The sequence below is a fragment of the Larus michahellis genome, chromosome 2, assembly GCF_964199755.1.
Source record: "Larus michahellis chromosome 2, bLarMic1.1, whole genome shotgun sequence".
Classification (NCBI taxonomy): domain Eukaryota; kingdom Metazoa; phylum Chordata; class Aves; order Charadriiformes; family Laridae; genus Larus; species Larus michahellis.
The window spans coordinates 115,590,102-116,166,817 of NC_133897.1; the positions used below are offsets into that span (position 1 = coordinate 115,590,102).

General features: G+C 40.5%; 4 protein-coding genes across 15 annotated transcripts; 1 reads left to right on the plus strand and 3 right to left on the minus strand.

Moving 5' to 3' along the window:
• The first annotated feature begins 3,697 nt into the window (after positions 1 to 3,697).
• DLGAP1 (DLG associated protein 1) lies at positions 3,698 to 466,559 on the plus strand. 7 transcript variants are annotated; one of them, XM_074576756.1, is made up of 14 exons: positions 45,087 to 45,360; positions 111,323 to 111,436; positions 130,885 to 131,026; positions 204,397 to 204,508; positions 322,233 to 323,258; positions 337,356 to 337,570; positions 367,869 to 368,046; positions 370,517 to 370,757; positions 438,258 to 438,631; positions 441,845 to 441,936; positions 450,244 to 450,662; positions 459,948 to 460,039; positions 462,218 to 462,370; positions 465,274 to 466,559. In XM_074576756.1, the coding sequence occupies exons 5-14, from the start codon at positions 322,305 to 322,307 to the stop codon at positions 465,481 to 465,483; spliced, it is 2,928 nt and encodes a 975-aa protein (XP_074432857.1). In that variant the 5' UTR covers positions 45,087 to 45,360; positions 111,323 to 111,436; positions 130,885 to 131,026; positions 204,397 to 204,508; positions 322,233 to 322,304; the 3' UTR covers positions 465,484 to 466,559. The 7 variants fall into 7 exon arrangements, with proteins under 7 accessions (XP_074432858.1, XP_074432859.1, XP_074432855.1 ...); XM_074576757.1 differs by lacking the exons at positions 45,087 to 45,360; positions 111,323 to 111,436 and adding an exon at positions 3,698 to 3,841; XM_074576754.1 differs by lacking the exon at positions 111,323 to 111,436 and having other exon boundaries at positions 45,008 to 45,360.
• Positions 466,560 to 486,107: 19,548 nt separating this feature from the next.
• On the minus strand, positions 486,108 to 495,946 carry TGIF1 (TGFB induced factor homeobox 1). The gene is made up of 3 exons (XM_074576696.1): positions 495,302 to 495,946; positions 488,236 to 488,462; positions 486,108 to 487,167 (listed from the first exon to the last, which is right to left on the minus strand). Exons 1-3 carry the CDS (start codon positions 495,315 to 495,317, stop codon positions 486,601 to 486,603), a joined length of 810 nt encoding a protein of 269 aa, XP_074432797.1. The 5' UTR covers positions 495,318 to 495,946; the 3' UTR covers positions 486,108 to 486,600.
• A 35,883-nt stretch (positions 495,947 to 531,829) lies between these two features.
• Positions 531,830 to 542,836, minus strand: LOC141739445 (myosin regulatory light chain 2, smooth muscle minor isoform-like). 5 transcript variants are annotated; one of them, XR_012585709.1, is made up of 6 exons: positions 542,702 to 542,836; positions 540,734 to 540,932; positions 540,404 to 540,565; positions 535,480 to 536,550; positions 533,359 to 533,428; positions 531,830 to 533,218 (listed from the first exon to the last, which is right to left on the minus strand). XR_012585709.1 is itself a non-coding variant. In XM_074576697.1 (4 exons), the coding sequence occupies exons 1-4, from the start codon at positions 542,801 to 542,803 to the stop codon at positions 536,378 to 536,380; spliced, it is 636 nt and encodes a 211-aa protein (XP_074432798.1). In that variant the 5' UTR covers positions 542,804 to 542,836; the 3' UTR covers positions 531,830 to 536,377. The 5 variants fall into 5 exon arrangements, 1 of the variants encoding a protein (XP_074432798.1); XR_012585710.1 differs by lacking the exon at positions 533,359 to 533,428; XR_012585708.1 differs by having other exon boundaries at positions 531,830 to 533,428.
• Positions 542,837 to 554,251: 11,415 nt separating this feature from the next.
• LOC141739446 (myosin regulatory light chain 2, smooth muscle minor isoform) lies at positions 554,252 to 563,807 on the minus strand. 2 transcript variants are annotated; one of them, XM_074576700.1, is made up of 4 exons: positions 563,389 to 563,807; positions 557,209 to 557,406; positions 556,891 to 557,052; positions 554,252 to 555,894 (listed from the first exon to the last, which is right to left on the minus strand). In XM_074576700.1, exons 2-4 carry the CDS (start codon positions 557,390 to 557,392, stop codon positions 555,722 to 555,724), a joined length of 519 nt encoding a protein of 172 aa, XP_074432801.1. In that variant the 5' UTR covers positions 557,393 to 557,406; positions 563,389 to 563,807; the 3' UTR covers positions 554,252 to 555,721. The 2 variants fall into 2 exon arrangements, with proteins under 2 accessions (XP_074432801.1, XP_074432800.1); XM_074576699.1 differs by lacking the exon at positions 563,389 to 563,807 and adding an exon at positions 559,057 to 559,331.
• Between the last annotated feature and the right edge of the window lie 12,909 nt (positions 563,808 to 576,716).

Below are 576,716 nucleotides of genomic sequence, written 5' to 3' on the forward strand. Positions count from 1 at the left end.
TTCTGATTACTCAAATGTTTTCACAATTTCTATCTACAAGGCACAGATTCACAGCGCTTTTGACTAGAAAAATAGCCTTTTGCATCACAATGTCCCTTCTTTGGGCATAGGGGATTAATAAGCTTTTTGTGAGTAATAAGTCTCTTTCATGCAATATGTGGATTCATAACAGTTTACATTATAATTAGAGAGTAATTTAGATTCATTGACTGTATACAACTATGGTTTTCCCTCGTCTGATTTCTCTGACCTACGCTTTAGATTGTACCTTAAAATGCACCTCCTACATTAAGCATCATTATAATTCCGACCGACTACTGATGTATTTTCCATGGTATTTAAGAGATTTCTCAAGGGAATACTGCAAATCCTGTAAGTAAAAAATACCACAGTGCAATAAATAGCCATTTTTAATGGCATCCATTATTTTTCCAAGATGTAATGTCTCAGGGGGCCTGAGTCCAGCAGAGACTCTGATTAGCCCTAAGTCCTTTATAAATCTGCCTCCTCTTGTTACGTATCACTCTTCCCCTCACAGGCATTTGAGATTGTTCCTCACTTAGCACAGCAGCTCCGCACAAAAGCTCCTTCCATTTGGTTTTCTCTTGAAGTCCTGGGAGAGTTTCCTGATTGATGGTAGCGTGTTCAGCCAGTGGACATTAGCAGGTTGAATTATTGCCACTAGTGCATTAGCTTTCAGAAAAGTTTAGGTTAACACTTATCTTTGGCTGTGATAATATTTCTTTTTATTGTAATCGGTTCTTCTAACCTTCTGTTATTTCTATCAAATCTCAGATTAATGATACAATCTGCTTTTGTGCTCTGTTATTGCCTGGGCACACCAAGTAGGAGCTATGACAAATATTGCTCTAGAAAACTGCTAAGTGGTAGCTAACTCTTGTTAGCCTGGATAGGGAGGAGTAAACATTCCAATTGCATGGGGAATCTTATGAGTCATTTATGAGAGGGTAGTTTTAACAGCTCTCGAAAAAGTTGGAAATCATTGAGGTAATAAAGATATAAAATCCAACTCCAGTTTTTGGTATCATTGAAAGAACATTGTAGTTGCGTTACAACTAAGTTATATGTCACACATATATTGGTGGATACAGAATAACAGGTGAACTCCAGTCACAGCAAGAGAAAAAAACAGAACTAAGAATATTAACACATTACTCGGTGCTGTTCTATGACTCATGTTCCACCCCATGATACTTAATCACAATAAAATGCCATAAAGATACACTGAATAAAGTGGGATGATAGCTGACTTTCAGCAGTTTTTCAGGTACTTTTACTGGAAGGAAAACTTAAATATTGCATAAAAATTAAAAAAAAAATAGTTTTTTCAGAGAGGCTGCTAAAGCTCTACATAAAATCAAACAGTGCTTTTAAACTTCAAAGTTTCAGTCTCCTGTGAAATGCTTTTGCAAATCTTGAGTTGCACATACTTGAGTGTCAAGCGCAAACTGTCTTCTTTCTGGATTCCTTCTCAAAATGTCACTCTGTGTTCACAGTAGATCAAAAGAATGAGGGGGCCTAGAGTGGAGAGAAGGGTGAAGAGAAGTGATGTGAATGCTTAATCTCCCTGTGGTCATCAGTCAATATAAAGTCAAAATTATTCATAAAAGGCAGAAGCCTATCACCGAACACTGATGTAAAATTCCCTTAGACTGTGAAGCCAAAAGAGAGCACAAGAGAAAACCACTGATGAGATGGGATTGGTATGACAGAGGAGGAGAATGCTTTTTCCGTTCCTTGGAGAAAACAGAAATTCTGATTACAAAGGAGCTTTCTCTGCACACAAGGCATAAAGTTCCTGCAATTTCGTGGACTGGCCTTGAAACATAACTTATTTCATTTTTAAAGCAACTGCTGATGAATTGGATAGGAATTGTATCAATAGTGCTTTTAAAGCTATTTGGAAGAGTGGAGAAGAAGAGGGAATCTCCTTTCTGCTTCCTTGAGAAATGATAGCAAAGTAAAGGTATCTGGGGAACAATTTAAGTTTTTCAAGAGCTGAATTAGTATTCCAATGGTATTTCTGTACTTCAAAGAGTTTTGATCATATTGACTGTCACTGCACTTCCAGGATTCTCTTTTTCATATATTTAATCCCTTAGGTAGATGGGTAACTTGGCAAATAACAAGAGATGATTTAAATGAATATCCTGACAGGTGAACTTGTATTAAATAAAATACTTGGTAGATAACATAGATGCCAGAGGATAAACTGGAAACAGATAATAAAGAATAAAGGTAGAATGTTTAAGGTTATGCTTATTTCCACACATGAGCAACGTCACCGTTGATAGGAACGTTTTCCGTGACTAAGGCAGTGTGTGTTTGCAAAACTGGAACCTTAGCGCTTCCCATGGTCTCAGCAAAGCGGGGAAAACAAATATCCCTTCAGAAAATATGAAAAGGAAGTATGATATGAGAAGCAATCTGAAAACAGATCCATCTAGATGGATTTTTTTTTTCTTAATTGGTAGAATTGTTCAGTGCTAGAAACCACCATTTTGCTTCTAAAATGCTACATCCATTGATTGCTTTGAAAAACAAAGCAAGCTAAATGAGTAAGTGTACAGAACTCCAAACTTTGAATTATTTACTATACACAGATAGAATATCCCCAGGAGGGACTGGAACAGTTGTTATCTGAAGGTTCAGTTCACTCAGTTAATAAGAGCTTCTGGTGATTTGGTAGATATTTGGAGGAAAATAGATCTGGCGACAAGCCTGAAGACATTTCTCTAGCTTCGGGCTACAAGAAATGTGGCACATTTATTTACAAGGGAGGGAGGGGAAGGGAGACTGTTTAAAAAAACCTAAAAAAAAGTAGATAAACTAATGCTCCATTTTCAGTATCTCTCAGCTTGAAATATAGTGAAGCACATAATGTCCCTGTAGCTACAGCAGGCTTCCTCATAAATACTGGTGACATGCTGAATCCTTTAAGAAAAGGAATGGAAGCCATTAGACTTCTCATTAATGGCATAGCTCTTGGGTAAGAGTCCTAACGACTGCCGAAGCATGAAAGGACACCCTGGCAACTGCTGATCTGCCAAAAGATTTCTTCCTCCCCTGCTATTTCCATTGGGTCTTTTCTTTATAAACAGTGAGGAGCCCAAAATGTAAGATGTGAACCATGATGTGAAAGATGCAAGACCTAAGTATGTATATTAAGCAAAGGCCTCATGAAAGCAGAAGCTTCTTTGCTGATACCTTCCCATTCTCATTCAGTAACATGATGCTTTTATCCTGATTATATGGGGAGGCCTACAGAAACCGTGAAGTATGAAAACCAGAATGCTTTAAAAATTGTTTTTATGATCGTTGATTTAAGTCATTTTTTCTGATGTCTGTGACAGATGGTGAAAACTGAGATAACACCACAACTGTGTGAGGCAGAAGTAAATGCAGATCTAAAATGACTGAAAGTGCTTGCAAAGATTAATTACTGTAGAGGGATATGCATGCCATAGCTGGCACGGTCTCTCTATATCATACGTAAGTATATTTGATTATATAAGTTCAAAAATAGCTTTTGTGCAGTGACTCAGATGCCTTTTTATTTTTGATATGCATTAACTTTCATAAATTCCTTTGATGTAAACCAAATTCCACATTCCCTGCATCATCAGTATGACGACTTTGGATATTTTGTTGTAAAATGTAAGAAAGAGAGCACGCTGCCCCAGCTGCACCTCGACAAACTGGATCATTCTTTATGTGCTTGCTTATAAACAAGCATCCATGCCACAGCAGGATGAAAAACTAGTACATTTTATCAAGAAACAGGGACACCATTCTCCCACCTTCTGCATCAGAAAAGCAGGTAGGTTGCCTAGGAGAAGACTGTGGGTACAAAATATTCTATGTTAATGAAGGATATGAATTTGTAATAAATCAGATGTTCTAGGATTACTATTTAGTCATGTTCTGCCTCCTATATGTAATGCAACTTATTCATTAGGAAGGAGGAACTGACAGATAAATTTGCATTTATGATAGGGTAATAGCATGGACATTGGAAGTAATTTTGGAATAGATTCTAGGAAAGCAAAAGAAACACCATTAGTTACCGCTTAATAGCTTACTATTTGGAAGGAAAACATCTATTTATTTTGAAGACACCGGCTATGGAAACACAAAGAACAGTTTGAAGCAGTAAGAGGGCATAAAATCTTTGGGACTAGCCAGGATCTTAACTTTGAAAAGCAAATTCCTTGCTCGCAGTTTCTGTATTTTCTTTTGCCTCTGCATGGTCAGGTTTTTATTTCCTGCACCTGTAGGAAATGGGCCAGAGGGTGGCTTTATCTAAATTACAGTGAAAGTACCTTGTAGAGATGAAAACGAACTGCTGCTGCTTGGCCAGAGCTCCTTTGCCTTGTCAACGACATTAGCCAGCAGTGTCTGACATTTCTGGTCCTCTGCTCTTGGGTGAGGAAGGGGAAAAGGAGGTTGTTATACTCTATCAATTGTAGGTCTAATGCATGAGAGAAAATGTGTCTGTTCTCCAAGATCTGGCCTAGTGGTATGGTTTTTGAGATATGCAAACGTCCGCTGTTGCCCCAGATTCTGCTCAGTTGGGTGCTGTTCTTCTGGTTGGGATTTCAAAGAAGGTAAGGTCAGTGCCCTTACAGAGGGAAGCCAGAACTTCAATAAGCTGCACCTTTTTTTTTTTTTCTTCTGCCATTGTTGCTAAAATGCAAGCCTCAGAGTCAGTGATATTTTTGGAGTGGGATGAGGAAAAAATAGTAGCCCCATAGAAGTTGTAGAAAGACCACTTTCCAGTCAATTTTCAGCATAGTGCCTGCATGGGAAGTTTCTTCTGTTTCTTCCTATACTTATGATGCTTCTCATGTTACTTTGTTTCCTAAAAGAGAAAATTATTTCATAGAATTATAGAATGGTTTGGGTTGGAAGGGACCTTAAAGATCATCTTGTTCCAACCCCCCTGTCATGGGCAGAGACACCTCAAGCTATTTGTAGCTTGATGCATCAGAAATCAGCACAATCTCATTTTCTTCCACTTGGAAGGTTAATTACTGGTTTTGATGAACACACCACTGAAGTTGCTAATAAAATTATTGCATTAAACCGATCTGTTTCATACAAAATTCTATATGTTTTAGTGCTAATAGGCTTTATTTACTTTGAAGTTGAAGAATGCACACTCTCTTGCATACAGTTGCCTGCACTTTTCTTTTTTTTTTCATTGCTTGCTGATATAGTGCGGAAACGATCAAATGTTTCCTGCTTTTGCAGGCTGATGATTAAAGACCCTCACCTTGGCTATTTAGGCATAGAGTTATTTTAGCATAAACACGGTTGCCAAACAAGGATGTAGGACACACATTAACTGTAATTCTATTTTCTTATTAAAGCAAAAGTGTTGTTGACTCAGGGAACAGAGATCTATTTAGTATTCCTCTGACATTGCTGTACAGTGTACATCCTAAGGATGGTTTGTTATCAGGTGCAAGTAAGTCAGCTCCTACTAGAATCACAGAATAGTTGAGTCTGAAAGGCACCTTCAAAGGCCATCTAGTCCTATTGGACTGCTCAAAGCAGGGTCATCTAGAGCAGGTTGCTCAGGACCGTGTCCACTTGAATTTTTAATATCTCCACAGACACAGGCTCCACAGCCTCCCTTAGGCAACCTGTTCTTGTGTTCAACCATCCTTACAATAAAAAAAAAAGTGGTGTTTATGTTTAAACAGAACTTCCTCTATTTCGGTTTGTGCCCATTGATTCTTGTCCTATCCATGGGCACCACTGAGAAGAGTCTGGGTCTATCTTCTTTAGCCCTCCTACCAGGTATTTATACACATTGATAAGATCCATTCTGAGCCTTCTCTTCTCCAGGCTGAACAGACCCATCTCTCAGCCTCTTCTCATATGTCAGATACTTCCATATCTTAGTCACCTTCATAGGCCTTTGCTGGACTATGCTAACTATCCAATATGTCAATATCTTCTACTGGGGAGTGCAGAACTAAGCCTAAAGTTGACCCTGTGTCTTGTGCATCACATAGATAACTTCTTAGATTTTGTATTTCTTTAAATCAACCAGACAAGCTTTCTCCCTGTCATCAGAGTGAGCTTTTCTGAGGAACAAGCAGCTCTTTCTTTCCCAGTGGGATCTCATATTGATATTGCTCACTGGACTCTGAATCAGAATGCACAAACTTTCTGAAGTAAAATACTGCCTTTGACAACAGCTACAAAAATGGCAGGTCTTCTGGTCTGGAAGGCTGGGAGATGTAATAGCAAAAGATTGGTCTGAAAAACTGTAGGGGTAAATTTGAGATTGTTGCCTTAAATCATTGCTCACCAAAAGTCAAACTTAAGGAAAATAAATAGAACACCGTGGACTAGACAGAACAGATAATTTTGATATCCCAGAATCATTTTACTGAACAGCGATGATGGAAGTGAGTCATTTTGCTCACTATGACTCAAAGACGTTTCATATAAAATCAAGGTCTGTAATCTCTCTGCCTAGTGTAAATTATATTTGAATGGCAATAGGAAGACAAATGCTATTTATAAAGATGAGTGAAATCAGTTAGTATGCTGATTGGATAGTAAAAAAAACCCAAAAATCAAAGATAGAGATTAATCTCTGCAAATTTACACAGCTTAGAAGAAATGTCTTTCAGTTTAGTGCCATGAAATACCATGTACCAGTAGTATGAGCTATACGTACCGTAGGTCTCTCTACCTCCTGCCTTGTACCTGCAAGAGAAATGTACATGTGTGGAAGATGCATGCTAGCCTGCTACTGAACTAGAAAAATAGGTTTTATCATTTTCCATTAAGTTAAAGGATTCAGCTAAATTCCTTGCACGTGGATGTGCCCATTGATTCACACTGGAATTTTCAAGCAGACACAAATATAATGCAGTGGAATTGTCTTTTCCCAGTAAAGCAAAAAAAAAAAAAAAAAAAATAGATCTACAGTATAGATCCAAAGCAGAGCCAGTATTTCTTTTTACTGCTGCACTGGTGGTAACCTGTGCCTCACTCTGAGGTTATTTCTAGGACAGCATTAGATTCTTGCACCTTGAGTTTGACATTGCATTTAGACGTTTTCAGGATGAGTTTGAAGGAATTGTGCCTGGATGCAGAGTCTCATTTACTCATTACTGTCACTACTGTTTTTTCCCAAAGTAAAGGGTTAAGACAGAAAGACGTATTTCATTAAGGACTGAGGGAACACGGTGAGCAGAGAGGACTATCTGCCTATTGCTCTAAGTCTTTGTCTGGGTTTTCAGTACAATGCTTTCCTCCCAGATGCTTCAGGTTTTCCCAAAACACTCCTGGTTTTAGCTTTCTGAAACTTTCCATCTCAACAAGCTCTTTAAGAAAAACTTTTCTCCAGCTCCTTGCTTTGTCCCCTGCCTTTCCTCTCCTTTGTTTGGAAAGATCACTTTTTTTAGAGAACAGGAACCCAATGATGAGATCCAAAACGTAGCAAGCTGGTCCCAAATTCTGCTTCCCTACTAGAATAAATGGGAAGAAAAATTCCAGGAAGAAAATACGGTGGAATTTTCTTTCTCTCATTTTTCCCACACTGAGGTATCCCATGGGAGAGTATCGTTGTGTCCAAATCACCTTTTATGTATGGGTAACACCATCCATGTTCATCAGTTTGGGATATGGTCCAGAGCAAGTGAATTGTTATTAATCTTCAAATGATGTATATTAATTTCATAAATGTATAACTTTAAGGTAGTTAACGAAATACCCAAATTTATTCTTGAACATCTACATATGAAATGATGAAAAAGTACAAATTAAATCCAATTGTGCTCATCACTTCTTCCTTCTCCCTTTGGCATAAAAGCTCTACCAGATCATGTCAAAGACCTTGCCTCTAGCTGTGAACATCTAGGGATCAGAGTAAAACAATTGTGCTACTTCCACCAAACACTCCTTGTCTCCAGTAACATCTTTCAGTAACTTCTTTGTCCTCCTCTCTTATGTGACTAACCATATTTACTTACATAAATGCTGAAGCAATACTTTTATTCTTTTGCTGTACTTCATTACAAAGTGAAAGTGACTGCGCATGGTTCAGTCTCTAAGGATTAACAACTTAAATAAGCATATATTATGCTGGAGTCAGAACCTTTCCACTGTATAAACAACACAATTATTGCTTTCGGAAAAAACATGATGCAAGAGCTAAACCATAAAAGTCAACTTGTTAAATCTGATTTTATCCGGTTTTTGTCATTGCCATTCATTCATCCATACCCACACCCACCGTGGAAGGTGGTGAGATATTATTTTTTTTTCTTAACTTTTCTGCAAAGATTTGTCAGACATGCTGTAATAGCATGGCCTTAAAACATACTGCGTCTTGACACTTCTCATAAAGAGGATTCTGTAGTCCCTCTACAGTTTTCCCGAAAGGACTGCTTGTAGATTAATTCTATTGTTCTCCAGCTTAAGTGGGACTAACTCGGGAAAAAAGAGGTAAATTTTGCCTGCAAAGATTTATACAGATGTTTTTTTAATTTAGAATGATTCAATTTACATGTTTGTAGTCTGGCAATAACCATTCCATTTCAAGTGAAATAAATCAAATAAAGGTCACTAAATGTTACCTTTTAAGCAGCTGTGAGTTACTAAGTCATGTATATGCTATACCAATTTCTTGATACAAACCCATGACAGGTATTCCTTATTTTAATGTAGAGAAATGCTTGGTAAAAATTGTGAAAGCAAATTAGGTTTGGCCGTCAAAACACTTCCGTTTTTATTTAAAAGTCTATACTTTTCTGGAGACTGAATATCATGCAGTATATAATAATCTTTAACAAAGAGAATGTATTTTTTTTTCCTGTAATATCCAGAATGACTTGCTATGTTAGACTCAGGACTGGAAAATTATACTACTTTTACTATATAGAATAATTTACCACTAGAATCACCATATACTGCAAAAAGATCTGCTCTGCCAAGATAGTATCATTAAACTTCTGTTCATATTCCTGGAAAATATCACATAGTCTAGGAAGTTTGCAAGGATGCCTAGAATTTAGTCATAAAATACAGCAGCAGTGAAGTGAGAATGCAATGTCCTAACTGCATAGGTGCCATATTCTGTTTGACCCTATAAATCTCGTCCAGCTCCTGTTGTTCCAAGTACTTTGTGTCTATGTGATCACTTGATTTCCCAGTTCTGATCAGCATGGATTAAATTACTGCCATCTGAGTACTGTTCAAAGTCTGTGGTGAGAGTTAATAGAAAAGCGAATTAGATTGACGGGCAAGTGTTGCCAATCGAACTGCGACTAATCTGTTGATTTTCCTTAGGAGAGGAAGCCAAGCTGTAGCGTCAGTGTGCTATCAAGTCATGCCTGTGCTAGGGCAGGTCCAGTCCCTCCACCATCCTTTTTACAGTGTCCCTGCATTGACGTGAAGGACAGCACCCCGGACTCCTGGGCTACAGAAGCCAGTCAGACGTGGGGTGCAATGAGAACAGCAGGTTCCCTCACCTGCCCCACCCTGAACCAAGTTGATCAGGTGCAGGGCTCTTCAAAAACAGGGCAGCCATGTCCATGGTTTGCTTTGCCTAATATTCCCTTTTTCCCTTCTCCTACATAATCAGCCCAAGTCATTTTACACTTTTCCCCACTAGCCCAGGGTTTGCCAATTTTATGCCCTTATTTGTTAATTCTGCTAATCCAGCACCCCCTTTCACTGTACTTTGATGTTATTCACCCAAGCAGAGTTAATGATACTTCCCTTCGCTTTGTCAGTTTATCCCACTATTCACTATAGTCTTATTAGTTTTAGACCACTTCAGGTTTTGCCAAGCACTTATCTTTGATTTTCTACAATGTCCAGCCGACTCTCACATTTTTCCCTTGATAGTTTGACCTCTGGCCAAGGCTCCCCATCTGCCTGTATACCCAAACTGAGTGATCTCATTCTGGTTACGGGTAATTACTTGTGTACAAACTCATGACTGGGGCTCAACTTCAGAAAACTTTGTCTTTTCACCTGCCTGTTTGGCCACACTCATATGTTGTAGCTCTATTGGTGATACTGTGAGAGTGATTGCAGACTGGCACCTGGGCAGCTGAAGAAAATGTTGATCCCAGAACTGAAAAAGGGTTCATGCAGGTGTCCCATCACTAGCAGATAGTAGGCTTTTCTCCTTTGGTCTGATCTTGAAATGAACAGATACCTCCCAGCATATGGCCCGCAGTTGTGTTCCTTGCTGTCTTCTTCCTCTCTTGGTACACAAACATGCACAAGCACACATACACGCTTGACTGTTAAAGATTACTGAATTATAAATCAGAGTAATTAGGAAATGATGGAATCAGTTACTGCTGCAATGGTAGAGGGATCTGTTGCATTTCAAGAATTTTATAAACCTAGGATAGTAAGAACTTACCTTTCTTCTAGCTCTTTGCGCATCCTGTAGGAATGCTGGAATTACAGCAGTGGGTCACACCAAAGACCCACCCAGTTCACCCCTGTGTGTATCTAAGAGTTTCAAATAATAGGTGCTCCAGAGAAATGTGCCGAATGAGATAAATACGCTGAGTGTCTTAAGATCTTTTTAAGCCTTGTATCCAAAGATGTTTCCTGTCTATGGATGACCATTTCTGCATGCTCCCAGCTCCTTAGACCCCTTTTATCTGCTAGAGCTGAAACACTAGAACACTAGGGCTGAAAGCAGTAGCTGGAAGCCGGCCAACGCATTACAATGTATGGAAAGGCCATCTTCTTCCATTCTCTTGATTTGCATCTACGAACAGCACTTGGTGGTTTGGTATTTCAGTCAGTCTTTCCATGGCACCTGTGGCAGGCCTTTAACTAGCAAACTAAAATCTCTTCTAAATAACGTCTTTGAAGTTTGTCATAATCTTGGTGTTTATCTTTGAACTTGTAGTTAGTTCACTGGTGTTTTGTATCTCTTTTTTCAGACCAGTTTTATTCTGGATGTGTGTATTAACTGAACTGACCACAGCAACAGCTTTTTCCCCCCTACTAGCCGGAAAGCTAGGAGTTAAAATTAAACCCCACTGAAAAAGCCGATGCATTATTTTTCAGACGCCTTTGAGAAGCTGTGATAGGTTTGCAGTGAAATAAAAAAAATTTCCCCTCCTGTGCCCTGTCATGTTTCTAATCATTATTCTTCAATGCTTTGAGCACTGATTACTGCTTCTTTGCCGCTACAAGAATGGATGCATTTGAGAGAGGCAAGGTGAGGTTATCTTGACAGCACACTGGCACAGTGCTTTGCTGCTGCCTCTCATGGCAGAAGTGAGTGTAGCGGCAGAGTCTAACCCAACTGGCGTTCATGCTTTTCACCCATGCCAGGTCATCAGCAATGGATCCTTAGGACAAGGAGGGAGCATTTTTTAAAAAATTGTTACATTCCCCAGGGCTGCAGCAACAGGTAAAGGCTTTTTTTTTTTTCCTAAGGACTTGGATTGCAACAAAACTTTTGTGCAACATTCTGAGAGTTTAAAGGAAAAATTAGTTCCTACAAAATCTTGCCTCTCATTAGCACAATGAAGAGTTGTTTGTATAAACATTTGAACTTGGCACTAGCATTGACAAAGAGGATTAAAAAGTAAACCAGGACTTCTCAGCAGGTGTCTCCAGACGTGACAGGCAAAGGAGTGGATATCCTTATTAGAACAGCAGTAAGCACCCCAAAGAACACAGTGAGGGAAGAGGGAACCTGGACTCATTTGGAAAACAACTGTTTCTGGAGGGAACGGTTTTTCGCTTCATATGCATTTCCCATATCACTAGGAAGCTGGCAGACTAACGTTTCTTTAAGTAAAGAAGGTAATACTCCTCCATTTGAAAAGGTTTAGACATCATGGTATAACCAGATGTGGAATTTCGTGTTGGGACAGCCACAAACAGCCTGACACTAGCACAGCTTTTGCTTTGCTTATAAGAAAAAAAAAAAAAAAAAAGAAAATGCATGGAGCAAATGGAGCAAGAGCTAATTAATTTAAAAAGAGAGCTAATTAATTTAAGGCTTAATTAAAAATTAACCTGCTTTAAGACCTAGTGAGAAAATTACTGCAAACCGTGATTCAGCTTAATATGGGCATAGCTACATATCACTCACTTGATAAAAGAGGTTTCAAACTGAAGGAGGTGGGAGTCTTCCCCCTGGGCTGGTAGCAAATTCATGTTCTAGCAGGCTGGGTCACTTCATGTCCTAAACCTCTAGTTTTCCTTCACCTAAGTACCACTTATACAACCATATATTCAATGTCATCTCAGTAGTCGTATATTTACCCTCACCCTGTGCATCACCCAAACCGTCAGTCTCATTAATATGTCACACACAGGGAGGGACAGATTGATTCTCTATAGACTACTAATTAGAGTCCTCACCTCAGAGTGTGGGAGAATCCAGGGGCACACACGACTGTTGATGGCTCTTCTGTAACGTTGAACAGGTCCAAGGGAGGGAACTGAGAAAAGACAGGGGCTCTCTCCCCTATCCCATGTGCGTAACCTAACCACTGAACTGCTCTGAAATGGAGTTTTTCTGTGTCTGTTTTTACAATTAAAAATAACAAAAAATGTCACCTGAAGTGTTTTGATGGTGTGCTAATAGGACAGCAGTTTTAAAATAGCACAGAGGGTTTTTTAAAAAAATTCCTAATCTTTGAGGATTTTGGGAATGTTTCTCTAACTGAAGCTGTGTGCATTTTCTTGCACACTGTTCATCAAGAACACAAACTTGGATCTTTTCTAAAAATAAAGATGTGAACAGTTTAAATCTTTAGGATCTACAGAGATTTCTACATTTCTCAAGGAATTTGGTTTAAAAATAGAAGTTCCCCAGTAATCTCTAGACGTAAAGCCTAAAGCCACACAAACGCAACAAATAATTATTACCCAGGCAATCTTGTGTTTTCAATAGCAGCTAGCTTTGAGTTGTTGGGTTTTTTCCTTAGCAAATAGCAAACTCACAATTACATGCAGTTCTAAAGAGATTGTGTGGGCAAACACCTTCAGCCAAAAAAGGAAGAGAGTATTCAAAACTGTTAAAATGTTCTAATATCTGAACACTTGAAATACTTTTGACATTTTTTAAAAGAAATAGTTCATCTTCTCATGTTGAAATGGCCTTTTCTTTTTTAAATAAGTAACTGAAAAAGAGTGGGAGTTAAGAAAAAAGGTTAGGTAACCTTGAGACTAAACCAAACGCTTCTCTTTCAACAAACTCTAAACTTTAACTTAACCTGAATTATTACTTCTTCCTTGCATGGTTTTCATTTTCCCTGAAACCTCTCTTTCTTCTCCTCTTCTCTGATCCCTCTCCTAACCGACCCGAATTAAAAAGGTCTCTTGACAGTTAAGCAGATTGCTTTAGTATGGATACAAAATGAAGAGATCAGATTAATAACTCCATGAGCATTTTCCGAGTTCAGTCAATTGTGAGTTCTGTTCATGAGGGAAATGGAGGATGTCAGGCTGAAACAGAAAAATATTTTGTTCCAGCTTTAAACTCCCAGAGACAGAAGCAGTATTTTCCAGGAAGAAATTTCACAGGAAATTTGTCCTAATGCTGCCTAAAAAAACTCCTTTTCCCTTTCCTTTTCCTGATCTGCCTGTGAAGGTCTGGGCCACAGCAAGCCCTGAAGGGAAAATAGGGAAGGTGTTGCTTTGTATGACTCCTCAGGGCGTCCTCTGCTTGTCGCTGGAGTACACTAATAGCTTCTGAAAACATTAGTCTAGTTGAATGCTCCGCCACTAATTTAAAATTATGCTAAATTGAACCTGAAGTACACTTCTAGTTCTACCATCCCCTCCCCGCTCCCCTTCTCCTTGGCTTCAGCATCTCACTGCGCGTTATGTTCCTTCTGCATGTCGGGTTGTGCCTGAGACTTAGCAAGTGAACTACAAAGGTATTCCAAAATGTTTAAGTGCTGGAACCGGTATCGTTGGCTTCCAAACCATTCTTTTCACAAAGTGAACTCTAAGGGAATAATAAGAAAAATAGTAAATAGTACTAATAGGTTGTATGCTTCATTTGTATTTAATGAATGTATAGTGAGTGATTATGCTTATTTAGATATCGTATCATATTTCAAAACTAATTTGCTTATACTTGCTTTTATGGATGAGTTATATTAAAATTAATATATATATTAGTAGTATGTGTATGATTATATATCTTATCTAAATACCTGCTAAAGTGGATTAAATTCATGCACTAAGCATTTACATATTTATGCAGTCAGTAAATTAAAATATAGTGAATAAATAACTAATCTGAGCTGTGCAACAAGTCTGATAGATAATTAATGCAAAGAACAACTTGAATTCAGCCTTTTTGATTAAAGAATAAAACTCTGTCACAAAGTAATTTATCACATGGTGACGCATAAAGAAGGAATTACAGGAAATAACAATCTATTGCCAATAGAATACCATAAACAGAAAGCAGCTTAACTGTATTAATTCTTCCCTCATCACTGCTGCTGTTTTATTGAGTGACACATGACTGTGATGTTTGTAGATAGATAGATAGATAGATAGATAGATATCATCAGCCAAGTTACCGAAGCATTAGTATGCATATCTACTATATTTTTAAGTTTAGTTTAACTAAAAAGGATAATAATTAGCAGATAAAATGTAGCAGCAGAACCTTCAGCTCTAATTAGTAGTCAGAGCAAGTACCTGGGGTTTCTGGCAGGCTTGACTTACTTGCATTACAGCCTGACTGGCCTATGTTCACTGTCAGTAGCAAGATTAAGGACAATTTAGCTATGAGTGTCTGTGTTGCACATGCTATAAGTTGCACATTGCACAACCAGGGAGGATTGTTTTGGAAATAAATCTTGCAACAATTATAAAACCAGTTAAAATTAAATGGGTTACCTTACACATTGTGCTGGTTTTGGCTGGGGTAGAGTTAATTTTCTTCATAGTAGCGAGTATGGAGCTATGTTTTGGATTTGTGCTGGAAATAGTGTTGATAACGCAGGGATGTTTTCGTTATTGCTGAGCAGTGCTTACACAGAGTCAAGGCTTTTTCCGCTCCTCACCCCACCCCACCAGCGAGTAGGCTGGGGGTGCACAAAACGTTGGGAGGGGACACAGCTGGGACAGCTGACCCCAACTGACCAGAGGGGTATCCCATACTATGTGACGTCATACTTAGTATATAAACCTGGGGGAAGAAGAAAGAAGTGGATGACTTTTGGAGTGATGGTGTTTGTCTTCCCGAGTAACCATTACGCATGATGGAGCCCTGCTTTCCTGGAGATGGCTGAACACCTGCCTACCCATGGGAAGTAGTAAATGCATTCCTTGTTTTGCTTTGCTTGCATGTGCAGCTTTTTCTTTTCCTATTAAACTGTCTTCATCTCAACCCACAAGTTTTCTCACTTTTACTCTTCTGATTCTCTTCCCCATCCCGCCATGGGGAGGGTGAGTGACCAGCTGGGTGGTGCTTAGTTGCCTGCTGGGGTTAAACCATGACATAAATGTATTCCATGAAGATGCGATATCAGATTTTAAAACTTTTGTGATCTGTCTACAAGGACCACTTCCAAAGTACGATTATCACAAAAACATGGCAGGTAGAACTCAGTCTACAGCACAGAAAAAATATGGTTTATAGGGTAAAATGGCAAGATAGCTGTTATACATGTGTGGGGCCTGATGAACTTTACCCTAGAAGACCCCAGACCACTTTCAGAACTATTAAGGTAAAAGTAGGCATGGGGCAGAAGACTAAATACATACGTATACACAGAAGAAACTTGGCCTTTTTTTTTTTTTTTTTTTTTTTTAAGTAGAGAATCTAGTAAATCATAGGCCAGGCATTTAAACTTCAATCCCACGAAAAAATAACTAGAATGAATTATTATGGTATCAAATATTTGTAAGCATCTAGAAGATAAGAAAAAGATGAGTAGCAGCCAACTGGATTCATATCAGCAAGTCAGATCAAACCCATCTGATTCCCTTCCATAAGAGACCCTGTGTTCTGTTCTGTATCTTAACTCTAGTTAAGTTAACACTTAACTTATGCACCCCTAACACTAAGGAGACACTTAACAATGTCTCCTATGATGTTCTTATATAGAAGGTAAAGAAATATGATCTGCAGTGAAGAACTGATTGGATAACCTGGAGACTAAATATCATTGGAATCACTGTCAAACTGGAAGGAAGCATCTAGTCAAATTCAGCAGATGAGTCACAGGTGAGATCTTTTATTTTCAGTGTTTTTACTAATGATGTGGAGAATGAAATTAAAAGCATTAAATTTAGCAACAACCCAAATCTGTGAAGTTAGAGACCATTTTATAATTCAAAATTATATTTGCAGATGGTTTGAACAAAAAACTTTGACATTTAAAAAAAAAACCTCAATGAAAGAGGTAGGAATAATCTGTTTCACAAGAACAGATGAGGAACAACTGGGGAGGCTGTTGCTCTGAGGAGAGGCTCCGGGCATTACTGTGGAACACAAGCCAAATGAATCTTTCAATGCCATGCGAGGTGTGCACAAGATCATTGTACTGGAATATGTTTGCCAAATGAATGGAGTAATTCTTCAGTAATATTTCTCACTGGGGAGACCTCACCCCATTTGATGTTTCAAGAAGCACCTCAGGAAGATGTAAACCAAATGGAGCGCACTAAGAAAAGCAACAACCGTTTGTCTAGTTATCTAGAAGGCATTATTTATGAGAAAAGAGACAGCTGCAGCTGTTTAAGAAATGGAAGAAGAATCTGAGGGGGATGTAAAAACAGGCTTCCAATACGAGAAACCTGTTGCAAAGAAAAGGGAATAATCCATTATTCTTGTCCAAAATGGGTAGAGATGAGATGCAATAGCTTTAAGTTGCAACAAGAAAGATCTACGTTAAATGTGAGGAAAAGTGTTCACTTGTTAAGCGAGGCAGTGAAAAAGACTGTCCAGTAAGCCTGCAGGGTCTCCATTACTGAAGGTTTGTGAGAGCAGGTAATGAGGGAATTAGGGATGGCTGATCCTTTCTCAGGGATTGAGGATGAACTAAATGACCTCTCAAAGACTCCTTCATCTTTATAGAGGCCCTTTATTTCTTTTTTTTTTATGAGCCTTTGAAGATTATTAGGTTTGTTTTTCCAAAGCAAGGAGCGCATTCATCAGGTAAGTTAGCATTTCCAGTTTATGGTTTTGTTTTAGGGAGTGAGGTGTTAGCTGAGGTTCTGACAGTGTCTCATATCTGCTGTTACAAAAGTTTATGATGATTTGACATCTTCTCTTCCATTTATATCCACTCTAGGAGGTAGAGATGCTGGGGTGTTAATTATGTCACCTTCACTGATCAGTGAGACCTTACAATTGTCTGCTGACTTCGACTGCTAAATTTCATTAGAAATCTATGAACGGTATCATCTTCATGGGAGATTTCACATTTTTTTGAACTTTTGATTGAATAGAGTTCTGTGCTAATTTATTAATCAAAAATGTTTGTCTTCCATAAACTTCTGTATGTATCTAAATCCCTATTTAAATTTAAAACCACAGCAGACATAGCACGTCTTGGTTCTCTGATTGCTTTTTGCAAAAGCAGTCCCATATTGCAGCCTGCAACATAAGATGGTAAGAGTGCATCTGATTTTTAGGTATGCGCAGTGTCAATAGAGATAATGGGGTACATTTGTAGCTGGATTAAAATTAGTCTCCTATAAGTCAAAGCCAAAATAGTTCCCAAATAAAGATGGCTGGAACAAAAATTTTAGTAAACTATGATCCAACCGTTACTTACAGGCTGACGTGAGGCTAACCAAATTTGAGACCAAGGCATGGCTATTCATATGTTGTTGTACTCTAAATTTCTCTCCTTCTTTTAAAAATTTTACTGCTCAGTTTATTTATTTTTTGTGATTCTTTTGTGACTTCCACATAACAGACAATAGTCAGAAAAAAATTTCAGGCTATAAATAAGAAAATCCTATCTCGGTGTTCTTAAGATGCAGCATTTAGTACTAACTCTCTCATGTAATTACACAGAAGCCAAAGGGTAATTGCTTGACTTTATCTTATTAAATTAAAGTTCTGCACAGTATTACACCTGGCAATAAATGTCCTCTTTTTATTATTTAGTGTTTATGTATCATGGAAGACAATATCCTACAGATTGCAATCAAGATTCCTGATTAAAGGGGAGAAAGGGGGAGAGAACTATTATGTCTCAGAAGTAGTCATAAAAAATCTCACCCAGCAATTTCAAGTAGTAGAAACAATTTTGCTTTTCTATTATAGCATAAAGTGTTCTAGCTATACAAAAGCAGCTTTCAGGTGCTCTTGTACAATGACAGATAATTACTTCTATTGGATCACAGGGCCAAGCTGATATCCAAGGATTCTGAGGGTGCTTGAATTTGCAGCTACCAGTGCTGTCTGAGTCATGGAAAATAGTTACAGGGAGATAAATATATACTCAGAGTATTTTGACAAGGTGCTTCTTGTACAATCCTCTCTGTGCTTCCTGCATTTTCTTCAGCCAGTTTGATTGCCACTTGGCTTCCTTTGTCCCAAATCCCTGGCTAATCTCTTCTATATAGGCTCTTTTGCCACCCTTATCACTGTAGCATCCAAGTGGCTGCCGGTAGTGCATTAAGCTACGCAGTAAGATGTCACATGTGTCTCGTGGTCAAGAGACTCATCCGCTTTCCAGGGGGAAAAAGAACCTGTGTGGACAACAGAGTGCTGCAGTAGAGGATCTTTTTTTTTCTCTTTTTTCATATGTATCCTATAATGTTTAAGAAATCTTGACAGAAAAAGCACAACTTGCGTTTGAGGTGGAAGTGGGAATGGTCACATACGCTGATGAATTGGTGCAGATAAAGGATTAAGATTGGTTTCCTAAAGATTGATGGGCTCTGTTCCCCCCGCAGAAGAGACAAAGATAATTAAGGCTGAAATATCGTCCACCAGGATGAAACAGAATGTCTTTCCAGACAAGGATGACTGGAGTCTTTCTTTCTGGGTTTCTGTCAACCAGAGTAAATCCATTAGCATTTCTATGCCAAAAAAGCCAACTGACCAAAGGTGTTTGCACTGTGCCCTTGCAGAAGCCCAGCCTGGGTCTGTGATGTGTGGTGGCCACATCCAAGTATTCAAAAGTGAAAATTAAGCTCCCAAATATGAAACTTTAAATGGTGGTTTTATTTTTTTGCTTCGGAGTGCGTTTTTTTTAAGGCCACCCAAATACACTGTAGTAATGTATTTCAGCTGGCTTTTACTATTGCAATACTAAGAAAAATATTTCTTGGAAAATAGAAGGAGGAAACATCACATAACCATTGAACATGAGGAACTTGGACTGTTGTGAGAACAGCTATCATTCCATGAAAACTTCACAAGTGATTAAGTACCCCAACGTATTTCTCTGTAAATCATTCTCCAGGTATTTTGGAGCTGTAGAGTGAAGCAAATCAGTATTCCTACCTCAGGCTGCAGTTCCAGACCTCATCCTGTATTTCACGACTGCCTGTCACATTTGGACGCTTCCTATGTGTGCAAAAGAGCCCTCTCAAGGCTTTCTTCATTCTTCTGGGTCTGTGGCTACTTTCAGGAATTATGAGATTTAACTGATGGAAGAGAATGTGGATCTATCCACCACTATACCTATAGGAGAAATAGCACAGAAGACTTGTACAGTCTTAGGGTTGAAGTAGTAGCTTACTTGTGATTAATACCCTGCAAACGTTCCACCAGTGATCACTAGCTAACAGCCTGCTACTTTAAAGAAAAATCAATAAAAATAGATACCTTTGTTACCTCTGTGGATTAGCACCTGTCATAATTAAGCTTATAGCCTAACACCTTAGCAGACACTGTAATTGCTTTCATTACATTTATTTCTGTCATCCATGGTGAGTCAAGCTTACACTTTAGGTAGGACAACTTTCTCTCGTAGCTTTGTGGAATTTGATTTTAAAGTTTTAGACACGCGGAAACTGGACGCATGAAGAACACCACCAAAGCATACTTTTTAATGTTTAAAAGGGAAGAGCTTGTACCATCTTGTACCATCATTCATAGGTGATAAAGCTACACCATCACAAAGTCACTGATCTGTTTTTATTTAATTTTTTAAATAAGCAATGACACTTCTGAAGTACAGATAAAGGTTCAAAAATACTTGGTGGCTTTAACAGACTTCTGAGAAGAGTAATTGCTCAATTTTTTTTTTCCATACATCGTTCCCTCTAAGCAATTGGGAAAGAAAGGTAATTTCCAACTATGATTCTCTTAGAGATATATTTTACTTATGAGGATTTCTGGAAGAGACCTTCTCTTCAGGGAAAAATAGTTAGGAGTTATTAACATACTCAAATTCACTTTCAACTAGTTTTGGATTCATCTTTAGGATGACTGTTGATGACTGGAAGTGCAAAATTTACTGTGTGGCAATACAAAGCTGCTGCCTCTAGAAAAAGCTTTGCTGAATATGAAGTGTTTCTCTGCCATTTAATAGCTCACACAAATATATGTAGTCTTTAATAGAAGAGCCTCTCAAGATATAGAAGCCAACAAAGACTTGAGTTTGTCCTTTTCTACAAGAGTTGAATAAAGCAGCCACATTTAATTCATAATTCCTAACAAAGATGATTGAATTAAAGTTCATGTGCTTTGAACTTGTTTTCCATTTGTTTCAGTTTCTCAGGTTAACATGATCAAGTGTATTGAAAATTCCAGTTTCTTGTAATAGAAAGTTTAACACACCTGATGAAAACAGAGTACTATGAAGGATTTGGGTCATGCAAAGATAGAGAGATAAAATATGTCACATGGCTGACTTCTCCAAAAGATCTAATACTTTATTTCACTAAGACTAAAGTAACCACACACAAAAAAAATAATTAAAGACACCTGGAGATAAAACTAAATCACTCTTGTTCAAAACCTGAGTGCAACTGCAACAAGGTTACTCTGCAGAATTCCTAACCCCAATAAGATAGCAAGAATGCCAAAACAAAACTAATTTAGAAGAAAAGTATGGGTGACAAACTAATGATAATGCTTGGCCAAGTCAGAGAAACAGCAATTGTCTATCAAGTAGCAGTTCTTCATGTCCAGAAGTAGGGCATTTGTAATACCTTTTTCTAAAATGATTGTTGTTAAAAAGTGCTTAAAATAAACACGAGTCTAAATGAAGGCGCTTTTATGTCTTGGAAGCTACAGAATGGTATTCTGTACCTTTCTCTAGGTTTTTTTGTATTGCATTAATTTTTGATCTATATCAAAATGTAATATCAGATATTTTCTAATTTTTCACACGCATGTTAGCTTCATTGTGTCAATCAAGCTGTTTTGGTTTTCCAAATATTGTGATTTTCCATATTGTAGTTCTCTAATATTTTCAGTGCAGGTTAGCACCATAAAATTAGGGCCTGCTTTAAGCTTTACTTTGGAGTTGGACTTTTTAACGTTGTTGAGCACAGTCATTCTACTGTGGTTGTTCATGGTGAACTGAAAATACAATATATCGACAGCCATCATAGGTAGTTCATTCTTACATGTGGGACACCTTAGGGAGCTTTTTGTTTAAAATAGCAGTGCTATTTCTAGGTTTCCCTAAGGTAGCTAACGCATTTACACGGTGATTTTTACACTTACAGGACATAAATACTAGATATTGTGACTAGATAAAATGTAACTAGATTAAATTCAATATACAACATTAGCTTAGGAAGAATGTTTTTTAACAAAAAAAACCCTAAAGAAATCAAACTATTTCCTTATGCATATTTTTAAAAGAAATAGTTTTCCTGGAGTAGCAATGTTTTATGAGAAACTCATCCTCAGCTTCCCTTTTCACCATCTTAATTAGAATGATTCAGAATGAAATCTGTGGAAATGAACTAATTAAGCACGTTAACACCTTCGCTTGCAATATGTCCAATTGAAGGTCTTCTTGCCCTTGCTTTTGCTAGTCAGGAGATTCTTCATTTCACTTTGCAACTATGAAATGTTGTTCTTACTATTTGTATTTTTTGAAGGCTTTGTGGATGCTATCGTCAGTTATCCACATGTATTTAATAAAATATAAATTTTTTTTGGTCTTTTTTTCCAACTAAAATTCTCTTTTTTGTTAATCAGCAGGTCAATATTTTGTATGGGCCTAGACTACTACTTCTCTTCTGCATTCCCCACTCACCTATTGTTGGTGAATCCTTAAATTTTCAAAGATACAAGACAAACTTGACCAGCTGGGCTTGTATTTCTAACCTACCTATCTCCACTTACACCTTGTATTCAGCTAAATGTTACCAAAACCCATCTTAAACCATCTTTATGTTTTCTGTGGGTTATCCAGTCAGTTGTCAGCCTCTTCCAAATATGTATACGCTTCAAAAGAAGTGCATGTAAAGTACTTGGGTGACATAGTGTGTTGGGTCAAAGTGTAAAACACTTTCATAACGGAGGTCTTAACCCAGAGGGCTTCACTGACTGGGGTTTCACTGGCTATTGCATAACGTCCTCTTACAAGAACAGTTTAAGTAGAAAAGGTAATACTGAGAAAATACTTATTTCTGAGCCTTTAATTTCTCTGTTCATGTTTTTAGCCCAATCTCCCGTTGGCTATGAATCTTCTTCACTTCTACCTCCATTTCTCCTCCTGTTGCCTCCTGAACTCTTCCCATCAACCTAGACTGTACAATTTAATCTACGTATTCTTTTCTAAACCTACTGTGTTTCCACCTATTGACACATGGCCCTAAATTCCAAGAGAATATCGACAGTTGTTACTTCAAATACCTCAGACCTAAATCCACTCTGGATACCCTTAGCTTTTGCACCTTTCCTTCACATCACTGTAATTCATTTCCTTCTACATAGAAGAATGCACAAATCATCAGTTCTGTCATCTCCTTTGACTTGCCTCTCATCTGTTTCTCGTGTAAGTGAACACTGTCATGAAACTATTCTTTTCTGGGGTTTTTAGCCTCCGCTAATATGGGAGTCTTATCTGAATTTTGTGTTATAAAGTGCCAGGAAGATGCGTCCTGTCGTCTTTACACCACACTGTCACAAGCTGCTCTTACCTAGGGGAACCACATAGGTTGAGGATTTTGGCAGTTGATGGGTTACAGCAGGCTTTGCACAGCTTCCAGCTTACAAAAGTTTTCCAGAATTACCATGTAGCCAGGCCTTTCCCAAATTAGGATGAGAAAGAAGTTTTTTTTGTGAAATGTTTTGCCTGAGATGCAGTGAACAACCAGAAGTCTGCTTGAAAATTCATGGAAGAAACAGAGCTTCAAGTGGTAGTATTTTTGTCTTTGCCCTAGCTTCCCAGCTTTTTTCCTGTTTAGAAAATACACTGTGTGAGTCACTAGACATGGTAATGACTACAGGATTTACCCTACAGGGTAGATACTCTTGCTCTTTTATGGTGCTATGACTTGGACTCTACAGAGTCTACATTTTTGTTGTATTCCATATTAAAAAAAGATACATTTAAAAGGTATTACAAAGCTGGCCATGATATCACATCTTTATTTTGAATTTTTATATTTTACTGATAATTTAAAACCTGCTAACAAATTATCTTTTTTTTTTATTTAGCTGATTAAGCTTAGTACAGTGAATTTTTAATGTTTCACATGACACTTCCTAACATACACCTGCCAAGACAAAGGTGTTCACAGGTTTCCATTTTTCATATTTGCCTTGCCTAATTTTTTTACCTTTTAATACATCACTTTACCTTGAAGGTATCTGTAACTCAAAGGGTTTAAATTCTCAGTTCCTGCTTCTAAGATTAATTTCCCAACCAAATACAACACGACTTAACTTTGTACAGTGACAGTCTCCACTGATCTGTTTCAGAGCATCTAATCTTAGCCAGAACTCTGCAATATCACATTTAAGAAGAAGAATGATTTGGCTTATGAATGACAAGTATTACGAGGAATAAGGAAGAGGAATAGATCACTGCAGAGACTAAGGGATGTCCATTCCAAGCCTCAAAGTTATTTTACAGATGAACTCTAATTCTTTTCCTGACCCTAACATTTATCAGAAGTGTCTCAGATAATATGAAGAAAATTGAAGATGAATTTAAGCACATTTCCTTTGCTGGAAAATAGAAAGAATGCACATTGCTAGGTACATCTTTCATCTCTAAAGAAAGGCCAAGACAGTACTCAGCCTTTTTGTAGATATTTTGCTTCAGAAAATTCAATAATGTCTTTAATTTCACTCTTGAGCAAAAGCTCATATTATAGCTAATTTTCCCATTAGAAAAGTGTTCAAACTAGAAAAGGAATTGTAGCCCCAGAAACAATGCTCGCTATTTACAGCGTTCAGAAAATCCACTTTAAGATAACAGCCATAGCAATTTGGATAAAGCCCTTGAACAGAATTTTAGTCAGCTGCATGGTAATATTTAAGTAATACTTGACACTACTGGCCTACGAAAAAGAAGAAAATACCCTACTACCTGTACTAATGTAATCTGAAGGAATTTGTAATTCTTTGGTCAGGTATAAAAAAATAACACTATTGTCAAGTAACATTTACAGAACCTGGGCAGTTCCTATCCATTTTCATGGGATTACTAGCACTGATGTCCCAAGGTTTTTTTCCCCACAGAAGAAGAATCCCAAATGAGATTATAGATTTCAAGTTCCTTTTGAAAAATAGTGAAACAGACTGGGAGAAATACTAGCAGCTTGTGCTTAGATCATGTAAATTAGTCCAGCATGAATGGGCTAAAACGTCCGAAATTGTAAGGTGATGTTTTCAGAATCTAGCTTAAAACTGTAATGGGCAGAACCAAAATCCTGGCTGCAAAACTCCAAACCTTAAGCATTAGAGTTTCAAACTGTTCTGAAATTTATCATATATAAAATTGAAAACAGCAAGGGAAACTTCACTGAGTTTGAAGGACCACCGGCAGTGGGATTCTCTGTGATGCCCAAAGGAAGCCCATGGAAACTATTGCTCATCGCTAGAACTCACCTGCCCCATTCCAGAGGTAATACTGATTTAAGTCAGCTGCTAGTTTTGTTAAGCCATTTTAAGAAGTGGGCTAGGCAGCATACTTTCCATAGAAACATGGCTTTTAACCACATTTATGTGTGTTCTCATCAGAAAACAGCTCAAAGAAATTTTTATCTGGAAAACATATGAATTACGCTATTTTAAATTAGTTCCCTCTACTTTTCACTATTTCCCCTGTTGCCAGAATTCAGAAACAGTTCTCTATGGAAAGACACATGCAAACAATTCAGGCATACAAGCCAAATGTATATACACCCCCCAGTAAGCATAAAAAATAAGGATTTAATCAAGGTACAGATTTAAGGCAGGTAGCCTTGCCCCTGTTGCTGCACTTGCTCCTACTGCTGCATTTACCAGACCCAGCAGCACCAACTGGCATCAGAGAGAGCAGAAGTTAGAGAAAAGAGGATGTGCAGTTCTCAGGGAGGAGCATCCAAAGGATATGTGACTGTTTCTGGAGGGGCCTCTCAAACCTGGGCATATCTCACAGCTACCAGCCAGTGCTGTGCGTGAATAAGATTCTTAGGGTACCTTTAGAGAAGCAGAAACAGTCAGAACTATGAGATATTTTCAAAGGGAAACCAGTGAGTAATTAAGTATATGCTTAGCTTTAAATACACAAATAGCTTTGATTAATTTTTTAAAGTGAGTAATCTAATCACATGTGGGTTTGCAATAATATGATTTTTAAAATAGAAAGAGGTTATGTAGTATTGCTACTTTTGAACATCAGCATGGTATTTATATTTGCCCTTTAAAATAGAAACTCTCTAAGATTTAACAGGTGTTAATAGTTAAATATATAATTAATCTTCAAGTGATACATGGAACAATACCATCAAGTAGGAAAAGAAACTTGAAACCAAAGGGCGAATTCCACAATATACACTGGATGAATTTAAGTCTAATTTTTTTCAGTTCACAATCAAACTGATTAAATATGAAACTAGAAAGGGTGGGGAAGACTTGTACTTCTCAATAAGCAGTTTATTTGCAACTAAGAATTTAAAAACAAGTTGAAAAAAGTGAACTTTCTGAATCGCTTATGATATTACCCCTCTAAATCAACTTTTGAACTATACCATTTAACTTTTCTGTTAATGACATCAAGGAAAACACAGTCATTAGGAAAGGAGTGGGATATCACAATAAGGACAGATCACCAATACAAAGCAGTGCAGGTAACTTGATTTATAGATTCAGTAAACCACTGTGCTTCAATGGGAGACAGATGCAAGACACCTGTCAAGGTGCAGATAATCATTTATGACTCTATACCATGGAGCAATTATTCTAAATACAGTATTATGATCATGGTGATAGTTAATTGTCATTCCAATGAGAAACCTGGGATAATGTTGTCCTTCAGTATGTAATTATTATGCTACTGAAGTGAACACTACTGAAATATGTTTTGTAATTTGGATGTCCATATTTCAAGAAGGATCTTGAGAATTTAAACTGGGTTCGGAAAAGAGCCAAGGCATCATTAAGGAGTTGGAAACTATGTCTTACAGGTAGAGATTCAAGGATCTCAATCAATTTATCTTATCAAACAGACTAAGGAGTAATTTTATCAATCTGTAAGTGCCACAAATCAGACAAAGGATAATTCTGTCTAGAAAACAAAGAGTAATAATACCAAATACCTGAAAGTGAACTTAAACATAACGATATAAAAATTTGGGCCACAATGCTGACATTGAACTAATGTGCCAATTTGAACGGGTTAGGTGTTATTTACTGGGACTTGTAACCGAGGCCTGTGATAGACACTGAACAAACTGTAGTTCTAAACGAGGAGCTTTTCTGCCAGGTACTTAACTTCAGCTTCAAGCATTAATTAATGAACACAAATGATGGAACTTTTGTGAATCAGGAATTTGGGGATTAACTAAATTATCTCAGCTGGCCTGAAAACCAGTGAAAACAATAGTCATCTTCACTGCTAGTGAGTTGAATCACCCAAACAAAATAATGAAATAGGGGAAGAGGTAGCAAAAAGGTGAAATGTGAATTGAAAAAAGGCCTCTTTAAAAGAAAATTCAATTTCCTTTCTGATAAATATAGCACTCTAGTTGAATTCTGATTCTTCAGAGGAATGATTCATCGGTGTTTTTCATAAAAATTTTACCAAGAAGTGTTTCACATATTTCTGTTTGGATAGAAAACCAGATAGAACTTTTGGATAGAAATTCTTCTTGGTTTTAGTGAAAATTGATTACTGAAAGTTAAATGAAATTAGAAAATCAGTCTATAAGTTTGAAATAAAATTTCTCTGTCCTATTTAAAAATCATTAAAGAGAAGAAAAAACAGACTACCTTTTACTGTTGTTTTGTGAAAGCCTATTGGTTTAGATTAATTTTATTTACAATCAAGCTGCCTTCTTTAAACTAATCTATTTTATAATGGAAGTATTCTTAGTGTAGATATAAACCAGTATGCCAAGAACTATTTTAGACATATGGACTTTAACTCTTGATTTCTTCTTTCCTAATTTCATTATTCTTTCTCTATTTATTAAATTCCTTCTCCATTTAGAAAATGGTAAGTGAAGTAAAGCAAATGGGTTGACCTTTAAAATGGAAATTCTGTAGTGATTAGTTTCATGCTTGTGTGCATTCCTGTGTTGGTTTCTATTGTTTCAGCTAACTGCAAACAATTAAAACGACTTGTTGAAAAAAAGACTTTTTATGCCTGTTATAAAAAGTCCTAAGTCAAACAGTTTTCTCCTCTGACTAATTCTGGAAAGCAAAAATGAACACTTCAGTTCTGTCAAGAATATCTCTATGTAAATTCCCAAATGTTGATCATGTACTGGTACAGGACAAAGGTTTAAAATCTAGAATTGGTCTCCCTGATACACGAGAGACCGTAAGCGCCCACAGAAACAGTTCTGTGTTTAAAATGGCTGGAAATCTAAAAATTACAATAGGTATTATTGAGCTCTGAAACATCCTGGGGCGTCATCTTCAGTGTTTGCAATGGACTTCTTCCTAGCGAAGAACTGACAGAGAAAATGCAAACTTTCAGAGAGGAACTGAGATTAGAATTTTTAAAACTGCATGTGTAACTTAATCGCGTGGAAATCTCTTGTCCACAGAGATTAACTGGGAGGACTTCAAACACTAATTCTTCAGCCTTCCACCTTTTTCAGAAAGTTATAACAAGATGTTTTCTAATTTCGCTCCTCTCAGAAGAGCAGCAAAATGCTCCGACTGGCCTAATTGGCTTATATTGTAAAGGTCAGGTCCTGGAAAATCCCATGGAACTGCAGTAAAATTAATTTTACCGTTCTAATATATAGAAGCATAATGAAGAATTTCAAATACTGTTTATGAATTAATACTTATGAATAAATAATTTCATTTAAAAATCTATTTGTAGCTAGAAGCTGGCCAAAAAAATGTGCAAATCAGACAGAAATTATATATTTTGCTATCAGTCTATGGTAGGACAATTCATTTTCTACTGAAGCAAAAAGGAACCGACAACCTGAATTAGTGTGAGAGCATTACAGGCTAACTCAGCCATAACAGATCTCACATGAAGTACTTAGTATAACACAGCAACAAAGAAATCATTTATCACTGAGCAAAACAAATGAAATAATAGAAAAAGAAATAGACAGCTCTCAGCAAATAATGTAAAGTTAATACCCATGAGATCAATGTTGACTAGGGACCGATTTCTTCATTTTACTTTTCTTCCCGTAATGACCAATGGCAAAAGGCTATTGGTCATAATAATACTCATTATATAGGATATCATCTGACATACTCTTTCCCCATTACTCTTACAATTTCTAGTCAAAGACATCTTTAATCCTGCATCTGAATACCAGGATCTAGAAACTCAGTAGAAAGCCATATGTATTCATTAGTGACATAACCAGTGTCAGGCTATCTCTAAAGCTTGCATTACACTCAAGTGCTTAACTTGGATTTGCCCCAAGTGCTTTGATTCACTTAACTCCTATATGAAGACCTAGACAGCAGACTTAACATATAAATGTTCACAGCAGAAGGCGAAGGCAATTCCTTTTGCCACTGCCACCTAAGGACTTCAGAGCTGACATACCACACCTATTCCACCTAGGAGCTTACTGGCATGTTTCCTCTTCCATAAATGTCCACATTTTTACTGCCTCCAATATCTTCTTTTGCACGGATGCAGAAGCGGTCAGAGATTTTTTTATCCATGAAGAATCATTTTTTTCAGAGCACTCTCTGTCCATGCTCTCTCCCAAAATACAGTGGTGGTGTTCACTTCTCCAGGAATAAGGCTAGCTCAGTATGAAACTCCCTGTTACACTTACATCATGAAATGATGCCTTGTAGAAAGAACAGTGGTACACAGATTACCATAACGTTGTGTATGTCAGAGGAATAAGGTGAAGGAATTGTACACCCTGAAAAGCAAGAATAATGTGAAAGAGGTCAATCTTGCTTTTTTTTTTTTTTTTTTTTGCGGTGCAGATAACATTCTTTATTATGAGCAGGCAAAGTGAGTGAATGCACACGTATGTTGGTATTTAAATAACTTCAGTGTGCCAGAAAATTCCACCTCTCCATTTCTTGCCATAAAGTATGTCTGTCCCCTGGCACTTTCCACACGCTGATGCTGCTGCAGGGGTTGGTAGACAAGTCATATATCAAATTAAGCATCGGAATAACTAATAAACTCTTGGGGTTTTTTAAGAGCTGGGAACTGTTATTCTACCCATGTACTATGGCATGTCTGTATTCCTTTTATGTTAGACATTCTTTCTAAGTAGTTCTTCCATTATTCCTATATTTATTAGACAACAATTTCTCTTTTACCTACAATATTTCAAATCTACTCCTATTGTTCAAATAGTCTATGAAAAGCTAAACATAAATTCAAATATGTTCTACTACCAGCCTGAGATATATTAATAAGATATTTTGATCTAGTAAGTTTACAAGCTAATAAATGTTCAGTATGGTAGTTCCCATTTATTGCACATTTATTTTCCAGTTTAGTTTTTACTACTATGTAAATTTTAATTCTTTTTATTAACTGTTAGCAACCCTCCTGGGCAATGAATACTTTGGAAAGCATCCTCACTTGATTTGTAGTGATTCATAATTTTTCAATGTGAAAAGGCACTTCTAAAATGTGTGCATATACAGATGTACTTACAGAAAAAATTGAGGTGTACTGGACAGTTATATTTCAAGGATCAATTTTGTAGCTTCCCCATGCTCTTTCATTCCTAGCTATCTTTATTCCTGGTTTTAATATGCTTTCTGTAAATAGTGTGCAGTTAAACTTTTATTTTTCTTTCATTGCACAGTTCATTTTCCCCACCTAGTCACTGCTGAATATTCTAATGTTAAAACTGAGAATAGTAACTTTGCGTTTGATTGTAGTGGAAATGCAGTGCACAAAGGCAATTGTACATTTCAGCTTTCCCCTGCAGAGCAGCAAGGTTCTAATTTACTCTGCTGTTTGGTTGTGGGTTGTTCGGGTTTTTTTTCAAATTTAGCAAGAATGCTAATGATGCTTTGCAATGGTATCTTTGTATTTAAATTATAAAGTTAGAAGAATCTTCCCTTTGAGATACCATTAGCTGGAATATTTCTACAAAGTCATAAAACTTACTTCCTGTGCTTGATTTTAAAAAAAAAAAAAAAAAAAAAAAAAAGAGGAAATTACATGCCTTTTTGTAGCTATTTACAGAATCAGAGAACACTATTACTCTCTGAATGATTTAAACTGTTAGTTTTAACCTATTGGTTTTCTGTACTGGGTAAATATGCATCACCCACCTATTTTGAATAGAGAGGTCCCAATAAACTACATAAATGAGCTTTGATGACTCTTCTAAATTATCCCTGATTGCCTTTGCTTCTATTTGCATGGATCTACTACATTTGCTTTCAAACACAGTGTACTAGGGTATATACTAGTAGCTGAATGGCAAAACCGTTCCAAGAAAAATGCTTTTTTGACATTAGCGGTGTGACTTTCTCAAAATACAAGCCAGTCATAAGGCTACATCTTTGCTACATAAACACAAAGACACTTTTAACAGACACTCTTCCTCTGCGTTCCTCGAGTACCACTTAAATGAACTATTGAAAAATTCTTCCCTGTTTATTTGTACATGTTGCAAAGACCACTATAACGATTTAGCATTCTTTGTTCAGTAGAACAAGGAATTGCAGAAATATCACACTGGATGTCCCTTGAGAGGGACTTTTTACAAGGGCATCTAGGGATAGGATGAGGGGTAATGGCTTCAAAGTGGAAGAGGGTAGATTCAGATTAGATATCAGGAAGAAATGTTTCACTCTGAGGGTGGTGAGGCACTGGAACAGGTTGCCCAGGGAAGTTGTGAATGCTCCATCCCTGGAAGTGTTCAAGGCCAGGCTGGATGGGGCTTTGAGCAGCCTGGTCTAGTGGGAGGTGTCTCTGCCCATGGCAGGGGGGTTGGAACTAGATGACCTTAAGGTCCCTTCCAACCCTAACAATTCTATCATTCTATGATTTGTTAAATAATTTCATAATAAGACTCCCACTTTTATTCTCCATGCCTCTGTTAGTTATAAACAAATTTTGTGCAAGGTCACTGGTGTTAGGAATCAAGTCTTTCATGGGAGTGAAAAAATAAATCTGTCTGTGAGAAATTGTATTCATGGCATTGTTTGTCTTTCTCTCTGTACCTGCATTTCTTCATTTCAATTGTAACCTTTTTTTTCTGAATAGAATTTTTTTGACATACACAAATTCAAGCATCATTATCTGCATCCTAATCACACATAACTATTCTCCATCTCTGCTGCTTCAGCACATGCGGTGGAATGAATGCCCCAGGTTTTGACAGAGACTGAGGTTTGAGTGAGAGTTAGCTACTAGAACTAAAAATGAAAAAGATTAGAACAGAGCCTGAAGTTGAAGGCAGCCACTAAAAGAATTGGTATGAGTTACAATGTTACCTTTTCTGAGGACACAAATTCTTTCTTTATAAAGCAGCTAAATAGGTCAGGAGTTATAAATTTAATATCAAAGTGCTCTGTTTCAGAGGAAGGTATGGGCTTCGGTGAGGAATTTCATGTGTCTGTATAGAATTTTAGGGCTTTACATTGCTTTAGTACTGTAGGATTTAGAACTTTAGTACTGAGGGTTTAGAAAGCTATCCATAGCCTAAGTGAATGGTGCATGTGATATTTTGCAAGGTTTCAAAGCAGAAACCATAATTTTATCTTTTTTCAGTGTTGGGTTACTGCTAGAAAAGCCAGTTAAGGCTCTTCTTGGCCCTGGTGGTGTTCATATGGATATGGAGGAGCAGACCTTGCAGTCTTGACGTGGCAGTGGATCAGCTATTGCCAGTAAAAAGAACTGCAACTCTTCCTCTCTGGCCAATTCATCACCTTCTGACAGCTCCCTGGAGCAAACAGCCTCCTGGTGGGTCAAATTGGCACCTTGCTGCCATGGAAGTGGCAGCTCCAGTCACCTGCTGAGTTCCTCTGGAGTGAGATGTTCTGCACTGCAGCAGGATCCAGCCCTGGCCACAGACACGAGACTGTGAAGGCTCAAAACTACATATTAAGGTTTATGGATAAGTTGCTTAGCTGTGCAGAGGAATTAAATTTAATGTTAACTTAGCCAAGCACCAAGAAACTCTGGTTATGAGCTAGGGGCCTGGAGTATTAGCCATTGTGTAAACATGTGGTGAAAGGCTGTCCTATTTTATTTTGTAAAGTATGTGCATGTGTCCAAAATGACTTAAGAGATATATATGTATTGACTGTCTACTTTCATTTTTTCATAGGTTCATAGTGAACCTATTTGTTCACTACATGAAAGTCAATAATTTCCACAGAAGTTGTTTTATCAGTGTTAAAAGTTTAAGGTTTAGCACTTAAAAGGGCGTATATTCCCTTCTTTTGACACAGCCTCTCCACACAAGGATATGCGTTCTTGTCTAAGAGCAAATAGAGCTAACAAAGCATCAATGAAGCCAGCTAGGGAATGGCAAGTTGATGAACTGCATTTTAAACAGTGGTACAAGGAGCTTCTCAGAGGGCAACGTTTGAAACTGCAAGTACTAAATGGAGAGGGTGTGCTCCAAGACAGAGGCCAAAATCGTAATTCTATAAATGTTTATATACATGTCCCACCTTATCCTTATGAGTAACCTTGTTGGTTGTCACTGCACTGAGAACCTACACCTGGAACATGCTGAGCACTGGGTGCTCAGAGCTTCAAACCCTCAGAGAAATGAGTGGGAGTTAATGGGACCTTACAGGTTGTAATGGGACCTTATATTTGTACCAGCCTAGGAGCGAGACTTGTATGTGCTTCAGTGTATAAAGAAAACACTCCTTTATCATACAGAAAAATGTTTTTTACCATTTTACTATGGGTATGAAGAAAGCACCTCAGCTTAAGGCAATAAGGTTAGTTTTAAAATCTTATACAACTTTTTTCCGTGTCCTACTACCTCCTGCCTAACAGTCCTGCTCTTGAGCATACCACTGTGTAGTTTTCACCTTCACGGACACATATATTACATATTACTGAAACATTTGAAGACGTAGAGAGTTCCCTCCCCAAATATGTGAGCCCCTGTGGGAAAACCTTTCCAGCGACGGATAAATTCGGCCATATATACCATTCTGTTTGCTTTACACTTGATTAATGTGATGACTGCAAGAACATATGCAAGCATTAATTCTGATTAACTTTTATTGCACTGCTAGCACATCCTTAACTTTTAAAAATAATTGCCCTTGTTCTTGTGGTTAGATCTGTTTTATAAAGCATAGTTGTCCATGACTCTCTGCAACCTTTTCAGACACGTGGATGATGTTGAACTTTTACCCAGGCGCTTATCCAGATCAAACTCTTGTTCAATATAGAGAAAATTCTGAGATGCAAAAGTTTTTGACATCTTCCCATACCATACATTTTGTAAATGCTCTTTCTAAGTGAATTCTGGATGTTTTCACCTATATTTAGGAGCTGGAATGGATGCCCTGAACCCAGTTAACAAATTCTCAATGACAATATTAATAACATGCCTGATATGAAAAGACTCTTCTATTAGCTGAATGAATAAGTTGGCCTTAAGCCTGCAGTCTTTCCACTTTAGTGTACAGCTAGTTGCAGAGCCAGGCTTTTGTTCCCTTGGCTAGCTTCAACCTCATTCTTTCCTTGCACTCTCCTATATGTCTGTGTGCGTCTTCTGTCTCCTCTAGTCTTGTTCTTGCTTTATTAGCTCTCTGAAAGATACTCTTTTGTTCTGTATTCACAAAGCACTTGGCACAGGAGAGATGATCACCCTGAACATGGTACCTAGGCATTAAAACAATATGCATATTAAACAATCTCTTTTCTTAAAAGCCAGCTGCTAAATTGGGGTGCACTCTCAATGTGCAGAGAGCTGTTTTGATTACATGGGATGCATAGGGATGAAATTTGCAATATATAGTCCATATTATGTTCACAGAAATGTTAGAAAATAAGCAGGAACAGCATCACAAGCAATTGAGAATATATTTCTCAGGATTCATGCTACCTTTAAGTGGCACTTGTTATCTTATCTTATGGTGTGTAATTCCAGGAGGGTGAGAACGTATGTCTTTCTACTGTCTGCTGACAGCAGGAGATAATTCATCATCCAGTAAAGCTCCTTCCATCCCAGGTCTTGGCCTAAATCCAGATTTTCCTAGGTCCAGAATACACTGGCTTTAGCTAGATCAGCTTGTAATTGGCCTTTGGCTAACTCCTCTATGAGCCCAGTCAGATACTGGGTTGTAACTATTCGAAACTGGTTTGTTTAATGCTGGTTAGATTAGTTTGTTTTCATGAAAAAGGAAAAGAATCATTCATTTTCTGAGCACATTTCAGACTAGGTTGATTTTTTTAAACAGTAAATCAAATTATTAGACCTTGTATGGGAGAAAAAAAGTTGATAAATAGGAGACCACCTTACCAGCTCTTTTGACCTTAAACGGTATGAATTTCATCTCTGAATGAAACTCCATCTACTTCAAATAGGCACCACTTGCTTCTGTCAGTGAAAGTGAGAATACAGTTGCTGGTCTTAGGTTCAAACTCACCCAGAGGATTTAGAACAGCTCATCTATGATGAACAGTTTAAAGATGGCCTCTTGTTGGTTCCTACAGTCTGCTCCTTTCCATTAAAGAATACTGGATGCTAATCAGACTGCAGGGAGAAACCAAATTATAGGGAAGAAGTAACACCATGCCCACCTATCACAGACATAAAGCATTTAGCAATCTCTAGAATTTACTCCTTACTTTATTTTGAGGCTGCAAATTTATCCATTTAAATATGCATGGAAATCAATACCAAAAAAATCATTATGTTTGAATAGGCCTATTTAGCTGCTTTGGCAGAACAAGAGTATAATCTCAAGTGCTTTCTGCAAAAGAGTATTTAAAGATGAAGAAATGGGACTTTCACAGTTTCCCTTAGGAATCTGTTCCAGAGACTAATAGAAACCCAGTACAAATGAAGTAGCAGGTCAGTTTGGTAACTTTAAGGAAACGATAGGGCATTTTATCTCACCTCTTTCCATGTAAAACTTCCTCCCTTCCTTTCCCAGGCCTGTTTTCCACAGCATTTATGGTAGAAAATGAAATAAGATACAATTAAAACAATGGCACTTTTTTACATAAGAATTCCTTCTTCAAAACTATAACGATTATTCTTTTTAAAGACAAACGCATGTATTACCACTTTTTATTCTTGTTAACCGTGCAGAAGCAACATATCAGTGCAAGATAGAACTGGTTTATATGTGGCTTAAAGAGCAACATTATTAAGTCTTACTCCTGAGTCTTCTGTCCTTCAGTGATGCAGAAAGAACAACATGTGGTTTTCAACCCCAGCTTGAGTTTTCAAGGATGGCAGTTTAACAGACTTTGAATAAATAAATGGAGGAAGTACTGAGAAGAAATTAGCATGGTACCCTACAGTGCTGTTGGTAATAATGTCTTTTGACGTTTTACCTGTGCTTCTGCCTGCTTTGTTGATCTCTCGTCATCCCGGTGGCTCTTGGATCCTCTTGATCATAACAGTATATTCAACTATCAAATATCACATGATGTGATTCCTTAATGAACAAGTTCAAAATGGCACTTTTTCTTGCCTTCAGCTTCCCTCTGTTGTAGTCAATCATACCAGCTTTACGGCCTCTCTGTGCCACTGAAGCAGCCCAGAGCAGCTATATAGCAGAAGGTCTTCCCCAAGGCACAACTAATCACCAAATTGCTAAATTGTACTGTGGCACTTTCCATAAGCTGGGGAATCTGATTGCTTGTCATTGGCCAAACTCTTTTTCCTTACAGCGTGGTGTTAGACACTGTGCAATTTGCTAGTCTTGCTTTCACCAAGGGTTTCTGCCTTCAGAGACGCTGTCTTGTGTATGCGTGGTGATTTATTCACAGGAGTTTGCTGTCCTTTACTGAATGCCATTTTAACATTAAAATAAAATTTAATGGGTATTAAAAAAGGAGCAAATTGGGGGGTTTATTTTTATTTACAAGCTTCTAAGAATGAAATGTTACCAGGTCAGAGCAAAGCTTTTGGTGGTGGAGCTCTGTTGCGGGAATGATTTATACAAGAATGCTGTCAGATATACTTTATTGTGGCCTCCAAACAACTTTATAAAATATGCTGAGCTGCACAGCACTTTAGAGGCACTTGCAGATTTCCAAGACTGTGCTAACTCAACTGAAGACTAATTACAGATTAGTTTGCTGATTATCAGAAAACAAAAGTTTCTGGATAGCTGGTAGATAGAATGCCGGAATAGAAGAAGCACATAAAGATTTACTCTTATAAGAGTTATAAACCTTGTACCTTCTTCTTCCCCTCATATATTAAAAGTCTGGGGTTTTTTGGTGAGTTCAGAAGGCTACTTCAGGTGTTTGGAAGTAAGAGCACAATAGCAGAAGTACACTGACTGAGCTAACATTGGATGGCTGCCAGGAATGGGAAAGGATGCTGTCAGAATGCTGTTCATGTGGACAAGGGCAATGCCTTTCAACAGCTGCTGGCTTTCTGGTGGTAAGCCAAGAATGTTGAATAAACTGTCCTCCTTGCTTTTGAGGGGTAAACATCACCACCACCACCACCCTGAATACCTGGCAGAAACTGCTGTAGTGAATGGAGAAGAGAGTTACTTGTTTTCAATACACACTTTTTTCCCATCCTCACTAATAGAGAACTCTTTAAAAGAGGTGTGTGTGATTTTTCATAACTGCTGTAACAACAGAAACTATGTATGCATACTTTAACAAGAAAGGACTTCTCTGGAATGGTGCAGGTAAAATTCAACTGATGAAATGCAAAAGTCTAGGGTCTTCAAGAGATCTGAGAAGCCCTCACTTCTTAAATTGCTACTATTAACCCAAAACTTTCAGCATGCCCTTCCATACTAGGACCCTGTTTTGCGAACAACTCCAGAATTTTATCACTGCCTGAAAACTTCTTTCTACTTGAGACAAAAGTATGTTGGAATATGTTTTCATACATTTTTTAAAATATCACCAGTAGCTTCTTCCTGTGTTGTCTTTGGTTTGCCTTTATTTTAACTACAGACCCTCCACGAAACATGATTCTTAGTTATAATTACACCATAAGACGTGTCAGTTTTGGGGACTTTACAGATCATTGATGGAAAATAGGAAATAATATTTCCTATATTCTGTTGATATATTTTATTATACTACTCTGCTGCTACCTTCATTGTAAAACTCCTGTTGACTTACATGGGAGGAGAAACAAGCCTGAAATATCCATGCATGCTACCTTCATGGTAGAAAATGGCATCAAGTTGTGCCAGGGGAGATTTGGATTGGATATGAGGAATAATTTCATCACTGAAAGGGTTGTCAAGCATTGGAACAGGCTACTCGGGGAAGTGGTTGAGTCCCCACCCCTGGAGGTATTTAAAAGACATGTGATGCTGAGGTACATGGTTTAGTGGTGGACTTGGCAGTGTTAGGTTAACATTTGGACTCGATGATCTTTAAAGGTCTTTTCCAACCTAAAATATTGTACGATTCTATGATTCATTGACGTTATCAGCTCTTTATTGTGCCTTAAAATAACTCCTTTCCCATACCTGACTGGCACCTTTATTGATATAAGTCTTAATTATTGGTCTTTCTGGCGTCGAAGTCTGTTATAAGTTCCTGTTAAAAGCTTTCCTCAGAAACACCCTAACTGTGAGATATCAGCATATCTTCCAGGCACAAAGTGGAAAATAATTGTGCACGTTATAAAAATGTGGGTTTAATCTTGGATATTGGGATGTTTTGACAGTTGTGTAGTTCGTACTACTTGATTTATCAGGATTCACATGAAAGCATGGTGAAAAACGGTTAACAAACCAAATTGTTGCCTCCTTTTCCCATAATGTACAAAAAAACTCCAAACAAAAAACAAACCTCAGAAGAATGAACAATCCCATCTCTAAACCTTTGGATGCCTTTCCTTCTGCATTAATGCTCAGTTCCTCTCACTCTGGGATAGGCTTAATAATGTGGTAGACAACGTCTATCTCCCTGCCCTCTTTTCTGTATAAATGACGAGATTATTGCGCAACAGGAAATCTGGACAAACCTAGCTATGGCTTTTTTATATCCAGCCATTTAAGGAGAGGGAGGAAGTTGAGCTGTCACAACAGAAAGCCCTGTTGAATGTTCTTAGGACTCTTCTCTCTGGGACACTGACACTTTGGGTGAAGGCCCTTGTTTTAAGAATCTTTTGGTGTCTGAAATGGTGAGGAGCGGCTGAGGGAGCTGGGGTTGTTTAGCCTGGAGAAAAGGAGGCTGAGGGGAGACCTTATCGCTCTCTACAACTACCTGAAAGGAAGTTGTAGCAAGGTGGGGGTCAGTCTCTTCTCCCAAGTAACAAACGATAGGACAAGAGGAAACAGTCTCAAGTTGCACCAGGGGAGGTTTAGACTGGATATTAGGAAAAAATTTTACACCAAAAGGGTTCTTAAGCATTGGAGCAGGCTGCCCAGGGAAGTGGTTGAGTCACCATCCCTGGAGGTATTTAAAAGACGGGTAGACATAATGCTTGGAGATATAGTTTAGATTAGTCATGTTTTTTGTCAGAGTCAGGCTGATGGTTGGACTAGATGATCTGAAACATCCCTTCCAACCTAGGCAATTCTATGATTCTATGGCCTAAGCTAGATACACATGATAACCTTACTGTAAAAGTCTAAAACCTGAATATAGGAGTCCAACTCTTGTTTCTACTTTTGCTACTCAGATTGCCGCCTGCAAAATGGAAGTAGTAAGTTTTCTTTTTCCCATCATGCTTATGTTGTATTTGATTAAGTTATTAATTATTTATGAAAAAGACTGCCTTCAAGAGCCTTTTGTCTTCAACAATGTTTGAATTGATAGCATCACTAGAAAAATGAAGCCACGGTCTCAGTTTGAGCCTCAGTTGACTGTTGAGGGGTTTCTGATGTGCAGTTGGTCTGAGTAGAGAAGTGTAAGAATAAGAATAGTGGTTTCTGTGCAAACTAGTCATGGTAGTTTTCAGCCAGCTCTGATTACTTTGTGCTATTTGTGCTGCCTGTTTGGGAATTAATGCAGATATAAAATATCGTTTCTATCTAAAAACACCTTACTTAAAATCTGAAGTGAGAGACAATTTTCTACATGATTACTAGTCTGCTCATTGATAGAAATTTCTTATAAAGATTTCACTGTTTCCCCACTTTTCTGTCAAAAGGAGAAAAAATATTCGTATGGTTGTATTGCACTCCACTTTAGAATTATATGCTCATGCCTAAAAAACATGATACTATAAGTTCCTTAATTAAGAAATTGAATGAACCTCATTGACGCAGATGTTTACAAACTGATTTGCACTTTGTCATTCTCTCAGGGCTTTGGTATATCTCAGTATCTGGAAAAGTATTTTCATTCTACTGAGGGAATTTCATGGATTTATTGGTACGAACTAATTTTTCCTCCTCTCTCCTTATGCTTATTCAGAACATTACTGTTGATACCACTGAAACACATCGATATCTGAAAATCACAGCAACTTGCTTGTTTCTAATACAAACAAAGATTTGGGGGGTGGGAGGGAAGATGTCATTCTTCTGTTTTACATCTTCCAAAACAGAGATGCTGCTGAGAAGCCTCTCAAAACAGCTTCTGACTTATTTCCTGATAGAAAGTCACAGGTTTTGTGTAATTATGTGTTTGATAGCCTAAAGGTCACTGAACAATACCTTTAACAAAGCACTTGTTTTACTTCTAAACCATAAAAGAATAGGTATCAATTGTAAACCCATGCTAATCTTAAATCTTTTTTTCTCTGTATTAAGTAGTTATGCTGAACTGACACTATATTTGGATTACTTGGTACTCTTTTTCCCGATTTTCTGGGTGAGTAACCAGTGGCTCACCAGGCCTTCTTAGCATCCATCTTTAACTGACCAGTCAATAGTCAATATGGTTCTACAAGGTGAGCTGGCACCTGCTTACCTTTTCCTTGGCGGGCACCTGTCACTTAGGAGTCACTCATTGGGAACAACCGTTCTACTCCATTCCTCCATGTTATCCATTAGCCCAGGGAAAGGAATTTGCTGCAGTGTTTTTTTATAGCAGATAATTAGGTAACAAGAAACGAGACAACCCACACAATTCATCCACCTAGGACATTACTGCCTTCAGTGCAACCTAGCAAAATACGACAAACAGATCTACAGTGGGTGGAGTGGACAGTAACCCTTTTCAGTAAAAAACATTTATAGTATTAGGAAAGTGAAAATATTTTAAATAAAATTTTCTAGGCAGATGTCTGCCTCAGGGTACTCGTAGGGGGAGGAGAAAGGAAGGGTTTAGGTTAAATATTTCTTCCATTATTCAGATTAGGGGTAGAAGCCATCAAAGCTGTTCTTTTGACCATGCTGAAGATACCCTTACAGCCACCCTCAGAATGCCTTCTTGCCTTGCGGCAATAGCTGATGCCAGAAGGGAATGAGAGGAGCATGCCTGTGATCTTCATCTTTGAAAATCTGACCTAGATGTGGTGAAGTTGAAAACAAACAGAGAAATTGCTAGCTTCTACGGTGTAGAGACATATTATGAGTTTGACAGTGAAACTTTCTTTAATGTACGCTCTAAGTGGGCCTCATCCTTCCTATTTCTCATGTTTGCCTTGGCGATGTATGTCCCCACCCAGCTGGAAAACTTAATGCCTTCCAACAGAAACTGCTCTCGACGCGCATGAGTTGTTGCGACAGTAGGTGGAGGAAATGAGACACAGGAGAACTGGGAGAATATCGCTGCTGTGCTTTCCATGTTCCAGCTGTTCTGCTAATGCCCTGCCTGCAAGGAAAATGAGATTAAATATAACTAAAATGGAGTACTCTGGCAGTATTGATATAGACAGTGAAAGGCTAGTATAGAGGCATGAAAGGCCAGAGTAGGAAAAGGGATGGAGGGGAATCTTTTTGTAATGCAACTGAGAGCGAACCAAAGGATTTAGATATGAAAGGCAGAGAGGTTATCTACAAAGTTACAGGCAAATACTATCAAAGCAGCACTGCTCAAGATTTTCAGCATCTCTGTGATGAATTTAGATGCCTCTTCCCCAGAAGTTAATGGAAGGCACGTATCTTAAAATCTCAACCATTGCTTAGTCATCATTTTGCCTGTGTCAACAAACTGCAGACAGTAAATTGTACAATCAATTATTTGAACTCACAGGGAAAAAGAAATCTTATAGACACTGGCCACCCAGACCTTCGCACTCGTAAGCCTCGGTCGCGGAAAGGTGATTCACCAACAAATGAGGCCCACCAACAGCTGCAGTAGTGGCTCTGAGGCTTCGTAGCAAGACCTAATCGAGCGGTTCTGACCTTCTCTCCAGTAGAGGGCAGTGACAGACAAAAACTAACCATATTTTCAAACTTAAAAATTTGTAACGTGGTAAATAGCAGCAGCATGTGGAAGTCCACATAAGCATGCATATAGTTTAATGATGTCGTAATGACAGTCGATATGATGACCCAAAGCAAAGAGAACTTCCTCCAAGAAGAACAATATCAAAGTGTATTGTATATAATAAGGACATTTGCCTTTGGAGTAATTTGATAAACTACAGATGGCTGAAGATATTAATGCTGAACTGTCTCACTTTCCCAGGCCGTTTAAAATGTTTCCTTCCTGATTCCTACTTTTCTGATCTGAAAACTATTTTGGAACGTTTTTCTTCCAGGCTTTGCATTTTTCATTTGTTTCTTGTTCACCTACATTTGTTTACTGTCCTTACTGAAACCCTCTGCTTCACAGCCTCCGCTCACCTTTGTTCGTGTGTGTCATCTCTCATACAGCCCGGTGAAGAATCTTTGCTCCCATCTTGGAAATCTCCCCTCCAAGTTGCATGTCTTCTGAGACACCCATGAGCACTAGGACTACCAGTACAGACAAGTGTTATGCCTAAAATCAAAATAATTACTGGCCCACAAAGACCGTCTACATCATTATGTAAAGCAGCTTGAATTTCTTATTCCTCCAAGATGCAGATTCCTCTAGATCAGTTCAGGAGAGAATTCATAACAAGACTCCCCTCTCCTACCCTCTTGGTCCAGCCAGACTGAGGTCAGGCAAACAAGGAGCATCCAGAAAATTGACTAAATTGTTCAGATTCACAATAGGGAGTGTAAGGAAAAAAGTGGAACAAAATCTCCATGCTGGCTTTTATTTTCAGGTCAGATAATTTTATGCAAAAATGTCTCCTCTTTCCTTCTTACTCTCCAGTCTTCAAAGGAAATTGGGTCTACTTTGTTTTCTGCAAGTTTGTATGAAGCCTAAAAATACGTTATTTGACTTCATTACTAGCTACTTCTACTAACTAACGTAATCAACCTGTTTGGTATAAATATTTTCCTAGAACTGTCACACATAACATGACTAAATCTGCTTTATAACTGCACAGGCCTACGGAGGGCAGGCTAAATCTTCACAGAATTACATAGGAAAGATTACATAAATTATACTATGAGGTCTTCGCAGACCGTCATATTTTAAAGAACAGATTATGCCAGATTTGAAACTAGCTTGAAAATACAGTTCTTGATGACAAGTCAAAAAATTCTTGCTAAGATATAAATTAATATACTGCATAGTATAGTGCTGTATGTACAAACACTGAAAAAAAACCCCAGTGAACCCTGTGCTATTTAGCTCATTTACCTGATTTAGCTCAGATTCAGCATCCGTGTTTCAGTTAAAGAACTAAAAGGGTATGTATACCTTTATTTTATATAACCAACCAAACAAATGATATGGCTTTGGGGTGCAATTTGTTTTTTTTAACGATATCATACTGACTTGATTTATACAACTTAGTAACAACAAATTCAGTCTTTCTGATTTTATTGCAGGACTTCTGGGAAGTCTCAAAATATTTTATTGTGTGCAGCTAAATCTTAACAAGATGGACAGTCTTTTCAGTAATTTCCTCTCTACACCACCTATTATGTCTACAACTAAAAAAAACCTCAACAATTATTTTTAAATAGATTGACCAATTTTTTTTCCCCCACTCAATTGGTTGATTGCTTGCTAATTAACATAATTATCAGTCATCAGAATTTCCTAGTCTACCTAGCCTGTAGACGTGACCTACATTTCTAATTAAAAATGTCAACAGCACTTCTTCCTTTCCTCATTGTTTTATCCCTGAGACATTAGGTCTACATTGTCCACTACAAAGAAACAAAAAATTAGTATAAACAGTAAACCTGATATCCCCACCAAAGCTGTTTTCATCCCTGCCATTTAACAAGCCTTTTTTTTTTACTACTAAGATTAACTTTTAGTCCATAGATATTACTTGTTTTGTCCAAAGAATAAACTATCAAGGACATTTCTCACAAACTTTTCCTAGTTTGGGTCTTAAAGAAATCACATCTTGAAACTTGCTGACACAACCCACTAGTAAATTTAGGACTATAAAAATAATTTCCTCATTTCTATTTTAGCTCTTTCATGAATTGTATGTCAAAATCCCATTTATATGCATATATGTGGCTATATACCCACAAGATGTTTTACTATTTAACAAATACTTGATTTGAACTTATTACCAGTGTTAAATACCTTTTAGTAGGTCACACACCGTGGTTGAAATTTGAGTGTACCTGACTGCACACGCGAGTATCAGGGTGTCTGCCCGGATTAGCACAGCCTGGCACCCCGTTTTCAGTTTCAATACTCGCAAACATATATATTTACAGTTATATATATAGTTCCCCCAAACACCCAGCCCGCGCTCCGCGCCGCCACCTCCTTGCCCCCGCCCGACCCACAGCCGGTGTCCCCACGCAGGGACAACGGGGTGACCCGCATGCTTTAAGGGGGGGGTTGGCCTGTCAGGCCCCTGCCTCTGGCTGCTGCAGCACCCCCGCGGTGACACCGCATCCCCCCTCTCCCCCCCGCCATGCTGCAGGCAGCCCCGTCCCCTCCCCGGGGCAGCGGTGTCCGGTCCCGGGGAGCACGGCTGGGTACGGCACCCCTCGGGTCGACCTGTCCCCCTTCCCCCCACGGGGAGTCGCCGCAGCCGCGTCCCCCGCGGCGGCCGCTGGGCAGGGGGGATATCGCGGGCGCATCCCCGGGGCGGCATTTTTGGGGGCAGAAACGTGGTGGTGGTGGGGGTGTTTTTCCAGCTGCTTCCCACCAGGCTCGGGCAGCCCGGGGTGCAGCGGGGTCCCCAGGGATGGAGACCCTCAGGGGTCTTTCCCGAAGGCGCGTCCTTGGGAGCGGGAGGGGAAGGAAGGGCGGGCGTGCGGGGCCGGCGCGGAGGGGCAGCACGCCGGAGGCTTGCGGTGCCCGGCCGCCGTAGTACCGAGCTGCTCCTCCGGTGGTTGGGCTGGGGAGCGCCGGGCTCCTCCTCCTCTTCCCCCCCCACCTCCCCAAGCAGTGCACAGCCGGGCGTGTGACTGACTCGTCTCCCCCCCGATTCTCTCTTTTTTTTTTTTCCCCCCCCTCTCCATGGGTACACACACCGAGATACGCACATGACTGTAGTTGGGTGCAAGAGCCGGTGCATCGCCAGGAGGGCTGTGCTTCCACTCCCGGCACACGCACACACACACACACACACAGACACACGCACACAAGCTGCTGCTGCTGCTGCTGGAAGTCTTTCTACACGGGGATTAGCAGCCGCCTCTCGCTCTCTGTATTTCTCTTGTCTCTTTCTTCTCCTTTCCTTTCCTTTCTCCTTCTCTCCCTCAAACGCTTGAACTGACGGACGGCGGGCAGAAAAAAGGTAAATGCTTGTGTGGTGCTGTTTGCTGACAATACCGATGGGGCGATGGTTTTTTTGGCAGCGTGCTGCGCCGTACGCCCTCCGCTCGCCAGGCAGGCGGGCGGGCAGCCTTGCCCTCCCGCCGCGCCGGCGGCTGCCGCTCCCCGCGGCTCCCCGGGACGCTCCGTCTCGGGGGATCGGGTTTTGCCGGTAGAGGTTTGGCTTTCCAAGTCCTCCCGTCCTCCCCCCGCTTCTTCCTCCCCCCCACGTCTGCCAGGCAGAGAGGTTCCCGCTATTGTGCTCCTAAGCAGTTGCCACCGCGGTCTGCGAGCGTGTGGGAGTGCTTTCGCGGAGGTTTCGCGGGGATTGATGAAGGCTGCTGTTAATTGCTGTGTGCGCGGAAGAGAGAGAGCGAGCGAGCGAGCGCTTTTCGTTTCGGCAGGGAACCTGTACATTATTCATCAGGGCTGGAGAGTAGCAACGGGAGGAGCAGCCTTCCCTCCCTCCCCCCCCATCGTTTGCTGCATCATTCAAATGAGTAATTTTTATCTGGCCTTGCGTTGCGGGGCTTTTATCCCTCCCCCCCCCCCCCCCCCCCCGCCCCCTTCCCCATCCGCGGGTGTTTTGGCAGCCGCCGAGGATTGCGATGCTCCTTCCCCTGCCCCCGGGGATGGAGCGAGCCAGGCGGGGGTAGCCGCCGCCCCTCCGCCCCGGGCCCGCCGCCTCCCCAGCCCGGCGCGGGGGTGGGGGGGGCGACCCGCGTCCCGCCGCCCACCCCCCCGCAGCCCCCTGCGAGCTCCACAACTAGTTGTCGCCTGTTGTTGGGGCCGAGTTTTGTCCCGTGTCCCTCCTCGGCAGGACGAGAGAAGCAAGGGTGAATTCTTGCCCCCCCCCCCCCGCCCCCCAGCGAAGCCCGCGTGGTGCGGGGATGCCGCGGAACCCCAGAAGGGGTCCCGCACCGAGAGGGGTCCCGTCGAACCGGGGTGGCCTGTGCCACCGTCCCCCCACCTCCGCCCGGGGACAGGAGGCGTTTAGCGAGGTCCCTTATGTAATTACGGCTTTTTTTCCTTCTTCTTGTCGTTGCCGTTACTAAACCATGCCAGCGAGGAAACTGTTTCACCGTGCTTGCTTCTGAAGGAGGTTGATGGTTTTTATTTGATCTTGGAGAAAAAAAAAAAAAAAAAGAAAAAAAAAGACATCATTGAGTAATTAATATTTAACAGGGGGCACTTCGGTTTCACACATGATCGATTTTGGATGGTCCCGTTTCATTCATGTTGGTTTCTGCACCTGTCAGAGATATGTAAATACACTGTTAAAAGACAGGAAGCCAAAGAAAAGGAAAAATAGTAACAGAAGCAAAACTGGTGAGAAACGTAGAGGACAGCGTATGGCGTTAGTTATTAAAACACCAAAAAAAAAAGTAGTTGTTTAACCTTATAGCCTACTTACAAATAAAAGGTAGGTGTGCTTGTAGGCATGGTGTATGCTCAGCTGGTTGTGTTGGATTGAATTTCAATGTTAATACACCTTTAAAAAGGCAACACTAATTTCTACTGGTATGTGGGTCCAGTGTATACATTTAAGGTATTTCCCCGCACTTAAAAGATGTTGCGAGTTTGATCAGTGTTCATGGATCCAAAAGTCTAAAGGATAGATATTTAAAGATAAATTTGCTGATGATAGTAATGATTACCGGAAAATTAGAATTTTTTAAGGCAACAGTACAGTTCCTTGGAGTCTTTTGTATAGTTTACTTGCCTGACTGATATTGTATATTTCAGGACTATTAAAATTAGATAGCGTAAATTAATGGAAACATATGGGAACAAAATATACTGTTTATTAGAGATAATAAAGTAGTTTCAAAATAAAGGGTACAATAGTGTTCCATTATATAGATATCCACCTGAATTAAAGTTTCCTTTCTTTTTATTCACCAGAACTGTATAGGTTAAATATACTTGTTTAATTCAAGGCTCATTCTGGCCTGTCTCTTGTGGGATTAACACTTGCAAGCATATCACTGTAATCTGTTTGTGTTAGACTTTGCAATGTTGCCCTTTCTATAAAGGTGGTGCACCTCGGTGCAGCCCTGGCTAGTGATGTTGCCACCTGGAAATACAAAAAGAACTGCATGAATAATCAATGAAATAGTATAATAAATAAAGGCAATCCTGTACCAAGGAACAGTCGTAAGTAGCCTCTACGCAATTTTTTTGTTGTAATTTTTACTCTGGTCTCGTACCACCCAGTAACTCAAGCTTTCATCCAAATTGTAATAGACGGGTGCAATACCCTCAGACTGGCATTGCCGTTTTAAGAAGATAGAGCTCAAGGCACTTTAACATGGGATAGTTTATTCAGCCCTTAATCTCTGTAACCAAACTTAATTTTTACAGCTTCTGTTGTATTATCTCTCAAGATTTAAGAAGGCTATTTTTGTCAGGGGCACATAATTAATACTTGTTCTCCTCTTATGCCAAATTTTGTACTTATGCACAAAGCTCATCCAAAGAAACCTGAAAAGGGGATCTCCATGGTAACGAGAGAGAGGATTTTCTCCCTCACTATAGGTCAGGACTAGACAGCCGCCTACCCGTTCCTTAACTTGTAGCAGCATCCATTGGCACCTTCTTCTTTGTGGTTATTTTGTCTACTGGGGTGTGCTTTTACTGTTGTCTCGTGCTTCCAGAGAGCTGCCCTTGAAAACGATGCTACACTGGATGAGCACAGCCTGTGTGTCTCTCCCCGCTCTCATCCTCCCTTCCGCTTGCATCGTATAGCAGCGTTTCTATAGCTGTATGATTTGACTAGGACTTTTGATTTGAAGACCTGTCTTGGGTCTAACTGTGTGAGACCTCCTTAGTCCATTTCAGACAGAAGGGTGGTCATCTTTCTCTCTTTCTCTTTTATTTGTGTGTACTCTTTTTGGATGGAGTTTCCTCATGGTGTCCCAGAGGTTTTGTAGCAGTAAAAGCAGTTTTCCTCTCACCAGGGAGCAGGGCTTAATTTTATTATTTGAGTTAGTCTGTGATACCAGGATTACTGTTTGGAGATGTTCACGATAAAAAGAGTTTCTTTTGCTCTGACTCAGTCATCACAGAGCAGTAATATGGAGCGCTTCTTCTGGGGTAATTGTTGGGGTGGTTCTTTTTTTCCCTCTCTTCTTTGAAGAACTATCTGCCTAGACTGTGTCTCTGTCCAAGCTAAAATGAAATGAACACATTTTATTCCAGATGATCCCATAGTCAGATACTTAAAACTTTCACTGAGGAATATAACGTATTTTCTATTCCCCTTTTCCTTTCTGTATTCAGTTTTTGTAGCTAAGATCTCATGAGAGGATACCAAATGGCTTTTTAAATGTCTCCCCTAGGCTGCTGGTGCACCAGGTCTCTCTGGGCATATTTCCAGTTCTTTTGCCTTTCCCTGTGACATAGCTTGGGATAATTTGAAAACATCTGCTAGAGCAACCATCTTAATATAAGACAGCAGTCATCATTTGTCACTGAGCAATATGTCATTTCTGACTCTGTAATTGGAAGACAGATGCTAATGCTGACTTTGGCCTTCTTAACTTGTCTTGTTGGCAGATTGTCTATAGAAACACTTTGCGGTGCTTTGAAATCACACTGTATTTCTGCCTTTCTGTATCTCTGTGTTTCTGAAAGAATCGCCTGTGTCATTTGAAAATCTGCTCAAGAAACCATAATGATAGCAGCTAGTATATTCGTAATCTAGTTTGCCAAGTAAGCTTGACCTTATGCATATCTTCAGTGTCTTCTGCTAGATGAGAATCATTTTTGAATAGCTGCCTGTGAAGCTTGTCCTTTAACATTTGTATATGAGAAAATCCACGTGATGCCCTGGTGAATTTGAATGGTAGCATTTCACTGAATGTCCCTCATTCCAGTTTTTTCCCTCCCTTTGAAAATTTTACCATCACCTTTAACTAACTGTAGAGGTCTTCATCTTCTGATTTCTCACAGCAAGGAAACTAGGCATTTGAGAAATGGACTTCTAACTGTGTGAAGGAAATGTACACTTCTAGATATCTAGATCCAGGTTTCAAACCTCAGTTGCTGTGGTTCAGATGACAAAAGTGCGTGGCATCAACTCATAACCAAAGATCTCAATAGTTACAGATGATGTCTTATGTCTAAAAAGTGCTTTTTCAAGCTTTGTGGGCTAATTTCAAATGTCGGTTGCAGCAGGTTGAGTTGACTTTCACCAACTTAAGGGTTTCAGCTTCTTCATAACTTGATGTGCTGATGTGGTGCCTGTGCTGGATCCAGTCAAGGATTCCTTGAGTTTTTCTTTCTTTTTGGGAAAGGGGAGATAAGGGGAGGAGAATCTCAAAAAAATTTGTCTAAGAATTGTGCTTGAAAGTCCATTTCATGTTCTGTGCATAAATCCTCACTGAAGGTAATTCAAGGGGCATACTGATAGGATGGTAGCTGAGTTACTTTTTCAAATGAAAGGGAGTGTCTTTTTCAGCCAGTGAGTGTGACTTACTGTTGCTAATTCTGTGCTTGTACACACTTTCTTCCCATGTGTCTGTTTAGTTTTCCAGATGGAACAGGGTAATGTATCTGTCTCATTGGAGGTCAATAACAGTAAGAGACAATGATTAGCAGTCTCACCTTCATTATGGCAACTTCAGTTTTAGCAGTGTGCATCCAACATTGAAAGTCAACATTGCGAATGGGTGTCTCACTACTGTCCTGTGTTTTTCTTTTGTCTTGTCATCAGAAAAAAAAAAAGAAAAATTAAATGGAGATGAAATCCATGTTTCTGGGATTTGGTAGTGGTCTCAATGGTATCTGTTCATTGCATCACTGGACAACAGGCAGTGTTCAGTTGCTTTTGTCCAGCAGAAGTACTGGGAGTCAACATGCTCCATGGACATGCGGTGTATCGCAGATGTCCAAAGTACACAGGAATCTCCATCTTCTTTCCGACCTGCAGCTGAAAATTTCGGAGCCCTTGCAGTACGCCATTCATATAGGGTGAGCTTTGTATTGTGTTTTGTAAGAGAATGCAGCTTCTGGGTTTGTGGTGCTGGCACTGCATTGGCGCAAATGTTTCACAAGGATATCAAAGGAGATTCCTTGTTCTCTTCAGTCTGTGTCTTCTGGCTATCCATTCATCAGGGATGATGCTCAGGCGTGGTTTGGTCCTTTAAAGTTGTCAACACCTCTGCATCTGGTTTACCTCCATAATGTGGTGGGGTTTTGTTTTTCTTTTTTTGTGACTGTCTTTTAGAACATCACTAAATTCTGTTATCGGATCCCATTTTGTAAGAACATAGGAGATCATCCACCTAGCTGTTCCTTCTAGCAGACCTTTTCTCTTCAGAGGAGTGGCTATTGTCAAATTTTTTTGTAAATTTATATGTCAAATTATATGTAAATAATATTGATGAATGTCCAAATGTAACTTTTTAGTGGCAAGGGGATGGCAAAGTAGAATAAATAGAGGAAAAATCACCACAGCAAGGAATGAAAGAGGTAGAATTAGGAGAATTTATCGTTATTTTGTTCAAATGAAGTATTACAAGCATTGTCACATAAAAACAATTTAGATTGAAAATGAGTGTTGATTCTGTAATTCTGTTCATGGATGAACTTTGGAACCATAAAATGTAATATTTGGGGAGATTATTCAAATGATTTTCTGAAGAAAATCACCCCAAATGCCTAGATGGTGTATGTCATTTAATAGCAACAGTGAAATAGTGCTAGCAGTTACTAGATTAGTGGTACTTTGAAAAGTATGGTATGTATATCACCATATGAAATGAAAAGCTCTAGAAGAAGAGATACAATGTCTATTTGGGAAGCACTGTAACTTTTAGTGAAAAAGATGTATTTCTTAAAAAATGGAATATGCATAGCTACGTGATAAAATAAACTTGAGAGGAATTATAAACTGAGGATGGAACCTTTTTCTTATGCATTTGGATCTCTCCATTGAAAAAAGGGACAATGAGGGATTTTTTTTTAAAAAAAAGAAGAAAAAAATTAAAAAAACAAGCTACTGATATTGCACTCAGGAAAAGATACTGAATGGTGTTCAAACCAGCTGGCTGTCCTCTTATCTCAGAAAAAAAAAAGTTTTTAATTCCTGAAATATTACAGACTTACTCATGTGAAAACTATGGTTACCTCTTCCACTTTGTTTTGTTGTGGCTTTTTTTCAGGAGTTCATAAAAACTACTTCAAAGACAATATTCTTTGTAGAGCTATTTCAGTACCCATGTAATGTCGTTTACAGAATTGAAGTGGCATGGTAGTTGAAGAGCATTCATTTCACCTTAGGCAGAAGCGTGAGTTGATTTTTCTATGTAAAAAAAATGTTATTTTTCACTTTTTTCCAACCTGCAAATCTATGTGGTGTGTCTTACTATACTGAGATGGTGTGTGGTCTGACTTCCAGAATACTTGTATGGTATTTTACATCTCTATAGCATGATATAAACTTACTCACTGGGAATCTTCATGCTGTATTTTGCAGAGTTGTATAGCAGAATTATATAAGAACAAAGGTATTTATGCATGAAAAGGATCATTTGTTTGCTGTGTCATATGCTAATAATTTCTCAGTCAAGGGGCAAACGCAACAGCATGAAGTTTGTGAGACCACTTGCACATTACAAATATTCTAATAATCTCAATGAAAAGGACATTTACTATTCTATATGGATGGTTAAGATCTAGCAAACTGTTTGTCTTCAAATAAAGTGTATTTTCAGAAAAAGGGATATCTTTAGAAATCAGCATCAGGGCAGATAGACAGGAGAAAATGAATAATAATTCATATATTTCTAAAACCAGATTTTAATAATTATCAGCAGTATATTTAGATAAAAGATGAGGAAATCCCATTCCCATTTTTAAAAATTCATGTGAAAAAAGCCTTGCACAGTTAGCAATGGGATCTTAAATGCAGAAAGAAAAAAGCTAAACACAAGGAAGTTCTACAGCATTCGAATACTTTGGTCATTCACAAAGCAGATATTATGTTAGGTACTTTAAAAATCAGTGCAGCGTGCTGAAAAATAATTAATCTTGTGTGTTAAATTACCTTCCAGAGGATGTTTCGGACAGAACCAAGTCAAAATATGAAAGTCTACTAAAGTCTTGACCTGATCCTTTGCTCTTTACGCTGACCGGCATTTTGAACATGAACTGCAGGAGCTGGTTGCCTGCCCTGTAAAAAGCCATAGGAGGTTTTTAATGTTGAGCACCAAGTGGTCAGGGCCATATTAGAGGTTTTTTTTTTCATAAGAAAAAATGCTGAAATGCAGTAGTAACACTTTTGTGTCTTATACTTGTATCGCAGTTTGGGCCAGGTTGGCCAATGACAAGGCAAGAGCCTCTGTCACTGAACAGAAAATTGGCTCTGTTCCACCCCAAACCAGGACAACTTGTAGAGCCCTTCTGAAGACACAAGCGTTTGCTAAGAAATGAATTATATCACGTTTCTTTATTCAAAATGTCTGGTGCCTCTAAGACAACACACAACAGAGCACAGTGAGACAAAGATGAAGGTTCATTCTGGTGCCCATTTCAGTTTATTTTGGAGCTAAAAGGAAGAATTTTACATACAATGAGAAGAAAATTGAGGACTTGAGTTCTGTGTGTTCAATAATCAATTTTCTAGCAGGCTTTGCATGTCTATAGAGACTATAACTTGCTTTTTGCTATTCAACTTATCTGTAGCTTGCTTCCTGAACTGCTAGAGGACCAAAAATAATATGACCATTTTCCCAAGGACTTACAGTTTCTCTGAGAACAGAGAGACTAGTATGTAGGAAAGCCCACAAATGTAAATTTGATTTGCTAAAAGCTTCAGTGTTATTAATCTGTAACAGTGTCATGCTAAAGTTCATTTTCATGTCTAGTAGAGTACATCATTTAGACCAAATCCTACCAATGTTCTCTGTGCAAGATATGTCCTTGATGCAAGAAACAATACTTGAACCCGAGGCTATTGCAGGAAAGCCCAGTATTTTATTTTATTTTATTGCAAATTAAGTGATACATGTGGATTTTTTTCCTTGGTTCAAGGGGGATTCTTTTTTGTCTGCTTGTTTTTATACAGAACTAGGATCATTAATTAATTATTTGTGGTATAATTAATTAATTATTTGATGAGTTTGCCAGATCTAGTTTAGCCTTTTTGGCTTCCTTCACCCTACAGGCCTTGGCATGCAGGGTCCTTGCAGCTGATTTAGACATTGGTTTGAACAGTTGCTGAACAAAGCAGTGTCCTGGTTTTGAGCATTTGGGTTTGTTATTTACTGCTTTGTATTAAAAAATGAAAGTAATGTTGACTCCAATATTGTGTGTACATGAGAGCCTTGTGTTATTGTAGAGTATAAATTATTTCAGATGTATCTATTGATTTTGTCTTAACGTTTAGTCTAACCATAAACTGCTGCTGTACTCATCTTTCCTTCGATATTCAGTTCATGGCAGCTACTGCCCATCTTAGCGACATGCTTGATAGATGTGGGGTACCTCTTCAGGCTTACATACGCTTTGAATTTAGGTTTAAGATAGGACTGATCTTTTGATGGGGATTTTTTTTTTCCTCAACCGCAGGGAGGAAAAAAGTGCGAGAGTGAGTTCCCATTAAACTCCCTGATTCTTGATATGCATTTCTCCCTACCCTTTGGTGTTGTAGAGGAGGCTGAAGAGAAGCTGAGATTAGCTGTTTGGGCACATGGGATGCTTTAAAGAGTTTTTCTTGTCTTTCTGGTGGAAGCAACAAGGACCTAGAGAAGGAACCGTGAATTCCTTTCTGGAAGGTCTCGAAGGCAGTGAGCACACATCTCACTTGCATCTCAGGGCTGAAACTGCCACTTTAGTTATTGCCATCAGGTGGCCTTGAGAACATGAATTTATAGACCTGCTAGCTCAAATAAGTAGCGGACTCCACCAACGCAAGATCAGACCTATGGTGCACACTCGCTTAGCAGCATGCATGTGGTAGACCTGACTAGTCACAAGTCCAGTTCTCAAAAATAATTCACTCAGTGGGTGTATTATTCGGCAGTTTTTCTGCACAGTCACGGTGACTGTCCAGAATGTTTGGATACCAGCAGCACATTGCACGCATATTTTGAATTATAGTAAACACCCCTTACTCATGGTAAAGGAAATAGTATTTTTAAACAGTTTGATCTAGGCAGATGTGTGCCCTCTACAGATTGTAAATAGCCAATATGTTATATAGTATACCGTGATGTATGGCTGAATAAATAAATAGAAGATGACTATAACAGATCTGTACTGTAAAATCTAGTATTATAAAGCTTTTTCCACCACTAGCAGAGCTCAGTAATTTATTACTACAATTTGGTATCATGGATATGATTCATTCTATTTTAGTGGATACAAACAAATGGCTTTACACTAGTGTAGTAAGTTATTACTCAAAGCTGAATGCGTACTTTGCATGATACTGAGATACTTGAAATTTCACAGAATAAGATGTATTTATATGGGGGGGGGGGGGAGGGAAGTAAATCTTTCAGCACATACTATTTAAACAATCATCAGCTGACCTTTACTTCATCAATCAAGAGAACAGTTCTTAATCCAATTGAATTTCAATGTCAAATCATCGTGGAGCCAAACTGGGCCCTCCCGGCATTAGATACTGAAACGTGTGTGTAACCCAAATGCTCAGTTGCTTTCCAGGTTGTTCATCTGTAATATGAATTTTTCTAAGGTAAGCTGCCTGCTGTGCGTTTTGTGAAAGAAGAAGTTAAGCCACAGTATTAGAAAGAAAATGTTTAAATACATTGATCAGTATGTGTGCTGCACATCTTAGCTGTTTAAAATAGATAAATAAAGAGAAGAATTCATTTTGCTTCCCCCTTTGAATTTGCCGATTAGTCATGGATTGTTGCCCACAATTTTGTGGAACCTAATCATGTAGTCCTTTCTTAATAGATTCCATTATCATCTCTTCAATATACCAGCTAAAGTAAGTAAATTAATTCAGTGGAGTCTCTCTAGAGCTAAGTTTGTGTATGTCCTGGAAAATTAAGTGTGGCAAATGTAGTATTAACGGTTGTTTTGTTAAGCATTTTTTTAGAGTTTACATGGTGATATTTTAAGAAGTAGGATTAATTTTGTTGTATTTATCGCAAGGTCAAATACTTTTTGAAAGTAGGTTGAAATTAGTCATGCTTTATCTAATAACCACTTTTAACTAACTCTGCTTGTGCTTAATAAGTAAATGTGAAATTCAACCAAAGATATACCGAAGAAAATACACTGTAAAAAAAAAAAAACACTCAAAGCCATCTATTTTATCAGAATAGACCAGATCTTGTTCCCTTCTGCACTCTGACTGGATAGCATTAACAGGAAGCAGAAATGTATTTGCAGTAGAGTTTATCTCGGTAGATACAAAATGCAGAAGACTGGATTTGTGACTGCTGTGTTTACAGGGAGGTAAGTGGGATGAAAGCAGGAATGGATTTGACTTAATGCTAGATTCAAGTAGGTATAAAAGTAAATACATAAAGCCAAATGAAAAACCTGTTTTTGTTATGTAATTACCATTTTTCATCTTCTAATGTTTAGAGGTTTCTAAATTTTGCCTCACCTTGGATGAGGGAAAGGCTGTAGATGTTGTTTATCTGGACTTTGGTAAGGCCTTTGATACAGTTTCCCCACAGCATTCGCCTGGAGAAACTGGCTGCCCATGGCTTGGACAAGTGTGCTCTTCGTGGGGTTAAAAACTGGATAGAGGGCCGGGCTGAGAGAGCAGTGGTGAATGGAGTGGTGAGTGGAGAAGGGCAACGAAGCTGGTGAGGCATCTGGAGAACAAGTCTCTTGAGGAGCGGGTGTGGTTGTTTAGGCTGGAAAGAGGACACTCAGGGGAGACCTTAAGCCTCTCTACAACTATGAGATGCAGATGACACCAAGTTAGGTGGGAGCATTGACCTGCTTGAGGGTAGAAGGGCTTTGCAGAGGGATCTGGACATGCTGGATCAATGGACCAAGCGTGTCCAGAGAAGGGCAACGAAGCTGGTGAGGGATCTAGAGAACAAGTCTTATGAGGAGCAGGTGAGGGAGCTGGACTTGTTTAGCTGAGGCTGAGGTGAGACCTTCTCTCTCTCTACAACTACCTGAAAGGAGGTTGTAGAAAGGTGGGTGTTGTTCTCTTCTCCCAAGTGACAATAGAGATAGGACAAGAGGAAACAGCCTCAAGTTGTGCCAGGGGAGGTTTCGATTGGATATTAGGAAAAAATGTTGACGCTGAAAGGGTTGTCAAGCATTGGAAGAGGCTGCCCAGGGAAGTGGTTGAGTCCCCATCCCTGGAGGTATTTAAAAGATGTTTAGACATAGTGCTGGTTAGAGATATATATTTTAGATTAGTGATGGTTTTTGTCAGAGTTACGTTGATGGTTGGATTACGTGATCTGAAGGGTCCGTTTCTACCTAGGCAATTCTATGATTCTTTTTTTTTTGAGGAAGAGATGAGTAAAATTTTAACATTTGGATAGTGGAATATATGACAACTGGAGGGGACAAAAATAACGCCAAATGAAAATCAAGAAAAAACCCGCTATTGCTAGTTACAACGGTTTCTGTAGCCAATTAAGGGATTAATTTGAATTTTAGGACCTTAGGAGTTAGTGTGTATGACGTTAAGCCTCAGAGTAGTCTATGGATAAAGCAAGAACAGAATGTGTGGAAGAAATATCTTATCAATGAATTTCACAACTGCGTAGTCCTGGGGCCACAGTAATAAATGAGCTGTATTCATTGTCTCCTCCTCAGTGATTCATATAATATTGCCATCCCTGTTGTGGTAAAAACATGGTCACTATTTATTTGGTAGGATGTTGTTGTCAAGGTAATGGGTTTGAAAGGAGTCTGTGTTTAGGAAGAAGAAATGAGTTCATACAAAAATTATTTTTTTGAACAACAGAAAATCACATCAAACTGAAGTATTACAGATAATTTCTGGCCTTTTTTCCCAGCCTGGTTACAAGTGAACACATAGTTTGAATTACTTTTATAATATATAGTAATGAAGATGTATAACCAATGACAAACATTAAACAATTTAAAGTTATGACTTTAGAGTTTAAAATATTTAGACTTTTGTTTATGATTTCAGTTCCACATGAATTTCCTATTTCAGAGGTGATAAATACACTTTCCTACACTCTCAGACCGTGTCTGATAATATAAGTGAAAATAACACAGTAATTTGAAACGGTAGCATAAAAAAATTACATTGCTAAACAAATCGTAACACTCTTCGTATTCCCTAAATAATTATCTGATAGATCCAGTCAAGGCAGATTAAAATATGCTCATAGTACTAAATTATAATTATTTCTCCAGTATATTTTGTCAACAGTCTGAATTTCAATCTATTTGTATTAACTTTACCAAGTATCCTGTAAGGTCAAACAGTATTATCATTTTTTTAATGATAAGGTGGTATATTTTGTGCCTGTCAGTGTTCAAGGAGCATCTGGACGATGCTTTTAGTCATATTATTTAGTTTTAGGTAGTCCTGCAAGAAGCAGGGAATTGGACTCAGTAACCCTTATGGATCCCTTCCAACTTGAGATATTCTATGATCCTATGATTTTACATCAGATAAAATCAGAACACCCTTTGAAATAAATAACAGAAGCCATTGTGACATAAATGGGTCCAGATTTCAACATCTTCAGCAAGGTGTATAGAAAGAAGCATGTCCATAAGACAGCAAAGCCTGGTGAGGCTTCTAACATGGACATATATAATTTTTATTGCTAAAAGAATGTCTCATGGTTTAGCATAGCTAGGATGATGAATAGGAGCTTGATCTGATACTCACTGAAATCTGCAGCTCACACTGTGAATCTAATGTCCGTCATTGCCTTAAGCAGCCATTGGATTGTGTCAATACATAAGCACAAAGATTGTATCTCTTTCTTTTTTTTTTTTTTTTAACAAGACCTGCTGGGTTATTGGCACTTCAAAGCGTTATCACCTAGATGCTTTTCTTTTCCACGTGCATTGTTTGAAGGGCAGACATTATACTGCTCTCTGGTCTCCTCTGTATTTGGTTAATATTTGTGGGTTTCTTGACATTGTATGTGCGCAAAAATTACGCTGTTGAAGGGACAAAAAGTGTTATACAGGTTCAAAAAGGTATCCCATGGATAACTGAAATCCCAGTTCAAGCTTGACTTTGTACATTATAGACAGATATTCCAGGTTTCTTTCAAAGAGAAACTTAATCCCCACTCAGTAAACCTGCATGTAGCCTGTGTATTATCTTTGCCTCATGTTAGATGTATGTTTAGTACTTAGCAGAGGTTGAAGTAGTGCATGAGGCCATCTAAGCTGACTTGAATTTCACCCACAGAGAGTGGAAACTGGCTGTTAAGCTAAATGCTGGAAGATTAAGACACTGTTTCTCCCACTAAGGATTTATAGTCGTTAAGGCTGTCAAATTCATTTGTGTGTCAATTACAGTTTCAGAGGTGAAAAGTCAGACTGCCTTTCAAGACAAGTTTTTCTAATTAGAGTAACGAATGTTTGATTAATATTCCATTAGTAATATCTGATAATTGTACACTGATGGGCTGTCACTTTCACCACATAAAGAATAACATCACAGATGCATTTTTATGTTGTTAAGCCTTTGCCAGCTCTGGTTCCCATCAACAGTCAGCTTTATGCAGATGCATGCTGTAATTCAGAAATACATTTTGTCCATAAGCCTGTTAAATGCTAAATCATGCTACACATCTGCTTTGTGGGTCAGTGCCTGTCTCTTGCTTTGTTTAACGTTTCGTCAGGGTTCTACACTTTGACATTCACTAGATTGCACTTGCAAGCAGTAACTTTACTATTCGGGAAATACAATGCATGGGGAAAATCCTGATTTATTAATGGTAAATAAATACAAATCATAGTAACTTCATAGAACTACAGTGGAAAATGCACATCTTCTGACTTTTGGAAGTTAAAAGCATTTCCTTAGAATAATAGGCCTTGTAGAGATGTGTGCAATTAACACTCAGAATCCCTGAGTTAGTGTAATAGATCTCCCAGAGGGTGATCGTTGTGTTCAGCTTAGTTCTGTGGTTTGAGAGCTTATGGTGCTTTTCAGTGAACCTCATGGTCTTCACCTGCTAAAGCAGCTCTGGAACTCACTGTTGACTGTGAACATCCCGATACGAGAGACATATTAAGAAAAAAGGTGGAAGGATTGCATGCTACAAATTGCATAGCAGATTGCTGGAGCAGCAGATGGGGACGGAGTAGATGCACATCTGACCAAACTCTCCTTTTTTTCCATTGCATTGTTTTCTATTCACACTATCTCAGAAGACCATTTTCTTTGTATTGCAACCTTTACATATGGCTGAAACCACGTGTCACAGAACAAGAATGAAGTTTTCTTTTACAGTTGAAGAAAGGAAACCTTATTGATGCTGGCATACATGTTTATGTGGGCCGTGTGTTAATTACCCATGGTTGCAAAGGAAAAGAGATGTATGCCAGTTGTGTGCGTGCATGCTACAGTGTATATAGGAACAATTTCAGTATTTGAATGTTTAATTCACTCTGCACCAAATTAATATTTTTTTCCCAATACTTTAAATCTTGGAACAGAATTAAATATTGTGCTTTTAAACAAAATACCATTCCTTTTGTGTTTAATAGTATCATAAAGGTATCCCAAGAAGTTAAGAACTATAGTGCAGAGCTGTCTGCCTCTTGGAATAGGAAAGGGACAAGTAGCTGTAGAGGACTGTTACCCTTTCTGTGGCCAGCTGCAAGTCTGAGAGAAGAGCTTTGCAATTAGCTTTTGTAAATACTAGCTGACAGCAGAGGAGGGTTTTGAGACTTCAGCGTTCTGGGCTCCACTCCAAGTTCTGGGATGAAATATACTTCAGTGACTGCATATCTCCCTGCCCCTGTCTCATCTGTCTCCCCTAGCCTGACTACTTTGTCTCCTCTTCTTGACTCATGTTCCTTCTGTGTGCACCATGCTGCCTTCTCCCCTTTTTCTGCATTATGGTGAATGCAGGTCTACCTCCTCCTTCTCTTCTGTAAAGCGTGGATGGAGGATAGAAGGTACTAGAAACACAGTATATTTTTATCTTCTTTTTAGCATTCATGCCATCGCGCCCCACCGAACAGCAGTAAGCAATGACAGAAGGGCTTTTGTTCACCTGCAGATTGAGGTGTGTTCAGTGCCTGATGCTGGGGGAGAATGTTCTATGGGACTGGGATACAAAGAGGAGTTTTCTTACAGCTTCTAATGCGCTCCTATTGGGTGAGATAAAATGGCAATTTTCTAAGGCCACCTTTTGATGATTTTTGTAGGTTTCAAACCAGAATAACCCTGTTGCCCTATTTTTAAGAGTGGGAGCAGTAGCTTTTCAGCAAGATATATTTAAGAATTTAACTTAGGCAAAACTTTTTTTTAAAACTGAAGAGATGTGGGCAATTGCCATTTGAGGTGGATTTGCTGTTGGTAGGAGAGATTGTTTCACCAGGAACCCCATGGTAGGATATCATGGACGACAGCATGACTGGGGGCTGCGTAGAGTGTCTCTGCCACTCATGTGGGGATCTGCTTTCAAGGTCAGTCTACAGAGTCCATAATTCAGGAGTGGATGGTGGTGACTACTCACAGGAAACTTGAATCCAGAGATCGTGCTGAAAAAGTGCTTTGATGGATACGTCAGGAGGAGGAACGTGGCCAGGAAGAGAAAAAGTTTTGCAGGTTATTGTTAACAGCAGTTACCAGGACTTTTGATAGAAAAATTTCTTATGGTGGTGAGCCAAGACACTGAGATCCTAACTCAAAAGCAAGCAATTAGGATTGTTGTAGGAAAAGATCACAGAATGACAGAATGGTAGGGGTTGGAAGGGACCTCTGGAGATCATCTAGTCCAACCTCCCTGCCAGAGCAGGGTCACCTAGAGCAGGTTGCACAGGAACGCGTCCAGGTGGGTTTTGAATATCTCCAGAGACGGAGACCCCACCACGTCTCTGGGCAGCCTGTTCCAGTGCTCTGCCACACTCAAAGGAAAGAAGTTCCTCCTCATGTTTAGATGGAACTTCCTATGTTCAAGTTTGTGCCTGTTACCCCTTGTCCTGTCCCCGGGCACCACTCAAATAAGTTTCCCCATCAGTTGTCTTTTTTCTAGACTGAAGAGACCCAAATCCCTCAGCCTTTCTTCATAATAGAGGTGTTCCAGTCCCCTAATCATCTCTGTAGCCCTTTGCTGCACCCTCTCCAGCAGTTCCCTGTCCTTCTTGAACCGGGGAGCCCAGAACTGGACACACAGCTGTTTTGAAAAGGTCTCTTAGTCAGAAAGACGATGACCTGAGAAATCAACTGATGTGCTCAGTTGCATATCCTAATAAGTAATCCCAACAACAGAGAAGATGTTGGTTTAGACATGGTGTGTACAGCATATACTCCGCAGATACAGGATGAAACTGCACTAGGTATTTCCACACCGTTAAGGGTAAACTGACCTTGTGACAGGAAGCATTTGCAATTCAAGAGAGTTCAGTGGATGGATTGTCTCTTTAAAAGGAAGAGGATAAATGTTGCTAAATACTGCCATTTCTTGGGGGAATTGGATTGTAGAGACTGCAATAGTGCCTAAAATTGTAAAGAAGGAAGAAACTGCTTCCAGGTGCTGTGACATATGCTGGACTTGGGTATGGTGAATACATTCATCGTGGTCTGATGTTGCAGCTTCCAGTTTTTGGTTTTTGTATGCAGAAGGGTAATCTTTTTCTTTTAATTCCTGCTAAATCTGTAGTATTCTTAAAAACAGTGCTATCTTAAAGTTGTAGCAGCAGCTTCATCTGCTGATATATTTGCTCATTTTTCTTAGTTTAAAATGTCTTTTGTGATATTTAATTATTTTTCAGCGGTTTTGTCCTAATAAATATGTACGTGCAATCTGCTTGAAAAGGCTTTAAAGAATTTAAAGTTCTCATTTTTCCTTTAATCATTGTTAGTTGAACAGAAGCATTCGTTAACTTGATTTGATCAGATCTTTGCTCCTTAATGCAATAAAATCAGATGTAATATAACATCAGCTTCTTTATATAGGGTGAACAATGATATACAGAGATTGTTTTCACCCGAACAGAACGTAAAATTTTTTATTGTTTTAGCTTTTATTTTTCCATTGGAATTCTTTGTGCAAAAATTATGTACGTTGCTCACATTTTAGAGGGCTCTTGATAGAGACTACAGTTTACTCGGTTGCTAATAATAAACTCTCTTTTCCTTCCCATCTGCACTATAAAAATGTTATTAATCTTCAGTATCAACATATTTCTCAGATCATGTTCACAATTAAAACACTATCGTAATGGTGACACCAAACAGTCTTCGTATTTTAGCGTCTGAGATAATACTGGTTCTATGTGTAAGATAATATTTCCCGTGTTCTCAGTTGAATGTAGCTCTGGAGCCTTGTATGTTGTGTGCGGGAAACTATTTGTGCTTATGGATATTTTTTAATGCTTATCTCTTTATTCTGCATTAGTACCGCATCTTAAAGGCAATAGCTTCAGAAAGAATCCTCCTGCTCAGCTGACAATTCAGGACATATTGCTGTCCCTCAGAGAAAATATTAAATTAGGTCTTTTTGTTTAGGCTTTACTTGCATTTCTCTTTTCTGTGGTGTGGGAGAGGATATGGGTATTTTGCTCCTGTGGCAGACAACCCATTAAACACACCTGCTATGATTGAAATAGATGTTCCAAAGAAGAACTGGTTCCTGTCCAGTTAATTACGGCTTTGTAATGTGTCATTTATTTAAGTGTCTTACTGCAGCTTCTTGTTTTCTACAGAGCTCAGAGGTTACCTCTTAATTTGTCTATTTTTATTAACTGTGGGTGTAGCACATTGCAACAGAGAGAAATCGGTATTCTTTGTTTTCCTTGGTGTTAAAAATATTGCATTAATAACCTCATATTTTAACAGGATTATTTGTCTATGAACTGATTTTATAGAGGATTAAACTACACTCTTGCTGAGAATAAATGGATTTTAAGCTTCAACAATTAATATAAAATTAATGTAATTTGACAGACCCCACCATGGGTTTCAAACAGACTCAAATCAAGTACCTCTGTGATCATCTTGGTGATTCCTTTGTGGCATTGAAACTATTGTTCTTTCATAATCACATCCTGTTAAGGACCATAAATAAATTAATACTGATCATTTTATATCAAAATAAACTTTGAATATTTAATACTCCTGTGTTTCTCACATAGTTATGGGAGACTTCTGCAAAAATATTGGATGAAAATTCCTGCATATTAAACAACTGCATGGAAATTATGACCTATTTTCAGATCCTTTCTAGACAAATGATAAGATGGGAAAAATGAGTTTGGAACTAGTGTAAGAAAATGTGTCCTTGTGGCCAAGAAGGCCAATGGCATCCTGGGGTGCATTAAAACGAGTGTGTCCAGCAGGTTGAGGGAGGTCGTCTTTCCCCTCTACTCTGCCCTGGTGAGGCTACATCTGGAGTAGTGTGTCCAGTTCTGGGTCCCCTAGTTCAAGAAGGACAGGGAACTACTGGATGGAGTCCAGTGGAGGGCTAAAAAGATGATCAAGGGACTGGAACACCTCTATTATGAGGAAAGGCTGAGAGACCTGTGTCTGTTTAGCCTGGAGAAAAGAAGACTGAGAAGGGATCTCATCAATGCTTATAAATATCTAAAGGGCAAGTGTCAAGAGGATGGGGTCAGACTCTTCTCAGTGGTGCCCGGTGAGAGGACAAGGGACAAATGGAATATAGGAAGTTCCACCTGAACATGAGGAAAAACTTTTGTACTTTGAGGGTGGCAGAGCACTCTAACAGGCTGCCCAGAGAGGTGGTGGAGTCTCCTTCTCTGGAGATATTCAAAACCCACCTGGATGCATTCCTGTGCAACCTGCTCTAGGTGACCCTGCTCTGGAAGGCGGGGTTGGACTAGATGATCTCCAGAGGTCCCTTCCAACCCCTACAATTCTGTGATTCTGTGAAAGGGTTTATTACAATCTGTCATTACAGTAGCTGTATGATGATAATGATTGAGGAGAAATTGGTATATGAAAACTTGAGAGATTTGCTGAAATTCAGTGGATTCCAACTTGTCTGCTATTTGAAGTGATTATATCTTGCATTTGTTCGTGTAGACCTCTTCCCAGGAATGCTTCTGGAATAATGGCTTGGGGTTTATATCTAATGCATGCAGAATCACACCAAGAAAATATATTTTTTCTACAAATGTGTGGTATCAAGCATGTGACAGTACTGTTTCTTATATAAAGCATTTGACTGTTGGAAATTATTTTTGTATTGTTGATGCGGTTTGCACTTGATGACTTTTAGACTTGGTAACATAGATTTGTCTTGTCAGCTGTGACCTAGATTAAAGCACACCACAACAATATCACTTTCATTGCAGGCCACTGTGGCCAGAGGGTGCTGCATTGGGAGCATTGTATTTGATAGCCAAAAGTTCATTAATTCTCACCTTTCTCTCCCTCTGAGTGTGAAGAGTTTGATTTCTTACACTCCTGAGGCGTAGTCCCGAAAGGTTTTCTCCTCAGACTTAGCAAAAGGAGCTCAGTTTGTCTTGTGAATTGGTGGGTGAAATGTCAGAATGGGAGCTAGTCTCAGATACACTGCTCATTTGGGAAAGGAGACCTGGGCCAGACTGCACACTGATATACGAATAGGTAATGATTTTAAGATAAGCACAATAATATCTGACTTAAAATGCACGTGCAATAAGTTACTCAGTGCCTTTTATCTGGGTTTAGTGACCCTCTAAATTCACTCCCGATTAGACTAGCTGAAGTTTTATAATTAACAAAATGAAGTATGCAAATTTTATAACTTCAGTTTATGTTGAAAATTTGTGCATGTGTACATAAATAAAAGTTACAAAATCTGCATGCCTATAAACACATGCAGTCTAAATATCTGCAGACCTGTGTCTGGGTATTTTGGGATTATGTTGGATCATAAAACTAAATTGAGTTTTCCTGCAACTCTATATATTTCTGTGGTGATACTCAGGGATAATATAGCTAATAATTCCATCTCCATTTTATAAGTGGGAGGAGGCAAGAAAGGAGGCCAGATCCTGCTTTCTTTGATACTTTGCAGTTCCGTAAATTTTACCTATTTTTAGTAAATATTTGAGTCATTGCAGTGCCACATCTGAAGACTGATTGATATTGGTGCCTTCTTGTAGAAAACCATAATTCCTCTTGCCCTTTATTATCACTACCCTGTGAAGTTATAACCAATGCATATGATTTTTTTTTTTTTCAAACTACACTCCCTGAACCTTCTCCTTTTGGCTTATTTAGGATAGTGTTTAGAATATATTTTATCTTTCTAAAAACCTTGCTGTCCACAACGGAATACACTGTACATGTGTTTTCATATATGTAAATGACACTTTTTGGGGTGGTCATGGGCTCTACATGGAGGCTAACAAGACAGTCATCTGAATGTTGTCTTCCTCTCTGCTTTTCGGGTGTCCTACAGGTAAGAGATACAAGGAAAGTTGTGGAGTTCTTTGATTAGTATAAGACTAGATCATCAGTGACCTCCTTGTGGGCTAGGACTTTAAGGTGTGAAAAAAGATTTACTTCCCTGTATCACTTCAGTAGGAGTCAGTCTCCTGTTACACAAAACCCCACAGAATTTCTGGCTGATTAGGGTTCCTAAAGATTAACTAAGTTCACCTGAGATTCTTCTGTATTTCATGCTATTACATCTGTGTTGCTTAATGAGCACTAAGTGGTGTCTTCTTAGGGGGCACATTTTCTTGATAAATTCTGTGTATAGCAGTAGCCTGCAATAGTCTTGTCAAGACCGGGTTATTATAAGGTTGGTGAAGATTGGCGTCCTCCTTCATGTAACTAGGAGAATTTGTCGTATTATGTTTTTGTGCTAAAGGAATTGCTCCCCAGAGGTCTTTATGAGCTGCTGAACCAGTAATCTCCACTCACTTTTGCGTAATAATTACTTAAAACTTCATGCATTAAGACAGACATGCATCAAAATGTATTGACCTAAGAAGTTTATGTTGACTGAAGAATAATCTACTTCAATATTTACTTAAAGCAAAAGTAAATTGTGTTGCTCAGTAAACATAAAGGCGAAAGAGTGAATGCAAAGCTCCCTACCAAAGGCTTAGTTTTCTACAAATCTGGCTCTGAATCTGGGCATTACAAACAAAAAAATTCATAAACTGTACCCCAGATCTGACTTTCTGGGAACTGTAAATTTCTCATAGGTAGATTCTGAGTTTGGAGACAGCTATTTCAATCTATTACTGCCACGTTAGAGCTATCTGAAAGACTCTTATGGCCAGGTGGCAAATTTTACCTGGAGTTTGTTAATGAACTCCTGAAACCTTAGTGAACCACCCAGGAACTTGGACTTGAATGTGTATGTGTGATCAGACTGGATATAGCATGGATTCAGGGAAACCTATTATTGTCTTCTGAGAAGCTAAACAAGATGAAGTCATGTGCAGATCTGATCTCATTAGTTAACATTGCTTCTGATCTCAATAATGTTGGCCTCTGAGGAGGTCTAAACATTAGAAGTGCATTGCCATGTGATTTCCTGAGCGATGCTCACTCTACAATTTTACTTTCTTGGTAATGTTCCTAGTTATTACTATAAATGGAAAAGAATACCTATTAAAGTAGAGCAAGTGGTTTAACATTTTATAACATATCAACACCTGGTGGCTACAGTTGTAGAGGGAGCTACTTTGCAACAGTGTAATAGGGATTTTTTCTTTTTTTTTCTTTTTATGTCACTGTTTTTCAAGAGGGAAATAGCTAGAACAGTGTTCTAGGTTATTTTTTTTAAAATGTGATATTTTATGTTGTAATGTTTTATACTCCAGATATATTAAGTAGTTTCCTGAAGGGTTTGATCATGCAGATCTACAAGGTTTTTTTAAGACATAAGTTCCTAGTTTAGTAACTGTCCAATTGCTTGTATAGGTGAGGTAAGGGAAGGAAAGTAAGAAAAATACAATTTTCATTGCCCCAGTGAAATTTTTGCTTTGAGATCTCTACCTACAAATGTATCTTAAAATAAAAGAAAAAGCCAAAGGAACTGTGTCTAAAGCATATCCTACTGTAATAGATGGTCCTAACTTTTATTTCCGGATTCCCTTTTCCTACTTAGTTTTATGGCTCATCCTCTTTTATTTTCTGAATAACTTCAAAATATTAATCAATCTAATGGTTATGTTTTAAGTTAATGGTTCTCTTTGAGGCGGAAGATACAGGTTTTGTGTCTGGTTATTGTTTTTTTTTGTTTTGCTTGCTTGTTTTACATGGCTGTGACCTTGTATTCCCTATATTTTGTGAATATTTTCATAGAGTGCTTTTACAACTAGCAATAGATAAATTATATTATTAAATTGTCATTACATACTATAATATTGTTATAATATATAATAATATATTAATATATGTAATAATAAATTATAGTATTATACATTATTAAATTAAATTATTAACAGAACCAGTGCAACCTTGGAAAGTTGCTTTAGCAATCATTTCTTGTATGGAGGAAGAAAGAATGATATGATATTTTATAAGATGTATGGTCTCCTCTGTTGCTATGGTTAATTCTAATTAAGAGATGTTTCTTACATGTATCATATGGGTCTGTAATAATTAGCATTTTATTCACATGCCCTTAAAAATATTAATAGTTTATGGATACACTGCTGCACCTTATAAAACCACTTCAGGGTCTTGGATCGGTGTTTATTTTGAAGGTACCAAACAGATATGAGGAAACAATTGTAACATGGATAAATGAAGTTGGGAGGTCAAGTGTGCCCTGCCTTATATGTGGGGAAAAAAAACATTTTATGGGATGCTGGAGTGTATTTCTGATTTTTTAATTATAATATGGTTCATCATGTCAATGGCTACTTAATTGCCTGAGCCATAGCACCTGCTAATAACACAAATTCTGCTAGATATTACAGCTATAGTCTTTTGCGTAGCTGAATTTTCTTTTTGCCCATGGCAATAATATGTTATATCTTCATTAAACGTCCTGACAGCTCCTTAAAGAGAAAATGATTAATTAATCATGCTGTAGACTTGCAAGGAAGTAGCATAGGTAGAAAGATGCTGTTAGATCAAAATCCTTTGGGGAAGAACGATAAAAGAAATTGCATTGGTTGGTGAAGAGAGACCTACCTGGATACTCCAGAGACAGGATTCAGTATGGATAGAGATTCCTGTAGTGTTATGAGCAAAGATAAAACTCACTTGCAGAAATTCAGAGGTGGAGAACAAATACTGTTATCAATGTGACAGCCTTAAATGCTTTGCTCTATACTTGGCAAGTTGTGATTACTAGAGAAATTAATTTTATTTAAAAAAAAAAGTTGTAAAAACCACCTTGACTTGAGTGTTTGCAAGCTGATTCATTTGACTTAAATAGAAGCATAAATGAAAGTATATTAGTAATATGTTCCAGGTCTTCAGTTTAAAAAATAGAAAATTTAGAACTGGGAAAAGCACATAGGAAGTTGCTGGGCAAAGGAATTCAGGATTTGTTATGTGGGAGAGGAACACCATTACATTTCTTTCGGAAAAAAGTTATCTGAAACTAGTAGCACAGGAAAAAAACCTTTAAGAGGTTCTTCCTGATTAAACTGGGTAAAATGATCATTCTCTGGAAATCATTTAGAATTCAGGAGTCTATCTATCTGTTCCATTCCTTCACAGCTAATCAGTAAAAACCACTAAAGGATAGAATGAAAACCAGTAAAAGCAAGGGTTAGTTAGATATCATAGGAGATGTTTTAACAAGAAGTTTTTCAGCAAGGGTAACGGAAAAGAAAAATAAGGAATGAGAAATACTGAGAGCATTAAATAGAAATTTCATTATTGAGATTTCGGTGTAGAGCTTAGGTGTAGAGTGAAAGCTATAATAACATTCTGTTTCTTTTATCAATAAGGATGATACCGCTGACTATGAGAGCAAAGGGGTGAGGCATACCCGGGACAAAAATGTCAGTAGATGCAAGATGTGTGTCAATGTCCATCAGTTCGAGTGATGTCTTATGGGAGTTATGGAATGGCCGCTGATACTATTCTCCTTTACTCAAATAATATGAGCAACTGCAAGACCATTATTTTGACTTAACAGACTGTAAATACTTAGATAAAAAGACTGCTGGTGAGAAAAACTTAAAATGTGGTGGTAAATAAAAATTTGCATAGAATTTTGTGTGTACTTGTCAGAGGCAGATGTTGTCAAACAAACTCTACATTTAAAAATAATAAGTAAATATTGTTTAATGCAAGAAATAATAAATATGAACATTAATAAAGCACTTATTATGGTGCTACATGAGAAATCATTAATTGAAACATGAATAGTGAGGAACTGTGAGATGAACAAGGTATTGGACAAAGGAGAGACTACTGACTGGTGAAAGGAGCAGTATTGGCTAGAGGGAAATTTGCGTTTCTCAAAGATAAATCTTCAGATCTGTTGTGTTTTAGTATTTCATTGTTGACCCTGGCATAAAGTGTAGGAGTATTCTAAGGAATGAGTCAATGTTTTGGAGATATCTACAGTTAGGAGGAGGATTGAATTTACAGAAATGGGAAGTTTAGCTTTACAGCGTTCAAGAAACCAGTGTCCAAGCATGCAAGTGCTTGGGTGCAAATTTAGATAATTTCTGTTTACAGTTGTGAATTCATTGTTTGAGAGAGAAATCTGGGGAACTAGCTGAGTACAGAATGACTATGAAGGCTCATAATCATGGTTCACATGTAGATGAAGGCCACTTCTAACACAGAACATGCAAGGACAGAGATTTCCTTAGATGTAGGCCAAGTATGGTGTTTGCCCGAGAAGCTAGCATGCAGAGGGAGTGGCTGCTGCCATGCCTGCGCTGAAGGTTGGCCATTACCACAGCTCTGCTTGTCCCATATGCGTATGAGTTACCTGTCCCAGCGCTGCCTGTTCTCGGAGCATCAGCCCAGAAGGCACAGGGAGGGTGAGGCTGAGATGCGGCTTCATGCTGGGGCAAGTAGGTGCTGCTGAAGGGAGGACATGTTAGGAGGAAGGTAGGGCTTATGCCCGAGGGGTCAGGGATGAGAGAGGTGGGTGGGCTGCACTGCCGCCTGTGAAGACAAATATTCTGCTGCCCCTGTCTATCCCCAAAGCTTTACTCTGTGTGCTCAGTTCTTCCTCCTTCCCAAGGAAATCCTTACGTTCCCACCCATACTACTTCCCCCAGAGAGGGCCAAATCCTGCAGCTTTCCTGTAGTCTTGCTCATCCTCTTCACTCCCCCGTAATCCTACAATCCCTTTTACCTTTTCTGTTTGCACTGGTGAAATCTCTGTGACCCCTGTTACATCCTTGTGGCTGAAAATCTGAGTTTTACATGGTGAGAATGCTTTGTTTGATATGGAAGGTGGAAAAACATGAATTTTATTGCAGAAAGTTTGTTGTTAGATTTTATCTAAAATACTGTGTAAAACTGATCACCCGTTTGAAAAAGAAGGCTCACATTTGGACAAAGGTCACATAAGACATTGAGAGAGATAATATTTTGTTTGGCTGAAAAAGTAGAGCTGTTTTTAAGGCTGGAAGGTGTCAAAATGGCTAGCTATATTTGTGTGAGGAACTGAACTGGACACCAGGGAGTGGACAACTATTTGAGTCAAAGGATAGTGTCGGTACACACACAGATGACTCAGCCATGGGTAGTTACCAGCTGGAAACCAGAGTAAAGTTTATTACTTCCAGTAATGGAAGGTTTTAGAGCAACAGTGCAAGAAGGTTTTCAGATTTATTTGGCTGAATTTATCTAAGGGCTTGGCTTATGTGATGTAGTTGTGTGTGATAATGAGGGAGAAGTCTTTGTGAACCTGGAGGCCTCTTCCAAGCTAATAACAAAGACTTTTTATAATACATTCATACAGCAGATATTAATGATTTTGTAGAGTTAGTTCTCCGTCTCAAGAGCATGCTTAAGAGTGGAATTTATTTCCTTTTTTTTTTGTAGAACAGAGCTTTTTCATAGATGTCATGTGGTTGCCCAGATTTTTCTTTACTTTCTGAATTGCCGTTTTGCAATTTTTCAGAATACACTTATGTACCATTGTGATTAACTAAAGAAAATTGATCTTCCAAATGTCCATTAGGAAGTATATTATGGAAGATTAACATGCTTGAATTGTTGCAATGGGGGCAGAAATGAAGGAAGGTAATGCTGTAGAGGAAGCACAATGAACTGAGTGAAGGAAGAAGGACAGGAAGATCAGAGAAATCTGATCTGTTGTAGAGAAGCACCTGGACTTTCAGTGCTTATGTGAACCAAAATTCTGAATATTCTTACAGCATTACCTGTAGGTACTGTACCTTGGTGATTAAAGCACACAGGCTTCGTATATGTCCTACTCTCAATTTTTAGGATTAAACATGTAGTAAATTTTTGGCTACTTTGATTTCAGTAGGAGTCTTCCTTTTGTTTTTCAGTGGAATTTGGTTTTAGGACTGTGATGTGAGAAGCCATCACATTCTAAAGCATACACAGGAGACTAATTTAAACCAATTTAGTTCAGTGTCCATAAGTATGACGTTTCAAATCTGTGTGTAAAGTTTGTCACTGTAGCATCTGTTTTTAAACGCTGAATTCTATTACCTCTCACTGTAAATTCACCAACTGAAAAATATTTTACGCAACATTTTATCCCCGAGTGAACGTTTCTAACCAAGTTACAGACCATGAACTGCAGGATCTGCAGTGAAATACCAACAGTTTAACTAGGTTATGCCAGTAACTATTATATACTTGATCTGGGTTTCTGAGTACTAAACCATGATATTCATACAGTAAATGTATAATTTATAAGTAAATGTGTAAATATAGTAGACTTTTGGAAGAATACTAGCTTTAGTTAGTTAATCAAAAGAGGATTTTTCTCTTTGGTATTTGTGTAGATTAATTTACTATTGAATTTACTGAATCCAAACTATTTATTAATGAATGTTTTCCATTTCTAAGGGCCAAATGTTGCAGTCTTTAGGGAAAACACTCATTCACTTCACTGGGAGTTTTGTTTGGATAAATGCTATGGGATTTGCTCCTAAAAGCCATTGAATCTATACCTACATCAAATTTGAACAAATATTTGTGTGTTCCATTAAAGAGCTGCCTCTCTACAGTCTGAATTAAGCACTTCCCAAACTATGGTGCTTGCCTATCTAAATATTTTTCATTATGAACACTTCTCGCTATGTAATTCAGATTTAATTTAACATTGTAGTGTAATGTATGAATAAGTTTCACTTAATCCCAGCATTCTGGCTGCAACAGTTGGCCATGGTGACTGCCTGTGGTAGGATATAAGAACAGGTGAAGTTTATGGTCATGCTTTCTGCGATATACCTTCAAGCTTCCTGACTCAGGAAAGCATCTGGGAGAAAGGCAACATGAGATCTGAAGATTTTCTTGACAGAAGATTTTCTGTTGTAAATTTTTTTTTGAGGTTGTTTCAAATTTATTAATAATGTCCATGGCACTAAAAATACCCAGAAGAAGCAGCTAGTTCTACCTATGAGCTCTTTAACATTTACGTTATATAGAACAGTTCATGCATATGTTCTGTGGACCACTGTAATCTCTACAACAGCTTTCCAGATGCGGGGTGAAGACAATTTCACAGTTTTTCTTCAGGAAAATAAAATGAAAAAAAGATTACTTTAAAAGCAAGAGCTTAAAACCTCTCCAGGCTGCATTCCATCTTTATAGAATCTCTCCTGCTTAGGAGCTGGAGCGTGGCATTGTATCATTGCATCTCTAGTTACAGATAGACTTTATGAGCCATGCACACAGTTGCATCTTGATAACTAATGCTTCTCTTCTTGAGGAGATATTAGCAAGAGTACCTCAGTTTAATCATGCACCTGGAGCTGACCAACACTGTCCCATACCCCTCCAAGGATATAATCCAGAGGCAGGTTATCACAGAAATTAATGATGTTTTGTTTTGTTTTTTTCCTAAAAAGCTATTTTTCACTTGGTTTCTTAAAAAGAAGGATGTTGCGTGCAGGGGCTAAAGGAGAATGCACTATTTAGGATGCTGGCTTTTTGGCAGCTGGCTTTTCAGATCGGATCAGTCACCTGCAAAATCTTGGTTGCTTTGTTTGTGAACACACAATATAAATCTGTTACGGTGAGCTTTTTTGCTCCTTACTATTGAACACTTCCATTTTTATCATCATCACCACCACTTGCCTCATTCAAATCAAGATGCTGCTTTTCAATCCAAGAGTAAAGGATGGAAAAGTGGGTAATGGTCATCAGGCATTCTGTCTTTTAGAAGGAGGAGCTGAGTTTTTTTGGAATGGAGATCTGTTCTGAAAAGCTGATATTTTCTTCATTTGACAATCATAGAATCATAGAATAGTTTGGGTTGGAAGAGACCTTTAAAGGTCATCTAGTCCAATACCCTGCAATGAGCAGGAACATCTTCAACTACATCAGGTTGCTCAGATACCTGTCTGACCTGACCTTGAATATTCCCATGGATGCGGCCTCCACCACCTCCCTGGGCAACCTGTTCTAGTGTTTCACCACCCTCATTGTAAAAAATTTGTTCCTTATCTCTAGTCCAAATCTACCCTCTTTTAGTTTAAAACCATTACCTGTCACTGTCAGGTAAAACCATTACCTGTCCTGTCACAACAGGCCCTGCTAAAAAGTTTGTCCCCATCTTTCTTATAAGCTTCTTTGAGTACTGAAAGACTGCAATAAGGTCTCCCTGGAGCCTTCTCTTCTCCAGGCTGAACAACGTCAACTCTCTCAGCCTGTCTTCATAGGAGAGGTGTTCCAACTCTTTGATCATTTTTGTGGCCTTCGTCTGGACTTGCTCCAACACGTCCATGTCTTTCCTGTAAGTACATTCTAAGGTACTTTCTCTTGCCACATCCTCTGTGCCACATATGTTTCCATATGTATGTAAACCATATGCTTTGCTTAAAGTCTGCGTACATCTTACCTATATTATGTTGATCCTGATGGGAAAAAAGGCTTTACTGTCCTTCAAGTCACTGGCCATTGCACTTGTCACTTGCATTCTTTGATGAATAGATGGATATGGCTCTAGTTGCATGGGATGTAATCTACATCTGAACAGAGCATAGCCCTGTCCATGGACCCGAGCAGACTTTTAAGAGAGAAGTATTTGAGTTAGTTGAATACCATGAAATAAAAAAGCAGATATGCAAGATGCAATCCTCTTTTCTCTTCTCTTTCTTTTTCCAAGCATTTGAAGCATAAACTACATATTTCCTTCATAACAATGTCAGTTTCAGTAACTTACTGAAAAATACAAATAAAATGGCAGTTCCCTTGGGAGCCATTATCTTCATGCAAATTCATGAAGCTGTGGAAATAAGAACATACTGTTAAAACTGGTACGCAAAATACATGAAACTAAAACATATATTCTTCTGAGATTCAAAACATATTCCAATGAAGTATTTGATTTGGGGGGCATCAGTATTTTGGATTCATATCTTAAATATATATATGTTAGTAGTATTTATGCAGTCATGCTGTTCCTACTCATAACTTAATAATTGACTTTTTTGGCATCAAAGAAATGTAAGAAATCTTTAGTCATTTCCATCCAGTATGGGGCTTGACGTCTGGCGACAGTGGAGAGAGGCACGTTGTACATTGTGTGTTCAGATGACCTTAGAAGTGGTGTTAAACCCAAAGACTGTTCTGAGAAACCAGTAGGAGTCCCCAAGGGGCTGAAACATTCACTCTGTTCACACATTTCTTAGATTCCTTTCCAAATCTGTGCCAAATACGGCTTCTTTCCTTGGAGAACTCTTCTAACACATTGGATGACATGGGGTTTGGACACCTTGCCAGTAATGACAGGTGCTTACAATCTCTCACCAAAAAAGTTCATATCCAGAGTTCCTTTTGTTTTGTGCATGTATTCATACAGGGATTTTATCTGTCCATAAACATATAAAGTGCGCAAGTATCCTATTAACACAGGATATAAATCTTCAGTAGTTCCTGTGTTGTGAAGTTTACGGGTTTGACAGATCTAACTTAACAATACTGCTAGGCATTTTTAAAAGCAATCCTTGAATATATGAATTACGTCAGATTATATGACTACATTAATCCTCCTATGGAATCATAACATTTTCACTTTATCTTGGCGATTTACATTCTTAACTTTCTTACTTTAGAGTAGCATCCAGGGGTTTATATTTTAATGTCTCTTGTTTGTTACAGAATAACCTGTCCTGCACAGCATGTGCTCAGCAAGCTTGAAGTATGATTTATAGATACATTTCATGATCCACAGGCAGCAAACTTACAGATCTCGCTTATATGCTGCGGACTTGAGTATAAAAAATATGTTGGAGACTTCTCTTTGCTTCAGGTTTTTATGACCTATTGAACATTTCTCCCTCCCTGGGATTTCAGAGTAGACTTTCCTTGCGCGGTTGAAGTAATGCCTGTTTTTTCTTTCTTTTCTCATTTTCACGTCTATTTTAGTTACCACTCTAATTTTAAGCACTACCACTGAGGTGCTTAATTGCTTGGCTTTCTTATAATTACCTGTAAATGGGGCAGTCAGTACAGTAGCCTTCCATTTTAACAGAAGTTACCATTGCTCGTTGGTGAAGCAAAGACGCTGACTGATGCTGCTGCTGTCTTTAGTGGCTGTGAGCTCCCTTTCTGCCTCAGGGTTCTTATTTGCTCATTTTTGACACCTCAGTGAACAGCAGCAGTCAGTCAAAATAAGCCTTTTGGATAATATGAAATATAAGAAGCCGGCTCATTTGAATTTAGGGGATATTTTGCATTGTATGTTTTAATTTTCTGCTTAAAATAGTTTTCTGCTTAAAAACAGCTGGAGGGAATCAGATTAGAAAAGGGAAAAAAAAAAACCTCTGAGCTGAGACCAAAGGCAGAAAATTTTCTGTTGGAAAGGAACATTTTTCCGCAGTTGTTGAGACTGTGAGCCAGTGCAGCGAAATAACTGTCCTGACAGAATATGAACTCAAAAAGGTTTTGGTGCATGATGCATCCTTCTGACTCATGTTGGTCCAGTGCACACCACTACTGCTGACGTGATGCAAAAGTGTTTCACATCTTATCCTGCCTGCTGGGTTTTTCAGGAGAGTTGCTGAGTGCTTTTAACTCATCCTGTTCCAGAATCAAGTTCCAGTCTGAGTGTACATGTGTGATAAATAATATACTCTGCGTATCCTGAAAGCGTGTGCAATAATGCTAAGTGAAACTCCATAAGGGCCGCAATCATTTTGTATGCAAAACATATTGAAATCAGTAGGAAGAGAGCATGGCCGGGTGAGTTCAGTCCTTTGTAATCTTAGACGTTAAGTACTTAAACTGAGATTTTTCCGTGTTGACCATAAAAATTAATAGAAGCTAGATATCCAGATCCCTTAGGTGACTTTAAAAAACTGTTTTCAGTGTCCCTTAGGAAAAAAAAAAAAGTTTGTTGTCAAGTGAAGCACTGTTACTTTCGGGTTTCCATTTTGTACTGATTGTGAAATGTAAGCTAATAGGAGCAGTAAAGGGTTGCCGATATAAAAAGCTTTATTTTGGTATGTTCAGTATTTTATTAAAGTTTGTGTACAAATTTGAGAGGCAGTTGCAGAGCAACGAAGGCTCCCATTAATTTTCTTTTTGTCAGTTTGATTAAATCTGAAATGCCCAAATTATTACAATTTAAAACACAAAAAGCATTTCAATATACTATAAATTCTGTTCTCCTGCTTTATAAATATGCATGATATTTTTATGGAGATGTAAATAAAAATGTTAATCTTACAGAAGATAATGACTTCTAAACCAGATTGGTACCTGAATATTACCCTCTAAGTAATATTTTCTCCCATTTAGCTTGGATTTTGGCTGTATGAATGATATCTCAGTAAATCCTGGAACATCTCGCATTTAAAGTGAGAAGCGACTTTTAGCTGAACGATTTTATTTCCTTTGTGAAATTCTACTATTGTGTTGATTCTGTAGGTTCTCTAAACTGAACTACATGACGAATGATGAAGGCAAATACTGGTTCAGATCATCTTTGAAAAGAGACTGTTCTGTTAGCAGTCAAGTATGATATTTCTGGGAGGCCTGTCCTACAGACTGAGAGCTTTTATTTACTACTGATGTTAGAAAAGAGAATTTTTGGGACCGGCCATAAGGTGCTCAGCACAATGTCACATCCCAAATGAATATGGACCTGCTCAACCAGTAAATCTGAGACCTTCATAACCAAAAGAATCTATGCTAATCTATGGATGCATTCAGTCAAATTAATTTTTTGCATATTTGTTTTAAATCAAAAGTCAAATGATACTGGTCACTGCTTTCACAGACTTGTTTGTTTGCTTTGCTTTTTAAACCAGGATGTGTTAATCATAGCATAAGAAAATGTTGAAGTAATTTGTTTTAAAATATTTCTGTTATTCTGAGGAAGTTTTAAAGAAGTAGGTTGCTTAGCAACGTCTGGAAAAGTTGTTCTTCTAATTTCTCCCTAACGCATAATATACGCATAAGATAAACTGTAGAACCATGGGGAAGAAAAAAAAAAAGCCAAGCCAAACAATTAAAAGTGTTTACTTTTCTTTGTTCCCTTTAGCCTCAGAAGTGCATGAGTTTACAAAATAAATTTAAAAAAAAAAGTTTGCTCTTTTTCACATCTCCTGCATGTCATTGCCGTGTAATTTTTATTTACCCATTATTAAAGTTAGAGGACAAAAAATTATATCAGGTCTTGATTTCAAGCATGTTTTGATTTCTTAGCCAATTAATTGGTTTCTAACTGAGTTGAGAACAAGCAAAGGAAAATGTGGGAATCTTAACTTTAAGCTGAAAAGTTGAGAGTCCATAGCTGAAGGCTGATAGATGAGTATCCTCCCTCTGTGGGTAGAGGCAAGGGAAAGTGTAACACAAACTGACAAATCGGTTACATAGATACTTCAAATGAATAAATAAAAAAAATCAACATGAAGATCAGGATCTAGATACAACCTAGACCCTGCAGCAAAACACAGTCAAGCTTTGGATTAATAAGTGCTGAACCTGAGCTTTCTGTACTGTTTCTGTCTCCCTTCAGCCTGGGCTTTTATCAAATGCTCCATTTATTATGTCAAACGGAACTTCTCGAATCCCGTCTTCTGTCTGGCAAAACATACCTTAAGCTGTGTTCAAAATAACAGAAAACCCATGACAAATAGCAAACAATCCTTGAGCACTGACAGAAGTCCTGACACGTAGCAAAACTGTCTTGTCAAATGCATCTTCCAAGCCCCCACCTTTTAACAGATGTGCTAACGCTGCAGTCTTACATGTTTTCATATTCTAGTGCAGATTATGAGTAGCGTATCTGTCTTTACCATGAAGTTATAGAGACTTTGTTAATATGTGCTATGAAAATGTAAAATAATTTGGATGAATAACCAAAAATGAATTTAATTCAGAAACCCTTAGGGGTATATTCTCATTTCAACGAGAGGCGGTTTATCCTTAATGAGAGGCTTATGCATAGCTCTCTGTGCAATGAGATGAGAATACGCTCAAAACTTCTTAAACATGAGAGCTACGAATAATCTATTTAGAGGTTTTGTAGTCAAAAGAGCTGGAATTTTAAAAGTAACTAGTTGGCCCTTATTTGCATAAGAAAATTAGTTGAAATTCAAGTCTCGGAGGAAACTTCAAAGCACTTTGTCACCTTTATTACATGCTATCTGATCAAATGGTACATGAAGGCAAATAGCCTGATCTTTTTTCTGTTTACATCCTGCATTTTATGAAATTGATTTTTTTTTAAGAATCTTGTTAGTAAAGAAAGTTGTTTCAAGTGGCATTTTTTTTTTCTGAAATTGATCATGATCATGATTACATTGGAAATGGATATTTACCAAGTGTTGACCATTGTTCTTTTAAATGCAAATTGCTAGTTGGATCTTCTTTTATTTAGACTCTTCCTCTTAGTGAGTCTATTTGTTCTCGGGTAATACGATTTTTATTTCACAAAGTTTCGTTCATAAAACCTAATATGTCTGACTTGTATTGCAGTGAAGTACATTTTGAAATTATTTTACTGGTTATGAAAACGTCAGGTTTGTAAGAAAGCATGACACTTTTGACAGGCACATGCTCTACAAAGAAAATTGTGTCCCCCGCCCTTGTTCTAGATGGGCTAGATGTAATAATAGTCCTTATCCACAAAAAGTCCTGGTGTTCCTCTTATACCAACAAGGCAGATGTCGGCGGTTGTGGTTGGGCATTTGTGCACTACATGGCAAGGGGTGTCAATTCTTTCTTTCGCTTTCAAAAGATAGATTATGCTAACTGAGCTGGCATTTTTACAATAGCTTCTGATGCCTTGCTCAACTCAACCTCAGAAAACAAATGCATGGGTGAGTTCTCACTTCTTCATAGTTTTGGGTACAGGTTTACTAGAGGAATGTTCTGGTTAACTTTATGGGTTTTGGAATAGACTGTTAGTGCTCCTTTCCTTTAAGAATATATAAAGGATCAACACAGAGTCATATGTACTTACTATGACTGTGTTCCCTTCTTTGGCTCAGACTTAATCAAATTCTTATCTCCCAAATGGGGCAAATCCAAACGAGCTCCACACCAAATTACCCTGAATCTGCATAGCTGTAGCTATGGTCACAGCGTGCCTCTGATTCTCAGAAAGGTACTGGCTTTTGGTTCTATGTTCAAAGTGGAGTTTCGGAGCAGAAGGAAAAATGATAGGTCAAGATAATAGCGGAGGTAGTAGAGGAGAACAGGTTTATAAAATAAGATCATGTGCCAAAAATAGCTACTAGCAATACAGGAGAAAATGTATTTTGAAATGTCGTGTAGGAGCATCAGTACTTTAACAGCTGGTTATTGCTTGTGCCCACATGCAGCATTTAAAATAACTGCAGTGTGTGTGCTGAATTTTTTTACACATTAGGTTGGTCAGGAGAGTGGTTTGATGACTTTGGCTGTTTGCAGTTTAAACCGGACTATGTAGGTCCCATCCTTTACATATTCAGCTGTGTAAGATGATGGTGCATGAAATTACAGGTAACAATTAATTACAGTCCACTTTTATTGTTGCATGAAATTGTGCAGTGTACAAAATTTAAACTTTTCTAATTTTTTTACTATTTAGTAATAGCTAAACGGATGTAACTACTTATACAATTTTACTTGACAAGAGAAATTTATTTTTTTCTGTCTTGAGATCATAGGCAAATAATGTATTTCTTATCAGTTCAGGTAGAATTTGTGTTGATTTTGGAAGAACTAGGAAGAACACACAGCACTTTAGGAAACCCTTCAGATCATACAAGGAAAAATACTGCTGACTTCAGATAGTCCTTATTTCAGTTACTGTAAAAGGTTGTTGATGAGAATAATAGTTTTAATAGTTATATTCCCTTTTGAATCAAATTTAGGATTTTTTTCTGCTTATTTAGGCAGTGGACACTCAATTTAAGTATGTGCTTAAATGCAGTCATGCAGTTTAAAATACCACACGCCTTTAACAGGAATTGACTACTTTTGAAATTATTTTTTTTTTTTGAGAAGGAGGTGCTAGTATAAAAATAGCAGCAAAAAATTGAGAAGTGAAGTGAATCAGTTCTGGCTATAAAGTAGGCTCAAGGATTTGGGGTACTTGTTTGAAAGGTGCAAATGACAGTTCAGAGAGAGTGAAATCCTCCATGCTGAGATTGCCTCTGAGCTGTTGGGGATGCTTCTGACAGATCAGTGTGTGCGTGCTGTCATTAGTTCTTGAACTACAAAGCAGTAAGACACATGGCTCTAGAGAGCAGAGCTTTGAAGAGCTTCAGCCCCAGGTCTGGACCCTCTGCATCAACACTGTAGAAACGATTCATTTCAAATGCTGAAATATACTGGAGCCCAGATGGAAACCAGACCATGTGGGGCATCCCACTGACTTCAGTTTTGCTTCGAGGGTGACCACTTACAAGTTTGTAGAAGTGACATGAGTTGCTGTATCTGAAGTGATTCCTCTGCTGTGTCAGTCAAAGCAGAGATTTCCTTGCAACTCAAGACAGTCCCCTTTGCTGTTACATTTTATACCCAGATAAATCAGACATGAGGGAGAAAATATGTTCTTTTTATAAATGCTTTTGTGAGGACTCTCAAACTAAAAAAGTCACCAAAGGCTGATCCTGTGCAATTGCAGTAGACTCTAAAGCACCCCTAAAATAATTTGTGGTTGAGTTCTCAGATATACATGTATGAAACTAGCTGATACCTGTGACACAGATCAGGAGTGACTGAGTGCCTGTTTCTAACTTGATTTTAAACAATTCCACAACCTGTTTAGAAATCCCTTTTCCCTTTCTTGCAGTTTTAGCTTTATCAGTAACTGAAATCTGTGAAAAAGCTAACCTTCCAGCTTTGCTTTCACTCTTAGCATGTCTCTCTTTGTAGGTTTTCTTGGCTAGGACTCAATGAACTTGATCTTAGTTTGCTGTCTTCAAGTCATAAGGTAGATGCTTTCTTTATTAGCTGTAGCTGCCAAAATTCGTTATTACTTTTCTTTGATGTACTCTTGTTCTGTCAGGCAGGAACAAACAGAACCGTGCTCAAAATGGAGGAGGACAGCTTTTCTAGGAAAGTTAACTCTTTTTTTTTTTTTTTTTTTTTTTTTTTTTAATCGATACTCATATAATGGGGGGATACGTCCAGGGACTGAAAAGCAGCAGAACTAGCGCAAAACGTGTGTACTCAAACAGTAATTATTTTTGAGATGTTGATAATATTAGAGATAAAATCATGGAAGGTAACCAGATTTCTCTGCAAAGGGACTCGGGGGAACGGGTACCACATTGATTTGCACGGAATATTGGGCAGCAGCAGAGCAGGATTGGTACGTGGTGTGTGTGTATACAGCCGCGCTGTGAGAAAAATACCCTTTCTCCCTCTGTCTTCACTGAGCCTCCCAAGGTCGTGCTGCTTTCACGCAGAATTGTGCCAAAGGCTTTAGCCAGGCATAGTTGTTGCAGTCCTCTATTTGAATTAAAACAAGGAATGTAGTCAAAGCTAGAAGCTGGATGACTTGCTAATTTTTACCTGAAGATACAAACCTGACATATTGTGCATACATGAAGTACTTTGGGATTGCTCACTGTAAAAATATATATGCCTTTCTACTCAGTTAGGTAAACCATTTAAAATCCAGAAGATGAATGGCAACTAACAGGATGAAGGGCTTAACAAACTGTAGAGCAAATGCCTGTATCAGAGAAGTGTTTTGAAGGAGCTCAAAGATAGCAAGTGATATATTTCATTAGACAGCAAAGCTGACTCCCTGGAGGCACTTGGATTGTGTTAAATTTGTTCAGATCCAGAAACAGGTCGCACCTGCTTCTACCATCCTGCTCTTGGGTAGGTCAGTGGTCTTAAAGTTATACATGCTAATGGATCACCTGTGTAAAGGGGAGAAAAAGGTGTTTTTCTGAAAAAGGCTGGGCTCTTTCTTGTCCTGAAAAAGGCTTTTACAACTTCTCCATTGCATCAGTACCTGGGATCAGTAAGCATAAATGTTTATTTTTGTACTTTCTTGCAATTCAAATACGTAGCCTAAGCAGTCTGTGTCTCACCAAGCTTCAGGGAGGATGGATGGTCGTTCTGTAGTGTCTGGAAACAGTGGGGTGCCCTGCGGTCAACAGACTGCTTTTTAACATCACAAAGTAGTGAGGTGCAGCTGGGAACTTTGAGCATTTGGGGAAGGACCCCTGGATTCAAGCGGGCGAGGTCTTTTCTTCTTTATTTTTGCCCAAGTGTGTCAATTTTAGGTAAAGAGCAGAAACAATCTGTTTGATACCAAGCTGGTACCTGAGCTACAGCAGCCATTTCCCCAAGAAAGCTGACCCGCTGCGATGTTGCTGTGTGCCAGAACCCTCTGAGGTTACTGGTTTTGTGCTTCAGTAACACAGTGAATTGGAGAGGAGCTGCCTTGGGCTACTGGCCTGCAAAAAAGAAAGTCGTGTTTGAGTTAACGTGACACCTAATGGTTCAGTATTTATTCTGGGGCAGTTTTTTTCTAGCACATCTCTAATGCATTTCTTCTGGAGGTATAGTTACAGGATCTGTTACGCTTGCTCAGTGTTCAAGATTAGTTTTCAGTCAGTGGTTTTGAAGCTGGTCTCTTATAATTTAGGTCAGTGCAGGGAGTGTATGTACGTTGAACTAACAGCTTTCTCAGCTTCAGTTGAGACTACAAACAGGGTTTGCTAGTATTTGTTTAAATATTTTGGAGGAAAGGAGTGGAAGAAAATCAGAAAAATACTCAAACTATGTGTTAAGTGGAATGGTCTGCTGCTTAATAAAGAAATCATTGCTAGCACCATACCTGATTGTTTATTGAAAATTAACAGTGATCACCTAATACTAAATGATGTCTCCTTCAGAAACCTGCAAGAAGGTTTGTACCTTGTTGAATAGTCATCAAATTCAAGCTCTATTAGAATAAGGAAATAATTGGTTATTTTATTGGAGTAGGTTTTTGGTGAAGGTGCTCTTACTGGTAGTTGCATCCCACCTAAAACAAGAGATTGGCTTTTTGACTGCTCGGATGGTGTCGGTGGTTGAGGCAAATAATGAGAAATAAATAAAAAGGAGATACTGGAGTGGGGGGATTAGAAGACATGAGGTAGCTAATAAAAATGGGACATGTGCCCAATGGCACATGGATGCCAGGGTCTCAGGTCAACACAAATGAATTAGTATTGTGTAGGCTATCACAAAAAACATGGCTGTGAAGCTCTATCTTCTTTTTCACAACTATTACCACAAAGAAATCCACTGCAGAAAGGGTAAAATGAGTGGAACTAGTGAAAAAAACTTCAAGTAATTTTTTGACAAAAAAAGTGAGAAGAGAGATAAGTAGCTTTTTTCTAAAATTTCCAACTATTATCAAGCACAGATGGCTGTTTCCAAATGGTTTGCCTCTAAAATATTGCCTACTTCTATGCTCGATGAATTTTTCAAATATTTTCTAAGTTCAGAGCAGATTGCAGTAATCCAAATGGAAGGTAAGGAGAGATAGCTCGCTTCTGTAATGTCTATTTCTAGAAAAAAAATGGCAACACGTCAGCCGCACATAGCTGGAAATAAATGTTACTGATCCTTTACTGACACCTGGTCGTCCAGAAGCAATTGAGCAGCTCCAGTTCAGATCAAATTCCCTAGCTAGTTGAACTGAAATAAAATCTACAAAATCTTTTTATTTTTTAGCTTCCACAATATTACCAGTGTTACCTCAGTCTTACGAAAACCCACATTGCATAAATTGCTCCCAAGGGGTCCTCGTCCAACCTCATCTCCGTTAGGACTGTAAAAATACTGCAACTGAATTTATGTGTATGTGTATTGTATTGATACTCTTGTCATCCGTGACCTAATTTGGAAAACCTCACTAGGTCTGCATTGCAAATAGCTAGGTACATATGGTTCTCCTCCCTCATGTCTTAGTCATATATGCACACGTGCTGTGTGGTGATAATACCAAGTGATTAATATCTTTTGTTTTTCTGTTTGAATGACAGTTTGGTTTTTTTTCTTTAACGTGTACAAATTAACCAGTTCTATGACATTAAGGAGGACATTAAAGTCTCAGACAAAGCCCAGCAGGGCATGAGGACTTTTGAGCTGCAGCAATAGAGACTGCTGTGAAGAGACGGGGATGAAGATGGTCCAGAAGCTGGGGAACAGGGCAAGACTTGCTTAAAGGGTTTGCTTGGGGCAGAGAATATAGAAGTGGCTGAGGCACCAATGGGCAGAACTGGTGGTAGTCAAGTCAGGGTTTCTAGCAGAGAACCCTGCCCTGTAGAAGCTACCTGCACCAGGGAACATGTACTGAATAAGCACGGAACTTGAGGAACTAAAAGGATGAACGCGTGACTGGGGTGGGTGAATGGATTTTCAGAGCTGTATTTTATCTCTGACTCTGCCAAGGTGATGGAGCGTTGTAACAGTTAAGCGAACTTTTAGGTAGTTGGTTGCTGGACTTGAGAACGTGTTGCAATTTACAGAAGTGCTGAGTACTCTCAGCTGCTTTGGAACATAAGGGTGCAGGCAGCAGTAATTAATTTTGGTATTCCCAAACATTTGAATGGGTGACTTTGCCATCTTCATATTGTAACAAAGAGATATTGTGTGTATAATACCTGTTAAAAAATAACAAAAAAATTGCAGTTACTGGGTTCAAGATACATAAGCTGGAACATTTTGTTCATGCCATTGCTATGAAAATCTGTGAGCACTTAATATAGCTTGCACAACCTAAATTGCCAAGTGATGCAAAGCAAGATGAGGCCCAGCATGATGATTACAGGATCCCAGATTGAGGTACTGGAGTGATAAGAGAAAGATCTTTTTAGACCTACTGCAAATAAAAGACTGCAAAGCAGTAAGTAGCAACCCACAAAGACAACTTTTGAACCTGTAAGACAGACAAATGGACACCTGTCTTTCTGGTTGAAATGCGTACAAAGTGCTGCTGCAGGACCGAAGAGACATGTTTAGATTACATTAGATATGAAAAACAGTTTGCAGCCCAAAACTGGGGACGTATATTTTGGGGGGAGGAATTTATCAGTTAATGATGAACAGAAGGAGCCGACTGACTGATTAGAAGACAAGGAAGTACGGACTGCCTCTGCCCCAGGGAGAACAGGCATGGCTAACAATTCCAGACAGACGCTCCTCAGGAAGGGTCCGTGGATGGTTTTTGATCTTTTTTTTTTTTCATGTAGGAATAGTGGAGGTGGTAAAAAGAGATTGAAATGTTATAATATAAAGAATTTAATATTTCCAGGTCATGGCTGTCCACAGGTAAATTTAGTTAGATTTTTTTCTTTAGTTGTTAGTATTTGTAATGCTGTTCTTGTGATACATTTTATTAACCGAAACAGCTATTTTGCATAATATTATGTGATATGTTTGCATTTTGTAATATTGTCATTTTTTTGTATAGCTTTTTCCCCATTTATCTTATATGGTCTGATTCTTAATTAAAAGCAGGATTTAATAAAAAAAACCCGAGAACATTTAACAGATCAACTCAGGCACACTGGAGGACTGGAGAACAAAATCTGACTCCCGAAATCTTGTGCATGTGATAAAAGTGAGTAAAGGTATTAGGGTGAGATGAAAAATCAAAAGATGTATTGAATTGATGGTCGTAAACCTGACTGCAGGTGTAGTTCTCAACTCAGCTGAGAACCACTTCTTCCCCTATCCCAGCCCAAGCATTAACTATGTGGACTGAGAAATTTGACTCCGTCGGAGGGACATAAGCAGCTGGAAGCATAAATACTAAGTATTTAGGTTTTATATTTAAATGTAACCTCTGTCGTGTCAGTTGTAAAAAGAAAATAGAATAAAAAAGTCTGCGGAACCAAGTTTTATATGAGGACTAGCGTGGGACAGAGAAAACAAATTCAGGACCAGATTGTAAAATGGGTCTGTTAATTGCCTGAAGCTGTTGCTGTGACTAATGATGTCCTTGCTACCTGCTTTCCTACATGGGGGTTGGGAGGGTGGATTCTCGGAGAACTCAGGTGCTTTGGTCGTGTGTCTGCTGTTCCCCAGCAAACAAGAGGCACCTGCTCTATGTTGCTGTGGTAAAACAAGCCACGGAAGATGTGGTGGTGTCTGAACGATGTGTGTAGAGCAGGAGGTGCGTGTGTAAGTCTGCTTTTGCTTTCCTCCTTATGTAATCCTACCCATTGCAACCTAAATGAGTGGGTAACTCCTGATTGTTGGGGTTTTTTTCATGTGGTTTGTTCTGGAAGCGGGGCTTGGATAACTGTCGTAAGCAGTTAGAAATCATGTGTCAGGTTCAGTTCAAATGAAGACATTTAAATAGCTATTACAGGGGACGCTTCTGTTCCCATCATTTCTTGCAAGACAGGAGGAGAAGCAAATGTCTTCCTCTCTTGTTTTTCTGTGCAGCTGTAAGACCTTTTTTGTTTTCTGAAACCTGAAAGTTTTAAAGGCCAAAGTTTAAAGAGATGAGTACTATTATGGAAATAGTAGTCCTTCCCTGTATTTCTGTTCTTTGATCATTGTGTGAAATTTCTTTTTTATGTTCCTCTGAAGTGATCACACTTGGAGGGGAGAAAAGGGAGGCTGCTTGTTGGCTCTTGTTTGACCTCGCTTGGGCTGACCAATGGATCAGCAGCTTCTGAGTCTAATCTTTTATTTTTGGAAAACTGCTGTGGAATCCATCACTGGGTGATGCTGCTGTTTCTTGTCAATTAAAAATGTCTAAGAAAATAGTTCGTGAGTTTTGATGCACCTCAGAAGTGGCTCTCTGATTTGCTTCTGACCCAATTAGAGTACCCTGAGAAGTCCACAGCAGGACTAATGAAACTGTGTGCGCGGCCTGCATTCAGGTGTACAAAAACAAATGAGAAAATGCAGACTAGGTAGCTATTTCAGTAAATGTTTTCTTATCATTTTTCTTATCAAAAATCAGTCACATTGGCAGGAAGTGAGTGGGACGTGATTGTGTCCCATATATTTGGGTTTTATTTGGGGAAGCGGGATGTACCATGGGGGCATCAGGAGGGAACCCAGGCAGAACTGGATGCCTGCAGCTGACAGCACGCATAGTTGAGACTGAAATTTCACACGTGAAGAGGGGTGTTTACAGTTCTTATTTCCTGAACTACAGTAAATTCCCACTGGAAAAGGAAAATCCTCACTGACAGCTTTGCAGAATGCCTTCTCCCATTCCCTATGAAGCTGCTTATGGGATAACAGAAGCTAGCAGTCAATAGCAGTAGCCTGCATCCCATAGCTCAGTAGTTGCAATTTCTGATGTCTGCATGCCATTGGCTTAGCATACCGAATACCTGTTGAACTGTAATTAGTAGGTCTTGCTTCAATTAATAATTGAAGTCTACATTTAGCTAACATTTTAGGCTTCTTTAAGGATTCCTATTATGGTTGCCAGTGTTAAATTCTGTTATGTAATGTCATTTCCTTGGGTTGATAAATAGACATTAGTCAGTTTACAAACTGAATAGATCAACAAAGGAAGACATTAAGTAAACGTTCAATTTCCGAAGCTACTAAGTCAAGATAGCTGTTGAGAATCTAAAAAACATCCTGCAAGTAACATGAGACCATTAACAGTCGAGGGAAGAGGTTTGGGATTTTTAGCTTGTGAGGGAAAAGAAGTTGCAGGAGTTCTGTATTTTGGTTTTGTGGTACTTGTTGAAACTTTAACCAAGTTGTTAACAGCCATCTGTGTTTCCTTTTAGTCACTATGGTACCAAAACCCTGGGATGAGCTCTAGACTTGATATACTTTTCTGTTCAAGAGTTCTCAGTAACCAGAAAATTACCAAGGTCTTGAAGATCATGGTGAAATGAGGCTTTCTTTTCCTCTCTTCATCTTCAAATAATTGTCACTAGAGAGTAAAATGTACTCTTTGTATATGTATTAAGTATCTCTTCACAGACGCTTTTCCTTAAAGGACCTGATTGCACCCAAATATTTCAAACCCAAGACAAACAATAGGAGAAATTGTTTAATACATTAGCATTTTCTCTATTCTCTTCCCCATCATTGTCATAAAAATAAGTCAATCAAGTGGATGATATGCAAAAAAGTAACACGCCATCAGTATAAATATTAAAGGCTTAGAGTATGCTGTAGTGCACTCCATCAGAGCCTCTCATAGCTCTTAGACTGGTGGCCTCAACAGTAGAGGTACAAAGAGGGCCTGAAAGGAGGGTAGCTTCCCAGTGGCACTTTCAGTATCGTATCTAAGGGTGTTATCACAGGCTCTGCATCCAACCCTGACTTCTTTGTTGCAAATGAATTGAGGTTTAGAATTGGCGTGTCTGGCCAGTGGAAAACTTTGGAGTTGTAAAGCAAGTATCTGCTCCAGAAAGTATAGCTGAAGACCAAGATGCACCGCTCCTGGAAGGCTCCTCAGTATGGGGCCAAGAAGCAGGACTTGCGGTGGCTGATGCGAACTGGCCTGTATCTGTACTGTACAGATCTTGGAGCATGCTATCTTTTCTTCTGTGCTCAGATTCTCTCTCCAAGGGAACTGCTTGGATTGCTCTAAGTGGGAATCTGTGTGCAAACTAATATGTGTGCAGTGTGGACTCTGGGAGGCCGAGGGCTGTGCAGTGAAACAGAAAAGGGAAATAATTTGACGACATAGATAGAAATTGTCGTGTGTGCTGGAGCCAGGAACTCCAAGAAGGCTTTCCCAAGTAGGGTGCTTCACAGCATCGATGGGAACCTTGGAAAGATAATGCTTGGCAGAAAGTCCTGGATTCTCCAGATTTAGAACAGTTTGCATCCCCAAGGTGCTGGAGAGACTCGGCTTCTGACATACCTGTCCCCAACACAGTGTATGTAGCAACCTGAAAGCAGCACACACGGCTGCAGAATGCAGTAGACTGCTGCTTAAATTTTATAGAAAGTTCATGAAACCTGACAGGTATTTTATACTAAAAAGTCACCTAAAAATCATCTATTTCCAATAAATGGCAGTTGCAGCAGAAAATTCTTAAGCCAGTGACAGTATAAAAGTCTACTAGTCAATGTCATCTTAATTAAGGCTAGATGATACAGAAATTAAGCTCTTCTGAAAATTAGTTTAAAGATAGAATGTTTAAAGATAGAAATGATGACAATGCTTCTGTCCACAGGAAAGAAAATGAGTATTTGATCTAAACTCATAATTTGGTTTTTTTCCTATTATGTTATAAAATAACCACACTGACTCAGTCATAGTTCTTTGGAAGTTACAGATGAGATTTTAAAGCCATATGTAGAATGATTTATATAAATTATAGTAAATTACAAGAACCTCCTTCAAATCTGTCAAACTCAATTTTCTGCTCTGCGGAGCACAGTGAGCGAGACAGTGAAGCTGAATGACGTTTTACACCGCGCATACTGCCAGCTGGCAAAAGCCTATGGCGTTAGCTGAATCCCCAGTAAACCCACAGACAACTGGTCAAGAAGATGGGCTGCGTAATTCTCTCTCAACGCTGCTTCCAAGGGAGCTTTCAGCATCATTTTGCAGCGCCTACAATGGCAAAGTGGTGGCTTTCTTGGTGAGCAGTCTGACAGAGCTATACCTAGCTGTTTCAAATATTGGTTGGGATGCTGCTAAGTGGTTTAAGGGTCATATTTTCTTTGGACCTCTGTAATATCAGAAACATAATTAGAATCGGTGTCAGATTTGGCTGTGGTCCAGTGATATTCAAAAGGGAGTATATAGCATACTCTCTTTTAAACTAAATGGTTAGTCAGTAGGGAAAGTCTTATACATCATTGTGTTGGGAAGAAAAAGTGATGAGAGGATTGCCCGTAATATTTGATGCATCTTTATTTGTTTGCAAAACAAATCTTCGCAAAATTATATTTCCCTGAATAATAAAAAAAAAAAAGTAGGAATAATAAAGGGAGCAGTCTCTTTATTCTTTATTCTCAAAATTCTCCTTAGTGCCAAGATTACGCTTGAGAGGCACTCTCTGAGCTTTCTTCTGTACTTGTGTTACAAGTGTTCCTCTGATAGTTCATTGCTTTCCATTGCCTTTTCTTGCTACGTCTGTGATGCCTTTGTCTTTGCATATACAATAGCACCAACAATTTCAAAATTGCTTTTAGCCACCAGGAGAATCCCTCTCCTTGCATCACTCAACAGCACCAGAGCAGCATCTGCGTGAGTTAGAGCGGTATATTCTGCTTCTAAGGGATCTTAACTTCATGTTACGCTTCCAGTGAATTAAGAATTCCCATATGCTTCCAAAGTTACAGATTTTGTGCTTAATACCTCTGATATGAAACTACTCTTACTGCTTGCTTTTAGCATCTGCCACGTTCCTTTGAAGAAAAACGTGCCAAAGACATTCATGGTATCAGATTAGATATCAAATTGGTGTTTCCAGAGTAACTCATAAAATTAATCGTCTGAGGTTTGGGGTTTTTTTTCTTTCTAAAACTTCCTGTTTGCACATAAAATCTAAGACTGTAGGTCCTTGGGAGTCTGTAATTTGCACGTTCTATGAAATTTATTTTTTAGGCTTTGAGTATTGATGTAAGGGAGATGCCACTTTTATGCAGGGGCTGCAGGAGGGAGCTGGGCTAACGAACGGGTCTTATGTCTTACCTGGAGTGCCAGGACATGAAGTTTGGGGTTTGTCTTCTAGTTAAGTTGGCATCAGTGTCATGTTCCTTGTACTGAAATGTAAGGGTATTATCACTGCATGATTTTCCTAGTTGGTCATTTACTTCCTTTTTTCCAGAGCAAAGTTAACTTGGAGTTTTCTTTGAAGATAATTTAGGAACTTGTGAACTCTATCCTGAAGTATTCAATACCATGCTCTACTTTTTCACATGACACCGGATTGTCGTCATCCACAGCCATTGGCAAGCTGCTTTGCCAAAAAGTTAAAAATGCTTTCAACTGAAATCTTCATTTAATCTAAGGAGAAATTTAACATCTGATTCTTCATTTCCTTTGATTTAAAAAAAATAAAATAAAATTCCCTCATAGGCCTCTCAAATAATTTTCAGATGACAGCAGAAAGGAAGAGTGGACACAGAGGTGTGGCTTGTTTGTGGGCTTTGTTTTTTTTGTTTTGTTCTGGTTTTTAAACAAACAAACAACAAAGAAAGTAAAACCTCTAATGTCTCCAATGTTTAGGTATGGAAATTTTCAGGTCCACAACATGCTCTTTTCCTTTAACTGAAGTTATGACAAAAAATACCTGTTGCAACTAAGTATAAAGAGTAGTAGGGCAATGTACTTGAGCATCTTGGATCCACAGATGCACACGCAGTTTTGAAAATCCAGAAATCTTTGGTATGTGTATAACAAAGAGTTCTCCATGCATGACGTTTCTGTTGAAAAGTGGCCATACGTGTCATATCTCACACTCACTGCGTTTGTTAATCGTAGTAGAACAGACAGGTAATATATTTCATTTTGTTTTACTGCAATCAGAAAGCAATAGTACCTTTCTCACTGCACAACTAGCAGTGGAAGAATTAAGTTTTATGTAGTGGTTCAATTCTTAGTGACAGAGCTACAAAGGAAATGCATGAATAAAACATCATTATAAATATGCTAGCATCAAAGCTACCTGCGTATCATGTAGAGGTTTTTGTATTGTTAAAATCAACTGTATAAAAATAATCTTTTAAAATCTTTTTCAAAAGTTGAACTTCATTCAAAAGACTAGTTTTTCTATTGTATTTTCAAACTCTGTGTTCACCTCTTCAAGGGCAAAATCTTGAATTATGCTTAGAGAAAAATGCCCTTTTTTTTTTTTTTTTTTTTTAAATACAGAATATCCAACCACATTTATTTATTTGTGAATTCTCTATTAAAGTGGAGTGGATTCTTTGGCTGTGTGAAGTGAAGAGACTGGCTCCACAAATCTTTTGAGCAGATACATTTTTTTGATATCCTTAGGAGTGGGTGGAGGTGAGCTTTCCCAGTGTGGTCTGAAAGAAAACATAATATAGTGTATGTGGGAGTTCAGATCTTGTAATCTCATTTGAATTCTGCCCCAGTCTCTGCTGTGTAGCTTTGGACTTGTTGCATAATTTCTCTGTGCCTTCTTTTTCATTTTCGCTTGTGTGCCTTTGCCTAAATTACATTGAGTATGGGATTTTTGATAGAGGTGCCTTCATGGGGCAGGTAATACGTCTTTCAGGAAGAGTATTTTCACTAGGTGATTGTGCAGAGACTGTTTTACAAGGTACTAGAGACAGGACTAAATGAACATAGGACCCATTCTAATGTGATAAAGCCATCCATACTCAGTGCATGTCACACCAAGATCACCTGAGGATAGTTTTCCTATTGCTCTCTGTCTTTATTTAAATTTAATTTTTACCTATGTAAATTTATATGTATATATTGTTTCCTTTACGTACATGTGTTCATTTCCATTATTTTTTATGGATAATTTATTTCAATAATAATTCTGGATGCAACTGTTTTCCGTATCATTCCTTTATGTTATTTCTACTTTTTAAATAAGTTTCTGGATATCTTTTGCCACAATTGGGCAATTACGGATTTTGGAGTATGAGATGGGAGATATTCTGATGAAGATCTGTAGCCTAGTTTAATCAAAGCACTGTGTTAGTTTGTCTTTACTTTGGAAATGCTGGAGTGGGAAAGTGTGCACAGCTGGTCCCCGTGCTGCTATACCTGTTCTGAGTCAGCTGAAAAAAGTAATTATCCAGTGTTCTCAGGATAGCACTATTAAAAGCAAAATCTAACACAGACACTCCCACACCCCCAGCGGTAAATGGTTTTATAACAGAGTTAAACATGTTCATGTGTTGCTAAGTGTAATTTGTTCAGGGTAGGCTCATCACTAAAGCAGACAGGTTTTTATTTGGGGGCTGGAGTCTCATTTGCATTAATATACACGCGCGTTTCTTTCTGGCAGTAGAGAAATTGAGTCCATAGTTGTGCTGACTTTGGTCATGTGCGAGGAAAGCCCCATGTAAGGATCCTGGAAATCTGATCTGTTGAAGTGTTTCTATTGCAGGTATAACCCTATACCTCCTTTAGGATGATGAATAGGAGCCTGCTGTTCTTTGATTTAATAGATGCTCCGTGGCAAAGTTGAATTAAGTCTCCATGTTGCCAGAGCATTATGCAAGTACTTTCTTTTTTCCTGGCATTCAGCTCTGACCTATTTTCTTTTTGTATGTGATTTTTTGGTTTTTTTGTGACTTGCTACCACGTAGCCTTCATTATTTATAAACTGTCTCTGTCCCTTGTGGGGAAAAAAAAAAACAAACAAACAAACCCATACAGTGCTCTGAACGAAATCTGAGTTAGCAAAGAAAATTATCTGTCTGAAATGTTACAAAGTTTTATGTCTCTGACTAAAATGATACTAACCTCATTTTAATTAAAAGGAATAATTTCCAAGCTGAGAATTGATGTCAATGTAAATGGTAATGGGTGAGTTGTGAATAGCATATCAAAGTCTGTAATGGCTATACTGCCAGGGTCAATGCAGCCTCAGCCAAAGCATTGTCATATTAGATTGTCCTAAAAATGTCATTAAATGGCAATGTAATTTTCTCTCTTTCCCCATTTTGTCACTGCTGTGGCAGAGATGTGTCTGAATAGAAGTTTTTTTAACAATTTGCTAATCCAGCATCATTTATTAAGTGTTTCCATAGTTCAGTGCTTGAAGCATCTTAATCACCTGCCTGTATTTAACGGTGGGGTCCAGATGCTGCAGGAAATACACTTAGAGGGCCTTGTCTCTTGCCAACTCTTGTGGCCGTGCTTTGGGTACAGAGGAAGAACATTGGTAGAGCTTCTGAATATATATAAAATAATGTGAATACAGTGAACATATAACACAGGCCTGGGGTCCTTATCTATTTCGTAGTATAGACAAACCAGATTATCTAGTAAAAATAACTTCTTTTCGGATTACTAATCCTGGTGCACTGACATCAGTTCTTTATGGATAGGCATCACTTCATTATTCCCTCCAGTCACTTTACACTCAGAGAACAAGGGAAGGAATTTAAATGTTGCTTTGTCACAGCTGTGAATGGAATCTAGCTTTCTTTTGAAAAATCTGTAATTAAAAAGAAAGAATCAACAACAGCAAAGAGGGATTCCATGTCGTGTTGATAAAAAGTTCCTCATTAAATTCCAGAGCAAAAAGGACAAAAATAATTCAAAATCATACACAATTGTTTTCTTCCCAGCTATAATAGTTTGTCGCAAGTTCTCTTGTAAAAATCGTATTTGTAGGACTTCAATCATTTGAATGAATAATTTGCTTCTGGCTGAAAGTTGGCACACATGCTCTCAGCTCTAGTGCAATTTTTGGCTTTTCTGAAGGTGCCTTTATGGTCTATTCAGTAAATAGAAAATAGTTTCTTTTTTGGCACATGTAACTTGAAAAACGTTTAAAGGACTATTATTCCATAAAAACGTCTAAATGCCATGACCTCTCTGTCTCTTCCACTCTTCTGAAATGGAGAGAAGCTACTCTTATGAAAGAGCAGAGGGATCAAGTGTGATAATGAATTAGTGAGAGGTACACAGTCAGGTTTTTTTGGTTTAAAGTTTTTTGGGGGGCTTTCAGGTTTTTTTGGGGTGTTGGCTTTTTTTTTTTATTTTATTACTGTATTGCTGCTGTTAGCCCTTCTTGAAGACAAAAAGGCTTGTGGAGTTTTGTATCAGCTTGGCAATGCCACCTAGACAACAGCTTCAAAGTGCTGCTCTGAAAAAGTTGTTAGTATCAGAATGTCATCTATTTCCATAGTGTAAAAAGGGCAGCTTTACACTGGAGTGCATCAGGAAGCTTGGGTAGGGTCCCATGATAATGTGATCCCAAGCCAGACATGCCACTCGTTGGACTCTTTGGTGGAGTACCTGGTACTGCGCAAGGGTGATTCAGAATCTGACTTTTGTCAGAACTCACTGACATTTCTGAGTTTCAGTTCAGAATTTTTGAACAATTTCATAATTTCTGAAATTAGTATAGTTTGCTACAGTGCTGTAAATTTTGAAGATTGTTCATCTGGAGTATTTTTGAAAAATTAAGCAGTGAGAGTATACGTACAGCTTCTGAAGGCAAATTAATGAATAATCTTATGGCATTTCTGAATGCAAGGAGTCAGATATGTGACATCTCTTAAGTGACACTGGGTGCTAGTAAATGTTTCCAGTTAACCTGTTGCTCCACATTGAATATCTGTGTATGAGAAGTTATATCGAGTATTCAATAATAAGGACAATTTAATATCATCCAATGCTGAATTTACAAATAGGAGAGGAACAATTTAGAAAATTGAATATTCTGTATATACAATTGTATTTAAAGAATGTGGATACATTCTACATTTATTCTAACCGACATAGTGAAAATACATAGCTGAAAAGTAATTGCCATTGGAGTAATACTTATGTTCATTAAGAGCATGAATAGTACAATCCGAAGATCTGATAAGTATTTTTCTATCCATTGCCATAAATGCAGCATTTGTAAGTTTAAAATGATCAAACTAGGGTTCTTTTGTAGGTGAGTTTACTTCAGCATGATGATTGCAGCTGAATTGTCAGTAGGAGTTCCTGTAAATAAGATGATGACGTTTGATTGGCCTGGACTTTGAGCAGCACCTTCTTGCTGGCACCTGCTTCATTATGAGTAAAGTTGTAACTGTCACAGCTGCTGCAGATTTAGTTCTTGATTTATTATTAATGCATTCTTAACTGAGTTTTTTCTAGTGGATTGGTGGCTGTGAGGTGATGATAAATATGTAAGTGAATGTGCTTCTCTGGGGGAAAAGCCTTGAATGCCGCTGTATTTTGACCATGGTCTTACAGGAAGTTACCAGTGATGGGTTGGTGGTTTGTCCTTTCTGTGGTGTGGCAAGTTAGAGGGTTTTGCTTTTGAAGTTTTGAGGGGCAACTCTCAACTGTAGTGTTGACTTTCATGTTTCTGTGCATCCTCTTATAGATGTTTTTCAGAGGCTTGGAGGGGGAGGGTACTTTGAAGGAGAAGCAGGACCCTGAGGTCCATGTGTTCCTCCGTACTCCAGCAGGTATAATCAGCAGGGACTGGAATAGTAGTTTTAAATTAATGCAGTTACTCTTGGCATTACCTAGAATGTTTTATTGGAAAATAATTTTCCATCATCTCCCTGGCTATTAACACATACAGCTAAACATATGACTATGTGGTGGGTTTGAAAACTTGTATCCTAGGTTTCTTTTGCTGACCCAAATAGTTAGCTTTGCTCTACATATGGCTGGAAGCTCAGAAAGAATGTGTAGATTTTATTGATTAAAAATGAATTGTGAGAAAATGTGTCAGCTTAAGAACTTGGAACACTGTGGTTCTGCTTCTGCTTTTGGTCCCTGCCACCTTTTTTCTTTTCTTTTTTTTTCTCTGCTTTTCCTGTCTTTTGAGAGAGAGGGCGGAATATAATTAACAAGACTGAACAAGTACTTGTAATTAAAAGCTTCAGATGTGAAACATTACCAGTTCAATTTATTCTTAGAGTTCAATTCTAGAGTTGAAGTGTCTGGGATTACTCCTGCAAATTAGCATTATGGCCAGCAGTGGAAAGAGCATTTGTGATGGATAGTTCAGGTATTTTCATTAGCGTTCAATAACCAGTCTCCACCATGGGATGATCACCCAAGCTTTCTGTTCATCCTTCCTTTCTATCCTGTTCCTCTTAGTGGGAATGCATTCACTTAAAAATCATCTTTTAAAGCTTATTGGCTATATGATAAGAGACAGGAATCAAAGGTAAACTTACTGTGACATTGTCTGAACTTAGAATGACATTTTCTGTTGTCCTTGGTAACTGAAATATTAAATGCTCCAAAAAGTTGAATTGTTTTAATGTCACTTCTGCCGGAGTGTGACATCATGGAAGAAGAAGACACGATAGTATGCCTTTTTGCATTCGGTTCAGTTGCTAACTCATTTTTTGGTGAAGGCTAGCCTGCTTCATCTTAATGAACAAAATATCAGTAAAACTGAGACCAATTTGATAATTTATGCTACGTATTTGTCATTGGAATCACAATTAATAAATTGCTGATACGTATTTTGGTTTTGAGGGTTAGTGGAAATTAGGTCTTCTCTATTCTTCTGTTGAGCTGGTATTAATGATTCTGGGTATTGGTATCCCCAGAGAAGCTGGATAAAGAGGCAGCATTTAGCTGAAATGTTCTTGACTCAACCTTGCAGCAATACTAAGTTGAAACAACAAAGTCTTTGTTGTTTGCTTTGATGTTTTTGAAAGGAAATACTTTGACCTTACCTAGAAATAGTTGATTGTGCATTCACATTCAACAAAATCCATTAGTTTTCATAGAACATCTTAAGTCTGTTGAATCCATATTTTCTTCCAAAAATAAGACTTGGAAAAAATTCAAGCATCACTTTGTAGTTCCCGTGTAGTTAGCAAACGTTTAGCAAAGCTGATTTCATTATTTTCCTATTGAATGATTATGTGCTTCCATACTTGTATAATAATAATACGGATAACAAGAAGCAAAGGGGAATGTAAACAGCCATAGAACTCAAGCATGCACGCTAAAGCATGCAACTCTGCTTTACTAAGAAAACCTATTAGAAATTGTTGACTTCAGGAATGGATCCAAGTATGTGAATTTTGTACTTCATCTCATTTCAAAAAGCTTTTGTCTCTTTATGACTCTTCTAATTCCTGAGCAAATGTTTAGGCCTGATACTTAAAAAAAAAAAAAAAATAATTAAAGACTTTTAGCGCATTTTCCCATTGATTTTTGTAGGGGAAATACTGTTTTTTTTCAATTGTTTATAACTTAGTTACATGCCATATATGCATCTGAAGACAGGGTTATTTCCTGTCCTTAAGTCAGAAGATATATCTGCATATAGCTACAGACACAGGCCAGGCCTCCTTTTTCTTTGGGGCATCCATGTGACTAACAATTATTTGATTTTCTCCTTCAGTTATTTCAAGAAGCCTCTACAGGTTCTGTTCTGAGAAACCTGCTGGCATCAGTGGTGAGAGCTGCCCACTCACATGCGAGCTCGGTTTCTGGAAGGAAGGACAGACTCTATTTTTTTTTTTAAGATTTTTTATTTTTTTTCTGTGAGCAAGAAATAACTGACAAGTCACAACCTATAAAAAGTAAACCCGAATCATGGACTATTTTTGAAAAAGCAGCAAGTTGGGAGGCTTGGGTTTCAAGGTTTTTTTTTCCTCGATAAAAAACATTGGTAATTATGTAGGGGTAGTTTTACCAGGTATTCAGATACCATTTGTCAACAATTATACATTTAATTTAAAAAAAAAAAAAAAAGGCATGCAGATCTTTTTGTGAAAATTTACCAAAAGTTGTTTACATCGTTAACTAAATTCTTTGTGATTCTATAGATAAATGTATCCTGGGCTATATTTTTATTTCACGCATATAGATCATATTCATTGTTTACCCTAAATAATTCAAACAGGCTGTGTAAGGTAGGTGTCACTGTAAGTATAAATAAGAGTCAGAACTGGGGGTTGCAAGAGGGATCATCAGCTAAAATCTACACGTACATCATCAGTGCGTTTTGTGTGGGGAAAATGGGTGGCAGAACTTCTTCCTTGCTCTTGATGTAGCCTTGTGTGTGATGTTTCACCCAGAACACAATTTAAGTCTATCCTGCAGGTCTAAATGTGATGTAAAAGATATTCATCCATTTAAAAATAAAGTCCTCCTTTTCGGGGTCATGCACCTACCATCCCCTTTTTCTTGATTCCATAAAAATAAGAGTTAAAGTCCTGGACAGTCCTGTGCTGCTTCATTCTCTTAAAACAAACAAAAAACCTGCTGTTGATGTACAGATGGCATAGAAAACTCTGCTAACAGCTTTCAAGAATACATCAAGGACAATTACTTCTAAGCCTTTATGAAAATAAGAGAAAGCAACGTTCGGTACCCCATTTTGCTGGCTAATAATTAGAAGATTTAGAGATGCCAGCCGGGTGGCTTTAGCCGTGACATCTGGAAGTATAACTTCTTCCTTAATTTTACTCTCTGCTAATCAAATATTTCTGAACCTCTTTGTAAATTGTGAGGTTTTTCTACGGAGTAAACCTGTGCTGCCTTCTTTATCCTCCTTTTGTCCCCATTCCCCTCCAAACAAACAAAGCCTTATCCAGGCAGCAGAAAAAGCTGGTTTTTTTCTTCATGAAGGTTTGGGGTTTTTTTCTTCATGAAGGTTTGGGGTTTTTTTTCAAGTGAGCAACGTAAGCCTCACTGCCTTTTCCTCCAAGCAGAAGAAGGAGGACCTGCCTTCAGAAGAGCAATAAGAACATCTAACTTTGCTTGCTCTTTAAATTAAAACCAGAAATTCCCGATACTATTACTTGCCAAAGCAAATGATACTCTTCATGCAGGATTCTCCCTTTGGAGAAGAATCAGAGAAAACAAATATTTTGAGGCAGATATTAGTCATGACACTTAACATGCCAATATGAAGTGCCAATAAACTGTGTTGTGATGACAGTATGAAAGCGTTCATTCAGCTGTTCAGTTAATGTCCATTTTTGTGTGCTCAATGTGGTCAGTCACAAAGAGACTGTAATATGTTAACGGGGAATAGGACTGCATTGCAAAACTCCAAACTACAAAACTTCCCAAGTGACCTCCAGTCTGAGTCTGCACCAGAACATCATAAACGTTCATCCACTCGGTCTTGAGTCACGTTTTAGTCATATCAGTTTAGCGCATCGTTTGTTTGACTGTGAAATGTTGACAAGATTGCTGAGAAAGTGTTCCTATCTCATAGGCATCTACCAGTTTTTCAGACTTTTTATCAAGATCCCCTTCCAGACCATGCTAGATTTATCCTGGCACACCTGTAAAACTCCCCTCCATTGCATGTGCCTACCTTCAAAGACCCAGCGTGAGAGAGACCACTTGCTTTTGCTCTGCATAGTCGTTCCTTTCCCAGATGGATCATTCTGGACATTTGAGGTGCAGCGCTCATGCACAGACCAACCCTATGCTCCATGTGTACCATGGGCACCAAATGCTTGATCTCAGCGGCATGATCAAAGAGGTGTGTGAGCTGATTACCCTGATGTTGAATTACAGCCACCAGAGTCTGTGGGATAAAGCAGTTGGAACTGTAAGAAGAGTCCATCTAGGAGCGGGTTTTATCTTGCTGCTGAAACAGGTATTGAGGCTCTTTTGTTTAGGCCAGTGGACTGCCATGTATTGGTTGCATCGGGACGCCTCTCTGGAGCAATGCTTTTGACCTTGATGTTCACACCACTCACCTCCATTCATTCCCTGCCAGCCGGGACCATTGCCGACTGCTCCCACTAGCTGCCTTCTCTGCCAGTTGTTCTTGCTCGCTCTGTCGGCTGCTTTGCTCCGTCAGCCAGTCTGCCGTATGCCGTTTATCTCCCATCTGTTCATTTCCACTCTTGCTGTTCTCTCCTCCCCAGCCACATTTCTTTGCAACCCCTATAGGGTTTCAAGTCTTCTAGAAAGGATACAGTGATATCGATCAATCCACCTGGAGCCTTCCTTTTTCCCTTTTTTTTCTCTTTTTTTTTTTTTCTTTAAGAAGAAAGGGTCAACCCCTTCTCTTTATTCTTTTAGTCCAATGTTTGGGTTTTTTTACATCAAGGGTGTAAGCCACAGCATTCCTGTAGGGTGACCTATCCAGTCTAAAAGAGTGGACAGGTTAGCTGTTTATGCTTTCCAGACGCATTTTCCCCAATTTTACCATTTGTCTGTGTTTAACAGGAATCTTGCCAAGAGTTGCAAAAATTACCTAATCCATGGATGAATTGAGTTTGATCAACTGGAGCTTTTGGTTGATTCCAGGCAGCTTCCTTTACTTTCTGACCAAGGTCAGCACGGCCCCTGCCTTGTGGGACTTCCCACTGAAGTTTCCAGGGAGAGATTGCTAGTATGTCTCAAGATCTCAGTAGGAGAATGGAAAGTTACTTCGTGTCTCATATGTAGAAGACAGATCATACATCCCAGTGGGATGACTGATTGGATTTTTATTATTTAAGAGTATGACCACACTTGACGTACATTCATTTTGTGATAAATTGTAGCCATCAGGTCCTTTTTTGTGGAATCTCTGACAGTCAAACTTTTGCTGTCCTCAGTGTAGGCAAATGAGCATTCCTGTATTACTGCAGTGTGGTGTACTCATGCATAAGAGAGCTGTAGCTTTCGGAGTGTTTCTCTGTTTTCTTGAGGGCCTTTTGAATTATAGTCATGGCCTCCAAAATGCTTGTAATCCCTCCCAGCTTAATGTGATCTCTGAATTTAATAAAATATGCTCCCTGTTCCATCATCTAATTCACTGATAAAAATAATAAATAATACCGTACTGAACATTGGCTCTTGTGAACTTCACCCAAGTAATCCTTGTGTTTGTCAGTGATTAGATGTTGTTATCAATAGCTGTAAGCCTATTTGACTGTGGTTTGCCCTAGACCGTGTCTCCCTAGTTTGTCTATGAGGATGTCATGTAGTAACCGTAGCTTATTTGTACATGCCACTTTTTAGCCTGTAAAATCCTTTTGTTTCCAAGCATGTTGTTTCACTATTTTGGAATAAACCCTACAGTACTGTTTGGTTGTTGTTTCTTTTTTTTTTTTCTGGACTCTGAGGATTTAGCCACTGTACTTGTTTTCTTTTACTCCCAAGCTGATATTTTAGTGGATGTGCACTCGTCCTGACTCGCAGCTGTAGGAACAAGGGTCTCATGTGGCACAATGGAGTGCTTCCACCTGTTTGTGTCTTTGATTTGTTTTTAAAATGTAAATTGTTGCTATGTTTAGAAGAGCTGTTCAGTGCATCTTAGCAATTAAGGTTGACACCACTGTATACAAGTGCCAGAACAGTTCTTTTTAATATACCGTAAATGATCTCAGTGTCAGATATAATGGATGGTTATGGTGTACTTGTCAGTGGCATCCTTCTCATTTTGAGTCTAAGTGAAAATGAGAAATAGTGAGGGAATGGTTGTTGAATATATTTTTCTTTCCTGTTGAGTAGCAGTTATATTTTAAATGGCATAACTGATTTTTTTCCATTCACATTTTCACCTGAAACTGAAAGTATTTGTAAATTTTTCTGTTAACCTTTGCATCTATTGATGCTTGGGGTCCAAGCATGCAGTGCCTATACTGCCCTTTGTGAGTATTCCTGCTACTGGGGAAACCCTGGAAGTAAATTTTGCTTAGAAGACAGAAGTTTCTCAGTCAGTGTACAGCTCTTACTATTGCCCTTGAAGTGCTGTAGCATTTTCCGTCATGTTTAGTCTGCTTCAGTAGCTAAGATAGATATGGGACCAGTACTGCTCTTGCTTAGTTAACGTTGTTTATTTGACATGTTAGTTTAAAAGGAATATTTCTGCAGCCCATCAAGCACAGCCATCTGCAGGAAACACGGAGGGCAGCCCCTCTCCCAGGCACCACAGCATGTCGATGGGGCAGTTGGGAGATACCGTGTGGTTCTTGGCGAAGGAGTTGATACGTGTATCATAATGGCAACAAGATTAAATTTGATCCAAACTTAATGCAAGTGTGAAGTGCTGCTCTCGGGAAACATGAGGTTCACAAATGCATGATGGGGAACGACATGCAGCCAGTATAACAGGGTCTGTTTGTTTGGACCTCAAGCTCAATGGAAATCTGTCAATATGCTGCAGTTAAAAAGGCCAATGTTACTCTTCTGTGAAATGTGGGGAGGTAATTGGTCTATGCAACTAAATAAATGTCACTCAGGTCTCGGATGCGCGGCTGCGTCTAGCTGTAGACATTGTACTCTTAGCAGCAGTTGAAGAAAGTCTTTTGCATCACAGCAACATTTGTTTGAGGTCTAGAAATATATCTATGGGGAAATGTTTTATTTTAAATTTAATTTTTGGAAAGTATTTAATTGGCGAGTGCAGTCAACATCTGTCATTGTATGAGGTATTGCTAGAAAGGGGGCAGGCTGTCTTTGCAATCTTCCTTGCTGAGGATTTTAAACATCAGATTAAAAAAACACTTTCAGAGATGGTCTATATATGTATCTTTCATCAGAGAAAAAGAGTCAGATGTCTTAATATCCCTTCCATGATTTTGTTTGTCATCCTTTTGCAGAAAGACGCCTCTTCTTTACTTTTGTTGGGATTCCCTATTTTTCAAGGGGTTTCTAAGAAGAAAATATTCCCACACTCTACTAAAAGTCTCACTTAAAACAAATCCCACAATTTTTCTTCAGCAGAACGAGCAGAATAGTGGGTCAGCTAAAAATATGCTGCATTTCAGAGAGCTTCCATGGATATTGGGAATGTGGATATTGAGGACTTTCAATAATGTGGTACTAGGGATATCTTTACCTCTGAATAAGAGGCAAAGCTTTGTTTCATATCATCTGTTTTAACTATGTTTGACAGTTGGGAGTTAGGCGAATGCTAAAACAAAATGGGTTCAATTCGCCAAAGTATTCATTCTCTTCCTGCTACTCGTTATTCACCATTTCTTTGCCAAGTTTCTTCAAAATAGGAGGAGGGATGACATCTGCATGGAGTCTGAGAGAAGACACAAAAAATCCAGCTTAAATCTCAGATAATATTCCTGTAGAAATTTGGTGTCTGCCCTAGGTAACTCAATTAAAAATACTGCATCGTTCACCGTGCAAATGGTTTGTATTAGAACTACTTTGTATTGAGCATTATCTGAGAGGAGAGGGAGTCTGGCTCACAAACCAGCACATACTCTCTCAGCTAAAGAATGAGGCTGGTTTTTCTCCAGTGCTGCTTCATAAAGCAAAATACGGCGGGCAGCAATAAATTGAGTCAAAGAGGTAAAAGGAAAAATAATCACATTCCGTACCGCATCCAAACATCTTTGATTGCTTTGTGTCTGTCTTATTCAGGGCAATATGTTCCTTTCTGCTGCAAGGCATGGAAGAAATCAAACAAAAATACCAGCTCTATCCAGATGATTAAGTTTGGAGAGGGAACAGAAGGCATTTGGTGCTCTGTTTTTCTTCCCAGGAATAGCAGAATTCCCTCTGTGTAGCACAATAGTGTTGGATCCTTCATTCATTTTGTTTTGTTCTTCTGGGATGGGGCAGAAGGGGAAATAGAGGAGCCTAGGTAGCCAGGAGAAGTCAGTGCTTTATTTGCCAGTATTTTTGACAAGGATTTTTCCTCCTTGTCTGCGATAAACTCCCAGGTTTCCTGGGCATGTGGACATATGGATATACCAGACAAAATATATCTGACCGACAGAAAAACATTTTCTTACAGGAATCACCATTATAATGAGGTAATTGATATTAAGATGCACTTTTCTGGAAGTATTTTTCTGAAGTCCTTGAAAGGTTCACTCAAGGACTTCACATCAGTTTTAGTGCAAACTGATACCGACACTCACAAAACTTCTTCTATTTTTCAGTCCAGAGGATCACTATATATAACTTGTGTTTTTTTGATCCATACATGTCATTTGTTAGAATTTAGCATAGTCCTTTTCAAAATACTTCTAATGGAGTATCTTCAGTAAAGCTGAAACAGAAGGGCTTAAAGCATAAATTGCAGTTGCCAATTTATGACAGCTTGGTTCCAAAGTAATCTAGGTGAAAAGGGGTAAGAAACAGTTTGGTGCTATTATAGAGAGGTCTTGCTCTCTGCAGATTGTCACTTGGGTGGCGCAATATCAGTATCATAAAAGAATCTTCTTCTTGCTCCCTCTCTGCTTCAGATCACTTACTTGAAGTGAGTCATTTGAAGATTTTAGAGCTCTCAAAGAACACTACCCATCCAGTATTTTCTGAAGAAATGGATTAAGTTGTTTCACTAAACCTTGAGAGAAGTTGGGGAAAAAAATGGAAGGAACTGGTCAGAGTTACAGGTAGGGGCATGGATGCACGAGCTGGGGAGGTGATAGAGAGTTTAAAAAAAAAAAACAAAACTAAACTAAAAGCCGTTAAGAATAGGACTGCAGAGTGCCTATTCAATGACCTTCTCTAGACTTGGACTCATTATTCAAGTCAATAACGCTTCCTTTCTGGCAAGTAGCTGTGAAACCTGGAAGTTAGGTGCTTGCAAGTCAGGAATGCCGCGCATATAGTTTTACCATATAGAATCATAGAATAGTTTGGGTTGGAAGGGACCTTTAAAGGTCATCTACTCCAACCTCCCCTGCAATGATCAGGGACATCTTTTAGCACCTTTGTGCATACACGTTATGATGCATCTGGTTAATTATATGCTGTCACGTCCCACTCTCAGGAAAGAGGTGGGGTAAGTGACTTCAGATTCGTAAATTCTCAATGGCGGAGAGTAAGGTGAGATATATCTCAAGTTCCATATACAAACATTTATTAGCTTCCCAAAATGGTTAGTATAGGTCTTAACAAGTCCACGATAATTGGTTAGGTATATAACAAATTATGGCAAATGGTGAGGTATGCATTGTGTTACTTAACAAAAGGTATAGGACAATTTATGGCAAGCGGTACTTAAGGTTGTACTTAAGGTCGTTACTTAACAACTCTAACTGTTACTTAACAATTCTAAGAGAAAAGTGAAGCTGAGGGATAGAGAAAGGAAAAGACAGAGAAAAAGACAGAGATAAAGATATCACTGGTCCTGGTTCCAGCGTCTTTTTCAGGGAATCTTCCCAGGCATAATCTTCTTCTTTCTTGGGAGAATCTTCCCAGGCACAATCTTCTTTTGTTTCTTCTTTGTTTCCCCCCTAGGGGCACTTATTTTCCTCTTTTATGTTTGCTGAATTAGCATGGTCCACCCCCCTTGCTGAGGACAGCCTCGTCTCAGGTTTCTCCCTTCTCCCGGGTGATGTGTGGCATGATTTGGGTGGAGAGACGAGTGCCATAGTCATACATGTTTAGCATGATCTCTATAATCTTCATTAGCATATGCAGGGTGTGCGCTTTCGTATGCATTTCACGGATAATGAAGCAAAGGTCACTCATCGGACACAATGGCCTTGAGAACTGAGAACTAGCAAGCTCACCACACGAGTGGCAGAATTGTCCTGTCTTCACAAGACAGTTCTTCCACACTTTCAGGGGCCAGAAGGGTTAGCCTTATCAGTTCTTTGAAGGCCAGGCCTGCATTATTTATTTCCTTGCGAGTGTCTGAGGCATTCCATTGAAGGCTTGGAGGGCCTTCTGCCCCTCGTCAGGGAATTTACAGTCTGTCCCTTATATATGCTTGAAGAGGCTCTCCTCCCTAGTTTCCACAAAACCCTCACTAGCTCGGTGTATGCGGTGGATTTGCTTTAGGGCTCTATATACAAGGTGCAACTCATAGCGAGTAAAGTAGAGGACTCTTAAGAGGACAGTGTTTGCAACCTGGCTAATTGGGTTTCAGCTTTGCCTCTGCTCCGGAATTCCTCCACGATGCTGGGAGAATTGCGTAGATAAAAAAATTCTCAAGCATAACTCCTCACTGTGTTGCTTATTTTCTAAGGGCTTCCTATCAGGAACTATGGGTTGATTTACTCAAGTTTGGAGCGCTTGAACTGTGGTCTGAAGGTGAAAAGTGCCATATAACGTGAAGTAACCTGAAAGATCAGGCATAGGCTTCTCAAATTTGGTTGCCCAAGAGGAGCTGACACTTTTGATCATTCTTGTCGTAATCTTTGTGCTTCTGTTCTCAATGTGTCAGATACATGAAAGAAAACGTGCTCAGTCAGTTGTAAACAATGGAGATAGACAAAAACTTTCATTTGGGTATATATATGCCACTAACTTAAAAATATGTTTATTGAAATATGCTTGCATCTGTTGTATTATAATTAAATTGCTCTTTGCTGGTGACAACATGAAGTATTTTTAGTGATGGCTTAAGGAGACCAGGAATCTTGCTTGTGGGTTTTGGGTGGGTTTTTGTGTTTTGTTTTGGGTTTTTTTAAGGGGTGTGGGGGGATGGTTTTTTGTTGGGTTGTTTTGGTTTTTGTCTTCAGCAGTGTCAGATACAAGGGAGACAATATAATGGTATTACATAGGAGAGAGATCCCTGGGAAACGCTGAAGGATGCTGTGGGAAGCAGAGGTCTAAGCACAGATGTTAGACTCCAAAGCCAGGGATGCATAATTTTCCAAAAGACAATATAAAGGCACAGGACATGAACAAATCTGATGTAAGTTACTGATGCTTTTTGGGAGATTGCATGGCCATCATGAACATTAGCCTCTTCATATTGACAGTTGTCTGGTTTTGTTCGTTAGTGTTTTGCTCCCCGCTCTGCTAGCTCACAGAGGAAAGAAACTGCACAACTAACAAAACATGTCGGTTCAGTGAAAAGGCACTTTATGTTTCGTTTAACTGCCTTGAACAGCTACTTTGTACCAACAGCAACGGGTGAAGCAGAGCAAAGAAAGTGTGGGTAAACCGTGGGTTCTCCCTCTGGTAAAACAAATAGAAATAGGTACTCATCTCTTCACCTAATTCTTTGAAAGCTCAGTATTACACCTCCTGGGCACGGTGTTCATTTGTCTTTGCAAGGATGAGCTGCATGCCAGGATTCCCGGGGTGGAGTGCTTTTTCTTCTTGACCAGCAAATGCCTGCAAAGAAATAATAGGCTCGTGCATTTATAATCATATATTTGATTTGGCTACCTCTTGCTTATTTAAAATATTTATTAATTACATTTCAAATACTTCTTCTGACTTGCTAACTTGTTTTTAATTAAATCCTTGTTAAGTTGATTGACTTAATTGAAATAAATGCAACACCCTGATGAGAACTGGGTTATTTTGAATCTAGTTAACCTTCAAATGAAGGGTTTTTTTTTTTCTGCAGCGTAATTACAATTGAGATTAGCTTATTATGCACATAATGAGTGACCTTTCGTCTTGTCCAAGGTAAATAAATACGCAGAGGTATTTGCTGCATGAGCAGAAAGTACACAAGTTTTTAATATAAGATACAAACTTACTGTTTGTTTTGTCTTTCGGGGCTCTGGTTGAGACCGACATGCTATTTTTATTTGTAAAGTTCTGAAAGACACAAGGCAGGAGAGAGGCCCTCGTGTCAGGTGCTGCGCAGAACCTCAGAAAGAATAAATGGATTCAGCTACTAAATCAGGCTTCATTTCTGACTCTTATCTCGTGTTTCCTGGGCTGCCTCTGGATGTCCTTGTGCTACGTCTTGAATAAAAATGAAGCTTCAAAATTGTAGTTTCTCTCTCTTTCTGCTTCCGTCAGGCTTGTCAATTCTCTTTAAAAAAGAAAGATTAAAAGCCCTAGTGATTGCTGTGTATAGGCCTCAAGTGCAGAATCATTCCCATCAAGGCTTCTCTTTGTTTTTCAAGGCCCCATTCATTGGGAATACTTCTGTTAATTGTATTGTTATATATCCTCATACTTCATTTAAATGCTGACATGGGATACAGTACTGCTGTGTTTTAATGAGTGTGATAATGACTTGAGGCACAGCATGCATGTAGAGGGAATAGCGATGAAAAATATAATTATACTTTAATTGACAGTATCGTGTAATAGAAAGCATATAGGTAGCATCACAATCTAGCTGACATAGATAAAATCAAAATGTGAAGGCCCCTGCCTTTACGTCAGGATATCCTTCCTTAGTAAGTCCTAAGTGTTCCTGGACATGTTGCACAATGGCTCTGTGCATTGTTTTCATCAGCTATGAAATAGGGAATAGGCATTCTTATTTACTGTTGCAAAGTAACTCAATTTAAAGCTTATGCCAAGATAATGGAATATCTTGGCACTATTTCTCCTGTCATTATGGCAGAGTGATATTAAATACTGAAAGTAGAGGCCATGGGGTCTCCTTCACTGAGTTTTGTTAATGCCAATATCATCAAGAGCTGTTTGTCAGCAACATCCGAGGAAAGGACAGGCTGATGCCCTTCAGTTTGTAACTCCTTATAATCAGTTCCCTTTGTTCCTGCATTAGTATTTTATGGTCTGCAGAATAGTGCCAGTGTCAATTCTATAATGCCTCTTTTCAGTGTGCGTGGAAGTCCTTCCTCAAAATGCAGAATACGTGCATTACTTTGTCAAGACTAATGGGACAGTTTAACAATCAAATTGAGGCCTCCTTTAGCGGCAACTGTTATGTTTAAATTATATAGCTATACCAAGCTCGTTCTTTGATTGGTTGGAGACTTAGCGAATCTTCTGTTCAGAAGAACACTGTTTGTGCATATTTAAGGTTCAGAATATGTTCATTTGTAAGAGTAATGGAATGCTGGTTTAGGCTGTATGCTGGGGAAGTGAAAAGTTTTCATTCATTTGATCCAGGTGCAGACTATAGATGAGGCAAGGGAGATCAAACTGGATTCCATGTAAAACGTCTCTGCATGGGCTTTTCCTCAAATTCAAAAGCAAAAGCTGTGGGAGGTAATATTTTCCTTTTGTATTTTAACAGCATAGTAATGGTCCCACACACACTAGAATTCATTGCTATTGTCACCTGTCTCTGCTAATCAGGTTTTCAGTGTGAGCTGATATTAAGTTGTTAAGGTATCATTCAAAGTCAGATGAAAAAGATTTTAGGTGCTGATTAGCTTATGGAATGACTAAGTCCATAAGTGTTAGTTTGTCTACAAGAAGGATTTAATAATATAAAAGTCAAAACTGATGACTTCACGAAGCAAGAAATCATGCATTTTTTGCTTTAGTTATCTGTGGCAAATATTTTCAATAATCTGACCCTGAGCCTCCCCAGTGAATGATCGATGTCTTCCTTTTACTTATCACATTGCCTTATGGAGATTTTTTTTTCAAATAAATTGCAAACAAGCATTTGAAAGGGAAAAATAAAAACCTTTCTATTGTATAATATGCATCGTGATGTTGTAAAATTAACAGTAATCCAAGTCACTAGTTATTCACTTCCAGTAAGATACCAGCACAGAATTCAGAATAGTAAATAGAAATAAATACAAATCCTTAGGAACAGCAGAGAGTGCAGCAATGTCTGAAGAACCAGCTGAGGACAATGTGCTGCCCCACCTTGAGAAAAACAGCTGCCATGAAAAAACTTCAAGGTCTGACTCTGAACTTGCTTACCTTGGAGATTTCTTTGTGTTCATTAACTTTACTTCGACCCCAGGTTGTACGCACTAAAGGTGGTTTATGTAAATATGACCGAGCTGAGGCACCAGGAACCCAAGCACTTGTGGTAGGATCTGGCTCTTGTTGGCTCAGACATGAACACACGTCAGTGAAGTTCCTGATCTTAAGTTTAATCCTTTAAGATACAGATGCCCTTAGTTAGAGCTGCCACTAGATCTTTTCTTAACCAAATTAATCTTTTTCTGTTAGCTTTTACTACAGCCCTTGCTGTTTGAATGGGTTGGAGGAAACAGCTGACAACTGAAATCTATAAACTGCTGCGAGTTTCCTGACCGGATCTTAATGGATAGGCAGATGGCAAAAGTAAGTTTACCACATGGATTGGCTACTCATATCTAGCTTATAAAGGTGAAAACATCCTGTTATTTTTACCTCATGCTTGCCACAGTGACCTCTTTTCTCCTCTGAGTCTTTGAATCTGTTTTCTTGTTGTTGTTTATTTAAAGATTTTTTCGTCTCTTTTGGAAGATGGAAAAGTTTGCAGTTGTTCAGGGGCTCTGAGTACTACTGCAGAGTCCTCAGTCACAAATAGTGACTGAAATTATTGGCACTTGACTGCTCTTGGAAAGTCTGCCTTGTCTTGGTTTGACTTGGTTGGGGACCATCACATCCCGTTCTAGGTTAACACCTGCCCCAACGCTTTCAGAAGACGCCTGCGCTACCCCTTGCCAGCATTTTTAGGGGAGGTCAGTACTAAGTGGTATGGCAAAGGAAAGTTGCTTCTGGTTTAGGGAAGAGATGTGTCTCACAGTTGGTTTGAAAAACCTCCCCCTGCTTCTGGCTGGGCAGTAATTTGTTTTGAGGACCAATATAGGATCTGAGTTTCTGTGGCTGTCAGCCTAATGCTGTAAATGAATATTAAGTACACTTTCAAAAGTCAATGATACAATTTAATAAAACACTTTTAATAATACTTTTTAATATTGTAAGGGTTAAGTGGTGGTAAATGATATTGTTTAAAAAAAAAAAAAAGAAAAAAGAGACTCTTCAAACCTAAAAGGTAAAGTAGAAATGAAAAGGGTGAAGCTACTATGAAATTTTGCATATTTTAGGCTGCGCAGTTCTCAGACGAATATATATGACTACTTTTGTACCAATAGAGTTATATTATTATTTTAATTCCTCTGATGTAGGCAATCAATTAAAATATTATACCTGTCAGTTTGCCCTTGGTCTCTCTAAAGGGCTCTTATTTAAGTTTTCTTGCTCCTTAATAACTTGGTTCTACTTGGTTGAAGCTTTAAAGAGATGAAATTTCTTTTCTCTGGCAAAGAATAAGATCAAAGTTATGCCAGCTTGAGGCGTTGAAATTTTCTTAATTGGAGCAAGTTTTCTTCTCCTTCTTAGAAGTCTCATGAAGAAATTAAAGTACAGCTTCTTTTCCTGTCCTCTGTTGTTGTTTCTCACCCAGATGATCAATTGCAAGCTTTATTTGTTTGCAAGGCTTTAGACCCTCTGGTTTTGGAATGTGGTCTCATCTTTTTCTTCCGTAAGATCTTCTATCAGGAGCCTCTGGGGAGGAAGCGGAGCCTCCTTTCTTTCCATCACAATGCTAGAAGTTGTGCTGTTGTGGTTTTCCTTCAGAAAAGGAAGTTTTTTCTACTTAGGTATATTCAGGTGGGGAATGTTGCTGGAGAATGTTATAATGCATTTTTCTGTTCCATTTATTCTCACAAGAGTTAACCCACTCATAATTTGTGGAGACTTTATTTCTAATAGGCTAAAAATTAACCTGTGATATTGCTGTTCTGTCAGTGTCCTTTTTTTTTTCTTTTTTTTAAACTCAAAGTTAAAATACCTGCCAATATTTTTTTATAGCTAAGGTATGGTATCTGTCAGTTTGTAGCCACGAGCAGAATGCGTATATTTGTTCTAGACTAACATCAAATTGAAAATGTGGTGATTTTGATACACTTCAAGTACTTTGATTAAAAGAGTCAGTGCACAATAAGATTTGTCCACGGTTGTTTCTTTGATGAATGCACTTGAAACACAGAGTTGTGATTTGCCAAAGGCTGCTGTGATATCGGGCAGTGACCTTTAAAACAAAGGGTAGGTTCTGTCCTAGACTTTCAGCGTGGTATTGGGCAGGTGAATTTAAAATTTCTACGTCTGAAGTTCACTTCTCTAAAAGGGGAGACAGAGTCTTCATCATTCTCTCATTTGCTGAGAATGTGTAATCTTTATGACTAAGATTTACTGTCATGCAGTCTGTAATACGGTTCTCCTCCATCTTAGCTGGAGGATTTAGGACAAAAAAGTTTTAATTTACAAAGTGCAAATAATATCTGTTATGGTCTTGTCAAATGTAGACCACTAGAAATGCTACCAAATCCCGAATCTCAACGCCTTACAATATCCACAGACAGGGAAGAGACTCTTTATCTCTGTTCCAAGGCACTAGACTGTGTGTGCATTTCCAATTGTATGAGTGCCCGAGTTGCTTTGAGGAGGTAGGGGGAGGGTGGAATTCCCATTTTATTCACCTGTAGCTTATTTTATTCACTGTAGAGGTCACTTAATGCCTTTGGTTGTAAACTTCATTTTCTACCTGTCTGTTAACACAGTGGCAATAAGGTGTCAGCTAAAAAGTTGACGATGCGTTTTGCTGTTGCTGACTTGTCTCCCTTTTTTTCTAAAAGTACCCAAACAATCACTTTATCTTTGTTTTGTGGAGAAAAAAAATGTCACTATTTCAACTCCGTTATTCTGCGTTCAACCTGCTTCGCCCATTGAGTTTCTATACTCCTTGGGGGGAGAGGTCCTTCATTGCTCAGTACATTAGCTATTGCTGTAACACTGCATACAGAAATGAGGAGCTGCAACAGATCTATGTGTCCATTATTAAAAACAGCCCTATATTTCTGAGGAGCCTGGAATACTTCATTTGAGTGGGACTTAGCACTAATGCCAGGGACTTAGAACAGTAAAGATCACAACAAATTGCTTTGACATTTTATCTAGACCCCATTAAGCATTCTTTGAGGTCAGCTTTTAAGCATATTTCTTTTACTTGCAAAAGGTATTCATTAAACATTTAAATATTAGAATGTCTCAGGATTAAGGCTGGTAAATAAAGCCACAGACAAAAATGTGTTAGTGAAGAGATTTGTATGTATGTAGAAAAGAAAACAAACTTTTCCCCTGTTGTTCTTTCCAGTGTCTGATTTACTGTGTTTTCCTTGTGACAACTCCAAGGTCCTTTTTTCCATTAACTTAAAGGACGTGTATATGCAAGTCCCATTAATGTCAAAAGAAATTACCTGTATCTTTCCTCCCTGTGAATAAGATGCAGACACCTTTAGATGCTGCTGCCATTGATAGCTTCTGTGGGCCAAGACCTGCTTGCAGGTAAAAATAAAGCACAAGCACCAGAAACTCTGAGGGAAGTTATCATGATAATCCACTTCTCAATGGATACTGTTAGGCGGGGGTGGGGGTTGGGTGGGGTGTCTTTGAGAGATGGAACCGAAACATCGATGCTTGGTCACGTAAACCTAGCTAGTGTAGAAGCACAATAAGGATCAATTCAGCATTGGCAGGAAAGTGGATTAGATTGTTCTTGGCTTTGGCTTGGTGAGGAGGCAAAAGCACTGTTAGCAAAGCAGTCACCAAATGCATGGATTTAAGTAATTTTCCCTCAGAAACGACAGGCGATAGCCTCAAAAGGCCCTATTATCACTAATTTACATTAAAATGGGAAAAAAATAAGACTGAAAAATCTTATTGCTTATACTGATTTGGGTTTTTAAAAATGAATCAGCTCAAATATAGCTGTGTGAAATCCTGGACCCCGTGAATCAATTTCTAATTGATGAAATTCAACCCTTTTCTCACCTTCTTGTTTGCTCTGTCGTTTTCTGAAGTAAACATTTAAATTGTCCAGTTACCTACATAGGTCACTCTTTCAATTGTGATTTTTTTTTTTAATATTTTTTTTGTGGGCCACATGGCAGTGTCTAGTGCAATTTGAGTGGGAAGAGAGCTGAGAAAACGCTATGTGGGCAGTTACCATTGATCCAGGCATAGGTTCACTGAGGCTTGGGATTTGTTTGTTTGTTTGTTTCTGGATTGTGGGTTTTTTTTTTTAGAGACAATTCAAATAGTTTGAGCTTCCTAAATTTTTCAGTAGGAGGTTGTTTTTGCAGATCTCAAATCAACCTTTTACTTCCTTTCTGTAGCTCTTGCAGGTTTTTAGCTTTCTTCTGTTTGGAGCTCTGTGTTGGGCATGCTTTCTGGTAGGGGGCGTTCCCAGGTGTTTCGCACAGGGAAGGTGCCATTTTACCATGTCCGGATTCAAAACAGAGTCATCTTGGTGTCAAAATTACCATGTGGGAAAGTTGTATACAATAGCTGAAAAGCTAGCCAAAAATAAAATAGAAGTTTCTTTTCTTTTTTTTTTTTCTTTCTTTTTTTTTTCTTAAGTCAAAGGTGTCAGGAACAAGTTAACACTGGACTTAGGTTTCAAAATGAGCCTTAAGTGCTAACTCTTGCTTGCAGAAGGACATCAAATTAGATTTTCATTATCTCAGTGAATACAGAAGTTTAGTGTAGTGCATTTCTGAATGTAGTATGGTCTTTACAGCTGCTTCACCTTTTATTCAGACTCTTCAGTGAGGATGTCACCCTTTACCTGAAGGGTATTATCTTACAGAATAAGGACTTCCCTTCCTCTAGCCTTCTAGAAGCACCCATTGCTCATAATCATTTAGGCACGCCTAAAGGTGTGCACGGTGTCTATCTGAAAAAAGGTCTTTTGAACATTTTACAGTTGTATTTATCTGTCACTTACTAACATCAATACCAGTAAGTCCTAAAACAAGCAAACGGAACTTCACAAGAAAATTCTCTGGCTTTACTTTAATCTAAATTGAATTACGTAGTTGTACTTTAGGGGGTTTTTTATTTATTTTTACAGTAAGACTTTATAGTTAAACTGCATGTAATTTGTTATACAGTGCTACAGTAGTTGGACCTTGGAAAATATACCCCCCTGTCTCATGGGCCTGTTGTTACACGTGCATGCTCTAGCAGTGATTTCCTAACCTAATGTAAAGAAGTACGTAAGGGTGAAAGGACAAAATGGTGAACCCATTCTTAGGAGAACTTTCTTCTAGTAGGATTTTAAAATGCAATGCTCGTGGCAGAAAGCCTTATTTTTGGCTATTCGCTGTGATGATTAATGAGACTGATGAAAAGTTTTCCAATTTCTCTTCCCCATCACAATAGATTATTCACTCTTGCTAGAGTGTGCGAGCAGACTCTGCGTTTTACTAGTGATATTGCTCCAGCACATATGGTTTATTTGCTTTTAAAACTTTTGGTAACATTTTCTGCCGCTTAATCTCTATGATTGTTTTTGCTTTAAAATCTAGGGGCATTTTGGGCTACACAGGGGAATACCTAAATTCAGTGTCTGATTATGTAAATTAATGGTGTGGTTTTGTATTAAGCTTCTTAACTGTGTTTGCAAAGAAATGCTTGAACGCAGGCATCACCTAGAACTGTAAAACTGATTTCTTAGGTAAAAAACATGGGTACTCCGTGTGTATAATAGAGCATGTATTTTGTAGCATACACATTTCTCTCTGAATTACTGGTTACGCTGGGATTCATCAGTGGTCATAGCTTCCCACCCTTTTTTACATATTCTCTGATTACTCTGGCATTTCTTTTGTAGCCCAGCATATTCTTGGTGAATTACCACTATGCATTGAATTACAGAGAATAGAGATTACAATTCTGAATACTTTAGAGTCAGAACTACTTTCTGTCATTTATCTTCCTTTTTTTCTGTTTACTAAAAGGCACTGGAAATAAGGTTCCTTAGGAATGAGATTTGATGAGACTTCTACTTTCTGAGTTACAAAGCTCAACGTAAATGCAAAAACATGTAACTACCTGTAAAATATGCATAACATTTAATTTACTACTATAATTCTTTACTTATTACTTATTTTTATAGTGGGAGATGAGAAATTGTAGAAAGGTTCAATATTTCTTTTGATCTTATATTAGAAATACGTTTTGGTCCACAAATTTTATGAGCTTGTGTGTCCGTAGAGAAATATTAGTAGTTTGCCCAGAATAGAACGTGCCTGAGATTCTCTCCCTTAATGCTGGGACAAGTTATTGCACAGCTGGAACAGTGTCAGAAGGTCAAGACTAAGAAGTGACAGCTATTGGGACACATTTATCTAGGTCATTTGCTGTCATTCATCAGTCTGTTTACAGCTACGCACCAGGGAAGTTATAATAATAGAAATAATGCTCTTTGGAATACTACTTCAATTAGGTTATGTTTATTCAAGCAGCTGATTGCATTATCAAAATCATATTTAGAAGAGTTTAAAAGTACACAGGAAAATAGATAGCTTTATAGAGGAGACATTTATTTACAATACACATTAAAAATCTGCCATAATTTGAACATTTGTTCATGTCAAACCTGATAATTAAATTATTAAATGAAACCCAAAGAAGCATCTTTTCTTATTGTGAAAATCAACTTCTACCATATTTTTTCCCTGGGAAAGAAAGTTGATTTTGTGAAAGAGACAGAAATTGACTGTTGCTTTCTTGCGCGAGTCGTACCACTTCCTTAGGGCCACCGCGCTGTCTTTACCTATCTGTTTTCTGATAACTGTTACAAGACAAAGAAATGGCTCAGGATTTCATGCTCAGTATGTAGCAATGCGAGACCAGTAAATGTCAAAGGCAGCTAATGCTTTCTGCAGTCACACTGCTGTGAAGTAACAATTTGCCAGGTTTTACTTACGTTTCTCAGGATAAAAAACAGTACCAGCACCTCAGACTGTGGGACTTTTCCCAGCAGTCCCTTACTCTCCCACAAGATGCGTGAGATTATGCTAGCCCCAAACCACCCTCATAATGAAGTTTCGAAATTTATAACTCCCGTCCTGTTCTAAGCACTTGCTTTAACACCTTCAACAATTCCCACCAAAGAAACAAATGCTCTAGCAAATGCTTAGGGGATCTAAAGCCAAGCAGTTCTGGGTATTCGCACACCAGTGCCGCTATCAGCTGATGTTACACCGTTACTGATGACTTCCCTGCGTGTCAAATTGGCTTTCGGCTGATTGTGCCTTTCAGTTGGCTTTGCCTGCAGACTCTGCTTGGCGGTGTTGAGAAGTGCCACTCCGAAAGGCAGATTTTTGCAGTGGAGGTAAGTGCAGGGAGTGTAAGAATTTATCTTGACTAATATAGCGTTTTGAACAATGCATGACTACCACCTGAAGGTAGCCATGGAAAAAACGAACTGAGGCTCTTTAGAGAGAAAGGCCTTTGACTTCTCTTTATATATGTTCCTTCTTTCTTTCCTTTTCCTTAGCACTCAGCTAAAATCCATATTTAGGAACCTATAGGGCTTTATCCAGACAATCAGAGGAACTGCAGTATAGATTGCTACTTTTAGTTTGCAAAACAGTGACCAGTTAAGATTATTTGGGGATTTTCGATCATTTACCAGACATTAATGACCTTGAAAAACCTGGAAGAATAAACCAAGCAAAGCGTGATTGGTGTTTCTAGATGTCTGCTTCATGAATTTGACTTTTCAGGAAGAAAGGTGTTGCCAATTGAGAAGGTTGTACACAATGGGTGTACAAGCTTTGCATCCTCTCCAGTGCTCTGCTGAACATAAAAGCTGCCATACTGGGTGAGACCAGAGGTCCAGCTTGTCTTTCTCTTACTGTGACCAGCGGTGTAAGAAATGAGGTACACCAGGACTGACAATCAAGGGTTAAGAAGCTTGCTTCTGTATTTAATAATGATCAGTGAGCTTACTCTCCGTGAACTTGTCAGTCTTTTTGCATGCTTTATACTTTTGACCTCCTTAATATCTTAAGAGAATGATTTTGTTGGGGTTTAACCCCAGCTGGAAACTAGAACCATGCAGCCACTAGCCTTCACCCCTTCCCTCCCCGCCTACTCCGCGAGAAGGGTAGGGGGGTAAGGAAAAAAAAAAGAAAGGTAAAGGGTGAAAAAAAAAACAACCACGGAACACCTCATGGGTTGAGATAAACACAATTTAATTGAAACAATAACAGAAAAGGAAAAATAACAATAATGATAATAATAATGACGATTCACCACCCAGGGAATTGGCTCCACCCAGAGCAGTGATTGTAGTTTCCCGCCCCCCTGCTAATCCCCACGTAATATACTGAGCATGGCGTCTATGGTATGGAATATTTCATTGGCCATTCTGCCTGTTCTTCTATGGGAAGCTGAAAAAAGTCTTTGAATAGTGTAAATATTGTTTAGCAACAACTAAAACCAATAGGTATTATAGACATTTCTTTCACAGCAATCACTAGAAAGAAAATTAACTCTTTCCCAGCTGAAACCAGGACAAGTTCCTCATTTTACATGCACAATCTGTGAAAATGTTTTTCCTTTGGTTTATTTTAAACCTTCCTGGCTGTTAATGTTATAAGACAGCACCAAATTTTTGTGTTACAGATAGGGGTAATGTCTCTATAGCCACCTTTTACGAATTTCCAGTGGTATATGGAGCTTCAAGCGGTATAAAAAATAGTTTATGGTATTCTGAAGACTACAAGTTTACAGATTGCTTCATGTGGGCATATATAGAAAACAGTATATCCTAGTAATTTATATCTTTTTTAAAAAAAAATAAAGTCTGATATTGCAGAGAAAACATATTCCAAAAGATAATTCCATAGAAAATCCTTAGAATCTCAAATGTATTCCCAACTTTGCTGGTGATTTGATATTTTATCTTAGGCAAACTATTTTATTTTTCTGTGCCACTGCTTCTTAACCCATCCGTTGCATATCTTGCCTCTATCAACTTTCGAAGAGCCGTGTTTTATTATACCTATTGACACACAGTATATCAAAATGATCTTTCAGTTCACTTTTAGGTGTCTGCCCACACTGCTACAAAGGTGATTTTGAAGAAAAAAATATGTGAAGCAATTAAACCGCTCTTTCTTTCTGCCAAGCAGTTGTTGGGAAGATTCTGCAGGGGTATATGACACCATGTGTGACACCCTTCCTTCTCTTGCAGTCAGAAAAGAGATGTATAGCTTAGAAATCTATCTTAATTATGTCAGATGGCCATAATTTGCTGATAACACTTGTAATTCTTGTCTATTTGCGTCTTTCAGGAAAATTTCACCTTGAGTCTGCAAGTTGATAATATGCAAATCCTCCACGTTCTGTATAATCACAGCTCCCTATTGCCTTCTCAGCTCCCTCTTCTGTTTTGTTCCTTATTTCATGTGTTGAAACAGCTTTTATTTGATAATTTTTCAGTCCTGTGATCCACAGGCCTCAAAGGTGTGCCTAACAAGGAGCTTTGGAAGGTGACAAGGAAACATACATATATATATATATTTATTCATATATATTATATAGTTCTGTATGTGACATTTTAAGTGATATTCAGACATCAGCTTAAAATTTTTGAAGCGGTCTGCCCTGTAAAAAGCCATTGAGAATGACCTTTTCCGGCTGTAAAACACTCTATAGAACAGCATCTCACCTACCTACTTACTCATCACAGAAACATGGTGGGATGACTTGCACAACTGGAGTGCTGCAATGGATGGCTATAAACTCTTCAGAAGGGACAGGCAAGGAAGGAGAGGCAGTGGAGTGGCCCTGTATGTTAGGGAGCGTTTTGACTGGCTACAGCTTAATGATGGTGACACTAGGGTTGAGTATTTATGGGTAAGAATGAGGGGGAAGCCCAACAAGGCAGATATCAATGGTGGGAGTTTGTTATAGACAACCCAACCAGGATGAAGAGGCAGATGAAATATTCTATAAGCAGCTGGGAGAAGTCTCACAGACACCAGCCTTTGTTCTTTTGTTATGAAAGGTGGATCCTGCTTGACTAACATGATCTCCTTCTGTGACTAGGTGACCCACGTGGATGAGGGAAGGACCGTGGATGTTGTCTACCTAGACTTTAGTAAAGCCTGGGACACCATTTCCCACAGGATTCTCCTGGAGAAACTGGCTGCTCATGGCTTGGACAGGCAGGCTCTTTGCTGGGTAAAAAACTGGCTGGATGGCCAGGCCCAAAGAATGGTGGTGAATGGAGTCAAATCCAGTTGGTGACTGGTCACAAGTGGTGTTCCCCAGGGCACAGTATTGGGGCCAGCTGTTTAATATCTTTATCAATGATCTGGATGAGGCGATCAGGTGCACCTTCAGTAAGTTTGTAGATGACACCAAATTGTGCAGGAGTGTTGATCTACTTGAGGGTAGGATGGCTCTACAGAGGGATCTGGACAGGCTGGATCAATGGGCCGAGGCCAATGGTATGAGGTTCAACAAGGGCAAGTGCCGGGTCCTGCTCTTGGGTCACAACAACCCCATGCAGTGCTACAGGCTTGAGGAAGAGTGGCTGGAGAGCTGCCTGGCAGAAAAGGACCTGGGGGTGTTGGTCGACTGCCAGATGAATATGAGCCAGCAGTGTGCCCAGGTGGCCAAGGAGGCCAACAGCACCCTGGCTTGTATTAGAAATTGTGTGTCCAGCAGGACTAGGGAAGTGATTGTGCCTCTGTACTCAGTGCTGGTGAGGCCCCACCTCGAATACTGTGTCCAGTTTTGGCCCCCTCACTACAAAAAAGACATTGAGATGCTGGAGCATGTCCAAAGAAGGGCAACTGAAGTTGGTGAGGAGTCTGGAGAACAAGTCTTACGAGAAGCAGCTGAGGGCACTGGAGCTGTTTAGCCTGGAGAAAAGGAGGCTGAGGGGAAAACTTATCACTCTCTACAATTACCTGAAAGGAGGTTGTAGAGAGGTGGGGTGTTGTGGTATTGGCCAAATTGGCCAATGGCCAGCAACAGATGCTCTCCCTCACACCCTAACCTCTCATACACATAGGGGAGGAGGAGAGATAAAGAGATTTACAAGTTTAGAAGAAACTAAACTATGAATTATAAATTAATGAAATATTAATAATAAAATAAAAGGGAAAATAATGTAATAGATACAGTACATACAAAAACGTATTAAGCTCCCAGGATGTCACCAGCAGGCACTGGGGAAGTCCCAGACTGGACTCTGTGACAGGTGGGAACTGGGTTCCACTGATGGAGTCAGGAACACATGGATCGGGATCAAAGGCAGATGAACAGACAGGGTCCTCCTTGGACGTCAGCCTTTGAAGGAAGAGAGCTGACCCTTCGATCCCTCAGCTTTTATACTGAGCATGGGGCACATGGGATGGAATACCCCTGTTGGTCAATTTTTGGTCACCTGTCCTAGCCGCTCCTCCCTGCAGGTGGAACCCCTCTACGCTTTTCCGCCTCTGACCCTCCAATGGGGCAAATAACGAAATTAGCTGACCTTGGTTGTTATAGCAATATGTATAAGCAAGAGCCTCTCTGCGTACCATTCCTTGGCACAAACTGTCTTATCACCCTGAATGAACCGGTTCAGACACAACAGTCTGTTAATTTCAGAGAGACAGAAGAGGTCTAGCTAAGAAATAAAATTACTGAACAGAAAGTTGGTTCTGTTTTACCTCAAACCAGGACATGGGGGTTGGTCTCTTCTCCCAAGTAACAGATGATAGGATGAGAGGAAATGGCCTCAAGTTGTGTCAGGGGAGGTTTAGATTGGATAATAGGAAAAATTTCTTCACTGAAAGGGTTGTCAAGCATTGGAACAGGCTGCCCAGGGGAGTGGTTGAGTTGCCATCCCTGGAGGTATTTAAAAGATGTGTAGACGTTGGCGCTTAGGGACATAGTTTAATGGTGGACTTGGCAGTGTTAGGTTTAATGGTTGGACTCGATGATCTGAAAGGTCTTTTCCAACCCAAATGGTTCTATAATTCTACCTCTTGGCTGCTTGGGGAGAGTCATTCCTCTTCCTTAACTCATCAGTGATCAGCCCCTGACTCTCGCTGTGGGGAAGAGAACGATGACAGTTTACCTGCTATTATCTGCTGTGAGCAACTGGAGGGAGCGGGAGTGAAAGCTGGGAGGAGGAGTGACTGAGAGCACAGAGTGAATTCTGTGCAGCGTTGAAAAAGGGAAATAAAACCGGCTTATCCCAGTTAACTGGAGTGGGAAGGTGGGGAAGAACTGGTGCAGATGTAAAGGAGTTCTTGATCTGGGCCTCTTTTAAGGAAGCTGTGGATTGTTTCTTACCTGGAACAGGTCATGAAGTAATTGCTCATATCTATACATATCCAGTGGCTTGTCCACTCACTCTTAGTGGGTATTGATAGTTTCACATGCATTCAAGTATTCAAGTTTGTGATGAAAAATGTGTTTGTAAATATGCAGCATCAGGAGAGGTCTGTAACCAGTTGATACTGCTTTTATAACAGAGCAGACATGGTCCTGCTAAGCTGAGATTGCAGCATTTGCAGACTTGTTACTATCCTGACAGACTCCAAAACAGATCCTTCACATTTGCAGGGCAAAAAGGGGACCATCTGAGTATAAGTGAAAGAAAAACATGTGAAAGAAAGAAAGAAGGAAAGAAAGAGTACATATTTCATTTTAAAATCTTCATTTAATTAAAAGAGAGAGTTTTGTTAGGAATAAAGAGTTGATCCATTTCCTTACTAGATGTTAACTTTAGCTAAATATTATTAGAATGTGCATTCTTTATTTAAATATTGGAAAGTTTCTTTAAGTTGTACTGTAAAGCACTACATAAATGGAGATTTTTCAGGGCATCCATCCACTACTGTCCTTAGATTGAAGTGGCAGATTTGGTGTTAGGAGACAGCTATCCAGTGCTCTAGCTATTGAAGCACTTTGTAAGCAGTAGCGTGCTCTCATGAGATTTTAAAGGAGATCACAACAGAAAGTTTAAAATGAATATTTGTGATTGAACGAACCTTTAAAGTAACAAATACATATATAATTTATAACCTAAAGAGCTCCTTTGTGGTTGGAAACATCTGCGATTGTTTTGTTTTGTTTTGAAAGTGAGACTGAAATGTTTTAGTTATAAGAGAACCCAAAGCAATCTAAGCCAGACAACTGAACAGTACAGCTTGTAGGTCTGTCAGTTTACACAAGTATTGCTGCTTTTCTGCCCATATTGATAGTGACCCAAGCCTAAGACTGGATGTTAGGCTTGTTTCAGCTTATGTTTTTTCTCTAATATGGTTCAGTGTATTGTTATGATTCGAATACATTGGGGGCCTTAATAAAATAGTAACAACCATTTTTCTTAGTGTGGGAGTGCGAATTAATGGTTCAAGTCAGAGACAATGAGCCACGATTCCTTGGTTCTATTCTGGGCTCTGAGCTGACTCACTGCATAATCTTACTCAAGTCATTTAAATTCAGGTAAAATGGGCCCCGCTAAGCTGATGAGATAATGCGTGTTTCAGCCTTTCTTCCTCAGTGGATTTTTCTATACAATTCTGCCCCTCAGTCATGAAATAAATTTATTAATATGCTGTTCCATAGGTTCGTTGTAAAATGTGTTTAATAAACTTGCTTAGTAATTTTTAAATCCTTTATTGAAAGGTACTTTTTTCCTAATAGAAGCAGGCAGGTACATGTTATCCTATTCTGTGGAAATATTTTTCCTAAAACGATTCTCTTCTACATCCAGATGAAATGACCTTTAAAAAAGCATTGACACCCATAATAGTTAATTGCCTGCCCATCGGCAATACCTGGAGGGATTATTGACTCATGCTCAAATTTCTGCAGTCAACTAAATGATCCTTTGTGATACGCAAGTCAGGCCACTGAACATTTGCTGTCCACTGTAAAGAGTACCTCTCTGTGTGAGAACTCGAGAGATCTTTACTTTCTTTATAATTCCAGTATGGGGAGCAAAAATCAAAATACTGACCTTTTTTGCCAAGTAGATTTGTTTTTCATCAAGCTGTAATGGAACTTAACGTAGAACAAAGCATGCTTTTCTTTCCATTTCCTTCCAGAAACTGCATCCTGCATTACTGTGTTCTGCCTTTTTGGTTGCTTTGCTTGTTCCAGCAAATATTATTCTTTCTCAAGTTAGCATTCAAAATTAAAAAATAGAGGTATTCAGAATTCATCCAGTATCTGTGAAGTTGCTCTGGTCTTTGGGATGGACACGTTGGGTGACCTGTGAGTTACTTGCATCCATATAGTCCTTCCACTGTCATAATCCACAGCTGACTGAGGAGGATAAGAAATTATGGCTCAGAATGACTTCACATGACTACATATCCCAGCAGTGTGAATGGCAGCACCAAGCAGCAGTGATTCATTCCCTCGGCACTGAAATTGCCAGCGTTCAGAGGAAAAGGATTACTTTTGAACAAAGAAATGCTTTATCCAACAGAGAGTACAGACATTATAGAGTTATTAATCAGGGCAGTCATCCTGAAAGTAGATTTCACCACAGGATTTCATGTAGAGGGAAACTAGAATTACAGTAGGAAGCAATCGAGGACTCAAAGTAGTAGATAGAATTGCATATTTTAAGGGCTCCTTAAATTATACCTGGGGAAAGGTTCACTCTGTGGAAGCTAATGAAATGGTTCCTGTTTGTGTGGTTCAGTGTTTTCTTTGGATGGCATCTCCCCAGTATGATAATTGCAGTTGGTTGTAAAATAGGAAGACAACCAGTTTAATTTTCTCTGTTTTCCACTTCAGTATCACTGCAGGCTGTTTCTTTGCTAAATCTTGTATGCAAAGCCAAGTGAACCTCACCATTAGTGAGATGGGAGACCTCAAAGGAAAACCCAGATGTGGCAGGTAACTATACTGGCGATTTTTGTCTGCTAGCAATCCTTCTTTGGAATCACTACTGAAGCATCAGCTGGGAATTAAGGATTTTATAGTGCTTGGAGCAGCTATTGTCTTTATGAAACATAAAACTGAGGTGCTCTTCTCCTATGGCTATTGTAAAGCAATGCAGATAATTTGGAACTCCCTGGCTCAGATTTACTTCTTTTTCAAAAGTGCCTGAACTGGAGCAAATCAAATTCTTACCTTGTCTTCTGGATATTGCTATGGGTCAGCTGAGGTAAAAATAGTTTTGCGTAGATTCAAATGATCATTTAGGTTAAAAGGGGCTTCTGGACCTCAAGGACAACTTCATAGCTAGATGAGGTAGCTCAAGGCCTTGTCCCATTGAGTTGTGAATATCTCCAAAGGTGGAGGTTCCACGATCTCTCTGAGTAGCTCACTCTAGGGTTTGGCATTTTCATGATGAAAGAGGTAGGTATTGTCAGTTGCTCTGTAAATGTTCCATATAGAAAGGAGTTGTTTTGCCTTTCCCCAAATAAATTATATTTTGGTACTGCCTCCTGGAGTAATGTGTAAGTGTTAAGGCTTTAGTGACCTCCAGGTTAACAGAACTTCCAGTGAGGTTGTTGGGAGTCCAGGTAATCATCGTTTATCTCTGTGAAGATTTCAGATGTCCAGAACATTAACTGAGAGACATAAGGCTTGTGTTTGGTAGAGCCCTGTCATCAGTAGGTCTGTAAGTTTAAAGAAGTCTTCACTTCCCTGAATGAAAGAAGGGATTGTGTGTGTACTGAAAACAGGTCTTTATTCTGATAAATGTTACAATAGTATGGGGGAAGCATAAATAACAGAAATTCTGAAACAAATTCTTGGAAGTGCAATTAAAGATTTCAGAGGTGTACATTTAGAAAAGACACCCTGAAGCTCATTAGTGTTTATCACAGTTTATGACATTGCACATTATACCAACCTACAGTCCTGGTGGTTCTTGAAAGGCATAAGGTTTCACCATTTACTAGTATCTTTGGTGTTTCTTTATACCTGTAAAAATGCTGTGAAACGTAATTTTGATTTGGTAGCACTTTTAGCACCCATTCTGCACAAGTGTATGTGTCTGCACAAAGTAGGAAATAATAGGTAATCATGCGTTTTATATTTTCTTAACATCACAAAATTTCATTCACCTAGAGTCTTTAAGGACTTGCTCAGAATTTGTATAGAGTTGGATATTACGTTAGTTTTCCCTTTCTGCTTCTTTAGATGTTGGAACTTGGGTAATGAAATTCTAACCTTGCATAAATGGGCATGATTTCTGCCAGGTATCTGAAAGATGCGCATGTTCAAAGGAAGCATTGCTCCAAATGTGTCATGGTATTAATTTTTATTTAAAGACACAAATATTTCTGTCCTTAGAAATGTATATTGTACTTGAAAGCTTCCATTTCATTTACCGCTGTAAAATCACGTGTCAAACAGTCTGTAAATTCTTAGTCTACTAGTTTCAGCAAGTCAGGAGCCGAGATGTTATTTACAACCATGGCATTGGTTGCACAGGGAGAGGTTTCTGCTTGGTCCTAATGGAACGCTCTGTGATCAGTCCATGTTATCGTGGGCTCATCCTTTCTCCCTTTGACTTATGAGATTATTCATATGCATATCTATTCTTTCTCTGGTGTTATAGTGGAGATGACACCTAGTGAAAAAAAGAATTAGGAAAGAAGAAATAACTACAGTCCTGGAATATACAGTTTCAAGTAGTCTTTTCTTCTCAATACACATATTTGTTAAAGTGAAGTTGAATCTGTAGATATGTCTTAACTGCAAACTTCATAAACCATTTTCTGCAAGATTTAAAAGGCAAGTTTTACTAATTTCAGCACCAAATTGTCTCTTATCCAGCATTTTTCTACTAAACTCTTTTACCTCTGATGCACCTCAGTCAGAATAGCTGTTTGTTTAAAATGTGTTCAGGGCCGGTCACTCATGGTATAGAGACTAAGGACAGCTCTTCCATTCTCTGTTACCTCCCTTCTGTGATTATGGAAAAATATGTGCTCTATCTTCAGCTCCTTGGGAGATACATGACATTTCAGTGATCTTACTGTATTCTTCTGTTACATTTATGTGGACTCACAAACAAGGTGCTGTCTGAAAGGAGTTAAGTACTGAGAAATTCCTTCTGGAATCAGCTGCTGTGCAACCGTGCCTTTAAAACTTGAAAGTTGTTCTTCAACTCCTTGGTTTTAGTGAGTCTTACTCCTGAGAGTGTGCAGCATATTCCCTCTCCAGAAATATCGATTTAACTTACTGCATAATGGAGAGATGGGAACTCCTGACCACTGGGGCCTTTTATACTTCTAAACCTGCGGAAAGAAAGTGTCTTTGGTCATCAGGAGATGTATTAATGCCCAGTTGTACAAAGGGAAAGACAGCCTAAATCTGTGTCTCTGTTTTTGCAGCAGCTTTAGAGAGTCCAGTCCTCAACTGACAACTCGTTATTGCATGCCAATTGTGGAGGGAAATCTCATTGGCTTTACCAAGGAATAAAGGGTTGTTTTAACTACCAACACTTCTACACCTGGGTTTTCATTCTCACTTCCCTAGAAATTAGTTTGTCCATCTATACATCTGTGTGCTTACCTGTGTGTGTGTATTGCTCTTATCAGTCTACCCTTTGTGGTGCTTCTTAGCTCCTGGTAATAGCAACAAAACAGTGAAATTTCATTTGATTTGCTGAGGTTTTATTCACAGCAGCTTCAAATTCATTTTGTTTATATGCTTTTGGGCAATTTCATGTCTGGAGGGAGGTAAGCAGAGAGCTGAAACATTTATGGATGCTCCAGTTCATTCAGTATGGAAGTTATTTAGAACACATTTCAAATATCACATTTAAAAATAATGCTGGTTTGCCATATTTACTATGAAACGTCAGATTCTTTATATCATTGAACCAGGATATCTGATCACAATGCAGCTGCCTTAGTATTTATTATTCAATGTCTCTTTGTTTTTACTGGACAACCAAAGTGTGTACTCTGGTGTTTCCAGGGAATATGTTTTATTTTTGAGGTCAGTGACATTTTTATCATGTTCATCAAGACCTCTTTATCACTTTTTTTTAATATAAATACCTTATGCGTTTTTTACAATTTATCAGTTTGTTTATGAGGAAGAAAATAGTATCCATTTTGTAATAATGGAGATGCTTTTAAGTGAAGTCCACTGATACTGAAAGAAATACTGTTGGTTTGCTGAGAGATGGATGATCATATTGTCCAACTTCTTATTCTCTCAGACAGTGCGTTCACATTAAACATATTCATGAGTGTATTCATGACTTTGATTACATTGTATTTGCAAATAGGCAAATGTAGCTGGAGATGTTAAGTGAAGGCAAGCGGCTGCGGGACAGTGGTCCTCCATTTCACATTGTGAAAAAAGTGGGGGAAGTGAAGCAGAGGGAGTGCTCCCTGGAGAAAGAAAGGCCTTGAATTTTATTTATTTTTTTTTATGGAAATGAGATTAGCATGAAAGCTAGCACGAGGCGCTGATATTTAGAACAAATATACTTTTGGGGTTTCCCCTTTTCTGAGGCAGAGGGGAGAATTAGGAAAAATTTTCCCATCTGGGCTTTCTCTCGTATTCCCATATGAACATAAATTGTTCTGTTTTCCTAATTTTTTAACATTATTCTTTTACTAAGTTCCCGTTCATGTTTGCATTATTTCACACTTATTTCCTTTTATATGAGCTATAATTACTCCTCCGTTATCAAAGCATACTACGTTGAGTTGCTGGATGCCGCTGCTTGACGTGTATCTCAACCTGTCTTTTCCTTTCTTTCATTACTCCAATGAGTGTTAGCAATGTATACAAATCTGACAAGAATCTTCAATGTCTAAATTGTACATTTGTTCTAAGGTATGTTGAATACGCCAACAGCGCAGCAAGAAGAGATAAAAAAAAAAAGTCATTGCTCATTGAAATAAGAGAGGGGGAATTACCTGCTGTTGCTGTGGAGTGTGTGGTATCAGATAGAGGATATGAATTTTATTTGTTGTGTCATTATTTGAACACGCAGTTATTGCAGAAACCTACTATCCGTCTTTATATGCAACTTTAGTTAATTAAATGCTTTGCAGTATCTGCTGGCTTTAGGAAGTTGAGTGGCTGGTGAGTCATAGTTATCTAATTTCACTGTTATTTTCTAAACCCAATTCTGTCTTATTTTGTTGTGTGTATTGAACTCAGTGTCTGGGCCCCTTCACTGATTCCATGTGATTCTTTACATATTCAGCAACCTTGCTTTTTCCTTTTCTTTCAGGAGCTTTTAAGAGTGACAGGTTATGCAATTATTAGTTGCAAGTGCAAAGACTAATATCTGCCTACTTTACTCTTAAATCCCAAAGTTTGTTCCTGAAAGTTCAGGGTTTTCTTCATAGCTGAACATGTTGTCTGCAATCCTTTAAATTGATTCTTCGTTATTAGTAATTTGTTTCAATAAAAGTGCCTTTTTAGCAAGTTGCTTGTTGGCAAAATGCTCCCATTGGGGATTGCTCACACCAGGCCTGCTCCCAAAGAAGTTTGGGGAGTTCTTAAAACAACAACTAAAAGCTACATCCAGCACGTTCTCCCACTTTCATCACCTTTTCTACCAATACGTGGCTTGGTGGGTGGGTTGCTGTGCCCTGGCATTGTCTGCTCTGGCTTGGTCCTGGAAATCTCTGTGGCCCAGTAAGCAGAACTTGTTATTTGGCAGCATGCTCCAGCAAATTTAGTAGAAGCAGTTGTGCAGATGTGGCAGATTCTTATTTCAGTCAGAGTTACTGTTTATGATTCATTTCAGCTGCGTCTTCTACTTTGCTAAGTATTCTGGAACATATTAGTTCCTCTTAGAAAAATAATTCTGGATTACAGATACATATATTTCTAAAAGAGGGGATTTTAGTAGTTTAAAATGAAATTTCATCAATCAAAACTCTTTTCTCTTGTTCAGCTAACTTTATTTTTATTTTGGTTTTTTTTTCCCTTGGCAGCCTAAAGCATCACAACGGTCACATTGTTCAGGATTTCAAAGAGCCATCGTTTATCTTTGTGGATACAAGTAAACGGACAATGGTGTCCCGACCATCTGCTCAAGCTGCTTGAGAACAGTCTTCTGTGCAAATGGCATGAAAGGTAATTTAACCTCAGAAGGTGCCCACAGAGCTTCAGTTCTGTTTACCATTGTCTCTTTGCCAGTCTAAAAATAAATCATGCCGAACAAAAAAAAAAAAAAAATATATCCCTTCTTCTTTCTCAATTTAAAGAACAGATCATCACAGGAGCTAATTTCAGCTAATTTCACTAGCAAGGGGTTGTTTTTCCTTTCTAGTATTTTTCTAAGTAGCAAAGAGCTTTTCTGGGATAAATGGTAGCTGTCTTATAATTGTCTTTGTTGCCGTAGGAGGCTGTTGTTTTTCAGAGTACAGAATAGGATATAATCATAGAGTGGTACTCAGTGCTGAGTGATGCACCCTTTCAACATATCAAATGCAATTCTGCCACGACCCCTTTGTTATTCTACTTTGCCAGCCCATGTGTTTTAATGAGGAAGGCACCTCTGTTAGGAAGCACGAAGGGTTTTTTTGGAGAGGGATATTCAGTCCTGAAAATGATGAGTGCTTTCTCTGGCTGTTCCTTTTCAAAGCCTCATTTGGTAGTAGTTTCACTCTCTGATTCAAGTGAAACTGTTAAAACACTTTTAAAGGCTTTTAAAATTTCACTGCCAGTAAAAAAAAAAAAAAAAAAAAATCAGAATAGGGGTTGTAAAATGTGTGTGCGTGTGTATATATATGTGTATATATATACAAAATAGCCAAAGGAGGGAAAAGGGTTTCCTTTCTAAATTTAAATATGTATTTCAGGATAGAAAAGAAGGACCTGACACTCATCTCACTGTTACTGGTTTTATAGTTCCTATTGGCTACAGTGGTTAATGTCAGGACTAGCAGGAGCAGTCTTCGAGTGTTGTCCCACAGCTGTACTATCTTCTGCCATCTACTGTGCTAATTTCTTCAGTTCCCAGCACTACAAAGAAAGCAGTTTCTGGCTCCTTTATGCCCTCTTTCTGTTTATACCCCATTCCTCCTGCTTTATGGTAGGACAAACTAGTCCAAGATTTGAGGCTGTTTTCTTGCAAAGATCAGAGGTCAGATCAGACATTGAGGAGTGTATCCTCTGGGCTGTGCAGTCATCTGGCATGGTGCTGTGGGAGGAGAAGTAGAAAATGTGTTTTCCTGGCTGCTTTGCCAGATAGCTTGTTCTGAGGGCACAGAAAAAAGGTAAATCAGCAGCAGAAAAAAAGGTAAATATAATCTGTATTCAAGACATTAACTTGGATTAAAGTAACAGTGAAGATAGTGTATCTGTGAGAAAAGACACGTCTGAACTGGTTTTGTTGTTGAATTAGTTACATTGGTTTAGCTAACCTAATAAATGTGTCTTATTGTAATGATGAATACATTCTGGACATAAAAATGGACCATGTTCTTATATTTAATGGTGGAAGAGTATCCTGGCTCCATGATGGCATAGCTTTTGCTGCAACTTAACAACATAAGCCTGATTCATGTTTTTCTTGGACATTTTCACGTAGGTTCTTGGTTTTTTTTTTAAAAAAAAAAGTAGAAGAGGTGGAACATGACAGATTTGAAAATGTTTTATATAGCTTTCAACAAGAAGCAATTTATAGCAACTTGAAGTTACATAACTTCTAACTCCACTTTTTTCACGGCATGCTTTAGATAGTTCTGGTGCTTTCACAATAATTCAAAGGAATATGCAATCAGTCAATCCATCTTATCTATTTTAAGCATTTCCAAGGAACTATCATGGTAGTTTCTAGGTTCTAAATCTGAATACAAGTGACAGTTTGCCATAAACATGCATTTTGCAAAATATCAGAAGGGAAAATGGCTTTATTCATTTATGAAATGAAGACTTCCTCCAATAAATGGATCCCACAATGTTGCTCATTGTATTCCCTACACAATTAGCGTAAAGTTGTGCAGGTACTTTAGGACAAACTGCATTTGTCGTAGGAGGATGATGGGTTTGGTCTCCAGCTTCCTGTAGATCTGTAAGACCCCACAATTTTCAGAAAGATAATGTAGTATTACCTTTTAGTAATTGCATTGGCCTAGACATAGGACAAATGAACCCAACAAAAAATTTCACAAAGAAACATGTAGGATAATCTGGGGGGGCATCTAGGCATTCATCCAGATGGCTTCAGAGAACTTGTAGCTGGAGATAGTTTGAATAGCATCATAAAATAGTTTATTCAAGTCATTTTGTGATATTGTTCAAATGAATCTTTCAGCTTTTAGTCAAGTGAATAATTCATGAACATTCACTTAGAGGAATTTAATCAAGGCATCTGCTTAATGTTTTCACAATTCATTCAGTTTTACCTATAGTACTATCAAAGCAATGCCTCAACCTCAGCTGGCACCTCTGTGCAGTTTGAAAGTTTGGGTTTTGCATCATTTGAGCTCACAAAGCTGGGGAAAATAAGCTTGACAGTATAGGGCAGAATTAGGTGCCTGTCTGGGACATAAAGGTTACCCAGCTGAAAATAACAGGCTACCAGTTGAGAAAAGCATGAGGAGAAGTACAAGTCAAGAGCAAGAAATTTGGAGTGGATGAAAATACCCCTAGCAGCTGGAAAAGTCTGTGTCTCAGGAATATTGTCTGCTTCTGACTGCATTAGCATTTTTACTTAAAATCTTCAAATGTTCACTCCTTGTTCATGGTTCTTTTACAGCTGTAGAGCAGATTTGGATGACTTTAGTGCACTTTTTCAATGTGTATGAATTTTTTACTAGAAAGGCAGAGTATTAAAAAAAGATATCAGTATTCACTGGAGCTTTTTTAAGGGCAGGGACTGCCACTGTAATTTAAAGCAACAGTCTCAACAACAGATGGAAATCTCTGCTACTCTTGAGCTAAGAGAAAGACTTATGGAAGACCCTTTTAGTATTCCCTGAAGTATGAAAGTCATGAAGATCTGAGAGCTCAGTTTATCTTCTGTCTCTGAAAAGGTACATGGTAATTCTGTATGTTATTGTTGTTGACGTTTTAATGAGCCTACTATTTCGGGCCACATGTCATTATTAGGTTCACAGAAAGCAGGAATTAGAGATTAGGTGGGATTTGATGTCTACCTGACATCTCCAACTCACAAACCATGGTTGGACTTCGTTAGTTGTTGCTCCTTGAATAGTAGTCTGTCCTGAGATTAAGTGGTCAGTGAAGAGAAAGGAGTAAATATTGTTGCTCTCCCAAGTGGAACTTTGTCTTAAATGTGCATTTGGTGGAAGGCCTGAGAAAAACTGTGAAGAAGCTAGCTCCCAATGTATGGTAATACCATTTCAAGCATTGTCCTCATCCATACCATGTAGCACTGACATTTGATTTCATGAGCTGTAAGTATCTGCTATTTGTTATCTGCCATGATCTTAGGCTGTAGTTGGTTTTCAGTTTGTGGTGAGGACACTTTAGTGCAAGCATATGTCAGTGTCTAAATGTGTGATAGATGTCTAAATTGTGGTACATAATCAATGGACTATATGTCTTCGTGGTAGTCAGGCCAAAAGAATGACTCGAATGACCAGCTGCTGTAGGTTCAAATCACTGACACCTGTGTATGCTGCCAGTACCATTTGAAATGCTGCAGGGTATATGGAACATCCAGATGGAGCAGATAAATGCGTCACAGGACCTGTAGGAGACCTGCAGCCTCCTGAAGCGGTAGCTGGAGGCCAGGAAGGAATATTCCAGGGCATCTCTGAGGGTAACTGAACTAGGCCTTAGGTGTCTAGGTAATGGCAAACTCGAGCATCTTTCTTGTGTGTTGACAACAGACCCTGGCTGTGATGAAGCTGATCTTCATCATGTGTAACTATGTCTTCATTGTATTTTCTGCAAAGACCCTCACTGACATGAGAATCACATAGAGAATTAAAGAGTACCATCCAGGTTTTGTCTCATTTGCTTACGATGGTGCCATGTAGGAGTATGACATTACTGTGATATACCAGAGAGATACTTTCAAGGGCACACCCATGAAAATTTGGTTTGAAGCAGCTGAAAGAGCTGCCAGTGCAGACTTGCTGGTAAACTGAGAGGCAGAGGCAGGAGCTTGGGTGAGTACACGTAACAGTCCAGCATATTACCTAATGCAATCAGGAAAAATAGTCCCTTGGATTCAGACTTGGGTGAGGACCTTGTGCTAATTGAATCAATGGCTTGCAGCAGGCATTCAGCTGGGCACGTTGTCTCCCACCAGGGAGCCATTGGGGGGAAAACCTTATTGGGGTGGGACTACAGCTGGCATGACCTTGTCCGTTTGGAGATCCTAAGCAGAGCTTTGGTGTCTGGGGCAGTAAATGGGGCCTCAGCTGTTTTGGGACCATAGGAGCCCAAGCAGGGCCTTGGCCACTTGGTAGCAGTGTGGACTGTAATTCAGACTTTGGGCAGTTTAGGGGTGGCCAGGGGGACTTGACAGCAGGTGATGGTGAAGGCAGCTAGTGGGGCTTCAGCAGTAAGGGGGCCCTTTGCAGGGTAGAGCGCTTGCAGGTGGCTTGGGATGCTGCTCTGGTGTTTGCTCTTGTGCTTGGAGTTTGCCCAGCAGGGTCAGGCTCTGCTTTTAACTTATTTTGGAACAACTTTTGAGGTCTTCCAGGAAAAGCTGGCTCCTGATTAGAACGTGTCACTTCTGATAGCATTGGGATAGTCTTGGGCCCCCCAGTACAGGAAAAACATTAATAAACTGGAGCAAGTTCAGCAGAGGGCCACCAAGGATGGTCAGGTCTGGAGTGGTTGAGGGACCAGGACTGTTTCAACCTGGAAAAGAGAAGGCTTTGGGGGCATCCAACAGGAGCCCCCGGTACCTGCAGGGAGGTTATGTAGCCAGGCAGGGATGCATAGTTGGGGGGGGGACAAGAGTTAACGGGCACAAGCTGAAACAATAGGTTTAGACTGGGTATAAGGAGAAACATTTTCACATTGAGGACAGCCAGGCACTGCATTGGGTTGGCAAGAGATTTTGGGCTGGCTCCCTTCTCTTAAGCGTTCAAGACCCAGCTGGACAAAGCCCTGGGCAACAAAGTCTGATCTCACAGCTGACCCTGCTTGGAGCAGGACCTTGGACTAGAAACTGCCAGATGTCCCTCCCTGCCTGAATTTTCTTATAATCTTACGATACATCATTTCAAGAAGTGCAGCCCGTAGCTTCTCTGCACAAGTGCAATTAGACAAAGGCAGAAGAACAATTTCCCCTTAACTGAAGATGTGAGGACAGTAATTTTCCTTTTCCGGTAGCAAAAGATGTGGATACAGAATTAATTGAATTAACCCTGTTGTAGTACGATAGAAAATAAAGGTTGGGAATTAAAGTGGTTTGTGAAAACTTGTTGTTACAATCAGCATTAAAAAATTGTGAAGGCACAGAAAAAGAAACAGCAGAAGGATTCAGGGTGGGGTTTGTTGAATTTTGTTTTGTTTTTTTTATATGATGCCCTTGTTGTTGTTAAAAGATAGGAAACTTAAATCCTACTTCCTTATCAGTGCTACAAGGCAAACACACGAAAAGGAGAAAGTTTGAGTTGCAACTAGAAAACTAGCCCTTCCTGAAAATTAGGGAAGCCCAGGAAGGAGAAATTTCAGGTCATTCTAGGATATTTTTTTCTCCTCTCTCCCATATCAGTGGAGCAAAAACTTGCTGGTATATTTAAGAAAACATTGAAATAACTTTTCTTACCTTCCTAATTAAAGCCATACTTTATTCCTTTAATCACAAGTCATGTATTACAGATAACCTAGCGCATACTGCTAGCTATGCCTGTGCAAAAATAAACAATTACTTACTTTTGAATTATGACACACTTGCGTAGGGTGAGAGCTGCATTATGCAAAAAGATAATAAATTACCTTTTGCCTGTGCCGTTATTACAAAATAACTGCTAAAACTGGAAAGGAAAGTAGAAAACATCAATTTCATTCACTTGTGAACAAAAAGAAAGGATGTTTCAAAAGTATGCAAACCACTACGTAAATACATACCCTGTTTTGTAGTAGTGTTTCAGATAAAAATAATGTTTTTAAAGAAAAAAAGTAGAAAATAAATACAATACTAAAGCATAGTTATCACAGAACAATAACAAAATCAACAGTGAATTTGATGTATTTTGTATGAATTCCAAGAGCAGGATTTGAGCAGGCTCTGGAACACAGGAACCGTGATCTTGCTTTGTTGTTTACTATTTAGTCAGTTGCATACTTGAGTAGAAAGGTGGCTGTGAGTGTTCAAATTTTGGTCACTCCTATCTATACCAGAGGCCATGTACTGCTGAGCTGGTGACCTCCTTCCTAGAAAAGCCTGACATGCGCAGCAGGATTAGGTAAGATGCTAGTGCCTGTGTTGCTTCAAGAAGAGCCACAGACAATTTAGAGTGTGCTCATAATGCCACAGTTCTTTTCCTACAATTTAGAAAAAAGAAGATTGGAGTGTAATTGGAGTGTAACCAGGACAAGTACCAGATAGCCATCAAAGGAACTTTTCTTAGTTGCATCAAAAATCTTAAAGGATGTCTGCTAGAACTTAACTGCTTTTAACCATACATTCAGGAAAATACAGGTCAGTTGGTATCAATGTCAGAATGACGGGTTTTTTTGTGTCATTGGTCATGTCCCAGAGTTATTTTCATACTTTTTCACACTGACGATGGTCTTTTAACGATTGTAGTTCGTGCTATATGCTAGTTTCTGAGAAGCATTCCATTATAGTTCATAAAACTTTATTGCACTTGTACCATTATTCAGTATGTTTCAAGATTGTTGCCTTTAGTAGTTAAGTAAAGCAAGTAGCGTAAAATTAGTGCTCACTAAAACTTTATGACAAGATTTATTTGATTTTGCTGTTTTAATAACCAACTCCCATACCCTCAAGTAAGATTAATTTTTTTTTAGTTCCGTTCTGTTATTTTCAAGCTACCACCTCTGAAATTTGTTCTGTTTGAACCTTGAATTGATCAAATATGTTGTCAATAGCATAAACTTGCGTAAATGTACAGATCATTCTATTGGTTCTGGAGAATGCGTGCAGAAGACATTTCATGCATTTATAAATAGTTTAATAAATAAAGGAATTCTTTATTGCCATTTTCAGCTTGTCTAGTGAATTGCGGGGAAACAATTATTTAGAATTTTTAAAAGTTTTGTTATATACAATCATTAGTTCTAGATGGAGGTTTTGTTTCTGTGAATGCATGTCTCTCTATATATATATTAAAAATACATATATATGCTTGATTTCTGTTTGATTTGTTCGTCTACTGCATCTTTCACCTGCTGTTTGAGTTTTCTTTCTTCTAATGCATTTTGACATTTGCTTGAAATGTTCTTCAGTAGAAACACTGCTGATGTTTCTCAGATATTTAGAAACATGTTAACCTTTTAATCCTGTATCATAACTTCATAGAAAATAACCTAAAGTAGAGATTTGTGTGTTTAAAAAGAGATCGGTGGTAGGTTTTGTGTTCCCAGGCATAGGCTAACACTGGTCAGCTGCAGCTATGCTGCCTGTCCTAATGAGAGTGGTGTTAGGAGCGTGTATTTTGAATTCCTATTCAAAAATGTTGATGTTTTAAAATGAATAATGATTTTTCTAGCACTTGGCATCAAAGTTTATCAGGAAAAATATCGTAGATAGAACATTTGAACTGTGATTTGTTCCATCGTGCTGAAGCTGAAGGTGTGTTATGTGTCTTAGCTGCAGTGCAGAGCTACTTCCGTATGACATACCGGGGAAAGTTTGCCTGTTAGCATTCGGCCTCTCACTTTGAAATGGTATGACAAAGCTTGTAAGCATTTATTTTTTTTAGTGCTGTAATAGTTAAATCAGTCTCAGAACTATCTTTTCCACCTCTCTCTTACAGCCAGTAGTTTCCAAGGGAGAGGGGTTAATTTGCAGACATGACTAGCTTTTGAAGTAAGAAATATGGAGGTTCCATAGTGAAGTCTCACTGAAGGCAAATCTTAAAATCAGAAAGGGACATCCTTTCATGCTTCTTTAGGAATAAGACACATTCCTTTTACAGTGTTTACTTGCAAACTTGCGAGCTGAAATGGACTTGAGGTCTTCCACTTCAAAACCTATTAATGTGTCAGGTGTTAATTCTTGGGGAAAAAAAAGCTTTTAATACGCTTTTGGCATGCTTCCATTTCAGCACTTTAAATCAAGTCATTAAATATTTCTGATGGTTCTAAATTTTTAGAAGAAAAATAGGTCAGCAAAGTCGGTAAATCGTTTTGTCTTTAGGGGTGGTGATGTCTTGAAAGATAGTACAGTCATGAGATTTATTCTTACTGCATGTGGAAAAAATTACATTTGTAACGTGATCGATCACCTCTGGAATTAATACTACCTTTGAATCAGTGATCAGTGCGTAACACAATGAAATTACAACAAGTAAATTCAGTCTTGGAATGTTAAAATTATAGTAATTCGTAGTTTTAATCTTGAAGTAACATTTAGACTATGGAAAATACCGCATCACTAAAAGAATCATGGAAGGTTAGAATATACATGGGAGTGAAGAGCGACAGGTACAAGGTATTTCAGGGCATTATGCAATAAATGGGTTGATAAATAATGTTGATATAGTTGAAAGTTACAATATGCTAATGGAGTTTAGAAAGCTTGAATTGAATTATTTAGTGATGTTACCTTTTTACCATTCATTAACTATATCCATTGTAAATGGAATATCTCTTTTTCTAGGCAGATTCAAAGTCAAATAAACTAATCCTTCCTTATATTCTAAAATAAGGATTTTGATAGTTTTGCAGCACATGAGTAGGAATTTATAGAGGTGTGTTTTCCTATGATGTACTTTTTTTTGAGCTTAACAACTCCAGTCCAAAGGACCACAGTGTATGACTTATTAAAGAGAGTAATGGTCAACAGATAGGGGTTTATTCCTTTTTTTCCCTTTTTTTTTTTTTAAAGTGCAAATTATGCTACAGAATTGACTTCTCTAAAACACCTCAGAATAACAGCAGTTATGACTTAAGTCTGATTAGGGTCGTCATTCTATAGGGTAAGCTTCTTTGGGTGGTTCTTCCAGAAAAGCAGTTTGCAATGGTAGGAAGACCATGTTTCTGGACATCAGCACTCTACTCTTACAAAAAATACAGTAGAGATAAAACAGAGGAGGGTCTTTCCTTCCCATTTTTTTAATGTTCAGTATATAGACTGTCTCACAAAGTTGATTTTGAATGATGACAATTAGAAGGAAACTTTTTTTTTTCCCCTAGGGTTGGTGGTGTGGTTTGGTTTAGTTTGGTTTTTTTAGTCGCTACACTTACTGTTTTTTTCAAATGGGGAGATTATTTTTGCTAAAACAGAGGGGCTGCTTTTCTCTCAAAAAAGTTCTGAAAGTCAAACAGATTTCAGAAAGAGTGAGAAAAGGATAATGACATATGTCCTTTTTTTCCCCTCATATTATTATTAAAATGATCACTTTTATTTTAGCATTTGCAACTAAAGTGCTCAACATAAGTCACTATCTGGAAATTACATTTTTATAGATGCATAGACTGCTGACTGTCTGTTTCAGGTATGAATTCAATTTAAGAAATAGTCACAATAAAATTAAGATGAGCTCTTGTAGCTACTAACATCACAGGAGAATGTGTAAGGCTTGTATCTGAGGCAAAACTAAACAGTGCACATATACAGGTCATAATGTAGAGTTAGTAAGTTAAAATAATAAAAATCTAATGTTGCCATGGGATTGTCTCTGTTAAAGATACTTAATAAACTATCCCAGGTTTGTTTTACACACTTACTGTTCTTGCGTTCAGCATCTTTTGTGTAATTCTCAAATGAAGTCACCCCAGTTTCCTCAGTCCACCTACATTAATGAAGCATAATGTATCTAGACATTTGACTATCGAAACTGAAGGGAGTATAATGAGCTAATAGTAATTGAAAGGAGATTAACAGCTCTGTGTTGTGTTCAGTAGTACTTAAGTAGACTTTTCCCCCCCCTTTTTTGTTCATTTATTACAAGCAGCCTCTCTTCTGAGACTGACCTCTGATGGAAGCTTTACCTTGTTTAACTAATGAGTGTCGTCAGACCTGCTTTAATTGCATAAGCCGTCTTCACAGACAGCAAAATGAATTTGAACCTTGAGTGTACTTTGTGAATAGAGCTCCAACTTTTTTGAAACGCACCGAAGGTTTCTGGGAGAAAAGCATGCCTAACCATACTAAAAAACATTGGGGTACAAAAAAACTTAAAGGCTGGAAGGCAAATTGGAATTTGTCCACCAGTTGCCCAGGAACTCTCGTGGACAGATAGGGTAAAAGGAAATCAGATTTGCCTCCGTTCTTTGAAATACATTGAAACTCATACTTCCACCCAAAATACATCACTCAAAGAAAAATTATTTTCTAGTTAAACACCTTTTGTGTTTAACATGAACATCACAGAACCCCACAGCATGCCCCCATGGTACATGCGTCTTCTCTTGCAATGTGTCATTTGCATACTTTATACTGTTGCTTTTAATCAGCTCTTATGGGAAGATGGAATAAAAATATAGGATGCCTTTTGTTAGCGTAATATATATACGTAAAGAATCAAAATTGAGCAGGTTTTCACAAAGAAGAGGAAATAACTTTGACAGTCATTTCTCTCATGTTATGAATTCCCTGGCCCTCGTAAAACAAAGCTGACTTCATAGTCAGTGATTTCTACGTGCTGAGTGTGAAGTCATGAACTTCATCAGCAGATGATGTTCTTGCTAGGTGCCATTCATACTTTGCAAGTATCACAAGTAAAAATCTGATAATTTATCATTCTGATTATCTTTTTAATTGATAAAAATAGTTCTGAGACAAAATTCTACTCCAAAGGAATCAACTTTGTTATGGCACAAAAATTTTGATTTAACATGAGGATAAAGCTGCACAGCAATTTGGGAGAATGTGTTTGCCTTTTCCATCTTTATTACCTTGGTGAGTGATATCAAGCATAGCTGAGAGTTCAGATAAAATAAAAGCTTTCTAGACTTATTCTTGCAGGTACCTTTTCCATTTCCTGCCAAGGCTCTTGCTCATCTGTTTCCAAATGTCACCCAACGCTGGTACCACTGCAGATTCCAGGGAGCAACTCCTGTGAGGAACAAAGGGCTTGCTCTTCTGCTTCAGCTGAGTGCGTGCCTGAACACTAATGCTTCAAACTTTAAGAAAGCTCTCTTTTATGGTTGACTATACAGTGTTATATAATCTGCATTAGATAGGTTTTAGTCTTCTCACTGCTGCTGTATTCAGTGTGCATTATTCTCACCCCAGAAGAGCACTCGTGTCTTCATTTTCTTTGCTAGTCTTTCCAGCTTGATGGTCACGATTTTGATTACAGTTTATACCTCATTTAACCTGACTGTCCTAAATATCTTCCAGCAAGCAATGGCTTATTTTTAACAATATTTTCTGCCTTTATCTCCACACCACTCTTTGCTAGACAGAATTGTCTTTCAGATTTATATTTTCGGTCTTAGACTTTCATCTGTAAAGTCTGAAGATAGACTAGAATGGAATAGACTATTTCAGTTGGAAGGGACCTACAACGATCTTCTAGTCCAACTGTCTGACCAATTCAGGGCTGACCAAAAGTTAAAGCATGCTGTTAAGGGCATTGTCCAAATGCCTCTTAAACACCAACAAGCTTGGGGCATCGACCACCTCTCTAGGAAGCCTGTTCCAGTGTTTCACCACCCTCTAGATAAATAAATGCTTCCTAAATGTCCGGTCTAAAGTTCCGCTGGCACAGCTTAGAACCATTCCTGCATGTCCCATCACTGGATCCCAGGGAGAAGAGAAAATGTAACTCCCCTCCTTCCTATAATAAGTCTGTGATACGCTTTTCCAGTACACCAGTGGATCTTTCATTTTAAGTGTAAGAGTTTACTTTGCCCATTTTCTGTCTATGTAATTTTAACTAAGGGAGTTAGGGGAGGAGGCGTGGGGAGGAGGAGTGACTGTGGATGTTGGAGGGGGGAAAGAAAAGGAGTAGAAGACAGTCAGTCAGTTGTGAATAAGATGTGGCTGAGTGTGTTTTAGCAGAGCGCAGATATTTCTAGGAAGACCTCATCATTGCCAACATTGATTGGTAATCTGAAGGTAAGAATAGCTACATGGTGGCCTCAGCTGGGAAGTTCAATGCATGAACTTTATCTTCAGAGCCAGGTGATGTTCTTCAAGCAGTGCAGCCTCTGAGCCAAGGAGGAATTTTTGCAGCTCATGTCAAAGGAAATCTGTTTTATGTCTCTGTTTTATGAGAAGCACTAGTTTCTAATAATATTTATCATCATTTTGGCAACTGCTTGGTGGTAATTCTATCAGCTTTCTTGTTTTGGGAAGCCCAGCTCAGTGAAGTAATAAATAAAATGGACAGTGCTGTGACATAGGCTAGCAGGATAATAGGGAGGTGTCTCTTTGAATTCTTCTCATATTGACAGTGCCTTATTTCCAATCTTGTGCAAATAATGAGAAAAAATTAGTAATGGCAGTCATTTTTCGTAATGGAACAGAGCTTGTAAGCGTATTAGAGAACCAAAGGCGCTTGTATTCCTGACAGTACAGGGTCCCTACTTTGTTCCCCAGTCACACTTAGCTCTGTTTTTCAAAGATAATTGGTTTGCTGTTATAGGGTTTTGTTATAGAGGGGGAGTTGCTTTGCAATGACTAGTTGATTGCAGAGAAGATGGAATTGTGGTTCTTAATTGCTAAACAGAAAACTTCAGTTTGGGTGAAGAGCATGAACTTGAAGTGATCTGTTTGTATTTAGAGCAACAGTAGTAACAGTACAAATTATTAGAAAAGTATAAAAATAAAATATTTTCTAATATTCTTTAATTCTCTAAGGCAGAAGATTGAGTAATTTCTAGCAATTTCTGAGCACTTTCTTACACTTTTAAAAACGTCACAGACCATATTCTTATTTGCAGTAAGTCTTAAACTCTTCTGATTTAATGGCAGCGCCACTGTTGCAGGTTAGCAGCGTGCTACATCCCTTTAAACTGCACAAGTGTTCTTAACACTGTCAGAGACCACGTATTTGTGTTGCATGTGCAAGCAGGAGCTCTCCTGCCTGATGGGGGAGTGCACGTGATTTCATCTCTCTTCAGTGTGTTTTGCTTTGAAGAATTGCATAAAACAGTATCAAAACAGAGAAACTTTGTATTGACAGGTTGGTAGCAGGACTGCCCGTTAGCAGAGCATAACTCTCATGTCCTAAATACAGAATGATATGAATAAATTGATTAGGTAGTTTGTATGTCTATCTGTAACTAAAATTTGCTCCTTAGAGACATATCCTAGCAAGAACTTATGCTGACAACTTTTCACAGATAAAAAGGAAGCTACATAAAAAAACAAAGAATACCGACATGCCCAACTTGCAGTAAACGCTTGATCTGTGTTACTATTCCACATGTGAATAAAACAGGTGAATAGTACTGGGGTAAAATTCACCCTGCCATCCAGCGCAATGCAGCAACAGGAAACATACCTAGTATTTCCTCTAAAATGAAATACACTGTGTAGAGTGTTTGCATGGAATATGATTTAGTTTTTGGTTTTAAATGTCTGTGTGATTTAACATATTTTTTTCTTTTAAGAAGAGATAAGACACCCCCCCCCCATTTGCAATTGAAAGAATATATGCAGCAAAACTAATAATGGCAAAACGAAACAAATAATGTGGACACAAAAACTAGAGTAGCCAGCTTGACACCTGTCTCCTCACTATCCACCCATTAAGTCCTTGTACACAGGCATTCGGCGTGCAGTGCTCGCTCACTCATCCACGGCAGAGGGGTGAACTGAAAGGGATGTGAATGGCTTCACTCTTGCCCATGTACTCACCAGTGCAGCAGAGCTGGCGAGGCTGGAGCCTGTTTCGCTGCAGCTGTCAGCAGCAAATTTCTATCTTCCTTGGGCACAAAGGAGTAGTGGCTTGTTTCTGAGTGTCGAAGCAATGCTGTTGTCCCTCACTAATACAGGTTATGTCCCTGGAATACAGTCTGGTGTGGAGCACCCGGCAGGGGAATATGAGCAAGAAGTGTTGGGATATGTACATCAGAACTGACAAGAACAGTTTTAGTGGGACCAGAGTGATGGGCACTTGAGAAATGTGCGAGCTGTATTGATAATGTGACTTATCCGTGTTTCATCCATTAACACATACCTATTTAGATCCATTTTTAAAGTAAAAGCCTCACATCTCATGCAAATGTGCTAGTTGATTTCAAGAACCAGTTGGAAAGGTTCCCAATTCTGCCTTTCTGTATCTAGCCAAACATGCCTTGATAAATCCAAACAACCTGGAATGTTTTCAGCATGCCCTGCCGGAAAAGCAAACAAACCCAGGACGGAAGAAAATACAGTGATTTCATTCTGCTAATAGGATGTGACAGCACACCAAGGCATGGACTTAACATGGCTCAATGGAACAGAGGACAGGCTCGCTCATGGTACCACTTTTGTTAGCAGGCTTTCACAGGGTGTGAGACTGGGCTAGGTAATTAGTATGGTCTTCTCTGTGTGTTGTTAAGTTTCCGGAAGATAACTTTCTTTTTGGCCAAATGACTTTATTCAGACAAAATAGTTTCCCTCCCTCAGAGACTAAACTTGGGATTCAGAGAAGAGGAAAGTATCTTCAGTATGCAAAGGCACTATGACAGTAGGGAATTAATTAGATAAGACAAGCCTAGATGGCCCTAGCAGGCAACCGAGGTCCTGCGCTGCAGAAGGTGGCTGAGGAAGTGCTAAAAACCTGAGCAAGTAGAAACGAATCTCTCCTGTTTTATGCTCACTGAGGACCTGACCAGAGATTAGATGATGAGATAAAACCACAGAAGTTGGCATGACAGGGTTGCGCAAATGTCAGCTGAGACTGGGTTGGCAGACTGACTGGCTCCTAGGTGGGGGTTCTCCCCTTTGGCAACTGTATTTTCGTTTCTTACTACAATATGTGATACTTTGAAGGAAGAACCTGGGTGACTACAACTGTGTGGTTTTTGTGCTGAGACATTTTATAATGTTCTGAAAGGAATTCAGGCATGAAGCGGTTTGGTTTTTGTTAGGTGGGCTTTTTTAAGTCTTAAAAAAATTAAGTATTTCAAAAGATGTGTGTAGGTATAAGAAGCAAGTGAATGAACATAACGTAGAGATTAAAAGAGTTCTTCTTTTAACCAACAATTATGTTTTAACAATTTTCTTTTGTTACAGTCTTTGAATATAAAGTAAGGATAGACAAATACAGGTGACTGTACAATGACAATCAAGACAGTATGTTGTGACTTTGAGTGTGGAAGTATCTTTGTGTTGTACATCTTTTTATTATGTTTATAAATATGCATGCACCTCTTCTGATGCATAGAATTAGAGACTCAGAACTTTTAAATTAACTGCTCCTAATGTCTTCTATTTAGCAGGCTAGTTAAGTAGTAAAGACAAAGTTTTAGCTCAAGAGTAAATGGTGAGGAATTGAGTCAGAACATGCTTATATGAGGTAGGCTACAATTTGCGTCTAAGCAATGTGAAATACGTGCAAATTACCTGAATGTTAGTGTTCAAGTGGTCACTTAATTAAATGCTGGTTACAGAGATACCCTGGCTATAAATGCAGTCCATATTTAAAAGGTAATGTTGGAGGACAATTGTAATTATTAAAAATATGCTGTACAAGGGCTAACATTTATCTTCATGATGGTTCTCATTCTTAAATTTCTTTTGAAATGAACAAAGTTGTTCTGTACATATTCATTTTTTAAAAGTCTGTTGAATAATAAATGTTATAGGATCCCTTTCTTTCTTCCTCTTAGGAAACTAAAACAAATAACATACCTGTTTCTCGTAAAACTCTTTGAGTAGTTTCATCCCAGAATGAAACTTGTGCTCCACAGCATAAGGACTTTCTGTAGACGCATGGAGGAAACCCTTAATTTTCAGATAGTAGGAAAGTCAGTAATGTTCCTGGTGGCCATAGAATTTAAATCTTTTGAAACGGGTTACATAACTTGCTGCAAGTGCAGAAATGGCTTGGCATACATGTTTAATGGTTTCACCTGTGGTGATGCTTGAGGGCATCCTCCAAGCCTTAATGCTGAACTCTAATCAGTGTAGACAAGATCACAGCACTGGATTTCAAGGGAATGCAAGATAACCTGCAGACAAATTACCACTGCAGTAACATGACAGGTCTTGACAGTATGTTCAAATCGTTTACAGAAAAAAATACATCCAGCAACTCCAACGTTTTCTAATATTTTGGCTACCAAAACATTTTGCACCCAATAGGTAGCTAGACTTCTGGGTAAGTATAGAAGTGGCACTGTGGCTGGAGGGTTTATGGTAATTCCATAAGCAGCAAAGTGTCTCTGTAAAGGAGAGATAAACAGCTAGTAATCCTCATAATTCCCCACTGATAGCCTATCCATCTCTGTTATAAATTAGAAAGCCCAGAGATTAGGAAGGCTAGGCAGGGTGTAGCTCACAGCATTAATCACAGTATTAGGACAGCAGTGTGCTTGAATTCTGTGTCCAAAGGGCTGGTGTTTCTCTCTAGGTTAAAGTGACATAATGTAGTTTGGAATACATATTGATCAAACTGCCAACTCAACGCGGAGATGGTTTTACAGAAGACGCTGTTATACACTTCTTTAAACTAAGCTATCAACTGCAGATTTGGGAATAACACATTAGTTTTCGCTATGAGTGTTGTAGCCGTGATTTTGTAATCTCTTCAAGTTTCCAAATTAAGATTTATTTTTTTTAATATGTGTTTAGCATTATTTAGATGGAATTAGGGTCAGTTTGTCCTCAAGCCTCTTGGTACTGGGAGGAGATTGTGCAAATGCTGCTGATCTTTTGGAATCTGCATGTGGCTGTACCAGCTGCACTGGTAACGTTGTCATTGTCTGTGTGCAAATTCCCATTTAAATGGAAATGTGAATGGGCGCCTTTAAAAATTAGAAGTTAATTTTCAGAAGCATATGGTTGAACTACATACATCAGAAATTTGCTTGATAATAATATTTCATTGTGGTGGTAGTCAGGTGGAGAATGAAGAACTGTGGTTGATCTTCATAATAGTATGGCATAGATTCCAAATCCTATACAACATTTGATTTAAAATACTTAATTCCACAGGTGGATATTTTACTCCTCTCCTTTTTATCAGCTACATTTTATGTGTTCAGATCTCTGCTCCCTCACTTCAAAGTCCTTTTGAATATATTCACAATAATCGTACTCTGGGAATGTAGTTGATGTGAGTATTATTGTCACTTCAGCCTTTTGAGTGGATCTAGTTCAATAAACTGTTGCTTGAGGAACAGTTTTGCGGAAGAGTAAGTCTTTTCTAAAACTGACAGTGCATCAACAAACTTTTTATTCGTGCATGCACAGTAGCAGTGTACAAGGCTTTTGAGGTAGTGAGAGTGTTTCCATCATTTTGTATGTTCTCGCTTTGGAGCGATGATAGAGTTTCTGGTTTTGCAGTCATGAGAAAGGCTGAATGGGAATTTCTAGAGAATGGAGCTCATTAACTACAATATGAAAAATGTCTGCTCAGCAAAGGCAGAAGAACACTTTAACGCATGTTCATGGGGGGGGGGGGGGGGGGGGGAAGAAAAGAACACCATATCTAGAAGGGCCAGAATTGTAGGGAAAACAGAAGATTTTGTTTAAGTGTTTGTAGTATTGTGAAAGGATGTGAATTGACATTTCACTGTTAAAAACTAATAGGGGAGTAAGAACAGGTATTGGCAAAAGAAGCACCATTTTATCATTAGCACAGAGTAATTTAGACTCGGCAGATACTGTAGCAAAGCTGAAGATTCACATAACTGCAAATAAATGTCTGCAAGATGACAACATTAGACAGAAGGCAGTCCCAGAGACACGTTCATGAAAAAGCAGTTAGAGCAAATAGACCCTATAGCGTAAATGTAAAGTTCACAACTGGAAACTGTGAAAGATGAAGCAAAACACTAATCCACGAAGTGCAGAAACTTCCAGCAAAAGGTAAGACGTGTAAGACATCAGTGGGATGATGTTTTACAACACAGACAGATCCAAAAAGAAATGTTAGCACTGGGTAACAGCAAAGAAATGCATCTTCAGCAGCATACAGAATGTCTTTGTATGCAGCTAACTTTGGAAACATTTTCACAAAACTTAAAATGTCAGCATGTTAGCAATAATGGTCTGATCTACCCTTCCAGTGGACAGATGTTTGAGAAGAGCAGTGGAGATTTTCAGGCATCCTTTTAAATTGTATTAGTGGACTCTTCTACAGCATATCAGTCAGTCACCATGGTTTGTGTCTGGACCACAACCAGCAGAATTTCTGATGGGAAAGCGAATAAGGACCCTTGCATGTGTAGTAGTTGTTAGCTTGAAAAGAGAGAGCTACTCAACTGAACATCAAAGAAACTAAACCAAAGCTTGGTGTTGGTTCTTTGAACTGTTGGAAGAACTGGAAGAAACCACTAGGTAACAATGGGAATTCTATAAATAATTTTAGAAAGAGGTGTGCTTCAACCGTTATTATTTTCCAGGACACCCAGGAGAAAATTGTGTGCTTGATAGTGTGGTATCGGGAAGTAAAATTCTCACATCCTTTACTTTCTCAGGGAAACTCAACAAGGGTGAGAATACACTTCGGATTGCTGTTCAGACCCCTCTTTCCCTTCCAAAGTACTTCTAGGAAGAAGACCATGTAGTATCACTTATGGCCATTTCAGTGCAGATAAGTGAATTGAGTATTTAGGTCTATGGATCTGAGGCATAAGAATTATTATAATCCAAATGTATTTGTATGTCCGTAACAGTGCTGGAGTGCATGATTTGTAGGTCCGTTATATTACAAATTATTCACCATTACATAGTCAAAGCAATGCTGCCGCTGGTTCCATGGTGTCCTCAGGTCTGAGCACTTTGACAAATTGTACTAAATGTCTTGTTCAAGACACCCTTGAGATGAGAAACACTAATATAGTGACCACCTATGGAAAGTCTGGTTGATTTTATTTGATATCACGTAGGAATTCTGTAGTTAGAAAGAATGCAGGCTTTTGGGGGGGAGTATTCTGCGGTTTTAACCACTAATCGATCCTTTTCTTTCTGTAATCTCTTGCCCTCTTCACTCTGTATTTTTCCAGGTTCAGCATAAAATAGGAAAGGGTACTGTAGACGTCATGCTCTTTGGCTGTGCAGTTATGTTTCATGGACTAGAAATGACAGCCACAGACTGTCCTAAATAAGACAGGGTCATTGGGAAGACGTGTCGTCATGTAGCTGTAAAGAGTATTATAATGATCAACAGAGGGCACAGTAAGCTTACAGAAGCAACAGTATGGTGTCCCATACCTTTTCACACCTTGTTTCATTAACCTTTCTGAAGTTATTTTGGGGAGTTCTGATAATTTTATTAGTCTCAGTAAGCTCCGTGGCTGCTTTTGATTTATTTCTGATCCCTAAATTTGGGCACTTTATTGCAGTGTAGCAGTGATGGATATATACATTGCTTTTTTGTTCACAACTATATTGGCAGCTCACTTGCATGTTTAATAGGTGCCTGCTTGAGGAACTAGTTGTCAGTGATTCAGAGATCTTCGTCTTGCTATTCTCTACCAAAAAAAATACCTTAGTATCGGAAGCTGAATCAGTTCTTTCTTTCAATTAGCCCTAAGAAAGTAGTAGAAAAAGGAGAGACTAACTGATGAAACTTGCTGGAGTAGAGTAACAAACACTGGTTGCGCAGATGCTCACGCTGTCATGGCTGGAAACAGAACTGGTGAGACGTGACTTCTTTTGTGCAATTTGGTGGTGCCTGAGCTAACAAGTCCTACCAAGACATTCATGCTGCTTCCAGAGACTTCAAGCATTGCATGTACAGCGGTGCTGAGCTGCGCCGTGTGGATTTGTGGCTCAGGTTACAGATAACTGCCCCGTTGGCTGAGACAGGCGCGCCTTCAGTTCTAGTTATAAGTATTAATTTCATCTTCTGATAGCAGTGGTTAAGTTGAAAGGAATCATTTTTGGTGAGCTTAAGACATGTTGAGGATATCTAAATGTCGATACCAGTCTTGTAAACCTAGGAATGAAGAGTCTTGCATTAGTTCAAATGAAGCTACGAACTTTTCATAAACTTGAAATACAATAAAGGCTGTGTGACCTTTTATTTAACTGACCCTTTGAGAGCACAGCTGGAGAACAGAGTTGACATTTACATTTACACCAAGCTGCAATACTATACCAGATACTTGGCTAGATAGTTGAGCTGAATTCTTCAGTGGAATGTGGCTGTGGGCCTCACTGTAACATAACTACCGTGAAGGGAGAGGAAGGAGTGTCACTAGGCAAGTGGTTAGTATTTATATGCCAGGAATAAATAAATTGAGCAAGCGAAATGTTTTAGAACACGTCAAAATCTGCAGACATTTATTTATGTAAAGTTATATGTCAGACTGTAGTTGCTAAAATGACGTATATACGTTGGGAAAGGTTATGTTGCTTCTAGGGGATAAGATAGTGCTTTGAAGACCCGGGAAACACCTGTGAAAAGGAATTACATGTATTCCTAAGGTTGACTGCATTAAATCTGGTGCTCAAAGTCATTAAAATATAAAATAAAAATTCCTTCCTAATCAATGTGCTTACTAACAGCTCTGCACATATAATGGCATTTATTTTCCAGAAAACTCAGTCAAACAGAATAGGTCACATCCTGCTATGCATTTATATTAGATGATAATGGTAGTTTAAAAACTGTTTCCAGTAACACTGTAGATGTTTTTCAGGTTAACAGTGGGCAGTCTAAAACTCTTCTGCTTTGAGCCCGTTACTTTGTTGTTAGGTTCTATCAGAAAGTCCTCGCGTCTGGGCTGTGAAGAGACCCTGCTGTGACTGGATAATTTTTGTGCATAATTTTTGGACTCCTCTTTCTCAAAAGAGGTTGTCTTTTCTAAGTTGCTGAGTCAGGTGCTTTATTAGCAGAGTCCCCTTCAGAAAGGTGAGGAGTCATTCCTGTACTTGATGAAGTTTGTTAGGTTTTCTCTTCCTCTCCCAGCGTGTTGTCAGCATGTTTGTCTTTTCCACCTTCTTCTTATGCAGTTCTCATTCCTGTGTGTCCCTTGAGCCTCACACTGTGGAAAATCTATTGTATGTTGGTTTCATTTTGCCTACTATCCTGAAAATAAAAAAGTATTTTTGTCAGGTAGTAGTGTATAACACTTCTTGAAGGACAGTGTCGCTCTGCCTTGCAGAAAGAAGGCAACGCACCCAGTTTGCATCTTGGACAAGTCAGAACTCTACCCAATTTATCCCTTTATAACTAGCATATGGTAAAGCAGGAAAACTGAAGCATACACACATTGGCCTCTTGTCCAGAGTGGAAAGCAATGACTTTCACTGAAATGCTTAATCACTTCTTTTATTTCCTGTCAGCTGTTTGCATATTGAATTTTACACAATAAAATGGTTTGGTTTTTTTCAGGTACTGGAGAGCTCTTCTTGAAAGTATTTTGATGTAGAAAAAAGAAAAAAGGGGAACTGAATAACACTTGGTGGTATTTTGGTTTACTTTGGGAAATGTCTGATACTGCTAACATTAAAAAAACTTGAGACCGATTTCAGCTGGGACTTCATGTGTGACATTATGAAATTGGGGGCGGGGGAATCTTTGTCCTTGCTTCCTGGAAAAGCATCATTTTTGACACTATTACATTGTCTATTATTTTGTAGATGCTAAATTCCTTCCCATCTGCAAGCAGTAAGCTTCAGGATGCTTGGAAAAAGGCAAACTGTAATAAAAGATGGTCTGAAATGAAGAAGATGTGTTAAACAGAAAGGGTGCTTTATGTTATAAATATCCTAATTTAGTTGTGTGTACTCTAAACTGTCGCCGTAGTTCAGCTCAGAAAGGCGAATTTTTCATGCTCTAGGACTAGGCACAAGTCAGCCCGTGCTGAATTCTCAGGGAATAATTCTGCTCAGGATTGGGGATAGGTAGTTACTGGAGAAGTCAGAAAACCGCACATGCGACTCCATAAGCAGAATTTGCCTTTCGTTGCAAGGCTTGCTTTAGTCGGTGTCATAGGAGGTAGCATTGCACCTCAGGCAAGAAAATGTGACTGTTTAATGTTGGAGACAGATCTCATGCTTAAGCCCGGAATCTGAAGTATAACTGTTGTTTGCTTTTATTTTAGCAGGGAAAAAGAGCAATAATCCCAACTGGCAGTCCAAAAATAACCAGATTGGAGGGTGGAAGGAAAAAGGAGGAAAAGGGAAGAGAAAAATGGAGAGGTAAATTGTTATTCTCTAGCCACAGTTCCCTTGCAAGGAGGAGTAGGGAGGCAGCATTTTACCAGGACTATGTGCAAATACAGTGTTTCAGTGGTGTATGGTGACTCTGCAAACGAGGAGCAGAGACACCATTGCTACACCACAGCATTTGAAATAGTTAATGAGTTATGTGGGAGAGAGGGGAGCACACCATCTCCGGTTCCGTTCTGGAGATGTTACTATCTTGTGGTCAGTTGTCTCATAAATTTCCTTAAATACCTCCTGCATATTGGACTATTACTGTTTCTAGTAATTCACTGTAATGTTCTCTCTGCCCATTTCTTTGGTAAGTTCTAGTCTCACGTAAATAGTTCTAGTCTAGGTGGTTCAGGCATCGGGGAAAGACTGATTCTTTGCAATGAAAGGTGGTGGTGGAGCAGCAGATTCTTATGTGTCATTCCTCTTTCCGTGATTATTAGGTTATTGGGCGTTGTGGATCCCGTGAGATAATGGCACGTTTAGGCCTTGGTATGCTGATATTGTGCATTTTCTTCACGTCTGTGCAAATGATAAACCTCAGCCGCAATGGAAGCAATGTTATGAGTCCTGAGATGCATTCTGCCATTTTTTTCTGATTGAGAAGTGAGCTGTGGTATGATATTATTTGGGAACTGGAAATGCGAAGGGAGAAAAGTTGAAAATATGAGACTCTAAAAGTGCTCTGAATCCACTCTTGATGTCTATCACTTTTTTCCTCATGAAAACGAATTTAAATATTTTCTTCCTGAACGTTTTAAAAATTCGATATATTCTTCCTGGAAAGTACTGCTGCTAGGTATTACATAGGTGGCCTTTTTTTAAGATTGGAACCATAAATACAACACAGTGGGATACTTTAGCAGTAAAGCGTAATATTTTTTAATATTATTTTCTTTAATTTTATGGCTTTGTTTTATATTATACGTGTGGAACTTGGACCCTTTCTTCTAAATTTTGTATTAATGATGGCAGTAAAAGGTCCTAGTTTCCTCTGGCCATTTTTCTCCCCTAAGCTGTAAAAGAATAGATGGCAGCATATAACGACATTCCGTCTAAGCTGAGTGGTCTGGATAAGGCTGAAATAACCCAGGGTCCACTCAAAGACTACAAATGCTGCCTCTGTTTTTATTGCAGAAGCAAATGCAGAGTCCTGTGTCTGGGCTGGGATAACCCCGTGCAGCAGCACAGACTGGGAGGCCAACTGGCCAGAAAGCAGCTTTGTAGCTGCTGGAGGTGTTCATGGGCAACAATTTGTGCATGAGTCTGCAGTGTGCCCTTGTAGCAAAGACAGGCAATCATGTCCCAGGCAGTGTTAGCAAGCACAACCAGCAGGTCCTTCCCCTCTGTTTGGCACTTGCGAGACCACATTAGGAGAGCTATGACCAGTTTGGGCTTCCCCAGTAAAAGAAAGACATTGACATGCTGGGTCGAGTCCAGCACAGAGCTACCAAGATGGTCACGGGGCTGGAGTAGATCTGAGGTTGTGCGAGGTAAGGCTGAGAGAACTGGGTTTGTTCAGCCTTAAAAAGAGATGGCTGATGGGAGGTCTTATTGTTGTCTTCAGATACCTGGCATATACAGGGAAAACAGGGCCAAACTCTTCTCCGAGGTGTGTAGTGAAAGGACCAGAAGCCACAGACAAAATGAAACACAGGAATTCTGACTAAATAGTTGGGGTGGTGGGAAATTACCAGGGATAAAATCACTGGAGCAAATGTCCAGTGGGATCTCCATCCATGGAGGCACACAGAACTCAGCTGGACTTGCTTTGAGCTGAATGCTTAGACCAGATGTGCTCTGAAGATTGGTGTCACCTTACATGGTTTTGTGTATACTACAAGAGGACCAGAGCGGGAGATAAATTGGATTTCCAACAGGGCTATGCAGCATAGGAGGCATCTCCTTAGTTAGAATTGTATGAATGTTTGTGGGTTGGAGTTTTGTGGGGTTTTTTTTATTGAAGCCCTTCTGGCTCTTACTTTTGCCTTAATTTACTTGAAGACATTTCTGTAGTTTCTCCTTTTAAGATAAGTTTTGATTATTTGTATGTTTGCTAGAACTGCAATGATAACAGTAAATCTTCTTTCTCCTAATAACTGTAACAGCTGATAAGGACCTTAATGATCCAATGCCCCATTTTTTTGTAAGCTTTGATCAGTGAAGTACGTAACACAATCGGGTTTTTTAATTATTCTGGTTTGGGTTTAACTTGGATACTGTCTGTATGCAGTAGAGATGATTTACACTTTTCTTTGTCTCAGTTTCTGCTTCAGGCTCTCAGCGAGCTCCACAGATATGAAATGGTTATGAAAGGCTATAGCAATATTTAGAAGGTTCTTTTCAGAACCATGATGCTAGAAACTTGTTTTACGTGTAGTAATTTTAAGTTCTGCAGGACAAGATAAAAAGCTACCAGTCTTCCAAACAGCTGAGACATAGTGTAATCCAGTCTCTGATGGCATTACTTTGAAAGAGGAACGCGAAAAATAAATTTTGTGTAGCTTTATTTTAAATCACTCACTTGCTTTGAACCCATTTGCAAAATGTTCTTTACCCTCTGGAGACTGCTTTCATAGACCTTGAGAGCTGAAGTTGCTCAGCAGTTCACCTGCTTTGAGCCCGTACCGACTGGGCAGCTGTCCAGCTAACACAAAAAATCTCCCAAGCAAGGATTTCCACGTACCAATGCCACTCATCTGACTCAGACGGTTTGTTTTCAGTTTTTTTTATTTCCACATGTCAGTCAGATGCTCATGTGGGTTTTGCATCATGTTTGGGCCTCTCCTTTCAGGAAGGGCGTTCGGCATCTCCTCTGAGCTCAGTTGAGGACTCTTCATTCCTCCTGTGGTAGTCTCTCGGTATCCCTCTTTTCCCAGGAGCCCTCAGAGCAAGGTGTGAGCTGCATGAGCTATTCCGATGGAGGCAGCTCATCCATTGATCCATTGATGCAGGAGCTGTACGCCCCTGCTACGCCCCATCAGATCAGACTTTTTCCGTGTGCGTGCAGGTGAGATGCCAAGAAATGTGTTGTCGCTGCTGAACCAGTTTATCCCACTTGCAACCTGTGCCCTTTGCAAGTGGTCTCTGGCAGGCAGGCCACCAGGAACGAAGGGCAGGGGTTAGCCTGGCAGTGGCTGCCCTGCTCACAAGGGGAGGAGTGTGGGAACCCCAGTGTTGCGCAGAGCCCATGGACCGGACTTGATGCAATGTCTACGTCCACGCTTGCTAAACCCCCGGCTTCTGGGGACCACAGTTGCAGCTGCGTGCATCTGCGGACTGGCGTGTGGAGGAGATGCGGTCACTTCACCGATGATGGCCTGGATAGGCTTTCTGTGTAGCTGGTGTGAACTGTGTGCCTCAGCCTGGTCAGATGCTGAGGGCACCAGTCAGGCACTGCACTCTACGCTGCTTCACTATTTTGTACTCTTTTTGATTAAGTAGCAATGGAAGTGCTTTGGGTCCCACTCCGGCTACCACTAGAGTCTGTCAGTCGGTGGTGCTGGAAAAAGAGAGAGCTCGTTCACCCAGTTAGTGTAATTCGGATTATCCTGAGGGGTGGGGGGGAGGGCGAAGAAAAAGAATTGAAAAAGTGAACTGAATGTTTTGCAAAAATAAAGTCTCTGTGTGATTTTTGTAGCTTGGGTAAGTTGGAATTACGGTTTTTAAATAGTAATTTAAAATTAAGCTAATATTAAGCTCATATATAATCAGTCCTTAAAAGTATGTTAACTAGTATTAGAGTCAGAGAAACGCTAATGAATTGCTAGCCTCTTGAAATATATATACCTCCTATGAACTACCCAGACTGCTGTAAAAGAATTGTGTCATCAGTTTGGCCAGCTGACAAGGCATATGGCAAATTCTTTTATGATGCCTGTTATCTGTAATGGTAGCTGTTTGTGTGGCTGTGCTATTCACTGAGCAAGGGTAGAACACTAGTGCGGCAGTTCCTACCAAGTGGAGCAAACTGCAAAAGGACAAAAAAAAAAAAAAAAAAAATATTGAAGACCAACGTTTTAGAAATGTGAGAAAAAGAAAAGCAGTGCAGTCACCCAGGGGAGTTTCTGTAGCAGCAGTAATCTGAAGCACCCAGGCACATTGCCAAGAGCTCCAGTAGGTTGTTAATCAAAACTTCCAAGTCTCCTGCCAATCCAAGGCTCTCAGCGTCTGAAGGGAAAACTGTCACATAATGATGTGATACTTAACTTCCATAAATACAGTTTTAATTTTTTTGGTGAGGAATATTCTTGTCCTAAGAAGTTTTTTTTTTTTCTTTTTCACTCTATGAGAATATCCCTCCCATTGGACTTATGACTGAAGTAATATATTTTTATACATTAATACATTTAATTTTTAATAAACATACAGGATACTTTCTGATACCATAGACAATAGATTCTCTTTTATTGGCTGCAATTAGATGTTCCAGTAGTAATATGCAAATCCTATAATTCTTCCTGGGAATGGGGCAAGGTGGTACTGAGAAGATTAAACAGGTGTCTGTGTAAAGCAGACACTTTAGTTGCAATGTAAAATTTAAGTAAACTCTGTATAAGTGCTCCACTTATCTATATAGTTAACAATAATATATAGCGTTGCTTCAGGCATTGAATTAACTGAAAAATAACATCAGCCACTTCCTGTTTATAGGGGTAGTTGGTTTCTTAATATTATCACACAGTAGGCATTTTTTTCAGCTGATGCTGACAAATCCCGTTATCTAGGAAGCGTTTCTATTGTGTAATCCTAGCAATGGTGAAAGCAGAAGTGATTTCAGTCTTTTCCATGTTAATTTTCTGGGTGATGGATTTTTCAGTTCACGAGGAGGAGGAGAAGGCGGCAGGACATAAATGAAAGTGTGCACTTTGGCATGGTTTCCTCATCCCGCTGCTCGCCTGGCAGACCCTCGGCGGTCCCGGTGAGGATGGCAGCGAGAGGCAGGAGGGAGGCCAGGAAGCAGCAGTGTAACCACGGGCCATTCATATCGGGAGCGTTCCCCAGCACCTCGCTATTCGCTCCGCCGATGGTGGGGTCAGCGTTAATTTACGCAGTCTGGCATGTTTTGAGGGGAAATTCACTGTTAAGGGAATGGCTGAGAGTACACGGGGATGCTGGTGAGCTTGGAGAGCTGTGCTTTTATAGGAGCTGTGCTGCCATAGAAACTGAGAGACTATACGTAAGCATTGGCTTTCCATGTAAATAGCCATAATTGCCTTTGGCCTGCGTAAATCTTGGGAGAGGGAGAGATTTATGGGGCTCAGGAGAGGAGAAGTTCCCTCCCCCATGACCCTATTTCCCAAAATTACCATATGCCAACAGGATTCTTTTAAGGGAACTGTTAGGAGTATTAATGAAACAGAGCATCCTCTGTTTTTTGTGGAATAACCCATGTCAGTTGATTTGGAGAGGAGCTTTCTCCAGTATGGTTTTCAGCTTGTCAAAATGGAGTAGAGGAATTTGACGTGGAAGTATAATTCTGTGTATTGCTTTATAGGTCTCAAATTTCATGTTATGGTTATTATTTATCTGCTATATTTCTGCTCACCAGAATTCCAGATACTGGCAGTAGAGTAGTTAATACCATAGAGATCCCTGTGTGACATGATAAATCAGTCTGTTATGGGCCAGAAGGCATACTTAATGGCCGTAGGCACAATTGATGCAAAGTAATAAACCTAAGAAGCTGGTACGTATGAACTGAAATACTTCTAATGCAATAGGGACACTCTTTAATTCACAGTAGTTTGGCTTTAATTTAGTTTGCTAGATTTACACTGTAGCTATGTAAGAAGTATATGGCTTGTCTTGGTATGCTCACTAGTTTAGAGTGCTGAAAGAACCTACATATTTTAATGCAGATACAGGGTGAATAAAACCAAGGCTAACAACTTCAGATTTCCTTGAAAACGAAGCTTTACCCAAGGGTCAATAAATTAATTTCACTGCTTTTGCCTATGTGACAACTCTCCTGAAAGGCGTAGCCACACTTCTGTTAAACATGAGGCGGCTGCCGATGTAGATAGGTGCAAGATGACATTAATCTAGTTAAGTGACAGCTTTGAACATCATGAGTTTCAGTGCGTGCTGGAGACCCTGACCCACTCAGAGTTGTGAGTGGTCTTGAAAAGCCTGTGGTGGAGTGTGTTTGGCGATGAATAAAGTGCTGGTAGTGATTGCACGCAAGATTCATTTCCCCATTTGATTTGGACATTTTAGCCGTCTGAAAACTGAGCGTCTAGTCTGAGCCACCATGTGGGTCCCTTTTGTAGCCACTGGAAGAGCAGTGATACATCTTGTCTGAACATGTGCTGAATGTCACATTTGGAACGCGACGAGCCTGAGTATGCTTTTATGTACTTCAGTCCATCACAGGCCCCCCACGAGTGGCATGTGTCTCCATGTCTTCTGCTCTTGCTTCAGTACAGATGATCGACAGATCACTTTTTGAAAGAAGAGAGTAGAACTGTATTGCAGTTTTGTGTTCAGGATAGACTGCAAATTGTGATTTTTAAACCCAAATCTGTCAGTCATTTATGTAACAGCCACAGTCTAAATCATGCATGTGATACTGGCAGTCCACTTCGACAGCCATAAATTGTTGATCGGCTTCATGCAAATATTTTGCCCTTTCTGAATGATAGTAAAATTATTTACCGTCTAGTTCTTTTTCGTGCATTGTGTCATACAAGATACTTTGTTAAAAATGGTACAGGCAAAGACTCGTTGAAAAGGTTTGAAAGACAGAAACCCTGTAAGAAGTTCAGACTTCTAGGTGATGCTGGGTTGATTAATTTGTGAGGACTGCTTCTTCATGGTGGTCTTCTTCATTTCCACTTTTTCATGGAAACAGAGAAAAATAATTTGTACAGAAGTCTGAAAGTTTTTGGATCCTTTTCAATGTTGTTTTTCTAGAAATCCGATTACAAAATTATCAGGAAGGTGTTTTCAAGTGTTATCCCTGTAAAAGAACTCTTTCTTTTGCAGCAATGGATTTTTAATGACAAAGGTGCTTCATACTGGACCTGTTTTAATAAAATGCAGTAAACCCTGTGAACTTTAAATGTGACTTAAATTGCTGCTACTTTTTTTTTCTTTTTAATCTAGCAGAAACTGATGGTTTGATTTTCAGTCTTAAACAGCTGTTCCTTTTATGAGATGCGTAGTGAGTTACAAATGTAAATTTCATCTAGGAAAAGTACACGAATTTTCTACAGCAATTGGTCCCCTGGCATTCTACCCCAGAATGGGGATAAACAAGGACATAAAAGCTGAAGGAAGAATGTACCTTTGATATCAAACATGGGTTGGTTTTAAGGTGACAATTATTGCAGACCCTTGAATGATCAGGTTTTAAGGGCAATCTTACACGCACTGTGGCAGCGTGTGGAAGGAGGAGTGTGGGAAGGGCTGGAACATCACTGCGCATCAGTCACTTCTCTCACAGGTGTTTCCAGCTCTTCCATGAGGATGGTAGAAACAAATATGTCACTGTAGTCCTTGGCTATAGGAAAAACAAGTTTTGTTCCGAGACCCACATTTACAGTCATCACTGATTCATATCATTGTGTTACACATTTCGGCTGGGCTCCTATTCCCATAATTTGTACTAACAAGAAAATGAGTCTCTTCTCTGAATCGCATTTAATATACCATTTCTGTTTTTCACATTCAGCCCACATGGTGCTATGTCTGAATAAAAGCAGATTGGCTTCCTTTTTTATTCAGACACTCTGGCTAACCCTTATATACATAAAAGAACTACATCAAAGTTACCACCCACTGAGCATACACATTTTTTTCATTAATCAGGTCCAATTCCTGTTTAAAAGAAGCTGTTTAAGGGATTGGGTAGCTTCTTCACATGTTACACAGATTCCTTCCCACTTTACAGATTCGGCAACAGCTATTGTTGGGATCTAAAGAAGCCATTTTCCTACCAATTCAAGTGAAATGTTAGTCCTGCTCCATAATAAGCTTAGTGAGTATTTACTGGATACTGAGGTAGTAAAGAACCACTAGAGATCTTGAGTGGAATATAAATAGATTACCTTTTATTGGATCTCAATGAGAGGAAGCTGAGAAATATGCCAGCTGTTTAATTATTAACATTCAGTATAAATCAATAGCAAAATAGCCTTTGATGGTGATCTTCAAAAGGGTTTTAATCCCCTTAGATACAGAAATCTCCCCTTAGATACAGAAAGTAAGCCTGAGCACTGGGGGTTTAGCCTGTGTTTCTCTTAACTGTACTAGAAGGTTACCACTGTGATGTTGCATTGACATTAATAGCAATAATTAAGATAGCACCAGTCGTTTAAACATATTGGCATTTGGGGCTTTGTTTTTACCACGTGGTACGCCTGGGTAATTCCTGAAGCACAGATGACAGACTAATGAACAATATTCACTTAAATCCCATTGAAATTAATTAACTTGTATAGTAGGACTGTCTGTAGGTGTGGGGCCTGTGTGGTGCACGTGCACGGCACAGAGTGAAGTTGAACAAGTTTAAGGTTCTGCCTCAGAGTGGTGTTCCCCTGCCACCTGCCAGGATAACGATGAGCGCACAGGGTCATGGAGCCTTCACCGGTCCACTTTCACAGTTTGAATTTGTACATTTGGTTTTGCATTTTATTTGATATTACAGAAAGGTATGGCACGTAAGCCCCTGGAGAGTGTATTCCCTAGTTTGTATACAAAAGGTATTCTAAGTGTAGTGGGGTTGGGAGGATGTGTGGGATGCGAAGCAGGTTGGGGAAGGAGGAGAGCAGTTTAATGCAGGAGCAAGTGGCATTGAGAGAAAAGAGTAACTTTACAGTGGAAAGTACAGAGTAAGGATTGCCAGACTTTCTGGCTCTTGAAGCCATGCTGCAAGGAATTCAAGAGCCACAGCTTCCTGATGGATTCCCTATAGCTAACCAAAATAAGATCTTCCGCTATTCCTGCCACAAGTCCCACTCCCTCATTCCGTATTTCTGCTTCTTCAACCAGCTCCATGTCCTCCCACCTTCCGGCTGCTCTAACTCTGTATTGCCTGCCCTGCTTCTCATCCCTAACGTACAAGCTGTGCTCATACGAGGTTGCCAAGCCTCCAGAACTGCCTCCGCCTCTAAGCGCTCTTCTTACGACCTGTTCAACATCTTATCAGCAAGATGTTGGAGGCTTAGAAGATGGCCTTAGGGCTGCAGCTAGAGCTGTGCTTGGAATACCTGTGGCATCTCTGCAGTCATTAGCTAGTCTCTGTCTCTGAGATCTCGTCTGCTAGCCCAAGGTGCTCAGCCTGGTCCGTGGCCTGCCATGCATGCATGACCCTCCTGTCAAGAGCTCTGGTAGGAAGGTGCTCCTTGCAAGCTGCGTCCCGGCACTGAGCTCCCCACTTTCTTGTGTTGCGCAGTATGCCTACAGTCAGGTGATGATCTGCTATGAGAATCCTGCTTTGTATACGGAGTCTTTTGGGGCAGAGAAGGGGTGGGGAGGGTGGCAGCTGGTGTCTGTGAACCACGTTGGCTAGTAATCCAGCTGGTAGCTGGATTTCCTTTCAGTGTCACCCAGCAACTTGTAGGTGGGCTCACTGCTGAACTCATTAGGCCATCTGGTTTGCCTCATGGGTCATGTAAAAACGTTTATCACCCACTTTTATATTTTTTTATGATGATGCAACCTAAGCTGAACCAGTATATGTAGCTGTTGATATAGTCAATTATATACTACTTTTGCAGCTCTAGCAGATACTATTTAAGCTATAGCTTGTGTTGTTATTTTTTAATCCATCTGTTTCATGGGGTTAGATAGGAAATATTTTCATGGGGTAGTTTGAGAATCTGATCCGCAAAAACCTTATTTTTAAGTTTGCATGCCTTATATCGTATGTGCAATTTGCTCAGCAAGATTGCTTTTCCTTTAGTTATTTTCTGGTGTATTGACACTGGTCATAGGAAGAGATTTATTTTTTTCTTTTGGTAAATAAACCTCTAACAGCCACGGTAAAAGTGTAGGAGTGCATGCTTTTCTTCCTTCCCTTATGTGCCTGTACGCATGCTTTGCTATTGCTTCAATTCAGTAAATAAGTGGACCTATTCCACTGCTCATGCCAGCGTGTATTGTTTGGTGTGGGGTTAATGGTACACACTTACTGCTGGTTTACTGCCTGTTGACAAGTCAACGTGAACCAGTGCAAACTCTATCTCGGCAGCTTCAGAATTTGAGCTCTATTGCCTGCTTTCACATGTGCATCTGCCTCTTGGAAGTACAAAGTACTTCTGCCAGGATGACGAGATTTTATACACAGAGCCATCCAGATCAACTTACCATAATCTTACAATAATAAATTTTCCAAATAAACGTTCTCCTCTTGCAGTCCTTCTAACGTACAGGGTGTTTGCTGAAGAAAACTGTTTAGTGCTGTGAATCATTCTATTAGAGTTGTATCATTTTTCCACAGGGAAAAAATCAGAGAATTATTTGTTGATACGGGATAGCATGAAATGAAATCCAGTTTCTTTTTTTTTTATCATTATCTTAAATTTCACTGTTTTAAAAAAATACTTTTTTCAGTATTTCTGTTCGTTAAGTCATACTTGGAACTGACTTATCTTTTCCATTCTGTGCCCTTTGCTTTTTCCTTTTAGGCATTTTTACTACAGATAACGTCATATTTTAGTTCAACTTATTTATAGGATATTATTATGCTGATAATTACACAGCATTTTTTAAATCCCACATTGGGTCACTAAAGTGACAAAGCTCAACAGTGAATCATTTGGGAAGACGTGTTACTGGTGGGTTCTTGAAACCTTCCAAACTGATGAAGTGAATTCACAGGTAGATTTGCTTTTTCACTCGTATTTCCTGAAACAGTACTTTTGAGCAAAGTAGTGTAGTGACTTGCCACACGCACATTTTTTTAGTTTGTATCATTTGATCGGGCAAACTCGTTTTACTGAAAGGCTTGATAAATAGTACCCAGTGGAATCCTATTTAGCCTAATCACTGAGAGCTGGAGAAGTTCCAGCTGCAAGGGGTTAGTTTAACAAATGTATCTTACCCCAACCATGGCCAAGCAGGTCCTGAACTCTATAATACAAAAGGTGAAGATCAGTTCGTGTAATAGTACAAGTTGTTGTTTTTCAATAAATGATTGTTAATGGAACTGTATTTCAGAACCTAAAAATATGATATTTAAATTGGCCATCATCTTTTATGGAAAAGAACCATTTTCATATCCTCAAATATTTAACAGTCTGTGACTCAGCCAATTATCATCTGAATCATTTTGTATCCTGGAACTGTACAACTTAAGGAAAATTGTGCTATTTTAGAAGAAAAATGCAAGAACAAATCTTACAGGAAGTGTTCCTCTGTGGAACGTGACTCCTCAGTTTATGCCCTGTTACATAAACGTTTTGCCTTAAGGATGCTCTGTTTCTTTTTTCAGCACACCTGAAAAATTGCTTTCATGCATTACATCTTCTGAGGTGCTTGCTGATATTCAGGTTACCATATAGTTTAGCAAATATGTTTTTCTTCTGGTGAAATTATTCACCGAATTTCTTTGTTGTTTTTTTTTTTTTTCACAATCAGTCTCTCTTCCTGGAGTCTGTAGGAGTATGAAGGTGTCCCTTTCCTTGGCGATCACCAGCATTGCATTGGCAGTACTAAATTTCCGTCAGCTTTTGTTACTGGAGTTCTGGCATGCTGTTAAAACAGGATTGTTTCATATGCTTTTCTTCAGGTTTTTTCACATGCTTGTGGAAAGGTTTACCTCCTGGTATAGCCTATTTATCCTTTTTTTAGCTGGTGCTAAACCAGTTGTACCTTGATTAAGCCAATATCCATGTCTACAAGGGGACAAGGGGTAACAGTTTTAAACCGAAAGAGGGTAGATTTAGATGAGATATCAGGAAGAAATTCTTTACTGTGAGGATGGTGAGACACTGGAACAGGTTGCCCAGAGAAGCTGTGGATGCCCCATCCCTGGAAGTGTTCAAGGCCAGGCTGGATGGGGCTTTGAGCAGCCTGGTCTAGTGGGAGGTGTCCCCGCCCATAGCAGGGGGGTTGGCACTGGGTGATCTTTGAGGTCTCTTTCAACCCAAATCATTCTGTGATTCTATGACGTACATGTGAAGTCTGAAAATGAAAGTGGAGATTTTATTTAACTTGAGCTGAGAACTAAGTGTCTAGTCAAAGCTGGTTGTTAAAGGTGTCTCTGTAGGCAGTGGTGAGAAAAAGACATTCATAAAGGATGATTCTTCCCATTTTAAAGTACTTTAATAATTTAGAGAAGGTAGAGATGCCAGTTTCTCTCCTTTTTCCATTATGGGAGCCCAACTTAGAATGCCAGCTTGCGAGACTGGTGATACCAATTTAAGCTGTACTGCCACGTTTTTTTCAGGTGTGCAAGACTGAAGTGTAGAGGATGTACCTGGGCAGCACTGTCTGACGAAGAATGGCATATTTTGTTGCTTCTGTAGAGGAAATAACTCGGATATATTTAGAACAATAGATTAATGGGTGTAGATATTAAAAGCAACCTAATAAAGACATTGCCCCATAAGTCTGCTCTTGTAAATCATATCCACCAACAGCCTTTTTCCACTCTATTGTTAAATGCCATTATCTGTAGTGAGTGGTGTAACTTGGATTGTTTAAACTTCTGGGCGCGGGCTGCAGTTTTTACTGTTTTCTCTGTAATGCCTAGTACATTTTTTGGTGCTGTGAAATAATAATAGCAGCTGTTGGAGGTAGGAGAATAGGGCTATCAGTACTGGCAGATGGTCAAAGATGCTTTTTTAATTTCGTGCTGTGGCAACAAGTGCTTTCTGTCCCCTTGGTTATAACAGGTTGCCTCTCTCTGCTACCAAATGAAGTGTGCCATGGCCCCACTCTGCACGTGGTTGGCACACATTAATCTTAAGCAAGTGGTTTGCCCCATTGAAATTGTTAGGTCTTTGGATGCTTAAAACTAACGTTACGTGTAGAACCATTTGACAGACTGGTACCTAAATTAAAGCTGCCCGGTTGTGAATATACAAGACTCTGGTTAGGAAATGGCTTGCAAAATAGCTTGTTAAGCTTCTGCATGTGCTGTTTATTTCTGGTAGCTGCGGCCTGTATATCACTTACCTGTACCAAAGAGCTGCATGAAGGCACGTCTAGCTTATCAAGTGAAGAACTGGTATTTGAATAAGAAGAAAGATGGGTTTGGTACACTAGAGGCCAACCAGTCTGACAATGTTGGTTGTCTTACCATAGCTGAAACTATGGTAAAAATCACATAGCACTCTTTGCATCTTTTCCTCAGTAATATCATTTTCTATGAACTAATGATTTAAATTCATTTACTGTCGTTGAAATATTTGGAAAACATTCTCTTGTTCTCTCAGCTGTGTGAAAATTCACATCCCTTTACCCAGTAGCTAGACATACATTTTTTTGTCAATAATACTTTAAATGTCTCCTTTGACTTCTTTATTTGTCCTGGCTATAATAATCGTATTTGCATAATTAACATCAATAGTGTTTCTGTATTTCCTTCACTATTTGACATATGTCAAATCTGACCAGTAGCTCTGTAAGTAAATATTTTTGTAGTATTCCAACTTAAAAGCAATGTAATGTTTTTATTATTTCCTTTTTCCTATATTTTCTCTTTAAGTTGCAGTAGATTATACCACATTTCTTAAAATTCTTGACCAAAGCATGTAAACCTAGATTTTTGATAATATTTATCGTACATACCTCCTTTCATGCTTAGGCATGGAAGCACAATGTGTTTTTCTCTGATTTGAATACATGAACTTCTTTGACATAATTGGTAATTGCACAAGTGTCCTTGAAGCTTAGACATTTTTATTCATTCATAGACCTAAATGATGACTTTAGACGACCTTGTCTTGGAAATGCTTTATCAATCTAGTCCACCAAGAAAATACTCACATAAATGTAAATATATATACAACCACAAAAATTATGCACATACACAGAGCGATAATCATATATATATTAAAAAAAAATATAAATATGCATGAACATATATGCATAAATACAGAACATGCAAAAAGCATTTGAAAATAGAAGAAAAAAAGAGTGTAAAATCAGGAAAAAGCACACTTAAGGTGGCTTTAGGGACAGAGGGAAATCTTAAATGCTAGGAATAGATGTCATATGCCATTTGCTAACTTTTTTTAAAAAAAAAATAAAGAATTGAAAACGAACCCCACTAATTCCATGATGTCAGAATTGATATACAGATGTATGATAGATGTCTTTCACTCCTCTTCCCAAGTACTTGCCACTACAAAGTGGTTTTAGCAGTGACTTGTCCTATGTGTACTAGCCACTAGAGGGTGGATGAGACACATGTTTTGTCACGAAGTTTTGCAGATATTTGGTCGCAGAAGTCTTGAGAGTCTAGAATATTCATTTTTAGGCTATGTAAAGTATGGTCTTATGGCTGCTTACCTGCAGTCTTCTACCTTTGTGTCCTCCAGGTCTAACCTCATTTCAAATTCATAGAATCACAGAACTAGTTGGGTAGAAAAAGACCTCTGGACCACAAAGTAAGGCCAAGTCACTCAGTGAAAGCCAATTTCCAAGCATGGGTAGGTTGCTCAGGGCTTTGTACAGGCAGGTCTTAAGGTTCTCCAAGAATGGAGATTCAACAACCTCTCTGGGCAAACCTGACCCAGGCTTTGACCATGGTTAACATGTTTTTTGTTAAATTTAATTTGAATGTCCTTTGTCACAACTTGTGTCTGTTGCCTTGCAACCTTTCATTGAGCACCACCAAGCAGAGTCTGACACTCTCTTCTCTACATCTTCCCACTGATTTGTTGAGTACTGCTAAAATATCCATCCTTAGCCTTCTCTTCTTAAGACTGAGGAAGCCAGTTCCTTCAGAGTCTCCTTGTATTTCATCTGCTCCAGGCCCCTAGTCGTCTTGGTGGCTCTCTGCTAGACTTGATCCAGCATATTAGTGTCTTTCTGGGAATCCCAAAAACCAGACGTGGTTCTCGTGACGTGGTCTCACAAGTGCCAAATAGACAGGAAGAACCACTTGCCTTAACCTGCTGGCTCTGCTTGTTGGTATAGGCCAGTAAGCAAATTTTCATCTCCCTCTTGCTACTCCACATCTCTATTTCTTACTTCTACTTTCTGTTTGATCCTTAGTCTTCTCCAAGCCTTTGCACCCACCCTGGCATTCCACTGTCAACTTTTTTTCATGCTCCTGTTCTCCATCTTACCTCCTCTCTGCCTGAGTCCAGATTCCCCTTCCCACTTTCTTCCTCCACTCTTATTTATTACGTGAAGAACATTCATCATTGTATGCAAATACGTCACATAGAAAAAGGTTAATGTTAGATGTTGTCAAGGAGCAAGAGACCTGTTTCAAATATATGAAAAATCATGTCTGAGTTTTTCAAAGTTGTTGGCATCCTACCACAGTTTTTCTCTTCAAAATAAAAGCTTCCATTGACTGCCATCAGCGGCAGTTGCAAGCACACTGCTATGTGAAATGCAGAGTGACTACAACTGCAGAGATTGTATTTTGCCATATTTTACATGAAATTGTTTACCAGCTCTCCGGAATAGTTCTTGATTCTTTCTTCTGAATGAGGTTCTGTCAGAGGAATGGGATTTATTCTTTCAAGTCAGTCCATTATATGGAATAGATTTATATGGATTTAAAATAGATTTATGTATGGTTTATATGGAATAGATCAAAAGGATTGCTGCAATGAATGGAATGTTTCATAGAGATTGAGATGCACTGTAATATCATCACAGTATGTATTTTCATACTTTTTTCTGTACAGAACCCCTCCCATTTCACTGGCCACAAGGTGAAGTGGTACTTTCCCCTACCTTCCATACTGCGTAGCCAAGCAGAACATGTATTTCCAGGCAGAAAGAGATCTGCTTAGGGAATAGGTTTGAGCTAATGCGAGAATTCTCTGGATATGAGGCATAAAGGCATATGAAAATGCTCTTATTTGAACATAATCTCTAGATATACTTGGAAAAATTGGTAATGTTACAAATTATAATTCAGTCACATTCCATTAGAGTATTTCAGTAATTCTGCCACAGTTCTAAGGATCTCTTGAGATGGTCAGATTAATCTTTTAATGTACCTTCCACTTGACAGTCTGCAGCATCCAGTCCTGAGCCAGGCTCTTTCAGGACAAATGCTAGGTGAATTCTCTGTTCAAGTGGTTTAAAAATCCTTTTTAAAAGTGAAAATAAAATACGTGATTGCAGTGGTGCAAGACAAAAGCAAAGTATCACATAACGTCTATTCCTACTCACTGTTACAAGACAGGAGTCTAAGTGAACTATGTGAACCTGTGGTATGACCAGTGTGGAAATTCATGTAAGTTTACTCCAGGTTTTTAATATGGGAGAGAAGTGAGCAAAAGAATAGTAAAAGTCAGTCAAAAAATTAAGAATTACCAGCCAGTCTGCTTGACAGGCCGAGTCAGGAATTCCCTTCTTCTAGGTCATGGTAGGAGTTGAGTCATTTGGATTTCCTTCTTATTTGGGAAACAGGATTGTTCATGTGTTTGTGAGGGTTCAAGAGTAGTTGTTGACACTTAGATATTGAAACTGAGACTTTCTCTGTGCATGTACGACAGCTATGCTAGTGTTGTAATCTGCAATCTGGAGCTCTGGACACTATTACAAATTAAAAAGTAGGTATAGGAATGGAATTATGGCATCTGTTCAAGTATATAAAACTTCACAATGTGCAGAATAAGGAAAAAATAAAATACTGTAGGCAGCTCTGAATAAATGTACTTTTTAGCAAAGACAGCTATGGGAGCTGATTTATGTGATGACGTTAAGTATGCTACAAAATTACTGGAAAACTGCTATGTTGTTAGCACCTATCTTTGTAATTGCTATTACTTCCACAGACATTCCTATGTTGCTGTTGTTACCATGAAATAGGCATGCAGTCAACTCACAGCACCTGTATAAGCAGTCTGAGCTCTTCACCTGTGGCTACATTTACGTCTCAATATGTGCTATATCAGTCCGTACCGTGCAGTCCACAAACTCAGCAAAACTACAAGTCTGAGCCGTAAAGATTTTATTCTTTTACATAAAAAGGTTTATGTGGAAAAGCTGCTCGTTTCTATGCCCTTGTAAGATCTAAGAATATAAATATGATTAGTTATTAAAAAAAAAAAGTGCACGTAGTAGTGTTTCTTCTCATAGGATTCTCAAGGTTATAGTTTAGGAAAGCATTCACACATCCCCGTTCAAAAAGAAAGAAAAGTGGTTAAGGACATGCTGTAAAAGAATATTTCTTATCTTAGGGCCATGCGTGCTTTTGCATCTTGAAAGAATTATGGCTCAATACTTCTGTTTTTCAAAAAAGGAGTTGTCATCTCATTTTATAGAGGGCAGAAGTGGAGTAGAGAGATGAGAAGTAATTTGCACAGCCATATAAAAAAAGACCTTCACAAAAATAGGCTATTAACCCAGATTATGTCAATTCCATTCTTCTGGTTTAACAACTAAATACATTTCCTCTTTTAAAAGGCATTAAACTTGTATAGTTTTGATTTTTTTTAATAAATCTTTAAAAATGTTATTTGTGATAAAATCCTAAGCTTCAATTTGCTCTTTTTTTTTTTGTCTCTTTGTCAAATGTTATTATTATGTTCTTATGTTCTTCTTTGCATATACTAGTATGCTCAACAATTTTTCAGAGATCAGTGAGGAGTAATACTGGGCATTGCTAGGCTGCGCTTTAAGCTTCATGAGAAACACGCAGCAGTTGAGAGGGGAAGCACTGCAGGGATTCAGGTTTATGACGTCATACTTAAAAGGTTACTCTAGAGAGAAACTCAGAGGGATCTTGAGCTAACGTAGCATTCTAGGTGCCAGTCCTGTACTCTAAAGATCCTTCCTTTTACATTATCTCTGCTGTTTACATAGAACATCTGAATTAAAAATACTGCATCCTTTAGCATATGTCAATTACAGTGGAACAACTTTTACCCAGAAAATAAAAAACTGGTTTGCCACATATAACTCTCAAATATTTTAGGTCAATACCTCAATTGTTATCAATCGAGACAGAGTTGTAGAAATATGTCTCATGGATGCCTTGAATTTCGTTTGGTGAATGTTTTTCGTGTTTTAATCAAAGCACATTATGCAGCTATTTTGATTATGTATTTTGCTAAGTTCTTGTATCGCTACAACAGTGATGTCACCAGAACAGAAACTGCTTCTCAGAGTGGTATTTCTTACTACAGATTTATTACTACAGATTTATGCTGTTTACTGATGTAGGTAATAAAAATATCAAAGACTTACAGTGAATATAACATTAAGGTTGAATAATGAAGTTGTATCAAATTTTGGAGAACCATGTTTCTGGCAAGCTATATTTCCTGTCTACTATGTGAAGTCTTGTGTTCAGTAATAGAGTATTGCTTATGGAAAAGATGAGCAAAAGGCATTCATACTGAGGAACGGATACTGAAACATTGCACAGTTAAGGTGGCTTGAAGTCGTGGCTTGAAGGTGAGAAGCTATAATTAATAGAAATGTTCCTTCGTTTCCTAGATATGGGAAGGTATTCCAGCTGTGTCCCAGCACTCTGGTGGGTGACACCAAGGAGGGCCTCTTTCCTCCTGCCCTGCTTGCCACATCCTGCTTTCCATGGGAAGGAAACCTCTTAAGTGATAGGACCAGCTGGGAGCCACCACTCCCGATAATAGTAAATGTAGCCAGAAACCCCAAATGGGGCAAATTTGTGGTTCAGTCATTCTAGAACTTTACGTCCTAACTTCCCCTCTGAGTCACTCCCCCAAAACTGTGGGGCTATGACTGATTCCTTTGTTGCCACCAATTCCCTTTTACCACACTAACCCTTCATATGCATTTCAAGGCTGTTTATTCTGCTTAGTTTAATGTATTCCATCTTGAAAGTTTCCTGAAATAGCCTTGGAAAATAAATTAAAATCTAGAATGACTTTTTGCAATGTGGAAGGTAATGGCTATTAAAAGGCTGACTGACATGGTGCTTCCCTGCCTGTTGTCAAATGGAAAGAGAAATTAAATTTAGCAGAGTTCATGAGGATTGCTACACTAAGGAGCTCTCAATCAGTAGTAAAGTAGATAGGAACTGTCATCCCCATTTGCAACAGAAGCTGGGATCTGGTGATATCAATTTGCCTTCAGCCTGCTCTCCTTGAACCAGCCTAGTCCCTGTCAGGTTCATATGCCGTCGCACACCTAATAACACAGTTGCATTCAAAGACTTCCAGAGTTCCACTCGGGCTTCCATGGTTTACTATATAACATCTTCCCTGTTTCAAACTGAACTGAGTTTCATTATGTATTTAAGGCTTAGGTCGGTGTCACTGAGATGCTGGTCTTTCTAATAGTGAAAGAGATTTACTGTATCACTTAAAATTCTAATGTTCTAAAGTATGAAGTTTTCCCAGTTACCATGTATTCTGTAAAAAGTCATGGATATATCCTTAAGGATGGCATTAAAATCTTCTTCCCTCATCATGAGCACATGAGCATTTAACTCATCATGATTTGTCCCGGTAGCTGGTGTTTCTATTGGAGAAACACTCTCTTTTTCTTTTAACTAATGTTCAGAAGAAATTCCGTAAGGGAGAGATTTATTTACTGAGCGAGCATATCAACTTGAAATAACACACTGAAGAACTTGCGAATGCATTTATGATAATTCAGAGAAGGTAAAATAGGCAATTTGTCTCCCAGATATTGCTAAGTCAAATGGAATTAGATCCTTTAGGCTACATCTCCATGGTGATTGTAAATATAAAGTTGGCCCTGATTTTAAAAAGGGATTAAAGCTCAGGGATTGCTTCAGTTTTTTCATAGCCAACTCGAGTTAAAGTTTCCACTGTCAAATGTTTTATCAAGAGATTCTAGGCTAGATTCTCAACATTTTCACATGCATCCTTTCTTTATTTTGGAAATTTTGGTTGTTCATTTCTGTAGTGTTATACCCTTATGCAAAACTTTAGCATTTGGAATTAAATGTTGCTTATTTTAGCATCTTAATTTCTTTCTCCAGAAGCACTTTCAAGTACTTAAATTCTGTGCTAACATTAAGCAACAGCTTGTCCTGTTTGTTCTGTAGCAACGTGAAATTAAAAAGCAGCTTTGCAAGCAGCTACCCCAGTAGATTAAAAGCAAATGATCCAGTTTTCTGACGCAGTTTGAAACATGTTGAAAAAGTGAACTCTTAGTATGTGTTGTAAAAGCATTGCATTTGATTTAAAAGACAACAAACAGAAATAGTGCACTTCCTTCTTTGTTCAGGTGAGCTCAGTTCCTGCTTTTGAACAGTACTTTAAAAAAAAAAGACCTGAAACCCAAACTAACTGATTCAGTAAAGCAGAAAAGTCTCATTAGTGGCCTGAGCTTCTATGGCAGCTTCCGTGCTGGCATTTGATCATTCGACTGTAGTGATTCAATCATTCCACACAGCTAATTTAGTGTGTTTCTTCATTCACGTCACAGGAGATTAAGTGAAAGCCTTGACCAGTGTTTGCCTGCGTAGGCAGACTGAACTAATCTGTATTCCTGTGTGCAAAGAATCAGGCCCTGGCGTTTGATCAACCTGGTTAGCAACCACAGGGATATTCTCAATGTAATTTGAAAGTCAGAAATTTTTGGGGATGGAAAGAGAGCGTATTGTACAAAACATTGCATAGCTTCCTCTTAAATGAGAGAAAGATATGAGTCCAATTGAAAGCCTTCTAGTTCACAAAGCTTTGTATTAAATAGAAATATTTATCATCCTAGTTTATTTTTACAGGACAAGACGTACGTCAGGGGGACAGGTTTTTTTCAGTGAAGCAGCTGAGTCACTCAGCTTTAAAGACGAATTTGGTTAGGAAAAGAAAGAAATTGAGAAGGAAGCTAGGTAACAGCAGGCAATTAAAAATAAAGAAATGTACCTAATAGCACAGGTTTGAGTATGGTCCTACGGCTGCCAAATGGCTTTACTGAAACAGTTTCATGTTACCGTTATTAATAGTACAGAAAAAAGATACTCCTGTATTGCTTTCTCACACTTTTGTAAATTCTCTAGAGCTGTTGTAAATGCCTCTTGTGCAACTGAACTGATATATTGCAGACAGCCATCTTGCAAAGAGTTTTAGGACAGCTTTTATGGTGATAGTTCAGCTGAACTACTTGGTCGTGCAGTCGTATGTCACCGCTATGATACTTAATGGTTGTTAACTGTGGATGCATTGATGCTCTCTGTGCAAATATGACAGTAAAAAAGCCCAGTGGAAAACGAAACTATTGTAAGAGAGAACTGATTAAAGAAAAGAAATGGTCCTTTGTACATATTTAGCACGACTTTGCACTCTCCTTCTTTTCTACTGTTAGTTTCAGCCTCAGTCCCGTGTTTAATGCTTTTTTGTCCTTAACATCTTTTTTTCCTATCCCTCTAGCTGAAACATGGTCACAGAGTCTGTAGGCTCTTCCGTATGATCACTCCAAAACATTTTGTAAAACAATCATCATAAATTGTCCCTCATTTCCTCTTTCCAGACTGTAAGAAGCAAAAGAGATAGTTAAACAAAACAAACTGCAATACTGACACAGAGTTCTCCAAGGTAACTTTGTGACCTGATTGTTGTTGATGTTCTTTCTTTCACTTCTTAACTATTTTGTGTTTAAGATCCCGCTGCATCACAATGAATTTATACTGGTATGTTCTTCAGACTAAGAACTATGCTTGTGATTCTTGTCACATTTGGAGGTAATTTGTTTGAATGATAGTTGCAGTCATATCTTATGTCTAGAAATTGCTTATATTTGAATCACTGCTATTGTAGGTTTTATTGTCCAGAGTAACAAAAATAGAAGAAACTTCGCTTTATAAGGTCCGCTGTATTAAAACCGTGTCATTAATCTCAGGAAAAAGGTCATTGTTCTTAATAAAGGAGCTTTTAAGTAGTCGGGGAAATATTTCATTAAGCACACAGCAAAAAGCTGTTAATATTCTTTCGTCTTCCCTGACAGGCAAACTTTATGTCACAGCAAGTGCAATGCTCTTCTTGAGCCTCTTTTATGACGTGACTGCACTGTGATATTTGTCACTTTTGAGTACTATGGAGAGTTTAGTCATATAGACTCCGGCCTCTAATAGATTGAAGGGTAATGAGAGAAGCAAAATCTGGCCCAAGCATACTGGATGACATCATCTTATAGAGATAGGAGAAAATAAATATAAAACAATCTTTTTTCTATGGTCGTTTAGCCATTTCTCCTGTGATTGAAGCCTAAAAAGAGCCATTTCAGTAATTTATTGATGAAATAGATTAACAGAACACTTTAATGTGTACATGTGCTGTAACAGCTTTGGATGGTAAATGGATTTTTCAAGACTACATTTATCAAATGTGGAAACTTGGGCAGATGTGTTGTACACCAAAACCGTTAAAGCTGGAAACACTATAAAAGAGGAGGATTAGAAAATAGACTTTTTATCTCAAGCTGTTAGTAGCCTTTCAAAGGTGAATAAAATTCTCTGCCATGAAGCCACAAGACTAATATTAGATTACTTGGTCTTTCAGATGATGAAGATGATTTGATATTATTTATGGAGAAGCTGGCTCCGGAATTACTGGACATAAATGTTAACAAAAGACTCTATTCATAGTGAAAAATCCACATCCTGTCACGATAATAGTGCCATCCGAAATTCCAAATGAATGGATAGAAAACAATTATTTTAAAGTTGCTGAGCTGCCAAATAAGATAGAATCTTGCTGAGGCGAACAAATTGTAAAGATCCTCTACAGAAAATTCACATGGAATTTTCTTTTCCAATTATGAGTTCAATCATCCAACAAAATGTTGTCTTAGACCACAGAAAATGACTTAGAATAAGAAGTATATTGAAGCTATGTATCTTCTTCCTATAGAAAGCATGTCACTATTCCAAATGAAAGCTTCTTTTTTTTATTTTCAGGATTTCTAGTAACGTTGTCCCCAATAAAAGTATCCACCCTTTGTCAAGGAAGGTATGTGGCCCTGTTATTTAAATGCAGTCTTCAATGAGATGAGGAATGTTGGTAGAACCCTACAGTGTTCTGTTGGTCTTGGAACACTAATACATTGGTACGGTGATTTATTAATTTATTTTTTTTTGCTCAAGTCTAAAGTCATATTTGGGCAGATTTTCTGGCATGCATAAAGGCAGCACTGTGTTATTTTATTAGTTTGTGACTGACTATAATAGTCCCAGGCACAGGTTGAGAAGCAATTGCAATCACAGCTTCAGAAAAAATCAAGCATAATCTTCCTTGTTAATGCCATGAGGAGAGAAAACTACTTGATAAACTGGATGCATTCAAGAAATCGTGAAAATCTCATTCTTTGGACTTCCTAAAAGACATAAAGTAGGATATAAACACAGGTAGGTCAGATCTACATTTCTGTATACCTTAGGGATGGAATGTGTACCCCAGCAGCCTCCAAAAGTCTGACCAAAGTTCTTGAAAATGTTCTGCCTAAACAATCCAGCAAGTATTGGAATAATAATAATCCTTTTTTTTTTTTTTTTGAAGTTTGGAAATGGTAGATGGCTGCGGACATTGACAGTGTGCATCACATTAAGGCTTGCATCAAATCACTAATTTCCTGCACTTGAAAATTACGCAGGCCAAATGCACTTACATTAGTATCCTGTTTCCAGCAATGACTAAACCCAGAAGACTAGGGATATATGTAAAAACTGTGAAAGCTTGCAATGAAACTTTCCATAATATTCCCTCAGCTTCTAGCCATTTGCTTTAGGCTGGGTTCCTGGACAAGGACTGCATTTGACAGAATTGGTGTCTTTATATTCAATGGGAGGATGAATTTTCACCTTATGGACATTTTCAGTTTTCTGTTTGAACCATGTCAATTCTTAACATCCACAAGATGGCATGGATGTCCACAGATTAAAGTGCTGTTAGATGAAGAACTGACTCCTGTTTGTTTGAAACCTGTGCTCTGGCAGCTTCATTTGATGGTCTTCTCGCTCTGTATTAGAATGTGAAGAACTGATTCCTTCTCACGCTCTCCATGCCATGATTTCAAAAGTCACTTTTCCAGCTTGACAAATTCCAGCCTATTAAATAGGGTTAGGGTTTTTTTTGTAGAAACATTTCCAGAACACTGATCATCCTCACTGCCCTTGTCTAGTTCTACTGAATCACTTTGAGATGGTGGAGCAGAGCTGCATGCAGTGTACCAGATGCAGGTGGGCCATTTATTCAATTAGCGACCTAAGGAAGATTTGTCTTGTTTTTTATTCCCTTCCTGATAATTTCTAACATTGCTGGTCACTTTCCTCTGTAGGATCCAGCTGCTAAGTCGTAATAGTTAGCTTAGAGACCATTTTTTATGTGTAAATTTAGCGATTCCCCCCTGCCCCCCACTTGTATCAGTGCACGTATATGCACTGAATTGCTACTGTCACACTCAATCTGGTAACATCTTTCTGCAGTTATTTGCAGTTTGTCTTCATGTATTACCCAGTAGAGAGTAGTATCATCAGTAAATTTTAGGTGAGTTCATTACACACCTCTTTTTCTTGATCATTTAGGAAAATGTTTAAGAGGATTGTTCCCAGAAAAGGTCTTAAATTGTATGGGTGGCTTCTTTCTGCTGTGAGAACTTTCCTTTTCCTATTTTTTAATCAATATTGTATCTGGGCAAGTATCTTCCTTTTTTTGTCCTACTGCTTCTTAATTTTCTGAGGAACACTTTCATAATCATTTTGGAAATCCAAGTAGAAATTCAGTAGAGCAGATGAATGGATCTTCCTTATCCACATGGTCATAAACTCCTTCAAAGAACACATGCTGCATAATGAAGTATGACTTCCCTTTGCAAATGCTGTGTTGGCTGTTCCCCAATACTTTATATTTTATCTTTACATCTACCCCTTCTGTTCTTATAGGTCTGTTATAGACCGCCCAATCAGGATGAGGAGGCAGATGAAATATTCTATAAACGGCTGGGAGAAGTCTCAAGATCGCGAGCTCTTGTCCTCGTGGGGGACTTTAATTTGCCGGACATCTGCTGAGAATACAATACAGCAGGGAGGGAACAGTCTAGAAGATTCCTGGAATGTGCTGGGGATAACTTCCTGACACAGCTAGTGAGAGAGCCAACTAGGGAAGGTGCCCTGCTGGATCTGTTGTTTGTGAACAGGGAAGGTCTTGTGGGGGATGTGAAGGTTGGAGGCTGTCTTGGGAACAGTGACCATTAAATGATAGAGTTTTCGATTCTGCGAGAAGCAAGGAGAGGGGTCAGCAGAACTGCTACCTTGGACTTCCGGACGGCGGACTTTGGGCTTTTCAGGAGCCTGGTTGACAAAGTCCCCTGGGAGGCAGTCCCCCAGGGCAAAGGAGCCCAGGAAGCCTGGATGATTTTCAAGAAGGAAGTCTTAAAGGCGCAGGAGCAGGCTGTCCCCATGTGCCAGAAGACAAGCCGTCGGGGAAAAAGGCCGGCCTGGCTAAACAGGGAGCTAGTGTTGCAACTTAGGGAAAAAAAGAGGATCTATGGCCTCTGGAAGGAAGGGCAGGCCACTCAAGACGACTACAAAGAGGTAGTGAAGCTATGTAGGGAAAAAATCAGGAGGGCCAAAGCCCAGCTAGAGCTAAACCTGGCTTCTGTTGTCAAGGACAACAAAAAAAGTTTCTATAAATATATTAGCAATAAGAAGAGGACTAAGGATTGTCTCTGTCCTCTAGTAGATGGGGTCGGCAACATAGTGACCAAGGATGAGGAAAAGGCCGAGGTACTTAATGAAGTCTTTGCCTCAGTCTTCAGCAGTAGGACCAGTTGTTCCCTGAGTACCCAGACCCCTGAGCTAGAAGATAGGGATGGGGAGCAGAATGAAGCCCCTGTAATCCAAAGGGAAACGGTGAGGGACCTGCTTCAGCACCTGGATGTGCACAAATCTATGGGGCCGGATGGGATCCACCCAAGGGTATTGAAAGAGCTGGCGGAGGTGCTCGCCAGGCCACTTTGCATCATTTATGAGCAGTCCTGGGCAACCGGGGAGGTCCCAGCTGACTGGAGGTTAGCAAATGTGACACCCATCCACAAGAAGGGCCGGAAGGAGGATCCAGGGAACTACAGGCCAGTCAGTCTGACCTCGGTGCCTGGGAAGGTCATGGAACAGATCCTCCTCAGTGCCATTACACGGCACATGCAGGAGAACAGGGTGATCAGGCCCAGTCAGCATGGGTTTGTGAAGGGCAGGTCATGCCTATCAAACCTAATATCCTTCTATGATAAGGTGACCCACTCAGTGGATGAGGGAAAAGCTGTGGATGTTATCTACTTGGATTTTTGCAAAGCTTTTGACACTGTTTCCCACAGCATTCTCCTGGAGAAACTGGCTGCTCATGGCCTGGACAGGTGTACTCTTTGCTGGGTAAAAAACTGGCTGGATGGCCGTGCCCAGAGAGTGGTGGTAAATGGAGTTAAATCCAGTTGGTGTCCGGTCACAAGTGGTGTCCCCCAGGGCTCGGTGCTGGGGCCGGTTCTCTTTAATATCTTTATCAATGATCTGGATGAAGGGATTGAATGCACCCTCAGTCAGTTCACAGATGACACTAAGCTGGGCGGGCGTGTTGATCTGCTTGAGGGTAGGTTGGCACTGCAGAGGGATCTGGACAGGCTAGACCGATGGGCTGAGACCAATGGTATGAGGTTCAACAAGGCCAAGTGCCGGGTCTTGCACTTGGGTCACAACAACCCCATGTAGCGCTACAGGATTGGGGCAGAGTGGCTTGAAAGCAGCCCGACAGAAAAGGACTTGAGAGTGTTGGTTGACAGCCGGCTGAATATGAGCCAGCAGTGTGCCCAGGTGGCCAAGAAGACCAACAGCATCCTAGCCTGTATCAGGAATAGTGTGGTGAGCTGGACTAGGGAAGTGATCGTCCCCCTGTACTCGGCACTGGTGAGGCCCCACCTCGAGTACTGCGTTCAGTTTTGGGCCCCTCGCTACAAGAGGGACATTGAGGTGTTGGAGCATGTCCAGAGAAGGGCTACAAAGCTGGTGAGGGGTCTGGAGGACAAACCTTATGAAGAACGACTGAGGGAGCTGGGGTTGTTTAGCCTGGAGAAGAGGAGGCTGAGGGGAGACCTTATCACCCTCTACAACTACCTGAAAGGAGGTTGTGGAGGGATGGGGGCTGACCTCTTCTCCCTGGTGTCAAGTGATAGGACGAGAGGAAACGGGTTCAAGTTACGTCAGGGGAGGTTTAGATTAGATATTAGGAGACATTTTTTCACTGAAAGGGTTATTAAACATTGGAATAGGCTGCCCAGGGAGGTGGTGGATTCACCATCCCTGGAGGTGTTTAAAAAAAGGGTAGATGGGGCACTTAGGGACATGGTTTAGAAGTGGCTTTTGTCAGGGTAGGTTAAAGGTTGGACTCGATGATCTTAAAGGTCCCTTCCAACCTCAGCAATTCTATGATTCTGTGTAAAATCCTTGTGGAACCTTTAAAAGTCAATGATGTCACACGCACCATATTCCAGGCACGGTACTAAGGCCATGCCACTTGCTTTATGTTTCCGTGTTCCTACCTCTCTCAAAGTACTTCAAAGTTAAAGCAGCAATTTTTCATGTTTGTAATGCTTACAGGGTAGTCATCTGCCATCCTGAAAAATTGCAAAAATTTGCCTTTCACAAATGCTAACATAATAGTCCACACCACTTCACAAGCTACGTGTTATCACCAGATTTTCAGTATGACGCATCACACTGATTTCGCTGTTAAAACTTGACAACAATGGCTTCTACTCTGTAATTATGTAAAAATGGGTCTATTTACAAAACAGGTCTGTATCTATGTGAGTTTGTGTGCAAAATTAGGGTTTTTATTTTCACCAGTGTGCCTAAGGCAGTGCTGCTAGGAGAGAGGGGACTACGTTATATTGTTTCATGCACGCCTTCTCCTGTGTTGACTGAGCTCTTACAGACCATGTTTAAGCAAACTGACTTGTCGCGTGATTGTTCGGTGTGTGCAAGGCTGATGGTGACGGGCAAGACGGAAGAAGTCTAACAGCTCATTAAAGTGTGCGTCGTTTACACGACCGATGCTTGTTGTGGGAGAGGGAATCAATAGCAACTATCTATATAGGGCTTCACTGCAGAAGAATAAACATTGAGCACTACGGTGCCTGTATTACTGCGTGGTGATACAGTTGTAATAAAAAAATGCAGCTCTTCATAAGAATTTGCCAAAACAAAAAAATAGTTTCCTAGTAATAGGAGCAAAAATTATTGCTGGTGAAAGGGGGAGTGTAATTGCAGTTCACTCGCCAGTAGGTGGAGAATTGGGGCACTGTGGGCCTTTGATGTTGCTGTTATGTCAAGCAAATTACATGAGTATGCCTTGGTCAGGACATTTCTGTAGTTAGTAAAATCGTATCTACCATAATAGATGAAAGGGAAAGATGTTTGTGTCATTACTGAAAATTCATGTTTTCTGAGGTAGTGATTATGCAGTTATTATATATTGTATTATTTTCTGTCAGCCAAATATGCGCCGGCACAATCATAGCTGTTCAGCTTTCTGTGGTTATACTGAAGGTCTGATCTTTTTATTTTCATTGGTAGTATTTACTACTTTATTCTTGGAGATACTTATCTCTAACTAAAAGGAAACCTAGTGAGCTAATTAGGTGATAGCAAGTTTATTTGCTGTCCATTTAAATAAAATATGCCTTATCAGTTCATAGTCTTGAGGCACACTTTTGAGAGACAAGTGCTGTGTTTAAATTACAGAAGGCCAAATTATCGAAGGCCTCCTAAACGTGACCTAGCGTATGTAAACATGGACAAGCGTACTCCTCATTATGACAACACTAATGCCTGCCCTTTCCCTCCTTTATCAAACCCCAACATGCTCTCAGAGGTGTAAATTTACTAAGCACAATGGTGGGTTTGCAGTGATGTTTTTTCCCTCTCCATCTGTACTATCTTATATTTGTTGCTATAAGCAACAGTCCTTTGAATTGCTGTATTTATAAACCTTTAAAATAGGATAGATTGGAGCTTATAATCTTCATGATGCACAATTTTCCTCCATGAAGAAGATGGTTTGTGGAAGGACAGGCTCCCTTCCCTGGATTTACAGTCTTTGTTCCCTCCAGAAGCCTAGAGTTTGTTTGCCCTTTCAAGGACAAACTTCTTTAAAACTGGCAAAAGGAGGAGGCTGTGTGTCAAAACTGATTAAATGCGTCAGCTGTGATAATGTATTGCAGAGGTCTTTCTAGCTTTGTATCCTCAGCATCCATGTTGGAATGTGGGAACTTTGGCTTTCTTTTCTCACATTAAAAAAGTTGCAGTCTTGTCGGAGTCCTTATAACTTCAAACTCGGACGTTATCAAGGTAAGATCTCTTTCCATTTAAGTTTTAGGAAATTATTAATATTTCTGTGAAGTGCCAACACTGAGTGTGAATGACCATTCGGTTTCATTGGCTCATTTAAAAAGGAGATCAAGAGCGGCTGTGTTTTCACTGATGATTGTGTCAGTTTTTTATTTCATAAACAGGCAATTCAACTATGATGTAAGAAAAACTAAATATCTAACAGCTTTTGGGTGTTCTTATGAAATTCCTTTGCTTTTCATACACCTTCAGCTGTGGGCCATAAACTGCAATAACAACAGTAGTTTTTTAAAAGATGTTTAACCAACTGTGTGTATCTAGAGGACAGTTTGTTAGAAAGTAGCAGCCATCTCTTGACTGGAGATACAATTCAGGAGAAAAATAAACACCTCAGAAACAGTCAGAAAAAACAACTTTACTGATTTTATAATGTCTAGAGAATATGATAAAACATCTCCAGAAGCTCTGTTTATGAAATCATGATATATTTGTATCTGTATCCTTTCATGACTTGTTCCAGATACATTATTTCAATGTGAGCGGTACGTGCCAATATGAATTTGTAGTTTTAAGATTCATAATTACATCTCTAATATAATTACATTAAAATAAATTTTGGAACATTAATGTATACCTAATTTTCTTTAAAAGTGACATTGGGCTTGTATATATGAAAAACAGATGTGAAAAAACATTTATTTATTTTGTCATAGAATGATGTCTCAAGAGAGACAGGGAACTACTGGAGCGAGTCCAGCGTAGGGTGACAAAGATGATTGAGGGACTGGAGCATCTCCCTTATGAGGAAAGGCTGAAAGAGCTGGGACTCTTTAGCCTGGAGAAGAGAAGGCTGAGGGGAGACCTTATTATGGCATACAAGTATCTAAAGGGTGGGTTTAAGGAGGATGGTGCCAGACTCTTTTCAGTGGTTCCCAGTAACAGGACAAGGGGTAACGGGCACAAGCTGGAACATAGGAAGTTCCGAACAAATATGAGAAAAAACTTCTTTACAGTGAGGGTGACAGAGCACTGGAACAGGCTGCCCAGGGAGGTTGTGGAGTCCCCTTCTCTGGAGACTTTCAAGACCCGCCTGGACACAGTCCTGAGTGATGTGCTCTAGGCAGTCCTGCTTTAGCAGGGGAGTTGGACTAGATGATCTCTAGAGGTCCCTTCCAACTCTGAAAAATTACGTGATTCTGTGATAATTTGGATTGAATTAAGCACGTTGGTTTCAACCCAAAATGCAAGGGAATCTAAGTGTTAAAAAATGGTTAAGAGACTGTCTATCATCCCCTTCACAAATGAGAATTTACCTGGTTTTACTATGGTAGACTGCGAGTTTGTTCAGCCTTTACAAAATGTTACTCCTGTTCAATACAATGAAAAAAATAGCATAGCGTTTCAAAGGAGCTTTTCAAAAGTCTGCAAGGGGCAATGAAGTTACGTATTTTTATTTCAGAGATTCTAAAAAGAAGACCTGAGATAAGAGATCACGTTATCTGTAATTGCTTCTTGTTTTATCTTACAAGCAGCTAATCCTTTTTCTGTTATAGCAGCTTTTCTTTGTCATACAGAAGAGTGTGTAGTTTGCATGATGCTTAGTAAAATCAAGTTAAATATGCTTATGAAGCTTGGCTGCTCCCCAGCCTTGTTCTCTCAAAAAGGCATGTTTTAAAAACAAAAGAAGCAGCAAGTCAACAATGAAGAAATAATAAAGAGGAAGGAGTTCAACTTAAACTGCATTTGGTGGGCTACAGGTGCAGTTGAGTTGGCAAGCCTAACAGAAAGGGACTCACACACAGCTGAGCGGAAGCTGCAGGTGGAAAATCTCTTCATCTACATTGCTACTGCTGGAATAGTATGTCTGATTCTGCTCTTACCTGGGGAGTCATCTGTTAAATAGTGAGGATGGAAAGACTTTAAAGTAAACTCTTTATCTGAACATTCCTTCAGTGCATTTCTTTGCATTGGAGGGAGGAGGGGAAGAGAGAGAGATCTGGTTTTCATTCATCTGAGCTTGCAGGAAGAACTACAAATGGGTGCATCTGATTGAGCAGTTTCTACCCCAGGCAACTTCCTATTTCTCTGCGAGGCCTCCTTGAAAATACAGTTTCTGGTATGTGAATGATGTACCTTACCAAGGCTTACCAAGTTTTCTTCCCCAATGCCTTCCCTTGACCATATCTACTGGTGGTTTGGTTCCTGAGGTAGTTAGGATTTGGTCATCTTCTTATGTTGTTGATGAGCAGAGTGTATAGGTATACAGGGAAGGATCCTTGTGGGATGATGTGGAGGCTATGTGATATGTCCCAAAGAATGCACAACTTGGAAAAAAATTCTCCCATTCCTTCCCCTGCTGCTCAAATCTGACTCTATTAAAAAACATACTTTAGTCCTTGAGCTAAAGCAAAGCATTTTATATTATCCTGCTGGGTTCTCCTGAGCAGGCTATTGTCTGTTATCGTTGTGAATTTGGAAGTGCTTAGCATTTTTCAGGACTCCTGCCTCTAAAGCTGATCCAACTGGTCCAATGTCAGTATAGTTATTTCTCCAACTGCAAACGTACGCTACCTGCTTAAACACTAATATAAATAAATTTTATCAACATGGAGCTCAGAGCAGGGCATATCTTGCTGTATCTTGTGTTACCATGACCAAATTGCTTATTATATCCAAACTAAGTCAAAAAAGACATAGGTTGCACTGCAGTCTGATTGCGCTGATTGCAATCTAGACAAAATCAGTAGCAAGTTTCTCACAAGTTTTAGAAGTTTTGCCCTTAGGCAGTTCTGAAAATACTAGTTTACCCTAAACTAAGGTCATTTTCTGTTGATAAATGATACTATAAGTAAGACCCTTATCTCCTGAGCTAAAACATGTTTTCTCTGATTGCTTGATTGAATTCCTGGTATCATGTTCCATACTTTTTTTCCTTCCACCCTTTCTCCCAAAGCCCTATTTTAAGCCAGTTATCTTTCTATTGCCATTTAATCCCCCATCATCGCTGCTCTTACAGCCTCTAAAAAGAGGTCAGTAGCATTGCACAAAACTTTGTCTCAGGGACTAAGCTATATATGCTTGTGTGCACCAATATTGACATTTAAACAGGACTGTGTATAAACTAAACTGGCAAAACAAACAATGGGGGAGGATGTTCTATGAAATGGATTGAGGTTGGATTTTTTTCTGTGCGAGACAAGGAAATATTTGTATATGAGAGCAAATGGCGTGCAGGGGCAGCTGCCGTACTCTAAACAGCTCACAAGCTTGCTTTGGGCAATACTGTTCCACGTGTGTATGCACTTTGTGACGCTTTTTTTGGTTATATATTCCTCTAGAAATTGTAAAACCTGTTCATCCAGCCTTTGTCAGATAACAACGTGGGAGAGTTGCTCTGTCAATAAGTAAATGTTTTTAAAAGGCAAAACAGAGTTACTTTTCAACTGGAAATACGTAGCAAGGGAGGTGGCGCTTGGAATTGTGGCACTTGAACTATTCATTGTAGTATTCCCAAAGGGGAGTGATGGTCAGCATAAAGCGCTTTATACATCTGGTATTACTCTGTGAAACAGGACAAAGTAAAAAGGCAGTCATGATTTTCCACAGCGATGTTTCCCTTTTCTCCTGGAATAAGTAGAGCTAGGAATGAGATGGTAATTAAGTGTTCGTGTTTGTTCTGAATTTAGGTCATCTGAATGACAACATTCTTGCAAACCTAGGCAGGCAGGCAGGGTACTACAACAATAGTAAGAAGATTAAGAAAAATTCTCACCCCTTTTCGTAGGGAAAGAAAAACAGCTTACATTTGTTCCTAGAGAGGTAACAAATAATGAGGGATATCTGGTAGGGTTTTTTTAGCTACCAAGAAAGCGAGGAGAGATGATAACAGCTTTTTTAGGCATTCAAATAGAGCAGCTTTTTAACAGTGATGTTGGTTAAAATCAAGTGGAGCATAAACATTTCATCTCTTTCTGATACCTCTGAACATCTTATCCTACTAGTCTTGCATCTGCCTTTCTAGATATTTTGAAAGTCTGGCACCTAGGCTTTGTGCTGAGATGGTAGACTCGGTAAAAACAAACCTTTTCCCTGAAACCATGACCTGTTCTGAGAATAAAGTTAAGATTATGACGTTCCACACCATCTTCTCAGTGGCAAAGAGAGCTCCTTCTACCCCATGCTCTGTTCAGGCTGGCCATTTCTTACACTCCATAGAGCTTTAAAAGTCAAAGGAGGATACTCTTTCTTAGAACTACTAAGAAGTAGTCTTCTGTGTATACTGAAAAAATATTTTGTAAAATAGACCCTGAAGTATTGATTTGGTCTAGTGATACAATTTTTCTTGACCTTTTTGACTGAAATGTATTTTAATCAGAAACACACATATACCATTCTCTATACGAAAACCTATCTAACCCACCAAGGACAGTCCTTTGGTCATGCAAAACAAAATTAAACAGGAATATCTGATGGATATTCCTACCAATCTGATTCAGCCCTGACTGAATTCTGTGTCTTATCTGTTCCTTCATCGTGCAGTCAGTGAGCTCTGCTGAGGGAGCTCAGCTGCACCTGGTATTAAAGCATTTCCTGCTTCAGTAGCATTCTCCCCTGCTTTAGCTGGCTTTCTTTTCTCATGCGTCTGTACTGTGAATTGGGGTTTTGTTTCATTGGTGTATTGCTATCAAAACAGACTCCTAATACCCTTATGGGTCTGCTATTTAATGCAGAGGTCACTGCAGTGTGTGGGAAGTCCAATCAGTAATCAAAGACCTCTTGTTGTAGGCATTGTATTAAAAAAGACAGTCCCACCATGGAGAATTTTTGAAGAAATGCAGTTGTTAAAAGAATCCTTGAAGAACTGCAATCCATTCCCTCATCCCCAAACCCAGCGCATATCTGCCTCGTGACAAAAATAAATGCGTATCTTATGAACACATGCACGCACCAGCCAGTTCTGTACAGCTCTCTGGATAATTAAAGCAAGGTAAAATGAATCAGTAATTGTTTAGTAAACAGTAAGATTAGAATTTCTGACCTGCTCATGTGTGGCTGGCTTGTACTTACAGAAAGTGAGTCATTGTCAAATTAAACTGTGTAACTTATTTGCACGTTGTGAAAACACAAGCAACTTGGGAAAGGGAAAAGTAGGAAAATTACTAACCACAGAATCATAATGTGTTGGATTGGAAGAGACCTTTAAAGGTCATCTAGTCCAACCCCCCTGCAGTAAGCAGGGACACCTTCAACTAGATCAGGTTGCTCAGAGCCTCATCAAGCCTGGCCTTGAATGTCTCCAGGGATGGGGCCTCCACCACCTCTCTGGGCAACCTGTTCCAGTGTCTCACCACCCTCATGGTAAAGAACTTCTTCCGAATGTCCAATCTAAACCTCCCCTGCTCTAGTTTAAAATCATTGCCCCTCGTCCTATCGCTACATGCCCTTGCAAACAGCCCCTCCCCAGCTTTCTTATAGGCCCCCTTCAGGTACTGGAAGGCTGCTATAAGGTCTCCCTGGCGCCTTCTCTTCTCCAGGCTGAACAACCCCAACTCTCTCAGCCTGTCTTTGTAGGAGAGGTGCTCCAGCCCTTGTATCATCTTCGTGGCCCTTTTCTGGACCCACTCCAACAGGTCCATGTCCTTCTTGTGCTGAGGGCTCCAGAGCTGGACACAGTAACCATCCTTCACTGTGGAAATTTATTCCATCTGCTGATGATGGGACGCAAACTTCACTTGAATCTGAAGAGCTTGCTAACCTGAGACTAAAGAAACTGAGAAAAACAGGGCCATCCTATTGCAGTGGGCTCTGCCACAGCATTACCGCTATCTATATAGCCTTGCACAGGCAAAGCAGCAACGGAGTTTTTCCAAATAGCCAGATTTTAAGTTCGGAGGCATTTTGAATTCATATACATGCATGTAAGTAATTTAAAATGCTAAAAGGATGGTTAAAATGTATTGAAAAGGAATTCTTTATAGAGTTGAAATAGCTGTGATTTGGAGAACTACAGGTTGTGCAGATGCTCTGTAGGATACAGAAGACGTGAGGGCCCTACAATTGACATCAAATTTCAGAGAATCAGTGTTTAACTGGGTCGTTAAAAAAAGACAAACTGCTAATATTTTTGTGCTTCAGAAAAATTTAAGCAAATGCTATTTTGCATAAGAGATGCTTTTTTTAAAAAAAAAGGTATACTGATATTCAAATTGGGATATTTAGAATTTCTTCTGTGTCTTATAACATTATTTACTTTGGCTGAAAACTATGTTAACCTTGTCAATATGCTTTTATGTAATAATTAAATATAGCAGAGTTCCAAGATGAGACTGGAGAAGTGCACAACAGAAATTCTTCTTATATCTTCCCTTTTGCACCAGAGAGAAACCTAACCCACAAATTCATAGGGTATCTCTGCCGAGTTTGTTGCAAAGGTGGTACACTTGCTTGCCATGCTGGTAAGCAATTTGTGACATAAGCAACAGCCCTATAAACACCGTCCTCCTTGTTATTGTAGCTCATTCCCTCAGCTTCTGATTACAGTCTTAATAGCTTCCACTTCAATATTGCAGATGAAATTGCAATTATGGTACTTCAGTTCATCTCTCTGTATGGAATGACATATTAATGACTTCGTTTGAAAACAGATATGATACCAATTCAGTATTTTACATGCAAAATCCTTTATCCAGTAGCATTTTTGTGTTCTACTGTTTATGATCTCAAGATAGTGAATGGTTTTCAATAGTTTCCTGACCATCCCAAGCTGAAACTTGTCAACTGTAACTTTTTTGCCTTCAAAATGGAAGAAAATACTGGGGAGAAAATGTAGCTATCAAAAAGGAGATTTTAATTTTGATAGTAAGCAAAGAAGAGGTAGGAAAGATCATGACTCGCATACATTGGGAAGACTGGCGGTAGGTCAGTACTTCAGTCTCGTGCATTACCTTAGCTGGACCTTTGGGAACTGAAGTAGAAGGTCAGCCCTCCTACTGCAAGGCACGTGGCAGCAGTTCTGTGACTTGGATCTTCTTTGACTTTCCTGGCTTTGGTGTCTGTTGCAGATGTGGTACTCGGGTATACTGACTGCTGGTCAGATCTAGTGGAGAAATTGCTACAGAACGTTTTCCCTGAGAATTATTCTTGAGAAAAAAATTATTCCCAGATAAAAAGAAGATTGTGTTAATGGAACACAACTGTGGATAGTGGTGTTGTAACAAAGGGAAGTTTTATTATTGCAAATGGTTTTGGTAAATCACATGGGCTATTGTATAAGTTTTTGTTGGCTTGGCCAACCTTAATATATCGTGCTTATTGATCCTGAGATTCACCAAAGATACTGCACAATAGTAATTCTGAGTAACTTGTGGAAAGACTCTTGTTTAAGTTCAACAAGCAGGATATTGGAAAATATAGCATCTATGTTTCTTCTTCTGATGTGTTTGTTTTGAATGTTTTTGGGAGGGGTTGTAATCAGCAGAACAGTAGGTACAGGATGAAAGTCAGACTTTTAAACACTGTTTTATATGTCTGACTAGATTGTTCATCTTGTACTCAAGAACTTCAACTGAAAAATCTGCCTTTACAGAAAGCCAGAAAATATTCAGCCAAGTAACAAGGCTAGTTTTTATTAGCCTAATAATGAAAAAAAATTAAGATAAAAGCAAATAATGCTGAAGTCATTTGGTGAAATTCTATTTTTCCAAGTTTTATGCAATTGTAATAGCTATTTCTTTATAAAAATCAACTGCAATGAATGCAAATTATATGCAGTGGTGTCATGATACTATGTCTTATGCAAGGATTGTATTAAAAATCTTTAGCTGTGACTCATTCTGGTTGCAAATACAAAATTAGGCTCACAAGTTTAGTGCTACAGGCTACTCAGAAAAATGCTTGGAAACTATGTATAAACCTATCAAATCATACTTGTTTCTTGGACAGAAAGCCAGTGTTCATTGTAGTTGCATGCATAATCATGGCTTTTTTTTCCTTTAAAGTATTTTTGGGTTTTTGCTAACATTATTTTAAAAGAACAAGTATTGTTTCTTCTCTTTGGGAAACCTTATCCATTTATAATGGTGCCACAACATTTTTAAGTACCAAGTGAAGTAGTTCAATTGCTTTGGGCCAGAAATCTAATTCACGAGTTATTAATATTATTATCAATAATATTATTAATATAAATATTAAAGTTAATAATAATAATATTAAAGTAAATAATGTTATATTAATATTATTACCCTGCTCTGACAGGGACGTTGGACTAGGTGATCTCCAGAGGTCCCTTCCAACCCTGTGATTCTGTAGTATAATTCATTCAGTATTCAATGTAGTGATTTGAATTTTCACAATAAGCTTTTGTTTCTTCAAGTCTTTGCACTTGACTTATCACTTTTTTTTTAACTTTCTTATAAGACGAACTTCAGTGGAGAAGTCTCTGTCAGTTTAAAGGAAGGTTCCTCCAATCTGAAGATTTCTTTGCAAATCACAGGCTAGGCTTTACGGATGGACGGTCTTACCACTCAAGCCATGTCAATAATGTGCCATAGCGTGAGAAGTTTTGAGTGCCAGCGTGTTTAAGTGAAAGCTATCCTATCATTCAGTGGTGGATTCTGCATGACAGTCAGCTGCTAAATACCTAGACAGTCATGGTTTGTCAAGAAATTCCAGAACACAAAACATATTTACCAAGGGCAAGCAAATACGTGCATTTGATGGTTGTATTAGAAGTGGCTGCTACAACAGGAAGTTATTCAAGCGCTGGAGGACTTAAGCATTGTATTGTTCTGGTATTTTATATTCACTGTCCTGGAATGAAAGCATCTCTTATCTGACGTCGTCTTCTGTAATCTAGCAGACAGAAGCCAATGTTGTAAATCAACAGGTTAGACCGCAAAAGGACAAAGTGAACATATTCAAACATTCAGCCAACATTATATGGAGATGGTGCCAGAGGCATTTATTGCGTATTTTCCCAATGCATTTATTAATCACTTCCTCAACAGCTTATGTTAAAAAAAACTCTGAATTATCCATCTCTGAATATGTCACTGAATAAATATTACTGCATTTTATATAGCAGAATTTTAGAGAAATGTGGTTAATAAAAGGAGAACCTGAAAAGTCAGTAGCAAGAAAGTTCCAAATAGGAGAAAAAATTTTCTAGTCAGCATGTTTACATGGGTTGGGAAAATTAAAATGGGAAAGACCCTATACTCATTCAAAAAAAGTGTTGAAAGGAATTTTCTCCTATCAAGACTTGATTTCACTGTCACAGTAACTGGTTGATATTTAAAAAACAGAAAAAGGCAAGAGCCATCTGAAGAAACAACTGGTATTCTTGGTAAGTATTCTGAGGATGGTTTTCCTTCCTAAGGTTGTCATTTGCCATTGTTGCAAAATTTACCAAGTGAACTGTCAAAACCAAGATGGATATACTTAGGATACTGTCAGTTCTGTTATAAAGTTTTCATTAGGACTGTGGGTCATGCACCACGTAACATCCAGCGTGTCATTACAAGCTTAAACAATAGAATTCTTTCTTGTAGCATATCATGAAGGTTCATCTTTTGGGGGTGTTTTCTGAATTCTATGGGCTTTCTATGAGATTTGCTAGCCTGGAGACACTAAAAATCAGCTACTCTTGTGCAAATTTGGTAGAAAACACTGCCAAAACTCCTGGTTTGTTCTTTGTGTAGGCATACATAAAGTGATCAGTTCATGCCCTACGCGGTCAAGTTTTAGTACATGTAGGTGGTTGTGTTCAGCTAACAAAATACAAGATCTGTTGACTGTGCAATTTGTCCAAACGGTGTGTGTGGGGGGAAATCACGAAGACATACACATACACAATTGCAATCTATTTACAAAACTTGCAATAACTGCAAAAAAGCATCAAGTTGAATAAAACGGAGCTTTTAAAGTGTAAAGAAACTTAAGATGTCCATTTTGCTGTGTAGTGTCATCTTCTGGAAGGATTGTGAAATGCAAACCAACAAAAAGCCCCAAAGTGATGCTTAGATGCATTTCCTTGAAGGCTGGTATGAGCTACTATTCAAAGCATATGTTCCTTATGCTCAAAATATGACCAAGTAGGGTCTGCTAAGGCTCGCATTCTCAGTTTTCTTCAGTAGGAGTTAGATGTGCCAGATGAGGAATTGATCTTGGAGTCATAAGTTCAGCTTTCCTGACGGAAAATGGTGGGGAGCATGCAGCTTTTGTCAGTAAAAATTGCAAGTACCAAAAATGCAAGCGAAGGTGAACAGGGCGTTTGGACTCTGGGTACCACACGTGACAGTATCTGTGTCTGTTCAGAAACAACCGCAGCACAAGAGGATGGGATCAGGGCACTGAAGCAGTTGGTGCTGAGGACCTGGAACTTCCACGGAGAGGTTTCAGCTTATTAACTAATTTTTCCTACATTCTATGACCATTAAGTTAAAATTCTGATCTACATTTCACTTGAAGATTTTTCCAAGGAAAGAGGGTGCTCGTTATGGCTTCCAGAAAAACAAAACTGATTCTTGGGTACCTGCTCCTTATTATGGTAAACAATACAAAATACAGAGTACCTAACCAGGTTCATCCTTATTTGCCTTAGCACTAGATCTTAAAGAGAATTTAGTAAATAATACATAATGAAAACAATGCTAATTCCCCAAACTAATAGAAGGAAGACTCAGTAGGGTGTGACCACAAAAATGAAATATAAAAGGGGTTAATAATATGTCAGAACACATGAATTGAAAATTGCAAATGAACTTTGATGGACTTCTTGTGCATCATTAGACAACTTTAACGATGGTATTGCAAAATGTTTTTGGCTTTTTTATCTCTTAAGATATGCATCCATCACATTTTTCAGCATTCTCTATATTTAAAGCAATATAAAAAGAAACCTTACGTGTTGTGCTACTAATCATCTCTGCAGGCTGTTTTACATATACTGGCAGGCTGAAGAGAATAAACTGATCAAGAAATAAGGAACAGAAATCCACCTCTTCATAAAGTTATATTAAAACTTGCTTTAGTATCATATGGAAAACTTCTGATATCGTAGAAATAATATATTTAAGACTGTGAATATTCTTATGATGATGAATATGTTTGATTTTTTTAATCTTTTTTTTCTGTTAGTTTGTTTTACCTTTGAATATCTAGCAGTACCTTTAAACTCTCATTATTATTCATTGTATAACTTTACCATTGAAAGTTGTGGCAGAAGTATTTTGGAAGGGTTTTATTTTCACTTGAAGAATACTTTAGTCTTTTCTTTCCTTCTTTCTTTGGAAGTTCACTATCAAGTGTTTGATTTCTGGCATAAATGGTGTGAAGTTTCTTTTTCTTCTCATCCTTTGCGGGTGTTTTTGTAGAACTCAAATTAACTTTATTCTTAGAGCCGCAGATATCTCTCTCTCCCCTGCATGTTTCATACCACTAGACCCTCTCTCCTGCTTTTTTACCATCGCTAGGTACTCTGTTCCATTTGCTTCATCCATTTATGCATGATTTTGGACTTGGAAAAGTGATAAATGCTGTCTCCCCTTTATCACTCAGCTCTTAAGTCATTCTGACAGCAGAAACTGCTGTTGCAGTTAGAGCAGGTTCATTAGGTCATCAGAAAGTGCTAGCAGGAGCACCTTTCCACCTCCAGCCTTACTGCACTAAATGCTGCGGCATCCAGTGATCCAGTTCATGAATTGGTCTAAGACAGCATCCACCAGAGCTTGTAATAACACACAGAAATATTCTGTCACAGTGTATGTTGAAATTATTACCTCTCATTTGCAATTCGATGAAACTGTCATTTTTTTCTCGCGGTTCTGCTTCTTTTCTGCCATATGTTCTCCTTAATGTAAGCAGTTGGGCAGCGCTTTTAGTATCATTCATTCACCTCATCTCTTGCTACTGTCACTCCCCATGAAGCAGGCTTTTGGCAGCTCCAGACTACTGTTTGCTGCCTGTGACTGCTTTCCAGTTCTGTTTTTCCTGATGAAGGAAGTTCACCAGCAATGTAGGCTTGTTTCTTCACCATTATGCAGTTCCTCTTTTTAGTTACGTGTGTACAGTTTGCCGCTGTAGTTGAATTTTACATAAATAATATGATTAATTATCACTTATTACTGCTTTACATTTGCAAAGTACTGCACAAACTAGCTAATCAAGCAGTTAATAAACTAATTAAGCAAAAACAACAAGCGGTTACAGGAGTTGTATTCTGTCTTGGTCCTTGTACAATCCTCTTGTATTATGTAGTCTATTATCAAAAAAATATATAAAATGTTCTCCTGATTAGGTGATTTCTTCAATTTTCTCACGGTAAAATATAATTGAAAACCAGTGCTTGTGTGGTTAGGTATAATAAACCTGATTATACTGTGTGGGATTTCTAAAATGCTTTTTGCTTCAACCTATGTTCCCATTCAAATCAACAGCAATATTGGCAGCCAGTATGAGCAGAGATAGGCCAGCAGCAAACGCCTCTGACTAAGGTACCACATTCATGACTCCATAGGATGGTCTCAATGTGTCTTGCTTATTAGCAGAAAATAAAGGCAAAAATCTTTGTTAGGTTCAACCTGCCAGTATTGTCAGGATGCCAACTGTCTCAAGTATACCAAGTGTTTAGAGGTGCTTGTTTAAGCTTCTTTCAATTCCTTGTTTTATAATTAGTAAAATTAGTTCCTTAGAAGGAAAGGTATTCTGTTATTTAGTTTAAAAAAAAAATGTATCTAATTTATGGCTAATAAAGATAAACCTGGTGTACTGTAGTTTTTCATTTGCTTGTATGCGCACCAGGAACTTACATGTGACCACTTGCCATGATTTATGCCAGTGACATATGCGGTTATTTTGTAGACTTACGCATCAGCTCTATTGACAAGGTAGTTTGAACTCGCCCGGGTCTTTTGTTCTCAACTTGCTGAGGTGGAAAGATACATGGCTTACCTTACATGGCAATGCTCTGCCAACAAAATGAATGTTTAATTGTGCAGGACATAGCACACGATCCCTACTGTGCCTTGACTAACAAAGACAGTTCAGTGGGGTGGCAATTCATGCGGGAGTAAACTTTCTTCATTTTACCACCCAGTGTAGCATGATGGAAAGATAATGGATTTCCTGTTGACAGCTTTTTTTCCACATCCAGTGTAGTACCAAGAGCTCTGTTTGGCAGTTTTGAAGGCTTGAGTTTAGGTATAGCCAATGGATAATGACTGAACAAAGAAAGTTGTACACTGTATGGGAAAACCATTACCTAGCCAAATGTTTTAACTATGAAAATTTGCAGCGATAGCCTCTGTCCTATACCTACGGTGATGTTTAGCTTTGGCTTCAAAGCAAGTGTGGAATGACATGGACCACATGAAAGGAAAGAGATAGGACATTTTTTCACCAGGAAACAGTAAGGAGAGATAAATGGCTCTTAAATATTTCAAAAGATGGTCTGTTACATTGACATATTTGTGTCACTAGAAGTGTAACCTTTGTGGAAAGTTATGACTAGATTATCAAAGTATCCCCCTGTTTGTAGATTCCTAATTGTGCTGCGCAAGTAGAGTTCTTTACTACGCAGCGCATTTTCAACCGTGTAATTGAGAATTTCTCCCTGCAACAGCTGGATGCAGTTTTTTAACATGTTCAGTATCAAAATCTGCTCAAACGCCTCATGATTGCTATTTAGGCTGAAAACAGATTTTCGGCATTTCAAAGCAAAGGGAATTTCAGTGATTATAGGAGTAGGACTTCGTACATTAAAAACATGAGCTGGTGTCCTGGTTTGAGGTAAAACAGAACCAATTTTCTGATTTGTAATTTTACTTTTTAGCTGGGCCTCTTCTAACTGACTAAAGTCTGAAATTAACAGCACGTTGTTCAGAAACTGTTCACCCTCAGAGTGGTAAGACCTGATTATACCAAGGAACGGTACTCACAGAGGCTCTTGCTTATACTTATTGCTATAACCAAGGTCACCTAACTTCACTGTTTGCCCCATTAGAGGGTCAGAAGTGGAGAAGCGCAGAGGGGTCCCACCTGCAGGGAGGAGCAGATGGGACAGGACCCAAAACTGACGAACAGGGTATTCCATCCCAATGCATCACGCTCAGTATAAAAGCTGAGGGATCAAAGGGGCAAGGCGGCTCTGGCTCGCTCTTTCTTCAATGGATGATGTCTGAGGAGGACCCTGTCTGTTCATATGCCTTGGATCCCGATCTGAGCATTCCTGACTCTAGTTCCGGAATTCAGCTCCTGTCTTCGCTGACTCCAGTCTGGGACTTTCCCTGTGTCTGCTGGTGACGCGAGAGTCATCCTGGGAGCTGGATATGGTTTTGTATATATTGTATACTCTTTTTTTCTTTAATTTTTATTATTCTATTATTATTTACTATTTTCTTATTTATTATTATTTTCATTAAAGTAGTTTAGTTCTTTTTCTAAACTTGTAAATCTCCTTATCTCTTCCTCTCCTCTCTGAGGAGAGAGGGGGGGAGGGCCATCTGTCATTCTGATCGGCCAATCCGGCCAAAACCACAACAGCTGGACATGTTTAAAATTCACATGCAGGTTCTTGAAGATGTACTTTGAAGCTGTCTACGTTTCACTGTGTACCATGAAAAGCAATACACCTTGGTTTTTGTTTCCTGTCTCTTGATACACGTCACACTATTTTGAGGGAGAGAGGGATCAAAACTTGTAGTGGTTTAAAAGCACAATAATTCTTGCAATACTACTGACATATTTGCTTCTATACATGTTCCCAGAAGTGAGGTCGAACTTATACAATGTAAAGGCTTTGTGAGGAATATAGAGATCAATATAGTTTGTGAGGGACCATTATACATTTGTGGACATGTCATTTGAGGTACACGGCTTTTTACAAATTGGCAGAGTTGTGTTAGAAACGCTTCCATGAGGTAAAGATATTTTAGGCATAAATTGCATAGGATGTATAACAGTATGTGAAAGAAAAAGACTGGTTTTTGTAAAATTTCACTTGACTCTGCAGGTACAGTACAGAGACTTGCCACCACATATGTGGTGTGAGTAAATGTGTGTGTGTGTGTCTCTCTGTCTGTGTATCAAATGGCAAGGGAAAATGGACTGTCCAGTCTCTATGCAGGGCTTTACACTGAAATTATTTCATATAATTTTGGGCTAAAATTTTTCTTTCTTGTTTCCTTCCTTAGGAGCAAGGGTCAGGCTGACTGACCTTGGCTTTAATGTGCTCTAAAAATTTCATCAGGCTGTCTTATGTATTTTCTTCCATTGCTCGTGCCATTAACACAGTTGAAACTGGGATGATACTGCATGCGTGCCAGGTGCCTAGTTGCAAGGTCTGGACACCTCTGGTACTTTGATGACCTTTTTGCATGGCAGCCGCAATGCTGTTTGGGTTAGCTGCTTGGATCTTCCGCTGCAGTCAGTGCAAGGCAAGAGTTTCACCTCGTTGGAAGAACTTGTGTCTACCAGACGCGAGCAAGGGAGGGCGAGGAGTTATCAACAGGAGTCGTGCAGCAGCTGCTAGGAGTGAGCATGACTATAGGTGTTGCCTGTGGCCTTTCTTCCCTTGCTCTCAACTTGTTGCACTCAGATTTTTTGCTTTCTCTCACCCCTTTAGGACGGTTGCTAGGTTTGTGTTTTGTAACTATTCCTGTTTAAAATATGTAGACTTCTTCTGGTGGTGGTGGATATAGAAGATTGTGGATTTACGATTTTTTTGTAAGTTTGCCTCTGTTTTAGTTTTCTGTCTATTTTTGACCCAAGTAATAGAATCATAGAATGGTTCGGGTTAGAAAAGATCTTAAAGATCATCCAGTTCCAACCCCCCTGCCATGGGCAGGGACACCTCCCACTAGACCAGGCTGCTCAAAGCCCCATCCAGCCTGGTCTAACATGCAGAAGTCTTTCATGCACGTACCATGGGAAGTCTCACAGTAGGGCAATCTTGGGTGACGAGCTGTGGAAGCCTCTCCTTATTGCAAAACAGGTTTGGAAATATTGAAAGGCTTTCTGTAACTGATTCTTTCACTTACAATGAAGAGCAAATTAAAACCATTTACCTCCAACTAGAAGAGAATGCTGAACTTCCCACTGGTGCTGATGCAGGAACATTTCATAGAGAAATTTTATTCCTCCTGTGGATTGATGGTGAGGGAATGCCTATGCTTTGGATTTTTCCTTTCTGCATGTGCAGACTTATAACTCAGTTTCAAAAGCAATTAATATTTATGAGGTTGGTCTGAGAATAATACAACTGCTGTGAGACAGTGAAATGTCTGCCATTCACACACTGCTGTATCGTGGTATAAAAACATATTTAAGTTTCAGCGAATTAAATTGTATTTAATCCTTTCTCTGTGAGCTTGTAAACAGAGAGCAGTGCATATCAGCGCTAGTGTACATAGTGGGTAAGTGACATGTACTGTCAGCGTAATTTTAGACACATTTCATTTCTTGCATAGTACTTACCTGAAGTTATCACTGATCCAGAATTTTAAACTTTTACTCATTTGTGTGCTAGCTACTGAAATCAGAAGGTTTTCTTGAGGTATTAATTGTTTCCGCTTTGGATGCAGAAACAAGGGAATGCCAGTAATGATTGTCTAGTGACTTCCTAAAGTAGCATAATTAAAAATCACACTTTGCAGAGCCCTTTAATCGACATTGATTTTAATCTTTTATCGTTAAATAGCTTCAGGTTGGGTTCTTTTCAGTTTAGAATATAGTCAAAAGACTGTGTCTGTATAATTGGTGGCAAACACAATGAGGCTAAAAGTGCTCATCTTCTCTGCCCACCTTCCCCGTCAGGATGATGGAAGATACGAGCAGCTTATTATTGGTAACTTGGTGCTCCAGTTGTCCTGGGGAAAATAAGTGGTTTGATCTGACTACAGACAAAATCTTAACGTGTTATTATTACTGTAGATCAGGAGCTGAGCTGTAGACATTGAAGTATTGCATTAATATTTGCTGTGCTTGGATTAGCTGAATTGGCAGCATATTTAAGTAGGGACTTGGGCTTTCTTATTATTTACTTAATTATATTTGTAATTTACTGTGGCTCAGTACTCAGCATGATTTTTAGTTGTCTGAGGGAGACTGTTAATTTTACAAATGAGGTAAAATAAGTGTGCGTAATATTGGAGTCTTGGCTTTATAGGAAGAAGGTTGAGTTTTGTGCTCATTTCTGAGCTTTATGGCATTCCCATTACTACTACACTAGTATGGTTCTAATTAAATTTTTAGAAGTTCATTTGCCAGTAGTTACTAGGCAGTTCTCATTTCTGTAATAATTACTATCTTGCTATAATTTGGGAAGCAAATATATGATGTTCTGCCTAGTGCTTAAAAAGTAAAAATTGTTGATGCTAGTGGCTTAATACATGCTAAATCACATTCTGGAAGAGGCCTCTTCTAAACATCTGAGGTTATCTGCCATTTGCCACCCTAGGTACCCTCACTGAAAGGGCGCACTATATATAAAGCCCCACTAAGTATGTACTTGTAATAGAAAAGATTTGGGCCATTAAAGTAAGTCAGTATCCTGATATTGCTTAAAGAAAAATGGATAGTCATGCATTTTCACTACGCATTACTTTTACGTAATAAAAATGTGAGACATCGTAGGAAAAAAAAATGTGAAAGAAAAAAAAATCAGGTAAAAATTTGATCCATCTCCTTTACAGTATATTCTTGTTGATTAAAAATGGCACATGACAGCAGAACCCCAGGAATGTAACGATGCATCATGTAGAAGAGAAATCAAGCCACCTACTATGTGATAAAACACTTGAAGACCTGCCCTTCATTTTTTTGCATTGAAATTGAGTTTAATGATAATGGTCACACTCTGAATTGGTGTTCTGCACAGGAATGGCACAGACGTGATTAGAGTCTATTTCTTCGAATTACAGAATCGCAAAATAATTTACATAGAAAGGAATTATAGGCTGTCATCTAGTTGAAGCCCCTGCTCGAGCAGAGCAAATGTCAAAATTACATCAAGTTGCTGAGTGTCTTGTTCAACTGAATGTTCAACATCTCACAGGTTGGAGGTGCCACAGCCTCCCTGAGCACCTGTTCCAGGTTATTCTTTGTTCCTGTTCTTCACTGCACTTTTTTCAGGTGTCTTTCTTGACCAAATCTAGCTAGAACCACATAGTGGCAGTTATGTTACTATTTACCACCTAAAATCTGGTTTTAGAGACTCTGCTTTTTGTAAATAACCTGTTGTATAATACCTGGGTAATTTGAGTCACTGTTATGTGCTAAAACTGAACTAGAAACTGGGGTGTTAAAGTCTGATTCCTGCTATGGTGGTGAGTTTGGGCTATGAAGCTGTTTCAGGTCAGTCTGTTGCGTGAAAAGTCAATGTCCTCTTATTTCATGAAAAGGCAACAGTCTGAAACTAATCAAAAGGGAACTGATTCCCTACAGTTTGTACTTCTGTACTTCAGTTAAACGTCATTCAAAGTGCTGTGAACATATCAGTCTAAAAAAGCAACATTTGAATCCTGTCCACCTTCTAGTCAACTGCCCCTTTTTCCTGTATGCCAGGTGAGGATGTCAAAGTGCACAACTTGTTGGTTGCACCATAAATTGATCATAAAAATGGCTACAATGTCAAGGTCAAAAGTCCTTTTGTCCGATGTCCTGTTTCATGTGTCAGAGACCAAAAGAAAAAATATAAGAAGGGGGCGAACATATGCTCTTGGCCTCCAGCCATCTTGAACTTTGGATCTTTCAGAGATGGATGTTTCTGAACATTTATAGTTAGCTAAATTAAGGCGATTTAATTTTTCCACACCTGTACAGGTCTCTTTTGAAGGCATGAATTGATGTCCATGACCTCCTGCGGCAGCGAGTTCCACAGTGCAGCTTCATGTTACAGAAAGAGAAACCTCCATTTCTTCTGCTTGCTTCCTTTTTTATGAATGTAATTCTTAACCAGCTTCATTTGATGTCCTCTACTTCTTGCATTAGGCAGAATGAGGCAGTGAAAAAATAGCTTTACTAACCCTCTCCATGCCAGTTATGTTTTCATAATCTCCCATGACCCAGTTCTCTCTTTCATAGACCAAAGAGTCTTACCCCATTCATTTGTTCCCCACGCAGAAGTCATTCTGTACTTCATCATCATGTTGCTCTTCTGTGAACCTTTTATGGTTGTATCTCTCTGATTAAATAAAAAATAAAAAAATAGGGAAAGTGGGCAGAGAAGGCTGGCATGCATGGACATACACAAATAAGATGGATCAAAAGCAAAAGGTATGAAGAATTAAACACATTTTAAAACTATTAAGACAATATTGATTTAGTTTGGGCTGTTGACTTGGGTAGTACCATGTGTAGTACAAAGCTTGAAGCTCACTAATCCATGACCATCTCTGAAAACTGTATCATATATATACTTATATATATGTTTGCAGAAAGTTCTTCTCAAATTTTGTCTCTTCTTTTACATTTTAGGCAGTGGCTTACAGTGCGCATAACACCTGTGTGGTGCAGGTGATACCTTTACATTGCCTGGCCTCAGTCTCTCTGTCATCACTAAACATACCTGACAAGTTAAAATTTCTCCTATACAAGTGAAATCTGTCAGCTAAGAGAAACCCGTTTGAGCCCAGCTTCAGCAAGGTTCTCAAGCAAATCTTCAAACATGAGAGTTTCAGTGGGTTCAGAGACGTTATTACAACTGAAGGCTCTGCATAAAGACCTGCTCAATTTGATCCTTTAGAGATTCAGCTTTGAAAGCTCCCTAAGGACATCTTACATGGAAAAATCAATCCAGTTTACTTGTTACAATTAAATATACTCTGTCAATTTTATGCTCTCAAGGAAAATCTGAAATGGTTATGATGTAGTCAATATTGTGGTAAAATTTAAGCTTCTTTCAAAAGAGATCCTGTCAACTGGAAATCTATGTATTTCTGAAATGATTTAAAAATAATTTCTGGTTCTGTACCTCTTTCTTGATTCCACCACGAATCTGATGGTTTTATCATCACAATTTCCTGCTTTAAACATATTTTTCCCCCCCTTCTGACACAAAACCCTGCACAACCAATAAAGAAAAATTATTTAAAGACCAACTGTACAGAAAGAACTGGAAAGTTAGTTTTAGACTTATGAAGAAATACACTAAAGATGGTTATATACCTCAGGGGAAAGGCAGACCCTCAAAGCCAGCTATACACAAAGTAGTGCTGTCATTGGAGTACTAATGGAATGTGTGTCTATTCTGACGTTAATTTGAGACTCTGAACCAGCATCAGAATTTAGTTCATCTTGAAAACACGCCTAACAAAAGGCGGGCTGCAGCCTTCATCAATTTGACTGCTTTTGAGGTTAAGGAATTCCCAGAAATAAATTTGTCTTGTGTATAGAGGCTGTTCCTGTCCTCTTAGTGGTTATATTGAAGAACTTCAATCCAAAGCTTGATGCTTTAACTAAGATGTGCATCCTGTTTCCAAAGGAGTTCCTTTTCTAGCCTATGGGAAGTGGGACATCAGGCTCTCTGATTGGATTGGTCTCTTCCAGCTTTATAAACATGAGTTTGTAATTTTTGCAGGTTATTTTTGCTCTGAAAATTTCTACTTGCTTTTTATGACAACTAGTGCCCAATAGTTAGCTGTGGTTTGTGTAAAGGTGTTTCTTTGGATGAGCATTAAGAGAGTAAAATAACTTAGGAATTTTCAACGCATCGAACGTACCAATCGTACTTCAGTATAGTCTGAGGTTAGTATCAAAGCACACTTAGCCATGCATTTTTTTCTCTGTTTTAATATGCTTTTCAGTAGAAGTTTGATTGGAGCTGTTAACTTCATTTACACGAAATTTTTGTACTTAATCTGGCTTGTCCTTATGAATTGTTCACATGAAAAAAACAGAATAAAATAGGCTAGACCTTTAAGTGATGAGAAACAAAACTTGAAATAGTGAGATGACTCATAGGGCTCAAATATAGAGCACAGAGGAAAGCCATTTATTTCTATTAGTCTCAGTAAGTAGTACTGGAGAACTAAGAAGGGAAAAACATATATATCATTTTCCTTACCAGAGAAAGAAAATGGCTTGGAAATAAGTATTTTCAGTTTATATAATTTAAAATATTCATATATTTAAATATGCAGTGATTCGCCGTTGCAATTTTGTCCGCCACGGGTCGGATGCTGGTGGGGAAGCACCATGCGTACGGCTGGGTGGTTGGTCGGTCAAGTTTTCTCACCATTCTTCTCCTCCCCTTTTCCAGTTAGAGGCAGCAGGACTCCCTAGTGCTTACGTGCTGTGAGAAAAGGTTGCAGAAGGATGAGACTGGGGGAGAGGGGAGCTTGCAGGGAGTCAGTAGATTTACTGAGGCAATCACATGTAATTAGTCTTTCTATCTTTCTGTAAAAGAACCAAAAAAACTCTTCATGCGTTGTGCAGGGAGAGTAAAACATGTGAGATGGCACCACAAATGCAGCATTATGCAATCTAAATATTCATTTTTTGTGCTCTTTTTATTGCAAGGAGGAGAGGTGGTACCATATGAAAGCTTTGCCACGGACCATTGATATAAAGCCTCTCAATATTTCTGTGATTTTAAATGAAGGCGTAGCTGCTTGCCATGTTAATAATGTTATCTTGTTTTAGGCTAGTAGTTTTAACTGCTACACTTTGATTGTGTTTCAGAACAGTCAAGCATCAAATATTGGAACTGACATCTGGATTAAAGAGTGTGCAAAACATCTCTTCCCTCTTTTAACTATTGAAACAAACTAAAATGGAAAACTGACTAAAGGAGGTGAGTCCTTTATTCTAACTCTCTGATTATTCTCCTTGATCTGTCTCTGCATCACTTCTATTCATTTGTCTCCAGATTTGCTTGTAAAAGGCAGGAAGCCAAATGACTGCGAATTCTGAACTGCTTTAGTGGAAATGAAGGTAGCCTATAGCTTGCTATTTTGGCTTAGAAAATGATATGTATGTTAACCCATTTTTGTACTTACCTAGGTCTACAGGCTGCAGTCTTAATGTCAGGTGTCTTTGAACATTGTGGTGAACTATTTTCAGAAGCGTGGCATGAGCATAAAAATGTAGCATATAAACTTAAATGTTGAGTAGACCCCTATAGGATAGGTGTGCCATAGCTGTGGAGCAAGTGTAGGGAGTATGAGAGGAAAGGATTGATTTGGCCTGGAGGAGTGTAACAAATGAGAGATCAGAGCCACAAACGAAGTACAGAAGATAGTATGGGGGAGCGGTTGCAGCATCTTGGAAGCAACAGTGAAATGGTGTGCAGGAGGTATGGTAGGGAAGGAATGTCCTTTTCCACAGGGCTGCTCCTTTTTTTTTCTTTTTTTTCTTTTTTTTTTTTTTTAAAATAACACTAAGAGCTGCAAAAAACCAGGACCTCGCTGATCTGGTAGACAACTGATCTGGTAGACTCACTGAAGATAGCAACTCTGGCCTATTGAACACAAATTGAATAGCAGTGAAAAGTCTACATATGGTGAACTACGGGTATTTCACAAAGCTAATCATATTGAGACAAATTAAAATCAATAGTTCCATATCCTGTTTCTTTATTAACACATGACAGACTTAAACATACATGCACTAAGAACAGCGAGAGTATTTTCGATTTGTATTTCTTTTTAAAATGGCGGTCATGGTGCTTATAATTTGACATGATTTTAAAAATAACTCTTAGAACTGTTATATTCAACTGGTTACAGTTCAGTAACAAGCAATGTAATTATGATGTATAATTAATTAATTAATTTTATAAGTGGTTATGGCTGTATCAGGATTTGTTAGGTGTGATACTGTACTTCAACTTGTAAATTTCCCTGAGTGGAGCATAAGTTTAAGATATTGAGTGAAATGTTTTACATCTCTGGAATTTGTATCACTCCAGAGTGACCTTTACTCATTGTTTTCCCTTTACGTAAATAAATTTCCATGGGTACCTCACTTGAAAAATTTAATTTCTTACAATTAGAGAGTTTTCTAATTACCCAGCAGTAACAATTGCTTTGTATTTTAGTAAACTTACTATAAGAGGAGAAAATACCAATGCTGCCGCAACATTTCCATTGCCATAAAACTGTATCAGTGATGATTTGTTATACACAATAAATATAAGTATATATGACTGTATATTACATATGTAGCATACATATATGCACTTATACATTGCAAGTATATGTTTCTAAGGTACGCATAAGTTTAAAAAAAGTGGTGCATTTTCTTCGCAGAATAGGACTTGCGATTAGGGTTTATTTTCTGACAATGTAAACTAATTGGGTCAGTTCAGCTACCTTTGCCTCAGTTTGGCCATCTGTAAAAGTCTAAAACTTCATTGAAATGGTGATATAATGTTAGCAATGATGTGATTTTCCCCAAGAGAAAGTTGAATTTCTAGCTTAGGAATTTGTTTTTCGCAGTAATTCATTTATTTATCACTTACATGTATTTATATCAATTACTATACAATGTAATACCCACAAAAAGAATCTGTCCCCTCAGTTCCCTGTGGTTTGGGTAAAATGACTGTCTCCAGCATTCCCAGTGTTCAGTTTCTTACAGCTGTGCTCAGCTTTGGCTGTTCTGAGCACCTGGATTTGGGTGTGTGTCTTTTCGAAGGGTCAAGGAAGTTAAGAATGATGCAGTAAGAACATCATTAAACCTGTGCAGTCACCTCTGCCAAAATGAGGAAATGCCAAAATACATGTTGTCAGTTCACATGCATCATGACAGATGCTTTCCAACAACAATCTCATGTACCATTTTTCCTGCCCATAGCTTTAATTGAAGTTCTTATGAGTATTGGTTGTTTCCTTCTTTTAACGATTAAGAAGTAAACTTGTGATTTAGTTATATTATTTAAATTTGATCCTTCTTATGATGTTTTATAGAGTCCACCTATTCAGTTGATCCACCCAATTTTGTATAGGGTATTTAAGATTTCTGGATAAGGTATTTGTAGATACATACAGACACACACATGCCTTCCTATTAGAGCAACCCTCTGCTTACTGGCAAGAAGCAAAGGCACCGCCACTTGGAGGGCAGAATAGAGACTTTTTCCACTGAGCACTGGGAGAAGAGTTGTCACAGGGAATATTTTCAGTATAGAGGATTGCAGAAGGAATGCAGAAGGGACTGATATTTTTTTAATTGTAAATACACTAATTTGTTGGAGAATTAATTGATTGCTCACAAAAATGGAAAGCTGAGGGAACTACTGGGGCATACAGCAGCATGTATGCGACCAAAACACTGTTAAAACTACACAAAAAAATACCATTCATTTTAGAAACATCTGAATGGACAAAATGACAGGAACTCAGTACTCCTGTCGGTTCTAGATGCTTCCCAGAAGAAACACCAGTTTCTGTGAGGCTTCCTACCAGTTTCTTGCCCTTCTGTAAGGGGGACTTTTTGGTCCCAAGCAAAAAGAATACGAGGTAGGAGCATAAGAAATCTCTTAACAAAGGAATACAAAAGAAAATATTATGTACTTGAAGAAGGTGTTTTGACTAGTGATACATTTATTAAAAAGAACAGGGTGCGGTCCATTTATTTTCCTAAGGAATATATCTTCAGTGTATGTTACTCTATTGTTGTGCATTTTGTTGAAGGGAAATGCAGATGGACCTTAAATATGCCATTAAATCAAGACGTATTTATCAGCAGGGAGAAGATGACTAGGCTTTGAAGAAGTCAGATAAGGAGAACCTATACGAAATGTGTTAGGGATGCAGAAGAAATTGAAATTTAATGAGACCAAACAAGAGCAATATAATTAATCCTCTACAGGGAGAACCTGTGAAGGAAATTTAAATCTTAAGGTCTTCCTGTCGTATTGGGAGATAGGATAGCGGATGCTTTGTGTGATCTAATTATGCAGCGGTCTCAGGCTCTTCAAAATATTGTTCCGTAGGGAAAAAGGGCAGAAGACATAGCGCACAAATTACCAGTTAAAAGACATGACGATCTTTGCTGCAGTACAAGAGGAAGTGTAAGGTATTTTACTAATAGTGCTGGTGTGAAGGTAACAGCTCTAATGAGAAATATTAGATGTATTGCCTCAGGTAAAGTACACCGAGAAGGCACAAAAGCTTAGATGAGGCAAAGGTAGTGTAATCAAATATAAAGAAACAACAGCTTTTGGGTGCTAATTGAAAACTGATCGTGACTTGGTTGGGATTTTTTAAAGAAAAATTTAGGCAGGAGTTTTTATTATTGCTTGAATGGCAATTCCCTGATTGGATATACAAAGCCTATGAATCAGAGAAAAGAAACTTAAATGACAATGAGATAGGCAGGTGAATTGTCTTGTCTATTAGATAAAACAGGAAATTTCAAAGGCAAGTATGTTTTATATATTCTGCTTCCTTCTCTACTTATGGAAAAATGAAATGTCAAAACAAAAGATAGGGATAACTCTTTTAAGCAACAGTATGTAGGCAACAAGAGAGACCTGATAAGATGTAAAGAGCCAAATGCATTTTTGCACCCAGTGGCAAGTTGGAAGCCCAGGGACTATCCATAATGTTTTGGGATGAGCTGGGTACTGAAATTACTCCTGGACACTCCTTAGATTTGAATGCTGTAGTGACAACAATAATGTCTCTGATAACTGAAAAATCATGAGCTGTGCAGACATAAGGAAAAATGCAGTTAGAGTATATAGGTGGGAAAAAATATCAAAAACTGCCGATAGAGACCTGCTGAGATATAGAGTAAAATATGGTATCAAAAGTTTCATTTCCACTGATAAATAAGGAAACAACCATTGATAACTAGAAATTATAGAGGATTATCTTAGGATAATAAAAAGTTGTGATGAATTTGGTTACATGAGTTAAATGTGTAACTGGAGAAAAAAAAAATAAAGAGGAAGGTTGATATTCAATATAGCTAAGGCCGTAATTTTTTCTGTATCAGACTGAACAAAATTTCACTTTGTCACATCTAGCAGAAATAAATAACAATTCCTCACAGCTATAATCATTTTTGTATCAAAATTTATTTCAGAAATGCACTTTTGATCTCCTGCCTTTTGACAGTTGGTGTCATCCAAATATTTATTGACTCAATTCTAGAGGAGGTGTGGTCCTTCCTATGCCACCTAGAGTGATTTGTTTCTTAGTTTCTTCGTTGTTTGTTTTTTGGTTTTTTTTTTTTTCTTTTGGAAGATGTGAAAATGCTATAGGAAATTGTCCTAGAGTGCCAGAAGGCTGTTTTTAAAAGCTGACCATAATTCTGTAAAAATAAAGAGAGAAATTTTGTAACATTCAGATCAATTATTTTATTACACTGTCTTTAAAGCACAACTACATTACACCTGCGGGATTTAATCAGAGTGTAGTAAGGAAATGTGCCTATTTATCCTTTTATATAAACTATGTCAAAATTCTTATATAAACTATACCTTTCATTTAATTTTTAAATCATTATGGTTTATTTTAATTTTTTTTTTTATATTCTGATTTTTCTTTTCTTACAGTGAAAGTCACAGCCAAAATAGACCTGCTTGTGAGTGCATGACTGTCGAGTGGCAGCCCGGCAGCCAAGGGACATAGTATTAGCGATAGAGACCTCTTGTAAGGTCTCTAAAGCCTCAGAAGAGGTCATCTCTAGCTTAGGAAAAAACAGAATTAGTTACTTTTTATGCTTTTCTACACTCTTCTTTAGGCATTGACTTCCACCGTTGTTTATGACAGTGGCTCAATGGGCCTTTGAATTCACCCAGCACGGCTGTTTTTCTAAGTGCACGCTATTGGAAGTGGATGCCTGCAAGAAGCTTGCATGGTGGGTCAAAAGTAATAACACCATTAACTCTGAGAAATGGTATATTTCTTGGATTCCCATCATTCTCTTCCCAGTAAATAATTTCAAATTGAGCACCGTGGTAAATCCTGTTTACTCCCGTGGTACAAAATCATATGCCTGAAATAATTCACCTGTCTTAGAAACAAAGTGATCTATGGAACTGGCACTGATTTTAGGCTGCTGATGCAGGGAGAGATGTCTGTCTTAGGTTTGCATTGCACATCAGCAGGCATAGGCATAATGATAAATATCTCACCAGCTCCTGATGTCTTCGTGGAATCAAGGGCTTCAGGTGTATCCTCACACTGGAAAGAGTATAGGAAGCACATCTGTCCTAATATGGCCCGTCTTCATATGCTTATGTGATTATAACAACTAAAGCAATAACATCATAAAAAATCTGATTCAGATAATCTTTATAGTTCAGTGTAGCAGGGATGGAAACTGCGTTGTGGTACATTTGTCCTTACTGAATAGTGAAAGTCTGGCCAAGATACATTAGTAACTTCTTCCAACTCATTGTGTAATACAAAATGATGTTCTGAAAGCATTATTTTATATGAAATTCTCTCTGACATACGGTTATTATTTTAAACTCTTTCTCCATTCCTTTTTATTTCTATTGGATATTTTCTACTTCTCTTTTGTTTTGTTGCCCTTTCCTGCCAGCTCTTTTAGCTTCTTTCTATGTGCTGCAGGCACAGTTTAAAAAGCTGGATAATGATTTGGGGAAGGGGCAGGACAGCAGTGGGTCACAGGAGGGACATGGCCAAGAATTATGGTTTCAGGACTTGAATGCTCAAGAGAGACCACAGTCATGTGGTGTTCAGTCATGACTGTATTCTCAAGTCCAAAGATAAAAACCAAGGAAAACAGTTTACTAAAAGTATCATTCATCAAGAACAAAAAGTATAATCATGTATATTTCTGAATCTTTCTGAATTATGTTTGCTCTTAAAGCACGAATTTATCTGAGCACATTGGTCAAGTTTAAGTAGGCTAGAAATTTCCTGCAAATACTCATCTTAATGTTTTTATTTTAAAAGTGGGAAGAAACATTTTAGTGTTACAAAATCAGCAAAATGAAATAATTTGCACGTGGGTTTTATGAGCTGTCTAGGAAGTTCTTTCAACAACTAAAATTCAGATTTTGCAAATCCTGGAAATCAGGAAAATTTCAAGGATTAGAAGAAAATATGAATCATCAAAAGTAAAGTCTGGAAATAGTTTAAAAATTGGTGAAGTGATAGATACCAAGGAGGGTGAGTTGCTTAAATGTTTGGGGTGAGTTTGTATGAAAAGTATCATTCCATATGTCCTATATCAATATAGACAAATATTACGGTTAAGAATAGGCAGTACAAGAATAAAGGAGTACAAAATGGGGATGTGGTCCCATAAATCAAAATTCTGAGAAGGTTTTTGAGGGCGTGCTACGTTACCAGCTGTAACAGGATTCTGCAGGTGGCAAATTAATGCACTACTCAGGCTTACTAACATGGGAGGGTCACTTTTCTATTCCAAATATGGCCAGTCCAGGACATACTTCATCAAGGTACTCATGTTTGAAAAAGTTGTTGAAAACCGGAGAGGAGGACTTTGAGAGAGAGGACTTCGGGAGATGCCACAAGATTAGGTCAAATGAGACTATGGTCAATGGTTTGGTTCAGTATCTGGGGGATGGGGACGGGACAACACTCAGAAAATTATTTTCTCACTGTGGAAGGCAAGAAAGTACTGAACTTCTGAGGCTCACAAGCAATGACAAAAAAGATCCAGTAAAGGAAGTTAAACCTAGAAGTGGAAGCAAAGTGCATATTTTTAAGCAGAAGTAAATACACATTGGAACAATTTACCAAGCAGTGTGGTGGATTCTTGTAACTTAAAAGATTTCATTGGAATTAAGGCTGGGATTGCCAAAGCAATTTAGGGAATTAGATGCTCAAACATCCTTGAAATGTGCTCATTAAATTCAGCAAGATCTCTTGGGTTCCTCTAGAAATGCAGCAAAGCTAAAAGCAGTATGCTGCTTCTGATTCACAAATAAGGCTTGATCGAAGGCGCTGTGGAGTCGTATGCGATGGTCTCTGATATGCTACACAGCAGGTTAGACTGTGTTGTCCCAGTGGCCTCCCTCATTCACAGTCAGTGTGTTTGTTTATTTGTACCTGAGAATAGCTAAAATATGGTCTGACCTAATAGGAGCTACTTGAGATTGCTGTTGAAGTACTTACACACCATCCGTTTAACAAGATGACTGTGGTTCACTCGTGTTACAGTAGTAGGATGCTATTTCACCTCCATTCTTCGGCTGCTGGTAGGGAAAAGAGGGAAAGACGACCAGGCCTGTGTATGTGGGTGGCGTGGAGCGGCTGAGCAACATCTTTGTTTCTGTTAGGCTTTCAGCAGCTGATTTGATTGCCAAAGCAGAAATGGTCAGTCATGTTTCAGGACCTCCTCTGTGATCTGAGTGTTTTGAACAGAGGAGGTCCCCAAATATGACTAGATATATTAACTAAGCATTTATTGGTTTTCTGTAATATTGCCTACATAAAGAATTCACTTCAGACCATTGTCTCTCACCGGGAAAACTTTGATCTTGAATGAGTGAGTCTGGTTGGCTCAGTTTTTACCTCTGCAAGAGTTACATTGAATTAGAGGCTACATAGACGTATTAAACATCCAGTCACGCACCACTACATGCAGCAATTTTGCTGTCACTGGACACTGCATCCCTTACTGTAGAAATGATCCATTTTATTTCTTGTTTACACTTCACTGCGTAGGGTCTGCATGGCTAAAAACCACCCGTCCTGTAAACCAGATCCAGTACTATTTTCAAGCCAGTTTCCTAGTATTACTTTTCAGAGATACGCATCTGAAATAGGATGGTCATGGAGAACAAAGTAAAGCTCACCTACGGGTGAGGAAGATCACTGTATCCCTTGAATCAGAGCTGGATTCTGTCCTGAGTTTTGTGAGTCTCTAGAAATCCAAGTTCTGCCCAATAAACACCAAGTCTAGAGCAGTAACCTAGAATATTGAGGTTTTAGGGTTTTTCTTGACCTTTTTATTATTTTTTTTTTGCAAGAATGCACAGATTAACAGCATGGAAGCAATTAACATAGAAAACAAATAGTCTGCTTGTGGTTATTAACATTTAATGAAATTATAACTTGTGTGTGCATCTCAACAGTTTTTTAGATTTATTTTTTGTTGTATAAGAAAGCAGGCTTTTTTCATCCCAGTCTTAAAACCTCAGGTTATAAATGGTTTAATTTGTATAAAAGTAAATTGAGTTGAATATAAAGTAAAAAGAGAAATAAGTTCTTATGCAGTGGTTGATGGATGTTTTGGAAATCTGTTTATCAAAACATCAGTGTGACAGTAAGGTTATGGTATTAGGTTTTTGGGGCTGTGTCAGCATATAAAAGCTATTTGTCATCTTTATGAACTATACATCATTGTCACAATAAAAATTATACTGATGAGATTGCTGCATTTCTCATTCTCATCATGTAGATCTTCCATGTAAACTATGAAGTCCAACAAGGAGATGAAGCAATATGTATTTCAGACAAATTATTGATGACAACTGCTGTGTGTTTTCTTTGCGCAGCTTATAAAAGTTCAAACTAAAAAGCAGCTATTGTGATGTTCAAAAACTGGAAAAGGAATTAACTGTAAGCCAATTTTAAAATATATTACATTTTCAAGATCAAGACATTCCAGCCAGGTACTTGAGATGAAGGTGCCCAGTGTTGACTGGTTTATGTTAGTGACTGACAAAATGAAAGGGCAGATGTTAGCAGTTTGGGATTTTTTGTTTTCCGTAAATGAGCGAGTAATAACATAACGTAAGGGAGCCAAAAAGTAATATATATCCTTGTTAACTTCAATAACTTTATAATGCAGTTATTCAAATTATATACTCTAATTTGCTCCCATGCCTCAGAGCAGTGTCATGTCTTCCTGTCAGGCTGTTGTGATTTTAGCTTCAGAGAACTGCATGAAGATGCCTTCTGGTCTGGAGGGTGCACTGCTTCCTCGTCGATAGACCTTGTTAAAATTATGTTTTTGAACACAGTAAAAATTGAGTTGTGCTGCTTTATGATAAATTAAGTTCACTTCTTCATTTGGCCAAATGACTCTGAGAAATGCTTGCACAGAGCAAGTCATGTAATTATTATATTTTTATATATTATATTATATGTTTCTTTAAATTTCATTATATATGTGGTTTTATGCATATATATATATATATCTAGTTTCCTAATGCATTTTGTAACAATAAAAAATCAATGTAATTTTTTCCTTCTTTCTATATGATTTGAAAATGTAAGTCAAAAAGTGTGTTCAAGGAGACGAGGCAACCTAGCTGTCCCAGGAGGTACAAGTTGGACTGATTAGGTCAAAACATATTTTCTTTAATATATGATGTGGAATCTGTCCAAAAGCAAAATAATACTAGGCAGAACTGAAGGCAGTCAGTATGACATCAAGAAAGAACTAACACCACTGGGTTGAAATATGACTAAGTAACTATAGAGCTGCTTAGATTTAATATCAGGAGCAATCCAATATAAGAGAGATAGTTCCAAGCAATTTTGTAGGAGACGCTGCTATTTTAATTCACCAGAAGTAACTGAGCTATGATGCTAAAACCTGCACCTCTGTGCAAATGCTATTGAATGGTTGCAGGATCATTCTTTTTCAGTGGAAATTTGCAACAAGATTGAACCTTGTCCTGCAGCAAGATTTCTGATCTGGCATTGACTCTTTGATACTTGGTGACACCAGTCAGATTTCTTAAAGTATCAAGAGAAGAGCTAGTGTCTTAGAGCAACAATAAGCAAAGAAGCACGTGCTGCGGGGAAGGCATGACAGAACCAGATATAACATGGCATAGTTTTAGAAATGACCTTATTTGACGGAGCATCTGGTTTAGGGTTAGACAAATACCTTGAGACTGTTTGTGTAATGAATTGATCTCTTGTTGAGATATCAATAGCCTGAGTATCTGAGAAAACAGAAAATAATTGGTGTGTCCTGATATCCTTCTACTGCAAGAATTTATTCGTCCTGTGCTGCCTGACTGTTGTAGCCTTCAACAACGTGGTAGGTTTTTTATTTTCAATTACTAATCTTTACTGAACACGATGCTATTGTAAGATTGTGTTCTTGTAGCATGTCTTCTCTGAGTAATTGGTTAGCCATCAGGGAACACGAAAAAATTTAATACCAATACTTTTTCGCTCTTAAATTTTAAATCAAATGTTTATTATATTAAGTAGCTGTCATTATATGTACAGCTCTGTACAGCCATTTTATTTTATTTATTTTCTCAGTGGCTTCTTCATATTTAAATAAATTAATCATAAAGAACTAAAAGAAAATCCTTTTCTTCCTCTTCCTAAAATGTTAGATTAATTACTTTCTGGAAATGTATACCTGGTATAAATTGAATTGTCTGGTTTCAGCTTAGATTAGGTACTTGATTTGTAATTAAAATCCAAATAGTAAAACAAATTGAGAATGACAAATTCAGTTTATTGAATCAGTAGATCACTTCTTTCCTGTATTACAGCTGTTCTGTCTCCAATGCAGTTACATTTGATTTACTAATTATATGCAAAATATCATTATGTTGTGGTTCTTCATAACAATTTTGATACTTCCTCAGAGATCCTTCTAGGCTGGAATGATTGAAAAGGATTGGTGGAATAATTTCTATCGTTATAATTACTGATAGTTTGTGCTGCTACACAGTCTGTCAGACTATGTTCATTTCATATATGTTTGAGAAATGAAAATCTATTTTCTGTGAAGGAATTTTGAATAAATTTAATGCTTTGCTTTTTTACAGAGATATGGTATAGTGTTCTTTTTTAACTTTACAAAATGAAGTGCCTTCCATAGAGGAGCTGGACCTCTGTGCAAAAGGAGGAAAAAATTCTGACTTTGAAATATTACTAGTTTTGGTATATCCTTCTAAATGCATATTAGCTGATGCTCTTATTCATAGTTACAGCGGAACTAAAACGAGGGAAGATTATGAGGCATGAAAGCTATGTTGTCTTCTTTCAGGGAAACAGAATGCAAATTTGTGGCATATTTTTCAAACTTGAATTATTTATATATCAAACATTACTCTAGCAAATCCTGATTAAACTTATGTGAATTCTCTTAATCTCTTCAACAGTTTGCCCTGCAGTTTTTGGTAATCTTCCTGACCCCCAAAAATCTGTTAAAGCTGTGACTTTCATATGCCAGTCTAAATAAATATTATTCACGTCCCCAAATCTCTCTAGCTACATCGATATATATTTATTTTTTAATCATAAAAAATATCTACCTCTTTAGAGCTAGGAAAACAAGGCATTATTTCTGTGCAGAACCTATTTAATTTGTTAATTGTACTTTGCTGGTTTGGTCATCATGATAGTACCTGGTATCCTGACACATATTAAGCAGTTAGTTTTCTCCATATTCCTCTAGTGTGAGGGGTGATCTGAGGGTCCTGGAAGTGGAGGGATTTCCGAGAGGAGATGTACAGTTTATGGCAATTTCAGAAGGCAGGTAGGTGTCTCAGGAAGGCAGTTTTGTTATGGACGGCAGCCAGTGCTTGAGTCATCGATGTCTCTTTGCTATCGGGGAAGATGGAGTCCGCGGTGTTCAAAACACCTCTGGGAACTGGGCTTGGCCTTGCACTGGTCACTCTCTAGGGAACAGGGACAACTCAGTGGGCTACTAACAGCCTTTGATTATTCCCACTGATGCCCTTAAGTTCAGGTGTATGACAAGACCCAGCAGTGTTTCTCCTATCTCTGATTTCTGTTGGCACGCTTGTCTCCCGTGCTGTTACTGTGGGCTCGCGGTTGAGGAAGTCTTTTATTTGATAAAGCCAAAGAGATCTTGTTCTACAGTGAGTGGGATTCTCTGGGAAATAAATCTATTGCCAAATGCCATTAATTCTCACCTGCCATCGTCACTTAACCTACAAATAGCTTTTGTCAATGCTAATGTTGTAATTTTTGTTTTCAGCTTTGATAGCTGAACGTCTGCTTGGGGGTATAACGTAAAGGCTGGGAGAGGTGTGTACTCACTGAGAAGGCTGTTGCCTCGGGAACTATTTTCCTTTGGTCAGTCAAGGATCATCTATTTATCTAAGGATGAATGAGTGTTAAATTGGGCTAGAAAAATCAGCAATGTAATTGATGAATGTTATTGCTTAGCATAGCATAGTGTTATTTATTTCGCAATTTAAATTACATACAGCTACCCAGAGATTGTAGTTGTTTGGAATATAATAAACACATCTATAAATAAACATTTCTCTTCAATGCTTAGCTTTTCTTACAAATGAATTATTTTTTTGTTAAAACATGATGGTACTACCTATTACATCAATTCTGACATGATCATTTAATATCAGTCACAAGTTTATTTTGCTGTGTTATGGATGCTCTTTTATAAGTTTTGTGGTTTACTTTTCATTCTCAATTCTCATTCTCAAATGCTTCCCCCAAGTGGCATTAGTCAGGGTGCTCTGGATGAGTACACCTCACCTGAGGTGACCAGTCTGAAGTTCCTTGGTTAGTCTAATATAGTTATCTAGTTGGTCTGTCTTTAGGCAGTGGAAGTAGCATCAACAAAGAATGTTTTTGACCAAATCCCTAAATGATGAGGACAGATTACCCCCTTCCCCTGCCTCAAGATGTGCCGCTCTCTCTACAGCTCTGGAGGAACCACTGGCAAAGAGCTGAGGCTAGGTGACTGATTTTTAAAAAGATGAATTCGCACTGGAATGAATCACTGTTATTTAATAATAGACAATTTTTGCAGAGCAGCCAAAAGGAAAACATTTGGTTAAGCCCAAAATTTATTTCTGATTGTGTGTGGCTTTCCAATATGAGTTGCAATATATAATTTTGTGATCCATGTATTCTTGAATGAATAAAGAGCTACAACAGCACAAGAAACCACCTGAAAGTGGTCCTGCTCAGTAAGAGAAATCTGTCTTTCATTCCCTTTGATTGTTCTCAAAACACAAGTTAAAAAGAAAAATCAGACCTGCAGAATCTGTATTTTATGCCCTGGATGTTCTGTAGAATAGAAATTTTATTAAGAATGTATTAATTTTTTTCAAGTCAGTCACATTTCTCAAAACTTTTTTAGTCCATATGAAGTACTAGAAGGCTTGTACTGTAGTATCTGATGTACATTTGTGAACCCTGGTTTGTGACATTAAATGCCAACATCTAGTATTCTTCAAATGTCTTCTTTCACCTTTGTGTGGTTTAAGCAACAGGGTTTTTCTCCAGTGAGGTATCTCCCCTGTGTATTTTTTTCTGCTTTTGAGAAGGGGAAAATGTTTGGTAGGCATTTTATTTATGTACTTTCCCCTTGGCCTGAAAGTCTCTCAAATGCTTGCCAGTTCTGCATGCTTTCTCCTTTCTGTCCTGCTTTTTTAGGAGTTAAAGAGTATGGACCAAGTGCCCCCCGCCCTTTCTGTTCGCAGGAGAGCCTCCTTGAACGGCTTGTGTCTTGCAGCAAACGCTTTTTTCTACTTGCTTTTCGCTTCATCCCCGTAGGAATGATTCTTCCCCTTGAAAAGGATTGTCTGGGTTTCGAAATTTGTCCTGTAGACAGACCTAACGGCAAGAAAGTCACCTGGCCTGGATTATAGGGAAAGGAGAAATGGGTTTGCAGAAGACCAGAGCATTTGCTGTCACTTCAGCCTGTTACGTAACGGAATTCAGGGTTGCCTTTATGCGTGAGAACAGATTTTAAATGGAAACTTAAGTTTCCTGTTTAGCAAGAGAAAGTCTAGTTATAATAGAGGAATAGGTGGACTTGGGGGGGGTGGGAAGACTCCCAGGTATTTTTTAAATATCCTTCTTCATAAAATACAACTTACTATACATAAGTGCAAGTCCAGCAGTTTTCAGAAGTACAATGAAGTGTTTCTTAACCCAGAATATTAATAGGCCTAAGAACCTACAAGGCAGGGTATGGTCTTCTGGTTGTCTGTAACCATCCCTCTTTTAAATTCATAATTTCAGCTTTTACAATACTGAAAACCTGTTATATGCATTTTTCATAATATTTATGTAACTAACGGAGAGTTTGCAGACCACTTTAATTTCAAGTAGGAAATATTACTACCAAATACGCGATGTGTGATTTGTTCTGAAAATTGCATAACTTAGAAAAACCTATTATTCAAATTGTAGCTGAAGTGGGATGTAAGTGCTTCATAGGCCTTGGGATGGATTTGCAGGGTGCTGGGGAGGAGGCTGTGGTGGGGCGTGAAGTTCGCTCTGCTTCCAGTTACCAGTTTCCTTTTTTTCCAGACTTTCTTACTAGAAAAACTGAGGAATGCAAAGGTTCATGCAAGGTGTTATACCATTGTCATGGAGAAATTTAATTCTGTCTTGGAAAATACGTTCCAGAGTTAAGATTTCATTATTAATATTTTTATACTGGGATTTTTCTTATTGATGCTTTTTCTGTTTCCATTGTAGAGCAAAACCAATGTGATAACATACTAAAGCTTTCATGTGTCGTTACTCAATACAGAAGACCTTACAATTTGGGCCTCAAACCAGGACACCTCAGCAGTTTGTGTCCAAACTTAATAACTACTAAAACTGCTATAACTCTTGACCAGCCATCCCAAAATAATAATTTGTGCATAGGTAAAGGCATCCTACTTTTTCATTTTTAACTTGGTATTTATTTTGTTTGTATCTGTTTTCTAAGAACTTGAGCCCAGATTATTTTTTTTTTAAACTCCTAACTGGCAGAAAGGCAAGCAAAAAAAGGATTTACCGATATTATATAATGTATACCTGTAATGTGTACGGCTATGTTAAGTATAGTATCCTATTTAGGTTGCAGTGCTTAATCCTTTCTAATCCATTCTCTCCTTCCTGTTTTCCATATCATCACAGTTTGGATACCAAATGTCACACTTCTGCAACATGCCTGCTGCTATATTTGGCCTTTTCGCAAGTCCTAAGTTAAATGCATACTTACAGAATGTGTTTTAAAAAAAAAAAAAAAAAGTGACAATAACTACAGGATAACTACCGTGAGGAGTAAGAGTCACACAGAGACTTTTCGTATTGACTTTCTGTCAGATTAGGGATTAAATATATGACCTTTATTGTTTGGCTTACAGTGAAGACAAGAATCTACTTTTAATTGTTTCATGCAATTAATGGTACTCTTTGATGGTCTTTAAGGAACTAATTGGACAGCTTGATAACATTTACTTGCAGGGTAGAGCCTTCTAACAACTGCAAATGTAAATTCTAAGTAAATTGCTATTGTTCTTTTGTCAGTGTTCTTCAAAAGTCACAAATACTTTAGAGGTTATTTTATAATAACTGTTTTAAGTTTTGGGAGATGTCTTGTAGACTTTGTGTCAAGAATACATTCTTGAGTGAATGCATGCAGTTTGATAGGTTGCGTGTTTCTGAGGAAATCCTTCAGTCGAAGTATCAGCTGTAACTCCTTGAGTTCTACCACTGTTCACTGAGTTTTATTCTGCTTCTTAAATCGGTTTCTCTACAGTTATTCTACCTAAAGGGACTATTAAAATTCAGAGTCACTGAATCAGGCAGAGCAAGAATGTTTGTGCATGTGTCATGCAAGCTAATAAGCAAGAAAGTTTATACGAGCAAAGACTGTCTTGTTTTATACGGATGTAATCAGAGAGCTTTTTCAAAGCACAGCTACTTTGTTTCCACTTCACAGTAGAACTTATGTTGTGATTAATCAATTATGAAAGTATTAGATAATAACTTCTAAGCTGGGTAATTATTAATTAATGATGTTACTCTGCAACTTCAAATTACTATGCATAGGAAAACATAATCTGGAACACACAGTCAGTGAAAATTGAGTTGGGGGAGTAATACCACGCGGCTATAGACTGAGAACTAGGAAAGCTCTGAAGAGGTAGTAGGAAGGCTAAAAAAGAGGAAAGAAAACTTCTTGCCTCGTTTACAATTTCTTTTGCGAGGTTTTGTCCTCAGTAGGCACTCAACTTCCATTTTTGTGAGAAGTGCCTTGTTTAAGAGGTTTGATAGGTGGATCATACTAACATATGGACAGAGCAAATTGGAGTCAGTAAGTGCATAAGCATGAAGTAAGTAAGGTTAGTTTAAATTTTCATGTTAATACAACTGAGGTGGCAATTATTCAATAGGGTGCTTCTTCCTTGGTAACTCACCTTTGCAAACTGAAAACAGATTGGGAGAGCCCATTTCCTAAAGAAAATCAGAGGTTATACGATCTTGATACCTGGAATAATGAGGAAACAACCCCAGATCCTCATGTGAAAGGAGAATGGCAGGATTACACCAAATGTAATGTGGTCTGAACGTTGATTGACACAAGCCCTTGTCAGGAACATTTATTAAAATAGTCAGTCTCCACGGTTTAGTGCTTTCATTGCCACTGAATGAAGCAAATTTTCTCTTAAGTAGCAATCCCTCTTTCTTAGGCATTATAAAAGCCTTGTGCTGACATTCTGCTAAGGAATGAATGTCATTCCATGTCAGTATTTTTTTTTATTATTTTTCTATACTTGGATGGCTGAAAATCAAAGAGTAAGTGAAGGCCATGATAAATTTAGCACATCTCTGATATTTCTTGGAAGAAAGGTAAGTGTGTGCCAGAAAGAAGGAACACAGGCACTAAATATGTAATAAATCCTGGGCAGCTTGGAAATCTTAATGTTTTCGCATTGTTTCTTAAAAAGCATCCTTGTGACAGTGGGATACATGAATCCCAGGGTGCAAATATTCTACTTGTTTTTGACTGGGAGCTACAAAGGTAAGGAAGAAAATGAAAGAAATAGTTTATAGAATTTAACAAACTTAAACATATTTTTCTCATGTGAGAGTCATATAAAATTAGTGTATTTGTATATGCCATGTGCATTAACTTTCAGGCTTGATCTGGAAACCTATGAATTTCAAGGAGTCTGCCCCAGGCAAAAAAAAAATTCTCACAGAAGTACATAAAAAGAACTTTTAAACCAAAAGAATTTGGTTTAAATATGAAACATGCAATAAAATGATTCAAGAATAACACAAATAGGGTATTTGCATCTTTTCTATTTGAAAAAGACTGAAACAATGGCAGCAATATGAATCCATATAGATTTTTATTTTTTTTTAATAGTTATATTTGTAGTCAGGTCCTTAAATGTGAACATTGAGGAATGTCAGCTGCTTGCCCAGCTATTGGGAAGTCTTACATCCTACATAAGAAAGACATTGAGGTGCTGGAGTGCATCCAAAGAAGGACAATGAAGCTGGTGAAGGGTCTGGAGCACAGGTCTTATGAGGAGCGGCTGAGGGAGCTGGGATTGTTTAGCCTGGAGAAAAGGAGGCTGAGGGGAGACCTTATCGCTCTCTACAACTACCTGAAAGGAGGTTGTGGCGATGTGGGCATTGGTCTCTTCTGCCAGGTAACAACTGACAGGACAAGAGGAAATGACACCGTAAAACCCTAAAAGGGTTTAGGAAAGGGAGGTCCTGCTTAACCAACCTCATTTCTTTCTATGACCACGTGACCTGCCTTCTGGATGCGGGGAAGGCTGTGAACGTTGTCTATCTGGACTTTGGTAAGGCCTTCGACACCGTCCCCCACAGCATTCTCCTGGAGAAGCTGGCGAATCATGGCATAGACAAGTGTACCCTCCGCTGGATAAAAAACTGGCTGGATGGCCGTGCCCAGAGAGTTGTGATTAATGGGGTGAAATCCTCTTGGCAGCCGATCACCAGTGGTGTCCCTCAGGGCTCAGTTTTGGGACTGGTTTTGTTTAATCCCCTCATCCCTGGATTGAGGGGATTGAGTGCTGCTCAGTAAGTTTGCAGATGACACCAAACTAGGTGGGAGCGTTGATCTGCTTGAGGGTAGGAAGGCTCTACAGAGGGACCTGGACAGGCTGGATCAATGGGCCAAGGCCAACTGTATGAGGTTTAATAAGGCCAAGTGTCGGGTCCTGCATTTCGGTCACAACAATCCCAAGCAACGCTACAGGCTTGGGGAAGAGTGGCTGGAAAGCTGCCCAGCAGAAAAGGACCTGGGGGTGAAGGTGGACGGCCAGCTTAACATGAGCCAGCAGTGTGCCCAGGTGGCCAAGAAGGCCAACAGCATTCTGGCTTGTATCAGGAATAGCGTGGCCAGCAGGAGTAGGGAAGTGATCGTGCCTCTGTACTTGGCACTGCTGAGGCCTCACCTCGAGTACTGTGTTCAGTTCTGGGCCCCTCTGTACAAGAGGGACATTGAAGTGCTGGAGCGTGTCCAGAGGAGAGCTACCAGGCTGGTGAGGGGTCTGGAGACCAGGTCATATGAGGAGAGGCTGAGGGAGCTGGGCATGTTTAGCTTGGAGAAGAGGAGGCTGAGGGGAGACCTCATTGCCCTCTACAACTACCTGAAAGGAGGCTGTAGAGAGGTGGGGGTTGGCCTCTTCTCCCAGGTGAATAATGACAGGACCAGAGGAAATGGTCTGAAGCTGTGGCAGGGGAGGTTTAGATTAGATATTAGGAAGAATTACTTTACTGAAAGAGTGGTCAGGCACTGGAACAGCCTGCCCAGGGAGGTGGTTGAGTCACCATCCCTAGAGGTATTTAAGAAACGTCTAGATGTGGCACTTCAGGGCATGCTCTAGTGGCAGAGATTGTAGGTTGTTTGGTTGGACTGGATGATCTCAAAGGTCCTTTCCAACCATGAAGATTCTATGATTCTATGACCTCCAATTGCTCCAGGGGAGATTTAGATTGGATATTTGGAAAAATTTCTTCACTGAAATGGTTGTCAAGCATTGCAACAGGCTGCCCTGGGAAGGGGTTGAGTCACCATCCCTGGAGGTATTTGAAAGATGTGTAGACATTCCGCTTCAGGACAGGGTTTAATGGTGGACTTGTTATATTAATGGTTGGACTCGATGATCTTATGGGTATTTTCTAACTAAAATGATTCTATAATTTTTGGAAACTGTGTACAAAATATAACTCCTCCCATATGCAAGTGGGAATCTACATTAACAGTGTAAAGGGAGGAACGTCTCAGAGTAGAACCCTTCTGCTGTCTTTATTAATGGGTAAAATTTCTTTATTTGTATAATGCAAACAGGTGTTACATATTTCAAATCCTCTTAATCTATATGGGGCCAAAATATATTGGCTACTAATAAAAAAATTTTAAAAGGCAAACAAATATCTTGCTTTTCATCTGTCAGGATCATTTGATCCCTTCCGTGCATGGTAATCTTGTTTCATTCCTCATTCTGACTCTAGTTTTTTCTGGTGCTCTTATTTTGCTGCTGCTGTAAGTGAAGTTAAGCATGGTCTAACTTCTCGGTGCCTTTTATGCGTGCTTGAATAAATGTCCATTTACACTGATTTAAGGAGTTTCTTGTATAATCTTACACTGTGTTTTATACTGCAGTTTACAAAAGGAGTTACTGTTAGGTGATGTATCTATATAATGTTTGGAGTGCTCTGTTTCATCCAAGCATCTTATCCTTCACATCCCTCCTCAGAAGTTACCTCTACCATAAAATAGTTATATAACTTCTATCACATTAAACTTAGGGGGTTCCTAGGTTATCACTGATAACCAGTGAAGGACTGTATACACACTAAACTAAATTAAGACACCATCTTGTTTTTTCCCTTATTACATTGTCTTGTGCTCTTATTAAATCTGCAGTTTTTAAGGGCAGTCATATACTTTATTTTCTTCTGTGCCTTGGATCCAGAAGTGACTGAACTTACTTGTTGGTAATGACAATATTTGTCCAGGCTGTGTTTTCTTTCCTAGAGCTTCTTGTTCAGTTGCTCCAGGCTAAGTTTTGGCAGTATGGGGAAGGACTGGGGCAGTGCTCTTAGAATCCTACGTGCTTAATATTGAGTAATTTTACAAAACAATTTCTTCACTTCCTGTCCCTTTTGGTGCTATTATACTGTCAGCGTTTCCTTCGCTTTAAACATTCACTAATTTCAGGTGCCCTCTCCTCTTGTTCAAATAGCACAGATCCTTCGACTACTCTGATTTAAGTCTCGGGAGTGGGGCTTTGACTAGGGAGTTGAGGTGGTGAAGGTCCAGTGAAGATGTGGAAAGGAAGGGAGTCAGGTTAGTTTGGTTCCCCTAAGTGCTCTATAGGCAGTTGCTGCTACAAATGTGGAAAAAAAAAAATCCTATATGCAAGCAGTCAGTGACTCCTCTCTTCTCTGGTGTATGGCTTTAGATGCAGAATTTTGAAAAAGTGCTAGAGGGAGCCAATTCAGTGGCTTATACACAAAAATCTTACACAAAGATTTTTTGAAACATCTTTAGTTGTTGTGTATCAGGGTTGTGCGAGCTTCAGAATAACGTTTTTGGCTGAATCCCTCAACCACACTCTGATTTTGTAAGGCTGGCTGCCTTAGGGAAAGGCGGTGAAAGCTGTTCAGGACCTATCTATTGGAGACCGAGTTAGATGTTCCTTGTGATCTTATAATTTATGAAAAAAGGCCATCTGGTCTTTACAGGTTTAATCTCATCTCCCTTCACAATGCTTTTTCTTTAATATAATAGGATTTATATGTTGCACTACACCAAAAAAAAAATTACCATCAGACAGTACAGTTATTATTGCCCTCTTTGTCCAAGTACTGTTGACTTGACACTAATGACATAAATTTAAACTGCAATGAAAAACACTTTGAGGAATACTCGTGAAAACCTTTTAAATACTGTGAGTGGCTTTGTTCTTGCTCTTGAGATGCTTAACCAGCACAGCTGTCAGAAATGGTAGAGAAAAAGTGGGGAAAAAAAAAAAAAAGAAAGAATCTTGGTTTAAGTGTTCTGGTTTCAAAACACAAAAGTGAGAACCACTTTGAGTTAATTTTCATTTGTTTTGGAATAAAAGTCAAAAAATTTTGACAGAAATTACAAATTCTGTGAACATTTTAAAAATACACTGGCTAATTCTTTATGGTTACTGCTTCTACTTTTCATCTACACATTCCCTTCTACCCCTAAATAATAAAAAATTGGAGGCCCCCGTGTGGCAAAAGGAATACTGGTAAGTATTAGGTGAATGGTGCAGGGCTCACTGCACCAGAGCCTCACAGCTGCTGTTCGTAAGCTACGGTATGAGGAGCCCTGCTGGTGCCAGGCTGGGCGCGGGGGATGTAGCCCTACCTCCCCGTCATCCTTCCTCATCTGAAAATCAGTACCGTGCTGGCAGATCTACACAGACCTGGTTTTGTGGTGGCTGATCTCTCTCTGCCACCATCCACACCCGTGGGTATGTCTTTTGTCCTGGTATGTCTTCTGTCCCGGTATGTCTGACCCACCTGAAAACTAGTATTGTGTGGGGCTGAAGCTCGACTTTTGGAGGGAGAGCGCTTTAGGCTGTTCTGTTAGCCGCTCTGCTCTCCTTGGTCTGAACGAGCTCTGGGCAAGTCAGCCTGCCTTTCCCCAGCAAGTAACATGGAAGTGAAACACTTGGAGATTGACTGAGGGGGATGCCCCATAAGAGCTCTCGTAAGTGCTCTTAGAGCATTCATGTTGTGTCCTAATGAAAATTAGTATTGTGCTCCCCACCTGCAATGCAGGAGGGTACAAGGCAGAGAGAGAAAGCTTGCTCAGACCCAAAGTCTCATCACACCCAAAACTGTCTGGAAAGCATGTGTGCTGTCCTGGCATAAAAAGTAGCTATTTGTGTGTGTGACAAAGCACCATTTCTTGTGGTGTGGTTCTCTGAAAGCGTATAAAGTGTGACAAGCGAACCTGTATTTTGATAGTATCTTGTTTCTGCTGCCTGTGAGGGAGTTTTGGGGGTGTTTTTGTTTTTTTCCATTCATGTCAGCTCTTGCTGTTGAACTCTGGATCCAGCCTATGCAGGGTGAAAAGTTGACTTTCCTTAAATTAGCAGCAGCATTTTTTTCTGAAGGATCTTTGCAAGATTTTTCTGTCACACACTGAGGTGTAAACATTTCTTGAGGCATTTTTGTTAGGGCCAGGGTATATTTCTAGTAATCATCAGTGCAGGTGGTGTGACAGAGGTCCTGTCAGTAGCTGTAAGTTTTAATAAAGAACTCATCTGTTTTCGTTTCCCCTGGTTCTCATTGTGAAACCGAACTGGATTTCTTTCTGTGAAGCTCTGTGAACGTGAAATTGTAGGCAAATTTCCTTTAGTTTAGAAAAGTACTGGTACCATAAGAGTATGATCTGATGATGACCAAGTTTCCATAACGGCAACTAGGTCGTAGTTCTAGCAGTACGATGGCTTCCAGCTCCTCCTGTTTGTTGCCCATGCTGCATGCATTGGTGTAGAGGCACTTCAGCTGGGCTATCGGCCATGGCACCTTCTTAGAGGAATACCCCTTACTAGCTACTATGAAGAAAACTAACTCTACCCCAGCCAAAATCGGCACAACTAGCAACTCTTTTCTAAAAATATTTTCTAGACTAGTTAGTCGATCTTACGTACAGAACCAGAAATCTTACATTGCCCTCACTGTACTGTAGTTTTCAGTATGACACATCCAAAGTTCAAAGCAATTATCTTGGGTTTTGTTTTTTTTATAGCAGGTAGGATGAGGAAGCTTCTGGGTGCACTATTTTAGCAGTGTCTTATTTATAAGTTGAAAAATATTGATAAATGAATGAGCAAAGATTTGATTAGATAATTATGATGAAACAAGACTGCCAGAATTGTCTCCTGCTTTGCCTGTGGGCTTTTGCATTAGCAGTTGAACAACAAATCTGAAAAGAAAAGTGACAGAATCAAATCTTAGCAAAATAAATTGAGATATATTGTCTAGTACTAGCTGTTTTCCTATCCCTGATAATTTGATGCCTGATGGAAGTCAATTGGCCAGTCTTCTGTTTTCCAAGACTTTTTTAACCTATGATCCTTGGATGCACACAGTCAATAGATAAGGAGGAAAGAACACTGAGAAAAATACACTTCTTGTCAGCGGGCTTTTATTTGCTATATGAAGGGCTGTACTCTTCTGAAAAAGCTTTGAAGCACTGAGAAACACTGAAAACCACTGGTCTGAAAATGAGGAGGAAAAACAGAAAATGAAAAAGATACTGATTATTAGGTTATTTTTATTTCTTTGCATCATTTTATGACTATTAACTTTTATTTTTAATGCCTTGCTTGTAATGGGAGATGATATGTGACTCATTGTTCATGTTCTGGAAAGTTCTGCTGCCTCATGGCAAAATTACTCAGGCCAGTGTTTGGACCCTTGCCAGGCTTCTTCTGCTTGGAGGTGAAAATGGATTATGAGAGTCAACTATCTCTTTAATGATCTTCTGTTTGTTAACAAACAGGATACAGAAAGTGTATTTTTTCTGAATGCAGGAAGAACAAACAGGCAATTTCCTTGCCTGAAATGCCATTGATGCCTTTTCAGCCTGTCCTGTGTACCGTGGGTTTATTTTTTTTAACCTCTGTATAAGGACACATATTCACAAATTCTCTAGTTTCCTGCTGCCTGACCCTTGGCTTTTGCTTGCTGGTGAATTATGAAGCTACAGGTTCATAATATAAGCTGTTCTGTAATGGAGTAATTAAAAGAATTTCTGCTTACTTCATCATGCACACCCACTCGTTTCATTTTAACAAAAAGTTGACTTAACTGTGACACAGCCTGAGAGGAACAGGTTGGGAAGTCTTTAAATTGGGTTTGACACTGAACAGCTCAATCTGGTGGAACAGTGGCTTGACATTGCTAATGTAACGACAACCGTATCTTACCAGGTTAAAAGTCCATTTAGCCCCATATGCCATATCCTGTCTTCAGCCATGAGGAATAGCAGCTACAACGGGTAACAATACAGGACTGGGGGAAAGCATACGATGAAAGATACTGCTCAAAAATCTTCTCCTAGCCTCTAACAGTTTAAAGGATTAGGGACTTGGTGAGCCCAAAGTTTCATATTTGTGTTGACTAGCCTATGATGCATCTTTCTTCTGCAGGTGTGCCTAGTTACCTAGAAGCAGCGTGGGCTTTTGGTATCTTCAACGTTGTGCAAGAGTACTTCAGTTTTGTGCCTATTATCAGCTGCTTTAATCTGATGCTCCATATTATTCAAAGGAGACAGTAATCAGTCATTATCTGTTGATCGTCTTTACACGATTTCAGATTTGATAGACCTCCATTACATCCAAGCTGCAAGCACTTTAGCAATGTAGCCTGTATCATCACCACTCCCCAAAAAACACCTCATCCCCCAGGAACCTTGTAGTTGTATTGGTGCCTCAGCAATCAGCATCTGTTGACTTCCCATCTGCAGCTCCATACCAGAACTTCAGTGAGTCATCCGTTTAGTCTCAAGGTAGGAGAACAATCATAGACTCCTAGTATGGTTTGAGTTGGAAGGGACCTTTAAAGATCATGTAGTCCAACCCCCCCTGCCATGGGCAGGGACATCCTTAACTAGATCAGAGCCCTGCCCAACCTGACCTTGAACACTTGCAGGGATGGGTCATCCACAACTTGTCAGGGCAACCTGTTCCAGTGCCTCACCACCCTCATTGTGAAAAATTTCTTCCTTACATCAAATCTGAATCTACCCTCCTTCAGTTTAAAACTGTTGCCCCTTGTCCTGTCACTACAGGCCCTGCTGAACACCCCAGCTCTCTCAGCCATTCTTCACAGGGGAGGTTGAACCTGTCTCTTCAAGAAAGTCTGTGGTTAGCTATAGATTGTCCTTAACATCTGTCAACATTTTTCAATGCATGTGAATTAAAAGCATACCCTAACATATACCTTCAGCTATCCTCACCGCTCTTTCTTGCTTTTGTCTGGGAAGACTTAGCTGTTATCGTTATCTCATAAGTGCTCTGGGAGTGTTGTTTCATGTTAATATTTCTACTGAAGCTCCAGTTTTCTTTTAGTGTGGGACATCAATTGTGTGAAGAAGTGTCTCAGGATTTCCTTGTGCTGTTCTCTGTCTTTGGTTTAAGCTGCTTTTTTCATATTTGGCTCACAGTGCTATAACACTTATGCTTTCTATTCCCTGAAAAATTTCTGACAACTAAATAAGACCATTTCTTAATTTTCCTCTACAAAAGACATACATATACTTTCTTTCAGATACAAGTAAGTTCTTGCATGAGTCTTGTTAACCTTGACATTGTCATCTACTTACCTTTCAAAATAGCTGCTTAAAACGAAACCAGAAGACTACAAACCAAGTGATGTTTACCTATTTCTTTAATTTGCTCATTTGATCAATGAGCTCAATAAAGTAGTATTTCTGATCCATCCTGAGTTTGTCACTTTATTCTCAGAGTTAAGGATTTAAATTTGTAATTTGTTTTGATGAGAGGCACGTAATATATAAATTGAAAAGAGGAGAAAATATTCATCTTCAGTAACAAATATCTATAGAATGTAACCTAAGAGAAAACAGAAAAAAAAAAAAGTACATAATTGAAACTGGGAAACACTCAGGTGTTGTAAAGCATCCCTTGTGATATGTTAAAATTGCTCAAAGGAGGCTCTTTAGTTCAGGGATAAGAGGTTGAGTCTCTGCTCTGTGCCATCGCTATGAATACTATGTAGGTATTTGACTGCAACGACACCCTGTATTAGTATTGAACTGTTGCAGTTTGTCTTTAATTCCTGTAGAAATTGTAAATTGGTATAAGCCTGCAGCCTGATTTAATTGAAATTTGACTCTTTCTTTTACTGTGCTTTGTAAGGGTCCCTTAAGGTATCGTGAAGGGTCAAAATACATTATAAAATCTATTTAGTTTCTGGAAGTGAAGCACAGTTAGTGGTTTCATCTGTGATGCAACAGAAAGAAGCATGCTGATGCATCGGCTGAAGATGCAACTTGTCTTTCCTTACGCAAGCAAGAGACTTATGTAGCTTTAGGTTAAAATCAGGTGTTTATGAAGGCGGTCACAGCTGTGGGTGAACTGATCAAGTTCTACGTCCCACCCATTTCCTTCATGCTCCCTACTTTTTTAAGAAACTCAAATTGGTTCACTAAATAATTACTCTCTTGATTTGGGGGGGGGGGGGGAAGCTGACACTTGAAAAGGCTTTGAAAATATTTAAGTAGCTTATTTTTTCCCTGTGGAGGAAGCTCCAAGTCTCCCATTTACTCATTTAATCTGTCATTCCATTGCACCCAAGGGCAAAGTGTCATTTCTGTGTGCTTCAGTAATTTTGTACAGCACACAGAGAGCAAACAAATATCAAGTGACTGAAGCCAAAGTGGATTTCATGCAGGAAGCTATGTTTCCTTTTCTCCCCATACATTTTTAATAGAGATTTTCTTGATTGTAAGGTAGTAAGTAAACTTCTGTCCTGGATTTTATTAATGTGTTTATAATCGCAGTCGATACAAACCGTAGGTCAAAAAGTGTTCTCAGAATACACTGGCTCTTCACCAACTTACAGACAGTGGTTCGATAAGTATCTGGATGCAGTGAATGAACTGCCTAGGAAATCAAAAGGATCTTCCATTTCAGTTTTACAAAATACAATCTTAGATAATAATATCTGTAGGCAGTTCTCAGTGTTGTTTTAGAGCCTTATACTGCCTAGCATAATGGTACAGAATATCAAAAAGATCTTAGAATTCACTCTTACGAATTATTGGTTTTAAATTTAACCAGATAAGATAGTAAAATACTTTGCTTATTTTAGAGGCTTAAAACAGAGCTCTGAATCTGAGCTGAACAAAGCTTATTAATTGATGTCACGTTTCTGATAAGCAAGACACTATGCTATTTGACTAGAAGCTACAAAGCATTTTTAATGAAATAATAGAATTTAGCATGATAGATATTTTAGTAGGATACCATGCCATCAAAACTAGGTCTTGGGAGATTTATGGTACTAAAATTATAGAGTTTGTTTATTGAACTGGCATTTCATGATCACTGGTAGTATTAGAAGAATGAATGAAATAAAGTTCATTTAAGAGAAGGAAATTGCAATAATTAAAAAGTACGAATCATATATAGCTTGCTACACAAAAGATATAAACAAGTTTTATGAGAAAGTCTAGTATCATTTAGAATAAGTAGTCCGTATTAAGTAGCCCCAGATTGCCTTTTTCTGGCTTAAACAGATGACAACCATTTATTGAGCCAGTGTCATATTCTGATGAACAAAATGGCTCTCTGGTATGTTCTGTGCATCTAAATTTGAAATCAGGAGAGAAACTGTACATTGTTTTTTATAATTCTTATCCAATATGCATAACTGAGCTTATCCTTATAAAGAATCGCTGTATTTGGGCAGAGTTAGAAAGTATCTGTGAGCAAACCAAATTCTGGAGATGCATTTTTAGCAGCTGTCAACATTAGGGTAAGTTGACTTAAGACTGGTTTTGGCTTACTGTGGAGAACTAGAGCAGTTTTACAATTTAGAATCGAATTTAGTTTCTGTTGTTTGAAGTCTGGACTACTACCTTTTTAAGATTATCTACTGGTATCTCATGTTAAAAAAAACTAGAATTGATGGTTATGACCAGATTTCTTTACATTAGCTCATCATTAATCCAAACACTTACGTAAAGATTGAGGGCAAACACAGTTCAAGCAAACGGAATCAATAGTAACTTACAGTACAGCCAAGATTTCAGCATTTTGGTGCCTGTAAGCTTCTGTCTAGTTACTTTTGATGGGGGAGACATCTGATGAACATGATCTTTAATTAGTAGTATTCTTCAGCCATCTTTGCAGCTCTCCGCAGTATTGTACGATTGTATTTTTCTTTGTACGTGGTGTAATAGCATGCTTTGGAATACACCGTGTTGCCCTTGTAGAAAGGTTTCCCTACCTGCTTTATCAGTGACAATCTTTTTATGGTTTTGTGAGCTACCAGCTTGTTTTTCTGTAGCAGTCTTTCCACATTTGTATTCTCAAATAAACTTGCTCTACTCTTAAGGTTGATTGATTTTTCACTCCATTCCACTGTATTTTTAAGTGTCCTGGTTAGAGATGTCATCCTAGAAGCAGCTTTCACTTTACCTTTCATTTTGTATTCACAGTACTTGCCATTTTAATTCCGCCTAGAAGAAATTCATTAGAGTAGGGTTTTATAAATACTAAAATGGCCTGTGTGGGGCCTTTCCATTGTAGGAAATACTGACAATAAGGCAATAATTCTGCTGCATATCAAGCATGAGCTGTTGAGAGATTACTGTTCATTTGTTCCAGTGAGCAAAGAAAAAAAAAACTAATGTTTTCAAGTTACTTTTTGAGGTGAGCAGTCCAGAAGGCACAGACATTCAAAGTGGTTGTTTTGAAACGTCTCTGAAAATGTGGTGCCATGGTGTGACAGATGGAGAACAGGATAAAAAGTGTTATAGAAAGGGATTAAAAAAACCTTCTTGTGTAAATATACCTATCCCTGCAGGTGGGATCAACATCAGTCATCTAATTTGGATTAAAAGATATATCTAGCTTGGAGATGACCAACCTCTGATTCCATTGTAAGAAAAAAAGCTGTAGCTGAGCTAGTTATTCTCAGAACTACATCCTTTGGGAACTCAAAGGCTGCACAGATCCTGACTTTTTCAAGTCGCTTCATTCAATATAGGGTTTACAGATTTTCCAGCAAGTGGTAGCTTGCTTTTTTCTGGTGACCATTTGTTATATTTTTTTATCAGAAATTCAGAATACTTTTGAAGTCCCAGTTCTGTTGCATATATTACACGTAGTGATAAGTACAGTACACATGAGAAGGTTTGGCCATGTTGCAATCAACGTAAATAGCTAAATGTATAAAAGATGCTTGTGAATACTCTGTTTTGGAGTTGGCAGTGCCTAGCAAAAGAAGAAGAAAGAAGAGACATAAATTAACATTGATTCAAGCAGAAGATGCAATGGTTTATCTTAGAATGTGGTTGATGGGCTCGAAACAGTCACTGGGAGAAAAGGATGAAAAACTGTACAGGCGGCAGGATGCCGTTTTGCAGAGATGAAGCAAAACTGTCGGTGTCAAAAGGCACACCCACACATAGAATGTCTCTAGCTTCTGCACTTAAAAATGGCTAAACTGCAAATTTATGGAATTAGATATTAATTTTGATTAAGTGGAACTGCTGTAATAACGGTTCGCTGGATTGCTAATGGGAAGACTTGACATAGGGTTGTGAGATGTTGTGTTGTTAAAAATGCATTTTGTGGCTGTCTGTACCTTGATCTCTAGGGCTCGGGTCTCTTCCTGTGAAGCTTTGCAGGTTTGCACATTCCCTGCTTTTCAGCCAGAGTTTGATGTGTGAATTCACAGCAAATTTAGTGGGAAAGAGGAAACATAACCAGTTGATAAGCTTGGCTCTTTCTGTCAGCTCCTCACAGCACCCCAGGCGCACTTAGAAGCCTATCACACGGTGCAGGGATGCTTTCACCTCCAACGGGAAAACCAGTGTCGGCTTAAAGGCTCGTGACAGCGAGGAGAGAGCAGAGACCCTGCTCTCGGTGACTTGGGAGCTGGCTCTTCTTTCCGCACCAGCGTGGGGATTTAACAGAGCAATTTCATGACTGGCAGAGAAAACCTGATGGCATACTCGCTCCTCGCTGATAGAGCAGCTTGGGCAGGATATGTGGAGGAGTTTATTTTAAGTAACCAAATAAAAACTTCAGAAACATTGCAAATATTAACCAACAGCTTAACCAACTGCCTCCTTCTCGAGAATGCTTTCATGTATTTCCAGTTTAAACGCAGCATGTCTCTGTGAAATGAAGCGATAGGGCACACTGCTTTTGGCATACAGCATTGCTGACATTGTCACCTTTTTTGGCCTGGCCAGTGAGAGCCAGTGAGCCACTTTTCTGCCCTGCGCCCCTTTCTCCTCCTTCCAGGCTGTGAAAGTGTCGGATGGGCATGGTGGTGAGGCTGAGTGCCGTTCTGTCCTCCCAGTTTCTTGCTGTCGGAAATTTGTTCCCTTATGCCCTAAACACCTTGTGAGAAATAGTCATTATTGCTGGTGGGGGCCGCCCTCCTCATCTTATAGCTGTCATGGTTGTTGGAAATGTGCTTCGTGGTCTGTAGGGGGCTTAACAGAGTGTCCTTCCTCTCCATACTAGAGTAAAAAGGTGCCCAGAGTGCTCTTCTGTCCACTTCTTACAACATCTCAGAGGCCTGACACTGTGGACTGATATGGGTAAGGGCAAATGTGTGCCTTGTTCAAAGAGGATGTCAAAGATTGTCATGCTTTTCAGCCAGCCTCTTGAGCAGGTAAAGAGATACTGGGTCCATCTCCTGCATGGGACCTAAGGGGCTAATGGGGCTTTCAAGACAGGCCAAATTAGGATTTCAGTTCTTGGAGTAAAGATGGTCCTTTACTTTTTGTTTGTATCATTAAGGATCAACAAATGGCATCTAGTGGTTTTAAGTGGAAAACATTATTTCCTTCCTCCTTGTCCTGGTATGAGGATCACAACACTCCGCCTCTCCTTTTCATTATTATTTGGGTCAAATCACATGTACTGGCTTTGGTACAAGTATGTGTAGAGGTTTCAAGTAATTAAGTTACAGAAGATGTTACGAGATGAGTCTAAGAAATTTTAGATACTGAAGTCAATTGATCTCATACTCTTAATATCCTTTCTCTGATGTTAAAATCCATACTCTGTTGTGATGTATTAGACAGTGAATTGTCTTCTTATATGAAAATAAGAATGTATTAAAAGTCTTATCAGAAAAGAAGGGGGAAAGGATGATTTCAAATGCGTTTACTGTTTTACTGCCATTTTTCCCAATGCCACAAAACCTCCCATTAAGCGTTACTATATCTCTTTTCAAGTTTACTTATGGAGTATGGCTACACCTGAAAAACATGTATTGCACTTATTCAGACCAGTTATGATCAGATTCTGAAATCTTAATGTAATGAGGCCAGGCGCTTGTTCCAAATTGCTCCCAGTCAATATTTTGTGATTTTAATTTGGGAATGCCACAGGGATTCATCCTACTCTTGCATTATTTCTGATCTATCACAGTGTTGCTGGTGGGTGGCTGTCATTTGTTGACATGACATGTTTGGTTTATATGGGTCTACTGATGTTACGCAACTGCTTGGCAGTTACGATGTCAAAGAAGTGATAAGAGACTTGTGAGAAATATTTATTGTGACCCTTCCTTTATCATAAAAATTTTTCTTTTGCTTTTCATCCTTATTCTGTAATGGTTTTGTGGAATCATATCACAATTTGCATCCTAGAATGCAGGTGCATTTTTGCCTATATCGCTTTGTTCAAATCCTAGAGTAATTGAGATTTGAAGTTAACATTTATCAACAGCCAGTTTTTCCAGGCATTGCAGTATAAGCTTATACTTGTGAAGGGAGTGGCTGTAAAATCTTCAGTATCGCAATGGTAAGAAATGTTTAATTTGTAATGTTGACCTTGCCTACACCAAAAAAAAAAAAAAAAGGATAGACAGCTTATTTATGCAATTCACTTCATGAATGGTACTTGGCTGTGGGGAGTTAAAGAGAGATCAGCTTTTCATAGAGCAATAGACAGCTGTGGTAAAAATGCCTGGTCATTCAGATACTTGAAAGCTGTTCCTGGAGTAGTGTAATGAATGTGTAGTGCAGTGAATGGGTTTTCCCACACCGCTGATTTGATGAATTCTAGAACTCTAAACACAGAAATAAATTTCATTTCTATATTTGCTGATAAACCTTACACATATCAGAAATATGAAATGCAAATTAAGTAGTGCAACTGTGAATATTTGAAATAATTTGAATATTGAATTGAATTGAATAAATTGAAATATTTGAAATAATTCAAACATGTATATGGCTAGAATATATATGTAATCTGTTGTTGGGCATTCACTTATTTGTGCATGGACCAGATGTTTGAACCTGTATGACTGGTACCTTTATTATCTAGACATATAACTGCAGCTTGTATATACAGTACGCATATCTTGCCAAAGGATGACTTAGACTTTGACATATGGCAGCGTCTAGTTTGTTGGCTTTCAGTAATGACTTCATATTGCTATCCCAGAACCATCAATATACTGTCTTCATTTTTTGTGCTTCAGTAATTTCAGGTGCAATATGATGTTTGTTCAGCTGTGCTTGCCATCTCTAAAGTACATTAATGTACCCTGAGAAGGCAAAGTGACTGGCACAGAAATGAATAATTACAATAATGACTAGTTGTTATTCTTATTTATTCTGGGGAGTATTCTAATTAGCTCTCAGGAAAAGGCTACTTCCTACATAGCTGTCATCTATATTAATTCCTGAGGTGGAACACAGTTGATTGAATACTGAATCCTCCACTTCATCTAGAAATAGTGTTGGCTGCTTGTCGTGGTTTAACTGCAGCCGGCAGCTAGAACCATCCCAGTTGCAATGGGGGAGAGAACCAGAAGAGTAAAAGTGAGGAGAAACTCATGTACTGAGATAAAGAAAGCCTAATAGGTAGAGCAAAAGCCATGCACACAAGCAAAGCAAAACAAGGAATTCATTCACCACTTCCAATCAGCAGGCAGGTGTTCATCCATCTGCAGGAAAGCAGGGCTCCATCACATGTAATGGTTTCTTGGGAAGACAAACACCATCACTCTGAACATCCTCCCCTTCCCTTCTTCCCCCAGCTTTATAGGCTGAGCATGATGTCACATGGTCTGGAATATCTCTTTGGTCAGTTGGGGTCACCTGTCCCAGCTGTGTCTTCTCACAACTTCTTGTGCACCCCAGCCTACTCACTGGTGGGGCTGTGCGAGGAGCAGAAAAGGCCTTGACTGCCTAGCAACAACTAAAAACACTAGCGTGCTATCAAAAGTATTTCTCATCCCAAATCCAAAACATAGCACTGTACCAGCTGCTAGTAAAAAAATTAACTCCATCCGAACTGAAACCACAACTCTCCTATACATACCTGTTGTGTAACTGTACGCCCATGTACTTCTCCTGCTGCTGTCTCCAGGGTCTGGCAGCACCTAGAGCAGCCTTAAAAGTGCTGTGGAAGAAGGGGAAGGTTGGAATTCCCCCATGCTGTGAACTAGGAATATTTCCATCCATGCTTTTACTCCTGTTTCTTGCCCTCAACTTTACTTCAGGAACCAACACCAATGTCCTGCAAAATCTATGGCAAAATAGATCCTTTTTGGATGAGAAGAAGTAATGGTGTTAACTTGACTGTGTGGAATAAGGATGCCGTTGATAAAGTGGATCAGCAGAGAACTGCAGTGGTATGTATAGGCAGAAGTCTTATTTTAAAAAGTAGAGAGGTAAGGTAAAACGACAGAGGAAAAGGAGAGGCTGGCCACTGAACTGGGAAAGTACTGAAATCTGAGGTGCTGAGCAAGTATTCACTTGCCAAATGAGAAAGACCACAGATGACTCTCTCACAGTTAAGAGCTAAAAGGTATTTCAGTGCAGTTACATAAACTATGTTTAGGAATGACTGATGAGTTGGTATTGGAAGAGGTGGTAATGAAAATCAACATGATAAAATAGTACATCTTATTTTCTTGCCAGTCTTTAATGTTTTTGATTGTCCTGTATTTTTTGATTGATTTGATGGCATGATTTTCCAAAATGCTTTCCTTCTTCCTGTTCTTTTTGGGGTCCATGGAGAATATGGTTTTATCATTTGCATAAAAAGGAACAGGAGTTTTTCATCTCTACTTTTATCTGACATGAAATGTTAAGCTTTTACAAGTTTTCCAAGTTTCTCAGATCTTTTTTAGTCCATGTGAACTAGAAACCTCTTTTTTGGTGATCTGAAGATAAGCAAAGTTTGGTAAATGAAGACACACTGGTTTCACCATGTCTTTCTTCTGCCTGTATTATCTATTTTTATATGAATTGTTTTGATTTATTTGCTGTTTTGGAAGGATTTTTCATAGAACTTTTAACAGGAGGAAAAGAGGTAGCATTGAAGGGCTTCAGCTGAAGTACTGTTTCTGCTTCTAGGACCTGTGCTGCAGGGAAGATTAGGACTGTAGGATAAAGTTCCGAAGAGAGAAATTGAAAGTTTATGAGTCTAGGAAACCGATTATTGAGAGGAAAGGCTTCACTATGATGGTTCCTTAGAAAAAAAAAGGAAAACGAAGAGGAAATAGAATAACCTTTACTTTACCAAGAAGCTACTACAAAGATGAAGGGAATTTATTTTTCCATTCTGTAGAGGGTATGACAAAAGCTAACAGGCTTGCTTTTCAGTAAGGAAGATTCAAAAGTATATAGCTATATTCAGTTTTGATAGGAGGGTTGATAAAACAGCCATCTGCAGTTTATCCCAAGTTGATTTTTTTTTTTTCCATGATCATGAGGACAGAGGGGGCAAATCAGAATCCAAATGACAGAGTGTAAGAACTGGCTGCGGGGAAAGCAGTTAGTTCTCTGGGGAAAAGTTTTGTTTGAAAGCCATATTTTTGCTAAGCAGGAAGGCTTTGTCAGGTCCTGTAAATTTAATTTTTAAGAATTAACACTGTAAAATTATGAAAAAAAATAATTAAGAAGTGAAAAATGGAGTTTATGGAATTGTTTGGGATTCCTTATTCCTTACGGTGATGTTTTCTTAGTAAGTTTTGCAGTTCAGCAATGTGCCAATCCCGAGTCTCTGGTTAGCTGGGAGGGCAATTCACATTTGACATATGCCTCTGAGCTGTCAGTTTGCAGCAAAAGAGCAGGGCAGGGCATGTTTCCAGGATTAATTTAGATTTGACATCTCATTTATACCTGGGAAAGGCTGTTAAAAAATATTAGAACACAAATAATGCTGGCACAGCAGGGTTTTCATAAAGAGATTGTGTTGACTTTCTTCCCACAAAGTTAGGAAATAAATGCACCTAATATTAGAAATCTCTATGATAATTATAGAAAGATGCTACACTAGATATGGCGTTCTCCAGCCATGGGTTTTCTCCCCAGGAAGAAAGAGGCAAGACCTACTGAGTGCTAACAATAATGAAACTGCTTCCAGTAAGAATAATCGTGTTCTAATTTAGATAAAATTTCTGTGCACGTTTGGATGTGAAATATTTCAATTTTATTGTCTGTATGTATTTATAGCAGTAGAACTAAGTGCTATAAGCATCTCTGAACACCATGCATTAAGAAATTGTAACGTTTAGTGTAACTTGCTTTTAGTGCCCAGATGATTTTATAGAAACTCTTATTTGAACTTGTAATGTAAAAAAAGTAAATCTTTACTGATGCAAAAGTATCTCACCCCATCTGTAAAAATGAGTAACGTTCAATCTTTTCAGCATCTTTACAGATGCTTCCATGATGCCATGGTTGGGAATGGGGGTGGGTGTGCTCATTTTACAGAAGACAAAAATAATCTGATGTTTTGGTTATTGTTTGGGGGGACTAAAGGACACTCCATATGGTTTCCCACAGTGACTTTGAATGGTGCATTACTGTTTCATGATAACTGACGTTCTGGATCTCCTTTAAGAAACCAAACAAGGACAAGGGCAAGCATCCGCGTGGTTTTGTACCCTTTCAGAAAACCCTACAATCTGAGGCCAAGTGCAAAATTGATTTCCCACGCACCATTTTGAATCCTGTAGATTCATCTCAAGCCTGCATGGGACGCTTGAAAGCAAGTCACGGAGAGGGATACAGGAGTAAATGGTGTTAGTAGGAAGTCTGCAATCCCCTGAACTCTCCTGCTAGATTTGCTCCCTCATTTCTGTTGCATCATGATGGTTATGAATGCAGAATATGTCAAAGTAGCATTATTTAAAAAAAAAAAAAAAAAATCCCTACCAATACAGCTCCTTCTGGTTGCTTGCAACAATTGCACTGTTGTACATTCTGAATATGCAGAGTGTTTAAGATACCAGAAACATTAAGAAAAAATTAGTAAAGGTAGAAGTCTTTTCACTGTACTTGAGCAGGAAAAAACATCAGTTCTTTTACTACAAAAAAAACCTGAGGAAGTGAAATACATCTTCCAACTTACTTAGTTTTGCCCACTCAAAGTAGAAATATATGTTATCACTTGTAACTCCTAGACATAAACCAAGATTTTTCCAGGCAACTAAGTAAGCTTTAGATACAAGACACGATAGTCACAGTGGACCTATCATAGTTGAAATGTGTAATAAAGTTAGCAATGTCAACTCCAGATGTTCAAAAACATCCTTCAAGCTCCAGAAATCCTTGACTTATGTTTCTTTTTATTCATCTGCTGGTTCCTATGTTTTTAGGGCTCCCTTGGATCTTGTTTTCACACAGTTGAGGATTAGAAACTTACTTTAATTTTAATGCAGAGAGTGAGTTTCTCACATTCTTTGTCACATACCATAAAATATAACAGTACTGCTAATGCAAAGTGGCATTTTTTCAGGGTGTGCTGAGGTGGTACTGCTTGAAGAAGCTATATATGTCTAATAAATGAAATGTGATCCTGTAGTACGGTTAGTTTATAGTTCATCCAAAGATGTCTTGGAGCTAATTGCTTGATTCATGAAAGGCGATGACAAATGCAATAGCAGTAAATGCAGGCTGATGTTTCTCTTAAAAAGGTAAATTAATTACTTCCTCTTTATAGAGATTTTTTGTAAAGCTCTTCAGGAAAAAAAGCCCATCATGAAATTGATAGACTACATGTATTTTACTTTTAAACTAAAAAAGATTCTTAATAAATTTGCTTTAAGAATTTTTGCAAGTCCACCATCTCTAATTAAAAACCGGGTCATAGTAGAAATCCAGACAAACCAATATATTTCCCATTTGTTCAACAGAAACCATTGAAACAAGTTATTGGGGGGTGGGCAGGGAAGTAACTCACTACTGAAAAGGAAGAAAAAACCTTAAAATTTAAAACACTCCAGACACATCTATGTAGACAGCAGATACAGTATTTTTATGGATAGAGAGGTGCATATATAGTACATTTCTTCAGGCAGAAATGGGAGACTTGGTATGTCATCAAACAGCAGCATGAACTTCGCATGTCACAGGAAGAAAATAGTTATCGATGAAAAGGAAAATTGAAAAAATTAGACTCCTGACTTCAAATCAGGAGCAAGGTCTGAAAAACAGAGCTGCTGTCTCTTATAATTACAAAGCATAATCCATTTTTTGCAGTTTCGCCATTCTCTTTGAAGACATTAGTCCAGCGTTACGATCTCTCCACTTCTCTGGCAAGATAAGCAAACAAATAATTACACTGTTGGGGCATTTTACAAACATTGGATCCAGGTTTATTCTTCGGTTTACTTTATATCAAAGTTGTTTCTGCCAGTCCTGCAAGCTGCTTCTGACTTAACCTCCTGCAAGTGAGAGAGTAGGCCGCCATCATGTCTGATGCTACTCTTAAGGCACACAAAGTTGACAGAAAAAGGCAGCCTGGAGAATTCCATTCAAGAGCTGACATGATTGATCACTGTGATGTGTATTAGCTTTCTTTAAATTACCCTCAGAAAATGACAACTCAGAGTCCAATTTTATTCTGTCAATGCTTGTGGTTCCTTTTAACTAAACATCCCTGTTGAGTCTCGTAGGAAATGCTCTTAAACACATTTATTGCTGATGATAGAATCAGCATGATACTTACATAAAATTTACTGTTAAAAAATTTAGTTCCATAAAAAATTTGAAACCATTTCAATATCATAAGACTTAAAGGCACATCCTATAGACAAATAATCATAGAATCATAGGGTTGGAAGGGACCTCTGGAGATCATCTAGTCCAACCCCCCTGCCAGAGCAGGGTCACCTACAGCAGGTTGCACAGGAACACGTCCAGTGTTCCTGTGATAATATGCTGATATAAATTATATAGTTTAGATGTCTGAAGAAACTGCAGATGACTTGACAATTGCCACTATTCTAGTGGAAGCAAAATCTATATGCTTTTTATATGTCATTATTCTAACACTATGAAAAGTCTACACCAGTATTTTCAGGTCTAGCTTTACCCTCAAAGTAGCAGTAAAAGTAGCTTTGTAGTGGTCCGTGTCACGGCATCTCATGTCTTCATTTTGCAAGTAAAAAAAAAAAAAATGAGTTGCAACCTCACTCTATTTCCTAAGAGACAAGTGGGATTTATTTTATTTCCAGTTATTATCATTAATTGTTCAGTTTTGCAACACAAATAATGGCTCATTTAGGCAACGCAAGCCTGCTATTTATCCTTTTTCTGGTGAGAGCACTTTTAGGAGAAGGGAGAAGTTTGTATTGCTGTGGCAAAGATTATATATTTTTCTTAAAGTTTTTTTGGTTATTTAAGAAGATTAGAAAAGTATCTTCAGTGAATTTATAATCTGATTTACTTTTAAACTGAAGACATGTATTTTGAGTGTCCCTTCTTGAGAGTATTTCATAGTTGCAAAAGGGAAAATCAAAGCATCCTGCTTTACAGAGTAGAAGAAGTAATCTCTGTGCCACTGATTCTGGCTTGGACCTGCAGATTTCTATCATTTAGTATTCTCAGTTGCTCTCATTTATTTCATATACAGCATTAAGATAAATACAACAGCGAGAGCAAATGATTTTATCTGAACCAGAACAACTGCGGAAGAGACACAGACAGTCCCTGTTATTATCCCTGTTATTATGTACAAAGATACATTTGATAGGAAGCCCAGAAACACAAATTTCAGTTCCAGCTCTCCTTCTAATTGCTGTTAATATTTCTATTTCCTTCACATTACACATGGTTCATATTTCTAACTTTGACAGTATCTTTCACTGGTTCATTTTCACAAATAAAATATTGGACAGCTTCTTCAAGGTCACTTTAAGTAGAGCTGGGAACAGACTTCAGATTTCTATTACATTGGCATGAAGACTCATCTTCTTTGCCAGTCTTTCAACAGGATTATGGAAAATAATTTTTATATTGCAAAACATTTGCACTTAGAAGTGAATTTGGATGCTGTGATAATGTTCATTTTTATGTTTTCAGCTAAGAAAAACTAAATGTGTATACTCAGAGCCTGTTATGGGATATTTTGCCCATTTCTTATAAGCAGGACATCTGCTGATGCAAGCTACAAAAATGCTAAAATTGGAGTTAATAAGCATGTCTCTCAGCTCATTCTGAAAGATGTACCCTAAGTTCTTTAAGGACATGGGCTGTCTCAAGCTATTTCTAGTCATGCATAAAGCCATTCCCTTACAGGTCCAGTTTGAATCCTGCACCGCTCAGTGGGTTTCCATCTAAGAATAAGCACAATTTCCATCTAAGAGATATTTGGCATTTCTATGCGATGAGGTTTTGGTGAATTTGTGTTCCAGTTCACCTTCCAAGGAGCTTTGTTAGCTCTTCAGTGCAGCAGCAGCCCTTAGCATTTGCTGAGTTCATGGCCCAGCACGATGGGATGCTGGTTCCCTCCTAAGAGCTCACACCCCTGGAGGCGTATTAAACTGACTGCGCATTTGCAAGGAGTGGCAAATTGATTATTACTACGCTTATATCTGAAATGAGGTGGAGAATTAGAAGATGGATATAAGAAATCTGGCTTGACCTTCTTTAAAGCCTTCATAAATTTTTTTGCCCTAAAAATTGATTTTTGGGTCCAACTTACACCTTAATAGCTCTGCCTCAGCCATTCTCTTCTGTTAAAAAAGTGCCCACAAAAACTGATCAAATTCAAAGTTGATGCCATTGATAACATAGACATTTGTTACACCACAGTTAGCAAGATTTAGCTCAACCTCATATCATTCGCTTTTTGTGTTACATTAGGCCCTTTCAAATTACCTTTGGCAATCAAATTACCAATCTTTCAAATTACCTTCGGCAATTAACTGAAGTGGTGGATTTCAGGAGCCCAACTGCCCTTTGTTTCTCATGTAAATAATATAGTCAAGCATTGTTTTTGCCTACTAGATAATTACATTTATGTAGGTTTAATTCAAGTCATAGAGCTCAACAGTCCCTTCTAGAACCAAACCCAAGGAGGAGACTTTCCAATATTCACACAAGAAAAATACAAGGAAGAGAGGCAGCGCCCAAATACCCTGAGGCCCAGGCCATTGCTCATTACAAAATAATTCTTCCCCTTTCACAAGAGCCCTTCACCACTGCAGATAGGAAGCTGCAAAACAAGAAAGTAAAATTGGCACCATACAGTGAGGAGGGTCATCAAGATGATTTGGGGATTGCAACATGAGGAGGCTGAGAGCTGGGTTTGCTCAGTGCTGCTCAGAAAAGAGTGGGAATATGTTGCTGTCTTCAACTCTAACTGTTGACAAACAAATTCCGGTTTGACATTAAGGAAAGTAATTTACAGGGAGGGTGATCAAGCACTGGAGCAGATCTCTGAGAGAGGCTGTGGCATCTCCATCCTTGGAGATTCTCAGAACTTGACTGGACATGGCCCTGAGCAACCTGATCTTACTTTGAAGTTAGCTTGAACTTTGAAGTTGGCCTTGCTTTGACTAAAAGGTTGGACCAGATGACTTTCAGAGGTCCCTGCCAGCCTAGATTATTTTATGACTCTGTCCCCCGAAGCTGCCTGGCTTGGCAGAGCATAGCTCCGCAGCAGCCAAAAAGCAACTGCTGTTGTACAGCACGTCCCTGCCGTGCCTACCCCGGGCCGCTGCCTCGTGCTGGGCTCTCATGTTCTTTTGCGGCGTTTGGATGGGAAGAGCGTGTCAGTTGAGCCGCAGCACCCTTCTGCTGCTCCTGTGGCACGGTCAGCTCTGTGGTCCGGGCTTGGTTATTGCTTGGCTCCCTGTGCAACAGAGAACTGAATATGGGGAGTCTCGATGTCTTTGAATTCATCATAGGAACTTTGATCTTTCTGTTTGAAAGTACTTTGACAATTTCTTTTAAAACACCTGACAAAAATAACTCAGTCTGGAAGCCAGCAGGTGTTTAGGCACTATATTAATGAAAAATGAGTCATTTGTGTTCATCTGTGTTAGGCTATTTCAGATCTGTTTCGTACTGCATTACGGCGATATTGACTAGGAATATTCAACATGTTTATGAGGAGTGCGTCACTGTGTTCAAATATGACATGGCAACATACTTATGTCAATGCAGGCGAGGGCTTAAAAAATTGGGGAAAAGTGAATATGCTTCCAGCGTTCAGGCATAGACATGTGGTGTGAAATAATTAATCGCACTGAGAAGCAGGACTCTATGTTCTGGGCTGCGGTAGATCGAGTATAAAAGCTTCAAAATTTGGCCCATAGCCTTCAGGAAAAAATAAAAGGCAAGTGCAGGTAAAACTTCTATAAACAGTTGTGTGAAGTTCTGATTTCTTTTTCTGTTATGCCACCAAGTTTTGCAACAAATGTGTTGTTCTCTATGATATGTTTATTGTCCACTTGCTAGTCCAGCTTTCATTGTGTTTGCTTTGTGTTTGCTGGAGAAAAGGGAGATAAGGATGGGACAGTTAACATGAAAGCCTCAATTTTTACTTATTTTACTATTTAGAATAGAGAATAAAAGGGTTGCACTTCAAAGGCTAGATAAATTTTGTTTAATGTTATTCAGCCGCAGCACAGAATTACGTCAGTAGCATGTCTTCCGAGATGCTTTGTTGCATTTAGTGTGAATAGGCTGCAGAAAATACATAAAGACACTAAGATAAACAACCCTTCTTTCTCCCTGAGCACACCTGTCAGCAGAAGGATGATTTAAGGCCTTTGCTCAGACAAGCAGGGCCTGTGTGCTTCACACATCACAGGGTACCTCTGCTTTCTAAAGCAGCGCAGTCTTTGATTTCCACTCCAAATATCTTGCGGTGTCAAACAGGCAGATTTGGATTTGAGCTCCGTTGCAAATATTTAGTCTGATCCAAACAGAGTGCTGAAACCCACAGAGACAGATACACATGCGTGCAGGTATATCAATACAAAATTGCACTGGTTGCGCTTTTTAGTGTTCTGCAGCCATGCCAAGATGGAATTTTGTTCTTTTCAGTCCTGTGATTGTAATCAATGATTTTTTTTTGAACGTTGTAAAGTGGTTTTGTACCTTCCTTGCGATCAGAGAATACAGGATCCTCCTAGACTTTGTAGCGGAAAACAAACTTTTCTAGATGCCCTGAAACATACTGAAGAAGGGGTGAAAATTAATGTAAGAATTATGTGTCCCATGTGGTATAAAGCACAATATGTTTAAGGGAATTGAGAAGAGGTGCATGTGCAAAAGTAGTCACTACCTAGGGATATTATCGGTTTATGCCTCATTTACTTGACGTTTTTCTTTCATAGATTTTTTAATTGGTTTCATAGAAAAGAGATAAACCTGAAAAATGTAATGTGTGGTACAGTGCGCCATCTTTTCTATGAAAGCATATAATTATAAAAAGAAGTTTGCTTTTTTTTGTATTCATTTTCCAGATTTTACTTTATTAATTATAACTTGCTTGTAAAATAATAAGGAGTTGAGGAGGTGATTGTACAGGTCACCAGTCTGTAGAAGAAAATCAGGAAAGTTGAAACTGAGTCATTAACATTGCATCAGGTTTACAGCTCTTTGCACGAAAGGAGAACTTTCTAATGATGACCTGATTCTGGCAGCATACCGGCTTTGCACCGCTTTTTGCAAGTGGAGCTCAAAATCAAACAAAACCAAAACCAAAAGATACAGATTCCTTAGCTTTTCCTGTTTAAAATTCTGGAGACTCTTTTCCATCTCAGGCATGAACCAAAGAGATTCAGGTTTAGGGAACTGAGCATCTCTTGCCATTTTAGATGCTGTAAGTTGTCCTGCCTGGCTTGAAGCCGTTGCTCCAACAGGGCCCAGCTCACATCTCACTCCTAGTTTGTACCTGCCAGCCCCACAAAAGTGTCTCAGAAATTGCAGGTGCTTAGGGCATCCAAAATGGCACTAGCTGCCTATGTTTAGTTGCCTGAACCCTGCCTCTTATTGTACCACTTGGAGGGTCTTGTTGCTAAGGTGCCAACCTGAGTGTTCAGTGCAGGCTTTCTGCTTAACTACAGGCAAATTTCTTCCCATATATTGGTGGTTTTGCTCCAGTTGCATGAAAGGACCTAATATTTCCTTGTTCTTGCTGTTCACCTGTCTTAACTAGATCAGCTGAAAGGTTCCTGTGGAAAGATCTTGGGCTAGCAAACACACCACAGCTTAGCTGTGATTTCAAGTGGGTGTCTCTTGTGCCTAAGTACTACAAATAGTACTAAATGAATGGAAAGCTGATAAACTGTTTGGGAAAGGAGCTCTTTGTTCTGATATTTGTAGATGAAGCTCTTCAGACTTAAACTGCCCTAAACAATAAATGTTAATACACCCTATGTAAGATTTATGTGTGCCAATTAATATTAATGGTATTAGGAATGGTAAATCAAGTACTTTTGTATGGCAAGTGGTTTCTCATTGTGGAGTACTATACGAGCAGTCTTGTACTTAATTAATACATGAATTTCTAGTAAAGGGAAGTTTTAATTAAATAAAGGAAAGGCCCGGTGGTCTTAGTGCTTCTGAGTATTTTGACCCTTACTATCTTCACTGAAAGGACTCTTATATATTTGTATGACACTGTTTGTGTCAGCTCAACAGTGATACTTCTGTTTTGGAAGAGGATAAAAAGGGACAGATATATTTTTATCAGCCTTGCAAAGTTGTCAAGACAGTTTACCAGCCTGTGTGCAAAACCTTTTTTCCTGTGTTCTACTATGATGATTGAAGAAAATGGGTTTTCTTCTGTCAGTGTCTCAGCCTACTTCTTTGTAACACAAGCCTTAAAAATTGTCACTTAACTTATAAGTGTTTAGAAGAAATATGTGCAGAGGTAAAATGTGTTAAGATCTTCAGATGAAAATGCTATATTTGTCCTCCTAATTATTGTCCGTGCTCTAAGTAGTAAGATCTTGGATCTGAGCTGTGACCTTGAGGTTAAAAAAATACTAATTATCAGTCTTTGAAAAATGCTAATTAACCCAGCCAACCATTAAATTGTTTAGATTACATTTGATAGTATTTCATTAATATAAAATATAAACTCAGACTTTGTTAATGAATGAAATGCCATTTAAATTAGCATTTACTACTAAATAATATTTCAGATTTTTAAAGTTTTTTATCACTAACGTAGACATTCTCATATCCTTTGAAAAATGTTTATTATGTGAAATATTTTATTAAAATCCAAATTCACCAAAATACTTAGGCATTTCCTTAATTTCAGCTTCTTATTTGCAAATCAGTGTTTGCTTGTTTACTAAGTAGAGATCAGTGTTGAATTCCTGTCCAGAACTGACTGACCAATTAGTTAAAACAATTGATGTTGGAGCGTCTCCCGGTGGTAGGGAAAGACAGCCACGGAGTTGTCCTCTGTAGATTTCTTTGTAAGACCTGGTGTTGGGGATGTCTCAGGCAGTATTTGAGTGAAAGGGAAGAGATCTGATGTGAGACAAGAGCATCCTTAGGGGACCGTGCCGTGTGGGACAGCCTAGAGGTGTGGCAGATCAGGTGCATGCTCAACACCGCCTGAAGACCATTTAAGGCTTTGGGACAGATCCCAACCAGAATTCAGCCCACAGAAAGATGGATTAAAACCAGTCTTATTCCCAGCTCTAAAAGGGGTGCACAGTCCGTTCCTGTAGCTCCTAATGGGCCAGTACAGATCCCTCCTGTTGTTTTAAGTGTGTGTAACAGGAGGCAGAAACTGCTGGGAGTGTTTTTCCTTACAAATAATAACGTGCAATGGCTTCCCAGAGGAGCCTGTGTTCCTGTAAGGCTTTCTAGTACAAATCCTGAATGTTTGGTTTGCACCTGCCTTGTGTTTGATCCTGTCTTGCTCTGTAAGGGAGCCTGCGCTGATGGCGTGCTGTGTTCCTTACAGCACACTGCGCGCCTGGCCTGCCTCGTGTACCGATAGCTCACAGAGCTGGTAGGAGAGAATCTCTGGGTGCTTTTTCCAAAGACCATGGCAACTTAGCAGTTTAATTATAGAAATGACGTTTCTTCGACCATTCTTCAAGGCAGGGGGAGAGAAAAAAAAAATTCCCTTTAAAAACTGTGAAAACATCTAATTGTAGTCCCTTCACTAGTAAGGGTATCATTAACTAAACAAACTATATTAAGAAATATGTAACTTGTGTATTTTCCTGTCATAGAAGACTGTCATATTCATTTTAAATTGCTGGGGGAAGGGGTTCATTGTTTGGACAGATTGCTAAGAAGTTTTTTTGTCAGGGGCTGTGAGAAAGAAGCCTTCCCCTTAAACCTCCAGAGTTAGCCACATAATTTGGTTAGCCCATCCCACTGCAGCTGGGAGTCACCAAGCAGCCAGCTTCAGCTAAAGTAGCCCTGTTTGTGCAAGAAAACCTTTTTTCTGAACACCTTCCTCCTGGTAGACTTTGTCCTAAAAATAAAAGAGATCCCAGAACAGGTTGGGCTTCCTAGTTGCCTCATTAAAGAGACAAATCCAACTGCTTTTCTTTTCATGGTCACTGTGGTCCCTGCACTAGAAATGAAAGGAGTTAGGACATGGGGCCTTGCGCTTTGTGGTTCTCGGCTCAGTGCAAAGCTCGTAACATCTGGGGCTACATATGGATTGAAGTGAGCAAAGGAAAGGGTGGATGAAGAGACTTTAGCTGAGTGGGACCTGCTGCATCATCTCTCAGGCAGCATCTGCAATCTGAATGCTGTAACTGTGGCTGCCACCCCATGACCAAGAGAGAAGCATCTGCCTCCCCCAACTTTCCCCAGAGCTGACAGACAAACTTAACTAGTCCTTTGATAATTAAGGGGTGAAAACATCAAATCCCTAGACACAGACATTAGCATCTTTTATAGTGTCAAGTAAGTCAGTGGTGTGATGGCAATGTGACAAGCTGTGAAAATGTCCTTAGCCCACAGTGCAGTAGGATGGCACGTGGGAGCGCTGGAATAAAGGTTAATGCATGAATGGTGGAACGTAGTGTTTGGTAGAGTATTTTGTCCTAGGCAGTACGGTGTAAGTATCCTTGGATGATAAACTGTTCCTGAGCTGTCCAGATTACCATAAACTATCAATATCCCAATAATACAGCACCCACAGGTGCAGTTTTCTCTTTCTGGGGCAGGCAAATTTGCATTTTTAATTCAGAGGAATCTCATTACTTTTATCCCAAAGACTAAGAAATGCTAAAACAAGATAAGCAAGGAAAGCTTTCAGCCCTTTTGCAGTAAATGTTATTTTTACATTTCAAAATGGATTTAATTGAATGGGTAAAATTCAGTTCCAGAAGCCCAGCTATGCAGATGAAAGAAAGCGGGGTGATCCTACATTTGATCATTTTTATTATTTTTTTTTCAGCTAAAGCTTGTCAAAAGAGTAATTTTGTTATGACAGTAGCTTTTTTCAAATTAAAGATCTGCAGCCGTCTCTATCTGCCTAGGCAAGAACAGCATATTAGAAAGTTGCAAATGAAATGAGATAAGACGTCATTCAGCAGAAGGAGACAAGCTTAGCGGTAGTATATGAATGGGATGCTGATATTGTACTCGGCATCATGAGCAGGACTAGGAAAGTTGGGATATTTGGGAGTCCACTAAACCTTACAATGAGGGGAGCTGCAAGAAGCTGGTTCACATACGTGAACACAGCAAAGAGGCATGTTGCAGATCTGTTGATTAACAGAAGCATACACCCTTCAGATGTCATTATCTACAGTGACACAAATGGTGAATGTAATGATCTGAGCCTTCCAACCAGACTGAGGGCTTTTCTTGTGCACCCCAAAAGTGTTACGGCTTTTCAAGGATTGTTCTTCCGTTTTTAAAGGCAGGGGAATAACTAGCCTGATACCTAGTAAGACAGCAGCACAGATCTTCTTAGGAATTTTATCAAGTTATTACTTCTGGTAGTAAGTGACTATGGTAAAGGATTGTGTGTTTTTTCTGGTGGCTATTGGTCTCATTATTTTTTTTCTCTTTTTCTGAGATACACAATGGGACTATACCTTCTTATTATACATACCAGAAAATTATTAAAGTAGAGTTGAAAGCATAACATTGTGTACAGCTGTACACTTGTTTATAAATTACAGTATGTCTTTCTTACTTGTTGGACTCAGTTCTGCCTTCAGAAAGTAAAATTTGGAAATGGCTTGTTGGCTTTTTCAAAGACAGTATTTCAGTAATGTAAAATAGTGCACAATGTCATTCTGGTCTGAAGAAAATATTTCTATAAAGAAACCTGTGTAAGCATTTCACCATTCATGTCCCTTGCTGTCCTTCATTTTTTTCATAAAATGATGCATTTCAGATTCCAGGTCTGTCAGCTCTACTACGTATCTAAAATTGAAGCTGGACTGTTGCCTTCTTACTCTTCAGTATTTTTTTCAAATGTGAACTTTCAGTGGTATCTGAAGAAGCCAATTTGTTTAGACCTTCCGTTCATTTTCTCCTATATTATACTTAGGTCAAAAACCACAGAAATAGCTTTAAATTAGTTTTCTTTTTTAACTTCTGTAGGTCTTGGCTGAGGACAAAGTCCTGCTCGGTATTATTTTCATTGTTTGCTTTACTGACAAAGAATGTCTGAGTTCCAAGTCCAGTGCAGCCAGAATTTGCTGTGCAGCCTCCTTCACCCATCTCACCCCGAAGCTGGTTTTGTAGAGTGCAGTCTTAGACCCATTTAGGTACAAATATGGTGAATATTTTGTGAGGATTCTGCTTGTTCCCCTGGAGCTGCTGAAGTAATTAACATATTTATATAAATCAGTCTTGATTAAGGTGTTTGAAAACTGCACAGTTGGAAATCATAACTAATTCAGCCTCACAGACTTAGGCCTTTTGGTCTCTCCTGTGACCATGTGCACTTCTGTAGTAATACTGTTAAAGAGTAATTCAGGTTTTTTTCATACCTTTTTTGGCTTGGGAAAAGTGAAAGTGTATTTTGGCTAGGATAGGTGCATAAAGGCACTTAACAATCTAGAGACGAAAAAGACCTTCTGTGCTTGAGAGCTTTCCTGGTTTCCTTCCATTCTGTCAACTGGTCTAACAAAAAGATAGAATCTCTATCTGCACAAACGTACTTTTAAAAATCTACCGTATGTCTTTTTTTGTTTCAGAGGTTTTTTTTGTTTCAGAGGGTTTTTGGTTGGGGTTGTTTTCATGGGTTTTTGGCAAATTAGATTCAAGTTATATTTGACCTCACCTGGAGTACTGCACCCAGCTCTGGGGCCCCCAGCACAAGACAGGCATGGACCTGTTGGAGCAGGTCCAGAGGAGGGCCACTAAGATGATCAGAGGGCTGGAGCACCTCTCCTATGAAGACAGGCTGAGAGGGTTGGGTTTGTTCAGCCTGGAGAAGAGAGACCTTAGAGAGACCTTATAGCAGCCTTCCAGTACCTAGAGGGGGCCTACAAGAAAGATGGAAAGAGACTTTTTACCAAGGCGTGTAGTGACAGGACAAGGGACAATGGTTTTAAACTGAAAGAGGGTAGATTTAGATTGGACATAGGGAAGAAAATTTTTATGGTGACGATGGTGAGACCCTGGAACAGGTTGCCCAGAGAAGCTGTGGATGCCCCATCTTTGGAAGTGTTCAGGTCAGTTTGGATGGGGCTTTGAGCAACCTGATTTAATGGAAGATGTCCCTGCCGATGGCAGGGGGAAGAGGGGATGTGGACTAGATGATCTTCCGACCCAAACCATGCTGTGGTTCCGTGATTAAGGTAGCACTCAGCATAGAGAGAACAGAGTTACTTTACATTTTATGCAGTGTAACCTGGGGTTTCAATTAAGATCCAAGCTGCAGGAGACTGAGAAGGAAATCAGATTATTGCCTGAGAGCTGCTGTTGGCCTCTGTATTTATTTTTCTTCCAACAGTAACATAATATATAGTCAAATAAGGCTGATCGTAGGTGCATGAGCCATTGATGTGCAAGTGCAACAGGCACCATGTGTTTTGGAATAACATTTCCTTTAAATCTTGTGCTGTACAGTCATGGATTGGCTTATCAGTGCGGGCCAAGGATCACAGTAAGTTTTAATCGAACAACTTCCTCTTTTGTAGCTCAAAATAGGCTTGATTCTGGTAAGAAAATACCATTTACATCTGATAAATTATGTTTTGCTTGACCGATCTATATAAGCACTGCATTTTTCCAAACAGTAGTTATCAGGTTGGTGTTGCCTAGGCCTCAGGGAGTTTCCTCCTTGAAATAAAGCAAATTGTGTACTTATTTTCTAAATAACCTCTATATATGTCTAAAAAGAGCATCAATACCTTTCAAATACCATCAGGTAATTAATGTCACTTTCTTTTTGCCCCAGGTGGCTTAGTCTTGTATGCAACATTCTTGAGTTATAAATTAACAATCAATACAGTACTGAAATTTATCCATAAAACTACTCAGAATAAAAATTAACTGTGGATAAATTGGTATCACTTGTCACACCACCAGAAATCTTTAAAGCGTCAAGAAAGATTTTGCGTATTTTAAATAGGATTTTAATATTTATATCAGCATCACTGTAAGAAAGGCTAAGGATCACAAAATAGGATTACAAGGGGTAAAAACAAGAAACTAAGGAAGAAAATAATATTTTTCTAGAACATAAACAAAATAAACAAATGTAAACCTGTTCTACTGAGTGTGACAGATGAGTGTTACTTTGGCTTTCATTCTGTTTTAACAAAGAATAGAAAAACAAAACCAGGTCCCATTAGTGCCAAATTATTTGACATTGTGAAAACAATACTCTAAGGAAGATGATGTCTAACATGAAGAGCGTGCTCTTGCCTTAGACATATCATTCTTTCTCTAAATTCTGGTAATCTTACTGGAAAATTAATTTTACTTTCTGGGATTATGTTCCAGTTACAGCATGTATAGCTTCTGCCAGCAGCTAATTCAGTGTTTAATATTCTTTCCTATCCAGAAGTTTCAATACCTGTTGATGTTAGTCATTCGGCACAGATCTCAGTAGAGAGAATAAATGAAATGACCCTTTGATGGAAAGGACTACATTAGTTGTGACTTTCAATTTACTTTAAAAGACAAGGTGTTAATTTCATACTCAAGTATATGCTTAAGAGGTTTTTTTAATACTTTTTGATGCTGTCTACTACATACCCTAATTCTTGATCCGTTTTTTTCTCTGACATTCCACTGAAATTCTGAGCTTATGGTACCACCTAATGAGATGACATCGTAACATACCAGAACGCTGAATGTAGATATTGTGAACTGTGCATCTTAAGCTTGTCTGGTTTCCTTCAAATTCTTTGTTTTATTTCATTTTTGGAATCAGTTATGGAGTATCTCAATTTGTTTCTGTCTGAGTGAAATGACTTTTTAATTGACTTAAGTAAAGCAGCCAGTTGAGCTGAGCAATGACGCTGGTGGCACCTTTATAATAAAATATTCAGGAAAGGGTAAAAAAACACTGGACAACAAGTGTGAAGGAGAGGAATGAGAAAAATGTGAAAGAAACAGCCCTGCAGACACCAAGGTCAGAGAGGAAGGAGGGAGAGCAGGTGCTCCAGCCACTGGAGCAGGGATTCCCCTGCAGCTGGTGGTGAAGACACAGATTGTCTCTCTGCAACCCGTGGAGGATCACAGTGGAGCAGATATCCACACTGCAGCCCGTGGAGGACCCCACACTGGAGCAGACGGACATGCCGTGGAAGAAGCTGCAGCCTGTGGAGACCCCATGCTGGAGCAGGCTCGTGGCAGGAGCCACGGCCCATGGAGAGGAGCCCACAGAGGAGCAGGTTTTCTCACAGGACCTGCGTCCTGTGGGAGACCCATGCTGGAGCAGTCTGTTCCTGAGGTATTGTACTCCACGGAAAGGGCCCGTGCTGGAACTGCAGCTTGTGGGAAGGACGCACGTTGTAGCAGTTCATGAAGGACTGTATCCAGTGGGGGGACCTACACTGGAGTGGGGGGATAGTGTGAGGAGGAAGGAGCAGCAGAGAAGGAAGGTGAAGCATTATAGACTGGCCGTAACCCCCATTCCCCATCCCCCTGCACCACTGGCGGGCAGGTAGAAGAGTCAGGAATGAAGGAGTGAATTTGAGCCTGGGAAGAAAGGTAGGGGGAAGTATTTTTAGTTTTGTCTTTGTTTCTCACCATCCTACTCTATTTTTAATTGGCTATAAATTAAATTGATTTTCCAAGTCAAGTCCATTTTGCACATGGTGGTAGTTGGTGAGTGATCTCCCTGCCTTTATCTTGAGCCTTTTCATCTTATTTTTTTCCCCTTTCATGTTGAGGGGGGGCTGGGTGGGTGCTTGGTGGTCAGCCAAGGTCAAGCTCACCACAGTTTCCTACATCTTCCACAAAGAATTTGGACTGTATCCCACTAGCTGAAAGCATGTACTACCTAATGTAGCAGACTGAAGATTGCATTAGCATTGGGAAATTTCTGTGTGACTGCAATCCATGAAAATTATGTGTATGCCACTCTATTCCCATGGGACTCCCCAGGAAGAAAGCACACTGTGGAAAGATTCATAAGATGTTTGCACGGGGATATGAAACACTGTCAGCCATCTAAAATTAGTACAATGTTGCTTTTTCTGACTTTTCTGAAATTTCATTAAATCTACGTGTTCTCTGGTTGGGGAGCATTGGGAAGACAGTTCTAAACATACTGCCACTTTTAATTAAAGTATCAACTAGTGCAGGCTATTAAAATACTGTCTGAATGTATTATCCTTTTCAAGCTCAACTCGCGCTTGCAAATCCTTCAGGATTGAACAATACAAATTGTGTATTTGGTTAGGAAGGTAGGGCTCTACTCACCAGGAAAGTCTTCTGTATACAGCCAGTTTCTTTTCAAACTGGGATGTTCTTTGGATTAAGTTCAGGTCAAGCTGCAGCCGGCTTTTGATACAATGCCTAATCTGTATCCCCATTCTGGAGCTATTGTCTGGATCTTAAGCGAGTCTAAGCTTGGCTACAGCAGCATGGTTTTGTTTTGTTTTTTGCTTTGCCCACCCAAAGCTTCTCTGTTTATCAGTGGTGATATTCTTTCTATTCTGTGTTGTGCCTTCACGGAGTTTTTTCCAGCTGTAGGAACTTCCTTAGTATATTCTCTGCTGTCAAAGTGCTATCGCTAAAATGAAGTACGGTCTTGCTGTTGCTAGGCTAGGGAGTACATTGAACTCTGTTTTGGAGACCTTGCAGCAAAGGAAGCTTAACATTGACAAAACTGTGTGTGACATGTATTTGTCACAAAATTAATTGCTGTAATTGCTTCCTCATACTCACTCTGGCTCATAATTTCTGCATGGGTTTATTGCAGCCACCATCGTGTAATTACATAGGGCAACTGGATGTCTGCAACAGAGAAAGGGTAAAGTGCAAAGGTGGTGTAAAGTCATCTTTATTCCTCCTTATTTTGGCTGTACCAGTGATTTTGTCTGCTGACTTGCACCAAAATATTCAAGGGTAATTTGTACTACTGAACGGCAGAAGTTTCCCAACATTGTAGTTACAGGCTCTTGTTCGGAAGGTTTGTGTGCTGTGATACTAGCAGGAAGTAATTACAACTCCAATGTATGAAGTAGTGGAAGCAAATCCCTAAGGATATTCTATACTAGGATAAGCGTATGCCAAATTATGCTCAGACCTGACAACACTCCCACATTTGGGATCAATTTGGGGTGACATAAAATGCTCTGGTTTAAATACAAATAGCCAGGACAGTTTCTGCACTGAGTGAATTGACTATGATCTGCAGCTCCAGTAATTCATAGAGGCTGGTAGGGAAGGGAATCTAAACCAATGGAGCATTCAGTGCAATAATCCTGTTTTGGAATAGGACATATGATATCTACTGTAATTACCTACAGTATATTGAATAAAATACTGCTCTGTCCTGAAACTGAAGCCAAATTGGCAAATTGCAACAATCTATGTGTAGGAGACATCTTAAAGAGAAAACCTAGAGATAGGGTTAGATTAAATTTCATTATCATTTAAATGAATGTTGGGGAAAGAAAATAAAGTGTATGCTGATGAAGTATGCAGATTTTATTAATTAGAAAGATGATGCAAGCACCTCAAGGAGAAACAAACAAACAGACCTAAATGTGTTTCTCAGTCTAGATAAAATATCAGACGTTCAGCTTGAAAAAATGAAAACTGATCAACTTGAACAAAGCCAGCCAAAAATATGCACCCTTAGGGAGGTCAGAACACTTGGAAAGCCGTTTTGTGCCATGAGAGTTACATTAGAGGACACAAATTGCATTCTGAACTTGCTGCTCAGTTTGGCAGAAAAAAAAAAAAAGTTCAATGCAACTTGCTCTTGCATGTCAAATCCCTGAGTAGCGTGTTAACACTTCTTTTTTTAAACGCCTTCAGTGAGAGCATGTTTACAATTTTGTATCTGACCCTCAGCAACTGCAGGCTAGACAGCTGCTGATAAATTCAGCGTTGATAAACCTCCATCAAAACTATGTATACTAGGAGAATTTGAGATCTTGCTGTTTATATTTGGTTTAAGTTATGAACAACAAAATAATCAGTCATTGAGTTTTTGCAGCCTCCCAAATTAATGGGAGTTACTGGAAGGACTCGTCTTCATTTCAACAGACTTCAGATAAGGATCAAAGAAATTGAAACACCTATTAGTGAATTCAATCACTAAATCATCAAAATTTATTGTTAGCCAATAACACTTTCAAAAAAGGAAGGTAACTTTGAAAATTCTGCTGTTGTTTACGCATTAAGAATGGTAGTATTGCTAACATGTAGCCTCTATTTACAAGAATTTACTATTCAAGTTTTACGCCTATGAGTTATTTAAGTTGATAAACCCCAAATTGCCTTTATGTTATTTCTTTCAACTTCTGAATAGAAGTCACATCACTTTATATTTTTGTCAGTAAAAGGGGATGAAATGTCATTAATAATATGGGAATGTTTTTAATACATTACAAGTGATGCTTGTCAGTAGTGTGTAGCTGTGTACATACTTGTGCATCCTTTTATTAAAACCTACAGCAGTTTTTTCTTGTCTTTTCAGTGATAACTAAAATGGCTTTCAGTTTTATTTGGGAGTTTGTCATCTGATGATATTAAACTTACTGATCTGTTGAAATATTAATGCTTCTTAATACACATATAAACATTTGGTATATGAAATAGTCAAAATAATACTTTCACTGGATAATGCCTGCCATGCTCCTATGACAGTGAAATTAGTGAATTAAATGTGATGTGAATCTCAGGATCATTGTACAGTGTATAAGATGCATTAACAGCAAGTGCCACCAAAACACCACTGACCATCCCTTAGTATGGGAATTTAAGTAAAAATATGGGAAAAAAAATGGATTTATAGTGTTAACAGCACTGAGGAATGGTAACATCGCTGAGAAATATATGCATGCAACAAAAGAGTCAAAATACAGAATGTAGGAGCTTTCTTTCAATTTGTACCTCACCGTAAACCCCTTGCAACAGTACATTTATTGTCCTAACTCCTCATGCAGTTGGCGTCTCTTTACCTGCCATCCCTTGTCTGAACTTTATGTTTCTTCTCCAGTCTTTCCTATGTGTCTTCATTAACCCATCCTTTTCTTCCCTATGAACTGGGAAATGGGCTACAAAGAACAAGAGGATATGATGCTTCACTTATCATAAGGCACTAAAAGACCATTAATGGGAAGAACAAGTCTTTCTTTCCCAAAATAGAAAGAACAGCTTTAGAGGAGTAACTACATCCTACATCTTTTAATTTTCCCGTGGTATACCATTATATGGGATTCCTACTTAAATTGAGTTTGTCCTCAATTCAGGAAGTACCTTCTATTACTTTCTACTTAGAGAATAAAGTATTAGATTAGTTACAAGATTATGTATATTGAAGCTGTCTCACACATTGAATTCCTCTCTGAATGTCTTCTGGAAAACTTTTTCTAGTATTTATAGGAGACACAGATAGAATGTGTTCCGGAGTGAAGATACGATTGGTGCTTTTTCCCTCTGAAGAGCTCTCACATTTGACAGACCTCCAATTTTGTTTCTCTTTTGCCTCAAGTTAGCAGCAACTTAACCACTGTGTGTGTGTTCACTGAATGTAGACCTGAAAGACCTACATTTGGGTCTGATCCACTCACTTAACTGACTTAAGAATATTGACAGCATTGGAATAGCCCTCCCTAATCCGCTGCATCCTTCCTGTGCTGCTTATGCCAAGGTAAGTGGTGTACTGCAGGGTATATGTGGGTCTTAGGGCTTTGTTACCGGAGCAGCTTCATATTTCTTTTGTTTTTAATGAAGTCTAGAACTTGGTTGTCCTTCTAGCCACAGAGTAATAAATCAGAGAAAAGCACTGGGAAACCCACTATGCTCACGTGGCTTATTCTGCCTCCTCACTGAGAGAATTTCAGCTGGCCTTCAGCCAGCAGCTCAAGAGAGCCTACGGTGAGAGCATCACTGAAGTCAGTGGACAGAATTTTTGTGTGGGGTGAAGGATCAAGAGAGACAATGCTTAGGTCCAAATTACTTCACAAAAACAAAGTAGCCTCTGAAAGAATGAGAGAGACTTCAGGTAGGTCAGCTCCCTGAAGTATGTTTTCCGAAGTATTTTTTTAAAGGCTACAGTATTTTGTTCTGAGGGCTTCATTATTAAAACCACTGAAATTAATTGGAAGGCCACCCAATTGTTGTAAATCTCTCTTTAGGAATGAAGAGATATGGAAACTAATTTTGACTTGTTGGCAGAAAAATTTCCCTGTGCAGAATTGCCAGTGACACTCAACTTATCAGCCTGTCAACCTGTGAAGCAAGAGAAAAGGGTGTTAAAGCAGAATATATTGTCATTTTCAGATGAGATACCATCAGCAACTTAGGCCAGTGTAGCCTTTCCATTTGTAAAGTACATAGCAGAAATGACTTCTGTCCATTAATGTAGTTTAAATTGTGCTTTTAAAGTGATTTAAAAATGTTCTTCTGTCCAGTGCTTTTGATGGGCGCAGTGGTCTAATTTCCCCAAGGCTTCCTTTCAACCATAGAGCTTGTGCTACGATTGCTGTTTACTGTGATTAAAAAACATCAAAGGATTGATTGTCTATTTCAAATTCCTTTACCAAGCTAATTTGAATCATTAACAACCCCATTGAAGTCACAACTCCAGTTGTTTAGTTATCCTGATTTTCTAATTTTCCTGCTTCTTTAAGTAATACTCCATTCTCTGTATTAATTTTTAAAACTCTTTCAATTCGGTCAATACGTGATGTGAAATTTAACTGTCAGATTTACTTCTTAAAAACTTAAAAAAAAAAAAATCAAGATACTGAAATGCCTGAAAGGGAACCAGAAATCTCAACAAGATTGTAGAATAATAAAAGCAATAAATAATTTTCCTTAGAGATCCCTAAATGGGCAGATGAGTGTCATTATTCCATTTGTAAAAGGTCAATAAATTGAGTCACGGGCTTCACAGAGGATGAACTCAGGGTCACATAGCAACCTGGCAGCTCAGCCCAGGGTGAAACGCAGTCAGTCTGCTTTCTCTGGAATGAGCTGGCAGATAAAGCCAGAATATCGTCCTCTCTGTCCTTCAGGGCATTTCTAGTCAAGGAAGGTCAATGGAGGGACAGGAATTTCAATTGTGTACTGCAATCAAAAGTATGCATAATCTTCTATTTTGTTGCATTGTTTTCCACCACTCTCTGCTTTGGAGCAGGGTGGAAAATGAAGGTGAAACCATCTGTGGTAACCTGCTGGATTGATGTTTCTATCTTTACTACATACTGAAATGCTGAACTTGATTTAGATCTTATCTCAAAAGGAAAGAGATTTTTTTTCCCTAAAGAATCTGTATATGGATACCTACTTTTGCTCTCTGTCTTCTTTTTAGTTTAGATCTCACACATTTTCTTTCTAATGAAAACAAGGTAACTTTCTTTAAGACAGGTAACAGTCAGCTAGTTCATACAGTGATTGCAATTCCATCAGCGCAATCAGATTTAAAATAATAGTTTCCAAAACATGCAAGATGGGTCCTGGTGTTTGAAATACTGTATAGCTGGGTCTGAGGGATCACATAGGAAATCCCAGGTGTCCGAAAATAACACTCTAAACTCTACAGTAGAAGTGTTTCATATAGCTAGCTGCTTTTTCAGCTTCTATGACCAGATCCACAAGGAGTACAGAAAAACTAGCTTTGCCCCAACCTGCCTTTTAAGTTTAAAACCAATCTATTGTGTAGACACAGGAAAGAATCTCTGATCTACAAGATATTGCACATAGATGTTTTATTCTGGAGTTTAGATACTGTAGGGATAAGATCATTAAAAATGCATAAGTAGTGTGTATACCTGTGGGGAACTGACTCAAAATAGGCGTAGAGAGAAGCAAAGTGCTTCTGCACCTGGGAGAGAAAGGAGAGAACACAAATGCAATGAACCTTTAATAAGAAGGAAAGAAAGACACCTAATGGTCAAAAGGAAATTAACAGAATACAGCAGTCATCAGAACACAAATCTCGAAACAAATGGCAGGACTATTTGCTATCAGAGTCTTAAGCTGTGCTTCAGTTGTTTGCCCCATACTGTGTGTATTGTTTCTACTGCTTGCCACATACTGCATAAGTATATAACATAAAGAGAGCATGTGTGTGTTTATACATATTTTCCATGCCATACTGCATTTTGGATTATAAATGAAGCGTCAAAATCACAACAGAAAGCACAGTTCTGCTAATCCAAAATGGAAAAATGGGACTTTAATTTCTCATTCTTGAAGATATCCACTTTCTTTCGGATGATTCAAACTGTAATATTTATAATATACAATATATAATATAATTAAAGACCGCTTTCTCTCTCCTTGCTCCAAAAGATACAAATAATGAATTTTTTTTAAAATATGAACACACATAAGGTATGATTTTAATTAGTGTTTTCAATGGAATCAGTACCCTCTTAAAATCTAGGTCTAGCCGTATGTAATCCCCCTTCCCTAGCTGAATTTGTCTTCTCAGATGTAACTAAATAGGCCTTGCCATCTGTCTTGAGCTCAAGGGCCTTCACAGTTTTAAGGATAGCAAATAAGTGCAAGAGATGTGTCTAAGGAACAAGAAGTGAAGTAGGGCTGGAGCTTCAGTGTTCCCAAAATTGATGGAAAGAATTTGGAAGTGCCACATAAACTGCAGGAACCAAACCAAGAAAAAAATTACAACCTTCAGTTAAAAATCAGAAGTGTGCTGTGGTGCTGAGGGAGGTGGTTTAGTGGTGGACTTACAAGTGTTAGGTTAACTTAGACTTGATGATCTTAAAAGCCTTTTCTAACCTAAATATTTCTACGTTTCCTAATTTAAATGTATATATCTTATGAAGAGTAGAGTGCCTAATGCCTGCAGAAATAGTACCTTCAAACATCTTTTCCCAGAATACAGTGTGTTACAGCCACCTGGACACCAAGGAGCTGCATGTACAGTCCCTCCTACATGGCCCTATGTTCCACTAAACACAGTTCATAACTTTCAGTGCATCTCTTAAAGGATTCCCAAGACTCATAAGATAATGTAATACTTGATGCCATTTAATCTTTTGGCTAATATGTGTACTCAGTACCAAGACCAAGGAAGCATTTATCTAGTTATGGACTGTCTTATACATATATTGTAGTTGGCTTGAAGATAGCCTAGGTGCTGCCCCAGAAATGTTCTTCTTGTGTTTTGGTTTTCTTTTTCAAAAAGGACATTGATGCTACATAGATTGCACTGGAGGGATCATGAAGCCAATGGGGAATGTTTAATCTTATGCTTAAAATAGAATGGAATACTTGTACAACCTAAGCAGTGACATGATGCTCCTATTTGTTTATTTATTTATGAACTTTGAACAATTATTTAAGAGTACATACCATATAACATCAATCAGCTAAACTCCATGAAGTTCCTAAGATTTGATTTTTTGTTCCAATACTCTGATTTCATACCAAAATAAGATCTCTAAAAGACATGAAGCTGCTGAACTGTGCTTCATGCACATCTGTTTCTTTAATTTTATGTCAAGAAGCTTTTTTACATCAAGAAGCTAAGATCCGATTTGTTTTTTTCTTTCTATCACTTATATGTGTATATACAGATACAGAATTGCATATCTTTAAAGGCTGTTCCATCCTTCAAGTAAGCGCTTTTAAAGTCCTCCTCCAGCCAGTTTTCACCTACTGTGATGCTTTATCATTTAGCCCTTGATTGCAGGCTCTACTTAACATCTGCCGTAGGAGACTTCCACCAATATTGTTTGTGATTTACTAACTCCTCCTCTGTTCTGTCTTTAGAAGTCACTCTTGTGCTTCGGTGACACAGAGGTGCTCCATCAGCAGTTTCAGTTTGCTGCTTCCATTTTCTGGCCACTCATTTTGTGATTCTCCAGTATCTGCAAGTATCTTGGTAGAGAGATAAGTGATTTACAGGCATTTTGTATGACAGGAAGCATAGAAACCTGGAACATATTGTCAAAATTTGAGAAACACTGTATAGATTGATTTGATATTTCTTACAAAGAGTAATACATACCAAGAAGGAGAGTTTGAGTGGCTTGAGTTAGCAGAGAACAGCAGCAGTGTATGGCTTAGTCCTCTTGAAAGGACTCTATTTTTAAAGAAAAATAGGCATAATTTCGTTGTTAGGCAGGAATATCAGTGGCTATTCTTCTGAAATAATAGCTCTCTGGGCCTTCTGCATGTGGTTGCCAGGTATTGGGCTGTCCTGCATTATAGCTATATCATCTGTTATATTGGTTAGGAGCAAAACTGATTTCATCCATAATCACGTTAAACATTTTCTGGCCAAATACAGGGTATGGAGAATTTAATTGTATCATTTGTGAGGGACTGTCTATATGAAGATCATATTATGCAAGAATATTCATATTCTGTATTAGCAAAACAGATGGAAAAGTAAACTGAAAATATTCTTCACTGTCCTTCTTTGAAAGATGTTTCCTCATTTATGCATCCCTTTTGCAATCATAGTAAAGGCAGAACAAACTTTATCTCATTCCGAAGGCTCTCATGTCACGGTGCGTAAAACTCTCAATTGGAATTACTTATCTAAAAATTAATGTATTTCCAAATCGAAGCGTTGACTGTACTGTCTTTTTTTTCTGTTTTTTTTTTCTTTTTTTTTTTTAAGCTGTTCTAACTAATTGCTGGTGATATTTATGCTGGTGAAATCCATCACTTGGTGTTACTTTCCCCCACACAGGAATTATTCATCCATCCATCAAAAGGTTTGCGTGGGTGATAATGATGCACACAATAACATTGAACTGCAGTAGCTCACCTTCAGCAATGCTCTTTCCATAGACTCTGGCAAGCTCCTGGTTTACAAGTATTCATCACAGGCACTGAACGCTGCTTCCCAAAACTGTGCAGCACATTTTCTAGGCAGGGGGTCTTCACAAGGAAACTCCACTTAGGTAGATGGAGCTACTACACAAATTAGAAGCCGTGTTGTTTCTCAGTTTTCTCCTGCCACTCTCACCGCCTGCTCTGGTAGTCTGTGCTCAGTGCTGCTTACACATGGCCAAAGGAGCAGAAGGCATGCAGAATCCATACTTCACAGAGCTCCCTCAGGGCACGGGATCTTCCAGTTGTGGCATTAATGAACCCAGTATTCCTTGCATTTAGTTTTGGGCACTTTATTGTCAAAATGACATCAAGAAGTCAGATGGAAGCTTTGGGATTCTTTTTTTGCTCTGCAAGAGATTTCCTGGGTGACGGCGGGCAAATCTGCCAGCCTGTCAAAGTTTCTTTTCAGGCAGTGCTGTTTGGAAGTTAATCTCATTTGCGTTTGTGAGGACTGATGCTGTCCATAGAAGTACCAGCGTGGGCAATAACGTGTTGCAGAACTTAAAGGACGTAAATAGCAAGGGGTGAGATATGTTGCTTGAACTATGAAGGGGACAAGACCTAGAAAACTGTAAGATGAGTATCAAGGAATAGCTCCTGGTTTGGGTTTTGGGGTGGTCTTTTTTTGCCTTTTTTCACCTTATTTTTAAGACTAGGGTAGTCTATTAAACTCCAGAACATGTAATTCACGTTACATAACTGCAACATATATAGATAACAAATTTTAGGGAAAAAAAGTCTAGACTATTCAGGTAACAATGCTAAGACTGTGCTATATTGTTTTTTCCTGAATTTCTAAACATCTTTGTCACTCAGACAAAATCTTACAGCAAATAATCCCTTTTATTTTTACTTAAAACTGCATCTCTCCATAGCGCAGAGATTGCTACGATAGAGCCTTCTCGTTAGGAAGCACTATTTAAAATGACTGCTCTAATATACAAGGGAGAGGCCTTAGACATCCTTTGGAAAAAGTGAAGTGAGCATAAAGGATTTAAATATTACATGCTGCCTAAATTGTCTATTTCGGCTGGTAGAGAAATTGCCAAGGCGTTATTATGACTAAATGCAATTCATCTAAGTTAACTTTAAAGTTTATATTCTAGGGAAGAGCAAAACCTGGAAAGCACCCGCAGTGATCAAAGCTGACAGCATGATCGTTTTAATTCTGAAAACTGAAGCAGCTGGAGCAAGCACTGCAAGTGAACAAAAATACTGCAGGTGAACAAAAACGCTGCAGCTTCTCCAAAGGATGATAAGTTTTAACTGGAGCAGTTATTTGGTATGCCATTTAATGCATGAAGTAGAATACTTTTTCTTGCTTAACACGTTAATTGAGAAGGCTAAAGTTTAAAAATTACCTTTGGAGGAATTCGTTAATAAGATAAAAAGGCATTTAATGCAAAACCAATTCTTGAATCACTACTTGGAGGATGGTGAGTAAAATCCATGGGAATGATTACACAGTACATTGTAGGACTGACACATAGTTACAAAGTCTTAATGCAAACAAATATGTTTTGCAGGTGGTTGTTCTGTTTCAGGAGGTGAATCAGAGGAGTACCAAGAGCCTGTCGTTAACAGGCTTCTAGAACAAATTGTAAGATCAAGAAATGCAGTGTCCAGCAGCAGAGTGTGTAGACTTTGAGATTCAGTGTGAGAGGAGAGATCACAGAATCACAGAATCACAGAATGGCCGGGGCTGGAAGGGACCTCTGGAGATCATCTAGTCCAACCCCCCTGCCAGAGCAGGGTCACCTACAGCAGGCTGCACAGGATGGAGTCCAAGTGGGTTTTGAATATCTCCCGAGAAGGAGACTCCACCACCTCTCTGGGCAGCCTGTTCCGATGCTCTGCCACCCTCAAAGTAAAGACGTTTTTTCTCATGTTGAGATGGAATTTCCTGCGTTCCAGCTTGTGCCCGTTGCCCCTTGTCCTCTCACTAGGCACCACTGAGAAGAGTGTGACCCCATCTTCTTGACACCCCCCTTTAGATATTTATAAGCGTTGATGAGATCCCCTCTCAGTCTTCTCTTCTCCAGGCTAAATAGACCCAGGTACCTCAGCCGTTCCTCATAAGAGAGATGATGTTTTAAGGCTGTTTTCTGCTTCAGAAAGCCCTGTCTGAATGCAGGGGCTGTAAAACCAGTGTCAGCCGTTGTTGTAAAGCCAGCTCAGCGAGGATACTTGGGCCCAGACAGTGTTTCAGCTTTTAAATTGTACTTCCCATATTCAGGGTGTTTCACCAGCACTTGACTCTCTGATCCTTATACAACCCCTTGGCTGTTGGTGCCTCATTGATACAGAACATTGAAATAGAGGAGAAAATTTGTGTTCTGGGTTTTCATGATATCCACCTCCAGTTTCCTTAGATACCAGACTCTGTCACAGATCAGGCATCAAAATCAAGATGTGAAAATAGATACTTCTGAAAATACCTGATCTTGTGCATTCCCTGAAGACAAGATACACGAGAAATGTGGATCCATGGATTTCTCTCTCAAGTCTTTGTGGACTGCCAGAGTCGGTGCCTGCTTTGTGCTCATCTGTCCCCCTTTGCCATTTTCGTGGTAGTTTTCTCATCTCACTAAAGTGTTAATCTTCAGCACTGACCTAGAGAGGATTTCAGAGAAGAATTTGCATGTTGCAATGGCAAGTGATTTCTTGTAAAGATGACCCCTCTCACAAGAATTTCTTCAAAAGCGGCTTGTTGTCATCTTATTTAAGTGTCTGCTGATGAAAAATGACCATCTAGTGCTTTTAATCATTTAATGTCACGTTAAATATCTGTAATTAAGTGAGAAGAAGCCCTTAGAAATGGTGCATGTTTGAGCATTTTTTTTTTCCCTCGTGTGACTTAAAACTTCATTTGTTACAGTACGTGCTGTGTTCTCTGGTAGACTGTTCTCTTCCTCACTTTAAGGCTGAGAAGTAAAATAATAATGTACATTTATAGTGCAATTAAGTCTCTTTCTTATTCCATTTTTTGCTGTGCCTCTTATTTTTCCCTTCTTTTTGCAGATTGAAAATCTGCTCATAATTCACATTATGTGTTTCTGTATACTTAGTATGGATTTTTCACTTTCATTTCTCAAAATCTATCAAAAAATCCATGCAACTTTGAAGAACTCTCATGAATTTTAATGAAGTGGCTGCCAATATTTTGAATGTCTGAGGTGACATACTATTATTTGTTTTCATACTGAGTTAATATTGCAAAATATGATGTTAAGTGTCTAAAAATTTTTTGTTGTTGTTTTTTTTCGCCTTCACAAAAAAGGCAGATGCATTATCTGCAAAAAAATTAAAAAGGAAAAACTGGTCTCAGTATGTGGTTCTTAACAGATCTCAACCTTTCTAAGAATATTGTATTGATACTTATTTATCAGTTTATTTTGGAGTACCCAGACTCCTTAATAAGTTGGGCCTCTGTTGTACAAACTGCTGTAAAAACTTCCAGACTTTACAAATGCCTCTATTGCAAAGGCCTTGCAATTTAGAAAATAAAAGTAATAAATCAGCCTAGAAGCAATATATTTACATTATAAAAAAGAACCAGATTTCGCATAAATTAGAAGTGCGCTTAATTCAAAACCAAACAGTAATAGGGAATGCCTAAGTGTAACTTGCTCCCATCATTAGTTTACTTGACAAAGTTTTCTGTTAGCTGTAGAAATCATTACCATTTTTCTTTCAGAGATTTTATGTGATTTTTCTTTATGCACCTATCATTTCCACAAACTACTCTGGGACTTTTTTTTACATAAAATATCAAATCTTACTCGGTCTTCTTCATCGACCTTTATTTCTAATTTATTTTCCTTGCCATAGTAAAGTTCATGAGAAAATTGTTTTTGACTCTGTGGTAGATAAACTCTGTCTCATATCGTTTCCAAATGGTAATGACTGCATGAAGTTTTAGCTTTAAAAGAAAATAACATTATGGAACAGAAGCAGCAAAAAAGTTCTTCTTGTTTCAGAGATTTATTCTGAACTGAACTTTCGTAGGAGGGCTTTTCGTTTCTCAGATATACGTAACATGCTGGGTTTGATCTTAGGATACTGGCACCAGGTGAAGCATTTGGAGGTGAGGAGAAAATAAGATTCCTGGCTAGAACTTAGAAATTATCTAATTTAGGATGAACAGCAGCTTCCTCTTATTCCTTTTTTCGAAAAAAAGGTTACTTGGTGAGGAAAAAATATGTGGAAAGGAAGTATGGAGTCCTCACCAAACATAAATAATCTTACTACATCAATATTTAGTTTTATAGATAATAATTTAGGTAATTTTTTTTAATGTTAAAGCTAGAATTTGAGTACAAATTTACCTGAGAAAATGCATGGTGATGTCTCATCTGATATTTTCAGCTCACATTTTTGCTGTTATTAATAACAATCCACAAATTCTGATTTCCATCGGAAATAAGTAACGCGTGCATAGCAGTAAGAACTCCCAGGCTCAAAAGACTATCTGCAAAGTTTTAGTGTTACCTCAGCCTCCGATGTGTATGGTATCCTGCCAGTCCCCCAGAGAGTACTTGAGATTTAAATGAGTCATGTGGGTGATTTGACAAGGCAAAGCCAAGTGTGTCTTGAGAAGCGTGTTATTTCCTTTTGTTCTGATAAGGTATCTACTCATTTGTCAAATGCAAGAGCAAGCTCTTTTTACTGTTCGTAGACTTGGAAATATCTCTTCTATCTATATTCCATAAATAGTAACAGTGGATCTATTTAGCATAGAAGAAAGTGGGAGTGTAATTAAGAGTATATGATAGCATTAAAGGAGGAAAAATCTAGGCTGAGCATTAGGAGAATCTTTCTAATGTCAAAATTCAGTAGACAGGTAGTAATCTAGTGTACAAAGTGGCTGAAATGCCATTTCTCTTTTCTCTTTTTGTGCCTGAGAAAAGAGGATATACACAGTAAGAAGAAACCTGAATCAGAACAGAAGTTTGCTCAGGATGGGAGACATCCAACTGAATGCTTAAGAGTTAGGTGCGTTGTCTGAGAGCATCGCCTAGTCTTGCTTTGTGATCAAGGAATGGTGAGAGTTCAGAAAGCAAATCCGTGTCTCAGCTAATGGTCTTAGATAGGGATAAATCACTCACTGGGGGAGCTGCACTCTCTCAGTAGGCTCTCACAGTAGCCACCCTGACAGACCTGTCGTCTTTTTTATTTTTTCCCAAGTTTGCGAAGCAGGAAGAGATTAACAGAAATTCCTGCATTATCTGCAAAAGTAAATATGCAACAATGTTGCTGAAAAAACACTTGTTTAGCATGATTTCGAAGCCTCAAGCTGCTTAGATCCATTTTGAGTTTTGCGGTTGGGCAGGGACAGGTTTTTGAGATGTTTGATTAAGCAGCTCTCCTGGGCAGCCTGCCCTGCTCACAGTGGGTAAACTACCGAGCTTTTTGTTAAGCATCTCCTGCTGCAATTTACAGCCCAGAATCAATTTTGGTTTGCCCAAAAGCATCAGGCTGTTAACTGTGATGGTTTCAGGATCCGCTTCATCTGTGGTTTGCCCATCCATGCAGTGCTGATGGTAATGCGTCGGAGAGAAGCAGAGCAAACAGCTGAGGACGGGAACTGCTCCCTGACACCCGAGTTTCACTCACCTCACCTGCATTGGTGAGACAGTGCGTAAAGGCTTTTAAATGAATTTCACAACAGCTTTTAAATGAATTTTCACGACAGCTAGCCCAGTATGCATATTAAAACACCAATACAAAGCCGAAGACTGCGAGTTTGTGAACTTTGCTTTTGTAATTGTACAAGTAGATGGAAAGTCTTCAGGTATTGATCTCTCTGTCTCTGGGCACACAATGCGTAAAGTCGTATGCTGGTCATGCCAGGAAGACTTTCACTGTCTGTAGACTTTTGACCTACAGCTGAGGCTATCAGTAAAATGCGTGGCTGTCTAATTCCAGGCAAACAGCATTCTAAGTTTAATACAGGTATGAAAATGTCTTGTGCTATAGAATAACATATATACGGTTGGAGAGTGAGAAATGGAGAGAGTAAGAAAGGGAAGTTATTCTTGATTTTTCTGCCCCCTAATCTGGGAATACAAATTAATTTAATTTCACTGCTGCAGAACCTGTATTTTCAAACGTCTTGACTGATTTTCCATTTGCTTTGGGCTGTGTGTCTTCCTTACAAGTAACTGGTGCACGGAAGTTCAAGGTGACTTTGATTGAGTTTGTGTGTTCTGAACAAAGAGGAAAAATCTAACTGTCACTACACCCTGTGGAGAGAAGCATCTCAGACCAATTTCTGCATTTTTAGGATATTTAAGATGAAAGAGACATGTCATTACTTTGTAGAAATAATGAAGCTATCCATCTAAAGTCGATTTTCTACTTCCTGTGTCTTGTTATTTATTCTTCTGTGTAAGAAACACTTGATTTAAAATAATTGGCTGTGTAAGCTAAGAACTTCTGATTATGGTTTGCAGTTTTGCGTTGCTATTGCTGCAGGTTTTGATGCTTGCATGCTTTTTTTAAAACGTACTGCAGTCTCTTGGCTTTGGTATGTCTCTGTGGACGTTGGCGTGTCTTTCCTGTGTACACAGATCAGTCATAAGCAGTTCAAGCTAAAAAGGCATCCAGACTCCTGACCCACAGTCAAGGCGGGTTTCATAAACATGAACATTTGTAATCCTCTTGGCAAATCCATTCTGACTTTTGGCTTTGAAACTCAAAACATAAGGTCCTCTTCCCCTTCCTGAAAAGTTTCTTGTTTTCCTTAGGCCCTTTTCTGTTGTTCTTCTTCTCTTCACAGTTGGGCTTAATCCCTTCACAACAAGGTGGAGCTCAAATAGTTAATCTTTACGTAACAGTACTCAAATCCTGCCCCAGCTATGCCTGTGGCTGTTCCACTCCTAAAAGAATTTGCCTATTTGGCAGATGGTGTTGTCAGTTGAGCAGGAAGAGGATTGCTGGCTGGGTGAGAGCTTGATTCAGAAAGATACGGTTTATGAGGATTCAGTCACTTTTTGTTTCAGGGGGCCTTCTTGCAGGCTCTTGGTAAGAAGAGAGGATGTCTGTGCTTGAAGTGTTCATACTGCATGTGCGATATGAATAATTTTTGCAAAAATATGTGACTTCTGTTTGAATCATACATGTTGGCAAGAATGAGAGGCATACTAGGTGAATGATGCAGTTTATTTTCCCAATGAACAGATTGCATCTGCATCTTTTAATAACAAATTTTGCCCTCCACCTCCTTGGTAAAACAATTGAGGTTCTGTGCAAAGCCTTTCAATTTGTGACTATTCATTGTTTTGAGATAAAATCTTTTTTAGCTACTGCAGTATTCAGTCTTTTCACAAATATGGAGGAAAGCAGAACAAAAGGAGCATGTTGCAAAGCACCTTCCTTAAAATAATTGATTCCTGAGTGGCAGCACAGATTAGAGCAGAAGTTGTTTGTCCACTCGTCATTTCCTTTCATAGACTCCAAGCCTCAAGAAGTCATTTACATCTTACAAAAGAACAGAATAGCAACTATAAACCCAATATTCAAAAGTTTGTAGGCTTGCATTTGAAATAGAAATCAGCAGGATCTATGGATGCTTATTTCCAGCCTGTATGTATGGGGAGTGGATTTTTTATTTTAGTTTTGCCTGGTTTGCTGGAGAGATTTCACAGGACTGTGGGACTGGATGAGTGGACGAATCACTGTAAAATTGATAAACCATGAGGAAGGTAGGTGTACTTAATTGTATGTTACTTTAAGCCCCCAACTCTGATGCCCTGATGAAAAAATGGAAAAAAACCAGTAACATCAGGTCCTTTGAAATGAGAGGTCCCAGTGTGACTGGTAACTGAGGGTAGAAAAGTATTATCAGGGATCATACTAAAATAATACAGAATACCTCCTGGGATTTTTCTGTATTTATTATCATTATGAATGTAGGATTTTAAAGGAATTTGGGGGGTTATTGAATCAAGTCTTTTTCTATTGCAAACAATCACATCTCACACAATTCTATTTTAAATGTATCCCACACTATTTCAGAAATTATTTTGATAATGTAAGCAAAGGTGTAGAATACTGAACTTCTGAAACTGTTCATAAAGTACTCACAGCTGCTATCTCTATTGAACGTTTCTGAAAGAAAATAGAAATATAGCAAATATTGTAAAGCAATTTAAGTTTTAAAGCTCCTCGCTATGGCTATCCTGTCAGGGACTGATTCGTTTTATGGTTATCTTTCACTGGAGGTCACTGTTGTAATGGTATTGCAGACCTGGTTAATTGTTTAAGCATACCTCTCAGTTTTAACGAGTAGAGAACAAGAAGGAATATGTACGTTATTCTTTCTAGTGAAAATCAGGTCGGAATGTGTCCAACCGTGCACAACAGCCCTCTCTCTAAGCTGTGTCAGTTTTTTGTGAAAAACAGAATTTCTCAGGAAAGAAAAAAAAATTATCTGAGTATTTTTTCCTTGGTTTGTTTGTTTTGTTGGTTGTTGGGGAATTTTTTACATCACATCTAATCTGAATTGAGAATTTAATAAAAAATGTACTTTAAGTAGGGATTTCAGATATTGATTTCTTGGATCCTATGGCTCTGACTTTCTCAGCTCTTTGTCAACTGACTTTTCTTGATTTCCTAAAGATTCAAACAGATGATGAAAAACGCTTCAAATCCTGTCCCGAAGTAACTTTGTAAAAGTGTGCCCAAAGCCTAGTGACCTGCAGAGGTGGACCTGCGTAGCGTTAGTTACAGTCAGATCAGATGCTTTGTTCTCATTATGCACATGGAGTTGTTGCAGCCACTTGAGTTTCATTTGAGAACTGTGGATCTATGTTGGTTTGTTATTGTGTTTAAGATGAAAAGAATTTCTATTTAGGAAGGGAGGATATGAGGCTCAAAGGGAAGTCCTGACTCATACAGTTCTTTTCTATTGCCAACAATTATGCTAATAAAAAAAATTACAAGATTCGAGTGATGGACGAGAACGGTCATGAGAAAAAGGTGTTTTGTTTTATTTTGCTTTGTTTCGTTGTGTCTTCTTCCAGGAAGGCATGCCTACTCTGTCTTTTGTCTAGATTTAATTAGCTTTCTAAATTACTGTATAACAGAAGAGTTTTCCAGTAAACATGAACAGCCATCCTTGCTAATGCCTATTAATCTGGCTCTTCAGATGTTAGCATTGTTCAGCAGTTCTGTGAGAAAAAACAAAGCTAGCATTATTAAATTAGTAGAAAACAGTGGTGGTCTAAAAGCTGTATCGTTTCCTATATTTAACCAGGACTCTGTGGTGTCTGCCTGGTTTTCTGTATTCAGATTCACAGTCTACTGCAAGCGATCATTACGTCTCTCAGTCCATAGACACAGAGCAAGGAAACGACCTCTGTTGTTTGCTGCTACGGAAATAACAAGTTTCTGCCGTTTCATCATTTTAGTGAAGTTCCTGCACTTCATTCTTGTGCCTGTTGCAGTGTGTTCATTTAACTGTATGATTTAAAATGGAGAGCATTTGGCTAATTAGCAGGCAGCTGTTCACTTAAGTAAATGACTCATAGAGTGATATTTATGGTGCATAACTATTTTTCAAGCCTGGAGAAACATGAAAAAAAAGAAAAGACACAAAAGCAGATGTTATGCTTCTACATCCATGAAAAATGCTGTGAAAAGTGCTGCTTTCATTTCGTGACATTTTTCTCAAAACTTAGTGATAAACTGGTAACCCCAGCTTTTAACTGATATCTTTCAAAATTAATGAGATAGCACTGTAAAGAAAATATCAAAAATACTTTATTTCCAGTATTTGTGTGAGCTGAATATGTAAAATGAATGATCAGACATCACATGAAGAGGCCTCAAGGTTTACGATACACATAGGCTCAATTAACACATAGATTACAGGAATTTGCAGTTCGGATGAAGCCTATTTGATTTTTTTGCTTTATATCACAAAACAGTTATGTATAAAATAGTTCAAGTCAGAAAATATCGATTCCCATGAACATCATACAGAGTCCATTTTAAAATAGCATCGCTACAGCAAAATTCCTACAGTGTTTCCTTTGGTCTGCTTTGGGAGTTTACAATGTTATAGACTTTAGCATTTGGGGTTGAATGCTTAGGGCATTCCCCATGAAGATGCCCGTGCTTGTCCCCTGGAGCTGGTCATCTCAGAACTGAAGGCATCATCTTGGTGTTTTGGGAATGGGTTGGGTTTTCCTCCCCTCTTCCCTCCCCTTTAATTTGCCTGGCATTTGTCCGCTGCGTCTCTCCCGCTGTCTAGTACTCTTCCACAGTTCCTCTTGTCTCTCCTCTGCCTGCTCTTCTTGGTGCTCAGGTCACCCAACCGTAGCTCAGGTACAGTATAAAATCTGTTCTGAACAAAGAAAAAATATCAAAGAGAACATTTTTTTGTGTTCTCCCCCACTCTCTTTCTCTTTTAAAACTGGTTAGTGCCAGCTGCTAATTTAGGATTTCTGAGACCGTACTGAGTTCTGAGTACGAAGTTCTGTAGCACGGCTGGGTGGATTAGGCAGGTGGATAGTTTCTTTTCTTTCTTCCTTTGTTGTACTCCTGCACCCTGCTTTCAGGTTCTTCTGAGACTTCTTTATCAAAGCCGATGGTTAAAATACACAGGGTTTATTTATTTTGAAAGGACTTAGTCTTCTTTCTCCTATAAATGAGGGGAATCTGGCTCTCTAAAAGTGGCATATGTACATTCCACCACAAAATCTGTTTTTATAAGGTTTTGTTGTTTTCACTGGGACAAAGAAAAAGGACATTTCCTTTGTGTAACTAGAATGCAGTTTAAAATCTTAGAAATACTCTTTCAGAATCGTTGTAGGATAGGTGCTCTTAAATAATGATTACATCTTTAAAGAGGAAGCTGAGGTGGATCAGTATTTTGTGACTGCACTAATGGACAGCAAGATTCATCTGTAGTTTATTTTATTCAACAAAAATTATTTTAAGCTAGATTTGCTGCTGATTGGATAGTCAGTAGTAACCATCAAGGAATGGTAACCAGGCTGTCCAATCCTATATAAATTGCAACTTCTTTACTATGCTTTGTCATTGCACTCTCCGTGACTGATCTGGAAAAATATATTTCAGTGTAGTTTGGAAACAGGAGTTGTACCAAGATGGAATGGAAAAGTATGTAAAGCCTAGATTTATGCAACAGAATTGGAGGTTTGTTACTCTTTTATCACCTATTTTATTACCTATTTTATAAATTCACAATCATAGCTCACTGTGTTGCATTTAATTACATTGGCATATAAAATGACTATCGTAATTTCCTAAATAAAAGGAAAAAGACAGCAAAAGATTGGAGAAGCACATGTTATCGTCAAGGTAAAGCCTTGAAGTAAACTACCAGTGTTCAGAAGAACGACCTCCCAGCTTGAGAGTATTTTAAGATTTCACTTTTCAGCACTCTTCACTTCTCAACAGCTTTGGAACAATTCCCTAAGTGAGACTTTACAGCTGTTGTAATGGTTATTCTGTGATATATTGAAATATAAAATGTGTCCTATATTAAGAAAGATTTCATCAACCTCAAAAAAGGTAATAAAGAATAGATCAATTTAAAACCATGGAAGACTCTTGTAAAATGCAAGATTGAATGTGTTTAGTACATAGGTGCTTTCTGATTCCTCTGAATGTTAATTGACTTGGAAGATTGGTACAAATTAAGCGGTAGTTGAACTGAAAAATACAAAATAAATTCTATTAGAAATACGGTTAGGTGAGTTACCATAGCCAAACATATTTTTTTACCCTTAGCAGATAGAAGAATGTTCTGCTAGGTGGCTAGTCTATAATGCTGTCCAGAATGACAGAGCATTCAAAACTTGCCTGAAAAATGTATCCAGACAGTAGTGATTTAAATGGAGGATAGAAATGACTTCATGGTAGTACTGGAACTGTAGTGGAAATAACAAACCATCTCCACAGTGCAATGGTAATATATACTCATGTAAACCTGTATATATGCATCTATATACTCATCTACTCTATATAATCATCTAATGAGATTAGTAGTTAATAGCTCATCCCAGTTTATGTTATTTTTCTGATATTTGATGTTGTAAATGTTGTGACTCAGTCCCTCAGTGTCTTCGTAGTAGTGACCAATCTGTAACAGGAGTAACAGCAAATTCCTGTCATATTCACCAGTGAATTCTGCTGACATTGCTTTTGTGTATTTGTTAATAGAAAAATATTAAATCTCTAAGATTGAATATGGAATACTGCATCTCCATTGGAACACAAAGGCATAATCTTTGCTTAACAATTTCTAGTAAACGGTATGGGTTCATCTTTTCATTAGGGGGATAAATGATAAAACTTTCAGAAAGGAAGGAATATTTTTTTCAATCTTATTTGAAATACACTGCCAGATGTGCATTCAGTGAGCTGACAGCATGTAGAGTGTTTGGGAACAGCTTTCTCAGGTAAACTTCCATTATTAATGAAACGAGATTGAGTTTTGGAAGGAGTGCACATTCAGCTGTTAACACTTGTTGCTCCATTAGTATATATCTAATAATATCAAGGTAGTTTGTTTAGCACTAAAAAAAATGTATAGAGGAGAAAAATTAATCCCGTATTTGGCTTTTTGTGGCAGCTATAATGATTACTGATCAACTCTGCAGCTGACTTCATTGATGCCTTTTTTACAAGAAAATATATTCCTGCTTATTCAAGCAAAATAAAAAGCCCCTGAGCAATATATAAGGTACGTTTGAGATGGTGAATTTAAGCTCATGTACCTTTGAAATAAATCACTGCCGTTTGTCAAAGTGGATTTGGATCCAAGCAGATCATGTGCAAAATATGACATGCAAGAGTAGAAAACTGCAAATATAGTAGGTTGGAAGAGGTAAAAAAAGAACGAGAATTAAATTGTTCATGTATTGAAATGGCAAACTGAAAGAATCTACTCAGCAAGTAAACCTAGAATTTTTTGACAGAAAATTATTTAAGCATATTGACGTGCAAACACAAACAAAAGACATAGATTCCGATGCTTTATGCATACAGAGATGATAAGAATGAGATGGAGGAGAAGAAAAGAATCCCGGTATCCAGAATTTGTATATATGTGAGGTAAATTAATAGCACCTAAACCCTGAACAGGATCCAAAGTAAAAAGGGGACAATGACCAGATTGAATATACAGAGATCATGTGAGAAGCCTAGTAGCTTGCTTTCTTCTTTCTCAGGCTTCAGTATTCCTTATAAAAACCAACCAAAAGCTGAATCCTAAATCTATTTTTTAAATCTGCACTTTCATAACTCTCTCACCCTTTGTAGACAATTCCGTGAGTTTACCAGTGAAATTGCTTAGTTGAGAGGCAGGACAGTGAAAGCTGAGTGGCTTCCTGTCAAACCAAACGTCATCTCCTTGCTTTCAAGAAACAGGGTCTTCCACCACTAGATTGGAGGAGTAGCTCTTCTAGGTGCAGTGACACTGAGGGGTTTATTTGTTTATTTATAGGCTAAGATTAGTTAAATATTAATCTCTTGAGTAGCTGTTGGTACACTGGGTTTGCTAAATACAGCATTGCTGGTATAAGGCAGGCAGAAGGCAACGATTTTTACGTTATCTGCTGTCCAAAGTAATAAAGGAACAACAACAATATACAAATCACAGGACATTAGTTCAGTGCACAGATAACCTCGATTGTAATTCCCAGTATAATGAACTGAAAGTTTTTCTTAAATCTTATGCATCCAATCTACATGAGGCCACCTCGAAAACAGTGAGAAGGCTGCTGGCAGGCAGGTACCACTCCCATCCAAATTTTAGGTAGAGCTGTAACACCTCCAGGCAATCTGTGGAGGAGACGTTTCACATTTCTGCTCATAGGTGGCAGGTTTTCTCATAGGAAAAGAGAGTTTTCTAAAAACCAACATGAACGGTGCTAATTACCAACAGGAATTGCACCTGTGATCTAGACCGTTAGTGCTACACTTAGCTAGAGAACACGTACACAGGTTTAAGGGTTTGGCAACGGAGAGGCTTTGCTCTTGTGGTTATTTGCAATGGAAAGCAGGTGCAGTTCCACTTCGCTGAGAGACTCTGGAGAGCCACCAGCTAAACACTGCGGAGAAACTCGCTGTATTGCCAGAAACCAGTGGGGCTGGGGCTGCCACTCAGTGTTTCCTCTCAGTACCTCTGCCCCATGGGGCTACTTGGAAAGTCTGCAATAACCTGAAATGGCTCTTCCCCAAGGAAAGCTTCAGGAGAAGTTGCACTATTGCCTCTTACTGTCTGCTTGGCGAAATTGAGGGAAACGCATAATAGGAAGAGTTTCATTCTTTTTATGTATTCAGCTTTTACCTGATGGACCTACAAAGTAATTCTAGGAAATAAATGATTTAACACAATTTCAGGCGATTGCCCAAAGTTCCAGCAAAACTGCATCGTTTACTTTAGCCTAAGTACATGAGTGATGGTTTCACCTGGATAATCTCCATAAACATATTTTTGGTGAGCTGTTTAAGTGGTGCAGAGATACATGTGTCTCATCTCCATGGCTCAAATGGTGAGTGAGGGGATTATTTTTTCCTCTTTGACTCTGCTCCACATTCTTCAAATGGAAAATTGGCTTCCATTGTTTTCCATACCATCCTTCTTTACATTTGTGATAGGAAAAGCAGGTGAGTTCTGTGAAACTTAGCTGTAGGTGTTTGTTGTGTGCTTCTGAAGATCTTCTCCAATCTGAATGATTCAATGATTCTGTGAATAAACCGGTTTTCCTCCTTTTAAAATGGATAGTCACAGTTTTGCAATCTCTTGCCAAACAAACCTCAATTTTATCTAATTTTAAATAATTTCTCTTTTTTCCCTTTGTATATCTACAGTAACCGAAGTCTCAACCTGAGAAAATAAATTATTTTGCAGACTGTCAACACTAGGCAATACCTCCCCCAGTCATGCATATAGGACTGTAGAGGGGAAATGTTTAAAGAAGCATTAGACCTTAGGAAGTGAGTACTTCCATTTTGTTCAAGAGCAAACGGTGGGAAGTGAGGACTAAAAGAGTCTTGAACCCAGGCTTTGGGGAGAGTGAGAAATGAGTTGCTGATGTTTCTGCCGAATAGGCTGGATTCACACTGGTCTAGCATCCATCAGCATAAAAGGTTGCTAGTATTTTCAACTAAATAGGGACCTCAGGACATGCCTACGATTGGATTCTACGTTTGTTACGTTCTGTGAATGTATGTTATTATATGTTTAACGATTACCAGTACCGCTTTGCAAAAATAAAGGAATATACTTTATGTGGGAGGGAGTATAAGCCTATGTGTAAGCATTTGTGGGTTATGCAAAGGCTGTACACAGGTGCAGGTTTCTTTTGATAGCTAAACTGCCAGTTGACTATAAAAGCAATAAATGGATGCATTTAGGACATCATGCTACAGGCCAAGAGTCTATTTCGTCACGGGCATTCAAGTCCTCCAGAATTTTGTGACTGCGATCTATTTTAATGATTCCAAATTTATAATTGTAGGTTTAAGCTGAGATCCTCAGAGATTTTATATCTGCTAACTCTCTATTTTAGAAATTAAATTCCCTTAGGAAAAAAAAAAAAACCGAACACATTTATTCCAGTGCAAGGTAAGTGCCTAATTTTGTTTGTCATTTGGAAGCATCCTTCCAAGACACAGCAGGGAAGTCAAGAGCTGCACTAGTCCCTGCACCTTCACCAAAAAAAGCCATTCCCAGAAAGTTTGGTTTCCTCAGAAAGAAGATTAGTTTTTAGGTATTTATTGCATACTGACTGGGATTCTAAATAGATAACATCTGATCTGATTAGAATGTGTTTTGTGTGTGTACAGCATGTATATATATACACACACATGCACGTTTTGTCCATTTGGCTATAGTTGGAAGCATTTCTGAAGGTACCAACTCCCATGCATGTGTAACAAAACTCTTTACTCTTTTTTAAGCAGTATCTGCTTGTATAGTATGTATAGCACATAGCACGACCTTGTTCTCCTGTAGCGTGTTGTCTGACCGAAATGAGAACAAATCCCATTCAAGTGTCCTTTTGGGCCAAATGAACCTGTTGGTAATTTTCTAGCTGAATTTCAAAATGCTGTCTTTTAGCATCCAATAGAGGAATATTCAAGCAGATAATACAACATATTTCAAAATCAATCAGAAAACTCATCACTGAATTCAACTCTTTTTAAGGCAGGCTTTTAAAAACAAAGATGTCTCAAATATTTTTTCATATAGTTAATATTGTTAGAACAAACTTAGAAATTAACTTAGGACACACCTAACTCCATATGACATGGAGATAATCCCTAATTTGTTAAGAATTTAGATATTTATAGGAAAACCATTTGTGCACTTATTCAACCATCATATTTCATTTTAACTTTAATAAGTTAGTTTTATCACCATACTGATCATTTGTGAAAAGCTGGACACACATACTGCAAACATTCAAATACCCCCATATTTTTCTCAGAAAATCTGAATAGACAAACAATTAACTAACTCCATCAGAAATTTTGTCTTGTCAAATTAGCAGCCATTGCCTCTGGGAGGTGTTTTGCACAATTAGTCTTACCAGAAGTATTGGATAAAGTCACAAACTCGCTTCAGAAGAAATCGGCAGAGAAGTAACCTTATTTATCACTAAAATCAAAGCAGTAGTGTACCTGGTTTATTTTTATTTGCACTGTCAGAAATCGAGTGGCATAGTGACAGGTGACATCACTATAGGAAAAACTCCAAGAACACATCCTTAAAGTCTGCTTTAAATATGAGTTGTTTCAGCTTCTTTAGCTGTGTATCCATTGTTGAATTATTCAGGTACTGCTCTTGCTGGCTATACTTTTGTCACCATATGTCAAGATTTAATATATGTCAGAAAGGTCAACATTGTTTCTAAAGGGAAAATGTCAACTTCCCGTATAGTTGGGATGCTCAGTGGTCTAGAACACGGTGGCTGGTAAATCATTTTTAACATCAACTTGTTTTTCCACAGTAACATTAGTATTACCTGAGAACTTTGGTTTTCCTTTTAGGAAAAGGGTTGTTTTTTTCGATGTGAAAGGAGCAGAAATTTAATTTTAGTCAGAACTCTCATAGGATTGAGCACTAGAAATAGCCCAAGTGCTACTGAGGGTAAAATGCAGCTTAGACAACTGGAGCGAAACACAATTTATATGAATCCATAATGCAAGCGGAGTTTAAGAGGTACTGTGAGGTGACTTGCCATACTGTCAACTCAGAAGAGCAAGTTGAGTGCAAATCCTGGTCAAGCACAGAATGATCACTTTAAACCCAGAAAAGTTCTTACCTATCTGAGAAAGACAGGAAAAGAAAGCAGATAAATTCTCCCCAAGCCAATCTTCTTTGTAAGGTTAAAACTCGCACCTGTGAGGCCACAATTTGGCAAAGAATAAAAATTTTTTCTGAAACATAGTTGGTAGATTGGGCAGCATGTAAGTAGAGCCACATCAGTGAAAATGCTAAATCTCAACAGAATAAAACTTAGTCTTGACTGAATAAACACAAATACTCATGTCCTATCCCCAGAACGAACATTTACCCCATTTTTGGTGGAAGGGGACATCAGCTCATTACAACACATGCACATCACGGAGAAGCCCGCAGAAGCCAGCTCTGTTACCTCGGTCTGGCCAGGACATAACCGTCTTCCTCAGTGCTGTACTCCTTGTCTCTTCAGCAAGCCAAGTTTCCTTCAGCTAGCTGCAAAACACTCCAATGCATGGATAATCATTTGGCCTTTTAAAATTAACTCTGCCTAATTCCACTGCAGTTATCTTCTCTTGTGGTGCTTCTTTCTGTATAGAGGTGTGTTCATTTGCACAAATAATAGGTATTCAATTTTTGCTGCTGTTTATGTCTTAGTAAATTAACTGGTGTCAAATTCAAAGGTATTAGTTTCTTCAGGAGACTTCTTTCTGTAAACAGTTCTGTTATGTTTCTTTAAGCCAGAGCAATTAAGATCAAAATGGTGTCTGTTTTGATGACAGTGTCCTTAGATGCTCCTCATAGGACATTCCATCAAGCTCTTTCACCAGGTTGGCTGCCCTCCTCTGGATGCATTCAAGGACCTTCACATCCCTCTTAAATTGTGGAGGCCACAACTGCACCCAATATTCAAGGTGAGGCTGCAACAGCACTGAATACAGTGGGATAATCACTGCTTCTGACCAGCTGGTTATGCTGTGTTTGATGCACCCCAGGACACAGTTTACCCTCTTGGCTGCCAGGGCACACCGCTGGCTCCTATTGAGCTGCTGCCGACCAGCACCCCTACATCCTTTTCTGCAGGGTTGCTCTGCAGCCACTCCTCTGCCAATCGATACTTCTGCTCGGCATTACTCCATCCCAGGTGCAGAATCCAGCATTTGTTCTTGTTAAATGTCATGCCATTGATAATTGCCCAGTGCTGCAATCTATCCAGATTCCTCTGCAAGACATCTTGTCCCTCAGGAGAGTCAGCAGCATCTCCCAGTTTGGTATCATCAGCAAACTTGCTAATGTTGCATTCAACTCCTGCATCCAGATCACTGATAAATATATTGAACAGAACTGGCCCTAGAATTGTGATCTGAAGAACACCACTAGTGACTGGCCACCAGCCAGATGTTGGCCCATTCACCACAACTCTTTGAGCCCTGCCATTCAGCCAGTTCTTCACCCTACTCATCCTACAGTTGGACAACTAGTCCAGAAGGATGCTGTGAGGGACAGTATCAAAAGCCTTATTAAAAATCCAGAAAAACTACATCCACCACCTTCCCTTCATCCACTAGGTAGGTGATCTTATGATAGAAGGCTATCGAATTAGTTAGACAGGACTTTCCCTTTGTGAGCTCATGTTGACTGTACCTGATGATTGCATTGTTTTTTAAATGCCTTTCATTAGCACCCAATATGATCTTCTCCATAATTTTTCCGGGAACTGAGGTTAGACCGACAGGTCTGTAGGTTCCTGGGTCTTTCCTCATGCCCTTGTTATAAATTGGAATAACATTGGCTACCTTCCAGCCAGCAGGGACCTCCTCAGATTCCCAAGACCTTTGGTAGATAGTGGTCATGCTGTAACGTCCACTTACATTAGTAGATGAAAAATTAGATAGGAGCCAGCAATGTGCACTCGCAGCCCAGAAGGCCAGTTGTGTCCTGGGCTGCATATAAAGAAGCATGGCCAGCAGGTCCAGGGAGGTGATTCTGCCTCTCTACTCTGCTCTGGTGAGACCCTACCTAGAGTACAGCATCCAGTTCTGGGGTCATCAGCACAAGAAAGACATGGACCTGTTAGAGTGGGTCCAGAGGAGGGACACAAAAGGTCAAAGCGCTGGAACACCTCTCCTATGAAGAAAGGCTAAGAAAGTTAGGGTTGTTGAGCCTGAAGAAGAGAAAGCTCCAGGGAGACCTTATTGTGGCCTTTCAAGTACTTAAAGGGGGCTTATAAGAAAGATGGAGAGACTTTTTACCAAGGCCTGTAGTGAAAGGACTAAAAGAGGGTAGACTTAGATTGAATACAAGGAAGAAATTCTTCACAGTGAGGGTGGTGATACACTGGAACAGGTTGCCCAGAGAAGTTGTGGATGCCCCATCACCAGATGTGTTCACGGTCAGGTTGGACAGGGGTTTGAGCAACCAGATCTAGTGGGAGATGTCCCTGCCCATGGCAAGGGGGGTTGGAACTAGATGATTTTCGAAAATCCCTTCTGACCCAAATCATTCTGTGATCTTCAGAATTTTGAAAGAGTATTAACAATAGCTCTGGTGACCTGGTAAATTCAGATTGTGTGAGCATATCTTGTCCTCCTAAATTCATCCAATGGATAATTTTTATTCTTGCTCAAGTAAAATATACCTACTTTTAGAATTGTTATGTATTGTTGTGTTCAAGAACAGGGATGAAAGCCAAGTATTTTGAACTTTCAAATGCATCTCTCATATTTTTGTGAATTTTTTTAATATTTCACATACTTCCCTACCAGCTCACCCTTCTCTAGAACACACCTGTAGAGCTTCCCTGGGGTCAGCTCAGGCACCTCTTAAAGTGTATACCTCAGGGAGTATAGAATACTAACGAGTATAGAATACTAACATCTGTTGGGTTCATAACAGCTACTTTTGTTCTAATTCCTTATCTGCCACTTCTTAACTTTGTTAAAACTATTACTGAGTAGGGTTTTCTGCATTTTATTCCAGGGGTCTCTTTTAAAAGCACTTCATACGTAAACATTTTTAAGTTAATCTTATTTTTATTGAGCCTTACCTTTGTGCATATATCTACCATGTAGGGCACAGAGGGCAAATACGTAGTTTCAAGCCAAAGCTGATAGTACAATTAACTTATAAATACATATATCTATGAAATTCATGGCCAGGAGTGGTGCAAGAAGCATTACAAATGTGTAATGAGACCTAGTCTCCATTCATTCTGATACAACCAGTATTCTGTACAAAAACATAGGAAAGACTTTAACATCCAATTTTGTTATTCATAATGGGCTGGACACAGCCTGGCTTTGAAAAGGACTTTAGCTTTATTCCTTGTGTCTGGCCTAAGAAATAGTTTGGGAAAAAAAATTGTCATTCTCCACTGAAATTTAATTTTACAATGTTTCTAAATGTGTGATTCCAACCAAGCATATATCTTGGGAAAACAACTAGGCTTTATATCACATTCTGGCTTCTCACAAAACTCCAGATGATATGCTTGGAAGTTCCTGCCAAGAAAGAAGATAGAATGTTTCCAAATAAAATGCATCTTTGATACAAATTTACCATTTATAAAGCAGAAAGAGATTAAATGCTTTAGCCCATGCACCTTGACTTTTCCTGAATCCTTAAGAAAAATCCAAATATGCTAAGGATGCCTTTCTTACTGCTTTTTGAATGTGCTGATCAGTGTTAAAAGCATTACTGAAACTCATGTGTGGTATTTTTCTAAGTGGTCACTTGTTATGCAAAGAAAAATGAATTTAGATTACGATATGTTTGTCTTCTTGCACATATTTTTGCTTAAATTATTTATGAAATCTCTTCTGCCAAGATAAGAAAATTGCACTTTTGGAATGAACACAATGTTGTTTTGTTATTCCTTAAGGTGTTCTGCATCTCTTAAGTGTTAATGGGTGTCTCTCTCCAACTCCATGCAAAAGTTTTTCAAAACTCGTTTTAATCATGCAATATATCATCAAGCTAAACACTCGACAGAGTCCTTTGACTTCAAGAGACAAAAGAGCAGAATGAATCTGATGAGTTTTCAAGTATAACTTGAGTTACACCAGCAAAACAGCGCAGGTCCAAGCCCTCTCATTTCTCCTGTTACAATGATGAATTCAGCTGGAAACTCCTCAGGCTTATGTGGGGCTGGATTTTGATTCTTTACATGCACCATCAGGAAGGGCTAATTTCAAATGAAAAGTGAAACTTTCACCTGTATTTCAATCTGAACAGGTTTGCCCTTTTCTTAGTGCAGTACATACAGAGGTAAAACAAGATCTTGGATTTTCAAAGTCTCAAATTGAGATACTTGTCAAGTTCAGTCTTACATTCTATAAGTAAATAGTGTATTATCCTCAGGGAGTATAGAATACTAACATCTGTTGGGTTCATAACAGCAACTGACTTCTCAGGATACTTCTTCATCAGCATTTTTCACCTGTCGTATCAAAACTGCAGACCTTGAAGCAGTACGATGAATAGCTGCAAGAAGCATCAATAGAGAGGAATACTGAGGGTTCATACCAGCGATGCAACATTTTTTGCTTGAGTGTATTTCATTCCAAATTCAAGCAAAGGGCCTCTTTCTTGCAAAACTTGAAATAATACTCATCTTTTGAAGACAAGAGTCTTCCTTTGAGCACATCTTCAGTGGGAACTGGAGAGGATGTAGTACAGAAAGCTGTACAGTGGAGAGGCAGCCTTCCTGGTATTGCAAAAGTAGCAGGGTGGATCAGGCCACTTTTCCAGTTATGGCTTTAATGGAAATAGCGAAGCAGCTCATTTTGGACCCGTTTGCTTCCTTGCAGCGTGAAGACAGCTCAGCTGAAGGCTCATCCCACTTGCAGCAGGCACCGTCTCAATGGAGATCCAAACTCTTCAGTCATTGCTCACATCATTGTGACAAAAGAAATGTCGCCCAAGGTTCTTCACTATACCAGTGCTTTAACTTCTAGATTGCAGTATTTTCCTTTATATATTTCATTAGAGTACAGTAAAAGCTCATTTGAGGATTAATTCAACTGCAAGCATTGAGCTAAAAGTATTAATTGTCTGCTCTGGACAGTGAATATATACTTCCTTGCCATTTGATTTCAAGCAAATGTCTTGGTCAGTTATGTCTGTAATTTAAAGAGATTAAGACAGTTTAGCAGCTCACTAGAAACTAGAAAATAACAGCAAGATTTCCCTCTGCTGGACCCGTAACATACCTTGCTCAGGAGGCACAGGCATACCAACACTTCTGTGGTTACAGTATTCTTTTGGTGTGGTTGCTCTAATGCTTCAAAGATCAGTTCTCTCTGTTCTGTGCATTTTTCCGCATTTGAAACAATGCTATGGGTGTTAGGTGAACTAGCAGTACAAGGGTGAGGGTTAGATCAGCTTTTGGAAGAAGTAAAAGCCTTCTAAATTGTCCAAAAATACTCCACATCATCTTAACTCCACAATTGCACCTTTTGTCAGTTCAGTGGACAACATAATCTGGTCTCTGAGTAGGCAGCTTTGCATGTTACAATTACACTGCTACTGCATCTTTAAAAATAGGCTTTCTGCTTTAAAAATTCCCCTAATCGAACACTGAAAGGTAGCAAGATAGGGGTTTCATACTGAAATAGAAATTTTTAATCTTTCCAACTGTGATTATTTTCCTGATTGCACATTAAAATGTATCTGATTCACTTGCACATAGATTTAATTATGATCTAGTTCTTTGATGAGGATAAGAACTTGTACTTTTTTAGGAATGTGTTTTGCAGCACAGAGTCCTGTTGCAGCAGTATTTCAGCATGAAGTTATTTGAAGGTTTGGCCAAAGTACTTTTTCAATGAAAGGTTTTTATTTTTCTTAGAAACTGTTAGCAATTTGGTGCTGCCGTTGAAATTGTCTGGGAGGGCAGGGAGGAAGATTAGTTTCCTTGTAATGTGTTTGCACTTCTTAGTTCAGTATTCAGGCACAAGATTGTATTTTACAGTTTGTTAGAAGTAAAAGTGTAGGTATTGGGTGTAAAGCAGAGTGCATAAAATCAAAGATTTGTGCGTCATTACTTGTGTACTGTGAATAACTGCACCTTTCTTACTAATTGCATAATGAAAACTACGTATCTGGGACATGAATTGTTGGAAACCTTGTCTTTAAAAGAATACATTTTGATGTGTAGGTAAACTTACAAATATTTTCCATTTTCTGATAAATTCGTACCCTGAATTGATGTTACCTGTTTCCAATGAATCATGCGTTCAGCTGCATGTGAAAACAGTAGCAAACATCTAGAGCTCACTTAAAGTGAGATGAAAGTGAATTACGCAGTTATTATGTGACACCAGCTGTGGTACTGAGATGAAAATAGTGTCCATAAATTCCTGCACTTGTTTACTGATAGAACAGTTTGTTTCTTTGTATTCTATAATCCATTATTTGCTGACAGTGAGGAGACCAGATGTGCCAAGTTACTTCATTTTGTGATTTAAGAACAATTCTAGGCAAAACATAAGATGCAAAATGGTCCTCAGGCACTTAAAAGGCAACTGAAGCAACAGCAGTTCAAGCTCTAGAAAGCAGGACCACACCTGAGCAGTAAAATCTGCAACACCACAGGTGTCCGAGTTTCACACTTAAAGTTTTTCACACAAATCTGTGTTACTGTATGTATTTATACAGTCAGTGTCTTGGCTGTACCAACAGTTGGATCCACAAACAAAGCATCTCCTGAAGGTCCTGATTTGCTAGGTAGACTCAGAGCATGCTTGGAATATGCTGGGCTAACCTGAAAAAAGAAAATATATGCCTGAGAAAGAAGGTAATGGTGATGTTTTGTTTTGAGACAAGTTTTTGCCTAGTAGCCTCATGGAGATGCAACACCCCAATTCTGTCAGCCCCACTGTGTGTGTTGAGTACCATAACTGTCTGGCACTTCCCATTCCCTCTGCTGAGCTTACAGGATCACTGTGGCATCAAGAATGCAAATTTTGAGGAAGGGAGCAGAAAAGAAGCCATTTGAGGGAACAACTGGGATATTTGTTGAGAAGGGAAAATATAGATTCTGGGGTTTGCATCACAGTTTTTTTTCAGAGGTTACAATGCAAGAATTCTCTTTGAATTCTTGTAAATACAGTTTAGGTTTGATTATCTAAATGGCAATTATCTGAATACCATTAGATGCCAAAATAGTCTCTGAAAGCAATCATAAAACCAGTTAATTCAGTGTTAAAAGTGACACGAACAAGCATATGGTAAGAACAAAAATACTGGCCCAGGTGAGCACTGTCAGGAGTTAAACTATACGTTGTGCTGCACAGATTCCGTGGTGTTGCTTTGTAGAGAATTGTGGCTGAAGCGTACTGTGGCAACAGTCCAAGTAGAATCTGACATGAATGAACCGTTAAGCCTATTCAAATCCACCACGTGATGTACCTTCTGGTAAAGACAGCAAAGGCTCTGTGATAGGAATAGGAACAGGGTGTGCGTGTGTGTTCTCATGGGGATCTGACTGGTCTACCCTAAGCCTCCCTTAGATATGTCCCTAATCTAACTTTATGGGAAAAAAATTCTAAGTGAAATCTCAGACTGGGACAGAACTTCTCATAAGCCCATAAAACTTCTCAAAAGCTGTGAGCTATGATGGGTTCAGTCTCTGGAAGTAGACCCCAGGCTGCCTGTTTGGAAATTGTCTGAAGAGGAGTTGCCCGTGACTCTTTTTGGAAGATCTGCCTGTGACTCTTTTTGGAAATTGCTCTTTCAGGGTGGTGCTGTTCTCTTTCAGCTTGGTGTTATCAGTCTTGGTGATGAGAGAGCATCCTTTGCTCTCAGAGGGAGCTTCTTTGCTGTGAGAGAAGAGGATTTCTTACAAAATGTTCCCTTTCCACTTGTGGGGTTTTTCAGCAATGTGCTGACTTGGGCTTTTTACAACAGTGCTATGATGAAAACCCAAACAACTTTCTGGCTTACACTGTAGGAGGTGCTAAGTAACTGGAATCCTTTGGCTGTCATTCGTTGCTTGACTAATGCCTGTTTCTTATCTTTTCACTCTTGAATGCAGAGATACGTTTAAGAAAATGAAGCTTGAAAGCAGTGAAAAATAAAAAAGAAAATTACTCTTATTCATGAAATTCGTATGTTTCAGGACCTCATTTATGGCCTTTCTAGGCTGAATACAATACAGATTTCTTTTTCTCATGCTTGGAAAGGAAATCCTTGCCTGGAGTCAGCAGAATAGTTACTGCATTTTGTGACTTTATTTTAAAATGAACCAGGAAATAAAGTACTTTCCTCTGTAATGGAGTAAAGACTAACCTATTAATATAAAGTTACCATGTCTTTTACAATTCCAAATGTGCGGGGACTTTTTGCTTAACGTAACACTAGAGAATGTGATTAGGTTTTTTGTATTGAAAGCTCTCTTTCTTTTTCCTGTATTCTCTTTGAAGTACTGTGAGTAACACTTTAAAATGTGTCAAAAGTTATTCTAACTTGGGAATGGGCACTGCCCCAGAAATCCAGTGATCATTTACAAATTTAAACAGAATCGCACTTTCTTTTCATGTGAAATACTAGCTCCATTCAACTTCTTAGCACAGATTTTCTTCATTTTGCTGTGCTTTAAAAGCACTTACTGCTTTTCCATTGGGAAGAGCGTCATCTATTATTTATCTATAGCTTCAAGCAGCCTCTTTGCATGCTTCTTTCAAAGATGAAGCAGCCGGCAATATTTCAGCAGGAGAGTAAGTTTTATGGAACATAAGACTTCATTAAAAAGTTTTCAAGTAACATCTGTGTATTTGTACTGATTTTCATTTTGTTTTGCATAAGTAAAATCTCTGTGCACCATTTTAGGAAAGTACACATGCAAATATTTTTGTGGTTTTGATGAAATTACCTGTTCCCTTCCCTACAGTAGTGGAAAGATGTGTGTGCTGTCTAGTGACTTGAAACATAAGGAATTCCTTCTCTTTCATAGGCCTTTACAAATTTAAAGCACGGACTAGTGCTGTAGTTTATCTGTGGCAGTGTGGCAGAATTGCATTTATCATTTCAGTCTGTTAGGGAGTGTTAATCCTCAGAGGAAAAAATAGATTGGTAACATTGACCTGATAGGACAGGGACTTATTAGGCTACTCAGAAAAGAGGTGTGGTTGGCCACCAGAGAAGAATCTAGGCTACAGCTAAAGCTATGCTTGGTTAAGTGTGCTGGAAAAAAAACAATTTTGTAAAAAGACAAACTGAAGTGTCAAGTTTGACTCGTGATATTACATTGCTCAAGTGAGGACATTTTAATATAGAAAGCCCTATCATTCATATAACGCATTATATCTGCTGCTACAATATGTAAAGGAAAGAGTCTGTTGCAGCTTTACTCCAGCTGTACATATTTCCAAGATTCTGAGCACATTCAGGTAGCAGCTGTTTCTTATTTTCAGTTCCTAGAGATCTGGCTTTGCTTCATTTTGCTCCCTAAGTTTGCTACAACCTAGGATCCAAAATGGTCAGTATTCAGTCTCAGTCCAACAGACAGTATCTTGTAGTTTATCAATCTTCTTTGACACTACAGGGTTGATAAGTACAGTCTCAGAAGCGTTTGCATTACTGTATGGAAGTAGCAGATATATCACTTTAGATTATGATGGGTTTAGACGGTTTTGTAATTTTTTTATTCCTACTTCACTCTCTGTCTCAGTCCTCCAGTATTAAGTTTATTGCAAGATGCAGAGCCTACAAATATGCATAGACGAATAGACCAGCAAAGATTTTTTTAAATTAGAAAATGATATAAACATTTCAAACTTTTTCCCCTTTCACAGTAAATATGACACCAAACTTGTGCATTTGAGATATGATTTGGGAGACTTTGTCCACACTTGGTTGGAATATATAGCATATCTCAGACATGGCTTAGTTGCTTATGAGTAAATTTAAGTGAATTTTTCATACAGAGTGAAAAACCCACCATAACCATTGTGCATTTGTAATCCTTTTATCAGTCTATTACTTCATTCACGTACAGAATCACAGAAAAGTCAGGGCTGGAAGGCACCTCTGAAGATCATCTGGTCCATCCTGATGGGTTGGACCCAGAGGAAGGCTTAGATTAGGCTATCCAAAGTCCAGTCAAACTGTCTTGAATGTTTCCAGCAAAGATTACACCACTTCTCTGGGCAACCTGTTCCAGTGTTTAATTGTTGTCGCAGGGAAGAATTTCTTTTCTTACGTTCAGGTGGAATTCACCCTGAAGAAACTTGTGCCCTTTTCCCCTTGTCTTATCACTGGGCATCCTTGTGAAGAGAGCGCCTCAGTCTCTATAACTACCTTTTAGATACTGCAAGACTGTGGTTAAATCCCCCTGAGCCTTCTCTTCTCTTGGCTGAACACAGCCAGTTCCAGCAACCTTTCTTCCTATGTCAACTTCTCCAACCCTCTGATCATTTTGTTGGCTGTCTACTAGAATCCTTCGAATTTTCCATGTCTCTCCTGAACTGGGGAGACCAGGACTTTGTAGAGCAGAACAGGATACAGTATTTCAGGATTGGCCTAACAAGTGCAGGGCAGATGGAACAATCCCACATCCCTCCAGATGCTGCCTATACTCCTGTTGATGCAACCTAGGACACATTTGCCTGATGGTTCATGTTCAGCTTGCTGTGCACCAGGACCTACAGGGCCTTTTCCACAGAGCTGCTCACCCCACAGTCAGACCCCGACCCGTACTGCTGTGTGCAATTATTCAGGATGCAGGAGTTCTCATTTATCTTGGTTAAATCTTGTACAAATCTTCTTGTCCTAGTCTTTCAGCCAGTTGACGTGTCTGTGTCGTGGCTCTTCTTTCTGGCTTATCTATCTCTCCTTCCACTTTGGTGTCACCCACAAATGCAGTGAGGGTGCAGTCCATCTTGTCAGCCTGATCATTTCTAAAGATATTTAATACTATTGGACCCCATATCCATCCTGACGAACTCCAGAGATGACCAGCTGCCAGTTGAACTTTAAGTCATTACTCACCGCCCTTTGAGTCCAGCAGGTTAGCTGGTTGCCATCGGATGTGGTCCATCTGTTCAGTTCATTTCTTACCTGCTTGTCCATAACAACATGTACATGAAGACATTGTGGAGGATATGCTGGAGACACTGCAGATACACAGGTATGCACATACACACACACATACGTATATAAAGAGGGAGAGTGTATGTCCCTAGATAAATGTTCTATCAATACTGTGTTATCAGTGTGGTTCTTTGGCACAGGTGATAGGCTCATGAATAATCTACGTCAACAGAAAATTGTCAGTCTAGTAAGAAAATTCTGAAGATCTTTAAAGTCCAGGTTATTTTTGCTTTAAAACTTCCTTGAAGAGTCTTCATAGAAGTATTGAGATGGTACTTTTGCTCTGTTGGTATTTAGAGCATTGCGCTTCCATCATTTTAGGCGTCTGATGTTACAACTTCCTTTTAAAAAAATCAAATTACAGTAAGTTTAAACAGCTAAATCATCTTTCTGAAATGTGTCTATTTGTTTTATTGATGCCTTAATTAACAGCCATGCTACCAAAAGTGGTTTCTGTCTTTGTGACAGTTTCTAGTGGATTCATTGGAGAAAAGGATCCATTGTTAAAGCACAGAGTAATGCCAAACCAAGTTCTTTTCTGTGCAGTGCCATTCTAACTGAGCTTCCCTTTCATGAAATGGCATGCAGCCCATTACATTATTTTCTACGAAGCACAAGCGGTCTGCTTCTTAAAGACATATAGTAAATTAAGTCAGTCGTTTTCTGATTGTGGACCTCAGATTTTTCCCAGTCAAATGCATTGTATTTTTGCTCGCCAAGACAATGAATGAAGTGCAAGACAAGGGACCAACTTGTTGTGTATCAGAGATGCTCAGCAATAAAAATCTTTCAGTGAAGATACTGTCAAACAAGAGAATACCTGCCGCTATCGCCTCAAAGGAGGTAATATTTTCTCATACAGATGCTGCTAATGAGAGCAGTTCTGTGTTCAGATTTTCTTTGGAGCGCTGGCAGCAAGAAATGCTGTAACTTCAGAACCCTGAAGCTGGGGATAACTGACTCTGTCAGCCCTTGCATGTAAGACGGGAGGAGGTCTTGCATTAACATACCACCTGCCACTCCTAATTTAATAGACTTGGTCTTACTCAGTCTTAATAACACAAGGGAATGTAGCAACTTGAAAGGATTTGTAAGCAGTATATATTAGTATATATAGCAGTATATATTTGACAGGCTGAGAGAGTTGGGGTTGTTCAGCCTGGAGAAGAGAAGGCTCCAGGGACACCTTATAGCGGCCTTCCAGTACCTGAAGGGGGCCTACAGGAAAGCTGGGGAGGGGCTGTTTGCAGGGGCATGCAGCAATAAGACGAGGGGCAATGGTTTTAAACTAGAGCAGGGGAGGTTTAGATTAGACATTAGGAAGAAGCTCTTTACGATGAGGGTGGTGAGACACTGGAACAGGTTGCCAGAGAGGTGGTGGAGGCCCCATCCCTGGAGACATTCAAGGCCAGGCTTGATGAGGCTCTGAGCAACCTGATCTAGTTGAAGGTGTCCCTGCTTACTGCAGGGGGGTTGGACTAGGTGACCTTTAGAGGTCCCTTCCAACCCAACACATGTATGATTCTATGATTCTATGATTCATATATATATAGAAGTTCTAGACACTGGAAATTCGCACGCTGCAGAAGCTGTAACTGAATGCTTCAAAAGAAGCTTTGAAATTAATGCTCTCCTAGTTATAACAAAAACTCACAGCTCAAGTAATTGGCGAAAGTCCACTCCTGCTTTTCAGTAAATGATTTGGAAGGGGGTAAGAATTCATCATTTAATACTTTGTTGAGCTTTCATTCAGGTTTCAGTGGAGATTATTTTCAAAATTTGTGCTTAATTTGTTGAGATTTGGCGTTTATGAAAGTAAAACATAATACATTTTACCATGTATCTGCTTGAAATTCCTTATAGATAAGTTATCCCAAATAAATACTTCTTTCTATAGCCTGTTTTCCTTCTCCCAGAAACAAACTGGTGAGGGCTTCAATGCATGTAATAGATCTGATTGGAGCATACCCTGGCAATGATATCCGGCAAGTCATATGTGACCACTTTTTTCTTAAATAATTCACTAAGTAACTCTTGCTTTTACTATTATTTCTAGATAGCTCAGTTTTTGGCCAAATGAGGATGTCAACATTTGCTGTAGATTTGAATATAAACTGAGATATGGACTTATTCTAATAAAGGACAGTAGTGTCTAAAAAAAGAGAATTTTGTATCTTTTCTTAAACTATTATGTATTTTTGCATTAAAATATGCTTTTGAACATGTAAGAGGAATGGAAATTTTAGAATTTTCTCTTGATCCATTTTAAACTAACCTACATAAATACTATGTAGATTCAAGCCTTATTTTTCAAATCATTTACAATAAAATAATGAAGATGCATGAAAAGAATATACATAAGAAAGAGTTTAGAGTGACATGTAAGAAAGCCTTATTTCTAACATTCAGGATTAGAATTGATGCTTTAACTAAATCCCAGACTGCATGAGAGATAGCTTTTGGAAAACTGCACCATTGACAGAGAGAGAGGAAATTTTTCTTTCTTCCATTCAGAGCTCAGATCACTTCTATACCCTTTGCTACAAAATCTTGTATTGGTTTTTTCTAGCAGCTGCCATCTGTGTTTTGGGTTTTATTAAGTGAATTTGTTTCACTGAACAAAACAAAACATCATTCAGGCTACAAAAATGAGTAGACAGGTGGTCTTCATAAAAGATATTTTTTCCATTGTGTTCTATACCACCATTTAGTCTAATTATCCCTATCATCTCACCCCTCATATTGTGATTTTTTTCCCCCAGAGGAGAGAAATAATGGCATTTCTTTTTGAGAACAAAGAATTAACTTGGAAATTGTGCAAAAAAGCAACACTGCCCATTGGTAGCCTTGCAGAAATGCTTTGGCAACAAAATAAAGGATAAAAGGGCATTTAAAATCTAGTAAATTTGAAAAAAAAATAACTAAATTATTTTGAGGTTCTACGCCTGTCCTTGAGTTTCTCTGCCAGTTCACATTAGCTTTTTATGACCATTTGCGTTAGAAGTCTGAATGCAAGAGGAGTGCTCATTCAGTTATGGGGAAAAAAGATTAATGCTCTATGTGGGGCTGTGGGAACAGTGCTGTACATTAGGAAATGAGAAACAAAAATTGTATTTCTAACTGCCATGAAAAGAGGGAGAATGCTGTGTTGTAATATCATAACTTAGCTTTTGATACTTCTTTGATTTCCACTTCTTCCCTCCCCACCCCACCCCATGCCAAGACTACCACAATAATGCATTTAGCATTATCAGTGCCTGGCCAAATTAGAAGTGATCAGCTCCAACAGTGTAATTCTATTAAATATATCAATTACTATGCATCCCCAAAGAAAATTTTACAGCCCATTACAGCCCACTCTCTTGCATGAAATGGTGAGAGCGCCAAGAGCAACCACTGAGATGAATTGTTGTCGAGTGTTTCATTTGGCTTTTAAAGAGAGAAGAAAGCTTGGGCCAACTTCTTAGGCATGTGATATCTTTTAGTTGCCTTTAGGTAAAAATAAGCTGAAGTTTCAGGTGCTTCTGTCCCTCAAATGCTAAATAAAATACACCAATTCAATGCCTATTCCCATATGCTCACATTCTAAAAATGTGCCTTCTAGAAGTATTCGTGCTTGCATTGTTTTTGTGACTGTTAACAAAAAAAAAGAAAATTGCCACCAATTACATGTGTGCAAAAAGTGAAAACTTAAAAGCATCTAAGCATTATTAGAATGAGGTGAAATAAATAAGTGTGTAAATGTGTTGCATCTATCCAATTGCACAACTGGACATTTTCACCACTAGTAATTAGAACAATCCCTCAACTCAGTGCCTCGGTGAAGTGGCTAAGAAATGAGAACAGCGACATTTCTAACAGAGCGTAGGGTGTTATTATGTGGGAAATGGTGAGAAACAAGCGGGGATTAAAAAGAGAACAATTGCAACGGGAGTTCAATTCCCTTTGTAGTGAATTCATCAGCTTTACAATCTATTCAGTTATATAAATGAAGGAAGAGAGCACTGCACAGCCCTTTTGGTCACAGGACAGACGTCTTCATTGTAGTAGAAGACAGGCGGTTATTGGCACTTCTTTTGAAAAACCATGATCCTATTGCAAAGAAGGGGAGGAGCAGACTGAAATCCTTCTGCTATTAGATAATTTCAGGTTCTCATGATATATAATTAGAAAACCTACAGGTACTATATAAACCCTCCTTCTTCACAGGATATTACAGAGGTTGAATACAATAAAGTTCTGCTTCCAGCATAGCCCGAATTACTCCACAGTTTAGGTACAGTTGCCAGCACAACTGAATTTGAACTCAAACTCAATAGGAACCTGCACAATGGATCAGTCAGTCTGCTGCAAGGACTGTTGTGTTAGACACTGAGAAACTGGGGAGGGGGATTCTCAATACATAGTATGAAAAATTTATTAAGTGGTGTCACAGCAGGGTTTTTCTTAATTATTTCATTTAGTCTTCATCTCTGTGTGGACTATCTGGATGTTTGTGTGGTTGAAAGCTGTGTTCTGGGAGAAGTGGAGAGTTATAACTGCATAAAGAGTGCAAGCTAGAGAGAAACCAGGGCAAGATATTGATTGTGCACTTTCTATCACTGATCAAAGTTATCCAGTAAAAGAATGGACTGTATTGCCCTCTAGAAACACCTCTTGAGTACACCATGGCTGAGAGCATACTGACTAAGAAAGAGGAAGATCAATCACAAGCACACTCCTCTTTCCCTCCCCGCTCCCACCCAAAATTAAGTTAGCATTTTGGTAGTAAAAAGTGAGAAAAATGTGAGACAACAGCCCTGCAGACACCAAGGTCAGCGAAGAAGGAGAGGGAGGAGGTGCTCCAGGCACCGGAGCAGAGGTTCCCTTGCAACTCATGGTGAAAGACCATGGTGATGCAGGTTGCCCTCTGCAGCCCATGGAGGACCACAGTGGAGCAGATATCCACACTGCAGCCTGTGGACATGCCATGAGGGAAGCTGCAGCCCATGGAGAGCCCACACTGGTGCAGGCTCCTGGCAGGATCTGCAGCCCATAGAGAGAAGGCCAAACAGGAGGAGGTTTTCTGGAGCAGTCTGTTCCTGAAGGACTGTACCCTGTGGAAGGGACCCATGCTGGAGCAGTTCTTGTAGAACTGCAGCCCATGGGAGGGACCCACACTGGGGCAGGGGAAGAGTGTGAGGAGGAAGGAGTGTCAGAGCAAACTGTTACAAACTCACCACAACCCCTGTTCCCCTTCCCCCTGCGCCACTGGTGGTCAAGTAGAAGAGTTGGAATCGAAAGAGTGAAGTTGAGCCTTGGAAGAAGGCAGGTGGTGGGAAGGTGGTTTTGATTTTGTTTTTATTTCTCACTGTCCTATTCTGTTATTAATTGGCAGCAAATTAAATTAATTTCCTCAAGTTGGGTCTGTTTTTCCCGTGACAGCAATTGGTGGGTGTCCTGTCCTGTTTGAGGAGGGAAAGTGGGAGAGCAGCTTGCTGGGCATCTGACAGTCAGCCAAGGTTAACCCATCACATTTACTTATTGCCCTCTCCACTGTGTGGTAGGTAGCACACTTGTTCGCTACCTTTCCATCACTTGTATTATAGGCATTTAATTTTATCCTTACATGGCTAATGCTTAATGGACTCATTGAAATATTTACAGAATTATCAGGGCTGACTCCCTTCCAAATACTTCCCAGGAACTATTACACAGTAATATAGTAATCACTTTGACTATCAAAATAGGGATCACGCGTCTTTTCTGAAGTTTTTTATGTGGCATCTTTTTAAGAAACTGGTAGCCAAATAATTCTTTCTCCAAGTAATACAGCATAGTCAAGCTAAGATGCATTTTTATGTGTATACATAGTCAATTTTTGAAATGTTATAGCAGCAGACAAAAGTTCTGCCATGTATATAGCACATCCATATGATCAAGAGATAATTTTTCAGAGCTAAAATTGCATAGGTTTATGTGTTCAAAACATTTGCATTGCATCTCCAAACGTAAGCAAGCCCTTGGGGGTGAGGAACTGTGGAAATGTAGTTGTTAAAACCTAAGTCTCACCATGTTTTTTTAAGTCTTCAGTCTGAGCAAATGCTCACAAGAATGGATAAGAAGCATCTGGCAAATTTTATATTCTTGTTTTAGGGTACAAAGGAGCTGATGTACATAATTTTCAAATATCGCCACATTTTTTTTAAATGAGCAACCAGCATATTTTCGCTAGCTTTGTTTGCAGAAATAGTGGGATTCTTTCGACTGAAATTTTCAAAGAATATTCAGAACGGGGATGGAATTCCCAGTAATGGAAAATGTTAGCCCATACGCACAGAGGTGCATTAAGGTTGTAAGCTTAAGGTTATAAAGGAAGTGTTATAAGGTATTTGGCAGTCTTTGTAATAAGTGCTGCCACTAGTCTCATGTATAAAAAATACTGTTGTGATGCATAGAGTTTTAGCACCACCTCTTTGACATGATGGTATAATCAAGTCAACTATACTTCATGCTGCTTTTTACCAGTACTAGTTGGTGCAAGCGAGGGCAAGTTGTACCATCGTCTAATTCCCTCAATTTCAGTGGTTCTCTCAGCTCAGTGCTCGCTTGGTCAGATACTGCTAGGACTAGGACAATAAATGGATGAACAGGAGGTGAAAAACAAGCCTTCTGTTTGCAGGTGCCTTTCACAAAAATGGAGCTTAAATCTGCAACTTGTCATTTTTAAATAAACTTCAGAGGACTTACATTCACTTCTAAGAGCAACAAATATCTGTTGCAGAAAAATGTTTCTTCCTCACTGCCATATTGGTTTCACCTTAGTGAAAAATGCCACATTTAAGCCACCATATTGCAAATTTATTTTGGTTTGTAAGGACGTGTTTGAGCGTAGACAAGGAGTGAAGGGAAAGTGGCGGCTCTGGCAAGATTTTGAATGCTGTGGGAAACTGCTATGTGTTGAAGTTTATAGTGTGGAACCAGAATTTGGCTGTGTAATCTGATGATCATCTTTGCAATACCGGAAAAATGTTATTAATGTATATTGCCACAATGAAGAACTTGAAACAGTCTGTTAGTGCTTTAGGAAAAAAATCAAAATAACCATTTGTCAATTTATCTGGAGATCTGGATGTGTGTTTCTAGAAACATTTGCATATTTGGCTCATAACATATTAAATTTCATGAAGTTTCTCTCATATTACCTACCTAAATATAGCTGTGGGACCTGACAGAAATGACATGATGTGAAGCCTGAACTTGAATGTGTGTCTTTACCTCTGTAAATACGGGAGTGCTTCCTGAATGTCACCACTGTGCAAATGAGGCGCAGATGAGAGCGTGTTGCCTCGAACTCTTCCCAAAGGCAGTCTGCAAGTAACTGAAAAATTCAGCAACCTGCTGTTATCATCTGTCACAGTTCAGTTCTCCTTCCTTTTTATTTATTCCTCAGCTGCAGCTGATAACTTATCAAGATCTTTTCCTGTGGCACTGCTGGTGCTGACGGCAACCCAGAGGTGGTTCTGTGGTAGCTGTGAATCCTGCCCTCCTCTACTTTGATGCATTTAAATTCTGATTTATGTGTGAGTGCTTAGGGTTTTATAAAAAGAAATTGCCCTCTTCTTGGAAAGGGAGCTGCTTGGTGACTACACTGGTAGGAGAAAGTAAAAAGGGAAGTTTGATGTATTCAAAGACCACACGAGTGTTGCTGATTTGAACACAAAACCTGAAAAGCAGCATGGTCTTGCAGGAGTTCTCTGGGCCTCACATGAGTTTGTCCAAAATGAGGAGAACCTGAACCCGCAGCATGAGATGGTAAAAGAGAGGGTTTGGGCCTGCTGGCCCCTCCAGTTTTAATCCATGGAATTCACTGAAATGCTGCAAAAAAAAAACCCAGAAGTTTGTATGCTGAGTATTTCTGTTGATTTGACCCTTGTGTTTTTTTATAAAACACTAACCTGATTATAGGTATTATAAATGTGCTTATGGAAGTCTGGCATTTTTCTGTAGGGTGAAAATGTAAGTCGGTGTGGGTGTTGCAGTAATTTACATGCAAACACAGTTTTCTACAGTATTATAAGATGATGAATAGATTTATTTTTAGCCTAATCGCATAACAATGATACAAATATTTTCGTGATATAAGTGTTCTGCAGTAAAAATGTTTTCTTGCCTCACTTCATAGGAAGGATGTTCTTTTTTTCGTTTTCTTTTGCACAGACAAAGAATTTTTTCAATGAATTCCTTCCTGAAACCACATTAAATGTAATCTCCAGAAGTGGTAAAGGGCAGAAAGCAATTCCTTTTTCCCTTCTTATTTTATACCTGCCTTGTTATATTGCAAATTCATTCTTATTGCACATTCCAACTATTGAAATGCAATAGTAAATTACAGGCAATGGCACATTTCACTGAACAAGTAGTCATAATCCAACAATGTATATCTTTTAAGAGGTAGGCTTTTTTCCTTGCTGCACAAGGAATGGGAATTTTAAAGCAGCCTTTCAAAATACGAGGTGCCAATTCCTATTAGGTTCCTGCTAATGGGGATGTTCCCCTGTGTCACGATTTGATTCACAGGCGGCCGTGTGGAGTTCCTCATGGTTTCATTGCACCACTGCTGTTTGAAAGTTACTACATCAAGGTTAGGAGGAGGACAGATGGGCAATGAGGAACGCAATGAACAGTGTGTGAGAAACTGTGAATCATCATTTTTGGTCTGTGTCCTATCTGTAAATACCTAGGAGTCCCTTTGATATCTCTTAAGCCAGTGAAGGAATCTGGTATTCTATAGATAATTATGGATTCAGGACAGAAATTAGTTGAGCAATCAGTCCTTACTAAAAAAAATCTTCCCTAAACATAGAGTAGCATACTTTAATGAATAATGAATAGCAATAAGAGAATGCTGAGCTCATGTTTCACATTCTTTTTATGCAGAGATTATGGTGGTCTTGAATGAAGGATGAAGTTGCAAGTTTCACCTTTATTCTGGTCACTAACAACTGTCCAGGGGAAAAAGACTATTTCCATTTCAGAATGCAAAATTGTCTGAAGGATTATCTAATACTTAGAAGACCAGTACATCCAAATCAGTTAGGTAAATGAATATTCATGAAGAGGATGACTAAGAACACATGTGAATGTTGTCATGAATATGGCAAGCAGATTTTTTCGAGATAATGTAATGCATAAACCACAAATATCTCTGCTTCATGGGAATACAGTATATGCCTACATTCTTAGATTGACAATTGTTAAGATGTTCGATGTTCAATAATATTTTTCATAGTTCTTAGAAATTGCAATATCTCTAAAACTTACAGTGTTTTGCAGTTTGTCATGCATCGTCATAACACCTCAAACGCTCATGAAATTCACAGTGGCATCAGTGACGTGTTCTTTTATAGGCTTTCAACTTCATCCAGTACACCTGAAGATTAGTGTAAATGAACCTTAAAGGAATTGGCAGTATAATTCATGTTCATTTCAAGGTCTGTTTTCAGCAGCGGAGCTGCATGGAAGTACCTTTATTATAAATGATAAGATTATCGTCAAGAACATGATGCTCAGCATAGCTAAGAGCTGTTAGGAAGATATGTGTGTACAAAGTCAGAGTTTTAAAAACTGGTTGCTCAGTTTCTACGAAAAGCGTTTTGCTATCACCTATTTAAACATACCTATTTTTGCGTATGCAGTCTGGAGAACTCCTTATTCCAATATTTCCTCGTACAAGCAGTGACTAACTTTCGTGTGTAGGAACAAACAGGAGGCACGTGAAGACTTGCCAGAACAACTGGGTTCCTATAATTAATATGTTAAATCCTGGATGTTTATTTTCTGATTTGTGGATAATAAAGAGCACGTTTCCAGATTATATTTTAAAGATATGTTACTTGGAATAATTTGTATTATAAAAAATTACTAATAGTTGTCAGCACTGAATGATAATTTTAGCAAAGAAAGTGATCGGTCTTGCAGAATGTGCTGTGCATGGCATTTTTTTGCTGACAAGCAAGCCGATATAGTGACGTATAGTTTCTTTTTCAACTCTTGCCTGAAGTTGTATGCTTAAAGTGTATAAGGGAGGAGAGGTAGTTAGAAGCACTCCCTTATTGAAATTTTACATAGCTAATTGTTACTTTCAGTTTTACAGAACATATAAGTATTAAGAAAAAATACATTGATACCGGACATGAAGCCTAATTGTCTTTAAAAAGGCATTTCTCTATATTAATTGAAAAGACATCTAATTGCAGTATGTTGGGTAGTAATGTTTTTAGCCTGCAAGATAACCCACAATAATAGTATGCCGGAAATAAACATTGCATATGTTTGCATTTACATTGCAACTAACAAGGTTCTTTCCTCTCATACTCCTCTGGTTCATTGTTAATATTTAAAGAGTCCTTGATCAAATCATTCCTGTATGCTGCCAGTGCAACAGAAAATTCAATTAATATGCCAAAAAAATGGAAGGCGAACACTAAAAGAATATTTTAAGCGGTGTATTCAACTGTGAGTTTGGCATGAACATTTTGTCCTCTGTTTCACAAATATTTAACGTTATGAATTTTTATTTGCAAATAGATTAATTTGCATAGGATTATTCAAGTTAGTATAATTAATCGTGTGTTTGCAGAATGATGGATCTATATGTTAACCAGTATTTAACTTACTATTTAAATTTCTTCCCATTTTATATTCTGCTTCTTGTTTGAAGTGGAACAAATGTACAGGTACATGATTGCCACTGTTATATCCGTAGCATATTAGTTGGAAGCCTTCCTAGATCTCAGAGATGTAATATGGGTTATGTACTAGGATATAAATAACCAGGTCAGCTTCAAAAGGAGGAACATTTTATATAACCTTTTTTTTAGTTCATTCAATGCTGATAAAAGTTAGACAATTAGTCAACTGCAACACGGGTTAATATATTCTCGATTTCTTAGTTTTGTCAATATAGTGCAAATTGGAACACTAAAATTCTGCTGGAATAATCTTCCATAAGGAAAATACATGAAAATGTACAAAATGGCTTGGTCATTTTACAACATAGATGACAGCACTGCAGACTCTACCAGAATCTGTTTCTAGAGAGACCAAATTTTGGTGATACATTGTGCTATTCACCCTGTGGGTTTTTTATGGCTTGGGCTTAATGTTTTTCTAAAGAAAATGAAACTTGAAATATCCAATTCCACTGGACTGGAAGTTTTCTCTTCGAAATGACACAGAGCATTTTTTCACAAAACGTTCTGGGCAGTGTATATCTTTCACTAAAGTGCTCTCGCCTGGGGAGGTCACGGAGAGCAGGCTTTGAACAAATTGCTGCCGTAGAGCCTGCCCGAGTTGTAACGGAATGAAAATCCCCAGTAGTGTCATCCGTTGGAGGGATTTTGCAGAACTGTCAGTCACGTTCGCTCAACAGAAGGGAAGGGTATTCTGTTTCACACCTCGGTTCACGGTCTCAGAGGTGTAATCGCAGATCACATGCAGGGTTTCTCCAGGGAGATACCACGGAACCTGACGGAAGCAGGAGGCAGCAGCAGGCTTTTCCGTGGAAGTTGCCCGAGAACTAGCCCTTCTTCCCTAAGTCTGGGAGGCTACTTGTAGTGGAAATATTTTTTCCACTGACACAAAGCTAGACTAGATGTGCATGAACCATGTGCTTCGCTAATCTAGTCTAATGGCAGAAAGCCTAAACTATCCATATGCTCGCTGTGGTCTGGCATTGCAGAGGCATGCTGACAATTTGGCGATGGTGACTGTTCCTGTGGGCGTCACTGAGACATTCCTGTTTCACTTCATCTCTTCGGTATCATATGATGTTCTGGGAAGCTGTGTACATTCTGTTTCTTCATGCTTCACGGAGAACGCCGTTACATACCCTGAACTCCAAGAAGTTAAGAAATATGTACAATGAGATGTAACTGACCGGGATGTGAAACAGAAAAGGTTTTCTCTGGCAGGTAGTTTAATACCACCTCAGCCAATTTCTTTGCTTATTATTGTCTCCTCTGCCTCCAACACAGCCAAGCTCTCTTAGCCATGGAGCATTTCATATTCCTCTCACTCCTCTTCATGTTTCTTATCGTACTCCATTACATCTCCTCTTTCAACCAGAACATTACTCTTTAGAACAGTAATGCTGCTTATGTGTCCCTGAGCGTGTACTTCTGAGGGCAAATCACCTTAAAGCAAAGGGAAGTTAGCTGTTTGCCGAAGTTATCTATGGAAGCAAAGGGAAGAATAATATCCCTTACATCGTAAAAGAAGAAAATTATTGCCTAGGGAGATCATTTAGGACTGCAACTAGCTTGAGAAGAAGTCATATAATTAAGTGTTTGACAAAAACTATTCGGTTTCTGACAATTTGAAACTCATTTGCCAATTATTCTAGTTTCACAGAGGGCATCTAGTTGGTCATTAGAAGAGTTTTGAAACAGGGGCCTTCAGTTAAGTTCATCGCCGAACATTCGTTAGATGTGTTGTTGCATTCCGGGTAAATTTCGTCCATGACATCTTGGTTTTAGCCATAATATTCATGACGAATGGCATGAAAATTGGCAGCTAAGGGAATGTAACTTTGTTATTCAGTGCATTTTTAACAAAACCTGTTTGCATTCTTGCCCTTATCCTGTTTTCTAATCACAGCTAGTGTTGAGGAAAACCAGCACGAACAATTGCCAGGGACTTCAGGTCATGGGAGAATGGTGACCACAGTCTGGTAACAGGTTTATTGGCCATGTGAGAAGGAGTAGCAGAAGCCTGTGATTATCTAGTCTAAGATTTCCACAGATTGCCTGTTGAGTGTGAGTGCAGCCCCACCTAATTAACCAGAGCAGGACACTGTAGCAAACCTGTCCCCTTGATAAGGGGATGGCATTTCCTCCAGGAGGAGGACCAGGGTTGTGCTGTGAAACACAGGCACCACCCAGGACACAATCACTTGAGTCTGATCCTAGCAAGAGAATATTGCAACCTTCAGAACTTCTCACTTTGGCTGAGGTTTAAAAAGTGTGGAACGAGGACTGATAAGTTTTGGCGGTTTGTTTTTCCAGATGCCATGGATTGTTTTAGCTATTAATGAGAAAATGGGTGCGCTGGAATTGAGGGTATAAAGGATTGTTTTGTTTTGTTACCTGCATGACTGTGGGACAAACAGACTTGCTATAATAATTAAGCTTTTTTCAAGTTAATAGTACCATTTTGGATTTAAAGCATCCGTTAAAAAAATCTTACTGCTGAGTTCAAATCTAAAAAGCTTCCTACTACAGCACATTCTACTTTCTTGAGCTTTGGTCTGTGAAAAAAAAAAAAAACATCAAGATAAGGAAACAGATATAATGCTTTTTACAATTGTCATAATTAAACTCAAATTCTCTATCTATCATTCTGCCTAGTTACTTTCACAAGAATGCCCTATGTGTCCAAGTTAGATGTAAAGCAGCAGAGAAAATTTATATTAAATTGACTGCTTCATCTTTTGGACTGGTAGGTAGTGACATCCTCATGTGTCATCATCATTCTGTTTAAAAATGATTAAGTCTTATGCACTTCATTTCAATTACTTTTCCCAATCCAGGCTTTGAAATAGTGTTAAAATACCTGGGAAATTTACTTTTTTTTCTCTAAGTTTTTTTTTTTACCTCCTTGGAAGTTGTGTAAAAAAGGGGATGGCTTTTTACTTGGATATTAATAGATTTTAAGCCTTTCAGAAGTCTAGAATGTAAAAACATTAAAGGTGCTGATACTAATATGTTCATTGTCATAGCATAAAGCCAGTAGGTGTGTGAGTAAAGCATTGCTGCCTTGACTGGGAAATGTGACTTTCTATGGCTTTGTGTGAGTCAACTGACCGCATAGTTAATTGAATCATGGTAGTGGTTTTGTTACCCCATATGTATCTTTAGTGTTTTTCTATATAATTTTTTGGCAGCAGCAGTCAGACTGTTTTGTTCAACTGGAGTAATCAGACACAGGAATAAAAAGTTACGAGAAGTGAACTTGTAAATGTTCAGGCCTGGTGTGAGTTCCTATTTTTTTATGAGACCTGTAAGAGTGTCGTTATCTTTACAGGCGCTATGGTTGCCTCAGTCAGATTTGAGTTCAAAATTTTATGAGAAAATGGCAGAAAATATAGCTGCGTATTCAGTGCAAATAGTCACACAGACCTTCAAAACTAAAAGGAAAAAATGTTCTTTTGCACAGTTCCCAGAATTAACAGAGAACAAGGCAATTTGACCACATGGAGGAAGCTTCCCAGGTCTTCTATAAGAGTGAGCAGTCCAATAGTAGATGCTCAGTCAGCTCAGAGGATTCAAACTGCAAGACCGAAGAAAATAAATTAGCTGGCCACATCTGAGCCTGATGGCAGCTTCTGCATCAGGCAAACCTAGTGGGCTGGTTGCAGGAAACCTGAGGAGGGATCGATCTGTGGGATCCTTGGCGTTCCCAGGTTCCGAAGCAGTGTACTTGGGAGGCCAGTGCTTTCTGAAGGAATAAGAAGGGAGAGCTTGGAGGATGTATGATGCCCTCTGTGCCTTTTGCTCTTATTCTGTGATCTTCGGATAGCATTTCCGACTGTGAATCTTGGAAAGGTCCTATCTCTGGATGGTGTCCCTGGTGCCTTGTACCACTGGAGCCCAGGTCCAAAAAGAACAGAAGATAGTAAGATAATAAGAAGATTCAGGCTCCTTTTATGGTTCTTCCCACTGTGAAGAAATAGGTGTGATTTACCTTTCTTTACCAAAACTTTCAGGGATTGTACAAAGCCAGTTTAAATTTGAAGTAGGGAGGCAGGGCTGAAGGTAGGGCAGTAGGTGGAACAATGGACATCAGTGCACAGATAGAGGAATGGTATAAACCTTATTAACCGCAGAAAACCTGGCAAGTAATTCGTAACAGATCCTTTTTATTGCTGTCCACCATCTCTCCCAGACTTCAAAGATGCACTGTAATTGTCTGAGGTCACACTCTTAATGGCTGTATTAAGACCGTAAAAACTTCCCTCTAAATCACAGTCTTATGGAACTAAAACAATGTTAAGAGCCTTAGCAGGCTTGTCATTTTTTTCCTGTTCGTTTAGGGTAGGAGAGATCAGAGACCTCTTCCAGGATTTTATTCTGAACTTTCTCTATGTTTGTCCTTGACACGCTAGTCTCTTTCCATTTAGGAAAAGAGGAATGACTTTTAAAAAGTATGCAAGGCTCTTCTGAATGCAGCTTTATAATCACCCAATAAAGTACTTGTCCTTAAAAAAAAGAGTAGGTTCATCACTTTTTAGCATTCTACTTATTCCACCATGTAAGGAATAACAGTGTTTGCTGGATCTACTTGTGTGTTCTTATTTTATGTGTTTTCAGTGAGTTTGTGGAGTGTACGTGTTTTGTTTTCTCTTCTCTTTCAAACTGCTCTATGAAAACCTGTTGCAGAAGATGGTGAAATAAAATGATGGGCCTTCCTCATATCTCACCTTAACCACGTTTGTTCTTAAACCTGAAATAAAATGGAAGGAAGAGACTGGATAAAACAAATATATATCCCAATATTGCTGCAGGCCACCTTCTTGCATACAGCCATTCTGGGACAGAAACAAAGGAATTCAAAGTACAAATGGCCAAACTCTCTGTGGCTCTACAGTGTTGCAGATCCCAGGACTCTGCCCACCTACACCACCAGATTCAACCCATGTCTTCAGTCACTTGTGTTCTGCAGCTGTTTTGCCTTCACTAGTTCTGATAATAATGAGGGATTTTACCACCCCTTGCAGAACTAAACTCTACCCTAAATACTCATTGGCTAGCAATTCTGTAAATGGGTACAGAATATCAATGGATAAATATCATAATCGGAATAAAAAGATTACAATTAGTTGACTAATATCTTTTAAACACCTGTCACCTGTAAGCTAAAAAAAAATAATTTATTTACCTTTTTAAAAAATATTTCTCTATTTTTAAATAGGTTTCTTGCTCAAGTAATTTCAAAATGGGTAGTTACTGAAACCAGTGTCCTTCATTTATATGCTAGAAAGTATTACTACAGAAATCATACATTTCTGAAAGCAACCACCCATGTTATCCAAAATTCCTTCCTCGGATCTTCACTGCAGTGCCTTAAATAGTGCACTCTGAAAATACACTGGATATTATAGTTGCAGTAGAGCAAGTTTTCTAACAGTGATGCGTCCCGTTTCTTTGCAAGTGCTCACATGGGTGGCTGTTTCAGCAGGGGTTAGCCTGACTGTCAGAGCCCATAATGATCACTAGGTCTGGCTTTACTGTGAACTTCCCGAGAAAGAAGGTAAACACGAAATTTTAAATCAGCTACAGTTTTATGGGGCTAATGTAATTTTGTTTCCTTTATCTCCATGCAGTACAGATTTAACACTGGTGAACAATAATGGCTGAAAATATGAATGAAAAATGAAATTAGTTTACTTGAACATTGGATATGATTCTGAGTTACATTTGTGAAAATACAGGTTAATGTGACTGGTCTCAAGAGGAATACTTTTGATTTATCTGATTATTGTTAAAATGTGAATCTATCTTTCTCTGTGAACATGAATTCAAGAATTTGAAAATCGATGTTTTAAATTAACACTCTAAATCTAAACCCTCAAAAAAATTCTATTATGTGAACTGAAGACAGCTGTGAATAGGTATTTTGTATGCTATATGCTGTACTGTGTTTACAGTCCAAGTTAGGATCTTCATCGGGAAAAGCAGGGAAAGACCCAGGCCCCGCTATGACAGGTTTACTGGACATTTTCAGTCAAGTTCTTTGTAGACAGTGGAATTCCCAAGGAAAAAAATCTGTATTTACTGATACAGCATAACAACATTATTGCATATCTGATAAGAATTGTATTTCATAAAGCAGCCAAAGGCTGGATGGGAGACAGCTTCAGAGTTACTAAAAACCTGAAAAATCTGCCTTCAAATGTGACTGAAGACACCCAGTCAATTTAGTTTATGACAGAGAAGGGCATGAAATAGTTCTGTGTTGCAGCAGCATGGGAGAACATGGCTCATGGTAAGGTCTTTTGAAAAGGTCTATTCAAAAAACTCCGGAGCTATTAGCTGGAAGTGGATACCATACGCATTTAGAGGCAGCTATGTATCAGCGGCCAATGACCAGAACAATGTGCTTGGAAATGTGGCGGATTCAGTTACTTCATATTTTTAAATTTGGAATGCCCATCTTTCTACAAGGTGTGCTCTATGTCAACAAAAAATTGTGTCTCCACAATAGCAGCTATGGATGGTTTTTATAACCCTCATGTTACGTATGAGGACAAACAGTGTAGCCACCATGGCCCCTCCTGAGCTTACCCGATAATGCTGACATTTACCATGTGATGAACCTCCTGTTTTGAAATGAAAGATGAGATTTCTGTTGAATAGCTAAGATGTAATAAAGTGAAATGCCTGCGCACTTTTCATTCAGGTTTAAGGGAGTATGGCTTTTTAGTACACAAATTAAAGTAGATTGTATGAATCCACTCACCCTCCACCCTGAAATGAAATTAAATTAGGAGGAGGAAGCAACAAGGAATTATCAGGGTGTTCTGCATATATCACCAGTTTGATATATATATAGTAGTCTGCTTATGGTGTTTCTCTTTTAAAGAACCATTTTCCTGAAGTATTTTCAATGCTATGAAAATATTAATGCAGTCTTACATATTACTCTGCGGGCAGTTTTTATAGAATATTAGAACTTAATTTAGTTAAAAATATTTTAAAATGCATTACTTAAGTTATTTTTTTAAAATACTTATGACAAGATGCTTTGCTGTAGAACCTAGAAATAAAGCATTTCACCTTGAAGTGTTTGTTATTCCAGTATGCATACACTTTATCATTTGCCATTAATTGTAATATAAATTTCAGGAGCTCCTTGAAGTGTGTTTCGTTTATGGTAGTTCTACGTGATAAAATGATGAGTTACTAATATCATTTTTTTCTTAAGTGTATTATTAACGGTTTTGAAACTGTAACTACTAAATATTATGGAAAATACTTATTCTTTATTATTGCTTTAAACTAGTGAATATTAAAAGCAGATATTAAGTTCATTCCATTCACTTTCATGATATTCATGCTGATCTCAGTCAGGAGTAATTCCATGGAGATCTATGAAGTTACATCAGTTGGGGCATTGCTAGAAATAGTAACACACAAAAAAGAGAATTAAGCTCATACTTCCTTTTCCTTCTTTTCGTTTCATGCTTTCTGTTCCACTCTTCCCCTCCCTTCGATTTCCCTGCTTCAGTGAATACTCCTTAATACAGTGAAGTTCAAGTGAAATGGAAATATTCTTTACTATATTTTACTTGATCTTGACTTCTTGACTCTCTCTCTATATAAAGTAAAGTTTTAATTCTGTTCTTTATTGTTGTGTTTAATGTCAGCAATGTGTGACATTCTGTCAAGGCCAGTCTGGTGCTTTGGTGTTCCCTCTGAGCCCCCAAGAGTGAAACATGCAGTGTATAAATGCCTAATGTGCTGATGAAGTCAGGCATCCTTCAACAGAAAGATGTTCATTTACTATTTTGTAGATCTCAGCACAGTGATTTGTGATGAACTTCTGTACAGAGTGCATACAATGAAGAAGAAATCATCTTCTGATCTGAGTTCCTTACAAACATGTACGTGAAGTACATGCACGGGCACTTTAGGTGGCACCTAACGTGAGGGTAGCACCACCGTATCCTCCCAGTGTCGGAGCCTCAGAGTGAATCCTGTGTGACCTCACCAAATTGATAAAAGATCAGTCACGAACTGTGGAAGTAAAGATCAATCAGTCAGTCAAGTAGAAGTCACAGTTAAATTCCGTGACATTAGAAAGCTGACCTGTGCTATTCAAGCTATCAGCGTGTTTACTCATTTTTCCTTTTCAGCTATCCAACATCAGACAGACTATTATTCATAATGAGTAATTTCATCAAGTAATTTTTTCAGTTCCTGATTTAAAAGCTATTCTGAAAGCCTTTTCTGAAATGTTTAAGGCATGTTCACTGTTCTGAAAAATTTAATTCTATAAATAATTTTTAGCATGTTTGCAGGGGCTCATTAGAAGTGTTCCGTATTCAGTAATTAAGCTTTGTTTTGATTTTACCTGCATATTACTAGAATTATTTTCTGATTCTTATTTGGATAAGCATAATTCCTACAATCAGATTCTTGTCATATGTCATTTTTCTGCATATGTCAACATACATGAACAAAGTTCAAAATAAACTTTGCAAAAGCATTTTAACCTTTTAATCTTTTAACTTTACTTGTTTCTAGGTATGTGCAGACCATTGAATGTATTTACTGAAACATGCATGGGAAAAAAAAAACACAAAAGAGGCATGACCGCATAAACACAGTGGAAACAAATTACATGTCCATAAATAATAGAATAAAAATCTGAGATACTCTTTTTATATATATATTTTTTCAATCAGAATCATATCCAAATAAAATCAAAGTTACTGTTATGTGGGTTTTGTAAAAAAATTTTAAATTATTGCTGTTGTAAACTTACAGATTAAGTGTAACTAGTGGTTCTGTGGTTTAGGTGGAATTGAATGAAGCCTTGGAGCAGAAGCTGCGATGTTGTGTCCTCTGCTCGAGGGCAGAGTACCCTCCCATAGGGGATGCAGCCACTATCCTGTGCCATGGTTGGGGAAGAGCATTTTGCCCACAGACTTTCTCTTCTGCACTTGCTTTTGCTGTCACATTGTACTCTATGAGGTGCCTGATAAACTTAAGTAGCTTTTTGAAAGTACCAGTCATTTTTCCAGACATTCTTCATAAATTAAGATTTACTTCCCAGTTTGCCAGAGCCCACAAACTTTTTTCACTGAATTCCGTGAAAAATAGTCCACTTTCAAAATGGTTGCCATTTCAATTTCTTTATAACTAGAGCTGCGTGAAAAATATTTGTAGTAAATGTTTTCCTCTGAAAAGGAGATTTTTCTGTTTCTTACTATTTTTATGCCAGTAGAGGTGAAATAAGACAAGGTGATTTGTAGTAAATGTTTTCCTCTGAAAAGAAGTTTTTTCAGTTTCTTATTAATTTTTATGCCAGTAGAGGTGAAATGAGACAAGTTGATTTGAGCAAGTGGCTTAAGACTTCCACCAAAGCTAACTCAATTTCAGAGCATTGCTATAAAACCAGAAATAATTGCCATTCCATCTACTATGTGACAACAAATCGGTTACTATAGCCATCAAAGATAAGGTGGTTAAAGTTTCGGTTTTTAGTTAGTGGGGTTTTTTTAAAACCTCAAACTCAGGAATTTCAATGTTACAGCCCTGTTTTAGGGAACAGTTACAGTACTCCTGTTATTCTCTGCCTTTTAATCAGATGTTTCATATTCAGTGTGAAACGGAGCTTACATTTGCTGGTTTTTACTTTTAGATTGAGCTGGAAGGAAGAAGTTAAAATGAGTAAGATTAAGGTTTGATCTAAGCATGACTGTTTTCTTCCAACCCAATGAACTTCCCACCTTAGTTGCTGAGCTCTTTTATTTCATACCTTCAGAGAGGGCTTTTGTTTCTTCCAAGAGTCAGTTTTCTCCCATCTAGAAGTTCATTGGCCTTGGATATGAGCAGAACGTTCTTGCCACTCTTTTCCTACTGCCTCACTGGAGAAGCCTGGCTTGGGCACACAGGAACTGGAAGATATCCATGACCAGGCAGGGTGATCATAGTGGTGACATTTGTTGATACAGTCAGAGCTCCGTAATACCAATATGACTATAAAGTGGATTTTCCGATAAGTTCTTACTGGTAGAATACGGGACATTTTCACTGAGGCTGTGTGGGTTTTTTTCTTTCTGGTGGGCTAGTGGGCAGCATATGGGTAGCTGTGAAGATCAATAAGCCCTGTCGTGTCATTCTGTTAGAATGAATGTCTTCATAACTCTTACCCTTGCTCTTCACAGAGCTCCTGCAAGGTTTCCATGAAGTTTCTCCATTAAGACACTTGTGAATGTCTTTCTCCATTTTCATTAGTTTCTGGGGCTGACAACAGATTTTCAGGGGTGACACCACTCAAATTGAGCTACCAATTGCAAGCCAAGATGGGAGACCATCTGCAAGCATAGAGACTCGGATGCTTATATGTTTTTGTAGCATTCACTTTCGCTTGGACTTAAAAGATCACAGTGTACTTGGAAGAACATTTTTCAAGGAAATCAATCTCTGTTTCTGCTAAATGGGGTCAAGGTCTGTGAGTAAGACGGAGCTGTAGAAAGAGTCTCATAAAACTATGTTTCATTAAATTAAAATGAGTTGGGTGATTTTTCGTAGAGAAAGAAATATTTAACTTAATGTTTATCTTAATTTCTAAATAGCAAGGAATAAAAAGCTTAGAACCAGTTTGAGTCACGAGAATTGCTGGTCAAGACCAGCGAAGTCACATAATCACACTCACTGCCATCATAGAAAAAAAAGTATGGATTCTCTGGTGTGGTTTGCCTTGAGTGGACTGTAGTCCATAAGACTAAGAAAAGCCAGTTGCCTGTCTTGACAGTCAATATTGTCGTTTCCAGATATGCGTAAAAAAGCTCTGAAAACCTGTAGATCATGAAAACCTGTAGTTCAGGCAATAATTTAACTGTGGTTCTTGTTAAAAAAGTGCCATGCTACAGAATCGGAGAGCACTTAAAAAACTGGTAGAAAATGAGTTAGCATGCCATGCAGCTGAGGGAAGTGTAATATTGGTGCAAGTTCTGACTTAGATTAGCAGCTTCCATTAGATGGCTGTCAAACAGTCACTAGATGCTATATGGTCACATTAGCGTCCTTGCAATGAGGATCAGATGCTTCTTTTAGTACAAGGATGTCCATTTTCACTATGTGACCATATTGCAAAGCATGAAATTACTGGACTTTCACAGGAAAGGTACATTGCACACATTGCATGTAGGTTTTATCTGCTGATCTTCTCGTTCCTACTAGAAAAATAAGCCTTTGACATTCTCAGCTACTAGTTTGCAGTAATCCATATGCATACCTGAAATCTCCATATATGTATTAATCATTTAATGCAGTGTGTTTTACGCCACTGTGATAGCCCCTTTATTTTTATGTCAGTGCTGTAGGAAAGTGTGGCCTGCCTCTCCTACTTGCTTTCTTTAGTAATCCTGAGATAATACAAGAAGTCTAAATCACATTGGTTATCTGTAATTGCTAGCAAGTAGTGACTGTAATCCTTTCAAGAAATCTTCTGTGAGGAAAGCAACTAAAAGATCTCTAAAGTCACAAACTTAGGTGTGACAGTAGGGTGCCCAAGAGAGAGCAGCCTAGGTAGGTATGTGTTATATATAACCTTATTCCAAATTTGGGAGTGTCTTCATTTTCATTCCCTTTTGCTGTTCCCGCGGCCCAAACAGCATTCTGGAAACTCATTGTAAGTACTGCTGAAAAAAAAATGCTAAGGTCATAAAGTTCATCATCCTACAGACTGAGAAGGCTAAAATGCAACATCTAAACTTGTTTATGAGGTATATGCTTCAATACTGCCTAGATGACATTAATCAAATGATTCAATTTAATATATTATGTTACATGCACGTTATACAAACATAATCTCCTGGTTGTTTTCTTTCTGGGAGAAGAAAATGTTGATTGGCAGTTCTGAATTTGCAGTGGAATTCACAATAGGCTCTCCAACCGATGTGCTGTACTTTACCGAGTCAGAGAGACTCTGTGTCCTATGCTGCAGAAAAGGCACGAGCAGTCTAATTACACGGTATATTATTACTCACTGGAGCAGATCAGAATTTTTTAAAAGTTGACTGTTAATTGTGTGCGTGCAAATGAGGAGAGTGGAAGAGAGGACTGATCACAGCTTAGTATTTCTATTTGTCGAGCCCAGATTTTTGCGTGCAGTCCTGCCTATTGCCAGTTGCACTCCTCACAGGAGTAAAAAAATTGGACTCTGTGTCAAAATTTTGCTGACATATTACTGGTAGAATTCTTGCAGACCTTGTAGTGTATTTAGATATGACTCAGAGATAAATTATGTGTTAGGCTCTTTTAGCGACTACAGTTTTAGTCACGCTCCTAGTGAAGAATCAACTTGCTATTGGCCACAGAGATGAAGAAATCCAAACCCAAACATCCAAGGCACACACTACCCTGGCACTGACCAAAAGCACATGGATGAAAACAGTCATCAAAAGTAAAAGTGAATAATTGTCACCACAAGTATATGCAAATTAAAGATTGTTGGATGCAGACAGAAAAAAAACCCACAAACATCCATTTTTATGACATCGTTGGTGGGATGCCTCTCTTCTTGTTTTTGCTGTATGGATACTGTTCATAAGGGAGTCCTCACAGATCAGCTGGAGTTTAATTACATTTTTTCCCCAGTTACTCCCATTTATTGTTTTGCCCATGAACTTGGAATGAGTCTATGTTACTGGCCAAAACATTTCTCTTTATGACTCCCTGTCCACTGTTCAATATTAAATTATATCGTAAGTATCACTTGCCTTTTGTGATTGCTGACATGGAAGCAAAAGCCAGACATTCTCTTGAGAGTTTTACCCAAGGCAGAGTACCTTTCATATTACATGCCAAAACAGATTAGGAAAATAATTTGAGACCTCATTTTCTTCTGAACACCTTTAATAAAATATGTGGAGAGATGCATTTCAGAATATGCATCCTTTTATTGATGTCTAGATTTTCATTAATGTGATATAACGTAACAGAAAGGCCACACAGAATGGCTGCAAAATATCAAGACCTTTGGGATAAAGCAATGTGCTGCATGAGGAGCGCGTGGAAGTTTGATTCTCAGCATAAACGTGTCTTCCATGTGTTTATAAAAGTCTGAGAATCAGGGAAAAGAATTTCCCTGGGAACATCCCATAGTGTGTGAGTAAATAAATAAGCAAATGCTGAGAATCTTTGCTGTTCAATAGGGAAATGAGAACCTCTCACAGTTTACCATAGAGCATAAAGTGGGAGCACAGCTACAAATAGTACTGCTAAAAAGCCTAGTTTATGTCCTCTCCCTTCAAACAATAACACAGCGTTTCTTTGAACAGACTACTGTGATCTGAGGTGTAAGTACCGATATGGTCCAAATGTGTGTTTAAATTTGTGCTCATTACTAAAGAAAGGCCTTCGAGACTCAGAGCTGTGCATACATGATGTTGTGTGTTTACATCGCCTTCCACCTGTGTACCAGCCCTTCAGTTTCTGGACCTGGCACAAAACTGAGGATTCACAAGTGTCCTCTAACTCACTGAATGGTTTCTTGGAAGAACCATGTTCACCAACAAAAAAAAAAAATTCAACTTCTCTCACTCCTTAAGGTGCTGTGGTCCTGATGATGCTTAATTAGGGTGTCCCTGTTGGTGTTAGAGTTAGGGCTGGCTGTTGGGGTCTCTCTGTTGGTAACCACACGTAACGTAGTTGCATTGCCTTAATTCTGTATGTTGCTAAAACAAATTCCAAGAGCATGTTAGTCCGTTTCTCATATATATTTTACTTGCATGTTTTTATAGTTGACATAGATATCACTGCCATTCTGTCAGTTATCGTAGCAGTTATTGACCTTACGAGATTACATTATGCATTATACTGTGCATATGGCAGTTTGCCTTGCTCTGAATCTTGAACTGCTACAACATCATCAGATTATTGAAAAAAAAAAAAAGAAAATTGTGAATGTTGGCTCTTCATACTGATCCTATAAAATACATTTCAATAATAAAGGTTTGTGAGTCGCTAATGGCCATAAACTGTTTTTATTGTGTTAGTCATTTTGAGTTATTAATTATCCATTTTTTACTACCTTCTACGTTCTCCTGTATTGTCTACTTGCTCTCCATATACCTGTGTATGTATTATTTTAGTGAAAGCATTTGTTACCTGATTATTTTTCACAGCTTCCTGTAAAAATGTAAGCAGCGTAATTCTGCAGTCTTGTGAGATAAAATTGGAGGGGCAATGTGGCATATCCATAAATCTTTTTATAAGAGAGAAGTTTTCACATATATCTAAAGGAAATCATATGTTTCTTGAAGATGTGTATGAATAAGTTTGGAACACATGAGTAGACAATATAGATAAATAAAATTTGTAAAAGTGTAGGGAATTTATGTATTCAGGTTTTCTTATTTTGCATGCATTTTCATTTTAATTACATAAGAATTTATTACGCATTTTTCTAGCCACTAAGTTATTCCAAGGAATTGTTGTGTGTTAGGGACACCGTGTTAGCAGCATGGACAAATATATTCATATTCTTCTTACCCAGGGCATCCTCAAGAAAACAAAAGCAAATGGTTGTTGAAAGTAATAAGCATTCTTCAGCCTTATGATGCTGTATCTATTTAACATCTCATTTATTCCTATGCCATCAAGTGGTTTTGGTCTGATGTCCATAGAATTGCTATTTCCACTGTTTATTAATATGCACTATATTCATCAATTATCTTGCCTTATTTCATGAGTAATTAAATGTTCCTAGTTTGTCCAAAAAATAATAATACAATAAAAATCTTAATTGGCTTCCTCTCAGTTATTCATGGCATGATCAGATAGCCCTGTCTCCAGCTGTTAATTGCACTAAACATGAATTGATAGGTTCAGCCAACACAATTACGGAAAATGAAGCATATTTTTGGAAAAATACTGATGGAATCAGAGGCTGTAGGGTGTCGTGTTTTTTTTTTTTCTAGGTGTAAGTAACATATTAAAGCAGGACTGAGGTGTGAGAGTGATTTAAGAATTGTGTTGGGGTTTTTCTGTGCAGAATAATTGTCCACTAAATATTTAAGAAAAGCACCACTCTCAGCGCAGAGCATATTGTACTTACTCTTTCCTTCCTGGAAGGTGCACGGTGATACACTCTTGGATTTTTTCTAATTCATAACACTTTCAGTGCCATAGCAGCAGTAATATAGTTAAGGTGAAATGAAGCTATGTCCTAGTTAATACTCATGGGTTTTTATCACCATGATAAAATAAATGTTTTCAGTGTTGTTGGAGCAGGAAAGAGACTCTCATAATGCATACAACAGTCTAAGAGTTGGAAGTAAACATTTTTTGCTCTGAATTTCAATTTCTTCCAGGTTTTGGAGCCTTTACCATCACTCCTTTTTGTTACACAAGTTGGTTGCTCCCTTTTGGTTTGGTTTTCCTATCACTCTCTGGTCTTAGCTACTTTTTTTCCTCCTCTTTTAAATCTGCTGCTCCTGCAAAGCTTTATCCTTCTTTTTCTGTAAGTCTGTGATCTTTTGCTTTCACATGCATATTTTCTCTGTTATTCTCTGTATCTGTTCATCTGATTCCTCTTGGGCAGATCCTCCTATCTATTTTCTGCCTTTTTCTCCAGTACTTCATCATGGAGGATTCATTGACAGCTCAGACCCAAAATGGGTGTAGAACTAAATGTTATCTTTTCTCCTAAACATTTCCACCATCCTACTTGCCATCCAAGCTCATATAGCAGTGCTTAGCCAATCTTCCTCCACAATTTATGGAAAGCCTGTCCCTTTTTCTCTATACAGACAAATGTCATTTTTCATAAGCTTTTTCACTTTTTAAGACTTCTTGCGCACTTCTCTTAGCGTCCATATTGCCAGTCCATCCAAAACCCAGCTGGTAACACTGCTGCTGTCATCGGCCAAACTATTACTTATATCTTTTAAGCTCATCTTTATCTTCAAGATGTTCCACACTACTCTGTCCAAACCTATAAATCAGATCAAGTGTTTCCTCATCCCAGCAGTTCTGCTCTATAAATATATTAAGACTACATATTCTTAATAACTCCATGACATCTCCTGTGCCTGTCATGACTTCACTGTTCTGTAAATTATCTGTTCTTTCGGTTCTTTGTCTACATATAATCTTTTTCCACAGAACACAAAAATGAAAAATTCATAGCCATTCAGATAATGAAAAAAAGAAAATAAATCACTGGTTCTGGCCATGTCCCACTTTACTATACTTCTCCATGACTTTCTTATATCTTTGGGGCAAGGTTTTACTATTTTTATCTTATATAGCACACTAGTCTATTGTTAGCCCTAAGATAATTTATCAATCGTCTTGAGGACTGTTGCATGATTGTAAATGGATTTAAATAATAATTAACTGGCTGAAGCCTTGTTATCACAAACCTTAAAGTGTGAAAGATATTCACAGATACCAGAGGTTGGAATATTTTTATTTGGTTGTTTTATCCTTTAGTGGTATTCTTGATAGGATATTCTTGATCAAGTCACATTTTCCATCATTTTAGTTATCAATATACTACTACATCCCTTTGGTTTTTCTCTGTTACACAGTCTAATAGATTACATTTTTTTAAAGGAGTTGGTAGGGACGTAAGTGCTAAGGATTGTCACTACAGTATAACTGACAAGTCCAGCTCTCTGAATATATTATTTTTGTGCTTTTAAAAGTTCCTGTGGCCATTCTCCTCTTCGGGTAAGCCAGTGAGCTCATCCGTTTGGAATATTTCAAGTGCCTTTTGTGGTATTTTGAAAACTCTTTTTGTGGAATTCAGGGTCTCCTGAGAATGGAACATTTTCTGCATTGCAGGGATCCAGTGTGGGGGAGTGAAACTCAGGACATCCACACTCGCTTTGAAGCATACTGAAAAACACTCCTCTTTCGCTCACCGCAGATTCAGAAGAAAATATAAAATATGTTCTGATGAAATGTAGAGCATGCTTTTCCAGACTGACATTAACTTAGTGCTATTTTAGAAAACTTCTTTGTTGCCAATTTGCCAGTAGGTACAATGTCTACAACCTGTTAAAACATGAACTTTATCTGAGAGAACACTGAAGGAACATAGTGGAATACTGTTTGCTATGCATGACTGTCCATGCTCCAAGATAGATATTGAGGGTGACATTTCCAAAAGTATTATGTGATTAGCCATGCCGGAAAAGAATAAAGTAGCTGAGTGACTCCCATTTCAGTTGTGCGTGGTATAAGAGGGCATCCTCTAAGGAGTCCTCTGGCCATCAGGAGCTGAGACAGTACCATGAGAATGTTTTGCCACATCTGAAACCCCATAATTTACACATTAGTAGCTCAGAGGTTACAGCAGCAGTTGCATCCAGACTTCTACTAGTGGTGAGAGCTGAAATGAGGACCTCTGGCCTCAAACAGAGTGGTTATTATATCACTTGTAATGAAGATTTCCATTTTCAACTTGTTGTAATCAATAGTCTATAACATTGTGAGTCACTTCAGGGCTAATAACTGCAATCTGTTATTATGTGTTGAAATCCCTTACACTGTTACAGCAGCATACAAGTTTTGGCTGTACCAGTTCCCCTAAGTGTAGAAGGAGTAGGTAGGGATATTTAAACACTGCTTAGTACTCTGAAAATTTATGGAAAATTAAACCAGGCCATGCATTATCAGAATAAGATATTTTTTTGTGAATAGGGGGTGAGTAAACAGTAAATGCAACAACCCCAAGTATATAGGTTATTAAACGGTTTGGCTTCATTTTGACAGAGTTAGTGTAATGTATTATTGTTTTAGTCTTAATTTTAAGAGATCTAACAGAAATAATGTTTTGGTACTGTCTTGAGATGCTTACAGTCTAGGCAGACAACATGGAGATCAAGTAAAACTGCATTTGACTCATGAACGGATGTGCACTGAAGACAGAGAAAAGTTTCCCATTAATTGCACCACACTCTGCATTTGGCCCAACATAACCCAGAAAGCACTCCATTAAGGATATGATCTTTTTCATGCACTTATTGGGCACTGAAAACATGCAGATGAGCAATTAAGACCTCCTGGGAGGCCCCTGTCCATGAATGTTTTCAGGACTGAGGTTCTAGAGTATATGTGGTGATCCTTATCTTGCTGTGGACTCATGAACAATAGTGAATTTTGTATCAGAAAAATTTTCTTGCATCTGTTTTCCAGCTGGTGGAACAAGATAATTTTTCTTGTGTATTATTTAGGCATCCCCTATCACTATGTTGGACATGGAAAAGTTTAAGTGATAAAACGATTCAGAGAATGTTTATTCCAGTTATTTTTACAATAAGAAACAATGAATGGTAAATGTGCACGTGCTGTTTTTTCTCTTAGCTCGAGTATCTTATGGCCTCTGTTGTATTTCGTTTTTTTAGGCCTTTCTCTGACGTCCGCCCATTGCATAGCCATACGTATTAGATGACTTTGGGACTTGCTTTACATCAACGATGAAGGGATTATCTAGCAGCCGTAGTCATCATCATGGGGTTACCTGTGACTCTCCGTGTGACAGTCTGCCACACCACCCGGACAGGAAGCCATATTTGTTAAACCCGGTGGACCCCCATCCTGCAGACCACCCTTACTACACTCAAAGGAACTCTTTTCAGGCAGAGTGCATGGTGCCCTACAACGATCAGATTGCCAGCAGCACTTTTCCCCGGAGACATTACAATTCCCATCACGAACTCAAGGACGAGTGTGCTCTGGTTCCCCACGGAACTGCCAACAAGACCAACCGCATTCCTGCCAACCTTTTGGACCAGTTTGAGCGGCAGCTGCCTCTGAATCGGGATGGCTACCACACTCTGCAGTACAAGCGGACTGCCATGGAACACCGCAGTGACAGCCCAGGGAGGATCCGGCATCTGGTTCATTCTGTCCAAAAGCTCTTTACCAAGTCCCATTCACTGGAGGGGCCATCCAAGGGGAGCGTCAACGGGGGCAAACCGAGCCCAGAGGAGTCGCAGACCATGAGGTATGGGAAGCGCAGCAAGAGTAAAGAAAGGCGATCAGAAGGTAAGCCCAGATCCAATGCATCAGGATGGTGGAGTTCAGATGACAACTTGGACAATGATGTTTGCATTTATCATGGTCCCAGTGGGGTCATGACCATGGGAAGATGCCCTGATCGTTCTTCTTCCCAATACTTTATGGAAGCCTATAACACTATTAGCGAACATACTGTGAAGTCATCCAGAAGCAATAATGATGTCAAATGCTCTACCTGTGCAAACCTGCCTGTGAATTTGGACTCCCAGTTAATGAAGAAAAGCTCTTGGTCCTCTACACTAACCGTGAGCAGAGCCCGTGAAGTTTACCAGAAAGCATCAGTTAACATGGACCAGACAGTGGTGAAGGCAGAGACGTGTCAACAGGAACGGTCATGTCAGTACCTCCAGGTACAGTGTGGAGAACTGATTGCTGTTAACTGTGCTCTGCCTTGTCTCAGGTGTTTGTGGGGGATGGAGGTTTTCTCTGGTATTTCAACTGTCCTGAGAGGTCACTGGTCACCAAATAAGGGGTAATGCTGCTGAAATTAAAAATAAATCTTTTTCTTTTCTTTTTTTTTTACCCCCAGCATTCAGTATTTCAAAGAAACAGTTCATACTGGAACAGGCTTAATTTTTTCATGTGGGAAAAATAAGACCTTTCTATGTACTTTTTGAATTTATAAGGCAGTCACAGTAGGGGTATAGGGAACTTGATGTTGTAGTGCTTGCACTTAGCATTACAATGTCAATTAACCGAATGTTACCAGGATACAAATTCTTTGATTTCTGTAATTTCAAGATTTGCCTTCATTTACTGCTTATTTTATTATGAAAGCTTTTGAGACCCTTTTGAGAAACTTTGGGGTACCTTAATACTTTCTCCAGCAGGAAAACAACCTACTTTCCTTTTTGCCATAGAATATAAATTCTCATAAAACAGTTATTGTAACATGTCCAGATTTGTTTATCTGGCTATTCCTCTTTTCATGGCTTTGAGTCAAAAATAAAAAATCAAAAGGTTGAAATTATTGCTTGTTCTGATTATACATTTTAGGAGTACATCACCTACTCCCTCACAAGCTGTTTGCAGTTAATACAGCGTCACTATTTTTCACCAGTATTGTATCTTTAAATGTCAAGAATCAGATGTCTGCTCTTGGAGCTATCATACTGCCGGTGAATGTTTGTGGCAGGAACATGGATCAGAAAATATTAAAACTGTTTCGTTCTTAGGAGAGCTGTGGATAGCTTTTATGCACTTTAAACGAAGCACTTATGGCACACCTGAGTGTGTGTGTAAGATGGAACAACGTTGCACAGAGAAGAGAGAAGACCATGAGGAAAAAAGAGGTTTGCTGAGATGATTTGGTTTCATTTTAATGTAGTGGGACTCTTGTCTATTTGTATAGAAACTGTAGCGAGTTTTCTCATATGGGTGCTTTAATGAGACAAGTCAGCTTCCACATTCTGCTGTTTAAGTCAGTACGCAGTGAAAGCGTAGGACTGAGGCATCCGCGTTTAAAAATTGATCTTAAAAGGTTTTATTGAACGGCAGGCAAAATAATTTTGAATGCCAGCCTCTGAGATTCTAAGTTTTAAATGTAAAGAAATGGGTCTGTGTATTTTCTATTAATTGTTAGGAGAGTGGGGTGGGGGGAGAGGGGGCAACATGGATGCTCGGTGTGTGTTTACTGCTGTACGTATGGACAGGGGAGGGAGAGGGGGTTCAAAATAGCCTCAGGTTGCAACCTTTTGAGGAGGTTTTTTTGCATTTAGTCTTTTTTGTCTGAATTTTCTGAGTGAGAAGAAATCGTAACTTTAGACTTGATTGTTGTGGTTACTTTGGACCCTGAGATTTCTTTTGTTGATGTTTTTGTTTACTCCTTCAGTCTTCCTCTCAGGTTTAGATAAAATAGCTGACAATTCTGTGTATGACCAGATGGCTAGAAAAGAGCGAAAAACTGTGCCAGCATCAGCTTTAAATGAACACCTCCATAGGGACTTTTAGATAATGTTTAACTGACAGGAATAGACTCCTGAAGTGGAATTAGAGGACATTATCTGTGTCTGTATGAAAATATGTCCAACAATTGTCAAGGGCAGGAATTAGAATAACTACATTCTCACTTAGAATAACTAAATTCTCACTGTGTTTCCCATCCTCGCTGGCAGTTTTATTTTGCTTTTAATTTCAATTTGTTTCATTTTTTGCTAATTGTATTCCTGTTTGTAAAAGCCAAGGCAATATAAGTGGTTTGAAATTGTTTTTTTAAAAAAAGAGGAAAATCTTAACCAGGCTTTGATTAACGTTGTAAATAATGTTCAAATAGGGTAGGGTAGATTTGAGGAAGCAGGTCAGGATTATTCTTCTCTGTTGGCAGCTTGAAAGGATGACAAATGGATATAGGTATTAAAAAGTCAGTCTACTTTGAATGCATCCCATTGCCTTTCTCTTCACTATATCACTTATCTTTTTACACTACAAGCCCTTTAGGGCTTGGTCTTTGTTCCCTTTTGTGTTTCCACAGTGCCCTGCACAATGGTATTGAGGCCTTTTGGCTGTCCTGCAATATAAATATATGTTAACAGCAGCAGAGTGTAACTCCGTTAGTGGGCTGCAGACATATTCAGTATATCTGTTATTTTCCTGGTGACCTTCTCATCATTGTACAAAAAGGCTGGTGTCCTATGTTAGAACAATTAGAAATGCATTAAATGAGATGAAAGCTGCAAATTCATGACAATACTGAACAACTCTGATAATTTATTTTCATTATTATGATGCTTCTTTGTTGCTTTATTTAACTCCTTAAATGTTAAATAGATGCTTTTATCAACTCACTTGTAATTTGAGCTGTTGTTTATGGTGCAGGACGTAAATTCTCTGATCCTTGAAAGAGGCAACTATTTTCTTCATGCAAACTCTTCTTCTGATAGTATCTGAATTCAATGAAGAAGTGACTTTTTTCAATTCAGGGTACTCAGGATAATTTTCTTTATCCTGATAGATCTGAGTATATCAGAGATCACAGACGACATTGACTTCACATTTACTTGTAAGGGCTTTTATCACAAAAGTATCTGGATGAATTCTCAGTGTAAAGTGAAAATAACAAACAATTATCTCACTTGGTGTGATATTTTCCACATAACCGTTCTGTGGAAGGAGTTGGCAGTAGTTAGTGTTACAGATGGGCTTATTTCTCATAACTTGGAATTTGGATCGAGTGCAGAGTCCTGCTGCATTGCACAGTCTTTCTTTACCCCGGCAGGCTCCGCTTCCAGCCCGGCTGCTGAGGCACAGTGTCTGTCCTTGGAGGTCTAGGGGAGGCTTGGCTCAACACTGCGCATCTTCAGAAAGAGACATTAGCTCCCAGACTAGTCTAAAGACTGTCCAGCAAACCTTTTCCTCTCACCTGCATCTCAGGAATGGAGTTGTATTTTTCTTTTCTCTCTATTCCTCCTTTCAAGAATCGGGAGATCGATAGTAGAAAGATAAGGTGCTTTTTTTTGAGCTCCTTCTTACTTCAGGAAAGTGCTTTTATTTGATCCAGGTTTACAGTTGGACTAATTTGAAGGAAGGTGAGAAGGAACTGTTTGTGTTTTCTCAAAATTCTTCTTCAAAATTATTTCCCTACCTTCAGAGAATAGTTTATAAAGCAGTGGACAGCCTCTACTTCTCTGTTAGCTTCTCCTCTGGAAAAATTAAAATTAAGCAAAACTGTCGAAGAAGAAATGTAAGCAGCAGTCTTTTTCTGCGAACAATAGGGTCTAAATACATGGGTAGATATTTTTGACACTCTTGTTTTCTATGAATTCATGATTGTTGAAGCTAATAGAGTATCAAATACACTGCAGAGTTTGTCTCTGATTATAGTTTTGCCATTCAGTGTTCCCTGTAATTGCTATTCCCATTGTCCTTGGTCCATTCATTAAAAGATGAACAAAAATACAAAGGATGACATTTTTTGTATTATTCCTCTTTTCTTACGTGGGTCAGTCATATGTTTTCTTTTGATTCCATTTGATGAGACTGAAGTCAGTTGTGTCAGAAATTTGGGGCTAAGGATGGAAATTTTACTTCTGAAAACTGAAGTGCAGTATCATCCAAATGCCCCATTTGTATCGCTTGTCCTTAGTGGGAGTCTGTAAGAAATACTATAAAAAAATATAAGCCAAGTTTCTGGGTGTAATAAGCATTTTCTGGTGGCAAAGGGCTCTGGTTCGTACTGTACTCAGTTTCCTGTGTGAAGGTTGTCTGTAATGTGCATTATTCTATAATGTGTAGTGTTAAGAAACTCATAATTAAAGTCTCCAGTCTCAGGACAAGGCACTTCCACAGTTTCTTAGGAGATACCGCTCCCTCTTTCTGTTGCCTGTGTCCATGGATGGCCAAATGGAGGGCATCACCCTAGGTCAGGGAGCTAATAAGGACCAGTATCTGTCATATGATTTCTAAACGTGGTAGGTTAAATTACAAAGCGTTTATTCTTATGACACAGCAATTTATGCTAGATCTGTTATACTGGACTTATCTATGCAAATCTATCTGCATTTTCAGTTAATCTCTACTTTTTCCTCATTCGTGGTGTTTGTTTCTGTCGCAACTACCATATTCAAATTAATCTTTCAGTATGTCCTTGTGTATATATATATGTTGTATTTCAGTATCCGTTAATATTGATGTTCCATTTCTCATATGTCTGAAGACCTGCCTTTTTGTTCTCTTATTCCATTATAAATTGAAAATTAATGAAGCCTATATTATTTCCCCTTCAATTTTCCAGTCAGAACTACGAAGTATATGAGGTATAAATTTCAATTGTTTTTACTGAGTTCATATGAAACATACTTCTTGGTAAAGCTAGTGAAGCAATTTGAACAATTGTGAAATAAAATGTCAGATGTTATAATGTATTCTAGGCCAGCTTCCAGGTTATGGAATTATCGTGAAAATGTTTAGAAATTCTTAAATGTTGAAGAATTTTAAAATAAACTAGTATCTAAGAACATTAAAACTGAAAAAATATCATTCACAGAAAGCTAATTTATTTCAGTTTTAAAATTGTGAGATGGGTAATACGAATAGTGAATAAAGTTAGGGAATTTGTGGGAACTTGGAAAATATAAATAACCCACAAAATAGGTTATTTACAAAAAATAAATTAATAACAAATAATTTCATTGAACATACATATTGGTTATTTAGCCTACCTGTAAACCTACCCAAGATGTCTTTGCTATATTAAGACAAATATGTAGGAGAGTATTTCAGTATAGCTGTCCTCTTCATCTTTGCCGTCCTTTAATTTACCTTAAAAAAAAAGAAATTGTCGGCTGAGTTGGTGAGATTGATTTTGCCACATATTTCACCTTAACAACTGCTATGTTCTCATTTATTTAATTAAAACCTGGACTGACCTTTGGTGTGTGAGTAATGGAGTAATGGGGGCCACCTAAGTACCAAGAGTGCTGTTCTACAGCAATGTCAGTACTTCACTTTTAGCTGCAATTTTATCTGCCCATGTTCCTTCGGTAATAATTTTCTGTCCTTCAGTTTTATCACCATTCTGTTACTTCTTAGTATTGAATATACTAGCGCTTATCTTATTTTTTCTAGATTAATTTGAATTACTGTTTGTTCATTCTGTTAACATCCCTATACTCTAATAGCGCACCGCTTAATGAACGTAATTCTGGCAGCTGGATCCCGATTTTGTGTTGCTAGCATACCATATATAGGATTTAGCAGCGTACTTGTGTGACACTACGTTGCATGTACTGTTACGTCAGAAATGTTTATGAAAATTATGGCTGCACATAATAGCTGGCTTTTGGTATCTGTGTCAGTTCCTTCAAGGTTAAGATTTGACTCAGTCCTGGATCTGACTCCTTTCTGTAGACTTAAATATCTGGAGTGTCTTAATCTTATTGTTTTCAGTAATTTCACTGGAAAAAAAAAAAAAAAAAACACAAAAATCTTCAAGACAAACCAAGTCCAGCAAAGAGGATCATTTCAATCTGCATCTGAGTTTGAAATTCTTAACTCTTATTGTGGAGACATGCAAAGTAGGTGGGGAAAAAAACACTGAGAGGTGATATGTTTTCCTCAGTCAGTGCAAAGTAATAAGGAATATTTCCCCTACATCCAGTTATGGGGTTTTTTTATGTTTCCAGAATGGAATTCATAGTACAGATCTTGAGGGGAGAAATACTACAGTGACAGAAGAGTGTTTTGAGCTGGGGGCAGCTCGCCACAGTTCCTCTTCTGCCTTACAAATGCTCCTGTGCTGTGCTTGTTGCACATCTGAGCTGCTGTCACTAGTGAATTAAGCACCAAGAACCTGAATCTGTTGTATATTGTTTATTCTTTCATCCTCCTACCCCGAGCCTGTGCAATGGACTGTCTTGTTTGGACTTCTGAGAGATGTGTATTTCTCTCACCAGAGGCTGAGCAATGTGCCATGCAGTTGGATAAGGCACTGTGACAGTTCCGATGGTCCAGGGCTTCCACAGACAGTCTTTGACTTGTCTCAAAGACTCTTTTGTGCAAATAAGTTTGTGTCTAATTTTGCTTTACTGACATAACCCCAGCCTGTTAATCAGTTTGTTAGGAAATCTTTGAGATTTCCTGGTCTCTAGCAATTCTGTTCCCAGCAGATGAGAGTCAAGACCATGACCTTGATTTGATATCCAGTGGGACTCTGCTGTAGAGCAGAGGTGACAGTTTGGAGTCGCTGAAAAGACACACTATGATGTTCTGAAACCAGGAAAATTTCCTTGGAACCAAACGAAAGCTTCTTACACAGGTGTATTTCATTGCTGTAATCCAAAAGAAAGCATTGTGGAAGTTTCAGCAAAGTCTGTCCACTGTCCACTAAAATGCGACAGAAGCTAATAGGCAGCTGGAGATGGTAGCTTAACTGCATTACTTACAGCTGCTGCCTGCGAAAGCACAACATTAGCAAAGCACCAGAGATTATCCAGTTACAGTCAGCCAACAGAAACAGCATAAGGGCTGTTTCTCAAAATGCTCTCCCCGCCACATCTGTTTTCTTCCAAGGATACAGATTCAGCTACACGTTCTCCATTCACAAGCCAGTTTCCTGCTGGCTGCTTGATAGTGGGCTTGTGGTCATGTGTAGTGAAAGAAACGTAAAATGACATCTCATTCAAGAGCACTGGCATTTGATGCCAGCTAGTCACTGTATGCAGGTGCTGAAGTGATTAGGGAAAGAACTGATTCGCCCCAAAAGAAGGTATCTAGAAGTGAAAGAACATTTCTCCATGAAGAACATCTCCATTGCTTTCCAGGACTGGTATTCATGTTAACAGTCATTGTGTTGTCCTTACTTGGGCAAGGAGCCGTATCTCGTTTTAGCCAACTGCACTGCAAGCTTCAAGGGTATTGAGAAAGATGAGAACGAATGTCTGCCCTCTGCCACAGAGAGAATATCATCCATGAGTATCACTGAAGCAGTTTTAGTTTGAGGTCCTGGACAAGAGTCTTGCTATATGACCTTCAGTTATGTTTCCTTCAGCTAATAGATGTGGTAGTTGCCGTTTGGCTTCCGTTCTGCAGAATGTGTTTGGGGGTGACAAACTTGCAAGGCCCTTGGCTGGAATCATTGTATCCACGTGGCCCTCTTCATGGTTAGTTGGATTTTTATGCGTAAAGCAGGAGGAGAAGACTTATCTGGAATCAAGACATGGTGGTTTTGTGTAGGAGACACACTTCATAAAACAGGACGTGAATCAGATTGACAAGCTAGTGGTCAAGGCACCTTTTGATGAATGAAAATTATAAACTGGAGCAGTGCTTGAAGAATTTTTTTTATTGATTTAGCCTATGAGGATTCATACTCTTTTAGAAGACTTTCCAAACTACTGTTATGTGAAGGAAAGATTGCGATTCTTCACACTGCTTATTCAGGTTCGAGGCAAGGTGAGGGCACTTAGGATCGAGGAAGTAGTGTTCTATCTCGGACAGGGTCTTTGTCTTGGCTGTTAATGCTCTTCATGTAAAAAAATATGGAGATAAGTCAGCTAAATTAAAAGAATTTATAGTAGAACCTGATTACTGAAATAGTACAAGTTGAATCAAGTGTTGCTGCAGATACTGAGCATATTATTTGTCCTAAATAGAAGCAACCTTCCTATCTGCCTTTTTGAAAACTCCTGAGGCTTATTAAACATATATTGTTCTTTAAGCTTTCTAAGGCTTCCTTCTTTTTTGCATACTTCAATGATTCTTAACGCATGCACAATGATAGAATGAAATGCTACTCATCTTTATTGGTCTGATTAATTCAATATTCATGAGTGCTAGGAATAGACTTAGTAAGTGGAAGATGGCAATTGAAACTTCCTTAACAGCACGCAGAAGATGCATAATAACAGCTAAGAAAACCAAATTGCATGGGTTTGAAAATCTGCTCTGAGCAGTCATTAAGCATTGTTCTTCAGTTGTGTGATTTCATTTCATTAAGTATTTGCATACTAATAGAAAGCTAAAGTTACAAGTCTACTGCTGTGAGCAATGGTTAGCCACTCCTTCCAGTCCTTGTGTTTACTTCTATAGTCACCCACATTGCTTTGGCAAAGCACGGGGAGAAGCTTTAATGATTTCAGCTGCAATAAACCAAATCAAACTAGAGATCAATAATGAACTTAATTTGCTATAGAAACAGTCTGTTTGCTATTTCATCTGGTAAGGTAAGTTAATAACAATTTGGGGCAGAAAAGAAGGATTTTAGTTCTTCTAATTTTATTGTTTAGAAATGGAATAAAAAATGTTTTCTTTACCATTGTCCTTACATGCTGGATTTATTTCACATTCCACTATGTGTGAGCTTTTGAAATGAATGTTTGAAAACTGGGGGGCCAGTATAGCTGTTTGTTTAACTTCTTTATTTGGGGATCTAGACTATCCATTAGAAAAATCCAGTTCCTTTATATAAAAAAATGCATTAAAGGAATTGACCGGTCAGGCCAGCTTGGCTAATGACAAAGTGTGAACACTACCAGAGCAACATAAACTTAGTTAAAGATCAGGACAGGTAATCTGTGCACTAAATGAAGCTGAATCCAGGTAAGATGTTGGCTGGTGGCAGTATGTTATCTGTATAGTCTGTTCTATTTACAGAAGAGTCTTATATCTGCCATTTCATCAGAAGAAAGAAGCTATAGCTTAGCTTTCGTACTTGTAACAAACATTTTATTTCTAGCTGTGTGCTGAAGTTTTAAGTTTCAGGAGGTTTCCTGGCTCAGAGGCCTTTGCTGAATATTTTCTATGTATTTTCAAGTAATGATGGTGTTGTGTTTCACTGCGCTTTTTGTGTAAGTAAAGTGCACTCTTGATTTTTAGCCTTGTGAAGAAAGAATTGTACGTGATTTTAAAGATCGTTTGCAGAAAGAAATGTTTCCAGGATCTCTATTGCTTCAATAGTGTGAATAACAATAGTTCTATTTTAATAAAAACAATGATGTTCATTGTTAGATCTGAGTTTAGCTCTTCCCCCTTTTTCATGAGAGTGAAAACAATCATGCAAGTGATGTTCCTGCTTGATATTCTGATACTGAAAAAATGGTATTGCCAAGATAATTGGATAATATGATTTTCTTAAAAGCATGAAACAGCTTTATCTCAGGTATGTCAGTCTTAATGCCATTAATCCTCTAAGGCAGCAGATACCGTGCATTTGCACTTGCGTGCAGTGCAGCATGTGACCTTGCCGTAATATTGGCCATTCAAACAAAGTAAGAGCCTGTGGGAAAATTTGTGCAGACCTCCTGAGTGAAGAAAAGAAAAGAGCTGGAGGTTCTCATAGGCAGTTTTCCCAGCGTTTTTCCAGATCAACAGCAGGAAACACACTACAGAATGTTTAGTGCCATATGTATAGAAACAGAATGCATGAAGTAACGTGATCGATTTTCATTTTGCAATTTGTAGTTTTGAGAGGGCTTTATGTTTTCCTATTTTTCCCATGCTTTGAAAAACTTTATTGTGACAGTATATTTCATTGTCTGCTATGAGCTGTTACAGCCATTCCTTTTAGGCACCAAAGAAAGCACTCTGAAAATCAGGTCACTTCTTTCAGTAGGTATTGCTTGAGGTATTTGACTGTAGGCACATAAGTATTAAAATGTCGACATTATTTTATCTGCCTGTATTTTGTAAACAGCAAAACAGGTACAATGAAAGGAAATGCTGAGCTTTAAGGGTTGTTTATCCTACTCAAGTAATACACAGACAGTGCTCTGACATCCTTTCATAAAAGGTGTTACAGCTGTTAATAGCCAAAGCAAAAATCTACTACTTCTAAAGCGTTTCTTTACCCTGCAAGTGCTCTCTACCAGTTACGCAATGTCTTACCGTTTTCTCCTATTCCGACTTCTGAAATCAGGGTTTCCGACTCTTGTGAAACTGAAATAAGGTAAAGGGGAACTGGACCCAGATTTCTTTCCCTAATATTCTCTTAAATACTGAAATCTTACTGAAAAGGGGAAAAAAAAAAAAAAAAGAAGAAAAAAACCCACACCACTTAGCCTTAAATATCTGCAAGAAAACTGTGCAAACTGTTTAACTAAAACAGCTTTAAATCAAATATCCATTACATTCTTCTACTGCAACCTTGCCTGTCTAGGCAGGCAAGATAGTTTGTACAAACACTCTGACTTCCTCAGTGTGTTAAATGAAATTAGAAGCATATCAGGGTTGATATTTTAGGCTGTTCTCTAAATCTGGAGGTTTTTTTCCTACCCATAGCCATCCTTATCTCTTTGGCATATACAGGGTTTACCCTTAAGCCCATAATACGGTAATGGAACTTGGGTTGCGTTTGTATCATTTCCTTTGGTTTTGGGCATGCAGGTAACTCCCAGTACACAAACCAGCCAGTGGGTTTGTGGCACTCCTTGAGACTGCTTTGCCCCCGGTCTCTGTGTGAACAGCTCAGCTTTCTTTTCCTGCAACCAGAGCGTTGAAAAGGTGGAAGAGCTACTAAAAAGGTTGCATGCTGTTTTTCAGTGGTTGCTCACTTCACTGGGTGAGCAGAGCACCGCCTGGACACTTCCTTCCTCTCGACCGCATCACGCAAATCGTGGGGCTAGAGCAATGCACTCAAAGCTCTTTGCGGTACACGGTGTTTGCATGTGTAAATAGGAATTTTTGTGATAAATTCATTGCAACCAGCTTTCAAAACTCGGCCTACCATATCTAAATCATTTTGAGAAGCTTTGGGATAAAAGGTATTGTACTTATGTATGGGGTTACTGATGACAGAACTCAAGAATTCCAGAGTTATGGTGCCCACAGCAACTATATCTCATCACTCGCATTGCACCTATAAACTACAGCATTAAATTTAACAGTATGTCTTTTATTTAATAAAACTACAAGTGTTCAGCTTGCCTGAATTATGGGTGCTGTATGAGCATTGTAGCTTTAACGCCCCTGACTTTTTCTCTGTTAAAGTCACCAACATTAACATTATACTAACATATTTTATTTAGTGCATTAAAGATTAATTCACTAATTTATTATAATGAGAGAAAGCAAAGAACTTTAACTAAAGCATAATGAATGAAATATTAAACAGATTAAAGTGCATGTCCTCTGAGAATTCACAGATTCTCTACATACTCTGACTTAGATATCAAATATCTGCCTGAAAACTGATTGGAAATACACTATTACAGGTTTAAAACTTCTGACTGAAGTGCAAGTATGTCATCAAAATGTCAGCAGAGCTTGATTTTACTAAACCTGTGTTGACTTCTTTTTTGTACATGAGTGATTTGAAAAGTCAAGGTTTAACATTTGATGAGCAGGAGCTGTAGGTTCCAAAATGTTTGTGAGGGGTGGTGTGAATACAGATTGTATTTTTGCTGTTTGATGATGCTGTAGATCTAGAACCAATGCAAGAATAATACCTGAAAAAAATATTATGCTTTGTCTGTCATAAGTTGCTGGAGGAGGGTTGTAAAATGCTCTGTACTCTTGTACGTCAAAAATCAGAATCAAAATCACTATTACAAGTATTACTTTCATTTGCACTTTACAAACGTGTACAAATCATGAAAGCATCAACTTCCCAGATCTGGGGTCTAGGCATAAACTTAGAAGTCACAGAATTGAAACATTGCTTTTTTATTATTTATTTATTTATTTATTTTATGTGCAAACGTATCGGAGCTGTATATCAATCCAGTTCCTCCAGTGGGTTCTGTTAGCACTCGGTACTCTCAGTCTGTAATACTGCAGTTCTTAGTTAAACTCTCACCCTTTTCTAGAAGAATATTTTAAGTGGTTTTAAGTGTATTTATTCAATTACTTCCTATAGCTACACAATTCTGCATGCCATTGTTCAATAAGAAAACTGGACTTTGAAATATATTCCTGCCTTAAGGAAGGAATGCTGCTGGAAGATAAGAATTTAAATGTTTCACAGAAGTAGAGTAACTAAAGGATATTTATAGAAAACATGGAAATTTACTTTAAAAAGGCATAAGGTTAAGAATTGGTTAAATAAAACATGGAGCAACTGAAAAGGAAGTCTGTGTCCTCAGAAGGAAGACTGTCATAAGAAGAAATTTTGATAAAGATACAAGCTAGAGTACACTTCCAGGATTAAATCTTGAGTCCTCTGAGGAAAATATTAAAGCTCCAAGTGAATTTATCAAGGCCAGACTTGACCAAGAGAGATCTGTGAGAAAATAGAGAGCTTAGACTGAGCACAAGAGGAAAACTTATTTGAGCCTGGAAGTTCAAGGAAAGCCCAAAATCATAATGTCAGTAGCAGGAAAAGAAGAGTCAATGAAGGAAGAAAGTTGGCGAGGTCTTGGGCCTGAAATCAGGAGGAGACAAAGCATAGCATGGCTTATGAATAGTTTGGTTGATTAATTATAATTAGTAATAAGCCCATGAATGCTTAGTTCCATTAAATATCTCTGTTCCTTTGTGTAGCACAGTGGGTTTTGGATTGCAGTTTATAGCAGCATAGACTGATAAAATGCCATAAAAATTTGACCTACATTGACAGTAGCATTTGAAAGGCCTTGCAGATTTTGGATTTAGGCTTATGTTTCTAGTGGGGATCAAAAGCTAAGCTGTTAGCTAACAGTCCAGTGTTTCAGTTTGGCACGTAAATGCGCTGGCTGAAGTTTGGGAAGTAACAGATACACAAAATACTCAGCAGAAGTTAAATGTTGTTGAAGAACAAACTTTTCATAGAAAAGAGACACTCGGTGATTATCCTTGTAGATAATTCATAAGCTGTAGAACAAATTTCAGCAACCCAGATTTGGCTTGTAAAGGTCTCTCAGCATTGTCGCCAGAGCTTGCTTTATAGAGTTGATTCACTAAGAATAATCAGAAAAGCAGCAAACTAAAATTTCACAACTACTTTATTTAAATCTAACATGAAATATGTTTAACTAAAAAGCCCTTTTGCAGTTTCACCTTTACTATAAAAATGGGGTTTCTGCTAAATAACTTCAGGACAATTCTTTCAAGGACCCTGCTCCACTGCATGTTGTTTCCGCTGTTAGAGGGAAGAGAAGGGTGTTGGTTTACAATGGTCAGAAGCCCCGAGAGCAGAGGAAGGGAGAGGATGGGTGGGCAAGAGCAACGTGCCCTTGTCCTCTGCTGTCCCAAAATCTCGTGAATGCACATTCCCGGTGTTCCAGATTTCCAATGCAAAGAACAGAGAGCACTTACTTCAGATCAAGAGAAATAATGCACATCAATAAAAAGGAAAAAAAAGAAAAGAATAAAGAGTTGTATGACTCAGACTAACATAATTCAAAAGGAGGATCCCTGCAAGCTGGCAGGTGTTCATTGGCGCTAATTATGCTATAGAAGCAATAGTAGTATAATTTCACACTTGCAAACCTACTTTTGTGATGATTAGTACATAGCTCCACTAATTTGAAATGTATCTTGAACCAAAATCATCCTTGTGATTCCTATATCATCCTATCCTATCATATCGTTCTAGTGATATGCACACTCTGTCTGAAAAGATTGTGATATAAGAATTTGTATTTCATTTTTTGTGCCTCCCCAAAGGGGTTTAGTATGTTGAGCTGAACCAAAAATACCCTGATCTGGTTTGGAAATGCTTTGAATGAAAAACCACCAAAAACCAGATTTATCCAGATCAGTATTAGACTTAACTGAGACTCTCATGGCAGGTGGGTTGGAACTAGATGATCTTTAAGGTCCCTTCCAACCCTAACAATTCTATGATTCTATGTTTGCTATAAAATTCCCAGATAAACAGTGGAAAATAACAAACAGATCCAGAGGTTCTTGTGACCATGCAGGGGGAAAAGCAGGCCTTCGTTGCAAACAGCAAACCATGGTCAAATGGGATTAAGGATGGGCCCTTGGCCATGAGAGTTTTTGTTACGGCTCTGTTATGGCTTAGCACAGTCAAATCTTGCTGTGCAATTGCATCAGGGAAGAGCGTACTAATAAGAGAATTGTGTTTATCACTTCAGGTTCCTCAAGATGAATGGACTGGATACACTCCACGAGGGAAAGATGATGAGATTCCCTGCCGAAGAATGCGTAGTGGCAGTTACATCAAAGCCATGGGGGATGATGACAGTGGAGATTCAGACACAAGTCCGAAGCCATCTCCAAAGATTGCTGCACGGAGAGAGAGCTATCTCAAGGCCACCCAGCCATCCCTTACAGAGCTCACCACCCTCAAGTAAGTCCATCTTTTACTACATCATATAGAGCTCCAGTTTCTGTTCCTATTTGTTTCTACTCTTTACCTCTAGGTACCAGTTAAGTATTTAAACGAGTGTGCTTGATCATGCTTATTTTTGGTTGGTTTTTTTCTGAACAAGAGTAGATTTGGGAATGTATGTCAATGTTATTCTGAAAAGGGGCCCTGCTGCCTGCGCTTTGAATTTGCAAAGTATTTTAACCTGTTAGTGTTAGGTGAGTATTCAGGAATATACAATAGGTCTATACTTTAAATACTTTGCTCAGTTGTAGCTTTGACCTGTGAAAGCTTTGCATAATTGTGTATTTATATGTACTCAACATGTGAAATTAGCCCTAAGCTAGTCTTTGCAACTCATCGGAGAGCATCTGACATTTAATTAAAAAGAACAATGACTGTTTGAAAATAGACAAATCCATGGTTTCCACTCTTTAGTTCGCTCAGGATGGCACTGTATTTTGTGGAGAGATATAACCAAAACTGAATTTTTTTTAATCGCTTATGAAAGCTTTAGTCAAGAGGAATGATGAATTTATGTTTTTTTTAATGTAACTCTGTGTTTTTCTTTTATTCGGGCCTTTTAAGAGAGACACGCAAATTCTCATGAAAGGTGCACAAACGGGCAATTTTGGTATTAATGTTTTATTTTAAATGATTCTAAAATAGAGAGGTCCCCTAAAGCAAGAAAATAGATTATATCCACAAAAGAAAATAGTGTGGATTTAAATCAACAATTGTTTCTGTCTGTCTTCTGCAAAATCCGTTGCTGTAATAGTGAATCATAGTTCACTGAACCAAAAATAACCTAATTTTAGTATAACTTGCCTAAGGCTGTAGCTTTAAAATGGAAAAAAAAAAAAAAAAGAGCTGTATCTCTTCTAGTATCCATGATTAGTGACAAAAGACTCCTCCTGCATTTCCCTCATTAATTTCCTCTCCTTCCTTGTCCTCCTCTACCCCATTTTTTTCCCCGAGACCTTATCTGAGAAATAGATTTCAGAGAAAAGCGTTTGATCCTTGTTAAGAATGTCATGCTCTTGACATCAGCGATGAGTAGACCAGAAGACACAAACATGCTTATTGCAGCTCCCCATAGCAGCCTGCCTGACTTTGTCTCAAGGGAAGCCAGGAATTGCTTCTGCTCTGTCTTTCCATTAGTGTCCAAAGGAGAAAGTAGTCTCATTTTCTGCAGGGATTTTCATAAGCTAGCTGGCACTTGCTCAAGGGATCCCGTGATTCCTCTTATCATCCAGCAGACTTTACCACATCCTTCCCTGAGCCAAAGCTCCTCCCCTGAGATCAGTTATTGCAGCCTCTGCAAGGTGAAAGTAAATGTTACGTACCACCACAAACTCCATAAAGCCATGCTTTATGCACGGACACACTCAGGCACAGAGCTTATTCTTTTTGGGATGTTAGAAACCTGTCTTCCGTAGTTCTGTAATATATATGTGAAGTACAATGCGTCACAGTGAGTGTATTTGCTCTTGGTCATTTCTGTTCTCTATAGATATGAGATTTGCAAAAGAATATGGAATTATTAAAAGCAAAAAGTCCTGTATGTCACTGTTCACCCACAGAGGATGTTAGATCGCAGGGGCTAGGCAACAGAAGCTTTTGGGTTTAGCTTTGAAGTCATTGTAATTCAGCAAAGTACTTGTATGAATACTTCATTTCACATATGTTTTTTAATCCCTTCCTATTCAGGAAAGCTTTTAGGAATGTACTTAATTTTAAGCTGTACTCTGTAAAATTCATGTAAGTTTAGGAGCTATGCAGAAGTAGGATGTAAATCACAGGACAGGGAAAATGGTAAAAGGTAGTAAAACAAAAAAAAGAGGACATAACATGAAATAACTTTTCTTTTTCAATGACTTTTCAGCACAAATTGGGATGAGGTAGAATTATTTCTTTTAATCTATGATGGTACTTTATAGAAATATCTCTTCCTGGGAAACTTTTCCATTTTCAGACACAAATTCTATAATACATAATTATGCATTGCTTTTATTCCTTTCTGCTGAACGTGATAATTTGGGGTTTTTTTTGTGAGAACTAGCCAAGTGCTTGCTCGGGGAATTGAAGTATTCTGCTAAGCTAGGTCTTTTTTGAAAACTTCTTCGTACTGTCTTTGTAGCATGACTTGACCTTGGCTATGACATTGCTTGTTCATCCCAGGGCTACCCTGATTACTCTGAGAGCTATGATAGAGCTTTGCTGGCATGTCGGCCAGAGACTAAATTAGGGCCCCTAACTCGCTGAATATAGGTCATCAAGCAATTGTGTAATGCGTGATAACAAGTTATTTCCTTGGCTTACTGTTGACTTGAGTTCAATTTGCACCTGAATAAGAGCCTTATGGAAATGAGCCAAAAGCCACTCTAGTCAGCCCTCAGCCTTTTACTGACACTAGTGGACTTTCTACCTTTCTACCTACCTTGCAGGGCACTGTTAACACCTTAAAGCTGAGTGGTATTTCACTCCTTTAATTATGTTTTTTTCTGTCAGTGAAGAACAAGGCACCTTGTGAAAGTGGTGCTTCTACAGTGGTAATTGTCAGGGATCTTCTGCATTTCTTTCTGCTGCTCTCTCGGTTTTCTGTATGCAGTCTCTAGTTGGCTTAGCTTTCATCTCTGGCAGAGCAAACAACTTAAAAACACGTTCCCTTTTGCTTTCACTGTTGGTTTTGAAGGGATTTTTCGTCTTGTGGGACTTTTCCTCTCTGAGTACTTTAAGTCTAATATTGGTCTCTCAACCCACGCTGTCCCTCCCACCTACCTACCTTCCATTGCTCATGCGCCTACTCTTCTGAGAAAGGGTTTTCATTATTACCAGTGTTTCTTTTTATATAAGGAACAACTTTTGAACAGCACAACTGTGTCATATCTCCTTTACGTAATACAAATTTATTTTCCTGGTTTTGCTGAGGGATTTTTTTTCTTGCTATGCCTTACAATCTCCCTCCTACAATATTCCTCCCATGCCATGGTTTCCATGTGGTTACAGCACATGTGTCAAATGCTGTGGTGCCATTCTGAATAAAGCACAGCTTGCTGTGATCTTGAAATGCACACCTCCACTGCTGTACTCTCATTATCCTACCAGGAAGTAGGCAGCTTTTTCTCTCTGTCTTTGCTAGCAGTGTCCTCCTGGTTTTTAATCTTTCACAGTCCAGATAAACTGATCCAGCTGAAAAAAAAACCTGACATTTTGTTGCTCATTCCTGAAAAGTGGCAGAAGTTTATCTTGCACTTGTAAGCAGATGGAAAATGGACTGGTTAGCTAACTTTGAAAGAAGATGCAGGCAACAGATAACTGACATTTCCATTACAGCTGAGCTTGATTCAGCATGTATTCCTTCAGCTATCTGTATGTACCTTGGTTATGTTTAGCCTGGTTTTTGTTGGGAAAAAAGTATGCAATTACATTGTCTGTCCACATGCCAACCTGTCGCCTCCACCTGCCAGTAACTTTTGAATCCATTGGCCAACTTTAACCAAGTTTGCTAGAGAGACCGAAGATATGAAAGATACAAAAGATACAATGTTCCAGCAAATTTTATGAAGATGTGTACCTGGATAAGACAAAGATCTGCAGCTGTGCCTTATGATCTCTTGTAGGAGTATGGGCAAAGCAGATGGTGAGTCAGCCAAGGTATAACTTGATGGAAGCACTTTCCCAACCTAAAAGATGAGGAATATGGAAGGGACTGGAAAACTCTGTTGAGGACAAGAGGTCTAAGAGATGGATCCTGTTACCAGAGTTGTTCTCCTTCATTCTGCCCCCTTCCTCTTCTCCACTGCACACACATTCACTGCTTAAAATATGGGTTCAGATTCTGCTTCCTACCTCAATATTGCTGCTACTGTGGGGACTTCAGCTACTGGAGTCTTCTGCACTTCTGTTTTGTTTTTTTTTTTTTCTAAAATATTACAATACTTAATGGTAAACCATTTTTGGACATTTTACATGCATTTTGGGTTATATACAGTTGCAGAATTGTTCGTTTGAACTCATATTTGATCATACAAACTTTTTTCTGAGACAAGTTGTACTCTCTGGTCACCAGCATATTGACAATTTCAATGGTCTTGATACATTGGAGGTGCATTTGTAGAACTTGTGAAAAGGAGAGAAGGAAGAACAGAAATGAGGGGTTTTTTTGCCAAATCTTTATTTTCAAGGTGTTGTAGTAGAGGCATCATGTTTTTCCAGTCAGCTGTGACTTGGTGAAACACAATTATAAACACCACAAACACTTTTTAACGGGCTCCAAGTTACACCACTGATAATGAAAGCAAAAAGCATTAGGCTTTTCTCCTTTTTATCTCATGGTAAAGAATTTGTCTCAGTAACTTCCATCATAGCTGCATCTGTTCCTGTGATTTACTACATAGATGAGTGACACTTAGAATAAACCAACCAATCCCTAACTTTAAAGGTTGTCAGAGACATTCCAAAAATATGTGCATGTTATCTGTGTACAGTCAGGCTTATATTTTTAATATGCTAATACAAATAGCTTAAGTACTTTCTACTTGTCTGTTTCTAGGAATCTAAAGATAAAATTGCTTTGAAAACCACGGTGACATTTTTCTTAATATCCTATAAAATCACAGTAAATTATCAAGCTCAATTAAGAGGCAGAACCTAGGCACAAACTTAATAGCAGTGACAAAAGCAAGAAAAAATGGGTAGATCTGATTTATAAATCCTGAATTCTAACTTTTCATCACCTGTCTGAGAACTGACCAAGTCAGTGCCTGGAGGACAAGCCTTCAAGCTAGGGTCAACCTATATTACAAATGAAGTCTTGACAGAGTTGCAGGACCAGCTCTGCTAGGATGACTTGCAAAAAAAAATCCAACCACCCCATTGCTACATAGTGTAAGATGTTTCAGATAGAAAATTCCCTGATTGAGTCAAAGAAATTACAATCAAAATAGCTTTAAAATCTGGAAGGCTCCCAAATAATTTTGTCTGGTGGTAATTTTTGGTGATTGGGAGGAAGGTGATATGCACACATGGACACATCCATATAGACTGTGGGGAAGGTAAAATGCATCATCTGCACTGAGTGAATTAATGGTGAAATTGTGCAATGTCTGTTTTCACACATGATGCTAGGACTGATGTGAATGAAAGGATAAGCAAAGGTCCAAAATCTTTTTACACTAAAGACACAGCAAATTAAATGTCTCATGGCAAGGACGTTGTTAAATGTTATGCACAAAGCTGGAGGTCATTGTAACTTTGATTTTCCTATAGCGATGCAATAGACGCGTCTGTGTACGTAGATATCTTCATGGCTTCTCAAACTGAAAAATGCAGCTCTCATAAAATTGTGGAACAATATGGGCTCTTGAGATGTTTCTCCCACCTTCTCAGCTTTTCTGAAATGCTGCTCTTGGGAAGTGTCTGTACTGAGGGAAATGGTAGGGGATGTAAGGATCATTGTGGCCTGACACACTGCCTATCTAGGCTGTTCTGGCATTTGAGCAAACTAAGGCTGGTGTCCTTACACTGCACTTCACCATACGGCATAGCGCATATCCTTAGGTATGAAAACCACCTTGGTCTTAGCAATGAGGTCCTATTTACTTTAAGGTGTTTCTATAATACTCCTATAATATGCTCCAAAATACCCTCAGAAAAAAGCGTCATATAAACAAAAGCATACTTCTTTTTTTTAAATAGAGATGTTGTCCTCATTCTGCTAAAATTAATGAAAATGTCCCATTAACTTCACCGGCCCAGATCACAGACAGGGGGAAGGGAGAGGGAAAACGTAAGGTGATACAATACCTCATCTTCCTTATGGTGAATATTTTTAGACACGTGCAGGGAAGCTTGTTCATTTTCGTTCTTGTTGAGTGATTTCCAATTAGGGAACAATGACTTTCCTAACTAGTACAAAAGGAGCAAGTCTGATTAATCTTTTATTAGTGTTTTACAGTATGTTTCCAGTACAGTGTTTCATTGTTTCGTGTTGCAGTCTCTTGCATTTTCATCAAACCTTTAGCTAGTGAAAGAAGTGTTTCCATTTTCCTTGAGCTGTATTTTATTTATTTGCTTGAAGGGGAAGTTTTTTGGATTTCCCACGAGAGACGTGTGCATCTCCATAAACTTTAGACGTGCAGCCAAAGGAATAGTATTCTGGAACCATTGTTGGCCTATGTAGTAACTTTGCCAGCCCACAGTCACTGATGCATGATACATTACTTACTTTTTTATTCATATTATTGCAGTTCCTTCTCTCTTCTCTCTGAAAGCTAGGGAGAAGCTGTTGGACAGGTTTCTCACTTTTCAGGCTCATGTGTCAGGTATGATTAAGTTCAGTGAATAATTTATAAGTCAGGATAAAATTTGAAAGGCAAGACAATAAAAAATATATTTATTTTGAGGTAGTAGGTGGGCATGCCTCTAGAGCCAATGGTTTCCTTATGGCAGCTGACATCTGTTTTGTGTACATGATATTTAAGGAGCAGAGAATATTGATTTATTGAAGGAACTTAGAGCTTGGAGCTTTTAACGAACAGTTGCAACTTTCCACTGGTGGATATATAAAGCATGTTCAGTCAGTTAATGCTTAATATCACTGATGGGCATGTGAGAAAGCTTGTGCCCCATGGCAGCTTCCCTTCTGGGCTTTGTGTCCCCTCACACAAAGGTATGGATGCCTTTACAGCGCAGAAATGAACCCACTCATCTCGCTCTACAGTCCTCTGTGGAGGCAGGGCGTTCCTGCAGTTCACCGCATAGTACGTAGGCAGGATGGGCACTCCTCCTCTCTGCTTCTGTCATGACCTTCACCAGGTTGTCTTGCAACGAAACTGAGATGCCCTAGCTACTACAGTCCCGCTGCTCGCAGACATTGCTTATCCCTTCATAAAACCTGACCCACGTCAGTCCACACCTAGCTCTGTATGCCCTTATGCCCTGATACGTCAATATTGTCACATTTGGATAAATAAAGTTATTTCTTGTTTCTCTAAGATGAGAAGTCAGAATTTTGTTGTAATCTGTGACCTACACTACAGTTGTTGCCTCACTTGTACTTTTACCTTTACTTGCTGAAATTTGAGGCAATGAAACAGTTACAATTAACTTACACAAAAATAAACATTAGCCAAAAAAACCCCAAAACCTTTAACTTTGCTAGTCAAAGTGTTATCTTTTGTCAATACTGGAGCAGCGTCTTGGAAGTTGATAATTTGTTAAAGAAAAACTGCAGCCTCATTTAGATGAGGCTCAAAGATGAGGCTTTGAGAAGACTCAAAATCCTTGTCCTGTATGTAGTCATCTGGCTCAACTTTGCACATGATTTAGCTTTATGTTAGACATAGCTACAGATGAAAAAGAGGACTTCGGACTTTTTAGCTTCTCTCAGTTAAATCCTGTAAGCATTTATTCATTCTAGGGCTTGCTTTAAGAAACACAATTATAATCGCTGAACCAAGCTGTGGTTTTCAGCCATCTCTTTCAGGGTATAGTTTTTACACAGACAACTTGAATGTTTGTGTGCAAAACTGGTTCTGTTGTATTTTAAGCCCTACTTCTGCCCACTTACTTAAAAGGCTGCCTCAGAAAGGAAGTTAATAATGTCCAGTGGGGACAGGAGAAGAAATACTGCCTTAGACTGCAAGGATATACACAAGCTGTATGTTAGGAAAATTTTCCTAGTGGTACTGATAGATAAGCACAGGAATGGATTGCCAAGAGAAATCACTTCACTGGATATTTTCAAGAAAAGGGTAGAAAATGTCTGTCAGGACAAATTTAGGTATTGCTGATCCTGCTTTAGGGTAGGAGGAGGGACCAAATGACCTCATGAAGACCCCTCTAGACCTATGTTTTATGATTCGGTCTCTCTTACTCGGGTTATTGAATATACCCACCATCACTGTTCTTGCTTCCTTTCCTTAACTTATTTTTTTAAATACAAAAAATATAGTTCTCATCAGGACCAAATTATTCCTGAAGGCCTGCTGTTGAATAGTAAATATAGATATCCCACCCACAGCAGTGCTGCGCAATTCTTTCATGTTTTTTAAATGTTATTTCATTGCTAGCGTTTTCGAATTATTTTCCGACTGCTGCCAGCCATACCATGCTTGACTCTCAGTATGTGATCCTGTACTATCTGGCTTAGTTTGCTAAGGGGAGCTCAGCTGATGTATTAAATCTGCCATGCAGAAAATTCACAGGCATAGAGAGAGATGTGCGTCTGCACAAAATTCAATCTGTGGTCCTTAATGTCCAACATAACAAGACAAGCAAACAGGCCACAATAATTAAGTTAATTATTCATAATAAGTTTCTGTTCTGATCAGCTAGAAGTGCAATATTCCTTCACTGTGAAATGCTGGAGACCTTTTAGATTAAAAAGGAAAAAGTTAAAATAATGTATTTTGCTTTAGTAATGTGAAATTACAAGATAAACAGTGTTTCTGCAGACAACCCTTAGGACCTTCTGTTAATTTGCATCATGTTAGGGTGAGAGAGACGTGAAAGTGAGTAATTGTTCTGCCCTTACAAATAAAAGATGCTATTAATATCTAAGTCATGCTGATGCCCAGTCATTTGACTCTTGTATTTTCTTGTGTTTGTATTATTGCTAAGATGGAGTAACTTTCAACTTATTTTAGTAATTCTCTGCTGGCTTGGGTGCCATATGGGGTGAAGGTTAGGGGCAGGGGGCAGCAAAGCAAGTGTATAGTCCCTCTTAGCCGAGATGCTGAAGTAGGCCAGCATCAAATACCACTCTGCTCCCAGTGACACAGGAGAATGAAAGTTCATCTGAAGAGATTTGACTTTTTAAAATCTCCTCTCCTTCTAATAAAGTTATAAATCTTTTCAGGAGGGGAGCAATTCGGGAAAATCCTTAAAGACTTTCTTAGATTCTGTCTGCTTTCTCATTCGTTGTACACCACAGAAGTAGAGAACCATCATACGATCACTGCTTGTGTTATTTGTCTGTGCTACCTGACCAGCCCCTATCCCAGCTTCCCAGCAGCTTTGCCGGCGGCAAGCCCAGAGACCGCAGAAAGCACTAACTGGTTTTGTCATCCCCAAATGCCAGCAGCCACGTCCAGAGCACCCAAATCCTTCCTTTTATTTAAGTGACATCGGGGTGGCAGCCATGCTTGGGTTGTGTCTGTGCAGCTCTGCACTGTGACAGTGATGTATCATGCTGAAGGCAAGCTCTGGAGCTTTCAGGACTAGTACATAAATCTCTCTTGTTTTATATCTGACAATTGCTGCTGCAAATCTGCGCTAAGCCTTCATTACTCTACAGTTGAAAGGAAACCTTGAAAAACTTCCTTTGGAAAGTAGTCCTCCTTGGGCTAGTCCTAAAAATTTTCACAGTTATTATGTATTACTTTATCACATCAAAATAGGCATGCTATAGAGGATTCTTAAAACTGTCTCTTGTAATAATCAGTATTTCTTACTGTCTGCATAACAAAAATTGAAAAATGTACTAGAAAGCAAAATAATACAAGGTTCTTACTTCATTTATTACTTTTACTCTTTGTTTTACGAAACTTAAGACTGCTACTTTGCTTTTGTCACACTTAGAGAAATAATTTTGTTCTTGGAAGTTTGCATAAATCTCAAAACCAAGGATACATAGAATGATAGAATCATAGAATGGTTTGGCTCGGACCTTAAAGATCATCTAGTTCCAACCCCCCTGCCATATGCAGGGACATCTCCCACAACAACAGGTTGTTCAAAGCCCCATCCAGCCTGGCCTTGAACACTTCCAGGGATGGGGCATCCCCAGCTTCTCTGGGCATCTTGTTCCAGTGTCTCAGCACCCCCATAGTGAAGAATTTCTTCCTTACATCTAACCTAAATCTGCCCTCTTTCAGTTTAAAGCCATTACCCCTTGTCCTATCACTACGTGCACTTGCAAAAAGTCCCTCTCCAGCTTTCTTGTAGGCCCCCTTTAGGTATTGGAAGGCTGCTATAAGGTCTCCCCAGAGCCTTCTCTTCTCCAGGCTGACCAACCCCAACTCTCTCAGCCCGTCTTCACAGGACAGGTGCTCCAGCCCTCTGATCATCTTCATGGCCCTCCTCTGGACTCGATCCAACAGGTCCGTGTCCTTCTTATGATGGGGGCCCCAGAGCTGGACGCAGTACTCCAGGTGGGGTCTCACCAGAGCAGAGTAGAGGGACAGAATCACCTCCCTTGTCCTGCTGGCCACGCTTCTTTTGATGCAGCCCAGGATGCGGTTGGCTTTCTGGGCTGCCTGTGCACATTGCCTGCTCATGTTGAGCTTTTCATCCACCAACACCCCCAAGTCCTTCTCCTCAGGGCTGCTCTTAACCCATTCTCCGCCCAGCCTGTATTTGTGCCTGGGATTGCCCTGACTCAGGTGCAGAACCTTTCACTTTGCCTTGTTGAACTTCATGAGGTTCACACGGGCCCACTTCTCAAACCTGTCCAGGTCCCTCTGGATGGCATCCCTTCCCTCCAGCATGTCAACCACTCCACACAGCTTGGTGTCATCGGCAAACTTGCTGAGGGTGCACTCAGTCCCACTGTCCATGTTGCCGACAAAGATGTTAAACAACACCGGTCCCAATACCAAACCCTGAAGAACACCACTGGTCTTTGGTTTGTACTTGTACATCAAGCTGTTGACAGCAGCTCTTTAATTGCAACCATCCAGCCAATTCCTTCTCTACCAAGCAGTCCACCCATCAAATCCATGTCTCTCCAATTTAGAGACAAGGATGTCATGCGGGACAGTGTCAAATGCTTTGCACAAGTCCAGGTAGATGATGTTCGTTGCTTTTCCTTTATCCACCAATGATGTAGCGCCATCATAGAAGGCTGCCCAATTTTTCAGGCATGATTTTCCCTTTGTGAAGTCATATTGCTGTCACCATTCACCCCTGTATTTTCCATGTGCCTTAGCATAGCTTCCATGCGCTTGCTGGGCACAGAGGTGGGACTGACGGGCCCGTAGTTCCCCAGGTCTTCCTTTTTTCCCTTTTTTAAAATAGGCGTTATGCTTCCCCTTTTTGATTCAGTGGGAACTTCGCTGGCCTGCCATGACTTCTCAAATATGATGGATAGTGGCTTGGCAACTTCATCCGCCAGTTCCCTCAGGACCCACAGATGCATCTCATCAGGTCCCATGGAGTTGTGCACCTTCACGTTCCTCAGATGATCTCAAACCTGATCTTCTCCTATAGTGGGCAGTTCTTCATTCTCTCAGTCCCTGCCTTTGCCTCCTGCAACTTGGACAGTGTGACTAGAGCACTTGCCGGTGAAGAATGAAGCAAAAAAGTTGTTATATAATACGGAAAGCTTACAACCAGTCTGGGTGAAATGGTGTCATTGATGACATCAACTGAGTCATGACTTCATCTCATAATATTTATGTTTGTATCAGTGATAGAAATTATATTTATAAAATCTGGAACTTGGAGAGGAGGAGGGCGGCAATTTCTGACTTTGAAAAGGTCTTTTTTCCTTATTCTACTGGGATGTAGCCAACATGTCCTTCAACCATCCTCGTGAAGTTGCAGTTAAAGATGTTAGAAATCTCAGAAGCATTGCCACTGTCTACTCAATAGGGTCCAATCTAAATGTCTAGCCGTGCATTTCAGAATGGTGCAAGATCTGCTGGACTCATCTCGGTCATGTGGCTGTAAGAGCTGTGAGACAAGAGAGCTTTGGCAGAGATTTGTTGCTCAGGCTTGCTTGAAATGCTGGTGAGTCAGGCTGTGCCACTGCAGTTGTTCAGTCATTTACGGTTGGGTAGAATGTCATTTCTGGCAGAGCAGTAATTCTCCATCTATTACTTCCCCCCCACCCCCTACTTACAGATCATTTGATTTGGGGCACAAATTAATTGCTGATTACCTGTGATGAACAAATCTGAATTGAGAGGGAGTGGATGATGCCTTATTCAAATAAGATGTTAGACTGACAGTGGCTAGAATGAATGTCAGCACAAAGTCACTATTTCTGGTGTCCCTTTCTCTTTTCTTTTCTCTTTTTCTTTTTTAAGTGATTCCTTAATATTCCTAAGTAATAATCCTTAGTACTTAGGCAAGTATCCTTTCTCCATTAAAAGAGACGAGGTTTGCATGAAGAATACTGCATCCAGAGTCACTGTCCCTTCACACAGTGACTGAATGACCTGACTATCAACTATTTCTATATTTCCACCTCCCCCATGCTTACTTTATTTCCCTTTTTAATGAATTTCACACCTGTGAAAATAATGAGAGTGTAGCATTCTCTTCCGCTTTCATTTATTATTGCCGTGATCCTAACACACTCTCCTGCTAAGATTTTAATCAGTGCTGATTTAATTACTAACCTTTTTAACTAGTCCTGTTACTAATTTCATCCTTGTGAGTCTCTCACAGTTCTTTTATCCCACAGTTTCTAGTCCCGACTAGAGCCGGTCTGTTGCTAGCACTCCTGGATCCTTTTCTTTGCATCCTTTTCTCGCTGGGGAGGCATGCAGCTTGTGTTGGAAAACAGCTATGCCTTCCTTCGTTTCGGTGCTCCATTGCTACCACCATACCTGTGGTGATTAGTGGCACTCAATCACGCTTCAGGCTATCTTTGGAGTCATTTCCTGGGCAACTGGGTTTGCTCCCTGCTCCAGTGCTCCGGACAGAAGTTGCCGCAGTGGCTCACCACCGCAGCCTGGCAGCCCAGGTGCCCTGGCCATCAACCATCGGCCGGGCAGCCCTTGCGCACCGATCCCTGTGCAAACATGCATGAACGCCAAGGAGGCTTTATCCTATCAGCTCCAATTGTCCCTTCTCCAGAGAAGTTAATCAGATTCGTTATATCTCTGTGGTGACTGCGGTATCTGCCTGAGTGTTTTGCCTCTGGCAGAGGATTGACAAGCCCTCATTTTCTATTGAAATTGCATGTTATGACTATATTTCCTTCCCCGGTTCTCGGAATCAGTATGTCCACATAATGGTAGCTTGTTATTTAATGTAACTAGTTGCCTTAAGGGCAACAGCCCAGAGAATAATAAAATAATCCATTTGAAGATCATACAAACAATGAATCACCTGAACAGCTGTCTCTTTAAAAACTGGGAGGTAGTTTGATGTTATTGTCGCAGAGATTCTTCATCTTTTGAATGTATTTTCAGATTATGTGTTTTATTTTAGGTGCTGCTTTAAATGATGTACATAATAGGCAATAATAAATAACACTAACGGAAGAATCTTTATTTTTAAGGAATATTTTTAAAGATGAGGGTGAAATAAAATTGACCTGTAAAGTAATACTTGAAACACTGATTTTAGAACTTCTTGATGCTTATTTGCAAGCCTGTTTTACAACATTTTCAATTATCAAGATTTTTAAAAGATCTAATCCCTTCTCATAAATAGAATATTTATATTTCTAGAGAGGAAAAGTAAAATTAGTCTTTTTTGTAGCCAAAAAAAGAGAGATAAAAGCTTGCTTCTGAGTTGTATCTTACAGTTTTTATTGTACTATCTTATATTTCATGATTACTGCCTCAGTGTTTCTATCGCTGGCAGCACCCACGCCAGCCAGAATGGGAAGGTTAGATCTGATCCAGGTTAGATCCAAGATGAATCTAAATCCCCTGCCCTGCTCCCTGAGCTACCCACAGCCCCCACCCATTACAGGCCTGAGATACCCATTGGGAGGGCATCCCGCTCCATGGGGAGGCATGTGCTGTACTCAAAATCAACACTGGGGTTATTTCCCTAAGGCATGAAACTTAATAGGAATAAGGCACAGCAAAATGATTGTCAACTGTTTCTATGAAAGTCCTTGGGAATACATTGCAATTGGGATCTGGGTCCTCAGTACTGGATTCAGCAGTGAGTTGTTTACAAGTCTCAAGTGTAGCGTTTAAAATCTGAGCTGTGGAGGTTTTTTCTCCCCCCTGACAAAGTACATGGAAAATTTTAAATGTCGGCCTCCTACCCAACACAATGGGATGATAACCTCTGCCATGAATTAATCAAGCTGCTTGTTAAAAACATTATCTTGCCACTGTTCTTCCAAGTTCTTTTGAATTCAGCCAAATTTAACAGCTTTCTCTTCCATAAAATGATACAGTAAGGTTAATTATAGTTCAGCAGCACTCTAAGGTATGATTTGGCTGCTCGGTGTTTCTCAGGTCTAAAAAGAGCGTGAGGGGTGCACCTGGAACGAGCGCCTGGCTTGCGTTGTTCCCCCAGGGAAGGGGAGGGTCAGTCGAGCGATTAAAATGAAGGGCTGAAATTGCAAAACTCTCCGGTGTGGTGCCCCTTTTTCTGGCAGAGGGTAGCAGGGTGGCGGGATAGTCTGGCCCCGACTCCGACGGGCAGGCGGCTGTGGCAGGTAGGCTGTGGCCTCGGGCGCAGGGGCTGAGGAAGGAGCGCTGGGCGCCCCACCGCTGCTGCTCCCTGCCTGGCCTCTTCCCAGCTGCGGATATCCACTTGCCTCCAGCTCTGGGTAAAAAAGGGATAATAACACTCACCTCCTGCTCATGGGGATGTCACGAGGATTGATTCATTACAGTTAGTGCAGCAATTACGGAACCTTCTAAAGAGGCTGCAGAAATGCTAATGCAGTCATCGTTAGTCATTGCCCCCTTGCTCTTAGCTCCTGTTTTGTACTCCTGAAGCAAGGCTTGCGTCAGCATTTCCTTGTGCTCATTGGGATGCCTGGGAAGAGCCCCACCGTACCGCACGAGCAGCGAGGCACAGCGTGGGGAAGAAGTTAAATCATCCTTGTACTTCCCTGCTGGAGGAAGAGCTGCAGAGGCTGGCGAGACCTCAGCCAGGGATAAAAGGGTCGGTTCTTGTAGTTCCTCCTCAACTGTGCTTCCCACACACATCTTGCTGCCAGGATGTTCTCTTTCCACCTGCTGTACGTATTTGCTCTCCGCGTGATGTGTGAAAGCCCGAAGGGGAGCACACAACTTCTAGGAGTAACAGTAACTCATGTTGCATTTTGCTGTGTCTGTTGAAGTTCATAGGTACAATCTTCTCATATCTTGACACGTCTCCCCCTCTCTTACCACCGTGCAGCCCACACCCATTGCTAACATATGTCCCAGAGGTGGTTCAGATACTTTCACAGGGGGTAAGTGATAGCTCGGCATGCTTCCCTTCAGCTAGTCCTGCCTCTCCTCTTCCCTCTATGCCCTGCCTACGTACGCTAATCCATGGCTTCCCACTCACATCTCTCGAAATTTTCTTTGTATTTGTTACCCTTCATACTATAGCAGAACGGAATCTTAAAAGGCCTTTCCCCCCCGCCGCCCTCACTCTCCCCCCCCATAAGGAAGGCCTTCAGATATAGGAGAAGATATTTTAACACAGCTCAGAGCCTGAGCTGCCGTGGTATGTGCTGCACAGAGAAGCAAAGCACACCACACACACTGAAAATCCCAGTCTGGCTGAGTGGAGGGCGTTCCCACTGTATGCTCTCTGCATGCCTATTCCTGGAAAACCTGTGAATGTTCTGATGAAAAGCCATTTGGAAGGCTGCGAGAAACATTTATCTCTGTTGTTATCTCCTGATTTCTCCTCTTCGGAGAGGGTAGACAGCAGCACCAGTGGTCCTGTCCTGATAGCAGCCTAATTGCCCACTAAGAGAATGGTGCTGCCAGGGACAGTAAAACCCACATAAGCTACTGGAGGAGTGGTTTTCTACTTACATCCCAAGGTCTTAGTGCACTCACAACAGAGAATATTATCCATGAGCTTGCCACAGTCTTCTCAAGAAGAATATTGGTCCATTTTCTTCTGCTGAGTTTAAGCTTGATTTGTTCCTGTTTGGAAAGGCAGGACTGGGCACGTTAACTTCAGCAGAATTTTTCTAAGTTGAGGAAAAAAACGTGACTCAAAGTTGCCCATTGATAGACCTCCAGCAAAACTCCAAGATTTGACCTGCTAAACATCTAGCAATTACCCATCTAATTAATTACTTGCTTATCTTTAGATAAAAACAACTTTTTCGTTTTATTTAGCACTTTCCTGTTACTGAATACATTCTCATTAGCGAGTAGTGAATAGCTATACACATAAAAACCTGCCTCACATATCCAAATTGCTTCCTTCCTTCTATAAATGGATATTTAGCATAGCTATCTAGTGAAAGGAGCAAGACCAGTAATACAGCCATTGAGAGCATATTATTGTGTTGGGCTTTTCTTTGGTTTCTACTTTCAAATAGCTTTATTGTTAAAGAATATGTAAGTAACATTTTAAGGAAGTTACCAGTTTCTGTACGGAAGCAAAATTCCTTTTTCAACCCCAGTGCTGACCTGCCCTTTCTAGTCACCAAGAAAAATACTTTCATTCATAAAAAGTACATAAAAAAGCTTTAAATCCTACCATTTTTGTAATGATGTGCTGAATGCTATGAAAGCAAATTGCCCTATGAATCCTAATTAATTGGAAATCAGGTCCACAATTCATCTGGGCTGTAAAAATCAGAATATATTCTAAGATATAATAGATGCACAGCATCTTTTTTATAAGCTTTCTGTTTCTTGCGTCCTTGAACTTTGTATTTGTGTGCTTTCTTCACCAACTGTGAAAACTCGATGGTTTTTTCCTTTAACTATAAAGGTTTTGTAAGCCTCATGAGATGAGTTTTAAGAAAAACATAATGCATTTCAGAAGTGTAATAAATAGCAATCACTGGCAGCACTAGATTATTCCTCCCTCTAGTGGCTGGCTAGCTGGCTCCAGTGAGAATAAATGGAGTTCTTTATTAACATCTCAATGAATTATTCCATTAGTTTAGCTACTGGGAACTTACCTTTTTCAGACTAGTATCCTCAAACTCCCTGCCTACTTGGTAATCCATGGTGCCTATGTGCCCGCATCCATAAGTATTTTACGTGACCAGCCTTTCAATTTTTCAAGGCCGCCTCTCTACAGTGTTCTCAAGCTTTCCCAGTCCCTTCTGTACGTTATATTACATGGTTCCCAGTTGCGGTCATGTAAAGAAGGTCGCCCCACTTCTATTGCCTTTCTGTGGTTCCACACAGTACGTTACACAAAGTCCAGGTAATTTATCACAGCTGATCTCTGATGTATGTTAAACTGAAAAAGTGATGAATTTGAGTCAGCTGGGTTTGTCTAGTCATGGTGCAATACTGGGAACTGTGTTTGGACAGTGAGCAGGATATTAGTGCTTCCTCCATCTACCTGGATGTGTCAGTGCATGCCCATGCACCAATGGGCAGCTCGCTAAGAGAGACCCAACACATCTCTCTGTGGATAGTTCAGGAAAATGTGAAGGTCTCGCAGAGCTGGAATGCTCCACTTAATTTTACCTAGCAGCAACCCCTGTCTACTTAGTCAGAGGGACAAAATTCAGTGGATTAACAATTAGCCCTTACTTGGCACATGACAGGAGAAGCCAGAGTCCCAGGACGCTAATCAGACCTTCGCAGGTGGCCTTGTGCATCCCGCCTGCACGCAAAGACATGCTGGTGTTCAAACATCACCAGACAGGTCTCTGCCCTGTTGCTCCTCACAATAAAAAATTATCACAGTCACTGTTTTCTTAATCAAGGTGACAAAAAAATCTAAGCAGTAAAAATAGCTGCTATAGGTGCAACAGCCGTTTCAGAAGGAGGTCATCTAAGGAAGACGGTACTTACTCATATGGCTTACTTAAATTACATACCTTAAGGGCAAAATTGCAGCCCCCCTCATAAGAGTTGTGACGCTTGAGAAAGTAATATAAGTTTCATTATGCTTTGCTTAAAATTGATATTTTAGGCATTAAACTTTTCCGTAGCTCACTGAAGTTTTATTAGGCTGGAGATCTTTTCAAGGAGTGCTGTCTTACCTCAGCAAAACCATTGACTTGAGATGATATTGTAAATCACTATCCATAGATAATAATGGTTTTAACCAAAAAATGCATTTCTTCTAAAGTACCTTTTGACCATCTCACCAAACACTCTTTATTAACTGGCTATTCCACTTTATATACAATATCCATCTCTGGGGCTGAAGTTTGTTATTTCAATTGTTCTGTCACCTTTGCCTCTAGTAATATAATAAAAATATAGTGCCGCTATTCTCTTCCATCGAAGAACCTCAGTCGTCTTTGCTAACTTTAATTCAGCATCACAAAGGCACCTGAGAAGCGCTGTAGCGAAGTATTAACATAGCTCTTTGCTGAGCCTGAGAGTTTATATGACTTCTCCTCTAGGTCACACAGCAATTTTCTGTCAACACTGTAGTCTGAACCCATGAGCCAAGGTCTGTTGCCCGTGGTTTTAAATGCTGGATAGAAGTTATTCATCCAGAAAATTTTAGAGTTTTTCTTTCCTTTTTTTTTTCTGTTATGGTGTTTTAAACAAAAACATAGATATCCAGATATTTTCATCTTCTGAGTAGGACAGAAGGCCATCTTCATCTTCACCATGTGTCTTATCATTATATTTTGAAAACTCATTCATGGATGGTTAGTTGGTTTTATACAGGATAGACCACACATTATTGATCAGTCCTCTGTAAGGCACTAGCTTTGTTCCTTTCCCTATTGCAGACACATAAGTTTGGGCACTTTTTCTCTTTTTCATCTGACCTTGCTGGATTTTTTTGCTTCAATTTTTCATTGGAAAACAGCAGTGTCCCAATTCAGTAAAGCATCTATTTTGATTCTAAATATGACAATTAAATTCAAATAAATATTTGGAAATAGGAGTGCCTACTATTACAGGACAAGAGGCCAGCTGACTTTCTCAGGAGTTAAAGCCTTTCTTCCTTTAAAATGAGGTGCAAAACCCCTTTGAAGATCCTTAACCCTGAAAGATCCACTCTTCAGAAATATTTTTTACATCACCATTGTCTCTGTCTGATTCATTGCACTTGACACTAACAGCATGATGAATGTCATGATAACTGGTTCTCCATTCCTTTAATCCCAGACCCAAATGGGATTTCTTTTTCATGGGAGTAAAAGACACCTATTTTAAATAATTAAAAACAAAAAAAAAAATCATTTTCAGTCCCCAGATGGGTTTGGCACTATTATGGAGGCTTCTCAAGACATTTTTTTCCTTTGTTCTCTCATAGTCCAAAATATAATTAGTTCTGCTTTATCGGGTTGCATTCTGTACAAGTTTGGCCCAATGATAGCCTAAAACACAGAAGGCATTTGTTCTTAAAAAAAGGGGGGAAAAAATAAAAAAAAATGTGTGTTAAGCATGATTTTACATCTTTTGAGCAAACTTCTACTTATCAGAAAAGTTTTCATAATGGAGACAACTGCAGACTTTCACCTTGAGGTACTCAGTGCTTCGGCCCTCTTTATAAAACCATTGATAAGCCAGCTTGCCCAGACCACAATATGTTTCACGCATACCTGAAATAGCAGGTTATCGCTTCATGTTGTATCTCAGTACAGCAGACAGCTCTTTTTATAATCACTGGAAAACAAAAATGGAAAGACTTTGGAATGGAAAGAGTTATAAAATACACATGGACAGCTGGGTTTTTTTTGATTATCTGGGTTTCTTTGAGGGATTTTGTTTGATGTAAAAGCACCTGAAGGGAAAGTGGCATCGGCTTCTTTTTTTCTGAGGAATAGCTCTAGTAAAGTTAGATGGAGGGAAAGTCTGCCTTCTCCTGGGGTATCACTTTTTGCTGTGCAGTATCACTGATAAAAGGGAAAATCTCCCAGAGCAGCAGAGACTGCTGCCCAGAGAATCAGTAGAGAATTTGCCAGAAACACTACTGCATACCATTATTTTTTTCATTTACTTATATTTTAGACATTACTTTAAATAAAATTAGGGAAGAAAAGTTAGTATCGCCAGCTTCTTTGGTATGACAGAAGTGGTAGGGTTTTATCTTAGTCAGTGGTAACCCTATTTGAATGATTTTCCCCAAAATTATTGCCTTTTTTTTTTTTTAAATCAGGAAAGGATGGCTGCAAGACATACCTGGGCTCCAAGCTACGCTTACAAACACAGCTTGAGAAACTGCCTGTAGAGTTATAAAGGAGGAGGAGGTCACTGCTCTGTCTTCTCACCCCCATCTCAACCCCTGTGCTGTTAGGAGTAGCTTGGAGTTTAAGTCACCACCTCCCCGGTGTCTGCAGAGAAACAAAATGTAGTAAGTTAGAAGTACTTGCTTAGAAAAAAAGAAAAAGCAGTCTTCTCTTCAGGCACTTTAAACTGCACAGTCTTCTTCAGATACAAACCTGCTAAAATAGAGGATGCTGAAATAGCCACTTAGTAAGAGTGCACATATGATCTTTCAAAATGAACCCATCAAGAGAGAAGAGGAGAGAAAATCCGCAGTCACCACCAGCACATATTACAGTCCAGGTCAACAATTTGCAGGTGTTACCAAGAAAATAATGTGTGCCCACGGGGGGTCAGATATTCAAAGTATTTGTCACGCAGCATGCTTGGCCCTGTGTTGACTCTTGCTTTATCATTCATTTGGAGGTGGTGGTGTTACTCAGAGATGTCAGAAGGTGAGCTCAGCCCCTTAGCTTAGTTGGACTTGGGATTTTTCCCTTCTCCCTTACAGAGCTGCTAGCCTACCCTCGTCATTGCTTTAAAATGTACTTGCTTTTCAGAGTTCTCCAGTAGTTTGGTTTGTGTTTCACATCTGTACAGCCGGTGTTGAGTCTGCTTTTTTTTCTTTTTTCAGTAGGTATCTGAAACTTTTGAAACGGCAGAAGACTGAATAGGAAGTGGAAAAATGCTGCATGTGTAAAATGCGTTTTTGGAAAATGCAGGTGGCTGCTTATTTATGTGAAGGTTTTGGAGTAACGGTGTTGACTTGCAAAACTAAGCTGTGTTCCTAATCTCACTGTGAGATGTTTATACAGATCTAGCCCGGATGTTTGGAAATGTCTTTCTGAACTAGGTGACTCAGAAGCAGGCACGTGGCAGGGCTCGCAGGCTCAGCACCATGCAGTGTGTGGGTGACTGTCACCTGGTTTCAGGTCCACGTGGAGTTGAGGACACTGAACACTGAAAACGCATTGCAATTTGTCAGGAGGAATTACTCTTAAATAAACACTGCTGGGAAGTTCAACAGCAAATATGTTTTTAGTGTTTACCGGAAAACATTATTTGTAGAGAAATACTGCCCAATATTGTAACTTGGAGTAGGACAGGAGGACTTTCAGTTACGGGAAGTCTGCCCAGAAGATGCCGTTTAGCTGAGCTGGAGCACAATCCTCCCACTCCCGGTAGCAAGCCAGAGCTCCTGCATAAATCGCGGTGCTAAGCAGGGAGGGCTGGTTGTGCAGCCCAGCTCAGCACACGGCTGGGTGGCATTCCTGAAAAGTAACTGCTTTCCTCCTGCTGTTTGGTGGAGAGCTGTTAATTCTTGGGTTTTCCCCAGTGGCAGAATTAATCAAATTTTTAACGTACGAATGGGGGAGACCTGAAACTTAAACTAAGCAGGTGAGGTCCGAGCTTGTGGAGACTGTGATTTTTGTAGAATAGCACAAGGACTGCAACGGGGAATATCTTGATCCCCGACACCCTGAGGTTAAAAAAAGAAAAAAGCTGTCTGTCAGTATTCTGAGTAGGAGTAAGCTTAATATTAATACAGACTGAGACTCAAACTTCAGTTCTCTCCATGAATGCGTCAGGAAGTGCAGATCCGCAGGTGTGCGACAAGATGTTTTGAGTGTGATACCAGACATCCAAGAGGAGGAAAATGACAGTATGATTTGACTCATTTATGATAATAGCAGCAATTACAGAAGTGGCGGTGATGTCCGCCACTTTTGGCATGTCCAATGCCAAAAGTTGTGCCTGAGTGGACCTGGAGGCATCTCCTTCCCTCCTTCTTGGAGGGCTTGCCCTCAAACACATGCTCTCGAGCGGCTGGCTGGCAGGCCAAAATGCTTGAATTACTAAAATAAGAATTTAGCTGGAGCAGACTGTGGATGACTTTTGAGTTTTGCTAGAGTGGAGAGGTGGCACAGAATTACATAGGTTGGAAAAGACCTTTAAGGTCATCGTGTCCAACCATCAACCTAACACTGCCATGTCCTAAGTGCCACATCTACATGTCTTTTAAATACCTCCAGGGATGGCGACTCAACCATTTCCCTGAGTAGCCTGTTCCAATGCCTGACAACCCTTTCAGTGAAGAAATTTTTCCTAACATCCGATCTAAACCTCCCCTGATGCAACTTGAGGCCATTTCCTCTTGACCTATTGTCTGTTACTTAGGAAAAGAGACCTACACCCACCTTGCTACAACCTCCTTTCAGGTAGTTGTAGAGAGCCATAAGGTCTCCCCTCAGCCTCCGTTTCTCCAGGCTAAACAACACCAGCTCCCTCAGCCACTCCTCTTAAGATTTGTGGTCAAGACCCTTCACCAGCTTCATTGTCCTTCTTTGGACACGCTCCAGGCACCTCAATGTCTTTTTTGTAGTGAGGGGCCCAAAACTGGACACAGCATTTGAGGTGGGGTCTCACCAGTGCTGAGTACAGGGGGACGATCAGTTCCCTACTCCTGCTGGCCACACTATTTCTAGTACAAGCCAGGATGCCATTGGCCTTCTTGGATATCTGGGCACACTGCTGGCTCATATTCAGCCAGCTGTTGACCAACACCCCCAGGTCCTTTTCTGCCAGGCAGCTCTCCAGCCACTCTTCCTCAAGCCTGTAGCGCTGCATGGGGTTGTTGTGACCCAAGTGCAGGACCTGGCACTTGGCCTTGTTGAACCTCACACCATTGGCCTTGGCCCATTGATCCAGCCTGTACAGATCCCTCTGTAGAGCCTCAAGCAGATTAACACTCCCACCTAACTTGGTGTCGTCTGTAAACTCACCGAGGTGCACTCAATGTCCTCATCCAGATCATTGATAAAGATATTAAACAGAGCTAGCCCCAATACTGAGCCCTGAGGAACACCACTTGTGACTGGCTGCCAACTGGATTTAACTCCATTCACCACCACTCTTTGGACTCAGCCTTTCGGCCAGTTTTTTACCCAGCAAAGAGTCTGCCCGTCCAAGCCATGAGCAGCCAGTTTCTCCAGGAGAATGCTGTGGGACAGTGTCAAAGGCTTTACTAAAGTCTGGGTAGACAACATCCACAGCCTTTTCCTCATCCACTAAGTGGGTCACCTTGTCATAGAAGGAGATCAGGTTAGTGAAGCAGGATCTGCCTTTCATGAACCCATGCTGACTGGACTTGATCGCCTGGTTGTCCTGTACACGCCATGTGGTGGCACTCAAGATGATCTGCTCCATAACCTTCCTGGCAGCAAGGTCAGGCCGTCAGGCCTGTAGTTCCCCGGATCCTCCTTCTGGCCCTTCTTGTAGATCGGCATCGTATTTGCTAACCCCCAGTCAACTAGGACCTACTCATTTAGCCAGGACTGCTGATAAATGATGGAAAGTGGCTTGGTGAGCACATCTGCCAGCTCCCTCATCTGGCCCCATAGAGTTTTGTGTGTCTAAGTGGTGTAGCGGGTCAGTAATCACTGAAGTATCCAAGAACATAATGTGATGTGGGATCAGATGGGTGAGCCTGGCCTCGTCGAGGGGAGCTGAAGGAGCGCCTTCTGCAGGAAGGAGGGTGTAGCTTTTGTGCCAGCACAGAGAGAGTTCATCAAAGCAGTGGTTGGGGGCTTTAATAAGGAAAGCACAAAAGGATTCATCTTCACCCCAACATGGACCAAAGGGCTCCAGGCAGGGCTGCTGGCATGGCTGACCTGCGCAGGCCTTCCGGCAGTGTTCATTCTTACTGTTATCCCTGATAGAAGGCAAGAGCTTTTCCACCTTAGATAAATATCTGTCTCTCTCAGTGAGCAGCGCTTGTTCCTGGGATTATTAGTGCCAGCCCAAAGGAGGCTTGTGCTGAAAAAGGCAAAAGCCTTGTGTCACACATTTGGTCTAGGTTCAGACATCTTTTTATCAAGCAAGACTCTCCAAAAACCCTTTTAAGCGTGTACTCAGTAAGACTGGCAATAGGGGCCATGAAGCCCACAGCTTTCCTCAGAGGGTCTTCTGAGAGGAAAGCTACTCTTCTGAAGCTGGGCACTCTTGACGGTGTTATATCTTACCCTGCTAGGTGTGACAAGAAAGGATGCATTTCTCTGCCAGTGTAAACAAAAATTGTGTGGTGTTGTACAGAAATGGCTTACCCTGGCATCACTGGGTTGAGCTGGTTCATCTGGGTTGAACTGTTTCCACGCTTCAGCATCTCTTTTCACTCTTCAGGGTGGAACAAAAGAGCGCTCACAACTATTACCCACACACACACCCCCACATGGGAATCAGCACCAGCATGTAGACCAGATTTCTGATTAAAGAGAATTGTATAATGTCTGTCTGCATCATCTTCCATCTGCTTCTCTTACCAACTCAATTGCGTATGGCATTATGTGCCCCTTCCGTGCTGTGCTCTATTCTTTCACCATGTCTAGAAAGCAGGGAGAAGATACAGCACATCAATGGCAAGGGAAATGTTCCTTCAACTCATTAGGATCTTTGAAATAAAGGAGAAGCTTTGTTTTAATGTATATGTGAATTTTTATGCAGGGGTCAGCTTTAACATTTTAACACTTAATTAAGGGCTAAAGATGCTCTTGAAATATGGTAATACAACCTCAGCGCCCACACACACTCAAAAAGAAATAAAACAACCCAGTGATTCTGTGTCTTTTGAGAGGGAAGCAGGTTTGTAATAAAATCACAAGGTGGTTCCATGGCTGATTCTGAAGCTGGCAGTGGCCAGGCATGGAGAGTTTGAAAAGGGACTGGACTTTTTAGAAGCATTTTGCTACTAAAAAATGTTGTTCCAGTTCGTGCTGCCCTCTATCAAACAAACAGGAGCTCTCTGGCAGGACACCATGTGCTTACTCAGTAAACCCACAACAGCTGGAGATAGACACGTTAGAGAGTTGAGTGACACCAAACTGTGTGGACTTCTGGATTTATTTTTTTTTTAAGTGCTTTCCTCTGCAGCCCTACCAGAATCTGTAAAATCAGGCAGAGAGACAAATACACCATACTGTAAGTTCTGCCTCTTCTCGCCCTGTGGCAAACCCCATGACACTGGGATGTCCCATGCGGCTTTGTGGCATGTGTTGGCTGGTCCGTGCAGTGAGGATGATTTGTAGTCTGATCAGTGAAATCTTCTATAACGCAAAAGGAAGCAGATGCCAATTTTGTGCTGATAACATTCAGTTGCTCTTTGGCAGATGAACTTTTTCGGGTTGTCTCCAAGTTTTAGATTTTTCTTGCTCACACTTGGCTCTTTAGCAACACACTATGGACTTGAAGAGAGGTTGTATTATTTTTTTTTTTTAGCTTCAAGGTAGGAAATCCTCATGAGGCGATTCACTTCATTATAAAAAAAAAAACAGAAAAGAAGATCTTCAAAACCTGGAAAAGAAGATCTTCAAAACCTGGAAAAATCCCTGGTGAGGGGGAAAAATGCTCAAAACTGTTTATGTGCTTGTCTCTGTCAGTAGCATGACAGATTTGTGTTCGCTGCACTGAAAAAGCAGCAGAACATAGGTGCCAACATGATCAAATTACCCCAGCCTCGTGACCCGTATCATGACTGGGATCAGACAGATGCACTTGAGTGACTTTGTTCTGTACATGTTCCTCCTTGATGTCCTTCAGTGTTTGCCTTGTGACAGACTGCACTGCACGGGGTTATTCTGCCTTCTAGCAACACTAAAATGCAAATAAAATTAAGCACAGAAATGTACATTGGATGTGCCTACCAGCCACGCTAGCGGTGGGGCATTCAGCCTAGGACAATTAAGCCCCGGGGAACTAAGCTGTCCATTGTAGGCTACAAAAATGAGATCTGGGATATTTAACAATAGTGGTGGATTTGAGGTTTATTTTTTTCTTGGGTTTGGTTTGTGTGTGGTGTGTTGTCGGGGGCTTTCTGTTTGTTTGAAGGCAAATTTTAGCACACTCCTCTGCTGGCTTACAGAAGTATTCAGGACATCTTTCTGGACTTTCACTTTATTCTGCTTTGTCATTTTCGGTTGGCATAGCACAGTACCCATCTGGCACAACACTCCCCTTTGTGCTGTGAATCTGAATGCTGAACTTGCAGAAGACAATACAGTCGTAGGACCATTTTTCATTGTAATGCTTTTTTATATTGTGTCTGGCCTGAAGGGGAAGGAAAGCAGCCATCGTCAGTCTTGTCTCTCCCTTTTTTCATTCAGAAATGAAATGTAATAAATGAAAGTGTTTTTCATAAAGAGCACATCTACGACTGAGTGCATTGTGCTTTCCTAAATCAAAAGGAAATATCTGAAACTAAACTTGCCTGTTCTTGTAAATCGCTGTTGTCTACCTTCTCTTTGGCATTTGAAAGCCATTTTGAAGGCAAAGGAACTCTTCCAAGAATATATTTCACTTTTAATCTGCTAAGACTGCGTTTGAAACCCTTTAATATATATGTGAATGAACTAAATTATGGCGCCAGCATATACAAGTCAGAAATGACAAGGCAGTACATAATGATAGTGCATAGCTTTTCTTCCCCCTTCATTCACCCTGGACCGTCACCTGAGCTGGGCACAAGGCTAAGACTCTGTCCTGCCTCTGTCTCAGGCTTCCCTGTACAAACCAGAGCAAATCAGCCAAGCCTAGCTCCTGCCACGCTTGCCTATGCTGACCAACTCCTTACTCTGCAAATAGTCGATTAAGCAAATTAGGGACCAGGATGTGTTTCCAGCTGACGTAAGACTGTGGAAATACAAACACATCTGTAAGAGTTGCTTAAAAGTATTTATTAACATGCGTGTTGCAGCAGCAGTGGGGGTGATTAGGTGTGTGCATTTTAAATGTTGTCATTTCTGTATTTGAATTAGCCTCAGTATGTCTGAAATGTACAGAGCAGAAAACAAAGGGCAGTACGCAAAGGTATCTTAAAGATTTCCTATGCATACCTACACGATCTTCTGTTGTAGATGCTTTGCTAAAACGCGTTTTCTGCTTAGATGAACACTCTCCTGCCTCTCAGAGCCCCTCATGGGCTTTCAGTAGCATTTTGCCCTCACAGGCCGGGTACCTCAGTCTTCCCTGAGGCACAACGTGGACCAGAGGTGCTTGCCTTCCTTTACTCAGGGGAGCCTTTACTGCTCCACAGGGGCTCGGCAGAGTCCATTCCCACACACCTCAGCACAGGGCTGGCTCCTTTTCTGGTCAATCCCCTTGGGACACCCACAACAGCAGCCAGCAGAGTGGCAGAAACCCAGAGTCCTCATCTGCTCCTGGTGCCTCTTGCTGTAGTTCTTGGGAGGCACGTCCAACAGTGCTACTCCTCCCGCCCCACACACTGTCTTTCATTATTTGCATCCTCCTTCTGCCAATTAATATATCCACTGCAGCGAGTGGAACTAACAGACCATTTTGTTTTGGCCAAAGAGCTGTCCCAAAGTCTCAGTCCCTTGTCTGTCACACTTGGTTGTGGAAATTATGATGGCACAAACAGAAGTTTAGGTAATGCAGGGTAAACAGAAGATGGAGTTGAACCCTTAAGGAAGAAGAGAATATTTTCATTTACAAGTTAATGGTAATAGTAGCTCTGAGAAAATAAATTAGACATTCAGATCTTCCCCTGTCATACATAGCCAGATTTATTCCTAAATGGAATGTTTTCAAAATTTCCAGTGGCATTTCAGCTGTTCATTAAAGTGTACTGTAGAATGTAGTGACGATTTATTACACAGCTATAAAAGCAGTAGTAATCATTATAAATGCAAACCTTCAGATGTTTCTTTGTCTATGCTTTAAATCCTTTTGCTTTTTCTTTTTTTTTTCGCCCATCGCTACATCTAGTGAAACAGTGATTGTAGCAATCAGTAGGCAAGGAGCCACCTCCTCCAACAGCTGCCAATATCCTGGTCTGTTTTATACAACAGATGGGAGGTATGCGCAGGCTAAGATAAGTGGCCACCTGTAATATATGTTTCTAGAGATGTGCCATACTGGCCAGTTGTATAGTCAGGAACAAAACTAGTTAGACAAAGAAGGCAGCTGTGCTGACCACCCACATCTGAAACAACAGGGAAACATTTACTGTCATGGATGGACGCCCTTGTTTCAAGCAGAGTTGGGAAAATGTTGTTACGCGACACTAATGCATACAGAAAATGAATTTCTGTACCATTTGTGGTGGCTTTCCGTGACACTTGGAGGACCTGGTCTGATCTGTACTCCGGCTGCCACAGCAAATTCTTGCTGCTGTGGGTACCTGCATCTTGTCATGTTGGGTCCAACCTTTAAAGGACACCTGCCTCAGCAGTTGCAAATTTCTGTCTGGCAATATCTGTGCGCTGACTGTGGTGAAGCGCTGCAGTCGTCTTGTGAGTTCAGCTACTCAGCGAACAGCGACAGCCCCAGGTGACGTATTTTATCTAACTGGCAGCTAATCAAGCATACTTGAATTTTGCATGTCACATATTGGCAGCAAAGTGTTCACAACTTATTCATAAAATACATTTTGACTTAATTTAAGAAATGCATTTCAGGCAATGCTCGTCAGTTTACAGATCTGCAGGGTGGTGAAGTAGCTCGCGTGCATCTGAAAATTGTCTGTTGAATTATTCATTCTATTTTATCTTTTTTAATTTTTTATTCCTTTATTTTTTATCAAATAACAAACAAGATATTTTTTTCCCAAGAGTTCCATGCTTAGTGTTAGTTATCAAAATGTTGTAGCTAACCGCTCATAATAGCCACTTTTTCATCATTTTCTCTTCCTTTTTTTGAGTTTGGAACACCACTAATTATGATGTCTAAAAAGCTTTCTACTTTTGTCATGTGGAATCAAATGACGTAAGGAGTCAAAGCATATGAATATGGCTGCTGTGAGTATTGCCCCGTGCACACAGTGAAAATGGCAAGCAAAGGCTTTATCTTCATCCTGTGGCAGGAATAATGAGTAATTAGCATAAATTTACGTATTTTTATTAGGCAGGTAATTAGCAGCCAGAGAATACGGTGTTGTAGAGATGACCCAGATTTTATTACGGGATTGTACCATTCAGAAACAGACCCAGTTTCTGAACTACTTAGGTGTGGGATTACACAATGGAGTTGTCCTCTTAAAATACATCGACAATTACCAAAATTGTGCATGCCACTGGGAAATTGCTCATGCTAATTACCATCGTTAGCTACTTGAATACAAAATATCTGCAAATGCTTGAGGAATTAGACACCAAATGGATTCTCTTCTTTCAGGTCAGCTGTGTATGTATTTCTAAAGACTAGGGGACCAAGATTAAACCTGTAATTAGGTTACAAATCTTTCTTTCGTGTACCTGCAAACATCCATGTGAGATTCACATTTAAAAATGGAAAATGTAGTCAGTATTTTAATTTGTAAACTTCATAATACTTGAAGAATATTAAAGATAGTCCAGTCAAAATATTGCAGAATCACCCTTTCAGTGCTTTATCCATGGACTAATTGTTTAAAAAGAAATATCCCCCAAAAGAATTGTATTGCATAAGAGGCTTGACATGGATCACTTTTTGTGACTTACATCTTTATGGGATGCCTCAGATTGTGAAGACAGCGCTTGGCTGGCATTTTCAGATGATAAAATGTCTCACAGGTAGAGGACTGTAGCTACATGTTATGACCTTTGCTAGTTACCTCTAAGTGCATATGGCGAGAGTACTGCAGTTTTGCACATTACCTATGGGGGTTTTTTTGTTTGTTTCTGACTTCTTGTGCATCTCGTCTGTCACTGGTATTGGAAAGTTGGGGAATGTTATCATGTCAGAAATACACCTGTGGTTTTTCAACTCCTAATTTGACACCAAGTCGGGTAAAGCTACTTCCCCAGCCTACATTTTCTCAACTTTCAGCTTAAGCCAGGAATAAAATAAAACTTCGAGCACATCAAACCTTACCAGGTGCCCCAAGTTCATGGAATGATTTCCCAGGTTAAGGTGTACTCTGAGTGCATGTTGTGCATGATCTGCCTACTCTGTATGCCCATACACCCTTGGAAGCTCCATAAGAAGCAGCCCCATTACACGGGTACATACATGAGTGTAAGAGTCACAGAACCATCAGGTCTGATCAGCACCACATTTTCTCAGAGGAACAACCCTTTAGAGGAATAGAGCCCCTACAGCTCCTACAAACTGCATTTCAAGAAGTGGATGTTCAGCAGATGCGTTTAGGATCATGCAGCCAATCTTACTGTTGGGCCTCTCCTTTCTTTATCCCGCTCCTGGCGAGGTCATTCAGATTTGATGAAATATCTATTTTCCTTTTTTTCTTTTTTCCCCAAACCTCCCAGGATATCCAGTGAACACTCGCCAAAGCTTCAAATCCGGAGCCACAGTTACCTGAGGGCAGTGAGCGAAGTCTCCATCAACAGGAGCCTGGACAGCCTGGACCCCGCGGGGCTGCTGACGTCCCCCAAGTTCCGTTCCCGCAATGAGAGCTACATGAGAGCCATGAGCACCATCAGTCAGGTGGGTGACACGCACCCGTGGTAGCCCAGAGAGCAGCCGCCCCGCTGGGTACCGGCCGAACCCTTGCAACATAATAAACTTGATTTTGCTTTAAGTGGGATCAGGCTGTTGCATGACATGCATTTTCAAAATGTTTTTAAGAAAAAGAAATGTTTTCACACAATCTTGGTTTTGAGAGGGTAACATTTGATAATGCCATAACCTGCCCTTTGCAAAAGGATGAGTGGCACAACATGCAATTCATTTGAAGGAGCAGTCTAATTTCTTATTTTTCTTTTCCAAAAGCAGGTGCTCATCAACCGTGTCTTTAAACAGGGTTCTCTTAAGGATCTTGTGCTTAGTACCTGAAATTAAATTTTTTTGAATGCCTCCAAAAAAAAAACCACAGTCATATGCTGAGTGAGATGCTAAAGGAAAATTAGGTCCATAGTATTTTGTATTTCACAATTTTATTAGTATTTTATTAGAAATTTTAAAGCTTTGTTTATGCTATTGTATACATTCTTAACCCTGTGCGTTTCTGAACTTCTCACCTATATAGTACAAATATAGTACCTATATAGTACAAATGCCACAGTGCAAACGTATTATTGCCTTGATAGTCTGTAAGATCTCTTCATGCTCATTCTAAACTAGAAAAAAAAATAGTGGCCCCTGTGACACATTCAGTTCATGAGTTTTATCATCATAAAATAGCCTGTCCGTGCATACAACATGCTTTGTACGGTTGAATTGGTCAGGGACAGATCTGAAAGAAATGCAAAAGTGCTGGCATTCCACAGGGCAATGGGCTATTAGTTCATCTGCTAAATCCTGTAGCTCCTTGGTATGACTTTTGGCTTCTCTGTGTAAGTGTATCATTTGGTTAAATCACTTGGATAAAAGAGTTGTCTTACACTAGTCCAGAAGTGCAGCAGAGCAGGATTTGTAGTGCCAGGTACTGGCCCCTTATTGTTGGCATGTTGAGTCATTGCAATGTCAAAATAAGTGCCTGACGTCATTGATGCCAGGACTTCAGCTGTGGCCGTAACAAATAATATGTGCCGTTCAGAATGGAGCTGTAGTTTGAATTTCTGCGGTATTCTGTATTTGGGCATTGCAACCTCAGAGTATTCACCTGTGTATTTTATAGTGAGGCACTTTGCACAGGGTATGGGCTGATGCTCTAGAAAGAGGGTCAGGATGTATCTAGGAGGAAACAGCACTGAAATTCAGGTCTCAGAGGCAACTACATGAACATTAGGTTAGGTCACTTATTTAGCTGGACACCTATATACAAAGCTGTCTGCCAAAGAGTGAGTGTTATTTGCCCATATGAAGAGTTGGGTCTTTTTTGAAAAAGCACTATTTCAGAGATATTTAGTGGGGGATGTGGCTGTTCTCCACTATTGTAGGATTGTTCTACATGATGCACTATCCACTACTCTTCCACGCTCTTTTAAGCAGTTTCCCTGTGAAAAAATATGTTCTAGTCTTCAAGATTTCCCTTTTCATTTATGTGTACAAATGTTTTCCTTGGTAAAATTCATCCTGGAAGAGAATTTCTAATGTTGGGGTTTTTTTCCACGACCCTAACACGGTCTTATCTTCCCTTGCAATCTTGGTCTTTTGCATGCTTGAAAACTAACAAAATCCTCCAGAGATGGTTTCCATGTGCATGTTTCCTACAGTGATAATTATTGTGCTTTAATGCCAAGCTCAGGGCTCTATTCTCAGTTTAGAAACATGAGCATCCGTTACTAATTAAGCTGAGGTAAATGGTTTCCAGGTCTGTAAGACCTGCAGCAAGGCCACATACTTTTGAATGTTCTTTAACCTCCGTGAGTGCAAGCCTTTGTCACCACCTAGTGTCTGCTCCACAAAGGGCCTAAGGATTCCCTTGCATCTCTCGTTCTCAGCCAAAGGAGTCAGCCCAGAGATGTAGTTATACAAACATTTTTCCCCTGCAGCGAAGCTGGCTCCCGTATCAGCCTCCCCTCCCCAACTGTTTCTTACCCTCGAGCTTCCCAGCCCCTCGGGTTTATCACTGTGATTTCCTGTGGGTTGCATTCATTGTGTACTGGGGTTAAACTGACCTCTTTTTCTCCTCCTCCCACAAAGAAAGAGTCATTTTTATTTTTCAAGGTAATGGTTGTAATGGACAGAGGTTCAGCCTCTGCTGTGGGCCCTGGGTGAGATAAACCAGACGCTGCTATGAGGACTCTCAGCTTCCCACCAGCCTCGGCAGGAACCAAAAGCCTAAACTCTGCTGAATCTCTGCCTCTGTCTTCCCTTTTTGTACATTTTTTTTCCCCCCCTAACAGTTGTTACTTTGTAACATGGGACGTCTTTATGTGCCATTCACCTGTGCTTCATGTGTGAAGGGATCTTCTAACAGATGTTGGCCATTGTGCCACTGTGGCTTGTGAGTGTTTGTACTGGGTAGGCTGGTGTATGGGATGTACTGAACCTGCCCGGTCTTTGCCTGCAGGTGAGTGAGATGGAGGTGAACGGTCAGTTCGAATCCGTCTGCGAGTCGGTGTTCAGTGAACTCGAGTCTCAAGCAGTGGAGGCGCTGGATCTGCCCATGCCGGGCTGCTTCCGCATGAGGAGCCACAGCTACGTCAGGGCCATCGAGAAGGGCTGCTCCCAGGACGATGAGTGCATATCACTGCGGTCCTCATCTCCCCCACGTACAACCACCACGGTGAGGACCATCCAGAGCAGTACTGGTAAGTAACAAAAAGGGAAATCCAGAGGAGTGGTGGAAAGGGAAGGTACTTTTCTGTGCAGCTCCATCAGATCAACAATGAGCTCTTCTATGTCAGACATGAATCCCAGAATAGAGTCTGTGTTTCACCAGGGAGCTGGACAGACTAATCAGCCTAAAACAGCACACAGATCAAGGCTGATGTAGTTGTGGTGCCTCCTCCATCCAAGCTAATTTATTCTGGGCTAAAAGCACACAGAAGGGAAGTCCAAGGCCATAGCTCCTCTCTCTCTCTCCCCAAAAGAGCAATCACAATTTGGCAAGGCTCTGGGTTAGCAGCTCTGCTGGCTCTTACCAGCAGAGGAGGGTGCCTCTGCTGAATTTTTCTGCAAAGATGAGATGATCTTTGTCTTTTCTAAAAGTTACAAGTTGTTGGACGTGTTGGTTAATGGCTCAGAGAGACTGTCACCGCTCTCTAGGCCGTATCTCAGAGGTGGGAATGAAGAAGGGAAGAAGAGGTCTGCAGGTTAAAACACGCATGTTCACATCCCGCTGTTGTTCCTTCTGCAGTTCAAACTGTCAAGCCTTGTGAGAGAGAGAGGTTTCAGTCTAAATGTGAGACTTAACAAACCTTCCTTTTCATGTTTGAGGTTACTTTTCTTTTGGAAACAGCCATGATGAATTCCAGATTCTGCCACCAAAATTAGTCCTTAAGGGCAACAAAAAGCAAGTCAGAAACCAAAATCCAAATCTGCTTCTCTCATTCAGAAAAGCAAGAGGCAGGAACCATTACGTGTGTGTGCTCTTCCCTGTGGGAGGATGAGGGAGGCCCTCTTTCTTTTGACTTCTCTGCATCCGTTCCACTGCTTTACACAAGCTTCATTTACTATTCATGTACTATTCATATTCATGACTAATATTGACTATTATAAGTATTTCACTGTACCTACTGTCTCTTTTCCCGGTTCTTTAGGTGCTATTTTCTGTACTTTAAACTTTTGCCTTTTTGTATGTTATCTTACAGGTGCAGTTGTTTATACCTTGTAAGTTCCTTATCTCTCACTCCGGTGTTTTTTAAAGCCGCTTGTCAATTGGTTTATGTCATCAAAGGACACTTTCAATCCTTTTACCAAAATTGTTCATCTTAATTCATGATTTTTCTAAAAGTAACAAGTTTAAGTACTGTTGGAAATACATTGGCAGTACATCACAAACATGAAAGCATTTTTAGCAAGTGCTGCAGAGCAATTCTCATCTAAATCACTAACCCTTAAGAAATAGTATTCACAGGACAACATTTGTGCTATAAAAGTAGTCCTTGCGTGCATGCAGGGTTGCACCATACCACAACGACAGGATTTACATAAGGTATGTATTACTTCACTGTATGGTATTAGCTTGTGTTGAGTGTATCCTGAGGCAAAGGCTGAAGGATGGAAGTTTTCAAGGATTTTTCAGTGTGCATTTGCCTTTATTAGATCACCTTGGGTATCCCAGAGTGGTTTTTCATTTTTTTGAGAATGGCTTTGTTAACACTTGTCCTTTATAAAAATAACTGTAATCATTATTCCAGAAGAGAATAACTATTTTTTTTATTACCTTTATAAATGAAGTGTTTTCCGTCACTTAGAAAAATGGTGCCTGTGTTTGGGGATGATGATATATAAACGGAAAAGGTTGGCTGTATGTATCAGCCAAGAAACAGGAAAACCCAAAAGAGGAAAATCATTATTGTAAACGGTGTCTTGTTTATGCTCCTTTTTTGTAGAACAACCACAAACAGAGACACGGTCTCTTCTCTGGGTAGCCAGCTTTATTAAAAAATTATATGAACAAAGCTATGATATTGAAAAATGTAATCCAGTGGGTCTGTCTTGGGTTACCGCTTCTGTAGTCAGCCCCTTAAAATGCAGGGAGGAATGATTTGCATCCCTCTCTTTGGACATCCATAGAAGCATTTAAAGACTGCTGTAGGTATCCATTTTCTGCTACGGGAATTTTACTGAGTTATCTTTCTCATTTTTTAATTCTTGGGCTCCCAAGGGCCTGTCCTTTGCACTGGTAGCATTTCAGACAACTTGCCTCTTCTACTGCCTCACATACCACTATCCGTTTAATGGGGATTAGCAATTAATTAATTCCATCCAAAAGCATCTCTCTTGACTACCTTGCTGTTGCCTGTGGCTGGCTCACAGAAGAGAAATAACATGAAAGGTATCATTGAGGGTGTCTTTTTATATCTCCTTCAATAAAATAGGAAATGGCACAACAGCTAGGCAGATGTGAAGGAAGGAGAATGGTTTTCTCCACTGAGGTGATGTTTCAAATGCTTTTGTGGGAGACATAAGGGCAGTTATGATCTAAACTACAGATTTGACATCCCCAAATGAGAGCACTGTTCTCCTGCCCCAAAAACACCTCTGCCTGTTCAACCAAACAAGGTTCCTTTCCTCAACATTAGCAATTCCCTCGGCGTCCTGGCTTTTCATTCACTAATACACAAAACTGTGATCGTACACTGATACTGGGAATTTCTTTGACTGCTGGAAGCCCATGAAAATGCCAGCTTGATGATGATGGAAAAGACAAGATAGCTGCTTGTCCACTGGATTCAAAACTATTCCTCCAGAGCTTTCCAGGGCATCTAGATAAAAATATTAAGCAAGCACGGTGGATGAAAATCACACTTACCTTTGCCTGTTAGCCTATGTCACGGTGGCTGCAGCCTCAGGTTTTAATTTCCTTTTGCCACATAGCATTGGAGGTTTAGTTCTGAAATTAGGAATACATCTCTGCTGGCATAGCTGTTCAGTTCCTGAGGATGTGCCCAATCTAAACTACAAATCCAGTGCTAATGCGCTAGCTGTGACAGAGAGCTCAGCTAGGGGTGACTGCCCCGCTGGTGGCCTTCGCAGCCTGTGCTGGTCTTAGTGCTATCACGGCAATGCCACGGGGTGACTGCGTCGGGCTGAAACCGAGCCCGACTGTGAAAACAGGGCTGTAGGCACAAACCTGTTGCCATCAGTGGGATGAAATGTGATACTGCGGGTGGGGAAAAAATCCTAACCTCACCAAAGTGAAGTTTCTGCGTGTATCTGGGAGGTGAGTACTTAGTTCATGAGGCAGTCTTGTATGTGAAGTGAGTTTTTATCCTTGTTTTCAAATGAAGGATTTTGAAATGAAGAAGAGAAAATACAGTCTTACCACTTTCATAGAGTCATAGAATGTGTTGGGTTGGAAGGGACCGTTAAAGGTCATCTAGTCCAACCCCCCTGCAGTAAGCAGGGACATCTTCAACTAGATCAGGTTGCTCAGAGCCTCATCAAGCCTGGCCTTGAATGTCTCCAGGGATGGGGCCTCCACCACCTCTCTGGGCAACCTGTTCCAGTGTCTCACCACCCTCATTGTAAAGAACTTCTTCCTAACGTCTAATATAAGCCTACCCTGCTCTAGTTTAAAACCATTGCCCTATCGCTACATGCCCTTGCAAACAGCCCGTCCCCAGCTTTCTTATAGGCCCCCTTCAGGTACTGGAAGGCTGCTGTAAGGTCTCCCCGGCGCCTTCTCTTCTCCAGGCTGAACAACCCCAACCCTCTCAGCCTGTCTTCGTAGGAGAGGTGCTCCAGCCCTTGGATCATCTTCGTGGCCCTTTTCTGGACCCACTCCAACAGATCCATGTCCTTCTTGTGCTGAGGGCTCCAGAGCTGGACGCAGTGCTCCAGGTGGGGTCTCAGGAGAGCAGAGAAGAGGGGGAGAATTACCTCTCTCAATCTGCTGGCCACATATGGAAATAGAGACATTTGGGAAATCAGTGCCGCGTCACAACTTCATCATGCCTTGAAAGCTAAGCAGTTGAAAAAGGCCATTCACCCTCACGTTCGGTCGCCCAACACCGCTCGGACCCGCGGGGGCAGCTGCAGCCTGCACCAGCCGGGGCCCGTCCCTGGGAGCGGGGCTGCGCAGGCTGGCAGCTACAGCAGCTCTGGAGTGCTGGCATATGTTATACACCATAGCCTGCACTAAAAATTACCACCCATGTCATTTGGTCTTTTCAGAGGAATTTAATGAGGTGTGAATTATCATATAATTTGATCCCAGGTTATTTGCAGATGCAACCGTCGTAGCTGAAACTCTTTAGCCAACAGATTCAGTCACTAAATAGGTAGCCTTTTAACGATTTTAAAAGTCTGTAAATCATTTCAATGAGCTTAAAGAATATGGTAACTAGGAAGCAAAGACATTTTAAAGCGGTCTAAATAACATCTTTCACCCACATTTCTTGCGTCTGTATTTCTAAGCCATGCCTGTGCAGCCGTGCATGTTCCTTTGCTGAAAACAAATCTTATGACATTGTGAGGGCTCAGGCATTAGCACATGTGGATGCAAATATACAACTGAGATTGGACATGTTTAATTTGAAAATTATGCCTCTGTAATGGAGCTGTACCAGTAACATCAGCAAAAACTCTGCACTAGATTGTAATAAGTATTTTCTTAATATCTCGACTTATATTGACTTATAACTTCTGCACAGTCAGGTAAACAGGAATATCAAAGCTATCTGCAGTAATGCCATCTGGTGATTATCAGTAATATTACACTTCTGCTTAAAAGCAAAACAAACAAAAATCCCAAGGAAATCATGCTGTGTAGCCAGCTGGGTAGAGAAGGACTGAGAGTTATCACAGTATATGCTAATTATGGTGCTTCAGCTGAGCAAGCTGTTTTCCTTCCATTCATTGGAACATCTGACCAAGAGGGGTCAGGTATTTTGTGGAAAATCTCTAAGGGGCTGCCCAGCTAATAAAAAAATTAAAAAAAAAAAAAATCAGAAATATGAACAACTTTAAAAATAGACTTGTGCCAGGCAGAATTAAAAAAGAAAAATCAAATCCTGTGGAGAAGGAAGCTGTAACTGACTGTATGCCAGCTGTGTCCAAGCTCTTTTGGACTCCTCAGAACTGTCTGTCCTTTCAGAGACTGTTCTGTCGAAAAAGAAACAAGGAATTAGGATTTCAAATTTGCTTTCCAGTTGAAGCTAGGGTTGGTGTCTGGACCTGTTCCAAAACTAAGACATTTCCGCAGAAGGTCTGAAGAAACATAACTAAGTTAAGGCCTTCATGCAGATGTTGAACCTTAAAATAGATTTGAAGAGTGTAGAAAACTGTTTGACAAAGAATTTACATGGTTCATTTCCTCTGTTTCCTTGAATAATCCTGAAATGCAGTCTCCCTTTGGATCCGCTATCGAATTGCTTAAACCAGCACTTAAAAATGTTTTCCTTCACTAATGAGGAGCTGACCTTGGAGAGAATACTGTTTCCAATTTCAGAGGCATCTGACTGTAGCTGGAGCAAGTTTCATCTTGTCTATCCCAGAAGTTGGCTTTGTGAATGCTAAGCTCCACATCGCACCAAAAAACCCCCCATGTTTATGAAGCCAGTGGAAGCTTTTAATGAGAGAAACTCAGAACAGAGCTCTTGCCGGAACATTTCTAACTGACTTAAGGCATGATGCGAGGCACTCACGGAAATTGCTCTGATAGTAAGTGCCTGAGAAGGGGCAGGACTGAGCTGTGAGAAAGAGTCAGCCATGGAAAAGCTACCCAAACACGTGGCAGGTTGCAACAGGTCGGCTTACGTGTGATGTAGTTTTATGCCAACTGAAAACAGGAATTGAAATAAGTTTGATAAATTCCATTTTACCTTTTGGATGTAAAGGCATGTAGAACTTTGTGGCCTGAAAGACAGGGATTACTGGAATAATTACACAGAATACTTTAAGAATACTTGGTAGTTACAGCTGGTTCAAAATTTAAGTGACTTCAGGTAGTGGCATGTATTGCATCAATTTTTCATCATCCTCCCTGCTTCTGCCTCTTTTCTCTGTGTGATTATGAATATTGAATTTAAACTATTTGGTCCTGTCTGAGACACCGCACAGATCTGGAGAGAGACAGCCTGTGTCATTCAGGAGCTTGGTGATTTTGGTTTCTTTACGACAAGTCCACTTTCCCTCACAGCACTTCAGGAAAGTGCTTATTCCTTGCAATTTCAGGTAAGGCTCGAGGCGACTTGCTGAGCATAAGGGCACAGTGAAAGCTCAGAAATTTCTACAGAGAAAGGGGGAGAGAAGGACTTGTTTTGTAGGATGTGGCCTATTCATTTTTTCCATCTGTGAAAACGTAAAGCTTAGAGGAGTTAAAAGTGATCTCCAAATGTGTTTCAAAAGCAGGAAATGAAAGACTTGTAATACCCTTTGGTATTCAATATTTGATTACTATTCTTACTCTTCATTTGCTTGATATGCTTCTAAACTTGTGGGCTAAGGCTTTTAGTGAGGTAAGAATATGAGAAAGATCTTAATCATTCAAAACTGTGACCTTACAATGTCTTGAAGGAGCGTGTTGTCTTACTTCGTGAACATTTCCAGAAGCACAGAACAACTCTGCTGTTCTGTTCAGATAGTGCTTGTGTGGTTGATGTCTCCAGTTGTCCAAACGACTTGGACATCTCCAAAGCTGAAAATGGGTACATCACACCCCAGCCTTACTAACTCTGTCAATGTCCATGTGTCTCTCATGCTGGGGAGCGCCAGGCCTGAGATGTGGTCTCACCAGAACTGCAGCTCCCTCAGACTGCCAGCTGTGCTTTGGCAAAGGCTGCCTGGCATGCAGTCAGCCATCCTCAGCGCAAGGGTACGCTGCTGACCGCTGCTCAGCCTGCAGCTCTGCAGGGCCCCACGGGCCTTTTCTGATGCTGGGAATAGGATGACCATCAGACCTGCAGACTTGACAGTCTCAAATGACACAGGGAAAAATGTGATTTTTCAGGAGGAGATGTTTAACAGAAATCTGTGTCGTTCTGTGAAAAGAACTTTTAAGGAGATTGTTCATCTAGTGGCAGCATAAATAAAGAGGATACAGTAATTAGTTACATAAAATGTAGAGTTTCATTATTTGTTAGTCTCTTCTTAATTTCTTTACAGAGGTGAAAAATTGTATGGAAGCCCTTTGCATACATCTATATGGAATGTACCCAAATGTATTCTGCCATTAATTCATTTGCTTTGATTATACTGCACACACTAAAGTGATAATCATTTCAGGTGGTCAGATTTATATAGTTCTCCCTACAGGAGTATAGATCGTGTTTGGATTTGAGCTATGCTTTTGCTTCAGGCTAGGTATGTGTGTTATCAAATGTAGCACTATCGGGAGATCATTGTAGAAGTGCCGAGAGCCCCAGTTAGATGGAGATCCCCCCCGCTATAGTAACGCAGTGGGACAACCCTGGTCCCACAGTTGTGCACCCCACTCCTGCTGGTGTGCTTGCACTTTGTGTAAGTACCCCTGATGGAGCCTGCAGCCATGCTTGTCTGAGTATATTAAAGCACCAGGATGTCCAGTGCCTAGCTGAGACAAAATGCCACTTGGTTTACTATAACAAATGTTCAGGAGGGTATTACAAGCAAAACAGTAGTTTAAGGTTGCTGTGTTGACTGAGCACTGCATGCCTCAAGTCTCATTAGCTGAGAATTAACTGTTTTCTAAGCCTATAAACAAACATGAAACCTCAGTGATTTTGCCACAATGCAAGAAGTGGTGGCTAAATCAGTCATCTCTTCTGCTCATTGCTGCAGGGCAAGTCTACCCTGTGCCATCAAGCTTGGTCTGGCTGACAGGTCTACCTCACGTAGAGGCAGCAGTTTAGCTCAGGTCTGCTGTCCTAACAGTGAGCTCAGGTGCTGATGTGACTCAGGCTGATGTGACTTTAACATCTCTGACTCGGCAGACTTGTGTATCTGCATTTTTGGGGACAATGTTTTCTGACTTGCTGGCAGGAGTAGGAGACAACCCCCTTTGAAATATACGTGGAATTACATTGCACGGAAGCAGGGTTCCCAGAGCAGTGATGACTTAGTCACAAATTAATGGGTAGAATGTGCAGCAGAATATAAGATAAACGCACAGTCCATTTCCACTTACATATTGTGGGAGGACAGTACAACGTTTCTCCAAAATGTTATTCTCAGGGACTTGATCATTGCTTTAAAACAACAGAACTCTGAGCATTAAGGATACATTGTCCCTTAGCTGAGATGCCAATAACAAATGCAGGATGAATAATTCAATTTTCACTTTATGGAGAAATACGACAAAGACCTGAATCTTTTCTTTGTTCTGGCTTATTTCCAACGCAATGTTTTTGTGATGGCAGTGACAGAAATGAGCTGAATCAGTAAGCTGAAGACATGCCCCAATTTATATAATGTGATTACATTTTCAGTAATAATGCCTGCCATTTTCCTAAAAGAGACGAATGTGGTCGCTTTTAACTAGTTGTCTTTTGGGAAGGAAGGCAGGTCTCTTTCCTGAAGGAGCTATGCTTAACTAATACATCCCATGTGTAAAAATAGCTCAGGTTGTTCTTTTTAGTATGTGCTACTGTCCAGTCTTCAGCAGTGTGTTGGCCACCCACCTGCAGTAAGTTCCACATCATTCCTTTAAGACAAACCTGAATATTTTGGTTGTCTTCGGATATAATAGTTACAAAGTTCTCTTGAGCCATAGCATATTCCAAGAAGTTACAAATGAGATATTTGGTGATGACTGTCTTTTTAAAGTGACTGAGTGATTTTGGATTTTCAAAAAACTAAGTAAGAATTTTTAATAAGTGGGTTTAATGAGTACAGCTCTGCAGGGCCCCTCTTGTACTACAGCAATTCGTTTGGAGCCATTATATTTCATCACGTCAGTAATTCCCATTTCAGAGATCAGATATGATGCATTAGCTACTGGATCCAGTAAATAATTACACATTTTCATGCTTCCTAAGTATCCGTTTATGCAACAGTCTAGCAATAATTGGCTCTTTGAAGCTATGGTGGAGTATGGAGTGCGTATATTGTTAACCACTTTTTGAAACAGACATTGCCTTTTTTCTTTAGTAAAACCACAGATAAACCCAAAGGAAATGTGGCAGCCAAGAAATCTGTACATTAAAAAAAAAAAATTACAGGAGCTCTGAAGTATACACAGAGATGTGATTTACTCTTTTTATTTCTTGCTATTACGCTGGCCTTACTGCACTGCTGCTTAGAATGCTCAAAGCACAATCCAACTCAGACACTGGGATCTGGAAATGCCTAATGTTATTTTGCAAAGAGGGACAGTCTAGCTGCCATTACAGCCTAATAGTCCCTTTTATCAAAGGCACACTGTGGGCAGATGCTGGTAATCTGCTCTAATGCCGCAACCTTTGTCTGGCCTCTCAAGGGGGAAATGGATGTGTTGGTCTTTGAAAATTGTTTTCCCTTACTGAATTTGGCTTTGGTCAGATGGGAGAGAGCTAAATTGCATTCTACTTAAAATGCAGTAAGCCATCTGAGCAGAACAATTCCTAGTTGCTCTGATCAAGGATTTGAGCTAAGCTATCAGAGGAGGAAAAAAAAAAAACAATAAATAATATCCTAGAACCTACTACTGCGACAGATCTCTTGCTTGTTCTGTTGAGAAAGATGCCTACTTTTTGTCTGTGCACAGCCAAGACGATGGTGGCTTGATAACCATTCTTTTTGCTGTAATGATTTTTCAAATTAATTCTGTCTTTAGCTAAAGTAAAATGTAGATCTCTATCCCTTTGGGAAGGTTTAGATGGAAGTCAGAACATTGTAACAGTATAACAAAATAAATGCTGGCAGACTCTGTTTAAACAAAGCAGACTATTTCTGTTCTGAAATTCCTTGCTCTCCGTTTCTTTCAAGTCTCTTCTCCTGAACTTTGCTAAGAGTCAAATAAAATGATCTTCATCTGTGGCGGAAAAAAAGCCAGGGTCTTAGTAGACCAAAAATAAACAAGCTACGAATAAAACCCAACCTATCCATGAACTACTAGCCCCAATCTGCCTGGCTCAGGAAGTTCTGAGAAAATCTGCTGCTTTCCATTTTGCGTGATGGGTAATTTACACCCAAGTGACTGAATAAGCTGTCACCTGGTGCTGTGGCCTTACGCTGTCTTATCTCACACAGTTCCCTGAACTCTCATGTGACATTTTACCATTTGCCTCTTTTAAAATTAAAAAAAAAACAAAAAAAAAACAAAAAAAAAGGAAGGAAGCAGGGGAAGAAGATATTTGGAGGGATGGAGGTGGGGTGAGGGGAAGTGTTGTGCCTGTGTTGGAAGATCTGATAGCGCGTTTTGCAAGGCTGCATGCTCTGATCCAGGTGAAGTTGGTTATTGGGTTGTTACGTATTTCCAAGGCAGCTGGCTCTGTCCTTATACATATCGCTTTATGCCATCTCTTTCCCTCTTTGGGATGTTTCTATGGGGAAGTTAGATCATATTAAAAGTGATACTACTGCACAGCTAAGGCCAAAATGCTTATTCTCTTTTCAGAAAAAAGGGAGACAAATAAGGGCAAGAAGTCATTAGTTAAGATTTCCAATACCAACATTCACCCTTCCCAAATCTTCCTCTAGGACTTCATCCACAACCGAAAAGCTGTATCATGTTCACCCAAAAGTGCTGAGTGTCATTTTGGGTAAATGAGTGGTTGTGTTTAACTTGACATCAGTTACCTGTGGGGCAGTCCTTGTCTATGCCAATTCTGCAGCCTGCAGCACATCAACATCTGTTCTGGTGTCGCGTGCTTCCACAGATTACACATGGCATTATGAATGAGGACACTCTCCCATAATCTGATTTACCTTCCCAGTCATCCCGCATTCTGGAATTCAAATATGTGCTGCTGTCCTAAGAGCCTTTTCCTGTTTCTGTCAATGCTTATGGAGAATGTAAATATATATCTCCCTTACGGAGAGCATGTACAACTAAATTAGTTGAGAAGACTCTTGCTGAGTACAAAGACTGGTCTTATGTCCTGTGAGCTTGTGTGGGATGGTTGAGTAACAGCTGTAGGGTGAAGGGGTATTGAGCCTGAAAGCAGATGGAAGTGGTTTTTTTTATTTAATAAAATATAATAGCCCACTCTACAGGTGACACACATCAATGGAGAAAACATGTTTCTTTAAATAAGTAGGAATTAAGCAGCATTTACTCTTAATATTATGCATTTTTTCCTAATTCAATATACCTCCTTTCGTTGAAGGGCAAAGAGTTCGATGGTTAAGAAAAAAAGGTGAGAAGAAGTGCCAAAAGGGGAGGAAAAAGGATGAGGAAGAAACTGATTTTGAGTAGCAAAGTAGGTCCAGAATAGTTTCATAAAACAGAAATGCGTCCTGCACTTCAAAAATCATTCATTTCAACAAAATGTAGTGTCAGTAACACCTTTCCCTGGGTGAATAGTTGATGCTGAGAAATAGATGCATAGAGCTTTTAACCTGAGTTTTTCCAAAATGCTTTGTCTTCTCTTTATTCCTTCATCACATATGACTTGGTCTGTAGACTAGATGGAGATGGTGTGCTGTCTAGCATGTTTTATTGATGCTGTTTGATCCCCCAGTGTAGCCAGTCTTCGAGACTTATTTTAGAACATGTTTTCTGGTTGTGATGAGTCTACAGTTCCCCTGCAGGCAGGAGATATAGAGGGATATGAGATGGTCATCAAATTAATGACATCCAGAATCCCTTTATTGCATTCAAAAGGTTAGCAAAACTAGTGAATGGAAAATAATGAACATGACAGATAAGAGTAGACACTGGATAGAAAGCTTAAATAGATGTGGGAATTTGTGGGACCACGGCAGCAATGTTGGAATTTCATCGAGTGAAGGGCTTCCCTTCATCATCAAGTTTTTCATCATCAAGGGTTTCATCAAGTGAACTCTTTCCCCCATCTGTTTTGCAGATACATTTTTTAATATTTTAAGTACGATATTGCAGATCAGAGCAGTCTATTAAGCTGCAAAAGTGAGACAGATCTTTCTTTTCCTCCAAACTTTGGTCTTTGAGGGTCTAATTGTAAAAGGTGCTGAGTGTCCTCAGCTGCCAACATCCTAGAATCAGCTCATAATTTCCATATGTCTGCTGTCATAGAAACATCTTGTTCCTCTGTTTCACTGCAGATGCCTTTACAACCAGAAGATCTGGGTCAGGAGCATGAATCTGTTGGAATGCAGTTTATGATATTTTTTAGAAGATGCAAGTATAAGCTTTTCTAGTCCGCTTTCTGACAAAAGCCTAAATCATGCAACCAGATCCTAGGGAATAATATAGAAATGGTTTGCAAAACATAATTTCTGGGAAATCTTCGCATATGCTGTGGGTTTTTTCTGTTACGCCACTACAAAAGATGAGATCCTGGGAAATGTCAGTGAGGTAAATATTTACACTTTCCCTATGCTATAGTAGACAGACAAATTTGCAGCACAAGAAAATCTGATTTTTACCCAATGTCAAGATTGTTTCTGTCACATTCATAAATGGAAGAGACAGAAGGGGTGGCTGTATCTTTCTTTCCACCCCCACAATTAGCAAGATTGCAGTCATGCTCAGCAGAATGAGATGGTGCAATCCTGGGTGCATTGCATCTGTTGTCTATAACATCATATCGTGAATTGACCACTGCCACCATATTTCATATATAGGTGCTAACCGATGATAAAAAAGACCAGCCATTGCAAAATTAGCATGTCTCTATTAAAGAGTTTATTTCTATTTGCACTGAAGGCGGGTACACTTCCCGCAAACCAGCTGTGTTTTCTCCTCCTCAACACATTAAGTTTGGTACGTGCATGTCCTTTGTGTCACCTTTGAAGAACTGGCAAAAAACTAACTTTGCCAGCTAATGATGAGGAGGAGAGGAAGGCTTACTCCATCTCCAGCATGCATGGAGAGGAGTCAGGGATTCTTTTACGGTGGTATTCTGGCCAAAGCCTATGCAGAAGCACATGGAAGAAGGTCTTTTTATCCCAATCCGGACCCTGTGTAATTGCAAAATATTGCCAATTACTACCCCTAATCTCCAAAAATAATAAGTGAGGTTATCAAACAACATCATTGCAGTAATTCGGGACATGTGACATTAATCATGGGGGCAGGATTAGGCATACCTGCCTGGTCTAGGCTTCCCATTTCAAAATGACTTCTCTTTTTCTCACTTTCAACGTGATATTAACTTCTTTGGGGCTTGAGGCATTGTCAGGTTCTGATACTGAAGTGCACTGGCTGCATTGGCATCATCTGGCATCGTCTTTTATATCTAATTTTTTCTCCTGAAAACCTGCTATTTTTATTGGAGCATGACATTGTGCTTCTTAGGAGAGAGAAAGAAGCCCAGGGAAATTATTAATTCAAGCTGTCAGCAATATCTAGCTCATTCATATTGTTATGAAAAACATTTCACTTGTAAAATAAAACTGGTGCATGTTTGCTTTTTGATAATGTAGCAGGAAGAAGTGGGTATCTTTCTACTGGGGCAGTTTGTAGAAATTTTGCAAAGTCCAAGTTCACATACATCTTCCTCAAAGTGCAGTAAGTCACGAAGTCACGGCTTTTCCTCAAATTGGAGGGAATTGTCGCATTTCTCAAATATGCTTAAGTGAAAAGAAGCTCACATTGCAAAAGTGGCAATGTCATTAAATAATTTTGTAGAACGAGGCCTGCAAATGCTTCATGTGCTGCCGATGCACAAGTCCTCTGCCAGTCAGCTTTTCACTGTTCACTTTAGCTGCTTTGCTGATTCGTACCAGTTTATCTGCTTAAAAAGTGTTTTTGTAAAGAACTTTGAATTTCATGCAGTTTGAATCATCCTTACTCTCCCTGCAGATTTCTGATTCTATCTCCATTGAATCCATATTTTAATACTTGGCTGATGTTGAAGGCAACTGGCATGCCTTCTCCTAGACTTGTATTTACACTGTGATTTCTCTGGCTCAGTCCCTGATGACTCCGCACAATAATCAAGCCTGAGCTCTTTGCCGTGCTTGGCAGAAGTGGTTAGTTAATGAAGATTTGTTTGGGGACAAGTCGAAGCTAATGGGATAGCTCATTTGCTCAATAAAAACTGCTGCTTACTAAAGTATATTTGATGACCTCATGACACTCATGTCAGTCACCATTTTTCCTAGGCCATTTATTCTGATTTTTGCAGTTAAAGGCTCTCCAACCATTCTATAATACTGCTTTGGAGAAAACCAGTAAAGTCTCTGTACTTATTTTTATCTTTCACCTTTTCCTGCATATGAAAAATGCAGACATCTTTTAGTTTGTCATCCAGCAACTCCTCCAACAAACAGTCAAACAGACTTTTTTCTTGAACCAACACTATGCAACCGACATTTTCACAAAACTTGAGGGACTACTATCAAGTAGTGCACAGCTATATATTCTGAGACAAACTCTGAAGATGTGCTGCTAATCTGCCTCTGTCTTAAAGAAGCAAATCAGAATATGTAAAAATTATATGACATAAAAGTATTTGTTGTGTCCAGTCCGATGGTAGGTACAGAATAATTAAAAGTCTTTTTTAGGGAAGAAATCCCAGACAGTGTCCCAGATGCCCTTTGCCCACCAGTTATGGCATATAGATAGTTAGAGCAGCTGGTGTTACAAGGCCTTTAATTGAACTTCCACCTCTACAGCCACCTCTTGGACACAGCTGCTTTCTCTGGAATCATATCCATTAAAGTCTTATTTTATATCTGCTAAAAGCGTTAGTGTATCATGATGTTACTGGTCTGCAACTCTCCCTGCTGTGTACGTACGTATTAATCACTCATGGCTGTAAGAGTCATTTCCTCTCAATTTTCCCTATATGTTAATTTTCTGGTTTCTGCCAGTCGCACCCTTCTGGTTAGCATGTCGGGGAACTCTGCATTCACGTCAAATGTGCTGTTGGACAAATTGGGCAGCTCCAGCAGACAAGTGTCATTCCTGGCTGAAGAAAGGGAATGGGTTACACGGGAGGCTGCAGGAAGCAAAAAGGAGATGGCAGTGTTACAGCTCTGACAACTGCAGAGATTTTTCTGGGCCCCTGCTAGTAAATCAGATTTCCTTTTTCCTTCTTTTCCTTTTTATGCTTTAATTATGATTATTATGATTAGTGATGATTAGTGATGATTAGTGATGATTTTAGCGGTTAGAATTACGTGGGGTCATCTCAGCAGACTGGGTGTGGGTGGCTTGTAGTAGTATTGCAGCTAAGATCACACACCCAGTCACGAACTATAAAATCATGTTTGCAACATCTATAATAAAAGAAATGGGGAGAATCAGCAGAGCAGACTCCATTTAAGGAAGGAGTATGGCTGATCTAGAGGCATACTAAACACAGTGCTTTTTTTCTTACTCTTTTTAAGCGCATATAATTATCTTTCAGACAAGCTGTCCCTTTTCATAGCTTCTTGCTCTTGTTTCCTTTTCCTTTGATTCCGTTTCATGTTGCTAATTTGAATAATTATGTAACAGTTTCCGATTTTCGGAAAGGAGAAGCACCGAGCAGTTTTTCACTCCTATAGCTGTGCTGACAGTTCCTCTGTTGCCTAACTCAGCTGCTAGCCCATGGGCCAGCAACGCCAACCAGTCACAATTTCATCATTGCTGTTTCACTGCATGAAGGGCAAGCACCCCTTCTCATTACGCTACATTGCCTAGTCCCTGTTTGTGTTAATGAGTCGTTTGTATCTTCTCCGAATTATTATTTCATCTTACTGGTACCGTCTCCGCTTGAATTTGGTAGCAATGAGAAAGCTGTGGTCCAAGCCATGAGTTGCTTGCGTAAGCAGAATCTCGCGACCAGGGAAGTCCTGTTTTGTTAGTAAAAACACAAGAATTTGATTCACAGCAACGTGATTGCTCTTGCGACGGGGCAGAGTTCAGGTCATGCCAGCAGTGAACCATTGCAAAGAGGTTGCCTCACAAGAATAGCATGTGAGATTTAGAGGCTCTTTGCATTGCAGGGATTGCCAGGGATGAATGCGTGTGTGAAATTCAATTATTTTGCTTCTTCAAATGAAAACTTCTGTTAAACAGAAGCTAGTGGGCTATTGGAGAAGTGCTGGTGAAGCAGCTGCAATACATCCTTCCACTGTCTAACCTTTAAGGAGAAAAATTACCAGGTTTATAGAGCCCAATCAGCCACATCTCCATTTTTCTTAACAGGATCTTCATTTTGCGTAGACTAGATCGAAAAAGCAGATTATGCAAGAGTGTTCCTTCTGGCCACTTGAGGAATTTAACAGTAGAATAATAGCTAATTCCTCATCCTGCATATAATTATGGCAAATTCTGCTGAGAGGATCAATTTTCTCCAGTCTCCGTTTTCCCTTTATATAATCATATTCAGCAGGAAGCTTTGCCAGTAATCTGACTGGCTCAATTCCACTTCATGACTGTTCTTTTACAAAAATCTCTTTTTGAACAAGTTGTTACAAATACAGTACAATTACAGTATATTGTGTTCTTTCAATTTATAGATTAAAAAATGTAAAATCTATGGGCAAAAGAAAGGCCTGTATTTCATTCAGATGCATGGAGTGTGTGGCGCAGGGTCAGGTTTTTTAATAGCTGCTTATGCATATGCTGATTTATCTCGTTTGATGCCTTCAGGGAGCCCTCATCTCATTAGTGGGTCAGAATTGGCCATAAGAATCTACTCCAGCAGAAGACACAAAACTGTTAAATAAGTTTAAATGAAATACAGTTCCCTTTACAAAAATTAGGTTGATAATAACAGCAGTACTATGAATTAAGCCTAGTTCTGATACCTGAAAAGTTATGAGCTAATCCTTTTTTTTTCTTTTTATGTACCCTAACTGAAATGTTAAAAATTCTTATTGAACACTGAAGGCAACACTGTTTCAGTAGCCGAAGTGAATTTTGCCCTGAAATAAACACATCCTCGATTATCCTCTTTGGACATCAGCAGTAAATCCATTATTTCACGTCTTTTGAAGTAGAGCGACTGAGGATATCTGCGAAATCATAACAAAATCATGCAGGTGTGCTTAGCGTTAGGTCCTTTCTAGCCTGGGTACCTGAGGGGCTGTGATGTGTGACCATAGAATCTTCATGGTTGGAAAGGACCTTTGAGGTCATCGAGTCCAACCAAACAACCTACAATCTCTGTCACTAGAGCATGCCCTGAAGTGCCACATCTAGACGTTTCTTAAACACATTTGATAGGGATGGTGACTCAACCACCTCCCTGGGCAGGCTGTTCCAGCGCCTGACCACTCTTTCAGTAAAGTAATTCTTCCTAATATCTAATCTAAACCTCCCCTGCCGCAACTTCAGACCACTTCCTCTGGTCCTGTCATTATTCACCTGGGAGAAGAGGCCAACCCCCACCTCTCTCCAACCTCCTTTCAGGTAGTTGTAGAGGGCAATGAGGTCTCCCCTCAGTCTCCTCTTCTCCAAGCTAAACATGCCCAGCTCCCTCAGGCTCTCCTCATATGACCTGGTCTCCAGACCCCTCACCAGCCTGGTAGCTCTCCTCTGGACACGCTCCAGCACTTCAATGTCCCTCTTGTACAGAGGGGCCCAGAACTGAACACAGCACTCGAGGTGAGGCCTCACCAGTGCCGAGTACAGAGGCACGATCGCTTCCCTACTCCTGCTGGCCACGCTATTCCTGATACAAGCCAGGATGCTGTTGGCCATCTTGGCCACCTGGGCACGCTGCTGGCTCGTGTTAAGCTGGCCGTCCACCAGCACCCCCAGGTCCTTTTCTGCTGGGCAGCTTTCCAGCCACTCTTCCCCAAGCCTGTAGCATTGCTTGGGATTGTTGTGACCGAAATGCAGGACCCGACACTTGGCCTTATTAAACCTCACACAGTTGGCCTTGGCCCATCGATCCAGCCTGTCCAGGTCCCTCTGTAGAGCCTTCCTACCCTCAAGCAGATCAACGCTCCCACCTAGTTTGGTGTCATCTGCAAACTTACTGAGGCTGCACTCAATCCCCTCATCCAGATCATCAATAAAGATATTAAACAAAACCAGCCCCAAAACTGAGCCCTGAGGGACACCACTGGTGATCGGCTGCCAAGAGGATTTCACCCCATTAATCACAACTCTCTGGGCATGGCCATCCAGCCAGTTTTTAACCCAGCGAAGAGTACACTTGTCTATGCCATGATTCACCACCTTCTCCAGGAGAATGCTGTGGGGGACGGTGTCAAAGGCCTTACCAAAGTCCAGACAGACAACGTCCACAGCCTTCTCTGCGTCCAGAAGGCAGGTCACGTGGTCATAGAAAGAGATCAGGTTGGTTAAGCAGGACCATGCCATGCTGTAGCGAGCAGCGGCCAAGGCGCAGCTCCGAATTTCGCAGCTGCAGCAAGTGCTGAGGACAGACCGTTCCAAGGAGTGAAGTTCATCTGGGTGCGAACGGCAGCACAGCGTGAACCTCTCCAGTGTGCCCTTTGTCTTTCACTTTGCTGGAAAGTGTGCAGCTGCCGCGATACCGCCATTCCCCTCATTTGCAAAAATGAAAAACTGTTCTCACAACACCGAGAAAAACAGAAAGACGTGCTTGGAAAGTAACAGCTAGCCAGCACTGCTGAAAGCGTAACAGAGGGCATTATCTGCTGCACCACGCTCCTGCTTCCAAGGAGACTGACATCTGATCCTGGAAACAAAGAATGTGGAATGATGTTTTTTTGATTTGGAAGGCTAATAAAATACCTCAAGAGGTGCTCTACTTGAAATGTGCCCGTTGTGTTGCAGAGATTTGCAAATTTGTTACTACACAATGCCTATTTTCTTGAAAGGTGCTGTTTTGCCTCAGTTTTGTTAATTTTTACTTTCTCGGTTTTATTCAATCTTGAAAGATTTTTTAATGGATTTTCCTGTTTACATTACTTTCCTCAATAAGTTCCATTGTTTCTTCCCCTAATTTAGGGTACTATTTCATCCCAGGCAGAAAGTTGCAGTCTAAATTCACATTCCCCTGAAGGATATACATGCTTGTGCTTTTGACAGAGGATCGTTTCAAACTAAAAATGAATAAATGAGGACTTTTTTTGGAGGTAGCTGCACATATAGGTCATAGCTTTCCAACAGACCAGTGATGAAAATGAGATGTGGCTGCTTCCTTCTCCAGTGTGATTGTTCTTTACCATCAGCAGCAAGCTCTACCAAGCAGTGCTACAGCTCTCTGACCTTTCACATTGACGCAGATAGAGATCACTTTTGCGAGACCTGAGAACAACTGGTTTTACTTACGTATAAATGCTCATGTTGGAACAAAGGGTATCACATAAAACAAATAGCTAATGTTTTCTTCCAGAGATCTTCACTTAATGTATGGATGTCTGGTTCCCTTAAAGTCATTTGGTAGCAAGCATTGCTTCTTAGTAAAGAGACTAAAGCAAAGTAATGATAGGATGAGGGGTAACGGTTTCAAACTGAAAGAGGGTAGGTTTAGTTTGGATATTAGGAAGAAAGTCATTACTGTGAGGATGGTCAGGCAGTGAAACAGGCTGCCCAGGGAGGCTGTGGATGCCCCATCCCTGGAAGTGTTCAAGGCCAGGCTGGATGGGGCTTTGAGCAACCTGGTCTAGTGGGAGGTGTCCCTGCCCATGGCAGGGGAGTTGGAACTAGGTGATCTTTAAGGTCCCTTCCAACTCTAACCATTCTATGATTCTATGAAAATGCAAATGCTTACTGTCTTCCATGATCATCTTTAGAAAAGAAAGATAATGCATAACATGTTCAACAAGATGGTTTTCTTTCCAAAGTTAAAGCTTTCTCAAATGCCAAGGGGAAAAAAACCCTCAACCATCACACTGTGATAATGTACTTTGTTTAAAAAAAAACCCCAACCTGTGTCAACGTTTTCACATGAAACCTTGGAAGGCAGATGTTCAACCCCAGGGCCAAGTTTTTGCCTGAGCAAACTCTCTTGGGGAGCTGCAAGAGCAAATGTCAGGAAGACAAAGCAGTCACCTTATAGGATACCTATAAACTGGTGATGACTCTGAGATGGAGGAGGAGCCAGAAGGGCACTGTGGTAAGCCTGGGACTAAAAGTTAGGAGGGTGGTAACTGGCAAGGTAAGAAGACTTAAGTGGCAAGCCACAGGAGGAAACTGGAGTATTGAACTGGGATCTCTAAGAGGCCCCACCATGATCAGAGAGAGATTCAGCTGGGACAGGACCTCAACTTTGTTATGTTTTGAGGTAGATCACATTCAGCCCATTCCTTATAATGAGTTTCCCATAAAGACACAGAAAAGATTTTAACCTCAAAAAGATAAGTTTTACTAGACTATAACCTGAAGTAGTTGGTTTTTAAAATACAGAAAACTCAAAATGACTCAACAGGACAGCATAGAAATTAAAAAGGCTGATGAACATTTTGATATAGAAGCTGGGAGTGAATAACTGCTGAGGAGCCTGAAACCAGAGGCAGAGGGCGACGGCTGGCATCAGTGGAGGGAAGACTGTGGCTTGTCCAGACTCAGGGAAGATGCCAGAGGAATGACTGCTGGAAGAGGAGGGTGAGCTGCGATTGCAAGGGATGGCTGGAGAAAGAGAGAGAAGTAGAACAAATTGGATCAAAGGGCAGAGAAAGGTGCTGGCTGGGTGAGGAGCAGTGGAAATGCATATTCCTGAATGCCACACTCCCGTTCAGAGCCCAGGTCAGGTTCCTGAGATTTCCCTTCCTTCTTCATCTGTAAACGCCCACTGCGTCTCCAGTCCAGGTGCACCTGGAACGTGACAGCCCCTGCTATCTGTTACCGCTGGTGCTTCAGCTAGCAATGAGGTGGATTTCAGTCTCCTTCATGATGCTCAGGAGTTTCAATATAAAGCTTCACAATATAATGCTTTATCTTTTACTTTGTTTTCTCGTTGCTTTTCTATAAACACAGGGAATTATACATCCAAAATTAGTTTAAAAGAACATGCTTAAAGTCATCAAGTGAAGCGTTCATAAAGTGGAAAACTCTAGATTTAAACTTACATGAACAGTCTTATTTTGGCTCCTTAATTACAAGGAATACTTGTTTTCCTGAAGGTGTCTGTCTGCCTCCTGTGGGGAACAGACTGGACTCTGCTCAGGAGATATTCTGGGGCTGTCTAGAGATAAGAAATAAGGGAAGCTCTTGTCGTCTGAGCCCAAGATTCATTTGTCGCAGAAGCAAGAAGATAGTGTACCAAATGAGACCAGGGAAATGCAGTGATAAAAAGGAGGGGCTCATAGCTCATAGCCCTTGGAGGGCTGGATTCCATGGGCTCATAGCCCTTGGAGGGCTGGATTCTGCCCCACTTCTGATGGAAATCTCCTGTGTGATGTTAAACAAGTCATTTCCTGCACATGTCACAGAATCCCGCAATGGTTTGGGTTGGAAGGGACCTCTAAAGATCATCCAGTCCACGCCACCTGCCGTGGGCAGGGACATTCCTGCCTGCTTTGAGCTCCTTGGTTCACAGGTCTCTGGCTGGAGATGCAGGCTTGATTTGTGGTAGATTTGAGGTAGAACTGAAGTCACAGGGAGCTCTTCCTTGCATGTAGGAAGTGATGCAAACTGGAAAATTAGATAACATCTCAGGCTAGACACCAAAATTTGTAGGTAGTCTTAAATTTAACTGTATTGCTTCCCATTTCTTCACCTCTGAAGTGCGAGTTATTAACCTCCCTTTACCTTGGAAGTGTGCTTTTAAAATACAGTAATTTTTCTGAAAGAAAAGGGTAGCCACTAAAAAAAATAGTAATTCTGTCTGTTGGGTGCAGCATGAGCTGTGTTTGGTAGTTCTGTGATGGGACAGCACATTGAACAAGAAGGAAAACCCAAGGTATGGCAGAGTTGCTGATCAGATGAGCACTGCTTTTTCTGTGTACTGAATTAGTAGCCATTTTGTGAAGAAATAGCCAAGGGGGCTCAGTTAAGGCTTATAAGGGCTCCAGTTTTTTACATTTTGAATACAGGGCATTTATTGTTCTTCCAGCATCCTCTAGGAAGTCTCCTGTGTTATGTGCAGAGGTATGGCTATATTGATTATATAGAAAAACATATAATATACACTTTATAACTAATCTTTTGTCCTCTGATTTCAGTTGAAATTGTAGCTTATGCCCCTGTGTGTGTGTTTTCCCCTGGGATCTCCAGTATATGTTTTTTGTAGCCATTTGTCTTCATAATGAGACTCTAAGTCATTTCAACTACCATATGGAGTTCTTCTATAGGCAGAAGATGCAAATGGAGCTAAGCACTGCTGGGGATCCTATAGTACCTGGCTAACTCTGAGAGAGGTCCCCCCAGTTGTCGCAGAATTCAGTGTCGGCGCACGTAGAGCACTTTTGTGGGCTCTCCATGCGGTACTGAAGGGTCTATAGAGCTGATGAATCATCTTAATAAATCTATAAATACAAAAAAGCTATTATTAAAATAGAGGGTTCCTACAGGCTGTTACCATTTTGCCTTTGGGTTGTAAGAGTCATCGCACACAAAAAGAACGTTGTAAACAAGGCTAAAAATCGAGTATTTCAGAAAAGGTTAATGTAGTGATAATTAATGATTAAAAGGAAGACTTATACTATGCTGTTTTAAACGTTTGCCATTTCAAAGAGTTTGCAGCTTTAGCCTTAATACACCCCCAGAATATTTCCTCTTCAAATTTGGCTTTGCCCCCAGAAATAATTCCACTTCTTGAAACTGAAAACAGCAGTGACAGCTCTTCTGCATGTTAAGACGTCACTACTTAAAATCTGATATCTCACATCCCTGCAGGCTCAGAAACTGGAGCTTTGTATCACTGCAGAGGGTTCATCTCCAGCTGCCTAATTGTTCTGTGCAGCTGCTTCTTTCAAATCCTGTAAGGACCTGATGTATCAAAGTTGAAATTATCAATTTTCTGGCATGAAAAGCTTTCATAAGATTTATACATATATTTGGCTTTATGCTTTCAAAGCTTGAGCCATATAGAGTTGGGCACATAACAACTATACAAGAAATCATTCTTTGAAAACTGAAACTCTAAAATATTTTTAGTTGTTCTCATAATATGTCTTCATTCAGGAAAGAAAGACACAGCTACAGAAGATCTGGGCTAGTGAAAGCTTACACCCTCTGACATTCGTTATGTGCTTTTGGCAGTATAATGTAATACAATATGGTGTTGGCTACAAAATATGTTTCTTGCACAGCTGCCCTTTGCATTCAGTTACTTGATTTCAATAATAATGAAAAATACCCTGTCCAAAGTAGTGTTTCATAACACACTGTAAACAATATAATTTGATCTCAGCAGCATTAAGATGGTCAATTAAACAGAAAGTCAAGCAACCAGCCACCTGCTAAATCCCTTCACTGTCCCTCCGTCATGGAGGAAGCAAACCCTGGGCTCAGGCTTGCCTGTGGTCTTTTAGAGAAGGTGAAAGCCCAGAAGGTCACCCCAGGGGGCTGCCAGGAGCATCCCGACCTGGTCCCGCAGCGGGTGCCGCTAGAGCCGACCAGCTGCCAACAACTGAGTCAGTGCTACTGCGTTTAGTATCTACCGAAGTTGTTGAGTTTTGACAGATCTGACAACACTAATCATGTGTTTGGTGTTAAAAGCTTGGGATTTGACATAATGATAGACCTGCGTGTCTTAACTGAAGGGTTTAAAGCTACTTTGAAATGACAAAGGATGACATCTTCATGGGTTTTATGACAGCCAAATGGTATCATACGTTCTTCCTTGTTTTTCTGTGGAAATTGAATATCTAGACCGATGCCTATCGTTAAAATATTTTTCCTCAGATAACTGTCATATTAACCTTGAATGCAATTAATGAAGGATTCATTTTCTGCAGAAAAATAAAACACACTTATGGCATCATAGTGTTGTACTTTTAATTCATTTTAAAATTATTCCAGATTTTAATCAGACAGGACAGAACAGTGTCACACCACAGAAGTAAGTGTGTCAGCATGCAAAATCTGACAGTTTTACAGTCATTTTTCAAATTCTGTCATTTTGGTCTCATCCTCTCATTACACAGTATACAGACGGATCCTCAGGTCATAAAAAGCATTGACACGTCTCCATAGCAAACAACGATATGCAAAGGTAGACCTTTGCATACACCTTGCCGTAGGTTATCCACGTTGTATCCCTGATTCACTCAATTGCTCCTGAAGTTTTTTTAGAAAGGTATATAAGATGACTTTGAGTTTGCCTTTGAAAGAATAACTAAATCAGTTCCATGTCCTACAACCCAAACAAATAAATTTATACCGAAAATCCCATCGGAGCTTAAACCTTCATATTGATTTAGAAATGCCTAGAAGCGTGAAGTGAGTTGGAATTTCTGTGTTTCAGTCATAAATGTAAATGTAAGATTTGGGGTTTGGCTGTCTTGTCTGAGAGGAAACCCACCAATGGCTACTAAGTGACGTTGGTTTGAATGATAAGCAGATGCTTTTTGTGTGAAGGTTTGCTGAGATTAGGAGTAAAAAAGTTAAAGGGCCAGATTTTCCAAAGCATCTCAACTAGTTTACAAGCAACTGATAAATTGCTGCAACTTGTAAGGTTTGTCATTCATCTTGTTCTACTGATGGCTTGGAAAAATAATAAGCCGATTATGCTTGTCATGTGTTATCTTAAACTGTGATGGATGATTTTTGCTAGCATTAATTTTAATATTTTAAGGAGATTTTTCTTCCTTCTGTAGTTAGTTACACCATTGTGACAACATTTATGTTCTCCATGAATTCTCTAAGTGGGAGGGTTGGGTATTTTTAATAGAGTTAGGTAATTAAATAGGGCTTTGTAGTTTCTTTTATAAGTATCGCTAGGTGTTTTGAAATCCATTTGATTGAAACATTTTACTAATTCCCTCTTCTTTGTCTATACTCGTCTATACAAACACTACTTGATAAAGGGAAAATCTTAGACTGTACCCATACATACATTGAAAGATAATTGCACCTGTAATAGGTTTAACTCAAAAATTAGTTCGTAAACATTTTCAGTCAACCTCTTTAGTGGGAAATATGTGGAAAAAAAAGCCATATGGTGATTTCCGAAATGGTACTTTCTTGCCAATTGTGCTGGCTTGGGCTGGGGTAGAGTTAATTTTCTTCATAGTAGCGAGTACGGGGCTATGTTTTGGATTTGTGCTGGAAACAGTGTTGATAACGCAGGGATGTTTTCCTTATTGCTGAGCAGTGCTTACATAGAGTCAAGGCCTTTTCTGCTCCTCACCCCACCCCAACAGCGAGTAGGCTGGGGGTGCACAAGATGTTGGGAGGGGACACAGCTGGGACAGCTGACCCCAACTGACCAGAGGGATATTCCGATGGGATTATTCCCATGTTTCGCTTTGGTTGTGTGCGTGGCTTTTGCTTTACCTATTAAACTGTCTTTATCTCAACCCATGAGTTTTCTCACTTTTGCTGTTCCGATTCTCTCCCCCATCCCAACCTGGGGGGAGTGAGCAAGTGACTGTGTGGTGCTAAATTGCCAGGTAGGGTTAAACCACAATGAAAAAAAGATTCATTTCTTTTCCTTAGCAGAAAGTTATTATTTCCTGATTAATTCAGTGTTCTACATTTATGGTTTCAAATAGCCTATTTCTTTACTTTTATGATAAATCTTCATGATTTTATTCTCCCTTTTAAAACTAATTATGATAATACTCAACATTGACATTGTATTTTTCATCCTTGAAACAATCCATGAATGAGAAAAGTAAGGATTATTAGCCCCATATCACTGATGAGAAAGCTGAGATAAAAAGGGAATTAGAGCCTGAATTTTAATCTGGATATTCTGATTCCAGTCTTGTAAGTGCTGATAACATTAAGCTTCTCATGTGAATACTAAAGTTTTCTTCTCCTCATAGTAATAGCATATATGCAGCGGGTTTACATTGGCTTCTATTTTAATTCCTGTTCATTTAATCTCATTTCAATTAAGATGAAAGAAAAGTAGTATTAATTATAACTATTAGTACTTACCTCAATAATTTGTTTTTCAATCAACAAACATTAAAGCAGTGATTTAGGAGTGATTATGCTGATTTTAAAAGTTCAGAAACTGAACAGGGCAACATATTTCATAATTTAAAAGTTGTGTACTTCTAATCAATACAGCGCTAATGAAGTTTGGCGAAGTGCTTACTTAACTAAGCTTTGGCAAATGAGAGTTGTTTGTCATCACCTAGATGAGGACTAAAGAGAAAACAAGCATGCTCCCTGTGACAGCTGGACTTCTAATCCCTCTTATGAGAGGAATGGAGGAGATGAGGTTACTTCTTTTTTATATGCATCAATGCATCTGCATGAAAAAATTTTAGTGTTTTCCTAGGAGTCTTGTTTGAAGCCTTGGTGGTTTACCTCATTTTTTTCTGCTCACCACATTAAAACTAGTTCATTTTAACAGGTGTGTGTCATCGATGTTCAGAATCTAAAACTTCATACAAACACTCAAGTTACCCAAGTGTTTTGTATCTATCTGGAGTTTCTGGACTTTCATGTGAGACGGGAAGATTAGCACTTATAGTTGATAAGTTAACTTTATTTCCTAAAAATGGATTAAATACTGGAGTTTCTTATTTTTTGCAACACAAATGTTTGCACTCATGAGAAAATTCAGCTGACTTAATTTTGGCAAATCAAGGAAATAAATGACAAAAACAGCTGTAAGGAAATTAATATTTGGCTAGTTTGCTTGGAGTACGGTGAATTTCTCAGGGAGAGTAGAGTTTCTCTCTGCTAGAACCATTAATTTTGCTGATTTACTGTAAACATTTGAAATGGCATAAGAGAGCCTAATTTCCTGCCTTTCTTTTAGAAATAGTACTGCCTGATTCCCACGTGCAGCCCACTTCAGCTTGGAGTGTTTATCAGTACTATTTATTGTTCTTGTTATGCCTGGGTGCCAGTCTTTGAACTACAACACACGTGCTACTGCAGCTCACTGCAAAGAAGGACCTGCGGCTCTGCGGGGCAGCCCTAAACCTCCAACAAGGTTAAAGCCGCTTAGGCCGAGAGACCACCAAGACCCCTTCCCTCACACTCTTGAAACTGGGGAGTTAGCATTCAGGTTGTGACTCATGAAGGATAGGTTATAATCTGAATGAAGTGCAAGGTTATTTTGATTTTGTACGAGGATGAGAGTTTCACGGAACTTCAGGAGAAACTTTGAGCCTCTTGTAGTCACAAGATTAAATGACCAACACTGTAAAATGTTAACTCTGGATGCCAGAGAGCTGTGCTGTTTAGCTCAGGCGTATTTATCCATCATCCCCAGGGCAGCTGCCGTGCGTCAGCAGCTGACCCACAGCCCATGGCTGAATCCTCTCTCTGACTGGTGGACCAGGAAAGGGGAGGACAACGTGGCTGTGTACGCCAGACCAACACAGAGGGGTTGCGGATGGGTGAACCCTGTGCCCAAGGATGGTGGGGAGCACCTCGCCACAAGGGCAAAAGGAATAAAACACCCCTAGACCTCAGCAGTACAACCAGGATCTGTCCTGCTGGCAGCAGACCCTGCCCACCCTGAAAAGCAAGTCTGGAGAAATTTCTGTGCTGGGTCTTTTGGGGAGTGAGCAAGCGAGGGAAGCTGTCTGGGCTTGGGCAGACAAGACGAGATGGTCTGATCAGCAGGTTGTGCTGTTGTATCGTTGGAAGCTGTACCTCAGCACTCCTCCTCGCTTGCTACAAACTCCTTATGGCAACGTGCATGTTTGTCAGCAAATAAAAGAGCTTTTTTGAACTCTTAGGCTAATATTCGTCATGTCCTGCAATTAAGGCAGTTTATGTCATTTAGGTTCTTACGTTTGACCTGATGAGACTCATTATAGTCATCACCTGTTGTCACGATTAGATCATTTTAAAAAACATGCTGATCTGATGAAGTAGTTCTGGTCTCAGCCTCTACCTCTGTCTTAAGGTGACAATAGCTAAAAACTTTTAATCTCGCTATATGAAACTTTGAGTAGCCAGTAGCATGCTTGTAAATGGAGCCAGGAACAAGTGCTAGGGGACTTGATTATTACTGCTGAGGTGGGAATTTTTCTTTTACTAGCTTATTTTAGTAGGCCAGGAGGAGATATTTTTAAATTATTCTAGACAACTAGATCTTTCTTTTCTAATTCTCTGTTCCACAACCCAAATAGAAAGTGTTGTTTCACTTGTTTCCTGTTAACCCTCCCAGAAATACTGTGCCTCGGTCTTGACCAAACAAAAAGTAGGCACGCTACCGTTCTGATGGGCAACTAGAAACTGTTTACTCATTTTGTTGACCCAGTTCCAGCCAAGCAGTGAATCTGGGGAAAAAAAAAAAAAATCAGACTGTCTTGGTCAAAAACATAAGAATCAGGTTTTCTGTAATATTTAGGTCCCAGCACCCAGAAAATGAATATGAATAACTTCCAAAAGAAAAGCTTTCAAGAGCATATGTGATTTTGAGGATTACCACGCGCAAAAGGATTATTATCTGAGAGACAAAGGGGCTAAGAGATTACAGCACATTAAGGGGGAGTTGCTTTACATCAAAGGTGTAGTATGGTTACTCACTGTATAATACAAGGAATTGGCCAGGGAGCCTTCTGCCACAGGGCTATTTGTAACAAATAGGGACCCAGACAGTCAGGATTTAGTATGAGCTTTCAAGCTCTTTTAACTTTTCTGATTTCAGCTCAATACGACAGGGTTTGAAATATGCAAAGCTGTTTGCATTCAGAAGTGAATTAACAGCAACAATAATCAGCTTACAGATTCCTCTTCTGTGACATGCTGAAGAAAAAAAGCAAAAAAAAAAAAAACAAAACACCTCCCAGGCATTTAGGTCAAATATAAAAAGCCTGTGGGCTGGTTGGAGAGAGCACCCAGCTGAACGATCACATGATTCTTTGGAAGTAATTTCTATTAAACTGCCCAGCAAAATAGCCTCTTTGGCAAAAGGCATACCTCAAACATTTAGTTTCCTTCATCTTGTCTTGCAGATTTGTTTTTATCAACTGATTGCAGCAAAAATCTGGAAAAAAAAAACCAAACCAACTTTATTGGGTGTTTACTTATAAATTATTGTGTGATACATCTTTAACATACGAAAGTTTGTATATTCTTGTAAATTTTGCATTAAAAAAATTTACAGTCCGCACTAGTGTGGTAATACGTAGGTAAGGTCTAACCCTAAGGACAGGAGCTTAATTCCCTTGCATCCCATTTTGCTTCCTCTGCCAGCAGATATAGCTTGAAACTCACTTGCAGGTCAGATTTGAGCCTTGAAGCTGTGACAGCATTCCTGTAAATAAGTTTGCAGCTGAATGACAGTTCCACATTGTCTGTCCCAAGAGCAGAGCACAGCAATTCATTAACTCTGAACTATCATCCAGCCACTTGACATATCCCTATATGTATCCTGACCCTCTTGGGACTGGGTTGGTAAGTTCCAGTATTCATCAAATAAAGCATGCAGACACATTGTAATAAGCCTACTGTTTGTGTAATTAAATAAATGCCGGGAGCGTGTTAATGAGCCTTTGGCACTGTGAGCCGTTCGGCAGCGGCAGGGTTTGGCAATCCACTTTTGGTGATGAGGTGATGTTCGACGTGCAGGCACGAGCGCCTCTGCCATGGGCACACACCGTCCTTTCTGCCCAAAGCATAAAAAAACATCATCGACCAAGAAAAGAGGTTTTATGGTCCGTACGGCGCCTGGCAGGGTTTCCCAGGGCTGTGGCGGTGGCAGTAACAATAGCAGGCAAACACCAGAGGGAGTTATCGTTCCACTGGAGATCTGGTTAGGAAAGGAAAGCGTGGGGATATGGTGCTTGTAAATAGCGTGACTGAGTTTTCTAAACAAAGGAAAAAGTTCAGATGACACGACTCTACGAAAATGTAAACGGTGAAACCATTCGTTCTAGCGATGTTTGAAAGAGTTTGCGGTCTTCACTGTTTTTCGGTGCTGACTCCAACGTACTGATTCTTTGTACCATGGAGTTGCTGTGTAACACCCGCTTACTGTCCAGTAACTTCTTAAAATCTGTTTGCAATACTAAAGGCTTACAGTTCAGCGTCCAGAGCCAGATGAGCAGAAAATAAGAAATAACCATTTTCGCTTATTTATTAAATGAGTCTTTTCTCCTGGTGCATCCACACATGCCCTCCTTCTGTCAGAGTGGCAGTGTCTGAACTGATAAAGTCCTTGGACCCTGAGAATCCTCATCCCGAGTTGTGCTGCATGCTGGAAAGGGACCAGGATGCCACCATCTCCCTAGGTGCCCTGGTCTCCCATGGAAGCAAATTTGGATACACAAACAGGAAAGATGCGAGTGGGTTACCTACTCACTAGAAATGAGTTGCCCTTGCAGCAGCTGTACCTATATTTTGTGCCTGCTTAAAAGTCTGTCCTTCTGCCCACAAAGTCTCAGCTGGTTTGGACCAGGAAAAGTGAATCCCCTGGGCTCTCCATGCAGAGGCTCCTGCAACTGCTCGATTTTCAGTAACTGATTGAAAGAAAACACGCGGACAGCCCCAAGGTGAATCTATACCAGTATTTTTTTAGAAAAACATTTCAACGAACAAACTGACCCAACTCCATTATGGTTCACACAATGCTGGGGCAGGTGGGAAGGTTCTCCGGTTCACCACTGAACTTCCGAGACAATGAACTAAAACGGAGACTCACTCTCTGCTTTTTTCCCTACATGTAATTGATGCCTCTGCACTGACTGCTTTTAGTTTCTATTATTTACACAGTGCTTAACCTTCCACAGCCACTACACTGAGGTTGACCTGTGGAATATGAAGCGAAGATCAGCTCATTACACAGTCCAGCTGTCTCCTCGGCAGAAAAGACTTCAAAGTTCTCTTCTGTTCTCAAAAGGGTATTCTGTAAAAATCATCCTTTCATTGATGAGTATCGAAGCAAATCCAGGCTGAGCCCAATGTTAAATTGTATACCCCTGGCTTTCACAACGCTGCCAAGGTGCTGCAACAAAACTTCTTTTTTTTCTTTCAGTTTTATTGCAGGTGTGTAAGATTTAATGGAGATGAGCCTATTCTCTTCTTAGGTGTGTCAGCTTTACAGAGCTCACCAGCACAAAAAGGGGATCTTGTGATTATTATAATGGTGAGCATAGAAGCCACTTCATACACTCAGGTGGATGACTTGCATTGTAGAGATCTTTTAAAAGATCTGGGCATTATTAGAGGTGGGTGTTTAAGTGTTGATTCAGTAAATCAGAACCATACACAGATTATCCACACAGTAAATCTTTTTCTTCCGATAGGTAAAAAAGAACCCTGAGAAAACTAGAGCCAAATTCTCATCTTAATTACACCAGCGTAAATGTAGAGGAGGAGAAATGTATTTAGGTATTTAATAATGTTTGTAGGTGCCTGGTAAAATTCACAGAAACCACTATGCAGACCAAATGTTTAAGTAGGTTTGGGTGTGTAAATCTTTTTAAATATCAGTATCTCTGTGACTTCAGGTCTGATTCCTTGGTTGCAAAGTAATACATTGCTCCTGCTTTTGAAGGTAAAAATCAGCATACAGATTTGAATCTTCCTGTAATATGAAGAGAAGTAAAGGTTATATATATAAAGGCCAACTTCAGCCTAGGAAAATAAATCTCCCTGGCCTGCTCTCATGGTCAGTGTAAAGACAGGAGCTCCTCCATGCACTTGAAGTTAGGCTGTAGTGACAGTGCTCTGTCTTCAGAAGCGATACCGTCATATGGTATCTCTGCCCCTACTGCACAGTTGATTGCTCTCTCCAACTTTGCTAATATGGCTATTTTGTGGAGCTGTGCTGTGAATCTGGCTTTTGAAAAAAGAAAAAAAAAAAAGAGAGAGAGAGAAAGAGAGAGAAGGGAAAAAACACCTGAATGTAAAAGCAGTGATGTGTATCATATACCTGATGTGGTTGACGGCACCATCATCCAACTGATGTGTTTTAGTACAGGTGGGGATGTAGCGATGCAGAAGTGGTTAAGGTATCTGCGTCAGTACTGCCACTGAAGGCAAATACCCTCAAACCTTGTCCTTAATACATGCTCTGAAAGGGAAAGGAGCTGAAATGTTCCTTTGTGAACAGCCCATTCATTGGGGATGTTTTCGTTACAGACTTTCAAACATTTGCACGTAACATTTCTACATGAGGCTAAAACATTTCTCTGTGACTTGCCCACAACTCCCGAGCAGTGTAGGTGTTTCTTCTGCAATAGTATTGTAGAGCTGTGGTAAAGGGGAAAAATACTTTTTGTAAAGTAGCTTTTATGACAAGCTCTGCTGGTTGGCCTGGAGAACATTGGCTTGCTGGGGAATGGGATGAATCTTCACAGGAGCTTGTGGGTCTAGCAACTGTCCTGCATTGAGCACAGATATCAAAAACAAGCTGGTTTACAGACCTGAAGCAATATGTTGTCATCACCCAAAACATAAAAATATGGTGACTATCTCTTAGGACCAAAGTGCAATAGCAAACACAGGAGGTGGGACATTGATTTTTTGAGCCATACCTATCAGTGCATGACAGAAACAACAGAAACTCATACAAGTACATCAAAATGCTAGATATACCACAGAAAACCTCAGGGCATGACACTGAGGGTGGGTGGGAGTATGGGGCAACTATTTTTGGTTAAAGTATGTGCTGATAGCAGCTTAGATTTGCAAGACAGAAATCTTTGTCTCTCTGATTCTTCCAGAGTGGAAGGAAGTCAGACTCCCTTCATTCGTTGTTAACAAAGATTGAAAGATTGATCACCACAGGCCTTTCCTAGCAATAGCAACCATCTAGTCCAAAATTGACTAGCATCTCAAGTCAAAAAGGAATAGCAAGATAACATGCTTATGAATGTTAAATTTATTCATCAGATAAGCACGCCTGTAGAAAGGACAAGTCCTCTCAACTGTTGGAGCAATCGCATTTGTGTAAAACTACGCAGTACAAACAGTTAAAATTTGCAATGCCAAGCATGACTTGCATTCAAAAGTGATAATTGTTATGTTACCTTAAAGCTCAGCAGGTTTTGCCAGGCAGCATGTACAGACAGCAGAGGAGGCATTTGTTACGTGAAGAATCATTTCTTGCTAGGATCTTTCAGGATCTGTGTCTGTGAAAAGAAATTCCACACCTCGGGGATAAGAACAAGGAAAAAAGGTCAGCTTGCCCTTGGGAAAATATGGCTTGCAAGCCTCATGTAGTTCCTCTTTAATAATACATTTTTAGAAACCTCTGCTTTTGAATGCCTACTTTGAACAGTACCCACCCTTTTGGGCCCTTTCAAGGGGACTTATAACCTACAATAAATGAATCTTAGTCACAGCAGTGTGTGCCTGCATGTGTCGGGCTGCAAAGGGAAGAGAAGCACTAGACAGTAGTCCCAGTGACAACACAGGGACTGATTTCCAAGGCTGAAACTCTTGAGTCACGCATGTCTTTCTCTAGAGCAATTTTTTCCATTTCCTTCATTTCTATCTTGCGTATTTACATCAAGGCATTAGGACACCTAATTTGATGTTTGTGGTCTTCTGAAACTGTAGCCCTTCCAGAAATATACTTCATCTACGTAAAATACAGTGTCTCCTACATCATATTTTCCCTAGCTCAGCTAGGTTCGTACCCATTTACCAAGTTAGTGTAACATCTTTTTCCAAAGGGTTTACGTATTAATAAATATTCAGTACTCTTTTGAGTCCCACGACCAGTTTATTCCTCTAATTTTAATAAAGGATGTTTGTTTAGAAAGTTTGCCAGATGTCTTTAGAGTCTGATGTAATTTTATCAACGGTAGCCTGTCAAGATTAGTCAGCAAAGTGTTTAATCAATACCTACCAAAGCTGAGCTGTTAGCATGCGCTCATCCCCCTTCCTACACCACCTTTGTTTCATTTATGTAGCAGAATTTGCTTCAGAAAGGTTGCACAGGCATCAGCCCAGGGTTTGCCCGAGGCTACTCACTGAAAACACGTTGAGGTTAGCTGGGAGCCGCCCCAGAGGCAGTTCTACTTTGCCTCTGCTGTGTCCAGTCTAATCTCTCCCTCACTGAAGCCTGGATCCATGATGGGTCCTCTGGGGAACCCAAAATATGCCTAGCTTCTTTCGACAAATTGGAGAAGCAAAGGTCTAAGCGGTCCATCCTGAATCCAGTCTTACTTCCACACCCTGGGATCATTAGGGAGTTTATTTCTCACCCTAGCTCTGGTGTGGGCTAGAGGAAAGACAAAACGCAAGCAGAATACACTTTTGGAAATAAGTTTGAGGGACCTTTTCACAGTAAGTTGATGGGATAGTGCAGGAAGGATCTCAGTTTCAGTCAGTCTGTTTTCCTTCATCCCTAAAATGACATACAAAATACCCACGTTCCAGAACGTAGCGTGATTCATATTAAAGACTATCCTTGGCCAAACCTGTACTTGACAGTTCTTGTACTTTGCTGAGGATTATTTGGGGGGGGGCAGTCGGGGAGAGAACAACCAAAGGCTGAAGCTATTTGTATACACACAGATGTGTATTCCTGGGCTAGCATTTCCCTGCCTGACCTCAGGAAGACGTGATGAAACACAGCACTAGCTGCTGAGCCAGTGAGGCTCTTTGAACTGATAACCGTGGCATGTTCTGTGATGTGGTTTGCCTAGAAACCTATTTGTTTCTTTTGAAAATCCAAAATACCAAAATGACATCAGTTGTAGTATGCACTGAAAAACCTAGGCTGAGATGGCAGACTGTTTTATTCCATAAATGATTGCAGATGTTTGGGCAAAGGCTGCAAAACACGAGGCTTTTCAAACGTGTACATGCGGGGAAGGAAACTAGGGACATATATAAACATGAACATATTTGTTATATATTCCAGTCCGTCAGCTGATCCCATTTCAGATTGGCAATTGTTAAAGAAGTGCAAAAATAAGTGGAAACTATGATAGCTGCAATACATCTGGTTTAGCGAGTGTTTTTTATTTCTGACTCTATAGGCTTTCCTCCCTTTGTCTGACGCCAGTTACATACTAGACACATAGAACTGTCAGCAGTCTGAAGAAGAGGCTTAGGAGACACGCTGCTGGTTTTTATTACTACCAGATTGCGAAAGCATATAGCCTGAGCTGGTTTTCCAACAGGCTTAGTCCTCGCTCTACGTCCCAGGAGCCTGCTATGCTAAGATCTGGCTGGTACCAATGTAGGAAGCTCAGTATGTGATGCCCTTTAAGTGACTGAGTCATTTGCCAGAGTCACCGGCATGGGGAAAAGATAGGAAGAAGAGCTACTAGCTGAAGAATGACTGGCATTAGGCCTCCCTTCTGATCTCCAAATTTGGTCTGTTTGGTGTTGAATTCCAGAAGGAAGGTCCTAATAGCTCTTGCTGACGCTGCACCAAGAAGGTGAGTGACAGGGGCGGTTGGAGGCCATGGCCATCTGTTTCCCAGCCATAGGAAAAACCAAGTCATCGTGGGCCTTCAGCTTCAAAAAGCCAACGGCAGGCAAAATCTGTCATGACAAAATGCTTTTTTGTGTCATCTCTTTGGGCCAAATTCCAGCTTATTAATATGTTGCCATATAACAAATCTGGCAAGTCCTTCAGCTGACTCGTCACAGCTTAACCCTCAGGCAGCTGTGGACAGCAAGTGAAGAGGGCTTTGCAGCTGTACGCTTCCAGTTGTTCTGCAGAGATATCTCGAGTTATATTAGTGTTAAGTTCCTATAAACCCGACTGACATTTCTACAGCTTGTGTGTTTATTACTGACGACAAATTAAAAATGAAGTTTCAAGCATTTATGCAGCAGAAAATCTCATTGTTCAGTTCTCGTAAAAATTAAAGTGTCAACTACTTTTACAAAGCTGTCCTTTTTAAGAAACTTTGCATCTTTTGCAATATGCATGGTTGGAAGATGGAAAATATAATTTCTTTCCTGATCAGTGTTGTTCCATTTGACAGACATTTTATTTTAAAGTGTTTCCGCATCTGCAGATGTCTCCTTTCTGTTTATATCTCTCTCTTTGCATCAATGTCATCAGCAGTAAGGTGAACAATTACAGGTAGAAAAAAGCAACGAGGCAATCACACACATGGTATATTGATATGAGCGTGCTAAAAAAGTTGAAATTGAATTGCAGGTAGGGAAGAAAACTCACTGTTTTTATGATATGCGCAAAACTATTTAGATGTCTTGTTTTTACTATATGAGTTCAAAAGGCAACCATACAAATAAATGAAATAAAAATCCCGTAAGGGCTATAAATGCGAAGGACACCATATCAGACTAGGAAAATTGCTGAACTGAAATCGCTGGAGCTGGGAGAGTGGCTGGGAGAGAGAACATACTTTGCCTTGTTCTTGTCTTGAGCAGCCTGCCTTACCCACTCTCCGAGACGGCCGTAATGAAGTGGAGGTTTGGCTGCTCTTGCAGTGTTGCAGTGAGCAAAACAGCTTTTTAAATGATAGAAATCCTAATTGTCAGCATGAGTTTGCTCCAGCGAAGAGTTCCACCGATGTGTGGTGCCTTCTTTTCAAGTAATTGCACACAATTGAGACAGAGTCTCAGGTGAAAAACCATCAGGTTTCAGGTGCCTATGTTCAAAAAGAACTCTACAAGAGTTGATTGTTTGTGCTAGAAGGCAAAATTTAGCCAATTATTTCAAAACTTGTTGCTTATATTCTGTGGTCTGTTCTTTTCTCGATACACCCAACTTCATAAATGAGTTTGTGTTTAAAATGTCTTCTCATGTGTAGCAATGCCTGATAGGTTCAGTAAAACTTAGCAACTGTGGGGGGAAAAGAGCACAAAATCTTGGCAGGTTCTGTCCACGTGAAAAGCAGCGGGCAGCATCACAGATTGAAACTGGTGCCCCAAGTGGCACGAGGGACTAAAGGTTTCATCAAGAGCAAGCTGAAGTCAGTATGATAATGGCTGGAGACAGAACCTCACTCAAATATCAAGGCTCCAGCTGAGTTCAGCAGAGCTGAACATGGTGAAAACAGCACACCTGGTATACTCTGGTTGTTCTGGTCTGAGAGCAGGGGAACACAGCTGCCTTCACGTCCCCTTTCTTGGGCAACACCACGAATCAAGCAGGCTGGTCTTCATATCACTCTATACTGAAAATAGTTGGCAATTATTTTGAAACAGCTCGTTCTTTAGTAAGTACTATCTTGATGACATCATTTGAGGTATAGGTCTGGAAGCCATATTCCTATTTGAATCTCCCAGTCACAACAGGTAAGTGCACATTAAAATTTGGGGGAGGGCTTGCTTGGCCAAGGTGCTGTGCAGACATGGTAGAGCCAATGGGTTTGTTTAATTCACCACTGCGCTAGAGGGGTTTTTATGAGGCTTTGCAAGATGTAATCCAGAGGACCTTGTGATTCCTTTTTTTTTTTTTCCTCTGCCTTGGACGAGAAGATAATTTCAGATTGAAGCATCTGTAGCATATGCTTTCTGCAGAGCTGGTGATAATAGAAACATTTCAGTGAGGTCCCTATGTGAGTTACGTCACTTGTTTTTTGACTCGGCAATCGGAGAGGAACTAGCAGGGAAGCCTGCTGTCACTGCTGGAGAAAGGATATAGGTCCTGGCGGCAAGCCCAGGCCTGCTCAGTAGATCAAAGGCTCTTCCCTTGGCTCCCAGAGCAGCCGGAAAAGCAGCTGCCCAGTACCCTTTCAGCATCCTTCGTTCCTTTCCCCCGCGCCAGCAAATAACAACTTCTTTTCACTCCCCACCTCAGCAATAATCTCATTTTTTTCCCTCGATATCCTGCCAAGGAAGGCCCTTTTAGGGAGAGCGTTTGTGTTTACTACCTGCAGATCCCAGGGCCAGCCAGTGGAAACGCTCTGGGGATGCTGTGTTCCTCACACGCTCCTCCCTCCTCCCAGAGACGTTCCCAGCTGCTGACTTTAACCTGGAAGAGGAGGCAAAGCCAAAAGGAACGAGCCGTGGTTATAAACCACACGCCGTTTTCCAAGCCAGCCCGATGGAAGATTTCAATTTGGAAAAGTACTTTTTGTGCCAAAACAGCATAACAGCCAACGCTTTGAAAGTCTTCCCACTCACCTCCCAGAAAAATAAATAGCATGGCTTTTTTGTGGACTTCTTGGTGGTGGTTTTTTTTTTTTTCTTTTAAAACATGACTGCCTTCCTCCAGAGCTGCTGCTTGTCGCCGTCCCTGTTAACTGGCTCCTGCCGGGAGGTTTGTCCGCTATGAAAAGAGAGTCAGGCAGACGTGTCGGAGAACTGCCGACTCTGCAAGAAGAATATTATGTCTGCTATTACAGTGCCGTTTTCTTCTTAAGTTACACGATGGGCTGGTTGATGGGAGCCTTTAAAAATAACTGCGCTGCGCTTCAAAGGCACACGCAGCCCTTTGGTACCAAATTACTGCTAAAAAGTGGGCGAGCGCCTGACCCTTGACTGCCCCGCAGGCAGCGCCTGCATCACCAGCACCTTTTCTCCTCCCTGGTTTTGGGAGTCGATCAGACCAGTGGTACTAGGTGAATAAACTGTCCTGCTTGGGTCTGCTAAAGGTCTGGAAAATATTTCTGTAATTGCTTTTGTTAGCACTGCGAGGCACTCCAGCTTGCCGTCGCAGCTGCAGCTGTGGGTATGAGGTATTCCTTGCTCAATAAGCGGTCCCCGAGCATGGGTTTGCTGACTAATGATCTGCCATAATTAAAATTACTATGGGAGCAATGTTTTAAAAGATCTTTGTTCCCAATGTGAGCTTCTATGGACTATTAAAGCTGCGAGCCTTTCGGGAGCTCCTCTGGGGAGCAGAAGCTCTTCTTGCTGTGTTCGCACACTGCTAATAAGGCCTTCATATGGGGTTGCCTACTACAAATTGCCAGTAATTAATAATATTCTATATAGAAGCATCAGAAACAGTTAAAGCGTGCAACCGTGGGCTGGCCCAGTGCCTAGCCCAGCTGCTTGGTAGGTCCGTATCTGTAGGCAAGTTATTCTATGCCTCAGTTTCTCCTTCAGTAAAATGAGGGGAATGTGAGACTTGGTGATGCTTGTAAAATGTTTAATGTCTATTGCGGGTGGTGGTAACCACTGGAGATGATAGGTGTAGAAGTAGTAAAGGAAGAGAGAGGTTATTTTCCATAGCTTTGCTTATTATACCTGATGCTGTTATAATGGAATCTAATTTTCTAACTCATCTTTCACATAAATATTCTACATTAGGCAGCAGTGGCACTGTAGGGGGAATTAGAATAAGTGGAGAGAGCGAACTGCAGGATCATCATCACCAGAAATACATATCATTGTTTATTATCATGAAGTATCTCTAACGAGCCACAATTATGCCTGTAATTTTTTTTTCTCATTGTTGTTCTTAATTGTTCTTCTCCGTGTGTCTCCTACCACCTTTTCTTTATTATGTGGATAGTGAAACTCCTCAGGGGTCCCAGCAAGGCACCAGTGTCGCAGAAAGGCAGGGGAGCCCCCTGAGTACGTGCAGTCATTTCTTTCTATCTCCCTTATCTCTCTTCTCTGCCTTTATCTGCATCTTCCCACTTGCCTCTTCCTTCTTCCCTGCGAGCCTGGTTTTGTCTTTACTACGCCTGAAACAAATTATTTTGACAAAATGAATACAAAAAAGGGAGGGCAAAACACTCTCTCTTGTTTTGCTTAGTAGAAAAACGTGCGGCATTATAAAATAGCGAAACCGTAATGACTCTGTAGGAAAATTCAGGTAATGAGCAAAACAAGTGGATATCCAAAGCAAATGTGTGGATGCACCGGTCGGGATTCAGTCCAAGACCACGCCATATCTTTATCCCAGGAGTGATATGCGGCAGTTACAATCCCTGATCTTCAACAGATTGCAGAATTCTGGAAAATTAATCATTACAAGAAGTTTTTAAAGGATTTCAAGGAGTGGGTGAAGAAAGTAATTTGTCCTGAGAGGCCAGCTCAGCGCTTTCTTGATCTTTTTACTGTCCCGGTAAATCATTTATTGGGGCAAACTTTCAAAAAACTCCCACACAAACTATGCTAGGCAGAGTGTCCCAGAAGTAATATTAGTCTCTGTTCCTGTTTTCTGGACCTGAAAAAAAAAAAAAGGTTGTAATACTAGGGTGGTACAGGCCCCTGCCTGATAGTGTGGGGGCTTGAAAGCTTCCCTTTCTGAAAAAATATTTAGTGAAATGTTCGGGACTATGAGGCTGTTCATTTCTCCTTTAACCTTGCTTTTATTTGTTTTATTTCTGTGATACCCAATACAAAATTCCAAGTAGTACCACAGTGCAAGAACTGCTACATCTTTTCTCTTTTCAATGAGTAAAATGAAATACAAGATTTTTTTTTTTTTTTTCCTGTAAATTGTTCTGGTTGACTTTGCTGGCTTAGAGCAGAGGTGTGGTTTGAAACAGTCAGATTTTAAAATATCAAGGGGAAAAAAACAGGAATTGTGTAAGTTCTATTCTCCCTGCCCATAAGAGGCTCCCAGAAAATCTGGGAGCACCACATGTGACTTCTGGAAGTCACATAACTTCTGAAAGAACACATATAACTTGTGTTCATCAGTTAATGAGATTTTCCCTGGTCTAAAATACCCCAAACCATTCATTGCCATTTGTATCCAGCGTCAAGTCCAAATCCAGAAGTATGATGGGTGCCTAAAAATAATGAGATGTAAAAAAGGGATTTCTTTCTGCTTACATTCTGATTTTCAAACCGTTCAGGTGCAATTGATTGATTTCAGGAATATTAACCTAATTCAAGGCCTTGAGAAAGGTATTTTAACAAAATACCTTCTGATATAATGTCAAGATTTAGCAATACTTGCTGGGACTACTTGAAAGCTTGAGTAATTTCTATTATTGCTTTCTACAAGGCCATGACCATTTCCCCATCATATAAGTTAGCACGTGGTGAAAGGGATTAGTGTAAGAGGCACAAGGAATAACTTTGTGTTATTTTTTAGCAAGAAAAAGAAAAACACCTGTTGAAAAAGTTTTGTGTAAACTAAAATATATGCACAGAGAAACTCGCTATACGTGCAGGTGGAATATACCTTTTTTTTTATTTGCACGTAGTATGAGCTGATGGATTTTAATAAAGCTCCTACATCCAACACGTATAATCAGACACGTTTCGCTGCAAGATCCAGATGGCAGCAAATGGCAATGTTCATTAAAATGTAAAGCTCCGGTGACAGATGCAGTTCCTCACGGTAGCTCCTAACACTGAGTGTTGCACTAAAAGCAGGAATGCATCCTTGTGCTCTCATGAATGAAAAGGTGTGTGTGTCCTGAATGCCATTACAAAACTTACTGTTTGAACAGAGAAGTTGTTTCTGGCAACACACGAGCAAAGGCAGCTCAGGAGTTGAGAGATGACAGTTCGTTAGGAGCGGGTACTTCCAGAGCTGCCCGTGTCCGGCATTTCTGTCACAAGCAGCGTTAATGACAGAGTGCCACAGATTTTTCAGGCTTCCTATTGTTGTCATCTCACAGCAAAATTATGAATTGGCTACTTCTGAATAAAGTTGTTTGGTGTTTTTTTTTTTCTTTTTTAAAAAAAGCTGATTTTATCCTGGTTCTGCCATAAATCTGCGTTCTCACACTGCCTTACAGGCAAGCAGAGGCCAATAACCCATGCCCCTTTGAATAATTTCTTAACCTGGTGATCCATTTCAACCAAGCTGAAGTGAGGAAAAGCTCCCAGTAGTGCTTATGTCCTGCTGGGCTTTGTGAAAAATCGGTGGCAGGGTAAGAAAGTGCAACTCGTGTTTGCCTTCTCCCTGGCCATCCCGGCATCCCCGGAGCATGAGAGCGGGTAGGTACTGCTCTCCCCGCCTGGCCCTGGTGAGCTGGTGGCACCGGGCACCCGGAGAGAGGGACCCAGAGTTACCAAAAAGGGGTGATGCAACAGGGCATTGCCAGCCTTCAAACTTGGAGGTTGTAATTGTGGTCTCAAAGTAAGAAGTTTGCGGTTTATTCGTTCAGACGAGCTCCCCCTGCCTACCCACAACATCTGTGGAGCAACTATAGTGTTTTAAACTCTCCCAAACATGCAATTTTAGGGCTAATTTTCCAGAAGAGCTAATGGAAATCATGTGACAAGGGCCTATGTTAAATACTGTCTAACACGTAACCTCAGAAGTGTAAAATATGGTATTAAATATCCCCCCGTATCTATCCATCCTCCAGTTCACCAGGAAAATTTGATTGCCCTTGCCCCAGGTAGCATTTACCTGGTACATAGACCTGCTCCTTGCGCCCTTACTCGTCTCTGCTCCTGCCGCTGCTGCCCTAGGGCTCCGTCTGCCTCTTTTACCTCCGTGTCTCACGAAAATGGTGTTAGCTGTTTGCCAGCGGTAAAGCAAACGTGGCTGCAAAAGTGCTTGCACACGGCAGCTATTCTGAACAAGCTGCTGCAAAGGAATTTCTGCTACCAACACAAGAGAAAAAAATAAAAAGGAGCTGGTATCTCGAAATACTTTCCTCAGCTGAGGAGGAAGGTCAGGAGAGAACGGCGTAATGCTGTTCACAGATAACCTGGGGGGAAGGGGAAGGGGGCAGAAGGCACTGAAATTCGTTCATAAAGGAGTGAAGGAAACTCCGGGAAGCACAAAGAAGAGGAGAAGCTAATGTGCCTTTAAAGTACATTTAACGTGGGATTGCTGACATGTCATCACAAGCACCGGCATAGAGCTATTATATGGGTCACTGCAGGGACAGGGTTACGGTGCCCTTCTGTAATCTTGTCGGATTTATTTTATATTTAACTTTGCTGCTGAATTCCACCTTGTATAATATTCGGTTTAGGAATAAGTACTAAACCCCTCCATTTTTTTAATTCTGACCTGGTGATAGGGACTTTTAAACCCCAACTCCCCTCCATACTTCTGTGTCTGAAAAGTAACATAAAGTCTCTTTGAACACTATTCTTCGCTCTTTCCAGGTATTTTTCATGGAAAGTTCAAAGAGCACTTTTCATTTCTCAGATACTCTGATTGTTTTCACGGGCATTTTGAAGTTGCCAATCTCCCTGCCCTTTACAAAAGTTTCCATTAACAAAGAAAGAACAGTAGCAGTCAGATGTGATGAAAATTGCTCAGCCACAAACACTGAATATGCCAAGATAAATTGAAGTGAGCTGTTTATAAACAGGTGCTAAAACCTCACCTGGCTCCATAAGAGGTGTTATAGAATGATGTTGCATAACAAAAAAAAGGTCAAAAAACTTTTTGCAAGCTTTGTGAATAGGAAAAGGGGTGGCTACACTCATTATTGGTTATTAGCACTTTATCCCCGGCATCTTCTTAATATAGTTTCACTGGCACAATCACAGCCTTCTACATTCCAAAATAGAGAGCCATCCTCATTCTTCCTTACCACAAAAATGTGTTTTTAAGAGCGAGCAAAATAAAAGGAAAAAGTGGCAGCACCTCAAACATGTTACTGATGTCTGCAAGCTTGTGGCAAAAAAAAAAAAAAACAAAAAAAAACACACCAACAAAAAAACAGCACACCTTTAAACTGCAAGTTCTCATAGTTGGGTTTTGGCATGGAGGTGGAGGGAGGGTGTTGAGACACGGCGAGAGTCCAAATTGTGTGTGCTCCAAGGATCTGCATGGAAGCTGGCGAGCCCCAGCTTGCCTTGAGTCCTGGGAAGCAAGACTTGCTTGGGATGCTGCCCTTGAAGGAAGAGGCAGCTTCAGCAGCCGATAGCCCTGGTTGTTGAGGACAGCTGGCCAGGCACCAGGTCCCATCTATTGAGGCCCCTTTGGTGGCAGTAGGAAGAACATCCCAAAAATACCTGTGTCTGAGCTCTGCCGCTTCTGTCTGGGTCCCTCATGCGTGAGGTCACAACGCTGAGCTGTGCAGGGGGTTGTTGGGAAGATCGTGTTCTCGGTGCGACGTACGCCCTGGCTGAGACACGAGCCACACTCGTCGAGCACAGCAGCGGTCCTGAGCACTTCATCTACTTGACGGCAGTGGCCTTGACAACTCCTTGCATTGACTCAGAGTTTATACAGTTCTTCAGAAAATACTCTCTTATTAATTTTGAAATGAGTAATAAGTAGTGGATATTGCTTACTACTTATTGATAGATATATATATAGATATGGATATATATATATATCTCAAAGATTGTGGACAAAATGCAGGCAAAATGCAGGTGGTGGTTGGAGCAGAATCCATCACCTTTGCAGTAGTCCTTGGCATCTTCTGGAACTGGAGGTAGCTTGCTATTTTTCTCTTTTTATTTTTAATGTATCAGACCCATGAAAGCAGGGATTTATTTACAAACCTATCTGAACAAATAGCTCCAAAGACAAAAGGGAATTGCCTAATGCTCACCACTGTGGCAGCAACAAAAATTTAATTATTAATGGGAAGACTCAATTTCCACCATTTTTGCGGACTGTTATGCCTTGTGGGATAGGGAATGTGCTTCATTAATGACTTCTCTTAAAAAACAAATGTAAACCATATGCACATTCGGCTCAAGGTCTTTACCTCAGAAATAATTATGTCTGTAGCTACACACTGCCCGTTAGCTAAATGTCATTCAAGGTCTTCCTTGAAATATTAGAAGCAGAGGTAATACCAGATTAACCAAGTTCCTGAAAAGTATTTTGGGAGTTATTCTTTAAAGCAATAAGATTGTGGGACATGGTTCGGGGCAGACAGAGAAGACATTGGAAACCTAAAGGGATAAAGCCATCCCCTCTTTACATTTACTGCAGGTCTGGTTTTGTGTTGTTTTGCACAGGGCTGTTGCATGTGACTAAGAGCCACGTGTACATGCAGAAAGAGCGAAAAAATTAAATGGGTTTGGGGAAATTAGTTCAAATGGTGCGTACGCATTTGGGTTCTCTAGAGGCGAGGCTAGCAAGTTCACAGGCTAAGTCCAAATTCTCCACGAGGCACGCACATGGATCACAATATTTAGAAATTCAGCATCTTATTCAACAGAAAATAAAACACAGGAGCATGAATGTACAAGCATACATATTGTGTTATAGGGTTCCTTAAAAATAGTTGCTGGTAAAAGGGGATTTCTGCTACAAAGAGCAAGCTATATCTTTAGTCGATCCTTTGGCAATTTAGCTACTCTCTGGTCAGATAAGAGCAATATGCCCAGGAATCCCTCTGACAAGGGGTTCCCCCAGAGCCCGGGACATTGTCCAATTGCAGTTTAAAGAAACTTAGAGCAAGGATGACTGAGTAAAGACAGAAGTCTCTGAGAGCATTAAGAAAAGAGAAATAGCATGAGGGAGCAGTGTGTGAAAGAGCGAGCTTCTCTTTCTTGTATGAGTAAAGCTGGGGAAATTATACCTGTCCTTAGGTTTTGTGGTGAGTGGAGCCTGGTGTCGGGTCTGGACCTGCTTGCGTTCCTTCCGTTCTTCCTTTTCTTCTACTTCTCTCACCTGTCATGTGCAGACATCATATTTAGAAGAAAAACTTGCATTGATTCTTATGGAGGCTTGTTAGGTTTACACCCGTTAACAAAAAGGGACTCTTAATTGAAAGGCTGTGTTTGGGCAGTTCAGCAGAGAATAAAAGACCGCTGTTAATCTGGGCTGAGCCAGGGGAGTGGTAGATGGCTCCTTCTCTTTGGGACGCAAGGGAGGTGCCAGAGAGCCACTGCCTTAGAAATCCAACCAGAGCAGGCTCATCAAGAGCTACCAGCTCTTGCTGGCTCTCTCCAGGTGCTGGCAGTTGTCCACAGAAGGAGACTGGATTATTGTACCTGGAAGGAGAACTGCATGATGAGGCATCTCCATCCCATGCTCATCAAAGGCAACACCATCCTGGAGGTGGCCCACGAGAGTGTGCAATTGATTCAGAAGCATCTGAGACTGACTGTGATCAGTCCATTTACTCTCCTTTATTGCTAACACCTCCCACCCAGGTCTCCCTCAGGCACAGCTGGGAAAACCTTACTATTTAACACTTGCAGCTTCAGATCTGACCTTCTGCTCCTGCCAGCATGGCTGTGAGTTGGTGGAGCGGCACAAACCAGCAGATCTGCCTTACAGAGTAGCACAGTCCCATATTAGATCACCCTACGTACAGGGCGACACTTTTCAGAGGCTTTGCTGTTTGTAAATTAAATGTTGATTAAGTGATGCTATATGGGATTGTCATTCTCCTAGAGCTCTAGCACTCTTTTGGGCAGGCTGCCTGTTTGATTGAAAAATCGATATTTGAGTTGTCTTCAGTTAAGACAGGTGTGCGATCTGCCAGGAGCTGCCTGTGTGACCCTCAAATTCCCGGCAGAGCACCTGTGCACGGGAGGTTGGCGTGGCTGCCAGTCCCTACAGATGTGTGCTCTTGAATAGGCTGAACAGTTTTACTGCAAAAATCATGGTGCATTCTTACTACACGTTACCCGTGTACACAAAGCCAGATCTGGGTCTATTTCTCTTCAATTTATACCTCTGCAGTTCTGTTGACCTTGATGGATTTATCCAGGTGTACGTCAGACCAGAATCAAAGCCTCTGCTCCGTCAGTGAAGTGGAAGTCGGGAGCTGGGCTGGTGCGCTAAACAAAACACATGATTACCAGGAGAAATGACTTGGCAGGAGTTGAAGCACCAGTCATACAGAAAAATGTTTGCTTTGAAATTCCAGAGACTTGACTGTCCCCTTGGTTTTTCGGAATGCTTTGATTTAGTCATGCGGTGTGGGAGCGGGCTGTAACCTCGCAAGGGCACTGGGAACAGTACCTCTGGTGCAGCTACAGGGGATGTGAAGGGAATTAGCTGTCAGCAAGCTTCAGGGAGACAGCAGATGGATACGCGGTTGGGAGAAGTTTGGCTGGCTTATAAAATTTATTTCCACCACAGGATCAAAAGCAATTATGTGTATAAAGTATATAATCCTTGGGTGTGTGATGTATAACAGGGCACAGCAACGTAAGTGAGGGAACAGCGAATTCATCGCATGCAAATAGCTGAACAGTTTCACTTTTAATTACTTGAGAGCAGAAGAAAAGACGACTCCTACAGTTTCCGCAAGTGCAAATTATATATGCCCATAATGAAGTCAAGATTTGGTGCATTTAAAATAACCCATTTTATGACTCATTTTTGGAAGTAAACTTTCCAAGCCAACTCGGCTTGCTTTTGGGTGCAGCTTACAGGACAACCCTTGCATCAGCAGAACAAACTGTTGACACAAATCTACTTGCTGTGCTTGAGTATCTTTCCGATTTGCTCATGCAGTCAGCAGTTAAAAGCAGCTTGCTTACATTTTCTGCCTCTGCTTATATTACTAGCTCGAGTGCGAGTGTCATTTGTAACCCCCTCCCCAAGAAAATCTCTGCGTCTCAGAAAAACAGCAGTGGGGCTGGGTGCTGTTCCCATGTTGCTGGGGAGCTCCTGCTAGATTCCTGCCCTGGTACACGTTCGGGACCATGCACACGTTGTTAATGTACGCACACCGTACATCGTTAATGGGGCTTGCAACACCTAGTTGAAATTTCCTCATAATAACTTCAGTAATTCAGTCCTCTTCTATGGATTCTATATATTTTTAAAGTGTTTCCGTTTATTTCTCATTGTTCTGTTGGAATTTTGTTTCTAAGATGAGAATAAAAATAGGATGAAGGAAAAACACTGAGTAGAAGCTTTAAAACTGAATGTTACAAAAGGAAGGAAAATTGAATAATGCCATAAAAATCTGTTCAGGTTCCAACCTCTTAATAACCCAACTACGGAGAAATGTTCTGATTTGAATTTAAAAAATATGTTTTCCCACTGATTTTCTAGTGGGCTACAAAATTTCTAGAGCCATATTAAGACAGCCCAAATTCCACCTTAGTCCCTGAGACTAGTCACACGGTTAAACTTTGCAGAAGGTCTCTGATGACTGAATCAGAGGGCACAAGAAATGTGCTGAGCAGGGAAGCAGCACAAGATAGGTTACATGTGAAAGTTATGTTTTCTCTCTGTGGAACCTGTTATCTGAGATCACTCATTTGATGCAATCTGTGAGATCTTTACTGAAGTTCCTCTGGGTGGAAAAAAGAATAAGTGGACTATAATAATTGATTTCTTGACTCCAGGCTTGCCAGTGCAGTGAGGCGTCTGCCCATACTTTTGAATCTCCCTTGGTTTTGCTTTTTTGGAACAGGCGTTTTAGGGAGGTGGTTGATGCCCCATCTCCGTCAGGGTTTAAGAGGCATTTGGACAATGTCCTTAATACCATGCTTTAAGTTCTGGTCAGCCCTGAATTGGTCAGACAGTTAGACTAGACGATCATTGTAGGTCCTTCCAACTGAAATTATTCTATTCTATTCTATTCTATTCTATTCTATTCTATTCTATTCTATTCTATTCTATTCTATCCTACTCTGCTCTACTCTGCTCTATTCTAATTTACTTAACATTGCACTATACCTTTAAGCATATGTTGAACCCTCGGGAGAATATAAAACGTGTGCTTTTAAAAGGTCTTAAACTGTGTTAGGAGGTGGGACAACCTGTTTTTAATTGGAAATGAACAGTTTATTTTTGGTGAGTCGGGTTGCCTTAGCTGTGTCTCGTGAGAATTGTGCGAGCCCTCTGATGATGGGTCCTGCAAACAGCAGAGTCAAACTTGTCCACAGCGGACAGGGAAATTGCATTTCATGCATAATTCACAATGTGCTACAGTGATTCCATAAGGTCGATATCTGTCGTTAATTCAGAGGAAATCAGAGAGGAAAGAAAGGAGTGTTTGTTCCTGCTGGTCTTTGAAAAGGCTGTCTGCAAACTGCTGATTGCCATGGTGCAGCACTGCACAAACAGCAAAGCGCAGCCCTTCTGCACATTTACAAGCACTGTATCTGAGACAGATAAACTCTGTGGCTAGAATAGTATCTCTTTGTCTCCATATTTTCATCTCAGACCTCGACAAAAGTGGAGAAAAGGGACCAAATACAAATTGGGGCAACTTTGTGCAGCAATGTGTCGAAGTTGCTTAGTGTTGGGATTCCTCATGCCTAGTTGGCCATCCAAAATCAGCCAACCGGGCCTGATGTTTTACAGAGAGGGAGGCAGACACTGCCAAAGGGCAGTTCATCCCCTCCCAATATACCTGTCATAAGGAGGGTGGGATAAGTTACTTGCCCAGAGTGCCTGCGTTCTCTATGCATTTATAGCCATTTATACAGGTTCGTCCAGATTTTTCCTCTTTTTTGTTTTCTGGAAATATTTTCTAAGTGGATTGTGAGTGTGCTTTGTATTTGTTTCAGATTTCCTTTCGCGGCAAGGGACTGAAATTAGCCAGGTTGAAATTACCCATCATACAGGAGTCAGGTCATGATTGGGATTTTCAGAAAGACAGTGCTGCAACAGAGCATAGTCAACATGTTGGAGAACTTCAGGCATTTTATGCATATGCTATGCAGTGAGTAGGCACTTACACAGGGGCTTTATCCTTCCAGATAACAAGTGCCATATTTACTGCATTGTTATAGAAAGCAACAGAGCACATGCACAAGAGGCCGGTGGTGGCACGATACATTGAACTGTGAGGCAGAAATACGGTGTCCTGAGAGTCCGTAAGGAAGGAGGAATTGGGCTGCAACCACACCGGGTTGCAGGAAGCAGTGAGAAACAGGAAGAGCATCCAAAAGGCTGCAATGTGAGGCAGGGCCGAAGAGGAGTTGGAAAGCTTGGAGAGGGGCCACAGCAGAAAAGACAGTGAGTGTTTGTCCTACAGAGAGAGAAATGTGGACGCCTCGAGGTAAAGGGCTTCTTTTTTCTACAGGCGGCATGTTTTTGTTTGACTAGATGCTTGTTTGAATGGAAAACCATTCAGGAATGGTCAGGACAATGTCAGAAGAATGATGTGTGTGTCTGTGTGTGAGGGAGGGAGGAGGGAGTAGTATTTCTGTGAGCAGTGCTCACATGGCCACATGTGGGCTGACAAAAAAGGAAAAGGCAGCTATTCTCTTTCTGGATGTAATTTGCAAACCATCATTAATTAAATAATGCTGTCCTCTTTTTCTTCCAGACTAGCTTAAGCTGTAACAGAGTGTAATCTGTTGAATAATAAATATCCTTGTGTTTCACCAAACGTTGTTTTACTACACTATGATGCATGTCAAGAAGAAATCTGTGGTTCTCCTTGAACATCTCCAAAGTTGTTTAGATTTGCCTTCTTAACAAGCTTTTAATGTAATAACTACAGAGGAGTATCATAAGGCAATGTTTCCCAAACTTGTGTGAGCTGCCAGGCCCTGTAGGTGGTTTGCAGATGGTCTGGAGACCATATTAAAATAATAAAATCATAAACTGGAGAGTTAAAACACGGGCAATAAGAGTGCCGAGCGGGCCACAAATGTGTGGCAGGAATGTCATTTACAAACGTAAGGGATGGGCCACAAAGGCTGCTCGCTGATGGAGGGACCTACGAGTTTTCACCAACTTCTCCAGCGTTCTGCATGGGCCAGCCTTCGCATCCACCAAAAACCGTTTCTAAGATGCGAATGGCTGGGAAGCCGATTTATGGGGCTGCCTAGTTCATGCCGTCATGTAGGGCAAGGATGCGGATACATTTGAGCAAAACCGGCTTTCCGTCAACAGTGGGCGAGTGGAGGCGCTGAGGCTGCTGCTGCCCTGCATGGCCACGTGCAGTAGATCGGCTTCCACACCAAGAAAGCCAAGCCTGTTGCATGTGATCTGTTGCCTACAGACTCGAATGGACAGTAGGGTTGACTCACCTGCCTGCTCAGCCTGCAGTTCGGGAGGGCTGTGGATCTGACAGGCGCTGCCCGTCAGGCTGGGGTTACGGCTGCTTGATAGCACTGGAACGGGTGTCACTGGCCTAGGGTGATCTGAGCATCTCTGAATGTACACGGTTAAATTTTCACGCTATAAATCATCTCCAAATTACAAACGTCCTCAAATGCTGGTTCTCACTTCAAATTCAAACCTGTTAGGTTTTCGTGAATTCCAACGGGAAATATTTACTCTGTGCAAGTTACCTTTTTAACCCCTAAATGGCTCATAAAATATTTATAACCTTTATATTCTGCTCAATAGCACATCAAAAATGACACGGATACGTGTGTTTCTCCTCTCCAAGGCTGTGCGCTAACATGAACACGAAATGGCTACTTTTCATCATGCTGTAGCCTCCTTAGTGACGAATGCGTTCGGTCTACAACAGAAAACAGGTCTGTATCTGCATTCTGCAAACAGCAGCTCTCTTCTGAGCAGCCAGACAAAACCCCCGGATCTGCATACCTTCAAATGCTGGGATATAAAAACCAGGGGCTTCATTTTATTTCCTAAGAGAAGCTAGCCTGCAAAGAATTTCTGTTCTTTTCACCCTGTGTTAGACACAGATGATTAGTCTGAAAGGTAAAGAAAATTCTCTTCAAGTAAATGAATCTATTCATACTTAGATGAGCTATTCTTCTGCTTTGGCAACCTGTGGAAATGGTAATCTAATCATGCCACAGTACTAGTATCCAATATGCTGAAAGCTTGTAATTCACAGCTCAAGGGGAATGTGGAAGATAGTTGAGAATGCAGTAATTATAGGGTTGGTGCTAGAATGAGCAGTGAAATAATGTGTATTATTTTGTTCATAAGCAGAATTTTTTTTTAGCCCACAGCAAGCAGGTTGTGTGAGCAACCGAACTGCAGGTTTTTTGTCTTTGACACAAAGCCGTAGGACATCTGGTGCTATTAACTATAATTCCCTGCATGCCCCAGTAACACCTTTATACAAATATATGCACATGCATATACACTTACCTTAAAGCTGAAGAAAACTCCAGAAAAACAATTTCTGAGTGTCTCCTCCTATGCTGTTTTGTGAAGCAAAGAACTGGTCGGGGACTAAGTTGTATTCGGATCCAAACCAGTTAATGCTGGGGACACTGGCCTCTTAACTCCAATCTGTGGTGTCAAATAAACGAGTTTACCTCTAGGAAAGGATCACCTGGGCAGCTTCACCCTCATCTAGAAGGGCTCATGGCACTGGCCGAGCCCTTGAAGCTCTTCTTTTCATTTAGTTTTGGGCTGTTTTGTGCTTTGAGTAAGAACGGTTAGTGTTAAAAGGTACTTTGGGACTTAACACGTATTGTGTGGAAGCTATGGAGAGACCGAATAATCCCTCCCAGTGTCATATGCCGAGGAAGCTGAGAATGCCACCCAAAAGGAGCATTCTGTAAGAAACCAAAGATAAAAATTGAAGCTCAGGAGAAAAGCATGCCTTGACATTTTTTTAATCATGTAAGATGAGAAAGAAAGCAAAACTCAAAGGCAGAGTTCAAGATGCACATAGTTTTTTATGTGTATGCATGGGTGGCTATATTTGTGTGTTCAGACAAGCACATGCACACGGGTATTTATTGTACTTGCGGTCTCCTCTTTCTTACTCCACGTACACTTCCAGTGCCTCGCCTACGAAGTGCCTCGCCTACCTGTCACCCTAACACATATTATACAATGTAGAGTAAGATTTTCCGAATGCATTTCCAAGAATAATAATGCCCATATTGTTTTTATTAGAAAATTGCATGTGCACAGTAACAACTCATCAAGCCTCTGCCTCATCTGGCAAAGTGCAAAAAACCATTGTGCAGACAGGAACATGTGTTAATGATGCAACTGATGTTAAAATTGTCACGTAGGATGGATTTCACACATGGCAGGCTGTGGAAGCTCACGGGAAGCTCAGTTCTCAACCAAGTGGCATGCAGCAGTCTGAAGAATGTGCAAAGTAGCCTTTTAAATCCATTTTTTCTTTTGACAATAATTTAGGGGGGAGGGGAAAGCACTGTTATCTCAGTTCTCCTTAGTGAGGCTAATACAATGATCTAGGAGGTCTTACTTTTAACTTGTACCGGTGGAAGTGAGGAAAACAAATCTCTGGAATATTTCAGAGCAATTTAGGACACTTCTAAAACCAAAAGCTCTTTGACTGTAATACTAACTTAAATTACAGTGAATAGTGCCTTCCATCCTGAAGGACTCTATAACACGTTCAACAGAGCTTGAGTCCATTCTGCTGTACAAGCATCGCAAGGTTTGAAATTATTGTCTTCTCATTTCTATCGTGACAGGTTTTGCACGTATAGAGTTCATAAATATAGACATTTTCTCTATTAAGCATCTAAATTCCATTTCCCATGCTTAAAAATCAACACAAAGAGGTTCCACACAGGCATACATAAAGAACATTAAGGGTATGCCTTTCCAACTTCACAATCTCAACTTTTATATAAAGAAAAATGTTTATTTTTTCTTGAATGATGTACGAATATTAGAAAAGAAGAAAAAAGAAAATCCTCTAGACCAGTCATTTTTTATTTAGCTCTAGAGGGTTAAAAAGAAATTGCTCACAAGAGGAAAACAGGGAGGAAAAATATGAAACAATCTTGTCCTGTTGAGATGAAACTTTTCTCTTGATAAACAGGTCAAATCAGCAGGTTCCCAATCTCAAAGAAAACTGCTGTGGTGGCCCGCTTGGCTGTTAATACGGAGCACATTCAAGACATGTATAGAAAAGTCAACTGAATGGGATAACAAGGAAAATATGACTCATCCACAGTCCTAAGCACTAAATTCAGGAAAACTGTTAAGAAAGATCTTTTTGATTGAATGACATTGTGGATGTGATAAGATTCCTTTGAAATTATTAAAATCTAATCATTCACACTTTTTCTAATCATTCTGCAGGTGGGAAGTGTGTGCCCTGAGAAATCTTAGATAGAGGCAAGTTCATGCACACACTTTGTTGCTGTTTTCTTCACCCAAGTCGTTCAGCCAAAAAACCTTGAATATTGCCCTTTTTAGTCTTTAAAAGCTGAAGGGAATTAGACCTGCCAGCACTTCAACAGACTCTGAGGAAAACAAAGGTCGCAGGAGGAGACTGCTGGCTCGGTGTGCTGCACTCCTCTCTGCAGCAAAGTCTCCTTAACTCTGGAAATTCTCCAAAAGTACCATGGTTATTCCAGAATAACTCTTTGTCTGGATACCCTTAATCCCAAATAAAAAGTGGGGGTGTAGCGATTCAGTTTAAACCACTTCCATAATGCATAATTGCTCCCGAGCAATAGCTCTTCTGGAAAACGTCCAATAAGCCTCAAACCGTCCTCTCAGCTGGGTGCAGAGCAGCCGTGGATGATGATGCTGTGGCCTACAGCTACACACAGTCTGTATGTCCTCTTAGATCCCCTGTGATAAAAACTAAATGGTATTAATATTGTTGGTAACAAGAGCTGACTGAATTACTCACTGGAACTGATTTTAATCTTGAATTTATAATTTTCCCCAGTTCCCAAGTTGTTTGCGAACAGTCCTCATTATTACAGACATATTTGTTTATCGATTGTTGACAGAGAATTTACGAAAAGAAGACCCTGGCCTGTGGACAGATTCATCATCTGTCCATTTAAATTATTTGCTTTTTGTGCTGAGTGATTGGTATTTGACAGTGACTCTGTAGTTTGATGAGAATAACAAATAATGAATAACCACATGTTCTCAGCAATGTTAACCAGGCAGATAAAGGTGCTGGTATTAAGGGAGACATTCTTCAAACATCCATGCCAACAGAAATCGAGGTCATATAAAGGTTTTCAAGCAAAGCAGAGCCGAACTGAACAGCCTGAGTTGAACGAGGTTGCGGATGGCTCTGCTGAGCGTCCTTCTTTTCATAGAAAATTCACAGCTATTTCTATTCGTTTATTTATTTATTTATTTTTATCTGACCAGTATGGACAAGAGGACCCAGACCTGATTCTTCCCCTTTGTTTCACGTCCCATAAGTCTGTGGGAGCATCTTCAGTCAGAGGTTTGGGTTACCTTCTGATTCACAGTGAGCCAGTGGATCTCACAGACTGAGATTTTTATTCCAAACAAAACACCAAGTTTGCAGGAGGAATAGCTGTATGCAATGAATGGGCCTTATTAGAGAAGTGATTAAAGAAGAGGACATTTCAGGCTGGGGGAGAAAATAAGAGGACATTTCAGGCTGGGGCAGAAAATAAGAGGACATTTCAGGCTGGGGCAGAAAATAATAGAGCGAGAACTCAAAAACTGGAACTTTGGTTAAAAATTTGATTTAGACTCTTTCCTGCATCTCATGCACTTAGGAGTGTGAAGGGTTTGCCATGTGTGTGTGAAATTGTATGGATTTGTAAGATTCACTTTGCTGGCATTCACAAAGATTTTGTATTGGCCTTGTGATCTTCAGAAAGCAGTTCTGTAGTCTAGAGACTCAAAAGGTCTAAATACTTTGAAGTGTCAAAATTCATTTGGGCGTGTTTGCTTTCTCTTCTTACATATTAAATAGATGGCCTGGGTTTACCTTTTAACTTATCCAGCACAAAACATCTAAGTTTACCTTTTAACTAAGCCAGGACAAAATGCATCATTCATTTTTTACAATTATGTAAATGTAGGAAATGCAAATATTATTTTGCTGTCTAGGGTTTAGGGGAAAGGGAGGTTTATCCCAGGCTGAGACCATGAGCACTAATTCCAAAATCTCTGGCTAAAGGAAATTGTAATTGGAAAATAAATACTATGTGGTTTTGGGAGAGAAAAGTTTACTCACGTTGGTTTTTTACTGTGACAATGCTTCTTGTCCTTGTGGAAATTAGGTAAAAGAAACCTCTGTTTTTTGCCACTGGAACGAAATTACATTAATTCAGCCATCAGGGTTTCAGGATCATGTTGGCAAGTTTACAGTTTCCACCTCTACTAAACTGATGGGGTTTTTTAAAGAAAAAAGAAACAAAGGAATGAAAAAAAAAAAACAAACCTGGACTGTCATCAGAGATGCAGCTGATGTCTCCAAGGTAGTTATGGGAGCTTGTGTCAGACATCTCCTACAAACTGTGAATCTGAATTTCTTCAGGGCCTGTTTTACAAGCATTTCTTTAATAAATGGATAAATATGTGTAAAGAAATGAGAATGTCTTTCACTCAAATCTTGTTTAAAAGTAACACAAGACTGGTCTGTCCTCTTTCATGTGTGCCAGGCCCCCGTCTTCCTTTGTCTAAATGTCTTCTGGGAATTGGTGATGTCTTCTTGCTAGTTCAGGACTCCCAACAAGTGATTTTTGGGCTCAGATTTATTGAAATGCTCTCATCTGTACGCTCTGGTGACTGTAAATGAGATGTCAGTATTTTTTGTGCTCAGGACACTCAGCCTGATCATTAGAAATTTCTCACACCAAGACAGTATTTTCAGCTGATTTGTTGTGCCATTAACTACGACTCTTGTAAAAATAATCTAATAGATAAAAGGATGAGGTCACTCACAGTGACCTCAAGCCTGTCACTGAGCAAGGCCATAACTTATTAATTTGAATTTAAAATGGGAAGATAGAAACCAGGTTTTGGTGTAGATGTTAAATTCTCTCAACACAGAATATGTATTTCATATATATTTTTGATATGCCTTGTTCCCCAAGCGATTCCATTTTTTATAGGTTTTAAAAAACGTTAATGTCCTCGGGCTTGAGTCAGTTTTGCTATTTAACTGAAATTGGGCCAAAGATAAGTATAATTTCTTGTGTAAACCCTTCGTCTACGTTTCCTTCTCATTTGAGAAGGGATTGTATTTTCCCCCACGGCACCTGAGGATCTGCCCCGACAGCTGACTTTTAGCAGGTCATCCGATAACCTTATCAGGACCACAGGGGAGGCAGGACTTTTGAGTTGGGTCATAATTCTCTCTCTCAGGTGACAAGTTACTGTTCAGCCTGGAGCATGAATTTAGTCATAATTTTCCCTCTTCCCTTCCTTCCTCCTGCTACAAGTGGCTCTTGCTTTTGGTTTTTTGTTTGGGGCTTTTTTTAAGGAAATATGCAATCATAACTTGCTTGGTTTAGACATTCCTGCTTGGACTGGAACACCCCAAAAGCAATACCTGTGCTGAAAAATGCAGCACTGGCTGGGTAAAAACAAGTCAGTACTTCCCTGGCTGAACAGATGTTCTTGCTCAGACCCACATGATGCTTTCCTTCCTGGATCCTGGTTTTCTACATTTATGTTTCTTAGCAATTCTCTGTGAGAATAGCATAGTGTGTTGTTATACCTGCCTAGCTCTTTTGAGTTACAGTGAACTACATTGAAACTGATGCTAAAATGATATAGATCAATTCTTGGGGTGCTTCATGGCAATTTATAGCAGCGAAAAGGTTGTTCGTGTGGCTTTTATCAATCACATTCTTCTTTTAGTTTGTATTGGCTTTTATTTTCTTGTCTTTGGCATTTGTACAGTTTCTTCCCAACACATATCTGATTAAAACACAGCAGCCCTTCATCACTGCTGTCATTTGAATAACTTTTAACTCTTAGCCAAACTATTTAATATAGTCTTAGATATCAAGTAGCATAAAATAAGATTCTCAAAACAAATTGAAAGGTAGACTTCTGAGACCATGTGAGAGCAGTAAAGCCTTGATGCCACTGGGGACTGAGTAAAAAAGCTTGAGCATATACTTCCTTTTAAGATGGGAGTTTAAAGAGATTTGAGTCCTTTGCTGGATCAGGTGACAAAGTGCTTTCTGCCGCAAGGAATCACAACATATATTCATCAGCATCACAAGGCAGTTTGTTTAATAAAATAGGTAGCTACTGTACCAAAAATAGCAAATTCCATCTCATATAGGTTGTATTAAGCACATTTGAATAGTCTATGTTAGAGCAATGCCTTTCTTGGTTGCTTGAAAGCTTCTGAACAGCCTTAGGGTTGAGGAACACACAAAACTGGTGTACCTACATTTCTGTACTTGCTGTGTGTACCAGTACCATAATGACTAGAGGAATATAACTGTCCCATATGTATATACACCTGTCTCATAGTGCAGAACTACCCCAGTGTAAGTCAACTTTGAAAAGTTCATTAGAAACAATGCTACTGACTGTATTCTGTGGTTTATTTGATTTACCTTTCAAAAAATCATACAATCATAGAATAGTTTGGGTTGAAAGGGACCTTTATAGGTCATCTAGTCCAACCCCACTGAAATCAACAGGGACATCTTCAACTTAATCAGGTTGCTCAGAGCCCCGTCCAACCTGACCTTGAATGTTTCCAGGGATGGGGCATCTACCACCTCTCCGGGCAACCTGTTCCAGTGTTTCACCACCCTCATTGTAAAAGATTTCTTCTTTATACCTAGTCTAAACTTACCTTCTGTTAGTTTAAATCCATTATCCCTTGTCCTATTGCAACAGGCCCTGCTAAAAAGTTTGTCCCCATCTTTCCTGTAGGCCCCCCCTTTAAGTACTGGAAGGCCACAATAAGGTCTCCTCGGAGGCTTCTCTTCTCCAGGCTGAACAACCCCAAATCTCTCAGCCTGTCCTTATAGGAGAGGTGCTCCAGCCCTCTGATCATTTTTGTGGCCCTCCTCTGGACCCGCTCCAACAGGTCCATGTCCTTCCTGTGCTGAGGGCTCCAGAGCTGGATGCAGCACTCCAGGTGGGGTCTCACCAGAGCGGAGTAGAGGGGCAGAATCACCTTCATCGACCTGCTAACCACACTTCTTTTGATGCAGCCCAGGATGTGGTTCCCAGATATAAAACTAACCAAACCACGCAGGCAGAAATTAACTCAAATAATAGAGCAACCCTGAGAACTGATTGTCACTCAGAAAATTAAAGAAGGTTCTTAAGCTTCACAAATTGTCATCAGATAAAAGTATGCCTATACAGTTTTCAGCGAATTCAACTGGATGTAATTGATAACAATGTACAGCTTGTTTGCACACCATGACATAAAAGCAAATCAGTTTAAAATCAGTCAACTGATACAGTTAATTGGAATAAATTCTTTGAGTGAATCACTCCTATTTCCACTGCATTTTCCTTTAGGTTTTTAAAAAAAGACCTTATCAGTCATATCCACTTCTAAATGTATCCACATCAGGGGTGGGTTTGCAGCAATTTAAACTAATTGATTTCTAAGCCAATTTAGATGCATCACTAATCAAATTCTGTGAGACCAGCTTGATGCCAATGTGTGCAATGATACAGAATTCTGCTTACCCCACCTTAAGTTTATTAAGTATTCAGAAAACCACTGGGAGTAAAAACCAGTAGAAGCTTGTTTTCTTGCTAACATCAGCAGCAAACAAAGAAGGTACACTTCCAGACTGAGGAGAAGGGAACAACTTTTACAGTCATTTCTTTCTTATACAGGAATCACACTTTGAAGTGTCAATACCCCAGCCAAATGCTGCCTTTTGAAAGTTAGTTGCAATGAAGAGTTTAAAAAGAAAATCCTTGCAGTAATGTTGAAAACAGCGATGTCCAACTATGCTAATATCCAGCTAGCTTAAATGCTACATGATCAGATTACTCAGAGATAATTGCCTTGCTTAAGTCTCCTCTAGGTTCACAGGTTAGTTTCTGGGATTCACAGATTTAGAAGAGGAGAATCCTAATTATTCTCTAGTCCGACCTCCTACATGACAAAAGCTGTACAATTTCAACCTGCAATTTCTCCATCAAATTGATGACAAGCTTATCTTAAAATGACTGACTGCTAACTTGCTTTATCATCAGTCATCTCCATTGCCACCGTGGGAGGATGAGAGACTGGCAGCAAAGGATCAGGCAGGACAAAATGCAGTGCTTCTTAATGAACGGCAAAGGAGGGCATGATGTACAGTCATGAATAACAGGTGGGCTTGGTTCTGACCACACGTCTGCCCTGATATATCTCCAGGTTTGATAGGATTCAAGTCTCCTGTGTATTGGCTCCCCAGATATTAAATATCCCATTTGCAACTGAGGGGAAACCATATATACAAGAGTATATTAATATGTCCAGCAGCAGTAGTTACAAATACGACATGATCATTTCAAGAGATAGCACCTACAGTAATATACCCAAACAGAATGGCAAGCGTATCAGGAACAGTGTGGCCAGTAGGACTACGGAAGTCATCGTCCCCCTGTACTCAGCACTGGTGAGGCCCCACCTCGAGTACTGTGTCCAGTAAAACTCACCACAAAAAAAGGCATTGAGGTGCTGGGGCATGTCCAGAGAAGGGCAACGAAGCTGGTGAAGGGTCTGGAGCACAAGTCTTATGAGGAGCAACTGAGGGAACTGGTGTTGTTTAGCCTGGAGAAAAGGAGGCTGAGGGGAGACCTTATGGCTCTCTACAACTACCTGAGTGGAGGTTGTAGCCGGGTGGGGGTTGGTCTCTTCTCCCAAGTAACAGACGATAGGACAAGAGGAAATGGCCTCAAGTTGCACGAGGGGAGGTTTAGACTGGATATTAGGAAAAATTTCTTCACCAAAAGGGTTGTCAAGCATTGGAACAGGTGGAGTCACCATCCCTGGAGGTATTTAAAAGAGGGGTAGACATAGTGCTTAGAGATATGGTTTAGTGGTGGGTTTTGTCAGAGTTAGTTGGTGGTTGGACTAGATGATCTGAAAGGTCCCTTCCAACTCAGGCAATCCTATGATTCTATGCTTGCTGCCCAACTATATGTTGAAAGAGCTACTGGTATAGTCTGGAAATTAGGTTGCGTATTCACAGTTCAGGTCATGTTTTCAGGAACCCAGATCCAATACAGAAATGTAAATGAGAGACAGGTTTTCAAGGGATTAGCCCTAAGAAGTTGCAACGTGCACTTGCAGTCCAAGTCTTTACAGCCAACCATTCCTCAGTAGTCAAAAAAATAAGTGATTGTTTTCTCAGGGTATGCTTGGATTTTAAACTTTTTAAATACAACGTCCTAGCTAAGGTGGCTAGACACTTGCAGAAAGTTCATCCCTCTGTGTTTCTGAAAATCCAGGCTTTGATTCTTGCTCTGTGTTTTTACTTAAATAGCTGCTTACATATATGTGTCTGTATTTGGTTAGTACAACACCACATTAAAAACAAAATTGCCCATTTTGTTTTATTAACAAAATTGCCAGAGGGAAAAAGATGCAAATTCTGGAATTTGAGAGTGTTGCAGTAACACATAACAAAGTGTTATATCAAAGTGCCAGTGAAGTTGCTTCCTGGAAAAATATATGGGAAAAGGATCTGATTTCATCAAGCTGCATATTATTACATTTATTTACTCTCACACATTCTTGGTCTAAGTGGGATAAACTACCATATTTCACAAGGTTTCCTCTGTTTTCCATAAATGCCTTTTATAAGATGAATGTATTGATATTCAGAAAGCTTATGAATTTCTTACCATGGTGATTTTATGACATGTAAATTCTGAAACATAAAATATCCTTTTTTTAATCTAAAATTCTAATGTTTCTCATATTCCATGAGTGCTCTAAAAGGGGGGGGGGGAGCATGAAGCATTTGGTGAAGTACTTAAGTGCAGAAAGCATTTGTATGGTTTGCTAGACTCAGTTTAAGCTATAGATCAGTGTTTCCCTGATTTTCTCAGGAAAAAAAAAAGCTGTACGGATGAAAAGAGATGATAAATAATTCATATGCTAACGAAAAAAGACCATGCTGCTGCATTGTTTTTCTTTTTTTCTTTTCACTCTTCTCCAATATGCTTCATTGAATGTAGAGGCTGATGTTCTGTATCAGATACCTCCTACTAGGACTGTTTTGAAGCCGTTTGAATCTTCAAAGTTCTCGGAGAGCATCTGTCTGGAACAGACTCACACCATCATCCCTGCAGATCTTGGTGGTGTTTTTCCAGATGCTTTGTTGGTAGCCAGAGTTTAAGGACAAGGTCAAAATAGTTTCACTTCTGTCTTCCTTCTCAGCCAGACTGAATTTCAGTTTGAGCAGCTATTCATATGTGGTCCGTGGGTTTGTAACTTCATCACGTCCCATGAGCCAATGGTCAGGATTGAACCTGCCTGTAAAGCACCACCTCCATAGGTACGGTGCAGTTTGATCCCATGGAGACAGCTGCTGGCAAGGGAATGCCAGAAACAAATGCTCCTGTTGTCCCCTCCAGCTGCTCGCTCCAGGTAAAAAGGCAAGGGAGCTCATATGCATTAGCTGAAATGAAATCTAGGGTTTGCACGTGGTCATATTCTTACCTATTTTATGTCATCTTCAGAAAAGATAAAGTCAAGTCCTAATTGCTTGACACCAGTAAAGATCACAGATTTTAGGAGTAAAGTATTATAAGCCATCCTAGCAGTGATCCACTTTGGGTAATGACTTTCAGTTTATGTGAAATCTTTTTTCCAGAGTTTCGGTTGGTTATAGACTTCTTGGCTTTGGGGCCAAATGAGTTGAATTGCTTAATTTGCTTGCTGTTAATGTCCTGGTAATTTTTATGTATAGCGAAGTTCAGCTATGGCTATATAATACAAGGAGTGAAGTGGGTCTCATAGGAAGCCTACATGCACTGAATTTTGTCTGTGCATCCATAATTTGTGGTGATATCCTAGTGATAAACTGCATTTCGCAGACACCTTTGTCTGTCTCACCTGTTCTCTCTACACTAATTCAGCTTCCCTGGGATAGCAATTAAACTTCTGACTGGCATCAGCAGCTTCCAGCAGCAGACATTAAAAGAAAAAAAAAAAATCTGCTTGAGAAATATTCGCCTGTCATCCACGGACTATGCACGTGCAGATTTTCTAACTCAATCCATTTGAGATGCAGGATGAGCCATATTTAGTCTCACCCCCCTCTTAGGTTTCAGGACATCTTTTACTGTACCCAGCTGGGAAGCTGGAGGCACCCTACTTGCAAACGAAAATGTCCAGATTTATGCAAAGATCACCAGCACCGGCATGTAGACCTCAGAATACATGGGATGTTAAATTGTAACATTGTGGTGCTATTGGAGTAAAGATGCTTTAGACACTTTGTATGGATGGCTGAAGGATTTTAGTTATCAGTTATGCCTGTTTCCAAATCCAGTGTACCTTAGGCTTTTGTTGGATAAGGTATCTGGTTTTGTTGTGCGGGTGTAGGGAAAAAGCATGGCCTTGGCAGAACCATGAAGATGGCATGGTACAGAGATTTCAGTAGTTCTCATTTGGGATAATGACATCCATAAGTCACTCTGGTATTATTCCCTTGGGCAGTTTAGAACTTCTTATGAAAATCTTTATTTCAGTTATTTAATAGTAAATCTCTGCATCCTCAGAAGCCATCGGCTATATGACAATAGTTTTTTATTAAGAAAATGCATGCTCTGTTTGCATACCAATTTTTTGCATGTACAAATAACAATACAGCATCTGAAACCCTATTTCCAAGCATTCCCCCCAAACCTCAACAGAGTCAGGAAATAAGCGCATGGTAAAGAGAATAACAGCTCTGTGCGAGTCTAACAAGCCAAATCAAGCGCTGCACCTCTGTGTGGGGAGCCTGGGGGCTGCCGTTGTGAAGCTCAGGTCTCCTTGGATGTGCCTACGTCCGTGTTTTGTGTCGCGGTTGTGTGAGGTGCAAGGGCACTGCTGTTAACATACCTGTTTAACAGACAGTGTAGCAGAAGACGGAGGTCCATCTGCACGGGGTGGAAGAACTCCTGCCTTGAACCTCGATACTTAGTTGTGCACAAGTTGTGTCCTTTGCTGCTCCTTTCAAACTGTGCAATTAGTCGTTTTCCTCAAGAGAAACACTATTATTTTAATTAACTTTAAATTTGCACTTTCATTTATTCTTGTATTTGTTAACCAAGCGTATAGGAGACTGCCAAATTAGAAAGATATTGCTTACATATCTCATCACTTGAATCGTTCAAAGGCCTGCATGAATTTGATCTCCTCACAAATATAGTAATCTGCCTTGGGGTTCTCCTGAGCACCCATTCACTGAGCTAAAAATCTGTGTTTGCGTGCTGATGTTTGTTCCCGAGGGCTCATCTCCCCAGTGAGCATGTTTAAACAACTGAAGTGCTCTTACAATGAAACATTCAAATTCAAGCCTTTATTATTATGCAATCTGGGATTATTTTTTTTATCATTAGACTTCCTTCTGAACTGGGTGGTTGACACTCCCTGTTCCAAATTCCTGTCCCATGAGCTAGTTGTTTGGAAAAACTGGCTAGGAGGACAAACACCGTGACTGTTTTTTTTCTTCTTTTTTCTTAATCTGGAGAAAGTGCTTTTTCACTAGGTATTTGGGATTAAACTGTAACCCGAAGGCAGGCCACAGAAATGGGATAAAGATCAAAACAAAAAAGAGAGCCTTGCGTCTTGCTTAGTGCATTGATCCAGCTGGAAACGATGGGCCTGATTCAAGGTGCTTTGAGAGTCAGGATTCTTGCACATGACTTAACTAGTTTCTGGATTAAACCTTACATATGCCCTAGGAAAGAAACGTATACCTGCGCCAGCAGCACATGTGCTCTGGAAAAGAATATGAAAAGCTTCTCTATATTGTGACAAACGGAAGGTTCATATACGTTTGCTATTCAGAAAAAGTTATTTCTCATTAACTCCATGTCTAAACAACTTTTAATGAAAAATCAGACTACTTTGACTTGACTCTCCAGTCAGATCAGTTTCCGTACAGAACTTCGCTCCTTGATCCATGTCCAAGAACATATTTATCAAGGAATTTATACAGCCCTTGAAATTCACTTCCTGATGTGAATTAAACTAACTTTCATGTGCAAAACCCCTCGAGAATTCCCTGTGTGTGAAGTGAGGATTTCTCCATCTTTTTCACGCGTCCCATGATCCTGTAATCTTCTCCCTCAGAGTCCTCCTGCCGGGCAGTCCATGTCTGCTGCGGGACAGCTGGATGGATGAGCTTCCCCTTTGCCCACGGGGACAAAGCGATGTGATGTGCTCTTCCCGCACCGACTGACCGCTCAGGCTCTTCTTGGCTGCACAAGGAGAGCGCCTCCAAGGTTTTGTCATTTTCCCTGGGGAGTACCCCTTTTGTTTTCAAGCAGCTTAGCATTCAAAAGACCATAGCCACTTGAAAAAAGCCAGCAGATCCTTCAGGTTGCCATGTTGCAAGTTGCCAGGTTCTTGAAAGCACCCAAAGAAAAACCGATGCACCGAATCCCTTTCCTTGTTGTGCTTCAGCCGTCGGGAGGGCTCGGCCGGCTACGACATTTAGAGAGCAGCTGCCTCCGACGGCGGCGGCCGGAGCATTGTTTTGTTGTCGTTTCTGCAGAGGAGCGGCGGGAGCTTACATCATTTCCAGTAATGAAGTGCCTGGGGTTCTTTTATGACTTGCACACTCCGCTTCTCCGGAGCTGTACAGCGTGTGCTGCGTGACTCCAGGAAACTGAGGATTTGTTTTGACTTGCTAAGAGAGCGTTTGCTGTTTCTCTTTACAATTTCACCGTATGACTTGTCAATTCTCTCCCCCTTTTAAGAATAACTTCAGATTTAATTAGCTGAGCGCAAACATCTTTCATTGCAGTGTGGATTAGACTCCTCATTGAGTACATTTACCAACAGAATGAAAGACATCTTAATCAGGCGTTTCTGTATTTGTACTGCTGTGTCCAGAGTGCCTGGTAGCTGTCAATAGACAGTTGCTATTGACTCTCTTTCTAGGGGGCGATGACCGGTGATGTGGGGACCAGTCTTGTTAAGGCTTGCTTTTTATTTTTGAAGCTCTCTCGCCTACCTAAGAGCACTTTTCAAGTGTGTTTCTTTATCATTTCCCTCTGTGCCGTGTAAGAAAAATACTTACGAGATTTGCTGGGACGTCCTGAAGGTGCTGGCATCTCCCCAGGAGCTCCACAGTGACCCTGCCTACCATATTTTAAATGGGCCAATTTATACTTTGCTGAATTGCAAAGCAGCATTGCACACAAACCTCTGTTTGACAAGTTTGGCACCAGCTTCCCAAAGCTTTACCTCCATATACCTCTTGTGTATGTGCTTTGAATTCTTCAGTGGTGAATTTCGGTTTGCATTTCCACCCCTCAGAGAACATTCTCCAGACCACAAACCACCTGGGTCCTTTCTGGGGTATCATCACCCAAGCAGCATCCCGCACGATTCTCTGTAAGTCCCGGAGTAAATGGTTGTGCTGCAGCGACAGCAGGTGATTTGCCTGAGCGTGCACAGTCACAACAAATGCTTTTTAGCAGCATCAAAACTGATGAAGAACGGCACCAAATTCACAATCCCCTTTGTAAAATTGTCATCCTTTCTGTTAGTTCCAGCTATTGGTCTTGTCATAAGCACTTTAAAAAACACCTTTAGCCCTTATCAACTATTTATTTTCCCAGAGTTAAAATTTGACAAGTTCATTTTTAGCCATCTCTTCTCTCAAAGATGCCGTGGTTTCTGTTTGATTCTTCAGAAGTGAATCATAGTTTCAAAACCCTCACTACCTTAGTGAAACACTCTTTTTCCATTAGCACTCAACGTGTTTAACATGGGTTCAGACATGTTATCAGAAACTTATACGAGTCCTTAAAAAAAAAAAAAATCCCGTGTGATTTCATGCCCTGGAAACACCTTTTACGCTATAACTATTCCTACAGCTATCGGGAGATATGAGGCATATGGATCTGAGCTAGTCAAATTAATACCATAATGGCTCCTGGCTCGACAAGCACGTACAGTGCAAACAGAGAGCAGAACAGCTGTAGCAGAGTTACCTTTTATGTGGGTGGCATAGACGTCTGCCAATTAAAATGAACTGATGAATAATTCCTTGCCATATGATTACTGTTAATAAGAATTTATGTTAACATGTTTGTGTCTGAACTTCACACAGGTTCATGCCTGCATTTATTTTCTTAAAAAACAGAGCATATCGTGATTGGTTTTTTGTTCTTAATGGACTTTCTTTCCTCGTTTGAAAGCATTCCAGGACTTCAGCAATGCAGAGCTGCCAGCTGTCCCTTAAAGGAAGATGGTTTTATCTCCATGCAGTGCTTTCTGCATGTAATTCTGTAAACACAGGCCAATAGTTTTTAACCTGGGAACCTCAAGCTAATCTTCTAAATCCATATAGAAGCACTTACAAACAGAGCATGGCCTTCAAAATATGAAAAGAGTAGTCCTCATGAACTTTTATTAAAGCCTCTGTTCGTGCAAACGTTTATACTTACTTTCCTTTAAGTAGTCCCACTGACTGACAGGCTTTAGCCATTGACTTCATTACACTAACTCCCTGTGTGTAAAATTAAACATTTTTTTTCCAGAACAGATACGTTATATTTATGATGAGAAAATTAGGCATGGCAAAATGTTGCCTTAAATATGTCTTCAGCAGCTTACAAAGCATTTCAAAGTATTTGAGAAGTCTGTGCAACAAGTGAGACATTTTATAGTAAGAAATACACAAGTCCAAGCACGGTGAGTGTTAACAGACTTTGACCGAGGATGGTTTGGGGATCTCACTCTGATCAGAAAAATGTAGTTTAAAATTCTACATAAGCTTGATAAATACAGTAGGCAAGGGTAGAGAGACAGAAAACAATTGCAATAAAACAGTACAGTTTAGCTAGGATAAGTGGTTGGAGACTCATCATCCTTGTGAATCTTGTTTGGAAGCCATGAGCAGAACAAACGTTTTGGTGGACTTGTTCCCATGGGACTTAGAACAGTTAGTAGAAAATGTACTGGAGAAAACAATCCTGAAAAGACTAAAGAGGAACTTGGCAAATAGGTAATTTCTTGCCCTCTACTGGCAATTCTGCCACTCACATCAGTAGGAACAGAGGACACTGATAAGTGAGGTATTTCCATGGCACTTACATGGGAGCTTTTGGGGGCTCTTTGGCTAACAGCATCCTCCTTACGTCTGCTCTGTCCATGCTCACTGGTGCTTTGAGATCATATTTGCATCCGTTTTCCCTGCAGCGTCAATAAATCAAGAACTCTCATGTGTTTTTTTCCAGTGTCATCCTGCATTACCACCTATAAGAAGACACCACCTCCAGTCCCACCAAGAACCACAACCAAACCATTTATTTCCATCACAGCCCAGAGCAGCACAGAGTCTGCCCAAGATGCGTATATGGATGGGCACGGACAGAGGGGAGATATCATCAGTCAGTCTGGACTTAGCAACTCCACAGAGAGCTTGGACAGTATGAAGGCACTAACAGCCGCTATCGAAGCTGCCAACGCGCAGATCCATGGCCCTGCAAGTCAACATGTAGGGAACAATACTGCCACCGTCACCACCACCACAACCATTGCCACCGTTGCAGTAGAAGATAGAAAGAAGGACCACTTCAAGAAAAACAGATGCTTATCTATTGGAATTCAGGTGTGGTATGGGATGTCGGTTATATGCCTGCCATTGTTTTGGATTTCTACATTTGTTTTACTGCTCATTATGCAATGCTTTGTGTATTTTTCTTCTTTTCCTGACAGCTACCTGTGTAGAAATTGCAACAGCATAATCATTCCGCGTGGTACTAATGATGTTTTACTAATTTATCATAAAAACATCAGATGCAAGGACTTGTTTAAGTCTCCTTGCTGCTTGTTATTCAGCTCTGTTAAATTACACACATGAGCACTAATCTATGAATCATAACACAGCGGGGGTCAGAAAGGCATGAATTAAATCATTGAAAGGGAATGTGTAAAACAATGATTTACATTACACTATCACCCAAAAAATATTTTCGTCCAGCCTCACTGAATTAATTGTCACTGCTTATTCATGCATTTCATAATGACTGGTAGCCGCTTGAATGAGGCAGCATTGTTCCTATCTCAGCCACAAGAGCAGAGGATAAGTTCCTTCTGATTTGCCCTTGTTAAAGAAAATTACCTTTTGTTACCTCTAGTGGAATGAAACAAGAAAACTAACCCTGCCAAAGTTCACTCCTATTTACAGAAAGGAGAAGAGCAAATAAACTAGGCCAATTTAATCTGGTTTCCTAATTAATCTTTCCCATACCCCCTCAAAAGAGGGACTCCAACTATCTGCTTGCAGGATTAGTTTTTGCAACAAAGTACTTGAATTTACAGTCAACTGAGAATCAACACAGGTTTTGATGGGAGACGAATCCCAAGCAAATAGAATAGCAATCCACAGCTTATCGGCCTTCACAAGAAGACATGATTTTTTTTTCTTGCAGACGGAGGTTGTAAGCACAGCACTATGTGCCTGGACAGGCTTATCTGATTAGCAAAGCCTAAGAATTTACCGTGAAATCTCTGCATCAGCCTGATGAGATGAGAGGTGCTGTGTAGAAGTATGCCATTCCAGGGGCAGCTCCTGGAGAAGCTGTGACTTTTCTCTTTCTTCTTTCTTGGAATGGCAATAATTACTGTTGCCTGTGGGTTCAGGCTACTGCCTTTTTCTGCTTCACAGCTGTTTGGTTTGGGTATGTTCTGAAAGAAAAGCTGACGTTCAATGTTATGCACAGGAGTAAGATCCAGGTGGGACAGGGATAGAGAAAATCTATTTTCTCTATCCAGGGATAGACAAAAGCTCTTCTACTACTTATTCCCATATCCAGCCAAGCCTAAGGTGCTATTTTATTGTTGTAAACCCTCCTTTCACCGAGCAAAACAACAAAGGCTCCTTAGCAGGCAAGGTAAGGGGTAGGAAGAAATAATTTCCATGTTTGCAGAAGCCAAAACGAGCAACAGTAACGTGAATCAGAGCTCTTGAGGCACCATCTCCCCGTTGTCTCTTCTTAAGGTGGTGTTACTGCAAGTAACAAATGCTGCTTCTGAGAGGTATAGGGGCCTCAGTTTCCTGAGATCTGAGGAAACCAGAGCCTCGAATGCTGTTCAAGCCTTTGAAAATCTCCCTCTAAAATTTTGAGATTTACAGATGACCAGCATAATCATAATTGAAAGCTGCCTGGGGATGGTACGTGAGGAGCTGCCCCAGTAGTTTTTGTGTACAACCCAATGGAGATGCCTAAAGAAGGGATTACATGAAGCAAAACCTTCAGCAGTGATAACAGCCTTACAGGTTTCCTGCTCGTGCATCGTGCCACCCTCCCAGTTGTGCCCAGCAATGAGATTTTTAGGGTCAGATAGGCTTCACAAATAAAAGAAAACTACTTTGCCAGTCTGCTGTCTGGCCCGTTTTGCAGCATCATTGCACAAGCAGTCATGCTGGTACGGCTGAAGGAGTAGTGTGGGAGTGGAAATACCGTAAGATTGCTGTTGCTGCCAGAAATTACTTCTTTTAGAGACAACCACCCTAAAATAGGTAGGTAGGCTGTCAGCCCTCTGACTGGCGGTATGAAGTCAGTCTCTCTCCACTGACTGTAAAGGCAGCCTAGTTTAGGCTTAGACTGAACTCAGACCAGGTATACACCTTACTTATAGCCTGGCCTGTCTCTGTGAAGCAGGGCAAGCTGCTTTAGCCAGAAGCATATTCTTGGTTTGCTTCCTCCTCTAATAAATAAACCTAATGTGCACTTGTGTTGAACCTCCATGCGTGTCCTCCGCACCCCTCAGTCACTCTTAGGACACCACAAGCCTTTGCGGTAAATCTGTTTAGCAAACAAGTAAAACAAAGCAAAGCAAAACTCTTCCATCAAAAGGTTGCTTCTCTGTCAGTTATGGGATTTAAGGCGTAGTTATCTCCCCAAAAGCCTCAGTATCAGGTAAGTACCCCACTTCACTAAACACCTCTGTAACTCCCATCCCTCCTTGAGCACTTTTCCTGCATAGCTGTTGAATTGTCTCTCAACAAGTTTACTTACTGCTGGAACAGATGCTAACTACAGATGGAGATTTTGTACACCTGGGGTCAGAGTGGTCCACAGGTCACTTCGTAACACTGCTGTGGTCCAAAAATCCTGCGTGCCAGAATTATTTTTTTTTCTTGTATGACTAAAAATGTCATATATAGCATTGGGAATTATCAGTTACACTGATTGGGCCCAGAAGTCTGCAATTTTGCTCAAAGACACATCTGTGGTTAAATTTTAACTTTATACCGTTGGTATAAAACTTCTCACGGCGATGGAGAGGTGGTATAAAGTTCCTGCCTGTGTTCCTGGGGACCACCTGTTTGCATGATGAAGCAGTGAAGAAAATGTATTCCAAGAGCTGCATCTGCTTTCTTTAAATCTTATCTGTACAGTGCTCTGATTCAGGGCGCTAACATTTTAACAAAATAAATGCATAATTTTGACATGAGTTCACATCTGCATGCACGTACAGACTAACAGGTAAAACAAAACAAATGGTGGAGCGCAGCGCATGGAGTTACTGCAGCTCGGATTTGCTCTGGCAAATGTGAGCATTCAGCCTCCATAAAATACTGGATAAACTCCATCTGCATTTTGCAGGCCAAATGTTGTCTTACCAGAAATGTTTTCTAGATTAACAAGAATGATGAATATTCACTAATAACATCAGAAATGGGCACAGCACAGATAAACTGACTAGATGAAGGTAGTTATGTGCAGACACTTAGTAGTCATGCATAGAAATTGTAAGTACATAAGTGATATCTCTGCCAAAATACATTCTAATTAGCTGGTTAATTTTTTTTAAGGTTGATGGTGCTGAAGAATCCACCAAATCAGGTGAAAATAAAGCAACCAGTAAGTTCCAGTCCATAGGAGTTCAAGTAGAGGAGGAGAAGTGGTGAGTAAAAGTTAATATTGTTTTTCTAAAGTAAATAATTATGCCGCAACTAATTTTTAAGAGCCCTAGTTCCTGCACGCACAACCATATAAACCTGCTTCCTGGATGAATTGTTAGATCACCCAGCTGAAAAGCTGAGTCTTATAAAAGCTGTAGCTCTTATTTCTCAGAGGGGATTTTTCAGGACCAGTGGGAGAAGTGGAAGAAAAGTGCCACATATTTTGAAGGTCAATATACGTTTCATAAACTCTTCTTCCCCGGAAAATCCACCCAAACAGCGGAAGGTGATGCAGCTGGAGTATTAGTCTCGGGATGGCTGCAGCAGCAAAGAGTTGATGGAGAAGTTTGTTTTTCAGCAGAGTAATTTCAGCCACGCGGAGCAGCGCAGTGGCAGAGCCAAACCGATTGCTTTTGCTCAGGTATCTCGCCCAGACATCTCTGCATTACAGCAGCTCCCTTGCAAAAAATCGTTGAGATTAAAAAGCAAGCCTGTAAAACTCAGTCCTCTCTCCACTCTGCAGTGTAACCTGAATTAGTAAACAAATACGCTCCAACAAAAAATGAAAAAAAGATATAGAATAGTTGGTGTCTTCAAGGGTTCTTTCTTCTGGATGACAATATGCAGTTACACTGCAGGGCAGCATAACTGCACATGGCCCTTTCCAGCCACAGAACATTTCCCAGTGCTTGACCACATCTACAAACCCTAATTCTTGCCCAAAGCTGGACTCGGAGGCTGAAGAGAAGCTGGTCTCTCCCCTGGCCTCTTCAGTGTGGAGACCTGCCCGGTGCCGCTGCGGCTGCAAGCGCCCACCGAAACCTTTGTTCATTTTTCCCAAGCCTTTTGGGCACAGGGAAACTTTCGGATCCTGGAGCCATTTTGTTGATAACTCGCCGTACCTTATTGCAGGAGAAGCCTTGGGGCAGTGTCGCTTGTTGGGGAGGGAAGAGTTGCCCTTGCAATCTCTCCAGAGAAAACCTGGGTGCAGCAAATCCAAGATGACAAAATTAGGGCCCTCTGCCCTCCTCCAGCCCGCCAACTGCAGTAGCGAGTAGAGATGTCCATTTTCACACTGTTTTCTTCCTACGTCTGCTAAAAATACTCAAAAATAACATGTTATCTACACCATTTTCAATTCAACAAAATCTGCCCGTAAAGTAGCAGAGTATTTTCCTGTGGTTTTGAAAGGTTGAAGTGATTTCAGCAAAAAGAAATGTGATTTTGCAATGACCCTGCTAGGCTGTTACCAAGTTCCTCATTAACCTGCTAAAACATCTCTTGCTGGCAGACATTTCTTTATGTGTTAGACCTTAGCCCCATTTACCCACAACTCTTCCAGCACTAGATAAATGAGCACATTAGAATAGATGCTGAAGGACCATTTCCCTTCAGCCTGAGCACAAAGGAAATAACTACCCCAAAAGCCCAACCCTCCCCCTCTCCTCAAAAAAAAAAAAAAAAAAAAAAAAAAAAACACCACAGAAAAAACAAACAAAGAAATGGCTGTTTGTAAATACCTTACTTCCAAAGTCCTCTTTCTATTGCATTTTTTATTGCTCCAGAGAAAAAGGTAAGGTTTGCCTGTGAGAGTCTGCCCTGAGAAAGCAATATTTCTGCATTACCCACTGACAGCTGTGTTTGGGGGTTTCCTTGCTGATAAAGTTGAGGTTGCTGGTGTTTGGAGCAGACTGGGCAAGCAGCAATCTATCATGGACTTTCAGAAGTGAACTGGCTGATAAAGGACAGCCCCTAATCCTTAGAAAATGAGTGCACTCAAGACACAAAGGGCTTATCATCACAGTTTGGCACTCATATTCCTTTTTTTTTTTTTTTTTAACACAGCAGAGCACAATGTATTGATTATCTGTTACAGGAATAGAATTGTAAATACACTGCATTCTTCCCTGCCCCTGCACCATAACATCTGCAGAGCCTCAGAAAAGCCCTTTTGAGTTGAATCTTTGACAATTGAATGTTTTTAAAAACCTTTCAGGCTTCAGAAATGTTAAATAAATATAAAATAAGAAGAGAATAATGACACGACAAAGAGGATAAATACAGTAAATTGATCATGCTTCCGTGCCAGTTTAAGCTATTGCGTGCACTGTTACACAACAAGAAAGCTCTTTGCTTAATGCACCAAAAGCCTACCATACAAAATTTGTTTCACTCCTCTTCTTTGCTTCCTGCTCCTTCCTCCCCCTTTCCCTCACCTCATATGACTGTCATTCTCACACTACAGAGTCTTACCTCCTTTTAAACATTCCTACTTCTGTGCTTGGACCAAGTAAGCAAAAGATTTTGCCTCCATTTCTTGATCTAAGTAGCTCAAAAACAGAGCATCTTCAGAGGACAGCTCTATCTCTTCCATCTTCCATCTCGACTCAGACCTTTCATTAGCCCTTCACTCTCTGTAATCTGGGCTTCCTGCCAAGACAAATGACTCGGAGTCCTCCTCCTCCTCCTCCTCCTCCTCCTCCTCCTCCTCCTCTTGTACTGCTCAAAGGATAATTGTGCCTACCGCTACCTGACCATATTACAACTGGATCCATCACCGCTATTCATCTTATCCTCGGTTTTATGTGCTGCCTGCTCTCAATCATCTTTTTCACACATTCCCTAAGTGCAGCTCTACAATTTCTAGCGGAGTACCTCTGTCCAGTCCTTCTTGTGGAAAAAAAATGGTATGCATTTCTTTCAACAGTAACCTCATGATCTTCCTGCTGTTATTCTTTTATCTCTCACCTATCTCCCCCATGATGCTAGCAAAACACCCACCAAAATGCTCTTCCCCTTTCCTCACATGACCCACCCCTTCCAGGGCAGTTTTGAAACGTGTATCTAATGAAGCTGATCAGTGCAATCTCAGGGCACTTCCATTTCTGTCCATTTCTGTTTGTCCTTTCTCTCTACCTGAGACTTCTTCTTGACCTCAGGGGACCACCACCCATTCCTCCCTTACAGAAGGTAATTGAGTTATTGGAAGTCAACCAGTTCTACTGAACCAGAAAAGAAGTCATATATTGTGCCAGGCCAATTAGCACACGTTCTTATTGAACAAGGGGCTCTCAGTCAGTCCCGTAGCTCTGTAATCACTTTTAGTCTCTCTTGCATTTTACCTTGTCTGCCCCAACATCTCCTCCTGTTACATCCTCACCCCCAAAATTGTCTTGCTTGTTGCTCCTAGTCATACCATCAGCTGGTAAGTGTAATTGGTTTGCCATCACGAGAATATATGAATGCCGAAACAGTGGTAGTTTCTGAAGTAAGAACACTGCCATGGGAAACTAAGACCAGAATACATACGGTCCTTCTCCATTTTCTCTGCCTTCTGTGGGGCCCTCACCTCTTGGTGTGACATACAGTGTGGTTTACCACACCATACCTCTTGATGTGGTGTAAAGTAAAATGATCTGAAATTCTGGTGGGGTAACATTAAAAAACCAAACAAAACAAAAACAACAACAACAAGAAAAAAAACAATAACCAAAAAGCCAGTGAAAGGGCTAGAAGAAACGTCTCATTAGGAGCAGCTAGGGACTTCGGGCTTGTCTAGTTTGGAGAAAAGGAGGCTTTGGGGTGATGTCATTGCTCTCTACAGCTTCCTGAGGAGGGGACGTGGAGAGGGAGGTGCTGATCTCTTCTTCCTGGGGTCCTGGGGATAGGACATGTGAGAGTGGTTCAAAGCTGCACCAGGAAAGGTTTAGACTGGATATTAGGAAGCATTTATTTACCAAGAGGGTGGTCCAACACTAGAACAGGCTTCCTGCAGAGGTGGTCAGTGCCCCAAGCCTGTCAGTGTTTGAGAGGCATTTGGACAATGCTGTGAACAACGTGCTTTAACTTCTGGTCAGCCCTGAATTGGTCAGGCAGTTGGACTGGAAGATCGTTGCAGGTCGCTTCCAACTGAAACAGTCTAGTCTAACATTGCCATAAGGGATTAGAGTTTCTCTGCTAAGACTCTTAGTGGTGAAAAAAGACTAAGTGAATGGGAGAAGAGGTAGGGATGGAGCAAAGCACACAAGATTGTGTAGCTTGAAGATGTACGGCCAAAGATCGTGACATTAGAAGACATGGTACCACATCTGCTAACTCCTTCTGCAGCTTGTTTTCTTCCGCTAACCTTAGCAGGGAAGCCCACAACCAAGAAAGAGTACAGCCAATGGGTAAAGTGAGGCAGGCTTAATTTAATGTAAGTGCCTCTGAGGCTCACCATGCATCAATTGGTTTGAAAACTAGACCTTTCTGGCTTTGGGGCTTTTTTTTAGGAAAGAAAGAAGTTCTCCGAGTTGAAATGTAAACATGTTTTTCAAGAGAAAGCAAAAGAAGACTTAGAAACCTTAGAAACGGAGAGTCAAACGCTGACAAGTGACCCTGTTGTTGTTGTTCAAAACACATCGTGCTGTTGTTCTCCATACTGGTTTATCCAGTCTGAGGTTTCATGGCTTTCTGCACCTTAGGCCAGGTATCTGCTGCAGTTCTCTGAAGCTGTAATTATTACACCTTGTGCCTGCAGGGCACAACTGATTACAAAAGCGCCAAGCCTGAAAGCAGAGGAAGAGGTAAATCTCTGTTTTTAACGATTACCAGCAATTTATGAAAACTTTTTTTTTTTAGCTAGACCTGTGAACGTTTTGTATGTATGTAATTGAAAACTTAGGCATTAGCTTCAGCAGCTCTCCTGTGGTACAGACTTTTAACTGAGAGCAAAACAAAAAAAAAGACTCATGTGGGACACAAATGGTATTTTCTAAGAGTAAAACATCCTGGAAATGAGTGAGGAAGCTATGTCAAAGACTAAAATTACCATCTATTAGGCTGTTTATATAGATGTGCTGGAGGTAGGCAGATAGTGGGTGCCTTCCTGCATTTCCATTTCATTCAACATACATTTCCTTGGGAGTATTCTTTTAATTTTGAACTGATGCTATATTCTTTTGCCAAGTTGTTTTTCTTTTGAAGACAGGCAGGTTACACAATCCAGTGCCAAGAATCTGTCGAGCAAGCCTGTAGCATACTATTATATAGATAAAACAAAGGCAAAAAAAAGTAGGTCATTCTGTTTTATTTGTTGAGCAGAGTCTGGTTTTGGTGGTACTAGCTCATATTGGACACAGTTAAGAGTACACTCCTGAAAGCTTTGAAATGTAGTGCCTCCAGCAATACATCCTTTTGGCAAGCAGACCTTGATGTTTTCACCTTTGGGGTTTGGTGTACACTGAAAAGCCAGGGTGTTAACTGAAAATACAAATGGTCATCTAAAATAGAAGGACAACAGGGTCTACGGCACTGGGGAAAGTAGAAGGCGGCTGTGATGTGGAGGTAGGGGCACGGAGAAAAACGAGGCTGGATTAAGGGATTTGCTTTTCTCTCCAGCGCCCTGGAAGGTGTGGAAGAGTACAGCGTGTACTAATGCCTCAGCTCGCAGTGAACCCTGACTAAATGACTGAAAAGAAATCCTGTGTGAGCATGTGCCTGCGTGGGCACACGTTTGTGTGCCCATGTCCGTGTGTGTGCGTGCATGCACGCACTTCGGTGCAGATAAGGGATTTGTCAGGTTGGTGGCCAAATTAAAGCGATTTTAAAAAAACTAGCACAGACTGGACCAAAATATTTTCATTGTAATGTCAGCCGAAAGGTAAAGTCTTTCTAACCACTAATACCAGTCTAACAGCTTTTCTCTGCCAGGGGCCAGTAGCAGATGCTTAGAAAAAGTATAAAGGAGTGTGTGTAAAGGAAAAGTATAAAGGGTGTGTATAAAGCACTACTTCTCCCAGTAGGCCTTCCCAATTTAGCAGTCTGTTGTTCAGGGACTTCCTAAACCAGATATGACATCTGTGTAATAGCTCTTCCTGGACCTATCTCCTGTGAATTTGATCAGGTCCTCTTTGAACCTATTTTTACCTTTGGTTTTCCCAGGATCTTGTGGCAATTTAATTACACATTGTGTGAAGAAGTGCTTCCTTTTGCTAGATTTAAATCTTCAGGCCTCTAGGCCTTGCAACTGGATGCCTTCCTCCCCACAGTTCTTTCACTCCCAGAAATGGTGTAACATCACCTAGTCGGGATTTCACAGGGCTCTCGTATCCCTCCTCAGCCATCTGTTTTCTAAACCAAGAAATCTCCTTCCTCCTATGGAAGCCATACCATATCTCCAATGATCCTTGTCCTCTCTTTTGAACTTTTTCTGCTGTATCAGTCCGTAGCAAAATGCTTTGCTCTGCTTGTCAAAGGATAAATACTACCGAGCTGAAGAGTTCTGCTCGCTCCATATTTTTCAGTCTGCTGCTGCGTATCGCACAACACTACAGTGGCATAACCGTGACTTTTGCATCGTTTAACAACACCTATTTCAAAAGAGCTGCAAGCAGCAGGCGCTACATTTAAATGTTTGTATTCTAGGCCATTATTTAAAAAAAAATACACACAATCTATTATTAAAGTTTTCCAGGGATTGGTGTGTCTGAGAAGCTACTTGTGGCTTGCTTCTGCAGAGGAACTGGTGTCTTGTATTAATCGAAGAACCCTTCTCAACTCCTGTTTTGCTTTGCTCTACTCCTCTCAAAGCCTCAGATCAATAGCCATTAATTTCCTCCATCAGCAGGACCTGATACAGTCGTCTCTGAAGCGTGCTGCACTCCTCCTGAGGTATCTGGATGCATCAGGTATATGGGACATCAAATTCTCCCTCAGCATCCTTCCATCTGCTCCCTCCCCGGCTGCAGACTAAGTACACTTGATGAAGTTTTGCTGTCAGTTGCACTTGTTGCTATTGCTCTTCAGTGGAAGGTGGAATATAATTGAATATAAATGAAAGGGAGTGAAATGGTGCCCAGCATCCAGCTCCACTGTCTCCTCAGCATTTTCATTGCTGCTTGAGTTCCAACTAAAAATAGAACTGGTAAGGGCAAACGAGCCAAAATATCACAGGGAAATGGGTCCTAACACTGGTTTCAAGAGTAAATGTGAGATTGTAAACAAATTAGAAGCGAAGTACCAGCTGCATGAGTGCACAGGCATCCTGGATTAGTACGAAGGAGTGGGGATCTATTCAGTCCCTATGCAGTTCAAAACTATGTTCATTCTGAAGCCTAAAAATTACTAATTTAAGTAACATATACATTAATTACTTTATGATTCTAACTTCTTTGTCTCCTTTCATCATGGGGCAAGACATCTGCCTCTCGTATTTTTCCTCTGTTCTTCAGCGCATCAGTTTCTCAAGTTACCCTGACTCTCTAATTATATGCTCGCAGATTTCCCACTCATTCCCTCCACAATTTACTGCTTGGCATATCTGCTCTCACTCCCACCCCCTGCGACAGCATTAGGTGTCTCTTACTCGTCACACTTCCCTCTGCTCCTTCTGTATCAGCCTCTTCACCTCAGATGCCTGGGACCGTAGAATTTGGAGTGCTGTTTACTTAGAGGAAAAACACCCAAACCCAAAACCCCAAACCTCCTCTCTCCCCTGCTTTTGCCTTTATCCTCAGGGTTTGCTCTCTGCCCTCAGAGGCTCCAACGCAGGGAAGCTATGCAAGGTGCAAGGAAGCTACCTACAGGTTTCGTGGCCATCATGATGAGGGTAACATAGGCAGCGACTGAGAATGCTAGCTTTGGTGAAAAAGAGAAGACCATTTTGAAACTGAAGGTTGAATGTGTAAAACAAAACGCCTGAATACTGTGAATGGGTGCTAAAATTGTGAGAGATGGCAGTGGTGTTAGCAAGGTACATAATTATGAAGAGTAATTGTGAAGAAGCACTACAAAACACTTATCTGGGTTAAAAATACTCATCTTCTTTATAAATGGAATGTATAACATTATGTAGATAGTTGATTCATCGGTATTACTTTGCTAACAGTCTCACATGTGTGATTTTTAAATGTGGCTTGTGAGTTTGGGTGTGCGACTTCAAAGGGGTGTGAGTTTTAAAAGTTGAAAGATACGCCACTTCTTAAAATTGGGCCCCTTCCACTTTTCCTTAATTGGTAACCTAAAATCCTGAGCTACTGACACTATTAGCTGTCTCTTGGGCTCCCCTCTGGCTTTGTTAAACCACACAACAATTAGGGGTACTTGCCTCAATAAACAGTGGGCTTGCACAGAAAAAAGAGAGATGTTTGTTCGTTGGCTTGAAATGAGAAAAGAAGTTTATATTGATCATTTCAAGAAAAAGCACCAGAGTGTAGCGGTGAGGGCGTGACTGCCAGTCTTAGGAGGAGTGGCAGAATCTTAGTAAGTCCTTTCTTGTCGAGTTACCTAGAAAAAGCTTTCTAAACATTTTATGTTTGTGCTCTCCAAAGCTTTCGCAGGTTTACACGATCTAATAGTGTAACAACAGCTGTGCAAGCAGACCTGGATTTCCATGAGAACTTTGAAATAATCGACCCTCAAGAGGACAATACATGTTCTGGACAAATATCAAGACAATTTTCCCGAGATGCAAGCACCTCTACCGTTAGCATACAAGGGTCAGGAAACCATTACCATGCATGTGCAGTGGATGATGACTTTGATACAGATTTTGATCCGTCAATTTTACCTCCTCCTGACCCCTGGATTGACTCTATCACCGATGATCCTCTGGAAGCTGTGCAAAGGTCAGTGTGCCCACGAGATGGCCACTGGTTTCTGAAGCTACTTCAGGCAGAGAGAGATCGTATGGAGGGCTGGTGCCAACAGATGGAGAGAGAAGAACGGGAAAACAACTTACCTGAGGACAGTAAGTAACTGCATTCAATAATATTGCGACTACAAAGAAGTATTTAATATAGGTCAGATTTACTCCAGTGAATTCTGTATCGTACCCTTTCTTATTTAGCTAATGAAGCTATGGTTGTGATTCTCAAAACGACTGTATGTATGTATATAATAATCCTTACTAAAGTTGACAGGGAATGCAAATGCTCAGCACTTCTGAGACTCCAGAGGTATTAGCTTTTGGGATTGCATAGTTCAACGGATAATTAGGAGATCATGGTTAGGGATCTTGTAGTATTAATGTTTCTTAACTTTTCCATTTGAAATCACTTCTCATAACCTTGGAATATAATTGAACAGATTCTAGTTCCTTTTCATTAAATTCATATTTTAGTTGCCATTTTAGATGGTGATTGGCATCAGAGTCTTCAGATGCTTCTCCCAGCTGACATTTCAGTTGTGCTTCCAAGTTGTTCTCCCTGTCTTCCCCTCTCCAGTCTCCCTTCATCTCCCTTGCAGTTCTGGTTCCTCTTTGATCTTCCCAGTAAAACAAGCTTTCCGTATTCTGTGATAAAACACACACACATGCAAACTACATCTCAGCTGTCACTGCTGCCAGAAGTATTACCCCACCTGTAAGCTAATGGGAATGTCTAGTAAGCCTTCATTAATAAGAAGGGTTGGGTAGCTCACATCTTATTAATTCACTCTAATTGGGGAAGAAGAGCAGAACATGTGCCTCCCTGACTAGAATTTTTTCTCCCAGTAAAAATGGCAGGTTTTTCCATTTACTTCCATTACAAGGAGCAGTACTATTGATAGCTGTCAACTTTTGGACATAGGTAAACCTGTGAGCTTAGGAGCACTCTCCTTGTGAATGAAGCTTTTCAAATTCTAGCGGGGAACTTCTAGGAAACACTAAGGAGCAGCTGCATATAGAGAGTTCAATGTCATATAATATAGGCACACCTAAGCGTATTTTCCTGGATATACAAATAACACTTTTCCAATCCCCAAATTAGCTCGTACCAAAGCATGGACTACTACTTCAGCCCCAGCAGTGCTTCTTCCAAATTTCTAACCCTTCCTCTCAAGAAGGGAAGCGTTAGAATTATTTTGAGATGGGAAGGTTTTGATTCATGGAAGGAAAGGAATTAACACTGGCAAAAAAATATATCTTTTTCAATTCTTAGAAGTTCACAAGCTGTTTCTGCTGGAACTTTCCATTCAGCCCAATGAAAGAAATAGCCATAGAGAAGTCTGATCTAGATAGTTAAAGTTAGACACTACTGTAAGCAACTGGAAATTAACTTCTAATGGAAAGTATGAAATAACCTTAACATTAAGGTATGTTAAGGCTTTCTATTTCTACAAAATTTCTGTTATACAACAGGCTAACGATTTCTTCTGATGGAAAAATATAGAAGGATTAGCCTTCAAAGCAGATCCAGATTCCCCAAGTTTTAGAGTATTTGAACCTCAATTTTAATTTACATCATCGTTACATTCAAAAGTCTCTTTGAACATGTATCAAAATAGAAAGGTTTTCTGTTGTTAGTATGCAAGAAATAAACCGCGTGAACTAAGAGATTTTAGACTGAAAAAGAAGTGTGAACACATAACAGATAGGAAATATACAACATTTGTAAGTCCAAGCCACAAAACCCACTTTCTTTCTTTTTCGACTGGACATAAGGAAGACATTTCCTACGACGAGGGTAGTGAGACACTGGAACAGGTTGCCCAGGGAAGTTGTGGATGCCCCATCCCTGGAAGTGTTCAAGGTTAGGTTGGATGGGGCTTTGAGCAACCTGGTCTGGTTGAAGGTGTCCCTGCCCATGGCAGGGGGGTTGGACTAGATGATTCGTAAAGGTCCCTTCTGACCTAAACCATTCTGACCTAAACCATTCTGGGATTCTAATAATGGGAAAAACTACAAATCATAGAATGATGTTTTATATATTTTATTTTATTTGTGCACACATATTTTATTCATGCACCAAAGTAGTTATTCACCTTGGGAAAAGAACCCGAAGTGAATTTCACAGGGCTGATACCTGCAGAACATGTATATCTGTGTACAGAATGTTCTCTCAGAGTCTTGGTGTCCTTGGTATAAGGGGGACTTCTAATACTAAAGGGGTCTTCTTTGAGCAACAGTGGGAGAAGTCAGTTAAGGGGAAGAAAACGGAGTGCTTAGGCTGGCTATTCCCAATGCCTTTTTACCATGCACATGGCACGTGTCCCATGAATTATTCCTCCTCTTCATTTTTGTGACCGGCACTTCTTGTGATGGCTGGAAATGGAAGGAGGAAAGGGGTCGCCCACATTTTGTGGTCAGTGGTGAGGTACTGACTTCGGTGTGTGATGCCATCGGCCACGCCGGCACGTGGCGGCCGCCTCCCACGGAGGCTGCGCAGGGCTTTCCGCTGCGTCTCAGCACGTCCCGCTCTACCTGGTGCCAAGGAAAAACATATGGTCGGGGCCACGCTGCCCGCTCAGCAGCGCCAGAAACAAAAGCCTGGTTGCTACAAACCCTGCCCTGAAATATATCTTTTTCATACATCTATAAACTTTGAAGAGAGGGAGAAAAGGAGACGAAGAGGTGTGTTTGCTTCGGTTTTCCTAATGAAATATAGCCAGAGCAGGGGACGCATCCTTTGTTTTCAACCTGACATCCCCAGCGTGTGTTTGGCCAGATAACAAAATAACGAGAACGTGTGATGAGCGAGGTTTTCCCGATGCCATGGCAGCTGACAGAGGGCTCGTCCCCCCGGCGCTCCGCGTAAAACGATCCCCGCTTCCTCCAGACAATGCAGCCCTTGTGCGAAACAGCTGTCTCGGGGAGCCGGCTCGCTGCTGTTTGACAGTGGCTTGTACGTTACATAGATACGTTGGGTATTATCTAGCTGGGAATGAATCTACCAGATGGGATTGAATGTTTCTAGCTGGGAAATGGAGTCTGCTGCTGTGTATAAAAACAAGCTGTGGTTCAGTGGCTATGCGATGAAATGCCAATATAGAGAGAAATGTGGCTCCCCTTCCACCATGAATTATTTATTGTATCGTTTATTCTGGTTTTATCTGAAATCATTTTCTGATAAAGCCGCGGCATGTGTAACAGGCAGATGAATACCACTCACACTTTAAGCTAGGATACTTGATATGGTTTCCGTGTATTTTGCTGTTATGGGGACGTTGGCTGCAAACTCTCGGGCTCTCATAAAATAAAAGATGTTAGAGATACAAGGTTAAACACCTTGTGACGATTGACACGGTGGATCAGGCCTTAAGTGAAATCAATTGTTTACTTTTTTGTCTTGTTTTGTTTTCTCCTCAACCCTCTGCTCCCTCCTCCTACCTCTCCCCTGCAAAATTTCATATAGTCAGAGCCTCACCACTGATGTTGGTGACTTTTGGCTCAGGCCTCTGGAATAACCATTTACACCCAGAATTAGCAGCAACAGGCCTGGCTCTCCGGATAGCACCGCAGCGGTGGGCACAGGAACATACACCTATGGGGCCCCGGCCTGGCTTTTGAGGGATTTTTTGCTGATGTTTTTACTTCGCATGAGGCGCTAACCTTTCTGGAAGAACCGGAGGGCTTCATTTTGCACACACCCCCAGTCAAAAATGTTTCTCTTTCACGCGGGGTTGTAAATGTGGCTCCGATGCAAAGCAAACAGTGGGCCTGATTCACCGCAAGTCAGGTGTAATGTGGGTTTAGTGGCGAGACAAGTCAGGCCAATCGAGTAGAAACTAAAACAGAAAACCAAGGCTCTGACAAGACATGTCATTATAACTGTCTTGCGTGTGCATTATACTCCTCTGGGCTAGTCTGCAAACAAAGGTTGACCTCAAATCTGAAGTAACTGCACTGCTTAGGTCCAGAGTCTCTGCAAATTCAGCCACTTCTGACAAATTATGCAATGCTTGCACACTTTCTGCTGTTTTGGTTTGTTTTGATTGTTTCAAAGGAAAACGTGAAGACTCGAAGGCTAGACACGAGAGAAGAAAGTTAGGGAAAAGATGTATTTTTCGTAATAGTTTTGCACGGCAAAAGAGAAGGTGACCCACGAGTTCATTTTCAGCCATGACCAGAGAAAACCATTTTGCCAGTCCTCTGCAGGGCTTCCCTCTGGTCCCCACCGCTCGGAGGAGCGAGGCAGCCTGGTCCGGCAGCGGGCTGATGCAGCCTTGCAGAGGGGACGGTCACCAGCCTGACATGTGGCCGAGTCCTGCTGGAATCCCCCTGGCTACATGCCTCTGGCCCTCTGCCCGACGCGTCCGTCCTTTTCTTGCTCCCATTTTCTTTTCTCCCCAGAAGGGACTTCTCCGTCTGCGAGGGTTTCTCCAAGGAAAACCAGCTGCGGGCTGGAAGCCCTGCCAGTGTCCAAAGGCTAGCAAGGAGAAAAGACAAATCCGCAAGCAATCAAACAATATAGTTAGGGAAAAAAATGTGAAGCGTGCTAATAACAGCCAAAGCAGTCAGGGAACACATGGAAACTGCTTTACTCCCAGTGAACAGCATTTACTCATGCAGACAGCCCTATTAATTTCAATGAGATCACTCCTAAAAGTAACGATGACACAAAGCAAGGACTGCCCCCTCCATAGCTTGCTCCGTTTTGCCCTTTTCTCCTTAAAAGCCGAGATTAAGACCTGAGCGGTAGCTTTAACTTTGAATTTCCTGGCTTTTGTCATGCTTGGCGTTATTTAAATGTAGCTCTGTCAACAAGAATAGGCTAAAATGCTGGTCCATCCTGGCTTGGGAATGGATTGTGACAGCTCTATGGCAGGATTGCTTCATATGCACAGTGCCCAGCCAACATCTGCAACGCAAATGTCAGGCTGTGTCCCTGTAATTTCGGCTATTGTTCCTGCCACTTGCTCCTGGGGCAATGAGCGAGTTGCTGGTTTTCTGTTCCCTGGCTTGGCCCTGCCTACCAACCAGGTGTTTTCACATTAAGGGCATTTGATAGTCACAGTCCTAAAGTGCCTCCTTTGTCACTTGTTAGACCCTGGGGCCTGTCGAAGTTGAAATGCAAAGAGATCAGTTGGTGCTTTAAGGCCAAATAACGCTGCCCCTCCTCAAAACTCACGTGCCTTCTATGTGATGGCATTTCACATCACTTCAGGTGGTTTTTTGCTGTTGTTTTCTTATATTTTGTTATCCTTGTTACACACAGTCTCTTTCCAAGGTAGAGTAGATGACAGTATCACCATTTTTTTGACTTGTGTTTGCAATTTTTTTTTGTTTGTTTCATTTCTTTTCCCATGAAGACATGGAGGGGGGAGATACATAGAGCTCTGCAGTCCCAAAGTAGGTCCTATGCGGTTCTTAGAATGAAGAGAAGCAAGAACTTACTGCTTGAACAGCACATAGTTTAAGTCTGTATTTAAGAACATTCTAAAAAGAGAACAGGTTGGGGGAGTTAGAGACACAAGGAAATTCATTGGCATGTTATTCATCCTAGAATAACATGCTGCGACCCCTAGTCAAGAACAATAATAGCGAGGAGGCATTCCACAGTAGCTTAATTATATCAAAGTAGCTATACCGAAGCTGTTCTTCCAGACTAGATATAACTGTCTGTTTCTTAAAAGTCGTCACAGGAGAGAGCTGGATTTACAAGGGAGGTCAAAAGGATTGGGGCGGGGGGGGGGGGGGAGAAAAATTCAAACTATAAAGACAAAACACTGCAATACACACACTTCTCCCCCTGGAGACGGGGTGACAGCAAAGCATATGATGGATGTTAATAATGTTGCTTAATGCATTACTGGAAGGCATTCAGATCCAACAGTGCTGAGTGTGCTATGTGTCCCTGTATGGAATAGAAAGCAGACATGAATAACATTATATAGGTGTTTAAATCCATTATGATTGCATCTTGATGGGTTGGTATTTTTTGTTGTTGCTTGGTTTTATACATTTTGTTTGTATCCTGTTAGCTGAACACATCAATTTGAACGTTTATATGTTTTTCTCCTGTAACCCCATCTCCCTTGCTGTTGAAGATTTCTCTGATTCTTTTCTGATGTGTTGAGTATTATCTTTGCAATTCCATTTATTTTCTTGGCATTCGGCTTCAAACCTCGCAGGCTTTTCTCCTAAAAAAGTAGCAGTCTATTTTTACTTTGGGGTTTTTTTTTACTACACCTTGGCCTTTCTCTTTGGCACCGGAGGTTTTACTGAATAAGCGAGACAAGTACCCTGTCTTCAAACACTAAACACAACAGTGCGCTTGGAAACAAAACTTAAAGCTATTGATAAGGCTTTGTGCCTTCTGGAGAGATTCCTTTCAGTCTTTCGCATGCTTTGTCCTTTTTTTTTCCCCCCACCCCTAACTTCCGTGACGGAGTTGGTTGTTGACTGGTTGCACATTAACAGACCCCTTGCTTTTGAGGGGCGAGTAATCAGTGACACTTGACTAGATACAGCCGCGGCTACAGCAGAAGTGGCAACAATAGAGAACAGCATCAGCATGCATCCCACAGTCAGCTGGGATGATGGTTTTTAGGCAAATAGCCAGTCGCTAGGCAGCCAAGGACAAGGACTTCCTTTTCCCTCCGCTGAGATCTCTGAATATTAAGCTCTTCTTCCCTCACAGAAAGGGGCGCATTCCCATCCATCACCAACAAGGTGTATTTACATTTCTTCGTGCTTGGGACGTGATTTCCAACTCGGGTGGTGCAGGTTTCCGGAAAGAGCCTACCTCGTCCTTTTTTTGTCCCGAGAAGTCAAGAGACCGTTTTTTATTCCCCTTCTTAAGTCTTGGGAAGCGTCAGAGTGGCCGAGCTCCAGATGAGGCAGCTGTTCCCAAATATACTCAGTGGGAAGAGTTTTCATAACAATGGGAACCACATGAAAGCTCCCGGAGTAGCTCCTCCTACTATTGAAAAGTCCTTTCAGTTGAGTGGTTTGCATATTGGGTTGCATAAATGACTAGACACACCAAGGGGTCCATTTTCAGCACTGTGCGCATAGAATTAGACACGCAAGCCTTGCTAACAATAATGAGAGTTGTGTGCAAAACTCCCTGCGCAATATGCTGAAAATATTCTGCTTAGTGAATCTTCCAGCTCACGGCTATTTCCTGGCAGTGCTGAGCTGAGTTCTGGGAACAAAATGAAAGTCTGGGCTCTGTGTGTGTTCACAGAGCTCTCTCCTATAGTTTCTGAAAAAAAATGTGAAAAGACTCTCTCTTCACCCTCCTTTTTTTTTTCTTTTTTCTTCCCATTCCTTTGTACGTCTGAAGTATAAATGAACTCCGCATCCCACTTTTCCTTCAGCAGCCTTAAGGAGCGAGCTTTAAGGCTGCTGAAGGAAAAGCCATTTGCCTTGAAGGGGCAGAACACAGATTTCGTACTACTGTATGTCTGGTTTCAGTTCATCCCGAGCGTTTGTGCCAGTTTGCTTAGCGTGTGGCTACGCAAGTGAATCCCATGGGGAGGCCTTTCTCTTACCAAACACTGCATGGTGGCGTGCTGGTCACAAGCTGCCGACATGCACTACGGACAGTCACAAGACCGTAAGACCCCAAAAATGTTGTCAGAATGGGTTATAGCAAAGATTTACTTATCTATTTATGTATTTATTTTTCACTGTGGCAACTCAAAACTCTTAGCAGTATTTTCCCAGTGTAACTCTGCTGACGTTGTGTCAGGTTTTATATAAAAAGTGACCGTGCCCAAAGGATGGTGTGAAGGATGGGAGCTAAGGGCTAGTATCTCTTCAAGGCTCTGCAGACCACTTCACCTCTTTGTTTTTCCTATTTCTCCCTCACCTGCCTTGTGTATCCAGTCTGTAAATTTGTCGTGGAGAAGTTGCTGTGTTTACATGAGGGCCGGGACAACGCAAATGTCTATGAGTTGAGTAGAAATGAGAGTGAAAATTATGGCATGGTGGCTGCCATTCATGGTTTTCAGTAATGAAGTGGTAAATATTTTTTTTTTAATTAGATGAGATTCATTTTAAAATAAATACTTAACCAAAGAATGGGGAGGTAATAAGTTGCTTCAGCTGAGAGGGAAAATTAATGATGGAGCCAGATCCATCTGTGGTGCCAGCCTGTTTATTTAAAGACAGTGCATAAAGCTCAGTTGTTGGTTTTTTGCCTGAGCACTGAAAGTCTCAAACAAACCAGTAGCTGCTTTCTTGCTCACAGCATCATTTTTCCTTCAATCAGCAGTCCCCAAAATCGCACTCTCTTTTTTGGATTCACTGTCCTACTGCTAGTTGAGGCCATGTCTGTCTGTCTGTCTTCTCTGTTTCTGCATGCTTGCTTCTTTTCACGGGCACATGCACACACGCGCGCGTGTGCGCGCACACACACACACGCACGCACACACGCGCACACACACTCCCCCTCGACCAGAACTCAGTGGTTTCAGGCAGCATATTCTCGACTACCCCTTGCAGCAGTAAAACCCCACCGTTTCAGTGAGGCTGAATGCAACCAAAGCAGTCTGAGCTCCTGTTTTATTTACCGTGGACTGTCTTCTGGCTCCCTGCAGTGCTTCACAGTACCCAGTCCAAAGGGAACACAACTACACGGGTGTCTGTAGAAGGGAATCCACAGACGGTGCAGGAGCTGAGTCTCTTTGACGCCTCCCTCCAGGTCACCAGCAAGGAGGGGAGGCCAGGGCGTGATTGCTCCCTGAAGTATCTGGATCCAAAGGCAGAAGCCTTCAGATAAATACTCAGAGGGTCCGACTGAGATTCATCAATGTGCCTTAAAATCACCATTCCCTTCCTGGGGCTCTGATAGAGCAAGACTCAGCTAAACCTGAAAACAAGGCGCTGAGTTGCTAAGCGAGGTGGCAGAAATGCTGGTAGACACGGTGTTGTCTGAACAGCATAGATGGCATCTCAGGTTGTGAAAGCCACGGGGAGATGGGTTGGTATTCAAAGCCTGAGCCTGGGTCATAGCGATGACGAGAGGTGTCATTTCTGGTGAGCTTTCTATAAAGGTTGCAAAAGCTTTTGATTAGCCGTATTTATAGTGCCGTGGAAATGCTCTTTGCTGGTTACAACTGGTCTCACTGGTGAAATGAGAGTACGCTGCAGCAACAGATGAGTATTTTTGCCAATGCGAGCTGCCCTGGGAGCCCTTGCAGGATGCCTTTACCCAGTGCAGATCTGGCCCCAGATCTATCAGTCTCTCTCTAATCCGTGACCGAGCGATAACGTGCTTTTCAAAAGCCAGAGCTGACTACTACGCAGCTTTCTCCTCTCCTTTTACAGGCTTCTAGTTGCCCGTGGCAAAGAAAGCATTGTGACTTACATTTATCTTTCTCTCAGTTCTAGGGAAAATTCGAACTGCGGTGGGCAGTGCCCAGCTTCTCATGGCCCAGAAATTTTACCAGTTCAGAGAACTTTGTGAAGAAAACCTGGTATGTAACTTTTCTGCTAGACACCGTTGCGTGCCTTTTACTAACCCCGTGAATAATCATACCTAAACTAGGCAGAGAATCTCTGACTAACATGGTAGTTTTTCCAGTAAAGGCCTTGATGTGAATTTGTGAGCAACTGTCAAACTTGGTGGAGTCAGCATGAGTTTCACAATACCTTGAGATCCTCAAAATAAAGACAGGCAAAAATTTTTTGGGTGAAGTATCACTGAAACTCTGCTAGTGACTTCAGAAGGATCTGTCCCTTGACCCCTGAGTTCAGTTCATGTGGGGGTGCCTCCTCGAAGTCTTTCAGGGTGGACCAGAAGTCTCGTGAGTGGGGCTTTCCCACATAATCCCAATGCCGCCTGTATTCAGCAAGAGAGAAATAGTGGGAAATCAGACACTGCAAGTTGGGGCCTCACAGTTCCACAACCCCAACAGCAAAAGTCATTTTCCAGAGCGCTGAAAGGGCAAAGAGGCAAAGAGGCAACATGTTATCACTATTATTACTGTAAGTAATTGGTATATGCTACCACTAGTGTTATTGTTATTTGCTATTTTTATGCTGTTAGTAACAGTAGAATCAGAACAGTATTTCTGTTGATAAATAAAAATGCATTTCACACCACGTGTCTAAAACAGTATTCTCAAAAATGCCAGCACTTATAAAAATCTTCAAACTTTTTAATTAACAGTCCATACAGATAGAACACCTTTAATTCCCAATTTTGGCATAAATTCCTAGAAGCCCCAAAAGCATAGAGCATTATGCTCTGTCAGCATAGAATAGGGAAGGGAGGGCAAACCCCGTGATACCCGCCAGAGTGGGGTGACCATCTTCTGCTTTAGTTAATGCACCGCTGAAGATCAAGTCCCAGACTAAAATCTGCCTCAATGGACAAAGGCAACAGAAATCAGTTCTGCCCTAGCCTTCTAATTCTTAACAGAAAAATTGAAAAAGCATGCTGGTTGCAAATTCTTGTAAATTAAGGCCTACAACTGGGCAACATGCTAGCGTAGAGCGCTGAAAAACTAGGAATCCAGGTATAAACCCTGTTCTCCTTATGAATCTAAAATATATACTTTATTGTTTTCACCAATTGCTCTCTTAGTGGTGTAATCATGCTGTCAAAATCACGTGTCAATATTGCTGTGAAAAGCACAAATACTTAGAAAGCAACCGACTGTTTTGGGTCTATTGCTTCTGGTGAGAGAGAAAACTTAAACACAGAGTAAAACTTGAGCCGTGTAAAACAACACGCAGGGGTCTAATAATAATTTGTTTATTCTTTTTTAATAACAATATATCAGTGTAATCTTATAAGGCCACAGCATCCATGAAACCTGTCTCACTCAGACTGGCAGGGGGACTGCTCAGCATTTATGAAAATACATTCTTGAAGTGAGCGTATGCAACACCTCATTTTGTTCGAAGAGTTTCAATTGGAAACCAACTTATAGAGACACATCCCATAGTAGAAAGCCTTCGCTCATATGAACTTTGTCGGTGGAGCAGGGACCATTTCGTCTTTGTCCACTGCATGCAGAAGATGTTCAGAGCTGGGTTGCACTGAAGGGACACAAGGCACAACGGGACCTCTTGGGTCACCAGCCTTTGGCCCATGCCGGGGTGGAGTTGCTCATGGCCCAGGTGTGCTTTTCTGAGCAATACTCTCGCCAATTTTTTCTTGAAATGGTGTATTTTTGTAGACCTTAGGTTCTCAGAGTGTGGAGAAAGTGTTCACGCCTTGGTATATCACTATTTGCACGTGCAGCACACGTGAATTTGCACAGTTATCAGTCTTTTTACAAGTGTGAACATGGCAGGGAACCCTTCCTCATAAAGATGAAGAGGAGGCTGGCGATTAATTTCAGCGCGGTTAGGATGTCGCCGGCCGTGCCCAGGAACATCCCTAGGCAGATCCTGCCACAGGGGACCTGCCACCTGCCTTTTCCCCGTGTTCCATGGGGGGCGGCTGCTGCCTTGGGTGGGCAGGAGCCTTCAAAAGCCCCCGCCAGTAAGTAGCACTCGGCTTTGTTTCTCTCTCTGTGTCTCACCAATCGCTTGGATCTGCTGAAACTGCTTTGCGAGCAAGATTCGTAGCCATTTGCACAAGCGCTTTGCATTAAAAGGTACTAAAGCCAACATGTTGTTTTTTTTTTTCTTCTGTTGCACAGAATCCTAATGCACATCCACGGCCGACCTCCCAGGATTTAGCAGGGTTTTGGGATATGCTGCAGTTGTCCATAGAAAATATTAGTATGAAATTTGATGAACTTCATCAGTTAAAGGCCAATAATTGGAAACAGATGGATCCTCATGACAAGAAGGTAGAACATTGTAGATTTTGTATGCTTCATTTAAAACCCTGCACAAATACTGGACAGATTAAATAGGCCTCTGTGTTACAGCGTTGACGTTAAAAATGTGAAATGAAGCTCATATCAAATTAATTTCATTGTAATAACAATGTTTACATAATAATCATCTGGGATATTATCTGTAATATGTTTCAGGCATATTTTTAAACCAAATCTGTCTTTGTGAATCGGATAATGGGAATGTGGTACTTTGTTAAGCTTTACATTTAATCATATTAGACGATCAATCGTTGGAAGGAACTGCCTTATATATTGATTCTTAAAATTAAATAAATCACATTTACGGTTCATATTATTGCATATAGCAAGAGTTCTAGGTTGTGTTACTGAAAAAACTAGGGAAGCACTGTAACCATCGCTGACTTTGGTAACCAGGTTACAAACAGAGCGATATCAAAAATATGCCTTCCAAAATGTTACATGAAAGAACTTCCACAGCTTTTTTTTTTTTTTTGTCCGTTTGTTTGGTTTTTTGTTTATTTTGGGTTTTTTTAATGGGTGATTTCATAAACAGGTTCACTTGGCTGGAAGTGTTGTTTACCCAAGGTAGCATAAAAACCATCCAGAGCTTTGGTCTTTCTTTTAAATGTAGTCTTCTTCTGTCACCATGAAAAACTACCACATCTCCAAGTGTGAGCCACATTTCACTTTCCATTCTCATTTGGCACCATTGCCTTATTTTTCTCCTCACTATCCGCATCGAGAAAAACAGCACTTGGGTGAGCCAAAATGCACAAAATGTTTCAGAAAAATCCTTAAAAGACAGACCCATTCCTAGAGGAATCAACGGTCTAATGTCGCGCTCCTATAGGTATGTAATTTGATGGCTGAATTTCCACCGTGGCTGGTCTGATAGCAATGAGTACAGCCAACAGGTAGGGTCACCAGAAGGAGGAGAAACATGTCTTACAGGTACAGTGGCTCAGACAGGAGTCCGGGCTGCCCCAACTTACGGTCAGCTGGCTGCCGATGACCAAAGCGGTGTTTTCTTTCAGGCAAATAACCATAATGATATCAAACCCCATTAATCTTGCAGCAGGAAGCTTGCAAAGGCAGCGCTGGTAGCACTCTCCCTCCTCCTCCGATCAAGACTAAATACTCATTCCTGACTTAGGAGTGCCATGTTCACACCATTTGTGCACACCTAGTGTGTTTTGTAGGGGAATGAATGGGAATGTGTTTTCCTAGCCCAAGGTACTGAAGGCAAGTCATTTTCTTATCTTCTTCTTTTTTTTTCGGTATCTATCAGAAAAGGAAGTTAAAACCGTCAAACATGCATGCACAGAAACGCTGGTATATGGTCTTTCATTAGCTTTTACAGTAAAGCGGGTAGGACGGGTGTTTGCAATTGCAGCAGTAAGAAACGAGAGCTTTCCTTAAAAAAAATGTGCCTTTTCTTTGCTTCTGAAAAACATTTCAAAGAGTTTCCAACAAAAAGAAGACTATAACGGGTTAAAGGAAGTTAAGTAGTGCTGAAGAAAGGGACCTACATTAGGAAGGTAAAGATTTTAAAGAATTGCACTGACTGTGTTCCTGTTTCAACAGCATTTGTCTATGATTTTAAATAAAACAGATCATCTCCTTTCTTAAACAGGATTTAAAACAAAAATAAAAAGCTTTCTCTGGAATTGATATTTGCAGTTGCCTTTGGCCTTTGCCACTGGGCCCTCTTTAGGCAGCATAGATTAATGCTTGGATGGAGAGAAAAAGCAAAGTATGAATAAGTGTAACTAAGCACCTTTATATTTCAAGCCATGGAAGCTGTTGTGAGCAGCATGAGAGAAAACGAAAGGGCAGAATGGGACCTTTGTAGTGCCATAAAATCCCTTCGCTCAGAGACCATGTTCACAGTTGGAAGGGGATGTAACTTAAAAGACAATCTAATTAACTTGACAAAGTCTTTGTGGCCGCCTGAAATTCAGACCCGAATACACTTTTCTTTTTCAGGAGAGATCCCTCTCTGAGGGTTTTTTTTTGTTGGGTTTTCTTTTTTGTGTGTGTGTGTACATGCACCAGGATATACATAAAAGTCCTCCTTGTGATCGCATATCTGGAGCTAGCTGCCACCGTGATGATTAATGCATGTTCTCTTAATGGTTTTTAAGTTTTCCCTACCGTTTTTTTTTTCTGTTTCTAGCTGATTGTAGCTTGTCATGCCTATTTAGCAGGAGGCTAGAGTTTATGAGCTGGCACAGCGAGACCCAAAGTGTGGGATTTTTGAGCAGTCATTAAGCCGCTACAAAACACATGCATAAATATATGGTGGGTTGTTTTTTTTAAAAAAAATAAATATTTGTTCTGATGCACCAGCTGCAGGCAGCTAGTTCCCATCTGCATTTTGGGAACGCCGAAGCCCCGGTTACCTCGGTGTTGTAAGAGCGCCTAGCGTTATGCACGTATAAAAGAGGGTGGCCCGGGAGCCGGGGCTCTCCTGAGTTCCTCCGCCGAGAGTGGCGTTCGCTCCCCAGCCACCCGCACCTGGCTGCGGTGGCGGGAGGCAGCGTCCGAGATGCTCTCCTTTCCAGTCCCCGGCACCGGGAGGAGACGCCGGGATCCCCCTGCCCCGGCCCCAAGCCCCGGGGAGCCGCACTAAGGGGTTGAGCGGTGGGGACCTCGGCCCTGGCAGCGTTCCCCGAGGAGAAGTCGCACTGCGGCCGGCCCTCCCTTCCCCTTTGCCCTTGCCCCATGTTTATGAACCCTTGAGCACAAAAGCCAGTTCACTGAAGACAGAAAGGCAGATAAGAGCTAACAAACCTTAGGTAAAATGTGTGTTCTAACTACTGACGTATCCTAGTTTTTCCCGCCTTTCCCTGAGAAGCTGTATAATGCCATTAACCTTCTGCTTTGATCAGGAGAGAAGGGTCCCTCCTCCAGTGCCAAAGAAGCCATCGAAAGGTCAGGTGCCACTCATACGAGAACGCTCTCTGGAAAGCTCGCAGCGTCAAGAGGCCCGGAAACGGCTGATGGCTGCCAAGCGCGCTGCATCGGTCCGCCAGAACTCAGCTACCGAGAGCGCCGAAAGCATTGAGATATACATCCCCGAAGCCCAGACCAGGCTATGAAGGGATCCAACCGGGAGGACTCTCTCTGGCAAGACAAGCCTCATGTATAATCTGCCCCTCTAGGCTCCTGCTCAAGGTCACCACGAAGTATTTGTACCTCCTCCTCCTCCTCTCTCGCTCTCTCTCCCCCCCTCTCCCCCTCCCCTCTCTCTGTACGCAGCCGCCCCGATGCTCCCAGTGAACTCCACTGCCGTGGCGTAGTTGTCGGTCCTCCGAGAGATGTCCTCTAATCACCCTTGCTTTCTGAAGGTTCGCCCATGTCATCACGATGCTTTGTCACATGTACTGATGCTGCCACTTTGCCTCATGTAAACGAGTACGATCCTTTTTTTTTTTCTTTTTTTTCTGTTTGAAACAAATAAACGCGGCGCTCAGACTTCCACACACCCGTGCACCTGTACAGTAGATGCTCCATTTAACTTACTCACCATCTTTAGTTGACCTAAAGCTAGTCTGTTACCCGGTGTACAGCAATATCAAACTGTAGGGGACTTTGGAAATTTCAGTCATGCAGGGTGATCCTTTCGGACTCTGCCGTCTTCCTCACAAAAGATGAAAGGAGCTATGACTCGGATTCCCTTCTTTTTATTACTGTTTTTTTTAAAGCAGATGGCGCACTTTATTCTAAAACCTCCGAATCACACCTTCTCACCTGAATTTAAGGAGTCACACAAGGGGAGGGGGCTGGGGCGGGAGTGGGGAGGGGGGTGAAACGAAAAAAACACAGATCTGTGGGGGTGAAAAAGTGGAAGTATATCCCGCAGGTGAGATGGCGAGGGATAGAAAAGATCCTGTGGAAAGATACCCGCACACTCACAGCTGCACAAACTGCCTCATTTTTATTTCATCAATCACTACTTAAACATTTCAATCAGCAGAAGATTGTAAATTCGATCTTCCAGGGAAATAATCTATTTTGAAAGGCAATAAAAGAGTGAAAAGGAAGGAGATAAGAAGCAATGACAGTTGAAGAGATAATATAAAAGAAGGATTTTCTTGTCCAAGTATTAAGAATTTTTAAAATTGTACTGTATTGTCAATTCCTCTTGTATTGTATTGTATGGATTATATTGGTTAAAAAAAAAAAAAAGAAAAAAGAAAAAAAGCTTGGTTTTGTTGATGTCTTAATCTCGGTGGGACCATCTGATCTCACACGTCCACGCAGCCACACACGGACACCTGTAGGCGAATTTGCTGTACATGGAGCCTCTGATGTTTTTCCAGGCCAGGCTTGCTTTGCTCTATCCACAGCCGGTTGTACGCTACAGTTCAGACTGCTTATCACCAAACGGTCCATATCTAGGAGTAAGTTTCTAATTCAGCCTCCTCTTAATAGTCTAAAATACCCATTTGAAGAAGAAGAACAATAAAGTATTTTTCACAAGTTATGGGATCAATATGAAGTTAATTTTATTTTTTTTTTTCCACGACAAGCCTTCCTACCCGGGCATCTGCCATTGTTTTGCAATCACGAAAAATATGCATCCCAAGTAGCTCATTAATACTGGGGGGAAACGGCAGACAATAGGGCTGGAGAGGAACGTGAGAGGTCAGCCCCTGCGTGTCTGTGTCCCGTCCCCCCCCAGTCACCCCCAGCTGAGGCAGGAGCTTGTCCTCCAAGCTCCGAGGAGGAGGAGCGACGCTGAGCACCCCGCTACCGAAACCTCTGGTGCCAACATTAGGAAAGGCGCTGTTGCTGGAAGCCGAGTTGCGTGCGTGCGAGTTGCGCGAGTGTGTGTGTGCGCGTGTGTGCGCACACGCGTGCCGAGCTGCCGTGTGCTGCCGCGAGCAGGATCGGCGTGAGCTGGTTTGGATGACAGGGGCTGGCATGGGGCAGAGGAGAGTGTGTGTCCCCACTGCCTGTGCAGCCCCCTGGTGATGCTCTCCGACGCTTCCGCTGCTCCCTCTTCACCCCAGGTGCCGGGGCGGGGGTACCCGGGAGAGGAAGGCAGGATGCTCTCTGCTCCCGGTGGGAGCAGGTGCCCGGACAGCCCTCCCCGTGGAGGGGCAGAGAGTGCATCCATCGCCGCACGCCAGCGTGGGCTGGCTGTGCCCGTAGCTCTTAAAACGTCTACGGATGGTCCAAGCCGTGACAAACCCCGCTGCACGGGCGGCGCGATTCTGCAGCTTGCGCTTAAAAAAAGCATTTAAAAATCGTCATCAAAAAGTTGAGCTCTTGCTAAAACTATTCATCGAGATCACGCCAGACAGCTGTTTTTTCCTACGACATCATAGCCAGGTGCTAATTTAATTTCATTCAAGAAAATAGGAGAGGTAATAGGTTCTGGCACCAAGTGTTTTCATGAGAGCATACTAAAACCACTAGAGAATTTGCTACCTCTCAAAGCCATTGATATCTGAGCTATGTCTTTATAAACAGGGCACAAATATTTACTGCTGTGGTTTACAAGATAAGGGCTAATAATTTAATATATAAAAGACTTTTAACTAGAGTAACGAGAAATCCAGTGTCACCCTAGAGTGCTTTGTGTTACAGGAGCTTCGAAAGGTTTGACCCTCCAAGCGTTTGAATACCAGTGTGTTTGCTAGTTTTGAAACACTGCGTTGATAACTTTTAGCAGCAACGAAACATCACCGTGTTTGCAGTATGTGATAGTGCCAACTGCCACTTTTGAGCATATGTAGTCATAGGAAGTATTAACTACTTGGAACTCATTTGTACTGAAATATTCAAAGCAGTATCCAGGTGAGAGTCCACATTCACAACTGTGTCGCAGACAGTTTTGTGAACGTTTCATGAAAGATGAGTTAAGACTTCGGTTGACAAGTGGCTATGGAAATTTATACCCAGTAAGTTTCCCCCTAAAAAAGCAGAAAAGCAAAGACTATCTAGTCTTGTACATTACAAATTATTGTATTTCTGTATCATAGAACATTTTTTGTATCTATTTTAAGTGAATCTATTCTTAGATGAATGCCCGCTAGTTCATTTGGTGCTGGAGAAGGTATTATAATGTTTGCTTAGATTTTTAGCAAAATATTAAAAATACAGCCAAGACCAAGAAATATAAAATAGAATAATTCTGCCCCTAGAATGCCACTAGTTAACCACTTGACTCATTTACCAACACTAATGCTAGTATATTTGCTCTATCATCTGTTTTAGTATAATTTGTAACTATTTGTTTTTAGTCTAACCTGCCCAGTGTATATTAAAAATGCCTATATTCTGTTTCACTTTGGGACTAAAGTATTGTTTGGTTTTTTTTTTTCCATGGAGAAAATTTTAGAAAAGGTTGTTTTTGTCTCCTGCTTCAAAAGTTAAAAAGAAAAAAAAAAGAAGTATTTATTATATTTTTTTGCAGATGTTTCCATAAAATTCTCATAATCTTTTTGTAAAGAAAGATGAAGAAATGGATTAAAGATTTTTAATATTTGAAAAGGTAAATAGAAATAATTTATTTGTAATATATTTCAATTTATTTATTGGTGTTCCCTTAATGCTTTGATGTGCACTATCACTTTAATTTAAACTGTATCTTTGTGAATTTATCGTTTTTTTGGGTTTGGGGTTTTTTTTAAGGAAAATGGTCAAATGCGTATTTTAAGTAACTGGAATGTAAATCACTGGCCTACCTGCATTCCTAAATGTGATTATAAACATGTTTTTGATTTGAAACAAAAGACGCAAATTTGAAAGCCTTTAGACAGAGGAGAGTGTTTTTATGGCTTAACGATTTGGGTTTCCATGGGATTATCTATCTATCTAGTGTGTGTGTGGACAGGAAAATGTAAATAGATGAATGTTTCCCATAATGTAAAAAGAGCAAATTAATAAAATAATTAATGCACTGCTTGTAAGAGCTGTGGGTTTTCAATGCAAATTCGTTCTCCCAGAACCGCCAAGGCGTTTCATTTGATGTGGTCAAGGATAAAAGCGCGACAAGCAGAATGTTTCTCTTAAGCCCTCGTTGCTTAAGACCGATCCTGCAAAGTCTCACACGGAGAGTCCCGCCGAGCACCCTGGCAGCGCTCGTCTGCACAGAGTTACTCACAGGCGTAAATGTTGCCATGATCAAGGCCTTGAGCCTTAGCAAAAAATCTTCAAAGGCACGGAGCCCGGCCAAGCCCCACCGAAGATGCCAGGAGTTACGCTGGGGACTTCAAAAGAAGCAGCGAGGAACCCCCCCAGCCTGTCTCTCTTTTCCCCCCACCCCGCACTGGTTCCCTTCGTCTCCTGCTTATCTCCGCTGATGGCTGAAATGCGGGGGGCGAAGAGAGATCCCTGGCAGAGATAGCTGACTTTCCCTTCACTGGAGTCCCGCTTCCTGACTTTTTTCCCAGTTTTTCCCAGTACGTGAAATACAGTCAACAAATCCTATATAAATATATCCAGGATGATGTTGTTCATGGCTATTTAAACAGATTCTGATTCAGTCTATAGAGCCTAATAGTTCTATTATTAGCATGCCAGTGTTGCACCACGTACCGTTTGCCCACGTTTAGGCCCTCAGCACAGGAAGATCCGAAAGATTTGTGCCAGGGATCTGTAGGCAGGGAAATTTCTGCTTAAAGGTTTATTACCACTGAGACAAAGGGATTTCTCATCATCTGCAGGAATTTATCTTCTCACTGGTCATAGACAAACTCATACACCAGAGGTGGGGAAAAAAAAATGTTTTATTGTTTAAAAACCTTTCAGAGGTGGCTGGTATCTTTTGTAATGAGAATACATCAGAGGGTGTGAAATAGCAGATATGTTTCAAACTGTTCTCTGGCAGAAGAACGAAGAAGTCCAAGCCATGGCCCATAACCCTGCCTTTCATGCGTGCTTAAGGTAAACTTTATCCCTATTTATACTCAGTGTTCCCTTCCAGATCAAATCACGAGCCTTCCCCACAAGCATAGCTTGTTGTCAGTTTGTTTGCCAAGGTCTGTTCTCTCCTGCTACACATTTGTATTTGCAGCACGCAATAGGCAAATAATGCATTTCAACCGTCAGTTTGGAGCACGCTCGCCTATCAGATCTGTTGAGAGTTGGTGTTGACTTTGAGCTGACATTTTTCATAGGAATTGGTAGTAAAAATATCGGCCGCTCTGCTGCTATTGGCACGTGTCGTTGGAGGCTTAGGTTTATACATGATTTGGAGTGCAGTCAACAAGTGAAGTTCTCCTGTCCCACTCTGCGTCACGTAAGGGGGTCGGGTCAGCCCCACCAGCCTGCAATGCTCAGATGGGCTTGCACTGAGCAAAGCTGAGACCGGCACCCACAGTCAAAACATGCTCATCCCCTTTCCCTTTAGTCTGACGCTATGCCGGTCACCTAAAAAAACATGGCTGTCCTGCCACAGCAAGCTCATTCACAACCATCTTCCCTTCCCTGTGCTTTCCTATGTGGCGGGGAGGTTTCCACAGCCCCTCTTCTGCGCTGCTGCTCGGCCACTGCTGGAGCAGGAGCAGGTAGCTGCTATCACTCGATTCATCAGGACGCATTTGGACGCCAGCCGCAAAACGTGACGTGACTGGGTTCTTCAGCCAGCGGTGAGGCTTTCCCACGGCTGGGTCCCATCGGCAGGCAGCAGCGTTTTCGGTAGCGCAGGCGCATAGAGCGGGTCCTCGATTGCTCCGTGAGTCATACGCCCGATCCGCAGCAAGACAAAGGGATGAGGAAAGGAACAGGGCTTCCTGGTAATTGTGTTTTTCATGGTTCTCTTCACTGATCCAGTAACAACATAATCATAGAAATTAAAGACAGAAAAGCTCTCGCTGGGGCATTGTGTTAACACTCTGCCAGTTCCAGATTGCGATCTACCGAGCTGTGGCAGGTAAGTCATCACCCCCCCGGGTTGTACTCCACCCAGGGGGGGGAAAAAACAACACATGAAAGGAGAAAAAAAAAAAGAGAGATATTAAAAAACAAGCTGAGCTGTGACATTGCCACCACCTATTATGGGCGACTCCTGGTGTAGAGGCCTTCATCGCATCGACTCTGCGCTGAACAATCCCCATGGCGGGGTGCCGGGCTTTTCCTCGTTTTTAGCCAAGGAGAGTGGAAGCAATTATGGATTTTGCCAGCTCTATTCAAAGAGGAGAAATACTGGAGCGTTGCGGAGCCCCCGGAGAAGGCAAATGCTGCACGGCTCCCCAGCTGCTCCGCCACTCTGCCACGTTCCAAAGCTGTCAAAGGTTTGAGGAAAGAGACAGTAAGGAAAAGCACTAGGACAGAGTGTGACGGATGTTTTACGGGTATCAAATGTCTCACCAAGGTAAGACAAGTGACTTGGGTAAACAACCGTGTGCTGAGGCAACATCTTTGGAGACGGTAACTAGGGAGCCAAGATGTTAAATAGCGAAGGGTAACCCCTTCCCATCTAACTCACCTATTCCCCCAGTGGGCATGCCTGGCCTATCACTTGTCCCTGGCTTTTAACTACAGAACTATCAAAGTCATGTCCTTAAAATAGTATGGCTTATATTTTTCCTGTTGTACTGGCTATTGGTGCTCAAAAGCGCAGTCTGGAATGACTCCCTGAGCGTGCGTCCTTGCACCAGGACGGTGACCCTCCCTGCTCTTGCTGTGCGCCCTCCACAAAGTATGTGGCACTGAGACGTCAACGCATCGCACAAGTCGGGCTATGTTATTTGTCATCTTACAGCACGTTCTTTTTTCTTTGATTTTGGAATAAGTGGTCGTAATAATAACTCATTGTCCTCTGGTTGTTTTGCCAATCTTGGGAAGAAAACTTTCCTACCGCCTGAAAAAAAACCCAGTACTGAAACTTCTTCAATTTGTAGATAGTTCTGGCAAATCATGGCTGTGCTGGGCCTAAGGATGGGGGGGGGGCGGGAAATGGAGATAACTGATGCACTTAAGCATGTGTCATTCTTCATCTCTGCACACAATAATTGACAGTGAAAGGTCAAAAAATGGTACCGGTCAGGCTGCTCACAGATGGTGCACCAAAACTGCGACGGCATTTTGGCAGGCTGTGGTACTGGGGTGAAATGAGCACTGAGACCATGGGCCATGGTACCAGGAGCCGAAACAGGGATTGTCACCAGTGGCCCTAGGGAAGGAAGAAAACAGGAGGAAGGAGAGGGACTTGGCGGAAGAGCTTGGATACCACCATTAAAGCTGCAACAAGTTCAACCGTGACCTGTCGCAGCCTGTAGCCACAGCTGAAGGGGGAGATTCCTTCCCATCTTGGACCAACGCTTCACTAAATAGTTTCTAAATATCTGACATCCCTTCCCAGTGCATCAGTGCCACCGTAACCCCAATTTGTATGATGTGCAGGGGCAGCACCATGCTCTCAAGGAGCCCCCGGGCCCCCAGCTGAGGGCAGGGGACATGCAAGTCCTTGGGCAGTGCTGGGGCTCACACGGGCTTTGTCACACACGACTGTAATGACGCTGACTCTAGGGGAACGTGGCCGGGATTTAACACAAATAACGTAACCCAAAAGTAACGCAGGTCAGTTCATGGCAGTTACTTGCACGAAGCAAGCCTTCATGGTGGGATGGAAGAGTTTGAAAGGGCAAGTCTTGTTTTCATCTCACTAGCAACTGTTTTAATCCAGCATAAACACCAGTGTTTGATTATTAGTAGGTTACACAGTTGCATTTGCAGTGTTGGGTAATCGCCAGCTGTGAAATTTAGCCAAGGCATAAAGACAAACCTTTAGCAACTTCAGTGGAAACATGTCCGTTTGTCAATCTCTAAGTGAACCCAGAAGAGCTTAAAACACGTGAATTTTAAGTCATGATCCTGTGCAAGGGGATTCTACGACCTTACTCACTGCCCTGACTCACCACATAGTAAATACTGCTGTGATTTAGAAAAATGTAAAAACCAGTGACTTACGTCAATGAAGCTGTATGACCACATGTAACAAATAACATCCTTGATAAACAGATAGCGCGTATCAATCTGAAAGAAAGACTCTATGAAGTACTCTTTTGTGCTACTATCCTACTGCTTCAATCGACGAGAGGTTTCCTTTTGTTTACATCATTCCTGGCAATAGCATCGTGACAACCGCAGTCTGCCTGCAAGAACGCACATGGGCCTGGGAGCCCGGCCATACATTAGCAAACTGCGCTGTGCTCCACGCGTTTTTCCTCCCTTGCTTAATAGCCTTGTGCTTGTATACAAAAGGGGGGAAAAAACTACTTGTGCACAGTACCTCCTTCGTGCCGATCAGCTTCTCCCAGGCAACGCTGAGATCTCCGTATTTGTCATCTCTGTGTTAAAATATTTCTTAGCAGAAGGAGGGAAATGACATCAGGAAACCAAGCCAAAACAAAGAAAACCTGTTGAAGCGTGCACAGTTTGTCATTAAAGTGTAATCCAAGCAAATTTTGTTTGTCAACAGTTGCAGGAGCCCATACAACAATATTCTGAAATGATTTTTAACCGGAAATGTTTTCATGTTAAGTAGCATGTCTGAGCTTAACACTAATGGTCCAAGGCTTTCCCAAGCGTCAAGCGAGCGCGACGAGGGTGCCGTCGCAGCACCTCTGCCACATGCGTTAGCCGTAGCCACCACTGCCAGGCTCTGCCAGCGGCGGTGCCACTGTCCCTCATGGCACGTCCCTCGCTCATACGGCAAGAGGACATTGTGCTGTAGGAGCCACGTGTTTTCTGCTGTACGCTGCACTGATGCCAAGTCAGAAATCCCACCAGAGCAGGGTGGACGAACCTGCTTAAGCACCAATAATTACACTCACCTGGGACAGGGGTTTGGCTCTCAACTCATCCAGCTTTTGTTCAGTTATCTTTACACCTCAGCTTGCTCCCCCTCTCTCTCTCTCTCTGAATTTTAAATAGACGATATGGAACTCTGCTCTCACACCTCAAGAGCCAGTGTATCATATTTGATCCAGACTTTCAGCATTATAACTGGGAGCAGAAGTTGGATTTGTTTTTTTCTTCCTCTCTCAAAAGGTCAAGGAAACATGAAACTGCAAAAGTCTAATTCTCCTCTGTGTCACATTTGTGTAAGCCCAGAGGGCAACATGGCAATGGTATTTTTAATGCTTTTTTTCCCCCCCCACTGCCTTTTCAATCCACAGTCCTTGGCACATCTGGTGACAGCTCACACAGTAACGCACTTACTCTCACATCGCTCCTTCTAAGAGGTTGCTTCTGATGAACACTGACAGCACCTGAAAGGGTCCCAGCCACCCCCGCGCACGCGAGATAAGCAGGGGTCTGGGGGGGCGGGGAGGGCGCATCGCAGCGCTCGGCCGCACCGCGGGTTTTCTGGTCCCAGTGCTGCACGGTCACCATCCACAGTCCTGGGCACTCACGTGCACGGTTATCGTTAAATTGTAAATACCGTAAGAAGGTATTTGGTGTGATTTAAAACCCCCATTAGCGTGCCTCCAAAGCCCCAGCTGGAGAAGCTGTGCTGTGCTAGGCTGAACGCTGAGCAAACATTGATGGTTTCTGTCTTGCAGTGTTTACAATCCAAGAAGGAGCCCTGCACCAGAGCTCTCTGCTACGGTTTTGTTATTTGTCTTTGGAAATGAGTCGTATGATTTAAAGCGTCATAAATGAGCGCGTCCTTTCTTTTGCCGCTACTAGGAAAGCAATTACTTTACAAAGAGCTGCGAAGGCAGTCCTTTACCTAAAGACTTCATCATCCTGACCAAGAATTAGTCTTCTGATATAAACCCAAAATACAATACTTCTTTCTGCAGCTGTAACACACTATAATAAAATATGATCTCACGGTTCTCAAACCCTTGCCAGGTAATAATGATTCAGAAGGAGCAGGGCAAGGCATCCTGAACGGGGACACGCTCTCAGGTAAACCCGCTCTCAGCCTTATTGACAGAGACTGCTCCCAAAGCTGTCCCACTGATAACATGGATATATGCAGTTAGTGGCTGTGGAGAAGCCCACAGCGGGACTCAGGTGAGTTAACGTCACAGGTGTATATAGCATGAGTGGACGCTATAGGAATGGCTTTTGGCCCGACGCCACGTGTGCCAGGCGGCTGCAAGCGCCTCACTGAGGCTGCACCCGGTGTTTGGGAAGGAAATGACGGTTTCTACAGCTGCGAGCGCCAGCACTGGCGCACAGCCTGGCCGTGCCCTTCCTCCAGGTGAGGATCGAATCTCTGGAAGGCAGTTGGGAGACGCGCTGCCCCTCGGAGTATGGCCGGGCGCTGCCGCCGCCATCCATCATGTATGCATAACTCCTTCGGAGTTCAAAGACAAAGTTGCAAAAGACTTGTTATTCCTCAGGGTGCTCTGAAGATTTATGTACTGCCACCTACACCGGCGGTGGGAGATGTTTACCAGTCTCCAGTGTCAGCTGAGCTCAGGGAGCAGTAATGTGATTACAACACTCGCACGCGCGCTCAGAAACACTTTCTATCTCCTCACCCGATCTCCAGGGCAGTTCACCAGCATTAGAAAAACAAACCAAACCAAACAAAACCAACACCAAAACACCACCCAGATCCCAGATCCAAGCCATCTGAGGTGTGGGTCCAGAAGCATCCCTAGCATTCCCCTTTTCCCCCGCCATGGCAGCCCTCCGTTTCATAAATTATGTTTGTTCTTCCCACAAGCCTTACCTCATCTGGGGGCAGGGGGATGCTTAGAGCCAGGGGCTTCACCCACAGGCAGGTTGTACCTGCAAATATGGAAGGGCATGTGGAAGGATGGCCTCACGCCACCGCCATCACTGTGTTGCTTGCCAGAGTAATTCACCAAGAGCCAGAGACTGAGATTTAAGCTCTCAGCCTCCGCTGGCTCTCACGCTGCCCCACAGGGGGAAGCTTGTACCTTTTTATTGCTGTCCCCCCACCCGTTGCACATACGACGCCTCGGGGCCACCACCAACGCTGCTTCCCTCCGTGCCCTGCAAACACCCCTGCACCCTTTCTCCGCCCAGGGGTAATAATACTGCAGCCCTCCTTCCCCTCTGCTGGCAGCCACGGCGTGGGCACCAAGCGGCAACTACAGACGGTGTCCCAAGGTCTGGTTAATGTTTCAGCACTTGCCCATCACAGGTTGCACTTTGAGCCGCATACAGCTCATTATTGGTGATCCTGGCATTTATAGGTTTGTTTCCACCGGCCGGTTGGGTGCCTTCTCTTTTTTAAAGAGGAGGTCAACACCAGAAATCTCATGTCATGTCAAAGCGCCTGATCTCCACCCACACCGCTGAAAAAACAGTAAGTGCTCTGCCATCAGCGTAACCTTGATTTCCACAGACTTTGGGGTTTTTTTGGCACATGAGAAAAGGCTGCAGCATCTCCGGACAGCCTGTGAACAGCCGATGGGGCAAAGTTCTTGTTTCCTTTGTAGTGAAAAAGTTCAGGGCCGGATTTTGATTATCACAAGGAGTTGTAAAGTACACAGAGCAGAGATCGCGCATTGGGTAGGAATTATCACCGAGGTGAAAAAAACAAACAGAAACAGCGAAACAAACTCATGCCCAGCTGAGGCAGCGCTGCCCCACATTCTGCTGTGCACGGCCCCGTACCTGTGCCGCACACGTGGCTTCCGAAAAATTCCGGGCCACGCTCTTGACATAGCACAGCCTCCCCTGGCACGGCACGGCACAGCATAGCAGGGCTGCCAGGGGAGTCCTGCCAGGGCAGCTGGGGGATGGAGGGCTCATCCTGCCCTTTTGACAGCTTTCTTCAACATGCAAATTAAAGAAAATCAGGTGAAGTACCAGAGTCCAGTGTCATGTCACTTGGCTCGTGCACACACACGCACACACACACAAACAAAACCCAAAGAACAAGAAAGAAAGAAAAAAAAAGCAAAAGCAAAAAAAAAAAAGCCCAGAGAAGAAACCAATGGATCTGTATTTTTATTTTTTAGCAGAACTGGCTACCCTGAGCCAGGCTTAGGATGTAAAGGTCAGTTGTTTCAAATGCAGTGATGGATGCACTCCCACACTGCACCCAACCTGCCTCTTTACAAGGGTTTGAATATTCCTTTACAAGTCTGGGAAAGAGGAAAATTCACATTTTGTACAAAATTAAAGTCCTGCCTGACAGCTCCCCAGCTGTGGGCTGTGCCCCCGCTGTGTTGTTGTTGCATCCTGCCTTGGTTGGGCTCCGTCGCAGCCTTGGCTCCTCTCAAGGTTCCCGAAGAAGTTTTTTTGTCTCTTACCACCAGATTCACCCACACCCCCCCGTGCAGATATCCCCCAACCAGCAAAAGTCATGGGGATTTAGAAGCGAAACGTGAATATTGCAGTTGCCATGGCTGTTGGGAGACAAGCGCAGCCAAAGGACCCAGCTCGCACACTCCGCTTGTAAAATGCCACCAGCAGTACATGAGAAGAGGTCTGGAAAAATCTCTCTGCTCCAGGCTTACACAACTGGGCTGCGAGCAGCGAGGGGTAGGAGCCGTGGGAACTGGCAGCGAGGTGACAGAGGAGAGCATCGAGGCTGCCCAACTATTCAGCTGCAATCCAGAAACTGAGAGTTGCAGCAAAAGCCATCTCTCCCCCCGCCACCACCACCCGCCCCATCCTGCTTCCAGTCCTGCAAAACATTCCCTCTCCTAGAAATTTGCATAAGGCTACGTACATTTCCTGCAGTCCTTGGGCAACAGACCGAGCTGTTGTTCAACAATTTACGGGATCAAAGGCAGATTACGATCCTATCGCCGGAACAGTTAAGTTTTTACACGCGAGCTTTTTTAGATATCTTTTCTTCAAGATCAAACTCTGACGTATCCCAGGGAAGTGAGTTTAGGCAAACCACACAGCTGAGGAGCAGGAAGGATTATTTATTTTTTCTTACACATAATAGAAAAGTTTTCTAGGGCTTTCTCAAAACCCGTAGCTCTTGTCCTGTACCGAGCCAGCGCTCCCTGGACGCAGTTTAAAATCCCCACGGCAGCTCTGCCGGCCTGCCTTGCAGCAGGGAATTTCCTAGGGCAGGAAGCGCGTCCCACGGGATGGGAGGCTCAGCCAGCTCTTCCTTCGATGGCAGAAAGGGCCGAGGCACCAAGGGCCAAGCTGCGGCTGTTACAAGCGCCTTGCATGCGATTTCCCCGCTCTCCATCCAGGCCCCTGGCAGCTGGAGAGGAAGCGGCGCGTAATTAGCCCCAGGTGGAGGGAGCAGCTCTGGCTCCGCAATGGCAGCTCCCCCCACCCTGCCGAGGGAGCCCACAGGGGCTGGGGAAGGTGTCCGGGGCAGCCCGCTTCAGCCCAGACTGACCGGCAAATGCAGAAGAGGGCTGGGGTAAGGCCAGGATTAAAGGCAAATCTTCACGGAAGCAGAAGATCTGAAATCAAGCTCCCCTTGAGTCCAACAAGCATCACGGAGCAGCAGGGTCGTGTCACCGAGGAGTTGCTTGGCCAGATGGGGAGAGGCTGGCTAACACAGGCATCAGCTGGTCTGCGCTCCCCTCCTCGCTCCTCCGACCCTGTGGACAGAACCCTGAGCTTCTGTATCACCGCATTTGAAAGGAAAGGAAATGAAATTTCTCACAGCGGAAATACCTGTTGCTTATCAGCGTAAATGGGAGGGAAAATGATGCCCTCCCCCCAAACCTCCATGTGTGCTGCTTATTTAAATTCCAGTTGCCTCTAGCCAATGAAGCTCCGAAAGCGGTGCTGGCTGTTGGCATGCTCCCCAGCCGGGCTTCGCGTGCTGCCCTCCCTGAGACCACCAGCAGCCTTCTGGCCTGGGGACCTGCACCACTTCCACTGCTCCCACGCTCACATCCAGGCGAAGGAGTAAGGTGTTGCAGGACCAAGTGGGAACTCTCCCACAGAGACACCTGTATGCCCACATTCCCACCACCTCTTCCTATGGTCCAAAGAGACGGTAGGGGATGCCACTTCAGAGGGTGGCTGGGACATTCCCCCCATGCCGCAAGTGCCATGGACACAATAGGTGAGAAATAAGACCAGGTATCTCTCAAAGACCCAGGGGACATCTATTATTTTACTGACCAGACAACAAAGGAGGCCGCCTGCATCTGAGCAGCCATCCACAGCCTTCAGAAACTTGGAAACAGCTGCCAGGGCCAGGGAAGATGACACGGTGACAAGTCCCAGCAGGCAAGGAGGTGATGTTGGCTGAAGCTGCTCGTGGCAGGACAGAGGGAGTAGAGGATCAAGGAGGTCTGGTTTGTTAGAGGAAGGGAGGTGTAGCTTTACAAGAGGCAGTATGCACTTTGCACACGTAAACCTATGAACTAAAAGGAGATATCGACAGGAGGTTTCTTCCACGTATCACCAGCTAAGGAAGAAAGAGTTTTGAGGAAGCCCTTGGAGAAAGTTGGCAGCACATCACTGGAAATACCTTGGCTGAACACAAGCCAGCTGAATTTAACATGAAGAATGAGTTACAGCAGCAACTGCCTAAGTAGCGTTTAATACGATAACCTGAACTAACCTTTTGGTCGAGGTTGGCAGAGGAATGCCTGCCTCATACCTCACCTGGTGGGACGTCCACCTGGGGAAAGGCCTGTGGCAGCAGAGGCCAGGACTGTGTGCTGAAACCAGAAACACCATCGACTCGAAACTAAAAACAATCCCTCTGTTTTTTAAAAATGCCTGATGGATTTTATTATTAATTGCTTCTCTCTTTGGCTTACCCCTGTCACAGCACAGAAAGCAGAAGTTAGAAAAAAAAGCCGAGCTGTCTACACAGGGAAGATGTGCTTTCTCTCATGAACAGAAGTTGATCGGTTTGCATCAGAGCAAGATTTGCTGTTGTGGTTAGTTTAGTGGGGTAGCAAGGATCAGATGACTTTCAAAAAAGTACAAAACTAGCCAAAACAGTCTCTAGGCTGGTTAAATGGACTATGCGTGATGTTACGTAAGCGCTCTCAGGTCAAACAGGGAGAGTGATGGTAGAGGGAGAGTTCAAACAAGGAATGCGACCAGAAGTACAAAAGAAAACAAAATAAGACATTCGGCACAAGGTCAGGCAATCAGAACATTGCAGGCTAGAAAAGGAAGTGAAATTACAGGCTCTGGCAAAACAGCTGAACGCTTACTCAGGAAAATTACAAAACTGTTGTGATCCTTACCATCAGGTCTGTGTCTGCTATCCAGAACAATTTCCAAGGCAAACTACACAAATGCATAAAAGCAAGCTGGAGGACATCACATTGTTCCCACAAATCAGTCAAGGGATTTTTTATTTTTTAGGTATTTTTATAAATGCCAGTACCCATATATGTATGATGTCCATACTAGGAGATATATAGAGAACATCCTGGTAAAATCTATAAGCTGGTGGCAAATTACGATCAAAATTGTCTTTTCCATCAACAGCTTCTAAAGGAGAGGTCAAAAAGCTGAAAGCCGCCAGCCAAGCACTAAAATCTATTCACAGATTAACAGAAAACAGTTTTGCTCCTGCAAAAGACCTATGACACTAGAGGAAGAGTTGAGATGGGAAAGAACATTCAGTTTTATGCTGAAACTAGATAGGACACGTCCATTTATGAAGGGTTTATCCCCAACGTGAGCCGCTCTGACCCCGAGTGTTTCTTTGTAGGGGAGGAAGCAGCAGCAAGCTTGAAGTGTATGACACATCATTTCCCAAAGAGCTACTAGACTGTAGGGACTGCAGAGGCGGGACCAGACATTTTCCTGTGTGTTTATTGAATGCTGTACTGGTAAAACTTAGAGGCCTGGCAATTGGGAATTATTTTCTTACTACTGATAAAAATTAATATTCTCAAAAAGAAGCTGAGCCCTGCCAGGCTGTGAAATGCCTCTGACGGAGGTGTTCCAGGAACGCTTGCCGGGGCAGTATTTCCCCAGCAGTATGGCAATCATGCAGAAAGGGAGAGACCCAGAGAAGCCATGCAAACACAAGCAACCTACGGCAAAACCCACAGCACTGGGATTGACCTGCCCTCGCTGCAGTCAGGCCCATCCTCTTCGTCGTCAGCTGAGTGATTTGATGGAAACAACAGCAGAAAAAGACACGTGCATGGTTTATATATGCCCAGACAAGGGTTCTTTGCTGCGAGAGGCTCATGTTGTCACACACCTACAGACAGGGCTCATTGCCCAGGGCAGGCCCTGGCTGGGCTGCCATTAGAGAAGTTCTCCAAAAATATGCAGGGTGAGATAGCTGTCAGCTGCACTTATTTAATCCACAAGCTGACACCTGCCCCCCCCCGCCTCCCGGTTAAGTCACTAATTCAAAGCGTTGCTACCTGTGTGCATCCTTACAGGTTTATTATGCGTTGGTGTAAACAGCTGAAAGATCAATGCTTTGTCGGTGGAAGCACAGGGAATTTGGCAGAAACCCTGCTACCCAGTGGAACAGGGATTAGCTGGGAGGCAGATGTGAGTTATTCATGTCTGCATCAGCTTCAGGAACCGTGATTCATGTTACGTGGCGAGGCAGCATTGCAATGCGGCAAAGGGCCGTGCAGTTTATCTGCGGTTGGAAGCTACCCTAGTCTGCAAGCTCGTGTAGCAAGACTTGTGATACTTGCTGGTTTTAGTCCCAGACTCAATGCCTCGGAGCTGAAGGCGTTAGAAAGCTTCAGAAAGAAAAGAGAGTTTTAAGGCAAGAAAGCCAGTTTCAAAGGGAAAGGTGAGAAAAATGGCTAAATGCCACGGCTGTGAGCTGTCAGCAGCAATGCGTGCAAAATTTAGATGGAGAAAGTAGTCTGAGGTTTGCCTTTGTAGCATGGCTAGCATCCCTTTATGTGATTTTCTGTGCGCGTAGAACTCCAGGCACTCATTGTCGTGATGGGGACCAGAATAGGCACTGAACCACATACAGCACACGTGGATGCAATTATTATGTCTGGAACAGCAACAGCTTTAAGTGACGTTTTGCTAGAGAGAGTGGCTAATCTAATCTCTTCTCCTTCAGCCTGAGCACTGGAACTCACGGGAGAAGAGCCTGCTGAACCAGCGAAACAGAATAGAGACGTAACGACTCCGGCAACTGGTGAACGAGAGATTTAAAACAAGTAATGTCCTGAAAAGTGAACAGGAGCTGTATTCGTGTCAGTAATCCCTATTTGGCAAAAGCCAGGAGGGAAGTTGACAATTGCAAGATGCCAAGAAGAGGAAGAAAAAAAGAAAACCCAAACGAGCTTTAAGAGAACTACGAAGCACTCCAGGAATAGGTTTTAAGCCTTAACAAGAAAACTGCAGAAGCGCTGTGAGAAAAATGATGAATGAAAACAGCCTTTGACAGGCAGCGCACGGTTAACTGCAAATGGCCTAAATTCCATAGGTATAAAAGTGACACTTAACAGGGTCATGGTGCACCTGGGCTTCCAGCTGCACCGCACCTTCTGCTGGCTGAGCTTCCCTCCTCTCCAAGGGGAAAACCCTGATCATTCCCCACTACCACCCACACTCACTCTCACTGGTTTCTGCTTACTTTCTCCCGCCACCCCTTTTCCAGTGAGGTTATCACCTGCACCCCTCTGCCCAGGCAGCGCCATCCCTCTGGCCACAGACGGGAGCTTGCAGATGGTCTGCGCTGCCCTCCCGAAGCAAGTTATCCCAGTTTCAAAGCGAGTTATCCCGGTTTCGTGCTTTCCCTGCGCCCCTTCCCTCCCCCATAGCGCATGAGGCCAGCTGTTACAGCTTCAACGGCTTTATAGACGTGTACATTGACCTCATGGCAGAAGGCGGGAGACGTGTGGGATACCACAAGCCATCCCCCTCCCGAAACAGGCAGCGAGACACACACACACCCCCACACACACCCCCCCCCATGCACACAGGCGGCAACGCCAGTCTCAAGATTCCCTCCCCATTGTAATTATTTTTGCTCCGCACAGAGATTTATCACATGCAGCTGCCACAAGTTGTTTACAAGACACAAAAGCCATGAAAACAAGGTTGACGAAGCCTGCGTGTGAGCTGTTTTCCCTGGCATAGATTTGTCATACCTCGGAGCTCGCTTACGCCCTGGCCAGCCGCGCGGACTCCAGCGCTGCACAGCAATGCTTTCCCTTCGTCTTCGGGGTCAGCCCAAGCGTGTGTTTTCAGTCACAGGTCAGGTTTTGACACAGACGCCTTGCAATTAAGTTTATCGCTGCAGCAAGAACAGCAAAACTGCCAGTGATTTTTCCCCTTTTTTTCTTATTCCATGGCAAAACAAGTTTCCTAAAATAAACTTTTCCTTTGCTCTCCTAAGGATGAGTGACTGGCGCATGAAGCCTTTGGTTTGTTTGGTACTACCACTCCTGCTCAGTTCGGGTCACAACTCCACCTGATGCCCTACATCTACCTATCTTTGATAATTTTATCTGGAATTACTTCCAAGTTTCTGCTCCGAAAGAATAGGTTCGGGCAAACTTCAATAGCCTGCACCAAAATTATCAGTGCTAGATTACGGGAAAGCAGAAACTCCCTTTTGATATTATTTTAGTGGGTACTCAATATGAGTCATTTTCTTTCTCCAAGTTAAATAACACCTCAGGGTAGGGAAAAGCTTTTACATGGTGTGCCAGGTGCTACTCAGCCAAAGGGGTTTGGTTTATGACTACAGCTGAACTTCTAGGTGTAACCTTAACGCAAGTAGTAATTAAAAAAAGGAAATGATTGGCCTCAAGCAAAACTGGTCACAAGTCCGCAGGGTAAGTCAGTCAGCAAAATGGAAATGCAGCGCTCATCACACGGGCAGGACGTCGGTGCTCAGTTACGCTAATGCCATTTTGTGTGGCATAATGGTAAATGAAAACAGCACAGAGACCACAGGCTTTTACTTTCAATGCAAACTGTTAACCTGAATGGCAGCAGCTTTCTTCCTCATCCCATTTTCAATTTCAGTACTGCAGCTGTTCTAGTGGAATTAAAGAACTGGTCAGCTCAGCAAGCAAAGCTCCATTTATTTTTTTTCTAAACTTGCTGACATTTTTTTTTTATTTTAAAGGGCAGGGTAATGAAGAGTAAAGATCTCTGAGAACGCCCTTTAACGATCGGAGTCCCCCACTTTTTCTCTAACCCACAACACACCAGCAACCTGCTTTGGAAAAAAAAAAAAAAAAAAGAAAAAGTCAAACAAATCAAACAATGCAAACACATTTGCATGACATTGTTTTTCCTTCATCAGTGCTTGAGGCGTGGGTGTAAGGAGTGTTGCAATAAAGTTGCTTCCTGCATGTGGACCAGGAAGCATCTTCCAAACCTTTATCAAAGATGACACTCCTCTTCGGGTGTCTAGCACCTTTGAGAACATATGCCACAAAAGGGTATCTATTGAGCAACTTTTCCCTCAGCATTGACCTCGCAGTTGCATAAAAGTGTACTTCCATTTTATTTTATAATTAGCCTTTAAAAAAAACAAACAAAGAACTAAAAAACCATACATAGGTATCCCAGGAAAAATAACCTAGAAGTATAAAGTACAGCGTGTCCAAAGGGGCAAGACACAAAGCACTTTCTGGACTTACACGCTGTTCCTTGAAGAAAAGGTATACTGCCATATCTGCCTATATTATTTTTTTCTAGCTTTATTTCAATAGAAAGTATTTTTAAAAAATTCTATACGCATACAGTATGTTAGGATGACTGTGTTCCCGAACCTGATGCAGACATGAGTAAGCCAGTGCTTACTATTTGCCGCCTCTTTTTTTTAAAATATAATCACTGATTTTAAACTTGAAGGTTAAAGAAAGGCAGAAGCTCAGAATTCCAAAGAGTACTCCAGAGAACAAACGAAGAGTATTTCTGACACTAAAAAGAGATAAAGGCACAACAGAACAAAATGCATACACATTGCAGTCTGAATACTGCAGTCTTCTACTCATAATGACACCCTTAAATTCCTCAGCTCTCCTGCTCCACAAAGCCCTCCCCCAGCCTCCCAAACAGACAACTGGTTTGTTTTTAAGGATTAGCCGGAACTATTTTTTTTCCTCTAGAGGTCTCTTATTTCACTGTTGTTGGAAGGATAAGGGTGGGTGACTGACATTCAAGTAAGCTGAAATGCGAGCTGCAAGTCTTTACGTTTTTCAGTAGTAAGTCACTTTCATAGCAAAGTCCTTTTCAGAAAGGTAACTTAGATTCTGTTGGCCAAAATACACCCCCATACAACAGGGATCTCTTCTGAATCTTAGTCAGTCTTACCTGTTTAAGTATCTTACCAAGACCTGGCTCACAGAACTCAGATTTCAACCCGATACAGTCTCTTCTATTTCAGTCTACTAGAATTACTGAGTCAAAAATCTTGTCATAGCTAGTCCAAGAAACGTAAAAGTGGGAGACCTTGTCCTCCCCCCTCAGAAATTGTCATCAGTGATGTCTAGGAGCTGTATCACAAAGACCTGCAAAGAACGCTTGCCCCAAGGCCTCTTCTGGCCTTCTCATTTCATCTTCAGTACAACTTCCCCATGGGCTGTCACATCTCCCAGCCCTTAAGTATTTCTAGGAGCCAAAAGCTGGAACTCTTAGAAGGGCTTAAGATATCCCCCTGAAATTTAATAAGAGTTGCCCACATAGCTCCCTTTGGCCCCTTTAAAAAGTTTCTACATCGCAGAACATGGTCAGGTACTTCTGGCCCACTTTTCAGCATTCCTTTAAACATCTGGTTAACAACAACTGCTAGCGTAGCTCTCTGAACCAAACAAAGTCAGTATGAGCGCAAAAATATTTCTCGCTTCCATTTATTTCAAGAGTAAAGCTGTGTTTTCTGCAAAGCTCGTATTCAACAAAAATACTCTGTAGGCATCCATTTTTAAAGAAAATATTTTATTACATTATGGGAAAAAAGCATAATCATCCAAAGTTGGTATTGTTAAAAAAATTGAAAATTTATTTTAGACAGCGTGTCGGTATATTCTGTTCCACATGGGAATGATAAGAAGACTCTATATCATTACTAGATATTGCACAGTCTGAAAGAAACAAAAACAAATCACATGATCTTGGGAACCATCTCACATTATGAAAAACCTACAAAGAAAACATTAAAAAAAAAACCCCAACACACAATCCTTTCTTTCTACAGTAGCTTTAAGTTTATAATTCTTGGAATGACCATATTCCACTGAAGACCATCTCAGTGACAGGAAGCTTCATTTCAGCAATCCCTTGTGCAAATAAGATTAATAAAAAAAATAATAATAATGCAGTGAAGTCTTTTGATATCGTGTGGGTGGCAATAACCACACAGCTGTTAGATCCCTGCCTGGAAAAACGAAACGGGGAAGGAGAAGGAAGGGGACTTAGGCCATAAGTTTCGCCTGCAACTCCATCTCTGCCGCCCTTTTGAGTGCAACATCCACCAGTAGCTGAAATCCACTAAAATCCTGGTTAAGGTCTGGTGGGGTTGGAGGAGGAGTGTTAAAGAGCCCGCTTTGTGCGTTTGCACCAGGTCCCAGTTTAGATGCGTCCTCATGGTAGGAGAGGGAGTTGTCTGTGAAGCCGTTGGCCGGGAGCTGCTGCAGGTCCGTGGTTTGGCCTACGTCAGCCGGCTGGCAAAAGTGGAACGGGGCGTCTTTCAATGCAGTCACAGTCGTGTGGCAAATCACCGATGGCCGAGCCAGGACCGATCCCGGGGAAGCTGGCTTGGAAGAAGACACAGTCTTGCTGAGCTGTGCGCCAGCGGGAAGGAAGGCGGTCTCCTCCAGCAGGGGAATGTAGTTCTTTGTGCTGATGGAAGACTCTACCAGGCCGCCCTCGGGAAGCTTGGTCCCTCGCCGCGAGATAGTGAATTGATTTGGGTCTTTGCCATCCTTCCTCAACATGTCAGGTAAAAGCCTGCGGCGTGCATTGATAAACCAGTTGCAGACCTGGGAATATAATGACATCTTAATTTCTACCTTCATTCATTTCCAACTATGTGCCATTAGAGTCGTTGGGTTAGATTAATGAATCCCTCCAAGCAGTTTCCTTAACTGCAGAACAAAAGGGAGACCTACTGACAAGTTCTGACACGCCTGGCAGAGGCCCTTCCCTTGTCCCAGCTCTACCCCCAGCTCCCCACTCCTGTTACAGAAAGCCCCGGGACATCTGAAGACTGCTAGCCTCAACGGAGAGGTTTAGCTTTTAACTCTGTGCACACACATTAACCTATTAGCTATTGTTCCCTATGCTTAGGTTAATTAACAACAGGAAAACCTTTTCTCTCTGAAGAGAGCCACTCCTCCCACAAATAGTTACTGATTTTCCTTGTTCAACTGACTGTGTCGACAGACATAACATGAATTACCTCATTTAAGTTTGTCCTTGTTTAAATATCAAACCAGTTTCCTGGGAGATACAGGATAGTTTATAGTTCAACGTCTTTTTTCTGTTTACTACATAAAGGAGGTTTTCTTTAGGATGTTACTTTAAGGAAATTTTACCTTATAGCCAACTACAAAATTTGTACAAACTAATTAATCTGGAAAAATAAAGCCCAGAAGTGAACAGGAGTGCTCTATATTTAGCGCCTCTCAAAACTAAACCAGGGTTTACCCAAGTTCTCGTGCAGCCACCTTCCCATGAGGTGGAAAGCAGCAGTTGTCAATAGCTATTCCACCAAAGATGATCACAAGACTAATGTGTCCAACAAATTACCTTAGGCAGACACTTTAAGTCTTTTGGGGCCCGATTCCACAAAAATTAGCACGCATGCTTGAATTCATGACTGACTGTTCTCCCAGAGAAGTAATTTTATTCACAATAAACAAAGACCATCATAGCACAATTCATTTGTATTTCTCCTTACAGGTGCTATCAGAGGGCGAGCGAGTAACAATAATAAAGGAAACCTCACATGCGGCGTAAACATTTCTATCAGTGACTAGATCACAGGCAAATTAAGAAGAAAACAGAAAACAGCTCCTTTTGAAGCAAGAACTACTTTTTTTTAATACCTGTAGTGTGGAAAGGTGTGTTTGTCGGGATAATAGCGCTTTTTCTTGCTCTGAAGGATAAGCATTGTATCGGTGCTCATACAGCCAGTCCCGAAGAATCTGCACGGATTCCTTGGGCAGGTTGCCACGTCTCCTCCGTTTGCCTGAGCCAGCAGATGAGGAAAGATCCAGTGGGACATCCATAGTGTCATCATCCTCTGTTTCACTGCCTGATATTGCAACTACACCTACAATTATAAGAAGAAAACAACAATCAGCCTCCTAAATCTGTAAACTACTGAGCTCCAGCACCCTATGGTTCAGATACTTTTTATTACATTAACTGTCTTTACTGTGAGTCATGGTATAGCCTCCCATACAGGAGATTTGTCCTGTAGCGTTAACTTGTCAAGCTGTAGCCTTTCTGTCAGCTGAACAAAAAGTAGCACCAATGATCTGTTCCTAGGGGAATTCTTCTCTGCAAACCCTCATTTTCTTGTTCCCCTGGCAACCTTTTATCTGCTGCATGTTATCAGATAGCTCCTATCTAATGCCAATATTGTCCAAATTTGCTTGCTATGGTATGCATCCAACACTTTTCTGCAAGGATAACTATCCAGCGGCTGGGCAAAAGGTCAATATGCAAGAACTTAAAACACCCAACTCAAGCAATGGGTTATTTAATTACTTCTTAACATGCTGATGCTTCCCTCCTGGGAGGGATAGCTTGTAGATTTTATAAATTAATAGCTCAATCCAGATGTATTAATAAAAAAAATAATGGAACAAGACAAGAAGAAAAGTTGCATCTGCGCCCACCCGAGTGAAATTTCACTTACGAAGGAAAAAAAAGTACAGGAAAAGGAAAGAACCAGGTGCCTAGAGTCCACCAGTTTATCAGGAGATAGACTTCTTTAATTTAATTGCACTTCTGTATCAAAGAACCACAGTCATTTAATGTTTGGGTGGATTGGTTTGTTTGTTTTAAATTTACCGCACTTTGCATCCTAATTATTTTTTCAGCTCCATGGTTTTCATCTCATATTTTAATCTGTGGAAATGTGTGTTCTGTGCTACACTTACTACGAAGGCTCCAGATTTACAAGTTAACTGCATACCCTTTTTCTTCAATACAAAGGAACAGATTTCAAAATTTTATTATCCCTTTATATATACACACCACACTGCTAGTAACACAAAGCTATGGTATGTGAATAAAATTAAAATAAACAAACAAGTATTCAGTAGTTAGGAAGATTAAAATTCTACTCTTTTGGTAGGATACACAAGTCACTGAGTGAACAAATAGTACTGCAAAATACAATGAAAACCATGCTTTAAATACTCACCAGGTTAAGCTCACCAGAAATTTTAGGAACCTTACGAACTATATATAAATCCAAATGAAATACCACCCATTTTCAACTAGTACAATACTATCTTCAAGTGAAATTATACTGGCTTTCAGAAGCATTTTCTAGAAACTATAGAAGGAAAACAAGCCTTTAATCTTTCTGTGTTTTGAACTTAGATTGCGGGGGCGGGGGGGAAGAAACTTGCTCATTCCTAGCATCAAAACTAAAAACCTTCATAGTAAAAACAAGTTAAATGTCAAAAGTATAATTCAAAAATTCTGTTCAAGGAAACAAAGTTAGCCCTAAAATACAAGAGGTGTGCCCGTGAAAGCATAAAACTATATAAAGCTACAGTTATATCCACAAGTGAAGAAACAGAAGGAATTAATGTAATAAAAAAAACCAAAACACACCAACCTCCGCTAAGAAAGAAAGAAAGAAAGAAAGAAAGAAAGAAAGAAAGAAAGAAAGAAAGAAAGAAAGAAAGAAAGAAAGAAAGAAAGAAAGAAAGAAAGAAAGAAAGAAAGAAAGAAAGAAAGAAAGAAAGAAAGAAAGAAAGAAAGAAAGAAAGAAAGAAAGAAAAGCGAGCGAGCATGTGCAAATTTTCCTCAATACCTGGGGGGGGGGGGGGGCACAGGAGGACCTCCTTCCCCACACTTTCAAACTTTAGCCAAAGCTGACATGGTAAATTATTCTTTCCTTTCCCTATTTATGAATACCTCCAACATCCTTATATTTAGTTTAAGCTGTCCAAATTTCAATGCATATTTTTGATATGCAAGCATTCCCAGCAGGATGATCAATCTGCAATTTGCCTGGCATAGTGACTTCCGTAACTTAGTGTTGTTCTCATTCTCCCAATTGCTGATTTATGTAACAGACAAACACCAAACTGACATACCAAATTTCTCCTGTGATGATTAGCTACATAAATTATCCAGTCACGGAACAGGAACAATAGGACAATATTTAAATAGTCAACACAAGATAAAACTCTAAATTATGTAAACAGGTTCTTAATTCATGTAGAAAGTATGTCAAGTTTGCTTTAAACTGATTCCGAGCAAACTCCTTTGTATTTGTCATAGCTTCACGGAAAGTGCTGTCACGCTTGCAACCTAACCTGAGAACAAGCCTCACACAACGGGCTCCTGGAGCCATAAGGAACGTTTCTTGGAACAAAGATCCTGCACAGGCAACATGATGGCTCTGCAAAGCAACTCATCCCTTTTAAATTGAATTTAAGAACTAGCTAAAACTAGCCTACGCTATTCAGACAATGTTTTCAAGTGAGCTGTTCTTGTTTGTCAGAAACCAGAAGTATTGCAGCATTTCAGTGGGTTGGGTTTTCTGTTTGTTTTTAAATATAATAGGGAGCAAGACAGGACCTTGGAAAACAGGGAGAGGCAAACAGGCTGGAAATAAGAGGGAAGAGAAGCCAAAGAAACTACTCCTATGAGAAAGTTAGGTGTCTAATGGTTTGAGAGCTATATTTATGTGGCATAGCAAAAAGTCCTCCAGACACACGCTACCACATCTGGAGTAACCTCCGCAAGTTCTAACACACAGCAAAAAGACTCCATGGGAGCCTCTCTGAATTTGAGAAAACTGATTTGACAGCAAAACTTCTTCTGGAAGAACTGTTGCTCTTTTTCACCCGAAAAAGAAAAGCCACAAGATACTGTCTGAAAGCCAGCAGCATAAAAACGTTTCTCTATTTTGCAAACATGATCTTTTGCTAAAGTAAAAGTTGCCATCTGACTAACCGTAACCTACCTAGCAAGAAATGAGTCAACAACGGAGCCCGCCCTTTGACCCGCTCGCTTAGTGTGTCATATTAATTGACACAGTAAGTTAGTGACACAAAGCCCGTTTTGGTTAAGCAGGAAACTCAGTGTAGTACAACTTTTCCTCATTTAAATGAGCTCATTTAAATAGCTGATCAGCCCTCTGCACTTGTGGCAGATCTCTCCAGCGAGATACAGAGCGAGCAGCAACAGGAAGTCATGGCTAGAAATCTCGCACTACCCCAGCTGATATTTTTTTACTAGAGCAGGAGCCACGTTGTTGCTGTCAAGGCTCTGTTTTCATTAAAGCGTTCCTGCTGATTACAACCCAGCTTTGTTTTTCGATCTTGTTAGTAATCATGCTATCCGCTGCTGGTTTCCTGTTTTAACAGGGCCCAACTGAAAAGGCTTCTGGCTAGGCTCCACGACTGGACCACTGGCTTACTGTTATTTACACCCAGAATAAAGGCTTGTGGACATGACGAGTAGCCCCAGCTGACCTACTAATTTATTTCATCTTACAAGCAGGCTAGCGACAGGTTATTTTATGTCTTCTCCTAAATACACTTAACCTAAAAACTGCTTTTATAGGACTAGATTAAAGCAGCGTGAGTTCAGTTGCAGAGAGGTCTGAGAAACAATACAAAATCCCAGTTCTCCACTCCTGCCATCACCACTTAGATGAGCAGTCCACGCTATTAATGACCTAAGAACTACATGATCAGCATCCCTTCTTTATAAATTACTTTATCCTCCAGGCTTCCCAGCTGAAGTCATATACATGATTGAACGCACTGTTGCATCGTATCACAGCCCAAACACTTCACAGGTCCTTCCGTAATCAGCTCAGGGAAGATTACACCTAGGATCTCGAGTCTAGGCTCACCACCCAACCGTTAACAGCTTGAAACAACTTGTGTAAAAGTACAGCAATGACTAAAGTCGATTTCAAAATAAACTCCTGCTACCTAAGAAGGCATGCTGAAATACTTTGAGGGGGAGGACAAAGTATTTAGAGAGGCTGAGAAAAATTAAGTTAAGCAAATGAAAAATTTAGGCTAAGTATCAGGGGAAAAAAAACCCAACACACAACTATCCCATTGTGTCGAGGAAGAGCTTCACAGAGGAAGTGGCAGAAGCCGATTGTTATTCAAAACAGGACAAAGTATACCACAAGGAACAATCTCTGCCCTCCAGAGAGGGGATGGACAAAAATCACCTTACGGAAAACCTCCACCCCCTTAGGGTTCTCTGAGTTTATTAAGCCGGATTTTTTTTTGTTTTTATGAGCAGACAAACAGAACCAGTTCCCATTTAAGGCCCCGATCCTGTTGTAACCAAGTTCAGTAGGATTCCTCACATGTATAAACTTGAGCACATGCCTGTGTCTTTGCGAGACTGTACTCCAAATCAGCTAATTAACAAGCCGAGTATGTTCAGTGTGATTGCTATCACGTTGTTATTTGTAAATTAAACTATCCACAGAAGAGTCCTCGAGGTTTTAATCCACAGCCTGTTAACTAAAAAAAAAACCCAACCGAAACAACAACCAACAAAAAAATCCAACACACAAACAAAAAAACTGACTAAAATTTAATGTGAACTTAAAAATCAACAACCAAAATAAACTAGTTTAAAATTATTCATAAGTAACCAAGAACTACAAGGATGCAGAAGGGAAGTTCCACAGTTAAAAAAAAAAAAAAAAAACAAACCAAAACACAACTTTTTCCTCTGCATAGGTTTCATAATTGAGGAACCAGCTTATTTGTTCTCCTCTGCATTTCACAGAGGAGATCTATCGCTTCTAAAGCAGCCAGACTTGGCTATGCCATACACTTTTTTTCTTTAAACGGGATTTTTCTAGGAGTGCAAGCAAGAAATCTGTAACAAAGTCATTCTTTGAAACTTCTTGAATAAGCCTGAAATGCCAGGAGGTCACAAATAACTACAAGCCCAACCTTTAATAAAACAAAGGCGCCCTAGCCCTAACATCTTTTTAAAAGTTTCCTTCTTTGTCTCCTCACCTTTTAATTTCTGCCACGCAAACCCCAGGCCCATGGCCCCTCTCAAAAGTTCTCCCTCCTGCCTGTCACCTTTCATTGTTTCCATTGTTTCAGCCCAGGACTTGCAATCCTCAAAGCAGATCTTCCCCACCACCACCCCTCTCTCTCTCTCTGTCTCTCACACACACACACAAAGCCCTACACATGCATACCTAGAAACTACGTCAGCGTTTTTCACACGCATTTATTTCGGAGGTGGCAAGAACAACAGTTGAAAGTGCAGGGAGTTTGGTATTTCACCAACCAGCAGCTGCCCTCGGGGAGAGAAGTCTGAACAATGGAAGCAACAGCAGACAGGAAACCAGCTCACCACTGCTGTGCAAATAGGGAGCATAGGAATGTCCTAAAAATAACTGGGCTAAATTAATTCAGTGAAACCATAAAAAAAAAAAAAAGGAAAAAATACCAAACCTGCTTGCAATAAGGTTATGGATCTCAGCCTACCTAAGACGACTGAAACGTTTTAAAGTGGCTGCTGTCACTGTCTCCTGGCACAGCCGGCGGAGCTCGGTATGCAGCACATGTTGTAATCTAAAAATCCGTGCAGTCGGCTAGCAGGCTGCAACGCGCCCTGCGCGCCCGGCTCCTGCGGCAACTCGGAACGCTTCCCTTCTAACCACCACCCGGCCTGCTGTTTAAACTTCGTCTTTGTGCCTTAATTCCCTTTGTGTGTGCTCCCCTTAAACGAGTGGCACGTCCAAAGCTTCTTACCAGGGCTACAAACCATATTAGTACATGGCGTTTCCAGCAGCCCGATGATTTCACGACCGGCATATGCATTAACTGCTCCAAGCGTATTAACAATGAACCAGGCTGCTCTACTATAGAGCCGCAGGAATGCGTAGTAGGGGAAAAACAGCACAACTCTGGAGTACTGAACATGCGCACTGCTCCCCTCTAACCCTCCACTTCGGGTAATTTAATGGTCTTTGAATGCAAAACACCCTTCATCCACGCTACAGACTGGTAAATCGCAACTGAACAGATCCTGCTTTGCTCTAAACTTCTTTCCAGCCAGCGCAGATGTGTTAAATCTGAAAGCACGTTCCGCGTCTTTGTGGCCAAGCTCCAATTTAAAGACACTTAAAGCACCACAAGCGAAAGAATTAACAATCCTCTTAACTGTAAAGTTTGTCCGTTTGTAAATCAACACAAAGAAAACTTAAAGAGCCTTATTTTTAGGGGGGGAGTCGTCTTCCTCCTTTTAATCGTAACTATGTCGAAACTTTGTACTTTTTTGTTGTTGTTTTAAGGGATAAAAGAAAGGGAAGGGGAAGGCAGCAACTTTCAGCAAAACAAGGCGGCCGAGAGCGCGGATGGGGTTTGAGCCCCCCCCGCCGAGCCCCCCAGCCCCACGCCGCCGCGAACAAAGAGTTGCCCGACGCCGACGGGTCGCGGCGCTCCGAGTTGCGGGAGACCCCACTTTCCGAGCCCCAGGTTGGGAAAACGACCCGCACCCTCGCCCCTCGTTATCGGGACGGCAGGGATCTGTATGGAAAAGCGACAAGCGTTTTAGCGGAGGGCAAGGGGAAGAGGCTCGGCCGAGGGAGCAAAAACAAAACTTCGCGAAGGCACAAAGCGGACGGCTGGACATGTTTTTGACAGGGAGCCAGCGGCGCTGAGAGGCGGCCGCCTCCAAACAACAGCCCCGCATGTTTTGTCTGGGAGCGGAGCATCCACTGCCATCTTCCACGGGAGCTCGGCTGGGGGGGGAGTGGGGAGCACTGGGGAGAAAAGAGCCGAGGAGAAAAGGAAAACAGACTCCGTCTGGCTTGGCAACAGCCACACACACACGCTTACCCCCCCCCCCAAGTCGTTCCCGTAAGGACTGGAGAGGCGCAGGGCACCCCGCTTTCTCCCAGCGCCCCATCACAACTACCTTTTTTACTTTTCATCTTGATCGCCAGGACCGAGACGCCGCTGCCGCCAGACACCCCGCACGCCAGGAGCGCTCGCTCGCCGACGCAACTTTCTCTCCCTTTGCTGGACGCTTCTCCTCCTTTAAACTCGGCGAGGAGGAGGACGGAGAAACAGCAGCAGCACCGCCGCCGCCACGGAGCGCGAATCCAGGCGCCCAGTTCGGGGCCGCGCTGCTGTCAGCGGGAGCCGCAGGGCTCTGCCTCCCCGGGGGTTTTCTGGTGCGGCCGCTGCCGGGGTGGGCTTCCCTCCCCCCCTTCCCTTTGTTCCCTTCTGCCGGCGATTGGCCCCGGCTCCTTAAAGTGAGGAAAAGCACGGGAGGGAAAGGTACACAGCGCCCGCCCTCCCCCTCCTCCCGCAGCGAGTACGGGAGAGTCACCGAGCGCTGCACTGGCACTCGCGGCTGCCGCGCTGCCTCCTCCTCCTCCTCCTCTCTCCTCCCCTCCCGCGCTGCTGGGGCTCTGTCAGACGGGAGGGGAGGGACGGGCCGGCTGGGGGGGGGCGCCCGTACCCGCTCGCTCATGCACGCACAACGGCGGCGGGGGGGGGGGGAGCCCTCCGTGCCTCCCGTTCCCTCGCCTTTCTTCCAGGCAGACGTTTGATCATTAAACTGGAAGGAGAAGGGGGCGAGGGAGGGAAGGAGGAAGGCGCGGGGCGGGGGGGGAGATTTTGACAGCTGCCCTTGACTAGCCTCCTCCTGTTGCTGCCGGATGAACCACCCACTCCTTCGCGTGAATAGCGAGGAAAAGAAAGGAGGAGTACCTATGGCAGGAGAAGGAGCCCTCCAAAGACCGGCGGCCCCCGACCGGCTCGGCGGGGGCTGCTTCGCCTGCTGCCCCCCCCCCGCCCTCTCCCCTGCGACGGCACTGAACGAGCCCCGGCGCCGGCCACCCCCTCCCGCGGGGGGCCGGCGAGCCCCGTTTCTGGGGTTATTTTTACATCAGTTCCTAAAGGTTGTTTTTCTCTCCCCCGCCCGGTGGATTTTGGTGCGACACACGCTCGTAGCTGTAAAAGAGAAAAGTCTCACAGCTTGACTCATCCCTCTCCGGCGAGCACGTGGTGCAGCAACAGTTTATTTTCCTCCGGGATTGGGAAAGGCGGGAGCTGCGCCCCGCTCGTTGGCGGAGGGCTCGCTCCGCATCCCCACCGAGCGGCGGCCACGGGGGACGGGGACCCCGAGCAGCCTCGGCGGCGGGTGCCGGCCCTCCCCCGCCGCCCCCGTCAAAGCGAGGTGCCCGTAAGGCGCCGGTCTGAAATTTCACGCGCGAAGGTTTTTGGCGTGGAAAGTTAAAATAAGCCGCCTGGCCTGGGAACACGAGTGGGGAACGTAGCGTAGCGTGCTTTTAATGCCCGTGAGTGTGTATGTATTTGTATTGCTCCCGCACTGCCACATGTTGGGCTGTTTGCGGGGGGGGAGTGGGGGCGGGGTGTGCGTGTTGAGAAGCAGACGCTTTAAACGGCTGATGAAATAGTGAATCCCTACGGCAGAGCAGGGCTCCCTCCTGCCTGCCTTCCCCCACCCGGGCATCCGCACCAACGCGCGCTCGCAGCAGAAGAGGAAGCAAAAGCGTTTTAACAGCAAAATCCTCCCCCCCACCCTCCCAAAGTACCTCATAACTATTTTTATGTGTCGTAATTACAGCGACCTTGCCGGAGACAGAACAGCTGTTACATCCTGGGGGGGGAGATGGGAGGGGGAGATGGCTGGTGAGTCACGTCAGTTAACAAGGCCCCCCCCCCCCCGCGCCCGGTGCTGGCCGTTGCGGGGCCGGCGGCTCACTTTCGGGTGACCGTTGGAGCGTGCTCGCTGGTGCCCGGCCAGCCGGGCTGGCGGGCGGCGGAGCGGGCCGGGCCCACTGACTCACAGCGCCGCGGGCCAGCGCCGAGGCGGGTGGACGGGCGGTTGTGTCGCGCGGCGCGGCGCGAGCCGGGCCGTTACCCGCTGATCCAACCGCCTTCCAACGGCCGGGCGGGGGGAGCGGGCACGCGCGCGCCCTTCAGGCTGCCTTCCCGCCGTCGCCCCTTCGGTTGTGTCCGGGCCGGAGTGAGTGAGCTCGGTAGGACGAGGCTCGGGCAGGGGTGGGTGTTTTTAATGTGAGACGAAGCGAGCTGTGTCTCTGAGGGACCGATGACTCAGGGGCGGGGGAAGGGGGGTGCGCGCACGCCGCCGTGTTTTTTTCCTTTTTTTTTTTTTTCGGTTTTGTTTTTGGTTGTTGAAAGTCCCGCTTCCCAGCTGTGAGGGATGACTCTTCAAACGGGTGTTGTGAGCGTCCGGGCATGGTCATGCCAAAAAAAGTAATGACGGGAAGTTAACAACAGACACGTCAAGTATTTGAAGAGATTTCCCTTTCTCCATACCGCCCGAGCGCCTCATGCTTGCTTATTGTCCTTGGGACTGACGGCAAATTTCTGAACCAAGCTCCCTTTTTCCCCCCCTTTTTCCCCCCCTTTTTCCCCCCCTTTTTCCCCCCCTTTTTCCCCCCCTTTTTCCCCCCCTTTTTCCCCCCCTTTTTCCCCCCCTTTTTCCCCCCTTTTTCCCCCCTTTTTCCCCTCTTTTTCCCCTCTTTTTTTTTCCCCTCTTTTTTTTTCCCTTTTCCTCTCTCTTTTTTCCTCTTTCACCATGTGTTGGCATTCCATTTTGAGGGGTTTGGGTTTTTGGTTGTTTGTCCTTTGGCAAGCTCACTTTTTATGAGGGAGAAAATAAAAAGTTTTATTTTCACACTGAGCTCAGGCTTGCTTTTAAAAGAGTTAGTAACAGCCTTCGTAGCTCTATTGATTCCTAGGAATTTTCTCAAAGGATGCTAGGATTGATTTTAACTCCCAAGTGGCAGCTTTTTAGCTAGTAGGAGCAGGCAGCAGACTGGTGGGTGTTCATTCCTAGCTCCCTGGGTACAAAATGCATAGAGAGGCATTTTTTTGAACCAACTTACTCCATGGAATGTGAGTATGGAGGGGTGTATCCGTAGTTGGGACCACTGGGAAAGACATAAAGTGGGTATGTGCGATTTGCCTTGCAGTTGTTGGCGGGGGCAATACCTTCGGTCTGTCTTCAAATTCCTGCTCTCTACCACTTGAAGACTCTTGATATGTGTTCAAGGGGGAATCAGGGGGATAAAGTTTGCAAAAAAAGTAGGGTGTGTGGAAGAAAAGTACCTGCAACCTTTACCAGTAGAGCCATAACACACCTGAAACAAGGTTGTACCTAAAGAGAGAGCAGGTGATTTTGTTATCTGTCCTGAGCTCAAATCTAAGGAACAGAACAACTTGATTTTACAATTAATGCAGTAACCCGGTGGCCCATAGGTTGATGATGGATGTTGGTATTGGCTGCTGTGTGCAGGCAGAAGTAGATGGTATGTAAGACAATATGTAACTTTCCGCAGTTTCTCATGTTGGCGAGGCTGTGTTTTTTAGTATTACCTAATATGCTGGAGCTGCATCAGCACTAATAATCACATCTCACAAGCAGTTCACACTGCTCGCTAAGCAACTTTGGCATCTGTGCAGCTCCTTGGGTAAGTAGTGATACACACGTGCATTGGGATACATCTGTGCCAACGGGTTTGAACAGCTTGAGTTAGTCAGAGCAAGTTCAGCTCTGTCTGGACCCATCTGCATAGACATGCTGTAAGTGTTTGTAAAACTGGATTCCAAGAAGGGAGAGAAATAAAACTGGAGGGCCTGGATTTTTAATTGCACAATGATTGTCCATGTCAGCGTACCACATGTGATACCTTGCATGACTAATTGTATGTTATTGTATGTTTCTTACCTTATAAGTGTTTTGCTTTGAGGTGCTGGGCTGTGTTTTCCTAACTACTACCGAAGTCTCCAAGGCCATGCTTTGGGCATAGAAACTCTTAAAGGAAGTACACTGGAAAATCATGACCTAGGCATCTCAGGCTTGTGGATTTTTGTTATCTTAGTCTGTTTATTCCAGTTTCTCATTTATACATGTGAGAATGTGATTTCCACCACACCACCCCCCAACTTTATAGGATGTTATGAAAATAAACCCACTGTTGTTTGTGGAACTCTCAGATGCCATTGAAATGTTTGTGAGAAAATTTATCCTTTTATATTCAGAACACAATTAAGTAGTGCACAGTAAGTTAAGCAGGTCATACCTTCATCAATGAGAATAAAGCAATGTAGCAAATAACTCTTCTTCCAGTGAATAAATCTGTCCTATGCATGGGAAAATGGGAATCGCTGCTATGGGTCACACTCACTCTTCACCTTTTCTTATCCATGACTTTGACTAGTCTCAGTTGTATCAGAGGAAAAGGAGAGGCTACAGAAGGCAGATGTGAGGTAATCTTTTCCCACAAATGTCCCATCCAAATCTTTTCATAGTTTGATACAAGTACTGGAGCAATAGTTTAATAAAACTTCAAATTTTGTTACTGAGATAGCTAGATGGTCTTTATATTGGTATAAAAGTTCAGTATCTCTACAGCATTAAAACTCTGTAATGGCAGTCAGCAGCAGAGTAGCTTGTTGAGTTGTGAATTACATAAAAATGCATTTCTTTTTTGCTTTTTTTTCGTACTTGTTTATTTCATTGAATATCATCTTGTCTTTTGAGACAATAAAAACGGAAGTTCCTGGGTTTTACCTTCTGTGAACGGTTCATTATTTTATATACTTTCATCACGTCTGCTTTCTGAGATGAAATTTTGCACTCTTCTCAATCTCTTTTCCTAAGAGAATTACTCACAGCTTTTGATCATTGCCTTGGTTCTCTCCCAAGTCTATTTAGTCCTACAATATTCCATTTTTCAATAAAGGTGACTTTTGCAGCATGCGGTATTCTAAGTGAAGTTATGCCTCTGATTACAATATATATATATTTGATATTACTCCCTGACCTATTTCTTATGGAATACAGCATGTTAGGCTTTATCTTTGGCTGCTGCTACATACTGAGCACAGGGCTCTATCAACTTTGGAGGTTATATAGCTTGTTTGAAGTTTCTTTTGTGCGTGGTTTGATACTCATCTTGGTGCTGAATTTCTCTTGTCATTGCGTCGTTCATTCATGTAACAAAAGTCACACTGAAGTTAGTCACAAATCTCCCTTTTCCCAAAATACATTTTTGATAGCTGCAGACTCTGGCATCTCACTATTCTTTACATGTCCCCGTTTCTCCCTCTCTCACTGGTCTGAGTTAATATATTAAAGAACACTGAACTGAGTATAGGACCTGGCAGCACTCTGCTGTTAACCTATTGTCATAATAAAACCCAACCATTTAATCTTACACTTCGATTGTCTTGCTCCAGCCAGATATTCAATCATGACAATCATTTGCCTTTTTCCCCTAGCATCTTAGTAGTTTCTCCAGTAGCTCCTTGCATGGAACCTTGTCAAAAACCTTTTGGAAATCTAAATAAATTATGCCAACCAGCTGTACTCCCATAATTAGAGCTCACTTTGCCATCTTTGTGCAAGGGCAAAAAGGGTAAATCAAAGTCCTGAGGACAATCATAACATTTCAGAACTTCTGCATAATAGACTCTGCAACTCAAACACGCTTTTCACTTTTTTCTTTTCTTTTTTTAATGTGGGCATTCTTGTGGTTACCAAAGCTTAAACAAGAACAAAAGCCTTGGGAATTCCTTATGTAGAATCACACTGACTCCTGTCTTGCTTATGAGGTACTGGTAAGAATCAGGTTTGCAACCTTTTGGTTCTCAGCACGGGCTTTAATATGGACTCGAGGTAATGGGCATGAGTTATTCCTGATGAGGATCAGCTGCTGGAGCGATCTGTGCTTGCCACTGGCATTTCTAGACATTTACTGGCAAAGGGGAGCAATGGCTTCTGTAGCGTAGCAGGTTCTAGGGCCAAGTCTCTCTCTGGGGCCTCCTTCAACTCTTCTCTGTGCCAGCCCCTGCTCCCTCATCTCCACATGGTTCTCCCCCATGTCTGTGCCTCGGTATATAAGCAAATGGAAACAGAATATTATGATTACTGTAGTGGCAACTTAAGTGTATGTAGTAGTGTTAGTTATAAGAAAATGCAGAAACTTCCTAAGTGACATGATCACTTATGCTGCAAGACTAAAAGCTGTGCAGCTACTCTGGGGAGTGGTTTATGAAACTTGCATTAATGTAAAAGCGATTTCTTCTCCACAGTTTGAAGTCAGACCACTGTGTAAAATTAAAAGAAGTGAATTATAGGTTTAATCTTCCTTGGAGTAATAGTGTTCACTTTCAGGTTTTAAATTAACATAAAAGTTTGACAAGGAACAGACTTCATCTTTTCCTTCCAGTTATGCAGAAATTATAGGTTTTGTTCACCACATTCGCATCTCATAACTGCTTTGCCCTCTTGTCTAAGTGGGGCGGGAGGGGCTCTGGCTCTGCTTTCTTTTGTGGTGCACAAGTGAGCGTATCGAAATCAGGATGACAAATGACATGATTGTTGACAGTCTCAGTTTAGCACAGGAACTTGGGGCATGCAAGGAAATAGATCCCTCATTCCTGAAATTTGAAACTGTGGATGCAATTTTGCAGTTTATGTAATCAGTTTTTGCTTATCTGTAAGAAGTTAAGCAAGTAAAGCAGGTACAGCTGACCAAAAAAAATGTGGTTTTAAGGGGTTTTGATTTGGTTTGGTTTTCTTAATTGTGTGCTGGCTAACTTGCTTTTACCACAGGCTGGTTAGTGCATACCAAAGAGAAGGCAGGAGGTTTACTGTGAGGCGCCCTAAGCAAGAGTGACCTCGCTTAGCTGACCTTATCTAAGCAAATACTAGAATGTCTATCTCTGCTTAAGGTTTTGCGTCATCAAACCGTATCTAACTGTACCAAAAATCACTGTATGAAGCGACAAAAACAAAGCCTAAGAGATGTCTACGCTTGTTAACTGATATTTTTTTCAGGGCAGAATGTTGATTTAAAATTAAATAACTCTTTCTTAATAACTGTATTTGGGCACTTTTATTCTGTTTAGTGTAGTCTACTCTAAACAAAAGAACTTAATGGTCAGCCAAGTATTTGCTTGGTTGAGTCTATGCTAAAAGTTTGTTTTGTTTTTTAAGAAGTGTATTTCAGGAACATTGTCTCTAAAGTTATTTTTGTCCTTACAAAACAAGGTTAAGTTTGACTTGCAGCAGGACAAAAAATGCAATCGTAATGAATGAAATATACTACTTATTATTACACTAAATATTATTCAGTATAACAAAAAACGACATAATTGGTTTTCTTTATAAGAAACGCCTAACTTTGAATACTTGTTATGCCCGTGAACTAAAGAAGTGATTGTACCATATCTTAATACTTTGGGAAACAGAAAGTTCTTGCTAAAGGTGCATGTCACCATTCCCTGTCATTAGGGTGGAAGACTTATGTAGGAAATAAGGATGCCTTCTGGGACAACAGGTTTTCCATGTCTTTTTAGCACAATATAAATGTGGATGTTATTGTATTAGGTATAATAATATACAAAAAAACTATTCACCTGTATAACGTCGTGTTCAACAAAGATTGAAAAGGATGCAGACTAGTTAAAAAATAGTGGGATTTTTATGACAGGTCACAATTAAACACTGTATACTGAGTTTAGAAAAGCTTTTACTGCTGTCTGTGCTGTACCTCTCTGAATATATGCTGGGAGCTTTATTTTCAAAGTTGTCAGCTTCGTACTTTTATAGGTATTGCATCCACTTTATTATTTTTGCTGCTGTGATTGCCTTATTAATCTTCGGTGTTATGTAGTTTAAAATTAATGCTTACATTATTCTAAGCTGTAATTTTCACATATTTAAGTGCAAACAGAACATTGTTTTAATATTATAGATACGTTACAGAGATTTTGAGTGACCACTCAAATGTACAGCATTATGGCACAGCTTCATCAATTGAACACGTAAACAAGCTATTAATGTTATTTTATTTACTGAGCATTTATGTAGGTAGTACTCAGCTGAAAAGATTCAGTGCCTGCTTGAGAGGCCCAGCCTTAAGGAGCAATTCTGTAGAATTAGGAACTACTGCATCTATCTTCCAGGTGATACCAGTGAGCTGATCTTTTCACCTACGTGGAGCCATGAAAAGGATGTTTGATGACTAAAGAAAAGGGTTAAGTTTTCACTGCTGAAAAAGGCATGTAAGGTTTTTAAAGTGTCAGGTAATGGGCGTTGGCTACCTCTCTATAAAATCCTAGATATAGCCTGAGGCTCTAGTCTTCTGAAGGCAAATGCACATTGTGATGATTTGGGACTGTGCCTATCTGCAGTTATGATTTAGGGCACCAAGGAAGATCGCTAAACCTGCATGTGGTCCATCCAAGCATGAATACTAGGAGACAATGAGAGCGCTACAGTCTAAGGAAATTAATTTCACCAAGGTTTTATTGTTTTTTGGGGAGGATCACAGCAATTGATTGGGGGCTTCTGCTCTCTGATGCTCAGTACTTTTGTACTTGGGAATATAAGTCAGGTGTTGGTGCTTGATTTTAAAACCAAAATCCTAAAGGTTTGCAGATAAAGGAGGGTTGATCAAGGGAGAAAAACAGGAATGCATGCTATCTGTGTTCAGTGACGTTGACATTTCTGAGTCTGCATGAGGTTTTCTGCTCTCGGTGTAGTGTGCCCTTCCTACACGTGATCAGCAAGTCTAGCACTTCTTAGAAGTGCATTCTTTTGGATTTATAGGATCCAGCCTGATGTAGGGAAAGGGTTACTCACTGAAAGAAATAGACCATTTAGCCAAAAAAAAAAAAAAAGGAACCTAGACCCCAAGAGAAAAGTGAGACATAATTTTAAATAAAATCATTTTGTCTACATCGGGATATTTCTTGTGACTGCTGTAGTAAAATGATGCAGCCTACAGAATTGTAATTTTCAGGGTTTTTTTTTAAACTATTATCTGTTGGTGAAGGGTAAACTGTAACTTGGGATAATCCCCAGGGCTGGATTTTTGTAACATGGTAATTAAAGATATTCCTGACAGTCCATAAGCAGCTTGAGACAACTAGTTTGTTTTGTGAAGGCCTAAGGCAGCCCGTCATGAAGTAGTCTTTCACAATGTCAAAAAGTGAACATGAGCGTTCATGGATCTCAAAACACAGTGACCCTGTGTATATCCATCTTGGGCACAGTATGGGACCTGTTGCAACGGTTAACTTCAAATAGTTTGAGAAGCCTTAACTTACATGAAGTGAATGGCATTGTGGCAAGACAGTCCTTAAAACTGTGTGTCTTCTAAGCTTTTGTAAGATTTGAGTGGTTTTAGAGAATAAATGCTGAAACCATCCTTCACATAAATGTTTTTGTGATAGTCTTTATGATTTTGATCTTCAGGAGTCTTTAAACAGTCATCTCAAATGCCAGAAATCATAGGGACATTCTCAGTACTTCATGGGTGCTCTGTGGCCTGCATAATTAGCTAGGTGGTAAGAGTCCTAGCTAATTGTTCTTTGTCCTGCAGTAGGCAGAGCCACACTGCTCTTTCAGAGAAGTAGGAGATAACTGCCGTGGGAGCTCAGGGAAAATTGTGGTAATGCATTAGGAGACACTGAACGTACAAGTAGTTGAGCTTGGATCCTCAGTGTAAAGTGAGTACTTTAGCAGCCTGACTGAAAACAACCTTGGGTTGAATACTAAAATTATAGTGTGGAGATTTCATGTCTTGATAAGAAGGGGTCTCAGGACACTTAAGGAAGAAATTAAGCTAGATGAGCAAACATAAGTCTTTACACAGCTGTTAATAATCTGTTGATCTGTTAACTATTAAAACACCAAAATACGTCTTTCCTCCTTCGCTTGCTAACTGCAATGCTAAAGAGGCATAGTAAGAGCTACAAATCCTAATACCAGTAAATACCAGAATCTCATATAGCTGCCCCACCTCTGCGCTCCTTATGAGGTGTAACAAAACATGACAAGTCTAAGCAGGGTCATTAGTCTCCTGAGGATCTGGAATTGAATCACCTGGATGCTAACAGTCTTATGTAGGATCTTCAAATGGCTGAGGATCTGATTTCAGCTGTTCAGAGATAAACCTCAGGTGTGGAGCTGTTTTGATTAACTGGTTAGTCCTGAAAGGTGTAACAGAAGGCTACGGCAAGTTCGAATGACTTTCAGTATTTGTGTTGAATTGTTTACAACTTCACAAGGTGTTAATTGTCTGTTTTACCTGTGTGCAGTTAAGGCAGATGATTGACATCTGTTTCAATCTCTTGCAAGTGTGCCCGCAGTCTCAAAATCTAAGCAAGCTGCATACAGCTAGGTCCTGACTAGCATTTCTATTCTTAAATTACTTTAGTTGAAGATTGAGTAACTTCCCCTTTGAAGATAGAACCTTTTAGCCTTAAATGTAAAATGAAAACGTTGAAAGTTTCAAAAATCACATATTTGTTTTTGTCTTGCTAATTGATATTGACCCAATTAATGTGTTCTGACTTCTCTGTGAAGAAACTGCTGCCAGGTTTAATAAGAGATAAATCATGTATATCTGCAGTAAACTCCAGGGGACACACAGCACTCTATAACTCTATACTGTCAAATGCTTAACCTATACCTATTCATGGTTAACATAACATGCCTAGCTCACGCTAAAATATAGACGTGCCCAGCCGTGTGTGATTATGTCATGTGGTTAGCCGGAGCCATGCTGCCACAAGCAGTGCTGGTCAGGAGGCCGGTAGAGCAATAGCTGCTTCTGGTGAATCTTATTTTTCCTTTTAGAATAAAGAGCCTTTTAGTCAACAGCGATAACTAGATAGACACTACATTGTATGTGATGTACAACCCTGAAACGGACGTGAAATCTAGGGCCAAACTGGCATTAAGTACTTACCCTCACTGAGAGTTTTGAAAATTTCCCCTTTTTTGGGAAAAAGAGGGAGTTTATGCAATGCATCGGCTTACAATCTGTGTTCAGTTACAGAAGTGCTGAAGTAAATTTAGTCCCCCCGTGTTTTTTTTTAATTCCACTCTTTAAACTGAAGTTTTTATCTGATTCTTTAACACAGACACTGAACCACATATTTGAGAGAGATAGAGATAAGGATTACATAAGAGACAGTACTCGTTGCTTGTTAATTAGTCTGGTGGTAGTAAGTGTCATCTTCCAAAACATGACTTCTCAAATTGGTTTTTAGAAGTGGAAAAGCTTATTCACTCAGAATAACGATGTTAAATGACGTTGTATTACGCAGTGTTTTGTTAAATGCAGAAGTTTAAACAAAGCTTGTTCTATGCTATGGAGATAAAACATGGAGAGAAAACTGTCGCTTTCTTACAGTGCTGTACTGTTCTTGCTTCATTTTGCAGTAATACAGTTAATGTATCTATAGTCTTGATATGAAAGCATGAACATGGATAATAAAACAAAATTTAATTTTGTGGGTAGATCCTACCAGTCTAAGAGGAGATGAATAATAACACAGAGTGCATTTATCTAATATTTTTTTTTTTTGCTGTCTGGTGTTAATATTATAGAGCATTTCAGACTGATGTTCTGTTCCATATGTATGGGTATGTCCTGGGCTTACGAATACATATGTGCTTAGGAACATATATATATACGCAATGTGGTAACCTGTCCTGACCTTCACTGTTGGTGTAAATCTTAGCAGAAAACACAAGGCAGACAACATTAAGCACTGTTTGACTACATCTGTATATCTCTGTGTGTGTAAATACGCACACGATGGTGTTATATAACTCTGATTCTTGACAGTGATATTTTATAAATGTTCCTTGTTGTCTTACTACACTAATAATAATAATACATGTGCAGATGGAAGATACTGTGTTGCAAATTTGGTAACAATATTATTTTTGGAAGGCTTAGCAAGTGGAATGCCTAGCAGAAATGATCATTCTGGTGTGTGTGTTGTGCCGACATCTGCTGGGAAATGAGGCGTTTCTGTAGACTGGCCAAAATTTAAGTCCTGTCCAAGTGACACATGTCATGCTAAATTAATTTTGAGCACTGATAACAGTATGATCTTGTCATTGTGGCATTCCTGCTTCACTAATTAGCTGAGATGTGAGGCTTAGTGTTGACGAAACACCACACTAATGTAGCCATACTACTTTTCATTCCCATGTCCATATAACACAGTGTTATGCATGACAGCTGTGACGAAAGTCACGCTTATGATTATTCACAGCAATACACTTTCCCTGAAGTGGCCAAACAACTTGGAAACCGCTGTTACAGAAATACAGTGACCCTGTCAGAAATGTCCATTATACTTCAAAAGTGTGACATTGAGTACAATTAAGATAAGGCTTGTTGGTGGCCCAGTGTCAGAAATAGCTTAAGGCAGCAGAAAAGGCAAGCAGGTGTTGGTGGAGATAAACACAAAACCACCTGGGACTGCAGACTGCATGGCCAAGTAAGCTTCTTTGAGTGGGGCGGCTCAGCATTACTCAAACAGACACACTTAGTGTTTAGGTGGTCTTACAGTTTGGAAGTGAGACTGGCCTAGTTCAGATTTGTGGAAAAACTTCCATGGACTGAAGTGAGGCAGGGTGCTATAACTTCTAGTTCTGCTAGCATTCAAAGATGCTGCACTTCTCATAAATTTAATTTCTGCAATATGAATGGACCTGATCAGCAAATTAATAAAGTGTAACTTGCTTTGGCAGAGCCAGAGGGAGATATAAAAGATATATACTGGAGACAGGAGAATGAGAAGTGCCGCACATGGTTTCCATTTTGGACCTGAGCTCTGGTGGAGAGTGAGAGAGAGTGTTGCGACCCTTAAGTGGCTAGGCAAGTGCAGAGCCCTAGAGTTGGTGGGGTTGTGAAAGGGCTACCAAGGGAAGGTGAGGGCCAGCAACAGCTTTCAGTCCTGGCACCTTCCATGTGGGAGCAGTTGCTGGACATTTTCAACTTCAAGCTTAGAACCAGGTTAAAATTTGAGGTCTGGGCAGTAGTGGTTATGTTGTGTCTCATGGCTGTACATAATTTTTTTCAAGCTGTAACTGCTGTGATCACTGCTAGTGACAAAACAGGATCACCAACTCTACAAACTTTGATAGCCATCAAAGTATGAGTTAGTAAAGCGGCAGTCAGAGATCAGAACCTGTCTGTCCTCAGAGTAAGTATGTGGAAATTGTGACATCACTGAATTAAGTAAGGACATCTAAAATAACCCTCTTAGGTTTTGTGAAGCAACATGAGGACCTGAATGTCCTAACTTCCTTGCAAATATTCACTCTTGTTAATTTTAAAATACATCAAAATGATCTCCGTGGCGCTTTCAAGAGAAAGGGGATATCCTCCATTCTCAGCACTAAAGCAAGAGGCAAAACCACACAGCTCTGGGAGCTCTCAAATTGCCAGTACCAGAGGTTCATGGATAATCTTTGACTTGGATATTATGGATTGTTTTAATGTTTCATAACCATATCCTCCTTGATCTGCAAGTCCTTACATAGGCAGTTCTGTGCTTTGAATTTATGGGAACAGACACTCCTTCAACTAGTTTAAGAAGGAACTGATTTCCATTACTTATTCAAAATTAAAAAGAAATACTTCCAACAACAGAGTTGAAGGCATCATTATATTATCAGCAATTGAAATAAAAGCTTTGTCATCAGTTACCCATCATTTAAATACTGTAATTAAAAAGGAGAGGTAGACAACTGAACGTATGTCATGTTTCAACGCCAGTCAGCAGCTAAGCCCCACGCAGCTGCTCACTCACTCCCCCCACAGTGGGATGAGGGAAGAGAATCAGAGGGGTAGAAGTGAGAAAACGCGTGGGTTGAGATAAGGACAGTTTAATAGGTAAAGCAAAAGCCATGCATGCAAGCAAAGTCAAACAAAGAATTCATTCATCACTTCCCATCAGCAGGCAGGTGCTCAGCCATCTCCAGGAAAGCAGGGCTCCATCATGCATAATGGTTATTTAGGAAGACACATGCCAGAAATCTGAACGTGTGTCCCCCCACCTTCCTTTTTCTTTCCCCAGTTTTATATGCTGAGCATGATGTCACATGTTATGGAATATCTCTTTGGCCAGTAGGGAGGAGATACAGCCGACCCCAACTAACCAAAGGGATACTCCATACCCTGTAAAATGTCCACCAAGTTCATTTAATCCGTTACTTTGGTCTCCATCTTTCATGGTGGTCATTCAGGACAGGAGAGGCAGTGTGTTCCGTGGAGTTATTAGGCACTAAAGCCAGCTCAGGTGGGGTCACTGCTGCACTTGCACTGCTTCTTGTAAAGCTTGTTCTCCATTAGTTCAGGTGGTTCCTGCTATACTAATGCCTATAACATGCAACTCAAATCATGAGTTACAACAACATAAAGGTATACACATTACAGTCTCCACCCTGGTCCCTTTGGGCCAGGTTATAGGGTTTAACTTTCCAGTGAACTCCTCCCCTTTCTCCTAGCCTGGCTAGCAACAAGTGGTTCCTGCTATAGTAATTCCCATAACATGCAACTAAAATTCTAGGTTTAACTTTACTCCTGATTTCCTTACCTCCTCTTCCTCCCTGGGCAGCGTAGGGGGATGGGGAACAGGGGTTGTGGTCAGTTCATCGCATGTTGTTTCTGCTGCTCTTTCTTCCTCAGGGGGAGGACTCCTCGCACTCTTCCCCTGCTCCAGCGTGTGGTCCCTCCCACGTAGAGACAGTTCTCCACAAACTTCTCCAAGTCCTTCCCACAGGCTGCAGTTCTTCACAAACTGCTCCAGCGTGGGATCCTCCATGGGTGGATCTCTGCTCCACTGTTAACATCCATGGGCTGCAGGGGGACAGCCTGCCTCACCATGGCCTTCACCATGGGCTGCAGGGGAATCTCTCCTCTGGTGCCTGGAGCACCTCCTCCTTCTCCTTCTTCACTGGCCTTTGCTGTCTGCAGAATTGTTTTGGCTCAAGTTCAAACTGGAGGTCTATCTTGTCCAGTACTGCTGCACAGAAGCAGGGATGCTGTGGCCACCTGCCAGGCCAGGTGCATTGCCATTGCAGTTATCAAAATGTTCCCAGGCGCAGCAAAGTAAGATGATAAGCAGTACAGCAGTAGGGCAAGCAGAGAAAGCAAAAAGCAGCCACTAACAAGTACAAGACTTCAATTTACAGTAAGGCAAGCAAGCCCCATGACAAGCACAAGAGCCTGCCTCTTAATAGCTAAACAGCAATAACAGCTCTAAATTTGACCAAGCACATTCCAATCAAGTCTGTCATTATCTTGAACCCTTGGAGCCCCATGTTGGGTGCCAAAAAGGACTGTCATGGTTTAACCCCAGTCATCAGCTAGGACCACGCAGCTGCTCCCTTACTTCTGCCCCCACCCCCTAGTGGGATGGGGAGAAGAATTGGAAAAAATAAGGAAAACTTGTGGATTGAAATAAAGACAGTTTAATAAGTAAAGCAAAAGCCGCACACACAAGCAAAACAAAACAAGGAATTCATTCACCATTTCCCATTGGCAAGCAAGTGTTCAGGAATCTCCAGGAAAGCACGGCACCATAATACATAACGGTGACTTGGGAAGACAAAATGACAACTCTGAGTGTCTCCCCCTTTCCTTCTTCTTCCCCCAGCTTTATATACTGAGCATGACATCATATGGCATAGAATATCCCTTTGGTCAGTTGGGGTCAGCTGTCCTGGGTTGTGTCTCCTCCCGACTTTTTGTGCACTCCCAGCCTACTCACTGGTGGGGCAGTGTGAGGAGCAGAAAAGGCCTTGACTGCTTAGCAACAAGCAAAACCATCATTGTGCTATCAACACCACTCAATCCCAAACCAAACAGCACCATGCCAACTGCTAGTAAGAAAGCCAACTCTACCATGATATTCCCCCTTTTCCCTCCTTGCTGCTATTTCCCCCCTTGCTACTATTTATTTGAAGAACATCTGTGTTATGAGAAACATAGTTATTACTGCTATTTATACTGTAGCATGAAGTTAATGAATTAGAGTGTAAAGTAATATTATATTTCACAGTTTTCAGGTTTGTTCTGGGTTTTAGTTTTGCTTTTTAAGTATCAAGTTATTTATCAGAGGCATAGAGGCTTCTTCTAACCTAAGTACATGTTGTTTCTCTACTACTGAAATATCAGTGCTAAGTAATTGCTGAAATCTTTTTCATTTTTCTCTTTATCTTTACTTGGCCTTCACTGGCTTTGAAGTTTGGTTCAGGTCAAATTGTACATTCATCTTTTAAAGCATCTGAGGCGATAACCTCAGTTTGTCCTTTAGATCCTGAAAGCTTACATTTCTGTTCAACTTTAATTCAGTTCTTCATGGTCTGTACCGAAATTGTTAGAGGTACTGAGTGATTTATTTTTAATGAAAAATAAGAGGCATGCATCAGGCATCACACAGACTTTGCAAGAATGTATTGTAGGAAAAAAGCTCTTGGATTTTACTGCAGCTGTCACCAGTCAGTTTGCTTTCTAACAAAATCTGATTTATGGACATGAAAACAGGAGTTTTGAAAGCTGCCTGTCCAGTGAGAACAATTAATTAATTAGCACTTCTTCACTCGTAATTCTGAGCGATATAAACTTATGTCCTGGAATTTCCTTTTTGCCGCCAGAGAGTCTAATCTGTATAATATGTCTGTGTCTGCATATATGTTAATATGCACTGAGGTAAAAAACTGTCATAGATACTTTATAAAATTCTATACTTTATAAAAATTTATATTTTCTGCATCAGCATCATAATCTGTCTGGCAGATTTCTACCATCATTCTGCTGGAGAATTTTTCTCTTTCCAAAATAGAGACCGCATTAGGAGATCCATTTTGAATTATGAGCTGTCTTCCCAGAAAAAAAGTTTAGACATCTTAGAGAACAGCCATGGTAAGACAATTTTTGGTTCAATCTCAGAACTGTTGGACTAGGCCCTTGAAGTGGAGGGGTCTGGATTTGTTTTTTTAAAATCTTTTTTTTTTCTTTGTTTTTACAGAAGGGAACCAGCATGGTTGATAGACTCTCAGCAGGAGTGCAGAACAATCAGAGGGAGAGCCTGCTTGGCTGAAGAGACAGGTAGGAGGCAAACTTGGATTCTCTGTGAACAGGAGCACTTGGAGAGGAAGCAGGAAAATCTTTGGCTTGAAACACTGACAAAATTTGGACTGTTGCGGAGGCAAGACCAAGCTTTACTGAATTCTGGGACTCTGCAGCACTTCTTAATAATAAAGTAACTGGTTGAGAAATGCTTTTTCTGGGCCTAAGTACCATGTGTCTTGGGTTGGGTTTTTTGTGTGTGAGATAGTGCCTGGAGGTGTCAAACTTGAATTACAACACTGAGGAGGAGTTCTGAGAAAATATAAGAAGATTACTGAATGGGAAAGGGGATTCTTGGACATATAAGGCTGCAGTTCAAAGCTCTTTGATAGCCAGGTCAGGAAGCACTGTGACTCAGGGAAGGGTTTACACAAGGCATCGGGGCCTGGGTGAGAGCAATGCTGGTCCAGAGGTAGAAACAGTAACCAAGTCAATTTAAAGATATTTAGCTTTGGATTCAGCTGACTCATCTGGCAGGTTAGCTGTTATCCCAGGCCTTGGGGCTCAGCCTTAGATTTCAGTGAAGAGTTGTAGCAATCTTTGATCCTGCAGCTCTTAATGCTGCAAATAATCCTGTTTTTCAGAAGAGAAGTTGCAGAAATTGCTGCTGTTGTCTTCCATGGCAGCTTTTGGGCAGTTTTAGTCTGGCTGCATTCGTGGAATGGGAACACTGATGCCGTGGGTCTTCGCGACTCTTCACTTGCCCTGTATTGTGGGCGAGTCATGATCCCCATTTAAGAATGGAAGATGGAGATGCTAATGGAGGAGTTGAATCCAAATGTTAATGTTACAGTGCCTATATTTAGGTACTGTATGTTCTTACTTAGTGCCTTACTAAGAGGGGACATATGTGTCCTGCGTAATGAGCACTGAGAATGCATTGGACCTGTTCCCCATCTGATACTATTTTATCATGATTTTAACTTTGGTACCAGTGAAAATATTACTCACAGTTGTTATCCTCTGAAGCAGAAGAATTAAGTTCTTGTATCTTCTCTATTTGTGGGGAGACCTTGACATTGGTTGTGGTTTCCCCTTGCTCTGTGTAGCTTCACCTCTCAGTGGTAACATTGACATACTTGTGGAGCTTAATTGTAACACAGCTTCTTCAGTATCTGCTACTAAAATAGTGAATTAGCTGCCAAAGTTCAGGTTTGTTAGAAATTACTCCCTTTTTCTGTAATTAACAGAACACTTTCACAGGTACAGCCAGACATATAAATTTGGTGCTAAAGCATTACGATAAGGCTATAATGATCATGCACCAGTTTGCAACAGATGCGTACTTCCTTCATGAACTTTTATTTCACTATTTAAATAAAAAAAAATGGAAAAGGTGGGAGGAGAGGACAAGAGGGGAAAATCTTTACTGAAAATAATTACATTAGCTTTTCTGAGACGTGTTCTGTGCAAAAAACTGGGACTGGAGATCTGGGTAAAGGTGATACATTTTAATTTCTTTGCTCAGGGAGTGACTGTGTGTCAGCTGTGTTGTGGCAACTGCCATTGCATATGTGCTGCTAGGCTATAGGAAGCCTGAAGCCTATGAACCTCCAGTAAAAGGGTTTAAGCTAGATCAGTCTGTCTCCTTTTGATAAGCTAAAAAAGCAGCCACATACCGTGTTCCTACAGCACCCTGTGAAGTGTCATAATTCAGCCATACATCAGGATCCTGAGGTGGAACTACCCCACTAAAGTTACTAAAACTTTGATCTGCAATGTTTCTTCTTTGGTGCCAGTATCATTTGTTTTCAAAACAGTGGATTAAATGAGAAAGGTTTCGGTTGGATCTAGTTATCCTAATAGAAAGAGTGATTATGCAATTTTAAAAGTATTTTAGGACCAGTGACCTGAGTTCTTAGTGCTGGTCATCCCTGCATTCACTGAAGTGCAAAGTCTAGCTTTCTAAATGGCGTTTGTTTGACTGGGCAGTCAGCCCTGGCTTAATCCCTAACACTGACTCTGTCCAAGGAAGGCTTGGGCTGAATTTACTTTAAGGAATGAATACACACGATGATATGCTTGCACTCTACGTCCTGTTCCTTCATTCATACCAAGCGGGAAACTGGACAGTGTGTACACCAGCTCCTGCCTGGCTGTCCCACATGGAAGGAACAGCGTAGGGAATGCTGAGTCATGTTAGATCTCACCCTGGTGGGACACGTTTTGTGTAATATTGCTGGAATGGTTTACCCCTTTACAACCAAATTAAAAATACATCTAATCTGACTTTTGTTATCCCCCCCTCCATGTTTATTTGTATGTGCATGTGTTTGTTTACAGAAGACTGTTTACGTTGTACTTAATACCATTTTGGATGCCTTGTGATCAACTCTCACCCACAGGACATTTGATAAAAATCAGTGATCTAGAGGTCTGGGTCAAACATGCCTTTGTGCAGCACGTCATTTTCTCCTTGATCTGTGACCTAGAGATCATATTGAAATGGCCATGATTTAGAAGAACTAAAACTGGTCTAATTGATTTTGATACTTTCCAGAGGAAGAATTCACTGTTTCATCCAGTTTATATCCGACACAGCAGGAGAGAGGAAAGGAAAAATAAGCTGGTTGTTAGAAACTTATGTTTTCAGATCATCTTGCTGGTTTCCTCTGCTTGAATTTGAACACAGTAAGATTCTAGGGAGTTTCATTTTTGAAGCTCCCCCCCTGCCCTCTGCCGCCACTTAGTTAAGTCTTGGTCAGGGATTCTATTTCACGTGTTTGTCTTAGTGACTGTTAAGAGACATGTTCCTTGTCTTCAGTTTACTATATATTTTTTCAGTTTCAATTCAGACCACCGTGTCACTCCACCTGTGAGTAAGTAGCTAGTCTTGCTGTCTTGCCCTTGCATTTAAATCCTCTTTTGGAAGGACTGCTGTTTTTCCAAGTCACTATATTCAGCTGGCTGTGCAAACAGGAGAGTGACCCAAAATAGCTGTGATTTCCAGTATCACGAGGACTGTTCAAGTCCTCCTTAAGGCTTAAGGTTGTAATCTTTCTCCCTCTGTCATCATCCTCTCCTGGAGCTCTTTCCCCACCACACTGTGGAAACTTTTTTTTAAGCCATGATCTTTAAATCTGGCGAGTCATTCAAAGGTAATGCCAGTCATTAGCTAGAACAAGCATATGCTGCTTAGTCATGAAGTGACACACATCCCAAGGGAATGTTCCAGCTCCCAGATTCCTGCATGCTCTGTAAGAGATCTCGTACAGTCTCTTGTAACTAAATATTTATCAAGTCAGAGAGAGAGAGAACGACTTCCTTTCTCACTCTGGTGCATTGTCACTGAGTGTGGTTTATATCTTCACTTTAATGGATGTGTAGTTATTTATACAAAGCTATATAAAGTTATTTAAACAGCTTGCCTAATAGAGACTTACCCAAGAACAGCCTGTGTTACAGAGAGTTACAGATCCCTGGGTTAAAGTCCAGTTCAAGGGCCTGAAACAAGATCTTCCATGGTAGCTGTAAATACTCTAGCCACTAAGCTAATACGAGAGGCTAGGTGTTAAACATACAGTCTCGTTTTTGGCTTTTGCAAGCACTACATGTAGCTTAGGGATGTTCAGAGCTAACCTACAGGCTCCAGTTGTCCCAGTGAATGTGCTGGAGGAAGAGCCTGGTTGAAGGCTTCTGGCTTCAGGGATTTGCTTCAGTCAGTGACATACCTATGGAGTGATGCTAGGATGGGTTTGAGGACATCAAGTCATGAAAATGTACCTAGCAGCGGGCTTAGAAAGCAGCTTTTGCATAAATCAGTAGTGCTTACAGAGGCCTTAGTCATCTAGTATCACTTCATGTTGGAGATTTTCTTCTGTTTATCTGTTATTTAGGTTGGAGTTACTGATATTGGAAGGGATTAGTTATACGTGTCCCAATATTGCCATTTTAGAATGAAAACCAAAAAAAGTAAAATGGTCCTTGAAGCACTCATGAAAGTACTCCGTTTCTTAGGTAATTAACAGATCTAAATAACTAGTTGCAGATTTTTATGTTGATATTAAAAGAAACACTTATTCTTGTTCCTATATTCTTCTTGACCTATTTGAAAATGTGACTTGAATAAAGGCTGAGTGACTGCATTTCAACTAAAAACATAATAGTAAGCTTGAAGGAACACCACCCACCCCTTCCCCTCCAAAAGGAAGCATTTAACAGTCAGGTTTTTTTCTTCTCACGAGCATTTTCATAGACTCTGGAAGCAAGGAAACATATAGGCTTTGCAGCATGGACAGAAGATCAGTGTAGCAATTGCTTTATTTCAGTCTTGGTAGGCAGTGGGAGGCTGAGCAACCTTTTTGGAGAAAACCTCCAGGCTGAACTCGCTCACTGCATAGAGCAGTATAACCTGATAGAGCTGAGGGCTGCACGGAGCTCTCTAGAGAAAACCAACTGCTTATATTCAGCCTGCTACGAAATAAGTAACCCATGCAGATTCAAAGCACAAAGCTTTGATGCCCGTGAAAAGTACATTCCTGTAACTAAGGAACTGCCCAACTCTGCAGTAGTTTCAGTGTCTGGATGTGTTTAAAATGCAATGTGACGTAAAGGAAGGGGAAGAACAGTTTTCAGGGTTATACTTTCATCTGTGCTACTAAGCCTAACTGTTAATTTAACATCAAGCTTAATTTCATTCCAGGTCTTCATTTGCTCAGTTACCTGGGGTAAATGCAAAGTGGATTTAGTGCTATTGTTTCAGACTTGTGCTGAATTAAATCAGGATGTGAAATGAGGATGTGGCCTAAACCATAGTAAGTACAACATATTTTTCCACAGTTCTCTTTTCAGTGCTCATTTCAGTTTATGCTGACAAATATTGCACGCTTTTTGTACTTGTCTTTTTGCACAGTTATTTTGAAAAAAGTATGGTAGGTGTTTAGGTCTGACTTAATTATTTGAGTTTGAGGGTTTTTTCCTTTGTCTCAGCAACAGCAGGGTAGAGTTAGGACAGGATTAGGATACGTAATTACATGTAAAAATAAATTAGTTCAGTTACTCTTGCGGGGAGGCACTGCATGCTGCTCCTTGATATGTTTATACATGTTAATTTATCACAGTTTCTAACAGGAAGGCTCTCAAGCAGTCTCCACATCCATGCCTTCCTTCTGATGGCACTCTGGAGCAGTGGGACTGCACAGCCAAGCTGCTGTAGTATATCAGTCATCTCAGTTGCAAGGCAAAGCCAACACAGCTTTCAGTTAAACCTACAAAGGGCCCTACAGCATCCTCCATTTGCGCTTTGTGGAGGTAGGGGTCACGTCTGCAGTTGTGGTCTTTGGGAAGGGTCTCGGTATTGCTGCCTCTGAGCAGGGACAGTTTTCCTGGGGGTAAGCATCGAGGTTGGGTGTTTCTGGGGAAGATGTTTAGGGAACGGGGGCTGAAACTGTTACGGACACAGTGCCTTTTGCATGCAAGGCAAAACCTTACAAGCAGTGTGCCACCCCTGCTCAGCAGAACTGGTGAGAGGTCTGTGGCTCGGCTAGAGCCAGGACAGCCACATGGGAACACCTCACACGCAGCGTGGCTGAGGGAGGGTCTGCATCTCCTGGTGGAGGCAGCAGGTCTGGGTGAAACCTGCCTAGGCAGGGCTTCCCCTTCATCTGTGTCCTGGTTTGAGGTAAAACAGAACCAGTTTTCTTTTCAGTAATTTTACTTTTCAGTTAAGCCTCTTCTAACTCTCTGAAATTAACAGCGTACTTTTCAGACAGTGTCCACTTCTAGCAGATAAGGTCTGATATTTATAGTGAATACCAAGGAATGGTATGCAGAGGGGGTCTTGCTTATACTTATTGCTATAACAGCCAAGGTCAACTACCTTTGTTATGTGCCAAGCTGCAAGGTTGGAAGCAGAAAAAAGTGTAGAGGGGTCACACCTGCAGGGAGGTGCAGACAGGACAGGTGACCCAAAACTGACCAACAGTGTATTTCATCCCATCTGCCCCATGCTCAGTATAAAAGCTGAGGGATCAAAGGGGTCAGCCCCTTTCTTCAATGGCCGGCGTCTGAGGAGGACTCTGTTCGTCTGTCTTTGATCCCGATCCATGCATTCCTGAATCCAGATCTAGAATCCAGTTCCTGTCCATTGCTGAGTCCAGTCTGGGACTTCCCCAGTGCCTGCCAGTGACGTCATCCTGGGAGCTTGATGCTGTTTTGTATATACTGTATATATTTCATTATTTTCTTATTAATATTACTGTCTTTCTCTTATTACTATTTTTTATTAATATTTCATTAAAGTAGTTAAATTTCTTTTCAACTCATAAGTCACTCTCTCGCTCTCATTTTCTCTTCTCCCTGAAGGGGGGAGAGATAAAAGAGAGCATCTGTCATTCGTTTTAGTGGCCAGCCCAGCCCAAACCACAAGTCTGGCACACTGAGTTCTCCTCCACCAGAAGTAGTGATCTTGTCTTTGGTTCCTCCACTGTTAGAAGGGCAAAGCAAAGCAGCATCTCAACAGGGAGAATTTTCTTCACCTCCCAGAGGGGAGAGAGAAAAACAGGGACCTGAACTGTTGACTTCATGTGAGCCAGACAGGTCTTACAGGCATAGCTTTGCTCTACAGACCCACACTGGGTGTTTGGCCTGGTGAGTGTGAAAGGTCTTACCTTCCCTGGTAGGATGCTTTGCATGCAGTGGTGATGTAGGAGGTTCTACCTGAGCAGCCAAAGCAACAAATCCATAGCACCCCGTTTGAGATGTGTGTCCCCTTCACCCAGCACACCCAGCTCCACCACTGAAAGCAACCTTGTCAGTAGTTCAGTTTGTGAGATGAGTCCAGTCCAGTGGCATTGCAACAGGTTCAGGAGCTCTGTTCCCTTGTGTTCCCTGTTCTGTACTTGGGTCTTCCCCAATATTCAAGGCAGCAGCCTTCAGGGTACAAGGTGAAGCTTGTCACCACTGTACCTCACCTGGCTATGGAAGGGAGGGTAGTTTTGGCAATGTGAGGACTATGCCAACAAGCCTGTGAGGCAGAGCACTTCTGATTTAGTGTGTCCTGATGTAATGGGTGCAAGATGTTCTCAGATCAGAAAGTGGCACTCACAAAGTATGGATTCCTGTGCTTCCCGGGTACCAGATTTGATGTGGCTGTTTTAATTTCCAGTTCTATATGAAAAAATTTGTTTTTATTAAAGAACCCTAAGCTGCTTAAAAAGATAATTAGCTGCCCACCACCACCAGGATTTTGATGGAAAACTTTTAAATAAATGTTGTAGAAGAAGTGTTTGCCTAGGATCAGAATGGTAGTTTAGGAGAATGGCACTGTAATATATTAAAGAAGTTTTGCCCAGGAATGCTTGAGACATTAAAGATTACCTTGGTACTCTAAGTTGTTAAACTAGGTGTCTGTGGAAAGAGAAGCAAATTCTGTGTTCAGTACATCGGCCTTTGCTGTACAATGCATCCAGCAACATTAGTATTTACCTTGTACATTATTTTCTCTGTTTTGGAAATGTAAATATGTACTCGTAGCTATAAGATCATGTTAATAATTTTATCAGGAGATCAGTTCACCAGATCTTGCAGCTGAACTATTGCCATGGTCATGACTTATAATTAAAGAGGAGATTTTGGCTATGCCATGAAATAGGACTCCAGTGAGATTGGTCAAATATATAATAGGTGAGGCCTTGAACTGAAGAGACTCAGTGAGTCAGAGTGATTTGGTAAGTGACATGTTTTTCATGGTGCCTGTATAAGAGAATGACTAAGAAACCCAAACCCCAGTATGAGTATGCAAATAAAACCCTTTGCTCATATCCTGGTTCAGTATTTGGATCCCCAGTTTGCCAACCCTTTTTCTAATGTTGAAATGAAATCCACACCAAAATAAATGGTATTCTACAGTTCTGTTCCAGCCTGTTATCCACAATGTCCGTAGATTGGACTAGATGACCTTTAAAGGTCCCTTCCAACTCAACACGTTCTATGATTCTATGATTAAAGAACACAAGGAACACTGACAGCAACAAAATATTTCCAGTCTGAGGTAGAAATAATTTTTAAACAAAAGGAGGAGAAATATGTCTCCTTTGGATTCAGACCACAAATGGGACATCTCAAGTATGTGAACTTGAGAGTCTTTAAACTTTAGAGTTTAAAACAGAGATCTGCAAATAATTTCAGCTATATGGCTTTTGCTGCACATGTCCTAACACAGAGTGCTTGCTGCAGCAAAAGTGCAGTGCAATAATTACTTGCAAAAATAACTTCTCTCTCTGTTCACATTCATCCGTCATCATTAAAGGGCTCTTGTAACATTAAATGCAAGTCTGCTGTTAAAGTGATGGTTGTAATGAGAAAAGGAAAAGATACTGCGTTAACATCTGAATAAACAGGAGATGATCCATGAGTGATTGGTCAAGATTATTTTCACCCATCGTTTTAATGTGCAAGTCAAAAGTCTTCTTAGTAAAGAGAGAGCAGCTTTGGGAGGTGACTGAACTCATAGTGACATGTCATTTTAATATTTGGCTAAGCAGAAAAGCCTTCTTTTAAGTTTGGAGGGGGATAGCTTAAAGCGCAAACTATTTTGTTGCTACTGTTCCATTCAGGCAAACTTTCAGTGTAATCGAAACAATATCCATTGTATAGCATGTCTTTTCCCTGTTGTTGTCAGAAATATTTCTATGAAAATCAAATGTTTTTCTTTCTAATCAGAAAGACAGTGCCATGACTTCCAGAGGACACCCAGACAGAAAATCTTCGGTTTTAATCTCAGCTCCTATGTGTCTTTTTTAGCTTGTTTCCCTTCTCTGAAGGGCAGCAATAGCTGCCTACATAACTTCTCATCTCTAAGGATGAGTCCTCGTTCTTGTCTGGAATGTGGAAGGGAGCAAGAAGCCAGCAGAGCCCATCAGGTCCAATATTTGGTGAGCCACTGAGGAGGGAAGAGGAATTGTTCTGAAGCCCCACTATGTCAGGTCCTCTGCACATGAATGCTGACAGGCAGCACCAGATTTGGGTGCCACCTCAGTATTACTGTTTTCTGGAACTTGTTATATATTTTGTGATTATGGGAAGATTTTTACCCCAGTGTCTCCACTGAATCTACTTGTCACCTAGGCCCTCAGCCGCCTTTAGTATTTTCTTCCCTGATGGTAATATTTGCCCTCTCCTGGGCTCTGCTAGTTCACTCAGTAGCTATATACAGCTGTCTGCTGCAGGACCTTACTGGCGGTATAGGTGTCTCTGCCTCTGAAAGCCCATGCAGGGTAGCAAAACAATCCTAAACTGCCCAAAGTCCTGCCCTTAGTCACCTAATGATGTTGCAACACAGCCTTTGACAACAAAACCTATGCACAGGAAACTATTTTGTGTAGCAAGTATTTGTCCTGTGTATTACTTCTAGGTCACAATTTTACCTTGAAATGCTCTGTATGACACATTTGTGCCTGTACAGTTAAAACATGAATTAAAATCTGTAGGTAAGAACGAATCTGCATGAGTGAGGATGAAAAACAGCTTAAAAAATTTAAGAGGCAAAGCTAGAGAAGATTAGAAACAGGGCAGTGCCATCCCTGCCAGGTAAGTCTGTCACCTTTTCTCACACCAGTTGCAGGAGTTTCCAGCTTGTTCCCCACCCACCTCCCATGTGCTGTGCTTACCTGGTCTCTCCCCAGGACCTGTGCCCCATACAGCACTGCTGATCACAGCTGTTGTCTCTTCCAGTGCCAAACTGTGAGCTCCACAAGCTGTTCTTCCATCCATCCATCCGTCTGTCCAATCATCCATCCATCCTTCCCTCCCTTCCTCCATCCCTTCCCCACAAACCTTTGTCTTTCGCTTTCCCAGACCCCATCCTGTCTCCCGGGGGCAGCACATAAAGGACAGTGCTCATTAGAGGGAAAAGAGGAGACTTGATGTAATCGCCTATTTTCTAGGTAGAAAAAGCAGGGGGGCACAGAAGATGATAAAGTTTTAACTTGATGCTGTTAATTTTACAAAAAAAATGTGTTGTATACACATCTGAATGGATTGTGCCAGCCATATGGATAGCAAAACTTCTGGTTTCTGGGAAGTTTCTTACTTCTGCTTTAAAATGGCTGTCAGAGTTCTGGGGTTACATTGTTAAAACTGACCACAGAGGAGTGGAATAAACGCAAACTCTTGATCCACATGAAATATTAAGTAAACTTCTCAATTAAGCAAATCAGCAGAACTGACATGTGGTTTGATCTAAATTTTCCTTTGTGGTTTCTTTTGTCTCAGTCTGATGACGCTCCATACGGTCAGTTCTGTTCTTGCCCTCACTGGGAATGATTCTCATGTTTTTCTCCCAAAATTGCGCCTGGGCTCACCTACCCCATGCTCCTTTGTTCTGTGTTTTTCCATTGTCTCACCACTCAGAAAATGACCAGCCAGTGCCTTTCTGAACATGCTGTTCCTGTTTCAGCCGAATTTCACCATCTTGTTCCATCCCTTGCTAACCTTTCTTCTCTAGCCATTATGAACATGAACGGTTATATTTGTCCTATTGGTGTCTCCTTTCAAGACCAGGAACTTTCTCCACGCTCCAAGATATCGCAGCACAAAGTAATTTGGGATTCTCAAGTAGAAAAGATGAAGATAATAGCTTTCCTCATCTGTCAGATATACTGATGCCACACTTCTATGGTGCTCTCAGCAGCACGCTAATTTCTGCCATTCACTGCTACCGGAAGACACTAATAATCCCGGCTCCCTTTTCGATACCAGTAACTTTCATCTCTCTACTCAGCTTGTCTTCCCCATTTGGCCTTTTTCCTGAGCCACATGCAAGCAATTTTGGTCTTTGTATTAAACTAAATTCTCTCCTTCCTTCAGAACCCCCCAGCCAACTTCTGCTTGCCTCCCTCTGACTCATACCAGTAGGCTCTTATGTATTCCCATCACTTAAGAAGCTCCCCTGTAACATTTGGTCTGGAGTCTCCGTCATCACTATTATTGTCCATGGCACAGATTTCCTGAGCTCGCTCTGTAGTGGGAGCCCCTCTGCACTCTCCTCTGATCAATCGCTCCTTTCATGTTGACAGTCCGACTGCTTCCTGTTGAATCTCAAAAGCTCCGTTTTCAGCGAGCAAATCATGAAAGCACCTTTGTTTCATCTTTCTGGGTTTTTCACCAAATACAGTTGAAACTAATTTTAACCTTTGTTAATCTTTCACAGTAGGTAATAAATAACAGTATTACTAATGCTTTATTTTCTCTTGATAGTTTTTATGTGTTCTTGAACTCGGTACCACCGTGTGTACTAATTATTGCTTAAATACTAGTTATGCAGACATCTTCCCCATTAGGATAGCTGCTTCCTTTAATCCATAGTGATTCCCTTTTAGTACCAAGACTTCTCTGCCATGGCAGCCCAGAAAGGTCGTATTAGACTGTGATGTTTGGTCTTAATTCTTTCTCCTCTGCAATCGTATCAGCTTGCACCAAAATGTGTTTCAGTTGGGTGTATTCTGACTGCTCGGACTGGATCAGGAGCTGTGAAAAGATTATCTTGTGCTGTTCTGTGGATTCACGGAGCTTAGACAGAAACTGGGACTAGAAAGGCATGGAATGTGGCACAGGCTGACATCGCTGAAATTGGCTTAGAAAGCTGAGAAGAGGCAGGCTTGTACAGAAATGTGTCAGGCGAAGGGGAACGTGCTGACTTGCATAGCACCAAAGCTAAGAGCAGGATGTCTTGGGACACAGCAGATATGCAAAGGGCTGCCTGGGTCAGACAGCTGAAAATGGACCTATCATCTGGAGTGTGGAATAGGCTCAGAGTACTGATTCCAGACAATTTAAAAGATGGAGAGTTGAGAACAAGCAGGCTTGTTGCATAACGCAGACATGCACCAGAGAATAAGCCACTGGATCAATGCCTTGCCACCAATGGAACCACAGATGTGGAGCCAGAACTAGTTCACTTTCATGACTTGCCATACCCATGCTACTTCTGCCAGGATCTGGGGTAGGGACAGATGAATTCTCCCACAGTACGCTGTAAAAACATCGACAGAGCTACACAACTTACTGCAGCGTTACAAACCCTGAGCACCACATCTGGAAAAATGGAACAGGGTGAATGCATGACTTGGCTCACGCAGACACTTGTACAATCCCTTTCCCCCAGTGCTTGCCCATTATCCTGTTGATCTCCGTTATGGTGAGCTAATACAATAGGAGTGTATTGAAGACCTTCAAATTAATCCTGTACTGGAGAGGCGCTCTGGCTGGGGAGCTGAGGGCAGGGAAAATCCACGCATGGAAAAGCAGCATGATTTAAAGGCATGGAGTCATGTCTGTTGGCATGCTTGGGCTGTGGCATAGCAGCTCTGCTGAGCGGGAGCTGAAAATTGGCAAGATTAGTGTCTGAAGGTGGGGTTGGGCAGGAACCTGAGCAGAAACAAGCATAATGTGTAGTACAGACTTGGTATGTTCCTAAGTACCACCCCACATCCCCCCACCCCCCACTTTTTAAAGTTATTTAGGCTTGACAGATGCTAATCCTCTAAATTGGGCTTAAATCTTGAAACATTGCTTTAGGTGCTTTGGCACTGAAGACCATTCTAGGAGTCCTTGAGGAGCTCATCCACAGTTTTCCACATTTTAGGCCTAGGCTGTGCCTGCTTTATATGGCTGTGGCTATCCTTCTGTTGAATATTTAAGGACTGTTAGAAGAGGGAACAGGTCAAGAGGCAGAAAAAATGTATATGACCTGTACATTACAGTTGCTTTCCCAGGTTCAGATTTGCCCTGTGGCCTTTTCCCAGCTGGGAGAATTTTTGATGTGCAGTTTCTTCCTGAGTTATGCAGTGAAGAAGTTCATCCCTTGCCTGCACACACCTCAGCCTCATCAGCAATTAGTTATAGCTGTGATGGAGGTTACACTTACTCTCCACTAGATGTATAGTGGAGGAGACTGTAGACGAAGGGCAGAAAAAAAGGTCTTTCAGTCAAGCTCCTGTTGCCTGTGTGTTCTCAAAACCTAGAGATATTCACCAGCTAGAAGTCTAGACCCAAGTGGAAGTGGAGAGTGTAGACAGCCTCTTTGTCTTAACAATGTCCTTGCAGAACATGATATCCAAACCTAATTGACAGAAAATCAGGAAACCAGCACCTTAACCCTGCCTCTCCATTATATCTAGATAGAACAGTTGCCCTATGTTAAAAAAAAAATTTTTTTTTTGAAAGTTCTTTATGGCTGGGATAATTTGATATTAACATATCAATTTTTGCATTCCCATCCACCCTCTAGGTAGCCCCATTTAACTTGCACTTATTTGCAGTGACCTCTGGATAGCCAGAGATCATGCTGTCACCTTGAGATTTTATCCTTAAGAAGAGGACCTGTTAAGAGTTCCTTTCCGTTTATATAATTTTCTGTCCACGGAGTCATAACATCTATTCATACACCAGACCTGCACAAATGTGAATAACTTATTCCTTGAAGTGGGATATATAATCCTTAATAAGTCGACCCCTCTGTTAGGAATTGCCATAATGACTAATGCAGCATATGAAGTCCCACCACCAGTTTGCATCTGCAGTTCACAAGTACTATACCCAATAGAAAGATAATGTTTTGTATGTAAAAATGAGACTATTGTCCACCATCATATGAGAAGGGAAACCTCTTAATTGAACAAGAAGAAATGACCATAATAAGGGTATGTACAAAGTAGAAAGGAGGTAGAAAAATGAAAATAATTTTGAACCCACTTTTACAGTTCAATAAGAAGAATGCTTCCTAGGGGAGAAGGCAGGCCTGGCTGCTTCTAAGGAATTCTTTGCTTTGAACAAAATGCACAAATTGTGTTGGGCTTCACACTGAAAAGGCCCATTGTCACGTTCTTCAGCAACTTCTGAGTTCCAGAGCCAGTACATACACTGACTCTGTCTGCCCCCCCCGTGTCTTCCCATGAATCTTGCCCTCCTTTAACAGTCCAGCTTCAACACGAAGAGTAGAAAAAGATCTCATTCTAGAACCATTTCTGGTGTAAGAGCCTTGAGCCTTCTCAGGCTCAAAAGGAAGCTGCACCCAGGTTTCTACTTGCTCTTTGTAAGCTCTAGATACTAAACTAAAATGCAAAGGGCATGAATCTTGTCAGTCGTGGTTTTGCATGAGAACATAGAATGGTTCAGGTTGGAAGGGACCTTAAAGATCACCTAGTTCCAACCCCCCTGCCATGGGCAGGGACACCTCCTACTAGACCAGGCTGCTCAAAGCCCCATCCAGCCTGGCCTTGAACACTTCCAGGGATGGGGCATCCACAGCTTCTCTGGGCAACCAGTTCCAGTGTCTCTCACAGTAAAGAATTTCCTCCTAATATCTAATCTAAATCTGCCCTCTTTCAATTTAAAACCATTGCCCCTCATCCTATCGCTACACTCCCTGTTAAAGAGTCCCTCCCCATCTTTCCCGTAGGCCCCCTTCAGGTACTAGAAGGCTGCTATAAGGTCTCCCTGGAGCCTTCTCTTCTCCAGGCTGAACAGCCCCAACTCTCTCAGCCTGTCCTCATAGAAGAGGTGCTCCAGCCCCCTGGAGCCCCCTGCCACTGTGCTTGTACTTAATTCAATGCTGTCCATCCTTGCTAAACACATTCAGGGTATGACTGCTGGACTCAGCCCATGAAGGCGTGGGACACGAGTTAGGCCCAAAGACATCATCACATTGTAGACTGCATGTGGCTTTAGGCTGGAAATAACAGCAAAGCTGTTCAGCTCAGCCCAGAACATTAGATATAAGTATTCCTGAAAGAAAATTAAAAAGGCCACTCTAGACGATGATGAAGCATGTAAGCAGTTAGGACAGGAAAAGTACAGTTCACTCTGTTAAGAGTTCAAAGTCTAAATTCAGTATGGCTTGAAACCTGGAAGTCTTAAGTTCCTTTGCAAAACCTGTCTGTCTATGCTTATGGGACATTGGTAGATGATTAAGTCATTTGTTACCTTAGTTGTCTCATGTTCTCAAAAACAGAAGTTCCTTTCAAGCACTGTAGGATGGAAACAGATCTTCACTTGTTAAAAAGGGAGTTGCAGGCACAGAGCCAAAATTTGCCTGTCAAACTTGTATGAGTACTGGATTTACTTGTATGGATGCAGACTAGGATTTGGCCAATACAGCTTGTCACAGTCCCAGGTGTTTTAAATGGCAATAACATGCTGTACTCTGGCTAGCAGTTAGTGCAAGGATTGAGGGTGTCTTGGCGGTAAGGTCAATAAAGTGTAGTTGACTCAGTTCCTAGGCTTATAAAACCAGTCTTGCTGAGGCTTCGGTGCTACTTTCACCTACGTGATTCATGGTTACATTGTCACCTGCAGCTGTAATTACCTGGGTTAGACGCGAGGCTCTCTGGGAACCTCTCTGAGGGCTCTCAGTAGCTCACTAATTCGCGCTACTCTAGGAATTGATTCAGACCTCGTTTCCTCTTTCTCTGTGTGGAAGGTCTTAGGCTGGTGATGCATGTAACCATTTAACCCAGTCACCTCCAGCTACACGCACACATTGGTTCTGTCCATTCAGGCACAGCGCCAAAGCAAGATGCCTATGTAAAATGGACTTCTTTTGCAGCTGCAGTAGCACAACATAATAAAAGCTGCATAAGATGAGATGAGCTCTTTTAAGCCACAGTTTCTGACATCCAAACACAGCACGAGGTCTCTGAGGAGACATTAGAGCTGCAGATATACCAGGGTGCAGATCTGTAGGCTCTGCGGCACAATTGACGTTAAACAGCTAGATTTCATCCATGCCTGGAAGGGTCAGCAGAAACCTCAGCACTCCCACAAAGGGAAAAAAAAAATCCTGTGGTACTTTATGAGAGGCTTTCCCTGATCCTCTTCACAATACACTGATGTGGAAGCCTTACTACTAAAAGCAGATAGCTGCTGAGGCTGGAAGCTAGTTCTCTCACCTGGCTGCTTGGAGGGCTGTGGCTCAGCTACAGCCAGAAGCACGCAGACCATATGGTGCCCAGATGACGTCTAATACCATTTATTTAGTGGCCTGGAGATCTGATGTTCCACTGGCTGGCAAAAGGAACAACTTCCCTCTAAACAACAGTTACTGACAGGTGCCAGCGCTTGTGTTTGCTCTTTTGTGATACCATGCCCGTGTAACGCAGCCAAGAGCTGCATGGAGGAGCCATGCAGACAATGTCACAGAACGATGATTAGCGACTTGATGACAACATAAGCCAAAATACAAGATAAAGCACAGCATGTAGCTAGCAAACAAGGTACAATTGTCTCCTTTTGTCATTAGGCTGTGGGATAAGAAAGGATGAGGCAGCCTTGGAATATTTTGGTTGCCACTTGTTATCTAGAGGACTGCTAGCAGAAAGCTGCTAAATCAGCCTAGCCAAAGCCAGAGAGGCTGGAGGAAGCTGTTCAAACACAGCTTTTTTCACCTCTACTGAAAAAGTGCTTATTCCTTTTATTATGGAAATGCCTTAAGGCATTACATTTTCACACACCCCCCCTCCTCTGTTTTGCTAGACACTGTACAAACACAGAGCGAGACCTACTCACCTGTCTGGAGCTCTGAGAGCATTGTGAGCACTGACACGGAAGCTGCTCTTCAGCCAGCTTTTTTTTCAGTGTAGTAAGAGGAAATATGCTCAGCCAAATAGCAAAATATCTACTGAAGTCAACTCATGAGTCTCTCTCTCTTTCCCAATAAAGTCGTAGCTTATTTCAGGAGTCCAAACTATTTTTGTCCATGGATTACAGGCCAGACTAGTTTTGCACAAAGTTTCTATCTTAACTCTGCTCTTATTTATTACTTCGCTACAGTAATAGCATATCGTATAAGATTATATAAACCAAGATTGTACTGTGCAAAGGGCCCCAATTTATTTAATCAATGTCTCATAGTGTCTGGATGATTACATACCAAATGCCAGGGGCAAAACAGCAATAAAAGCAACAAGACACTAGAAGTATTGTTCAGATAGCTGTGTAATAATCTTAAGCAATTTAATTTTCTGTGTTGAAAGTTAATTACTTACTTTAGGGAAAGACCAATTTAATGTCTTCAGTCAACTAAGTGGCTAAGATTCATTAAAAGGAACCCATATTACAAATACCTTCATGCCACATTGCTTTTATTTCCAGGGATAAAAACTTCTTGCCCCCTACCCCCAACCAGCTTCTATTCTAAACAGATTTTATACAGTCCTTTTCTCCATAGCTTCTGGGAACAAAAGCTTGAAACAAACCTTTGTGGACTGTGTAAGAACATGCCCAGATAACACAGGTGTCTGTCATCAGCCGTGTATAGCAAAGAAATGCAAGGAGATTCACCAAATGAAAATTTCAACAGCCACAGAGATAAAATGGGGCAAACTGTATAGCAAAGTCATTAATGTAATATTGTTTAGAGTCAGAAACTCAAGCAAACTATGCCTTTAAAAAAATTGCAAAAAAACCCAACCCAAACCTAAAAACAGCAGAGTCAGGAAATGAGCCAGATTTACGTATTGGTATGTAAAGATAAATATTGGAAACTCGCATAATGTTGCTGAAATGGCCTTTTTAGGTGTGTCTCGCTGAGTTCAGTACAATTTCCCTGTACAAGGAAAGCCTGTGAATAGGCTTAAGGCAGGCACGGAGGAATTGGAAGGAGAAGAAATAACTAAAATAAACACACCCTAACCTGTTCATAATAACAGCATCTCCCAAATGCTTTCCTTTGCTTTTATCGTCACTTTAAAAACCACCAGTAGGTAAGAAAAACATTCCTGCAAAGGGTGTGTGCAAGCACTAAATCTGTTAAGAATAACAAGTTAAGAATAATCCAGAATCAGTCACACAGGTGTAAAGTACCCTTCGAGTCTGGAAAGTGGTTGTGAAAATAAGCAGCCAGCACCCTTTGTTTGATACTTGCTCTTTCATAGCGATACTTGAGATCAGTGGTGGAAGAGGCATAATTTCCTGCCCCGAAAACCTGGCATAGGGTAAAATCTTCCAGGCATCACTAGGAATTACGAACATCAGACAAAAGAGTCTCCTGTTTTCCTAGCACACTTACCTACTGCCCTCAGATGGCAGGTTTGTCATGTGTCGCCCCGTTGCTGTGCGGCCAGAGATGTGCACAAGAATCTGATTTGTGTTTTCAGCCAAGAGCCTGAAATGTCTGAGGTACTGACATCCCATTTAGACACTGCCAGCATTTTCAAAGCTGACACTGAATTACTCCTTGATCCTGGGGGTGCTTGAATTTCTACTCATCAAAATTTGCAAAGCCTGCCTTAGAGCTTATTAGCTGCTTTGAATCTTATCTCAAGGTGAGGCCCAAGGTGTGGTACACAAAGTAGGGAAGGGAAGGGAATGCCTTTCTTGCTTGAGGGCCTCAACCCTTAGGCTGTGTAAAGCTTGTAACAGAAGGGGTAGATGCAGACCACTGACATGTGGAAGGCATTTAAGTGCTCACATAAAGCACAGGAGGCGGGGAGAGGGAGGGAGTGAAACATCAAATATGAAACAGAACCCTGGAAGAGCTGCTGTGGTTTGCCAAAGAAAGGGGCTGCTTCAAGAGTTGACCAGGCATTGGTGTCCAGCTTCTGGAAAGGCTGACTACTGGGATCTCAACTAGAGAGTCATCTCTCTGATCAGCTACGTTAGGAAATGCTTAAGTGCCTCAGCCTCTATCTACTCTCCTCTTTCTGGTGTTTTAATCTTAATTAGTTTAGATGGCTACTCAGTTACCTAAATGCTGTGTCCAGACCTTGGGGCAGAAAATTTCAGGTGCAGCAGGCTGCGTGCATTGCAACAGAAATAGGGTAAACCCAAGTATTTCCAACAAGCCTCATCACTTTCTGCTGATTACTGTCCTGTCCACATTGCACCTTGCCTCCAAATTCAGCTGTAGCTGCTACCAGGTAGGGTTTCTGCTAATCACACAGTTATAACTAGCACAGTATATCCCCCTTTTGGGGCGTTCAAGTAGCCCACAGTCATTTTTGAGTAACTGAATCAGAGTTCTGTGTTTTTGCAGTGCGTTCCCCACTCATCCTTTCATACAAGTTTGATGACTCCTCCTTCCTCTTAGGTCCGTATGTGGTAGGACAGCCCCAAACACAGCCCTAACAGCGCTGCTGTGCTCTGCCTCACCTGGGCAAAGAGGCTGTGGAATAGATGGATACGCTAAAAAGCACGAATAACACCAGCAAGACAGATGCAGTTTGCCTACCTACACATTACTGCAGAGAATACAGTTATTAGTTAAATTCTGAGATTCTGTTCAATTAGTTAAAAAAAAATATCAAAGAAAGCCTGAAAGAAATGTTTTCTGACGACTGAAAACAGCATTGCTACCTTTTTTTTTTTTTTCATTAGCAGGGGAGGAGGGCAGGCAAAGTAGAAGGGTTTAGATTCATGTCCGAGTTCCCCTGTTTGCCAGCAGGATAGCAGTAACAGCATTGTATCTCCTGTTTTGCACAACGTATGTCTCAGGTTCTAATAAATGCACAATAACTTATCCCCTAAATCAGTAAAAGAAACAGGCAAGCACTAACTACAAGTAATTTTGTTCCATTTAATTCTCTTCCAAAAATATATCACAAAGTTCGTGAGCTTATCTTGCCAACGTGAAGCTTGTCAACTCCCCCCTCAAGCTGCCTCTGAACCTATAGCTTTGAAGCTTGCTGGGGCTGTGGGGCACACAGCTGAGCAGATTTCTCAAGGAAATCTTGTGTGCGTGTGCGTGGGGGCAGCGTGCAGCGATTGTAGTCTCACTGTAGCTTCTTGCAACCATTCCCAATGTCACAGTGACCCGCAGTTATTTGGAAAGGAAGTTTCCAGCTGCAAGTATCTTTAATTTGCAACTCTTATCTACTCGCTGAAAGAAGCCTGCTGGGACTGGTATGCATCCCTATTGGAAGTTGTGTGAATGCTTTTTTGTATTTTTAAATACTCAGTTTACATGACACTTCTGATCTCTTCCATAGAAGTTCTAGTTAGGTTTGCCTTTCATGGCTAATGAGTGCTACTAAAACAATTTTTGTACTTAAGCTATGGGATGCGTAGAGTGGAACTAGAGATGAGTCAGCAGTTAGCTGAGGTTATTTGAATAGCAATATGAACCATGCCTGCCGCTAGGAAACAGCCCACAAAGGTCATACCAAGTGCCTAGTATTTAGGCGCTACCACCCTGGTGATATGAATTCTCTTAAGACTCTCACGGTTTTCAGACCGAGCATCATTCTGTTTGACATTTGCATGTGGTCGTATTAAATGCCCGCTGCTTGGTATCTGGATGACAGGGAAGAATGCTTGACATCTTCGGTACTATTCACAGCGAGGCAACGCCTGCCAGATTGACAGATGCTCCTTTCTCCCCATCTAGGGGGGTTAGGCACTAAAATTAGCAACTATTAAAACAAGCCTACTGAGTAAGGATCTGCTGAATCTCATCCACAAGAAATACTGGAGAGAAGGTAAGGAGTCACCACTGCCCTTTCTATGGGAGTTCGGGCAGTAATTCACAAGCAGGGACAGCGCAGCTGACAAAATGACTGTCCCCGGTACAGAGATAGCCAGGTGGCTCAAGGATAATTGTGTGCCGAGCCACCACAGTAGAGTAAGGGCAGTGACAACCTTTACAAGTTATTAGCTGTGCTGATGTGGAGTGTGTGTGTGTGGGGGGGTGTTAGGCCAGATAACAGGATGTGCGAGACAGTTCCCCGGTGAGACACCACCTCTCACCCACAGTCCTGGAATGGTTTATATGATAAAACTCATTCAGGGTTCAGCTCTGTTGCCTCCACAACCCCAGGAAACAGGCATACCAGCTCCACTTGTGAATCACAGCTTCTGGGAACTTCACCGTGAAGAGCAGGAAAGAGTCTTCCTTCAGGTAGAATTGATCTCTTTAATTCCTTCTGATGGGATCCTTGCCTAAGCTCCTTTATTTGCCAAAGAAGAAAAAGGAAAAAAAAAAAAGAAACAGAAGCACAATAAGAAACACAGCTGTTTGTGATGGTTCCACCCTCCCTTATTCAATTGTTCAGCAGTTTAACGTTCAGCCCAAATGTTGCAGACCTACTTTTAATTCTGTCTTCTAGCTGAGAGGATTCAAGGCCACATTGTTCCGGCCCTCCACTCAAGTGACCTAGCTACAAAACAACTCAATTAATATAAAGAAAAAGAAGGAGAAAGACATCCCACCATAAACGCCTTCATGTTCTGCTGACCCACTTCAGTAAGAACACTTGGAGACTGAGTGGCTTCTCACTGAGACTGATTTTGCCAGGACTGAGGAATGCTGTTACTCTGCAAAACCAGCATTACTGGTTGCAGACAGAGACTTTAAGGCACCTTCTGCATTAGGTGTGAGCAGGGGGTTTAAAACTCCTTTGCAAGAGAAATCTCAGGCCTCTGAATTACCCAGCAAAAGCCTGTTTTTATCAGTCTCTCCAACATGTTTATATCAGAGCAATAAATGCCATTAAACTGGAGAGGGTAAAACAAAGATTCCCCCAAAGGCGAGGCTAAGAACAGCAGCATTAGTGAATTACAGTTGGTCATCACGAGACCGAGTGATGTATCGGTGTTGCTATACAGCAACATAGCCCTGGCCCCTCAGCAAGAACGGGGGTTTAACAACTGGCATTTATTGCTATAGATCAATACCAGCTGCCTCACTCAACAGTTTAGTTTATATCACCGGTTTTAGCCTTTCATATGTAAACAAAGTTATGCAAAGATATAAATTTGAATTTGGGGTAGTTTTTTCAAAGCTGATCTTGCACAACAACAACAACAGGAGATGCTGAGAAACGCAGGAGCGGCATGCTTGGTTTGAGTTACAAAGGCTGGTTTGAAAACCAGTCTTTCTTGAACATGCACCACGTGTGTGTATGTACATACACGACTGTAGCAACGGCTCACAGATACCTCTTTCCACTTTCTTTTGTAATGAATGAGTTTGATTAAAAGAGCCAAAAACACAATGCATGTGAAAGCTGCACTTTGAAAAAGCCTGACAGCGTTAGTCCTTGTTGTGGTAGGAGCAGAGCTGCTGCGAGGACCGACCGGATTTTCCTCTGTTTGCTGCACCAAACGAGCTCTTTCGGACTCAAAAACACCAGCAAAAAAATTGTGTTGTGAGCCATTTGCCCTTCAGCTCAGTGCTAGGAGCTGTAACGCCACCTTCTGATGGCTCTGGATAGTGGCCTCCAGTTGCCAGCCCGCTTCCTTCCAAGGAAAGAGCCAGGCGGGCAGGGCAGACGTGCTGCGGTGCGGAGGGAGGGAGGGCGGCTGTCCCCAGCTGGGGGCTGGTGAGGACCTGGCCGACTTCGCCTCCTTCAGACACCGCAAAATTGGTTTCACAACAAAAAACAAAAGTTCTTTTTCGAGTTTGTTATCCCTCTGCCCCCTCTAAATGCAAATATTTTCAGCAGAAAAGCAACAACTGAGAGAAAATGTATTTTTGAAGCATTGGGATTTCTTCTGTCATCTCTGAAAGCGTTTTGAACCCTTTTCCCCCTCCTGTTTTTCATCATCTTCCGTACTTTTCTTACAGTCCTGCTGTTCACATCCTGCGTTCCCTTATGTGTCTGGACAGCCCCCATTCTTTTGCAAACCTAATGGACTGAGGTAGAGCAGAAGCTTCAGAGCTTTTTCCTACAGCAACCAGTGAATGATTTTTTTTTGCGGCACCGATCTTCTCAAAAGACAACAGTCCTGGTAGGTTGTTCATGAAAGAACAGTGTATTTCTAAACCAAATAATCACTGTCCTCTAAGGAAATTTATTAGAAGTTCAGTTCGCAATAGCAGCCTACCAAGAAACAGCAAAACGCTCTCAACCCAATGACATTTCTTAATTTTGTAACCTAAATACTTAAGGGATAACAATGTAATTCCTAGAAGTGACAGAAGCAACTCTGATCACCCTTTCTCTCAAGACCAAAAAGCCAGAACCACAAGTATTCAGATTATGGCAAAGTGGCTTCAGAGTACTGTTGCAAATCTGCTACGCATTCCGTACCGCAAGAACGAGAGGATATAATTATGAGAAATGGAACAAAAAAGGCATGCCTCCTCCTCACACACCCAAAGCACCAATCTCAGCAGAAGCTCTTAAAAATATATAGTATATTGTTTCATCTGGAAAGCAAGAATAACACTTTCCGAAAGAAAACAAAAAGGACAGAGACAGCACACCTTCCTTCTTTATCCTGCCCCATTCTCACTGTGCTTTGACAAAAGCTGGGAAGAGGAAAGAAAGAAAAAAATAAATGGTTGCAATGAAATGGAAAGAATTCTGTATTGTTAGTCCTGCAGAGGTGGTAAGAAGCACCACTCAACCATTCTAATCACACACGGTATCTTTTTTTAAGAAAACACTAGGATTTACCATATAATTTTTTAAAAAGCAGTGTTAATACTGTACTCAAGAGTCAAGAAATGGAGGCGCTGAGGTAGTAAAATACCCCCTCAATTACATCCATAAGATTTAAAATTTTTAATGTGCAAGTCTAGACCAGAAATCATTAATTTACAATGCAGTAAAATTTGAAGGATGGGAGCCTCTTAATTGTATATGCTTACTGCAGTAAGTGAAGTACTCAGTCACTGAAGTACAAAAATCAGTATGCTGAAGTGACTTATGCTTCATTTTTAAGGCAAAAATAGTTAACAACAGAACTGCATACAGTTGCAAAAATATTTACAGATATGATTAGATAAACGGTTCACTTCTAGCATGAAAATTTTCATTATGTACTTAATAGAGCAGAGTTTTATTTTAGAAGTTGCCATTAAAAATGTGAAAATCTAGGTAGGATGAGTAGTACTGACATTTTCACCTGGGCCTCCACACTCACGCCTCTCTGTCCCTAAACCTCTGTCACTGTAAGCTGTCCTCTCTCCCTGCTCATTTCCAGTCTTATGACACAGGTGCAGGGGTGTCTGAGCAGCCCCAGAGACCACAGGGGGAAAAGCTGGAATGTTAAAGATGTATGCAAAAGGTCGCAACTAGAAAAAAAGAAAAAACAGATCCTGAGAAATAAAATTACTGGGGGGGTGGGAAAAAGCTATCTGCAGGTATCCAGGGATCTGCTCAGTCATCCTTGTCTTTTGCCCCATGTTTCAGGATGCGCGTGAATTCAATGTAGTTGAAATTCCCCTTTTTGTCGATGGGTGCCTCTCTGTACAGCTCATCCACCTCTTCGTCTGTGAACCTGTCTCCCATCGTCGTCAGCAGCTCCCGGAGGTAGTCTTCCTGAATGAACCCTAGGATGAGATGGATAGAGAGAAACACAAAAGGGAAGCCATTTCTCAGACGAGTCTTCAAAAGCAGTAAGACAGACGTACTGACAGACATGCAATTCACTAATATAGCATGCAATACATGCATATGTACCAAAAGCCCAAAATACTTTCTTAACTGAATTCTAAAGAAATTCCTTGAATGCAAAGGGAAAGGGAGGGGAAGTTTGACGCATTTCATACAGATTTTTGAAAAGAGGGCCTCATCTGCTGTGATCTAATAATACCTACTTCCAACAGCTCAAAGTGGAAAAACAAGTTTCTGTTACTGCTAGTCTTAATTACACAAGTTGTTCTCTTAATTGAATTATATTTTTCTTGACTTAATTAGATATATTTGTGTGTCCTCTATAAACTAGTTTCCTCTGGGGACTAAATAACCACTGGCTGGCTCTTCACTGCTGCACAATACTGTTGCTGGAGGCAGTCTACATGGATACAGTGGACTGCTGGCAAGCGTCCAGGGGAAGAGTTTAAAACAGAAAAAACTTTCAGGCAGGATTGAGCAAGTTCACTCAGGAGGGAGGAAGAACATTTACTGTAGAGAGGTAGAGGCAGAGAAGCTAGTCAAAAAAAGGTAGGATATATTAAGTTATTTATTTTATGCTAAAATTTTAGCAGAAGATTTTGGAAGAAATTTGGAAGAAATGTTCTGTTAATTCTATTTCAATAGATGGGCAGAACCACCAGTTGCCAAATAATTCCAGGAGTTTAGATATTAAAAAAGGAATGCACATAACAAATGCTCGGAGAAGTTGTGGATGCCCCATCCCTGGAACTGTTCAAGGCCAGGCTGAATGAGGCTTTGAGCAACCTGGTGTAACAGAAGGTGTCCCTGCCCATGGCAGGGGGGTTGGAATAGATGATCTTTAAGGTCCCTTCCAACCCAAACCATTCTGCGATTCTATGAAATAGTAGACATAAGAATGCACAAACTGCTTAAAGTTGAGATAAGACCTACTATGCCTTTAAATGCACAATAGTTGCTTCATTTGAGAAAGAAACTGGTTATTGAACTTTAGTTGAACTATCAATAACAGAACAGAGGAGGCAGAAGTATGTTCCAAAAGAAAGATACGTAAACTCTGCAGAACAGCTGGAAATCATAAGTAGACACCCACATCAACTGATGTAGATTCAATTAGAATGTGATTAAAAAAAAAGTTCTGCTTTGGAAAGAGAGTTGAATAACTTAAGCAAACAGTTCATTAGAGAAACAAAACCAAACAGGGAATCAGGGGACCAAAAGGCAATCAGTAAGCATGACAAATTATCATGGGGTTGGTGTAGGCTGTGGGGAAAGGAAAAAAACATGTTTCAACATATGCTAATTAAAACTGCATCATATCCCAGTGCAGACAAGCCCTTGACTACTGACTCCAAATGAAAAAGGCTAACAGCAATGTTCTACTTTAAAAATGGCGAGAATGTTCAGTTAGCCAGGCCCATCTTAATCAGGTCAAATTTTGGAGTTGTCCAGATTTTGGAGTTGTCTCTTTACAGATGTGCGTAAAGAAGGGGAAAAATAGCTAAAACAGATTAGGCTGTCTATTCCTGCAGTCCTACAGAGACTAAGTAGTGATGAGAGATGACATAAGGATTAGCATTCAAAGAATGCAAGGCCTTTGGTGCTGCAAGTTTAGCCTCAAGGACTTCATTCCTTCTGTCTGAACAGCTAGGTGCTTAAACACTGGAAGAGGTTACCAGACTAGGAATACACTAAAAGTTTTAGCAGCAACGAACTGTAAAGCAAACAGTACCCCCACTCTCCCTCACACACAGCTCTGATGTAGAGGGGGAGCAACAAATTAATGAAGCAAAATTTAAGATTCAGCCTGTGGCAGACAGCACAAAACAGATGACAATGCAGGATCAATGAGCAGACAAAAGATATACCAAATGCAGACAGATATAACTTTTATACTAATTTCATAGTACTACATACAACAGTAATGCTGAAGCAGTATACCCAACTAGACTGGCAATATAGGAAATGTAAGTAAAAACCAACAAGTACAACTAACTTATCAAGAGGATCTGATTTGTATTAGTCTTTTTCAAAAGAACTACACTGATGTAGAGCTAGAAAATCAGGCCCATAACACATGCACATGGAGAGTATGAAGTGGGAAAAAAAAAAAAAAGTTTGACATAGCTGGAAATGCTTTTCTTCATTTTTAAAAGGAACAAACTGATCAGAAGCCAAATCTGAGAATAAAATGAATGAAAGGCAAACATAACATGGGTTCTACAAATACGTCACACATTATTTTGGAGACTGCATTTTGACTGTTATGAATCAAAAATCAATAAAACAGCATAACTATCTCACATGTTTCCTGGTTAAAATTTGAGGATGGCATAAGACACAAAAGAGACTGTGGAACCATTATCCTCAAATCATCCTAGGAACCAGACTGAAACATTTACCACACAGAGTTGAAAGATAATAAAATCAATCATATCAGTATACATGGGGGCCTGAACTAGTAACTTATTGTTTACATAGATGTAGAAGGTTACTGTTCAAAAGAAGTGGTAGCACAATCATTTTCTTTGTATCCTAATTCATAGGCTCTTGTTTTGGAGCATACAAAAAAAACCCCGTAGCACAGTGAGTCAGACTACCTGTGGAGAGAAAATAATTAACCTACTAACAAAACTTCCTTCTCTAGGAGATGGTAAAAGAGATTTCCCTCGAGAGGGAGGAAGTCAATTAACATTTGAAAAGGCCTTACCAACAGAAAGTCTGTTTACCTACACCTCAGCAGGAAGGGGATGCTCTTTGAAAAGGCAAAAGGTGCTAAAAATACACAGACTGAAAATAGCTGTTTGAAATGGAATAATATCCTTTGAAAGGTTCATAGCACATATCCACAGGTGAGATTGAAACATTGCGGTGGACAGTTGTGAGGAAAGTTATAGGTGCAGTGACATCTCCAGTACAAAGGCTACATAATTTCAGCACACGCTAGTAAGATGTGTTCACAACATGTCAAAGCACTGATATTCTGTAATTCTGCAGAATTGCCCTAAGGACACACTTCTCTGTAATCTTAGCCTACATGAATAAATAAATAAAATCATAAACTCTAACCTCAAGATTACAGGCACAACCTTGAAAGTCTGATATAATAAAACTGAGGTCTGCATTTTCCTTTTTCCCCCCACCTTGCTATGCAAGTCAGTCCAATCTGTCATTTCTGTCTTTTAGACCCCACTCGGTTTTTACCTTGAGATCATTAAGGCTACAGCCCTTCCTGCAACCTGAAAACAAACTGAGCTGTGGGTGAGGGCATGACACATGGCATTTGTCATCACAACCATAACATACACTGGGCAAGATGAAGGTTTAAAAAGGGTTTATGTAGCCTGGACAGCCTGTCTTCAAATATTAAAAACATCAAAGAATCCAGATGCATCTCAGATATACTGCAGGGGGAGGACAAACTCAGTTGTTTTAAAGATTTTACATCCGTTACCTTTTGAATGCCATAGAAAATTACATATTACTAATTCCTCATCTTCTTAGAGCAAATGCATCTTACTTTGCATTGCCCAGTTAAAACACTGTTCTTCAAAGCCTCACAGGAAAACATTGCTAGTAGTCTTAAGTACTCACACAGAACAGCCAGTTTTTACTCTTACTCAGTAGTAAGTCAAATTCTCATTACTTGGTAGAATATGCCACCTAAAATGATTACTGTGCCATACTTCATTTATAAAGGTCCAAAACCCAACGATTTAGAAACCTAAATAAACAACGTAAAAGTACCCCCTACCCACTCCCCGCCAAATGGCTGTTTCACACACATACCTGTGGCTTCTTCATCAAAGCAAGCAAAAGCATTCCTGATTACATCTTCGGGATCGGTGCCATTTAACTTCTCACCAAACATTGTGAGGAACATTGTGAAGTTTATGGGGCCTGGAGCCTCATTCATCATGGCATCGAGGTATTCATCCGTTGGATTCTTTCCTACAAATAAAGGGATTCATATTTGGTTCAGCTTTCAAACTAAAAGAAAAAGTAATCTGTATAGTGTAATAGAAACAGAGACATCTCTCATAAGCTATCCCAAACTCAATACTTTAATTTTAACAGCACAGATTTGCTCGGCAACTGTAAACACAAAAGTGACATTACCAAGGGAGGCGAGCATATCGTGCAAGTCCTCTTTGTCAATGAAGCCATCCCTGTTCTGGTCGATCATGTTGAAGGCCTCCTTGAATTCTTGAATCTGCGACTGATCAAACATTGCAAATACATTGGAAGTGGCACGCTGAGGCCGCTTCTTGGTGGTCTTCGTCTTTGCCTTTTTGCTAGACATGTTGATTTTTGGACACTAGGGAGAGACGTAAATACAGTAAGACCAGAGTTAGATCTTAAAAAAAAAATGTACTAAGGCTTAATGTTACAGTTCACAGATACAAAACACCTGTAACACACTTCCATTTCCTCTCATCAGAACATATTTCCCTAATCAAGAAGAGAAAAAGAGAAGCAGAAAAGACAAACAAATGAAAGACAGACTCCTAACTAAAAAATGTCACTAAAAGAAGACATAAGTTAAACTTGCATTTCAGTCTTCAAAGGGACAGCTTTTGCCTGGGATCCCTTATTGATACACACACTCGACTCGTCTCAAGTCTAAAGGACGCTTTGAGAGCTGTCATTAAGCTTGTGAAAGAGCTCTGTATGGATATAGATATACGGTAACTGCGTGCAATATTAGGTAGTGGGGGAAGGAGAAACTCCACTCAGTTCACCTGAACTCTGAAGCACCTATACTTGACACCTAACAGCGGTAAGTAGTTGCTACTTTGTGTAATGTCTCTGTCCTTTCTTTGCCTTCCATTATTTAAAACACATTAAAACTAGAAGAAAACTGTGCAAGCTATGTTTCTGCTCCTAACATTAAGTTCTGCCTGACCTCCCTTTACTTTTCTGCGTTTAATTTTACCTGAAATATGGTACAGGTCTTCCATACCTGAAAGCTGACTTCTGCTGCCTACTCCTTTAAGCAAAAGGACAAGAGGAAACGGGTTCAAGTTATGTCAGGGGAGGTTTAGATTGGATATTAGGAAACATTTTTTCACTGAAAGGGTTATTAAACATTGGAATAGGCTGCCCAGGGCGGTGGTGGATTCACCATCCCTGGAGGTGTTTAAAAAAAGGGTAGATGTGGTACTTAGGGACATGGTTTAGAAGTGGTTTTTGTCAGGGTAGGTTAGTGGTTGGACTTGATGATCTTAAAGGTCCCTTCCAACCTCAGCAATTATATGATTCTATGAAAACGCGAAAGCAACCAACTCGCACTGCTTTTGTTCATCTCCCTGGAAAAACTGCTCAGAAAATGGTGTCTTCACCTGTAACACTCAGGTTAACTGAATTTGGGTCTGGATGCAGCACAGCAATGGTTCATTTCATTGCTCCCACTGCCATTGAATTTACCTTTTGCTAAGCCTGACGAAGTTTCCATCATACAGTGCTGCGGAGCAAACCTTAAGATTTTTATAAAACAACTCTGGGGAGAATGCATTTGTCCTTTAGGGTCGGTGGGATGGGATGGATGGGGCAAATCTGCACGCCAGCCCCTTTCAGCTTTAACCACAAAAGGCTGTGACCTGAAAAACAACCTGGCACCCACCCTTTGCCCTAAACTTGGAGAGAATCAAGCTCGGCCACAACGCTCAGCTCTCCAGCGAGCACAGCACTGAGGAGATTTTTTTTTAGTAGTTTTTTTTTTTATATTATAATTATTTTTTTATTAAATGATAGGGTGCGGGGCGGGGCGAGGGGGGGTTGGCCCCGGAGGAAGGATCTCCCTTCAAAAGCCGCATCCCGCCCCAGGCCTCAAGGGCTGCACAGGCCCCCCCCGTGAAAGGACTATGGCGCCGGGGGCCCTTCCTCGCCCCCGCCGGCGTCCGTGGCTGCCGGAGCCTCAGCCTCCACCGGCGGCGAGGGCGAAGAAGGGCCCCCGGCGCCATCGCTTCTCCTCAGCAACAGCCGCCCCAACGGCTGCCGCCAACGGCTCCAACGCGCTTCCCAACGGTCACTTTCCCCACAGCCCGTTCCCGCCCCTCAAACACCATCCCCCCGCCCCGGCCGTACCCTCACGCCAACGGTCGCTACGGGGATCCCGGTACCAGACAAGAGGCGGCGGAAGGGGAAGAAAGCGACAGCGGCAACCCCAGTGCTTCCCGGAGAAACCATCGCCCTCCCGAGCGGCGGGTGAGGGGGACGAGCGGCGGGGGAGACAGCGGGTGGCGGCGGGAGAAGGGGCGGAGGGCAGCAGAATGGCGGCGACGCCTTTCCCTGTCACGGTCGCAGCCTCCCCCCCTCTTCTCTTCACCCCGTCTCCTCAGGGCGGCTGGCTGGGGATGTCCCCGTCAGCCGCTTCTTCCCCCCCGCCTCCGGCAGCGTTGGCGCAGCCCGGGGGAAGTGGGGTGAAGTCAGCGGGGAAGGGATGGAGGGAGCTTATTTTTTTTTTTTTATTTTTTTATGTATCAGGTTGAAGATGGAACGTCGGTCCGTGTTCCTGACGCCTCAGCCGGCCCCCGCGCAGTTAACGGGTTAGTGGTGTCGTAGCAGTGAGGTAAATGAAGCCTGAGCGTTTGGTAGCGTTTGGTTGCCCGAATTAAGCGTGAGGTGCTATCCTTACACTCGGTCTTCCTCACGTGTCGCTTAAGGGGCCAGAAAAATTCTAGTTTGCATCTTTAAGTCCTCTAAATGAGCACTCCCGCGTGAACAAGACTTAACGCCTTTCAACCTTTCACAGCTATAGATTATGAGACCCCCCCGGAAGATGTATTTTTGTGTATATGTTCTTCATTAAAACAGTGCGAGGGATAACACTAAGGGTTTTTTTTTGTTTTGTTTTGGGTTTGGGTTGTTGTGGGGGTTTTTTTTGTTTGGTTGGTTTTTTTTGTTTTTGCTTGCTTTCATTTACTGATGTAGTATCTTAAAGAAATTGAGGTACAAGCTCATTTTAGTGCTCCCCTGAGGATGGGGTCTGAAATTACTTCAGAAGAATCATAGAATTATAGAATGGTTCAGGTTGGAAGGGACCTTAAAGATCATCTGGTTCCAACCCCCCTGCCATGGGCAGGGACACCTCCCACTAGAAGCAGTTGGGTTTTAGCATTTTAGCTTCAGCATTTTTGGATTTTTTCTGAACCCAGTGCTTATTCACATTTTGCATATTGAACTCCCATATAAATCTCTTGAGCTTCAGGAAGCTGTTGTAAAATTCTGAAACATTGTCAGATGGGAAAGCTGCACTTTGAGTCAGTTCATCATTCTTTCAACTCCTTTCCTACCTGTTACCAGTTTTGTTGGTATACAATCGGTACCCTGGTAAACAGTAACTCCTAAGAAGGAAAGGAAAAAATAAATTAACAGGGTTTTGCTGAAATTACCAATTATATTTACAAATGTAAATGGGTTATGTTTAGGCACTGTACATGCGGAAGTTAATATAATCTAGAAGTTGCAGTCACAAATTTGAAGGGAGGCACTTTAATTGCTAAAAGGCCCAACTTTCTTTCCCTGCCCTCCCCTCAAACCAGAAGAGTTATTTCATGAGGTCTGAGAATTTTGCCTAATTAGCTTGTAAGAATACTTTCCCAATTAATTTTAATATCGCTTGTCTAAAACTTGGCTCAAAATGCAATGGAAAGAAATATTAAACTTTGCTGAATTGAGAGCATGAGCTTTTTCATGGAAAAAGTTTTGGGGAAAAATCCTCTGTACTTACTAGACATGGCACATAGTTCCAGGATAATTATGTGCAAAGTGTGAGTGGGCAGAAAAGCAGCAGAAACACCAAGATAGTAATAGAGTTATTAAAATACTCCGTGATAATCTTGAACTGAATTGTCTGTTGAAATTTAATTATGAAAATAGTTATTTGATATCTTAATTTAAAATCCTTTCATCAGTTACTTTATATTGAACCACTGCTGCAAACATGCTACTCTGTATTGTACTGTTTTTCATGCTATTAAAAAGATGTTATATGAAACTTGTCACCGTGTATGTTGTTCCCAGTGTTTAACTTTCAAAGACGTGAGAAGAGGTACAGTAATATTACTCACCCAGTATGAGATCAGTGATGAAATTGTCTGTCTCTCTCAAAGCTTTTGTCTCCAATTTGTTACATCATAGTGGAATGAGAAGCAGTTGTTTAATGCAGACCACTTTCTGTGTGATGTAAATCTGTATAAGGCTTTTACAAATGGTTCCATTTAGTGATACCACTAAAGAAATTTAAAGGGGAAAAAAGGGGTTTGTTTCACCTCTTACAATACTTGGAGAATTTTTTTTTTCACTCATTGACATAAATCTTAAAAAGAAAGGTAAAAAAAAGGTCTTTTTTGTGACTGTATTAGCTTGTGCTTCAGGTCTTACTCAAGAAGATGTGATGATCTCTTGGGTGAACACCACTTTGTTTCTGCTGTTTAAACCTCCCTGTGGAGAGGATGGTGCTTGAGGATGGTAGCTGTGAGCTGCCCGCAGCCTTGAACAGTGCTTAGTTCCCTGTGACTGCGCATCCCTGGCTGATTGTGGAGAAGAGCGTGCCTGTAATCCCATTTCCTGCTGCTTTATAGGCCGTTTCTGAGAGTACAATGAAACCACAGGCTGTTTCTTGAGCATGCAGGCTCCGTTCTTGACTATGTAGGCTCCTCTGTGCTCTGATGGTGCTCCCTGGCTGCACAGAGCTGTGCTTGCAGATGACTATCTGATGGGACAGCAGGTCTGGTCTTGAAGGCGGCCTTCAGGCTTTTCTAGAACAGTCCAGGCACATGCTAGGGAGAGCGTGTTCTGGGAAGCCTGAGGTTGAAATGGCTAGCTCGGTTGCTAAGTGGTTCATCCAGACTTTTGCCACCACACAGTGCCAAGTGTGTCCAGAGTGAAGCATTCCTACAACTGCTCTGCGGAGAGAGCGCCCTGGAGCGCTTGGGGCCAGGGGGTGCCCAGGCTGCGCGTTGGAAGGATGCTCATGTGGTGCTGTACCAAGAAATAGTGCCACCTAGTGATGAGCTTCAGTTTTATACAGCGTTTGTTTTGTGGGCTGGAGAAAAATGCTTGCACTACCACATCCAAGAATGTACGCCCCAAAATTGTTTATTTCTCAGTACCGCATAATTTCCTGCATAAACAATACAAAATAGGAATTAATTTATCCATTCTGAAAACATGGTATTTTTTTTTAAATGCGGAGCTCTTAACTCCTTCAGTTTTCTTATTTCTACTACTTTTTCCTTCAGTTTTTCCACCTTCTTTCTCATTTATGCCAGTCTTGAGAGAAAAAAAAAAATTTAAGCAAAATGTATAAAATTTTTGTATCCTTTCCATCTAAAATTCTCAAATACTTTGGTGCTGTTGAAATGTTTTCCTAGACTTGTTTTCTTTGGACTGTCTAAAAGCCTTCAAAATTATCTGTTTCATACTTAAGTTCTAATGCAATAGACAGCAAGCAATTTACAGTGAACATTTTCCCTCCTTTCACTTAATTCTCTCCATTCCCTCCCTTCTGCGGAGTTAGGATGACAGTGCGAATATTTGTGATTAACTTGTTGCTTAATGAAGCAGAATCAGTCTGTGTCATATGATGCTTCTTTAGGAATCTCATTAATGTCACAGGAACTGTGAGCAGTGGCTCACAGTAAAAGTCTGCCTAGTCCAGTGTGACCTAGCTGTAAAGAGATGTGTATTCCGGGTGTGGAAAGCAGGGAGCAAAGCCTTATCCATCCTTTGGTGAGCTGGCATTCCCATGGACTGTGTCGGCACTGCAAAGGCAACTGCACTGAACAGGTTGGGGCCAGGGGACTGGTCTACTTGTTTGCAGTCATGTTGTACCACTTTCTTGCTCCAGGGCCAGAAAAAAACCCAAGATCATCCCCAGCGCCTGCATTTGGCTGTACACAACAGTGAGGAGCGCAGCAAGCCTGTCAGCATTGCTCAGGCTGGAGTTTTGCTCAACATTCACATGTTGATGCTTCCTATGAAGGTGGGAACCACAAAGCTGGGGTTAAATGAGATTGTCCAAGTCTCATCCTGATTTTTCAGCAAGTCAGAGTTGGCCCATAAAGTGGGGAAGCGGAAGCCCAGCAGCTGTGTCCTCTTCCTGCTTCTTACATTTCTAGGTGGAGCACCACTGGGTTGTTTCTACTGACTCCTTGGATGCCTTCAACAAATAATAGATGCTGTGGTGTCTACCCTACCAGGTCCCTGGAGGGTCTTATTGTTTTGGTTTGTTTTTTTTTTTTTTTTTTTCCTTCCTGAACTTTGGATTCATCAGGTTTTTTGAAAATCTCTTTCTCTCTTTCTCTGTATTTCCTCCTCTTTTTGGAGGAGAGCAAGCACTGGATTCTTTTAGCCTATTCATAAGGGGAGAGCAGCAGCAATGGCTATATGCAGGTATTGAGAGAAGACATAGAATCAGGGAAGCCTGTGATATCCTCCCAGAATCCTCTCCCAACCTCTTCTATGTTTTACTCACAGAGGGGTAAGCAACCCTGAGCCAGATGTGGTATTTGGTAACCAATGATGAACTACTTTCATGAGCTTGCCTAGTATGTAGTCCTTGAATTCATGTAAATTTAGCATTCACAATATCCTTTGCAGGTGTTTTTGGATTCCTTTGCAAGGTTGCTATTTCTTACATAAAGAACTTCACCTTACTAATTTTGAACCTACCTATTTCTATTTTTATTCAGTGCTCTAGACTTTGTATTGGAAGAAAAGCTAAGGCTGAGTTGTGCGTCCACTTCTTTTGTGTTCTTTCCAGTTCTTTCAACTGGAACAGGTTGCCCAGAGAGGTGGTGGATGCCCCATCCCTGGAAGTTTTTAAGGCTAGGCCAGATGGGACTCTGAGCAACCTGATTTAGTGGGAGGTGTCCCTGCCCATGGCAGGGGTGTTGGAAGTAGATGATCTTGAAGGTCCCTTCCAACCCTAACAATTCTATGATTCTGTGCTACTTTTGCCTCTTGTGTGTTCTGTCAGCTGTGGCAAAGGGTCCCTTGTGTAATTTTTCTTGTACAGAGGCTATTCCATACCCTTGCTCATCATAGAATTAAGACTGGGGATATCCATAGGAAACAAACAAAAGAGTGTAAAAAAGGAGACTAGATTAAAAAGCATATTTGGGATTTTCACACTGAATTAAGAATTAAAAATGAGTGAAACTTCGGTGGTTTTGCCAGTTAAGAGATTTTTCTGAGTGTGTTATCACTGTCCAACCGGAGTCGCAAATGCTACTTGCAGAGGCTAAGTATTGACAGCACAATCGAATATTTCCAAATTTTGTTCTAAGTCACTTCTAGGTCAAAACAGTCATTTAACAAAAGCATTTTGACTGTCAGTTGCTTCACCTAGTATTTTGGCTCATTCTTGTGCCTTTCCATCTTCTGTTCCCTGATTGCAGCTGGCATCTGTTGTCTCTGTCACACTCTCCCAAGTGCAATGCTGTTATTAGTCAAACTGACAGTCATTCTTTTTGTAATGCTGGGAGTGTCCCAGAGTTGTTCTGGAATTTCTCCAAAAATAGCTCCAGCGCTGTGATCCAAACAGAAAACCTTTGAGAAGTTGTGAGTGAAAGAAGGGATTTTGAATCACAGAATTTTCAGAGTTGGAAGGGACCTCTAGAGATCATCTAGTCCAACTCCCCTGCTAAAGCAGGACTGCCTAGAGCACATCACTCAGGACTGTGTCCAGGCGGGTCTCGAAAGTCTCCAGAGAAGGGGACTCCACAACCTCCCTGGGCAGCCTGTTCCAGTGCTCTGTCACCCTCACCGTAAAGAAGTTTTTTCTCATATTTGATCGGAACTTCCTATGTTCCAGCTTGTGCCCGTTGCCCCTCGTCCTGTCACTGGGAACCAATGAAAAGAGTCTGGCACCATCCTCCTTAAACCCACCCTTTAGATGCTTGTAAACATTAATAAGGTCTCCCCTCAGCCTTCTGTTCTCCAGGCTAAAGAGTCCCAGCTCTTTCAGCCTTTCCTCATAAGGGAGATGCTCCAGTCCCTCAGTCATCTTAGCTGCCCTTTGCTGGACTCGCTCCAGCAGTTCCCTGTCCCTCTTGAACTGGGGAGCCCAAAACTGGACGCAGTATTCCAGTTGTGGCCTTACCAGTGCAGAGTAGAGGGGGAGAATGACCTCCTTTGACCTACCGGCCACACTCTTCCCTATGCATGCCAGGATTCCATTGGCCTTCTTGGCAACAAGGGCACATTGTTGGCTCATGGATAATTTACTGTCTACCAGGACCCCCAGATCCTTTTCCTCAGAACTACTTCCCAGCAGGTCCACCCCTAACCTATACTGGTGCTTAGCATTCTTCCTCCCCAGGTGGAGGACCTTGCACTTGCTTTTGTTGAACCTCATTAGGTTCTTCTCTGCCCAGCTCTCCAGCCTGTCCAGGTCACGCTGGATGGCAGCACGGCCCTCTGGAGTGTCAGCCACCCCTCCCAGTTTGGTATCATCAGCAGACTTGCTGAGGATACACTCTGTCCCCTCATCCAGGTCATTAATGAATATACTGAACAAAATTGGACCGAGTATTGACCCCTGAGGGACACCACCGGTTACAGGCCTCCAACTAGACTCTATGCCGCTGATCACAACCCTCTGAGTTCTGTCACACAGCCAGCTCTCAATCCACCTCACTGTCACCTCATCTAGCCCATACTTCCTCAGCTTCCTAATGAGGATGTTATGGGAGACAGTGTCAAAAGCCTTGCCAAAGTCAAGGTAGGTAATATCAACGGCTCTCCCCTCATCCAGTCAGCCAGTTATAACATCACAGAAAGCTATCAGATTGGTCAAGCATGATTTAGCCTTGGTAAATCCATGTTGACCACTTCCAATAACTTCCTGTTCCTCTACGTGTTTGGAGATAACATTCAGATCCAGAATGCGTGTCTTCACTTGGGTCTCTTGGAAGGCCTCAGAGCCCGACTTCTATCCTCCTGCAGGGTATTCCTGTGTTTTTGAGCACAGACCTCATAAATAAAAACGGTAAGTTACTGCTTTCCCAGGTGGTCCCTGCCACAATGTAGATGCTGAAGCATGAAAAATAAATGCTCTCAGGGAATGTACTGGAGCCTATAGAAGAAAGATAGATTCTTTCTCCATATTGAAAATGAGAAATAGCTCTGTTTTGACTTTTTGGTAACTTCCAGTGTGCATAGCTGAGGAAAAGGCGAGAACATAAGTTCTCTAGAGCGTCGTATGACAACAATATGCCAGGGCCAAGGACAAAGCAGAGAAATGTAATGGAACATAAATAAAATAAAGTCAGTCTCTGAAGTGTTGTAAAATCGGAGAAAATGAAAAACTCCAGTATGATTTATTAAATCTGCAGCTTGGACACTGTATGGATGGGCACTGAAACATGTTTGACCAGAGTATTGAGGGACTGGACTCAGCAGACAATGTGCTCCTTGCATTCCCAAGTCCAAAGTCCTTTATATATAAGAACACAAATTTAAAAAAAAAAAAAGAAAGAAAAAGTTGAAAAGTACATCTTGGGCTGTTGATTTCTGCCAGATTTTTGTCCCTTGCTACCTGTTCACTATGATGAAGAAGTCACGGTAGTGCCACTTGTGCTGTATGTTCTTCACTTGTTTTTTATCCCAGCTTTTAAATTCCAATAATTTTAAGCAAATCTTTGTGGGTTTTTCTCCCCTTTTTGCACTAGTTTTGAACAGAATATTGCCAGGCGCTATGATTCCACAATGATTATAAGTGAAATGCAGAACTGAGTGTTGCTAAGATGTTCTCAGTAAGAAGACAGTGAGGCCTCCTGTCTTTCAGACACATGTAATTAATTGTGCTAAACCTAAGGACATAGATATGTGCCCTCCCCTTGCATGTTAAATTAGTGTTTTTATCTATCTGACAATGTATACATACAAATAAGGAAGGAAATGAAATGTGTTCAATGCTTGGCCGAAGGCCTAAAATGATATTTTAAAACATACCCAGAAAACAGGAAGGAGCGTATTTAGTCAGGTGTTTGACATAAAAAGTCAGCTGTTATCAGCTTTTTTATTAGGTGATGTCTATGCAGGTTTGGTTGGCTGGTGGAGCAATTTCAAAATCAACGTGCTTCTTGTGGGGTGGTAATACATTGCCAGTATAAAACCTGTTGCATTAGAGATGGTTAGCTCACAATTAAGGAAGAAGAATTAGATAGAGGGGAAAAAAAACGTCTGTTAGATACAATGCTAAGTCAAGGCTCAAGTTACTTGCGTTTGACGCCAACTCTATTTTAGGAAATGCTGAGACAGGGCTTGCAGACCTCATTTTACACCCACTCACTTGAATATGCTAGACAGAGGCTGGAAATTATTGTGAAATGCTGTCTTTTAACTCCCAAGGAGCTATGCCCGCAACATTCATAAGGAAAAAGCCAAAACATAGTTCAATATTTAATTTAGTGAGGTTGTACTCACTGATACTCTAAAATTGTCAAAGTGAGGAAATTAAAAATTAAATAAATAATAAATAATAATAATAAATAAATAAATAAAGGATTAAATAAACCTTGCAAAATTGAGCAGCGGCAGTTTACAGGAATGCCAAAATGGATGCTGCTGTCACACACCATCTGCCCCTTTAGGCACGCATATTAAGTTTAGTGTTGACCTGCCCAATCCTGTAGTATTTGTAACTGACTTCCAAGCTTTATCACAGCACAAGGCTGGTTTACTAAGGCACCGAATCATGTCTGCGTGGCAGAGGAGTCTGCACGCAGCAAGCGGTTGGGATTTTCCAGGAGGTGGTTTGATTTCCTGCTCTCCTGCTAATTACATGCTTCTGAGAAACACGTAAACATCTTCTCTTAGATATATTACATTCATGCAAACTGCATGACCCCTTAAGCCCTGTGATGCAACGTCTGTTATGTATGAACTGTTCTCTAGGGAATATCACGTTTGGTCTGAAAGGATTCCTTGGCAGTATTTATTTCTGTATTGTTGAAATTTGCAATACAAGTTATTTTTTTAAAGGTCTAGCGCAGGGATTCCCAAAGGACATGCTACCACAGCAGCCTGTGCGCTTTGCTCCCAGCAACTGAGTTTGAGTGGTCCCAGGAAAAACGTGTACAGACTGCAGAGGAAAATGGGAAGATCAGCCTCCTTTTATCTTTTTTTTTTCTTAAGATTAAAAGTTTCCTATCTAATATATCAAAAGTTTAGGAAAACAGTGATCTCTATGGAGTTGCAGCTCAGAGCACAACAAAAATGAGCTGTGTGGAATTTATTTTTTTCCTGGTATTGTTTTTCAACATTTCATGATAACTTGTTTTTAAGTTGCATTTTGAGAGGCATTTACTGAGTTCTCCTTGCTTCAACACTGTTTGTGGCTTCTATAATACTGTTTCTGAGTTACTGTCATGCTAAATCATTTTTCCAGAGGAGGTTATCTAAAAATGACGGTAGAGTTGTTTGAAAAATTAAGTAAGCAAGCCAAAATAGGTGTATGGATACATGGGCAATACCAATGGCAGATTAACTGCTGAGAACCAAAATGTTCCTGACTCTGGTTATTACTCACCCGTTATTTGGACTTACATTGTCTGAATGCCTTCAGTATGGTAGAAGAGCTATTTGTTGCCATTTGAAGTTCTGCAGGAACATACCAAATAATAGGCTAGCTCCTGACAAGAAAAGGCCATGGCCACGAGAAATGTGATGACAAGATTTCAGGCATTTTCCAGCTTTCGGAACCAAAAGCACACCGTTACTGATGGAAGTCCTGTGCCAGGATGGGGCCCCTGTGTTACATTTCATTTCTCAACATAAGCTAGTGATCCTAGAAACAAGCGATCTAATGATAGCTCTTAGGTCAGTGGTGAAATGGATCCTTACTTCAGAGTGTACGAGCACCACCTCTGTGACATCAGTTAATTGCTGAGCTAGTATATTAAGTTGACTTATGATGTTGTGAAATGCTTTGGTCATCTGATCACTGTGTGATAAAAGATGACTTTATTTGCTTCAATGCATCGTAAAGAACAGAAGTAAGTGTATCCTGAGTTGGTTAAAAAGCTGCATATTACAGATGTCTCCAGCAACAGTCAGAGGAGGGGGAAAACAAAAAAAAAGCAGGCAAGCATATACTGGCAGCACTTCACACAGACGTTCTCCTCGTTGGAGGTTTATGTGCAGCTGCAAGAGCTCTTTGGCTTCCGTTTGACTTTTGTGGATGTAGCTTAGAACAGGGTAAATGGGTCATGTAAAGTAAATCACTGCTTTTCAGTAGTGCTTCACAGGCCATTATATCTCGCTGTAGATGTAAGACTTAAATGTGTGCATCAGCCTATGAAAATAGTTTTTTGTCATAAACTTCATCTGGCATGGAGCTTGGAGACCATTATAGATGAATCCCAAGGGAGAAAAGATTAGCTTCCAAGATTTTGACTGCAAAATGCTAAGTCTAAGTAATCAGAAGCTTAAGCTGTTTCAGTGACCAAAGTTATTTTTTATTTTTGGAAGTGGATTATTGATGACACATCCCTACAGCCCTCGGCATGCAACCTCAGCTGTCTGGACATTCCTTGCTGCCTAGCTACAAAATGCATCTGATGCTCTTTTATGGTCTCTTGGCTGGCTCTGTAGGTCATGTAGCCTTCCAGTAGTTAAGGGGTTTGTCCCTACTCACGGGTTACCTGTCTACTACGTTACATACTAGGGAAACCTGAACTTGGAAGGTCATCATTAGACTGAACATCCTTGGAAATTCTTCCTCAATATCATGCCTCCCTGAGTAGGTATCTTTACATTAATGCAGTTTCCTGTCCTCCCGATGCCCTGATCAGAGAGAGCAGCCAAGAGCACGAGAAGGAACAAAGCAGCTTCATCCGATGTTTCAGCTGGCTGTTCAAAAATTAAGAGTAGCAGTACAGAAGATTTTGAAGTGGACAACTTCCTCTCAAGGAGGATACCAGATTTTTATTTTTTTTTTAATGTAACTCATATTTATGATTTTAAAGTCACTACTTCAAAAAACTTATTTACAGCAAGAAAACTGCAGCTGGCTTGTCTGCTGATTACACAATGTAATTAACATACCAGCACCTGAAATTTACTGAGAAGGGAGGATGAGGAAGAGAATGGTTTGGGGACTCAGTGTTCATAAGAGAAGAAAACTGATCCTCTGAATCTTATGCCATTTAGACATTCAAAGGGGGAAAATAATCAAGATAGTCTAACATCTACCCTTAGTGCAGGCAGCTTCCATGTACGTACACAATATTGAATTGCATAGATGTGACAAGATCAGTCTGAAGAAGTGACAGTGTAACTGTTCTTTGGCCTAATATTACCTAGCAATGTTTCAACAAGCCCATGTTCCCTAGATCCCCACAGTATTGTCTTTGCCATATGGGCAGTGTAGGTGACAACTTCCATACATGCCTGTAAACTACATTCTAAAAGAAAAATCAGCTGTTGCTGGAACCTTGCAGGCATCTCATGAAGAAACACCTCAGCACCCACACTGAAGAGCACTGAGATATTTTAAAAACAAATTTTTGAGAAAAGGAGCAGGTGTGGCAGTCTGAAGCAGTATAGCAAAGAACATAGTCTGAGTAGGAAAAAAATTGAAGCTCAGTTCCAGTTAGCCGATAAAACACAAAATTGGGAAAAGAATGGCTGAAAACACAATTTAATTAAGCACAGCAGCGGAAGAAACCACCCAAGAATTAAAAAAAAATTAAAAAAATAATAGAAGTATGACAACTGAGTATACTTTGTCAAGTTAACTTATTTAACAAAGCTAAATCCAGAATATCTTCTAAGAACTACCATACTGAGAACACAAGCAAGATCAGTAACCAAGCCTTCATGCTACCTCATGGGAATCGAGACAAACCCTCCATCCAGCATAAGCTGTCACAGCCTTTACAAACCCTTTAGCCGAAGTAGAATTCCTATTCCTTGGAGTCTTAAGTCATGTGAAATAGCTCAGGGCATGGTTTCTGGATAAGAGGTCACCACTTTAATTGATAAATACATAGATAAGAAATTCCCCTCACACGTTTCAGCTTGCAGTATCCAAGAGAATGAGACACATAGAAGGACATGATCATGCTAAGATCTAAGAGAACAGCCTTTCTCATTTCTTGGTATTTGGGACAACAGCATCAGCACAGCTGTCTTGCTTTTGCTTAAAAGCCATCTTATTGATGGAGCAGAGGAAAATGTATGATCTTTTAAAAAGTGAGGGGGGGCTTTAGCACATACAGGGTTTTAGTGCTCACATTCTCACATGCAAATTAAAAGCTGCAGAACAGTAAAGCTTTATGTAGGTTTTCTGGCCATGTATTGCTGTTAATTAGTGCCAGCACAGACACTGTAGCTCAGAGACGGATTCCTTTGCACAAGCTTCCTTCAGCAGAAGAAAGAAAAATATGCTGAATTCCCACTTATTGCCAGCATAAAAACTTCACAGACAGGGATGCAAAAATGCTGGGCATGGTATCTGCTTAAGAATCATAAATGTTTCCTGCCCACCATTAGGCAATTTTAAGAATCATCCCTAACGATTTCTTTGTCTAACTACTTACACCAGTCAGATCCCACTTCAAAAACCTGAGATAAGAGATCTGTACAGCTGCATTTTTAGACACCAGCATATACTGCTAGGAGCATTTCAGAACTTTGTGACATTGCACAAAACATTATGAAAATAAGTTTTCCAGCTTCATTTGCAATTGTAAGTAAAATACAGTTAATACACCTGCATTTGTAAATGCATAATAGAAATCTCATTCTTCACAAAAGAACTGAGGTATTTTATCTATATAGCAATCTTTATTTCAAAAGGCATTTATTACAAAAATGTAAAAATCCAGCTAGATCAGAAATACTGAGATTATTTTACTGGACTCTCAAGTCCATGGATCTTTGTCCCCATATCCTTTTCCTCACAACATTTTCCCCACTTCCAGTCTGATTACACAGGTGCAAATGTGCCTAAACGGCCTGGAATAGATAAATACATTGAGAAAGGCAAAAGCTGTAAAGCTAAATGCATGCAAGAAGTTCTATCAGGAAGAAACCCTCAAAAATAAACATAAGTGTAAAGTAGAGATAATCTGCAGGTATCCAGGGATCTGCTCAGTCATCCTTGTCTTTTGCCCCATGTTTCAGGATGCGCGTGAATTCAATGTAGTTGAAATTCCCCTTTTTGTCGATGGGTGCCTCTCTGTACAGCTCATCCACCTCTTCGTCTGTGAACCTGTCTCCCATCGTCGTCAGCAGCTCCCGCAGGTAGTCTTCCTGAATGAACCCTAGGACACAATGGAAGAGGACATAAGAAAAAGGAGTTTTTACATTTATCTGCTAATAGATGGACAATAATTTCTTTAAATTCTTCGTTTCAATTAAAAAGACCTACAGTCTTTGTTGCCAAATGAAAACAAAGCCATTAAAACCTATTACTATAATTGCCAAGTAATTACAAGCACTCAATCAAGTCAAGCCTCTTAGTTCATTCGCATGGTCTCACTACAAGTAAAGGCCGTTTTATGATTTGCCTGTGTTGTTTCAAAGAATATACAGATTTGTCAGTATATATATTGGACCGTCTTCCCAACAGCAGGGCTATACTCCTGGTAGTACTGAGAGCCTTCTAACAACTCTACATTTCACACAAAGGGATGAAAACCACTAAGAAAAAAATAATGATAGAACTCAACTACCAAGGCTCAATAAGTACAAGAAACACAGGGAAGTTTGAAATATTTCAAAGATTTTAAATTGATTTTAAATCAGTGACAAAACTCACATTTACTAGACTGGTTGCAAAGAACACATTTTTGGCATTGGTTATTAAACAAGCAGCCTTACATAAATTGTGATTCCTTCTATCACCACTCTTGTGAGTCACACGAGGTTTTTCTTATATTAATTTCCTTCTCCTTTAAGTACAGCTTAACAGAGGGAAGGTGGATACAAGTTGCTGACAGAGAACAAGTTCTTCATAAAGCACACCAGCTTTGAAGACAAGGGTTCCCCTTACAAAAGTTGCCCTGAAGTTGAATTTTAAGTTAGGAAAAAATCAAAATATTTTTTTCCTTTCTCCTTTCTTGAATAACAGAACCGAAGTCACAAAAGTTTGGGATTTAAAGTTTTATAGCGTTTGGAAAGGTAATTTCAGCTGCTGAGGATACATGGGATGAGTTTAGTTTGCAGAAATCAGAATTTTCAGAGTTAAAATTTGTCACCACTGCTATGAATACCAGCATTTAGCATTACAAAAGTAAGTAGAAGTAATACCCACATACCTGTGGCTTCTTCATCAAAGCAAGCAAAAGCATTCCTGATTACATCTTCGGGATCGGTGCCATTTAACTTCTCACCAAACATTGTGAGGAACATTGTGAAGTTTATGGGGCCTGGAGCCTCATTCATCATGGCATCGAGGTATTCATCCGTTGGATTCTTTCCTACAAATAAAGGGATTCATATTTGGTTCAGCTTTCAAACTAAAAGTAATCTGTATAATGCAATACAAACAGAGACACCTCTCATTAGCTATCCCAAACTCAATACTTTAACAGCACAGATTTGCTCGGCAACTGTAAACACAAAAGTGACATTACCAAGGGAGGCGAGCATATCGTGCAAGTCCTCTTTGTCAATGAAGCCATCCCTGTTCTGGTCGATCATGTTGAAGGCCTCCTTGAATTCTTGAATCTGCGACTGATCAAACATTGCAAATACATTGGAAGTGGCACGCTGAGGCCGCTTCTTGGTGGTCTTTGTCTTTGCCCTTTTGCTAGACATGTTGGCTGTTGGTTCTAGGGAGACAGAAACATATTCAAGGTTTAGCCTTATTAAAATCAGATTACAAGTCCCTGGGGGAGAGATGGATAAAGGAGTATCAAATTCCATGTTATAAGAAAATACCCCAAAGTACGCATTTATTTTAATATCTCCTGCTGTATTCTCTTTCATTTGGACTTCACTTGCTATTAAGCATAATGTCCTTCAGGATTCAGGGACTGGCACTGTAGGCCAACCGTAGGCTACATGAAAAAAACCCAATCAAATCATAGTTCTTGAAATTAAACTCACCCAGTGCTTGTATTGCTGATTCAATACTCTCTTTGCATCTTCCACAAGATAAGATTAGTACATACTTAGCAGTTTAGGAGGCACTATTGACCTACCACGTAGAAGGATATGGGCTGCTAACCCAGCATAGTATGTAGTGGTTAAATGAATCAAGCAGTATCCTAAACTAACATTTGGGAAGGGGAAAAAAAGGTATTTTAGGCTCATATTAGCATTTTTGTTAGAATAGCTGCTCTTAAAAGAGCAGTAGGTCTCAGTACACAGAATGACCGTGATGAGAGCTTAATGTTTTTGTGAAGATCATTGGATGGTGCTGGAGCTGGGAGAGAGATCTGCCAAAGAACGCCTATTAGAGTTCTTTCATCAAAGTCAACTAGAGGATTGTGTGTGTTAGAAAAAGGATACTGGCGTGTTTCGAAAGCGCTACATTGCTGTTCTCTTACACAGTGGAACTATTACACAATACATATGCAAATGCAAGCATATTCTTTTTTAAATTAATTAATGACATAATAGTTTTAAAATTATGAAGACTGTTTCTTTTAAATTATCAACCTTTAAAAACATTTATATATTCTCGTAGAATCTTTATATAGTTTCATGTATCACAAATATACTAATTTCATTGTCTCCCTCGAGCAGTCAAATGAAGAAATAAACATGTTAGTTTACATGCTGTGACACTAATATTATCAGGGTAGAAGTGAGGCTTTCAAGTTAAGTACTTCTCTTTAGCTGGGAAGATACATTTAGCATTCAACTGTGGTTGACAGTACAAACACAAAAAGCTGAGTCATTCACTGAAACGCAAACAGAAAAACCTCAACATTGCTACTGGATCAAAGTAAGGTAGACCCTCTCTAATGTTGTTTCTAAAAGTCTCATACACCTCTATGCCTTAGTTTTATTTTATGCAAGCAATCCGCGCTGCTAAAATCTTTTATCATGCCCAAACCAAATGTTGTGCAAACTGGATTCCTTCCATCCTTGATTTTGAAATCTACAGGAAGCACCTGCAGGAAGCATCATGAAAGGACACATTTAAGCTTCACCTTTAGTCACAAGAATGCCAACATTTTGAAATTTAAACTGAGTATTAATTTTGTAAGTTTTAAGAAGTTATCTGGTCAGAAGTGCAATTCTAATCAGAGTCACTGCACAGTTCTAATGGTTTCTCAGATAGTTTGCCCAAAGTTACTGCATTTTCTGTTACACTCCTGAAAAGCAGACTAAAGTCACTAACTTGGATTCATCCTTAAAAAAACAGGGAGTAAAATTAAGCAAAGTAACTCCCTTACATGGTCAATCAATCCAATATTCAGGTAAAAAAAATCAGTTAGTTTTTTTTGTTTTAATTAAAGCAAAAATTTTACCTTGCTTTGTATCAGATACAGGACATGCTGTACCAAGCATCTGGATCATAAAAGGATATTCCATGGTTACGTCCTTCTCAGTCTGTCTACAAACAGCGCTACTGATTTCCCCTGCTAACTCCACACTTTTAAATCCTACGTGCATACACAACGTTCTTCTGACATATAAAAAAACCTATTATGTCTCGAACTAAAAATAGCCTATGAAATGCAACTGTGCATCATTCAACGACACTGAAGTTCTCTTCATTGCATTCACTAACCACAAGCTATCTGAGATGTTTGGCCTCCAACAACACTTCAACAAATAAATATGAACTCCTGACATCTAGATATTTATGAAGACAGCTGACAATAAAGGTAGTTTGCTTTCAAGCTGCAGACAAGGGTTGTGCATAACTTCAGTCTTTTTTATTCTGTAAAAACACTCATACAAGTTACTATTACACTCTGAATTATCGATTAAAAGTTCCACTACCCAGAATAGAATTAAACAGTATCTGTTAATAACTGTTCTCTGAAATAATTCATAGTTTTCAGAATATGGCCTATTCAAAGTAAACTAAAAAGTTTGCATGTGCTGCAAGGCAGCACTCCCAGCAAACCACCACCTGCGATTCTCTCAGGTATAATTCAATGCTAATCGAGAGGAGTTAACAACAAAAGCAGACTACTGCTGACTGTAGCTACACACAGCAGGAAGAAAGCCTGTTTCTTTTCTAATTCTGTTCAGAAGATTGCCGTATCAGAATATCATACTAGAGAAGACAAAAAGTTTGCCAATGCTTGCATTACTAATTTCTAAGTTTCTCTCAGGCAGGCTTGGGAGGCAGCCATACAGAATACAGAAAGCACAACTCTTACTTGAAGAGACCTGTCAGCCTGCAGTGCAGCTATGCCTGAAATGGTAAAAAACTGTCTGGATGGCCAGGCCCAAAGAGTGGTGACGAATGGAGTTAAATCCAGTTGGTGACTGGTCACAAGTGGTGTTCCCCAGGGCACAGTACTGGGGCCAGTTCTCTTTAATATCTTTATCAATGATCTGGACAAGGGCATCAAGTGCACTCTTGGTAAGTTTGCAGATGACACCAAGTTGGGTGGGAGCGCTGATCTGCTTGAGGGTAAGAAGGCTCTGCAGAGGGATCTGGACAGGCTGGATTCATGGGCCAAGGCCAATGGTGTGAGGTTCAACAAGGGCAAGTGCCGGGTCCTGCACTTGGGTCACAACAACCCCATGTAGCGCTACAGGCTTGGGGAAGAGTGGCTGGAGAGCTGCCTGGCAGAAAAGGACCTGGGGTGTCAGTCAACAGCTAGCTGAGTATGAGCCAGCAGTGTGCCCAGATATCCAAGAAGGCCAGTAGCATCATGGCTTGTATTAGAAATAGTGTGACCAGCAGGACTAGCGAAGTGATAGTCCCCCTGTACTCCGTGCTGGTGAGGCCCAACCTCCAATACTGCGTCCAGTTTTGGGCCCCTCACTACAGGAAAGACATTGAGCTGCTGGAGCATGTCCAGAGAAGAGCAACAAAGCTGGTGAGGGGTCTGGAGCACAAGTCTTATGAGGAACAACTGAGGGAGCTGGTGTTGTTTAGCCTGGAGAAAAGGAGGCTGAGGGGAGACCTTATCGCTCTCTACAACTACCTGAAAGGAGGCTGTAGCAAGGTGGGGGTTGGTCTCTTCCCCCAAGTAACAAACGATAGGACAAGAAGAAATGGCCTCAAGTTGCAGCAGGAGAGGTTTAGGATGGATATTAAGAGAACTTTTCTTCACTGAAAAGGTTGTCAAGCATTGGAACGAGTTGCCCAGGGAAGTGGTTGAGTCGCCATCCCTGGAGGTATTTAAAAGACGGGTAGACATGGTGCTTAGGGACGTGGTTTAGTGGTGGTTTTTGTCAGTATTAGGTTGATGGTTGGACTCAATGATATTAAAGGCCTTTTCCAAGATAAACTATTTTATGATTCTATGAAATACTGCACTCAGCTCTGGGAAACTATTAGAAAGTGGGTGATAAATTGGAACATGTTCAAAAGAACAGGGACATCAATCCAATTAGCCAAAGAGATCGATTTATGATGAAAAAGTTTGAAGTGTTTACACTTAAGTGTTATGTATCTGTGTTCAGCAGCAAATAATGTAATAAGCAAGAACTAGCCTCATTTGAGTCAAGCACTGGACCCACTAATTTTAAAGAAAATAGGATTTCATCTGATAAATCCACCAGGTCATTTAGTCAAAGAAAAAATCATGCTTTTATAATTGAAACAGTATAAGTATAGGCTGGAAGTATAGACTGGAAATAGAAGAATTTCAGTAGATAAAATGTGGAAATACTTCACATTACATAGTACAAGTTATGACAGGCAGGTTTAGTTTGTTGTTTAATACTATGATGCACTGAATGGTCTGGGCCTTGTTCTAGAAACTGTTCAAGAAACTTCTAAATTAAGAGCCTGCCTGTAAAACTTACCATATCTCCAAAAACATAACCTTTATTTAGGAAGATTTTTCATATATTAGAAAAAAAAATAAAGGTCACCCACTGGAGTAGAGAGGTAGGAACAGCCCTGTGCCGCTTGTACATGTACAGTCATTTGTTTAGTTGATCAATAGCAGTGGATATCAAACTGCAGAAGCACAGAAAATCCTCTTATGCTTCTTACCTCTCGGAAAAGGATAAACCCTGGAAGGAGACAAAACTGAGCAAAGGAAAAGCTTGAGCCAGACAGTAAGAGATGAAACTTTAAAACCCACTAAGTGTTGCAAGTTTTGATCTGTTCAGAGGCAGCGATCAAAAGTTACGCTTCAGAGAACAGCCTTGTGTTTCAATAGTTGGTTTTACAGTCACTGTGAATGTCTATCACTCAAAATTTAAAAAAAAACAAAACACCAAAACACAAACCCAAAGCACAAGTACACACACACAAAAAAGTAAACCAAAAAACCACAACACAAAAAACACACCTGGGAAAGTCTCTACACAGAATTTACACACAGAATCATTCAGGTTGAAAGGGACCTTAAAGATCACCTAGTTCCAAGCCCCCTGCCATGGGCAGGGACACCTCCCACTAGATCAGGTTGCTCAAAGCCCCATCCAGCCTGGCCTTGAACACTTCCAGGGATGGGGCATCCACAGCTTCCCTGGGCAACCTGTTCCAGTGTCTCACCACCCTCACAGTCAAGAATTTCTTCCTGATATCCAATCTAAATCCACCCTCTTTCAATTTGAGGCCATTACGCCGTGTCCTGTCACTACACTCCCTAATAAGGAGTCCCTCCCCATCTTTTCTGTAGGCCCCCTTCAAGTACTGGAGGGCTGATCTAAGGTCTCCCTGGAGCCTTCTCTTCTCCAGGCTGAACAGCCCCAACTCTCTCAGCCTGTCCTCACAGGAGAGGTGCTCCAGCCCTCTGATCATCTTCATGGCCCTCTGCTGGACCCATTCCAACAGGTCCATGTCCTTCTTGTGGTGAGGACTCCAGAACTGGACAAAGTACTCCACGTGGGGTCTCAACACAGACTATTATATTTAGCACTGAATATTTTATTTTAACGCTGCCAGTTATTTTGGAACTTTTATTAAACTAAGATATAACAGTCACCTTCTCTTAAATCATCACGTTCCAAAGCCAGGCCTCAAAGCTGCATCCCAAGTTCTGCCCGTGTATCAGCTGCAGCAGCCGGTGCCACCGCTCGCCCATCGCAGCCTGGGCGGCAACAGGAAGAGATGACAAGACCAAGGCACGCCAGCACATCAGCGACAAAGCTCAATGAAGAGCAGATCACACTTCGAAAAAAGTATCCTATGCAATCTCACCTAGTCCTGAAAGCCATCTTAACACACTTATTAGTAAACTTCCCCAAACCCTCGAACAGGAGTCAGACCTGCCCCAAAATCTACTTTCCGTGACTCAACAAAGCCTATGTCCGCAGGTTAGAGAACGGGACCCACTGCCAGCTGTCCCCAGCAGCTGTGTTGCGGCCATACCTATTTCAAAACGCGGGCAGGAAGGGAGAGGCTCAGCCTCGCCGCCTCCCCCCGCCACCTCAACAGCTTTTACACCAGCCCTTCCCCTGCTCCAACAACGGCGGGGGGCGGCCCCTCTCTCTCCACGGGCTGCCCGTGCCCGCGGCTGCGGCTCCGGTGTCGCCCCTGAGGGCCGGCTCCCCGCTGAGGGAGAGCCACGCGGCCGGAGCTCCGGCCAGGCCCAGCACTGGCGAGGCGAAGGCCAGGGTGGGGCTGCCCCCGAGGCGGGTAACGCCTCAGGCGGCCCCTGACCTGCCGCACCCCTCACCTACCCCCCGGGCGGTCGCTGGGTCCCCCCCAGACCCACCTGGCGGCTGCGGGAGTGGGTCCTGGTCCGAGCGCGACGGGGAGCGACGGTGGCACTTCCGGAGAGGCAGCGGCCACCGCCCCGCCGCCGGCGCAGGGGAAGGAAGGCGTGGGCGAAACCATCCGAGCTAAGTAGAGGGGGGGAGGCGACGACGAGGCTCGTCGCTTCGCCGGCGAGGCGGCATAACCCGCGCCAAGGGAAGGGTAGCGACGGCGACCGTGTGTTTTTCCCTTCCTCTCAGGGGTCTCTGCCCTCCGCAGGAAAGTGGGGTCGAGGTCCCGGACCTCTCTCCCCTCCCGTCCCCCCCCCCCAAGGCGGAGCGTTGGTGCGGCGCGGTGCGGTCACAGCATTCCAAGGGCGGGGGTGCGGAGGCAGCACCGCGTCTGCCCTTTTAAGGCAACGGCGGGAGTTTCCTGCTCGCGCGGTGCCGGGCGGGGCGGGTCCTTGTCTCTTCGCCCGGCCCGGCCCCGCCTCTCCCCGGTCCCGGCCTCCCGCAGGGGCCGCGGGTCCCCTCCGCCATTCGACGCCCCGCGGAACCGGCCTTCCCGAGCCCCCCGTTTCAGTTACAGCGGTGTTACCGTCTGAGAAACACACAGTTTATTGTCGTTTGGACAATTATTCCACCGCCCGGGGAGCCCTCCCCACAGTGGGGAAGGGGAACCGGGGAAAAAACAAAGAAACAGGGACATTGAAATACAGATTTACTAGGATAAGACTAAATAATTAACATTAATAATACTAAATAACCAGTATCTATCCCAATGCCGATATAAGATATACAAGGATTATGCTCAGCCCATTCCATCAGCAGAAGCCGTGCACTCCCAGCCGTGGGCAGCAAATGTCGGACACTGCGAGCGCAACGGCTTTGCGGGGAAGGGAAGGGCTCAGGGGTCCGGCACCGGGACAAGGAGTTTCTCTGGACCGCCGCCATCAAGGGAGAGAGAAACTCCTCAGCAAACTTTCTAACTGATAGTGAATGTGACGTTCACGGTATGAAACAATCCTGTTGTCCAGCCTGGGTCAAGTGCCCAGGCCTCGCTCCTCCTCGTGCCTGCACCTGGCAAGGCTTGGAAACTCTGAGACCTTGAATCCTACATGGCCTAGCTGGCTATAAAGTAAATATTTTCACGAATTCAGACACTAGCATCTTCTAAAAATGCAGTTTTCCCAAGCGTTAGAAGAGAAGTTAGTCCCGTGTCGCTCAAACCAGTGGCAGTTGCTTCGTGAAGCGTCACAGGCCTCAGACGTTCCCGTTTTCTGATGGGAAAAAATAACTGAGGTCTGTGACCCCCGGGGCAGCGCGGCGGTGGGGCCGGGGAGGCGGCCACCCAACCCGGCAAAGCGTCAAAGTGCTGCCGTGTGGCTCGGGAGGTGCTACGTCACAATGACCCAAGGAGCCGGTACATCTGGAAGGTTGCTTTTAACAAGTTAATGACTTGTCTGTCTTGGGTTCAGAGACAATAAGTCAAGGCTGCGTATTTGGCCTGGTTTCCTAAGGAAAAGGGCTGATGCTGGTCTGTCATCTGTGTGTTGTCCCATCTTGGAATATTTTTTATGCTAGCAGGCACAACCAGCAGCCAGAGGCCTCAGGTGTATCAAATTCTCACTTTCAGACTTTATTGAGTGAAATAAAACTTCATAACTGAGTGATGGGGAGATGCAGCAGGCTGCAGCGGTGTTATGGTTTGAAGAACCCACAACAATTTATTGTCGTTTAGACAATTATTCTATCACCCAGTGACCCCTCCCCACCTGGGAAGAGGAATCAGAAAAAACAAGGATACCTGAGTGTTGAAATATAAGCAGATTTAATAGAATAAGACTAAATAATTAACATTAATATTACTAAAGAACCAATCGCAGAATGGTAGTGGTTGGAACAGACCTTTGGAGATCATCTAGTCCAAGCCCCCTGCCAGAGCAGGGTCACCTAGAGCAGGTTGCACAGGAACGCGTCCAGGCAGGAGAGAGAAGGAGACTCCACCACCTCTCTGGGCAGCCTGTTCCAGTGCTCTGCCACATTCAAAGTAAAGAAGTTTTTCCTCATGTTCAGGTGGAATTTCCTCTGTTCCAGCTTGTGCCCGTTGCCCCTTGTCCTGTCACTGGGCACCATTGAGAAGAGTCTGACCCCATCCTCTTGACTCCTGCCCTTTAGATATTTGCAAGCATTGAAGAGATCCCCTCTCGCTCTTCTCTTCCCCAGGCTAAACAGACCCAGGTCTCTCAGCCTTTCCTCGTAAGAGAGGTGCTCCAGTCCCTTGATCATCTTTATAGCCCTCCACTGGACTCTCTCCAGCAGTTCCCTGTCCTTCTTGAACTGGGGAGCCCAGAACTGGACATAGTGCTCCAGATGTGGCCTCACCAGGGCAGAGTAGAGGGGGAGGATGACTTCCCTCGACCTGCTGGACACACTCGTTTTAATGCGCCCCAGGATGCCATCGGCCTTCTTGGACACAAGGGCACATTGCTGGCTCATGGTCAACTTGTCCACCAGGACTCCCAGGTCACTGTCAATATTGATGCCAATACCAATATAAAATATACAAGGATTATTCTCAGCCAGTTATACCAGCAGGAAGCTGTGCACTCCCAGCAGTGGGCAGCAAATGTCAGACACTGCGAGCGCTGCGGCTTCGGGGGGAAGGGAAGGGCTCAGGGGTCCGGCACTGGCGAAAGAAGTTCTCAGGATCGCAGCTACCATAGAAGAGAGAAAACTTCTCAGCAAACTTTCTAGTCTATATTGAATGTGACGTTTGTGGTATGAAATAATCTTGTTGGTCAGCCTGGGTCAAATGCCCAGGTCTCGCTCCTGCTCGTCGCTGCACCTGGCAAGGCTCGAAAATGTGAAGACCTTGAAAGCCACATAGCCTCGCTGGCTATAAAGTAAATATTTTCACAAATTCAGACACTAGAGTCTTCTAAAAATGCAGTTTTCCCAAGCAGTAGAAGAGACCTTACTGAAAAGTAAAATTACTGAAAGAGAAATTGATCCCGTGTCACTCAAACCAGGACAGGCGGGATGTGCCCCCAGGGCTGGGGAGCCGGGGAGCTCCAGGGGAACATCTCCTCCGCCCAGCTGCCGAGTCAGGTCTCCAGCTTGCATGGTTTTCCCTGTTGCTGATGTTGCTGGCGGCATTTTTCATTTATAGGGAAGCGTGGTGGCTTCTGTTCCGTCTCCCACATTTCCCTGCTGTGCTGGTGGGATGCTCCAGGCCACCTGTGTGGGGTGAGTCTTCTGCACCGAACCAGGCAGCACCGGGCCCCGAGCACTCGCGTTCCTGTCCCAGAGCGGCTACGATGTGGAAGCAGAGACAACCTTCCCTCTTGTGATCCAGAAACAGGTCATTCCTCCTGCCCCATATGAAACTGGTGCCTGTTCTGAGCTCCTTTTTCTCAATCTTTGTTTCTTCTGTTTCTAGAGTCCAATGCTTCTACTGCTGGAGTCAGTGGCAAAACTGATTTAGCGGAGTTAAGAGCAGGAAGGGGAATCTTTATCTATATTAGGGGTTATATTTTTTATCCAACAATGAAATAAATAATATTCGATAACAGTGATTTCCTAATTTTTTCCTTCAAAACTTGATACAATATTAACTCAATGATTTATAAGTATATTTATTGTAATGACCTATTGTAAACCAATTTTTTTAGCTTACCCCAAAACTGGAATAATGAAAAATGTACCAATAAAAGAACAATCAAAGGCTAAAATGTGAATAATGAATATGCAGGAAGACCTATCAGAATAAGCCTTCATACCTGGGATCTGTGTCTGAAGTGTCTGGATATGAGTAGCTGCCAGGTTTAATATTTAGCATAGTGAGTAATAATTAATACATTGACTAACCACAGAGGACTTCAGCCTATACTCTAAGTTATCAAAGTTAAGTTTACCTTATTGCCCTTTGACCTTTCTCAAGATTTTTTTCTGAATAATTTCTTAATGGGAAAAGGAAGGCAACCTTGTATTTTGAGAAGTAGGGAGAAATTTAGAGACTCGCTAGATTTCAGGCATCTTTAAGAAATACAGGTGGCAGTAATATCGGTTCATGAAGGGCAATCCTGTTTCCAGAAAAAATAATTAACCAGTTATAAAAAAATACATGATTTGTTCATAACATTCTTCTTCATTAGCTCTCATTAAACTTCTTTAGACAGTATAGAAGTGTCATGAGTTCCACTTTACATAGGGTGAAACTGAAGCACAGGTGAGCTAGGCGACCCGTGATCCATTAATACTGAAGAATGTTTGGAATGTAAAAGGAATTTCAGTAAGGTGAGTAGTTTCAGAGTCTGCCTTCAATGGGATTTGGAAGCTTGCACACTTCCAAAACATTGACGAGCTTCCAATCTTTGGACACCTAAATAACTTTAGAATCTACCTTAAAGTGACTTACCTGCTACTTCCTTAGAGGTCAGAGGGCCCTAAAGGAGGAAGTTTTCCAAGGCTGCTTTTAAACTCTGTCTTGAATATATTATATATATTAGGCTAATCCTTCTGGGTTGGTGTCTCTTTTGTATGCATGGAGGGTCTCATTGCAGTAAATACAGTATTAACGGAGCAACCAGGCTTCTCTCTTGGCCACCAGGCAATGTGCTCAGGACCTCCTCTGTGGTGGCTTGTTTTGGGAAGGGTCTGCCTTCCTGGGCTTGCTTGGTCACTGGCATCATCGCGTTTTGCATCTTCCATGTCTTTCCGTGCTCCACTGTTGTAAAGCTCTCCACTGCTGCTTTCTGTATACTTTTGGGGATTGCAATCTACATTGCATCTACATTGCATGTAGATTGGTATTTTCCACAGAGACATATACAATATGATTCTCTTCCGTGGAAATGACCATATTGCAATCCAGGCTGGCAACGGCAACCTAAAATGAATGATAGCAACTTACCAAAAGGAGTCTGCAGCCAGCAAAGTCCCTGGCCATATGGAACTAAAGGGCCAGAATGTCACACCTCTTCATTAGTGTGTCTCCTCTCTGAGGATGTATTTTACTGGAAGAAGCATACTTTTATGAAGCACACACTTTTATGAAGCACATACTTTTATGAAGCTCATGCTTTATAACAAAACAACTTGGTTTCATTTCTTGGAGCATTCAAAGAAACCGAAGCTGAGCACTGTCCTCAAATAGATGATTTACCTACTCTAACCATATGTCAAATTTAGCAATTTGTCTAATGCTTTTCAAATGTTTTATTATCTTTGTCTAGAAATGAAATAATTACCAAAGTAGTTAAATAATTACCCAAGTAGGCCAACTGTATGAGGTTTAATAAGGCCAAATGTCGGGTCCTGCATTTCGGTCACAACAATCCCAAGCAACGCTACAGGCTTGGGGAAGAGTGGCTGGAAAGCTGCCCAGCAGAAAAGGACCTGGGGGTGCTGGTGGACGGACAGCTTAACATGAGCCAGCAGTGTGCCCAGGTGGCCAAGAAGGCCAATAGCATCCTGGCTTGTATCAGGAATAGCGTGGCCAGCAGGAGCAGGGAAGTGACTGTACCTCTGTACTCGGCACTGGTGAGGCCTCACCTCGAGTACTGTGTTCAGTTCTGGGCCCCTCTGTACCAGAGGGACATTGAAGCGCTGGAGCATGTCCAGAGGAGAGCCACCAAGCTGGTGAGGGGTCTGGAGACCAGGTCATATGAGGAGAGGCTGAGGGAGCTGGGCATGCTTAGCTTGGAGAAGAGGAGGCTGAGGGGAGACCTCATTGCCCTCTACAACTACCTGAAAGGAAACTGTAGAGAGGTGGGTGTTGGCCTCTTCTCCCAGGTGAATAATGACAGGACCAGAGGGAATGGTCTGAAGTTGTGGCAGGGGAGGTTTAGATTAGATATTAGGAAGAATTACTTTACTGAAAGAGTGATCAGGCGCTGGAACAGCCTGCCCAGGGAGGTGGTTGAGTCACCATCCCTATCAAATGTGTTTAAGAAACGTCTAGATGTGGCACTTCAGGGCATGCTCTAGTGACAGAGATTGTAGGTTGTTTGGTTGGACTCGATGATCTCAAAAGTCCTTTCCAACCATGAAGATTCTATGATTCTAAATAATATAAATAACAATAACAAAATAAAATATAGTAGTAGTAGTAGTATTAATACTAATACTAATACTAATACTGCTACTACTAATCATAATAGCAGCTTAATACATTTGCAAGAAAGGTCAGAAGAATGTATTATTTTATGGTGTTCAGTTATGTAAACAATAGTATAGTCGGACTGTTAAATAAAATAAACCAAGGAAGGTGGACTATAGTTACATTCTGGGAATCACCAGTACTGACAGTCAGGAAAGAATGAATGTGCTCTGACTTGTTTCCAATCCAGCAATCAACACACGTCTTCCACACCACAGGGAATAATAGGAGTTTACTTAACCAGTGCAACTCCAGCACCTGGAAGGGGGGTGCCACATCGCGGGCCCGTCGGTGCCGTTCCTAGGGCATTCCTAGCATGGGAATATGGCCCTGCACCTCACTGAGCCGTGAAGATGTGCCCGTGAAGTCAGGGGTGCTGCTCCTCGCTCGCTCCGTGCAGGCTGAGCTGCTTTATCCTTGTTGTCCCTTTGCTTCTCGCGCAACTCGGGTGTCCCGCTCACAGCTGAAGTAAAGAAACGTTTTGAAAATGCAAAATGACTTCAATACACTTGAGAACAAACCGAACAAAAGCGCTGTCTAAGCCAGGCCACCATTCTCCCTCCCCATGAGATGCTGAGCCACAGCACGTGAAAGAGGAATGATCAAAGTGTCTGAAGTGTTAAAAAAGAGCCCTTCGGTGGGCTGGCCATACCGGACCGCTGTGTCTACGTACTGAGTTAGTCGTCTGGTATTGCTGAAGAGCAAATAACTGCAAAGTAGTGATTAAAAATACAGTTGCCTTTGATCACGGTCTGCTGGATGACATCAGATCTCATATTTATCTTTCTTGCTCTGTCCAGAGACTTCTATCTGCTACATTACTTTTTTTTCCCAGGCCACATTACTTTTTTCCAGCCGTGATCGCTACTGCAGGAACGTTTTTTTAGTTTGAACATCTCTGCAATGTTTCTGTCTTTTTAATCTTGCAAATGCCTCTCTCTCTCATTTTGTACTATTGTATTACGTGTGAAGTAGATTTGTGCGTCCATCGGGGGACAATACCTGGTTCCAATGTTGATTGCAAGGAGTCAAGCCACGCACTGGGCATTGCAAGCACTGGAAGTGAAAGGAATGGCGGCCCGTCCACCCTCTATGCCTGTTCTGCATAGAGACACAGAGACAGCTTCTGTCACACCTTGCTTATCTGTGGGCGGGTTGTGCAGTAATTGGGGGTGCACAAACCTGACGCGGATGCTGGGAGAGCGGATTGGGTTCAGGAGCAGCGCAGCCGCATTCCCACCGTGCTGACTGTGAGGACTCCCAGGTCTCCCTGGTTGGCAAGTGAGGCATCCCCGCTCTCTGCAGCAGCATCCCTTCGTTTGTTAAGCCTCTGTTGTAATCCTCATCCTGTAATTTATATATGGCTTGTACTAGAAATGTTTTATTTTTTTCCAGGTTGTTTCTTTCCCTGATTGCTGTGGATGTTGACTGTGCTACGTTTAAGATGAAATAGCTCTTAAGATTGTGCCTTGCTCCAGCAGGAAGATGTCTGTTTTATAGAATCATTGAATTGTCTAGGTTGGAAGGGACCTTTAAGATCATCGAGTCCAACAATTAACCTAACACTGTGAAGCCCACCACTAAACCATGTCCCTAAGCACCATGTCTACCTGTCTTTTAAATACCTCCAGGGATGGTGAGTCAACCACTTCTCTGGGCAGCCTGTTCCAATGCTTGACAACCCTTTCAGTGAAGAAATTTTTCCTGATATCCATCCTAAACCTCTCCTGGTCCCAACTTGAGGCAATTTCTTCTTGTCCTGTTGTCTGTTACTTGGGAGAAGAGACCGACCCCCACCCTGCTACAACCTCCTTTTCACAGCAGTAGTCCGCTACCTTCCCTACTGTCCTTACAAAGCCTGGGACAGAGACACTCCATCCACACGGCGGCATCGCGGCGGCACCTGCTCCCTGGGCTCGGAGTCCATCCTCCGGGCAGCTCCCTTCCGCCCCCACTGCCAGAACCCCCCACCGCGGCCCTGCTGCCGCCTGCTTTCAGGCTCCGGGGAGGCTGCGGATGATCCGCTCACCTTGATTTGGAATTCCGACCTTGAGCTGGGCGCGTTTGTGTCACTGCGAGGCGCCCGGAGCACCGCGGGCCGGTCCCGTACCGGCGGCCGCCAGCGAGGGGAGCTCCTGGTCCGGGCAGGAACCGAGAGGCGGGGGAGGCCCGGCACCGCCGCGGGAGGGAGGGAGCTGGGGGGGACGCTGGAAAATGACATTAAATCCATTTGTTGGAGCGAGTCCAGCGGAGGGCCACAAAGATGATCGGAGGGCTGGAGCACCTCTGCTATGAGGACAGGCTGAGGGAGTTGGGGCTGTTCAGCCTGGAGAAGAGAAGGCTCCGGGGAGACCTTAGAGCAGCCTTCCAGTACCTAAAGGGGGCCTTCAGGAAAGATGGGGAGGGACTCCTTATCAGGGAGTGGAGTGATAGGACGAGGGGTAACGGTTATAAACTGAAAGAGGGCAGATTTAGATTGGATTTAAGGAAGAAATTCTTGACTGTGAGGGTGGTGAGGCACTGGAACAGGTTGCCCAGAGAAGTTCTGGATGCCCCATCCCTGGAAGTGTTCAAGGCCAGGCTGGATGGGGCTTTGAGCAGCCTGGTCTAGTGGGAGGTGTCCCTGCCCATGGCAGGGGGCTTGGAACTAGGTGACCTTTAAGGTCCCTCCCAACTCCAACCATTCTATGATTCTATGATTCTAAATCCTTCTGTGGCCTGGAAAAGGAAGGGGAAAGACCCTATGAGTACAGCAGACTCCAGGGTGACACTTGGGGTGCTTCTGAGTTCCTCAAATGCCTGTAGACAGCGTCTGCCCGTCTCTACCAAGAGAAATTGTGGAACGTTTTACGAAGTGGGGGTCTGCCTTGCTATCGTAGCCCCTCTTTGCTCTGCTTCACCGCTGTTAATTGCTTTTTCCCAGTCAGCAGAAACTTACAGAAGTGTCTCCAAGCTCTGGTTGCTTCAAATGCTTTGCTGTGAGCTCTGTTTATTGCAGCTGTTAAAGTTCTGTGAGACCTGACATTAACAGTTTCCCCTGGGATGAAACCCTGAGCAGCCTCTTGGGGTTTGGTGCAGCCTGGGAATCAGGGTGTTCATTTTACGAAAAGCTCAAATATTTTTTTTCTGGGATGGGAAAGCATTTTGGTTTAGGGTGTTGCAAATCATAGAAATGCAATAACAGGTACAACATCATAGTAATCAACACCACTGATGGTAAACATGTTTTCTGCTTGTGTAACAAAATCTGTCTCTTTGTTTTCAGCAGAGATTCCTGTGTGAGCGTGATGAGCCAGAGCTGACCTGCCACTCAAACGAGGTTTGCAAATCTTCCTCTGAATCCGGATTGAATTTAGAACAGGCCAGAAGGAAACTATGACTAAATCTAGGTTGAATAAAACATCCGCATGCTTGGAAAGTATGTGAAAACAAATATTCTAGAGTAGGCCAAGAGCTGGAAAAAATGAGATTTGGGGTGATTTTCATTCAAACCTGAAAGCCAATGAAGAACTCATAGTTTATGAACCCTTTTCATTGAGAATTGATGAAATGAGCACACGGGCAGCAGTGAAGAAACAAACAAACAAACAAATTACAATGAAAAATGGGCAAATGGAGGCCGCAAATTAAACCCAGCTTTGCAAAGCTCTAGGCACACCTTCTTTCTCTGGCCATGCTTCCCAGTGCAAGTCTACCTGAATACCCCACAGAAACAGGTTAATTTTGATGTTAGGATTAAGAACCCTGTTCCCTCCCTTGTGTAGCACAGGAAAAGTAACGAGGGCTTAACAAGGGCTGTGAAAAACTGATGTAAGACATAAACGCTTTTAAAATCAAATATTTTGAAAGTTTCCTGTTTGTAAGCCTATCCCATGGAACATTATCTGGATGTTCTGCCTGCGCTCAGAACTCCACTGGCTCCCTGTGTCCAGCTGTGGAAGGAAATACTATTTTTTCCATTGATGAGCTGGAAAGGTGTCTCAAAAGCCCTTGTTTAGGGAGATGGCTTTTGTGCTTTTTAAAAGGAAATCTCACTTTAAAAAACAAAGTATTAAGTCTCTGGCCATTTTACGCATGAAAGCAGCCTTGAGACCAGAAACCAGACGATAAGGTGAAATGGCATGTGTAACTTGACTCAACTTCTCCAACTGAAAGCAGGGATAAGGGAAAGCATAAGCATTTTCCAAACGCTCCACACAAAACTGTAATCTGACCCGTGGCTCTGGAGTGATAACAGTGAAAAGGAGCCGATTGCAAATGGTAGGGGGCATAAATAAAAAACTGTTTTGCAGTCCCTGTTGATATTCACATTTTAGAGGCAGTCTTCTTTGAGTGTCTCACTGCAGAATAGCTGCTGAGAGACCATGCTCCCCCAAGACTGCAGCCCAAAAAGTATTCCCTGGGGCAGCTGACAGATGTAATAAAATGTTTTTTTTCCCTTTTCCGCCTCTTGTACTGATTTCAAGGAAGAGAAAAGGACAAGCGCCTGCTTTTCCCCCTGGGAGTTTTGAAGCCCTTCTGCAGCCCTTTTCCCACCAGGGAACCACCCACATGGGACTCTGGGTTCCCTGCTGCAAGTTGGGGGTCCCACTGCTCCCGCACCCCCCTTGGCTAGGGCAGGCAGCGCAGGCACCGGACCAGACGCTGCTCACTCGTGCGTTGCCGTCAGGAAGATTTGTTCTCCTCTTCATTAGCAACCCGGCAGCTCAAAAAAAAAAAAAAATAAAAAAAAAATTAATTGCTCCACCAGGAATTTCTGGAGCTCCTCAGCAGCTGTTATTAACCCTCTAGCAGTCATTACACAGCTGCGCTTGGTCGTGAGCCCCTGCTGGCATGAGCAGAGGGAAGGGACGTATTCCCTCTGTATTTACTCTGCCAGCTGGTGTAGCTCTCCCTAGAGAGCTATAAGGAAAGAGTAAAATTTTAGGCAGATGCAGGAGGGTAAGCAGAAAAGCAGCCCCGCGTCAGGAAGCCACTAATAACTTTTGCAGAGCTGTTCGGAGCAGCACGCACCCTTCCACTCCGAAACCCCAAACACGGGACTTTTTTTGGTTGATGGGAAATGTAAAGTACCGTGGTAGGCTTACTACGTTAACATTTTATATTTGTTTCTGTAGGCAAAATGAGAGAAATTTGATATTGGCTGAAAAATCTTCATTGTCTATTTTATTTTAATGACACTTTCAGGCCTGCGGAAGTAATGGTAAATAAATGTATTAGACATTTCAAGGTGTCTCTGAATGGCTAGATGAAAACTGTGTCTTCATCATATGTAAATAAATACAAGAAAATACTGGAAAAAAACTTAAAGAATAATATGTTTCTGGTCCCAAAATATTGCTGTTTCCCCCCATGGCAATGGATTAATTGCAAAGATTTTTCCAAAAATCCCATTGGAATCTGAAACTTGCAGGAAGTTCAGCCTCTGCAAGTTAAGTAACCTAAAACTTTAATTCATAAAACCACAAAATGTGAAAATAGGCTTGAACTATTCAGTTTGATCTCTCCCTTGTAGCTAACTTTAATTTTCTTTGGCCTTTGGCCAGACCTAAAGTGATGTTTAAATAAATCTTTTTTTGCAAGAGCAAATACAGTAACTGTGGCTAAACTTCAAAGAACTGCCAGGAGGTGATAAATGGTCAACAGATGGGCTCAAATTTGGACCATCTCATAGAAAATCAGTCACATCCAGTGGACAAATGCTTCCCCTCTGTTTTTGCACGTGACTATAAACAGTAAACCAAGATACGCCCCATATTTTCTGCTGCGCACATTTAGTCCTTGGGTTGGTATCAGCTTTATTGCACAGTGAATCATATGAACTCCAGACTCCGCACTCTTCTGACTTTATCTAATAACTTTGAGTGTTGTGGGTCTGTGTCACTGTTCTAATTATTCCTACAAGGATTGCACTGTTATCTGTAAGAGTGTTTCTAATTAATCCAAAGACTTTATGTATATAGAGATAATAATTCTAGAGGCTATCTTCCTTCCACTGTTTTCCTCACAATAGATATAAAGATTAGGAATCATATCCGTTGGGGTTAGCAGTGTAATGGGCCATGCGGAGTGGCATCTCTTGCGATAAAGGGATTGTGTTGCAATTATATTAGCAGGCATTTTAGGATCATGTAGAGTGCGTGCCTATCCGTAAAGAGTACAGCCCTCTGCGTGTAGTTCCCTGAATGACTCATCTAGCCTGTTTTAATGCACAGGGGATGAATGCTGAAGGAACTATTATTATAAGAAGTTCAAAACCAGAAAGTACCTGGGCAAAAGAGATTTTTCCACCCCATCGCCAGCTCGCTACCAGAAACGATGAGATCAAGTATTAAGGGCATATGCAGATAAAGATTTTTATAATACACATATCAACAATTCAGGGACTCACAGAACAACAAAAGTCAGGATGCTGGTATCTCTCAGCTTCTTGAGCTGGAGATAGCTAACATTAATCACAAAAGAAGTGTATGTAAGGACACCAGAATGAGAGCCATTCTGTGACATGAAAGCAGAATGATTCGTGCCAGGTCCCAGGCAGGTTTCAAATGGCTGCCAAGCTGCCCGTGGAGCACATTTAGTAGGTGAGCAGGAGAAATCCAAGGAAAGCAAAGAGATCACCAGCCTTCCAGTTGTTGCAGAGAATTAGGTTGCAACATCTTCCTTGGCTGGCGAAGTTAATACTGGCACCAAGTAGGGGTGGACCTGCTCTACTGAAGAAGCTCTAAGAGAAACCGTTTTCAGAGTAAGACGTAGCTATGCAGCAGCAAAGTGGTTGTGAGTGAAAAGCTTTAAATACCAAATAGTTTGCAAATGCACTTTGGAAATGGATCTCCATTTAATTGTGCTGCAGGGAAAGGACAGAAAAAAAAAGAAAGAAAATGTTACAAAGCCACCTATATGGCAGGATTTTAATGTTTGCAAATTTGACTGGAGGTTGAAATACACTTCCAGCACAATATTCTCTGCTCGGTCTTGCACATATTTCACTCTTACGTCATATCTCCTTGTTGCCTTCTACCTCCATGGGCAGGCTGAAAAGACAGAGATCACAGTGTAGAAAAGGCAGGGAGAGGACAATCCCCGTGTGCCTGGACCCTACTGGAGCTGTTCTCTGAGACTGTATTCAGATTTGGCAGCCCTACACCTGCCTGCTCAAGTTGTGATCCCGTTGAATGAATATTT

Coding starts and splice junctions, on each gene's coding strand:
- LOC141739446 (XM_074576699.1), bottom strand. CDS start 559,201: ATGCACGTAGGATTTAAAAGTGTGGAGTTAGCAGGGGAAATCAGTAGC. Junction 557,407..559,056: donor TGTATCTGATACAAAGCAAG/GTAAAATTTTTG, acceptor CTGTCTCCCTAG/AACCAACAGCCAACATGTCT. Junction 555,895..556,890: donor CTTTGATGAAGAAGCCACAG/GTATGTGGGTAT, acceptor ATTGTGTCCTAG/GGTTCATTCAGGAAGACTAC.
- TGIF1 (XM_074576696.1), bottom strand. Junction 487,168..488,235: donor CACACCTTTCCACACTACAG/GTATTAAAAAAA, acceptor TTATATTCCCAG/GTCTGCAACTGGTTTATCAA.
- DLGAP1 (XM_074576757.1), top strand. CDS start 322,305: ATGAAGGGATTATCTAGCAGCCGTAGTCATCATCATGGGGTTACCTGT. Junction 368,047..370,516: donor CCATGAGCACCATCAGTCAG/GTGGGTGACACG, acceptor CTTTGCCTGCAG/GTGAGTGAGATGGAGGTGAA. Junction 462,371..465,273: donor TGGATCCTCATGACAAGAAG/GTAGAACATTGT, acceptor TGCTTTGATCAG/GAGAGAAGGGTCCCTCCTCC.
- LOC141739445 (XM_074576697.1), bottom strand. CDS start 542,803: ATGGTTTCTCCGGGAAGCACTGGGGTTGCCGCTGTCGCTTTCTTCCCC. Junction 540,566..540,733: donor CGATATGCTCGCCTCCCTTG/GTAATGTCACTT, acceptor CTTTATTTGTAG/GAAAGAATCCAACGGATGAA. Junction 536,551..540,403: donor CTTTGATGAAGAAGCCACAG/GTATGTGTGTGA, acceptor ATCTCATCCTAG/GGTTCATTCAGGAAGACTAC.